Source organism: Nerophis ophidion, linkage group LG08 (assembly GCF_033978795.1).
Source record: "Nerophis ophidion isolate RoL-2023_Sa linkage group LG08, RoL_Noph_v1.0, whole genome shotgun sequence".
Lineage (NCBI taxonomy): Eukaryota > Metazoa > Chordata > Actinopteri > Syngnathiformes > Syngnathidae > Nerophis > Nerophis ophidion.
Window position 1 is genome coordinate 43,591,482 of NC_084618.1, and position 576,716 is coordinate 44,168,197.

At 40.8% G+C, this 576,716-nt stretch overlaps 3 protein-coding genes and 2 long non-coding RNA genes across 5 annotated transcripts; 1 reads left to right on the plus strand and 4 right to left on the minus strand.

Annotated features, from left to right (window-relative positions):
- Window positions 1–45,886: 45,886 nt before the first annotated feature.
- Window positions 45,887–409,337, minus strand: LOC133557816 (dynein axonemal heavy chain 9-like). The gene is made up of 54 exons (XM_061908637.1): window positions 409,062–409,337; window positions 408,445–408,575; window positions 408,236–408,362; window positions 406,496–406,648; window positions 406,000–406,125; window positions 403,643–403,882; window positions 402,961–403,121; window positions 386,631–386,787; window positions 374,553–374,657; window positions 360,992–361,149; window positions 342,999–343,137; window positions 341,824–342,111; window positions 336,424–336,634; window positions 336,214–336,341; window positions 333,801–333,909; window positions 330,295–330,442; window positions 326,031–326,205; window positions 324,688–324,861; window positions 324,412–324,619; window positions 322,273–322,438; window positions 321,415–321,517; window positions 318,092–318,331; window positions 298,365–298,526; window positions 297,450–297,646; window positions 292,379–292,541; window positions 292,029–292,152; window positions 287,255–287,397; window positions 275,190–275,351; window positions 274,880–275,113; window positions 239,851–239,931; window positions 237,413–237,592; window positions 236,706–236,936; window positions 234,910–235,104; window positions 228,299–228,418; window positions 223,837–224,025; window positions 219,449–219,684; window positions 219,249–219,371; window positions 213,467–213,671; window positions 186,499–186,663; window positions 184,116–184,256; window positions 177,265–177,435; window positions 177,036–177,158; window positions 173,167–173,360; window positions 164,461–164,609; window positions 147,054–147,181; window positions 107,397–107,624; window positions 81,229–81,420; window positions 80,782–80,973; window positions 70,801–70,971; window positions 58,450–58,632; window positions 56,022–56,275; window positions 55,812–55,947; window positions 48,651–48,897; window positions 45,887–46,749 (listed from the first exon to the last, which is right to left on the minus strand). Exons 1-53 carry the CDS (start codon window positions 409,335–409,337, stop codon window positions 48,670–48,672), a joined length of 9,123 nt encoding a protein of 3,040 aa, XP_061764621.1. The 3' UTR covers window positions 45,887–46,749; window positions 48,651–48,669.
- Window positions 132,248–141,790, minus strand: LOC133557818 (uncharacterized). The gene is made up of 8 exons (XR_009807850.1): window positions 141,761–141,790; window positions 141,096–141,230; window positions 137,758–137,833; window positions 136,765–136,842; window positions 136,154–136,231; window positions 135,544–135,621; window positions 132,892–132,963; window positions 132,248–132,775 (listed from the first exon to the last, which is right to left on the minus strand). It is a non-coding gene; the product is annotated as an uncharacterized LOC133557818 (long non-coding RNA).
- A 42-nt stretch (window positions 409,338–409,379) lies between the features above and the next one.
- On the minus strand, window positions 409,380–444,210 carry LOC133558440 (dynein beta chain, ciliary-like). Its single transcript, XM_061909822.1, has 13 exons — window positions 444,094–444,210; window positions 443,305–443,413; window positions 441,821–442,062; window positions 441,597–441,732; window positions 431,552–431,748; window positions 429,646–429,908; window positions 425,742–425,903; window positions 422,027–422,249; window positions 421,753–421,919; window positions 417,143–417,286; window positions 416,880–417,039; window positions 415,722–415,877; window positions 409,380–409,556 (listed from the first exon to the last, which is right to left on the minus strand). Exons 1-13 carry the CDS (start codon window positions 444,208–444,210, stop codon window positions 409,380–409,382), a joined length of 2,253 nt encoding a protein of 750 aa, XP_061765806.1.
- A 17,657-nt stretch (window positions 444,211–461,867) lies between these two features.
- dnah9 (dynein, axonemal, heavy chain 9) lies at window positions 461,868–503,025 on the minus strand. Its single transcript, XM_061908638.1, has 10 exons — window positions 502,546–503,025; window positions 484,291–484,487; window positions 481,858–482,016; window positions 476,768–476,898; window positions 476,401–476,612; window positions 474,391–474,624; window positions 474,126–474,299; window positions 471,849–471,965; window positions 462,354–462,504; window positions 461,868–461,974 (listed from the first exon to the last, which is right to left on the minus strand). The coding sequence occupies exons 1-10, from the start codon at window positions 502,894–502,896 to the stop codon at window positions 461,868–461,870; spliced, it is 1,833 nt and encodes a 610-aa protein (XP_061764622.1). The 5' UTR covers window positions 502,897–503,025.
- LOC133557819 (uncharacterized) lies at window positions 502,606–515,477 on the plus strand. Its single transcript, XR_009807851.1, has 3 exons — window positions 502,606–503,045; window positions 509,998–510,092; window positions 515,072–515,477. It is a non-coding gene; the product is annotated as an uncharacterized LOC133557819 (long non-coding RNA).
- Window positions 515,478–576,716: the final 61,239 nt, after the last annotated feature.

Consider the following 576,716-nt stretch of genomic DNA (forward strand, 5'->3'; position numbering starts at 1 on the left):
TGGGCAAACTCCCATGCACCCTCAAGAACCCTGCCGAGAGTATAGAGTTGGTCCACAGTTCCACGACCAGGACGAAAACCACACTGTTCCTCCTGAATCCGAGGTTCGACTATCCGGCGAAGCCTCCTCTCCAGTACACCTGAATAAACCTTACCGGGAAGGCTGAGGAGTGTGATCCCACGATAGTTGGAACACACCCTCCGGTCCCCCTTCTTAAAGAGAGGGACCACCACCCCGGTCTGCCAATCCAGAGGTACCGCCCCCGATGTCCACGCGATGCTGCAGAGTCTTGTCAACCAAGACAGCCCCACAGCATCCAGAGCCTTAAGGAACTCCGGGCGGATCTCATCCACCCCCGGGGCCTTGCCGCCGAGGAGCTTTTTAACTACCTCAGCGACCTCAGCCCCAGAAATAGGAGAGTCCACTACAGATTCCCCAGGCACCGCTTCCTCAAAGAAAGACGTGTTGGTGGGATTGAGGAGGTCTTCGAAGTATTCCCTCCACCGATCCACAACATCCGTAGTCGAAGTCAGCAGAACACCATCCGCACCATACACGGTGTTGATAGTGCACTGCTTCCCCTTCCTGAGGCGCCGTATGGTGGTCCAGAATCGCTTCGAAGCCGTCCGGAAGTCGTTTTCCATGGCTTCCCCGAACTCTTCCCATGTCCGAGTTTTTGCCTCCGCGACCGCTAAAGCTGCACACCGCTTGGCCCGTCGGTACCCGTCCACTGCCTCCGGAGTCCTATGAGCCAAAAGAACCCGATAGGACTCCTTCTTCAGCTTGACGGCATCCCTCACTGCTAGTGATAACCTGTCATTCATTATCCTACTAAAATAGTAATTGCAATCATAACATCAATAATTAGGCCCATATGCTAATCATGTGGTCCTGATATGAAGTACGCAGAGATAAGTGGGTTCTGGTAGACTCTGGTGTAAACTTAAAGTAGATAGAGGAAAGAAAATTAATAGTCCCACATTTTGGCATACATTCAATATTTACAAATACAAATATTAAGTAAATAAAAATATTTTTTAAAACAGACAAGTGAGGAAAGAAAACATATTTGAAAATATAATTTCCATCATTGACTGACATCTGTGGACTGGTTGTATGTGTATGAAAAGAGAGATATTGATCTTGACACTTCATTAACTATATAATGTACTCTCAACAAATGAGACATTACCTTCTTCAAAGACTTTTAGATCAAATTCAATTGGCATTTTCCACAACTCCACTAAATTTGGATTTTTTAGAATTTGTTTGTTGACAGGAGCTGTATTATTTTGATACTTATTGACGATGTCGCGCGCGCGCACGAGGTGGAGAATTAGCGCGCGATAACACTGTTTTTATGCGCTTGGATTTTTGGCACTAATGTGACGCCATATACCACTGGCTTGTACGGCGTCGAGTAGGTTCTATAAATTGTAAGTTCAAGTATTTCATTTTTTCACTTTTAATTTGTTTTAATAATTTAAATTTTGACAGTACCACATAAGATATGTTTTAATTGCTGTTACGTTTTGTTTTTTAAATGCACCACAAAATAACCCGTTTTGTACACTGGTGATGTGGTTCAATATGGAGTAGTGCGTAAATGTGTTCCTGTATGTTATTTCTCCAGCAACGGTCATGTGGTGACATTAATTATGGTATTTTGAGAGGCAATCATTGGACACAGGAGATCACTGAAGGCTTAGGTGGGAAACGCACGGCCCGCCACTGATTAAAATTAATAATGACAATACTTTTCAATAAGTGCTGTTTTTCGATGGTAACAAAATGCACCATTACTTTGCTAACAATTAGCAACACACTGTTGTATAAAAACATGCAAACAGCATATCTAACAAGACTTCCATGACAATCATCTAAGTTTAAACCATAAACATCACGATTCAAGTATTGTATGTTTTTTTTTTGTATGTCTTCTGCTCTCCTAAACTTGGTTTGTGAAATAGATTGCAAATGTGAACAGTCATTGAACACAATCAAAAATAATTAAATAAAACACATTAGAGTTACCTTAAAAATCAAATCACAGAGCCACACAGCACAATGTCAAGTGTCACAAAAACAGAAACACAGTTTTTTTCAAAAGGATATTAACTTTTTCAACATAGGTACTATATTTCTAAAACAATTGGAGAAGTCGCTATCTTGTGGTTCCACAGTTCCACGTCAAAGTGACCAAGCACATAGAGTTACAACAGGTTTTAATGTTTTTTTCAACCACAGCATCAATTAAACAGCTTGTTTTTTGGACTTTTCAGTCTTTCTCCCGACTTCCTCCTTCTCCAGCCCCAGGCCGCTCACTGTTAAAGACAGCAGATGATTAGTTTAACAAGTACCACCTGTGCAATCTAATCATCTGTCAGCTGTGTCTTGCAGTCAGTACATGCCCCGCCCCTGTCTGATGGCGCTCTCTCTCAGCACCATGGACAGCGGTGTTGACTTTCACTCTTGCAGTGCGCTAATCACAATCCCCTCCCACAACTATCTATCCTTTGGAGCAGTGGTTCTCAACCTTTTTTCAGTGATGTACCCCCTGTGAACATTTTTTTAGTCCCAATACCCCCAAATCAGAGCAAAGCATTTTTGGTTGATACAAAAGTAAAATACAGCACTATGTCATCAGTTTCTGATTTATTAAACCAGAAACTAAAATGTTGCTCATTTGTTGTTGTCTTTCTTGGACTGTTTGGAAAAAATATATAAAAATAACTAAAAACTTGTTGAAAAATAAACAAGTGATTCAATTTTAAATAAAGATTTCTACACATAGAAGTAATCATCAATTTAAAGTGCCCTCTTTGGGGATTGTAATAGAGATCCATCTGGATTCATCAACTTAATTCTAAACATTTCTTCACGAAAAAAGAAATCTTTCACATCAATATTTATGGAACATGTTCACAAAAAATCTAGCTGTCAACACTTTTTTTTCAGAGTTTATGAACTTACATTTATAAGTATTATTCAATAAATATATTTCTAAAGAATTGTTAATTTGTTGCTATTTTTGGAATATTTTTGGAATATTTTTGAAAAATCTCACGTACCCCTTGGCATACCTTCAAGTATCCCCAGGGGTACGCGTACCCCCATTTGAGAACCACTGCTTTGGAGGGTCAAATTGGACAAGATTAAATACATTTGTAAATAACTACTTAAACGTCATTATTATTGGAATTAGATACATACATGTGTTATTTTTTTATTTAACATAACCAAATAATTGAGTTGTTAATTAAATAGTTTCAAGATTTCATTCATTATTCCATGATTTATTAAAATGTTTTTATTTATTTAATGTATTTTATCTGTTAAACCCATGTCAGTAGGCGGGTCCTAACACCTGATTAGTTACCCGGGACTTGTCTGTGGATCCTTAAACCAGACAAGCTGTGGAGTACTGGTCGATGTCTTTGTCTGAAAGTGTGTAAATACTGTGCATGCAGAAAGTATTCACAGCGCTTCACTCTTTCGACGTTTTATTATGTTACAGTCTTATTTCAAAATGGAATAAAATAACTGTTGTCCTTAAATTTTCCCGCACAATTTCCCATAGTGACAATGTGAAAAGTATTCCACTTTGCAATTTAAAAAAACAATAAAAACAATAAGACATTTAATGTACATGAGTATCCACAGCCTTTGCTCAATTTTTAATGATGCAGTTTAAGCAGAAATTACAGCCTGAAGGAATTTAATATTTTTAAAGCTAACGACGCATATTGCTAGCATACATATACATCAAATGAAATTAGTATTTCAATCTTCCCATCATGCTAACTACCTCTAGTTATCATAGTATATCATTAGGTAATACTGTAAATAATGAATTCTAATTCAACACATAGCAAGGAACACACATTAGATCCCTGAAACGAGGGTGTGAGGTATTTGCCAGCGGCAATACTCATCAAGACAAGCCAGCAAAGGAGCCATTACTATGTAAATTGGAGTCAGATGGGACATGGAACAACCCAACACCCTTTTGAACAATTTATCATACTTAGGCCCCTTCTACACTAAGGTAATCCAGGTAAAATCCCACCTAACTTTATCCTAGTCCACACACAAACAATGGTCGTTTAAGACCCCCACCACCTTCGGTCTGCAGGTGCAACGCAACCTAATATGCATGCGCGGAAAATGTGCACGTCATAGTCACCTCCAGTGTTGCTTTGTGTGCAAGTTCTTAAATTTAATTTATCTGAACAATATCCAGTAATGTGGTATTTCAATTAAAGGCCTACTGAAACCCACTACTACCGACCACGCAGTCTGATAGTTTATATATCAATGATGAAATATTAACATTGCAACACATGCCAATACCGCCGGTTTAGTTTACTAAATTACATTTTTTAATTTCCCGCGGAGTTTCTTGTTGAAAACGTAGCGGAATGATGACGCGTATAATGACGCGTGCGCGTGACGTCTCGGGTTGGAGGGGACATATTAGCGCAGCACCACTTGTGGCTAAAAGTCGTCTCTTTTCATCGTGCAATTACACGGTATTCTGGACATCTGTGTTGCTGAATCTTTTGCAATTTGTTCAATTAATAATGGAGAAGTCAAAGTAGAAAGATGGAGGTGGGAAACTTTAGCCTTTAGCCACACAAACACACAGTGTTTTCTTGTTTAAAATTCCCGGAGGTGAAGCTTTACTATGGATCAGAGCGGTCAAGCGAACATGGTTCCCAACCACTTGTCAACCGGCAGGTTTCGGTGAGAATATTATGGTAAAAAGTCGCCTCTTATTGGAGATCTGCGGAGCATGCGCCGTCCATGCAGCTGCCCTGACTTCCCTCAGACACTGGCGTCAACACACCTGTGGACACACCCCTCCGACTATCAGGTACTATTTAACTCACTAAAACACTAGCAACACAATAGAAAGATAAGGGATTTCCCAGAATTATCCTAGTAAATGTGTCTAAAAACATCTGAATTGCTCCCAATGCAAACGCCTTTTTTTTTTAATTTACTTTATTTATTTATTTTCTAGTCCTTCGTTGTCACTATCCTCAGCCACACATTTTTCATCCTCGCTCAAATTAATGGGGAAATTGTTGTTTTCTCGGTCCAAATAGCTCTTGCTGCCGGGGACTCCCATTATAAACAATGTGCGGATGTGAGGAGCCCTCACACCGGTGACATCATCATCTGCGACTTCCGGTAAAGGCAAGGCTCTTTTATTAGCGACCAAAAGTTGCGAACTTTATCGTCAATGTTCTGTACTAAATCCTTTCAGCAAAAATATGGCAATATCGCGAAATGATCAAGTATGACACATAGAATGGACCTGCTATTCCCTTTTAAATAAGAAAATCTCATTTCAGTAGGCCTTTAAGTGGAACCCAGTGCGCTGTGGGGCCCTATTGTAGTCAATCAAACCTGAGGCATCATAAATTAATCAAATCTTTATTGAACAAGTGAAAGTAAACAATCTGATAAAGAACATTTTACACTATCAATCTAGGGATCTAGATATCTGGTCAGGACACTCCTCACTCTTTTGCCTTTACCTTCATTGTCCATTAGTTTTTGGTAACTTTATATACTCTGGACCTAGACGTTAAGTCAGTGACATACATGGCGGACAATAACTGATACTGTCTGCTTTGCCAGTCCAAATGCATTTGCCGTTTTCCATAGTCTTCCCTCAAAGGCCAGGTAATACAAAACACGCGCTACCTTTTTTTTATCACATCCACAGGAGCCCGCATTCTCGTTGTCTCTCATTTAACAAATGGACAAAGTTTTTCAGTAAGTAGAATCACAGCTGACCTGGACGTTCGAAAGTTCTCTTGCCGTCTGAGAAGTGTTGTATCCGAAATAGCTGCAATCGCTTACTCTTAAGGTATTCCTGTGTGATTTCCACAAGCGCCTGTACGAACGGAAGGAGACACACGACATGTCTGAATAACTCCCCTCCATATTTCAAGTGGTTAGCGCCGAGTTGCGAAACCGCTTTATAGTTAAGCTTGTTGATGCATGTTTTTTCTGACGTCACTTCCTATGTGGGGCGTGGTCTTTCTGGCATCATTTCCTCTCCGAAATCAGTTTGTAAACAACCAATGAGTCCACACAGACCTAAGAGCCGTACGTTCAAGAAATAGACGGTACACTTAGCCATGTAAAAAAATTATCCCAGGATGAAAACCTTAAACCTGGGGTCACCAACTTTTTTGAAACCAAGAGCTACTTCTTGGGTACAGATTAATGCGAAGGGCTACCAGTTTGATACACACTTAAATAAATTGCCAGAAATAGCCAATTTGCTCAATTTACATTTGAATAGGTAAATCTCCATATATAAAAAAATGGGTATTTTTGTCTGTCATTCCGTCGTACATTTTTTTTCCTTTTACGGAAGGTTTTTTGTAGAGAATAAATGATGAAAAAAAACACTTAGTTGAACTGTTTAAAAGAGGAGAACCCACGAACAAAATGAAAATTTAATTTTGTAAAATAGTTTCTATTCAATTTCGACTCTTCATTATTCAAAATTCAATCAAAAAAATGAAGAGAAAAACCAGCTAATTCGAATCTTTTTGAAAAAATTTAAAAAAGAATTTTTGGAACATCATTAGTAATTTTTCCTGATTAAGATTAATTTTAGAATTTTGATGACATGTTTTAGATAGGTTAAAATCCAATCTGCACTTTGTTAGAATATATAACAAATTGGACCAAGCTATATTTCTAACAAAGACAAATCCTCATTTCTTCTAGATTTTCCAGAACAAACATTTTTAAAAGAAATTCAAAAGACTTTGAAATAAGATTTCTGAAATAAGTTGCCAGAATTTTTTATTTTTATTTTAATCATAATAAGTTTGAAGAAATATTTCACAAATATTCTTCGTGGAAAAAAACAGAAGATAAATTGAAGAATTAAATCAAAATGTATTTATTATTATTTACAATAAGATAAATACATTTACTTGAACATTGATTTAAATTATGAGGAAAGAAGAGGAAGGAATTTAAAAGGTAAAAAGGTATATGTGTTTAAAAATCCTAAAAATATTTTTAAGGTTGTATTTTTTCTCAAAAATTGTTTTTCTGAAAGTTATAAGAAGCAAAGTAAAAAAAATAAAATAATTTATTTAAACAAGTGAAGACCAAGTCTTTAAAATATTTTTGGGGATTTTCAAATTCTATTTGAGTTTTGTTTCTCTTAAAATTTAAAATGTCGAGCAAAGCAAGACCAGCTTGCTAGTACATAAATACAATAAAAAAAATAGAGGCAGCTCACTGGTAAGTGCTGCTACTTGAGCTAATTCAGAACAGGCTAGCGGGCTACTCATCTGGTCCTTACGGGCTACCTGGTGCCCGCGGGCGCCGCGTTGGTGACCCCTGCCTTAAACGATGGTTTAGTGTGGCTAAAATGGAGTTTATGCTAAATAATTATTCATTTAATGAGTTATCCGGCTTAGTGTAGACAGGGTCTTAGTACAAAAGGAAAAGACAGACATTGTGTGAGGAGGTGGCACAATATCTCCTATTCCTTGCTTTTGGCCATGAGGGAATTGTATTTCTCTGCTTCAAACGATCACACTGTAAAATAAATCTAAGGTTGTGAATTTGAAAATTGACAACAACTTGGTGAGCTTTATTATCAATCAATCAATCAATCAATCAATGTTTACTTATATAGCCCTAAATCACTAGTGTCTCAAAGGGCTGCAAAAACCACTACAACATCCTCGGTAGGCCCACATAAGGGCAAGGCAAACTCACACCCAGTGGGACGTCGGTGACAATGATGACTATGAGAACCTTGGAGAGGAGGAAAGCAATGGATGTCGAGCGGGTCTAACATGATACTGTGAAAGTTCAATCCATAATGGATCCAACACAGTCGCAAGAGTCCAGTCCAAAACGGATCCAACACAGCAGCGAGAGTCCCGTTCACAGCGGAGCCAGCAGGAAACCATCCCAAGCGGAGGCGGATCAGCAGCGCAGAGATGTCCCCAGCCGATACACAGGCGAGCAGTACATGGGACATGGGAGTGGGACATAGGAGAAAAAGAAAAGAAACGGCAGATCAACTGGTCTAAAAAGGGAGTCTATTTAAAGGCTAGAGTATACAAATGAGTTTTAAGGTGAGACTTAAATGCTTCTACTGAGGTGGCATCTCGAACTTTTACCAGGAGGGCATTCCAGAGTACTGGAGCCCAAAATGAAAACGCTCTATAGCCCGCAGACTTTTTTGGGGCTTTGGGAATCACAAATAAGCCGGAGTCCTTTGAACGCAGATTTCTTGCCGGGACATATGGTACAATACAATCGGCAAGATAGGAGGGAGCTAGGCCGTGTAGTATTTTATACGTAAGTAGTAAAACCTTAAAGTCACATCTTAAGTGCACAGGAAGCCAGTGCAGGTGAGCCAGTACAGGCGTAATGTGATCAAACTTTATTGTTCTTGTCAAAAGTCTAGCAGTCGCATTTTGTACCAACTGTAATCTTTTAATGCTAGACATGGGGAGACCCGAAAATAGTACGTTACAGTAATCGAGACGAGACGTAACAAACGCATGGATAATGATCTCAGCGTCTTTAGTGGACAGAATGGAGCGAATTTTAGCGATATTACGGAGATGAAAGAAGGCCGTTTTAGTAACGCTTTTAATATGTGACTCAAAGGAGAGAGTTGGGTCGAAGATAACACCCAGATTCTTTACCGTGTCGCCTTGTTTAATTGTTTGGTTGTCAAATGTTAGAGTTGTATCATTAAATAGAGGTCGGTGTCTAGCAGGACCGATAATCAGCATTTCCGTTTTTTAGCGGACATCCATTGTTTAATTTCATTAAGACACGCCTCCAGCTGACTACAATCCGGCGTGTTGGTCAGCTTTAGGGGCATGTAGAGTTGGGTGTCATCAGCATAACAGTGAAAGCTAATACCGTATTTGCGTATGATGTCACCTAGCGGCAGCATTTAGATGCTGAAGAGTGCAGGGCCAAGGTCCGAACCCTGGGGAACTCCACACGTTACCTTAACGTAGTCCGAGGTCACATTGTTATGGGAAACGCACTGCATCCTATCAGTAAGATAAGAGTTAAACCAAGACAGGGCTATGTCTGACATACCAATTCGTGTTTTGATACGTTCTAATAAAATATTATGATCGACGGTATCGAGAGCAGCGCTAAGATCGAGGAGCAGCAACATAGATGACGCATCAGAATCCATCGTTATTAAAGATTAAACAAATACGCGTTGAAAAGAAAGTTCTCCTTTCATGCCTCAAATCTTTTTGAATACGATGCCACAACCTTGGCAAATCTATCTCTGGGCATTTTCGTTCATTCCTCTTTGCAGCACCTCTTACACTCCATCAGGTTGGAAGGGAAGCGTTTGTTTTCATCCAGAATTTGTCCTTACATTGCTGGTAAATCATTAGTTGGGAAATTATTTAATTTAATCACAAACTAATGAGATTGATTGAATGATAACATTTTCAATGTACTTTTACATTTAAGAAATCCCTAATATGTTTCAATTCCAATTATAATTACTGACACATTCAATTTAAATATATATTTATTTTATTTTGTCCCTTTTGACCCTACATACATTTGATATCACATTAGTATTTTCAACAAACAAACATTGCAACCTAAACCTTGAAACAGACCACCAAACTTGAATAGACTTGCTCCTGTATGCGAGTTTCACAGTTCATGGTTCGGTCTATATTCTGAGCTGCTAACCTAGGGATGATTTATAGGTAAAGAACAATAATAAAAAAAACAAACTCAGAAGTGGCTATTTTGTTGAAATACCAGAAAACATCATGCGACTTTCATTGCAATTTTAAGCAGTGACACACATCAGCCATGTTACAAGTCGGATACGTTGATGATTCAAATATCAGTTGCATCTTGAGTTACCTGCAAGTCCAAGTCCCAACGACTACCTCCCCGGTCGGACACCAAGTTCAACCATCTGATGCTAAGTTTCTTTATGTCAATGTCCATCCCTTGCTTTGCAATGTGACATTTGCATACAGCACCTTTAGCAACACAAACACTGTTCATTCCAGATGCTTCATATAACATTTGAGGTGAAGTTGTCACACTCAGCAAAGTTTAGATTCCAGACAGACAGGGAGACGTAACAGTTCAAAAAAACATCTTGAATTATCCAAATAAGGGAAGGAACAAAAAACACTGGTACTGTGTGGAGGAACCAGTGCCACAAAAAAAACAAAGTACAAAATAAACTGGCCATAAGAAGACGGGCAAAATGCTGAACACAAAAAAAAAGTAACAAAGTAAACAATGAAAAAATACTTTCTTTTGAATTGGCAGGAAGAAGTTTGGCATGGTCTTGACTCGTGGAGGGAATACAAGAAAGTGTGTCTAACTTTACGTTACTGACTCCCCATGCAGGCTAACAGGCTCGCTAATCACCCGTGGCCCGACCTGCTCCGGTCCATCTAATCAAGTGAGACTCAAACAGTAATCTATAGTCCTCGACAGAGTATTGGCGCCTTACGCGTTACGGTGAAGGCTGGTCATTCTCAGCAGGCCAAGTCTGCCCCAGAAACAAGGCCAGTTTTCTATGAAAGCTATTGCCCTGTTCTATGCAGAATTTAGCCCGCCACCTTGTAAGTGAGACTAATCTGCTGTATCGCTCATCATTGCCTCCTGCGGGCAGAGGACCAGAGATAATTACTTGTTGACGATGACTGTGAAGTTAATAAAACGAGGGAGATCGATTTCTTTTAACTTTGTTTACTAAACTTCCTACAACCTTTTACAGCACCTGCTCTTGGCTCAACTCGACGGAATGATACAGATCATACACATGCGTAAGACATAGCTCTCCTGTAGTATAACTGCGCATAAAATAGCTCTCTACATCAGCAAACTGTTGTAAGCTAACTGTTTGAGCTAACTCATACCTTTAGTTAAAAAAGCTATTGATACACGTGAAGTAGCATTGAACATATTCTCTAGACCTCTTGTTTCATAAAAACTCAAACCTGTAAAGGCTATTCCAACAGTAACATAACCTCTGGTTAAATAAATAAATGGTACTCAAATCACTTATTAAACTGTTTGTCTCTGACAGACCATAATACAACTCTTTTTCAAGGCTATTTCAACCCTGTGGAGGGAAAAGTTAATATTCTCTACACATAGTCTTTATATCGCTCAGGAGACTTCACCACTCGGCCACTGTGTGTTTTCATCAAAGACTGTGAGGCCTCTGCTGGTGCTGGCTGATCACTGGAACTCAGATCTGGTGGAACTTTTCAATCGGTCTGAACCTCCAGTGGCGCGGATTTTGCAGATGAGCAAATTGCTGAATTTCCCCCAGGGATCAATAAAGTACTTTCTATTCTGTTCTATTCTTTGAAGGGTTCCTATCGGTTGCGGTCATGATGTGGTGTTGGTTGCGACGAAGAACTCTCTTTTCCATTTGAATGAGGTAAGACCTCGGTGTCTCAAATATCTTAAGGACTTTGCCTGTTTTTCGCCATCCTCTTTCCCTGTTTAGCTTTAGGGTAACAGTGGTTCCAGGGCTAAGCTCAGGTAAGTAACTCTCTGACATTGAACCTTCTGTTGAAATCATGCTCGTCGCGTTGTTTTGCGTTGGCATCCATGCTAGCTGCAGGTGTGACTCCAGTGTGGGGTTGGTTGTCCTTACCTATCTGCCCATCAACAGGCGCGGTAGCTCATAAGAGCAGCTAAATGGTCTCGCTGTTTCAGTATTTTCTTTGCTGTTTGAACAGCCCTTTCGGCTTCGCCATTAGTTTTGGTATAGTGGGGACAGGTTGTAATATGTTGGAAGTCATAGTCTTTTGCAAACTGTTGAAAGGCTCGGCCTCTAAACTGTGGGCCGTTGTCTGTAATGAAAATGTTGGGACAGCCCCACCTTGCGAACATATTTTTCAACCTGAAGTGTGTCTTCTCACCAGACAGGTCTGGCAGATGTAAAATCTCTATGTATCTAGAGAAATAATCAACAGCTGCTAGGTACTGCTTCTGGTGAATTTCACATATGTCGGCTCCAACTCTCTCCCATGGGCGGTTAGGCAGTGGAGTCGTTATCAGCGGTTCTCTTGTCTGCGTCGGCCTTACTTCCTGACAGTCTTGGCAACTGCTGACTAACTGCTGTATCTCCTGGCCTATGGCAAGCCACCAGACACTCACCTGGGCCCTTTCACGACATTTCACTTTGCCCTGGTGACCACAGTGAGTCTTTGAATATGTCAGCACGCATGTTGTAGGGAATGAAAATTCTCTCGCCGTGTAGGATTAATCCATGGGAGATGGAAAGGTGTTGTCTTGCGTTGTGCTAAGGCCTCACAGAATGTGAAACATTGGAGGTATACTTGGGCCAACCGCACCTGATATAGTGGCTCACCTGTTCCATGTCCCTGTTCTTCGCGGTTTTCATTTTTATGAAATCCAATTTGGTGGATGAAATGGGCCACGCACTGCTGACAGCATTCTCATAGACCTCCACCTCCTGGATCAGCTCACAGACCTCAGTGGTGACAACTGGTTGGGGGTGTTTTGAGAGTGCATCTGCAACAATGAGGTCTTTGCCAGTTACATACTGTATACTGCTACTGGATTGTAGTGCTTCATATTTAGCGCAGTCTTTGGCACCCCAGTTGGACTGGGTCGATGTGTTTGGCATCTATCAGTGGTACCAGTGGTTTGTGGTCAGTTTGGAGTGTGAAACTTTCTAGGCCAGATAGGAATCTTGAGAACTTCTCGCATGCCCTCACAGCTGCGAAACACTCATTCTCTATTTGAGCGTATTGCTTTTCTGCATCTGTTAAGACTCTCAAACAGTAGGCTATCGGTTTCAGCGTGCCATCATGGTCCTGTGTGATTACTTCTCCTAAGCCTTAACTGCTGGCATCAGTGCTCACGATGGTGGTCCTTGTAACGTCGTAGAATGCCAGCAGAGGTGCTTCTGTGATTAGACGTTTCACTTTCTGAAATGTGTCTACCTGCGCTGGGCCTAAGATCCATTCAGTGTCACTTCTCAGAAGTTCATTGATTGGCCTTGTTACTTCCTCTGAAAGATGTGCAACATACCTGCCAGGTAATGGACCATGCCTAGCACGCTTCTCAAGTCAGTGATGTTCTCAGGTGGTTCTAGGAGAGTGATGGCCTCAATCTTAGATGTGTCTGGACGTATGCACTTGCTGTCAATCACATGCCCCAGCTAACGAAGCTGGATCGTCTCAGCAGACACTTTTCGGTATTTAGCGTCGATCCTGCCTCTTCAATGGTGTGCAGTGTGCTCTGGAACCTCTGTTCGTGCAGCTCTGGGGTGTTTCCGTATACCAGAATATCGTCCATGAAGCCTGCTACTCTATCTTGCTGGCTCAAGAGGTCTGACATTTCTCTCTGGAAAATGTCTGGAGCTCTAGTAATGCCAAATGGGAGCCTACGGAAGAAATATCGGCCAAAAGGCGTCATGAAAGTTGGTTGCTTTGCACTGTCTTCACCCAAGGGCAGTTGCCAAATCCGCTAGCCGCATCAAGGAGTGAAAAGACTCTGGCCTGTGCTAGCCTTTGCAGGATATCATCGATGGTGGGAAGCAGATACTTTTATCTCTTTACTGCTTTATTACACTCTTTTCAGTCCACACATAACCATATCTGCCCATTCTCCTTAGGAACTGCCACCATGGCTGCACACCACTCTGTTGGTTTTTTTATATCTTCGATTACACCACACTGAACCATTCTCTCTTGTTCAAGCTTTACTTTCCATAGCATGAACACATAAATGAGCCTGGCTGTCTTGCTCAAGGACACAACGGACGTGACGAGGTTGGTACTGGGGGGGGATTGAACCAGAGACCCTCGGGTTGCTGGCACGGCTACTCTCCCAACTGCGCCACCCCATCCCGTTTCACTCTCAAAGTACTCAAACCCTGTTAAGGGTTTGCGTGCTTGGAGAAGACTTGCGAGCTTTCTTCAGAGCCTGTACAAATCTTTCCGCAAGCCCATTTGTAGCCGCATGATAGGGCGCAGACTTGATGTGCTGAATAGCATTCTCCTCCATAAATGCCTTAAATTCTTCTGACACCAGTTGTGGACCATTGTCGCTAACCAACTGCTGTGGCAAACCATTACGACTAAAAATGGATCTCAACTCTTTAATGGTTCTCTCTGACGGGGTGCTCTTCATGACAGCGACCGCAGGCCATTTGCTGTGAGCGTCAATTACAACTAAGAACATGTCTTTCTCCAGTGGTCCAGCAAAATTTTTTCAGTTTCAGTTTATTTTCAGTCTAACAAAAACATATTCAAACATAGATCACGATTAAAAAATGAATAACATGACTGAAACAGGCAGAAGCAAAAAAGCTTATATGCCCAACACAAATTTTTTTACATTCAATTAAGTTACCTTTTCTAATAATTCTGCAACACAAAAAGAAATATAGTCATTCAGCATCCACATTCAAGCTGCCCCCCAACAAACAATACAAAAATATGTACCTACACACATGCACTTTTTTGTAAATAGATGAACATACATACCTTCTAAACACAACATTTAACCAAACACACATACATTTCTAGTTCACATAACTTTTTAAAATACATTGTGACATGTTCTTTTTGAAATTAAATACTGAGTCACTCATTTTTATTTCTTTACCAACAGAATTCCACAAATTAACACCAAGAACAGATAAACATCTACGTTTAAACACTAGTCTTGCTTTTGGTAAAATAAACTTAGATTAATCTCTTAGATTGTATTTGCTGGTCTGTAGAGAGAAGTATTTTTGAATTCGTTCTGCAAGAGTATTTATTTTTGCTTTGAACATTATCTGTGTTATTTTATAATAAACAATATCTTTAATTTCATAAGTTTTGATTTAACAAATAATGGATGGGTATGGTCATAATATCCTGCTTTATTTATTAGCCGTACAGCTTTTTTTTGCAGCAAAACAATATCATTAGTTATAGTTTTAAAAGTGGTTCCCCAGAGTTCTACGCAGTATGTCATGTATGGAAGTATCAAAGTATAATAAATTGTTAACAAAGAATTATAATTAAGTAATTATTTAGTTTTATACAAAACACCAAGTGTTTTTGATATTTTTGTTTTTGTATAATTTACATGTTGTCTCCATGATAATTTATAATCAATTATAACTCCCAAAAATTAGTATCAAAGACACGCTCAATTTTATCTCCATTTATTTTAATATTTACTTCATTAGATACCTCAGTTTTGGTATCAAATATCATAAATTTAGTTTTAGCAATATTAAGTGATAATTTATTCATATCAAACCAGTTTTTAAGCACTGTCATTTCTTGTTCTATTTTTACCAAAAGTTCATTAAAAAAATTTCCAGAACAAAGGATAGTTGTATCATCAGCAAACATAAAAAATGTTAAGAAACTTGATGCATCACAAAAATCATTAATGAAAATTGTAAATAACTTAGGACCAATTATAGAACCCTGAGGAATTCCACAAACTATATTTTTAAATCCAGATATTGTATTATCCACCTGAACACATTGTTTTCTATTTTCTAGATAGCTCTTGATCCAGGACAGAGCTGGCCCACGGATGCCGTACTTATCCAACTTATTTATTAACTGTCTGTGGTCTATGGTATCGAAGGCCTTTTTTAAATCAATATAGATGGCTATTATAAATTCATCATTATCCATAGCAGTACTAACCTCCTCTAGCATATGCATTACTGCATACGTAGTTGTTCGATTTTCCCTAAAACCATACCGCTGCTGCTTAAGCAAGGTGTTTTTTTCCAGAAAATTATTTAACTGTTTTGTAAAAAGCTTTTCTAAAATTTTTGAAAATTGAGTGAGTATTGAGATCGGTCTATAATTTTCCATAAGATGCTTATTTCCGTTTTTAAAAACAGGAATAACCTTTGCTATCTTCATATCATCTGGGAAGTATCCACACTGGAATGATTGATTACATATGTGAGCCAATGGCTTAGCAATTAAATGAATACATTGTTTAATAATTACCATATCTATGTGATGTATGTCTGTAGATGTTTTACTTTTAAAGGCTCTTACTGTTTGAATTATATCCACTTCTGTTACTCCACTCAAAAACATTGATTTTAAATTAGGGTTTATTGTGTTTTTAGTCAAGCCTGTGTCCTCATAAACAGGTATTTTTATTCAAGTGCAGGGCCCATGTTAACAAAATAGTCATTAAATTCTTCCACTATTATTTCTTTTTTGTTTAGTTTTATATTATTATCATTCATAAAGTAGCTCGGAGTCTCATGATTTTTACATCTATTACCTAAAACCTGGTTGATTGTGTTCCACGTTTGTTTAATATTATTTTTGCTATCTTCAAATTTCTCGTTATAATAACTTTTCTTTTGATTTCGTAGAATAGAAGTCAACTTATTTTTATAAATTTTATACTCCCTTTCATTTTGCTCAGTTTTATTTTTCAAGTAACTATCATACAGAAAATGTTTTCTATTGGAGGCCATTACTAGACCCTTCGTCATCCAAGGCTTATTTTTACTCACTTTCTTTGGTGTGGACTTCACGACTGGACAGCAGGAATTATAAGGTTCTAACCATTTGAACAGAAATGCCCTGTATGAATCATTACAATTTTCAACATACACCCCTTCCCAGAAACATTTTGAAAGCTCATTCTTAAATGCTTGTATTCTTTCAGGTGTCCTTAATCTTGTTAATTTGAACAATTTTTTTTGTGCTATATTATTTACAATCATACTTTGAATATTCACAAACACTGGAAAATGATCTGTGATGTCACTAAGGAGTATTCCACCTGTAGTTATGTCATGGATATTTGTAAAAATATTGTCAATGAGGGTAGCAGATTCTCGCGTTATTCTGCTTGGTTTATCAATTATTGGTTGCAAACCATAAGTAAACATTTCATTCATAAAGTCATTAGTTGGTTTATGGGTTCTGCATTTTAATAAATCAAAATTGAAATCCCCACACACAAAGACACATTTCTTGTTAGCTAGTTTTCAAAGTACTTTTAGTAGGCTGTCATGGAAAGGCTCTACATGTGACCCAGGTGTCCTATAAATACAACTCAAATATGCACTACGTTCGTTGTTTATTTGTACTTTTATAGTCATACTCTCCATAACATCATCTATAACTAGACTGTCGATAATTTCACAGTAATATTTTTTTTGTACATAGAACGCAACACCACCTCCTTTTTTATTTTTTCTATTTATATTATAAAAATCATAACCTTCTAATATAAACATATCATTAATTTCATCTGTCAACCATGTCTCTGAGATGGCAATTGCTTGGAATGTTGATTTTAAAGATTCCAAACACTCTTGTATCTTCTCAAAATTAGCCCTGAGATTTCTACTATTAAAATGAATAAGCGAAAAACCCTTTAAATCCACATTTTTAAAACTATCCTCTGAGTAATATGAAACATTTATGTTATGTAATCCACTTAAATTAATTTCTGGATCAATGTCATTACAAAATTATCCTACTTTGTAATCATTCATTTCTAAATAACTTAAATTTAGTTCCTTACAGCTTATCCCGTCTTGAATATCTTCTTGCCCAGCTATACTGCTTTCTTCCTCGTCAGAAATATAAAAGTCAAACTCATTATTAATCATCCTCCAAAGAAGTTTAACCAAAATATCAATATTGTACTAAAATGTACGATATAACTTAAAAAAACACATTATCCATAATCCTAATGTCCATATACCATGTGTACCATACATTTTCATTGTCCACATACCATTTGTTGTTCTGATTCAACAAGTTATTTAAATTGTTCCAAGTCTTTCACATGGACTCTTTACCATGGTTCCTCAGGCCAATCCCACAGATGCAAGGGAGCCAGCTGTGGGAGGTTTCTCAGTTTCTGGCAGGCAGACCATGACTTGGCTTTTTCTTCTATAGCTGCATCCAGGCTTGGCCACCAGAAATAGCTGTGTGCATTTTATTTCATTCGCACTACACCACAGTGCCCAGAGTGAAGCTAATCAAGCACTTTTTTTTTAATGATGGAGGAATAATGACATGATAGCCCCATAATAAGCATCCAGACTGGACTGAAAGCTCATTTCTCCTCATCAGATATGGCTTTAAGCTTTGGGTCATATCTCCTTTTCTTCCGCAAGCAATGATGTCCATAACTTCAGACAGGATTGGGTCATTGCGAGTGTGTCTCTTCACATGAGCCGAGGTCACTGGGGTAGCAGCAGCTTCCTTGAAGTAGAATATCTCAGCCTGTTTCGGCTCAATTTGTGTGACTGGCAGTGGAAGTCTTGACAGCCTATCAGCTTTTCCGTGCTGATCTGCCTTCCTATATTTAATGTTGTACTGGTGGGCAGACAGTAAAAGAGCCCATCGTTGCATACGGCTGGCAGCAAGCCATGGAATGCCAGTATGGGGACCAAAAATGGAGGAGAGAGGCCGATGGTCAGTCAGTAGCGTGAATTTTCTGCCATAAAGGTACTGGTGAAATCTTTTCACTCCAAACAGTATAGATAGTGTCTCACGCTCAATTTGGGCGTAATTGCTTTTTGCTTTACTCAATATCCTTGATGAAAAAGCAATGGGCCTTTCATCGCCCGATGGCATTATGTGTGACACTACTGCCCCCGCACCATAAGGTGAGGCGTCACATGCCAGCTGAATTGGCAATGTGGGGTCAAAATGAGTGAGGACCTCAGATTGTGACATCACTGTCTTCACTTCTTTGAAAGCTGTCTCACATTTATACGTCCACTTCCATTTCTTTGTTTTGTTTAGAAGTTCATTAAGAGGCTTCAATACATTTGCAAGGTTAGGCACAAACTTTGCATAGTATGTTAGGAGGCCCAGAAACGACCTCAGCTGACTTACATTCTTCGGAGATGGAGACTACAACAGCCTTCACCTTTGATGGTGTCTTGTGGAGTCCTGTGCTGTCGATTACATGCCCCAGGTATTCAACAGAAGGCCGGAAAAACTCCCACTTATACTTCCGAACTCTCTGGCCTTATTCTTCCAATCTTTGCAGTGTGATGTCCAGATTCCTCAAATGTGACTGCTCATCCAGTCCCGTGATGAGCAGATCATTGAGATAGCACTGGACCCCTGGTATCCCACTGAGAATCTGGTCCATGGTTCTTTGGAAAAGTGTTGGGGCAGAGGTAATTCTAACAGAAAGCCTGCGGTACTTATACAGGCCTTTATGTGTCACTATAGTCAACAACTCTTGTGACTGAATCCACATGCATTTGTAGATAGGCCTGACATCAATCTATCTTACTAAACTTCTGGCCTCCAGCTAGGCCTGCAAAAAGCTCCTCAATAAGGGGCAATGGATACTTCTCAGCATGTAGGACGGGGTCCAATGTGACTTTAAACTCACCACAGATTGGTGGAGTTCCATCCTTTTTCATGACTGGAACAATCGGTGTTGCCCATTTGCTTGTGCTCACTGGTTCCAGTACCCCACTCTTCATTAACCTGGCTAATTCTGTCCGCACCTTCTTTTTTATGGCATATGGCACAGGTCTAGCTTTGAAAGCCTTTGGCACCCTTCCTGGTTTCACTGTCAGCTTAACTGTGTCTTTCATGCTGCCAAGTTCTCCATCAAAAACGGGGGAATGTGTCTTTAGAATCTCCTGTAGTGGCCCTGTGTCCCCATCCCTAACTAGGAACACTTGCTGCCAATTCAGCCTGAGCTTCTCCAGTCTCCGGCGGCCTAGCTAAGCTGGCTGTTTCCCTTGAATGATGTACAGTGGAAGAGTCTTTTTCTGTCCGTTGTGTTCCACTGTCACATCCACAACTCCCAGCACTGGGACCGGTTCTCCGGTATAGATCCTTAATTTCAGCCGGGTTGGTTGTAGCACAAGGTGCTGTAGTTTCTCACAGTAAACAGCTTCTGATACCATCGATACACGTGAACCACTGTCTACTTGCATTCTAATAGGCTGGTTCTCCAACAGTGGTGTGACCCAATATCCATCATCACTGTCCCTGACAGATAAAACATGCACTGTGATATCATCATCAGAGTCACAGTCGCTCGGCTCATCCTGGTCACTTTCCACCATATTCACCTTTTTTCTTTTGTTCGGTTGGAAAACACTTTTCTTGGTCTCAGTGTGCTGTTTACTCGTCCGAGCCTTTTTCTCTTTACAGGCCCTTTCGATGTGTCCTTTCTTCCCGAAGTTTCTACAGTCCAAGTCCTTTACACCAACTCTCTGATGACTGATGTCCCGGCCTCCCACAGCGGTAGCATGGATTGCCAGCTGTCGCCTTGTTTTGTGGCTCCAAAGACAATTTATTAACTCAAACTGAGGCACTTAACTGCTGTGCTTCATGGGCAGCCATCCCCATTGAAGTACTTATACGCACAGTCTTTTCCAGGGTTAGATCAGCCTCCGTAAGCAGTCGTTTCTGGATGGCCTCACTGCGTAGACCACACACCAGTCTGTCACGTATGGTGTCATTGAGTGAAAGTCCAAATTCACAAGGTTCAGACAAGCGTTTCAATACAGCTATGAACTGTGAGACATATTCACCCTCCTCTTGGTTCATTTTATGGAATCTGAATCTCTCTACAATTAGCAGTGGCTTAGGAGAGTAGTGATCCCCCAATATTGTCAATATTTCCTCATAGGATTTGTCTCCTGGCTTGTCAGTCTGGAGTAGACTGCGCAATAGGGTGAATGTTTTACCTCCTATAACACTCAAAAATGTTGGCACCAAAACATCATCTTTAATTTTGTTAGCCAGTACAAAATACTCAAACCTCTCAAAGGGACCGAAAGCAATGGATGTCGAGCGGGTCTATTATGATACTGTGAAAGTTCAATCCATAGTGGATCCAACACAACCGTGAGAGTCCAGTCCAAAGTGGATCCAACACAGTAGCGAGAGTCCCGTTCATAGTGGAGCCAACAGGAAAACATCCCAAGTGGAGGCGGATCAGCAGCGCAGAGATGTCTCCAGTCACGGTTGTGTTACAAACAGAGAACAAAGAAATTGGATAAAACTGCTATATGATATAAGAAAAGGGGTGGGATTAAACAAGCTCTGCTTCTTCCTACTCTTTTTCAAACGTGCTGTAATGAAACAATTGGAAATATGAGATGCATTACATTGTAATTGTATCGTATGCATGTTCGAAATAAACTGAAACTGAACTGAACGAAATGTTCTCGAGCCAACGTGTATTATTTGAACTTTTTCAGGTAAATATCTCAAATATATTGTCCAATTTATAAATGTGGAGGTGCACTCATTACTCATTACATGTCAGGTATTCGGATCTGACGTTGCATTCGGGACACAGCCGGCCATACAGATGTGTTTGCGAGGATAGTGGTTTTAATGCTGGTCAGTGCATTTTTAGACCTTCTTTAAATTCATGGAAAACTTTGTGTGTGCGTGCACGGCAATGCGCAACACTGCATGCAAAAGAGGCAGCGAGATGAGTCATAATAGAATAATCTTGCCTCTCCAATTCATGCTGATCTTCTCAAACCATTAGCATTTAAATGTAAATCTGGATTTCAATCGAAAGGAATCTACAAATGTACGAGAGGAAGCAGAAAAAGATTTGAAGGCACTGCCAGTCTCAGCCTGACACTCCAACTTTCAGCGAAGTGGAAAATGACCCAACACTTTTTCCCCTGCGATAATCAGTTGTCCACATTGCACTTGAACCTTCAACAATGTTCATTACCTCCACTATGTCCTCAACTTGCAGATGGGATTTAAAGCCAGAAGGTTATTTTGGCTGGTTAAAAATGTTTAAATTCTGCTGCATTATTTCCAGCGGAAAAAAAATAAAGATGTCCGGCAAAAAAGTGCATCATCGTTCTTAAAGGTTTGGACAATTTATCAGATTTTTTGTACCCACAATTTAAGCAATTACAGATTTGTTAGGATTGAATACCGTCTGGCGTGATGAAGTAACTCCAAACAAGTTAGGATTGCCGATAAGCACTAACAAGACAAGCTCATTGTGGCTGACGGTTGAACTTCAACCACCAATGGGCCGACACGAGCCGTCTGTTACCTCGAATGCAGAAGAAATACTATGACGTTTATGCTGAAAGAATGTAAAAATACAATTATGAAATAGAAGAAAAATAAAAATGCATTACGCTGGGAAAAAACGGGACGCTTTTAAACTGGGATTCTCAAACTGGGTTTAAGGGATGCCTGTTATGCTCCGATGGTCGGATCATCACATATTATAGCTTTGTTCCTTTTTTCACATTCTGTTGTTTGACGTCCTTAGTTCCTGTTTTGTTCTGTCACCATGGTAGCTTATTAGTTTACCAGCCCCTTGCTTTCTACGCACACCTGTTTTCTACTGATTACTGCTGTATTTAAGACTGCCCATTTTGTTAGTTCATTCTCGGATCCTAATTTGCTTTCACGCAACAGATGACAACTTGCTTTCCATGGTTATACTCGCTAGCTCTCGCGCTGCGTTTTTGTTTATTCCTAGCTCTCATGCTAATTGTTTTGTTTTCCCTTTTCGTGCTTTTGTGCAAAGTGTTAGTGTGTCTGTTTATTTACCTAGCTCCCATGCTATCACCATTTGTTTGCCTTTTCTGCCTAGCACCAGTATTTTTATTCTAGTCTGTTTTATTAGTTTAATAAAAACTTAGTTCTTGTCCGACGCATCCCTGGAAGAACATATCTGGCATTGCTATGCCACGCAAGTCTCACAACGCCACTGAGATCAATGCCTAATATTTTTATGTTGTAAAACAACTACTGTATTTTCCGGACTATAAGGGGCACTTAAAACCCTTTTTTATCCCTCAAAACTTGACAGCGCAAGGAAAAAGTTTGGTTGAGCTTACCTGACTCGAAGCAATTTTATTTGGTACAAGGTGTAATGATAAGTGTGACCAGCAGATGGCAGAACATAAGAGATAAGTGTAGGCTGTACTATGATTACAATTTGTCTCAAGTAAACAACACCAACATTTAAAATGTTCCATTGTTACAAAATGTAGCAAAATATTTTAGTACGACTTTGGTAAGCTATGAAGCCGCATGGCTTGATGGATTGTCGGCACATTCAACATAGGAGTATTATTATGGTGTGTGTATAAGGTAAGACATATTATCTGGCGTTTTGTTTTGCAAAATTGTGCAATAGCAACTTTTCTTACCTTCTGGGACCTGCTGATCTGTATTTGGGATCTGTATAAGTCCTGAAAAATTGCACGCGTCCATGCTGACGTCGTAGTCAATAAGCTTCTTCTTTTTTCTATCTTCTTGTAATCTGACATCCATCCTCTGATGTTGCCATTTCTAATATAAAGTAGTGTAAAGTTCTTACTCATATCTGTCAGCAAACTCGCCATGAAAGCGCTAAAACATACCGGTGTAGTGAGTTTATATTATTCACCCCAGAAACGTTAGGTATTAGAGTTGGGGTCGGACGTTTTTTCACGGGACAAATTTCCAGTATATCTGTGTTGGCCCTGCGATGAGGTGGCGACTTGTCCAGGGTGTACTCCGCCTTCCGCCCGACTGTAGCTGAGATAGGCGCCAGCGCCCCCCGCGACCCCAAAAAGGGAATAAGCGGTAGAAAATGGATGGATGGATGGACATTTCCAGTGTTGTTGTTTCCGGATGAGAAGATGCTGCTCCGTTATTGATTGAAGTAAAGTCTGAATGTCATTAAAACCGTTAGCTCCATCTTTTGACACTTCTTCCAGTCCCGTCCTTGCACGCCACACCGCTACAAAAAAGATGACGGGGAGAAGACACTGCCGAAGGTGAGCCACGTAAATAAGACCGCCTGCAAAACGGCGCATCCGAGCGACTGTCAGAAAGCAGCTTGAAGATGATCTGTAAAACATAATCTATGCAACATTTTGACCAAAGAACCACCATTACATGTTAGGTAGACCACAAGGAAGCATTTTACATCTAGAAAATTAGTAATAATATGACTCCTTTAATGCGCCATACATGCCGGTGCGCCTAACATATGAAAAAAAATCAAAAATAGACCATCCATCGACAGTGCGCCTTATGGTCCGGGAAAAACGGTACATAAAAAAAAAAACGTCCCTAAAGGGACAGGGACATGTGCTCAGGGTATGCAGGTGAGGCCGAGCTCAAAAAAATTATAATTGATCGCATAAATATTATTTGTTTGTTAAACAGTTTTCATATAGTTTCTGTATGATTCCAGTATTTTTTTCTTTATTAAAAATCTCTAAATTTGCTAATGACCTGATCTTTAGAAAGCAGAAAACTGAGCCAATCGGGGCTCTTCTGATGACTCCATCCGACTTGCAGGAAAAGCTTAGCGCCTAAAAAATTCTCATGCTTTTAAATCCATCCACCCATTCTCTATTGCTTGAGTTTGGCGCCAATCACACTCATCTCAATGGTTTATATGGATAAAACCCTTTTGAAAAGAAGATGGCGACAATAAAAAAAAAAGACCAACCAAACCCAAACCGTACATGAGGACGAACGGATAGAATTTGTCTTTGTGGAGAGCGCAGTCTCTGCAGCGTCTTGAATATGCAATGATAACATGTCCTCAAAGAAAGAGTCAAACGTGGCACTTTGACACACTTAAAGGTAATAAGTATTCAATTTATCATTGGTTTTCTGCAGTATAACGTTGCCATGAATAATACATTGGAACTTGTCGTACTCTAAAAGTGTTTGTCTTAAAAATGCACACATTTATTTATTTATATTATTTGTTCCAAAAAAAATAAATATAATGGCTCTCACAGAAATACATTAAGAAATATTTGGGTTTCATGGCGGGGCAGCACAGTGACACAAGAGTTAGTGCATGTGCCTCACTATATTATGGTCCTGGGTTCGATCCCCGGGCTTGGGGTCTTTCTCTGTGGAGTTTGCATGTCCTCCCCCGTGACTGCGTGGGTTCTCTCCGGGTACTCCGGCTTCCTCCCACTTCCAAAGACATGCACCTGGGGATAAGTTGATTGGCAACACTAAATTGGCCCTAGCATAGGGGCCGATCCCTTGGGTGCTTCGAGGCCCGAGCTCCCACGTGGGATTGATGGCATCTTTCAGTCTTTGAAAATGATTTTTGAAAAATCAATCTTGTTGTTGTTACTTTTTTGGAGAGTTTGGTCCAATTTACATAAAATATATGTTACAAATCATCCGATCTCTACTTAACAGAGTCCCAACAGGATGTCATTGTACCCAATAATGAACTAATGACACATTCATCTTGACTTGAAGACAAATGAATGAAGGGCATACTTACTCAACAGCCATATATGTAACACCAAGAGTGGCCGTATAAACAATGCCAACACTGTCATAAACATGTGCCATATAGTGAAAAAAACATTAAACAACGACAAACACCTTTTGGAAGAATATTTTCACTGCAAGATAACATAAACACTCAAGAACAAATTCCCAGAATTCCCTGCACCCCTAACTCTTCAGGGACGCTACAATATAAACAAACGCCATTGGTGGGTCTATACCTAACATCCACTGTAATGATACCACGTACAATAGCGTATCTAGTCGAAACTAGTATGATTGCATCGATATTTTTTAACATCGCAAAATCTTCTTTTGTTTTTTAAAAATGTATATTATGCTTATAAACTTAGAAAATATGTCCCTGGATACCTGAGGACTTTGATTATGACCAATGTATGATCCTGTAACAACTCAGTATCAGAGTGATACCCACTTTTGTGGTATCATCCAAATCTAATGTAAAGTATCACACCACATATGAATAAGTGATTATTACATTTTAACAGAAGTGTAGATGGAACATGTTGATACGGAAAATAAGCAAATATTAATTTTCTACCACTTCTCCCTAACAATTTTGACAAAATATTAGAATGGAAAATGGCACAATATGTTACTGCATATGTCAGCAGACTAAATTAGGAGTCTTTGTTTACTTACTTACTAATAAATCTCTATTTTATTTAAGGACGAATTTGCAATAAGAAAAATATGTTTAATATACCCTAATATTTTTTTGTTAATGGAATTAACAAAGCTGAGCTGCTACCTTACCGTGGTAGAGGATTTTGCGTGTCCCAATGATCCTAGGAGCTATGTTGTCTGGGGGATTTCATGCCCCCTGGTAGGGTCTCCCAAGACAAACAGGTCCTAGGTGAGTGATCAGACAAAGAGCAGCTCAAAGACTTCTATGGAATTACAACAAAATGAACCCAGATTTCCCTCGCCCGGACATGGGTCACCGGGGCCCCGCTCTGGAGCCAGGCCCGGAGTTGGGGCACGATGGCGAGCGCCTGGTGGTCGGGCCTGTCCCCATGGGGCCCGGCCGGGCACAGCCCGAAGAGGCAACGTGGGTCATCCCCCCAATGGGCTCACCACTCATAGGAGGGGCCATAGAGGTCGGGTGCATTGTGAGCTGGGCGGCAGCCAAAGGCAGGGCACTTGGCGGTCCGATCCTCGGCTACAGAAGCTAGCTCTTGGGACGTGGAACGTCACCTCACTGGGGGGGAAGGAGCCTGAGCTAGTGCGCGAGGTAGAGAAGTTCCGGCTGGATATAGTCGGACTCACCTCGACGCACAGCAAGGGCTCTGGAACCAGTTCTCTCGAGAGGGACTGGACCCTCTTCCACTCTGGCGTTGCCGGCAGTGAGAGGCGACGGGCTGGGGTGGCAATTCTCGTTGCTCCCCGGCTCAAAGCCTGCACGTTTGAGTTCAACCCAGTGGACGAGAGGGTAGCTTCCCTTCGCCTTCGGGTGGGGGGACGGGTCCTGACTGTTGTTTGTGCTTACGCACCAAACAGCAGTTCAGAATACCCACCCTTTTTGGGTACACTCGAGGGAGTACTGGAAAGTGCTCCTCCAGGTGATTCCCTTGTCCTACTGGGAGACTTCAACGCTCATGTTGGCAACGACAGTGAAACCTGGAGAGGCGTGATTGGGAAGAATGGTCGCCCGGATCTAAACCCGAGTGGTGTTTTGTTATTGGACTTTTGTGCTCGTCACGGATTGTCCATAACAAACACCATGTTCAAACATAAGGGTGTCCATATGTGCACTTGGCACCAGGACACCCTAGGCCGCAGTTCCATGATCGACTTTGTAGTTGTGTCATCGGATTTGCGGCCTTATGTTTTGGACACTCGGGTGAAGAGAGGGGCGGAGCTTTCTACCGATCACCACCTGGTGGTGAGTTGGCTGCGATGGTCTGCCGGAGAGACCTGGCAGGCCCAAGTGCATTGTGAGGGTCTGCTGGGAACGTCTGGCAGAGTCTCCTGTCAGAGAGAGTTTCAATTCACACCTCCGGGAGAACTTTGAACATGTCACGAGGGAGGTGCGGGACATTGAGTCCGAGTGGACCATGTTCCGAACCTCTATTGTCGAGGCGGCTGATTGGAGCTGTGGCCGCAAGGTTGTTGGTGCCTGTCGTGGCGGTAATCCCAGAACCCGTTGGTGGACACCAGCAGTGAGGGATGCCGTCAAGCTGAAGAAGGAGTCCTATCGGGTTCTTTTGGCTCATAGGACTCCGGAGGCAGTGGACGGGTACCGACGGGCCAAGCGGTGTGCAGCTTTAGCGGTCGCGGAGGCAAAAACTCGGACATGGGAAGAGTTCGGGGAAGCCATGGAAAACGAATTCCGGACGGCTTCGAAGCGATTCTGGACCACCATACGGTGCCTCAGGAAGGGGAAGCAGTGCACTATCAACACCGTGTATGGTGCGGATGGTGTTCTGCTGACTTCGACTGCGGATGTTGTGGATCGGTGGAGGGAATACTTCGAAGACCTCAATTCCACCAACACGTCTTTCTTTGAGGAAGCGGTGCCTGGGGAATCTGTAGTGGACTCTCCTATTTCTGGGGCTGAGGTCGCCGAGGTAGTTAAAAAGCTCCTCGGCGGCAAGGCCCCGGGGGTGGATGAGATCCTTAAGGCTCTGGATGCTGTGGGGCTGTCTTGGTTGACAAGACTCTGCAGCATCGCGTGGACATCGGGGGCGGTACCTCTGGATTGGCAGACCGGGGTGGTGGTCCCTCTCTTTAAGAAGGGGGACCGGAGGGTGTGTTCCAACTATCGTGGGATCACACTCCTCAGCCTTCCCGGTAAGGTTTATTCAGGTGTACTGGAGAGGAGGCTTCGCCGGATAGTCGAACCTCGGATTCAGGAGGAACAGTGTGGTTTTCGTCCTGGTCGTGGAACTGTGGACCAGCTCTATACTCTCGGCAGGGTTCTTGAGGGTGCATGGGAGTTTGCCCAACCAGTCTACATGTCCTTTGTGGACTTGGAGAAGGCATTCGACCGTGTCCCTCGGGAAGTCCTGTGGGGAGTGCTCAGAGAGTATGGGGTATCGGACTGTCTTATTGTGGCAGTCTGCTCCCTGTATGATCAGTGTCAGAGCTTGGTCCGCATTGCTGGCAGTAAGTCGGACACATTTCCAGTAAGGGTTGGACTCCGCCAAGGCTGTCCTTTGTCACCGATTCTGTTCATAACTTTTATGGACAGAATTTCTAGGCGCAGCCAAGGCGTTGAGGGGTTCCGGTTTGGTGGCCACGGGATTAGGTCTCTGCTTTTTGCAGATGATGTAGTCCTGGTGGCTTCATCTGGCCGGGATCTTCAGCTCTCACTGGATCGGTTCGCAGCCGAGTGTGAAGCGACCGGAATGAGAATCAGCACCTCCAAGTCCGAGTCCATGGTTCTCACCCGGAAAAGGGTGGAGTGCCATCTCCGGGTTGGGGAGGAGACCCTGCCCCAAGTGGAGGAGTTCAAGTACCTAGGAGTCTTGTTCACGAGTGCGGGAAGAGTGGATCGTGAGATCGACAGGCGGATCGGTGCGGCGTCTTCAGTAATGCGGACGTTGTATCGATCCGTTGTGGTGAAGAAGGAGCTAAGCCGGAAGGCAAAGCTCTCAATTTACCGGTCGACCTACGTTCCCATCCTCACCTATGGTCATGAGCTTTGGGTCATGACCGAAAGGATAAGATCACGGGTACAAGCGGCCGAAATGAGTTTCCTCCGCCGGGTGGCGGGGCTCTCTCTTAGAGATAGTGTGAGAAGCTCTGCCATCCGGGAGGAACTCAAAGTAAAACCGCTGCTCCTCCACATCGAGAGGAGCCAGATGAAGTGGTTCGGGCATCTGGTCAGGATGCCACCCGAACGCCTCCCTAGGGATGTGTTTAGGGCACGTCCAGCTGGTAGGAGGCCACGGGGAAGACCCAGGACACGTTGGGAAGACTATGTCTCCCGGCTGGCCTGGGAACGCCTCGGGATCCCCCGGGAAGAGCTAGACGAAGTGGCTGGAGATAGGGAAGTCTGGGCTTCCCTGCTTAGGCTGCTGCCCCCGCGACCCGACCTCGGATAAGCGGAAGATGATGGATGGATGGACAGATGGAATTTTTTTGGTCCCTTTTAATTAAAAAAGTACCGAAATACTTTTGGTACCGGTACCAAAATATTGGTATCGAGACAACACCAATTCACACACACCGAGCACCCACTGGCAGAAATGTAGATCGGCGCCTATGGTCCCTAGTGTGTGAATGTGAGTGTGAATGTTGTGTGTCTATCTGTGTTGGCTCTGTGATGAGGTGGCGACTTGTCTAGGGTGTACACCGCCTTCCGCCTGAATGCAGCTGAGATAGGCTCCAGCACAATTGATAAAAAATGGATGTATGGATGGATATCATGGTTCGCTCAGCCCCAAAATGTTCCCGATCCCTGGCTTAGTGCTGATGCAAAGTTGCGAGTGCTCTGACTGCATACATCATAGAAACCAGATGAGGCAGTGCTGAGTATTTATTTTCTCATTTAGTGCGCAAGTGAGTATTTCCTGTTTGCTTTGGCGCTCAAGCAATAAACCGACTGAGGGCCAATAAAACATTTTTACATCATGACTTTCTACACTGTAAATTCTACAGCCTGTGTGATGCGTTTAATGTATGTGTGTCATTACTTTTGCTCATCAGACTATGAACACAGAACCAAAATGATACTGAGAGGTGCTGCAGTAAGAACTATGGTGGCGTAGACAAATATCATCAATAGATCATATTTATCTATTACCTGGCCGCTTCTATGTTACCTAACGCTCTTTGTTTATAATGTATCTTTTCTGCTGGATCTACTCTCTCTATTTTATGCTGCAGCTGTTACGTATACTGTAATATTATTGTACATGATAATTGGGATGTGTTATTTATTTAAGTTAAAGTTAAAGTACCACTTATAGTCACACACACACTAAGTGTGGTGAAATTACCCTCGGCATTTGACCCATCCTCTTGTCCCACCCCCTGGGAGGTGAGGGGAGCAGTGAGCAGCAGCAGTGGTGATTTAACCCCCAATTCCAACCTTTGATGCTGAGTGCCACGCAGAGAGGTAAGGGGTCCCATTTCTTTAGTCTTTGGTATAACTCAGCCGGGGTTTGAACTGTATATATTATATGAAAATATAATATAATATAATATATTAGTCTATATTATATACTGTATATATAATATGTAAATATTACATATATGTTATATTTTATATTGCTACAATGGTACATTGTTAGTCTACTTTACACCTTTTACAGCTTTATACTTTTTACCCTTTCCATCCTTTGTAACTGAGCTACTGTGTGGAGCAATTTCCCTTGTGGATCAATAAAGTTTTTCTAAGTCTAAGTCTAAGTAAGGCAGCTAGAAGGCGCTTGTTGCTACCATACCATCTTTTTCCACAGGGGAAGCCAGCGGATTGTGTTTCACCAAATACAAGAACCATTCTTTAATGTTCTGCTAAATAACTGAACACATGGAATGACCGTAAATAAATAAATATACAAGCTCAAAGACATTTCCATAGTCTTCCCTCGACAGCCAGGTAATACAAAGCACACGCTTCCTTTTTTTTATCACATCCACAGAAGCTCGCATTCTCGTTGTCTCTCCTTCGATAAATGGAAATAGTTTTTGGGGAAGTAGAATCACAGCTGACCTGGACATTGGAAAGTTCTCTTGCCGTTTGAGAAGTGTTGTATCCAAAATAGCTGCAATCGCTTTCTCTTAAGGTATGCATGTGTGATTTCCACAAGCATTTGTACATGTAGAAGAAGGAGAAACACGGGCATGTCATGATGACTCTGCGCCATATTTCTAGTGTCTAGTGTTTACCTCCGAGTAGAAACAGGAAGCCGCCCCACATTTCCTGTGGGTCTTTCTGGTGTCACTTTCTCTCCGAACTCACTTTGTAAAAGATCAGCGAGTCCATACAGAGCAAGGAGCCGCAGATTCAAGAAATACACACTTACCCGTGTAAAAAATTATCCAAGGAGGAAAACCTTAAATGATGGTGTGACAGTCTCTTGCTGTCGTACGGGTTCCCAGGACCACCAAGAAAGGACATTGTTGTGCAGGTTAGACTTTATTTTATTTTTCAATGATTAAAAAGTCTCTACGGTTGCCTTGTGTGCATCTTCGTCTTCCTGTGGCTCTCTTTCGCTCTCCTTCAGGATCCGCTTCCTTCTGGCTCCTTCTCATTCTATCTCTCCCCCCGGCGGTTACGGCTGCTGCCCTTTCATACAGTGCGAGAGGAGATTTAAATTGTGCCCAGGTGGGCGACCCACGCACCTGATAATATTCTGGTGCGCCAAGCCTTGCTGCTTGCTCGCAGTCCACGCCTCCTCGCCGCCATCAGACTACCGGCTCCCTCTCTCCAAAGATGGTTTAGTGTGGGTGACACGGGTTTATGCTAAATAATTATTTATTTAAGGGGTTATCCGGCTTAGTGTAGACACAGCTTAAATGTGATGATTAGTATTCATAACATTTGTTATCTTTTTTGCTATCGTTTAATGAGAAACCTGCAGTAACACTGATGAGAGGATCTGACCTTAAATTGAATTAAAAAACCTCATCTGCCTCGAACATCAGCGCATGTCACAGCAGGGTGCGAATGTTACCCAAGTCCCCACTTTAGTTTCCTCCCGAGATCACCAATAAAGACTTTGTACTGTACGTGCACACAAAAAACTTTAGTAAACAAGGGTTTACTGAGTTAAATGTTACAACTCAGGGATTAAAAACGGGTGCATCTTAGAATAGAATAGAATAGAAATGATTTATTGTCGATTCTTAACACGCACAAGACACATAAGAACTGAATAGTACATTTTCGGCACAGTCCCACTAGGAGCAGACATACGTTACAGGGAGACAAGACAGGACCGCCAACGGATCAGCCATTTTTACGGCGCTCCTTAAAAAAGCCACTGCATACAACTTTCATTGAGTGTCAGCTTGAATGTGGATAAAGACAATGATGGTGTGTGTGAGGAGCAGTTATCGCCACAACATCCGCACGCCTAAGTGCTTTTGCCATCAACCAGTTTCTGCCCGACTGCCTAGAAAGTAGTCGGAATCCCCGTTCCCTCGCAGTTTATCTCCCCGCACTCAGGACCCGACCCGAGCTATTTGTGATAATCCACTGATTGTAGGCCGCGAACAGACATTTGTTTTACGACAGATGCCAGATTCAGATAAACATTTAATTAGCAACTCATCAGCTCTGTCAAAGCTAATTACCTCCGGCTCCAGCCCATTTCCAAAAGTACTTCCTCGAGCTGCTGGTCTGCACAGCGGTGGCTGGCGCGACCATGAGCTGCATGTATTGTAGGAATATTGTGCAGGGGCTAATCCAGGCATTGTGTAACGACTCGCTTCTGGGTGGGAGCAAAGAGGAGAATTACAAGCAGAGGCAACAATATTGTGCTATTTATCAGCGCTTTACACGCTTATTGCAAAACAACCACGGCCCTTTCACAATCTTCTTCAATGAGTGTGGTGTCAAGTTTAGAGTATATACTGGATACCTCATTGGTGTTTTTTTTTACAGAAAGTATTCATCTCCACATGTTAACTTATTTGCATTACAATAATGCAATATTCCACATTTTTAATGCTTGCCTGAGAAAAAAAAAAAAGAGGCTCTGGCTATACGGTTGAAATAATAATCCATAGCAGTGACGTGCACTCACTTGTCAGGATGGGGAAAAAAACACAAGATAAATATCAACATTTGTCTTTTAAACCGTGTTATACTGTACAGGCCTTTTCTGTATGATTACAATTCTTAGGTGTTTTTTTTTTTCACATGTATCATGTTGTATGCAAGCATATTCCAAATAAACACAAACTCAACTCAACTCAAAAAGCAACAAGAGTTGCACATAAACCTAAAAGCCACTTCCAGTTCTTGTCGGTCTGTGTGGACACCTAAAGAGCTCACTGGCTGGTCTGCTTGTCACAATGCTGTCAAAATAATCTCAGCAGTAGTGATCAATACTGAAATGTCCATATCGCCGATTCCAGGTCTTTATACTTTAACTTCTTAAGCTGTTTGTTTACATGTTTTTTTTATTTCTCTTTGCTATTTTGGCTTATTGGCCCCTAATTAGAATACAAGCTAAAAATCATCTTTTAATATGATGTACTTAGTCCATAAGTACACAAAGGTGTACTTAATGTGTAGTGACATGCACATTTTTATTTTTACATTTTTTTTCCTCTGAATTCCATTGTATGTTATACTCTTCCAACACCACTAGATGGCAGTATAAGTGTCCATATGTCAGCATAAGACCCCGATTCAGTAGTGTACACAATTTTGGAAATAAGAGCTAGAAGGAGCTGTCCACACATGTGGCCATTAAAGCCTCTAGAGGTGAATATCAAAATATCAATACTTTTGATACTTTAGTTATTTGAGATGATGTATATCATTAAAAGGAACACAGTGTAAAGTAACTAAGTCAGGGAGATCTTCTCTGAATGATATCAAGTACGTAACGCACAAGCTGAGTCATTCAGTCTGTCCTTAGTTTATTGAAGTAACATTCCTGGCATCTAAAACGAGTCACTCAGTTTCATCAAACCGCAAGTGTATGTATCTTTTCATTGGAGACACAGAGTAGAATATAAATACAATAGTGCATTATTGTTTTGCCCCGTGATTTTATATTGTTTGGAGAGCATTCCCCAAAGCCGTAACACTTTAAATACACTACTCGTTAAATTTTACCAAACACATTTCGTATATTTGCACAAAGTAGCAGATCTGTATCGCCGATGTCAGCCTGAATTTTACTCTGCCTCGGCACAAACTTCACAGAGGTCATTTACCTACTGCATGTTGCCAGCATGTTTTATCAGTGAGGAAGCTTGTGCTTGTGTTACTTTATTGTTGTTAAGCTCTGCTGAATGAATAAATGAATAAACAAGGGTTTCTGCCAATATGGAGGAAAATATATCCAAGATCATATACTTCTCTAAACTGGACTTTCAGACAAAACAGAGCTGATTATATCATGAATCAATCAATCAAAGTTGATTTATATAGCCCTAAATCACGAGTGTCTCAAAGGGCTGCACAAGCCACAACAACATCCTCGGCTCAGATCCCACGTCAGGGCAAGAAAAAACTTAACCCAATGGGCACACTAAGAAACCTTGGACAGAACCGCAGATGTGGGATACAAATAGAGTAGACGATATTTATTTTATTTTATGAAAGCAAATGAATGGGACCGAGAAGTATTTAACATTTTCATGAAATTAAATCCTGTGATGAGGTGGCGACTTGTCCAGGGTGTAGCCCGCCTTCCACCCGAATGCAGCTGAGATAGGCTCCAGCGACCCCCCACGACCCCAAAAGGGACAAGCGGTAGAAAATGGATGGATGGATGTATGGATGAAATTAAATCACAGCCTTCTTTTTCTTATCTTAAAGGGGAACATTATCACCAGACCTATGTAAGCGTCAATATATACCTTGATGTTGCAGAAAAAGACCATATGTTTTTTTAACCGATTTCCGAACTCTAAAAGGCTGAATTTGGCGATTTAAACGCCTTTCAATTGTTCGCTGTCGGAGGGATGACCTTTCACCCGTGATGTTACAACGGGAAGCAATCCGCTATTTTCTCAAACACATTACACACACCAAGTCAAATCAACTCTGTTATTTTCCGTTTCTTCGACTGTTTTCCGTACCTTGGAGACATCATGCCTCGTCGGTGTGTTGTCGGAGGGTGTAACAACACAATCAGGGACAGATTCAAGTTGACTTACGTGGAATGTGCATTGATTAGCATGGTATGCTAATCGATGCCCACATGCTATTTAGGCTAGCTGTATGTACATATTGCATCGTTATGCCTCATTTGTAGCTATATTTGCATCCAGCCTTTCCCTCCACCCACATTTAATGCCAAACAAACACATACCAAACGACGGATTCAAGTTGCACAAGTGTCAAAAAATGCGAAAGTGTCTCGTTTGTTCTGCACATTTTACCGATGATAGCGATGTGACAGAGATGTGTGGATATCCTGCGAAACTCAAAGCAGATGCATTTCCAACGATAAAGTCAAAGAAATCACGAAGGTGAGTTTTGTTGATGTTATTGACTTATTTGCTTCTCAGACACATTTGGTCACGTCATGACTGCCAGCTAATCGATGCTAACGTGCTATTTAGGTTAGCTGTATGTACATTTGTAGCCTTTCTCTCCACCCACATTTGATGCCTAACAAACACTTACCAATCGACGGATTTAAGTTGCTCCAGTGGTCAAAAGATGCAATCGTTGGTTAGAAAGCGATCGCCGAATAGCTTCAATAGCTATTCGCTCAATGGCTTCAGTTTCTTTTTCAATTTCGTTTTCGCTATCTGCCGCCACACTCCAACCATCCATTTCAATACATGCGTAATCTGTTGAATTGCTTAAGCCGCTGAAATCCGAGTCTAAATCCGAGCTAATGTCGCTATATCTTGCTGTTCTATCCGCCATGTTTTTTTGTATTGGCGTCACTATGTGACGTCACAGGAAAATGGACGGGTGGATTTACCGATAGCGAAAATCAGGTACTTTAAAGCCTTTTTTCGGGATATTCCATGATGGGTAAAATTTTGAAAAAAAACTTTGAAAAATAAAATAAGACACTGGGAACTGATTTTAATTGGTTTTAACCCTTCTGAAATTGTGATAATGTTCCCCTTTAATGACACACCTGTACTTCGGTTAAACACACCGGTATGAATGTATGTCAAAAACGAGCCAACACTCGGCGAACAGCATATGTTAATAATTCCTTGAAATTGTATGATTTCCATCACAAATTGAAATATGTTTTGCACTGCAACACATCTCCATATGATTGAGAATAGTTGCTTCAGTGGACTGGCCTGTAACCAAGCAACCAGCTGACGTCTCACACATACAGATGCTGAAGATACTTCCCACCCCCACACCGGTATCATATGTCTGCATACATATCACTGACTTCTGTCACTAGCAACTTTGCAATTAGCGCAGTATCCAACCATATGTACCTGTAAGCCTCTTCTTGGAAAATGTATTTGATATATCATACACAGACATTATATTCTTTTCCAAAATGAGACGTGTAGATAAACCAGTCCAATAATCTCTGTAGTTCTGTTCATGGAGTAATTACCTCACAGTCTTTATTACTGTCTTTTCTGTTCAGGGACATGGAAACCTTACACAGAGTCCAAAAAAACAAACAGTACATGTATGTACTGATATATTGTACATAAAAACAATAAAATGTTGGCCGTATTGTCCTAAAAAGGGGTCCTTTTGTGCAAGACCAACTTGTTTTCACCTGGTAGTACCTGTTTTTGTGTATTTGGGGAACATATGTATTCAAACCATGGAGACATTGCAGAGATATTTACAGTGCATACTGCAAATATTCACTTCACTTTTTCCACAATTGGTTTTATTACAGCCCTATTCAAAAATTCATTTTTGTCCTCATAATTCCACACACAATACTTCATGACAAAATTTCTTTTTGTGGGTGTAATGTTTGCAAGTGTATTGAAATAAAAAAAATTAAACATGGCATGTACAAACGCTGTTTCCATATGAGTTGGGAAATTGTGTTAGATGTACTGTAAATATAAACGGAATACAATGATTTGCAAATCCTTTTCAACCCATATTCAATTGAATGCACTACAAAGAAAATATATTTGATGTTCAAACTCATAACTTTATTTTTTTTTGCAAATAATAGTTAACTTATAATTTCACGGGTGCAACACATGCCAAAATAGTTGGGAAAGGGCATGTATGTACCTTGGCATGTATGTATATTCTGTATGTACCTTTCAGCATTAATTGTGCCTTCACAGATGTGTAAGTTACCCATGCCTTGGGCACTAATGCACCCCCATACCATCACAGATGCTGGCTTTTGAACTTTGTGTCGATAACAGTCTGGACGGTTCGCTTCTTCCCCTTTGGTCCGGATGACACAATGTCGAATATTTCCAAAAACAATTTGAAATGTGGACTCGTGAGACCACAGAAGACTTTTCCACTTTGCATCAGTCCATCTCAGATGATCTCTGGCCCAGAGAAGCCGACGGCGTTTCTGGATGTTGTTGATAAATGGCTTTCGCTTTGTATAGTAGAGCTTTAACTTGCACTTACAGTAGTAGCGACAAACTGTATTTAGTGACAGTGGTTTTCTGAAGTGTTCCTGAGCCCATCAATCTTTAGAGATTGATGTCGGTTTTTGATACAGTGCCGTCTGAGGGGTCGAAGGTCACGGTATTTCATTGTTGGTTTCCGGCCATGCCGCTTACGTGGAGTGATTTCGCCAGATTCTCTGAACCTTTTGATGATATTATGGACCGTAGATGTTGAAATCCCTAAATTTCTTGCAATTGCACTTTGAGAAACGTTGTTCTTAAACTGTTTGATTATTTGCTCACGCAGTTGTGGACAAAGGGGTGGACCTCGCCCCATCCTTTCTTGTGAAAGACTGAGAATTTTTTGGGAAGCTCTGTTTTTATACCCAATCATGGCACCCACCTTTTCCCAATTAGCCTCCACACCTGTGGGATGTTCCAAATAAGTGTTTGATGAGCGTTCCTCAACTTTATCAGTATTTATTGCCACCTTTCCCAACTTCTTTGGCACGTGTTGCTGGCATCAAATTCTAAAGTAAATGATTATTTGCATACAAAAAAATGTTTATCAGTTTGAACATCAAATATATTGTCTTTGTAACATATTCAACTGAACATGGGTTGAAAATGATTTGCAAATCATTGTATTTCGTTTATATTTACATATAACACAATTTCCCAACTCATATGGAAACAGGGTTTGTAATTGCATGTACATAAGTATTTACAGACTTTGCCTTGAAGCTCAAAGGTGAGCTACTGTTTCAACAGGTCCACTTTGAGAATACATTCTGGATGCTGTGTATAAAACTTCGACCAAACTTACTCTAAATGAGCATCAGAATTTGAGACTTAAAGGGGATGTATTATGTAAAACCAACTTTTCTTACTTATTGGTACGGTTTTAATGTATTGAAGATCTGTATAATTCCTGCAAATATGAAATCAAACCTCGGAATCATTGCAGAAATACTTATAACACAATCTTTTTTTCCTTCCTACTTCCTACTCAGTGGCCTAGTGGTTATAGTGTATAGCCCTGAGATCCGTAAGTTGAGAGTTCAAACCCCGGCCGAGTCATACCGAAGAGTATGAAAATGACAAAAACTTTCTTTGCTTCCTTGCATTAATCACCAAAAAATGGTTCCCGAGCGCGGCACTGCTGCTGCCCACTGCTCCCTTCAGCTCCCAGGGGGTGAACAAGGGGATTGGTCAAATGCAGAGACCAAATTTCACCACACCTGTTGTGTGTGTGACAATCATTGGTACTTTAACTTGGCTTAACTTAACTTAACTACAAAGCGGCGTTTAGAGTTTGCCCAATTTGGGACGTTAGTCCCAATTTTGACATCAGCAGATACCTCCATTTATGGTAGAAATGATGGCTGTGAATCTTTGGGTGTCCCACGATACGATTCAATATTGATTCTTGGGGTGACGATTCGATAATATATCGATTTTTTCGATTCAACGCGATTCTCGATTCAAAAACGATATTTTTCCGATTCAAAACGATTCTGTATTCATTCAATACATAGGATTTCAGCAGGATCTTCCCCAGTCTGCTGACATGCTAGCAGAGTAGTAGATTTTTTTTAAAAAAGCTTTTATAATTGTAAAGGACAATGTTTTATCAACTGATTGCAATAATGTAAATTTGTTTTAACTATTAAACAAACCAAAAATATGACTTATTGTATCTTTGTGAAAACATTGGACACAGTGTGTTGTCAAGCTTATGAGATGCGATGCAAGTGTAAGCCACTGTGACACTATTGTTCTTTTTTTATTTTTATAAATGTCTAATGATAATGTCAATGAGGGATTTTTAATCACTGCTATGCTGAAATTATAACTAACACTGATAGTGTTGTTGATAATATTAATTTTTGTTTCACTACTTTTGGTTTGTTCTGTGTCGTGTTTGTGTCTCCTCTCAATTGCTATGTTTATTGCAGTTCTGAGTGTTGCTGGGTCAGGTTTGGTTTTGGAATTGGATTGTATTGTTATGGTATTGCTGTGTAGTGGTTTGTTGGATTTATTAAAAAAAAAAACGATTTTTGAAAAAATGAGAATCGACTCTGAATCGCACAACGTATTCGATTCGATTCGTATTCGAATTGTTTTTTTTCCCACACCGCTAGTAGAAATGTACCCAAAGATCTTTGCATCTGTCCGCCAATGTAGTCCGTCGTCGTAGTCAATGAGCTCCTTATTTTTCTCTATCCTTTTTCTCTTGTTGTGGGGCAGACTGGCTTGTACAGGCACAAGCATGCTGTTGACATTTTGTAATACAAAATAGCGAAAAGTTCTCATTTAGTAGACTCCAAATGGAAGCGCTATGCTAATAACAATGGCGAGGAAATCTAACACTCGCCCTGATGAGCAGCCACTCAACCTGGACACAGAAAATGTCCGGAAAACCCTGAAGAGAGCTAACCCCTGGAAAGCAGCGGGACCTGATGACATTCCTGGCAAGGTGCTTAAGGGATGTGCAGACCAGCTGGCTGGGGTTCTTACAGACATCTTCAACACCTCGCTGGCCCAGGCTGCGGTACTATCATGTTTTAAGACGGCCATAATCATTCCAGTGCCTGAAAAACCCACAATCTCCTCCCTCAATGATTATCACCCTGTAAGGGCCGCCGAAGGTTGGCAGACCCGTCAGCGATACTGTTCTGTTTCCCTGTAGCGTTTGTCTGATCTCAAATGGGATTGTGCTGAACATTTTAATTCCCCCTCGGGGATTAATAAAGTATTTCTGATTCTGATTCTGATTTATATAATGCTTTCTTCGACACTTAAAACACTTCATAGAGAAGTGAGAATCCATCATTCATTCACTCCAAATTTTCAATCAGATGGTGGTAAGCTAAATTTGTAGCCACAGCTACACTGGGGTAGACTGGCCGACCGCAACCAAACATTCATACACATTTATACACCAGTGTTTGCAGCACTGGGAGAAAGGGTGAAGTGTTTTGCCCAAGGGTACAACGGCCATGACTAGCGTGGCGGAAGCTGGGATCGAATCTGGAACCCTCAAATTGCTGGCGCGGCCGCTGCACCATCTGAGCCACGCCTTCCCTAGAACTCTCTTAAAACTACAACATGGTTGATGGTGTGGGGTTTGGTCTGGTGCAGTACTTCTGCACGTAACTAGGACCGCCCACAAAACAGTGCGTGCCAAAGTGACAGAAAATTGCTGAGAAATGGTCTTAAAAACTAAATCAACGCAACATTTGGACCAAATGTTATGTAGACCACAAGGAAGTGTTTTAAATGTCGAAAAAAATCATAATACGACCCTGTCAAGCTCTGATCCTCTGCCAGGGGGCTGGAAGTTTGAGGGTTCTACACAGGATCTTCTAAAATCAGGGGTGTCAAACTCGTTTTAGCTCAGGGGCCGCATGGAGGAAAATCGAATCCCAAATTGGCCTGTCTAATAAAATCATGGCATGATAACTTAAAAATAAAGACAACAACAGATTGTTTTCTTCGTTTTAAAATAAGAAAACAAATTCTAAACAATAGGGAATGAGAATGAGAGAAATGAGTTTGACACTCGTTGTTTTAATTCCCATTTTCGATTTTTAAAAACATAATTAAAATCGGATAACAGGCCATGGATTTTGGATAACAATCCAATTTTCAGATTTTTTTTATTTTCAAAGTAAAAAACATGACAAATTTGCTTTTATAAAATGATTTTTCTAGTCCAAACGAAAAATCAATGGCCGCAATCTTTACAGACCAACCCCAATCCACGCATATGTCCGATCCACACAAATTGAACGGGGACTTGAGAAATTAGTTTTCCACTGGTTTTAATTGCCATTGTCGATTTTTAAAAACATCAATACAATCGGAAAATAGATAATGGATAATGCATAATGATCCCTTTTCCGTTTTTTTATTTTCAAGCCAAAAAGCGGGAAAAGTGGAATTTTATGTAAAACTACTTTTTTATTCCAAACGAAAAAGGAATTACCACGACGGTTTGTGTATGGCCCGTGTACCTTTCGTTCATTCCATTTTGAATTCTTAAATGGAAATTAAAAAACAAATTTCGGACCATTTTTTCTATTTTCATTTCGGAAACAGAAGTTAGACAACTATTTAATGACACTTTTTTAAAACGACAATAGGACTGCCGCTGATCAAAGATGTTATCGTTATGCTAAAAATATGCTTAACGCAAAGAATAAACTAAAATACTGCTTCTGGTTCAATTTGTCATCGCACAAATAAACACACATTTTTTGCATTTTGGATGAAATTTATTTTAGATTTTTGTGTTTATCTGGAAAAATGTAAATCCATCAAAGGAAAACGGCACAAAATCTAATTCTATGGCAATATATTGACAAAAATAAACACTTTTTTGTTTTAAAATCCGCCACATATAATAAAAATCGAAACACGGCTGTAGAAGTCGCGTGCTTGCGGTCCCACTGATACTGTACATACGCCAGGTGTGCAGAGTTGACAGAGGTAAATAGTTTTTTTCCACAAGCTCATCAGAAAAAGTTTTTTTTCTCGACTTTTCAGTCTCTCCCCTACTCCTTCTCCTCCTCCTCCTGCCCTGGCCGCTCACTGTTAAAGACAACAGATGATTAGATTAACATATTCCACCTGTGAAATCTAATCACCTGCCAGCTGTGTCTCACCGTCAGTACCACTATCTGATGGTGTTCTTCCTCAGCACCATAGACAGCGGGGGTGACCTTTGCTCCTGCAAGCCCGCTGGCCGCACCTCCATCCACAACGGCCCTGATTTTACTTTTTGATTTGCATTTCAGAATCAAAAAACTAATTTCGAGCCATTTTTTCTATTTTAATTTCTGAAACAAAAGTTGAACCACCATTTAAATGACACTTTTTTCTTTACATGAGAATAGGACTGCTGCTGAACAAAGATGTTACTGTTCTGCAAAAAACATGCTAACGCAAAGGAAAAGATAAAATACGGCTTCCGGTTCAATTTGTCATCACACAGATAACCAAGCATTTTTGCATTTTGGATGAACAAATATTAAATTTTTGTAATTATCTGGAAAAATTAAAATCTATAAGAGGAAAACAGCACATAATTCAATTTTTTGTTAATATTTTAATGAAAATCAACCGGTTTTAAAATCTGCCATATCTAATAAATATCGAAAAACCGACCTAATGTTGTTTTTTTGATTTGCGTTTCAGAATTGGCAATAGAATGAACGGAAGGTTCAAGGACCTTTATGTAAAACTATATTTCTATTCCTACCGAATAACAAATGGCTGCGACATACTCAGACCCTATTCAGTAGGGTTGAGTTTCACTCTGCGTCCACTTTTCTTTTCAGGGCAATGAGTGCCAAAGAACAGCGTTTCATTTAAGTTGAGGGGGAGGAGTCACAGCCCTGCTCTTGTTTGCTTGGTCCCACTATAAACCGTTTGCTTGACTTTACATACAGTAATTGCTATCGCGACACCTAGTGGAATTATTTACAATAGAATTTTCTTTCATGAAGCTCATTTTTATACTCTGCAAACTCATCTCATGGCCTGCAGGCCATATGTTTGACACCACTCTTCTAGATGGAGATGTCAGATGGTGTACCTGGTATCTCTTTAGGGCTTGTTCTTGCTCTCTTGACCTCCACCAGGAGGTTATGTGTACGCTGGGATTTGTCAGTTAGTTAGCAACATAGCTCAAAAAGTTATTGGCGGCTTTTCATGATGCAGAAAATGTCTAAAATCGGAAAAAAGTGGACAGATCGGGGTTCTGCAACGCGCGGCTTTCTGGCTCAAAGCGGCTCTTTAGCGCCGCCCTAATGGAAAAAGATGAGGAAAAACATTTTTTGTTTTGTTTTAATATGGTTTCTGTAGGAGGACAAACATGACACAAACCTTCCTAATTGTTAAATATCCCACTGTTTACATTAAACATGCTTCACTGATGAGAGTATTTAACGCTCACCATTTTATCCTTATTTCCGAAATCCTTGAACGCACCGTAGTTTGTTTACATGTACAAATTTCCTCTATGCTGCCACAGAAAGACATGTTTTATGCCACTCCTTCTTTGTCTGTATTTGGCCATCAAACGTTTTATGCTGTGTGTGAATCCACAAAGGTGAGCTTTGTTGATGTTCTTGACTTGTGTGGAGTGCTAATCAGGCACATTTGGTTACTGCATGACTGCAAGCTAATCGATGCTAAGATGCTATTTTTGCTAGCTGTATTTACATAATGCATCAACATGCCTTGTATTTTAGGTATATTTGAGGTCATCGTATTTGTAGTTTCTGTTTCCTTCAACTTGAACACACACACCTTTACCTTTGGCCATTCTAAGCCAGTAATTTCCAGGTGTTATCTCACCTTCGTTTTAGTAATGTTTTCCAATGTTGTAAAAATGTGTAGAATAAATATTAAATTTTAACATTTCTGTCAACAAAGATTTGCATCAGCCTGCGACACATAGTCATTTTGATAGTGGTCTAATATAGACACTTACATCATGTGTTGCCTTTATTATAACACTTATCTAAGGCTTTACATTTTTTGCAGCTCCGGACAGATTTTTTGGTCCAATATGGCTCTTTCAACATTTTGTTTTGCCAACCCCTGGCCTAGATGGTGCTCCAGATCACCATGTTGTGCCCTTCAGTGCAGTCATCATGGAGAGGTGTGTCGCCCGCTTATTGCACTGAACTCAGCATTTAAGGCGGCCGCTAACTTCGTGCAGAGCTTCATCATCGAAGATTGGGCCTGGCGGAGGTCCTCGCTCCCCGACTGCTTTTCTAATCACAACTGGCACAGCTTTTGCCTTCGCACCCCACATTTCTGTAGCTATGTTTTTTTCCTCCAGCTTTCTGTGTTCCTTTTATGCATATTGTTATCACTTGGGCTCGCTACATCTATCACTACTGCTGTCTTCTGATGTTCACTCACCACTGAAGCTGAACATTACTCTCGTGCTGTTTGGGGGAAAGTGGCAATGTTTGGAATGTGGAAAATTGTTATCCTGAATGTTTGGAGACGGTTGCCGATTTAGGACCAAAGATGCAGGGCTTGGCCAAAATCAGAGAATTATTTTAGCATGTGCAAACAATTCATGATTTTTTTTTTTATATCAAATCTCTACTTTCAAATTCTGACCATCCTAAAGCAGACAAAAACACTGGAATACACTGATATATTTATATGATTCCATAGGCAAAATGATTACTGTCCAAGCTTGTTTTGATTCTGAGGGGGCAGCGCATGTTTTTTTCTCTTATAAAGCATTTATTGACTCGTGTTTTTGGTTTTTATCATAAGTGTTTATGTACTTTTTGCTAAACCAATCAAAAATGGATATGACATATTTTTACGCTTTGTGGATTGTTTTAAACTTGCTGTTTTTCTGCCACGGTGTCTTGCAGGTGAGAACGTTTTTTTGATTAATTGAACTTTTATTAGTAGATTGTACAGTATAGTACATATTCCGTGCAATTGACCACTAAATGGTAACACCCAAATCAGTTTTTCAGCTTGTTTAAGTCGGGGTCCACGTTAATCAATTCATGGCAAGATAAGAACTCAATACACCAAAGTAGGGTTGTCCCAATACCAATAATGTGGTACCAGTACCAAAATGTATATCGATACTTTTTGATACTTTTCTAAATAAAGGTAACTACAAAAAATTTCAATATTGGCTTTATTTTAAAAGAAAATCTTACAATACAAAATTTTTGAGCACCGTGTGGAATGTTCTATATTTTCAATGGAAGATATAAAATGTTGGTGTTGTTCACTTGAGTCATACTGCAGTCTACACTTGACACATATCTATTATGTTTGACTGCCATCTACTGGTCACACTTATCATTACACCATGTACCAAATAAAATTGCTTCGAGGTCGGTAATGAGGCAAAACCAGAATTACTCCATACATTAGGCGCACCGGGTTATAATGCGTACTGTTGAGTTTTGAGCAAAAACTTTTAAGTGCGCCTTATAGTCCGGAAAATACGTTTATATATATATATATATATATATATATATATATATATATATATATTTATATATATATATATATATATATATATATATATATATATATATATATATATATATATATATATATATATATATATATATATAGATAGGTCGGACATATACCGCCACGGGTAAGATGTACCCCTGTGCGACCTACTGCATTCGGACCTGGTAAGACACCCTGTATAGGAGAAGGAAATCTCAAATCTCACACATTTTTTAAAATAGTAGTATTTTTACAAATATCTTTAAAGTCATCTACAGCTTGTCAATTTTCAGTCAGAACGCTACGTTAGAGTTCTACAAATGCTGCATGCTTTAGTACTGTTGAACTACAACACAAGACACAGACACTGCTCCTTTTTAGAAGCTTTATTGAAAGCAAGAGGTTAAAGTCGACTATAATCTATGCCAAAAATACCAAATCCAACTGCGTACAGATATAAAACATGTATGAAATTACTGAATCATAAAGTTCCTGCTAACAATTACACTTAAATCAGGGTTGTACAAAACATACAAAAAAATCATTAGGATGCGGGTGCATCTTTGACATTCTTCACTTTTATTTGTTTATATATAATATTCTTATTCAACACACTAAAACCACTCCATTTTAGATCCAGATATGCTAAGCTGGTAATTATATTTTAATAATTATAATGAGTGTAATATATTGTTTGAACGTTCAATATTTAAACATTTTACTCTTCAATGTGGCCCTAATCCTCATCTATAATGTTTAGATTTGTGTCTCAAATATTCTTTTTTTGTTGGCCAATCAAAACAAACAACTTAAATGCTTGTGGGCAAAGCTCTTATCTTGTGTTTCCATTAAGGCAGTTAAAAAACAGATTTTAAATCAATGAAACTGGTAATTATTTGAAGAAAAAGGACTGGTATATGGAGAGACCATTTTATAAGAAATGTTTTGAATAGTGTATGCCATATCAAAACCAGTCATTGTGTTGTGGCAAAGAACTAAAAAACTGGAACCCATATTACAAAAGAAAAAACTGCATCATCCCAATATGGGGGGTAAAAAACATTTCCTCCCAAAATAATTTGGCCCTGGTTTTATATATGGCATGCCAGTGTGGGTGATGAGGCTCTAGTGGTGTAATTGTACGCACCGCTGCCTATTTTGCAGACATCAGGGTGCCAACATTCAGCCATTGGAGATGTCCAGGTCTGGTCTTAAGCCAGGACAAATGCACAATCTGAAAGTGAGGCAAGAACACACATCATTCTCTTTGTTTGCTAATCAGAAAACACATCAAAGCATTCTATCGAGAGATGGTTAACAATGCAGGTAATAGGGATTAACTAAAAATTGCCAATAAACCCCTTAGAATCCTCCACCAATGTTTAATATACATACCGTAAGTGTGTATATGGTGTAGTAACAGGTACATTCATAACATGTAATATTTAAAGTATGTTGGTAATTTCAGGCATTGCCAAAACTTCTTTCCTGGGCGCATTGATCTCACAGATCTTATTACATTGAGCTCTACTTCCATCAACAACCACACAGAGAGCATGTTCACTGTTTTCTTCCACAAATCATGGCAGACTTCGTGAGAGACTACGACTACTAAGAGGATGAGCACAGAGGATGAGCTGCTGGTCATAAAAATTGAGCGAGCAGGAAGAGAGGGTGAGTAGAGTCAGAACCAGCACGACTGGGTGGTGTGAACGTGGAGCTTGCCGATAAAAATGGAGAGTTTGCACACGTTATCATCGGAATAAAGGCTTTGTGTATCTGGCGAGGAGGACACTGCATCTCAACAAATGAACTGTTGACGCTCACAAACACCGCAGTGGAATACACTTTTATCCACCTAACCAAAATTACAGTATTTTTCGGACTATAAGTCGCAGTTTTTTTCATAGTTTGGCCTTGGGTGCGACTTATACTCAGGAGCGACTTATGTGTGAAATTATTAACACATTATCGGAAAAAATCAAATAATATTATTTAGCTCATTCACGTAAGAGACTAGACGTATAAGATTTCATCGGATTTAGCAATTAGGAGTACCAAATTATTTGGTAAATGTAAAGCATGTTCTATATGTTATAGTTATTTGAATGACTCTTACCATAATATGTTAGGTTAACATACCAGGCACCTTCTCAGTTGGTTATTTATGCGTCATATAACGTACACTTATTCAGCCTGTTGTTCACTATTCTTTATTTATTTAAAATTCCCTTGGTGTTGCGTTTTATCAAATAAATTTCCCTCCAAAATGCGACTTATATATGTTTTTTCCTTCTTTATTATGCATTTTCGGCAGGAGCGAAATATACTCTGAAAAATACTGTGACTAGAAAAGACGCGTAAGATACCATATTGATTGTGACACTTGTGCACATCATGCTTCAATCACAGTTACTGTGTATGCACAGTCGAGCCTCGCTGTGTACAAACAAAACATGAAATGTGGGATAATACATACAATTTCAGTTCTTAGGATTGTTCTTGGTTCTCAGTCTGTACATATTGTTGTCCTAGATAGATAGTTTGATAGATAGATAGCACTTTATTGATTCCTTTAGGAGAGTTCCTTTAGGAAAATAAAAATCCCAGCAGCAATGTACAAAGTTGAGATCAATTTGTAAAGTAAAAAGTAAATAATGGGGGTATAAATAGAAAACAATTGCACAATCAGGATTATTAACACATATCATATTGTGAGTGAGAAGCAAGGCGCGAGAAGTAATTCATTGGTGTTAGCTCTTAATATAGCAATGTTACTATAGCTTTGTTAATATGCAGGTCACGGGTGTAGAATTGTTTGTTTTTTAGACGGCTTTCGAAGAAAAATAAATGACTCCCCATTATTTCTTGTTATCAGCTTTTCACTATTTAAATGCACAAGAAAGAGAGAAATGTGTTTCTTGTCTGACAAAAGGGCTTTGAATGATGGGCAAAATTGCTCTATCAGCGATTCCACCGAAGGCCTATGCCAGGAGTCCCAATGAGGCTTTTTCATAAACAGAAGACGTAATTGTAAAAAAAAGTTTTTTTCATGCCTTAAAAATGTTCACAATATAAATTGTATTCTGCTTAACGCAGGACTAAAATGTGCATTAACATGTGGTGATGACTTACAATAAAAGCAACTGGAATCCTAGATTTGCAGTAGCAAAGCCACTCCAGCTAGGGTCCACTTCGAGGGCTTTTCTTTGGTCTTCAGGTTGAAAGTCCAGACGTGCGTGGGCCCCCTTTGGCGAGTCTTGTAAACAGGACATTGGTACACGTTTCTGATATCCTGTTTGTCCACAGGCATGGCTCGGATGAAGATGACTGGCATGGTGGGGGTGAGCTCTTGCAAGCGTGCGTCGACAATCAAGCCGGTCTGACAGGAAAGGATGGGAAGGGATGACAAGCCAGTGAAAAATTGAATGACACATGTCAAAGAACTGGCAGAAGTCATTAATTAGCGTGAAGTAAAAACTTGCTTGTGTGCTAATGTTTCCCACCACTGAGTCTGCATTTAATTCTTGAACGATCCTTGATGACTTGAGCGATGAAGAACACTACACTGCGGCACCCTTGAAGAGTGTTTAGAAAGTTGGCTGCGTTGGAGACAAAGTCAAACTGCCCTGCCTCGAAAAACACCCTCTCTGAACACACTGAAGCAGTCCCGCTAATTAATCCTCCTACATTTAGTGCCTGTGCCTGACAAACTCAAGTTTCTCCATGCATGCGTAGAGGCTTTCAGGGCTGAGTGTAAATCCTGATGACTTTGGGAAAGTCAGAGGACAAAAAGCCTTAATTGAATGTGGAAATGGTGTAAAACTTCAAAGAAGAGTCAAACATAGGATGGTGAACTGAGATGCAGATTGAACTATTAATGCATAATTGTAGGAGACTTATATACTTGCAATAAATCTCGATGCAATTCCATATTTTTATTTTAAAAAAATTCTACAGTATATTTAATTTGCTCGTATTCCTTCAACTTTTGAATTCCAATAATTATTGGCTAGAAGGCCTACAAGTAAAAAAAAAAGCTGTCCTTAAACCATTTTGTGTAGAGGCAGGGCTTTAAGATATTTTAAAAACTAACAAGCAGATTTTGGCCACTAGAAGTCAGATTATGTGTGCTACTCACACATAGGAGTTGGAAAACAAAGAAAAATCTTTCAAAAATTTTAAGTTTGGTCCATACTTTTTTCAGAAACTGTCAAATCAAAATAATGAGCTTAGCGATAAGGACCAGAAAACATAAAGGGGCCGTAGATTAAGTCATTACTGAATCCCATCTCAAGTTTGGCAGTATCACTACAAAAATGTGGTATTTACACACTTTTTTTTTCAAAACTTCGGAGCATGTGTTCCAAGGGTGTTCCAGTTGAAGACCCTTAGTCACACTCAGTCAGCATCTTCTCTAACCCATGGAAGCAAGACTGTGTGACTTCCTGACACTGCAATTCTGACTTTTAATATCGAAGAAAAGTTTTCAAAAGCATACTAATTGAAACATAGTGCATATTATCCATTGCTCATTGACACAGGAGTTTCTTGGTTTTGGGATGGCGTGGTGCAGTGGAAGAGTGGCCGTGCGCAACCCGAGGGTCCCTGGTTCAATCCCCACCTTGTACCAACCTCGTCACGTCTGTTGTCCCTGAGCAAGACTCTTCACCCTTGCTCCTGACGTGTGCTGGTTAGCGCCTTGCATGGCAGCTCCCTCCATCAGTGTGAATGCTTGTGTAAATGTGGAAGTAGTGTCAAAGCGCTTTGAGTACCTTGAAGGTAGAAAAGCGCTATACAAGTACAACCCATTTATCATTCATTTATTTATGACAAAAGCCTACCCAATAACCAACATGTCTGTGTTTTCACAATTTCACTGGTCATTCAATGCATTAGTCATCATTCAGATTCAATGTAGTTTGCTCAAGCTAAGTATGTTAGAGAGGAATTTACAATTGAAAAATGTATTATTTTGCAGCTACTTCTATTATTCACAGATAATATAATTTATTAATCAATTCTTAAAAGGGCTGTTATTAAGTTTAAGTAATAAAAAAAATTGCCAATGAAAGCTAACACTATCTAAATCGGTACTATTAGTTAACAACACCCAAAGCTAATGCATGCACACGTGTTATGTGGTTAAGTCATTATGTCCTAGAAGCCATAGGGGCAGGATATAATGTTATATCTTTTTTCCAAAATACATTGGAAAAAAGTAATGCTCTCCATGCATCTGTGGAAATGTTGTAAACAGCCCTTTAAAAAGGGAACTGCACTTTTTTGGGGAATTTTGCCTATAGTTCACAATCATTATAGAAGACGTGACGATCGATGCATTTTTCTGAATGCATTCTAACTTGGCAGCACGGTAGGCAGATGTTAGTGCGTCTGCCTCACAACAAAGGTCCTGGGTTTGATCCTGCACTGGGGATCTTTCTCTGTGGAGTTTGCATGTTCTCCCCGTGACTGTGTCCGGCGTCCTCTTACCTCCAAAGACATGCACCTGGGGATAGGTTGATTGGCAACACTAAATTGGCCCTAGTGTGTGAATGTGAGTGTGAATGTTGTCTGTCTGCAATGCCCTGCAATGAGGTGGCGACTTGTCCAGGGTGAGAGGCGAAACGTTTTCTAAGACAAACTAAGCAGACCAGTTGCGATTAATTGAATGTCCTGAGATTACAATGACCTGGATGTATGGGAACATCCACAGACATGGAAATAAAAGTCACCTTACTGCAGAGCCAATGGGAGGTCGCCTATTACGCCCATAAAAACCAATAAGTAACCATTTTATTCTATTTTGTTCTATTCTATTCTATCAAAAAAGCGGCAACAATACTCCATTTACATTTAGTCACTTGAATATTAACCAAGTATTAGTGATATTGTATTATAAACGCTAACAGATGAACTATTTATAGCGGCGCTGTGATCACGAGCTTGTATGGCAATGATTACATGATCGACTGATCATCTGTTTCCTCGTTTCCTTGCTCGTCAAGCAATCTTCTAGATCCTGAATCATGTCTATCACCTGGATACTAGAAGGATGAGGATGTATTCCGAAAAGTTGGTATACTTTGACAGCCAATTTAGACCCGGGAATGGCGAAAAAGACAACAAAAAGACATTTGGTTACGTCCCCCTTTTTCTTTGTGAGGATTATGAGTCATTCTTCATCTAAATAGGAATATATGAACATCCCAGCAGTCACCATTCTAATAACAGCAGTCAGTGTACAGTAAATGATGTTTTATTATGTTTGTTGTCGCTCATCAAGTCTGCAGTGAGTAAAAATCAGTGATGAAGAAAAAGGCAAACGTGATGCGTTCTTAAAATTAATGTGCCGAATATGCTTAAAATGATCAAAATACTTAAATATTAAATCCATCCATCCATCCATCTTCTTCCGCTTATCCGAGGTCGGGTCGCGGGGGTAGCAGCCTAAGCAGGGAAGCCCAGACTTCCCTCTCCCCAGCCACTTCGTCTAGCTCTTCCCGGCGGATCCCGAGGCATTCCCAGGCCAGTCGGGAGACATACTCTTCCCAACGTGTCCTGGGTCTTCCCCGTGGCCTCCTTCAGATTGGGCGTGCCCTAAACACCTCCCTTGGGAGGCGTTTGGGTGGCATCCTGACCAGATGCCCGAACCACCTCATCTGGCTCCTCTCGATGTGGAGGAGCAGCGGCTTTACTTTGAGTTCCTCCCGGATGACAGAGCTTCTCACCCTATCTCTAAGGGAGAGCACCGCCACACGGCAGAGGAAACTCATTTCGGCCGCTTGTACCCGTGATCTTATCCTTTCGGTCATGACCCAAAGCTCATGATCATAGGTGAGGATGGGAACGCAGATCGACCGGTAAATTGAGAGCTTTGCCTTCCGGCTCAGCTCCTTCTTCACCACAACGGATCGGTACAACGTCCGCATTACTGAAGAGGCCGCACCGATCCGCCTGTCGATCTCACGATCCACTCGTGAACAAGACTCCTAGGTACTTGAACTCCTCCACTTGGGGCAGGGTCTCCTCCCCAACCCGGAGATGGCACTCCACCCTTTTCCGGGAGAGAACCATGGACTTGGATTTGAAGGTGCCGATTCTCATTCCGGCTGCTTCACACTCGGCTGCGAACCGATCCAGTGAGAGCTGAAGATCCCGGCCAGATGAAGCCATCAGGACCACATCATCTGCAAAATGTAGAGACCTAATCCCGCGGTCACCAAACCGGAACCCCTCAACACCTTGACTGAATATTATATACAACTTACTCATACTTGTATACAACTAAATATTAAATGTTATTGTAAATGTGGCCGTTACTGCATTACATATACTGTATACTTACATCATGTATATAAAACCTCTATGGAGGTGTTTGGATGTTTTTTTAAGGGCTGTGCAGGCAGAATAAAGTGACTCCCATAGAGTCCATTGTAAGCAGACTTTTGATCACATTTATTTACTAGAAAGAATGCTGTAATAAAAAAATACATCCGTCGTCATGTCTCTCATAATGATCATGAACGATAGGCAAAATTCCCAAAAAAGTGCAGTTCCCCTTTAAGTCTGACTAATCTGTTGAGCTTTACCAACCAATGCTAACAATGTGTGCTCCTACCACAAACTTGTTTGTTGCAAAACCATATACATTTTCACTGAAATGTATATATATCCACATAAAGTGTCCACCTTTTTCCAAGTGTAAAACCCCCTTTAATTAAGAGGAGAACTTCATAACTATAAATGAGCAGGTTTATCTTTGGTTTTTATTGCTGCCCATCTATCTGAGTTCTAAAGGAGCGTCGCCTATTCTCTTATTCACACTATTCCCGGCTGGACACTGGCCCAGGACTGGCCTTTGGGGCTGGCAGCAGGGCAGAACGAGTGGTGAGAGCAGTGAGCAGAAACTACTCAGCCCATCGAACTGCAAGTCTATTTGCTTGTCTCCAACTTTAATGAAGAAAAAAAGGAACCACTCAACTCTGGGTAGAGAGAGATCGGAGTGTTCAAATGCACACGCTGCTCATTCCCCAATTAACAAGTCCACGGGGATGTAGATAGAAAACTGAGCAACATATTCTATGTAGAGGCAGCATGCTTGGAGATGGAGAAAGCCAAAAGAAGCAGAGTAATGGGATTCAGCTTAATGCAAATGGAATGCAGACTCCCTTAAACCCTTGCCGTTCCTATGGCACACTGACTATTACTATTTTTATTACAAAGCCAGGGTTTTACGCCGCCCCTTGTTTTCAAGCCAAGGCGTGTTTATAAAATAATTTGTAATCTTAGTTTGTTGAGATTGGACTGATATACACCATGCCCAGATACAATCATGACTGCAGCTTTGGTAAACAATGTTAGACTAGTCACAAACATAAACATGACTGCACCACCTTGGAAGTCTCAAACTTTACAGTAGTATTCCACAGCAGAAATGCCTCGTTCCCTTGGCAATTGTGAAGCCTTACATGCATAAAGATCCCTCTGAATGCGGCTGCACATGTTCAACTTTTTGGGTATAAGTGCATCTTGCATTTGGCAAAAAAATCCTTGGATGTGTTTTAAAACCAGACTGGTGCTTCCTCATGTAACTGTGTTATTTAAATGTTGTAACTTTGTGTGAAAATTTGCTCCCTCTTGGCCAGGACTTTCTGGAAAAAAATGTGTTTTTTAATACCAACAGGATTTATCCTGGTTATATTAAAACATCCATCCATCCATTTCTACCGCTTATTCCCTTTGGGGTCGCGGGGGGCGCTGGCGCCTATCTCAGCAACAATCGGGCGGTAGGCGGGGTACACCCTGGACAAGTCGTCACCTCATCGCAGGGCCAACACAGATAGACAGACAACATTCACACTCACATTCACACACTAGGGCCAATTTAGTGTTGCCAATCAACCTATCCCCAGGTGCATGTCTTTGGAAGTGGGAGGAAGCCGGAGTACCCGGAGGGAACCCACACATTCACAGGGAGGACATGCAAATCCACACAAAAAGATCCCGAGCCCGGGATTGAACCCCAGACTACTCAGGACCTTCGTATTGTGAGGAAGACACACTAACCCCTCTGCCACCGTGAAGCCCTATATTAAAACAAATCTACATTTTATAATTCTAAATTCAGTTATCCTGAATGCTGTGCTATTGAAGCGACTCTGAACTTTGGACTTTTGGCTGACACTTCACTCAAACTAAATGAAAACGGTTTACCATGTCTTCTGTGACACAATAGTCAACCAATGTCTGTGTATAAAACGCATACCTTCAGATCTTCTAACATACGTAGCTCAGGTCAACTACATCTTCATGATGTGGGACTCATTGAATTGCTAATGAAACTGTAAAAACACAGATGCTGGTTGATCAGTGAGCTTGTGTCATAAAAGCAAGGAACCCCTGCATAATGGACCAATGGGAAACGTAGACAGTGTCAACAGTGCGCTTTTGAAGTATGTTTCAAATGACAAAACCATCTTCAAAGAGAAGATGCAGTGTAAGGATGACCTGAAACTTTTTTTGCATGTATAGTAGCAAGTCAAGACTGACCTTGTGTGACTAAGAATGGAATATCTGATCGTAAAATTTTTGTAAAATACTCAATTTCTGTAGATAAGATCAGTACATTTACGTTCACAGAATTAATCGTGTTCTTAATTCGATACATTTCGTCTTTTTTCCCACTTGTATGTATTACTAATCCAAACATCGGCCAAATGGTGTGTGTCTCCTGTTCTCTTGGACGTGTTGTGATTTCCCTTCCTGGTTCGATGGTCCGCCCTATCTTGCCTCTGATTGCCCTGTTCATAATATTTTGCCCTAGTGTTAACCAATCGTGACTCATCATAGTAAACCAACCAACCAATCATTTTTGATGTTTCCCTATTATTTTGCCCCCTGCCCGTGGAGTTACTTTGCTATGGACCTTCGATTTTTAAGTTAATAATTTTTTATGGAAAACCATAGATTTTACCACTGGATTATCAAAAACCATACTCAATACAGGAAAACCGTAGTTGTTGGCAGGTATGGTAAAGAGGTGGATCAAGATTTTAACACACATTGTAGGTTGGAAAAAACAAAGAAAAATATAATTTAAAAAATATATTTTTACAGAAATAAAAAAGACAAATTTCCGACTATAGATGGAAAAATCACGCACCTGCTAGCTACAAATATTGCTTCCTATAGAAACATACTCCAAAAAAAAATTGGAGGAAGCTTTTAGAGCAAGAAAGGGAAGATGTACTCCATAGTTTCATATGAAAATCAAATAACAAACTTTGAACTTACCTGTGTGTCCCAGCGAGCACCTTCCATGTAAAGTCCATGAACATAAGCCCCTTCGCGAGGTGGTGATGTTAAGTCTTCACGATATTTCTTGGTGACATCACACTGTAGACTCATGCTATCCAAAGGCCACTCATTTCTGACATACAAATACAATTTACATTTACTGCATCATGTGATGACAGGATTTTAAGCTGCCCATCAGTACAATACCTGCGAGCCATGGACTGCATGATTGCAGTGAGGAAAGATTGGGGGTTGAAGAAGCCAGCCAGCCAAACCGCAGAAGGCAAGACAGAGTCAGTTGACCAAACTTCCAGCTCTTTGATTCTGGCCAGCAGGTCAGTGAACCACAAAACCAGGCCAGACATGGAAGGGTAAGCACGCTTGGTCCAAGTATCTGGCACCATCACCAGAAATATAGCATTCTGAAGGTTTTCCATATCATTGGTCATGGTTAGTTCTCCCTGAGGAAAACAGAATAAATTGCGTTTTAAAGGATTTTCAAATGCATTTTGATTATTTTATGCTTCACTGTGAATCTGCATGCTTAATATATACAGTACATAGACATTGGAGTCACAAAAATACATGTTTCTGGTCTTGTGAGCCAAAATGAACCAGGCTGTTTTTTTTCAGCCTAGCTTAAAGTTATAGGTTGTGGTGTAAAGTGGGAATATAACGAGAGTACTGTATTTTATCCCCTGCTGTTTTTATAGGTTGACGAGCAGGAAAGTTTTAAGGAAGGTTTGTTGTAATAGGGAGACACCATACAAAAATAATCACCCACCCACTGTACCTTACAAACACATTGTCGTTTGTGTAAAACCGTGTGGTAAGAAAGTCTAATTCAATATTGTGAGGAATTGAAAAATCAATCATCCATCTATTTTTTTTATTTCGTATTTGTGCTATGGACACACATTCTTGGATAGTTTGAGAATCGCTCATCTTTATGATTGGTGTGAGGTAAAACAATGTGACTTCAGGAAAAAAATATATATAATATACAATTGTTTTCTAACAATTTAACATGTAACATTTTTATAACAATACATTTTACAAGAATGTCTTAAATAATTGCTAGACTACTTGGTGATCTGGTCAAAAAATGCTCCAAAAAAATTTGGAGCCAAACCTCTCTTCCTTAGAGGTGGCTTTATTAAAACTTCACCAATATCTGGGTCATTTTAGGAAACATTTTTTTATCAAGGGATAAAATAGTTTGGAATAAATCTAGATTGGTTAAAGAAGACATTGCTCAGCTACAGTACTTGATGTGTTACGGAAAAATAATCTGTACATAAACAATAATGCCTCAAGGGATAAGAAAATATGGAGTAAGATAGTAAACAGATGGATGCGCTGGCACTGGGGAATAATCAGCGTGTCCTTCCCCCTTTGCTACTTGAGAGCATGTATTGCTGATAGTAAAGATATATACATGTGACAGCCACGACATGGTTCATGAGGATGGTAAGGATCCAGAGATTTATCTATGTCAGAATAGAATCTTGGACCTTTCTTTAAAATAATCCTGATCTGTCAATTCAGACACAGTAATACGATGGAGCGGAACTCCATAGCTAATATTCTCCCAGTACACTTTTATTACAATATAAAGACAACATATGAATCCGTTGAATAACGTGATGGCACCATGGCTTTTAAATCCCTGTATTTACACTCTTAGCTTCGAACACCTGATAACAGCTTTTGAAGTCTCCCCTAATCGCTCCTTAAACATTATGTCTTGAACAATGTTAATTTGCTGTTCAAATGCTGTATTTCCGCAGATTTAGGGAGAGAAAGCTGCGGATGACACTCTGTGAGGCTCGAAACCCACTTACCTCTGAGAACATCGAGTAGAGAGGTAACGTTAAAATAAACTTTGTTTGATGTTGATCAATTGTTAGTTTTGGTCTTGGTCTCATGAAGACAATGTTTCGATAAAGAAGACAAAAAATTAATAATTGTAATTGAACCAAAAAATGTATTGGTCGATTCATTAAATACACTTCATTAAATTTTGCGGTTCAGTGAATACTGTATATACTCGCCATTTGCAGAGGTTATGTTCTTTAGTCATCTGCAAAAAGTGAAAATCTGTGAGTAATTGAGACGTCGTCAGAGAAAGCGTTTCTCCAAGTCACATCTACATGATCCACACTGCTTTCTTGCCTGTTGTAGTTCCAGTATTGATTTACGATCCTATAATTTGTGTCCACCTCACTGCAAGTTTTTATCCCGAATTATAACAAGTTGGCTGTCCAAGCCACATTAAAGCCAGTGCCACAGCCAGCAACACACAAGTGACACCTTCTTATATAATGCCACGTCTCTATCTACAATTTATCATCACATATTTCTGGACTATTAACTTGAGGTAAATGAAATGCGAAAAAAAATTGCGGACAAAAAAAAAAGGAAAATTGTGCATATTTGTGGCCTTGAAAATTGTATATTGCAAATACGTGGGGATTTACTCTAGTACACCCTTAAATTTCACCCAAAAGCCAATTATCTCAACTGGTCATGAATAGTGTAAATAAAATGGCCTTGTTTCACTAATTGCCAACTCTGCACTAATTTCTTGCAATCATGAATTATTATTGACTGCCTGAATTCAAATCGTTCCTACCTTGAGACCTAGGCTGAGCTCATTGAGGGAACGTCTAATTTCTCGGATGAGGATATTCATGCGTTCACATTCTTGGAGCATCACCACCTGATACGGAGTCCTCTCCTCAGCTTTACCCAGCAACTCTGCCATGTTGAACTCCTCAGGGAGTTTCTCCATAATCTCTTCCAGCTCTGAACGCACCTTAAGAATAAATACATATATGATGATGGATCAGTTGGATTATAAACACAAATGTTTTAATTCCATAAAGTAACGCTTTGGTTTAAGATGCTGACAAGATAACGCTCACAAAAGGATGATGTCAAATCAATTCAGCACTAACATTGCCTGACAGTGTTTTGTTTTGAATAAAAAAAACCATAAATATTCATGAAGTTGTTTTTGCAATGCCAGCACCTAGCATTCAATAACATTCTAATCCCCTGAGAAAAATCACATCATATTTTTATGGGCAGGTGATGAAAGCTAATGTTTGTGTCAACATTTTCGCAATGCAAACAGCATCCGTAATCAATCTGTGGATTACGTTGCTAACAAAGAATGTGAGGTCATTACGTCGATGGACTTTACACTTCAGATATCTGCTCTGAGGTTGGCAGCTACGGAGCAAATGCAAAGGGGCCTCCATTACTAAAAGCTGGTAGACAAGAATCAAAGGTCAGACATAATAAGATGTTTAATTTGACAGAAGTGATTGGAGAACATCACACAGAAGCAACATACCAACTCAATTGGGCATACTTTAAATCGGACTTGGAAGAGTGTCAATATTAGAAAGGCGGTGACTTTAGTTTCCATAGAAACTAACTAGCATGATTGATATTAGCATAAAACTTCAAGATGCTGCTCAATTTGTGGTAAATACACTATTGAAGCTTATCAACTTTTTGATCATAAGAGTTAAATCCTATTAAATGTGTTATTGGTTCATATCCCAAATTTCATGAAATATTGAAAAGGCATTTCTTGAAAATATCTATTTTTATCCACACAGGTGTCTCTAGACTTTAGAGAAACCTCTACAGTAGCAATAAATACATGGTAGCAGAGCTTTGACTTCCAAACGTATCTGTTCACACATGTTTTCATGACAAATTATCAGTGCAACAGCAACAGTGGCGGCTGTTGGACTTTCAATTAGGGTAAGCTCATTTTCAGCCAAAATCCGTCTGTTATTTATATGTAAATTCTACCCTCTGTTTGTTCGCTAGCTAGGGCTGCTGTGTTTTGAAACTTTTGCTTGAAACTTTTATTAGTAGATTGCACAGTTCAGTACATATTCCGTACAATTGACCACTAAATGGTAACACCCGAATAAGTTTTTCAACTTGTTTAAGTCAGAGTCCATGTTTATCAATTCATGGTGTGAGACTAGTGTGACCGCTCCTGAGTGCTAAGACGGTGAAGGGGCTGGCGGCAGTGGCTGGTGATTGTTGGGGCCTGTAACAGTAGCGTGTCAGAAGTCAGTCCATTTACCACAAGTACAAGATTGGAGAAGTATCCAGATCAACTCAGAACAACAATTTAAAAAAGTGCCCCGTTTGTTGCATATTTTTTTAAAGTTTAGAGATTTACTCATTTAGCTGTCAATCAAATATTCAGCCTCAAGTAATCTAATCATAATGGAAAAGGATATTTTTCACACCCCAAAAATGTCTAATTTTCCCTAACACAAATTCTATTTGAGCGTAGAGTGGAATTGCACTTTTTTGGAATTTTGCCTACCATTATGAAAGACAAGAACACAGGTCTTTTTTTTAATTTTTTAAAAATATTCTAAAGAAGATTAAAAAAAAACGCTTGCAAGACGCGGCTAATAGTAGTCACCATTCTTGCCTTCAATGCCCTCTAACAACTTCAAAGTTCTCCATCAGCATTTTACATACACACTGCAAGTATATATGAATATGTACATATATATATATAAATATATATATATATATATGTACAGTATGTATGTGTGGGAAAAATCACAAGACTACTTCATCTCTACAGAACTGTTTCATGACGGGTTCCTTCAATCATCAGGAGATCATTGAAATAGTCTTGTGATTTTTCCCACACATACATACTGTACATATATATATATATATATATATATATATATATATATATACATATATATATATATATATATATATATATATATATACATATACATATATACAGTATATATATATATATATATACATATACATATATATATATATATGTATATGTATATATATATATATATATATATATATATATATATATATATATATGTATATATGTATATATATATATATATATATATATATATATATATATATATATATATAAATCACAAGACTACTTCATCTCTACAGAACTATTTCATGACGGGTTCCTTCAATCATCAGGAGATCATTGAGGGAACCCCTCATGAAACAGTCCTGTAGAGATGAAGTAGTCTTGTGATTTTTCCCACACATACATACTGTACATATATATATATATATATATATATATATATATATATATATATATATATATATATATACATATACATATATATATATATATATATATATATATACATATACATATATATATATATGTATATGTATATATATATATATATATATATATATATATATATATATATATATATATCTGCGATGAGGTGGCGACTTGTCCAGGGTGTACCCCGCCTTCCGCCCGATTGTAGCTGAGATAGGCGCCAGCGCCCCCCGCGACCCCGAAAGGGAATAAGCGGTAGAAAATGGATGGATGGATGGATATATATATTTATATATAAATCACAAGACTACTTCATCTCTACAGAACTATTTCATGACGGGTTCCTTCAATCATCAGGAGATCATTGAGGGAACCCCTCATGAAACAGTCCTGTAGAGATGAAGTAGTCTTGTGATTTTTCCCACACCTACATACTGCGATCTACCACGGTATCGAGCACTATTCTCTGGATAATCTAATCAAGATATATATATATATGTATATACTGTATATATATATATATATATATATATATATGTATATACATATATATATATATATATATATATATATATATATATATATATATATATATATATATATATATATATATATATATATATATATATATATATATATACATATATATATATATATATATATATGTCTTGATTGGATTATCCAGAGAATAGTGCTCGATACCGTGGTAGAGCGCAATATGTAGGTGTGGGAAAAATCACAGGACTACTTCATCTCTACAGAACTGTTTCATGAAACATTTGTATGTGAATGCTTCCATTAAAATCTCCTGATGATTGAGGGAACCCCTCATGAAACAGTTCTGTAGAGATGAAGTAGTCTTGTGATTTTTTCCACACCTACATATATATATATATATGTATATATATATATATATATATATATATATATATATATATATATATATGTCCATCCATCCATCCATTTTTCTACCGCTTATTCCCTTTTGGGGTTGCGGGGGGCGCTGGCACCTATCTCAGCTATAATCGTGCGGAAGGCGGGGTACACCCTGGACAAGTCGCAATTTCATCGCAGGGCCAACACAGATAGACAACATTCACACTCACATTCACACACTAGGGACCATTTAGTATTTCCAATCGACCTATCCCCAGGTGCATGTCTTTGGAAGTGGGAGGAAGCCGGAGTATCCGGAGGGAACTCACGCATTCACGGGGAGAACATGCAAACTCCACACAGAAAGATCTCGAGCCTGGGATTGAATTTAGGACTGCAGCACCTTCATATTGTGATGCAGACCTACTAACCCCTCTACCAACGTGAAGCCCATATATCTATTTATATGTATATATATATATAAAATGTAGCAATAGACACGTTCTTAACAATATATAATATATTTTGTATACATTCTGCAAGTATATATATATATATATATATATATATATATATATATATATATGTATATAAAACAGTGGTCAGCAACCTAAAATGTTGAAAGAGCCATATTGGACCAAAAATACAAAAACAAATATGTCTGGAGCCGCAAACAAATAAAAGCCATATTACATACTGATAGTATCATGAGATATACATTGAATTATGAGTACTTAAAGGAAACTAAATGAGCTCAAATATAGCTACAAATGAGGCATAATGATGCAATATGTACATACAGCTAGCCTAAGTAGCATGTTAGCATCGATTAGCTTGCAGTCGTGCAGTGACCAAATATGCCTGATTAGCACTCCACACAAGTCAATAACGTCAACAATACTCACCTCTGTGCATTCATGCACAACGTAAAATGTTTGGTGGACAAAATGAGATGGAAAAAGAAGTGGCATAAAACACGTCTTAGAAAGTCGGAGAAAGTTGTACATGTAAACAAACAACGGTTAGTTCAAGGCCCGCCAAAATTAGTAGGACAAAAAAGCGCTCGCCAAATACTCGAATAAGTGAAGCATGTTTTATAAAAACAGTGTGCGTGATAACTATTAGGGAGGTTTTTTTCATGTTTGTCCACTGAGAGAAAGTATATTAAAACAAAAAATAAATTTTTTATATTTTTTTCCCCTCATCTTTTTCCATTTTTCAAACATTTTTGTAAAAGCTCCAGAGAGCCACTAGGGCGGCGTTAAAGAGCCGCATGCAGCTCTAGAGCTGCGGGTTGCCGACCCCCGATATATCATGTAGTAATAGACACGTTCATAACAATAAATAATATGTTTTATATACACACTGCAAGTGTATTTATATATATATAATGTAGTAATAGACACATTCATAACAATAAATAATATGTTTTATATACACACTGCAAGTGTGTATATATATATATATATATATATATATATATATATATATATATATATATATTATGTAGTAATAGACACGTTCATAACAATATATAATATGTTTTGTATACATACTAAAAAAATAAATAAATATATATATATATATGTATATATATATATATATATATATATATATATATATATATATATATATATATATTAAGTCTCCCTACTGGGAGACTTCAACGCTCACGTTGGCAACGACAGTGAAACCTGGAGAGGCGTGATGGGGAAGAATGGCCGCCCGGATCTGAACCCGAGTGGTGTTTTGTTATTGGACTTTTGTGCTCGTCACAGTTTGTCCATAACAAACACCATGTTCAAACATAAGGGTGTCCATATGTGCACTTGGCACCAGGACACCCTAGGCCGCAGTTCCATGATCGACTTTGTAGTTGTGTCATCGGATTTGCGGCCTTATGTTTTGGACACTCGGGTGAAGAGACGGGCGGAGCTTTCTACCGATCACCACCTGGTGGTGAGTTGGCTGCGATGGTGGGGGAGGATGCTGGCCAATCCTGGGAGGCCCAAACTCATTGTGAGGGTCTGCTGGGAACGTCTGGCAGAGTCTCCTGTCAGACAAAGTTTCAATACCCACCTCCGGAAGAACTTTGAACATGTCACGAGGGAGGTGCTGGACATTGAGTCCGAGTGGACCATGTTCCGCACCTCTATTGTCGAGGCGGCAGATCGGAGCTGTGGCCGCAAGGTAGTTGGTGCCTGTCGGGGCGGTAATCCTAAAACCCCTTGGTGGACACCAGCGGTGAGGGATGCCGTCAAGCTGAAGAAGGAGTCCTATCGGGTCCTTTTGGCTCATAGGACTCCGGAGGCAGTGGACAGGTACCGACAGGCCAAGCGGTGTGCAGCTTCAGCGGTCGCGGAGGCAAAAACTCGGACATGGGAGGAGTTCGGGGAAGCCATGGAAAACGACTTCCGGACGGCTTCGAAGCGATTCTGGACCACCGTCCGCCGCCTCAGGAAGGGGAAGCAGTGTACTATCAACACCGTGTATGGTGCGGATGGTGTTCTGCTGACCTCAACTGCAGATGTTGTGGATAGGTGGAATGAATACTTCGAAGACCTCCTCAATCCCACCAACACGTCTTCCTATGAGGAAGCAGTGCCTGAGGAATCTGTGGTGGACTCTCCTATTTCTGGGGCTGAGGTCGCTGAGGTAGTTAAAAAGCTCCTCGGTGGCAAGGCCCCAGGGGTGGAGGAGATCCGCCCGGAGTTCCTTAAGGCTCTGGATGCTGTGGGGCTGTCTTGGTTGACAAGACTTTGCAGCATCGCGTGGACATCGGGGGCGGTACCTCCGGATTGGCAGACCGGGGTGGTGGTTCCTCTCTTTAAGAAGGGGGACCGAAGGGTGTGTTCCAACTATCGTGGGATCCCACTCCTCAGCCTTCCCAGTAAGGTTTATTCAGGTGTACTGGAGAGGAGGCTACGCCGGAGAGTTGAACCTCGGATTTTGAGGAACAGTGTGGTTTCCGTCCTGGTCGTGGAACTGTGGACCAGCTCTATACTCTCGGCAGGGTTCTTGAGGGTGCATGGGAGTTCGCCCAACCAGTCTACATGTGCTTTGTGGACTTGGAGAAGGCATTCGACCGTGTCCCTCGGGAAGTCCTGTGGGGAGTGCTCAGAGAGTATGGGGTATCGGACTGTCTTATTGTGGCGGTCCGTTTCCTGTACGATCAGTGTCAGAGCTTGGTCCGCATTGCCGGCAGTAAGTCGAACACATTTCCACTGAAGGTTGGACTCCACCAAGGCTGTCCTTTGTCACCGATTCTGTTCATAACTTTTATGGACAGAATTTCTAGGCACAGTCAAGGCGTTGAGGGGTTCCAGTTTGGTAACCGCAGGATTAGGTCTCTGCTTTTTGCAGATGATGTGGTCCTGATGGCTTCATCTGACCGGGATCTTCAGCTCTCGCTGGATCGGTTCGCAGCCGAGTGTGAAGCGACCGGAATGAGAATCAGCACCTCCAAGTCCGAGTCCATGGTTCTCGCCCGGAAAAGGGTGGAATGCTATCTCCGGGTTGGGGAGGAGACCCTGCCCCAAGTGGAGGCGTTCAAGTACCTAGGAGTCTTGTTCACGAGTGGGGGAAGAGTGGATCGTGAGATCGACAGGCGGATCGGTGCGGCGTCTTCAGTAATGCGGACGTTGTACCGATCCGTTGTGGTAAAGAAGGAGATGAGCCGGAAGGCAAAGCTCTCAATATACCGGTCGATCTACGTTCCCATCCTCACCTATGGTCATGAGTTTGGGTCATGACCGAAAGGATAAGATCACGGGTACAAGCGGCCGAAATGAGTTTCCTCCGCCGTGTGGCGGGGCTCTCCCTTAGAGATAGGGTGAGAAGCTCTGCCATCCGGGAGGAACTCAAAGTAAAGCCGCTGCTCCTTCACATCGAGAGGAGCCAGATGAGGTGGTTCGGGCATCTGGTCAGGATGCCACCCGAACGCCTCCCTAGGGAGGTGTTTAGGGCACGTCCAACCAGTAGGAGGCCACGGGGAAGACCCAGGACACGTTGGGAAGACTATGTCTCCCGGCTGGCCTGGGAACACCTCGGGATGCCCCGGGAAGAGCTAGACGAAGTGGCTGGGGAGAGGGAAGTCTGGGTTTCCCTGCTTAGGCTGTTGCCCCCGCGACCCGACCTCGGATAAGCGGAAGATCATGGATGGATGGATGGATTGAAGGTAACGTGTGGAGTTCCCCAGGGTTCGGTCCTTGGCCCTGCACTCTTCAGCATCTACATGCTGCCACTAGGTGACATCATACGCAAATACGGTGTTAGCTTTCACTGTTATGCTGATGACACCCAACTCTACATGCCCCTAAAGCTGACCAACACGCCGGATTGTAGTCAGCTGGAAGCGTGTCTTAATGAAATTAAACAATGGATGTCCGCTAACTTTTTGCAACTCAGCGCCAAATAAACGGAAATGCTGATTATCGGTCCTGCTAGACACCGACCTCTATTTAATAATACAACTTTAACATTTGACAACCAAATAATAAAACAAGGTGACTCTGTAAAAAATCTGGGTATTATCTTCGACCCAACTCTCTCCTTTGAGTCACACATTAAAAGCGTTACTAAAACGGCCTTCTTTCATCTCCGTAATTCCGCTAAAATTCGCTCCATTCTGTCCACTAAAGACGCTGAGATCATTATCCATGCGTTTGTTACGTCTCGTCTCGATTACTGTAACGTATTATTTTCGGGTCTCCCCATGTCTAGCATTAAAAGATTACAGTTGGTACAAAATGCGGCTGCTAGACTTTTGTCAAGAACAAGAAAGTTTGATCATATTACGCTTTTACTGGCCCACCTGCACTACCTTCCTGTGCACTTAAGATGTGACTTTAAGGTTTTACTACTTACGTATAAAATTCTACACGGTCTAGCTCCAGCCTATCTTGCCGGTTATATTGTACCATATGTCCCGGCAAGAAATCTGCGTCCAAAGGACTCCGGCTTATTAGTGATTCCCAAAGCCCAAAAAAGTCTGCGGGCTATCAAGCGTTTTCCATTCGGGCTCCAGTACTCTGGAATGCCCTCCCGGTAACAGTTCGAGATGCCACCTCAGTAGAAGCATTTAAGTCTCACCTTAAAACTCATTTGTATGCTCTAGCCTTTAAATAGACTCCCTTTTTAGACCAGTTGATCTGCCGTTTCTTTTCTTTTACTCCTATGTCCCACCCTCTCTTGTGGAGGGGTTCCGGTACGATGGCCATGGATGATGTACAGGCTGTCCAGAGTCGGGACCCAGGATGGACTGCTTGCCTGTGTATCGGCTGGGACATCCCTGCGCTGCTGATCCGCCTCCGCTTGGGATGGTTTCGTGATGGCTCCGCTTTGGACTGGACTCTCGCGGCTGTGTTGGATCCACTATGGATTGAACTTTCACAGTATCATGTTAGACCCGCTCACCGACGTCCCACTGGGTGTGAGTTTTCCTTGCCCTTATGTGGGTCTACCGAGGATGTCGTAGTGGTTTGTGTTGTGGTTTGTGCAGCCCTTTGAGACACTAGTGATTTAAGGTTATATAAGTAAACATTGATTGATTGATACATATATATATATATATATATATATATATATATATATATATATATATATATATATATATAAATAATGTAGTAATAAACACGTTCATAACAACAAATAATATGTTTTATATACACACTGCAAGTATATATACATAATGTAGTAATAGACACCTACAAATTAATATGTAAAATTTTTAATATGTACTGTATTTTTGTCATTTCAAACATTACTGTAAATTCTTTCGTCAGTGCTTTTATTTCCGTTCCCATAGCAGCACACTTCTGTTTTTCGGCAACAAATGTGTGTTCCTACGAATCATGGTAGACTTGGTAACAGATGACGAGGAGGACTATTTTTGGACACATGAAGATTCACAAACCTATTTTTTAAAGCTGAATATATAGAAGATGAACTGCTGGTTTTAGAAGCAAGATTGAATAAACATGGAGTAAACGAAAGCTGAGAGAGTTGGAGCCAAGCTACGCCGACATAAATGAAGTGAAGTGAATTATATTTACATAGCGCTTTTTTTCTAGTGACTCAAAGCCCTTTACATAGTGAAACCCAATATCTAAGTTAAATTTAAAAAAACAAAAAAAACCTTAGATTTATATCGCGTTTTTCTAAACACTCAAAACGCTCACAGAGAAGTGGGACTCAACATTCATTTACACCTGGTGGTGGTAAGTTACATTTAAACCAGTGTGGTTGGCACTGGGAGCAAGTGGGTGAAGTTTCTTGTCCAAGGACACAACGGCAGTGACTAGGATGGCGGGAGCGGAGATCGAACCTGGAACCCTAAAGTTGCTGGCACGGCCACTCTATCAACCGAGCTATACCCCCCCAAATGGCGAACATACCCAACATAAAATAAACTAAAAAACGGCCGTAGTCACTATAATATTGATCATGATACATGCAGCAAATCAGGCTTGTTATTACAACTACAGTACATACGCTGTCTGGTTAGCTGTGTGCAAACAAAACATGGAATAATACTTTACATATACTGTAATATGATTGTTCATGTTTTTCAGTCTGAACAGATTGGTTTCCTATTGCATTGTGTTCTGCAGTACAAACTCAAAAGTCACACAGAAGCTAGCTTATGGCTAATGCTGTAGCATGCCGTCATGTTCCTAACCTAGAAAAATAGTTCCTCAGTGTTTGCTCTTACAATAACAATGTCGCAACAGCTTGGTTATTATACAGGTTACGGAAGGTAAATGAAGTAGTGTTGGCGGTTTTTGAAAGCATTTTTAAAGTGATATAGAGGGAGAATGGATTGCTACAATTAGCAGCTTTATTAGCCACCTATAGCGGACCGATTTCTATGAGTTAGAATGCAAAAAAAATATATATATATTTTGTCTTCGTATAGGCATTGTGAACAAAAGGAATATTCCAAAAGAAAGTGCAGTTGACCTTCAAGAATGTTCCTACTTCCACATTTGCTGACTTATATGAACCATTCCAACACCAAAATATTCAGATCATTCATTCTATTTCCTACATTCAAAAAACCCCTGAATTACACATTTTCTTGACCCAAATTTTGCAATTCAAATTATTTCAGCATCAAAACATTTAGACAAGTGGTTCTTAACCTTGTTGGAGGTATCGAACCCCACCAGTTTCATATGCGCAATCCCCGAACCCTTCTTTAGTGAAAAAAAAATATGTTTTTTTTTTTTTTTTAAATTCAAGAAAAAGTCATCTGTTTTTTTTACTGGTGCACAAAATGAACCGTGCATAAACATCACCTTGTTCAAAGAACAAAACCAACACAGTGCATGAACTCACAACAAATTACACACCTTACACACATTACCATGGACCCCGTGGACCCCGACTTAAACAAGTTGAAAAGCTTATTCGGGTGTTACCATTTAGTGGTCAATTGTACGGAATATGTACTGTACTGTGTAAACTGTACTGTTTCATATAATGTATTCTCTTCCTTTGCAATCTGCTAGTAAAAGTTTGAATCAATCAATCACAAAACCTGCAAATCAGAAGGAAAGTTAGAGGGAATATTGTTTGGGAGTATCCATAATACGCTGATAGGAAGAAGTTTTTATTTACACAATAAATCGGATGTGTATTTACCTCCGTGGCATAGACTCTGCCGAACCCCTGAGGCCGACTCACCGAACCCCTAGGGTTCGATCGAACCCAGGTTAGGAACCACTGATTTAGACTAAAGGATTTCCAAATCCCAAAGATCCCCACTTTTCTCAAACACAAATTCCCTTAGCTTTCTTATAACTTTAACATTTCTCAACCCGCTTAAACCATTCCAACACCCAAAATGTTCAGGCTAACAATTTTCCACATTTGGAGAATTGTAATGTTTTCACAATACAACATATGTAAGTATTACCTTGAGCCCAAATCTCACGAGACCGCAGTTCAGTGATCATTAAACCATTCATTTTTTTTAATGTGGTTTGCTTTTTCTTAGGCTTTTTGTGTGACACATTTAAAAATAAGGATGTCATGGATGACCCAATCCAATCCAATCCAATCCAATCCAATCCAATCCACTTTATTTATATAGCACATTTAAACAACAATAATGTTTCCAAAGTGCTGCACAGCCATGTTAAAAACAATATTAAAAAAAACAATATTATGCTCCACCAATGACTGAATAAAAACAAAAAATAAATAAATATAAAACCAATAAAAACAATATAAAAACAAATATGATTAAAAACTATTTAAAAGGGTAAAATCAATTAAAACAGTAAAATAGAAATCAAAGTGTATAAAAAACACAGAGGACAACAGAGGACAGAGGACCACACAACTCACGTAGTGTTAAAAGCCAAAGAATAAAAGTGGGTCTTAAGACGAGACTTAAAACACTCCACTGTGGAAGCAGTTTGAACATGGAGGGGCAGAGTGTTCCAGAGCTTAAGGCCGACCACAGAGAAGGCCCTGTCTCCCCTGGTTTAAGTCTGGTCTTGGGCACCATGAGCTAGAACTGGCTCTCGGACCTCAGAGCGCGCGCAGGAATGTAAATTTGGATGAGGTCCGAGATATACTGGGGTGCCAGTCCATGTAAAGATTTCAAAACAAACAGCAATGTTTTAAAATCAATTCTAAAATGAACAGGGAGCCAGTGCAAACTCTGAAGAATTGGGGTTATATGCTGGCGTTTCCTGGCCCCTGTTAAAAGTCGTGCTGCCGCGTTCTGGACTAACTGCAACCGGGAGAGACCCCACAGGAGATGGAAGCATTAATTATGAAATCACAGTGCTTTACTTATGTCTAATATAGTATGAAAGTATGCACAGAACAATGTTCAGATGGGACAAATTGCTTCAATGTCAAACAAAATTAGTGGTCTACAGTATTCTAGAACATGTTTGATCTCAGAGGTTACATTAGTACATTCTAACCACAAATCTCCCTGCCTCCAGTACAGACGGATGTATAATTCATCCTTACCTTCTCCTCTCGAGTCATCCCTCCTCCCTCACCGCCTCCTCCATCCCTGGGCTGCAACTCCAACACTGTGCGGAAAAGCTTCTCTGAAGTTTGCGTGAGGAAGCCAATCTCAGCATTGGGATGAAGGCTATACAGATAGGGTGATTCTGCAGGTAAGGTGTCATCGATATACTGGGGAGGGAGGACAAGAAATCCATGTCATATCATTCCTGACACTTATTCATCTTTAATTCCCCCTCAATATTCACATTTAACAAGAAACTACTGAAGTGTCTCCCTTAAACATGATGATACATTGTAATATATTACAATCATACTGCAATTCAACAATTAGGCTCCGTTAACACTGCACACCAAATTTGTCATCAGGGTCAGGCCACATTAGGAGGTAGACCTGAATCCGATTGGTATCTGATCCATTCAAATGGGACTGCTGTCAAAACACAATGTGACCTGAATGTGATTTTTTTTCGTCGGCTTTGGGTGAGCTACGTCATTCGTGTGCGTTGGAAAGATGCAGTCTCCAGCAAAAATGCATATTTTCATCACGGTTCTATGCAAGAAAACCACATTTTCAATGCATCACTTTTAAACAGTGCGTAAATAATAAGCTATATGTATTATATGAATATATAATTTGATTCTGAAGAAATGGCGATTGTTGAAAGACCGGAATTGACGCTGTGAGTTGAATAATAAAGCTCTCGCAGATCCACGCTTATGTCCGTGTCCCCTCTACTTAACAGCCATAAAAAGATTGCAACCCTTCCAACTATATTACACTATATACATACATCCATTCATACATTATTTTACCGTATTTTTCGGACTATAAGTCGCAGTTTTTTTCATAGTTTGGCCGGTGGTGTGACATATACTCCGGAGCGACTTATGTGTGAAATTATTAACACATTACCGTAAAATATCACATAATATTATTCATCTCATTCGCGGAAGAGACGAAGAAAATGTCAGCAATCGTCACACACACGTCAACCAATAAGAATTCGGCGGGGGAGGGTCATGGCAGAAGTGCATTGTGGGTCATGGACTGCTAACTGCTATATGCTATATGCTACTGCTGTAGCTATTAAAATGGATAATTTCATTGTTGGCGGTAACTTATAAAAACTGAGAAGGGCTGAACAAAAATGGCACCGAAAAGGAAATAATGTACTGCAGATTACAAGCTGGACGTAGTGAAATATGTAGCAGAAAACGACAAGAGGAAGCGGCGCATACCTTTGGAGTTGACAGAGTTGTTTAGAAGTGACATCGAGGAATATTTCATCGGATTCATCGATTAGGAGTGACAGATTATTTGGTAAACGTATAGCATGTTCTATATGTTATAGTTATTTGAATGACTCTTACCATAATATGTTACATTAACATACCAGACACCTTCTCAGTTGGTTATTTATGCGTCATATAACGTACACTTATTCAGCCTGTTGTTCACTATTCTTTATATATTTCAAATTGCCTTTCAAATGTCTATTCTTGGTGTTGGATTTTATCAAATAAATTTCCCCCCAAAATGCGATTTATACTCCAGTGCGACGTGAATATGTTTTTTTCCTTCTGTATTTTGCATTTTCGGCCGGTGCCACGTATAGTCCAGAGCGATTTATAATCCGAAAAATGCGGTACTTTCATTTACTTTTACATTAAAAATACACTAATTATTAAGGTGTTGCTACTTTTTACTTTATTTTGTAGTAGTAGCGACTTCCTCCCAGTCAACTTCCTTTGTTTTAACTTTATCGAAGTGCGCACACAAGTTAAGTAGAGGCCACATTGGGGCCACTGTGTGTTTACAATGGAGTCTGATACAAATCACATTTTACTTGCAGTGTAAACAGTCAGCTGGAAAAAAATCAGATTTACAAAAAAATCTGATTTGGGCCACTTTGGCCTGCAGTGTAGATGTAGTCTCAGAGCCACTAGTTGCTAAGACGCTGTTTTCATCCAAGAAGCCATAACACTTTATGTGCTCAACATCCTTTACAACTTTGGGCTTGACTTGCACACATTAAGTCCCTAAGTGACCTATAGAAATCATTGTGTGGTGCTTGTCAAGATATGGCTTTCTCAAAATGGCAGTGTGCCAGGTAAGCTTTTTTTAACCACTAGGCTCAGTGGACTAGTGGTTAGAGTGTCCGCCCTGAGATCGGTAGGTTGTGAGTTCAAACCCCGGCCGAGTCATACCAAAGACTATAAAAATAGGACCGATTACCTCCCTGCTTGGCGCTCAGCATGAAGGGTTTGAATTGGGGGTTAAATCACCAAAAATGATTGCTGGGCGCGGCCACCGTTGCTGCCCACTGCTCCCCTCACCTCCCAGGGAGTGAACAAGGGGATGGGTCTAACACAGAGGATAATTTCACCACACCTAGTGTGTGTGTGTGTGTGTGTGTGTGTGCGTGTGTGTGTGTGACAATAATTGGTACTTTAACTTTAATTTTGCCATTAAAAAGACAAACTTTCAATTCCTTGATCAGGTATCAAATATTAAAATGAACTCTTTTTAATACATTTATTTACTGAAGTCACGGAAATATAACCAGCTGGCTTTTAGCCTTAAAATAACTATGGAAATCCTTTGTTAGAAAAAGAAATGTGTCCCACCTGGTCCGTGGCATTTCCCCTATCAGTTTATTTTAAATGGATATAACTTCTTACGGTACAAAAGTGCTGCTGCCAAAATGACCGAAAAACATAAATAATGAGATCTTTGTGGCTGAAAATTCACACACTTGACGGGTTGCTAATGAGGCATTTTCCATCTGCTGGTGTTTAATGAAGATCAATATGCTTGTGTTTGGGCAGTACATTAAACAAACTTTCACTTGTCATATTCTCTTGATGTTGCCATTTTATACGCAAACACTTTGTTGTCAGCTGGTTTGATGTCTTCTGTCATGTATACCGATATATTTCTTAAAACAAAGTAAAAGGGCTGAGTCACTCCGTTCCTGTCCTGTGTCTCTCAGAGATATACTGCTCAATAGGTTAACTCCAGATGGCTATGTGGGATTGGATGGCCTTTGTAATAAATAAATTGTGTTTTTATAGTCCTTATTGTGCGCAGTAGCACTTGACACAAATGACCCCAGCTAAGTGACTCTCTCACTTAAGGTTTCCGCATACATATGTGTATGTGTATATATATATATATATATATATATATATATATATATATATATATATATATATATATATATATATATATACATACATATATATATATATATATACATACATACATACATACATATATATATATATATATATACATACAGTTTCACGGTGGTGGAGGGGTTGATGCATCTGCCTCACAATACAAAGGTCCTGAGTAGTCCTGGGTTCAATCCCGGGCTCGGGATCTTTCTGTGTAGAGTTTGCATGTTGTCCCCGTGAATGCGTGGGTTCCCCCCAGGGACTCCGGCTTCCTCCCACTTCCAAAGAAATGCACCTGGAGATAGGTTGATTGGCAACACTAAATTGGCCCTACAATGTGGGTGTGAATGGAATATTGTCTGTCTATCTATGTTGACCCTGCGATGAGGTGGCGACTTGTCTAGGGTGTAGCCTGCCTTCCGCCCAATTGTAGCCGAGATAGGCACCAGCGCCCCCCACCACCCTAAAGGGAATAAGCGGTAGAAATGGAGAGATGGATGGATGGATGGCTGGATGGATGGATGGATATATATATATATATATATATATATATATATATATATATATATATATATATATATATATATATATATATATATATATATATGTATATATCAAACCCTGTTTCCATATGAGTTGGGAAATTGTGTTATATGTAAATATAAACGGAATACAATGATTTGCAAATTATTTTCAACCCATCTTCAGTAGAATATGCTACAAAGACAACATATTTGATGTGCAAACTGATAAACTTTTTTTTTTTGCAAATAATCATTAACTTTAGAATTTGATGCCAGCAACACGTGACAAAGACGTTGGGAAAGGTGGCAATAAATACTGATAAAGTTGAGGAATGCGCATCAAACATGTATTTGGAACATCCCACAGGTGTGCAGGCTAATTGGGAAAAGGTGGGTGCCATGATTGGGTATAAAAACAGCTTCCCAAAAAATGCTCAGTCTTTCACATGAAAGGATGGGGCGAGGTACACCCCTTTGTCCACAACTGCGTGAGCAAATAGTCAAACAGTTTAAGAACAACGTTTCTCAAAGTGCAATTGCAAGAAATTTAGGGATCTCAACATCTACGGTCCATAATATCATCAAAAGGTTCAGAGAATCTGGAGAATTCACACCAAGTAAGCGGCATAGCTGGAAACCAACATTGAATGACTGTGACCTTCGATCCCTCAGATGGCACTGTATCAAAAAACGACATCAATCTCTAAAGTATATCCCCACATGGGCTCAGGAATACTTCAGACAACTACTGTCACTAAATACAGTTTGTCGCTACATCTGTAAGTGCAAGTTAAAGCTCTACTATGCAAAACGAAAGCCATTTATCAACGACATCCAGAAACGCCACCGGCTTCTCTGGGCTCGATATCATCTAAGATGGTCTGATGCAAAGGGGAAAAGTGTTCTGTGGTCGGACGAGTCCACATTTCAAATTGTTTTTGGAAATATTCGACATTGTTTCATCCGGACCAAAGGGGAAGCGAACCATCCAGACTGTTATCGACGCAAAGTTCAAAAGCCAGCATCTGTGATGGTATGGGGGTGCATTAGTGCCCAAGGCATGGGTAACTTACACATCTGTGAAGGCACCATTAATGCCGAAAGGTACATACAGGTTTTGGAACAACATATGCTGCCATCTAAGCGCCGTCTTTTTCATGGACGCCCTTGCTTATTTAAGCAAGACAATGCCAAGCCACATTCAGCACGTGTTACAACAGCGTGGTTTCGTAGTAAAAGATTCCGGGTACTTTCCTGGCCTGCCTGCAGTCCAGACCTGTCTCCCATCAAAAATGTGTGGTGCATTATGAAGCGTAAAATATGACTGCGGAGACCCCAGACTGTTGAACGACTGAAGCTCTTTGGCACGTGTTGCAGCCATGAAATTCTAAGTTAATTATTATTTTCAAAAAAAAATAAAGTTATGAGTTTGAACATCAAATATTTTTTCTTTGTAGTGCATTCAATTGAATATGGGTTGAAAAGGCTTTTAAAATGATTGTATTCCGTTTATATTTACATCTAACACAATTTCCCAACTCATATGGAAACAGGGTCTGTATTGACATTTCAAGTTTATAGATCTGCACTTGGCAAGTTTGCCTTCCAAGAGATAGGCATCGATCCAAGGCAATTTTCAAAGGGATTTGATCGATTTTTTTTTTATTCCAGAAAAAGTACAACTTTACATTTAAGAACAGTAGACTGTAATGAAGTGTACCACTTTAAATAATAAAGATGCTAAACGTTAACTCGATTTTCCCATCCTTGGTGACATCAGAAGAAAAATATACAGTGGTCAAAATAAGTTCTAGCAAACACCACAAGACTGTGACACGTGTGTCTGTGTGCCTTTAAGAGGTGGTGCTGTTGTGTGTGATGTGTGCGAGTGCGGCAGCATGAACGGAATACTGCGAGTTTGGGCGTCAGTGTGTAGAGTGTATAAATGTGATTTGTTGCTAACAACAACTCTTATATAATGTGTGCTTCGACTCCCTGAGTTGGTTACAGCTTGTTAAGAAAGCGTCTAAAACCACAGAAGACGCAGACGACACAACGAAAGTGACGGCGGTGCCAGTTATTGCGACGCAGCAACTACTGGAAAAATAGAACATGTCATTTGATGAGAAATGAATGAATAGAAGAGATGCATGAAGGAGGTTATGGAAATTAGGAAATGAGGGAGGCAACACAATCAACAGGGATGAGGGACATACATACTTCCCCACACCTGAGACGCTGTCCGTAGTCGGCGAGGCCAGGGCGGAGAACAGATACTGTACAACTGGGTCGGGGTAACTTTATTTAGCAGGTAAATCTACTGTTAAAAAGTTGGTTAAAGTACTTTTATTGACATTTGCTTGAATGTTTAAAATGTGAGCAGAAAGTGTTTCCTCTTGTTATCCATCCATCCATCCATTTTCTACCGCTTATTCCCTTTCGGGGTCGCGGGGGGCGCTGGCGCCTAACTCAGCTACAATCGGGCGGAAGGCGGGGTACACCCTGGACAAGTCGCCACCTCATCGCAGGGCCAACACAGATAGACAGACAACATTCACACTCACATTCACACACTACGGCCAATTTAGTGTTGCCAATCAACCTATCCCCAGGTGCATGTCTTTGGAAGTGGGAGGAAGCCGGAGTACCCGGAGGGAACCCACGCATTCACGGGGAGAACATGCAAACTCCACACAGAAAGATCCCAAGCCTGGATTTGAACCCAGGACTGCAGGACCTTCGTACTGTGAGGCAGACGCACTAACCCCTCTGCCACCGTGAAGCCCGTTTCCTCTTGTTAATTCAAGCTAAAGTGTTGGTTGCACTTCATTGAATTAAGATGTGAATGTATTGGCCATTAATTGTTCTTTACTTGCTTGTCTGTATCCATATTTCATTTTTACATATTCCCTAACAAGGAATAACAGGAATATAGGAAACTTCACCTGTGAACAGCCCATAATTTTTATGCTTAGTGAGAGACACAAAAAGAAAAGTTTTTTAAATGTTTTAAAATTATTATTTTACTCATTATTTAATGATGCTGGGACAATGTTTGCATTTTATATATCCAGACTTAAGGAAAACCCTGAGCCTGATTTACTAAAGGTACTTAAACACCTGCAACCTTGAGACCTCTGATTTCGGGGGCGTGGTCCGGGGTGGGCCGGAGGCATGGTGGGGGCGGGGGGCGTGGTTAAGAGGGGAGTATAATTCACCAACTCAAGTATTTCGTATATATTTCATATATATAAATATATATGTATGAAATACTTGACTTTCATTGAATTCTAGCTATATATATATTTATTTCATTATATATATAAATAAACTAAATAGTTGAATTTCAGACAGCACCTATCAAATACACAGTAATAAGAACACAGTTGTTCTGCTAACTGTACTGTGCTTGCTGGTTCCATCCATCCATCCATTTTTTACCGCTTAATCCCTTTTTGGGGTCGCGGGGGGCGCTGGCGCCTATCTCAGCTACAATCGGGCGGAAGGCGGGGTACACCCTGGACAAGTCGCCACCTCATCGCAGGGCCAACACAGATAGACAGACAACATTCACACTCACATTCACACACTAGGGCCAATTTAGTGTTGCCAATTAACCTATCCCCAGGTGCATGTCTTTGGAAGTGGGAGGAAGCCGGAGTACCCGGAGGGAACCCACGCATTCACGGGGAGAACATGCAAACTCCACACAGAAAGATCCCGAGCCTGGATTTGAACCCAGGACTGCAGGACCTTCGTATTGTGAGGCAGACGTACTAACCCCTCTCCCACCGTGAAGCCCTGCTTGCTGGTTACTAAAATAAAACCAACAACACTTACCTTTCACTATTTGAGTGACCTTTGTTCTGCCATTTGCGTACTGAATAGTCACTTGCCGTCAGGTGCGCAACACCACATAAATCGTCGGCCAATCATAAAGCAACCCCATAACGGTATAGCCAACATTCACAAGGAGATGGCGACAGACAACATGGAATCACTAAATTACAGACGGCATCGCAATGGCTGTAACTTCCTCATTCTTCTGCTTTGTCTCCTTGTGTGTGCAGTTTTTTATTAAAATTTGTAGATGTTGTAACGTGATTGGGCAGGCAAGCTGTTTATATAGTGGGAAAGCGGGCAAGAAAACAGAATGTCCCCACTCAGGTTCACATGGAGCTTGAGGGGGCGTGGCCTCCTGCTCTGCTGAATTTCGGGAGAAAATTTCTTCCGGAAGGTTTTCGGGAGAGGTGTTGAATTCCGGGAGTCTCCTGGAAAATCCAGGAGTGTTGGCAAGTATGCAAATGTGTGGAAAGTGGATTGTGTCTCTGAAGTGAGCAGAATGAGGCGTGCAATCCATTTTGCGTCTGTCTTCATGAATATGCAAAATATACGCTGATCAAGAAAACAACGACAATACCGGGAAGAGAAAATCCAAATATAATTATTTAGCACGTGCAGGGTAATTTATCAACTCTCATCACCGTTTTGGGAGCACTATATTGCGTTTTATTGAGCACGTGTCAACAAATTCAAATGATGTGTTTTGGTGTCCTTTAGTATTTTTTAAAAATATATATTTTTTTTCCACATATAGAGCATCCGTCCATCCATTTTTCCACCGCTTGTCCCTTTCAGATATATATTATTAAAATATTTTGTATGTGATAGAAACCTAGTTAAGTGTGCATTTATTAGCGTCTTCAGGACAAGTAAGTGCAGCCTCTCTCCAATGAGCGGACCTTGGGCGGGGGTTCTGTTGAAAATGCACTTTGGACTGCTTCTAAAATTCCCATAAAAAGTGGTACATGTTTTCTGCATATTAAAAAACATAACAAAACGCCGCAGGTAGAAGGTTTATTACATGAATTTGCAGTAGAGAAGTATCACCGTGGTGATGACCCGTATAGTACACCCATAATCCTCATTGAAATAAGGTACAATTGCACATGCAGTGTTAGTAAATTGCATGCAACATATCTACTAATAATACACGCACTTGCTGTTTACCGTGTGGTATTTGGATCTTAGTAAATCCATCCCCACGTGTTTTTTCCCTGATCATACTGAGAAATATTCATATTTACAGTAGCAATACAAGAGGGGAACAACTTGTCATAAGTGATGCGTTCAACAAGAACATCTTTTGACAAGTCGTTAATGTAAAAGTATTGATTAGTGGAGTTTCTTTGGGTAAATTGTTCTGCAGTGAATTGCTGTCTTTAATGTGCTGTTTACCCTGAGGCATACTGGGATCAGTTATTCCAACACTAAATCCGAATGCATTGAGATCTTAACACACACGCACACGCAAACGCACACACACACACACACACACACACACACACACTCACACACACACACACACACACACACACACACACACACACACACACACACACACTCACACACGCACACACAATTGATGCATCATTTGGATATCCTTGTTTGTTCGCATTCAAAGTTTTCAGTTTGTTAACTCCACTTTTGATTAATATTTAGAAAACTATAATATGTGAAGATATTGCGACCCTTCGGGGAGTTTTATTGCTATTGATTTGGCACGCTCATTTGAAAAAGGAGGTGATTAACAATTCAATTCCAGCAATACTCAGCCATCGTTAGTTTGCTGGAGGTTGCTGGTGTCCATACATCTACAGTGGGGCAAAAAAGTATTTAGTCAGCCACCAATTGTGCAAGTTCTCCCACTTAAAATGATGACAGAGGTCTGTAATTTTCATCATAGGTACACTTCAACTGTGAGAGACTCGTCGTGTTTGGGAGGAAGAAGAATACTGAGTTGCATCCCAATAACACCATACCTACTGTGAAGCATGGGGGTGGAAACATCATGCTTTGGGGCTGTTTTTCTGCTAAGGGGACGGGACGAGTGATCCGTGTTAAGGAAAGAATGAATGGGGCCATGTATTGTAAGATTTTGAACCAAAACCTCCTTCCATCAGGGAGAGCTTTGAATGGTTGACCAAATACTTATTTTCCACCATAAATTACAAATAAGTTCTTTAAAATTCCTACAATGTGATTCCTGGATTTTTTTTCACATTCTGTCTCTCACAGTTAAAGTGTACCTATGATGAAAATTACAGACATCTGTCATCATTTTAAGTGGGAGAACTTGCACAATCGGTGGCTGACTAAATACTTTTTTGCCCCACTGTACCTGTGAAGGACCAGGAATATCCAGGGAAGCACTGATGCAATTTCCCCACCGGTTTAGTTGAGTTCAGTTGAGAAAATAACATGCTGACCTTACCTGGTGATAGCCATTGTAGTCCATGTTTCCGGGCAAAGGGAAGCCAGGTGCAAGTAATAGCTCCCCTTCCAACATCTCCGGCTTGATGAACTCCTCCAGGTAGGTTGAACACAGACGGCGGTCCCAGTCGTCTGTGATATGACCTCCATACATGATCTCTCCAAAGAGGTAACGCAAATCATCATAGGGAACCTAGGAGTCAAGAGGGAATACTTTCTTTACTTTTACGTTGCCACTATTTCCACATTCACACACTGATGGCGGGAGCTGCCATGCAAGGCCCTAAACACGACCCATCAGGAGCAAGGGTGAAGTGTCTTGCTCAAGGACAGAAAGGACATGACTAGGATGGTGGAAGCAGTGGATTGAACCAAGAACCCTGGGCGCTCTACCAACCGAGCCACGCCCTCCCCAATTGATGACAGTTGTGCAGTTATGCAAACCTACCTTGGGAGTCGCCTCCAGGTAGTTGTAGAGGACACTAACAGAAATTGTGAGGTCTCCGGTGTTAAAAGGGTACGATCGGTTCCAGCCTTGAGGACCAAACTTCCTCCGCTCTGCTACCACAGCATGGAAGTAGCACAGAGCGAAAAGAATACTCTTAAACTCATTATCCCGAGCACACATTTCCAGTGTGTCCTGAAATGAAAACATCAAATGTTGTCACTTACTTTATGGACGACATTAGTGCGATAAAGGTAGACATTAGTTAAATATAAGCATCTAATTAGGTTCATGTATTCGTAATGGTAGAGGCATATTTTGCAATCGGTATACATTAAAATGAGGGACAGAAAGTGGATATTGGAGATGCGCGGTTTGAGGTCACAACCGTGGAGTCCGTGGATAAACCGCGGGTCAGGCGGGTGACATGACGAAAAAATATATTTTAAATAGATCCGGGCGGGTGGCGGTTGAACCAATTCGGAAATACATGTTGTAATAATCCCAGGAAAGTAGGCTCATAAAACTTCTTCGTTTGTCTTGTCTTTATTGCACAAGATGTAATACAACCACACAACAGCTCGCATGTCTCTAACGCTTTTCCCGGGACAACTCGAACTCTCACTTCCTGTCGATAACGTCACTTCCCCATCTCTCCCGGAAGTCCCGCCATCAGCCAAAGTCATTGGCTAACACCCCGTAGCCAGCCGCTACATTATACATAGTTAAATGTTATGTTGAAGAGGTTCATTTAGCCTACTGACGTGTATTTATGAATGGTTGATTTATATAGGCTAGTAGGTAAAGTGTTGCACCTGACAACTCTTGATGGTACAATCCATATAACACGTCACAGACAACGTCACGCTAACATCACGTGACACCTCTGATGAAGGCTGCAGAAGCAAGGTAGCCCAAAGTTGTCAGGTACAACACTTTACCTTACTAGCCTATAGAAATCAACCATTCATAAATAGTTAAATGTTGTTACCCACATACGAAAAACGAGCAGCACTCTTTGAAACAGTATGTGGGCATACTTTTATTTTGAAGTGTCTCGTTTGGTCTGTCGACGGATGTAAGGAAGCTACTTCCGGGTGTGGCCAACCAGGTATTTGTCATTTGTTGGTATTTTACTTGGTAAAATGTTACAGTTCCAGTTTTCACGGTGAATTTGCAGGGATGTCAAGCTAGGACTTGGATTGTTTGTGCTCCTTCGACGCAGAGGGAATATGGGACGAGCCAGGCGTGCATTCAGGTACATGATTCTTTATTTATACACTAAACAGAAAAATAAGCAAACTAAGGGCGCTCACAAGGAGGTATAAAACGTGGCTACAAAATATAAACAGGAAACAAAAACACTTGCTCGATTGGCATGAATGAACTATGAACAGAAACATCACGATGGCATGACTATAAACAACTAAAACAAAACACTTACTGTGACAACAAAAACAGGAAGCAAGAATAGCAAGGTGCGTGGCAGGTGATCGTGGGCATGGAGAATGAGCAGCAAAGGTCGTAGATTACAATGAAAGTTAGAACGGCACGGGTAATGAAAGTTAATGTTCCCAGACTGATGGACAGAAAGAAATTGACTTAAATAGTGGCTGTGATAATTAGGAACAGGTGCGGGACTGAGGGCATGGGCGTGACTAAGAGGGCAAGGTGAAAAGCAATAAGTTGTCATGGTAACAAAACAAACCAGGAAGTGAAAAAAGGGAACAAGAGTCCAGAAAACAAAACAAAACATGATCAAACATAAAACCAGATTTACAGACGTGACAGAGCCCCCCCATTAAGGACAGCTTCCAGATGTCCCACAATGATCTAGAGTCATGGGAGGGTGGGAGAGGGACATGGCGGTGGATCGCCAAACCACGTGTCCCCGTATCCATCGGGGCAGAGTCAGGTAGCGGCGACGCGTAGAGGACCGAGGTGGGCGACCCGGGAACGGCCACATCCGTGACCGACCCCCTTGGCGTGGCCGACGAGGAGGTCGACATCCTAGGCGTGGTGGACGCCCACATAGCAGCCACATCCGTGGCCAACAAGAGGGCGGGCGCGTCGTCATCGTGGCAGGCGTTGGCGGTCGGCGTGGACTTGGGCTTGGCGGTCGACTTGGACTTGGCGGTCGGCGTGAAATTGGGCTTGGCGGTTGACTTGGACTTGGGCTTGGCGGTCGGCGTGGACTTGGGCTTGGCGGTCGACTTGGACTTGGCGGTCGACTTGGACTTGGGCTTGGCGGTCGACGTGGAGCTGCCACTGGCGGCGCTTGGCGATGTGGAGCGGCCACTGGCGGCGCTTGGCGACGTGGAGCTGCCACTGGCGGAGTTTGGATACGTGGAGCTGACACTGGCGGCGCTTGGCTGCATGGAGCTGACACTGCCGGCGCTTGGCGACGTGGAGCTGACACTGGCGGCGCTTGGCTACGTGGACTTGGACTTTGACGTGGAGGTTGACGTGGAGGTGGACTTTGACGTGGACTTTGACGTGGACTTTGACGTGGACGTGGAGCAGGTCGTGGTGTTAGCCTTGGACTTGGCCTCGGTGCTAGCCGTGGACTTGGTTGTGGAGCTAGCCGTGGAGCAGGTCGTGGTGCTAGCCTTGGACTTGGACTTGAACTTGGTGCTAGCATCAGATCTGAACTTGGAGCTAGCCGTGGACCTGGACTTGGTGCTAGCATCGGACTTGGTCTTGGACTTGGTGCTGGACTTGGACTTTGGCGTGGACTTGGACTTTGACGTGGACTTGGAGCTGGACGTGGACTTGGTCTTGGAGCTGGACGTGGACTTGGTCTTGGAGCTGGAAGCTGCGGCTTAATCGGCCGAAAAACTGGAGGTGGGGGACGTGATGGTCGCTGTGGCTTGGAACCGCACCGGGCAGAACCAACCCACAAGCTCCCAGCCCCAGCCCCCCCCTCAAGGAGTGGCTGCCAGACACTTTCATCATGATCTGGAACAGTCTTTTGGGGGGGGGGCAGAGGGCGGTGAGGAGGAGGACAGAATCTTCCTCTTTATATTGTCCATATTTCTGTTTTTCTTTAATTGTTTTGGTTTGGTTAGAAAACAAAATTGTGGCTTGGGGGGGCTGGAGTCCTGGGGGGCGTGGCATGAACTTTGGATGGTTGTGATTCATGTGCTCTAATGTTCAAAATCATTTTTTGGTAATGATTTGTCATTGCTATGGGGTATGGGTCTTCTGATGGAGGTGGGTGATTAACTGTGAAAGATTTGAAAAAAAAATCCTGGTCTGTGATGTCTGTTGACGGTGGCGTGACGATGTCCTGGAGAGTCTGAGCAACCTGCGGTCCATTGCCCGCCCGGACTGGGCGGAGCTTGCTGGCGCGGCGCTTCCTGTCCGCACCTGGAAGCCTTCCCCGATGTCATCCGTCGAGGGCGACGCTTCCGGGAAGACGGCATGGCGTCATCTTCGGACAAAATGGACTCCAATGGCACCGGTCTTCCATTTGGCCCCCACATCATCTCTTTGAGACCCATGGAGGAATAGCGGAGCGTTTCCTCCTCCATAGCGCGAAGCCTTGTCCAAATCTCCCGCGAAGGAGCGCTTTTGCTGGGAACATTCTGTCAAGCTAGGACTTGGATTGTTTGTGCTCCTTTGACGCAGAGGGAATATGGGACGAGCCAGGCATGAATTCAGGTACATGATACTTTATTTATATACTAAACAGAAAAATAAGCAAACTAAGGGCGCTCACAAGGAGGTATAAAACTTGGCTACAAAATATAAACAGAAAACAAAAACACTTGCTCGATTGGCATGAAGGAACAGAAACAGCACGATGGCATGACTATAAACAACTAAAACAAAACACTTACTGTGACAACAAAAACAGGAGGCAAGAATAGCAAGGTGCGTGGCAGGTGATCGTGGGCATGGAGAATGAGCAGCAAAGGTCGTAGATTACAATGAAAGTTAGAACGGTCTGGGTAATGAAAGTTAATGTTCCCAGACTGATGGACAGGAAGAAATTGACTTAAATAGTGGCTGTGATAATTAGGAACAGGTGCAGGACTGAGGGCATGGGCGTGACTAGGAGGGCAAGGTGAAAAGCAATGAGTTGTCATGGTAACAAAACAAAACAGGAAGTGAAAAAACAAAACAAGAGTCCAGAAAACAAAACAAAACATGATCAAACATAAAACCAGATTTACAGACGTGACAAGGGAAAGGAAGCCTTCAAATAAATCAGTTCAAGAAAGCCATTGTGTCTGTGCTATTTGGAGGGAGTTACACTGTCTAACCTAACTAATGCCTTGCATCGTCTATATTAGATATATAACATCGGGCGGGTGGGTGTAGCTTTGATGAAATGTTGGTTCGGGTGGGTGGCGGGTGGATGACGACTTTAGTGATGCGGTTGCGGATGATATAATTGCCTATTTGCGCATCTCTAGTGGATATTGCCTCGTGTCAACTCAAATAATAGAGTGCAGCACAGCCTATGGCGAGCAAAAGTAATGGCAAGTAAATGTGTCAAGGAGATAAGCCAGAGCTTCATCACCCTTCCCTGTCAAAGTTTCCTGTTTGGAAAGACTCAGCCTTTCCGGTGAAAATGTGTCCAATTTGAAGACCCTCGACATAATTTAAAAGTAAAATTATTCTATGTTAATGAGATGTTATGAATATAACTAGGGCTGTCTCGAAATAGTCGACTATTCGATGATTGATATTGATTTTTCCATTCATTTATTTTTAGACGGTACAACAATATCAACACAATATTTAAACTACAGGAGTTCCTCATTCCTGTTTATTACATACAAAACTGGTTGAGCAAAACAAAGTCAAACATACAAAATAACTAAATCAAAGCTAATACAAATTTAAATATCTTTTTTTGCCCCCAAAGTCTTTGTGTTCAAGGAATTATTTCCTGAGTTGGTAAACAAGAACAACTACAACACAATTATTGAGAAAACATATTTTCTTGTGTGTCGATTAAATACTGATACTACCTCTGGTATCGACACCACCCATTTATAGTTCGATCCGCCTTCTTACATGTCGTGTACTGACAATGCTGATACACTAACAGTTGTTATATTATCCTCTCTTAGATGTCTTTAAATTAACTAAGCACTTATTTGTCCGCGTTGTTTCAAGCTAGCTTAGCTATTAGCATGCCTGCCCTTCGCTTGCTTTCTGGGTGTACCATGTTTAGCTTCGTCCTCCAGTGTTATTACTTGACAACGATACCTGAAGAGAAACTGCACTTTTCACCGCAGCTCAATCCTTTTTTTATGCATTTTACTAACTTGTAAATAAATTAAACTCAATCTATTTTACATTTACAACGTCAAAATGGGCGGGGATGAACACGAAGTCAACTTGTCAAAGGTTTTCAGACGTAATTTCACCTTGTTAACTCAAATGCTGATTCTGGAGGTCCAAAATTAAAGAATCTTATACAGGCATATCCCAGGCAGCTTTTATGTGTGTATATGGGGTCCTGTAAGGAAAACTAGATACGTTTCTTATATTGATCGATATCGATATTTATTGATGCTTTTTATGACTTATTTAAGCCTGCCAGTAAATACAGTAAAACCATTTCCAACTTACCAAGGGGTGCTATTGATCAGGTGAGAAGGTGTCTGGTAGCCAGTTAGAATAATAGTTAATAAGATAACTAAAGTAGATTTGAAGGTAGTTGCAGATTTGAGACACTAGATAGCAGTAGTGTACAAGCTATTGAACACTACACAGTAGTTTGGGAAGCTACTCGTTAAACGGACACATTAAAAGTGTCAAGTTATTACCGCGCGTCTGCATTAAAACCAACAAAACTAAAGACAGGTTTTTGTTATTGAGGTTATATATAAAGATATTAAATTTTTTCTTCTTACTCCATGCAGAGAATCCACAGCAAGACAGAAAGACGGAGCAATCACACTAGTGTTATGCGAGTTGTGTGTGTGTGTGTGTGGCGAATGGTGACATGTCGAATGTGTCCAGTTGTGTTCTGCAGAAAAAAAAATAAAGTGACCAAATTGTCACGAGTCGGCAGCCTCATCACTCCGACCTGAAAGCAGAACTTAGCGGACCCATTGTCGGGTAATGTGAAGGGTTTTATTACCCCCGACGAACACATTAATCATGGAGGGAACGTCTCTCCTGAGCTCCTCGACTACGGTCTGGGACTCGAAGCCAAACAGAAGGAAAGGTGTAACATTCGATAGTTGATACTGTTACGTGATTGGCTGTTAGCGTGTCCCTCTCATTGCTCTGCGGCACTTACCGTTTCCCGTTAGCGGGCTTCAACAAAGTGCGAGTGACTTTATGAAAGAAATATTGCTTCATAATTTCCGGTTTCTTCCGAGTATGTGTCTATTACCATATTTATTGATTTTGTACAATCGGCCCGGCCCTAGGTCCTGTGTCAAATGCCAGCTGATACGGAGGACGCGAAGGCAGGGGCTTGGTTTGATTGATTGAGAAGTTTATTGACATCTTAAAGAATTAAATCCATGTGATGCTTTAAAAAGGCAAATGGATGGAACAAAAAGGCTTGTTTCCATCGTGGGACTTGTGTGTGTCTACATCGCTCGCCAGGGACAATGCTACTGTTGTGTTGTTGCTTGCTACAAAAAGATAAAAGCCGTTTGTGGAGGGAGGTTGTGATCAGCGCAATGCAGGAGCAAAAGGTCAATGTCTCAGTCGATGGTGTTGAGGGCGGAGCGCCATCGACTAGGGGCGGGGCATGTGCGGGATGGCGAAACGCAGCTGGCAGGTGATTAGATTTCGCTGGTGGTACGTGTTAATCTAATTAGCTGTTGTCTTTAACAGTGAGCAGCCATTGGGGAAGAAGGGGTGCGAGAAACCAGAGACAGCATCTGCAAAGATTGTACTGGAGGAGTGTTTACTAAATCACGTGGTGATTAAAACTTGGTAAAACGGCACAACTGACTCTTGTGAAGTGGTATCAATAAATCAATCAATCAATGTTTACTTATATACCCTTAAATCACTAGTGTCTCAAAGGCTTGCACAAACCACAACACAAACCACTACAACATTCTCAATAGGCCCACATAAGGGCAAGGAAAACTCGCACCCAGTGGGACGTCGGTGACAATGATGACTGTGAGAACATTGGAGGGGACGAAAGTAATGGATGTCGAGCGGGTCTAACATGATACTGTGAAAGTTCAATCCCTAATGGATCCAACACAGCCGCAGGAGTCCTGTCCAAAGCAGATCCAACACAGCAAAGAGAGTCCCGCTCACAGCGGAGCCAGCAGGAAACCATCCCAAGCGGAGGCGGATCAGCAGCGCAGAGATGTCCCAAGCCGATACACAGGCGAGCGGTCCATCCTGGGTCCCGACGCTGGACGAGCGGTTCATCCTGGGTTTCGACTCTGGACAGCCAGTACGTCATCCATGGCCACCGGATCGGACCGGACCCCCTCCACAAGGGAGAGTGGGACATAGGAGTAAAAGAAAAGAAACGGCAGATCAACTGGTCTAAAAAGGGAGTCTATTTAAAGGCTAGAGCATACAAATGAGTTTTAAGGTGAGACTTAAATGCTTCTACTGAGGTGGCATCTCGAACTGTTACCGGGAGGGCATTCCAGAGTACTGGAGCCCCAAATGAAAACGCTCTATAGCCCGCAGACTTTTTTTGGGCTTTTGTAATCACTAATAAGCCGGAGTCCTTTGAATGCAGATTTCTTGCCGGGACATATGGTACAATACAATCGGCAAGATAGGCTGGAGCTAGACCGTGTAGTATTTTATACGTAAGTAGTAAAACCTTAAAGTCATATCTTAAGTATCTGCGGAACGGGTAGGGAACGACCTCTACACCGTTCTACTGCAAAGCAAAACTGTCGCCTTTTTCACAAGTCAAGTCAAGTCAAGTCAGTGGTGTCACAGAAAGGCCCGTCTGCTGGTATTGATGGACGGCAAAGCTCGAGACGTTCCGCAGTGTTTACTTTATCACATTTATAAGCGCAGCTTTGCGAGCTCTCGTATAATCCTACGCTATTTTGCTGCACGTAATAGAACGACATTGGCGATTGTCGGACGTAATTAAGTTAAAGTTAAAGTACCACTGATAGTCACACACACAAAGTAAGGTGGGATTACCCTCTGCATTTGACCCATCCCCTTGTTCCACCCCCTGTAAGTAAGTAGTAAGCAGCAGTGGGAATCATTTTGGTGATTTAACCCTCATATCCAACCCTTGATGCTGAGTGCTAAGCAGGGAGGTAATGGGTCCCATTTTTATAGGGGTTATGTGCCATGGGGCCCACAGCCATTCTTATGTTCCAAGGGGAGGCATGGCAGAAAACAAGTTTGGGAACCACCGACATCCAGAAACCTTGTTATGACTTTTACTTCCTCTTCTTGATAGTTAAATTTGATCGTCTTCTCTGAGAACTTGATATGTATTTATTCATCAGTTGAACACCCTGTGTGAGTTACATTCTTTATGTATGCTGCTGAAAACGACAACTTTTTCCACCCCCATCCCTCTGTACACATTTGTTGCTGTGTACTCACTCCTTCTAGTGGGTAGAATCGGAGGAGCCTGTTGTTTAGATTGAGCACTGCTGCCACCTATCTGTAGGTTTGTGTATTTTTCCAACATGAATACTCGAGTATGGTTTATGGTCGAAAAATATTTCCAATAGGCACACTAGAGTAAGGTTTATGGCAGTGTTTTTTAACCACTGTGCCGCGGCACACTAGTGCCGTGAGATACAGTCAGGTGTGCCGTGGGACATAATCTAATTTCACTTATTTGGGGTAAAAACATTTTTGCAAACCAGTAATTATAGTCTGCAAATGATGTGTTGTTGTTGAGTGGTCGGTGGTGTCTAGCGCTCGGCAGAGTAACCATGTACAGACCCCGTTTCCAAATGAGTTGGGAAATTGTGTAAGATGTAAATATAAACGGAATACAATGATTTGCAAATAATTTTCAACCCATATTCAGTTGAATATGCTACAAAGACAACATATTTGATGTTCAAACTGATAAATATTTTTTTTGTTGCAAATAATCATTAACTTTAGAATTTGATGCCTGCAACACGTGACAAAGAAGTTGGGAAAAGTGGCAATAAATACTGATAAAGTTGAGAAATACTCATCAAACACTTATTTGGAACATCCCACAGGTGTGCAGGCTAATTGGGAACAGGTGGGTGCCATGATTGGGTATAAAAGCAGCTTCCATGAAATGCGAAGTAATTCACAAATAAGGGTGGCGTGAGGGTCACCACTTTGAAAGCAAATTGTCGAACAGTTTTAGAACAACATTTCTCAACGAGCTATTGCAAGGAATTTAGGGATTTTACCATCTACGGTCCGTAAAATCATCAAAAGGTTCAGAGAATTTGGAGAAATCACTGCACGTAAGCGATGATATTACGGACCTTTGATCCCTCAGGCGGTACTGCACAAATCAGTGTGTAGAGGATATCACCACATGGGCTCAGGAACACTTCATAAAACCCCTGTCAGTAACTACAGTTGGTCGCTACATCTGTAAGTGCAAGTTAAAACTCTACTATGCAAAGCCAAACCATTTACAACAACACCCAGAAAAGTCGCCAGCTTCTCTGAGCCGGAGCTCATCTAAGATGGACTGATGCAAAGTGGAAAAGTGTTCGGTGGTCTGATGAGTCAACATTAAAAAATTATATTTGGAAAATGTGGATGTGGTGTCCTGCGGAACAAAGAGAAAATTAACATCCGGATTGTTATAGGCGCAAAGTTAGAAAGCCAGCATCTGTGATGGTATGGGGGTGTATTAGTGCCCAAGGCATGGGTAACTTACACATCTGTGAAGAAACCATTAATGCTGAAAGGCACATACAGGATTTGGAGCAACATATGTTGTCATTCAAGCAACGTTATCATGGACGCCCCTGCTTATTTCAGCAAGACAATGCTAAGCCACGTGTTACAACAGCGTGGTTTCGTAGTAAAAGAGTGCGGGTACTTTCCTGGCCCACCTGCAGTCCAGACTTGTCTCCCATCAAAAATGTGTGGCGCATTATGAAGCGTAAAATGCGACAGCGGAGAACCCGGACTGTTGAACGACTGAAGCTCTACATAAAACATGAATGGGAAAGAATTCCACTTTCAAAGCTTCAACAATTAGTTTTTTCAGTTCCCAAATGCTTATTGAGTGTTGTTAAAAGAAAAGGTGATTTGACAGAGTGGTGAACATGCCCTTTCCCAACTACTTTGGCACATGTTGCAGCCATAAAATTCAAAATTGATTATTATTTGCGAAAAAAGTTTGAGTCTGAACATCAAATATCTTGTCTTTGTAGTGCATTCAACTAAATATGGGTTGAAAAGGATTTGCAAATCATTGTATTACGTTTATATTTAAATCTTAACACAATTTCCCAACTCATATGGAAACGGGGTTTGTAATACTCTTCCATATCAGTAGGTGGCAGCTGGTAGCTAATTGCTTTGTAGATGTCGGAAACAAAAGGTGTCTAATGCCCTCCATCCATCCATTTCCTACCGCTTATTCCCTTTGTGGTTGCGGGTGGGCGCTGGTGCCTATCTCAGCTACAATCGGGCGGAAGGCGATGTACACCCTAGACAATTTGCCACCTCATCACAGGGCCAACACAGATAGACAGACAACATTCACACTCACATTCACACACTAGGGCCAATTTAGTGTTGCCAATCAACCTATCCCCAGGTGCATGTCTTTGGAAGTGGGAGAAAGCCGGAGTACCCGGAGGGAACCCATGCAGTCATGGGAAGAACATGCAAACTGCACACAGAAAGATCCCGAGCCCTTGGATTGAACCCAGGACTACTCAGGACCTTCGTATTGTGAGGCAGACGCACTACCTCTTGCACCGTGCTGCAGGTGTCTATTGCTTTAACCAAAAATAAACAGAAGGTGAGTGCCCCTAAGAAAAGGCATTGAATCTCAGGAAAGGCTATACAGAATGCAACTAAAACTAAACTGGCTACAGAGTAAACAAAAACAGAATCCTGGACGACAGCAAAGACTTACTGTGGAGCAAAGACGGCGTCCACAAAATACATGACATGACAATCAACAATGTCCCCACAAAGAAGGACGAAAACAACTGAAATATTCTTGATTGCTAAAACAAAATAAATGCTGGAAATAACGCTCAAAGGAAAACATGTAACTGCTACAGGAAAATACCAAAAAAAAGAGAAAAAAACACAAAAATTGGAGCACAAGACACAAACTAAAACACACAGGAAAACAGCAAAAAAACAAAAAAGTCACAATGTGATGTGACAGGTTGTGACAGTACAGCTACTTTGAGACAAGAGCTATACAGTAGTTGGTTATGGTTTAAAGTCATATCAAACAACTTTTTACTGTCGACTGAGTTTCGTTTTTTAATTATTTATGCTGATGGTGAGCCTCTGGATTTTTTCAATGCAAGAAATGGGTCTTGGTTCAAAAAAGGTTGAAAAACACTGGTTTATGGTTTAAGTTTATTTGCATACATTTACAATAGGATACATCGCATATGTCCAGTTTCTCTTTACAACATTACCGCAAAAGAGTAGGAAGAGGCAAATCTTTTTTGATCTTACGACTTTTCCATTTCACAGCAATTACTAACACATTTAATTCACTTCCCGTTCTCAACTTGTACACAATTTAACTCCAAAAATAACAATAATTTAACTCAATAAATAGGTATATAATTAGTAATTCTCATCATGAGATGAATAAGATGTGCTTATCAGTTATTATTCTTTGTACTTTGTCAACACAGTCTCTTAAACTGGATCATATTAGTACATTGTTTGACTTCTTTGCTTAATCCATTTCATAATTTAATTTCTCATACAGATTTACTAAAGGTCTTAAGTGTTGTATGTGCAGCCAAATGTCCTAAGTTATTTTTTCCCAAGGTTACATTTTTAGATACAACTAATGAACATCTCCTCTGCTGCTCGATCAACTACGGTATTTTTCGGACTATAAGTCGCAGTTTTCATAGTTTGGCCGTAAAATATCAAATAATATTATTTATCTCATTAGCGAAAGAGATGAAGAAAACGTCAGCAATCGTCACACACACGTCAGCCAATAAGAATTCGGCGGGGGAGGGTCATGGCAAAAGTGCATTGTGGGTCATGGAATGCTAACTGCTATATGCTATATGCTACTGCCGTAGCTATTAAAATGGATCATTTCATCATTGGCGGTAACTTATAAAAACTGAGAAGGTCTGAACAAAAATGGCACCGAAAAGGACATCATGTACTGCAGATTATAAGCTGGACGTAGTGAAATATGCAGCAGAAAACGACAAGAGGAAGCGGCGCTTACCTTTGGAGTTGGCAGAGTTGTTTAGAAGCAACATCGAGGAATAAGATTTTATGGGATTTATCGATTAGGAGTGACAGATTGTTTGGTAAACGTATAGCATGTTCTATATGTTATAGTTATTTGAATGACTCTTACCATAATATGTTACGTTAACATACCAGGCACCTTCTCAGTTGGTTATTTATGCGTCATATAACGTACACTTATTCAGCCTGTTGTTCACTATTCTTTATTCATTTTAAATTGCCTTTCAAATGTCTAATCTTGGTGTTGGATTTTATCAAATACATTTCCCCCACAAATGCGACTTATACTCCAGTGCGATTTATAAATGTTTTTTTCCTTCTTTATTATGCATTTTCGGCCGGTGCGACGAATAATCCGGAGCGACTTATAATCAGCAAAATATGGTATTTGAGAAAACTGTTTTAGCAAATGTATAGATCTATATTGGATTTGATTTAGCAGTGTTAATGTATAAATATAATGTTTTTGTCGTAAATTATTATACCGTGTGTATTATATTAGTTAAGAAAATGCATGGTTGCGGTTGGCATGATCCCAGGATGCAGACAGAAGGCAGAGAGCAGATCAGAAGGTTATTTAATTAGGTACCATAAAATAAAGAGCACCGGCATGGGACGAGCAGACCTCCACGGGTGAAAAATACAAAAGCTTCACTGTTGCCAGGAGAAGGAAAACAACAAAGGCAAAGCAATAACCAGCTAAGGTGTGAACTTGGAAAAAGAAGGACAGGATTGGCATACAAAGCATCCTGATTGACAAACAGGGACAGGTGTGTCAAGTCAACAGAAAATGAAAAACCAGGGAGGAAGGGGCGCTAAAACAGAAGCAAATATAAAATTGTCATGATCCCACAAACCGTTTTGTGCTTTACATATATATTTTCTTCCAATATTTATTTGTGAATTGTATTTGTTAGAAAGTTACATGCAGGAAGTTTGCTGTTTGTTATATTAAATTTAAAAATGTATTAACGTTGTTTAGACAAAAAATCGGTTTTGCATTTTTTGGCCTTACTGTACCCAAAATCTCCCGTCCAAAGGCAAAACCCAGTAACTCAATTTTGGTCAAAACTGAGCTGATAATAATTTTAGAGTTACTAGGTGATATGCTTTACATTAGTGTATGCGATATTGTAATTTGTTCCGTAAGTAAGCTGTTACGCTCATGGCAGGACCTAGCAACTACCACATGATGGCGTGGATACAACAGAAAAACCTAGTATCTCAAGGGTATCTCTAGAAGTGAGTTACTAGGTTCTGCTTTTGGACGGGAGAAATGAGACGAGCCATGACCGAGGTACTCACTGAACTGGGATTTTGGCGTACCGTTACACCCCTACTAAAAGGTTAACCTTCCAGAAAGGCTGAACCATAGTAATTAGTTTAACACCTGGGTCTGGTATTTAAAGACCAAAACATAAGTTTTTAGGTAATCCCGTCCCACATATTCATTTTTGGAGTATATCAGTAGAGCTCCAAAGTCAAATGGGTATTTGTTTGAACCACAGATTTTCAAATGATGTTTGTTCAGTTTCCCGAAACACAAAAGGTTGCCTCATCACTAAAACGGTTTCATCCTCTCAAATTGGTTTCAAAATGTTCCACCACTATGTACTATACATACAAAAAATCTCATCAATTGCTTTTGTAATACGTTTTTTAAATTGTAAAGGGACTTTGTGCAACGCGGCATGTATTCAATCGGTGAAAGTAATTAAGTTGAGGCGGTCAGTCAAGTGGCCTATTTCATTTTGTGACGCCAACAGCTAGTGCGAACCACTAACAGACTTAATGACAAAAAGCCAGACAATGAAATTGCCTTTAAATTGTCGCAACTTGTCAGGTGTTTCCAGCCTCCATCTATCTCCTGGGATCATTATTCTAGACACGGTTATGAAAAAAAAAACATGAATAGCATTATAATCTTGAGCGAGAAGAGACAGTTTTAAATAAGCATGCCAATAACCCCCCGATGGAACCAAGGCGGATGGATTGTATTTTTTCCAGCAGCATGCTATGGAGAGAGTGAGGGCCACTGCGGCAGTGCCCTCGGGATCTGACTCCCACGATACGCATGCCTGCACACAAGTACAGTGTACACAGACTTGGAATACACACATGCGCTTGTGCAGTTTTTTATTTAACATTCTGCACAGTACTGCTCTGATCAACACAGCTGAATGAAATGCAAACCTTCCCTATTCATGACCTGTAGACCCAAGAAAAACAACACAGTCAATAATCAAGAGAGACAGACCCATCACAACACACGTGCATGGACAAAAACACCCCTTCTCTACATGGGAATTAACAGAGGTACACAATTGACATCAGCATGCAGAAAAAGCCTGCGGATATGACAGATCAAGGAAGGTGATTATTTTTAGCAAAAAGGTATTACAAATACTGCTTATTAATTATCCGAAATGTATTATTTTAGTGCATGTTTGTGGCTCCTGGAAACGAGAATTGGCACTGCGGCTGCACACACCGCCCAGTGAAAAGGTCAAAGAGAGAGAAATTGTAATTTCTTTGGCTTAGTAGTGGCTTTGGCCATGTGGGTGGGCTATTACAGTGAGTTAGAGGGGAATTGATGATCTTTTACTGAGCACACATGACCAGAATATTCTGTCAAGCTTACTACCCTCCCTTGTTCCTGGGCACAGCAATTGCTGTTTTGGGTTGGACTCTCTGGGTAGATGGGGCCGTACTTTGGCTCCTGCACACCGAGAGAGAAATATATTGTACGTACAAATTCACATACTGTGGAGTGTCTCTGTCTCAGGTTCTTGCTGTGACCACAGGGAAAGCACCACACCCTTGCGCAGCGTTTTAAAATATGTTTAATGACAATCCATTGTGCAAAGTCTTTTTGGCTTTTCAGCTCTTTCAGGCGGCCTCGACTCTCGTTCTCCAGATCCCCCCTCTCTCATGGTCTCCGACGCTGCTGATAAAGGGAACAGGTGATTATATAACTCGTTTCAGCTGAGATATCCACTCACCTGTCTACTGCTTCATGGCCGGCCCCTGCACACACTCTGCCCGCAGAGAACGCGTGAACCACGTCCGTCTCCAAATGCCTCCACCGCCTGACTCAGGCCGTCATGCCGCGCCCACTCCCCTTCCCCTCCTTCCCGGTAGAGGGGCGATAGAGGAAGTCGACTACGGACATCTGGGTACCCGGCCGGTGTACCACCCGGAAGTTGTAGGCTTGCAAGGTACCACCGGGTGATCTGTGCGTTGGTGTCCATACTGTGGAGCCACTGGAGCGGTTTGTGGTCTGAGCAGAGACTGAGGGCGCGCCCCAACAGGTAGTAGCGGAGGGCCTCGACCGCCCACCGGATGGCAAGGCACTCCCTGTCCACCGTGCTGTACCTTGCCTCCCGGTCCGAGAGTTTCCGGCGGAGGTATAGTATGGGGCGGTCGACGTCCTCCACCCGCTGTGACAGCACCGCCCCCAGTCCCCGGCCCGACGCGTTGGCCTGCAGACAGAAAGGGCTGTCAAAATTAGGCATGTGCAGCACCGGCTCCTTGCAGAGTGCTGTTTTTACCTTCACAAATCCCCGCTGGCACTGCTTCGTCCACTGGACCAGTTCTGGAGCACCCTATCGGGTGAGGTCAGTCAACGGGCCGGTCAAGTCTGCGAACCAGGGAATGAACCGGCGGTAATATCCCGCCAGTCCCAAAAACTGCCTCACCTCTTTTTTTGTCGGTGGACAGGCCGCGATTGCCGCTGTTTTGTTTGCTTGTGGCCGCACCTGTCCCCCTCCCAAGTGGTACTGCAGATACTGTACCTCCCTCCGACCAACCGCGCACTTCGCCGGGTTGGCGGTGAGCCCCGCCCGCCTCAAGGACTCGAGCACCGCCCCCACCCGCCACATGTGTTGTTCCCAGCTGCTACTCTGGATGATGACATTATCTACGTAGGCAGCCGCAGCACGTGGTCCATGAGACGCTGGAATGTGGCGGGCGCACCGAACAAGCCGAACAAAAGTGTCACAAATTGGTACAAACTATCCGGAGTGGAAAAGGCCGTTTTTTCACGGGACTCTGGTGACAAGGGAATCTGCCAGTAGCCCATGGTCAAATCCAGTGTCGTGAAAAATTTAGCAATGCCCAGCCGATTCCGGAGCTCGTCGACCCGGTGCATTGGGTATGCGTCAAAACATGAATGTTCATTCACCCTGCAGTAATCCACACAGAACCGCACAGTCCCATCCTTCTTCCCCACCAGAACAACGGGACTGCACCACGCGTTGTGAGATTCTTCTATCACCCCCATCTCAAGCATGGTTTTTAAATCCTCCTGAACTACTTTGCGCCTGTGTTCGGTGCCGATATGGCCGAGACCGCACCGTAAACCCCAGGCTGGTCTCAATATGATGTCGGATGAAATTTGTGCGACCGGGCCACGAGGAGAACACGTCAGAGTAGCGCCGCTGTCACTCAGCAACCTACGCTCTCTGCGCAAATGTGAACTGGTCGTCACAGGGAAGCTGAGGGGGTGGGCCAGAACGCGGGACCTCTGGCCCCAACTCCTCTTCCTCCCTCACTACCGTCACCATGGAAACAGGCTCCACCTCCTTCCATGCCTTCAGTAGGTTAATATGGTAAATCTGAGTGTCCCCGCGTCGGTCCAAGTGGCGAACCTCATAATCGACATCACCCACTTGCCGTGTAACCTCGAAGGGTCCTTGCAACTTTGCAAGTAATTTGGAGCTTGAGGTTGGAAGCGATACATGCACTTTTTCTCCCGGTGTGAATTTGCGTAGTTGGGTCCCCTTGTTATACGTGTGCCGCTGACGCTCTTGGGCACGGGGAAAATTCTCACGTGACTCCTGGTGGAGTTTTGATCGCATGTCCATGACGTACTGTATTTCATTTTTGTTGGAGCTTGGACCCTCCTCCCAGCTTTCTTTAATGACGTCCAGCACTCCGCGAGGCCTCTGGCCGTACAATAACTCAGACGGTGCAAAACCAACTGAGACCTGGGGTGTCTCCCGAATCGCAAACATTAGGGGGTCCAACCATTTATCCCAATTCTGTTTGTCCTCCCAGCTTTCTTTAATGACGTCCAGCACTCCGCGAGGCCTCTGGCCGTACAATAACTCAGACGGTGCAAAACCAACTGAGACCTGGGGTCTCTCCCGAATCGCAAACATTAGGGGGTCCAACCATTTATCCCAATTCTGTTTGTCCTCGTGCATAAACTTATGGATCATGGTTTTCAGCGTTTTATTTAATCTCTCCACCAGCCCATCCATTTGTGAATGGTACATGTTGGTGCGCATCGCTTTAATTCCCAATAACCTGTATAGTTCTTTAATTGTGCGCGACATAAAGGACGTGCCCTGGTCAGTCAGAATCTCTTTCGGGATTCCAACTCGGGAGATGACCTGAAACAGCGCTTGCGCAACACTCTTGGCAGAGATAGAGCGCAAGGGCACTGCTTCGGGATACCGAGTCGCGTAATCCACCAGGACCAACACAAAGCTGTATCCCCGTGTGCTCGGGTGAAATGGTCCGATGAGGTCCATCGCAATTCTCTCGAACGGACCTCCATGAGCGACAATGGGCGCAAAGGCGCCCTTGGGTGGCTGCTGGATTCACCAGCTGGCAGTCTGGGCCGGCAGCGCACCAACGGCGCACGTATGCCGGGAGGCCTGGCCAATAGAATCGGACCATGACCCAATTGAGTGTCTTATCATACCCTAAATGTCCAGACATTGGATTACCATGCGCCACCTGGAAAACTATTTCCCGGTGGCGTTTTGGCACCAACAACTGGGTGTGTTCTTCTCCGGTTTGCGTGTCACGGCCCACTCGGTATAACCTATCCCGAATAATTGAAAAATGGGGGAATACCCACGCTTTCCCCGGGCGCAACGTCTGACTGTCAATATAATCCACCTGGTCCCAGGCCTCGCCCAAGGTTTCATCACGGGACTGCTCGAGGGGAAAGTCCTCCGTAGGTGGCCACCGAGGAGCCGGGGGGGGCCCTCCGCGAAGCCCCCACCGGTTCCCGCTCGGCAGTCCCGGATGAAGCCCCGTCGCCGCTGAGAACGGCGCAGATACTCCCCTCGCCTACTGTCCGTGAACGCACCCCCACACATTGTGTCACCAGATGGTTGAATCCCGGCCAATTCGTCCCTAGAATTACGGGGTGCGTAAATTGCGCGCTTACGGCAATCTTGACATTATGGTTTTGTTTTTATATGCAATTTCCACTGGCACAATAGGGTATTCGTGCACATCCCCATGAATACACCTAATTTTCACCCGTGTTGCCTGCCTCAAGGCACCGGGTCGAACCAGGATTTGGTGGATCATGGACTGTTTGCAGCCCGGATCCACCATCAACCGGTATGTACCCCCTTGCACCCTTACCGGGGGCGTGTGCTGGAGGCCCGACAACCCACATCACCTGCCCCACCTTAATCATGGAGCACTCCCGACGCACGTGTCCGGGCTTTCCGCACCTCCAGCACACCGGCCCTGGTTTTTGAGGTGCCATCTGCGAGGGAAACTCCCTCCCCCATAGCGGGGCGAGTCGACAGCTGAGTGCTGGGGTGGGTCCCTCGGCCGTCTTTGGTGTCGCCTCCCGCTGGACAGCCAGGTGTTCCTCCGCTTGTCTCACCGCTGCTTTGAAGTCTGGGGGGCTGTGGTACCGCACCCATGCGGAGGTTCTGGTCGGGATGGCGTCAATGAATTGCTCCAATATGACGGCTTCCAGCGTTTTCGGGTCCTGTCCGTTGGGCTGGAGCCACCGGGTTGGTGCGTCCCTCAACTGGTACGCCAAGACAACTAGCCGGCCTTCTGTTTCCAACTTCATCGCGCGAAATTTCTGGCGGTGATCCTCGGGGCTGCTGCCGAACCGGTCCAATATGGCGAACCGGTTCAAGTTGGCATACTGCATGCGGGCGGAGGCCGGGAGACTCAACGCCGCCTGCTGCGCCTCCCCCAACAGGAGCGGCAGCAGCTTTGCGCCCCATTCCTCCTCCGGCCATATGCCCGACGTTGCTGTCGCCTCGAAGACATCGAGGAATGTCTGGGGGTCTATCCCCCCTACCATGCGCTTCATGGTAGACACCCCTCCTGCTGCCTCTGCTCTCTCCATTAGTGCCCTCAGTACTAGTGTCTGCTGCCGGCTCGCTGCTGACACTTCGACCAGCACTTGGCCCAGTGCCTGCAGAGGGGCCGGTGCCGACATCTTTTGAGTGTCTCTGTCTCGGGTTCGTGCTGTGACCACAGGGAAAGCACCACACCCTTGCGCAGCGTTTTACAATATGTTTAATGACAATCAATTGTGCAAAGTCCGTTTGGCTTTTCAGCTCTTTCAGGCGGCCTCGACTCTCGTTCTCCATCTCCCCCCTCACTAAGGGTGTCCGACGCTGCTGATAAAGGGAACAGGTGATTAGATAACTCATTCCAGCTGAGATATCCACTCACCTGTCTGCTGCTTCATGGCCGGCCCCTGCACACACCCTGCCCACAGGGAACGTGTGAACCACGCCCCTCTTCATACATACATACTCCCTTACATACAATTATACATACATACATACATACATACACTATATTGCCAAAAGTATTTGGCCACCTGCCTTGACTCACATATGAACTTGAAGTTTCATCCCTTTCCTAATCCATAGGCTTCAATATGATGTGGGTCCACTTTTTGTAGCTATTACAGCTTCAAATCTTCTGGGAAAGCTTTGTGTTTATAGGAATTTTCGACCATTCTTCCAAAAATGCATTGGTGAGGTCACACACTGATGTTGGTCGAGAAGGCCTGGCTCTCAGTCTCTGTTATAATTCATCCCAAAAATGTTCGATTGGGTTCAGGTCAGGACTCTGTGCAAGGCAGTCAAGATTATCCACACCAGACTCTGTCATCCATGTCTTTATGGACCTTGCTTTGTGAACTGGTGTACAGTCATGTTGGAAGAGGAAGGGGCCCGCTCCAAACTGTTCCCACAAGGTTGGTAGCATGGAATTGTTTAAAATATTTTAGTATCCTGGAACATTCAAAGTTTCTTTTACTGAGTCCAAGACCAACTCCTGAAAAACAACCCCACACCATAATTCCTCCACCATGTTTCACACTCTACATAATGCAGTCCGAAATGTATCGTTCTCCTGGCAACCTTCAAACCCAGACTCGTCCATCATTGGAATATTTAGGAGCGAGGAAATTTCACGACTGGATTTGATGCACAGGTAGCATCCTATGACAGTTCCACGCTGGAAATCACTGGACTCAAGAGAGAAGCCCATTTTTTCACAAATGTTTGTATAAACAGTCTCCATGCATAAGTGCTTAATTATATTAATTATATACACCTATGGCCGGGCCAAGTGATTAGGACACCTGATTCTGATCATTTGGATGGGTGGCCAAATACTTTTGGCAATATAGTGTATATACACACATATGTACATTCATTCATACATATATACACACACACATTGGTACTTACCCACATACATAGGTCTCTACGCTCCCACATACATACACAAATACAGTACGTACATCCACACACAAATTCACTGAACAAACATGCATATACACATGCTGTACATATACATGCACATATGCAGACATAAACTCATGCATATAATCACGTTTCATCAAACCTATGTTAACATTGTTCCCCTATGGGAAACTGGGTAAAAACACAGCTCACTGACAAAGCTTAACCTATTGTTACTATAACAATCTACAAGGTTAATATGGTTCGCTTCTCTTACTCTCCTATTTATCTGTTTTCTTTTGTAATTCAAACTATCATTATATACACAGTATGTAGTGTTGCATTTCAAACAATTGTATAGTTGGTAATAGAGATAATTATTGTTATTCATTATCATTAGTGTTATTTCGATTGGTATTTGTATTGCTCCATTTGTAGTGTAGTAATGTTCATTGTAATTTCTGTTATTAATATTTACTTTAGTAACTGCTTCTTTGCAATCAATTTTTGTATCATATTTGTACATACTGTATTTGTTGTTGTTGTCCCTTTGTCCTATCCCTCTCTTGTCCCTGCACTGGAGCTCTGTCTTCCTTTCCCCCGTTATTTGTATCCCCTCCTAATCTAGTCCGGCTGTACCAAACATACAATAAATCCCTTTAATATAGTCAAATACAAAAAAGGCAACAGGAGAAGTATCACACACTTACCATGAATTCATTAACGTGGACCCCGACTTCAACAAGTTAAAAAACGTATTCGGGTGTCACCATTTAGTGGTCAATTTTACGGAATAAGGACTGTACTGTGCAATCTACTAATAAAAGTTTCAATCAATCAAAACCACTTATTTTTGTAAAGTAAATCTGTACAGCAAATATGGGCTTCTACATTAACAATATGATTTGCCTGAGTAGCTGAATAGGACAAAAAAAAAAAGCTTACGACCGCAGTTGACCTTATTGCACTACATAAAGCAGGGCTTACACGCATGTTTCCCCTTGCTGCAACATCAGCAACTAAGTAAAGATCATGAATATGGACACAGTAAGAAGTCAAGTAATGAAAAGTCATTGAAATACTGAGTGCACTGCACTTTTTCATTAACTAATTTTCTAAGGGTGCAGGTTCATAACAATTGAAGCTAAATTATAGAAGCAAAATGTCACCCATGTAATGTACCTTATTTTTCGGACTATAAGTCGCAGTTTTTTTCACAGTTTGCCCAGGGGTGCAACTTATACTCAGGAGCGACTTATGTGTGAAATTCTTAACACATTACCGTAAAATATCAGATAATATTATTTAGCTCATTCACATAAGAGACTAGACATATAATATTTCATGGGATTTAGCGATTAGGAGTGACAGATTGCTTGTAAACGTATAGCATGTTCTATATGTTATAGTTATTTGAATGACTCTTACCATAATATGTTACGTTAACATACCAGGCACCTTCTCAGTTGGTTATTTATGCGTCATATGACGTACACTTATTCAGCCTGTTGTTCACTATTCTTTATTTATTTTAAATTGCCTTTCAAATGTTTTTTGTTGGTGTTGGGTTTTATCAAATACATTTCCCCCAAAAATGCGACTTATACTCCAGTGCGACTTATATATGTTTTTTTCCTTGTTTGTTATGCATTTCTGGCAGGTGCGACTTATACTTCGGAGCGACTCATACTCGGAAAAATGCGGTATGTGATATTTAAGTTAATTTTTGTGCAATGTGACAGAACAAGATGAAAATGTATTAAAGCAAAAGAAGCAAGCTTCACTCAACAAAAGGTTGGATATTCTCAAATACAAAACAGAAAGTGTGAAAGTGACTTCAGTTGTTTACTGGTGGCATGTGCCACATTCACATCTGTCCTCCACAGGTCTCAACTGTTACAAACAGTGTGAACGGACCATCTGCTCGGGGCTTCATTTTGGCAAATTGGCACCTTGAGGGCAAAACTGAAATGAATGTGCTGTCTCACCTGCCAGTCTTAGAAAACAAGTAAATATGTTAAAAACAGGCAGTGAAGTTCACCAGAGTATGAAAAACAGAAAATAAAAATAGCTCAAGTAGTCCTGTTTAAAATAAACATAAAAATGTTTTTGATTGTTTTTTCTATCTACGATCAACCAGAAACACACGTTTCAAGCAAAAAGATGCACACAAGGTAGTTAAGAATAATGGAGATATAATATTTCAGAAGCTACCATTTATAGTCAATAAGAGGCCCCAAGTAGGTAATTTTCAGAACAAAATACATACTGTGGGTGAAATAATTATTGCTCCCGATATGATCCCCAACCAACCAGCAATAATTATTTCCTCCATATGAGGATAATATTTTGTGGACAATAAACTGACACAAAGAAACAGTCTTTTTCATTCAAACATCTGCAAGACCAAAGCACTGTGAAAAGACTTCAACGCAAAATGGCAGACCTGCGCAAGTCCGGAATGGGATACAAGAAAATCAACAGAGAACTTGGTGGTGAGAAAGAGATCCATCCATACATCCATTTTCTCTCGCTTATTCCCTTCGGGGTCACGGAGGCGCTGGAGCCTATCTTAGCCACAATCAGGCAGAAGGCGCTGTACACCCTGGACAAGTCGCCACCTCATCGCAGAGCCACCACAGATAGACAACATTCACACTCACATTCACACCCTAGGGACCATTTAGTGTTGCCAATCAACCTATCCCATTATTAATAAAATAGTGCATAAATGTAATAAATACAAGATAACAGTCAATCACCCTTCCTCTGCAAAACCATGCAAGAAAGGATTATGGGGAAGTTGAGGGAATAGTCCTGAATCACAGTGGAGGAGCTGGTTAATGATGTCAACAGGAAAGCATTAATAACACATTTTGCTAGAACACATTGAATCCCTGCAGAGCCCGCAGGGTCCCCCTCTTCAAGAAGACACATGTACAGGCTCGTCTGATGAGTGACAGTGAACACCTGAATTGACTCAAACAAGGCTTGGGAGAATGAAATATGATCCGATGAGACTAAAATTGAGCTCTTCGGCATCAAGTTGACTTGACATGTTTGAAGGCAGGGAAATGCTCAACATGAGCCACCAGGGGAGGAGGCTGGCCGACAGTGGATACAAGGATGGCCACATAAGTCAATCTGTGACATCATTTGTGGGGCGGCATGGCGTAGTGGGTAGAGCGGCCGTGCCAGAAACCTGAGGGTTGCAGGTTCGCTTCCCACCTATGGACATCAAAGTCGCTGCCGTTGTGTCCTTGGGCAGGACACTTCACCCTTTGCCCCCGGTGCCACTCACACCGGTGAATGAATGATGAATGAATGATTGGTGGTGGTCGGAGGGGCCGTAGGCGCAAACTGGCAGCCACGCTTCTGTCAGTCTACCCAAGGGCAGCTGTGGCTACTGATGTAGCTTACCACCACCAGGTGTGAATGAATGATGGGTTCCCACTTCTCTGTGAGCGCTTTGAGTATCTAATAATAGGAAAGTGCAAAATAAATCTAATCCATTATTATTATTATTATTATAATCACAAATGGCCTACTTTTAAAAAATTCAAAACCAGTAATGTTGGCACGTTGTGTAATTCGTAAATAAAAACAGAATACAATAATTTGCAAATAATTTTTAACTTATATTCAATTGAATACCCTGCAAATACAATATATTTAATGTTCCAACTGAGAAACTTCATTTTTTATTGCAAATAATCATTTACTTAGAATTGGATAGCAGCAACACATTGCAAACAAGTTGGCACAGGGGCATTTTTACCAGTGTGTTACATGGCCTTTCCTTTTAACAACAATTGGGAAAGGCTCCATCACCCCCCGACACCCCAAAAGGGACAAGCGTTAGAAAAGGAATGGATGGATGGGAACTGAGGACCCCCATTTTTAAAGCTTTTACTTGATGTACAGCTTAAGTTGTTCAACAGTCAGGGGTCTTTGTTGTGGTACTACGCTTCATATTGAACCACATGTTTTCAATGGGAGACATGTCTGGACTACAGGCAGGCCAGTTTGGTACCCGCACTCTTTTACTATGAAGCCACGCTGTTGTAACACCTGGCTTGGCATTGTCTTGCTGAAATAAGCAGGGACGTCCATGATGACGTTGCTTGGATGGCAGCATATACTGTTCCTAAACCTATATGCACCTTCAAGTATTAATGGTGCCTTCACAGATGTGTAAGTTACCCATGCCTTGGGCACTAATACACCCCCTACCATCACAGACGCTGGCTTTTGAACTTTGCGTCGATAACAGTCTGGATGGTTATTTTCCTCTTTGTTCCAGAGGACACAACGTCCAAAGTTTCCAAAAACAATTTGAAATTTGGACTCGTCAGACAGCAGAACACTTTTCATCAGTCCATCTTAGATAAGCTCTGGCCCAGCGAAGCTGGCAGCGTTTCTGGGTGTTGTTGATGAATGGCTTTCCCTTTGCATAGTAGAGTTTTAACTTCCACTTAGAGATGTAGCGAAAAACTGTAGTTACTGACAGTGATTTTCTGAAGTGTTCCTGAGCCCATGTGGTGATATCCTTTAAACACTGATGTCGCTTTTTGATTCAGTACCACCTGAGTGATTGAAGGTCCATAATATCATGGCTTAGGTGCAGTGATTTCTCCCTATTCTCTGAACCTTTTGATGATATTATGGACCACGGATGGTGAAATCCCTAAAAATCTCATTGAGAAATGTTGTTTTTAAATTGTTGGACAATTTGATCACGCATTTGTTCACCAAGTGGTGACCCTCAGCCAAACCTTGTTTGTGAATGACTCAGCATTTCATGGAAGCTGCTTTTATACCCAATCATGGCACCCACCTGTTCCCAATTAGCCTGTTCACTTGTGGGATGTTCCAAATAATTGTTTGATGAGCATTCCTCAACTTTCTCAGTCTTTTTTGCCACTTGTGCTAGCTTTTTTAAAACGTGTTGCAGGCATCAATTTCCAAATGAGCTAATAATTGCAAAGAATAAAGTTTACCATTTCAAACATTAAATATCTTGTCTTTGCAGTCTATTCAAATGAATATAGGTTGAAAAGGATTTACAAATCATTGTATTCCGTTTTATTAACGATTTACACAACGTGCCAACTTCACTGGTTTTGGGGTTTGTATAAAAACACTGTAAAAGACGACATTCAGAAGCATCCAATACTGCATGCAAGCTCACACCCAAATTTATGAACCTTATTATTTGATGCTTTGGAATTGTTAACATCAATGTCCTTCATTTTAAGTCAGAAAAGCGGAAAAACATCATAGTAATTACAGGATGGCTTTAATCTTTGGAGTAAATCACACGGCACGGTTTACCTGGTTGAAGTTGTCCAGGGCCTTGTGCAGGTTGGCATGCATGCCTGTTGGTGGCTCGCTGGTTATCTTGATAGAATTCTCCAAGATTCCCTGTGGAATGATGTGACCCTCAGGGGTGGATGAAGGCTCGGCGCTGACAAACACCCGGAAGTTCTCATGGCTTCCCTCTGCTCGCTTTTCGAGAAGTTTTTCCAGATTGCTTAGCCAGCGTGCAACCAGATGGATATTCTGTAAGGACAGAGGTAGTAATCAGAACCAGTAAAACAAGGGTTGACTTCCATTTTGGGCTGCATAATACCAGAAAAGATGTAACAGTTTTGTTCGTCCTTAGATTTTGATCATTATCAGGACAATGTATTTAAGTTGTGAAATAATTGCAGTTTGCAATGGAGTATTTGTGATGAATTAATTACTTTTTAATTCATGTTATTAAAGGCCTACTGAAATTAAATTTTCTTACTTAAACGGGGATAGCAGGTCCATTCTATGTGTCATACTTGATCATTTTGCGATATTGCCATATTTTGCTGAAATAATTTAGTAGAGAACATCTACGATAAATTTCGCAACTTTTGGTCGCTAATAAAAAAGCCTTGCCTTTATCGGAAGTATGTGCGCACGACGTCACCGGTGTGAGGGCTCCTCACATCCTCACATTGTTTATAATGTGAGCCACCAGCAGTAAGAGCAATTCGGACAGAGAAAGCGACAATTTCCCCATTAATTTGAGCGAGGATGAAAGATTTGTGGATGAGGATATTGATAATGAAGGACTAGAAAAATAAATAAAATAAAAATATAAATAAAAAGCGACGGCTCCGGGCGTTGGCAGTGTGAGCGTTTCAGATTTACTAGGATATTTCGGGAAGATCCCTTCTCTGCTTATTGTTTTAATAGTGTTTTAGTGAGATTGTAAAGACATACCTCAAAGTCGGATGGCTGCGGTGAACACGCCAGTGTCTCAGAGAGAAGCCGAGGAGCCAGGCTCACAGCTGCCTTTTTTGACAGCTACTGCAGGAGGACGCACAATCCACTGACGTCTCCGGTAAGAGCCGACTTAATATCACAATTTTCCCATCCCAAAAACATGCTGGTTGACGTAGACCATGGGTGTCAAACTCTGGCCCGCGGGCCAAGTTGTAATTTCATTTGGCCCTGGAGGCAATATCAAATTAACATTAGAGCTGGCCCGTCGGTATTATACAGAGGCGGTGTTGCTGTAACACCGCATTCACCACTAATGCTCATACTTGCCAACCCTCCCGATTTTCCCGGGAGACTCCCGAAGTTCAGTGCCCCTCCTGAAAATCTCCCTGGGCAACCATTCTCGTGAATATCTCCCAATTTCCACCCGGACAACAATATTGGGGGCCATGCCTTAAAGGCAATGCCTATAACGTTCTCTACAACCTGTCGTCACGTCCGCTTATCCTCCATACAAATAGCGTGCCGGCCAAGCCTCATGATATAAGCAGCTTGTACACACTCATAAGTGAATGCAAAGCATACTTCGTCAACAGCTATACAGGTCACACTGAGGATGGCCGGATAAACAACTTTAACACTGTTAGAAATATGCACCACACTGTGAACCCACACCAAACAAGAATGACAAACACATTTCGGGAGAACATCCGCACCGTAACAAAACACAACTAACACCCAGAAACCCTTGCAGCACTAACTCTTCCGGGACGCTACAATACACGCTAACACCTAAAAGGTTAATTTGTTCAACCTTGGACCGCGGCTTTGTTCAGTTTTAAATTTTGGCCCTCTCTGTATTTGAGTTTGACACCCCTGACGTAGACAAACATGTTCGCTTGACCGCTCTGTGTTAAAGCTTCACAACAAACAAAGAAACACCGGCTGTGTCTCGGTGCTAAAGACAGCTGCAATACATCGCTTTCCACCAACAGCATTGTTCTTTATAATCTCCATTATTAATTGAACAAATTGCAAAAGATTCAGCAACACAGATGTCCAAATTACTGTGTAATTATGCGATGAAAAGAGACGACTTTTAGCCATAAGTAGTGCTGAGATAATATGTCCCCTCCAACCAAAAACGTCACAAAGACACGTCACCATTCTGCGACGTTTTCAACAAGAAACTCCGCGGGAAATTTAAAATTGTAACTTAGTAAACTAAACCGGCCGTATTGGCATGTGTTGCAATGTTAATATTTCATCATTGATATATGAACTATCAGACTGCGTGGTCGGTAGTAGTGGGTTTCAGTAGGCCTTTAATTATTTTTATCATCAGACTCCTTCTTGTCTTGTTCTTCTTTAAATAAACTTGCAATGATCTGTCTGCCAGACTTAATAAGATGTTTTGGAAGGACAGTTGATTGTTGAACTTATTTGATAGAAATGTGTAGAAAGACTGATAATCCATCATGTCAAAAAAACATGGTTTGCTCACGCGAAAGTAAATTAATGCAAATTCTCCTCCGAGAGCTGATGAATGATTGATGCCGCCGGCGGGGCTCAGCCAGGGTGGCGAAGTTGACTGGACATGGATGGCAAGACTCGCTAAGGAATTGAGGAGCAAGTGACCGCTGTCTTTGCAACGACAGTACTTACTTGATTACAGTATGGCAGCACTTGTTTGTGATGCAGGTCATTAGGTAAAAATTTTCAGAATTTGCCTCATTTAAGAAATAGATTGCATGCTAGTGTGAATGGCACTCTTCTGCCCATGTCAACGACAACCAGCAAAATGAGCAATTAAAAAAGAAAAGTCCATACTCCCAGCTGGCCACACTGACTTTGATGTGGCACTAAATTAAATGGTACACAGCACTCGAAACACATTTCCAGGGTGCTGACATTAAGCCGTGGTTGGCGGGTAAAACTTCAGCCTGGCTTTTCTGCAAATTCATCTCAAGAGTGCAACACGGGCAGCGGAGCTGACTTGTACGATCACACAGGCTTGGATGAGCTCAATTTTCCATCTCAACTGTCTTGACACTTACAGGACATCCTGTGAATGATAAGCATTCAGCCATGCCCGCCTTACCGCCCAACAAATTTAACCATGCAGCACTGCCCATTCCCTAAATCTAATTACAGCACTAATAACTCCAGTCATTAATTCATAAGCCTCTTTACTTTCTCATTTCCATTTGCTCTTCATATTTAATCTTCCTTATGATGACTGAGGTTAGCAGAAAGAGGAATGTCAGTTTTTTTTAAGCAACATTAAAAAAAAAAAAAAGAGTCTAAAAACATTTTAGACTCATGGGCTATGTGTTGATACAGGTGGCAGTTATTTTGCATTACTGCATAATTAAAGTGTTACAGTATACCTGGGTACGCAACAGACCAATTCACAAAAACCAAATAAATTTGACCATTTTTCATATAATTGGGATTAGGACTGTGATCAGGATAGGATTTACAATTTGAACAATGAAACAGGCCATAAAACATTAAAACATATTAGAACTGTGCATCAGTATTTTTTGGGAGGTCTTTTAACCTATTTCTTGGGATCTAGATGATCTTTACATCCTTGAATCAGCTGGGTACGGACCTCCTTGACATGTTTATGACTAAACAAAAATGCAACCAAAAACGAGGAGAAAAAAAAAATCTACGGTAAAGAAACACTCAAATATCTGATAAAGTAACCCTTTTCCGCATAACCTTGTCAGATAAAGCTTCCTTCTCCGCCTCTCTCCATCGCACAGGCTCACTCTCATTGCTAATCAAATCACTCTGCTTTGTATCGAATGATTACCAAAATGGCATGTATATCACTGTAAATAGCACTTTTTAGCTACAGAAATCGTTGGAATTATATTGATTAATTGAATGGTTTAAGAATTGCAGTATTTCCGCTTCGAATTTGCAGTACATATCATCCATCCATCCATCCATCTTCTACCGCTTATTCCCTTTTGGGGTCGCGGGGGGCGCTGGCGCCTATCTCAGCTACAATCGGGCGGAAGGCGGGGTACACCCTGGACAAGTCGTCACCTCATCGCAGGGCCAACACAGATAGACAGACAACATTCACACACTAGGGCCAATTTAGTGTTGCCAATCAACCTATCCCCAGGTGCATGTCTTTGGAATTGGGAGGAAGCCGGAGTACCCGGAGGGAACCCACGCATTCACGGGGAGAACATGCAAACTCCACACAGGAAGATCCCGAGCCTGGATTTGAACCCAGGACTGCAGGAACTTCGTATTGTGAGGCAGACGCACTAACCCCTCTGCCACCGTGAAGCCCAGTACATATCATGTTGCCGGCAAAAGCTTCAGTGTTAAATAGTTTAAATACAATCATATTAAAAAAAAATGTGATTCAAAATCTTAATGGGTCGCATATAGCTTCCCTATATCTGAGCTTCAGTAAACGTCTTACACCAGTTTACAAACTATATACCCGTTTCCGTACTTACGCATTTTTCTAAACTTACTGAAACCATTTTACAACAGATTGGACAGTAACCAATATGGACACAAAACCCAAATTTCCAAATCAGTGGCATTAATCAAAAATAATGGAAGAGGAAGAGATTACAGATGCAATAGACTGTAAACAGTGTGCAGCTGCAGTGTTTATGGATCTAAAAAGCCTTTGAGACAAATAATCATAATATCTTAATTAATAAATGTCTACAACCCAAAATATATCTTGCGGGATACCCTAGGGACCAAATACTGGGACCAAAATGGTTCAATCTTTTTAAAAACGACATTAGTAAAGTTACAGTGCACCAACAAAGTATCCACAACCATTCACTTTTTTCACATTTTGTTATAAATATATATGGCTTTATTCCAAAATTGAATTAATTCAGTTTTGTCCTGAAAACCGTACGGACAAAACCCCATTGATTTTATTCACTACATTTAATAAAAATAAAAATATTACAATTCAAATGTACATACGTTTTACAACCTTTGCTAAATACTTTGTTGACGCACCTTAGCCAGCAATTACACAAGGCTGGCACACCTATTTTTGAGCAGTTTTGCCCATTCATTATTTTTCCATTCCTCTTAGTAGCACCTCTCAAGCGCAATCAGGTTGGTTTTCATCCAGGATGTCTCTGTGTGAATGTGTGTATGAATGGGTGAATGTGGAAATAGTGTCAAAGTGATTTGAGTACCTTGAAGGTAGAAAAGCGCTATACAAGTATAACCCATTTACCATTGTTTTTATCCCCTCCTGCTCTGGTCCGGCTACGCCAAACATTAATATATATGCATCTAATAAAGTCAAATACAAATAAGACAATAAGAGTAGTATACCACACTTCTCTTTTGTAAAGTAAATCTGTACAGCGGATATGGGCATCTATATCAACAATATGATTTGCCCGAGTGGCTGGAAAGGACAAAAAAAAAATATTTGATGCATTTGCAAACAGCCAGAATTACAGTGGGGCAAAAAGTATTTAGTCAGCCACAGATTGTGCAAGTTCTCCCACTTAAAATGATGACGGAGGTCTGTAATTTTCATCATAGGTACACTTCAACTGTGAGAGACAGAATGTAAAAAAAAATCCAGGAATTAACATTGTAGGAATTTTAAAGAATTCATTTGTTATTTATGGTGGAAAATTAGTATTTGGTCAACAATTCAAAGCTCTCACTGATGGAGGGAGGTTTTGGCTCAAAATCTCACGATACATGGCCCCATTCATTCTTTCCTTAACGCGGATCAATCGTCCTGTCCCCTTAGCAGAAAAACAGCCCCAAAACATGATGTTTCCACCCCCATGCTTCACAGTAGGCGCGGTGTTCTTGGGATGCAACTCAGTATTCTTCTTCCTTCAAACACGACGAGTTGAGTTTATACCAAAAAGTTCTATTTTGGTTTCATCTGACCACATGACATTCTCCCAATCCTCTGCTGTATCATCCATGTGCTCTCTGGCAAACTTCAGACGGGCCTGGACATGCACTGGCTTAAGCTGGGGGACACGTCTGGCACTGGAGGATTTGATTCCCTGTCGGCGTAGTGTGTTACTGATGGTAACCTTTTTACTTTGGTCCCAGCTCTCTGCAGGTCATTCACCAGGTCACCCCGTGTGGTTCTGGGATTTTTGCTCACCGTTCTCATGATCATTTTGACCCCACGGGATGAGATCTTGTGTGGAGCCCCGGATCGAGGGAGATTATCAGTGGTCTTGTATGTCTTCCATTTTCTGATAATTGCTCCCACAGTTGATTTTTTCACACCAAGCTGCTTGCCTATTGTAGATTCACTCTTCCCAGTCTGGTGCGGGTCTACAATTCTTTTCCTGGTGTCCTTTGACAGCTCTTTGGTCTTGGCCATAGTGGAGTTTGGAGTCTGACTGTTTGAGGCTGTGGACAGGTGTCTTTTATACAGATAACACGTTCAAACAGGTTCCATTAATACAGGTAACAAGTGGAGGACAGAAGAGCTTCTTAAAGAAGAAGTTACAGGTCTGTGAGAGCCAGAGATCTTCCTTGTTTGAAGTGACTAAGTACTTGTTTTCCACCATAATTTACAAATAAATGCTTTAAAATTCCTAAAATGTGAAATCCTGGATTCTGTCTCTCACAGTTGAAGTGTACCTATGATGAAAATTACAGACCTCTGTCATCATTTTAAGTGGGAGAACTTGCACAATTGGTGGCTGACTAAATACTTTTTTGCCCCTCTGTATGTACAAAGCAAACTATATCCTGCTACCTAAGAATACACAACAATTCTTCTCAACAAAAGATGAAAGTTATAACCTTTGAGGAAAATGTAATCTAAAACAATTGTATGCATGTCTAACACTTAACACTTTTAGTATATCAGTATGTGGAATTGAATTATGGCAAATCAGTCAAACAAACAAAGAGTTTACAAAGTACAAACAAGAGTAATCCTGATAAACATGTGAAGGTTAATTGAAAAATTTGACAATTTTATTCATCTTATTATGTAATTTACAACTTATTTAACTATTTATTGAGAACTTTATTTGTAGTGGATTTAAATTGTATACAAATTGAGAACAGGAAGTGAACAAATGTGCTAGTAATTGCTATCACATGGAAAAGGGGTGAGAAAATGGAAATATAAGATCTATCATATTGTAACTGGATGAATGTTGGAAATAAACTGAAACCATCAACCATAAAGTCTCTTTATACCAAAAGCAAGAGAGAAATGTCTAAGAAACTAGCTCGGGGAGACAAGGTGATAAGTATGTTTTTGTCTTGACGCCTGAGAGACTAATGAATGGGTCTACAAATTAGAAGTCTAAATTCAAGTACTTTTTCATCAACCCTTTCCCCGTGGCTTAAATAGGCAATAAAGAGGCCAACAGAAGAAGTGTGAGACTATCTTCACAGTCTGTAACACTAATGAAACCATTCATCCTATGGCTACACCGTGTAGAAGTAAAGAAAGATGGATACACCCGCGAGTCAATAAACAAACATCTTTTTTGTCTTTTGAATTCGGATTAGAAAACTGCAAAATAATGATTCTACCTGTTGGGGTAAATCCATGCGTGCCCAGAAGCACTACTATTGATAACTGCACAGCTTTGGCAGTTAGATATTGGACTGTCACCGAAACACTATGGACGAGACTTGGGGACAAACTGCACACTGCAGGAGCTAACAAAATGACTGGCAGCTTAATCTAAATCAAGTAAAACTATTTTATTTTAGGCGGGAGTGACAAAAAGGACAGTCGGGGTGTCTAGAGGTATCAGCAAATCTAATTTAATGCATTTCAATGTCACTTAAAACAAATTAACGGCCATGGTAATAATTATTATATATATTCAAAAGCTTACAACTGTCTGTATGGACAACATTGCAAGAATTTGACAATGATAATCTTGAATAGTTGAACAGTTTACATTAACTTTGAGTGAATTAGAATTGACTCACAGGACTGTTTAGTCTGAGAATGTATTTGTATTTCTTTCTTTTTCTGTAGTGGAAGCAGCACCTGCCAGTTGTGGTGGCAACAGCAGAAGTTGCTTTGATAAATACACAAATAAATTTGACACCGTTAACTGCTGCATGCCTTTAAAGGGCAATTGCATTTTGGGGGCGATTTTTTCACAATCATTATGAAAGACAAGAACATGCATGTCTTTTTAAAAATGTAATTTTAGGCTGATTAAAAAAAACAAAAAAAAAAAAACTTGGAAGGTGCGGTGGGAGTCACCGCCTTCAAAGCCCTCTAAAACAGGGGTCACCAACCTTTTTGAAACCAAGAGCTACTTCTTGGGTACTGATTAATGCAAAGGGCTACCAGTTTGATACACACTTAAATAAATTGCCAGAAATAGCCAACTTGCTCAATTTACCTTTAACTCCATGTATTTATTAACAACTAATATTTTCTCTTTGTGGAAACACTGATCATCTTAATGATTTCTCACAAATATATATACAAACAGATAAATATCAATATGCAACACTTTATTTTTATATTTTCTCTAGTGCAAATTTTTCAAATTGAACATTTCCAAATGATCACTTTTAAGACAATCTTGTGAAATCACAATATCCCATTTTAATTAGCTAGCCACTGACATTTTTTAACAAATCATGAATTACTTTGCACCATGTTTGTACAAATAATAACTCATGTAAAATACAAAAGTCAACTCTCAAATTTTTAAATAAATTATTTCCTTTGAACTGGACACCAAATCTGTTATCTGTTTCTTTGTCAGTTAGTAGGAAGCCTGGCATTGCATGCTTTAAACTAGTGTGGTGTACTGTGGTGTGTAACTTGACACTGCAACTCTGAGTGAGTCTTGCAGATGTGCATCAGTGAGGCGTGTTCTGTGTTTGTTCTTGATGAAGTTCATGTCAGAAAAGGCTGATTCACAAAGATAAGTTGAACCAAACGGGCTTGCAACCTTCATAGCTGCTGCGCATACACCACTGTACTTTTCTGTGTCAACAAGGCACCAAATGTTTGGTGCAGCCTGGTGGGCTTTAAATTTTAAATTGTCAGGAAAGAAGAGGAAGTAATTTAAAAGGCAAAAAGATATATGTGTTTAAAAACCCTAAAATCCTTTTTAAGGTTGTATTTTTTCTCTAAAATTGTCTTTCTGAAAGCTTTAAGAAGCAAAGTAAAATAATAAATGATTTTATTTAAACAAGTGAAGACCAAGTCTTTAAAAATATTTTCTTGGATTTTCTAATTCTATTTGAGTTTTGTCTCTCTTAGAATTTAAAATGTCGAGCAAAGCGAGACCAGCTTGCTAGTAAATAAATACAATTTAAAAAATAGAGGCAGCTCACTGGTAAGTGCTGCTATTTGAGCTATTTTTTGAACAGGCCAGCGGGCGACTCATCTGGTCCTTACGGGCTACCTGGTGCCCGTGGGCACCACGTTGGTGACCCCTGCTCTAAAACAACTTCAAAACGCTCCAATATTTTGTATACACACTGTAAGTATATATATACTGTAGTAACAGACACGTTCATAACAATAAGTAATGTTTTATATACACACTGCAAGTTGTAGTAACAGACACTTTCATAACAATATGTAATTTGTTTTGTATACACACTAAGTATATATAAAAAATTTAGTAACAAACACCTTCATAACAATAAGTAATGGTTTATATACACACTGCAAGTATATATATGATGTAGTAACAGACACCTTTATAACAATATGTAATATATATTTTTATACACACTGCAAGTATATATATATTATGTAATAACAGACATCTTCATAACAATATGTAATATGTACAATATTTACCATATTTTGGTAATTTTAAGCACAGCCGGAAGTAATTCCTCGGCGCATTGATTTCCGTTTTCATAGCAACACACATCAGACTTCTGGCATCAAATGGGCGGTTTAGCTCGGTTGGTAGAGTGGCCGTGCCAGCAACTTGGGGGTTGCAGGTTCGATTCCCGCTTCTGCCAACCTAGTCACTGCCGTTGTGTCCTTGGGCAAGACACTTTACCCACCTGCTCCCAGTGCCACCCACACTGGTTTGAATGTAACTTAGATATTGGGTTTCACTATGTAAAGCGCTTTGAGTCACTAGAGAAAAAGCGCTATATAAATATAATTCACTTCACTTCACTTCACTACTTCGGGGTACAAAGTCGTGTGTGTGTTCTAATCATGGCAGACTTGGTACCAAACAACAAGGACGACTATTTTTGCACAAATGAGCATTCACTGCCTTATCTTTTAGAAGCTAAACATATGGAGGGTGAACTCCTGCTTCTAGAAGCGAGCACAAAGGAAGTGGAGACGTTAGAGCAGACAGAAGCCATGAGAGTAGGTGAAAGTTAATCGAAGCTGCAAAATGTGGAATTTGAAGACAAGCTACTTCAACATAAATGGCATGCTTACCCCAAAGAACCAAGAAAAAAAACCCGTCACCGGCAAGCTGGACCAAACAGATAGTGATAGTGAGTCACATTTTATATTGATCATGATATACACAATCGTTTAACAGCCAGGGGTCTACGCTGTCGTAATTTACGCTTCAAAATGCGCCACACATTTTCGATGGGAGACAGGTCTAGACTGCAGACGGGCCAGGAAAGTACCTGCACTCTTTTTTTTACAAAGCCATGCTGTTATAACACATGTTGAATGTGGCTTGGCATTGTCTTGCTGAAATAAGCAGGGGCGTCCATGAAAAAGACGGCGCTTAGATAGCAGCATATGTTGTTCCAAAACCTATATGTGCCTTTCAGCATTAATTTTGCCTTCACAGATGTGTAAGTTACCCATGCCTTGGGCACTAATGCACCCCCATACCATCACAGATGCTGGCTTTTTAACTTTGCGTCGATAACAGTCTGGATGGTTCGCTTCCCCTTTGGTCCGAATGACTCGATGTCAAATATTTTCAACAACAATTTGAAATGTGGACTCGTCATACCACAGAACACTTTTCCACTTGCACCAATCCATCTTAGATGATCTCAGGCCCTGGATGTTGTTGATAAATGGCTTTCGCTTGCATAGTAGAGCTTTAACTTGCACTTACAGATGTAGCAACGAACTGTATTTAGTGACAGTGGTTTTCTGAAGTGTTCTTGAGCCCATGTGGTGATATCCTTTAGAGATTGATGTCGGTTTTTGTTACAGTGCCGTCTGAGGGATTAGAGGTCACGGTCATTCAATGTTGGTTTCCGGCCATGCCGCTTACGTGGAGTGATTTCTCCAGATTCTCTGAACGTTTTGATGATATTATGGACCCTAAATTTCTTGCAATTGCACTTTGAGAAACGTTGTTCTTAAACTGTTTGACTATTTGCTCACGCAGTTGTGGACAAAGAGGTGTACCTCGCCCCATTCTTTCTTCTGAAAGACTGAGCATTTTTTGGGAAGCTGTTTTTATACCCAATCATGGCACCCACCTGTTCCCAATTAGCCTGCACACCTGTGGGATGTTCCAAATAAGTGTTTGATGAGCATTCTTTAACTATATCAGTATTTATTGCCACCTTTCCCAACTTCTTTGTCACTAAAGTTAATGATTATTTGCACAAAAAAAATGTTTATCAGTTTGAACATCAAATATGTTGTCTTTGTAGCATATTCAACTGAATATGGGTTGAACATGATTTGCAAATCATTGTATTCTGTTTATATTTACATCTAACACAATTTCCCAACTTATATGGAAACGGGGTTTGTAGGTTAGAAAGCGAAAAAAAACTAAACTTTTGTCTTTTTGTCTCTCATAATGATTGTGAATGATAGGTAAAATTCCAAAAAAAGTGCACTTCCCATTCAGTCGCCGACTTGTGATTAGTTAATAAAGTAGCATGTGTGATTTCACTGCACTGATGTCCATTGAACAAAGTTTGGACATATTTTTGCACAGGCTGCAGAATTTCTCTCTGGGTTTACAATCAACGGGCTTCAGCCAGGTTTTGAAAAGTTAGCCAGCCAGACACGTTTGCTGAAATGTGCATTTTTCTGACATGCATTCCTTTTACCGCTTTTGCCACAGCATGAGGCGGGATGTAGCATTCCAAGCATCTACTGTTCTAACTTTGTACACCAACATACACAATAGCCAATTAAACGATTCCGCCTGTCAATCATCACACTTTACTCTCAATCCAAATTATTAAACTTCCAGATAACCCCAAAAAATTGTGAATAACAATGTTTTCTTGTATTAATTGTATACAGTAGACCTGTGTAACGGATTCAAGCCATTGTGCCTGTAAGTTGGTAAACTCCACTCCCTGTCAACCCTAAGAGCCATCCTGGATACCGAGTTGACAACTCAGTTTTTTAGCACGGCAGCTACCAGTCTCAGTTGAAGGGCCCAGATTCAAGTCCGGGGCTTAGCCAGGCAGGTATCACCTAGACCGAAAACACGTTTTCCTGGACGTTAAATTGTCCTACAAATTATTGCAGATAAACGTCATTACTGCCAGCATTATTTTGCTTCCAAATTAAGCACTAATGTAATCATAGTATTTAATAATAATGAAAGTAGCCTTTTCAAACTCAATGAACCTATTTGTATTACAGGAGTATTATTTAATATTGTAATTGGAAGGTCAATAACTTAATTATCCTAATAAGGTAAACAATGAAAAAATTGCGTTGATGGGCTCATGTTACGCATTCAGTTTGAAGGTAAAATAATCCCAGACAGGGACATTTGGCTTTGTAATAATATGTGTTTCCACCTGTTTTTTGTTAGTTAATTAGCACTGCTTCTCGATAGCAAGCTGGGACTAATGAGGCGATGTCCATGAATTCTTTTTGTGTTAGATAAAAGCTGAAATTACCCAAGTGTAATGTAACTTGCATAAGCAACATATCTTGCTCCTCCACCTACATATATTCCCTGCAGACCTTTTTATAAATTATTTTTTTAGACATGTCCTTTCCAGCCACTCAGGTAAATCGTATTGTTGATGTAGATAATCATATTTGCTGTACAGATTTACTTTACAAAACAGAAGAGTGGGATACTTCTCTTGCTGCCTTATTTGTATTTGACTTTATTAAATTGATTTATTTTATGTTTGGTGCAGCCGGACCGCGGCAGGAGGGGATAGATACAAGAAAAAAAGTAAGACAGAGGGGGAAATTGCGGGGGCAAGAGCAGACAACAACATCAGCAAATACGATATGTACTAGAGATGCGCGGATCATCCGCAACCGCATCACCAAAGTTGTCATCAACCCGCCATCCATCCAAACCAACATTTTATCAGAATCGCAACCGCCCGCCACCCGCCCGCTGAAATACATCAGAGGTCGGGCACCCTTTACCACTCACAGAGCTATTTAAACCCATTTCACAGAGCAATGAAGACAATGGGAGTCGCTAACGTTCTCGCGTGTATCCAATAATGTTCATCCTGATGACAAGAATAAGAGCGTGTTGTGAAGCCATTGCCTTTGACACCTTCAACAACATGTACAAACCGATTGTTAGTCCGGCAACATGTTGTGTGCAGCTTCTGCAATCATATGTACAAGATTGCAAGGCATACAGGGTGATACAGAGTACACTGATGGTTGTGATATAAACAACTTTAACACTTACTAATATGCGCCACGCTGTGAAGCCACACCAAACAAGATTGACAAACACATTTCGGGAGAACATCCTAACAGTAACACAACATAAACGCAACACAACAAATACCCAGAATCCTTTGTATCCGTGACAAAACCTGAATATATCTTACACCCCCGCGCCCCCAACCCCGCCCACCTTACCGACGCACGGGGGGGGGGGGGGGGGGGTGCTGCTAGCGGGGTGTATAAAATAGTCAGGAATTATCATGGATACAAAGGATTCTGGGTATTTGCTGTGTTTATGTTGTGTTACTGGGAGGATATTCTCCCGAAATGTGTTTGTCAATCTTGTTTGGTGTGGCTTTACAGCATGGCGCATATTACTAAGAGTGTTAAAATTGTTTATATCACAACCATTAGTGTACTCTGTGTCACCCAGTATGCCTTGCAGTCGTGTGCGTGTTGCTGCGGAATCCACACACAACATGACAAGCAGATTGTACATGCTGTGGAAGGCGACAAAGCCAATGGCTTCATAGCACGCCCTAATACTTATTAACTGGGTGACAGCCGGCAGTCATTCTAGAGAATATTAGCGTCTTCTACTGTCTTCTTCGCTTTGTGACACGGGTCTTAAGTGGTTCTTTGAATGGCAAAGGATACCGATCGCAGAACCCATCCATCCATCCATCCATCATCTTCCGCTTATCCGAGGTCAGGTCGCGGGGGCAACAGCCTAAGCAGGGAAACCCAGACTTCCCTCTCCCCAGCCACTTCGTCTAGCTCTTCCCGGGGGATCCCGAGGCGTTCCCGGGCCAGCCGGGAGACATAGTCTTCCCAACGTGTCCTGGGTCTTCCCCGTGGCCTCCTACCGGTTGGACGTGCTCTTAACACCTCCCTAGGGAGGCGTTCGGGTGGCATCCTGACCAGATGCCCGAACCACCTCATCTGGCTCCTCTCGATGTGAAGGAGCAGCGGCTTTACTTTGAGTCCCTCCCGGATGGCAGAGCTTCTCACCCTATCTCTAAGAGAGAGCCCCGCCACACGGCGGAGGAAACTCATTTCGGCCGCTTGTACCCGTGATCTTATCCTTTCGGTCATGACCCAAAGCTCATGACCATAGGTGAGGATGGGAACGTAGATCGACCGGTAAATTGAGAGCTTTGCCTTCCGGCTCAGCTCCTTCTTCACCACAACGGATCGGTACAACGTCCGCATTACTGAAGACGCCGCACCAATCCGCCTGTCGATCTCACGATCCACTCTTCCCTCACTCGTGAACAAGACTCCTAGGTACTTGAACTCCTCCACTTGGGGCAGGGTCTCCTCCCCAACCCGGAGATGGCATTCCACCCTTTTCCGGGCGAGAACCATGGACTCTGACTTGGAAGTGCTGATTCTCATTCCGGTCGCTTCACACTCGGCTGCGAACCGATCCAGCAGTTGAGGTCAGCAGAACACCATCCGCACCATACACGGTGTTGATAGTGCACTGCTTCCCCTTCCTGAGGCGGCGGGCGGTGGTCCAGAATCGCTTCGAAGCCGTCCGGAAGTCGTTTTCTATGGCTTCCCCGAACTCCTCCCATGTCCGAGGTTTTGCCTCCGCGACCGCTGAAGCTGCACACCGCTTGGCCTGTCGGTACCCGTCCACTGCCTCCGGAGTCCTATGAGCCAAAAGGACCCGATAGAACTCCTTCTTCAGCTTGACGGCATCTCTCAGCGCTGGTGTCCACCAAGGGGTTTTAGGATTGCCGCCCCGACAGGCACTAACTACCTTGCGGCCACAGCCTCGAAAATAGAGGTGCGGAACATGGTCCACTCGGACTCAATGTCCAGCACCTCCCTCGTGACATGTTCAAAGTTCTTCCGGAGGTGGGAATTGAAACTTTGTCTGACAGGAGACTCTGCCAGACGTTCCCAGCAGACCCTCACAATGCGTTTGGGCCTGCCGGGTCTGTCCGGCATCCTCTCCCGCCATCACAGCCAACTCTCCACCAGGTGGTGATTGGTAGAAAGCTCCGCCCCTCTCTTCACCCGAGTGTCCAAAACATAAGGCTGCAAATCCGATGACACAACTACAAAGTCGATCATGGAACTGCGGCCTAGAGTGTCCTGGTGCCAAGTGCACATATGGACACCCTTATGTTTGAACATGGTGTTTGTTATGGACAATCCGTGACGAGCACTAAAGTCCAATAACAAAACACCACTCGGGTTCAGATCCGGGCGGCCATTCTTCCCAATCACACCTCTCCAGGTTTCACTGTCGTTGCCAACGTGAGCGTTGAAGTCTCCCAGTAGGACAAGGGAATCACCCGGGGGAGCACTTTCCAGTACTCCCTCGAGTGTTCCCAAAAAGGGTGGGTACTCTGAACTGCTGTTTGGTGCTTAAGCACAAACAACAGTCAGGACCCGTCCCCCCACCCGAAGGCGGGGGGTTGATACCCTTTCGTCCACCGGGTTGCACTCCAAAGTACAGGCTTTGAGCCGGGGAGAAACAAGAATTGCCACCCCAGCCCGTCGCCTCTCACTGCCGGCAACGCCAGAGTGGAAAAGGGTCCAATCCCTCTCGAGAGAAGTGGTTCCAGAGCCCTTGCTGTGCGTCGAAGTGAGTCCGACTATATCCAGCCGGAATTTCTCGACTTCGCGCACTAGCTCAGGCTCTTTCCCCCCCAGAGTAGTGACGTTCCACGTCCCAAGAGCTAGCTTCTGTAGCCGAGGATCGGACCGCCAAGTGCCCTGCCTTCGGCTCACATTGCATCCGACCTCTATGGCCCCTGCTATGGGTGGTGAGCCCATTGGAGGGGTGACCCACGTTGCCTCTTCGGGCTGTGCCCGGCCGGGCCCCATGGGAACAGGCCCGGCCACCAGGCGCTCGCCATCGTGCCCCACCTCCGGGCCTGGCTTCAGAGGGGGGCCCCGGTGACCCACGTCCGGGCGAGGGAAATCTGGGTCCATGCTCTTTGTTCTTCATAAAGGTCTTCGAGCTGCTCTTTGTCTGATCCCTCACCTAGAACCTGTTTTCCTTGGGAGACCCTACCAAGGGGCTTTATGCCCCCGGACAACATAACTCCTAGGATCATTGGGACACGCAAACTCCTCTACCACGATAAGGTTACAGCTCAGAGAGGAGATCCCAGAACCATGTATATTTACGGATCGTTCAACCGCCACCCGCCCGAATCTAATTAAATTCAATTTTTTCGTCATGTCACCCGCCCGACCCGCGGTTTATCCGCGGACTCCGCGGATGAGACCGCAAACCGCTCATCTCTAATATGTACAAATATAGTAGTAAAAATGATAGCAAAAAAGCAGTTAGTGAAGTTAATATTACCATCACAGAAATGACAAAGAACATCATTGCACTACCAATAAAACAACATAAATAACACTATTAATAATGAATAGTAATGATATTTACCTTTATAATCAATATTGCAATTGCTTCAAATGCAACAATATATAAACATACACATACTGTATGTAAAAAAACTTGAATTACAAAAGAAAGTAGACAAATGGAGCGGACAAAAGAGAAGGAGACTATATTAACCTTATAGATTGTCATAGTAAAACTAGGTTCAGCTCTATCAGTGTGTTACCCAGCTTCCCGTGGGTGGGAACATATAACTTTTTTATATGTTTGATGAAATGTGATTGAATGTACTCTATGTATGTATGTATAGCTGCGTTTACAGTTTGTACGGTGAATGTGTGTGTGGATGTATGCACTGCCTTTGTATATATACTGTAAGTATGTGCGTGCGTATGTGCCTGTGTATGTGAGTATGTATGTATGTTTGCATGTACAATATATTTTTCTCCCAGTATGTGTGCAGCCAAAGTAAGGCCCAATCCATCTAAAATAGCCCAACCCGAAACAGCAGGCGTGGTTCCCAGGGAACAAGGGACCACCGACCCCATGCAGCCAGGCCAATCAGCGACAGGACCCCCAGAACCGGGCCCACTGTGCGGTAGTGTATCTTGACGATATTTTGATTTTCTCCCGTACCCTCTCTGATCACCAGCAAAATGTCCGACGTGTCCTGCAACGCCTCTTGGAAAATTGCCTATTTGTTAAGGCAGAAAAATAATGCTTCCACACCTCTTCGGTTGAGTTCCTGGGATTTGTGGTCGAAAGGGGTCACATAAGATCCAACTCGAAGAAGGTGGAAGCCATAGTGAAGTGGCCGCAACCAACCATTAGGACGGAACTTCGGAGGTTCCTCGGCTTTTCCAGCTTCTACCGACGATTCATGCAGGACTTCAGTAGGGTTGCGGCACCGCTCCATTCTCTCACGTCTACAAATGTGCCTTTTGTGTGGACTCTTTTGGCTAGGAAGGCCTTCGAGGAATTAAATGAGCGTTTTGTTTCCGCTCCAATTTTAGTTCACTTGGAGACTGCCTTTTTGGTGGAGGTGGACGCCTCAGACTCGGGGATTGGGGCTATTCTCTCTCAAAGATCCAAGAATGACAATTGGATGTACCCTGTTGCCTTCTTCTCTAGACGTGTGACTCAGGCCGAACAGAACTATGACGCTGGGAATAGGGAATTTTTGGCGGTCCACGAGGCCCTGGTGGAATGGAGACACTGGCTGGAAGGAGCTAGACACCAGTTCCAGATTCTGACAGACCACAGCAGCCTTCTGCACATCCGAGCTGCAAAGAGAATCAACAGTCGCCAGGCAAGGCGGCAGCAGTTTTTCTCCCGCTTCAATTACGTGCTCTCTTTCAGGCCAGGTTCCAAGAACACTAAGGCTGACGCTCTATTCTGGTTATTCGTAAGAGAATACACCTGTTCGTCAGAGGCATAACCCATCCTTCCTCCCACTCATATTGTGGGGATGGTAACCCGGAAGGTGGAGGACCTGGTAAAATCTGCGCTGCGTTCCAATCCAGGACCGAGAGGTGGACCACCCAACAAACTATTTGTCCATCGGGAACTACGACCCAGAGTCCTGGATTGGGGCACTGCAGCCTGTTCTCTTGCCATCCGGGTTTTTAACGACGTTTTTGGTGGCCATCCATGGCCAAAGAAACTTGTGAGTTCAGCGCCGCTTGTTCTACTTGTGCCCGTAGCAAGACGTCACAAAGGCCTCCTGGTGGTCTCCTTCGCCCTCTCTCCATTCCTGCCCGTCCTTGGTCAAACATCGCTCTGGATTTCGTCACAGAATTTCCAGCCTCTAGAGGTAACACCACCATCTTAACAATTGTTGACCGTTTTTCCAAGGCAGCCCATTTCATTCCTCTGCGCAAATTACCTTCTGCCTAAGAGACGTCTGATCTTCTCACACTACACGTCGTCAAGCAACATGGTATCCCGGTGGATATCGTCTCTGACCGAGGCTCTCAGTTTACGTCACATATATGGAGAGCCTTCTGCAAGGGAATCGGGGCCTCCGTCAGCTTCACATCGGGATACTATCCACAGAGCAACGGGCAGGCTGAGAGGGTGAACCAACGTCCTTGAGTAAATATCTGCCTTGGGTGGAGTTTTCCTATAACTCCTTGAAGAGCTCTGCTACCTGTATGTCTCTATTAGAGTGCTTGTTGGGTTATCAACCCTCCTTGTTTACCCAACAGAAACTGGAAATCGCTGTGCCCTCGACTAGGGCTCATATTAGGCTGTGTCAGAGGGTGTGGAGAGCTGCTCGTGCGGCCTTAAAGAGGGCCTCAGAGAAGATGTGCCGCAATGCCAACCGTCATCGCATTCCAGCACAGTCCTATCGGCCAGGACAAAAAGTTATGCTACTCACGAAGGACATCAGCCTCCAGGTACCATCTAGAAAATTGGCGGCACGTTACGTTGGTCCTTTGGCCATCTTGTCCATCATTAATCCTGTATCTGTCAAATTGGCTCTTCCACCCTCGATCAAGCGGCACCCAGTGGTCCATGTGTCCCAGATTAAACCGGTAGCGGAAAGCGCTATGTCCCCTCCTACACCTGCCCCCCCACCCTCGAGGGTCTTGCCGAATGAAGATCAGGTTTGGATGGTCAAGGAAATCCTCAAGGTCTGTTGACAAGGTAGGGGGCTCGTTTATCTGGTAGACTGGATGGATATGGGCCAGAGGACAGATCTTGGGTTCCTGCCTCCTATCTTGCTGACCCCTCTCTTCTGGAGGATTTCTACCGGGCCAATCTTGATGCTCCCTGGCGCTCGTCGGGGGCCTCACATAAGGGGGTGGGGGTACTGTCATGACGCAGAGTCAAACCTGCGTTTCCTCGACGGCTGGAGATGCGCGCGCCTCCGCTGACAGCGCGCTCAGACACGTTCTTGCCCGTGCTGTGTGCAGCACTCCCACGCAGCACCGAGCCTGCACTCAATCAAGAATCAACACACCTGGACTTCATGAAAGGGAGCAGCATAAAGACCACCAGACCCGAGGAACCTTTGCCAGAACTTCGCTAACCTTCCCGTAAGCATCATGTCTGGCATTCCCTTCCCCGTGATTTCCTCGCATTTGCTTTGCTCTCTCTCCGTGTATCCCTGGATCATGTTCCTTTGTGTTTTCACAGTGACTCCCCTGTCTTCCGTGATCGTGCCAAGTCACTCGATATTCATCCGGATCCCTGACTGCCCTCCTCAATCCACGACCATCCTTGCTCGGACCCAGACCACGCTGCCTCGCTCAAGCCCACGACCTCTTGCCTGTCCACGAACTGCCTCCTCGCCTTGCCCCTTGTGATTCGATGAAAGATTCAATCAACACCCCCAGACAAAAACCCTTGGTAACATTTACATTATTAATATTACACATAGTCCACATTCATACACATAGAGTAGCATACACACGCCATATATTTATCAAAGGTTTAAAATAAACCTTGAAAACCGCAGTTCTGCCCTGGTTGTCGCCTCCTTCCCTTCTCTGAACACAACAAGAAAATGGATTAGATAGGACAGATTTTAAAAAAAGAAAAAAAAAATGTAACTTGGGACTTCCTGCGGGCCAGATCTCGAACGCTGGCGGGCCGCATCCGGCCTGCGGGCCGAAGTTTGGGGACCACTGACCTAAACCATGCTAACTATATTAGTTCACAAACAAACTTTTCATCCACTTCTTCTGGGCCAACGTTTAGAAGCCATTGTGGACTATGTGTCAAATTAAGTGGATGCCCACTCTAGCATTAACTTTCACACAAGAATAGCTAGTCTTGGATCTGTCCTACAAGTGAAATCATCTGGATTGGAAAGGAGTGACTCACTTTATATTCCAGGGAGAGCCAAAAGCTTTCTTGTTCTTCCAAAGAATAGTCCCGGTAAGAGATTGTGGAAGAGTACTTCTGTCAAATTCCCACTCGTCTTTTTTTTCTTATCTGCACCTCTTTCTGCTACTGCCTGCAAAAGCTTTAGTCATAAATGTGCAAACATGCAGGCTAGTTTAGGCCCCTTGATTCCCACCGGCTGGCATGTGTGGGATATTCAGCTCCAATCTGCTGGACTGATTGCCTCTCCATCGCCCTCCTGCCCCATTCCCATGAGGCTGCTTTCAAAGCTTTTGCCTCAGTGTCTCTCAAGCCCATCTCAGCAGGACCGAGCGCTTTGCAGTATAATTACCCAAATGGTGAAGGACCCAGCGCTGCCCTGAAGGACTTGCATCTGACAGCAGGTGAGGAAATGTGGGGAGGGTGTGCACTTGGATGAGTAGGGAATGGAGATAAAGAATTTAAATAATAATACATTGTGAAATAAAAGAGTAGGAAGATTAATGCTTGAACAAAGAGAGTCGAATAGCGGCTACAACAACTGGTAAATTAGGTGAGAGAGTATGTGACTACCCATGTTTTACTTTTCCCGCCAGTGCTATTGAAGGCTCTCAGCAGGCAGACAGCTAGCTGAAGATAAAGTGAGTGGGAGGTTTGATGCCAAAGGGACAATCCCTTTTTAGTCTATCAATCTTTATTCTGACGCAAAGGTAATTAAACAACCTGAGCTATCCTTGATCTGTTTGTAAATGGTAAATGGGTTATACTTGTATAGCGCGTTTCTACCTTCAAGGCATTAAAAGCGCTTTGACACTATTTCCAAATTTCACCCATGCAAGGTGCTAACCACGACCCATCGGGATCAAGGGTGATGTGGCTTGCTCAAGGACACAACAGACGTGACTAGGTTGGTAGAAGCTTGTGATCGAACCGGGAACCCTCAGGTTGCTGGCACCGCCACTCTCGAAACTGCGCCACGCCGTCCCGGTGGTTCCTGTCTTTACATTTCAACTTTAAATACAAGAAAATAGTCTTTCCCTCCAGATAAGAAGGAACAGACAATGTGGATGAAGATTGTTTTAAATTGAATGCCATGGTCCTTACAATGAGAGAGGGGTATCGGAGCCTAGGGGACATGTATTGCCCGCAAATCTTTTTTTGTAGGCCAGCGGCAGATTCTACAATACAATTTATCAAAACAACAGCAAAAATGAAAAAAATAGGCATAATATTTTCTTGTGTTTTTGCTTTTTCCATCAGGGGTGCTTAGTGATTTGGCTAATTTTACATGCCCTTCGGTAGCTCGGTGTAACAGGGGTTAGTGCATGTGCCTCACAATACGAAGGTCCTGAGTTCAATCTCGGGCTCGGGATATTTCTCTGTAGAGTTTGCATGTTCTTCCCTCCAGGTACTCCGGCTTCCTCCAAAGACATGCACCTGGGGATAGGGTGATTGGTAACAATAAATGGTCCCCAATGTGTGAATGTGTGTGAATGTTGTCTGTCTATCTGTGTTGGCCATCTGATGAGGTGGCGACTTGTCCAGGGTGTACCCCGCCTTCCGCCTGAATGCAGCCGAGATAGGATGGATGGATGGATGGATTGCCCTTCTTGACGCGATCCTGTCTGCACTGGATAGTTTCCAAAGACTGGGTGTTAGAACCCTGACTGGGTATAAAATCTGCACAATCTGCACAAAATGCAGTAGGCAGAAGGTAGCGCTACCACACCAGGGCAGCTAAAAGGCGTAAGAGAACAAGACAATGTTGAACAATAACGATGGAGCCTGTTAATGTCGACGCCCCTCAGACTGTCCACATGACTGAAAGCGAAACTAGCCTTTGCTCGCACTTTACTTTGGACTTATGCCAGAGCAATAGGAGAATGGGTTATAGTAAATTATTCTGAAACTAAAAAAAATAATTTATCTCGATGTGTGCGTAATTTTATTCTTATTCTTCTGTTTTCTTTTGATATTTTGCTACTTTATCTAACAGCTGCTGCGGTAATTTTGTTGTGTGTCTTAACTGCAATGACACTGAGGCTTTCGTGTGCAGATCTTTCTTCCAGTAACTAACAATCCTCAAAAAAAAAAGAATAATGGATGCATTTTGTTAGTTGCTGTGCCAGGTTCCACTTTATTACTACAATGAAGGTATATTACGACAATGGCTGTATATTCAAGCTTACTTTGCACTGAACAGAAAGGCACTATGTGCATATTTTAATGTTGTGTTGATAGACAGTAGTTATGTTGTTTTAAGTTGATGAGGTTAACAATACAGTAACATATCGACATGAACTGACCCTGTTTCAGTGGCCTAGTGGTTAGCGTGTCCACCTTGAGATCGGTAGGTTGTGAGTTCAAACCCCGGCCGAGTCATACCAAAGACTATAAAAATGGGACCCATTACCTCCCCGCTTGGCACTGAGCATCAAGGGGTTGGAATTGGGGGTTAAATCACCAAAAATTATTCCCGGGCGCGGCACCGCTGCTGCCCACTGCTCCCTCAGCTCCCGGATGGTGAACGAGGGGATGGGTCAAATGCAGAGGACAAATTTCACCACACCTAGCGTGTGTGTGACAATCATTGGTACTTTAACTTTAGTAGAAATGAATAGTACACTTATGAGTAATAAGAAGTACTGTAACAGTAGGCCTAGAAATAATGACTTGGTTGACATTGTTGAGGCTTCACGGTGGCAGAGGGGTTAGTGCGTCTGCCTCACAATACGAAGTTCCTGCAGTCCTGGGTTCAAATCCAGGCTCGGGATCTTTCTGTGTGGGGTTTGCATGTCCTCCCCGTGAATGCGTGGGTTCCCTCCGGGTACTCCGGCTTCCTCCCACCTCCAAAGACATGCACCTGGGGATAGGTTGATTGGCAACACTAAATTGGCCCTAGTGTGTGAATGTGAATGTTGTCTGTCTATCTGTGTTGGCCCTGCGATGAGGTGGCATCTTGTCCAGGGTGTACCCCGCCTTCCGCCCGATTGTAGCTGAGATAGGCGCCAGCGCCCCCCGCGATCCCAAAAGGGAATAAGCGGTAGAAAATGGATGGATGGATGACATTGTTGATGGGTTGTTGATATAAGCTAGGATTGACTCACGTGACCTTCACTGTAACAATAATAAGAATAATACATTTTGTCATCACACCTATTACATATATTTTAATAAATGCACTGCAAAAACAATTTTTCAATCACATGTTCTAACCTCGAAAATGTTCCCATTGAAAATCTGTATTCATTACTTAGACCGCCTTAAATTAAAAATGATCATGGTAATCAGCGAAGGTTGAATTCAACAAACAAGAAAAGCACAGTTGCCTCGATTCAACCTTTGCTTGATGTACTGTAACATAAAAATGATGGAAACGTAAATCAAAATAATTGACCAATGGAGGGTTCCTTAAGACAATTCAAAATTAGACACAGTAGAGAGTGTGGCTTCCATGTGCAGAAGCAATTTGGTTTTTATAAGGGTTGTCTTGATAATCGTCTCAAATTTCCCCCTGTTGTCGTTCCATTTGCACAACAGCAGGTGAAATTGAATGACAATCAGTGTTAGCTCCTAAATGGACAGCTTGATATCACAGTAATGAAAATAGTTTTTTTTGTAGCTTTAACAGATTATATACATTTATATAAAATTGCTATTCACACACACACACACACACACACACACACACACACACACACACACACACACACACACACATGCACACGCACACGCACACACATACGTGTTTGGGTGACATATGAGGACTTATGACAAAAACGTGACATATGGGGACATGCCTTTCCAATGGTCCTACAGGCCTGGGAATCAGACGGTTAGTGAACCAGAATTTTAGACACACAGTGGTCTATTGAGATTTTTGCAACTCTTTTGTTTTTTTCTGAACCTGATTTTTATGGTACATATGAGGACTTGTCAGGTTTAGGTGACAAATGAAGACCAGAGTGTTTAAGATTTCAAGTTTATGTGACAAATGACGACCATGACGTCAGAGTGTTTAAGATTTCAGGTTCATGTGACATATGACAACCATGACGTCACAGAGTGTTTAAGATTTCAAGTTTATGTGACATATGATGACCATGACGTCACAGAGTGTTTAAGATTTCAAGTTTATGTGACATATGATGACCATGACGTCACAGAGTGTTTAAGATTTCAGGTTCATGTGACATATGAGGCTAATGACATCAGAGACTTAACAAAACCACCTGAGTTGGTTTAGTTGATGTGTTGTCATTTAAAAAAAAAATCCCAATCCCATGCTACTGTAATCTAAAACCAAGAAGAGTTTAAAAGAAACATGGGTAAAAATGTAATTGTCGACTAAGTGTAACTGAATTGTTTTTGTGGATTTTGTCGCTAAGAATTATCTGGAATAAATACAAAACGCTTGCTGTTTATTTTGCTTTTTTAATTGCTGGTAACATACTCAAACTACCACAGAAGATGTGGGAAAACATTTTTTTCCCTTTTTTTAATATAATTCTGTTATGGATGTAGTACTTGATGGCAAGCCAATCTCTGTCCTGTAGAGCTACTAGTTCTTTATGGAGGCAGGCTTCACAATCTTTTTTACCTGGTACTTTGTTGCCAGTTACAAAATGCAACATGTGTCATTCAACTGCTTCCACTTCTTCCCCTTTGCACCTGTCATAAAGGAGACAAAATACAATTTCTTACTGAAGGAATAATGACTATAACACAGTGAAAAGGTGCAAAACGTAATATAATATTCTAGTAAATGATGTGGATTATTTATTTACCCCGCTTTGGAGTGGACCAAGTGGAAGAAGCTTGAGACATACCCACTTCCAGCGATTTGTCCTGCTGTCAATCTGAAAGGAAGAATTAGAAAACTGTAAAAGTAAACATTTAACATATTGTGCTTTGTGAAGCAGTGGAGTATATGTGTTGTCCGTCTATTTATGAATAATGCAGACGAGGAGTGTTGGCTGAGTTCTTAACGTTTGCTTTCAGAGCGTGCATATCACAACATACAAGATGCCGTCATGGCGACACAACCTATCCCGGGCTACCGCGCATGCTCGTCACTCCTGTTGCATGCTGGGTAGGGTAGTTTTTTTTTCCCCTGGCTCATAACATTACAATATAGTACCATGTATATGCGTTCAGTTTATCAAAGCACCAAGCAAACAGATATGGTCATAATTATTTTAAGTGCACTACGCAGAATAAACACAACATTATTAATATTGCTACTACGGATAATTTGATCCAAAATTCCCTAAAACAGCCCACTACCTATAATATAGGTTTTTTAAACATAAGATCCCTGATAAAAAAAAAATGTTTCTGCTGTTACCTCAGAAATTGCCTGTTCAGATGTTATGATTGTGGCTCAGAGTTTTGTATGTAGATTATATTTATTTTCCATAACAAACAGGATAACTTAAATACCCTGGCAGTGGTAGTAATAAGCTTAAATGTTTGTAATTACATTTTTTGAGTTGATTTTCATAAAATTTGCTATTTAACTGCTACTGTTTAACAAGGACTGATTTAAATTGTGTTTGCACAACAAATGTTTTGGCGCTTTTGTTCATGTGGAAGAATATTCCAATAAAGGTGCACTACACACTACTTTTGAATTCATTATTGGGCTTTGCGTATACAATGCATTTAATCGCGATTAATAAGAGAAATAGTGTGATTAACGTCGATTAAAAATTTTAATCATTGCCCAGCCCTAATATATATACAAACCCCGTTTCCATAAAAGTTGGGAAATTGTGTTAGATGTAAATATAAACTGAATACAATGATTTGCAAATCCTTTTCAACCCATATTCAATTGAAAGCATTACAAAGACAACATATTTGATGTTCAAACTCAAACTTTTTTTTTTTGCAAATAATAATTAACTTTGAATTTCATGGCTGCAACACGTGCCAAAGTAGTTGGGAAAGGGCATGTTCACCACTGTGTTACATCACATTTTCTTTTAACAACACTCAATAAACGTTTGGGAACTGAGGAAACTAATTGTTGAAGCTTTGAAAGTGGAATTCTTTACCATTCGTGCTTGATGTACAGCTTAAGTTGTCGTGTTTTACGCTTCATAATGCGCTACACATTTTCGATGGGAGACATGTCTGGACTGCAGGCGGGCCAGGAAAGTACCCGCACTCTTTTACTACGAAGACACGCTGTTGTAACACGTGGCTTGGCGTTGTTTTGCTGAAATAAGCAGGGGCGTCCATGATAATGTTGCTTGGATGACAACATATGTTGCTCCAAAACCTGTATGGACCATTCAGCATTAATGGTGCCTTCTCAGATGTGTAAGTTACCCATGCTTTGGGCACTAATACACCTCCATACCATCACAGATGCTGGCTTTTGAACTTTGCGCCGGATGGTTATTTTCCTCTTTGTTCCGGAGAACACCACGTCCACAATTTCCATATATAATTTGAAATGTGGACTCGTCAGACCACAGAACACTTTTCCACTTTGCATCAGTCCATCTTAGATGAGCTCGGGCCCAGCGAAGCCCGCGGCGTTCCTCTGTGTTGTTGATAAATGGCATTTGCTTTGCATAGTAGAGTTTTAACTTGCATTTACAGATGTAGCGACCAACTGTAGTAACTGACAGTGGTTTTCTGAAGTATTTCTGAGCCCATGTGGTGATATCTTTTATACACTGATGTCGGTTTTTAATGCAGTACATCGCTTACGTGCAGTGATTTCTCCAGATTCTCTGAACCTTTTGATAATTTTACGGACCGTAGATGGTAAAATCCCTAAATTCTTTGCAAAAAAAATGTTTAGCAGTTTTAACATCAAATATGTTGTCTTTGTAGCATATTCAACAGAATTGGGGTTGAAAATTCTTTGCAAATCATTGTATCCTGTTTATATGTACATCTAACACAATTTCCCAACTCATATGGAAACGGGGTTTGAATGTATTTATATATATATATAGCCTATTATTTGCGCACTATTTACAAGTTGTGTACCAAAAACACGACCACCGAAAAAATACTTTGATCAATGAAAACAGCGCTGCAGAAACCGGCTGTAAACAAGAGGCACTGCATTTTCTGAATTGAAACACTCATTTTAAAGCTTTGACATTAACATTTTAACACACACTACTCTGGTTCAGAAAATATGAGGACCTTATATGAAACACACCTAGGTCTTTCTTGGTTCAAACAATATGAGGACATGACGAGTGCTCACAAGTAGAATTTATGTTGTTGACTTGTAACATCTCCTGTTTTGCTAAACATGAGTTCCAAACTCCCCACTGACTAACATGGATGTACCCTTACGAAAATGTTGTCATATAAACTGATCTGTGAGAGATTAAAATTAATAAATGTCTTTCAAAATATAGGTTGGGTCAAATTTAGAGCAGATATAGTAAAAATAGACATGTAATAACCTGTTGGAGGGATGAAGTCGGTTTATGGCTGTCATCTGAATCTAGAGAATGTTGAGATAGAACCTCAACAGTTGGTTTCTGCAACAAAACACAAAAATATAATGTCATAACTAATTAATTATAACATTCTCACCACTTTTTGTTGATAAAAATCTGAGCATACAATGCCAGATAAAGGGTAAAGATTATTACAGAGTTTCAGCTCTTAGACAATTCATTAAGAATGTAACACACACAAAAATCTGGTTCAGAAAATATGAGGACCTGAATTGAGACACTCATTTTAAAGCTTTGACATTAACATTGTAACACACATTTTCTGGTTCAGAAAATATGAGGACCTTATATGAAACACACCTAAGTCTTTCTTGCTTCAAACAATATAAGGACATGACGAGTGCTCACATGTAGAATTTATGTTGTTGACTTGTAACATCTCCTGTTTTGCTAAACATGAGTTCTAAACTTTCTACTGACTAACATGGATGTACCCTTGCGAAAAAGTTGTCATATAAACTGATCTGTGAGAGATTAAAATAAATAAATGTCTTTCAAAATATAGGTTGGGTCAAATTTAGAGCAGATATAGTAAAAATAGACATGTAATAACCTGTTGGAGGGATGAAGTCAGTTAATGGCTCACATCTGAATCTGGAGAATGTTGAGATGGAACCTCAACAGTTGGTTTCTGCAACAAAACACAAAAATATAATGTCAGAACTAATTAATTATAACATTATCAGCACTTTTTGTTGATAAAACTCTGAGCATACAATGCCAGATAAATAGAAAATATTATTACAGAGTTTCAGCTCTTAGACAATTAATTAAGAATATAAAACACACTAAAATCTGGTTCAGAAAATATGAGGACCTGAATTGAGACACTCATTTTAAAGCTTGGACATTAACATTGTAACACACACTAATCTGGTTTAGAAAATATGAGGACCTTATATGAAACACACCTAAGTCTTTCTTGGTTCAAACAATATAAGGACATGACGAGTGGTCACATGTAGAATGTATGTTGTTGACTTGTAACATCTCCTGTTTTGCCAAACATGAGTTCCAAACTCCTTACTGACTAACATGGATGTACCCTTACGAAAATGTTGTCATATAAACTGATCTGTGAGAGATTAAAATTAATAAATGTCTTTCAAAATATAGGTTGGGTCACATTTAGAGCAGATATAGTAAAAATAGACTTGTAATAACCTGTTGGAGGGATGAAGTCGGTTTATCGCTCACATCTGAATCTGGAGAATGTTGAGATAGAACCCCAACAGTTGGTGTCTGCAACAAAACACAAAAATATAATGTCAGAACTAATTAATTATAACATTAACAACCACTTTTGGTTGATAATATTCTGAGCATATAATTCTACATGAACAGTAAAGATTATTATAGCGTTTTAGCTCTTAGACTATTATTTAAGAAAGTAACATTCACTAAAATGTGGTTCAGAAAATATGAGGACCTGGATTGAAACACTCATTTTAAAGCTTTGAATTAAACATTGTAACACACACTAATGTGGTTCAGAAAAATATGAGGACCTTATATGAAACACACTGAAGTCTTTTTTAGTTCAAACAATATGAGTACATGACAAGTGATCACATATAGAATTCATGTTGCTGACCTGTAACATCTCCTGTTTTGCTAAACATGAGTTGTAAATTCCACAGACTAACATGGAAGTACGCTTAAAACATTTTTGTCATATAAACTGATCTGTGAGAGGTTAAAAGGATTAAATGTATTTTGAAGTATAGGTTGTGTCAAGTTTTTAGCAGATATAGGGCAGCACGGTGGGACGGGTTAGTGCATGTGCGTCACAAATCGAAGGTCCTGAGTAGTCCTGAGTTAAATCCTGGGCTCGTGATCTTTCTGAGTGCAGTTTGCATGTTCTCCCCGTGACTGCGTGGGTTCCCTCCGGGTACTCCGGCTTCATCTTACCTCCAAAGACATGCACCTGGGGATAGGTTGATTGGCAACACTAAATTGGCCCTAGTGTTTGAATGTGAGTGTAAATGTTGTCTATTTGTGTTGGCCGTGTAATGAGGTGGCGACTTGTCCAGGGTGTACTCCGCCTTCCGCCCGAATGCAGCTCAGATAGGCTCAAGCACACCCCGCCAACCCAAAAAAGGGACAGGTAGTAGAAAATGGATGGATGGATGGATAATAAAATAGTCAAGTAATAACCTGTTGGAGGGATGAAGTCGGTTTATCGCTCACATGAATCTGGAGAATGTTGAGATAGAACATCAACAGTTGGTGTCTGCAACAAAACACATAAAAATAATGTTAGAACTTATTAATTATAACATTATCAGAACTTTTTGTTGTTAACATTATGAGCATATAATGCCAGATAAATAGTAAAGATATTTATAGAGGGTTTCTGTCTCTTGTCCCGCTCATGTCTTGAGATGAACTTCCCTCAGTACTCGACCACAAAAGAACCTTTTTAAATTGATGCAAGAGCAAATACACCATATCCTGATAAAACAGTTTATCAATTAACAATGTTTGGAATATCTGTTTTAAAAAGGAATAATAATAGTCGTTACTTGACTAAAAATTCAATTACAAACAGAATTACTCTTTCATAAATGTAAATAATTATTAAATTAAGTACAAACCCCGTTTCCATATGAGTTGGGAAATTGTGTTAGATGTAAATATAAACAGAATACAATGATTTGCAAATCATTTTCAAGCCATATTCAGTTGAATATGCTACAAAGACAACATATTTGATGTTCAAACTGATAAACATTTTTTTGGTGCAAATAATCATTAACTTTAGAATTTGATGCCAGCAACACGCAACAAACAAGTTGGGAAAGGTGGCAATAAATACTGATAAAGTTAAGAAATGCTCATCAAACACTTATTTGGGACATCCCACAGGTGTGAAGGCTAATTTGGAACAGGTGGGTGCCATGATTGGCTATAAAAACAGCTTCCCAAAAAATGCTCAGTCTTTCACAGGAAAGGATGGGGCGAGGTACACCCCTTTGTCCACAACTGCGTGAGCAAATAGTCAAACGGTTTAAGAACAACCTTTCTCAAAGTGCAATTGCAAGAAATTTAGGGATTTCAACATCTACGCTCCATGATATCATCAAAAGGTTCAGAGAATCTGGAGAAATCACTCCACGTAAGCGGCATGTCTGGAAACTAACATTGAATAACCGTGACCTTCCATCCCTCAGACGGCACTGTATCAAAAACCGACATCAATCTCTAAAGGATATCACCACATGAGTTCAGGAACACTTCAGAAAACCACTGTCACTAAATACACTTTGTTGCTATATCTGTAAGTGCAAGTTAAAGATCTATTATGCAAAGCGAAAGCCATTTATCAACAACATCCAGAAACGCCGCCGGCTTCTCTGGGCCCGAGATCATCTAAGATGGACTGATGCAAATTGGAAAAGTGTTCTGTGGTCTGACGAGTCCACATTTCAAATTGTTTACGGAAATATTCAACATGGTGTCATCCGGATCAAAGGGGAAGCGAACCATCCAGACTGTTATCGACGCAAAGTTGAAAAGCCAGCATCTGTGATGGTATGGGGATGCATTAGTGCCCAAGGCATGGGTAACTTACACATCTGTAAGTTACCCATCTGTTTGGAACAACATTTGCTGCGATTTAAGCGCCGACTTTTTCATGTACGCCCCGGCTTATTTCAGCAAGACAATGCCAAGCCACATTCAGCACGTGTTCAGCTTCATAAAAAAAGAGTGCAGGTACTTTCCTGGCCGGCCTGCAGTCCTATCAAAAATGTGTGGTGCATTATGAAGCGTAAAATACGACAGAGGAGACCCCGGACTGTTGAACGACTGAAGCTCTACATAAAACAAAAATGGGAAAGAATTCCACCTTCCAAGCTTCAACAATTAGTTTCCTCAGTTCCCAAACGGTTATTGAGTGTTGTTGAAAGAAAAGGTGATGTAACACAGTGGTGAACATGCCCTCTCCCAACTACTTTGGCACGTATTGCAGCCATGAAATTCTAAGTTAATTATTATTTGTAAAAAAAATGATTCCGTTTGGACTTGTCCAGGGTGTACCCCGCCTTCCGCCCGATTGTAGCTGAGATAGGCGCCAGTGCCCCCCGCGACCCCACAGGGGAATAAGAGGTGGATGGATGGATGGATTTACATCTAACACAATTTCCCAACTCATATGGAAACGGGGTTTGTAATTAATGTGTTACTTGAAAAAGAAAAGTTTTAAATATCTAGCATATGCAGTTGAGAGACATTTCATGAGAGCAGGGTGTGTGTGTGCCTTTAAAAAGCTGTGCCTTTTGCCAAGTGACGTGGGACTTCAGCGCCCAGACATAGCAGAATAGTTCAGCTGTATTTTTTAGCTTAGCAGTGGCAGTTAAGATAGTTCTGTTGAATGTTTTTGTTCGCGTTTGGATTAGGCCTCTTTCTATTTGATATCGTGTTCGTAATTACTTCCGGGGGTTGCTTTCATTAGTAAAAAGATATTACCTGCACTAACCCTTTTGTGCTTCTAACGCTGTCTTGTTGACATACAATCACATCAAAAGTAGCATGCCACATTACATAAAACGCATCATAACAGCGTTGTAGCGTACATAAAAGTTATTAGATTACTCGTTACCGGTAAAAGTAACAGCATTAGTAACATCGTTTTCATATACCGCTGTTATACCATCAATCCATCCATCCATCATCTTCCGCTTTTCCGAGGTGGGGTCGCGGTGGCAGCAGCCTAAGCAGGGAAGCCCAGACTTCCCTCTCCCCAGCCACTTCGTCTAGCTCTTCCCGGGGGATCCCGAGGCGTTCCCAGGCCAGCCGGGAGACATAATCTTCCCAACGTGTCCTGGTTCTTCCCCGTGGCCTCCTACCAGTTGGACGTGCCCTAAACACCTCCCTAGGGAGGCGTTCGGGTGGCATCCTGACCAGATGCCCGAACCACCTCATCTGGCTCCTCTCGATGTGGAGGAGCAGCGGCTTTACTTTGAGTTCCTCCCGGATGGCAGAGCTTCTCACCCTATCTCTAAAGGAGAGCCCCGCCACACGGCGGAGGAAACTCATTTCGGCTGCTTGTACCCGTGATCTTGTCCTTTCGGTCATGACCCAAAGCTCATGACCATAGGTGAGGATGGGAACGTAGATCGACCGGTAAATTGAGAGCTTTGCCTTAGGGCTCAGCTCCTTCTTCACCACAACGGATCGATACAACGTCCGCATTACCGAAGACGCCACACCGATCCGCCTGTCGATCTCACGATCCACTCTTCCCTCACTCGTGAACAAGACTCCAAGGGGCCATAGAGGTCGGGTGCATTGTGAACTGGGCGGCAGCCGAAGGCAGGGCACTTGGCGGTCCGATCCTCGGCTACAGAAGCTAGCTCTTGGGACGTGGAACGCTGTTATTCCAAACACTTCTAATTAAAGCCATATAATACAACCTCTATTAGACAGTAAGGAAATGATCCAAATGAGATGTTGATACAGTTACCATTGATATGTTACATAACAAGACATACCTTTCCAATCATTGATCCACTGGGCCTTAAAACAAGACTTGTCACATCCAGATCAAATAAACTCGGTGGCTTCAGCCTCAGGATTACGTCTCGCTCTTCTTTTGGATACGATGTCTACATCATGTGTTGATGCACCTAACAAATCCACACATAAAAATGAAAAAAGTCAGTGACACAGAAATAAAACAAAGAACTAAACCCTTCAAAAACTGTTAAATTTAGGCTCAATGCAGCCATGAAGCTTCTCAAACAAAGTACTAATGTAACAATATCAGTAACATGCCAACTCCATAGTGCTTATCAGCTTGAAATATTTGTATTTGAGAAAAAGTATAAACAATTTGAAGAACTCTAGTCTGTCTTGTTTAAAATTAAGAAAAGGTTTACTTGCATAGTGATCAAGGGTGATGGGTCAAATGCAGAGAATAATTTCACCACACCTAGTGTGTGACAATCACTGCTACATATAATCTTTCATGCAACTTTAAAAAAAAAAAAAATTAAATGCCTTGGCCCAGAACTGAAATGCTTTATTTAACCTCATAAAATCAAATCTGATTGCAATTAATAACAAAAAACATTTAACTGTTGTTTATAATGAACTATTTTCCTATGTTAAAAAACATTGGTCTATTTAATTACGTTAAACTCCATTTTATGCTCACCTGATTCAACCATGCTGCCGAAGACTGTCAAAGATGGTTTGCGGCCAAGATAGATGTCTCCCTCCGGTGCTGCAGGTCCCGGAAGTGGTGTTCACTGAGCGCTCTGTTGTGCTCAAAATCGTGTGTGAAGTTTTGTATTTCGATTATAAAATGGTCCTTTTGGAAAACCCTTTATATATATATTCAATATTAAGTGTGATACGTGAGCTGTATAACTTCCAAGATGAAAATAGTTAACTAGTGATTTAGCCCTCTGTTAGGATCCGACATCATCCACTGGCCAATCAGGCAGCGCCTAACTGAAAATTGGACCAATCAGACGCCAAGACTCTTCAGAGTGGGCGGAAGTAACCATCTTGAACACCATGTAAAGAGAATACCTCCAAAAAACAATCGCCAATTGAATCCAAAATTGGTCCCAAAGATAAAAATACCTAAATCATGTGCTATTGTAACCATTTCAAAATATTAAATACTGGATGTAGTTTGAATTGCATTTGAATTATTGCCTTAGTCTCAATCAAGGTTGAGGGTTGTTTCTTTTGGTTTTTTTTGGAGGGGGTGGGGGCATTTATGCAAAAACCTACATTTCAGGCAGATTTAAATTAATTATTGTGCGGCATTGTATTTTAGTCAACATAATAGCAAAAAGCCCAATTCAGTAAAATACTGAATCATCCATCCATCCATCCATCATCCTCCGCTTATCCGAGGTCGGGTCGCGGGGGCAGCAGCCTAAGCAGGGAAACCCAGACTTCCCTCTCCACAGCCACTTCGTCTAGCTCTTCCCGGGGGATCCCGAGTCGTTCCCAGGCCAGCCGGGAGACATAGTCTTCCCAACGTGTCCTGGGTCTTCCCCGTGGCCTCCTACCAGCTGGACGTGCCCTAAACACCTCCCTAGGGAGGCGTTTGGGTGGCATCCTGACCAGATGCCCGAACCACCTCATCTGGCTCCTCTCCATGTGGAGGAGCAGCGGCTTTACTTTGAGTCCCTCCCGGATGGCAGAGCTTCTCACCCTATCTCTAAGGGAGAGCCCCGCCACCCGGCGGAGGAAACTCATTTCGGCTGCTTGTACCCGTGATCTTATCCTTTCGGTCATGACCCAAAGCTCATGACCATAGGTGAGGATGGGAACGTAGATCGACCGGTAAATTGAGAGCTTTGCCTTCCGGCTCAGCTCCTTCTTCACCACAACGGATCGGTACAACGTCCGCATTACTGAAGACGCCGCACCGATCCGCCTGTCGATCTCACGATCCACTCTTCCCCCACTCGTGAACAAGACTCAGTGGTACTTGAACTCCTCCACTTGGGGCAGGGTCTCCTCCCCAACCCGGAGATGGCACTCCACCCTTTTCCGGGCGAGAACCATGGACTCGGACTTGGAGGTGCTGATTCTCATTCCGGTCGCTTCACACTCGGCTGCGAACCGATCCAGTGAGAGCTGAAGATCCCGGTCAGATGAAGCCATCAGGCCCACATCATCTGCAAAAAGCAGAGACTTAATCCCGTGGCCACCAAACCGGATCCCCTCAACGCCTTGGCTGCGCCTAGAAATTCTGTCCATAAAAGTTATGAACAGAATCGGTGACAAAGGACAGCCTTGGCGGAGTCCAACCCTCACTGGAAACGTGTCCGACTTACTGCCAGCAATGCGGACCAAGCTCTGACACTGATCATACAGGGAGCGGACTGCCACAATAAGACAGTCCGGTACCCCATACTCTCTGAGCACTCCCCACAGGACTTCCCGAGGGACACGGTCGAATGCCTTCTCCAAGTCCACAAAGCACATGTAGACTGGTTGGGCAAACTCCCATGCACCCTCAAGAACCCTGCCGAGAGTATAGAGCTGGTCCACAGTTCCACGACCAGGACGAAAACCACACTGTTCCTCCTGAATCCGAGGTTCAACTATCCGGCGAAGCCTCCTCTCCAGTACACCTGAATAAACCTTACCGGGAAGGCTGAGGAGTGTGATCCCACGATAGTTGGAACACACCCTCCGGTCCCCCTTCTTAAAGAGAGGGACCACCACCCCGGTCTGCCAATCCAGAGGTACCGCCCCCGATGTCCACGCGATGCTGCAGAGTCTTGTCAACCAAGACATCCCCACAGCATCCAGAGCCTTAAGGAACTCCGGGCGGATCTCATCCACCCCCGGGGCCTTGCCGCCGAGGAGCTTTTTAACTACCTCAGCAACTTCAGCCTCAGAAATAGGAGAGTCCACTACAGATTCCCCAGGCACCGCTTCCTCAAAGGAAGACGTGTTGGTGGGATTGAGGAGGTCTTCGAAGTATTCCCTCCACCGATCCACAACATCCGCAGTCGAAGTCAGCAGAACACCATCCGCACCATACACGGTGTTGATAGTGCACTGCTTCCCCTTCCTGAGGCGGCGGATGGTGGTCCAGAATCGCTTCGAAGCCGTCCGGAAGTCGTTTTCCATGGCTTCCCCGAACTCTTCCCATGTCCGAGTTTTTGCCTCCGCGACCGCTAAAGCTGCACACCGCTTGGCCCGTCGGTACCCGTCCACTGCCTCCGGAGTCCTATGAGCCAAAAGAACCCGATAGGACTCCTTCTTCAGCTTGACGGCATCCCTCACCGCTGGTGTCCACCAACGGGTTCTGGGATTACCGCCACGACAGGCACCAACAACCTTGCGGCCACAGCTCCATTCAGCCGCCTCAACAATAGAGGTTCGGAACATGGTCCACTCGGACTCAATATCCCGCACCTCCCTCGTGACATGTTCAAAGTTCTCCCGGAGGTGTGAATTGAAACTCTCTCTGACAGGAGACTCTGCCAGACATTCCCAGCAGACCCTCACAATGCGTTTGGGCCTGCCAGGTCTGTCCGGCATCCTCCCCCACCATCGCAGCCAACTCACCACCAGGTGGTGATCGGTAGAAAGCTCCGCCCCTCTCTTCACCCGAAAATCAAACCAATTAAATCATCACCATAATCCCTTTATTACTAATTGTCTAGCCCAAATCCTCTCCAGATAAACCAAATGAAAAGTAAAACTAACATAAAAAGGTTGAGATCATCAGATCAGTTGAACATGTGTTATTTGATTTAGAATTCAAAAGTATGTTTATTGCTGTAATGATTAGATGTTTTTCAAAATGTTGGAGTGTGTGAGTTTCTGACCCACATGACATATGAGGACATATGACATATGAGGACAAGTGTGTGTGTGTGTGTGTCATAATAGCAAAGATGGCCACTAGGGGCAAAATCGAAGGTGACCCAAAAAATTAAACACACTTTCACACACTTTTTCTGAAAATTTGACAAATGAAGACTTAAGAGATTTTTGGTCTGGGAACATGCTGGGAGGGTCTAGAACACGATAGCATTGCGGGAAATATGAGGACATGGAAAATGTCCTCATATTTCAACAGGTCCTCATATGTAAGGTGAAATTTCATAAAAATGTCCCCATATGTCACTTTGACAAACGCACACAAACACACGCACACACACACACACACATGCTTGTATTTGTTACCTTCTTGAGACCTGATGCCTACTTCTTTAGGACCACCCGTTTTAGATGTATAAAGATTTGTATTTACAACATTAATAATGTATACATACTATGCAAATATATAAAAGATAAGTGTGGAGAGACGCAGCCGACGGGCCGACAGCGGGCTGACGGCGGGCTGAGAAGAGCAGCGATCCTGGCCGAGATGAGGGCCAGGAGGCGGGGCATGCAGCGGAGAGGGAAGGCGTGACGCACTCGGAGCCGCTCGGGAGCAGCAATCAGCGCAAGGTGTGTTTACCACACAGCTGCGCTCAATCACATCATCTACTCCTGCAGCATAAAAAGGGGGAAGGAGGAACATTCAAGGGGAAGTAGGAGAACCAGGAGAAAGACCTAGAGAGCGACAACGACCAAGAGCGAGCTGAAGACAACAGCGAGGACGCAGCCAATCCAGGAGCGAGAGAGGAGCGAGCAGGAAGGAGTGATCCGACATAAAGACAAGCTGTTATTGAAAAATAAAGCGAGTCAAACCTGCTCAGCAATGTCATTCCTCAATAATCCATGCAACCCACACGATGGCGGCGAGAAGCCGTTCACAGTAAGCTTTTAGTTCATTATTTTAAATTTTTTGTATGTAATTGTTTTTAATCTTCATTATTTACTTGAACTTATGACAATATGTCTCTTCATAAATATTTATTTTTATTTTTTTAATTATCTTGGCCAAAGGGGGTGCATTTCAATTTCTTACACACACTTGTTATTTATATGTTGACTTTAGAGAGAGCACTTTTAAAAACGATTTTGAAAAATCCCTCCTTTTTGGAACCACCCTAATTTTGATAGATTTCACCACCATGGGTGCAAATGAGACATTCTCTATTGGATACAATGGTTTTCTGTATTGGGACCATGATTGTGGTCCTAACTTATTCACTGATCCTCATATGGAAGGTACTTTTCCGTGTTGAGGTCTCAAGAAGGGCAGAAATACAAGAACACGCACGGACGCACGCACGCACGCACACACACACACACACACGAAAAAAGGAAAGGAAATAGGGCCCCAGCATCCTCCTATTCTTATTTTTCAGCTCAAGATGGAACATGTTTGTAATAAGGGGATTCCTATAGAGCATAACAATGCATTTACAAATGACAGTGAATCACATCTTGCATCATGGTTTTGATGGTTTGCAACTTGGTGGCTTTAGTTTTTGATATTTTAAGATTAGGTTTGGTGAGAATGTTCAAAGAGATTCCCATTGAATTAGATCCACATCATACTGTAAATCGATGACATTGAGGGAAATTCACATTACAAAGATGTTAACCAATTGCAATACAAAACAGTAAGTCCACACTTGAACTACAATCCATGTTTGATTATGCAGGCTTCTGTGAATCTGCCAATTTTATGATGATGGAAAAAATGAATAATGAAATACTAGTACTAGATTTACCTACAGATCATGTAAGAAGAAATACAATAACTTTTTCTTCCTTTGCCCATGACTCAGCTCTCCATCAGATGTCACTGGCACAAGCAAAATAGCTTTTGCACATAATTGCACACAAAGCAAATAGGAAGTTGCCCACAGACATGAAAACAACACCTCCTACCTCGGCTTTTGCTAGGAAATACACTTTGCTTGGGCGGGTGTGCTCATTTGAAGAAAAAAAAATCTTTTTTTTAAAGTAGTGTATTCAAAATACAAAACCTGTGTTTTCTCCTGTTTGTGTGTGCATGTGTGTGTGTGTGTGTGTGTGTGTGTTGTGTGGATATGCATGTACTATACCTGCAATATGACCCAATGGCCACTCTTAACCGCCAAGTCAAGGGCTTGTTCAGCTACAACCTCCTGACCTTGGCCCAGTGACACATTGTGGAAGTTGTTATTGTTAAATGTAAAACCAAGCTTCTTTCCTGAAAAAAAAACACAAATAATTGCAAATATAAATGGTCAGCACATTTGTTTTAAACATGCTTACAAAGTTGAGGTACATAATTAATAATTTGTAGTCAATTAAACAAATGCAAATTATCAAAGATGATTTTTTTCATATTTTCCAGGTTTTACATGAAGAAATTCCAAATTGTCATCTGAGTGTTTGGCTTATTTCAGCCAGCATCTGGGGTCATACTGTATGTTCACAATCATACACAGTGAAACAGTGCCCATATAAAAAGACAAGACAATATTTTTCTTTGTTAAATATCTATTTCATCTGAGTTGATCTGATCTATGCATGTCAATAAAAGTGAAATATATTTTGGACATCTTACTGTACATTTCAGTGGTTCTCAACCTTTTTTCAGTGATGTACCCCCTGTGAAATTCTTTTTAATTCAAGTACCGCCTAATCTGAGCAAAGCATTTATGGTTGAAAAAAAGAGATGAAGTAAAATATGTCATCAGTTTCTGATTTATTAAATTGTATAACAGTGAAAATATTGCTCATTTGTAGTGGTCTTTCTTGAACTATTTAGAAATATAAAAATAACTAAAAACTTGTTGAAAAATAAACAAGTGGTTCGATTATAAATAAACAATTCTACACATAAGAGTAATCATCAACTTAAAGTGCCCTCTTTGGGGATTGTAATAGAGATCCATCTGGATTCATGAACTTAATTCTAAAAAAAATTTCACAAAAAAAGAAATCTTTAACATCAATATTTATGGAACATGTCCACAAAAAATCTAGCTGTCAACATTGAATATTGCATTGTTGTGTTCTTTTTTCACAGTTTATGAACTTACATTCATATTTTCTTGAAGTATTATTCAATAAATATACTTATAAACGATTTTTGAATGGTTGCTATTTTTAGAATATTTAAAAAAAATCTCATGTACCCCTTGGCATACCTTCAAGTACCTCCAGGGGTACGCGTACCCCCATTTGAGAACCACTGTTCTATTTGACCCGTCATTATTGTTGTAAAGAAAATGCTGCAGGGTCCTCCATGTTTTTTTATTTTATTTGTATTTCTGTTAACTACATTGATGCCTATATCGGTTAAAGAGGAACTGCACTTTTTGGGGGTAATTTTGCCTATTATTCAGAATCCTTACAGTATGTGAGACAAGAACATATATATATTTTTTATTTTTATGCATTCTAATTCGTAATATACAGAAAGTATGAGGCGGCTAACAATGCAGCTCATGAGTCTACTCTATTGTGTCCATTAAAGCCCTCTAAAAAACATTCAAATACCGCCAACGATACTCCATTTACATCTCATGACCTGAATAATGACCAAGCATTAGCAATATTGGTATTATAAGCAATAACGCTGAGGAAACACTTTTACTGTTGCCATGATCACAGAGAGGTAACTAGCTTATGCAGCTATATCAACATACTGACTTGGTGAGCTGCTGGATCGCCTATGAGTTGGTGAAAGTTCATTCAAGATTATGAATAATGGATCTCACTTGTATAGTAAGAAGTTGTGGCCATAAACCGACAAGTTACTGAACTTGGATATCCAACTTAGAACAGGGAATTATCCTGTTTTCTTTTTTTTTCCACCAGCATGAGGAGTATGATTATTTCTTCATCTAAACAGGAAGATATGAACGTCACATCAGTCTGCATAGGGCAGCACGGTGGAAGAGGAGTTAGTGCATCTGCCTCACAATACGAAGGTCCGGGGTTCGATTCTGCGCTCGGATCGTTTCTGTGTGAAGGTTGCATGTTCTCCCTGAGACTGCATGGGTTCCCTCCAGGTACTCCGGCTTCCTCCCACCTCCAAAAACATGCACCTGGGGATAGGTTGATTGGCAACACTTAATTGGCCCTAGTGTGTGAATGTGAGAGTGAATGTTGTCTGTCTATCTGTGTTGGCTCTATGATTAGGTGGCGACTTGTCCGTGGTGTACCCCGCCCACATGCAGCTGAGATAGGCTCCAGCTACCCCCCGCCACCCCAAAAAGGACAAGCGGTAGAAAATGGATGGGTGGATGGATCAGTCTGCATATAAATAATAGCAGAAATTGTACAGTAAGATTGTTTTATTATGTTCGTAGTTCTTGTATAGTACTTAGCAATAGTGCTACTGCCTGGATCTACTTATCACACAGCTTTGAAAACTTGTAGTTTGTCCTCATTATATTCAGGCTCAAAAATATAATGTTATAGATCACTATTTGTCCCAAAGTAGTTGCCATTGTCTCTCGTGAAGTCTCCCATGATTAGTAAAAAAACAGCAAACAAAATTCCATCCATCCATCTATTTTCTACGGATAAGCGGAAAAAGATGGATGGATGAATGGAATTTAGTTTTTCTTCAAGAACTTCATTAGAGACAGTCTGCCATGAGTAGTAGTAATAGTAGTGGTAGTATTAAGTAAAATAAAATAAAATAGTTGACTTATAAGTAGTCGTAGTAATAATAAAGTAAAATAGAATAACATTAAAATAAGAGTGGTAGTAATTATTTGAATTCTTTTGAACTCTTTGAAATTAATACGCCATTGTATGCCTAAAATGATCCAAATACGTAAATAATAAAAATTATTATGAATGTGCCTTCAACTACATTACATATATACTTACAGCGTGTATATAAAACATTGATAGAAGTTTTTGGATTCTTTTTTGAGCACTTTATAGGCAGAATAGAGCAAATCCTATTGCCTCCACTGCTACGAGTTAGAATGCATAAACAAAATAAATACATATTTGTTCTTGTCTCACATGGGGATTGTAAATGAAAAACACAACTCCAAAAAAGTTCAGTTCCCTTTTAAGTGTGTTTTAATGTAGTGATGTCACCAGGCCACTATCAAAGACTACCAAAAGTATATTCTCCAAGCTGCTTCTCCGTAAACCACACCAGCGGCAGTTTCTACATATCATGGATGAATGTCCGCTGTTTACAAATGATTTTATAATTATCATAAAAAGTTATAATTGCCTTTTATGGACTCCTTCTGCTCCAGTGGGTGGAGTGTTAAAGTGCTATTTTCATACTGCTTTGCCAAGTTGGCTACACGCACACCTAGCCATTGTTTTACGATTATTTATTTCTTTCATTTATTGTATAGCATCTGCTTCTTCTTCTTAGCAGTGTCCTTCACACTCACATATCTCAATTTGAGAAAACATTTTGTTGTCTGTTTAGCTATCCATCTGCTGCTAGCAAATGAGACATACACTAAATGTATCATGGATTGGTCAGAACATATGTCAGCTGTCTGCCATCTTGCGGTAGTCATTTATCAAGACTATAGAAGTGATGCCGTATCACTATTTGGTTTTGTATACTGTATATATATGTATATATATATATATATATATATATATATATATATATATATTGTCAGGTCGGGCTTATACCGCCACGGGTAAGATGCTACCTACCGCATTCGGGCAGATGAGGCTCATAAAGCTGGTAAGGCACCCCATATATTTACATATACAGTATATATATATATATATATATATATATATATATATATATATATATATATATAGACATTTATATATATATATATATATATGTGTATATATATATATATATATATATATATAGAAAACAATTAATAACATACAACAAAATAACTAAACATTAAAACAATCATCTAGTCCAAGTCTTATCTTTTCATCATCATGATTTTTACATTTGTTTTCAATACAGTCTGAGATTTATTTCACTGTCAGCATTGTTCCATAAAAACTAGCACTTTTGATTGAAATACTTCTTCGTAAATATTGGTTCTGAAAAACAACCCTTCAAGCAAACATTAAAATCATCACTATGTTCACTTTTAGCTGAAGTTACCACCACTGTGTTAAGAATGACACCAGCCTTACAGTGAAACTGAGTTTCCAATCTAACGCTCAGTAAGACATTAAAAGCTTTAATTTAAGCGGAAAGGAAATAGCTTCTTACCTGTGCTGTCCCATTGAGATTTACAAACACAATTAGTTTTGTGTCATTAAAACCTCAACCAACAACCAGACAGATAGCAAGGTTCTTTTCTCAGGAATATTAGCCTCTTATGGAGCCCAAAATCATTTAATCAATGGTAGTATATTTTAAACGTAACATCAATGACTAAACCCAGCAGCTGTCGTAAAACCTTTTGCTTGTGGCTGTAGTTCAGTGACTGTTACGACCACTGTTCTCTCTTGGCAGAGGTGTTATGATAACTTCCAGCTTTAAAAGACCAAGCGTCAGGCTGCTGATATCCAATTATAGTGCCTCTTACACACAATTCCAGGAGAAAACCTTCCTGTTATCATATTAGAAAAGGATTTAATGAAGGTTCAATGTCTGTTTCAATTTGAGCTAAATCAACTTGATTTGGATTTGTTTCATCTACAATGGCTTTTGTGAGTCAAACAGAACAAAGGAGTCAAATGAACCAGAAATGTGGCTTAGTTACTCATATTTTTTCACTATTCCCTAATGGTCTTGGGATGTAAGTCTATAATAGGGGTTTGCTATACAAATATTCCAAAATCACAATTTTCAGAATAAAACTTTCAGAACGGTAAAGAAGCATACTGATTTCCCCTTCCAAACACTTTACAAGTGTTTGCAAAATCACGCAACTACCGTATTTTTCGGACTATAAGTCGCAGTTTTTTTCATGGTTTGGCCGGGGGTGCGACATACACTTCGGAGTAACTTATGTGTGAAATTATTAACACATTACCGTAAAATATCAAATAATATTATTTATCTCAAAGAAAATGTTAGCAATCGTCAAACACGTCAGCAATCGTCACACACACGTCAACCAATAAGAATTCGGCGGGGGAGGGTCATGGCAGAAGTGCATTGTGGGTCATGGAATGCTAACTGCTATATGCTATATGCTACTGCCGTAGCTATTAAAATGGATCATTTCATCGTTGGCGGTAACTTATAAAAACTGAGAAGGGCTGAACAAAAATGGCACAGAAAAGGAAATCATGTACTGCAGATTACAGGCTGAACGTAGTGAAATATGTAGCAGAAAACGACAAGAGGAAGCGGCGCATACCTTTGGAGTTGGCAGAGTTGTTTAGAAGCGACATCGAGGAAGAAGATTTCATTGGATTTATCGATTAGGAGTGACAGATCGTTTGGTAAACGTATAGCATGTTCTATATGTTATAGTTATTTGAATGACTCGTACCATAATATGTTACATTAACATACCAGGCACCTTCTCAGTTGGTTATTTATGCGTCATATAACGTACACTTGTTCAGTCTGTTGTTCACTATTCTTTATTCATTTTAAATTGCCTTTCAAATGTCTATTCTAGGTGTTGGATTTTATCAAACACATTTCCCCCAAAAATGCAACTTATACTCCAGTGCCAGGGTGTCCAACCATTTTCCACTGTGGTCCAAATACAGAAAAAAATTAAGGATTCTCGGGCTGTTCCCCATCGACCTTGAAAAAAGACAGCACATTGCGTTGCTCTTAACCACTTGTTTTTGTCTCAGTACATATTTTACTGGGAAGGCCAGTTATTTCTAAACAGGTGACTAATGAAGAAATCAATCAATCAATCAATTATTATTTAAATAGCCCTAAATCATTAGTATCTCAAAGGGCTGCACAAACCACAACGACATCCTCGGTAGAGCCCACATAAGGGCAAAGAAAACTCACACCCAGTGGGACGTCGGTGACAATGACTATGAGAAACCTTGGAGAGGACCCGATGCTATGATGGATTATTCATATTTGTTGTATGTTGTTTTCAGGGATAGGCAAGCAATTTGGAAAATGTAGTAAACTAAGCTACAGGAAAAGCTATCTCCGGAGAATTGTAGCAAGCTACACTATAAGCTACATGGCAAAAGTAGCTTGCTACATCACAGTTACATTTAACAGAATTTATATCTATTGTCAGCGCCCCCCGCGACCCCGAAAGGGAATAAGCGGTAGAACATGGATGGATGGATGGATGTCAGGGTTATTTGTTGACGAACCCCAAGATGCAGAGATGGAGGCAGGCATGGAGTGAGCAAACATGATTTTAATGTAAAATACTACAACAAACAAAGGGAACAAACAAAAAGCACGCACATGGGCGGATATAACAAACTAAGGGCTGTGAACAAACTAATCGGAAGCAGGGAACAAAAACCAGTAAGCTACAAAACAACTACCAAATATAGCTTACCGCTACGCTGCATTCACACGACCAGTAGGAATGACAAGTACAAAATGAAATTGACACAACAATACAAATGACAATGATCCAGCACTGACTGGAGGAACAAAGCAGGTAAAATAGGGGCTGGCCAATTGACATCAGGTGTGACCAGATGCCAATCAGCCGCAGCTGAGTGAGAACAGGACACAGGGAGACAAACAGGAAGCTGAACCAAAATAAGAGCACTAGACAGGAACTAAGGACAGGAAATACTAAACACACAGAGTAGAAACTAAAACACAAATAAACTGTCAGTGGCAACTCTGACATCTATGGGCCCACATGTAATATATAAATGCTAATGTAACTAAGAGTGTACAAATGGACCAATGAGGGTCCATTACTGTTAACTACTGTCATTTAGCTACACCCTACAACTACCTCTCGGAGTCCCCACACCCCAATGTACGAATTTATTTAGTTTGCCTTTTCATTGGCAAACCCCTATAATATTATTAATTTTCTTTATTTACAGTAAAAAAAAAATATATATAAATATCATGACAAAAAACAATGACTTGTGTGTTGTTTGGGAACAGTTGGTCATGGTTATGTACAGTCAAATTTTTTATGAACTCAATTTACCTTAAAGGGGAACATTGTCACAATTTCAGAAGGGTTAAAAACAATAAAAATCAGTTCCCAGTGGCTTATTTTATTTTTCAAAGTTTTTTTCAAAATTTTACCCATCCCGGAATATCCAGCACATTCAATGGGGGTCTGGCGGCAGATTTCTTTGACTTTATCATTGGAAATGCATCTGCTTTGAGTGTCGCAGGATATCCACACAATCTTGCCATCTCTGTAGTAGCATAGCTTTCGTCGGTAAAGTGTGCGGAACAAACGACTGACCATTTCGTCGGCTTTCCCCACACCCTCGTTTTTTGAACAAATTTCGTCCAATTTCTTGCCACTTTCGCATTTTTGGGCCAGTGGTGCAACTTGAATCCCTCCCTGTTCAATCAATCAATCAATGTTTACTTATATAGCCCTGAATCACTAGTGTCTCAAAGGGCTGCGCAAACCACAACACAAACCACTACGACATCCTCGGTAGGCCCACATAAGGGCAAGGAAAACTCACACCCAGTGGTACGTCGGTGACAATGATGACTATGAGAACCTTGCAGAGGACGAAAGCAATGGATGTCGAGCGGGTCTAACATGATACTGTGAAAGTTCAATCTATAATGGATCCAACACAGTCGCGAGAGTCCAGTCCAAAGCGGATCCAACACAGCAGCGAGAGTCCCGTTCACAGCGGAGCCAGCAGGAAAACATCCCAAGCGGAGGCGGATCAGCAGTGCAGAGATGTCCCCAGCCGATACACAGGCAAGCAGTACATGGCCACCGGATCGGACCGGACCCCCTCCACAAGGGAGAGTGGGACATAGGAGAAAAAGAAAAGAAACGGCAGATCAACTGGTCTAAAAAGGGAGTATATTTAATGGCTAGAGTATACAAATGAGTTTAAAGGTGAGACTTAAATGCTTCTACTGAGGTAGTATCTCGAACTGTTACCGGGAGGGCATTCCAGAGTACTGAAGCCCAAGCCCAAACGGAAAACGCTCTATAGCCTGCAGACTTCTTTTGGGCTTTGGGAATCACTAATAAGCCGGAGTCTTTTGAACGCAGATTTCTTGCCGGGACATATGGTACAATACAATCGGCAAGATAGGATGGAGCTAGACCGTGTAGTATTTTATACGTAAGTAGTAAAACCTTAAAGTCACATCTTAAGTGCACAGGGAGCCAGTGCAGGTGAGCCAGTACAGGCGTAATATGATCAAACTTTCTTGTTCTTGTCAAAAGTCTAGCAGCCGCATTTTGTACCAACTGTAATCTTCTAATGCTAGACATGGGGAGACCCGAAAATAATACGTTACAGTAATCGAGGCAAGACGTAACAAACGCATGGATAATGATCTCAGTGTCTTTAGTGGACAGAATGGAGCGAATTTTAGCGATATTACGGAGATGAAAGAAGGCCGTTTTAGTAACGCTTTTAATGTGTGACTCAAAGGAGAGAGTTGGGTCGAAGATAATACCCAGATTCTTTACCGTGTCGCCTTGTTTAATTGTTTGGTTGTCAAATGTTAGAGTTGTATTATTAAATAGAGGTCGGTGTCTAGCAGGACCGATAATCGGCATTTCCGTTTTTTTGGCATTGAGTTGCAAAAAGTTAGCGGACATCCATTGTTTAATTTCATTAAGACACGCCTCCAGCTGACTACAATCCGGCGTGTTGGTCAGCTTTAGGGGCATGTAGAGTTGGGTGTCATCAGCATAACAGTGAAAGCTAAAACCGTATTTGCGTATGATGTCACCCAGCGGCAGTATGTAGATGCTGAAGAGTGCAGGGCCAAGGACCGAACCCTGGGGAACTCCACACGTTACCTTAACGTAGTCCGAGGTCACATTGTTATGGGAGACGCACTGCATCCTATCAGTGAGATAAGAGTTAAACCAAGACAGGGCTAAGTCTGACATACCGATTCGTGTTTTGATACGTTCTAATAAAATATTATGATCGACGGTATCGAAAGCAGCGCTAAGATCGAGGAGCAGCAACATAGATGACGCATCAGAATCCATCGTTAGCAATAGATCATTAGTCATTTTTGCAAGGGCTGTCTCCGTAGAGTGATTTGCCCTGAGACCGGATTGAAAGGTTTCACATAGATTGTTTGACGCTAAGTGTTCATTTAACTGCTCCGCAACAATTTTTTCGAGGATTTTTGAAATAAAGGGAAAGTGAGACATCGGTTGGTAGTTTACCATGAGGTCAGGATCGAGGTAAGGTCTTTTAAGAAGAGGATGAATAACCGCTTTTTTGAATGCTAGGGGAACAGTGCCCGAGGAAAGTGATAAGTTTATAATATTTAGCACTGATGGACCCAATAATACAAAGAGCTCCTTGATAAGTTTCCCAGGAAGAGGGTCAAGTAAACACGTTGTTTGTTTAATTCCATTTACACGTTGTAACAATTCCTCTATTGTTATTTCCTCAAAACGAGAGAAACTATTTTGGAGGGCAGTATCCGCCGTATATACAGTCGTATCTGTGTTAATAGAACCCAGTTGTAGCTGGGACGCATTGTCTTTAATCTCCTTTCTAATGACTTCAATTTTCTTATTAAAGAATTGCATAAAGTCATCAGCTGAGTGGGTGGAGCTACTGGAAGGGTTGGGTTAGCGATGCTACCGTACTAAACAAAAGTTTAGGATCGTTTTTATTACGGTGGATGAGATTTGAGTAATATTTAGCTTTAGCTAAGGTAAGCATGCATTTATAAGTTATTAAACTATCACTCCATGCTTGATGGTGCACCTCAAGTTTAGTTGTGCGCCATTTGCGTTCCAGCTTTCTACATAATAATTTCTGAGCTCTAGTTTCTTCTGTAAACCACGGGGTACGCTTTTTTGGAGCCTTTTTTAACTTTAGCGGTGCTATTTTATCAATGGTTTCGTGCAGGGCGTCATTAAAGTTGTTAGTGAGGTTATCAATAGAGCCCACATACTTTGGGAATGGTGCCATTACTGAGGGCAGTAGGTCAGCAAGAGTTGTCGTTGTGGCCGTATTAATGTTGCGGCTGCTATAGCAGTTATTATTATTATTATTAGTTTGACGAACATGCGTCTGAACCTCGAATTTTATAAGGTAATGATCGGACAATACTTTAGTATACGGGAGTCCCGTAACTTTGGAAACGGTGATACCCCTGACAAGCACTAGGTCTATCGTATTACCGTTGCAATGCGTGGGTTCACTTATTACACCCTCCGACAACACACCGACAAGGCATTATGTCTCCAAAGTACGGAAAACAGTCGAAAAAAATAAAAATAACAGAGCGGAGACCCGGTGTTTGTAATGTGTTTCAGAAAATGGCGGCTTTATTATGTGACGTCACGTTCTGACGTCATCGCTCCGAGAGCGATAAATAGAAAGGCGTTTAATTCGCCAAAATTCACCCATTTAGAGTTCGGAAATCGGTTAAAAAAATATATGGTCTTTTTTCTGCAACATCAAGGTATATATTGACGATTACATAGGTCTGGTGATAATGTTCCCCTTTAATCTGTGTTCTTAAATGTGTGTTCCATGTATTAGATGAAGAGAGCAGTTTTGATTTTGTTTTACAGAGTAAACAACTAAAAACCAAGGTTTTTCTAAACGCATACATTTGTCAAAATATGGTCAAGGACATACAATATTGTAGGTTTCCTGGATGTGGTCTTCATTACTAAAGAAAACATCTAAACTGTGGGAGGGAATCCCGCTGCCATTGTCAACTGTTTTTTTGTTTTGTTTTAAATGTCAGCTTGAAGCGTCCCTCTGTCTCTGACTCCCTTGTTGTCATGTGACATGTGTACGACTGTTATGATTTTGCTTCCTAGTTTTCGTTGACCCGCCTTATCTTGCCTCTGATTGGACAGTCTGTAATGTTTTGCCCAAACTTTAGCCAATTGTGACTCATCATACGAACACCAACCGATCATCATGGCTCTCCTCCGTCTGTATGCATGTTCTCATTTATCCCGGTCTTGTATTTTATCTCTTTATTCTTTTGGCCTTAATTCACATTCCATTTTCTCTCTTTGTGGCTTGTAGCTTTGATATAAGCTACCTAGTTAAATTGATCTAAAATAGCTAAGCTACAGGAGAAGCTACTCTTTAAAAAATGAGTTTGCAATTTTTTTATATCTAATGAAAGCAATTTTTTTATATCTAATGAAAAAAAAATTATTGAAGCGGTTTGCAAAAAAGCTAAACAGCTGAATGTTTTGCATTTCATTTCCTCACTCAGGCATGTGAGCACTATTTATAAAAAAAAAGAAAACTGACGAAAAAATACGAACATTTCTATAGCCCTGAAAACATTTTTTTAAAGTGAAGACGACAATTGTGTGCAGTTGGGGGCATTTCTACACGTTTTTTTTGTAGATTTGATCTTATCCACCAACCTCTTTTTGCTGTCTTTTTGAGACTTAATTTCCCATGTAATGTAATACATAATTTTTTAGTACTTACATTCTTATAATTGAAAATGTAATGTAAAAATCTATAACACGCATGCAAATAACTCAGAAAACGTTCCCGATTTGGCCCCGCGCCCTCAGGTAATATGCTTTTGGTGTGGTGACCTCCATCAGGTCAAAAATATACCTTCTCGCTCACTATGAACAAATGCCCGAGATTTATAACTGGTTTGCAACTAACAGTGTTTGGATAGTAATTATCCAAATATGATCATCAACATCAAGGTTGTGGCTCGGAGAGCGAACGCGGACAACAACAAGTAAGCTTGCTAGAAGATCAATCAATCAATCAATGTTTACTTATATAACCCTAAATCACTAGTGTCTCAAAGGGCTGCACAAACCACCACGACATCCTCGGTAGGCCCACATAAGGGCAAGGAAAACTCACACCCAGTGGGACGTCGGTGACAATAATGACTATGAGAACCTTAGAGAGGAGGAAAGCAATGGATGTCGAGCGGGTCTAACATGATACTGTGAAAGTTCAATCCACAATGGATCCAACACAGTCGCAAGAGTCCAGTCCAAAGCGGGTCCAACTCAGCAGAGAGAGTCCCGTTCACAGCGGAGCCACCAGGAAACCATCCCAAGCGGAGGCGGATCAGCAGCGCAGAGATGTCCCCAGCCGATACACAGGCAAGCAGTACATGGCCACCGGATCGGACCGGACCCCCTCCACAAGGGAGAGTGGGACATAGAAGAAAAAGAAAAGAAACAGCAGATCAACTGGTCTAAAGAGGGAGTCTATTTAAAGGCTACAGTATACAAATGAGTTTTAAGGTGAGACTTAAATGCTTCTACTGAGGTGGCATCTCGAACTGTTACCGGGAGGGCATTCCAGAGTACTGGAGCCCGAACGGAAAACGCTCTATAGCCCGCAGACTTTTTTTGGGCTTTGGGAATCACTAATAAGCCGGAGTCCTTTGAACGCAGATTTCTTGCCGGGACATATGGTACAATACAATCGGCAAGATAGGATGGAGCTAGACCGTGTAGTATTTTATATGTAAGTAGTAAAACCTTAAAGTCACATCTTAAGTGCACAGGAAGCCAGTGCAGGTGAGCCAGTACAGGCGTAATGTGATCAAACTTTCTTGTTCTTGTCAAAAGTCTAGCAGCCGCATTTTGTACCAACTGTAATCTTTTAATGCTAGACATGGGGAGACCCGAAAATAATACGTTACAGTAGTCGAGGCGAGACGTAACAAACGCATGGATAATGATCTCAGCGTCTTTAGTGGACAGAATGGAGCGAATTTTAGCGATATTACGGAGATGAAAGAAGGCCGTTTTAGTAACGCTTTTAATGTGTGCCTCAAAGGAGAGAGTTGGGTCGAAGATAATACCCAGATTCTTTACCGTGTCGCCTTGTTTAATTGTTTGGTTGTCAAATGTTAGAGTTGTATTATTAAATAGAGTTCGGTGTCTAGCAGGACCGATAATCAGCATTTCCGTTTTTTTGGCGTTGAGTTGCAAAAAGTTAGCGGACATCCATTGTTTAATTTCATTAAGACACGCCTCCAGCTGACTACAATCCGGCGTGTTGGTCAGCTTTAGGGGCATGTAGAGTTGGGTGTCATCAGCATAACAGTGAAAGCTAACACCGTATTTGCGTATGATGTCACCTAGCGGCAGCATGTAGATGCTGAAGAGTGCAGGGCCAAGGACCGAACCCTGGGGAACTCCACACGTTACCTTAACGTAGTCCGAGGTCACATTGTTATGGGAGACACACTGCATCCTATCAGTAAGATAAGAGTTAAACCAAGACAGGGCTAAGTCTGACATACCGATTCGTGTTTTGATACGTTCTAATAAAATATTATGATCGACGGTATCGAAAGCAGCGCTAAGATCGAGGAGCAGCAACATAGATGACGCATCAGAATCCATCGTTAGCAATAGATCATTAGTCATTTTTGCGAGGGCTGTCTCCGTCGAGTGATTTGCCCTGAAACCGGATTGAAAGGTTTCACATAGATTGTTAGACGCTAAGTGTTCATTTAACTGCTCTGCAACAATTTTTTCGAGGATTTTTGAAATGAAGGGAAGGTGAGACACCGGTCGGTAGTTTACCATGAGGTCAGGATCGAGGTTAGGTCTTTTAAGGAGAGGATGAATAACCGCTTTTTTGAATGCTAGGGGAACAGTGCCCGAGGAAAGTGATAAGTTTATAATATTTAGCACTGATGGACCTAATAATACAAAGAGCTCCTTGATCAGTTTCCCAGGAAGAGGGTCAAGTAAACATGTTGTTTGTTTTATTCCATTTACACGTTGTAACAATTCCTCTAATGTTATTTCCTCAAAACGAGAGAAACTATTTTGGAGGGCAGTATCCGCCGTATATACAATCGTGTCCGTGTTAATAGAACCCCGTTGTAGCTGGGACGCATTGTCTTTAATCTCCTTTCTAATGACTTCAATTTTCTTACTAAAGAATTGCATAAAGTCATCAGCTGAGTGGATGGAGCTACTGGAAGGAGTCCCTTGTTGGGTTAGCGATGCTACCGTACTAAACAAAAATTTAGGATCGTTTTTATTACGGTGGATGAGATTTGAGTAATAATTAGCTTTAGCTAAGGTAAGCATGCGTTTATAAGTTATTAAACCATCACTAAATGCTTGATGGTGCACCTCAAGTTTAGTCGTGCGCCATTTGCGTTCCAGCTTTCTGCATAATAATTTCTGAGCTCTAGTTTCTTCTGTAAACCACGGGGTGCGCTTTTTTGGAGCCTTTTTTAACTTTAGCGGTGCTATGTTATCAATGGTTTCGCGCAGGGCGTCGTTAAAATTGTTAGTGAGGTTATCAATAGAGCCCACATACTTTGGGAATGGTGCCATTACCGAGGGCAGTAGGTCAGCAAGAGTTGTCGTTGTGGCCGTATTAATGTTGCGGCTGCTATAGCAGTTATTATTATTATTAGTTTGACGAACATGCGTCTGAACCTCGAATTTTATAAGGTAATGATCGGACAATACTTTAGTATACGGGAGTATCGTAACTTTGGAAGCGGTGATCCCCTTGACAAGCACTAGGTCTATCGTATTACCGTTGCGATGCGTGGGTTCATTTATTATTTGTGTGAGACCACAGCTATCAATTATACTCTGGAGCGCTACGCACGGTGGGTCCGATGGGGTATTCATGTGGATATTAAAGTCCCCCATTATGATTATATTATCGGCGTGTGTCACTAGATCAGCAACGAACTCTGAGAATTCATTGATAAAGTCCGAACAGGGCCCTGGGGGGCGGTAGATAACAGCCAGGTGTAGAGGCAGCGGTGTGACAGACCTCATAGTAAGCACCTCAAACGATTTATATTTATTATTTATGTTAGGACTAAGGTTAAAGTTTTCGTTGTATATTAGTGCGACCCCCCCACCCCTTTTAAGCGGACGGGCAATATGCGCATGTGTAAAGTTAGGAGGACATGCCTCATTTAGCGCAAAAAAGTCGTTTGGTTTAAGCCAGGTTTCGCTGAGACCGATGACGTTAAGATTGTTGTCTCTGATAATATCATTAACTAACAACGTTTTGGGAGACAATGATCTTATGTTTAAAAAACCTACATTATAGGTAGTGGGCTGTTTTAGGGAATTTTTGATCAAATTATCCGTAGTAGCAATATTAATAATGTTGTGTTTATTATGCCCAGTGCATACAGTATAATTACGACCATATCTAGGAATTGATACGACGGGAATGTTCCGATTGTTTGATTGTTGCTTTGATAAACTGCACGCATCATGGTTAGCCACCTCAGTAACGGGGATGTTCCGATTGTTTGTTTGTTGCTTTGATAAACTGCACGCATCATAGTTAGCCTCCTCAGTAACGGGGATTTTCCGATTGTTTGTTTGTTGCTTTGATAAACTGCACGCATCATAGTTAGCCACCTCAGTAAAACACATGTCCAACTCTGAAACACTCAAAGCAGAAAAAACTTGTTCTAATTTAACAGACTCCTTACCCAGACCAGTAGTCTCGCATTTTCCATCTAAATCCGTCTTCAGGGTGGAGGGAAGTGGTGTACTGTGGGGATTAGCCTTCTGCTTTGTTTTTAGCCCCGCTCGACATCCGCGTTTCCGATCACACCGCTGGCGTCTGCTCCGTAGACGGCCCCCGCTGCTACTAGACTCCCCTGCTTCACAGGCCGCTGGATGTAGCCGCCGATGTATCCCCAAGCTAGTTAGCATGTTTAGCACGCCCGCGTCTATCAGTCCAAAACGGCCCAATATGTCCATATCCAGAAGTGTCTGGCGGTCGTACGTGATCACGGAGTGACCACGATGCGAGCCAGCCATGAAGTATGCAGAACTGTCCGGCATTTCCGCCAAATGTTCCATCTTTAGCAAGAGCACCGCAGTGTCGCAGCCCGTCCGGGCGCCGCCATCTTGCTCTTTTTCAATGCTGACTAGCGAGCCTGTTTTTGCGCCTCTGATCGTGTCCCAGTCCTGCAATTTGGTGCGGCGTTTAGACAGGAGGAACAGCAAATGCCTACAGTTGAGGCAAGCATTCAACAATTTCTGTTTGGATCATATATTTTTTTTCATAATTCACCCATGGAACTTTTGTTTGTTATTGTTGCAGAATTCCGGTCGGACAGGTTTTCACGGACGACTATGTCTCCCGGCTGGCCTGGGAACGCCTCGAGTTCCCCTGGTAAAAGCTGAACGAAGTGGCTGGGGAAAGGGAAGTCTGGGCTTCCCTGCTTAGGCTGCTGCCCCCGCGACCCGACCTCAGATATGCGGAAGAAGATGGATGGATGGATGGATGGATGGATGGATGGATGGATGGATGGACATTTCCAGTATTATGTGGTTTCGCAAAGAAGCTAAGGATGTATAGATAGTGCTCGATTGCTGAAAAAAGAAAAAGTCTGAATGTCATCAAAACAACTTACTCCATCTTCTGACACTCCTTCAACTCTTGTCCTTCACGGTACAATCTTTCATTAACAAAATGAAGTAGTGATATTTCATCCATCCATCCATTTTCTACCGCTTGTCCCTTTTGGGGTCGTGGTGGGGCTGGAGCCTATCTGAGCTGCATTCGAGTGGAAGGCGGCGTACACCCTTGGACAAGTCACCACATCGCAGGGCCAACACAGATAGACAGACAACATTCACACTCACATTCACACACTATGGCCAATTTAGTGTTGCCAATCAACCTATCCCCAGGTGCATGTCTTTTGGAGGCGGGGGTAGTGATATTTTGATGCAAAATTTGAATGTTTAAAAACACAGATTTCCGCATTTTCACAGACATTTCACATGTCTGCTTACTGGATCCAAAATGTACCCAAACATGACCTTAAAACTGAGCTATCTAACAAATTGTGACCCCGAATTGTGTAGTAACCCACATTCTCCTAAAAACGTATTTTTATCCCAGTCCGGGCTGCGGCATTTAGGGCTATATAAGTAAACATTGATTGATTGATTGACTATTTCCACAGAGCTGGAGTCAATATCTAGATTACATTATTTGGCAGTCAATTTAGACGACACTGGTTTCCAAGGTGCCCTGTTTCAAGTCATTACAAAAGCTCAGTCTTTCCACATGGTGCCAACAACAGCAATACAATGCATTCACATTATTCAGAAGGGGAGGTAACTCTGAAACCAATGGCATTCACTTTTTGCTGCCTCTAATTAAGCAGTGGTGATCTCAGAAATATGTGACCTTTAGTTCAAATCCCTTCAAGCTACCCCGAGTGTGATGGCAGTAATGCCTTCTATCACAGAAAAGACACAGAGCTGGAATGATGGTCTCTCTCACTAGTGATGTTATGTTGCAAACAGAGTAGGAAGTATTGCGCTTGACTCCAATAGTCCCTTTGACAAAAATCTCACGTTCCCCTAACGTGAAGAAATGACAGCTGTGCTCACTCTATGTACGCTTTGATAAATGCCTGCATGCTGCCAGGCAAATGGTATAGCTTATTAAAGATAAAACAGACGAAAGCATTACCGTGTTTCTCTACATCCTTCAAAGGATCGACTCCAGGAGAGAGGATGAAGAACATGGGCGTTGCTGGACCTGACTCTTCAAAGGACGCAGCAAAGTCCAGAGATCTGCCAATCACGTACTTGGCCCCCAGTTTCTCCTCCGCAAAGTCTCTGAAGGGAGAATGAGACTTTTATCTGCAACATTTTTTGCTATATTTGAAAGACAAGCGGTGTAACTCAGAAGTGTCAAAGAGTTAGGATAGACGGCGACTTAAAGGCACACAGCAACATTAACGCTCATCATAACCGGACTGTCACATTTCTGGAGAAATGAATTAGAACATTACTATTTGTGTACTGCACTTTAAAACAATCTAACACGTAGACTCCAAATATGAATTTTCTACCACTACAACTTAATAGGGGTGTAATGGTAGGACATTTGAAATCAGATTTTTGGGATGAAACAATCAGTGCCTGCTAATTTTGTAATTTTACCTCACAAATTTGCACTTTTTTGGGAGAGAAAGATAGAAAATTTTAGAAATGCAAAAAAAACATTAAATGAAAGTTATTATTTCATTTGTACAAATTAAAATATTTATCCATCCTCCACCATCAAACAAAAACATATTCAGACCGCCACATATAAATTATGTGTCCATGAATTATACATATGTGTCCTGTACAATTAATGATAATGACAATGGGTTGTACTTGTAGAGCGCTTTTCTACCTTCAAGGTACTCAAAGCGCTTTGACACTATTAATTAGGAAATTATTCCTAATCTTAACTCATTATGTGTATAAAAGAGACCAAACCTCTCCACCACCTTTGGAAAGACCCAAGTGGGTAAAAGGGCCTCAACATTATAAACCTGCACCCAACTGAAATAGACAACAAAATCCTCAACAAGAAGCTTGGTGCAAAAAAAAAAAAAAAAACAGAATTGGTGTGGTAAATCCTAAATAGAAGAAATACAACATAATAGTAAAATACACTTACTCTAGAGCTCCACTTAATATTCCACTTGATGGGGTACGGATAGTTGAGGGAAAGGCGCTGGCTAATGAGGTAAAATAAGTTAGGACCACACTGACCAAGAAAAGTAGTACTAGCACACTTTGCAATAATGGATTAAGATGCTCCAGTGCCCGCGATGTCTCCGTGCTTAAAAAGATACTGTCATGTCTGATCATGATTTTGTGTGACCGTGCTGCCCTGAGCATCCCCGATCACGTTGGTTCTTGAAGCTAAGCAGTGTCTGGCCTGGTTAGTACTTGGATGGGAGACGGTTTAGGAAACCAGGTGCTGTTTGGCCTTTGGACTCTTTAAGTTCCTTTTTTTTTCTCACTCTGTTTTGTCACCAAGACGACCAATCAGTTCACCTGTCATGTCTCACACCTGCTTTCAATCACCACATCTCTATTTAAGCTTGTCATTTTACGTTGGTCGTCCTGGCGTCATTGTGTTTCTGTTCATGCTTTGTCCGTGCCAGTTTTTTCATGCCAACATCCTTGCTACTCTTGTCCAGCCATAGTAAGTGTTATTTGCATTATGTTCATAGTTTGTTAAAGTGTTAGTTTTGTCTCTTTTCCCAAGTTGTGCCTCCGCAGCGAGTGCCTTTTGTTTGTACCTTTTTTTAGTTAAAATTAAATCATGTTTTACCTGATACTTCCAGAACATTTTTTCACAGAAACGCTCACCCGGACTGTCCTTTCCCCCAAAGACTCAAGCCCCGCCCCAGTCACAAAATGTTTCCTTTTATCCGCCCACACAACCCCAGGTGGGGGATAAAGAAGTATTTGGAGAATTTAAAGGGGAGGATTTTGCCACCCTCCTCACCTCCCTCCGCCCACCCCAAAAGACTGTTCTGGATCACGGTGAGTGCTTCTGGGAGCCGCTCTTTGAGGGGGGGGCTGGGGCTGGGGGTTGCTTGTTTGGTTCTGCCCAGTGCAATGCCAAGCCACAACCTCCAGCACGTCCGCCCCCACCAGTCTTTCGGCCTGCTAAGCTGCAGCTTCCAGTGATGCCACCTCCACCTGCAACAAGGCTAGCACAAAGTCAATACCTAGGTCCAGGTCTAAGTCCACGTCCAGTACCAGTGCCTGCTCCAAGACGCCAAGCGCAGCCAGTGCCTGCTCCAAGACGCCAAGCGCCGCCAGTGCCTGCTCCAAGACGCCAAGCGCCGCCAGTGCCTGCTCCAAGACGCCAAGCGCCGCCAGTGCCTGCTCCAAGACGCCAAGCGCCGCCAGTGCCTGCTCCAAGACGCCAAGCGCCGCCAGTGCCTGCTCCAAGACGCCAAGCGCCGCCAGTGCCTGCTCCAAGACGCCAAGCGCCACCAGTGCCTGCTCCACATCTAGTATCTGTCCTTAATGGGGGGGCTCTGTCATGTGAAGTGAATTATATTTATATAGCGCTTTTCTCAAGTGACTCAAAGCGCTTTACATAGTGACACCCAATATCTAAGTTACATTTAAACCAGTGTGGGTGGCACTGGGAGCAGGTGGGTAAAGTGTCTTGCCCAAGGACACAACGGCAGTACCTAGGATGGCACAAGCGGGAATCGAACCTGCAACCCTCAAGTTGCTGACACGGCCACTCTACCAACTGAGCTATGCCGCTATGACTGATCATGATTTTGTGTGACCGTGCTGCTCTGAGCATCCCCGATCTCGTTGGTTCTTGAAGCTAAGCAGTGTCTGGCCTGGTTAGTACTTGGATGGGAGACTGTTTAGGAATACCAGGTGCTGTTTGACCTTTGGACTCTTTAAGTTCCTTTTTTTTTCTCACTCTGTTTTGTCACCATGACGACCAATCAGTTCACCTGTCATGTCTCACACCTGCTTTCAATCACCACATCTCTATTTAAGCTTGTCATTTTATGTTGGTCGTCCTGGCGTCATTGTGTTTCTGTTCATGCTTTGTCCATGCCAGTTTTTTCATGCCAAATTCCTTGCTACTCTTGTCCAGCCATAGTAAGTGTTATTTGCATTATGTTTATAGTGTGTTAAAGTGTTAGTTTTGTCTCTTTTCCCAAGTTGTGCCTCCGCAGCGAGTGCTTTTTGTTTGTACCTTTTTTTAGTTAAAATTAAATCATGTTTTTACCTGAACGCCATGTTTTGAGTAGTCTGTCTGCCTTCCTGGAAGAACGACCCTGCAGCAAGCTGCGACCCCCCTATCTTGACAGATACATGTACAGGCCCGTCTGAAGGTTGACAATAAACATCTGAATGACTCACCAAGCCTTGGGGGAAATGTGGCAAGATCAAAATTAAGCTCTTTGGCATCAAGTGGAGTTCATGTGTTTGAAAGCAGAGCATTTAAAGGCCTACTGAAATGCGATTTTCTTATTTAAACAGGGATAACAGGTCCATTCTATGTGTCATACTTCATCATTTTGCGATATTGCCATATTTTTGCTGAAAGGATTTAGTAGAGAACATCGACGATCAAGTTTGCAACTTTTGGTGCTGATAAAAAGGCCTTGCCTGTACCGGAAGGAGCAGACGATATGCGCGTGACGTCACAGATTGTGGAGCTCCTCACATCTGAACATTGTTTACAATCATGGCCACCAGCAGCGAGAGCGATTCGGACCGATAAAGCGACAATGTCCCCATTAATTTGAGCGAGGATGAAAGATTCGTGGATGAGGAAAGTGAGACTGAAGGACTAGAAAACAAAGAAAAAAAACAGAAAATACTAGAGGGCAGTGGGAGCAATTCAGATAGGGAAGATGCTGTGAGAGGCGCCGTGGCAGCCGTGGGGGTGGCAGGACCACTCGGCCAGGCCCAACCGCAACAAGGGATAGAGCCATACCGCTTTGAACCCGACGCTGACGGTGACGGTCAGGGGGATGCTACTGATATTGATGCTGGAGTAGCACACAACATAAATCGCCTTCAGAATACAGAAGGGCAAAAATGATCACTGCATAATACACTGTACTTTGTGTGTGTGGTCCAATCCAACCGTGTTCGCTTGACATCTCTGTTCCATAGTAAAACTTGACCGTCATCTTTCGGGACTGTAAACAATGAAACACCATCTGTGTTTGTGTTGCTAAAGCCGGCTGCAAAATACCGCTTCCCACCTACAGCTTTCTTCATTGATGTCTCCATTGTTCATTGAACAAATTGCAAAAGATTAACCAACACAGAGTCCAGAATACTGTGGTATTTTGCGATGAAAACATACTACTTAATAGTTGGGCACGAAGCTGCCACAAAATGTCCTCTACAATCCGTGACGTAAGGCGCATGCGTCATTATACCGAGACGTTTTCAGCAGGATTTTTCGGCGCAAAATTTCAAATTGCACTTTAGTAAACTAACCCGGCCGTTTTGGCATGTGTTGCATTGTTAAGATTTCATCATTATATATAAACTATCAGACTGCGTGGTCGGTAGTAGTGGGTTTCAGTAGGCCTTTAAAGTGGCCTTTGCTGTTTTTTTAATGACCAAATTCCCAACTGAGATAAACTTAAATATGGGGGCTAATTACAACCCCTTAAAAATATGAAATCATTATTGTTTAATTTTGTTGAAAAAAAACCCTCACATAACAGACATGACCAATGTTGATTTTTTTTTTGATCAAGCAGAGTGACAATATTTTGGAATCACTATATTCTGTGGAAAAAAAAATATCGAATGACTAAATTCTGAGAAAATGTCACTAGTACTTTAGGGGCGGCATGGCGTGGTGGGTAGAGCGGCCGTGCCAGAAACCTACCAGTAAAACTGACCTTTACAACCTTCCCATGTTGTTTGTACTTTGTCCAGATTTTAGACACAGCTGACTGTGAAAAGTCAACATCTTTTACAACTTTGCATGATGATTTACCATCTGTCGTGGACGATTCATGATTCATGTTAATCCACCTGGGGCAACAACTCCCTAAGGAGTGAACACTATTCTTAACTGCAGACTTATGAACAGATATGACCTGATGCAGGTGTTAGGCTTGAACATTTTAATGAAAATGAAAATTTAAAGGATGATTCCATATATATTTTTCCCTCAGTAATTAGGGATTCCATAGCTTCCATTGAATTTATAAGTTTTATTAATGTATCTGTGAGCCATTATTTGCAAACAAAGAAATGAAGGCTTGAAATATTTAACTATGTGTGATGAATTCAAGTAACACACAGGCCTTTCTGAAATGAGTGACGGTAAAATATTGAACTTTTTGAGGATAATATTTTTCTTAAGATGTACCTATGTGTATATGTTAGAAAAAACTGTTTGACAAGTTAAATCAATCTGGGAGACTCTGTTGGCCCTGACTGAGTATTCTGTCTCTGGTACTGCATTACCAGAGACGCAATAAGTTGTGTCATTTATTTTTAATTGTAATTTAATTTGGTAGATGGAGCTGATGACCCTCCGCAAGGAAGGTGGCTGCTGCTTACTATGCAAACAACTCTTCTACTCGAAGTAATCATCTTAACTAGGGGGAACGGCGCGGCGTGGCGCAGTGGGGAGAGTGGCCGTGCGCAACCCGAGCGTCCCTGGTTCAATTCCCACCTAGTACCAACCTCGTCACGTCCGTTGTGTCCTGAGCAAGACACTTCACCCTTGTTCCTGATGGGTGCTGGTTGGCGCCTTGCATGGCAGCTCCTTCCATCAGTGTGTGAATGTGTGTGTGAATGGGTAAATGTGGAAGTAGTGTCAAAGCGCTTTGAGTACCTTGAAGGTAGAAAAGCGCTATACAAGTACAACCCATTTATCATTTATAACTATTCTACTGGAATTAATCATAGTAATTACAATCAGCGTTCTGAAAATTTGTAATTATTATAGTTACTCGTTACTCTAGCAAAAGAATAATGGAATTACTAACAGAATTACTCTTTAATACATGTAATTGATTACTAGGTAATTTATACATTACTTATAAAAAACGTTAAACATCTGGCACATGCATTTGAGAGATGTTTTATTGAAAAGCAAATTGTGCGTAGTCTGTGTTTTTAAAAGGCGGGGCCTGTTGCTTAGTGTCATGGGACGTCATCAAGGGTTTCATCGGACATGTGTTTTTAGCTTTAGCAGTTAGCAGCGCACTTTGTCGGCTTTGACGCCAGCTCTTTTGAATCGTTTCGCCGGATTGTGTTACCTCTGCTTAATAAAGAGATTGAATGTGCTTTCATGGCTGTTATATCTTCTTATCATCAAATGGGGTATATTATGGATGGCGAGTTTCTCACTTAAATCATTGATTTGCTGTTTGATATTCCCATTGGGTACGTGTGGGTATGATGTTTTCTGCTGTGTCACAATGAGATGGAGCCTCTTCCTATTTGATATAAAGTTAATTTTAGTGCGCTGCTGCTTGTTGCTTTCCCTCGTAACGATATTTTAGCATTGAACTTGCGGCACTTATGGCGCGTTCTTGTTGTCGACATAAAACCACATCAAAATTAGCGTGATACGTTACATCAAGCTATTGCTAACGGCGTTGTAACAGACCTAAATGTAATTAATTAGATTACTTGTTACAAGTAAAAGTAACACCCTTATTATACAACACCTTTATTATATTAAGTTAAAGGCCTACTGAAACCCACTACTACCGACCACGCAGTCTGATAGTTTATATATCAATGATGAAATATTAACATTGCAACACATGCCAATACAGCCGGTTTAGTTTACTAAATTACAATTTTGAATTTTCCGCGGAGTTTCTTGTTGAAAACGTCGCGGAATTATGACGCGTATAATGACGCGTGCGCGTGACGTCTCGAGTTGGAGGGGACATATTAGCGCAGCACCCCTTGCGGCTAAAAGTCGTCTCTTTTCATCTCGCAATTATTACACAGTATTCTGGACATGTGTTTCTGAATATTTTGCAATTTGTTCAATTAATAATGGAGAAGTCAAAGTAGAAAGATGGAGTTGGGAAGCTTTAGCCTTTAGCCACACAAACACACGGTGATTCCTTGTTTAAAATTCCCAGAGGTGAAGCTTTACTATGGAATAGAGCGGTCAAGCGAACATGGATCCCGACCACTTGTCAACCGGCAGGTTTCGGTGAGAAATTTGTGGTAAAAAGTCGACTCTTACCAGAGATCTGCGGAGCTTGCGCTGTTGATGCAGCTGGCGTGACTTCCCGCAGACACTAGCGTCAACACACCCGTGGACACACCCCTCCGACTATCAGGTACTATTTAACTCACTAAAACACTAGCAACACAATAGAAAGATAAGGGATTTCTCAGAATTATCCTCGTAAATGTGTCTAAAAACATCTGAATCGGTCACAATGCAATCGCCTTTTTTTTTTTTTTTTTTCCAGTCCTTCGCTATCAATATCATCAGCCACGAATATTTCATCCTCGCTGAAATTAATGGGGAAATTGTCATTTTCTCGGTCCAAATAGCTCTTTTTGTTGGAGGCTTCCATTATAAACAATGTGAGGATGTGAGGAGCCCTCACACGGGTGACGTCATCGTCTGCGACTTCCAATAAAAGCCAGGCTTTTTTATTAGCGACCAAAAGTTGCGAACTTTATCATCGATGTTGTCTACTAAATCCTTTCAGAAAAAATATGGCAATATCGCGAAATGATCAAGTATGACACATATAATGGACCTGCTATCCCCGTTTGAATAAGAAAATCTCATTTCAGTAGGCCTTTAAAGTACCAATGATTGTCACACACACACTATAGTTCTGGCAGAATTATTATTTGCATTTGACCCATTACCCTTGATCATATAACGCCGTTATTACGAACACTGATCATAATAACCTCTTTCTAAAGGGCAGAATGGGTCAGGTGGCCATCTCCGAACCTGATGGTTTGAGTTCAGCCTTAAGTCCCCCATGACCATGTTCAAGTATTCTTGGAAAGACCACTTCAGATGTTGAGCCAAAGTATTCTCAGTACCTAGAAAGTAGTACAATGCTATACAATCTAAAACCATTGACCATGTATTCTGTTTCAAAGTGTTTTAGAACACTGTGAAATTGCAATGTGCACAGTCAACTCAGCAAATAGCTTGCCCACTCGAACTCGCCTCTGCTTTTCTGCCTGTGACCTAATAGAGGACAGAGGAGCCTATGGCCATGGGAGAGAAAAACCTCACACTCCGAAACTAATACAGGTATCAGTGGTATTTTTCAACTTACAGTCTAGTTTTGTCTCTAGGCGTTAAATCGTTGACAAGGTCTGAAAATGTGCTAAGTCTAATGACAATATCGACTGAAAGCATTGGGTTAAATAACTGGTTGAAGTTAAAATGCAAATTTGATTAGCAGGTAGCATCACTTGGGGTGCTGCGCAGGATGAAAGCAGAAAAACTCTGTGCCTTAATGTTGCTTAGACGATAAGTGACTGCAGACACGCATGCATAACTTTTAACTTGTGTACATTCACTCACAAGGCAGGCGAGTATACATCTTTTTCCAGTTACATTTGACCTTTTTCCCCTTTTTCCATATACCTCCAATGACTGAAAAATTGGTCACTCATTTTTCAGGTTTCCAAGACATATGGGGACCTTGAATTGTGTCCTTTAGCTCTAGCTGAGTTGTTGGTGTGCAGTAAAGCTATGAGCTACAAATGGATTGGCAGTTAAAGGTAAGCACAGGCAGGGGTTTTAAGTTCGAGCCAATGTTAAAGCAGTTTCACCTTTACACTGTGACCCAGCGCAGATCAGTAAAATACCTCACAGATCAGAGAGCAAAGGCCAAGTGATGATTCCACTTCTCACCTCACAGCATATGTCATGCGGTCGGGTCGCAGGGCCCTCATTATGCACAGCTTCTGAAGAGAGGTTTTGTTCTTCCACTCCTGCGGGAATTTTTCTTTTTCCGGACACTCAGACTCCACAAATTTCTTCCAGCGTTTGGCCGAGCCCTCAATGTCTCGGTCAAGGTTCTTGAACTCATCCATGGAGCACAAGGACTGGTAGGTGAGACAGGGAATGAGAAAAAAAGCAAAATATTAAGTGACCTATTCTCAGAAAACATTATACACTATTCATTTGTGGAAATAATTAATACTAAGGTGATTTAGTAAGTTTACCCCCTTCCAAAAATATGAACAGTCTAAGTTTTTTATGGTTGGTTTATTTTTACAAAAGTAGTGAAAAACAAAGGAAATCTAAAAAAATATATATTCAAATAAAGGTTATTAATTAATTTGTGTCTGATTGGAGGAAACACATATGTGACCTCTGATATTGTACAGTATAAGACACATTACAAAATACACAACATGATGTTCTTTATTTAGTCAAATGCAAAATTAAGATTAAAATTTGGCTGCGGTTGTTACATTGTGATCTTTTACAGTGGTCATAAAATGGCAAATTGTCTTTTTAGATGCAGTGTTATTTGCTGCAAATTTATGTGGATGATAGTCAAAGCTGTGGACCTGGGGGTAACAATGACTTGTATAACTTACATGACGAAAAGTTGTCTTCATTACATTTTCAATATTCATTTAATTTATATGGTACTGCCACAAACAAATGCGCACTCGGATTTAAAGATGACACAGGGAGACACAAACAATATGTATGTTGATTGTTAAGTACCAAAAGTCCTCTCACTGGGGACCATTAATACAGTGGAATAAGAAAGAAAGGAATTTATGGAGAGGCGGCCTCAATATGTTAATAAAAATGGTTTATAATCAGACAATCTGTTTTCAACACAACTACTTAAAAACAAAGCACATATGAAAACGTTCTCAAGGGATTCCATGTCTGCTTATATAATCAAAAAAACCCAATCAGAGCATCAAGTTCAAGAGACAAAATTCCATTAGCAAGTGCTTAGACTTCCATGCTCGACTGAGTACATAGGAGAAAAGGTGGATTCCAAGCCCACAAAGTTTAGTTTAGGTTAAATCGACCCTATCCTGCTAATTTAAGGGGCTTTTAAAATTATATTAGGTCTCAGTGGAGTACTATAGTAAAAGATAAATGGTAAATGGGTTGTACTTGTATAGCGCTTTTCTACCTTCAAGGTACTCAAAGCGCTTTGACATTACTACCACATTTACCCATTCACACACACATTCACACACTGATGGAGGGAGCTGCCATGCAAGGCGCCAACCAGCACCCATCAGGAGCAAGGGTGAAGTGTCTTGCTCAGGACACAACGGATGTGATGAGGTTGGTACTAGGTGGGATTTGAACCAGGGACCCTCAGGTTGCGCACGGCCACTCTCCCACTGCGCCACGCCCTCCCTAAGTAAGTGTATTTATAGAAAATACTCTTCTAATTCTCAAGGTTTGTTATAGGGCTAGTCTGCTTTTTTTTTCTTTGTAGCCGAAATGCTTGAGTAGTTGCTCCAGAGCTGCATAAAGATGCCCCCTCAACCGATTCCATGTTAATTGTTATCAGCAAACAGCAAAGAAGAATTGGATATTGGACATAATTGGATGAATATTTGGGTAATTCTGCATCAAACTGTAATTGGTTCACAAAACAGCTGTCCCTGCGAACACGCATTGTGACAATGAAGTAAGTCTTTTGATTACTTGAAGACATAAAATATTCCCATTCCTACCTTAACTCACATTTTTATAAACAATTTTTACTTCCAAAAAAAAAAACACTTTCTGGCCACCATTCTAATGAAACAAGTTTCAAATGATACTGAGTAGCAAGTTGCCATTGTGCACTTGGAAAGTTGTCATTCCCGGATTTATTAAAATTGTGACAAAAGATATCGACAAGATATTGTGGACATCTTGTGTCTGGTCTGGTACCTGACGTTGCTCAAGATTTAGGTGCGGCATAACATGAAACAAAAATAATTTAAAAACACATCTAAAATATGGCCTTTCTACATGTAAAACTAGAGTACAACATTGTATACATATTCATGGTTGGAAGAAGTTGAACTTGTTGGATAAGGCCCTTTTAACAGACTATGAGGGTCTGTCTTTGTCCCGCTCCTCCCAAGGGATCCCGAGGCGTTTCCAGGCCAGCTGGGAGACATGGTCCCCTCTACATGTCCTGGGTCTTCCTCGTGGCCTCCTGTCGGTCAGATGAGCCCTACACACCTCCCAAGGAAGCGATCGGGGGGCATCCTTACCAGATACTATAGTTTTAGTCTACTTTATACCTTTTGTTCTCGCCCTCTTTTTGTGCCCTTGTGTGCATTATCCTTTCCATCCTTTGTAACTGAGCTACTGTGTGGAACAATTTCCCTCGTGGATCAATAAAGTTTGTCTAAGTGTATAAGTCTAAGATGCCGGAACCACCTCATCTGTCTTCTCTCGATGTGGAGGAGCAGCGGCTTTTCTCTGAGCTCCTCCCGAATGACAGAGCGTCTCACCCTATCTCTAAGGGAGAGCTCCGCCAGATCCGCAAGATCTCCTCCCCCTCCACCCTTTTTCCAGGCGAGGTGCTGATTCTCATCCCAGTCGCTTCACAATCGGGTGTAAACCGATCCAGTGAGAGCTGAAGATCCGCGCCAGATGAAGCTAGCAGGACCAAATCTTCTGCAAAAAGCAGGGACCTAATCCTGCAGCCTCCAAATCGGATTCCCTCAACGCCCTGACTGCGTCTAGAAATCCTGTCCATAAAAGTTATGAACAGAAACGGCAACAAAGGGCAGCTCTGGTTTGCAAAATACAACCCTTTGCACTAAAACATCATATGAGGATTTTTTTAAATCTGCTTAGCAACACAACAGCAGTAGATTAGAAACACAAAATATTCAATATTACAGTTTGTTTTTAGAGTACCACATTTTTGGGAGTATTAGTCGCTCCAGAGTATAAGTCGCACCGGCCGAAAATGCACAATAAAGAAGGAAAAAAACATATATAAGTCGCACTGGAGTATAAGTCGCATTTTTGGGGGAAATTAATTTGATAAAACCCAACAACAAGAATAGACATTTGAAAGGCAATTTAAAATAGATAAAGAATAGTGGACAACAGCTGAATAAGTGTACGTTATATGACGCATAAATAACCAACTGAGAAGGCCTGGTATGTTAACATAACATATTATGGTAAGAGTCATTCAAATAACTCTAACATATAGAACATGCTATACGTTTACCAAAAAATCGTGTCACTCCTAATCGCTAAATCCGATGAAATCTCATACATCTAGTCTTTTACGTGAATGAGCTGAATAACATTATCTGATATTTTACTGTAATGTGTTAATAATTTCACACATAAGTCGCTCCTGTGTTTAAGTCGCACCCCCAGCCAAACTATGAAAAAAACTGCGACTTATAGTCTGAAAAATACGGTATGCATGATGGGATTGTAAAGTTCACAAATTTCGGTGCAGCCTTCGAATGGCCCTAAAAAGGTGTGTCTTCATGACAGCCATGCAGCAAAGTGTAAAAGAAGCAGCGAATGGGGGGGTGGTAATAATGACTTCCACCGAAGGAAATTACATCGTGAGCCCAGACGATATGAACAATAGCATCTGGGTTGAACCAACTAGGATAGTGACATTTTTGTCACACACAACAGACAGACATTGACAGTGCAGATATTAGTCTGTGACAATATCCAATTAAATGGGATGCGCCTGTGTCAATCAATCAAACTTGGACCAAAATAAACATGCGTCCATGTACTGTATCTCATGGTACCTTGATCCCTCCCCAGGAGTGACTGGACAGGAAATCCACTGGTGATGTTACACAAGGCAGGACAGGGTATCTCAGAAGAAAATCCAGCTCAGCAGGATTTATCTCTTTATTCATCAATAAAATCTGCAGACATGACAAAGAAAAGTGTTTTTTTATTAAGTTGATTTGAAACGAACAGGATATTAGGAGCGTGCAAGTTGTAGGAATAAAACCAGGCGTTTTTTCCTACCTGGAAAGCAAGCTGAGCAATGTATGTGATCTTGTCACACTCAAACAAGCCTCTGGTTGTGTACTGGAAAACTGAAGACGTGATATTGTCAATTAAATTGGACACCCGCTGCTTCAGATCCTCGTCGGTTTCAGCCTTCAGAACTGCCTTCTGGAAAACGACACTGAAAGCCTGCAATTCACAGGACAGTGAAGAACAACACAATGTACAAGTTAGGTGTATCTTTTGCTGATATGAAGTTACTTTTATTAAATTCTACATTTAATTTCAATCAATTAGAATTAGTATTTAACCGCAGACATGATAAATAAATGTTTGACATTGTCTTGGCAATAGAAAATAATGAATGAATTGCATAAAAATCAGGGCAAAATGAGAATACATGATCTCATGATGTTTTCTAGGGCTGTCGAACAGATGTGATTAATCACAAAAAATATTCAATTATTATGTAGAAATGTAGATTAATCGCAAAATGTATTATTTACTTTAAAGGGGCCAACTTTTTTTTATATAAATTGGTACCTGCTGTTGTGTATTTGGGATCTGTAAAAGTCCCAAACATTTTAGATTTTAAAACAATGGAGGCAGTGAAGATAATTAAAAAAATGTTTGTCTTCCTTCCTACTTCCGCCAAATGACTACTTTGGAATTTGCTCCTCTTGTGACAAGGTGCCACATGTGGCGTCAGCGGATATATCCATATATGGTTTACATTTACCCAGAGTGCCTTGCGCGCATCTGCCATTGTAGTCCGACCACTTAGCTAAAGCCTCCTTCTTTTTCGCTATCCTTTTGTTGTGAGGCAGACTGGATTGTGCATGGACATGCATCCTCCGCTGCTGACATTTCTTATAAAAAGTAGCGTACAGTACAAACCTATATGTGTCAGTAGACTCGCTATGGAAGCGCAAAAAACTACAACAAAGTAGGCCGGGGATGACGCAGTTGAAGTGGAGGCATGTAAATAAAATAAATGTCGCATTCTAAAGAAATGGTCAGAAAGCTGCTTGAAAACGGTCTGCAAAATATAATCTATGCAACATTTTGATCAAAGAACCACTGTTACATGTTATATAGACCACAAGGAAGTGTTTTAAATGTAGAACAAAATTATTATATGACCATTTTTAAAATAGCTATAGGTAAACTAAAAGGTGGAGCGGGTAGCTAAATGGTCTACTGTCTACAGGTATATGGTAGGACTTAAAAAACCAAGGTAAACTGCATACTGAAAATTGCAGCGATTGAATTGTCTAATTGAAGCACAACACGTTTTAAAATATCATCGAGAAACAAAACATGTTTTTTGAGGCAGCCGCCAGCAAGAACGTTAGTAACATATCAGCAACAGACGGTGGATTACAAACAACTTTTTCGGAGAGTACCTTTGGCAATGTTGTCAACAAATCAATCTCAGATAGGTTAAGCAACTTTTTTGTAGCAACTGTGATTATAGTATAACAATTAAGCGTTTGACAGCACTATGTCGTCAATATGATCCCACTAATTTTGTCAGCCTAAATGTTACTTTAATATTTAGAAACATAGCTGTTTTTCTGTTCTAGCTTCTAAATATATTCTTAATTATTACAAAAAGAGTATTGCAGGGTTTCCTCTTAATGTATTTGATTGTTGCGGTGAAAATAAAAAGTGATAATGTACTGTAACGTCTGTACTGTAGTAATAATGTACTATAAGACACACAAAGTCTGATGCTCTTTTTAGCTTTTACTGCCAATATTATGCTAACAACGAGCCCAATTCCAACAAGTATTTCCTCCGTGCACATGTCTCCGTGTTTCACTCCCAGACATACAACCCTTCTACTCAGTGGCCCAGCGGTTAGAGTGTCCGCCCTGAGATCGGTGTGAGTTCAAACCCCGGCTGAGTAATACCAAAGACTATAAAAATGGGACCCATTACCTCCCTGTTTGGCACTCAGCATCAAGGGTTGGAATTGGGGGTTAAATCACCAAAAATTATTCCCGGGCGCGGCATCGCTGCTGCCCACTGCTCCCCTCACCTCCCAGGGGGTGATCAAGGGGATGGGTCAAATGCAGAGAATAATTTTACCACACCTAGTGTGTGTGCGACAATCATTGGTACTTTAACTTTAACTTCTTCATTCTCCGCTGACATGGTGTGTGCACAGACCATGGTAAAAATTAACATCATAACAGACTAACACACACATTAACACCAGCAGGTTGTTACAGTATGAGTGGATATATATAGTTTACTATTTACGCACTATTGACTACAATTTGGAAGAAAAAAACTACCGAAACCGGATGTTGTGATGTTATTAGCCATACGTACGGAATTGTCTGGATCGGAGGCAGCATGTCCGCGATGTGGACGTACTTTATGTATTTAAGATATACCCGCTAACAGCCATCTACAAAATTGAAGAGGGCAGTGGCGACTTTTAATTCGAGAAAGGCTCCCAGCAACGCAGCTTGCTTTCCATGGCGGACATGGAGCGACAAAAGGAGAGCGTCTTTTAACACGAGTACAGTCTACAATAACACCAGAAATAAACGCTAAATTTGTTGCTAGTAGTTTTTAATTAAAAAAAAGAGAGACATCAAGGATTGGAAAAAATCTATAAAAAAGAAAAACATCTCAACAAAGTACATTGTACAATAAGCAGCAACTATTCAAAATTAGAGCAAAAAGATACTAAGTAAGAAAATATATGTTTTTAGTATATTCAATAACTGATTTGTTTATATATATTTTTTGGGCCATCTAAAGAAAATAAATGGATCGTCATCAATCAATCAATGTTTATCTATATAGCCCTAAATCACAAGTGTCTCAAAGGGCTGCCAAGCCACAACGACATCCTTGGTTCAGATGCCACATCAGGGCAATGAAAAACTCAACCCAGTGGGATGACAATGAGAAACCTTGGAGAGGACCGCAGATGTGGGCGACCCCTCCCCTCTAGGGCGACTGGTGCAATGGACGTCGAGTGGATAATATTGTGAAAGTCCAGTCCATAGTAATTGTATCAAATAATGTGATGACGTCATCTAGATCAGTGGTTCTCAACCTTTTTTCAGTGATGTACCCCCTGTGAATTTTTTTTTTAATTTAAGGAAAAGGACTATGTGGACATTAGCCAGTTTCGCCAAATCAGCCTTCTCAATGTTGAAGGCAAAATCTTCTTCAATGTAGTGGCTCACAGGCTGGCCACCTACCTGGAAAAGAACCAATACATTGATATTTCAGTGCAAAACGTAGTGATTCCAGGCTTCTCTGGGTGCCTGGAGCACACGAACATGATATGGAGTCAAATTCAAGCAACCAAGAAGGGTGGAAGAGACCTCCATGTTGTGTTCTTGGACCTAGCAAATGCCTTTGGGTCAGTTCCTCATGATCTCCTCTGGGTGGCATTCCACTTTTTCAGTGTCCCGGATTTCATAACTGGTCTTGTCAAAGCCTATTTTCAGGACCTACAGCTATGCCTGACAACTGGTGAGTGTACAACAGCATGGCAGCGACTCAAAATAGGAATAATGGCAGGGTGTACTATCTCACCTCTTGCTTTTACAATGGCTATGGAGGTCACTATCAGAGCCTCTAGGTGGGTGGTAGGAGATCAAAAGATTAAATCAGGCCTTCGTCTTCCGCCCATGAGAGCCTATATGGATGATGACCATCTTCACCACAACCAAGGCGTGTGCTAGGCGGATGCTGAACAAGCTGCAAGAGCACATCCAGTGGGCCCGGATGGAAATAAAGCCAAGCAAGTCCAGAAGCATCTCGGTGGTTAGGGGGGAACTGATGGAACATCGATTCTGTGTGGGTGAGGAGGCTATACCAAAAGTGTCTGAGAAGCATTTCAAGAGTCTTGGACGTTTGTATCATCCCACCCTCAAAGACACGGGGCAGGTGGACCAGCTCAAGCAGGATACTATAACTGGCCTTGAAAACATTGATAAGACCATGCTCCCTGGCCGGTTGAAGCTGTGGTGCCTCCAATTTGGGTTGCTGCCCAGGCTTTTGTGGCCTCTTACCATCTATGTCATACCAACCACAAAGGTAGAAAAAGTTGGAGAGCATGGTTAGCGCATTTACTAGGAAGTGGCTGGGTCTTCCCAAATGCTTCAGTAACATCGGACTGTATGGAAGAGGTGTTCTGGAGCTTCCTGTTTCCAGCCTAGTAGAGGAATTTAAGTGTGCAAAGGTAAGGCTGGAAATGACGCTAACAAAGTCTCGTGACCCATGCGTTGCCCAAACAGCTCCTACCTTGGTGACCGGAAGGAAATGGACTGCAGCGGCAGCTACTCTGCAAGTAAAGGAGGATCTTAGCCACAGAGACATCATTGGCCTTGTGCAGCAGGGGAGAGGAGGCCTTGGCCTTGTTAAGAGCAGACCGTTGTGGCATACGGCTGCTCCAGCTCAGCGAAGACGGCTGGTTGTAGAGGAGGTACGTCGGCACGAGCAGGCAGCAAGTCTGCAAAGGCTATCTCACAAGTCAAGCAAGGACAGTGGATGAGCTGGGAAAGAGTCGAGAGGAGAAAGCTCTCATGGAGGGAGCCATTGGGCATTGAGGCAGTTCACAGCAGCTTCATCTTTCGCTCCACTTATGATGTCCTTCGCTCCCCCTCCAACCTCAAACAGTGGTACGGAGAGGACCCCGCATGCCCACTGTGTCCATCTCCAGCTAACCTCAAACACATTCTCGTTGGCTCCAAGACAAGTCTGACACGAGGGTGCTACACCTGGCGGCACAACCAGGTCCTGAAGTGTCTAGCAGCCACGTTAGAGGCCAGAAGATTGAAGACCAATGCCCTTCCCCTGCCCAAAAGTACATCATACAGCCACAAAAGAGTTCATCCGAGAAGGTGCAGAGTCCACCAAAGGCCATATACTAGACATAGGCCAGCTCGGAAGGGTTCGTGACTGGAAAATGGCGGTGGATCTTGATCAAAAGCTCTGCTTTCCTTCAGAGATAGCCAGATCAAAGATCAGACCAGACCTTATGCTCTGGTCCTCCTCACTGCATATTGTGTATATAATAGAACTCACGGTTCCCTGGCAGGCTTATGTACACCGAACTGGCAGCTGATACTGAGCAGAATGGATGGAAAGTCAAAGTCTGGCCAGTGGAAGTTGGCTGCAGAGGTTTTGTGGGCCGGACAACCATCAGGCTGCTTAAGGACGTCTGAGTTCGAGGCCAAACCCTGCGAAACACCATCAAAGTCCTCTCAGGAGCAGCAGAGACAGCCAGTCGGTGGCTGTGGGTGAAGAGGAGAGACACCATCTGGAGCTCTAGTAAGACCTCATCACATAATGGTTAAAAGCAGGGGGGCTCACCTGGGACGCCAGGTGTTGCTGATTAGCCCTCTGGAGGTGTCGTGGGGCCTATCATTGAAACGCCGGTGAAGGAGGGTGCCCACCTGATGACCCCAATGAAGCTGACAACCATTCCTCTTCCTCCTCTCTATCCCCCATCTTGCAATCCCGCCCAACCAAGTCCAACACCAAAACCGTTCTGAAGCAGCTCTGAAGGAGGTAGCCTATTATTTCCACTCTACTCAGGTTATTTTGTATCATGGGATTGTTCTATCAAGTCCTAAAATTGAAATGAGTACCCCCTAATCAAAGCAAAACATTTTTTGGTTGAAAAAAAGAGATAAAGAAGTAAAATACAGCATTATGTAATCAGTTTCTGATTAATTAAATTGTATAACAGTGCAAAATATTGCAAATTTGTAGTGGTCTTTCTTGAACTATTTGGAAAAAAATATATAAAAATAACTAAAAACTTGTTGAAAAATAAACAAGTGATACAATTATAAATACAGATTTCTACACATAGAAGTAATCATCAACTTAAAGTGCCCTCTTTGGGGATTGTAATAGCGATCCATCTGGATTCATCAACTTCATTCTAAACATTTCTTCACAAAAAAAGAAATCTACAACATCAATATTTATGGAACATGTCCACAAAAAATCTAACCGTCAACACTGAATATTGGATTTTTGCATTTCTTTTCACGGTTTATGAACTTAAATTCATATTTTGTTGAAGTATTACTCAATAAATATATTTACAAACATATAGAGGATTTTTGAATTGTTGCTATTTTTAAATATTTTTTAAAAACCTCACGTACCTCTTGGCATACCTATACCCCCAGGGGTACGCGTACCCCCATTTGAGAACCACTGGCATAGAGTAATACTCTCATGAAAAATACATACATTTCCTAAATTATACTGAGGAGCTTAGTTTAGCAAACCCATCCGTCCATCCACTGTCACAGGTATCTTTGTAATCCAGGTAAAACCCTGTATTGTCTGTGAATCAAGAATCGGGAATCGAATCTGAATTGAATCGCAACCCCAAGAATTGGAATTGGATGGAGTTGACAGTTGCTAAAATATTCTCAAAACAACAGTGTTTGACTTTTGGTCTCAAGTCTCAGTACCTTGGAGTTCTATTGATTTACAAAGTTAGATTTGGCTGAAACCCAGTGTGATAAACCCACAGTACAACTGGTGTAATCCTAACATGTCGCACAGACTGAAAGTGTGTTTTCATTGGATTATGTTTGAGCTGAGCAGGTGCAGTCACTGTACTGGTGAGAGTTGAGGGTGATTGCAAACCATATCTCAGACTGCCTCCTCTTGGAACTCGCCAACTGACAACATGAAAGACGATAAGCTTGACATAACCACATTAGGGAGCCGCTGACACAATAAAAAGTGGGCAGAGAGCATAAAACATGGCGAGAAAACGGAAGGATGAGGGTAGGTACAGTGGAGTGAGTGTAAAGAGGAGGGCCCTCGAGGTGTGTGGGAACAAGCCGGGTCAATAGATGGCCTACCTTGAGAGAGAACTGGTACATGGGGTGTATTTTATTGAGGTCGTTCATTATGAAGTACAATAACGAAGCCCGGACTGCTACTGGTCTGTAGTGCTCCCGAGCCTCGTTGATTTTGGCTTCTGTCACCTTCGCTTCTTTTACCTACAGGAGAAAAAAAAAATCACGCACATGGACAGAAACATCCATCAATAGGCAATGCACACGCTAAGGGCTGTGATTCAGTGAGATGGATATACAGTATGTACCGCTCAAAAAACACACTCCAGAGAAACTATTTCAATTTCATGGTTTTGGACAAAATGATCTCACAGAAAATGACGATTAGGTTTTTTTCACAAAGAAAGATTTGTGCGATGATGCTTGAGAAAGAAAAAAAAAGTCTGCAAATTAAGTGCTTATGTTGTTGCAGAGAGAGAACACGTTGTTATTTCCTCTTGCAGGAGAGTTGCCGCAGAGGTGGACGACGACATACATGGTCGACCGCTTTTGTCGACAAAAAATACAAATCCAATGGTATCATTCCTATGAAAATTGGGTGCATTTATGTCATGTTTGTACAATTAAGGACATTATTATCGCTAAGCAAGAAGAAACAACAGCAATACAACTACTTCAGGTTAGTTACCATAAAACATGCATGCAGTGACTTCAATAAAAGCATGTCAACCTGTTAACTACCAGATTTGTGCATGTATGAAAGCTTTATTGTCACTATAGCCAAGTTTAGTACAAAATATCATCGGAAAAATCCAAATAAAATATGCACAAATGGAGGAAAGCAATGTCAACAACGTGTCGAAAATACATTATCGCCCATATATATATATATTTATATATATATAGACAATATGTTATGATCCGCTGCCTGGATAATATTTTGATTTAGGTTTTTGAGTCTTTTTGTGTTTTCTGTTTGTTTTGGACTCTTTCGGTTCCTGGTTGTACTTCCTTGTTTAGTCCGTTACCATAGTTACACATTAGTTTCACCTGCCCCTTGCTTTTGACGCGCACCTGTTTTCTGATTGCTGTCCTTATTTAAGCCTGCCTTTTCCGTTGATTCAGCCTTGCTTCCTAGTTTGTGTTTCACAACAGTGACGACTTTGAATCCGATCCCGTATTCCTGTAAGCAACCAGCTTGCTTCCACGCTAAGTCTTTGTTATTTTTCTAGCTCCCATGTTTGCAAGTTTTTCTGTTTCATAGTCTGTTTTAATGTTAAATAAATCAGTTTCTTACCTTCACGCTGTGTCTGAAGCCCGACTGCATCTCTGAGAGAACGAACCCGCATCATGATGCCACGCAATCGTCACGCAATATATATGTGTATATATATATATATATATATATATATATATATATATATATATATATATATATAGACTATATAGACTATATATATATATATATATATATATATATATATAGACTATATATATATATATATAGACTATATAGACTATATATATATATATATATATATATATATATATATATATATATATATAAACACACACACACGTTCATATACATATATTTATATATACACAGTTCCATATTCTATCCAATCAACATTTGTAAGTTTTACAATAAAGCTAAAATTCTTATTTACTAAATCGTCCAATATGTGATGTCTGTAGGAATGTTTTCATGCATATTTATGAAAGCTATCGTAATGTAATGAAGCTAAAGTCTTTAGCATTAGCTATTATGCTAATATGTTTACGAGTTATTTAGTTTGTTAAGCTGATTAGAGAGCTAGATTCTACAGCTAGTGGGTCCATGACGATGACTTTTGCTTTGTTTGATCAGTTGTTTTACTGCCGTGTTGTAGACACTGTTTGGAAACAATTAAGCTATGTAAATACACTTTTACAAAATATTTCTGTGTAAATACCGAATATCACAATGCATATAATGTGGCTATTATTCCGGTGCGGCTAATATACAGTATGGAAACTATGTTTTCTTCTATAATGTAGTTGGTGCGGCTTGTATCCCGGTGCTCTCTAAAGTCCGGATAATATGGTATATGTCTTTGTTTCAATTTAAAGTACATTTTTAAATTGTCAAGTTGAGTTATTTTTGAGTTTAGGAACAATGTAACATACTGTGTATGTACTGTAACATCACACATCATTTACTGTAGTAGTATTAAAACATAACTTCCAAATGACTCATATGTGTTAAATCCACCATCATTTTGTTTCGAAACCAAATAGGTCTGTGTTCTTATGGGCGAAGTGGTGATAATAGATGTTCCTTTCCAGTATTTTTTTTAACTTCACTGTTAAATATATAATAGTCAGCAAAGTATCTATCTGAATAAATACATAATAATGCATATCAAAACCTGCAAAGATAAAAAAAATAAAGTAAAAACGGAACCTTTTCTTCAATGTCAGCAGCTGTGCGTTTGGTTGTTTCCAGGTTTTGCACTAGCTCTGTGTCACCCAGAAAGTTTCCTGAAGCTGAAGACAAGTGAGAGAGCAGGTTGTCCTCCAGCATCTTCAGAGTGATCTTGAAACCATTTTGCTGCTTCGTGAGGTTGGACTAAAAGAAAAGGGAAGATAAAAATGTTAATGAAGTGCTTTGTTGTGACACTAGTATCCATATTTTATGTTTTTCTTTAGTTTTACATATTTTGGTGCACCTTTTTGTTTTCATCTGCAGTTGTTATGAAAGAGTTTTACAAATTACTGTATGTTGGTATGGTATGCTGTTGAGTTTCTTTCGGGGTTTTGTTGTCTTTATTGTCAGAGGTGATTGCATATGCTGAAAGTTCAAATCAATATTAGACATAAATACTGAAGGCCATGCCGAAGGCAGAGCTACTGTAATCAATAACCTGATGCAAGATGCAGATGCAAGACAGGAATACTCTGGGACAGATTAGCCGGCTTCCGACTTGGTGCTGACATCAAACGTTGCCATGCTCTGCAAAATAACCCTCTGTGTGATGAAACCATTGTTTTTCTTGCACAGTGGTTCTTAACCAGGGTTCGATGAGTCTGCCTCAGGGGTTCCGTGGAGCCTCCACTCAAGCCACACCCGACTCATCATGTACATGAAAACTTCTCCCTATCGGCATATTAAGGATACGGCAACAGCAGAACCCAAACTGATTTGCAGGTGTGTAATTTGTTACGAGTTCATGCACTGTGTTGGTTTTGTTCTTCGAACAAGGTGATGTTCATGCACCAGTAAAAGATCATATAACTTTGTCTTGAATTTGAAAATATTTTATTTTTCACTAAAGAAGGGTTCGGTGGATGCGCATATGAAACTGGTGGGGTTCAGTACACCCAACAAGGTTAAGACCGACTGTTCTAGCAAGAAGCTGAGATAGTTAACCGCACAAATGCACGTGCACACACAGTGGTCTTTCAAATTTCCCGAATTGTGATGATTTTGTGTGGATATAAAATATAAATTAGATTGTAAATAGAAGAAATGAATAGTGTGGGAATTTGTTATCACCTCAATGGAAGCGGCGTTGAAGACAACAAAAAACAGAAAGCTGTGGCGTCCTGCTCTGTGTGCCGCATACCAATGTAGCAGGCAGGCATACAGATAAAGCATCAATCACTAGGTAGATTGGCACCATCACCGGTAAGTCTGCCAACATCAGGCTGAGCAATTATACATGTACGGGAAGAAATAATCTTTTCGATTGCACACAATCCAGTAAATCAGTTACCATCATACATTATAGATTCACCTAAAATGCATGTAAAGATACACATAACTTTCGCAATGAGTTTTATTCAACATACTTCTACTTTGGAAATTTCCAACCTCAACTGTTTTTTTACTATTTTTTTAACTGAGGGGATTTAAAGTCAGTTCAAAGGCAGGCGTTATTTCTTGGAGAACAAAGTTGATAGAGGGAAGCAATTTTCTTTGTCCTTCATTATAGTCTGTGGCAGCTTCTGCCCAATAATGAGTGGCATTGAAGTTTTACTTATAAGAGGCCGTGACTAACTTAGAATAACATATGGGTCTCATCATTAATAGAATGGGAGACTACTTTGGTGTTACCTATATATGATAAGAAAAGCATATAGCAAGCTAATCAACCGTAAGCTGAATTCGGCTTCGGAATATAAAACTTGGGAGGGACTAACATTTTTGCAGTACGCCTGTCAAACGGCCAAACACTCCTGTTATATGGAGGGTTTGTGACTAGCACATACATATTCCTTGTTTTAATTCATATTTTAGAATAATTTTGAGTATTATCAAAGAGATAAATTCAAAAATTATACCATGTGATAGAGCCTGCATTAGGATTTATGCGGAATAAAAAAAGCTTTCGGAAAATGTGGCTTTCAAAACAATTATGAATTGATTCCTGATTAATAGTTGAATAACCCTAGAATATGAATATTTGAATGGCGGTGAAAATACACTGAAAGGTCAACAACCAAAAAAAAATGCATGACATCATACGATATCACATATTGTCAGCATATTGTCACAGTTTTTGCAGTCTTGAACTTGTTTTATCTTTGTTTTGCTTTCTTTGTACAAATCAAGGGAGAGAAGTAAGCAAGACGATGAGTTACTCGAGGTATTTGTCAATTTAAAACAGTCAGAGTCCTGTGTCAACATGGGCATTTTTGGTTTTATTATAATAGTTTAAGTGCAGCGTAATAGTGCGTTCTATGGAGCTTACATGACTGTTAACAATGGTTAATATCTTTTTACACCTATATGACCATGAAATGTGACTCTAAACATTCCTACACACTAATAAGCCATTTTGTAATGACAACGTTTGACCAGCAAACTTTGAACCTTGCATACGCACTTTTTGGAGACATGCAGGCAGGCATTCTGATAATTCTGATATACCTGCTCACCTACACATGAGCGGGAGTAGAAGGTAAACACAATTATGCACAACTATGTATGGAATTGAGGATTGATCATTTCATTTTATCAGGTATGTGATAATAACTTATAATGAACATCAAGTTAATAGTTCAAATATCATATTTTATTTGCTGCGTTGTTCCACCTTGTTGTTACCTTGTTTGTTTTGTTGTAATTTAGAAACGTATACAATTATTTCCGAGTAATGATAACATTGCTAATATTCCTATTGTGTAAATTTCATCAATGTCAATGGTTGTGAAATATTCGTCTGGAAATGCAGAAGCAACTAATGAGTGGCATAACTTCATGCAGGTTTTGACTAAATGACAGCCGCTTGCTTCTTTGCAACCACCTTTGAATCAAATGCTTTTACTACACTGATATAAAATGTTGACACCTGGTTGAGGATTTAAAAATCTCACAGCAGCGTGTGATTTGAGCTATGTGAACAGTTTTTAACACAGCCTAAAATATTCCCAAATTTATTGTAGGCCATTGGTTTAGTACTTATGATTCCAAAATGGAGAAATTCCCAAGGAGGAGTTTGTTAAAGTATGACCCTTGGAATTCTCTCAAAATTGCGACTTCAGATAAAAACATCCGGCTCCCTTTGCAATTTCTTACATGTGTTACAAAATACTATTTTATTCCCACCACATGTTGAGAAAATCAGTGGAACTATTTTTGAAAGGTAATACACATGTTATAAAGAGGTAGAGGTATAAAAATACAAAAAACTAATTAGTATGGATTATTAAAAAAATAAAAAAGGAATAATAGTCAATTGTTAGCCAAAAATAAACACGAAAAGTACATGGGGCATAATTAACAGGGTTCTAAAACTTTTAAACTAAGATAATAAAGAAGTATACATCAAAAATGAGATAGTAAATAATTGCATTACAATTTTTGTTAACATCGACCCTTCTTTGGCTAAACAAATACCAAAAGTTAAACATCCTACGCAACCTAGACCCAGGTGGGGCCTGGGTCTAGACCCTACGAGGGTCCTCAAGAGTGCGCCGCAGAACTGGCCAGTCACCTAAGCCGTCTCTTTCAACTCCTCTTCTCTCGTGGGTTGTTTTCTGACCAATGGAAAACTGCAAGAGTGATCTCAATTCCCAAAAGGGACTCTAAAGCAGATCCATTCAAAGTACCGTCCCATAACCCTGCTCAGCGTCATCAGTCAAGTGATTCAATCCTCTGTCCACAAACAGCCCCAGAGATATCTCCTCCGCCATGACCTTATCCCCAATAAACAATATGGTTTCAAACCAAACCACAGCACAGCACACCTCCTTACAGTTTGGTCACAGGCATGGAACAACATCCTCAACAAAGGTGGCAAAGTGTACGTTGTTGCATTGGACATTAAGGGTGCACTTGACCAGGTTTGGCACAATGGCCTTTGAGCTAAGCTCACCTCAAAGGGTGTAACTGGAAGACTACATATCTGGCTACAGAACTACCTTCAAGAAAGAACCATCAAGGTTGTGCTCTCTGGTCAGTCTTCATTTACACTTCCCATCAATGCATCCATACCCCCAGGATCAATTCTCGCCTCATTACTGTTCTCCATCTTCATAGATGATGTGGAACAGTGTGGGAACACCATATTCCTGTATGCGGACAACTCCACCGTCTTTACACCTACAACAATATTAAATGGACTGGAGGTAGCTGTATCGCTAAAGAAAGACCTGGATAACATCAGAAAGTGGGCTGACACCTGGAAGGTCACTTTGTATCCCAACAAGTGCAAGGCTATAACCCTATCCAGGATGAGGAATCCATCTCGCCCAGATTTGTTCTTCGGGGCCACTAAAATAGGGGTATGTGAGCAGATAGAGGTTTTGGGTCTTCGTATTGACTCCAAACTAACGTGGACCAGCCACCTGTCCACCATCTGCGAACGTGCTTATCAACGTCTCGGTCAGGAGCATTATGGAGTATTTCTGCCTATCCTGGATGAATGCCGCTCAGACCACTCTCGGGCAGCCCCACATCATGCGAAAAAAAGTTCTAAAAATCATTGGCGTGGATGAGGAATTTGCCCGACAGCAGTTCGACATCAGCAAACTTTGTCTTCGACTAGCACTTGCAGCAACAACTGCCCTTTATAAGCTGCCCTGCAGGATCTTAAAGCACTGCTACCCCCAGCCCACATCTTAGGTCGTATTACCCGTAGAGTACTACCAAGCCATGCTTTGGAAATATCAAAGTCAAACACCAAATACTCCGACAGGAGCTTTCTCCACTCTGGAGACATTACATCAAGCAGTATTCATGCTTTTAAGAAGAGGCTGAACAAACACGTCCTTAGATTTTGACTGTAATCCCTTAAAGCTCAAGGAATTTTAATCATCAAACGTATAGATGCAGATCAGCGATAGGTTCTTTGAATATATTTTCTTAAGACTTTATCTGCATAATCGTGATAAACTATTTTTAAATAACAATTGATAATTTATGGTAATGAGAAAAACAATGATAGATAATATTTGTAGAATTTTTACATACGTTCTTAATTTGTCATTCATGAAAGGTGTATTCCTAGATCATATGAAAATTGCTAAAGTAATACCACTTTACAGAAGTGGAAACAAGCCCCAATTACAGACCAATATCTCTGCTTCCACAGTTCTCAAAATCTTACAGAAATTGTTTGCTGTTAGGTTAAATACATTTATTAATAAATATAACATTTTAAGTAATAGTCAACATGGGTTCCATCCCAGCAATAATTGATTTGACGGAAAAAATGTCGACTGCAATAGATAAAAAAAAAAAAATCTTAGTATTTTTGTAGACCTTCAAAGAGCGTTTTATAATTTTGATCATGAAATATTATTGGACAAACTATATAAATATGGAGTAAGAGGAGTGGCTCATGAGAGGCTGAGAAAATACCTGAAGGAAAGAAAAGAGTTTGTGGAAGATAATAACAAATCTGCCTTAAATAATATAATTTGTGGAGTTCCACAAGGATTGGTCCTAGGACCAATACTGTTTCTTATGTATGTCAATGATATCACCATGGTTTCCAAACTGTTTAAGTTTATTTTATTTGCGGAAGACACATCACTATTTTATTAAGGACAAAATATAACAATGTGTTAGAGGTGGTTGAAAACAAATGTATCAGAATTAAAAGGTGGTCTTCAGTAAATAGATTATCCTTGAATACTGGTTAAACTAAATTTACGATTTTTTTTTTTGTCGTGGTAGGAAAAGTGTGATTGCCTCACTGTATATCAAAGGAGTTGTTAACAGAGCAAAGGAGATCAGGTTTTGGGGTGTTAAGAATAATGATAATTTGTCATGAAATCACATAAAAACAATCCAAAAGGCTAGAGTACCCTAAAGCGTTTTTTTATTTTACACAAAGTAAAGGAAATTCTAAATTCAATCAATAAATTAAAAAGCATTGTATATTTTGTACAATTCACTGATCGTACAATATCTAAAAATCTTCCTTCTGCAGATGAAAAGTGAACCTACAACGTACAAACCCAATTTTCAAACAGTTAAATTTACTCAAATTTAATGAATTGGTAGAGTTTGCATGTTCTCCCTGTGACTGCTTGGGTTCCCTCCGGGTACTATGGCTTCCTCCCACTTCCAAAAACATGCACCTAGGGATAGGTTGATTGGCAACACTGAATTGTCCCTAGTGTGAGAATGTGAGTGTGAACCCGAATGCAGCTGAGATAGGCTCCAGCACCCCCGGCGACCCCGAAAGGGTAAAGCGGCAGAAAATGGATGGATGAATAGTAGAGTATATTATCCTGAAAATCATTTACAAAGCACATACACACATTGCTAGTAAAGTGAATCATATTTATATAGCACATTTATCTAGAGACTCAAAGCATTTTACACAGTGAAACCCATGATCTACATCTTTAAGCTACATTTAAACATGTGTGAGTGGCACTGGGAGCAGGTGGGTAAAGGATCTTGCCCAAGAACATCAGTGACTTGAATGGCGAAAGTAGGCATCGAACCTGGAACCCACAAGTTGCTGACACAGCTGCTCTACCAACAGATCAACGCTTCCCCGATTTGTTGTACGGGAAAGTAATTATAATTTAAAAGGAACTGAGCATTTTACTAAACGAAGATTTAGAACAGGCATAAAGGAGAGAAGCATTTCAATCAAAGGAGTTAGTTAATGGAACAATCTTGACAGTGAAATAAAACAGTTTACATTTATCATGATGATGAAAAAATATGATTTGAAGTAAATTATTGTTTACATTTTTATTTTTTTTGCTTTATATTATGAAACATGTATGTTATGAATGTATAGAGCTAGTCTTCTGAGTTGAACAACAATTGTTGTAACTATGAGTAGGGTGCTAATATTATAAATTTTACTTCTTTCCCCTCATTTTCGTTGTTTCTTTATTTCAAATGTTATGTTGAATGTTTTTTTGTTTGACTTTAAATGAATGAAGTAAAACAAACAAACATTTAACCAAGCGAGACAGTTTGGGCTTCCTTCATTTGTGAACTGCACACAATTGTTCAAGCTTGAAAATATTACTTGCTTTTGATGAGTTGTGATATTTTGATAAGAGATCTTCAGTAAAATTAGTACACAGTCTGTGGCAAAGCCTGTAGCCTGGTCATTCCACACCCACCATGATGTGCTTAACAAGCATATATGGTTTGCAACTGTATGACTTGCATGCTTGCCCTCAATTTGAACCTCTGCGTAGTTTCAAAAGGTGTCATCTTCATACGCACAAATATGATCAAGATCTGACCTTATGCAGCAGAATCATCACATTTTTTTGTGGAGACTTTTCAAATCGACACCATGATCCAATGGCATGTGATAAAATTCTTGGCAATATAGTTTTGCCTTTTTCTGTAGTATTTGTGGTTCTTCCTGAGAGCACTTTGACCAAGTATGACCAGGCTGGTGACCAGACTGCTACACGTGCAAACAATTAATGCTGATTGTTAATTCAAATCAAATCAACTTTATTTATAAAGCACATTTAAAATTTACCACAGGGGTAGCCAAAGTGCTGTACAGTGGGCAGGTTAAAAGATAATAAGAAAAGCGAGCAAACAACACAACACAAACAGAACATGATAAAAAATAAATAAATAAAATATAAAAACAGGTTCACAGCAGGTGTATAATGGGGCGCCATTGCAGGATGGATATCACTCAGTGTTAAAAGCAAAGGAATAAAAGTGTGTTTTTAAGAGAGATTTAAAAACAGGAAAAGTGGAGGCTTGTTTAACACTCAGGGGTAGGTAATTCCAGAGCTTAGGAGCAGCAGCGGCGAATGCTCTGTCACCTCTAATTTTCAGTCTTGTGTCAGGGACCGTCAGTAGCAGCTGACCGGCTGATCTTAGGATCGAGTGGGGCAGTAAGGCTGAAGGAGGTCGGAGAGATATTTTGGCGCGAGGTTGTTTGGACATTTAAAAACAAATTGAAGGAATTTAAAATTGATTCGATAATACACAGGGAGCCAGTGAAGGGACGCTAATATAGGGGTGATGTGCTCACGTCTGTGTTAGCAGACGAGCAGCAGAGTTCTGCACGAGGGCGAGGGAGGCCTGGCTAATGCCTACATACAGGGCATTGCAGTAGTCTAAACGATTCGAGGTAAAGGCGTGAATACATTTCTCGAGATTATGTCCTGACAGAAGCGGTTTCACTTTCGCTATTTGGCGTAATTGATAAAAGCTTTTTTGAACGACGCTGCTGATTTGTTTTTTGAATTTAAAATCTGAGTCGAACTTTACCCCCAGGTTTGTGACACAGTCGCTGAGATACGGGGTCAGAGTGCCGAGGTCAACATTGGGGGAGGGAGAGCGACTTGGACCGAACAACATAACTTCTGTTTTGTCTTCATTTAGACTCAGGAAGTTAGCTGAAAACCAGGCTTTGATGTCGTGCAGGCAGTCAATGAGAATAATGACGGTGTTATTTTGTGCCGTGGGAAAATAGATCTGGCAATCATCGGCATACAAATGAAATGCAATGCCATACTTCCTAAAAATAGAACCAAGCAGGAGAAGGTAAAGCGCAAATAGGATTGGGGCAAGGATTGAGCCCTGGTGGACCATTTGTGGTAGAGGAGCTGTGGAAGACATAAAACGGTCTATTTTTACACAAAAACTCGGCTAGGTACGACCGGAACCAGTTGAGGGCGGCGCCCTTAATACCCACACAGTTCTCAAGACGAGTGATTAAGGTGACGTGGTCGACGGTGTCGAACACAGCAGACAGATCTAAAAGCACCAGGACGATATATTTGCCAGAATCAGTTGACAGGAGGATATCGTTAAAAACTTTTAGAAGCGCTGACTCTGTGCTGTGGAGGGCTTTAAAACCGGACTGGAACAGCTCAGTGACACCATTATCCTCTAAGAAGGGCAACAACTGACTGTAGACAACTTTCTCTGATATTTTGGAAATGTATGGAAGATTAGAGATAGGTCTAAGGTTTTCGAGAGGAGAGAGGGGTCGAGGCTTGGTTTTTTAAGTAGAGGTCATACCACTGCATGTTTAAACTCTACTGGACCTATTCCAGAAGAGAGGCTACTATTGATAATGTTAAGGACACTTGATCCAATAGTAGCAAATACCTCCTTAAACAGGGAGGGCATCTGCCGGAGAACCAGAGGGCTCATATGACTAACTGTGTCATTTAAAAAAGAAAAGGACACCGGCTCAAACTATTGGAAAAAGAAGAGAAATGCAGATTAACAGAAGGGTCATATGAAGGATGGGATAAAGTGGCTCTAGTTGACACAATTTGGTCATGGAGACAATTTTTACAGAATTCAAAAGAAGGATCAAAACCAACAGATTTGGGAGCATCAAAGACAGTGTTAATAGTTTTGAACAGAACTCTGGGGTTGTTGCAGTTAGAAGATATAATCTGAGATAGATATACATATTCATCTCTGCTTTTACAGTCATCTGAAAGGAAAGCAGGCTTTCTTTAAAAATGGCAAAGGACACATGCAGCCTGTCCTATATTATCAGAGACAACAATCTTAACGTCATCGGTCTCAGCGAAACCTGGCTTAAACCAAACGACTTTTTTGCGCTAAATGAGGCATGTCCTCCTAACTTTACACATGCGCATATTGCCCGTCCGCTTAAAAGGGGTGGGGGGGTCGCACTAATATACAACGAAAACTTTAACCTTAGTCCTAACATAAATAATAAATATAAATCGTTTGAGGTGCTTACTATGAGGTCTGTCACACCGCTGCCTCTACACCTGGCTGTTATCTACCGTCCCCCAGGGCCCTATTCGGACTTTATCAATGAATTCTCAGAGTTCGTTGCTGATCTAGTGACACACGCCGATAATATAATCATAATGGGGGACTTTAATATCCATATTATTACCCCATCGGACCCACCGTGCGTAGCGCTCCAGACTGTAATTGATAGCTGTGGTCTCACACAAATAATAAATGAACCCACGCATCGCAACGGTAATACGATAGACCTTGTGCTTGTCAGGGGTATCACTGTTTCCAAAGTTACGATACTCCCGTATACTAAAGTATTGTCCGATCATTACCTTATAAAATTCGAGGTTCAGACGCATGTTTGTCAAACTAATAATAATAATAACTGCTATAGCAGCCGCAACATTAATACAGCCACAACGACAACTCTTGCTGACCTACTGCCCTCGGTAATGGCACCATTCCCAAAGTATGTGGGCTCTATTGATAACCTCACTAACAACTTTAACGACTCCCTGCGCGAAACCATTGATAACATAGCACCGCTAAAGTTAAAAAAGGCTCCAAAAAAGCGCACCCCGTGGTTTACAGAAGAAACTAGAGCTCAGAAATTATTATGTAGAAAGCTGGAACGCAAATGGCGCACGACTAAACTTGAGGTGCACCATCAAGCATGGAGTGATGGTTTAATAACTTATAACCGCATGCTTACCTTAGCTAAAGCTAAATATTACTCAAATCTCATCCACCGTAATAAAAACGATCCTAAACTTTTGTTTAGTACGGTAGCATCGCTAACCCAACCCTTCCAGTAGCTCCACCCACTCAGCTGATGACTTTATGCAATTCTTTAATAAGAAAATTGAAGTCATTAGAAAGGAGATTAAAGACAATGCGTCCCAGCTACAACTGGGTTCTATTAACACAGATACGACTGTATATACGGCGGATTCTGCCCTCCAACATAGTTTCTCTCGTTTTGAGGAAATAACAATAGAGGAATTGTTACAACGTGTAAATGGAATTAAACAAACAACGTGTTTACTTGACCCTCTTCCTGGGAAACTTATCAAGGAGCTCTTTGTATTATCGGGTCCATCAGTGCTAAATATTATAAACTTATCACTTTCCTCGGGCACTGTTCCCCTAGCATTCAAAAAAGCGGTTATTCATCCTCTTCTTAAAAGACCTAACCTCGATCCTGACCTCATGGTAAACTACCAACCGATGTCTCACCTTCCCTTTATTTCAAAAATCCTCGAAAAAATTGTTGCGGAGCAGTTAAATGAACACTTAGCGTCAAACAATCTATGTGAAACCTTTCAATCCGGTTTCAGGGCAAATCACTCTACGGAGACAGCCCTCGCAAAAATGACTAATGATCTATTGCTAACGATGGATTCTGATGCGTCTTCTATGTTGCTGCTCCTCGATCTTAGCGCTGCTTTCGATACCGTCGATCATAATATTTTATTAGAACGTATCAAAACACGAATTGGTATGTCAGACTTAGCCCTGTCTTGGTTTAACTCTTATCTTACTGATAGGATGCAGTGTGTCTCCCATAACAATGTGACCTCGGACTACGTTAAGGTAACGTGTGGAGTTCCCCAGGGTTCGGTCCTTGGCCCTGCACTCTTCAGCATCTACATGCTGCCGCTAGGTGACATCATACGCAAATACGGTATTAGCTTTCACTGTTATGCTGATGACACCCAACTCTACATGCCCCTAAAGCTGACCAACACGCCGGATTGTAGTCAGCTGGAGGCGTGTCTTAATGAAATTAAACAATGGATGTCCGCTTACTTTTTGCAACTCAACGCCAAAAAAACGGAACTGCTGATTATCGGTCCTGCTAGACACCGAGCTCTATTTAATAATACAACTCTAACATTTGACAACCAAATAATTAAACAAGGCGACACGGTAAAGAATCTGGGTATTATCTTTGACCCAACTCTCTCCTTTGAGGCACACATTAAAAGCGTTACTAAAACGGCCTTCTTTCATCTCCGTAATATCGCTAAAATTCGCTCCATTCTGTCCACTAAAGACGCTGAGATCATTATCCATGCGTTTGTTACGTCTCGTCTCGATTACTGTAACGTATTATTTTCGGGTCTCCCCATGTCTAGCATTAAAAGATTACAGTTGGTACAAAATGCGGCTGCTAGACTTTTGACAAGAACAAGAAAGTTTGATCACATTACGCCTGTACTGGCTCACCTGCACTGGCTTCCTGTGCACTTAAGATGTGACTTTAAGGTTTTACTACTTACGTATAAAATACTACACGGTCTAGCTCCATCCTATCTTGCCGATTGTATTGTACCATATGTCCCGGCAAGAAATCTGCGTTCAAAGGACTCCGGTTTATTAGTGATTCCCAAAGCCCAAAAAAAGTATGCGGGCTATAGAGCGTTTTCCGTTCGGGCTCCAGTAGTCTGGAATGCCCTCCCGGTAACAGTTCGAGATGCCACCTCAGTAGAAGCATTTAAGTCTCACCTTAAAACTCATTTGTATACTCTAGCCTTTAAAAAGACTCCCTTTTTAGACCAGTTGATCTGCCGTTTCTTTTCTTTTTCTTCTATGTCCCACTCTCCCTTGTGGAGGGGGTCCGGTCCGATCCGGTGGCCATGTACTGCTTGCCTGTGTATCGGCTGGGGACATCTCTGCGCTGCTGATCCGCCTCTGCTTGTGATGGTTTCCTGCTGGCTCCGCTGTGAACAGGACTCTCGCTGCTGTGTTGGATCCGCTTTGGACTGGACTCTCGCGACTGTGTTGGATCCATTGTGGATTGAACTCTAACAGTATCATGTTAGACCCGCTCGACATCCATTGCTTTCCTCCTCTCTAAGGTTCTCATAGTCATCATTGTCACCGATGTCCCACTGGGTGTGAGTTTTCCTTGCCCTTATGTGGGCCTACCGAGGATGTCGTGGTGGTTTGTGCAGCCCTTTGAGACACTAGTGATTTAGGGCTATATAAGTAAACATTGATTGATTGATGATTGACATTCAGGAAGTTCCTGGATAAAGGTTCGTCTGGGCCGCAGGTGTGAATTAATTAGTTATTTAAAACTGCCAATGATATTGTCTCATGTCTTTGTTGTTATTGATAAGAGTTCATAGCTCAGAAAAGGGTGCACACTTAGTTAAATAAGCCTGTTTTGTAATGGGCAGGTACTGTAAACCTGAGTCATTAGGTGTACTCTCTGTGTTAGAGTAATGGTTCTCAACCTTTTTAAAAAGGTTGATTCAAGTACCCCCTAATGAGAGCAAAGCATTTTTGGTTGAAAAAAAGAGATAAATAAGTAAAATACAGCACTATGTCATCAGTTTCTGATTTATTAAATTGTATAACTGTGCAAAATATTGCTCATTTGTAGTGGCCTTTCTTGAACTATTTGGAAAAAAAGATATAAAAAGTAAATAAAAACTTGTTGAAAAATAAACAAATGATTCAATTATAAATACAAATTTCTACACATAGAATTAATCATCAACTTAAAGTGCCCTCTTTGGGGATTGTAATAGAGATCCATCTGGATTCATGAACTTAATTCTAAACATTTTTTCACAAAAAAAGAAATGTTCAACATCAATATTTATGGAACATGTCCACAAAAAATCTAGCTGTCAACACTGAATATTGTATTGTTGCATTTATTTTCACAATTTATGAACTTACATTCATATTTTGTTGAAGTATTATTCCATAAATATAATTATAAAGGATTTTTGAATTGTTGCTATTTTTAGAATATTAAAAATATATATCACGTACCCCTTGGCATACCTTCAAGTACCCCCAGGGGTACGCGTACCCCCATTTGAGAACCACTGGTATAGAGTAATGCTCTCATGACAAATACATACATTTGCTAAATTATTCTTGAGGTGCTTAGTTTCGCGAACCCATCCATCCATCCATGTTCTACCGCTTGTCCTTTTTGGGGTCGCTAGAGCCTATCTCAGCCAGATTCAGGCGGTAGGCTGGGTACGCCCTGGACAAGTCGTCATTTCATCGCAGGGCCAACACAGATAAACAGACAACATTCACACTCACATTCACACATTAAGGCCAATCTAGTGTTACCAATCAACCTATCCCCAGGTGCATGTCTTTGGAGGTGGGAGGAAGAAAGGAAGGGAACCCACGCAGTCATGGGGAGAACATGCAAACTCCACCCAGAAAGATCCCGAGCCTGGGATTGAACTCAGGACCTTTGTATTGTGAGGAACATATACTATCCCCTGTTCCACCTCACAGCTTAAATACTGTCTTTATGACAACATTTCCTGCTGTGGTGATGAAAGTCACTTTGGCTCATTGTTAAAACTAATTAATCCAGTAAACTTGTTAGAGTATTTCAATTTGACGCTATTACTTACGCCAAAGGCAACAGGTTCTACTGTGACTAAACAGGATGCGATGCATGGCCTTTTAAAGACAGACTTGACCACACTGGAAAGAATTGCTTCGAATGGAGGACATTTAACTGGGGGACATTGGCTTGTATGCGTCAACTATGACCTTCTACTCGCCAGCGTGCATGTGTTCTTTAGAGGAATGTGTAACCCACTCACAAAGTAAGTCCCCATAAACTCGAGTTCTGAGTCCGTTTTAGTTTTTGACTTTCCTCTGGAACTTGTAATTTCCCTCTGCCAGGGAAAAAAATAACAAAAATCAAAAAACAGTCAGCATAACACCCCTTATAGCAGGGGTCGGGAACCTTTTTGGCTGAGAGAGCCATGAAACCAAATATTTTAAAATGTATTTCCGTGAGAGCCATGTAATATTTTTTAACACTGAATAGAACTAAATGTGTGCATTTTTAAGTAAGACCAACATTTTTAGAGTATAACAAGTCTCTTATTATTTTTAATAACAATGTTATTCTGAAGCTAATTAATAATAAATCAAATACTTCCTACCATTAATGCGACTTCTTGAACAGGTGCGGTAGAAAACGGATGGATGAATTAAAATGCATGAGAATGTTTTATATTTTGAACATTATTTTTAACACTGTGATTACCAGCGGAATTATTCATTACTTATTGTGTTAAGCAATGTCAGCTACGATTTATCCGAGAGCCAGATGCAGTCATCAAAAGAGCCACATCTGGCTCTAGAGCCGTAGGTTCCCTGATTTAAATATTTTTCAACTGAGGATGTCCGTAGTCAAATCTCATTCTTAGATTTTACCTACAGTTGACGATCACTGGAATTTATGGCATTTTTGGTTTTACGAGTGAAATAAAGAAACTTAGATTTATGTCGTACTATATACTGACTGGTCACTCACTACGTGTCAGAAACATTAAATGGATGCAGACCTAGCACTTAATAAGATTAATCTTCCAAGTTATTCAAATATACTTATAAAAGGAATACAATATTTCATTGAAGTAAACATGTGCAACATTTTCCCACCTCAAAAAAGACTAAACCACTCTAATAAGCAAACATGGTTGTGATTGGATAGATTGGTAAGTTTAGCGAATTCCTCGGCTCTGGCGCAGCCCTAAGAAGACATCAAACTTGACTAAATAGAGTAAGTAAAAGTTGTAACAAAGACTCTGTATGTAAACCTGCGGAAGGATCATTACCTTTGCAAGAGGAGAGGTACATCTCAAGGATGAGGCTGCGCGCCCCGGGGAACCAATGGCAGTATTCGGACGGCCAGAGGCGGGGAGTTGCACAAAGAGCATTGTGTCTGACGGCGGTGTGTCCCCCAACACTATTAGTGAAAGATTTGTGTGTTCAGACGAATAGGTTTACTGTAGTAAGAGCCGTGGGAGGCCAGAACACAGCCAGCTGTTTTAGACACATCACACTAGGATGCAGAGACCACTCTGAGGAAGGCTGACAGCCACAACTGTAAGCAGGTAAGAATGATCTCTTACTTCCAGAAAAGGTTTTGTCCGAACACTGGAATATTTTACTAATGTTTAAAGAAGACATGATGAACGCAATCAATCTATTTTCCCAACACAACCACTGTGTACGCAAAGGGCCCCTCGAAGATACTCACCTCGCCTCCCACTGTGAGGGAGATGGGTTTAACGGCCAACAATTCGAGTGTGAGGTTAATAGTCAAATCAGACTCTTTCTAATAAAATTTTCAAATCATGGCAGTCTATCATATTTTATGCCAAGTAGCAATAATCTTAAGGTAATTTGGGAAGTGGAACATTTTATTGCATATATCATAAACATGTTTTTTGGTAAGAATTCTGCTGGCACAAACAAATCTCCATGCTAATAGGAGCAGAGGGGAAGTAGTATTTGAGGTAAAACGTTGTAGAGTGATCCCCCTGTGCACTCTTCAAAACGCTTGACATTTCAAGCTCCTTACCCTGTCTTTTCCAGGGTTAAATGAGAGCTCATACATCTCAGTAGCCACGCAAACCTCATTAAAGATACAATGGTGCCAAGTCACTCAAATGGATACAAACAGGTACAGCCAATTTGTACTTGACTATCATATGATTTTAATCTGTCCATGTTGCATACTGACAAGGACACTTCATTCTGCAGGCTGGCTTTTCATAAAGGTTACCCCCTGCCACCACGACTCTCAACTTTTGTGTTAATTAAAATGATAAGTGAGCTCCTGATTTATCTCTCACACCCGCCCGCCTTTTCCTCTCAGTGTATTGCTAATACAACAAACTGCGTTAAAGGGGAACATTATCACAATTTTTGAAGGGTTAAAACCAATAAAAATCAGTTACCAGTGGCTTATTTTATTTTTCAAAGTTTTTCTCAAATTTTTACCCATCACCCAATGTCCCGAAAAACGGCTTCAAAGTGCCTGATTTTATCCGTCGTTATATCCACCCGTCTATTGTCCTGTGACGTCACTGCGTGCACCAGAAGCAAACATTGCGGATAGTACAGAAATGTATAGCATAGAAGCTTGGTTTCAGACTCGGATTTCAGCGGCGCGAGCGATTCAACAGATTACGCATGTATTGAAACGAAAGGTTGGAGTGTGGAGGCAGATAGCGAAAACGAAATTGAAGAAGAAACTGAAGCTATTGAGCCATATCACGACAGACAGCGGCACGAAAGGAAGCGCGGACGAATTTGGCGATCGCCTTCTAACCAATGATTATATGTGTTTGTTTGGCATTAAATGTGGGTGGAGGGAAAGGCTGGATGCAAATATAGCTACAAATGAGGCATAATGATGCAATATGTACACACAGCTAGCCTAAATAGCATGTTAGCATTGATTAGCTTGTAGTCATGCCGTGACCAAATATGTCTGATTAGCACACTCCACTTAAGTCAATAACATCAACAAAACTCACCTTTGTGATTTCGTTGACTTTATCGTTGGAAATGCATCTGTTTTGAGTGTCGCAGGATATCTACACATTCTTGCCATCTCTGTCATAGCATAGCTGTCGTCGGTACAGTGTGCAGAACAAACGAGGGACTTTTGCATCTTTTGGCCACTGTTGCAACTTGAATCCGTCTTTGTTCGTGTTGTTACACCCTCCGACAACACACCGACGGGGCATGATATCTCCAAGGTACGGGAAAACAGTCGAAAAAACGGAAAATAACAGAGTTGATTTGACTTGGTGCGTGTAATAAGATTGAGAAAATGGCGGGTCGTTTCACGATGTGACGTCACGGGTGAAAGGTCATCGCTCGACAGGCTATCAATTAAAAGGCGTTTAAATCGCTAAATTCACCCTTTTAGAGTTCGGAAATCGGTTAAAAAAACATAGTCTTTTTTCTGCAACATCAAGGTATATATTGACGCTTACATAGGTCTGGTGATAATGTTCCCCTTTAAGCCAGATTTTACTTTTTCACATGATTCAACAACCCCGCACATACAGTACAAGCAATGTATGCTTTGGTTTAATGCTAATCATGATATAATAATAGATGTATTAGGGGAAAATACAGAGAGGTTTGGTTAGAATAAGCATGCTTTTTATAAAAAATGTGAAATTTATTTATTAGTGTTTTTTCAGTTATCAATTTAAGGCATGTGACTGATGTATTGCAAAGTGATTAGCTTGCAGCCGTTTAATCAACTTCTCCAGCAAAGTGTACACTTTGCTGGAGAAGTTTGATAAAACGGCACAAATGCAACAACATCATTGTGGTCCACCATGATTCTTTTGGTTGTAAAGTACTCAAAATGCATCCCCAGTCAAGACATTAATGTACAGTGGGGCAAAAAAGTAGTTGATCCCATGCTAATTTCGTAATTTTGTTGCAACAGAGCAACCACGAATGTAAAAAAAAAGAAAAAAAGAATAAATACCATTATAGGGGACCTATTTTGCAAAACCAACTTTTTTACCTATTGGTTCCTGTTTTTGTATATTTGGGAGCTGTAGAAGTAATGAAAATTTGAAATCAAACCACAGAGGCATGGCGGGGATATTTATAGAACAATCTTGCTTTCCTTCATACTTCCTCCAAACGTGCCATTTGAATTTGCCCTATTGGTGACATTTTCCCTAACTGTGACGTCAGTAGATATCTCCATATATGGTAGAAATGTTTCAAAGAGCTTTGTATGAGTCAGTCATTGTAGTCCGCAGTAAATAAGTTCCTTCTCTTTCCACTATCCTCTTGTTGTGGTGCAGACTTTCTCAGCTGTTACCATTTCTAATACAAATTAGCATATAGATTGAATTTATATCTGTCAGTAGACTCGATACGGAAGCGCTAAAAACTACAACAGTACGAGGCGAAGACGCAGTCGTAGTGGAGGCACGTATATAAGACTGCCAACCAAACGTCACTTTCTAATTAGACAGTAAGAAGCGACCTGAAGATGGTCTGTAAAACATAAGACGGAGCGGCTAATTTATGGATTTTCCCGCTCTGGCGACAATAATAAAAATAGTAAAAAAAAACATAAACAAGCAAAAACAATGTGGTTTAATGTTTGTGCTATGGGACCATCTTTTGGACGAGTTCGCTCTCTGCAGGTGCTGCAGTGTCCTTCCATTTACTGGTAGTGCAGTGCCGTTCAGTCTTCTAGCCGTCCACAGCGTTTTTACTCAAATGGATTCTTCATTCTTAACTCCAAGCAACATTTGTAAGTTTTATAATATATCCATCCATCCATTTTCCACCGCTTATTCCCTTTGGGATCGCGGGGGGCGCTGGTGCCTATCTCAGCTACAATCGGGCGGAAGGCGGTCTACACTCTGAACAAGTCGCCACCTCATCGCAGTGTAAATACCCCGTTTGAGTTGGTAAATTGTGTTATATGTAAATATAAACGGAACACAATGATTTGCAAATAATTTTCAACCCATATTCAATTGAATGCACTATTAAGACAACGTATTTGATGTGCAAACTCAAACTTTATTATTTTTTTGCAAATAATAATTAAGTTAGAATTTCATGGCTGCAACACATGCCAAAGTAGTTGGGAAAGGGCATGTTCACCACTGTGTTACATCACCTTTTCTTTTGACAACACTCAATAAACGTTTGGAAACTGAGGAAACTAATTGTTGAAACTTTGAAAGTGGAAATCTTTTCCATTCTTGTTTTATGTAGAGCTTCAGTCATTCAACAGACCGGGGTCTCCGCTGTCGTATTTTACACTTCATAATGCAAAACACTTTTTAATGGGAGACAGGTCTGGACTGCAGGCGGGCCAGGAAAGTACCCGCAATCTTCTTTTACGAAGCCACGCTGTTATAACACGTGCTGAATGTGATTTGGCATTGTCTTGCTGAAATAAGCAAGGGGATCCATGAAAAAGACAGCGATTAGATGGCAGCATATGTTGTTCCAAAACCTGTATGTGCCTTTCAGCATTATTAGTGCCTTCACAGATGTGTAAGTTACCCATGCCTTGGGAACTACTGCACCCCCATACCATCACAGATCCTGGCTTTTGAACTTTGCGTCGATAACAGTCTGGATGGTTCGCTTCACCTTTGGTCCGGATGACACAATGTCAAATATTTCCAAAAACAAATTGAAATGCAGACTCGTCAGACCACACAACACTTTTCCACTTTGCATCAGTCCATCTTAGATGATCTCGGGCCCAGAGAAGCCGGCGTTTCTGGATGTTGTTGATAAATGGCTTTCGCTTTGCATAGTAAAGCTTTAACTTGCACTTACAGATATAGCGACGAACTGTATTTAGTGACAGTGGTTTTCTGAAGTGTTCCTGAGCTCATGTGCTGATATCCTTTAAAGATTGATGTCGGTTTTTGATACAATGCCGCCTGAGGGATTGAAGGTCACGGTCATTCAATGCTGGTTTCCGGCCATGCCGCTTGCGTGGAGTGATTTCTCCAGATTCTCTGAACCTTTCGATGATATTATGGACCGTAGATGTTGAAATCCCTAAATTTCTTGCAATTGCACTTTGAGAAACGTTGTTCTTAAACTGTTTGACTCTTTGCTCATGCAGTTGTGGACAAAGGGGTGTACCTCGCCCCATCCTTTCTTGTGAAAGACTGAGCATTTTTTGGAAAGCTGTTTTTATACCCAACCATGGTACCCACCTGTTTCCAATTAGCCTGCACACCTGTGGGATGTTCCAAATAAGTGTTTGACGAGCATTCCTTAACTTAATCAGTATTTATTGCCTCCTTTCCCAACTTCTTTGTCACGTGTTGCTGGCATCAAATTCTAAAGTTAATGATCATTTATGTGGGCCTACCGAGGATGTCGTGGTGGTTTGTGCAGCCCTTTGAGACACTAGTGATTTAGGGCTATATAAGTAAACATTGATTGATTGATTGATTTGCAAAAAAAAAACATTTATCAGTTTAAACATCAAATATGTTGTCTTTGTTGCATATTTAACTGAATATGGGTTGAAAAAGATTTGCAAATCTTTGCATTCCGTTTATATTCCATCCATCCATTTTCTACCGCTTACTCCCTTTGGGGTCGCTACAATCGGGCGGAAGGTGGGGTGCACCCTGGACAAGTCGCCACCTCATCGCAGGGCCAACACAGATAGACAGACAACATTCACACTCACTACTAGGGCCAATTTAGTGTTGCCAATCAACCTATCCCCAGGTGCATGTCTTTGAGGTGGGAGGAAGCCGGAGTACCCGGAGGGAACCCACGCAGTCACGGGGAGGACATGCAAACTCCACACAGAAAGATCTCGAGCCCGGGATTGAACCCTGACTACTCAGGACCTTCGTATTGTGAGGCAGACACACTAACCCCTTTTCCACCGTGAAGCCCCCGTTTATATTTACATCTGACACAATTTCCCAACTCATATGGAAACGGGATTTGTACATTTCAACCCAACCAGGATTTGAACCCAGCATCCTTCAACCTGAGTGAACAGCCTAAACCACTGGGCTATCCTGGGTCTTGTTTTATGATATAACTAAAACAATTCATTCTTACTAAAACCATGTGTGATGCCTGTAGGAGTGTTTTCATGCATATTTGTTCATGCTATTGTAATGTAATGACACTAGCGTTGTTAATATTAACTAATATGCTAACATGTTTACAAGTGTCTGAGTAAGTATTATTGACTTACAACATAATTTTTTTTGTATTGCTTCAGTTCTACAAATTTCTCGGTAAATTCACCAAAATGTCACTGTGGAGTTATTAAGTCTGTTTAGATCATTGAAGAGCTGGCTTCTGCAGTTAGTGGGTCCATGACGATGACTTCTGTTTTGTTTGATCAGCTGTTTTACTGCCATCTTACAGACACTGCTTCGTAACAAATAAGGTACGCAAATAAAAATTACCAAAATAGTTCTGTGTAAATAACAAATTTCACATTTTTCCCCCAAAAATTTAATGGATGCAGCTAATATACTAGTGTGCTCTATAGTTCAGAAAGTACAGTAATACGTTTTTGATTCCTGACCAACCAGAAAGGATTGCAACACAACAGTTATGTGCCCATGATACACACAAGTTAGTCCTGCACCTTTAGGGTACTACTCGTAACCTCAACTCATTATGTGGCTAAAAACAGACCTGTCACAGAAACAGTTTTTTTCAAGTCAAACAACTTCACTAACATGGTCAAGACCAAACACAAGAAGACCAAGGAGCTGTCAAAAGACCTCATATTGCAAAGAAACAATATCATTATTTTTGCACTATTGCTGCTGGTAATCTGGTTAAATGATTCTGCATACTGTAACATAAACAATTACATTTTTTTCACAGCTATAAACACATTGCTAAATCATAGGTTATTAGGAGCAATATATCGATTATCGCCATACCGAATATCGTCGTTATTGTGAACTGTTTGCTATCAGCCATGATATGCACGTGTTTTTTCCTTTTTATCCGAACATATATACAAAACAAAACATCCATCCATATTCTACTGCTAGTCCCTTTTGGGTTATGTTGGGCTGGAGCCTATCCCAGTTGCACTTGGGCGGAAGGCGGGCCACACCGTGGACAAGTGGTAACCTCATCATGGGGCCAACACAGACAGACAGACAACATTCACACTCACATTCACACATTAAGGACTATTTAGTGTTGCCAATCAACCTATCCCCAGGTGCATGTCTTTGGAGGTGGGAGGAAACCGGAGTACCCGGAGGGAACCCACGCAGTCATGGGGAAAACAAGCAAACTCCAAACAGAAAGACCCCGAGCCTGGTGATCGAACCCAGGACCTTCTTATTGTGAGGCACACCCACTAACCCTTTGTCGCACAATGCTGCCTCAAAACAAAACAAAACAAAACCAAATAAAAAAATGTAAAGTGAAACAGTTTTGCTAATAGATAGAAACCGTGCAACCGTCCGCTAAATGTGTCCGACATTACCAGAGCTCCACGTCAACTTCGAAACCCTTCAGCATTTAGGCCACACATCTTCTGAGGGAAGACAAGAGTGTCTGTGAAATGCTGCAACTGTTTCAGCGATTCATCTAATAATTGCTGTGGCACCGCAGCTCTACCAACCAATTCCTTCCCAACACAAGAACACAACAAGAGTAGATTTGTTGACGAGACAAGCGTGAGACATCATTAGGTGCTCCAGCTTAGATCAAGTGATTTTATACCCAATTATTTTACTTTACATTCAATCCATGGACGATGTATGTGCAGTGCTCACTAATCCACCAGCAGTGACATTTGCTGCGTTTCCGTGCACATAATATTCCAATATTATGCAGAGTATATATAGTAAATAGTATGAGTCACATACAAACTTTTACGGTTCATCCATCCATCCATCCATCCATTTTCTACCGCTTATTCCCTTTCGGGGTCGCAAAAAAGATTTTGTTTTGTGGTTATTGAAAAGTTGATTTGGGCACCTGGCATATGGCTGTTGGAACTCTAACATTATCTTATAAATAGACATGGGAAAATGCATTATAGTGCCCATGCTCACTGCTTTATATGGTGCAGGATTGTGGGATTTGTCGTTTGTTTTTGGGATCACAGTACATCTTCCATGCATCCATCCAATTTTCTACCGCTTGCCCCTCTCGTGGTCGCGGGGGGTGTTGGAGCTTATCCCAGCTAATCTTGGGATGCTATTAGCAAAGATATTAGTAATAGAATGATAATCATGTATATCGGAGTACTCCTATAGCTTGTTGATGCAAGCACTTATTGTCATGTATTGTGTTGACAATTTAAGTGCTGTCATGCAATTAAAAAATTAGTGATTATTTATGGTCTGTTATTCATCTCTTTTTAATCTCACCTAAAAGGCTGAAAAAAGCACTCAAGTTGAGATACCTTCATTTCAATTCATTACATGCTGTAATTAATGAGATATATATTCAAACAAACTTCAATAGATGCATTCTGTTTTATTTAGAAGTCCCAAAACCAGTGAAATTGGCACGTTGTGTAAATCGTAAATAAAAAAAGAATATAATGATTTGGTCTATAATATCATCAAAAGGTTCAGAGAATCTGGAGAAAACACTGCATGTAAGCGATGATATTACGGACCTTCGATCCCTCAGGTGGTACTGCATTAAAAAGTCAGTGTGTAAAATAATTTTCTCTTCTATATCATGTTAATACTTTTACAGTACTGTTGCTTTTAAACCTTATGTAAAGCTGAAGCCTCAACTGCCACACAGTAAACTATGATTTATAATACTAACTACTCCATTGCCGAACACAGTAGGCACTGATCGAATTAAAAGTTGTTTTTTAGGATATAGTCTTTATTTTGCCGGAAAACAATGACACTATTGTCTAACTTTAAATCGAACTAACATTGCTAATGTATCATTCACATAGTTATTTTAGAAAATGTATCTTTTAGTGAAGGTCTGTGGGTGAAGCAGGATCTTCTTAGCAAACCCTCAGAGTGACTTCTTCACAATTGAAAGCACATTGCCACAAACCATAAAAGTTAAAAGTATGGCACATTTTACTTCAAATGAGGCTGAAAGTTTGTGTTGTGACTTTTCCTTCATTGGGTTTAGTTGTGGAAATGTTGTGGTGCCGGGTCCTATCAATCAATCAATCAAAGAGTACTTATATAGCCCTAAATCACAAGTGTCTCAAAGGGCTGCACAAGCCACAACGACATCCTTGGCTCAGATGCCGCATCAGGGGAAGAAAAAAGTCAACCCAATGGGATTACAATGAGAAACCTTGGAGGGGACCGCGGTTGTGGGGTCTAGTCCATAGTCGATCAAACATAACAGTACATAAATTAAAAATGGCTGACTGATGTTTAAATACAATTCTACCATGCATTGATAATCCACCGATGTCACACTTAGGGCGTAGTCCAAAAGGAGCCTTTGGAACAGGTATGAAGTAAGGCAAGATTATTTTACAAATATCTCCTCAGTGCCCCCACAGTTTGAATCCAAATATCCGGGACTTACACGGATCCCAAATAGACAACAACAAGGTACCAAATGGAAAGAAAAGTCAGTTTTGCATAATAGGGCCTCTTTAACGTGTGTCAAAACACACCCGGAAGTGGCACTATTTCTCCAAAGCATTTCTAATACAGCAATGTACATTATTCTTAAAAAAAACAAAAAAAACATTGTCTACTCTATGCAAAAACAAGGCAACATTCAAACTTATATAAACCATAAACACACTTCTGCTACGTCTTTATGTTGATTATGAATATTTTACACTATTTGTCAGACGTAATTCATACTTTCCCCACTATTTACAGTCGCTAACATTACTGGCCACTTCAAGTGACAGAGTGCGACCACTTTTTGCAGTGACCAAGTATAATCTTTGTGCCACATGGCGGTAGCGTTGTTGCTCTCAGACAAGCAGAAAATTGGGGCGGGGCAACTCGCAGGCACACCTAGACAGTAACGTTTGAGATCAATGATGTAAATAATAGCAATTGAAAACAAAATAACGCGCTAAATATGATTGTAAATAATTAATCGTTGTGGAGAGGCGGAGCCGGCAGTCCGATAGTGAGGCAGGGAACACCGTAGCCCAGCCCAAGATGGCGGCGAGGAGTCGTGGCCGGCAGTCCGACAGCGAGGCAGGGCACGCAGGAGCCCGGCCCAAGATGGCGGCAAGTAGGTGTGGACGGCAAGCGAGCGGTGGGGCGCGCCGGGAGCAACGCCGCAATCCAGATCAGGTGCGTGGATCGCGCACCTGAGAGTAAAAGGGCGACAGCCGTGAACATCGAGGAGGGAGGCGGAGAGACGAGAAGGAGCCAGAGGGAAGCTGACGCTGAGATAAAGAGACTGAGAGCGTGAGAGAGGCGACGACGCCCGAAGCAGAGAGGCAACCGGCTGACGGAGCAGCTGAAACGCAGTCTTTATTGAAAAATAAAGAAGTCTAAACGTGCCGCCGCTATGTCCTTCCTTGACGGTCCTTGGAACCCGCACGACGGCTTGAGAAGTCTGTCACAATCGTATTTAACGTGATGATTTGACACTGCGATAAGGTGGCGACTTGTCCAGGGTGTACACCACCTTCCACCCGATTGTAGCTGAGATAGGCTCCAGCGCCCCCCACGACCTCAAAGGTAATAAGCGTTAGAAAATGGATTAATGGATGGATTTGACACTCCTAGACAATAGCAACCTTTAACCACAATATTGTGTTGATGGAAACCTGGTCAATAATGGCAAGGTACCGCTGGTTAAATGAATAAGATCTACCCTCTGTATCTGGAATCTGTGATTTATTTAATGTTTTTTACAGACTGGTACTCATTTTGCCACAAAATAGGCAATAACATCAAAGGACTTTATAATTTCCTTCATGTGTTTGAATCAAAATGAGCAAGCCTCACTGTTTTACTGGATGATCTAAGGTTGCTGCAATAGTCTTTTGATGCCTCAAGTCACTTACTTGTTTATCTCATTCAAATACAAAGCCCATCCAAAATAGTAGTATTCATCCATCCATATTCTACTCCTCGTCCCTTTTTGGGTTGCGGGGGGCTGGAGCCTATCCCAACTGCATTTGGGTATAAGGCAGACTACACCCTGAACAAGTCGCCACCTCATTACAGGGCCAACACAGATAGACAGACATTTACACTCACATTCACACACTAGGAACCATTTGGCATTGCTAATTAACCTATCCCCAGGTGCATGTCTTTGGAAGTGGGAAGAAGCTGAAGTACCCGGAGAGAACCAACGCAGTCATGGGGAGGACATGCAAATTCCACACAGAAAGACCCTGAAAGTGCTATGCCTAAAAATTTAAATGATCATGGCACAATGTATATTAAGAAGGCGGTCATTTCAATACCCACCACTTACTTGGTTGTCAACTTATTCATCCTGAACTATTACAACATAACTTACAACAGAGCTGCACAGTACCGAATTAGTTAAAGTGAGAGACTCACACTCTTGTAATCAGCACAATCTACTTTGTGTGTTGGTAATCAAAGGCGCCATCTGAATGTTCAAAGAGACTGGACCTGCAGCCTCTTGTGATGTTAGAAAACGCACAGTTTTTTTTAATTATTGCATAGGCTTAGAGATGTCTAATGATGAACGTGAACACTCTGCCTGGTTCAGGAACGACCCAGGAGCCCTTATCCAACTGTTTCTTTTCATTGCATGATTACAGAAAATATGCTGAGATGAGGAACTCAAAGGTACCGCTGATGAACACTTTTTGTTCCACGACAGCTTCTGATGACTAACCTCTGAACAATTTTTTACTCTTTTTGACAGTGAAATTGCAATTATTTAAGGTTTGTCAAAAACTCCACCTTGCAGTTAAATACTTTGATCAAACATTGTTTTGCCGTGTCCTCACTGGCTTACTCACCTTCAGCTCCTCCAGGTCAGGTCTCTCCATGCTGACCACAACGGCCAACAGCTGATCCTCCAGCCCGTCTCTTGTCACAGTGAAGTCTATCAAAGTGCACTGGGCCTGCAGCTCCGGCTGGTAATGAGGACTTGCAAGCTTGGTGTGCAGAATGAGGCGGAACGTGTGGTTGTACTCACACTCCTTGTCACCAATCTTTATGTATCTGTTTGAAAAAGTGAGTAATTGAGGGCAAGCAAATTAAAAACTCTGAACAACTTATATCAACTACTTCTAAAGATGGCCATGTTCTTTACATTCAATACCTTGCAATTGTTTAGGGGTCTAAAACGCCTGACAATGTCCCTGCATCGTTTGGAGCTGATGCATGGTTTTGGGCAATTTTGAAAGTTACTGGTAAAAAGCTGGGTTTTACTCCCAAACAGTCCAAAAAAATCTGTGCTGCTGATAAATAGAAGCTCAGAGTTTCCCACAAGACTAGAATCTATTTGTGGTAATGAGTTGGTGGGACGTGATGTCTAATGTTGTTGCTAGTGTTTAAGTTGTTGTTAAGTTAGTCGTCGTATGCTCTGGCAAACCAGGTTGTATGAGGTGAGTTAGGGAGCTGCATTGAATGCATACCGCCACCTACTGTACGTAGTTGTAAAGACAAATAATTTAAACACTTCACTAACATTAATAAAATGTTACAAAATCAACATTAAATAAACTTGTTGTAGGGGACATTATAGGAAAAGTTAGAATCGCCAAATTACGCAGGATAGTAAACACCTATCATCACGGCATCCAACACCTCTACCCCTTTATTTATAAAAGGGCGCACTTGTGTGTGAGCTCCACCCACACCCAGAATCCGAAAACACATACAATAACAATAAGTTGTGATATTTGTTGGAGAAAAAAACAGCAACGTTAAAGAACATAGAGCATGTGCAAAAACAACCTTTTTAAAACGAAGAGCTACTTTTTGGGTACTGTTTAATGCGAAGGGCTACCCGTTTGATATACACTTAAATAAAATGCCAGAAATAGCTAATTTGCCCAATTTACCTTTAATAAATAAATCTATATACATAAAAAAATTTGTATTTCTGTCTTTCATTCCGCCGTACATTTTTTTTCCTTTTACGGAAGGTATTTTGTAGAGAATAAATGATGAAAAAAACACTTAATTGAACGGTTTAACAGAGGAGAAAACACAAAAAAAATGAAAATTAAATTTTGAAACATAGTTTATCTTCAATTTTGACTCTTTAAAATTCAAAATTTAACCGAAAAAATGAAAAGAAAAACTAGCTAATTTGAATCTTTTTAAAAAAATTCAAAAAAGAATTTATGGAACATCATTGGTAGCTTTTCCTGATTAAGATTAATTTTCGAATTTTGATGACATGTTTTAAATAGTTTAAAATCCAATCTACACTTTGGTAGAATATATAACAAATTGGACCAAGCTATATTTCTAACAAAGACGAATCATTATTTCTTCTAGATTTTCCAGAACGAAAATTTTAAAAGAAATTCAAAAGACTTTGAAATAACATTAAAATTTGATTTTTCAGATTTTCTAGATTTGCCAGAATTTTATTTTAATCATAATAAGTTTGAAGAAATATTTCACAAATATTCTTCGTCGAAAAAACAGAAGATAAAATGAAGAATTAAATTAAAATGGATTTATTATTTTTTACAATAAAAAAAAAAAAACTTAAACATTGATTTAAATTGTCAGGAAAGAAGAGGAAGGAATTCAAAAGGTAAAAATGTATATGTGTTTAAAAATCCTAAAATAATTTTTAACGCTGTATTTTTTCTCTAAAATTGTCTTTCTGAAAGTTATAAGAAGCAAAGTAAAAAAATAAATGAATTTGTTTAAACAAGTGAAGACCAAGTCTTTAAAATATTTTCTTGGATATTCAAATTCTATTTGAGTTTTGTCTCTCTTAGAATTAAAAATGTTGAGCAAAGCGAGACCAGCTTGCTAGTAAATAAATACAATTATAAAAATAGAGGCAGCTCACTGGTAAGTGCTGCTATTTGAGCTATTTTTAGAACAGGCCAGCGGGCTACTCACTGGTCCTTACGGGCTACCTGGTGACCGTGGGCACCGAGTTGGTGACCCCTGATTTATTGTGTTGCAATGTCGATGTATAGATTTCTGAGGTCTGTAAATGCACCTTGCTCACCGTGACCATACAAAATGAGGAAGTTTTGTGTCGCTGTCTCAGCTTAAGTTGTGGTGCAAGCAATGTTGGATCTTGGCTCGTTAGGGTCGGCAACTAAGGTTAAAAAGAGCGTCAGACTGTGTATGCCTCCATAATATGTCAGAACGTTACATTACGTACAGGATGTTTCTTGCACAATATAAGTTCATGTGCTCTGTTGCAAGTGTCTAAGTCTGCATTAATGCAGCAAAATGAGGCACAGATAGCTACTTTTTTCTGGTTGGTCCCTTTTATGTTTGCACCGCTGTCATTATGTAACTGAGTACTCATCCCAGTGCATAAGCCAAATACCTCTCTCGCGGTTGCAGTTAGTCCAGAACGCGGCATATAACCCCAATTCTTGAGACTTTGCGCTGGCTCCCTATTCATTTTAGAATTGATTCTAAAATCCTGCAGTTTGTTTTTAAAGCTTTGCATGGACTGAAACCTCATTATACCTCAGACCTCCAAATTTACACTCCTGCGCGTGCTCTGAGGTCCGAGAGCCAGCTCCAGCTCGTGGTGCCCAAGACGAGACTTAAAACTATGGGAGACAGGGCCTTCTCTGTGGTCGGCCCTAAGCTCTGGAACACTATGTCCCTCCTTGTTTGAACTGCTCCCACAGGGGAATGTTTTAAGTCTCGTCTTAAGTCCCACTTTTATTCTCTGGCTTTTAACATTGTGAGTTGTGTCGTCTTCTGTGTTTTTAAAACATGTTTTCTATTTATTGATTTAATTGGTTTTACACTTTAAAATCATTTTTAATCATATTTATTCCATCCATCCATCCATCCATCCATTTCCTACCGCTTGTCCCTTTTGTATTGTTTTTATACAAACCCCGTTTCCATATGAGTTGGGAAATTGTGTTAGATGTAAATATAAACGGAATAAAATGATTTGCAAATCATTTTCAACCCATATTCAGTTGAATATGCTAAAAAGACTAATTGGGAACAGGTGGGTGCGATGATTGGGTATAAAAACAGTTTCCCAAAAAATGCTCAGTCTTTCACAAGAAAGGATGGGGCGAGGTACACCCCTTGGTCCACAACTGTGTGGGCAAATAGTCAAACCGTTGAAGAACAACGTTTCTCAAAGTGCAATTGCAAGAAATTAAGGGATTTCCACATCTACGGTCCATAATATCATCAAAAGGTTCAGAGAATCTGGAGAAATCACTCCACGTAAGCGACTTGGCCTTAAACCAACATTGAAAGACCGTGACCTTCGATCCCTCAGACGGCACTGTATCAAAAACCGATATCAATCTCTAAGGATATCAACACATTGGCTCAGGAAAACTTCAGAAAACCACTGTCACTAAATACAGTTTGTGGCTACATCTGTAAATGCAAGTTAAAGCTCTACTATGAATTTATTAACGTGGACCCCGACTTAAATAATTTGAAAAACTTATTTGGATGTTACCATTTAGTGGCCAATTGTACAGAATATGTACTGAACTGTGCAATCTACTAAAAAAAGTTTCGATCAATCGATTGATCAAAAAGCGAAAGCAATTTATCAACAACATCCAGAAACGCCGCCGGCTTCTCTGGGCCCGAGATCATTTAAGATGGACTGATGCAAAATGGAAAAGTGTTCTGTGGTCTGATGAGTCCACATTTAATAAATAAATAAATTTCAAATTGTTTTTGGAAATATTTGACATCGTGTCATCCAGATCAAAGGGGAAGCGAACCATCCGAACTGTTATCGATGCAAAGTTCAAAAGCGAGCATCTGTGATGGTATGGGGATGCATTAGTACCCAAGGCATGAGTAACTTACACATCTGTGAAGATGCCATTGATGCTGAAAGGTACATACAGGTTTTGGAACAACATATGCTGCCATCCAAGCGGCATCTTTTTCATGGACGCCCCTGCTTATTTCCGCAAGACAATGTCAAGCCACATTCAGCACGTGTTACAACAGTGTGGCTTCGTAAAAGAAGAGTGCGGGTAGTTTCCTGGCCCGCCTGCAGTCCAGACCTGTCGCCCATCGAAAATTTGTGGCGCATATGAAGCGTAAAATACGACAGCGGAGACCCCGGACTGTTGAACGACTGAAGCTCTACATAGAACAAAAATTGAAAAGAATTCCACTTTCAAAGCTTCAACAATTAGTTTCCTCAGTTCCTAAACGTTTATTGAGTGTTGTTAAATGAAAAGATGATGTAACACAGTGGTGAACATGCCCTTTCCCAACTACTTTGACACGTGTTGCAGCCATGAAATTCTAAGTTAATTATTATTTGCGAAAAAAAAAAATAAAGTTTATGAGTTTGAACATTAAATATCTTGTCTTTGTAGTGCATTCAATTAAATATGGGTTATAAATGATTTGCAAATCATTGTATTCCGTTTATATTTACATCCAACACAATTTCCCAACTCAAATGTAAACTGGGTTTGTATTTATTTATTTTGTTTTCAAACTGATTTTGTTCAGAGAACAAATCTGCTACCATAAATACTGTACAACAGAAAGGGGCTAAAGTAAAAGTTACAACCTAATCAGATTTCTAGTTTGTCAATGACTGAGACAAAAATGAAAAAAACATTTCTATTGTGGATCTAAAAACATACTTCATTTGGAAATGCTTCACTAAAAGCTGTAAAGGTTCAAAACCAAGGCCACACCAGGCTAAACTGGGGCCCTAAGCAGATTTTTATTTGGAGTGCCCACCAATTACAAAACTGTGTTTACAGCTATTTATTTATGTGAACAGTTGTTATTCTTTTTTTTTAATTCTTTTTTAATCAAACTTGAATTTTATTTGATGCATGTTTTGTACTACACTTAATGCATGGGAAAGACATTGTTCAATAATGTATTTTTCAATTTTAACATCCCGCGACCCCAAAAAGGAATAAGCGGTAGGAAATGGATGGATCATTGAAACAATTGATTCAAATGATCATTACATTTATAAACCTTTGTAAATCAACTACGACTGGGATTCGAACACAGCACATACAGTATGCCTTGCAAAACACGGACTAATGGTCTGTTACAGGAAGCAGTGTGACCTTTCAGGACATTTGCCATTGTAGTCCTGTTAGTGACGGGGTGGAAGGTGGCAATGAATGCGCTTGTGGTGAAATGTCATATGAAGTCCCCTGTTATTCATTAATTTTCAATAATAAAACAGCCAAGGTGAGGTACACCCTGGACAAGTCGCCACCTCGTCACAGGGCCTACACAGATAGACAGACAACATTCACACTCACATTCAAACACTAGGGCCGATTTAATGTTGCCAATCAACCTATCCCCAGGTGCATGTCTTTGGAAGTGGGAGGAAGCCGGAGTACCCGGAGGGAACCCACGCAGTCACAAGGAGAACATGCAAACTCCACACAGAAAGATCCCGAGCCTGTGGATCGAACCCAGGACCTTTTTATTGTGAGGCACACGCACTAACTCCTGTATCACCATGCTGCTTACACATTTTGTTTGACTCTGGAGGTGAAAAGTAAAAAATAAAAGCCTGCCGGATTGTTCTCCACTCTCCATCTGAGTCCTATTTTGATCAAGTCCTGACAGATAATTGATGAGACGGTTTCTTACCTCCCCTTTTTGATGGTTTCTCTGCCCAGAAGAGGTCCAAGAACAGGATCCAGGTTTTCATCCGAGTTCTCTAGCAGAACCACATCGCCTTGTACAAGTGCTCTCTCTATGGTGTCCAGGTACCTAAATAATAAAAAAAAAGGACAGTAACAACAGCTCGTTGCCAAATAAAATTACACTTTCAGAAGAAAACTACTCACCCGCTCTGTCCAATGCAAATGACATGCAGATGTTCACCATATTTGTTTTTGATCCACTTAATGCCCTGCAGCTGAGGGTCTACCATGAGAGGCCAGCGCTGGCAAGAAACGAGAATGGTGGCATTCTCAGTGGACATCCTGTCTGCAGGTAATCCCTCGTTCTGCCACGTAGCAATGTCGGCATCATCCGTAAGCATGGTGATAGGATCCAACTTGGGGGTTATCGGGATAGGAACCTTCAGGATTATATCAATGTATAATTTTAATTTTTTATACCCCTTGTTATCATTAGGGTCACAATGAAGAAGATGTTGATGAAGCATATGAACATGTCTTAAAAAGCTTCATAATACTTTATGACAACCATTGTCCATGGAAACAACTCAGCAGTAAGCAGAGAAAGAATAATCTACCATGGATGACAAAAGGATTAAAAAATGCTTGTAAGAAGAAGAATACGCTATTTAGAAAATGTACAGCACAAAGAACTACAGAGGCAGAAATTAAGTCCAAAATGTTTAAAAACAAGTTAACAAACATACTACGATCATGTAGAAAGGAATATTACAGTGAATTATTGGACAGGAAGAAAAATAATATGAGAGCAACATGGGGCATTCTCAATAGCATTATTAAAAATGGAACTAAGAGGGACTACCCCCGATACTTCTTAGATGGAGATAAACATAATGACAACATAAAGGAAGTAGTTAAAAGCTTTAATAACTACTTTGTAAATATTGGACCAAAATTGGAAGAAAGGATTCCAGACACGGTTTCAATTGAGGACTATAATGATACCATAGAACGAAATCCCAACTCCATGTTCCTCAGTAATGTGACACAGGAGGAAATAGTTACAATAATGAAAAAATGTAAATCTAAGACTTCAACTGATTGTAACGGAATTGATATGAAAACGATGAAAAGGGTTATTGAACAGATCTTAGGACCATTAATGTATATTAGTAACCTATCATTTCAAACAGGTACATTTCCAAACAAAATGAAAATAGCTAAAGTTGCACCAATTTATAAGAATGGAGACAAACATCTATTTACAAATTATAGACCTGTTTCTTTACTTCCACAATTTTTCTAAAATCATTGAAAAACTGTTCAATAACAGATTAGAGAGTTTCAGAAATAAAAATAGAATACTCGAAGAGAACCAGTATGGATACAGAGCTAATGTTTCAACTTCAATGGCTTTAATTGAAATTACAGAAGAAATTACCAATGCAATAGATAGTAAAAAATAAGCGGCAGCAGTGTATATGGATCTAACAAAAGGATTTGACACAATTAATCACAATATTTTAATTAAAAAACTAAAACGATATGGCACCAGAGGGTTAGTTTTAAATTGGATAAGAAGTTATCTAACGAACAGGAAACAATACGTGAAGCTAGGCGAACACACTTCTACAACGCTAAATATATGCTGTGGTATACCTCAGGGATCAATACTAGGACCTAAATTATTCAATCTCTATATAAATGACATTTGTAAAGTTACAAGAGACTTAAAGTTAGTATTATTTGCGGATGATACAACAGCGTTTTGTTCAAAAGAGAACACACAGAAGATAATACAAATAATAACAGAAGAAATTAACAAATTAAAAAAATGGTTCGACAAAAACAGACTATCGTTGAATCTAAGTAAATCTAAAATAATGTTATTTGGTAACAGTAGAAGAGAAAGTCAAACACAAATACAAATAGACGGAATAGAAATTGAAAGAGTAAATGAAACCAATTTTTTAAGTATAATGATTGATGATAAATTGAACTGGAAACCTCATGTGAAAAATATACAACATAAAGTAGCAAGAAACACGTCAATAATGAATAAAGCCAAATATGTTCTAGACCAAAAATCACTTCATATTCTGTACTGCTCATTAGTTTTACCATATCTGAGTTACTGTGTAGAAATATGGGGAAATAATTACAAAAGTACACTTCATTCACTAACAGGGTTACAAAAAAGATCAGTTAGAATAATACATAATGTTGGATATAGAGAACATACAAACCCTTTATTTATTGAATCAAATATACTGTAATTCCACGACATAGTGAAATTGCAAACAGCTAAAATTATACACAAAGCAAATTATAACCTGCTACCCAAGAATATACAACAATTCTTCTCAACAAAAGAGGAGAAATATAATCTTAGAGAAAAATGTAATTTAAAACATTTGTACGCATGTACAACACTTAAGATCTTCAGTATATCAGTATGTAGAATTAAATTATGGAATGGATTAAGCAAAGCAATCAAACAATGTACTAATATGATCCACTTCAAGAAACTCTTCAAACTGGAAGTGTTTACAAAGTACAAAAAAGAAGAACCAAAATAAACATTCTGATTTTATTCACCCATTCATTCTTTCATTCTCAAAATAATCTTACTTATCTCATCGTATGGAATAAAACATACTTCAAAAATTATTTATTCATTTATTTTTATTGTGATTACTTATGGAGTGTATTGTAAGTGAACCAAAAATTTAGTAACTGTTATTTAAAAGAAAAAGGGTAGGATTAAATAAGCTCTGCTTCTTCCTACTCCTTTTCGAACATGATGAAAAGAGAAACTGGAAATTGTGATGTATCATGTTTTATGCTTGCATGTTGGAAATAAATAAACTCAACTCAACTCAACTCAACTCAACTCAACGGGTGCACTGGAGCCTATACAAGTTGACTTTGGGGATGAGGTGGAGGTACACTCTTGTATGGTCGCCAACACAGACATACTTGCATACAAACAAGCAGTCTCACTCTTATGGGCAGCTATGGACAGTGAACATGTGTCCTGATCCGTTACCTGAGTCATGGCCTGATTGATGTTTAGTAGCTTTGTTTCCATGTTTTAGTCTGTTTCCTGGCTGTATCAATCAATCAATGTACCCTCTTTCCTTTTGTTTACTATTGGTTTCTATGGGCACCAATTCTCCAAACGTGCCCTTGTTAAGTAATTAGTGTTCCCACCAGCTGTTTTGGTTAATCATTCCCCTTTATAGTTTTCAGTCACCCAGCACAAGTTGCTGGGTCAATGCTCGCTTTAGCAGCATTTACGTTTCTTCTCTTTTTTTACCACACTTAAGTGTTTTCCCTAACTTGAAGCCAAGCTATTTCAACATAAATGGAGTGCTTAACCCATAATTAACCGAAAAAAAGTCCCTGGCCAGCTGGACAAAACAGAAAACTGTACATCCAGTGAGTCACACTTTAAATTGATCATGATATACGCAACACGTCATGACAGACAGCATGTGCTGTCTGGCAAGCTGTGTACAAACAAAACATGAAATAATACTTTACAGATACTGCAATATGATTGTTCATGTTTTTCAGCCAGTACAGATTGGTGTCCTATCGCATTGTGTTGTGCATTACAAACTCAAACGCGTTTCGTACTGACGTAGAAGCTTATCTCTTTCCGTAGTTAGCTTTTACGGCTTTTATGCCGATGTGTTACTACGCTAGAAAAAGAGTTCCTCAGTGTTCACTCTTACAACAACAATGTTGCAACAGATTGGTTATTATACAGACTACAGAACATGAAATAGGTATTGTTGACGGTTTTTGAATGCATTTTTAAAGTGATTTAGAGGTGGAATTGTTTGCTCCTAATAGCTTCATTGCTAACCACCAAGAACGAGACAATTTTTAAACGTTAGAAAATGAAAAAACAACAACTTTTTGTCTCATGATTGTGAACTATCAGTTGGCACAATCATTATTAGTTCACCTTTAACCATTTGGTACACTTGTAACTGCACATTGTTGCATTAAAATGTAGTGATTTATTTTTCTGAACTAGTTTTTATGAATTCAACTCAGATGCTGTCGTGTATAACAGAAATAAGATGACCGATTGTAAAACTAAAGATGAGCAAATACTGTGTGATCCTCTACATCAAAAATCAACCGTCTGTCTCCGATGGGAGAAAAGGGCCGCCTGCGTGGACAATGATCCCCCTCCTGTTAGCAAATACGGCTGTCATGCCAAAAAGCCTGGCTATTTAGTGTTGTGGTCAGTGACGTTTCCAGGTTTTTCAGCCCAGTTGACATGGTGAGCATGCAAGGCTATTCATAGATTGCAATAAGTACTGTGTCTTGTTCTGTCTCACATTTCTACAGGGCATTTATAAACGTTTTCTGTTGTGTTATATGGTGTACGTTTCTGCCCCATCACCTTTTGTTAACCTTTTTGGTGTTAATTAAAGACTCTCCTTTTTTCGATTCCATCTTTCCTACCGTCTCAGCATCTGGGCTCAATACCTCGACCAAGTCCCAACATTTTTCAATGGAAATATTGTAGGAGAATACAGAATTTGAGAAAACTGAAACCAAGTTATACGCACCGTCAGCTGACTAAGATAAGGCCTCCAGGTTTGGTCCATCAGTCGTAACCTGTAGGGTTTGGTGAAGTAGCCAAGGTAGGAGATAAAAGCAGTTATAAGCAGGACGTCTCCACACAGAGTCCTCTCTTGTTCCCTGAAATTCTTGATGGCCTCTGCCCAGCGAACATTCTCTGACGCCAGGCCGCCCACCTGAAATTCAATGGCAATACACATTGTGACAATGTTATTCCCCCGGGTAGCAAGATCATTTTGATACAAATAAATCTGTGAGTCGTATCACAAAAAGAAAGAGAGGAAAAAGATATCTTCACAAACAACTTTGCCACCTTTAGGTCCACTTTTAATAGGCTCTTATATCCTTTACTGCCTCTCTGCTCATGTAACAACACCTTTACTCTTTACTGCAGCAATGATGCCATTCTCCTCCAGGGATCAACAATATTCAACTTAATATCTTAGCTTTTCCAAACTTGGGGACGCTGCCTTTAGGCACCAAGTGTAACTTCTCTGGCATACATCATAAAAACACTGCATACTTCAGCATGTTGGCAAAATTTGCATTGCTCTCTGCAACTGACTGGCACGTTATCTTCCTATTATTGCAGTTGTCAGGCCTTCTGCAAATGAATATTAACAATTTACATTACCGACTGCCTCAACAGGCTTTTTGTTTGTTTACTTCTAGTCAGCAGAATGACATAATAGGCCTACTGTAGGTGCGTATGGGGTATTAGCATATGCATTTTCATTTAAAGAAAGAGACAACATAAATAGCAAGTTTCTATGTACACGGCTTAACACAACTGTGTGTAGGACTAGTACAGCACATCGCACCTTTTTTTTTTTTTTAACTCAGAAGAAGCCGCAGCTAATTTTACTTGAAGTAACATTTAAGTGCTTTAAAATAAAATAACATACATATTTATTATTCCATTCATCCATCCATTTTCTACCGTTTATTTACTATTTCCAAATATTATTATTATTATTACTGTTATTATTATTATCTCAGTGGCCTTTTGGTTAGAGTGTCCGCCCTGTGATTGGTAGGTCGTGATTTCAAACCCCGGCTGAGTAACACCAAAGAGGTAGGTCTTTTTTGTCATTGCAACAAGTACAACAACATTTTAGTTTACAGCCCTAACCCATTCAAGATTAGACAAACAAAAAGTGTACAGGGTTACAGAACAGGAACGCTGATGGGTCGCCACGAGGCACCCCGTAAAAGATGGAAAAAGGTAAAACGCTGGGGAAGAAAATGAGTAAAGAAATACAATCTTGACTGGGCTCCTAAAAGGGCCTAGTCTGGAGTGGGAAAAAAACCTCCGTGCAATGCACACATAAACACGTTACATTTAATTACGACGAACTCGCAACAGAGGGGCAGGGAGTTGGGGCCCTGGAAGGCGACTGCTGCTTTGAAGCACTGCCATCCAACCATCACCCCAAGGGGAAAGAGCAGTGGTGAAGTCGTGGGGTGGGGGTGGGGGTGGGGCGTGTGTGTGTGTGTATGCCCAATTGTCTTTGGTGTGATGATGTAATGTTTTTTAGACTGAGGCCGATCTAAGTTCGACTCTCGTTGAGGTGTTTTTCAGAACAGCCTGGCCCTGCGTCAAGGCCGTTCGAGGGAGTCAAATCGTGGATTAGGATGTTTGTTTTTCTAGAGCAGACAAAAACAATCAATTTTCTGTTGTATTTGTCCATGCTGGATGGTCTCAAATTCAATTAAATTGTCCTTTTCAGCAAGCTTCTCCATGATGTGATCCATCTTGCGATTTGGTTCAGAAATCGCCACAGTCTGTGTTCCCACAGCCCTGCCCAAACCATCCATTGTGACAAACAGCCTTTGGGCTCCTTGAGTGGCTGCCATCGTCTTACGAATTTGACGATACACCAGAGCAATACCCAGCCCAATCAGCAGGTGCCCCGTGATCACGGTTCCAAATAGGTAGATATCTTCCACGTCCTCGATGGAAAGGACTGAGAGGCACATGATTCTCCATTTATCCCAGGAGTCTCTCACGTACCCCGCAGCAATGGTTCCATCACGGCAGCCAGGCTCCCCCGAACCTCTTTTCCTCGTCGAAAAGACTTTGTCAATTGCATAGAGAGTCCAGATGATCATATCCATGTCTGATGTTTTAGATTTGAGGACAGCACAAACAAAGTAGCTTCAAAAAAGTTTACACAAGACAAAAATGAAGAGAGCAAGCTGGGAAAGGAGGGAGTGGAGAAAAATGCGACCGCCCTCACCAGAGGCAAGACAGAAATGGGACAGATTACCTCCCTGCTTGGCACTCAGTAATTGTGGGTTAAATCACCAAAATGAATCACCGAGCGCGGCCACCGCTGCTGCTCACTGCTCCCCTCACCTCCCAAGGGGTGAAACAAGGGGATATGTCAAATGCAGAGGGTAATTTCACCACACCTAGTGTGTGTGTGTGTGTGTGACTATCAGTGGTACTTTAACTTTAATATTAACAGTGACTTGTATTGAGTGGCTTTCTATTGTTGCTAATTTGACAAATGCGTAACGCCACGCTTTGCATGGCAATTTCAGGGCTAAAAGCCCAATAGCGATATCTTTCTGGAATGTTTGTTTTAAGCCATCACAGAAATATAGAAACAGTTGAATTATGACATTTGAGACCCAATGAAATATTTGTCATCGTTAAAATGAGCATTTGGAAATGCACTATTATTTATCCGACACATTGACATTTTGTGGAAGAAAAACCTGCCATAGTCACATGACTGTCACCTGATAACCACTCCAATATGTTCTTTGGACTTCACATAACGACTTCACTAATTTAACCCAAGCACAAAGTTATATCAAACCATTTTAGGTACATTTAAAGCAGGGGTGTTAAACGTACGGCCCGCAGGCTGGATCAGGCCCGCAAAGATGTTTGGTCTGACCCGCAAGATAAGTTGGCAAAGTATAAAAATGAGCTGACACTTTTGAATAAAATAAACTGCTGTTCTAAATATGTCCACTGGATGTCGCAACAGCAATTCTTTGTATTCCCTGACTTCAGAAGGGTGGGAGCTTTGTGCAGTGTGTCAACGCTTCTGTGTTTGGACACTACGTACTAATGATAGAAAGAAAATGTGGATTATTAAGTTCATGCTCTGGTTGTCAAAGACGTTGGTAATGTAACCAGTTACATTTATACCCAAATTAATGCTTTTGAAAATCTGTACATTTCGCGTTATACTTATAACTGGGAGGCATATTTGACGGATGAACATAATCACAACATTTCTTCAGAAAGTATAAATCAGTGATTCTCAAATGGGGGTACACGTACCCCTGGGGGTACTTGAAGGTATGCCAAGGGGTATGTGAGAGTTTTAATTTTTTTTCTAAAAAAACAACAATTCAAAAATCCTTTATAAATCTATTTATTCAAATATACTTCAACAAAATATTAATTTAGGTTCATAAACTGTAAAAAAAAATACAACAATGTATATAATGTAATATTCTGTGTTGACAGCTAGATTTTTGTAGACATGGTCCATACATATTGATGTAAAAGATTTATTTTTTTTGTGAAGAAATGTTTAGAATTAAGTTCATGAATCCAAATGGATCTCTATTACAATCCCCAAAGAGGGCACTTTAAGTTGATATTACTTCTATGTGTAGAATTTTTTATTTATAGTTGAATCACTTGTTTATTTTTCAACAAGTTTTTAGTTATTCTTATATCTTCTTTTCCAAATAGTTCAAGAAAGACCACTACAAATGAGCAAATTTTGCACTGTTATACAATTTAATAAATCAGAAACTGATGACATAGTGCTGTATTTTACTTCTTTATCTATTTTTTTCAACCAAGTGCCCCCTGATTAGGGGGCACTTGAATTAAAAAAAAAATGTTCAGAGGGGGTACATCACTGAAAAAAGGTTGAGAACCACTGGTATAAATGAACACAAATGAAGATAGACTATTACCGCAATATGTTAGTGTAAAAATCACAACGTGATTTTTAAATTTTCAGAATGTGTTTGGTCAATTTTTAGTCCAAGAAAACAATCTGAAGTTTTCTTTATTTTTAAGTTAACATGCCATGATTTTACCAGTCCGGCAAACTTGGTAATAGATTTTCCTCCACGTGGCCCCTGAGCTAAAATGAGTTGGATCCCCTGATTTAAGGTATCATGACTTTTTATGGGTTAACGTAGATTTCATGAAGTAGTCCTTAATTTCAGCTTGTTTGGGAGTTTGTAATGTTCCAACAGTGACACACCAATGTCAGTCTCAAATTGCATCACTATGGCTCCTAAGCAAGTAACGGAGAATACCCACTTTTTTCTTCATGGTATTTTTTTTTTCCTTTAATTTTTGACATTTTGCAAACCCTAAAAAGTGCTGTGACTGCCTTTTAACCCCCACTGCGAGCTAACAGAGCTGTGTTGATCTAAAGCATGAAGAGAAAGGGATATGCTCACCAGGCGGTTGGCCAGGGAAATGGTGTGTGTGGTCGATTCTGCTTCCTGTTGGCACTTAAGCTTGTCTGCAGTAGCTTTTTCAAACTTTGCTGTGAGCTTGGCAAGGTTCTCATTAAGGTGCTGATATACAAACACACACACAAAGAACAAACATTGACACTTGTTAAAGTACAGCATGGGCTTAAAGAGACAAATAAATCACTGTCGTCTTCCAGTGACACAAACTTGGGATGAAGTGGAAAAGTTAGGTAAAATTTGTCACTCTGTCCACTATGGATTTATTTTTCATGTGGAAACAATTAGCACAAGGACAAACAGGATTATTGCGCACATGCACAGCAGTTCAGCAGATTAGTTTGAGGATTGCTAATTCCCCCCGAAGTCACTTTCAACTCAACGGATCCAACAGGGTGTGGAGAAATGACGGACAGAAGCTGTATCTTATTAACAGCCGCCGCGCTACGCTCTGCAGGATTTTGACGCAGGCGGCAGTGGCTGCCGCAGCATCCCATCCCTCCCCGAGCGCTGTGCTCTGCTGGGGCTCTCCGGCACTTTGATGTGCTGAATGTCAAGCGCCACTGAGAAACAATTATTTACAGCTGCTTTTATCAATAGGGGTTTTAGGCTGATGGATTTAGTTTTGATTAATGAACAGTAAAAACCCTAATAGCACTTACAGCAGCTTTGTATTACTGCTGGGAAGTATATCATTACTGGTGGCGCTCAAGTGTCAGCTGGTAGTCAAACCCTTGATAAAATAATTCATCTCCTGAATTGTTTCTTCACTTTTGCTTCTGGCTGTTTTTATCTTATTTCTTCTGCGCAAGCCGATTGTCATTCATTTATATACAGCTGGGTTATAAAATCTACCGCGGGAAGCAAAAATTTGGCAACATGTAGGAATAATACAGTCTTTAACAATGAATAATCAGCTCACACGGCGTAGCAAGGAACAAAAAAATAAAGGAGAGCTAACTAAATAGTACAAATAGTGGGGAGGAAGCTAATGGGTTAAGAAGCTACTTAACCAACAGGAAACAATATGTGAAGATAGGCGAACACGTCTACAGAGCTGAAAATATCTTGTGGTGTACCACAGGGATCTATACCGGCCAATATTTGTAAAATTAAAGTTAGTATATTTTGCAGATGATACAAGTGTATTTTGTTCAGTAGAGAACACACAGAACCAAAGACTATAACAATGGGACCCATTTTCTCCCTGCTTGGCACTCAGCATCAATGGTTGGTATTGGGGGTTAAATCACCAAAATTATTCCCAAGCGCGGCCACCGCTGCTGCTCACTGCACCCCTCACCTCCCAGGGGATAGAACGAAGGGATGGGTCAAATGCAGAGGGTAATTTCACCACACCTAGTGTGTGTGTGACTATCATTGGTACTTTAAAAAAATGTTTAATACAAATGATAACAGAAGAAATTAACAAATTAAAAAGATGGTTTGACAAAAACAGACTCTTAGAATCTCAGTAAAACTGAAATAATGCTATTCGGTAACAGTAGAAGAAAAAGTCAAACGCAAATACAAATAGATATAGTAAAATTGAAAGGGTGAAAGAAAACACATTTTTGGGTGTAATAAAAGAAGATAAAAATTAATTGTAAACATAAAGTAGCAAGAAACACGTCAATAATGAAACGCAAAATATGCTTTGGACCAAAAATCACTTTATATTCTCTACTGCTAGCTAGTGTTACCATATATGAGTTATTGTGCACAAATATGGGGAAACAACCACAAATGTGTACTTTCATTCACTAATGATGTTACAAAAACAATACATTTTAATAATACATAATGTTGTATACAAAGAACACTAAAACCCTTCATTTATTGAATCACAAATATTGAAATCCAGCAATTTGGTGCATTTGCAAACAGCTAAAATGATGTATAAAGTAAACTATAACCTGCTACCCAAGAATGTACAACAATTCTTCTCAACAAAAGAGGAGAAATATAATCTTAGAGGAAAATCTATTTCAAAACATTTGTATGCACATACAACACTTAAAACATTTAGCATATCAGTATGTGGAATTAAATTCTGGAACGGATTAAACAAAAAAATCAAACAAAGCACCAATATGATTCAGTTTAAGAGACCGTTCAAATTACAAGTGTTTACAGAGTATAAAGAAGAACAATTACGATAAAACATCTTGAACCTTTTTTTGAGATAATGATTATTTATGTATTTAATAGTTTTTTTTATTTATTTGATTTGCTTACTTACTTATGGTAAATTATTTATTTATTCACTGTTCTGTTACAAACAGATAACACAGAAATGGGATAAAATTGCTATTGTATGAAAAGGGGTATGATTAAATAAACTCTGAATCTTCCTACTCCTTTTCGGACGTGCTGCAATGAAACAATTACAAATATGTGATGCATTACATTGTATTGTATGCATGTTCGAAATAAACTGAACTGAACTGAACAGGCTTAAGGAAACAAAGCCATCTGGCATTCAGTGGTATCAAATAGTTGACATCAACAAATCACACACATGAGAAACAAAATGAACCTGCGCCGCCTTTGTGGCTATGTTCCCACATTAAAGGACTAGGTCACAAAATGACGGACAACAGAGCACCGTTCACTACACAAAGTCAACACAGTCTATCACATTTTCCATGCTGACATTTTTACGCGTGACTGTGGTGAAACTGTTATTTTCCAGGCCTGCTTTTGCTTTGAGAGCCTGACATTACTGGCCACTATTTGTGGTGTTGTCACAGTGTTGTTCATTGAACCTTTTTATATATCTTTTGTTAGCTGTGAGTTTTGTTCGCAACTAAGAGATGATGACAGATCTTTATGACACGTGCACATCTGAACAGGGATGCAGGGACGTGGATGGGCAATACAGCTGATGTGAAAGTTTTAATTCTGTCGCAAATGGCCATTAGAAAACCGATCAGTGAACATGTTATCTATCTATCTTGTAGCCCATATCAGAATCAAAAACCCTGATACCAACCATATTTACTTAAAGGGCCTGTTTCCAACATTTATACAGATGTCTAGAGGGCGCTGACTTTCCAATGTACTTTGCACAGTATACCCCACCCTCTTAGGCTTCCAGGATGTAATGATATAATTACATACGTACGTAACACATGCACAAGCATTAGTTTTAAGTGTTCTAAGCTAATAATAGCATCATTGAATGTATATCCTATCATATCAACAGAATGACTGCAAATTGTTCTTAGCTTCTCTTGGACTGCTTGTCTATGTGTGCACGCACTACCTGCGCGTACATGTTGGTGAGACTGGGTGAGAGAAAGTCGTAAACACAGATTGTTTTAATCAGGTTGGTAAAAATGTCACTACACAAACTTAATCATTGTGAAAAATATAGACTATTTGAACACATATGTGTTCTATTAAACCACTAATGGTTAGACAAGCTAGCCAATGGTGTTCTTGTTACATTTTTCCGTTTGAAAAATGCAACTGTGAGCAGGTTGCTAAAAACAACTTTAAAGGGGGAATCACACTTTTTGGGGAATTGTTCACAATTAATATGATTTATTGGACGTTATTATTTTTTTGCATTCTAAATATTAAATAAATGCCATCAAAAGTTTGCTTACAATAGAGCCTACGGGAGTTGTAGAATTCTGCCTACAAACCCTTTAAAAAAACATCTAAACATTCCCATTAGGGTTTTATATACTGTATATGGTGTAAGTATATATGTTATGAAGTAATGGGTACATTTATAAAAACATTTAATATTTACATATTTTGATCATTTTAAGCAAACGCGGTGCATTCATTTAAAAAAAAGTATCCCAATGTTTGCTGGTATTTTTTCTTCATCACTGATTATTACTCGCTGCAGACGTTATGAGAGCCAACAAACATAATATAGTATCACTTACTGTACAATGTCTGCTGTCATTAAGATGCCAACTGCTGGGATGTTCATATATTCCCATTTAGGTGAAGAATGACTCACAATCCTCACGGAGAAAAGGGGTAGGGGTGGGAGGGACCAAGCGACTTTCCGTGTCGTCTTCGCCTGTTTCGGGTATTAAACGGCTGTCAAAGTGTCCCAACTTGTTGGAATACCTACTCAGACTTCTTTTGTGCAAGTGAGAGGCAATACAAATACATGTACAATCCCCGTTTCCATATGAGTTGGGAAATTGTGTTAGATGTAAATATAAATGGAATACAATGATTTGCAAATCATTTTCAACCCATATTCAGTTGAATATGCTACAAAGACAACATATTTGATGTTCACTGATAAACATTTTTTTTTTTTGGTAATAATCATTGACTTTAGAATTTGATGCCAGCAGCACGTGACACAGAAATTGGGAAAGGTGGAAATAAATACTGATAAAGTTGAGGAATGCTCATCAAACACTTATATGAAACATCCCACAGGTGTGCAGGCTAATTGGGAACAGGTGGTTGCCATGATTGGGTATCAAATCAGCTTTCATGAAATGCTAAGTAATTCACAAACAAGGATGGGGTGAGGGTCACCACTTTGTAAGCAAATTGTCAAAAAATTCTAGAACAACATTTCTCAACGAGCTATTGCAAGGAATTTAAGGATTTTACCATTTACGGTCCGTAAAATCATCAAAAAGTTCAGAGAATCTGGAGAAATCACTGCACGTAAGCGAGGATATTACGGACTTTTAAACCCTCAGGCGGTAATGCATCAAAAACCAACATCAGTGTGTAAAGGATATCACCACACGGGCTCAGGAACAATTCATAAAACCACTGTCAGTAATTACAGTTGGTCGCTACATCTGTAAGTGCAAGTTAAAACTCTACTATGCATAGCCAAACCCATTTATCAACAATATCCTGAAACGCTGCCGGCTTGGCTGGGCCCGAGCTCACTTAAAATGGACTGATGCAAAGTGGAAAGGTGTTCTGTGGTCTGACGAGTCCACATTTCAAATTATAATAGGAAACAGAGGACGTAGTGTCCTCCAGAACAAAGAGGAAAATAACCATTCAAATTGTCATAGGCACAAATTTCAAAAGCCAGCATCTGTGATGGTATGGGGGTGTATTAGTGTCCTAAGCATGGGTAATTTACACATCTGTGAAGGCACCATTACTGCTGACAGGCCCATACAGGTTTTGGAGCAACATATGTTGTCATCCAAGCAACATTATTATAGATGCCCCTGCTTATTTAAGCAAGACGTGTTAAAACAGCGTGGCTTCGTAAAAAAAGAGTGCGGGTACTTTCCTGGCCCGCCTGCAGTCCAGACCTGTCTCCCATCAAAAATGTGTGGCGCATTATGAAGCCTAAGATATGACAGCGGAGACCCCGGACTGTTGAACGACTGAAGCTCTACATAAAACAACAATGGGAAATAATTCCACTTTCAAAGCTTCAACAATAAGTTTCCTCAGTTCCCAAACGTTTATTGAGTGTTATTAAAAGAAAAGGTGATGTAACACAGTGGTGAACATGCCCTTTCTCAACTACTTTGGCACATGTTGCAGCCAGGAAATTCAAAGTAAATTATTATTTTGAAAAAAAAAAAAAGGTTTATGAGTTTGAACATCAAATATCTTGTCTTTGTAGTGCATTCAATTGAATATGGGTTGAAAAGGATTTGCAAATCATTGTATTCCGTTTATATTTACATCGAACACAATTTCCCAACTCATATGGAAACGGGGTTTGTACAATAAACTTACAGGGAGCAGGGAAGCGAGGAAACAGCAGACAACTCAATGATGTAAACATAAGGAAACAGGAAGTGATCACGTCGCCGCTATAAATAGTTTGTCAGCGTTAGCGCTTATAATCATTATCATTAATACTAGGTTAATATTCAAGTCATAAAACGTAAATTGAGTATTGTTGGCGCTTTTTGAATGGTTATTTATTGGATTTTATGGGCGAAATAGTGGTGCTCCCATTGGCTCCGCTGTAAGTTAGAGTTAAAGTACCAGTGATTGTCACACACACAAAAGGTGTGGTGAAATGTGTCCTCTGCATTTGACCCATCCCCTTGATCACCCCCTGGGAAGTGAGGGGAGCAGTGGGCAGCAGCGGTGCCGCGCCCGGGAATCATTTATGGTGGACTTTTAGTTACGTTTATTTAATATTTAGATTGTATTAAAAAAAAATATCCATCCATTGGCATGTATTTCATAATGATTGTGAATGATAGGCAAATTAAAAAAAAAAAGTGCAGTTCCCCTTTAAAGGAAAAGTCAGGCCTATGTTGGCCTTACAAGGTCACTATGTGCATATTCTTGGAGGTGATTACACTGTTGGCGCATTTTTTCTCTCACTGCAACTAAATGGTTTTTCATGCTTTAAATACTGATGAAAAGCCCTCCTCCAATAGGAAGGCAATATTATGCTTCATTACTTATTTACTTGTGCCTACAAATAAGAACTAACTGCCTATGTCTCTGCATCCTGGGGTCCATACCTAAACAAAACATTGCACAAAGATAACACTCTTTTTGAATAATGTCTGTTTTGAATTTTGACAGTTCACATAAAACGTGTTTTCCTAACACACTAACTGCACAATTCCCTATTTGATGCAATTACCGTTTATGTCATGTCTTACATTGATCTTGGTTTTGATGGTGGCGAGTTTCCCCTGTGCAGCAGCCAGTTCCGCGTCTGCCTTACTCAGAGCCTGACGTTTGGGCTCCACCTCGCAATAAACTCTGTAGAACTTAACTATGTTCAAAACCCAGGAGCAAAGCCCTGCTGCTGCGTATGACTTTGCTGCAACCAGTTCTGGTTGGAACTCTGGATCCTGCATGGGTTGAAAACATAGGCGGTTAGTGAAATTCATACAGTGAGGCTTAAAAGACTACCACACTGCCGCATTTATTTAGAAAAACACCGTTTGATGACTTTTCCTAGCATGCACCGTTAACCCCGAAAAGAGTGCAGCACAGATACATGCATAGCTCCAGCCCAGGAATTAGCAACTGATGGCCTTTGAGCCATATACAGCTCATAAAGCTTTTTAATACGACATGCCAAACATTTAAAAATGATTTTATTAAAAACCCTTTACCATCAAAGCTATCGCCGGAAACATAATTTACAATGATATTTGGAAACTACATTAAGTCTTCAACCTTTTGCACTTTAAAATCATTAAATGGTTTCTGAAACTAAAGGATGTGCACTAAAGCAGATTGGATTTTGTTCACAGAGTAGCGTGAGCCTGTGTGACAAATACACAAGCTTTATACAGCAAAGTTCTGGAGAAAATTAATATTTTACACAATATTTGGGTGTTGTGTTGTTTCTTCTCGGTTTTCACCTTATTGCAAAATTCCCATTTACTTTTTTGTTTTGCTACTTTGCTCTAGACGTCCCACTGGGTGTGAGTTTTCTTTGCCCTTATGTGGGCTCTACCGAGGATGTCGTTGTGGTTTGTGTTGTGGTTTGTGTTGTGGTTTGTGTTGTGGTTTGTGCAGCCCTTTGAGACACTAGGGATTTAGGGCTATATAAATAATCATTGATTGATTGATTGGTTGATAGCTAAAATTCTACTTGATTTCAGCATCAACTTCTTCTAAATGGATGTACTGTTATTCTGATTTTAACCAATACTTCTTTACTCACGTATTTGTGTTTATAGGTCTACAAAAAGGTTATTTGTTTTACGGAAGTAGTATTGCCTGTGTTAAAATTGTGGACATTGTTTTGTATAACTTTACTGCTAATGTTAACATTTCTTGAGATACTTCTTTGGGATCGTTGTGGCTTGTGCAGCCATTTGCGAAATGTGTGATTAAGGGCCATATGAGTCAACTTTGATTGATTGATTGAGTTAGACATTAAAGGTGAAGTTAACAGTCGTGGCCAAATGTTTTTGGAGTGACCACAATATGACTGCAATAGCTGACCGAAAAAACTAACAAATGTAGGCGCACTTGTGGGGGGTGTCACCGACTGTCTACTGGACACCTGTTTCATTGATTAATTGAAACTTTTATTAGTAGATTGCAAAGGAAGAAATACATTATATGAAACAGTACAGTACATATTCCGTACAATTGACCACTAAATGGTAACACCCGAATACGTTTTTCAACTTGTTTAGTCAGGGTCCACGTTAATCAATTCAAGTCAGCATTATTCCCAATTATTGTGTGGTCTACTGACCCAAACCGAGAGATCATGAAAAGGCTCAAGAGAACCTTTGGAACCATTTTGAAGCCATTAGCTGATTATGGTGTGAAACCACAACTTTAAATATTGAACTACCTGTATTTCACAATATTTACATTTTTGAGGTGTACTTGTACTGTATTATGTATGATGTAACAATTAGTTTTAACAGTGATTTCTGCTTTGTCCAAAATAGGTAGCCAAACTTCAATGAACAATAAAACTCACCTGCAAGTAAGGCTGGACAGCTTTCAAACATGCTTCTGGAATGTTCTCCTTTTTGAAATGTATGAGGGAATCAAGAAACGCGTCCACTTTTGCCATCATAACCTTTCCAGCCTTCCAGGTGCGATCCTTTGGGACTTTTCCGCCAGGCGCCATTAATACCATGACGGCCGCTGTGACGTTGGTTACCGCGGCCACCGGAGAGCCAAATGACTTCAACTCTGTTAGGTTGTTCTGCAGAGGGTACAAATAGAGGAATGCAGTGCAAAATTAAAGACCTCGATGTATTGAATGCTTGTATGGCTTAGTGGTCTGCTTAAAAAAAAGGGGATAAAAAGAGGATGAACCTGCACAAACTTTGAGCAGACAGCATAGAATTCAAATTGGGACATTTTTAGAGAGCTTCAGAAAGCAGTGATTGAACTGTCTGTTCTGCTTGTTTGAACAGAGAGAACCTTCTAAATGTAAAGTGCTTTTTTTTTTTTTTTTGTTCAAATTCCCCGGGCGGAATAGAAAGCTATGGATTTTAGGACATGAACTAAAATGCCAGCAGAACACACAGAAGACATTCTTTTAGCACAGATTTGATTGAAAAAAATGTAATCTCACATTTAAGGGCCTATGTGGACATCACCTTTTTCACTGAAGCTCAGAAAGGAAATATGGAAAAGCATGACGAAGGAGAAAAAGAATGAAAGGATATGACGCACTTTATTGAGAGTGTTAAGTGCATCCTGTGCTGCAGTCAGAGCCGGTTCAGCCTTAGCCAGATCCTCTTCACAGTCTTTTTGCTTGCCACTGACCACAACAGCAATAGCCGCCACTTTTTCTTCTTCCTCATCAGCCACTGCTTTTTCCTTGGACACCTTCTCAGTTTCTATTCCAACCACCTGGGACCAACACATTACATTTATTGCTGGATTAGAGGAACACACATTTTATAGCATTGATTTTTTTCATGTCTTTAACGTAGAGTTTCAGTTACTAGTTGAGACCATACACATTGACCGACCGTAGCATGATAATATAATTGTATATATTTCCTACAGTTCTCAGTTCCCACTGTGATGCTGTGGACGCTTACACCACTGCAATATATAGCCAAAACAATACATCCATCCATCCATTTTCTACCGCTTATTCCCTTTTGGGGTCGCGGGGTGCGCTGGCGCCTATCTCAGCTACAATCGGGCGGAAGGCGGGGTACACCCTGGACAAGTCGCCACCTTATCGCAGGGCCAACACAGATAGACAGACAACATTCACACTCACATTCACACACTAGGGCCAATTTAATGTTGCCAATCAACCTATCCCCAGGTGCATGTCTTTGGAAGTGGGAGGAAGCCGGAGTACCCGGAGGGAACCCACGCATTCACGGGGAGGACATGCAAACTCCACACAGAAAGATCCCGAGCCTGGATTTGAACCCAGGACTGCAGGACCTTCGTATTGTGAGGCAGACGCACTAACCCCTCTGCCACCGTGAAGCCCCAAAACAATACACATATTCCTTATTTAATGCATTTTTGACTGTGTCATCAAAACATTAGGTATAAGTCCTACTTTGACACTCATTGCATTTTACCACATGGCCATGACAATATAATACATACCGTATTTCCTTGAATTGCCGCAGGGCATATAGTATGGGCCTGCCTTGAATTACTGCCGGGTCAAACTCGCTTCCCAAAATAGTTAGTGCATGCTTAGTATTAACGCCTGGTAAAACGCCTGGTAAAACTCGTGGTCGTCCCCTGTCATCATTTTCAAAATGTAGGAGGCTGATTTCAATACCGGTAATTTGAAATCGTATTAAGGGAAGAAGATTAAGTGCTATTCAGTAGGATTTAAAGTCCAAGCTTACATATATATATATATATATATATATATATATATATATATATATATATATATATATACATATATATATATATATATATATATATATATATATATCCATTTTCTACCGCTTATTCCCTTTGGGGTCGCTGGTGACTATCTCAGCTACAATCCGGTGGAAGGCAAGTACACCCTGGACAAGGCGCCACCTCATCGCAGATATAAATGTATATATATATATATATATATATATATATATATATATATATATATATATATATTTCTATCCATTTTCTACCGCTTATTCCCTTTGGGGTCGCGGGGGGCGCTGGTGACTATCTCAGCTACAATCCGGTGGAAGGCAAGTACACCCTGGCCAAGGCGCCACCTCATCGCAGATATAAATGTATATATATATATGTATATATATATATATATATATATATATATATATATATATATATATATATATATATATATATATATATCTGCAATGAGGTGGCGACTCGTCCAGGGCGTACCCTGCCTTCCGCCCGATTGTAGCTGAGATTGGCGCCAGCGCCTCCCGCGACCCCAAAAGGGAATAAGCGGTAGAAAATGGATGGAGATATATATATATACACACACACACAGTACTTTTGTAAATGTGCCTGACTAATTTGTGTGCTTCATGGACACAAATTTGGGGGTCAGAATACTTGTTGGTTAGAAGGGGATCAAATACTTGTCACCTTCAATTAAATATGAAATAAGTCAAATCCATCCATCCATCCATCCATCCATTTTTTACCCTCTTTTGATAGTGTTTTTTGGGATTGGGAGTGGGAGCTTTATGTCTGTATTAGTTCTGTCTGTAGCTCACAGCAAGCCTACCATAACAATGATGGACTGTTAATAAATTTGTAGACAGTAAACTTATAAAATCAGCAGGAGATGTACAAATCTTCATTTCCCCCACTGTATATATTGTCTGTGTCACATATCCCCATACATATTGACTCACTTTAAGTAATGGCAAAGACTATTCTTTTAGACATGTGCCAGGAAGCATATTGAAGGACAGTGAGTAAGTTTTAAAACGTTTCAAATCATCTAAAGTCTGTCTTTTATAAGTGTTTCTGAAACCACTCACAAAAACAATTTTGAATGGAAGGAGCAACCCAAGATTTAATTTTTTTGAGCAAAACAGGGACCCTCTTTGTATTAGGGTCACCACAGAATACCTCGGGACAGATTGAGCCAGCTCAAGTGCAAGAAAATATCAACATTTATCTGTGATATTCTGCTTGCAAGCCAATGTTCTTGCCTTGATCAAATTGTCGGCATCTTCATTCTTCTGCTTGAGTTCCACTTCTTGGGCCGCTAACTTGGCCTTGAGGTCGTCAACCTGTCAAGACGAAGAAACAGAAAAAGAAGGAGGTCAAAAGGGGGAGATTAGTCAAAGTTATAACAAAGACTGCCGAGCTGCAGATGACTTAGCAAGACTTAGACTTAGACAAATTTTAATGATCCACAAGGGATATTGTTATACACAGTAGCTCAGTAACAAAGGATGGAAAATAATAATGCTGAAAAGGGCACAAAAAGAGTACCGTAATATATAACAATGTACCATAATATATAATAATACAAAATATAATATATACAATATATTCATTTTATGTATATATATAGTATTGTGGGGGCAGTTGTGGTCAACGCGCTTGCAGGAGAAAAGATCACCGCCGCTGTCCATGGTGCTGAGGACAAGCACCATCGGGTAGGGGTGGGGCATGTGCTGACGGCAAGACACAGCTGGCAGGTGATTAGATTTCACAGGTAGTACATGTTAATCTAATCACCTGTTGTCTTTAACAGTAGCGGTCGGGAGTAGAGAAAGAGAGAGACTTGGAGAGCAGGAGACAAAGGAGGACTGAAAAGTTGTGTGTCATGCAAGTGCTTGAGAGAAAAATAAAACCTGATGTTAAATCAGAACACCGGTATCCAGTTGACATGTGTGATTCACCTACCCAACTAAAGAGACTTTTACAAGTATATATAATGTATACAATATATAACAGTATAACAATTACCATTTACAAACATTACACTATATATATAACAGCTGCAGCAAAAAATATAATAATAGATAAAATATAGATAAATACAACAGACTATATACATCACAAACAAACAAAGGTGTTTTAACTGAGAAGCAGTCAGGTAATAAACAAATATGTATTGCCGTATGGTGAGTGATTATGCATATGGAGGGAGTGCGGAATGAAGGAGTTCTTGAATCGAACACTGTGGGAGCGGAGCTGCAGGAGCCTGTTGGAGTATGAGCTCCGCTGTCTCTCAATTGTCTTGTGGAGTGGGTGGGCATGATAGTTTGTCCTCCTGTCCCTCACTGACACAAACGCCTCCCACTACGTGCCAATGGTTTGGCCGGCTGTCCGGATAAGTTTGTCTTTCCGGTTTAAGTCCATTTTGCTGGTGCTGCTCCCCCAGCAAACCACTACAAAGTACAGGTCACTGGACACAACAGACTGGTAAAATATCTCCATCATCTTGCTGCATACATTAAAGGACCTGAGATTCCTAAGTAAGAAAATTCTGCTCATGTCCTTCTCTTATACAGCTGTGTTGCTGTTGTCCTTCCAGTCCAGTCTGCTGTTCAAGTGGATTCCCAAATACTATCAATGATCCAGTACTGCCACCTCCCATCCCTGGATGTTGATGGGTTCCACTGGGGTCCTTTTCTTCCTGAAGTCAATGACCAGCTCTCTGGTCTTGTCCACATTAAGGAGCAGATTGTTAGCCTGAGACTACTTCACATAGTCAGCAAACGGTGTCCTGTACGCCACTTCCTGTCCCTCCCTGATACACCCGACCACAGCAGAGTCATCAGAATATTTCTGCACGTTGCAGGACCTGGGGCTATACTGGAAGTTTGAGGTGTGCAGGGTGAACAGGAATGGAAAGAGGACAGTCCCCTGTGGATCACTTACACCACTGACCACAGTATCTGATAGATAACTCCCCAGTCACACAAAGTGGGGCCTGTCAGACAAGTAGTCAGTGATCCAGAAGACGGTGGCTGAATGAGTAACTTGTCACTCATCAGAATTGGCTGGATGGTGGTAAAGACGCTGGAGAAATCAAGGAACATGACCCTCACATTGCCCCTCCCAACATCCAGGTGAGAGTGAGCACGATGCAGCAGGTAGATAATAGCATCATCCACCCCTACATGGTGCTGATACGCCAACTATAGAGGGTCCAGGGAAGGAGCCGCCAGGGGTCTCAGCTGAGTCATTCAAGCCAAATAGGATAAGCTTCTTGGAAAAAGGCACCATGCAGGATGTTAGGCCATGTATCCACTAAGTGGTTTAACCCCTTAAATGATTAATTATTTAGCCTAAGCCCCGTATCAACCACACTTAAACAGCGTTTAAGGTTTACACGGCTAAGTGCGCCATGTATTTCTTGAATCTCCAGCACTTGGCTTTGTATGGACTCATTGATCAATCAATCAATCAATGTTTACTTATGTAGCCCTAAATCACTAGTGTCTCAAAGGGCTGCACAAACCACTACGACATCCTCGGTAGGCCCACACAAGGGCAAGGAAAACTCACACCCAGTGGGACATCGGTGACAATAATGACCCAGTGGGACGTCGGTGACAATGATGACTATGAGAACCTTGGAGAGGAGGAAAGCAATGGATGTCGAGCGGGTCTAACATGATACTGTGAAAGTTCAATCCATAATGGATCCAACACAGTCGCGAGAGTCCAGTCCAAAGCGGATCCAACACAGCAGCGAGAGTCCCGTTCATAGTGGAGCCAGCAGGAAACCATCCCAAGCGGAGGCGGATCAGCAGCGCAGAGATGTCCCCAGCCGATACACAGGCAAGCAGTACATGGCCACCGGATCGGACCGGACCCCCTCCACAAGGGAGAGTGGGACATAGAAGAAAAAGAAAAGAAACGGCAGATCAACTGGTCTAAAAAGGGAGTCTATTTAAAGGCTAGAGTATACAAATGAGTTTTAAGGTGAGACTTAAATGCTTCTACTGAGGTGGCATCTCGAACTGTTACCGGGAGGGCATTCCAGACTACTGGAGCCCGAACGGAAAGCGCTCTATAGCCCGCAGACTTTTTTTGGGCTTTGGGAATCACTAATAAGCCGGAGTCCTTTGAACGCAGATTTCTTGCCGGGACATATGGTACAATACAATCGGCAAGATAGGATGGAGCTAGACCGTGTAGTATTTTATACGTAAGTAGTAAAACCTTAAAGTCACATCTTAAGTGCACAGGAAGCCAGTGCAGGTGAGCCAGTACAGGCGTAACGTGATCAAACTTTCTTGTTCTTGTCAAAAGTCTAGCAGCCGCATTTTGTACCAACTGTAATCTTTTAATGCTAGACATGGGGAGACCCGAAAATAATACGTTACAGTAATCGAGACGAGACGTAACAAACGCATGGATAATGATCTCAGCGTCTTTAGTGGACAGAATGGAGCGAATTTTAGCGATATTACGGAGATGAAAGAAGGCCGTTTTAGTAACGCTTTTAATGTGTGCCTCAAAGGAGAGAGTTGTGTCAAAGATAACACCCAGATTCTTTACCGTGTCGCCTTGTTTAATTATTTGGTTGTCAAATGTTAGAGTTGTATTATTAAATAGAGTTCGGTGTCTAGCAGGACCGATAATCAGCATTTCCGTTTTTTTGGCGTTGAGTTGCAAAAAGTTAGCGGACATCCATTGTTTAATTTCATTAAGACACGCCTCCAGCTGACTACAATCCGGCGTGTTGGTCAGCTTTAGGGGCATGTAGAGTTGGGTGTCATCAGCATAACAGTGAAAGCTAACACCGTATTTGCGTATGATGTCACCTAGCGGCAGCATGTAGATGCTGAAGAGTGCAGGGCCAAGGACCAAACCCTGGGGAACTCCACACGTTACCTTAACGTAGTCCGAGATCACATTGTTATGGGAGACACACTGCATCCTGTCAGTAAGATAAGAGTTAAAGCAAGACAGGGCTGAGTCTGACATACCAATTCGTGTTTTGATACGTTCTAATAAAATATTATGATCGACGGTATCGAAAGCAGCGCTAAGATCGAGGAGCAGCAACATAGATGACGCATCAGAATCCATCGTTAGCAATAGACCATTAGTCATTTTTGCGAGGGCTGTCTCCGTGAAGTGATTTGCCCTGAAACCGGATTGAAAGGTTTCACATAGATTGTTAGACGCTAAGTGTTCATTTAACTGCTCCGCAACAATTTTTTCGAGGATTTTTGAAATAAAGGGAAGGTGAGACACCGGTCGGTAGTTTACCATGAGGTCAGGATCGACGTTACGTCTTTTAAGAAGAGGATGAATAACCGCTTTTTTGAATGCTAGGGGAACAGTGCCCGAGGAGAGTGATAAGTTTATAATATTTAGCACTGATGGACCTAATAATACAAAGAGCTCCTTGATCAGTTTCCCAGGAAGAGGGTCAAGTAAACATGTTGTTTGTTTTATTCCATTTACACGTTGTAACAATTCCTCTAATGTTATTTCCTCAAAACGAGAGAAACTATTTTGGAGAGCAGTATCCGCCGTATATACCATCGTGTCAGTGTTAATAGAACCCCGTTGTAGCTGGGACGCATTGTCTTTAATCTCCTTTCTAATGACTTCAATTTTCTTACTAAAGAATTGCATAAAGTCATCAGCTGAGTGGGTTGAGCTACTGGAAGGGGTCCCTTGTTGGGTTAGCGATGCTACCGTACTAAACAAAAATTTAGGATCGTTTTTATTACGGTGGATGATTGATTGATTGATCGTCTACAAAGTGAGTTCAGAGAGGAAGTGACGCCAGAAAGCCCCTTGCCCACACAGGAAGTGATGCCAGAAAGGCCGTGCTCAACACAGGAGGAGACATCAGAAAGAACGCGCCACATCCAGCTTCATATCAAAGATGCATGTGGCTCATCCAGGCATGCATGTGATTCTCCTTCTTGTACATGTACAGGCGCTTTTGGAAATCACAAATCAATACTTTAAGAGAATGCAACAGGCAATTGCAGCTACTTCGGATACAGCACTTCTCAGACGTCAAGAACACTTTTAAATGTCCAGGTCAGCTGTGATTCTACTAAGTGAAAAACTTTGTCCCTTTTTCTCGTGGATGTGATACAGGCAGTGTGTGACTACAAATATTGCTTTATAGCCCGCATGATCATCGAGTGTGCGTTTGGACGACTGAAGTCATGCTTTAGTTCACTCTGCCACCCCACGGACTTTAACCAGACTGACCTACCATTCGTTGTGTATGCTTAGTCATGTCCATTAAAAATGTGATTCACGTATGATGGCTCAGGTGTGATTCATTACAAAAGGGCCCCACAGCACACTGAATTCTAGTTAATTGAAATACCACAACACTGGATATCAGGGGGGTGGGAAAAATCCCGATTCAAATACGAATCGAATCGAATACATTGTGCGATTAAGAATCGATTCTCATTTTTCAAAAAATCGATTTTTTATTTATTTTTATTTTTTTACATCGATACAACAAACCACTACACAGCAATACCATAACAATGCAATCCAGTTCCAAAACCAAACCTGACCCAGCAACACTCAGAACTGCAATAAACAGAGGAATTGAGAGGAGACACAAACACGACACAGAACAAACCAAAAGTAGTGAAACAAAAATGAATGTTATCAACAACAGTATCAATATTAGTTATAATTTCAGCATAACAGTGATTGAAAATCCCTCATTGACATTATCATTAGACATTTATAAAAAATAAAAACAAGAACAATAGTGTCACAGTGGCTTACGCTTGCATCACATCTCATAAGCTTGACAACACACTGTGTCCAATGTGTTCACAAAGATAAAATAAGTTATATTTTTGGTTCGTTTAATAGTTAAAACAAATTAACATTATTGTAATCAGTTGATAAAACATTGTCCCTTATAATTATAAAAGCTTTTTTGAAAAAAGTCTACTACTCTGCTAGCATGTCAGCAGACTGGGGTAGATCCTGCTGAAATCCTATGTATTGAATGAATACAGAATCGTTGTGAATAGGAAAAATATTGTTTTTGAATCGAGGATCGCGTTGAATGGAAAAAAATCGATATATTATCGAATCGCGACCCCAAGAACCGATATTGAATCGAATCGTGGGACACCCAAAGATTCGCAGCCCTACTGGATATTGTTAAAAGGAGATACATTTTAATTTAAAAACCTGCACACAAAACACAGCAGACAAATGTAAAATGCAAAGAAAACTATTTACAATATAGCTCTTTTAAATAACTTCACAGTGAATGAAAGTCATCTACTGGAGAGCTAGGAGCAGATGGATGCTCAGGTGGATTTACTTTTTATTTTTTCCGCGCATGTACTATCTGTGTTGGCCCTGCGATGAGGTGGCGACTTGTCCCGGCTGTACCCCGCCTTCCGCCCGATTGTTGCTGAGATAGGCACCAGCGCCCCCCGCGACCCCAAAGGGAATAAGCGGTAGAAAATGGATGAATGGATGGATGTGTACTAGTTTGCGTTGCACCGGCGGACAGAGGGGAGCGGGGGTCTTAAACGGTGGCATTGTTGTGTGTGGACATGGATAAGGTTAGGTGTGATTTATCCTGGATAACCTTATCCGGCTCATTGTAAACAGGGCCTTAATCATTTGGAGAGGTTTGAGGACAGGAGTGGTGGGGGGAGGGCCAGCAATGGGTGCAGTGATTAATATATTGAAAAAACAAATTCAGCTCCTTGGCTCTATCTGCACCCCTTTCCTGCTGCCTGGCTTTGGTGTTGAAGCCAGTGATCATTTTCACGCCGTTTCACACATCCCGAGTATTATTCTGTAGGAGTCTGGCTTCCAACTTCCTCATTTTCCCTCCCGCAGTTTAACTTTAAGCTGCCACTGTATCCTCCTCAACTCCTCCCTATCACCAGATCTGAAAGCCACCTTCTTTTTATTCGGCAGCAGCTTTAGCTAGCTGGTAATGCAGGGCTTGTTGTTTGGATAACAGTGAGCAGTTTTTGTAAGAATGACGGAGTCCTCACATAAATTAATGTACTCTGGGATACAGTCTGTAACACTGGCAATGTAAGTCCCGTGAGGCTCACAGAGTACGACCCAGTCCGTGGTCTCAAAACAGTCCTGCAGGGCCAGACATGCCTCCTGGCTCAACCTCCGCACTGATATTGTTGAACCAGCCTGCCTCCTCACAGCAGGTGTAAGTAGCAGAAAATTGTGATCAGACCATCCCAGGGGGGCAGGACAATGGCACTGTTTGCATCTTTTGAATTAGCATACAGTAGGTCCACAGTTTTATTGTCCGGTTATGCAGAGTGCACACATTTGAGGAAAGTATGTACAACTCAGTCCAAAGTAACATAATCAAAGTCACCCAGAATGGCATAGGGGTGTTTGGTCTGTTTAATTGTGTTGGATGTAAATATAAACGTAATACAATGATTTGCAAATCCTTTTCACCCCATATTCAATTGAATGCACTACAAAGAGAATATTTGATGTTCAAACTCATAAACTTTTTTTTTTTTGCAAATAATAATTAACTTAGAATTTCATGGCTGCAACACGTGCCAAAGTAGTTGGGAAAGGGCATGTTCACCACTGTGTTACATCACCTTTTATTTTAACAACACTAAATAAACGTTTTTGAACTGAAGGAAATAATTGTTGAAGCTTTGAAAGTGGAATTCTTTACTCTCTCTCCCTCTCTCTCTCTCTATATATATGTAAGAAATACTTGACTTTCAGTGAATTCTAGCTATTTGTATATATAAATATATAAAAGAAATACTTTAATGTCAGTGTTCATTTTTTTACACATATATTCACACATAACACTCATTCTTTGTTCTTCTGCTTCGTCTCCTTGTTGTGTGTGCAGTTGTGCACTGCACTCTCTAACAGCCGTAGATGTTATTATCACATATGCATGTACAGTAAATGGCAGTATTGTCCTGTTTAAGAGTGTCACCACATTGCTGTTTACGGCAGACAAACTGCTTTACGGTAGACGAAAACGTGACTGCTGTTGTTGTGTGTTGTTACCGCACTGGGAGGATGTTAATGAGACTGCCAAACAATAAACCCACATAAGAAACCAAGAATTCCTTCTCGATCATTATACAGTTATAATGTCATTGGACAGACACAATGTTTATATTGTGGGAAAGTGGACGTAAAAACAGGCTGTCCTCACTCAGGTCCGCATGGAGCTGGAGGGGGCGTGTCCTCCAGCTCCGCCTGAATTTCGGGAGAAAATTTGTCCCGGGAGGTTTTCGGGAGAGGCACTGAATTTCGGGAGTCTCCCAGAAATCCGGGAGTGTTGGCAAGTAGGTCGTCAGCTAGTAAACCAGAAATGACACGACGTGACGACGACAAGGGTGCGGGATTGGTACGTTTCACAGACTGTATAGTACTGACAATTACAATTATTCATTAGTATAGCGGTCCTATACAAATACCGGTATATCGTACAACCCTAATACATATATATATATATATATATATATATATATATATATATATATATATATGTACATGTGTGTGAATATGTATATGTGTATATATATATACATATGTATGTACAGTTGTGGTCAAAATTTTACATATACTTGTGAAGGACATAATGTCATGGCTGTCTTGAGTTTCCAATAATTTTCACAAGTCCTATTTTTTTGTGATAGAGTGATTGGAGCACATACTTGTTGGTCACAAAAAACATTCATGAAGTTTGGTTCTTTTAGGAATTTATTATGGGTCTACTAAAAATGTGACCAAATCTGCTGGGTCAAAAGTATAAATACAGCAATGTTAATATTTTGGTTACATGTCTCTTGGCTTCTGGTTGCATTGTTGTCCAATCCTCTTGACAAAATTGGTGCAGATCAGCTAAATATGTTGGTTGTCTGACATGCACTTATTTCTTCAGCATTGTCCATACGTTTAGTTCAGTACTTTGGGAAAGCCATTCTAAAACCTTAATTCTAGCCTAATTTTGCCATTCCTTTACCGCTTTTGACGTGTGTTTGGGGTCATTGTCCTGTTGGAACACTTAACTGCGCCCAAGACCCAACCTCCGGGCAGATAATTTTAGGTTGTCCTGAAGAATTTGCAGGTAATCCTTGTTTTTACTGTCCCATTTACTCTCTGTAAAGCGCTGGTTCCATTGGCAGCAAAACAGGTTCAAAGCATGATACTACAACCACCATGCTTGACGGAAGGGATGGTGTTCCTGGGATAAAAGGCGTAACCTTTTCTTCTCCAAACGTATTGCTGGATATTGTGGCCAGGCCAAACAGCTCAATTTTTGTTTCATCTGACACCAGAAGGACGAAGAGAAGACCTTCTGGAGGAAAGTTCTGTGGTCCGAGGAAACACAAATTGAGCTGCTTCGCCACAATTCCCAGCAATATGTTTGGAAGCCTTTAATCCCTGTAACACCATACCTACCGTCAAAAATAGTGGTGGTAGTATTATGCTCTGGGCCTGATTTGCTGCCAATGGAAATGGTGGTTTACAGACAGTATATGGGACAATGAAAAAGGAGGTTTACCAATGTAGCTGGGCTAGACTCCAACCCCTTCCTGTAACCCCAAAAGGAACAAGCGGTAGAAAATTAAAATGGATGGAGGACCTCCAAATTCTTCAGGACAACCTAAAATCATCAGAATGGAGGTTGGGTGATGAGCACAGTTGGGTGTTCCAACAGGACAATGACCACAAACACACATCAAAAGTGGTAAAGGAATGGCTAAATCAAGCTGGAATTAAGGTTTTAGAATGGCCTTCCCAATGTCCTGAGCCCCAAGGATGCCTGTTGCAATGGAAGGAGTGGGTCGAGCTGTGGGATCACAGACTTTGGCTATTTTGAACTGAATCGTAAATTGGATCACATCATGGAGAGACTAACTGAAATGCAAAAATTGTCCCCGAGAGATTAGAACAGACAAGCCATTAAAATGTCTGCTCGCTTAGAAAACAACAATCCGAATCTACAATTTGACTCCCTCGCGTGGCCTTGACGCTGCTCAGAATAACATCCCCCGAGGACACCTCAGAGATGGATGCTCTGACATACCTCCCTCCTTCAACATTACCTGGGAGGTGAACTTTGCTCCTAGTGCCTGCAGAGCGACCCCAGGCCTATAGACACAACAACACTACAACATGGACAATAGGGATATGCGCTCCTCCCCCTGCCCCACCTCACGACTACACAACCGCTTGAATCCCTTAGGGGTGATGGACGACTGGACAGCACTTAAATAGCAGCAGCCTGCCTACGTAGCCCTCACACTCTCCCCTCTTTTGCAAGTTTTGTGAATTCTCTGTAACTTGTCTATGTGTGCTATGGCTATTGAGTTTTTTTCTTTCTTGGCCTCAGTCTGGACCACCTCCCCGAGAGTCTAGACTTAGACTGAATTTTTGTTTGAATCATCCCCCCAATTCGATTTGTTTCACACCTCTTTAATGGGCGCCCGAAGTTGGCTGACACGTCAGCGGTCCTGTTCTGTTTCCCTGTAATTTTTTCTTGAGTAGGACTGTGCTGAAAACGTATTTTTGATTCCTTAATTGACAATAAAGTTGACTGTTGTTGTGGATGTGTCTTATAATGATTGTAAACGCAAAATTCCAGAATGAATGCTGTTCCCCTTTAAGTGCCTCAACAATGCAATCGAAGTGGCAGAATAATTTCAATACAGCCTTTGCAGCTTTTGTAGAATGATTATTTTGTTTCTAAAAGACGAAAATTAATTATCGGCTGATGTGCAGCATTAATAGTTCCAGCTTGTAACCCAATTTCCTATCTTAACATTGGCAGCTCACTGCTTTCCGCCTTCATCTCTTGTCTGTGTTAATTTACCTATTTCACTGGGAATAAGTTCCTACACAGGCAACTTTAAAATGGAAATAAGATTGTCAAGCACTGGCTTCTTCTTGGTACTATTTCTTGTCACTCACAGCCAAAGTTGTGTGACGTGATAAAACACTTCGGCACAACTCAGTGACTCAAAACTTGTGCTTCAAAAAAATTGGTGCTTTAGTTTTTTTTTTATATACCGTATTTTCTGAACTATAAGGCGCACTTAAAAACCTTTTTTCCCCCTCAAAACTCGACAGTGTGCCTTGTAATGAAAAGTGTGACCAGCAGATGGCAGTCAAACATATGACTCAAGTAAACGACACCAACATTTTATATGTTCCATTGATCATAATGTTTTAGAATGGCTTTCGTAAGCTATGAAGCCGCACTGCTTGATGGATTGTCAGCACATTAAACATACAAGTATTATTACGGTGTGTGTATAAGGTAAGACATATTATTTAGCGTTTATTTTTTGCAATACTATGCAAGAGCAACTTTTTTTTAACATTCTGGTTCCGGCTGATCTGTATTTGGGATCTGCATAAATCCTGAAAAATTGTGCAATTACGCCTTTGTAGTCCGTAGCGACACTATAGTCGATAAGCTTCTTCTTTTTCTCTAACTTCTTGTTATGGGACATTCATCCTCAGTGGTTGCCGTTCCTAATATTAAGTATCATACAGTTCTTACTTATATCTGTCAGTAAACTCGCCGTGAAAGCGCTAAAACATACCGGTGTAGTGAGTTTACATTATTCACCCAAGGAACTTTAATTATTAGAGAGTTCCGGTCAGACGTTTTTTCACGGATGAGGAGATGCTGCTCCGTTATTGATTGAAGTTAAGTCTAAATGTCATTTAAAAAGGTTAGCTCCACCTTTTGACACTTCTTCCACTCCTGTCCGTCCTTGCACGCTGCACCGCTACAACATAGATGCCGGGGAGAAGACACTGTCGAAGGTGAGCCACGTAAATAAGACCACAGGACCACTGAAAACTATACGCGTGTAATCGTTTAAAAATCAATTAATAACTGTAAAGTTTAAACATCAAATAGACAACACAAGATTGAGAATATTTTATGTGTGGGATCATCAATCATTATTTTTTTTCAGCTTTCGCAGAGTTTCTTAGAACGTAAACCGCAGCAAATAGCAGGGATCTAATCTTTAAAATTACTTCATACCAAGTTACATGTTTGTACCTTGGTCCTAATCTCTAAAAGTTGAATGTGACTGTGGCGCAAAAGCAGTGTTTTTGAAGTTACCACCCCCACTTCAATTCAAAAGCTTTCATACCTATTGTTATTGTAATATAAGGGAACAGTATGACCTACTTAATATAAGTTCGTTAAAGAAGACCATTCTAGATGGACGATAAACAGGCTAAAGCTACAGTATGTTGCACACATTTATAATCAAACACGAGCGCTCCGTGCCACCAAAAGAGCAATTTGTGCACAGCAAACAGAAGCAGACACTGCTCATTAATTAAAATAACAGTGTACGTGTTTATTATAGATGACATTGTGTTTGTTGTTGAAATAACTATGGCAAATTGCAAAAGCTGATGAAATTCCTGCCTGGTGCTGGGGTCTTTTGTCATTCCAAAGATTGTGATGCATTGTTTTTATTAATGTATGTTTTGCTGTCAATTATATGTGCAGAATTTACACTGGACATACATATTTGATCCACTTTTGTCATATACTGTATTTAATGTTTTTGAAACAGGCGTTCACACCAGGAAAACAGGAGAATAATCCTTATAGGTAACTCCAACACTACTGAATTGTACATGAATTCTGTGCTCTGTGTTGCTCTTTCCATGCCTCTCTTTTGCATGCTAAGTTTTGATGTCTAGTTTTTGTTATGTATTGTCTTTTATTGTTATATATTTTCAACACTTTTTGTCCCACAGTTTAGCCTGTTGTTTTAGTTGTAATGTATTGACGACTTGCTGTAGTTTTCGTAAATTTTTGTAAAACCTGTTTTGTACAACATTCACAACTATTTGTCATGATCCTTAATCAGGATCATGTTTTATGTTTCATGTTTTTGTTTTTATCATATCATAGACTCACTATTGTGTTTTGGGTGCATAACCCTTCCCTGGTAGTCACCGTTCCATTCAAATGTTGCAGTGATTTTCTTGGACTGGGTCAGCCCACATATTGAAAGAAAAAATTCTAAGTTAACATGAAATCCAAATGGAAAAAAAAAAAACTCTACCGTGTGTTTCGGACTATAGGGCACACCGGATTATAGGGCGCACTGCCGGTGAGCAGGTCAATTTAAGTGTATTTCATATACAAGGAGCAACAGAATTATAAGGTGCATCAAAAGGGTAATATAATGATTTGTTGTCCCTCTATTTGAAACACTTCCTTGTGGTCTGAATAACATGTAATGGGTTTTTTTTGGTCAACAAGTTTTGCAGACCATTGCTTTCTGACCATCTCTTCAACGTCTGACTGTGGTATAGGCCCGTAACGCTGCGTATTCCATCAAACGTTGCGGCTTTGTAGCATTCCAACGAACTAACAAATGTTGATAGATTTTGACACAGCGCTGTGTGTATGTTCTATATTCTCAATTAAACATCAAAGCTTTGGTGTTGCTTGGTTACGGGTACCTGCTAGTGTCATTTACTGAACAGGTGTCAATTTGCAGTCCACACGTATCCCTTATGTGTGACTGCCATCAATCCGGTCACACTTATCATTTACACTTTGTACCAAAATTGCTTTGAGGTCAGTAAGCACCATCAGAATTAATATGTACATTAGGCGTTCTGGGTTCAAATGCGCACTTCTCGATTTTTGAGAAAATGAAAGGATTTTAAGTGCACTTCATAGTACGAAAAATACAGTATTCATTTACAATGTTTGTTGGAAACAAAACAGACATTTTTTTTTTAACAATTAAAGGGGTTTTTTTCAACATTTACACAGATGCCAAGAGGGCGCTAACTTTGTAATGCATATTACACAGTATATCCTGCCCTCGTAAAGCTTCTCCTACGTAATGATGTAATTACGTAGGTACATAACACATGCATGGGCATAGGCGTTAGGTGTTGTTTGCTAATAATAGTTATTTGGTTAGCTAGCGTTAGCTGTTATTAAATGCATATTCCATCATAAAACAACATGACTAAAAATTGTTTGTTGCTTCTCTTGGACTGCTTTTGTACATGCGCTACCTGCACATACCTGTTGACGGGACCGGGTGACTGACTGGCATAAACATTGATCATTTTATACGGGCCGGTAAAATGTTTTGTTACCTAAAGAATGGACTTTATTGTCATTATATTTGCATATAACGTGATTAAGGACTCCAATTTAAGGTGCGGTAGTGGAAACAAATAAAAATAAATCTCACAAGTAGTAATGAAGATAAAACATAAGAATTGAAATAAACAGACTACTATCCAATAAAACAATAAGCAATACTGTACAATATACAAAACCATATACAAAATACTGTACAATATACAGAACAAAACAAGAGTACCAGAGTAATAAAGTAACAATCAGTGTCGGACGTATTGCACTAGAAGGGTAATATTGCACAGTAGGGTATTAGGGTAGGATATTGCACAGTGAGGGGATATGGGGTGAATTATTTATTACTTTGTTTGTTTAGTCTTTATTTGAAGGGACAATGCACAGACACATTAAGCTCAAAGCAAGATATGTTCTGTACCAGATTATAGCTAAATAGCTCATTTCCATCAGCAGTCCCTGGCTACCTAAATTAAATGCATACAAAAATCATGCAATGAAAATATGACAATAAAATCATACCATATCATGTAATCACATTTAGAAAAGTCAAAAAATGCCCTTTCACGGACACATACTTAAAATACAATACAAACACACCTCAATTACATCATCACACAAAGACAATACATGCTCTTGTTCATATCTGAAATTATTTGTAAAAACAACCATGATTTTAACAGACCCACCGCACAATTTACAACAAAAATGCTATCATGGATAAATATAATACACATTAAGTTGATCTGTCAAACATAGTGCCCACCTAGTGACCGTGTGAGCAGCTTTGATTGCTCCAAAGCCACATTTTAATTTAAATTGTAAATGAAGAGTAATCTGTTAAACTTTTCAAGTTTGTTGTGAGGTTGTTCCATTCCTTTATGGCTTTATATGAAAAGGCTAATTATGCAAAAGATGTTTTACATCTGGGTACGCTACACCACCCCGTGGTGGAGGCTCGCGTGTTTCTAGTTGCCACAGCAGATGTAAACTGGACAAAGTGCTTAAGTGGCGCTGGTGCAGTGTTATTTAGGATTCGATGGGAATTACAAGTTTGAGTTCAAGATGGTGACAGCTCTGGTAAAGAAGTTGTCTCCCAGCCTGTTTGTTCTGGCTCTAATGCAGCTGTAGCACCTGCCCGAAAGTAGCAGGTCGAACAGGTGGAAGCCAGGGTGTGTGCTGTCCTTGATAAACTATGTAATTGTGAAAAATATAGACAATTGTCACACAACTGTGTTTTGTTTAACCAATAATGGTGACATCAGGTCACCGGTAGTGTTACTGTATATGTTTTGCTTTGAAAAATGTTACTGTGAGGAAGTTGCTAACAGCACCTTTAGTTTCATTTGTATCTTTGTGAGGTCCCCCTGGGTCATACTGACCGACTGCAGCACCAGCCTAACAAAAATCCCTCAATGCGACAAATGCGATTTGGCAGTCAAGGTAAGCCAAACAAATGAGCTTCACACAGGGGCCTCACTCTTTGCCATTTTGTGTCCTGCAGGATTTGGCCAGGCAACGTGCATGTGACCTTTTAGCTTATACCATCATAAATCTTATTCTGTCCAAAAAGATAAAGGGAAAGGGCGCAATGAATGGCATGCATAGCTGGAATAAAAGTGATAGATTTGGGATAAGCCCTGCTATCAGTGGACTAACAGAAACAATCACGCACACACTAGCTAAGATCAAGGACACGGCCGTAAAGATAAATTAAAGTGGTTACAAAGTTGTCATAACACCTTGACAAAGAGCTGCATTACCGTGTGACTACATCAAGATGCTGCACAGGGGAAATAAAAACAGACTGTTTTTCTTCCTTGTCTTTCAGCTAATTAAAAGACAGGAAATCAGGCCGCGGGCAAGGCAGCGTTTCCAGGCTGTGACAGTACCGTGCAGCGGCTTCAGTCGAACATTAGTAGAGTACAGAGTGAGCCATCAACATGATGAATGGGTGGAGGGAACGGTGTGGGGTGGTGGGGATCACACGCCCAACTAATTGGTGGCTGACATAGGTAACATTCAATACACGTGAGCATGCTCTGTTGGTATAATATACTGTACAGTTCTCCACAGTTTTAACACGCATAAATCAGCTTTAAACAGCTTTCCTTTCACCACCCGTGACAATTATACTCAATGGACACTTCGGACGCAACACCAACACTAATCACATTACATTGGAGACTGGAACACCCTAAAAGCATGCTTGGTTGTGGTCTTTCAAATCAAGCTTTGCAGTTCTACAGCAGTGTTGTGCACCGACGTTTGGCTACCACAATAGCTATTGTTATCATTGAAGTCCCTCTGACACAGCAGGGGCACCAGCTCCAGCTGAGTAAAGGCACACTTGCTGTTCACATTTTTTAATGTGTACTGTGTGGGAAGCGTGGGAGGAGAAGTCTGTACACTGGTGTACAGTCAATCGCAGGGGACTAGGTATAGCATATTAGGTGGCAATAGATACCATACCAGCTCCAGAAAGTCAGTTATGTGAACCACTACACTGCACAACAACGGTGTAGTAATTATTCAAGTCAAATTAATCAAGTCCGTTTTCACAGTTTGTTTGCATGTCTTGTGTTTTTGCAAAATCCGAGCAGGTTCATTTCTCAGCTCGCTTGCATAATCTGCGCTGTGTCACCATCAAGACCCTGGAGGATTTCGTAAAGTCGACTTCCAGACGCCACCCTGATGTTTAGCCTGATATTTTACCTATGCTGGTAGTTTTACTAACTAGCACAGACCTGGGCATAATACGGCCCACGCACCACATACAGCCTGTTAAGCTTTTTATTTTGGCCTGTCGGACATCTCCAAGCTCCCAATATGATGCAGAGTGCAGTGTTCCAATTACTGAAAGTCTTGAACAATAACACATGTTCCAATGGTTAGAATCTGCACATTTGAGTGATATGCGGTCTTTGGGTGTGCTTTTTATCTTTTGTTTTCATCTTTCACCGTGTTTGTTGGATCATCCATCCATCCATTTTCTACCGCTTATTCCCTTTTGGGGTCACGGGGGGGCGTTGTTTAATTTTGCTTTATTGTAAAAAAGACAGATCAATTGAAGATGTGGTCTGAGAAGTAAAAGGAGCAATGTTCTTATGTTTTTAATAAAGTGTTTTATTGTTCATAGTTAATATTGAACATTTTATATTCTTTAAATTAATGTAAATTCTGGTATTTCATTCAATAACTTACTGTGAAAAGACTATAAAATTACATTTAAGTTTTTTTGGTGGTCTGTCACGTTTTTTGTATTCTATCAGTCATCAATGTGTGAGTTTGTGTATCATCGTGTGATAAGCTTTTGTTCATTTTTACGACATTTTAGGAATTTATTTCACTAAAGCAAAACTACCTCAATATTTTTAAAGTGTTTCTTAAAACTAAGCAACAGATTGCGTTTACAACTACATAATTCAGCATCTTACTAGTGTGGTGACTTGCTCAGCGACCATCTTCATAAGTTTACAGTTGTTTTTTTTCTATAAAGCTAAATTAGGGCCAAAAGTTCAAATTTTGATGTTCAATTTTGAAAAATACATCAGTGTATTCAAAATAAAAATAACTGCACACAATTTTTCAGGTTGAATATAATTTTGATTCAGACTTATTTTATTTTGAACAAATTCTTTATTTTAATTTTTCCCTTCAAGTAATTTAATATTTGAGCTTGTTTTTTTCAGATTCAAAGCTTTCTTTTTACAGTTTACATTTTTTTGTTTGTTTCCGATTCAAATCTTTTTTATTTTTCAGATTTAAATTTTGGGCTCTTTTTTATTGTGAAACGCGTGCGGGGAGGCGTGGACTTCTTAGTAAAAGGATAAGGGGCGTCCCCTAACACAATGCCATTGGGGAACTTAGTAATTAATTCAGTTCAACTCAACACTTTAAACATTATGCACCTCAATAACCCAGCTTGAAAGGAGACGTATGATGCAAAACAGCATTTCTCCCCATTGGTACATGTTTTTGTGTATTTGGGATCTGTATAAGTACAGAACATTTGAAATGAAACCATAGAGGCATTGTGGATATATTTATAAAAGAATCTTGCCTTCCTTCATACTTCCTCCGAACGAGCTGTTTGGAATTTGCCCGATTTGAAACGTTTTTCCGATTGGTGACATCAGCGGATATATCCATATATGGTAACGTTTTGCCTGAAGAGCTTTGCGAAAGTGCACCATTGTAGTCCTATGTTGTAGTCAATAAGTTCCGTCTTTTTTTTTTATGCTCTTGTTTTGGGGCAGACTGGCTCATAGATGCAAATGCATTCTGAGCTGTTGCCATTTCTAATACAAAGTAGCATATAGTTCTAACCTATGTCTTTCTGTAGCCTCCATATGGAAGCGCTAAAATCTACAACATGGCTGACGAGGAGAAAATGCAGTCAAAGTGGAGGCACGTAAATACGGCGGCACGGGTGTAGTCTATATAAAGTTTTGAGTTGAACTGAATCAGTTCCTAAGTTCCCTGAAGGCAACGGGATAGGCTTATCTTTTTGCTGAGCTGTCTGTTATGAGTCCACAGCTCTCGCACGCCCTCCACGCTAAAAAAGGGCCAAAAAAAAGAGACTTGAATCTTAAAAAGAAAAAATGTGCAACTAAAAAAAAAAAAACAGAAGCTCAAATATCAAAATTAATGAAAGTAAAAAATGAAAATAAAGAATAAATGCAATATAATTATATGCGTGGATAAAACATATTTTCAACCTAAAATAAAGTTGAGTTTGCTTATTTTTATTTTGAATATACTGTATACATGTTTTTATTTTTTAATTTAACATCAAAACTTGAACTTTCAGTTCCAAAGTTATTTTTTTAAAGTCCAAAACTTTTGGCCCTTATTTAGCTACATATTTTTTGTCCCATGTTTTTTCCCCTATGGATATTTGGAGTTGGTTATTTTTTGGCATGCCTCGGTTTCCTGGTCTCTGGGAACCTAATTAGGAATCCTTATACTTTAGAAAGGAAATCCCCAGAAATTTGGTGAAAGTGCTGATTTGTAATTGAAATGTTTTATGAAAAATTTCAAACTACAGGAAAACCATGAATATTTTGAATATTGACAATAAATGTTGAATGTTTTGGTGTTGGATAGTGTAGGGAAGAATAAGAATAATCAAGAAAAATGTTAGTGCACAATATGAGTGAATCATCTTCAGCATTCATAAAATTAGCAGTTGCCCTGGACATACAGTAGTGGCTTCATCCCTAAATATCATAGTGCATTGCACTATATCCTCTGTTTCTTCATATTTTGCCGTTGTAATGTACGTTAACAAGTTTTGGTTGAGTTTAGTTTTGTATTCTGCATGTTGTTTTTTTGGTAACTTCTGTGTTCAATTGTTCCTCAATTTCTTCTTCCTGTTTCCTTGATTACCTCATTACTATTTAATGTGTCACACCTGGTCCAAATGGTCTGCTTGCCTCCCTAGTGTATTTAAACTGCCTCTTTTCCTTTAATGTTGCCAATTTGGTGCTTTTTCTTCGCATTCTTAAGCTTGAGGTGACACTTTTTTTTAAATACATTTTTGAACACTTGTTTCTATAGGTAGATATCAGTTCGAGCGCCTGCGTAAATGATAGTAACTACATGCCAAAACTAACATATCGGTGCCTAATTTCGTGATAAATTAATAGTTACTGTTAATAAATTGGTACCTCAACTTGCAAGCATAATGTGTTCCACAACCAAACTCATAACTTAGCAGCACACCATCCCCACCATAGACGGTGTTGACAGTGCAGCGTTTTCCCTTCCTGAGACGAAAGATGGTGGTCCAGAATCTCTTCAAAGCCTTCCGGAAGTCATTCTCTGTGGCTTCTTTAAACTCATCCAATGTCAAAAAGACACAGTAGCTCTCTTTCTTCAGCCTGATGGCATCCCTTAACGTTAGTGTCTACCAGCGGTTTCTGGTCAGTCGCCTCGACAATAGAGGCACATAACACTCGAACTTGATGTCCCTTGCCTCCTCAGGAACATGTTTGAAGCTCTTCCAGAGTTGGGAATTGAACCCCACTTTGACAGGAGGCTCTGCCAGCTATTCCAAGCAGAACCTCACAATGCGTTTGGGCCTCCCAGGTCTGCCCCACCATCGGTGCCAACTGGAGATTGGTAGAAAGTTCTGCCCTTCTACTCACCTGAGTCTCCAAGACATGGGACCGCAAGTCTGAAGACACAACCACAATATTGATCATCAGACTGCGGTCCAGAGTGTCCTGATGCAAGGTGCGCGCATATGGACACCTTTATGTATGAACATGGTGTTGGTGATGGACAATCTATAACGAGCACTTAAGTCCAATAGCAAAACACTACACGGGTTTAGATCCGGGAGGCTGTTCCTTCAAATAATGCCTTTCCAGATCTGACTGTTGTTGACAATGTAAGCGTTGAAGTCCCCCAGCAGGGCAAGGGAATTACCTGGAGAAGCAGTCTCCATTACTGCCTGTAGGGAATCCAAAAAGGGCGGGTACTCTAAACTCTTGTTTGATGTGTTAGCACAAAAAACAGTCGGGACCCTTGCCGTCACCCGGAGATGAAGGGAAACTACCGTCTCATCTACCAGGTTAAACTCCAACATACAGGCTCTGAGCCAGGGGGCAACAACTATAGCCACCAACGCCCGTTGCCTCTCACTGGTTGCAACGCCAGAGTGGAAGAGAGTACAGCCCCTCTCGAGAAGACTGTTTCCAGAAACCCTGCCGTGCATTGAGGTGAGTCAGAATGAGAATCGGAATGAGAATCAGAAATACTTTGATAATCCCCAAAGGAAATTAAGATTTCCAGCACAATTCCATTTAAGAGCAGACAAACATTACAGAGGGACAGAACAGGATTGTTGACGAGTTCAACTAGATCCAGCCATAACGTCCCCACTTTGCACACAAGCTCAGGCACCTTCCCACCCAGACAAAGGCGTGAAAGAGTTAGCTTCTGCAGACCATTCTGGCCCCTCCCATGAGTTGTGTGCCCATGGGAAAGGGAGCCCGCAGTACCTCTTTGGGCTGTGCCTCCAGGCGCCCGCCATCAAGGCAGGCCTCCAGGCCTGGCTCCAGAATGGGGCGCTGGTGACCCGCAACTGGGTGCGGTAAACTTGTGTCCCTGTTTTTGTGCCTTCATAGTTTTTTTTTTAACTGGACCCATCTCAGACATTTTGTGATAAGATGTATGTATGTATGTATGTTTAATATAAATACAAACATCCATCCATCCATCCATTTTCTACTGCTTATTCCCTTTGGGATTGCCAGGGGCGCTGGTGCCTATCTTAGCAGCAAACATGTTAAATATATTTATATTCCTTTCTTTCTTGAAGACAACAATATAAATTGGTGTATTACCTCATTCTGATGCCTTGCATTGTTTGGAATAAGGCAGGATTTACAGTAGTTGCTGATAAGTTCCACAACTTTAATTTAACATTGTCGAGGTATGAAACGTTCTTCTCTCTTTCCAATACCACATGGAAGTGGTTGGTTTTTAGCTTCTTACCTTTCCAGTTACCACACTCATTTTCATACTCTTTACAAGAAATACATTGGGGATAACTCCGTAGCTTGCTATCTTTTGTGCGCCAGTTTTATTTTGCAGGCAGGATGGAGCAGCACTTTTATTGTGATGACAGAAACTGTGCAGTCAATCTTTACACTTTTGACGGCAATTGTTAGGGAGAGAGAGTCTGTGTTGAAATAAAAAGTGTTTATTGCGTTCTTGCCTGTATGTGATGCATTACATTGTATCGTATGCATGTTCGAAATAAAGTGAAACTGAACTGAACTGTCCGTTTGTTCTTCCTAATGAACTCAGCAGCCACAAGATCTGACAGAAACCTCGGTTTCTGTGTATAACAATTAAGGAACAAATGTGACGCCATAGTGAAGCTTGATAACAGGTGATGTCTATTTGTTTAATGCCTGGCTATGTACCACACCCCCTGCGAGATCAACTGGTAGCTTGCGATCAATGTAATGAGCACTCCTGAGCTACGCCATCTAGCGGCTCGTAACTTTAAAACTATGCTCACAATGTAACGCATAACAAAAACCCGAGAGACACTTTGTATCTGAAGTTACTCATAAGTTAAGGTACGCTTAAGTTGAGGTACCATTGTAGTTACTATTAATTAAATGAAGCAAACATTTGGTGTAGGCGCTACTCTCTAATTCATGCATTGCGCTTAACGTTAGTTTTTCTAATCTAGATCGAGCTAAAGAACTAACGTTTGAATTTTTGGTTGTACCTCACCATAAAAGAAGCATACTCAGCCACCTGAAACAAGTGCTTGATGTGGATATTGTGCAAGTAACGTAAATGAAATAATTTAAATAATACATTAACACTAACATAGTGTAGGATGCATATAAAATATAGCAACAAAAACCGCTGAATTTATTCATTATGTTTCATCTTGTGTAGAAAAAATATAGCGCTTTTCTACCTTCACTATTTCCACATTCACCCAATTACACACTGATGGCGGGAGCTGCCATGCAAGGCCCTAACCACGACCTATCAGGAGCAAGGGTGAAGTGTCTTGCTCAAGGACACAATGGACATGACGAGGTTGGTAGGAGGTGGGGATTGAAACAGGAACCCCCAGGTTGCTTGCACAGTCATTCTCCCAACTGCACCACGCCATTGGGAAAGTTAATAATACAAAATTAATATTACAAAACGCTTTGGGCACCATTTGAGCACTAGCCTCATTTCAAAAGTACCCACAGTATATGGCCTGCTCAGTGGCCTTGTGATTAGAGTGTCCGCCCTAAGAACCCCGGCTGAGTCATACCAAATACTATAAAAATGGGACCCATTTTGGCACTCAGCATGAAGGATTGGAATTGGGGGTTAAATCAACAAAATGATTCCTGAGCGTGGCCACTGCTGCTGCTCGCTGTTCCCCTCACCTCCCAAAGGGTGGAACAAAGGGATGGGTCAAATGCAGAGAGTAATTTCACCACACTTAGTATGTGTGTGGTACTTTAACTTAAACTTTATATGGCACCGGTTTAAATCAACACCCAACCTACTTGCCTCAGTTTTTGTGGTTTGGTGGTTTGTCTGCTTTGGCACTTATCATCTAGAGGTTTTGCTTTTACTTTTTCTTTGTGATTTGGTTGCCTGTGTAGGACTGCTTACTTGTAAGCTGAACTTCTGGTTGCAAGTCTTTGGTCTATAACTCCATGTTTTGCATTAGGGTTCCTCACTAAATCCATGTCAGTCCCTAGTGGTTTTATTATACCTAACTCTAGTAATGGCGAAATTGTTACTTAATGAATGCATTAATCACGACCCCCAAACAAATATCTGTTGAAGACTATATTCCCCAAAGCCAAGACATAACCTGCAAATAAATGGAGAGGAAAACACGAAAATAATGTGTCCTCTGGGGAGTGGATGAATCATATACTCAGCACAGCACGTCCTACAATTCTTCACTGTTGTTTTTAACCCCACTGGCCCTTGGTTGTTATGACCACAGCAGCCTTTGGTGAGCAGCACTGAATGTTAAGTAACGGTACTTATGGAAGAATGGATGTGCTAGCAGACACAGCATGCATTAATGGTGGCTTGCTGCTGTAAACAGTCTGCTCTCTAATTAGAGGGATCCTTTATTAACAAATATATAAATTGGCTAATTCTTAGTGCAGACTGCAGGGCATGTAAGCCGCCCTCCAATATGTCACTTTGTATGTGAGGTTCCTTATTGCATGTGTGATTTTTCTATAGTAGATGTAAGGTAAGCAAGAAAAAAAGCATGTGGTGTTGAGCTATTGGGAAACAGAGCTCACTGTAATGAGGGTTGTTTGACCACTTGTGCTTTTATTAATCACGTTTGCTTTCTCCAGCAAAGGTCCTGGGACTGTAAACATTTAACAATATATGTTTCTGCTTGTTATACAGTATCTCTATGATGCACATTTTCCCCTGGCATTTCCTCAACCAATAGGCTCTTTTCCACCGCAGGGACTTTTACAGGAATTTCCCAAATAAACTTCCTCCTGTGTTTCCACTAAAAACTACCCGAGTAAATTTAGTTCTTCAGGAACCTTTCGGAGTTCCTGCCAGCAAGGCAGGACTCCTGTAAGGTGTCCGGAACCTTTTTAAGGGCGGACTGTATTGTTGAACGCTGATTGGTTGAACAAAGTTAGGTCATTCCTAAAACGTAATTTTCAAACTCAGGACCGCAATTAGAATATGTGCAGCGACTTGTTTATTTCTTGCTCTTTTTGTATTTTTATTACAACAAACCAGACTACTGAGAGAAAGAAGAAGAAAATGAACATTAATTGATTAATGAAAAACGTATTCGAGTGTTACCATTTAGTGGTCAATTGTACGGAATATGTACTGAACTGTGCAATCTACTAATAAAAGTTTCAATCAATCAATCAATCAGGAGCTTGCAAAATGCAGGAACTTTTGTGAGGCATTTTTGTGGTGAAGAACGCTGATCAGTGGAAGTACCTTGGAATGTTTTTACTCAGCAGTGGTCTTTAAATTATTTGCAGTATATTGTTGTTTATTATTTTTTACAAACTCTAATTCGACATGCTAAGCTACGAGAAGACTCTTTTAGACACATTTACGGAGAAGTATGAAGCCGGATTCGAAGCAATGACGTCAGCCGTTTACTAATCTGAGACTTTGTTGGGTAAATGTGAAATAAAGGAGGCAGCACACAAGTAGAAATAAAGGAGGCAGCACTCCAGTAGAAATAAAGGATGCAGCACACCAGTAGAAGACATCAAATATTAACTATTTACTTTATTACATGTTGCAAAAATAGTCGGTGACACTCCATTTGTGTAGTTATTAGCCTCAACCCGATGAACAGAATGCTCCTACTAACAAGCTAACGCTAAAGGCGAAGTGTTCGCGTTGTCGGCGGGATATAAACATTGCATTTGTTATTTATATATTGTTAATTAAAGCTGAAATGGACCAAAACAAACTGCCTGACTCTCATAAAGTCATCATATACCGAGAGGATGCCTTTCTGACTGTTGGACATTGGGGATGAAAGCCTGACCTTTTTTTGAACAATTCGGTACACCCATCCATCCATCCATTTTCTACCGCTTATAACCTTTCGGGGTCACGGGGGGCGCTGGCGCCTATCTCAGCTACAATACATCACTCTTTTATGCAACAATCTAAATAGCCTTACCTTTTATGCATGAAGGGGCATTTATTTTCTGTCTAGACATGGTTGCATTTAAAATAAATAATTGTCTCTCTGTCGCATTTAAAAATGAAACGTCTGTATTTTAATTTTAAATTGTTTTGGAGTCTTTTTAGTGTTACAACATTTAGCGGTAAAGCTCAGTTGGTAGAGCGGCCCTGCCAGCAACTTGAGGGTTGCAGGTTCGATCCCCGCTTCCGCCATCCTAGTCACTGCCGTTGTGTCCTTGGGCAAGATACTTTACCCACCTGATCCCAGTGCCACCCACACTGGTTTAAATGCAAAAATTAGATATTGGGTTTCACTATGTAAAGTGCTTTGAGTCACTAGAGAAAAAGCACTATATAAATATAATTCACTTCATTTCAACTGAGAACAGGAGAGGATAAACAAACATTGCCCCCAGGGAGACAACAGACATGGCAAAACATAGCATGTCTTGGAAAAAAAACATGAACTGGCCTGATAGCCACATCCGGCCGTTTTAATCTTTCAATGCTGTCCACAGAAAAAAATGTGTGAGTTCAGGACAAGGTCCATGCACTAAATCTATGAAGGTGTGTCATTTTATTGTGAAAATCCAAGACAGAACCACATCACCAGTTTTCTTTAACTTCACTCGGCTGGCTTTTGCTTTTTGTTTTTTTAACAAAACAAAGTATTAGTAAATTGTGTAACTTTTGAGTGATGTGTTAAAGGCCTACTGAAATGAGATTTTCTTATTCAAACGGGGATAGCAGGTCCATTGTATGTCTCTTACTTGATAATTTCACGATATTGCCATATTTTTGCTGAAAGGATTTAGTAGAGAACGTTAACGATAAAGTTTGCAACTTTTGGTCGCTAATAAAAAAGCCTTGCCTTTACCGGAAGTAGCCGGCGATGACGTCACTGGTTGTAGGGCTCCTCACATCCTCACATTGTTTATAATGTGCCAGCAGCAGCTAGAGCTATTCGGACCGAGAAAGCGACAATTTCCCCATTAATTTGAGCGAGGATGAAAGATTTGTGGATGAGGAAATTTAGAGTGAAAGCCAAGGAAAAAAAAAAAAGGCGGGAGCAAGTGAAATCGATATAGATGTTTTTAGACACATTTACTAGGATAATTCTGGGAAATCCCTTATCTGCCTATTGTGTTGCTAGTGTTTTAGTGAGTTAAAGAGTACCTGAAAGTCGGAGGGGTGTGGCCACGGGTGTTTTGACACCAGAGTCTCTGAGAGAAGTCATGGATGCAGGAGGGCGCTGGTTCCGCTGATCTCCGGTAAGAAGTGACTTATTTCCACAATTTTCTCACCGAAAACTGCCGGTTGACATGTAGTCGTGATCCATGTTCGCTTGACCGCTGTGATCCATAGTAAAGCTTCACCTCCGGGAATTTTAAACAAGGAAACAAACGCCTTGTGTTTGTGTGGCTAAAGGATAAAAGCTTCCCACCTCCATCTTTCTAAATGAACTTCTCCATTATTAATTGAACAAATTGCAAAAGATTCAGCAACACAGATGTCCAAAATATTGTGTAATTGCGCGATGAAAAGAGACAACTTTTAGCCGTAAGTGGTGCTGAGCTAATATGTCCCCTACAACCAATAACGTCACAAACACGCGTCATCATTCCGCGACGTTTTCAACAGGAAACTCCGCGGGAAATTTAAAATTGTAATTTAGTAAACTAAACCGGGCGTATTGGCATGTGTTGCGATGTTAAGATTTCATCATTGATATATAAACTACCAGACTGTGTGGTCGTTAGTAGTGGGTTTCAGTAGGCCTTTAATACACAATGGGCCTGATCTACTACTGCGTGTATTAAACCACTTACAAACTTGATAGCGCAAACAAAGCTGATCTACTAAGTTCCTGCGCAGAGGACTACATATCTTAAAGGGGAACTGCACTTTTTTGGGAATTTGGCCTATTGTTCACAATCATTATAAGAGACAAGAAGACAAAAGTAAATGTTTTATGCATTCTAACATAAAAAAAAACAAAAAACATTTGTTCTTGTTGGGTAGCAATGTAGCTAATGGGAGCAATCAATTCTACATCTAAAACTCTTTAAAATGCTTTCAAAAACCGTCAACGATACTTCATTTATGTTACGTAACCTGTATAATAACCAAGCTGTAGCAACATTGTTATTGTAAGAGCAAACACTGAGGAACTATTTTTCTAGCATAGTAACACATCTCCGTAGAAGTTAGCTACGGCGGGAGATAAGCTTGATTCTACGTCAGCAGGAAACACATTTGAGTTTTTAATGCACAACACAATGCGATAAGATACCAATCTGTACTGACTGAAAAACATGAACTACAGTATTTGTAACGTATCATTTCATGTTTTGTTTGTACACCGCTAGCCAAACAGCGTGTGCTATCTGTCAAGATAAACACATGACATACCGGACAATTCCACAAACTTTATGGCTGGCTCGCATCGTGGTCACTCCGTGATCACGTACGACCGCCAGACACTTCTGGATGTGGACGAATCGGGCCGTTTTGGACTGATAGACGCGGGCGTGCTAAACATGCTAACTAGCATGGGAATACATCGGCGGCTACATCCAGCGGCCTGTGAAGCAGGGGAGTCTAGTAGCAGCGGGGGCCGTCTACGGAGCAGACGCCAGCGGTGTGATCGGAAACGCGGATGCCGAGCGGGGCTTAAAACAAAGCAGAAGGCTAATCCCCACAGAACACCACTTTCCTCCATCCCGAAGACGGATTTAGATGGAAAATGCGAGACTACTGGTCTGGGTAAGGAGTCAGTTAAATTAGAACAAGTTTTTTCTGCTTTGAGTGTTTCAGAGTTGGACATGTGTTTTACTGAGGTGGCTAACTATGATGCGTGCAGTTTATCAAAGCAACAAACAAACAATCGGAAAATCCCCTTTACCGAGGTGGCTAACTATGATGCGTGCAGTTTATCAAAGCAACAAACAAACAATCGGAAAATCCCCGTTACTGAGGTGGCTAACCATGATGCGTGCAGTTTATCAAAGCAACAATCAAACAATCGGAAAATTCCTGTCGTTTCAATTCCTAGATATGGTCGTAACTATACTGAATGCACTGGGCATAATAAACACAACATTATTAATATTGCTACTACGGATAATTTGATCAAAAACTCCCTAAAACAGCCCACTACCTATAATATAGGTTTTTTAAACATAAGATCATTGTCTCCTAAAACGTTAGTTAATGATATTATCAGAGACAACAATCTTAACGTCATCGGTCTCAGCGAAACCTGGCTTAAACCAAACGACTTTTTTGCGCTAAATGAGGCATGTCCTCCTAACTTTACACATGCGCATATTGCCCGTCCGCTCAAAAGGGGTGGGGGGGTCGCACTAATATACAACGAAAACTTTAACCTTAGTCCTAATATAAATAATAAATATAAATCGTTTGAGGTGCTTACTATGAGGTCTGTCACACCGCTGCCTCTACACCTGGCTGTTATCTACCGCCCCCCAGGGCCCTATTCGGACTTTATTAATGAATTCTCAGAGTTCGTTGCTGATCTAGTGACACACGCCGATAATATAATCATAATGGGGGACTTTAATATCCATATGAATACCCCATCGGACCCACCGTGCGTAGCGCTCCAGACTGTAATTGATAGCTGTGGTCTCACACAAATAATAAATGAACCCACGCATTGCAACGGTAATACGATAGACCTAGTGCTTGTCAGGGGCATCACCGTTTCCAAAGTTACGATACTCCCGTATACTAAAGTATTGTCCGATCATTACCTTATAAAATTCGAGGTTCGGACGCATGTTCGTCAAACTAATAATAATAATACCTGCTATAGCAGCCGCAACATTAATACAGCCACAACGACAACTCTTGCTGACCTACTGCCCTCGGTAATGGCACCATTCCCAAAGTATGTGGGCTCTATTGATAACCTCACTAACAACTTTAACGACGCCCTGCGCGAAACCATTGATAACATAGCACCGCTAAAGTTAAAAAAGGCTCCAAAAAAGCGCACCCCGTGGTTTACAGAAGAAACTAGAACTCAGAAATTATCATGTAGAAAGCTGGAACGCAAATGGCGCACGACTAAACTTGAGGTGCACCATCAAGCATGGAGTGATGGTTTAATAACTTATAAACGCATGCTTACCTTAGCTAAAGCTAAATATTACTCAAATCTCATCCACCGTAATAAAAACGATCCTAAATTTTTGTTTAGTACGGTAGCATCGCTAACCCAACAAGGGACTCCTTCCAGTAGCTCAACCCACTCAGCTAATGACTTTATGCAATTCTTTAGTAAGAAAATTGAAGTCATTAGAAAGGAGATAGAGCATTTTCCGTTCGGGCTCCAGTACTCTGGAATGCCCTCCCGGTAACAGTTTGCGATGCCACCTCAGTAGAAGCATTTAAGTCTCACCTTAAAACTCATTTGTATACTCTAGCCTTTAAATAGACTCCCTTTTTAGACCAGTTGATCTGCCGTTTCTTTTCTTTTTCTTCTATGTCCCTCTGTGTATCGGCTGGGGACATCTCTGCGCTGCTGGTCCGCTACCCTTGGGATGGTTTCCTGCTGGCTCCGCTGTGAACGGGACTCTCGCTGCTGTGTTTGGACTGGACTCTCGCGACTGTGTTGTATCCATTGTGGATTGAACTTTCACAGTATCATGTTAGACCTGCTCGACATCCATTGCTTTCCTCCTCTCTAAGGTTCTCATAGTCATCATTGTCACCGACGTCCCACTGGGTCATTATTGTCACCAATGTCCCACTGGGTGTGAGTTTTCCTTGCCCTTATGTGGGCCTACCGAGGATGTCGTGGTGGTTTGTGCAGCCCTTTGAGACACTAGGGATTTAGGGCTATATAAGTAAACATTGATTGATTGATTGACATGCTGAGAGTATCATGATCAATATAAAGTGTGAGTCACTCAATGTCTATTTGTTCCAGCTGGCCAGGGACGGTTTTTCCGGTTAACTATGGGTAAGCACTTCATTTATGATGCAAAAGCTTGGCTTCAAGTTCCACATTATGCGGCTTTGACTCACTTTCACCTCCCTCTCTCGGCTTCTGTCTGCTCTAACATCTCTCTCTTTCTTTGGGCGCCCTTGTAGAAGGATCAGTTCATCCTTCGATCGCTCAGCTTTAAAAAGATAAGGTTGTGAATCCTCATTTTCCCAGAAAAATTAATCTCCGTTGTTTGTTACTGAATATGCCATGATTAGCTTGTTGTTGCCAAAAGTCAGACGTGTGCTGCATTGGAAACGGAAATAAATGCACCAAAGAATTAGTCTGGCAATGAATAAAATGATCAAAATACGGTAAATATTGTACATATCAAATATTGTTCTGAAGGTGTGTGTTATGAAATTTTATACATATACTTGCAGTGTGCATATAAAACATTTTACATAGTCATCATTGTCACCGACGTCCCACTGGGTCGTTATTGTCACCGACCCACTGGGTGTGAGTTTTCCTTGCCCTTATGTGGGCCTACCGATGATGTCGTAGTGGTCTGTGCAGCCCTTTGAGACACTAGTGATTTAGGGCTATATAAGTAGACATTGATTGATTGATTGTTATGAAGGTGTCTGTTACACTATATATATATATATATATATATATATATATCGGTGACTGTCATTCAATGCATCTTTCAAATGTTTTTTATCATCTTTAAACCCACCTCCACCCAAAAAAAAAGACACGTGTCTTCTTGGCTCTCATAATGATTTGAAGGAAAGGCAAAATTTCCCCCCAAAAAGCCCATTTCCCCTTTAAAGGAAAACTGCACTTTTTTAAAATGTTGCCTATAATTCAAAATCTTAATGTAAGACAAGCACATGTATGTTTTTGTATTTAATGATTCTAACTACAAAATAAATGCAAGCAAAAGTCTGCTTACAATGGAGCCTATGGGAGTCGCTCTATTCGGCCTAAAAAGGGCTAACCTCTAAACACCTACATTTTTGATTAATTTACACGTTGTAAGTATATATGTAATGTAGTAACAGGCGAATTCATAATAAGATGTAATAGTCAAATTTTTGGGATCATTTTAAGCATACCGCAGCGCATTCATTTTAAAAACGCATCAAAGGTTGTTGTTCTTTTTTAAAACAACATCACAGACTATTACTCACTGCAGACTTTAAGAGAGCCAAAAAACATAATAACACATCACTTACTGGCTGCTGTCTTGAAGATGCCAACTGCTAGGATGTTCATATATTTCCGTTTTGATTAAGAAGGTCCTCCCGATGGTTTACAGAAAGGTTGGTTGCAAACCAATGTCTTTTGCGTGCCTTTCTCGCCATCTCCGTGTCTAAACTGGCCCTCAGTCTACCAACATGTCAGTTTATGTCCACCTCATTTTACTATCAAGGTGACATGCAGTATTTATGATCAGGAATTAACTTTCATGAGCTTTGAGGCGATGTAGCAGCTCACCAGCAATAGGTCCTTAACGTTAGCGCTTATAATAACAATATCGCTAATATCTGGTTATTATACAGGTAATGTTTAGGCTTTTTGGATGGTCATTTATTCGGTTTTATTGTAAAAATAAATTCAATAGACGCAATTATTTAATGGTTCCCATTTGCGATTTAGAATGCATTACAAAAAATATGTGTTCTTGTCTATCATAAAGAGTGTGAATTATAGGCAAAATTTCTAAAAAGTAGAGTTCCCCTTCAAGCGAGCAAAATAAGGAGCGCAATCCATTCAGCGTGTTTTTCTTCATGAATATGCAGAATATATGCTGATCATCAGAACACTGACAATGCTAGGAGGAAAAAATGCAAACAGAATTATTTACGACACGCAGTGTGATTTAGCAAGACTGTAACTACTCTGCGAGCACTGTTTGGCATCTTTATTTAGTCCATCTAGAAAGGACGTGCTAACTGTGAGAATAGAGTTGATCGCACTATGTATTCTTATCAACATACTTTTGTATATCAAAATAAAAAATAAACATCGTCTTTTCAGCAGTATCAATTTATAATCTTTATAGCTGCTGGATGCTTTAAGGCAGGGGTCTTAAACTCAATTTACCTGGAGGCCACTGGATGCAGAAACTGGGTGAGGCTGGGCCGCAAGAAAAGATTTCTTAAAAAATCCAACATGCACTTTTTAATGAATTCATCTTCTATGAATGGCTATCCCGCCCTAGAAACTTACTTGCCAACCCTCACGATTTTTCCGGGAGACTCCTGAATTTCAGTGCCCCTCCTGACAATCTACCGGTGCAACCATTCTCCGGAAATTGTCCCACTTTTCACCCGGACAACATTATTAAGGGTTGCCGTGACCTCACTGCCTTAAACGTCCTCTACACCAGAGGTTCTCAACCTTTTTTCAGTGATGTACCCTCTGTGAGCATTTTTTTATTTCAAGTACCCCCTAATCAGAGCAAAGCATTTCTGGTTGAAAAAAAAGAGATAAAGAAGTAAAATACAGCACTATGTCATCAGTTTCTGATTTATTAAATTGTATAACAGTGCAAAATATTGCTCATTTGTAGTGGTCTTTCTTTAACTATTTAGAAAAAAAGATATAAAATAACTAAAAACTTGTTGAAAAATAAACACATAGAAGTAATCATCAACTTAAAGCGCCCTCTTTGGGGATTGTAAAAGATGCCTATAATTCAAAATCTTAATGTAAGACAAGCACATGTATGTTTTTTTATTTAATGATTCTAACTACAAAATAAAAGCAAGCAAAAGTCTGCTTACAATGGAGCATATGGGAGTCGCTCTATTCGGCCTAAAAAGGGCTAACCTCTAAACACCTACATTTTTGATTAATTTACACGTTGTAACTATATATGTAATGTAGTAACAGGCGCATTCATAATAAGATGTAATATTCAATTTTTTTCTGGATTCATGAACTTAATTCTAAACATTTCTTCACAAAAAAAGAAATCTCTAACATCAATATTTATGGAACATGTCCTTTGGAAGTCAAGGTGTCAACACTGATTGTTGGATTGTTGGATAATTTTTTCACAGTTTATGAAATTACATTTATACTTAATTTAAGTATTATCTAATAATACATTTAAAAATGATTTATGAATTGCTGTTATTTTTATAATAATTTTACGGGCGCAGTGGGAGAGTAGCCGTGCGCAACCCGAGGGTCCCTGGTTCAATCCCCACCTAGTACTAACCTCGTCACGTCCGTTGTGTCATGAGCAAGACACTTTACCCTTGCTCCTGATGGGTGCTGGTTAGCGCCTTGCATGGCAGCTCCCTCCATCAGTGTGTGAATGTGTGTGTGAATGAGTAAATGCGGAAGTAGTGTCAAAGCGCTTTGAGTAACTTGAAGGTAGAAAAGCGCTATACAAATACAACCCATTTATCATTTATAATAAATCTCACTTGCCCCTTGGCATACCTTCAAGTACCTCCAGGGGTTCGCGCACCCCCTAGGAGAGGACTACTGCTCTACTACATGTCATCGCGCATGCTCCTACATCACACAACTAATGTGTCGGCTCTGTAAAATGTTGTGTGAGACTTGTGCAGAACAACGTCAGGGGCTGCAAGACGTACTGTACTTGTTCAACAGCCATACAGGTCACACTGAGGGTGGCCGTATAAACAACATTAACACTGTTACAAATATGCCCCACACTGTGAACCGACACCAAACAAGAATGACAAACCCCTTTTGGGAGAATTTCCGCACCCTAACACAACTTAAACACAAGAGAACACATACCCAGAACACTTTGCAGCCCTGACTCTCCCTGGCTACAATATACAACACCTCAACCGACGCAAGTAGGGTGGGTGGGGTGGGGGGATTTGTGGTAGCGGGGGTGTGTATATTGTAGCCCGGAAGAGTCAGGGCTGCATGGGATTCTGGGTAATTGTTTTGGTGTGTTTATGTTGTGTTACGATGCAGATGTTCTCCCAAAATGTGTTTGTCATTCTTGTTTGGTGTGGGTTCACAGTCTGGCACATATTTGTAACAGTGTTAAACTTTTTTTTACGGCCACCCTCAGTGTGACCTGTGTAGCTGTTGATCAAATATATCCTGCAATAACTTACGTGCGTCTAGCATGGCCAGATGCAACATATCACTGGGCTTGCCCGCTGCCAGTTCAGGATGTAGAGGGCGCTAGAGGCAGTGCCATTATGGCACTCCCTGAATACTCTTGATACGGTATAGGTGGACAGGGGCTTCGAGAGAATTGGCATTCTGAAATTTAGTGGTCTCCCGGGAAAATTGGGGACATGGGCAAGTATGACTCTGTCAAGCGCCGTTCATATTAAACTCGCGGGCCGCACCAACATTAAATTCTCATATCAAAGTGCGGGCCACATAATAACGTCTTGCGGGCCGCAATTGGCCCGCGGGCCGCATGTTTGGGACCACTGCTTTAAGGGGCTTATTATTAATTAATTGATGTGTGTTGGTGTCTCTTGCCAAGCAAAAGAGATGATATTTACATATCACCTATAAGAAAAAACTATTGCAATATGCATTTCCTGGGTTATTTGGTGCCAGGATCTTCCATGAGCACACATTTGGCGCACAAACAATTGGGTTCCTGCGTCTAAAATGCCCATTACAAATGGATGTGCAGTAAATGAGTGCCTCCATGGTGAAAGCTGCATAGTTCATTCAAAAACCTCATTTAAATATGGCGGTCTGCACCAGTTATCAATTGCACACAGCCTTAGTGGATCACACCCATAACGCCCACTACAAGTACATGCAATTTCATAGTTTGCATTTGATTCTTAGTAGATCAGACCCTATGTCACAATTGAGGAGGTCAAAAAACCTATCTTTAAACATGTAAAGTCAAACATAAAAAATGAAACTCAAAAAAGTAAGGTAAAGAGTTTTTAAGGTGAAATATAAAGGTAAACACGAAGGTAAAAAACGTGAAAGGAACCTGAGCAGCAGTGCAGCTGAGTTTCTGCAAGCCATTCTCCAGCCGTTCGATCTTGTTGCTAAGGTCTTTACACCTCTGTCCCAGCAGACTGCGGTACAGTTTTATCTGTTCCAGGAAAGACTTTGGCGTGGTGTAGTTGTAGCGCCGCTCCACGGCTAGGCACTCCTTTGATGTCTGGTTGACACTCATGTGGACGTGTGCCATAAATTTACTGACAGACTCCTTCACTTCCGGCTGCATGGATTACAAGCACCAAAGTTTTAGTAGCACAGCAACAGTTTATGCATATTCCAATGTGAGCATCTCTCACGTCGATATTATCCACTTCCTGCAGAAACTTGAGGCTGACTGACTCCAACGCCTCCTGCGGCCATTCATGGAACCAGACGATAGCTGTAAAGTTCACCACCGCTGGAAACTTCCTGCTACGGCACCTCAGCTTACTACCAACCGGAGAGAAACACAGAGCAACCTACCATTCATTTAAAAACGCACGCACGCACGCACGCACACACACACACACACACACACACACACACACACACACACACACACACACACACACACACACACACACACACATTCTATATAAGGAAAAATCTTGTAATGATTAGCACTTCTCAACAACCAAAACACACTTTTAATTTTTTTAACAATACATAAGATATTATCTGTATAAACATCATTAAGCAAATAAACATTCCAGCAGGTTGGCACATTAAACGACTGATTGAAGGCAACTGGTTTGTTGAGTGCCCCAACCGTACGCTCCAGCATGCACACATGCAGACAGCAAACTCATATAACCTTTTGACCTTTGCCAACTTAGATAACTGCAAAGAAAACCTACAGTTCTAATTCAAAATAATAGCTTGTTTATGCACATAAACAAGCATGAGTATGAATGTTGCATTTGTTTTATAGTTTTAGTCATGGTTTGAAGAATGAGGGACTGAGACAAAGTCCACAATCTGCCCATTTATTGACATTTTTTTTGTACCGATTGCCTCTTTCCATCAACATTTCCAGAAAGCTTTTGACAAATGTAATATAATTCTTGCTAATCTATGCTTTTGCATTTTCACCAAACCTCAGAATTCTTGAAAGTGTATTCAAATCAGGCTGTTGAAAAATGTGCAAGTGATGTATTTGCATATTAATGAACAGGCATCATTATTTCAGACTTTTTGTAAAAGTAAGACGGACAATTGAAGCTCAAAAGTTCTTAAAAAGTTACATCAGACTACCAAGTACAAACCCTGTTTCCATATAAGTTGGGAAATTGTGTTGGATGTAAATATAAACGGAATACAATGATTTGCAAATCCCTTTCAACCCATATTCAGTTGAATGCACTACAAAGACAAGATATCTAATGTTCAAGCTCATAAACTTTTTTTTTTTTTTTGCAAATAATTATTAATTTACAATTTCATGGCTGCAACATGTGCCAAAGTAGTTGGGAAAGGGCATGTTCATCACTGTGGTACATCACCTTTTCATTTAACAACACTCAATAAACGTTTAGGAACTGAGGAAACTAACTGTTGAAGCTTTGAAAGTGGAATTCTTTCCCATTCTTGTTTTATGTAGAGTGTAGTGGCAATCTTCACCTTTAAATGTTCTAATTTGTTGTCACTACTCAACAGGTTTGAGGGAGTGATCCTACGCAGCAGCAAACATTGCATTGAAGTGAGGTCCAGTCAGAATTCCAGTTAACGCATATTTATTAATAAACTTGCAGGGTGAATGAAACATACCATGGATTATTGTAGTGACATTGTGCCATATGTTCTCCTGTCTTTCCTGCCTGTTGCTGTGTGCTGTTGTCTGCTGTTGTTGTCTGCTGTTGTGGTAAGAACGGTTTGTGCTCCCACACCTGAGTCCTCCCTAATCAGCTCACCTGTGCTCCTATATATGCCTTCAACCCTGCACTGCTCAATCAAAAAGCCCACCACCTAGTGACAAAAGAAAGTAATGCCAACACAAAAATAAGGATGCCTAAAATGGCTCCTACACACCGGCCCCTAATTGTTTACACTGTAACAATTACTTGAAAGGGAGCCATTCAAATTCACTTTTACACGATTCTTCTTCTCATTTTTTTTTCTTTTTTTTCAAATTTCGTTCTTTTTTTCCCATAATTTAAAAATAAAAATATGTTGGCATTTCTAGTTCATTAATCTTGAATCTTCATTATGTAGACAATATTTGGGTTGGTCGGATGCTTGCTCTTGAGGGTGCTGACTTCACGAGTCATGGCGTCTGCTGACTCTGTGGCATCCTCCAGCTCCCTCTGCAGCTTCCTTCGGTAGGTGTTTGCCCTCTGAGCCTCCTCCAGCTGCCGCTTCATCTGCTTCATGCGAGAGTTCAACTTGTCTGCCTGGTCTTTGTACTGCTCGGTGTTGCGTCTCTCATCATCCACCTGCAGAACCAGCTCTATCGTTTTTTTCTCAGTTCGCCTCACAAGCTTGGTGGCACCTTGCCGCTCCCTGGTCTCGATGTCCAGCTGCTCCTCTAGCTGAGCAAGCTTGCCCTCAAGGGTGGCCATGTTGGCCTTGTACTTGGACTTCACCGCTCCTTCCAGCTCCTGCAGCTTGAGCTTCAGCAGCTTGTTCTGACGCTCCAGCTGGGCGTGGGTGCCTTCCACACGCTGAAAAGAGCTGCAATCTGAGGTCAGCTCCACGTTCATCTGATTAGTCTGCAGCATGGACTTCTTCAGGCTGTCTTTAACCAGCTCCATGTTGCACTGCTCCTCTTCCAGCTGAGCGATACGTGCCTCCAAACGTCTCCTCTCCTTTGCGATTTGAGCATTCTTGGTGGCCTGATTGTTCATCTCATCCTGCAACTCGTCTCTCTCCAGCTGAGCCTGTCGCTTGGCTCGTTCTGCAGCAGCCACCTCCTCCTGCATTTGGAGCATATCAGCTTCCATACCCTTTAACTTCTTCTCAGACTCCTTACTCTGGGCCATAATTTCCTCTCGAGACATGCGCGTGTCATCCAGTCCCCTGATAAGTTATTTCATCTGGGCCTGCTGTTTCTTCAGTTGTTTGAGGGCTTCCTCACGGTGCTTGTTGGCCATGTCCAGTTTTTTACATGTAGCAACAACACCAGAACGCTGCTTGCGCTCATCCTCCAGCTCCATTTCCATTTCGCGGACCTGCTTGATCAGAGACCTCTTCTTCTCCTCACCCATCTCATCACGTCCGGACAGGTCCCGCTCATACTGGGCCTTCATGGCCTGCATGTTGACCTCCAGACGCAGCTTGGCATCTTCCGTGGCCTGCAACTCATCTTCTAGTTCCTCAAGCTGTGTTTTCATCTCCTCCAGCTGCTGATCCATGGCACGCTTGGACTTCTCCAGCTCGTGCACACTCTTTCCAACATCATCTTTGGATGACACCAGATCCTCCATTTCAGCCCGAAGCAGTTTGTTGTTGCGGTCCACCTCGTCTTTTAGATCCATCAGAGTTTCCAGCTCACGGATCCAAGACAGTGTACGGGTTTCTTTCTCACGGGCCTCGACTTCAGCCCGATCTTGCTCCTTTGCATAGCGTGCAGATATGTTTTTCTCTTCCACCATCATCCGGTCAAACTTCTTCTGCTTCTTCTCCAGATTTGTGACAGTTCGTCGAAGTTGGTCGTGATCTATTACGTCGTTCAACTCTTGCTGGAGACGTGTCTTGGTTTTCTCCATCTTGTCGTAGGCAAAGCATTTCTCCTCGAGGTTTAGAATATATATTCTATTGACATCAGCAACAGGACAGCCATTATGCCTGCTGGTGTCATCTCCTATTAAATGACCATAAATGACCCATCACAATAGGGTCCTCATTGCATATGGCCCGTCCTCCTGGCTATTGACCACCTCCCAGGGTTCCAGTACCTTAGAGGCATCCGTGCCAATGAGGAGGTCGATGTCAGAGTCAATTTCAGGTAATTTGATATTGTTTAGATATGGCCAGTGTTTCAAATCCTGCTGTTTTGGAATATTGTGTGGTGAAACTGGCATAGTTTTGTGTGTAAATACATCAGGCAATTGAATACAGTCATTTGTATTTATCCTGGCTATTTCCAGTCCAGTGATGTGGTAGCTGGTTTCGGGTTTCACTTGATTCATGGTTTTGAGAAAGATGGTTTTTCTTTGTCCTGTAATGTTCAGTTTTTGCATCAGTTTTTCTGTGCAGAATGTGGAGGTGCTTCCATGATCCAAAAATGCATACGTTTGTAACACTGTGTCTCTCTTGTTGCTTTTGACTTGTACAGGTACAATGGAGTAGATGGTGGAGTCATCCCCGGCCCCAATATGACCACAAGTATGCTTGGGAGGTGGGACAACAGTATTGATTCCGATTGATTTGGTTTGAGTTTGTTCTGTCTTTTCAATGTGGAGTATTTGTGGATGTTGTTGTTTACAGATTTCACATAATAGACGATTTCTGCAATCTCGACTTAAATGTCCTATTTTCAGACAGCCAAAACAGACTCCTTTTTTCTTTAAGAAGTCTATTTTTTCTTTGTGCTTCTTCCTCTTGAATTGTGGACAGCACTCCAGTGTGTGATCAATCTTCTTGCAGAACAGACAACTGTGAGATTTGACAATCACATTCCTTTTTCCTTCATTTGACTCCACAGTTTCTATGGGTATTAATGTTGCAAAGCTGCTCCTTGGACTTGAATTTACTCTTGGCTTAGGGACGGATGAGGTTTTGACAGTTGATTGCTTAGTGTCCTGAATGTTACCAAACAGTGGATCAGAGAGTATTTTGACTTGTTTTTCAATAAAGTTTACAAGGTCTGGGAAAATGGCACGATGGCCTTGCTTCTCCTGTAGGTCACAGGCCTTGTTCCTCCACTGCTCTCTGAGCTTGTATGGAAGCTTTAGGATGATGGTCCTCATATTAGAAACAACATTCATTTCTTCCATATAGGCCAGACTTCCCATTGCATTGGAACAACTTCTGAGGAATAGAGAAAATGCTCTCAATCCTTTTACATCCTCCAATTGAATTGTTCCCCAGGAAAAAGCCTTTTCCATATATGCTGTTGCAATATGATATTAATTACCAAAATGTTCTTTGAGTAGCTGTCTTGCCTTCTGGTAGCCCGGGGATGGAGGCAAATGTTGGCAACTTTGAACCAGCTCTTTTGGATGCCCTCTAGTATATTGTTCGAGGTAATGCAAACAGTCATAGGTTTCACACCTTTTCTCCCCTCCATATTCAAATGCCCTTATAAAGGTTTCATACTGAAACGGATCTCCATCAAAAACAGGTACGTCTCTTGATGGTAAAGAGGAATGGACATTCTGCTTAACCAATAAGGCATTGAAATCATGTTGTCCTTTTAGTAAATCAAGAATGTGATCTTGTTTGATGGCATTTTGTGACAGTGTAGTGTGAACTGTATGACCTTTAACATCATCTTTTTTCATGTGAGTATGATTACTTTGCCCAGTTGTATTCGACACATTTTCCATTTGCATAGTTGATTTTGATACATTGTCAGTTTGCATTAAAGAGAGAGCAGCCCGTCTGGAGTCATGTAATGAGCTTTGGTGTACTTTTCATATATGAATTGTTTTGGCTTCACAACCTGTGTGTCAGAGAGGGGCATTGTTTTCTTTGGAGCAGCAGCTCCCTTGTGTGATTCAGAGCTCATTCTTGACACTCTTGATCCTTCCCCAGATCCCATGGTTGCGAAAACTTGCTCCCTTGCATTTGCTGCTGCCAGCTTGGTTTCCAATTCCAACTTTTCCTTTTCCATTCTGAGTTGTTCCTGTTGTTTTGCGAATTGTTCTTGTTTTGCGAATTATTCTTGTTGTTTTGCGAATTGTTCCTGTTGAATTCTTTGTTGTGATTCAATTTGATGTTTTTTCTCCAATGCAGCAACCTCTGCCATGAGAGCAGCCTTTTCGGCCTGGGCTCGAATGCGAGCAGATGAGGTAGAAGAGGTTCTCGATGTTATGGAGTTGCGTGTGATTGAGACATTCGATGCACTGTCCTGGGCTCCAATATCAGAAAGTGTAACACATAAGTGTTCATCATGGGCAAGTGGGACATGCATTTCATCTTGGAATTGCGTTTCAACTGAGCCATGTGTTTGAGAAGGATGCAATTGTGACTCCTCTCCCACAGGGGCAGTGTCGTGTGTGGTTAGCTTTTTCACTTCTTATAACCATTCATGCACAAGTTTTATGAAACCTTCTAGTATCTTAATCTTTTCTTGAAACCAGTCATTTTTTCTATCAAGTTCCTCTTCAGGCAATGGTAAGGCAATCAATGAGGAATGATTCTCCCTTGCCTTTCCACACATATGAATCAATTTATCCAAGTAACCTCTTACAGCATTTGCATTTTCATCATTTTCATTTGAATGCATGAGTTGTTTCATTGTGTCCCTTATTTTAGCAGCTTTTTTAACACATGCTCCTATTGCTTTATGATAATTGTCAACTTTCATTTCCAAGCCTTTGGCAGTATACTTTATGGCTCTTTTTTCCTTTTCAGAATATTGTACATTTTCCCTTTCAGGATCCACATTTTTGCCACCTTGTGGCTGTACATCATCTTTGCCACCAGACATAATTGACCAAGTCTCTCCCTTGTGCTGCTTTCAGCTCCTCACAACTCACCCTATAGAGCTGGCAGGTGTTTCCAATCACCCTGGCTGATGAGTAGCAGCGTGGCCGTGGCACAATTCGTCCTCTTGCGGCTTTTTGATGTCCTTCAGTGTTCTTCTTGTTGTCCTTTTCACTCGAAGAGCACCGTTCTTACTTGAGATGTAGTGGCAATCTTCACCTTTAAATGTTCTAATTTATTGTCACTACTCAACAGGTTTGAGGGAGTGATCCTACGCAGCAGCAAACATTGCACCGAAGTGAGGTCCAGTCAGAAGTCCAGTTAACGCATATTTATTAATAAACTTGCAGGGTGAATGAAACATACCATGGATTATTGTAGTGACATTGTGCCATATGTTCTCCTGTCTTTCCTGCCTGTTGCTGTGTGCTCTTGTCTGCTGTTGTTGTCTACTGTTGTGGTAAGAACGGTTTGTGCTCCCAAACCTGAGTCCTCCCTAATCAGCTCACCTGTGCTCCTATATATGCCTTCAACCCTGCACTGCTCAATCAAAAAGCCCACCACCTAGTGACAAAAGAAAGTAATGCCAACACAAAAATAAGGATGCCTAAAATGGCTCCTACATAGAGCGTTAGTCGTTCAAAAGTCCGGGGTCTCTGCTGTCGTATTTTTCGCTTCATAATGCGCCACACATTTTTGATGGGAGACATGTCTGGACTGCAGGCGGGCCAGGAAAGTACCTGCACTCTTTTACTACGAAACCACCCTGTTGTAACACGTGGCTTGGCATTGTCTTGCTGAAATAAGCAGGGGCGTCCATGATAACGTTGCTTGAATGAAAACATATGCTGCTCCAAAACCAGTATGGACCATTCAGCATTAATGGTGCCTTCACAGATGTGTAAGTTACCCATGCTTTGGGCACAAATACACCCCCATACCCTCACAAAGGCTGGCTTTCGAACTTTGCGCCAATAACAATCTGAATGGTTATTTTTCTCTTTGTTCTGGATGACACCACATCTTCTCTTTCCAAATATAATTTGAAATGTGGACTCGTCAGACCACAGAACACCTCACCACTTTGCATCAGTCCATTTTAGGTGAGCTCGGGCCCAGCCAAGCCGGCGGCCTTTCAGGATATTGTTGATAAATGGGTTTGGCTTTGCATAGTAGTTTTAACTTGCAGTTACAGATGTAGTGACCAACTGTAGTTACTGACAGTGGTTTTATGAATTGTTCCTGAGCCCATGTGGTGATATCCTTTACACACTGATGCCGGTTTTTGATGCAGTACCGCCTGAGGGATCAAAAGTCCGTAATATCCTCGCTTTCTCTAGATTCTCTGAACTTTTTGATGATTTTACGGACCGTAGATGGTAAAATCCCTAAATTCCTTGCAATAGCTCGTTGAGAAATGTTGTTCTAAAACTGTTCAACAATTTGCTTACAAAGTGGTGACCCTCGCCCCATCCTTGTTTGTGAATTACTTATCATTTCATGGAAGCTGCGTTTATACCCAATTGGGGCCCCCAACTGTTCCCAAGTAGCCTGCACTTCTGTGGGATATTCCATATAAGAGTTTGATGAGCATTTCTCAACTTTATCAGTATTTATTGCCACCTTTCCCAACTTCTTTGTCACGTGTTGCTGGCATCAAATTCTAAAGTTAATAATTATTTGCAAAAAAAAAAATGTTTATCAGTTTGAACATCAAACATGTTCTCTTTGTAGCATATTCAACTGAATATGGGTTGAAAATGATTCGCAAATCATTGTATTCCATTTATATTTGGCCTAGTGGTTAGAGTGTCCGCCCTGAAATCGGTAGGTTGTGAGTTCAAACCCCGGCCGAGTCATACCAAAGACTATAAAAATGGGACTCATTACCTCCCTGCTTGGCACTCAGCATTAAGGGTTAGAATTGGGGGTTAAATCACCAAACATGATTCCCGGGCGCGGTACCGCTGCTGCCCACTGCTCCCCTCACCTCCCAGGGGGGATCAAGGGGGATGGGTCAAATGCAGAGAATAATTTCGCCACACCAAGAGTGTGCGTGACAATCATTTGTACTTTAACTTTTTAACTTTAACTTAATATTTACATCTAACACAATTTCCCAACTCATATGAAAACGGGTTTTGTACTTTACTTTTTTTAATGGGCTGAAGTTAATAGAAATGTGCAAAGGATTTTACCTGAATATCTTGTGCACAACTAAGATTATTAAATGTTTTCAATTGGAATGGTTTGACTCGACAGAAAAATGTGGGAAAAGAACTAAACATCATAGATTGATTTATAATAGGGATGTTACGGGGGAAACCTTATTAGTGCCGGAATTGTGGGAATTTTTGTGTGCTGCGAGTAGATAGCATCCATGTTCTGAATGAACTAAACATTTTTGTGTTGGAAGAGGTTGGAATGGAATGAAAAATGTGGAATTAGTTGAGCGTCAAAAAAAAGTAATTCTCCTGACAAGACTATTCTATCTTTGATCGCCGTGAGACAACATCATTAGAGCAAAAGTGTGCTGGTGCGCTTTGCTGCTGGCAGAGAGGTGGAGCTTTACTTTCGTGTTTGAATTAAGGTTGAGTGCATTGATATCATAAAATTAAGATTGTTACGCTAACTGCTATAGTAGGATGGAATACAAGCTTAGCAGAAAAGAAAGACAGTAAGCAAGAAGTCTAGACCATTTTTTGTGTCACTTTTAAACTGTCAAAACAAGCCAAGAACCTGCATCTCATACCAATCTCATACTTCCAGCTTCACAATAAATTGTCAATGGGTTATATTTGTAAATCGCTTTTCTACCTTCAAGGTACTCAAAGCGCTTTGACACTATTTCCACATTCACCCATTCACACACACATTCACACACTGACGGCGGGAGCTGCCTGCATGGAAGGCCCTAACCACGACCCATCAGGAGCAAGTGCGACGTGTCTTGCTAAGGGACACGACAAACATGACTAGGTTGGTACAAGCTGGGGATCGAACCAGGAACCCTCAGGTTGCTGGCACAGCCACTTTCCCAATCGCACTATGCCGTAGTGTCAAATTCAGTTTAACTACCATAACAAAATGAAAAATCTTCTAACAGTTTAATCATGCTTTGTCAAAGGTGTTTTGTAAAGTAATCTGTGATATTTCTACATAAATAAATGTTTTTTGCCAGATTCAAATAAAGTGTATATTATTTTATAACCTGTTCTGATTGATATTCCACAATTACAGAATGATTAACATTTGGAATAGAAGACAAATGCTAATTATTATTATTATTATTAGTAATAGCAGTAGTAGTTTATTTTGGATATGTTAAAACAAAGCAAATTGAATAATTTGAAAAAAGGAAATAATCCCAATAACATTACTGTAAAGTATAGAAATAGAATACATCTTTTTTTTTCTTAAATCAAAAAAGGAGTGGGAAGAAGTGAAACTTAAATATTGGACTTTAATAATGGCTAAATAAGGTTAAAATATTGTCATGCTGTTATATGAACACTATTAACTTCTACAACATGTAATGTACAGAATATTTATTCAGGTGGAAATATCACAGATTACATTACCAAACATCTTTGACAATCAAAACACGATCGTAACAATCCACATTTTGTGTTATTAATGTGTGAAATTGATATCGAAACATGGGAGTGTTGCTCCTCCCCTGAATGCAAGTGCTTCTACAGCAGGAATAAATATTCCTTATCCCTGCAAATACAAAATCAGGCAAGACATCAACGCACTACAAGTATTTTTTTATTGTTATTGTATAGCGTGTTTATGTCCATGTTGTGTTAAGCTGTTTAAAAAAGCTTAATGTAAAAAAAACATTTTGTTGGAGCAAAAATAATTGTCCGATCATGTTCAAAGAGACTTGAAAATGATCTGTCCAGGGTACATTTATTAATGATGAAAAACTGTACCTATCCATGACTAATCAGGATTATTTTGGCAAGACATCAACGCATTACAAGTAATTTTTTTCATTGTTATTGTATAGCATGTTTATGTCCATGTTGTGTTAAACTGTTTAAAAAAGCTTAATGTAAAAAAACATTTCACTGGAGCAAAAATAATTGTCTGATCATGGTCAGAGAAACTTGAAAATTATCTGTCCAGGGTACATTTATTAATGATGAAAAACTGTACCTATCCGTGACTGATCAGGATTATTTTGAGTTACCGTACATTTCAGCCCATAGAGCACACTGTATTATTAGGCGCACTGCCGATGAGTGGGTCTATTTTCATACCAAAGGCACACAGAACTATAAGGCGCATTAAAGGGGTCATATTATATATATATTTTTTTTTTAATTTTAAACAATTATTTGTGGTCTACATAACATGTAATGGTGAATATTTGGTCAAAATGTTGCATTGATTATGTTTTACAGACCATCTTTAAGTCGCTATCTGACCGACACTTCAGGATGCGCCGTTTTGTGGGCGGTCATTTATTCTCAGAATTTCCTACCTTCAAAAGCCTATTATGTATTTTACAATGTACTGCTTTTATATTTCCTGTATTTTATATTATTACTTTGAACTGTTTTATATTTAAATTTCTTATCCTGTAAAGCAGGGGTCGGGAACCTTTTTGGCTGAGAGAGCCAAAAAGCCAAATATTTTAAAATATATTTCCGTAAGAGCCATATAATATATTTTTTTAACACTGAACACAACTAAACACATGCATTTTTTAAGTAAGACCAACATTTCTAGAGTATAATAGGTCTCTTATTCTTTGTAATAACATTGTTATTCTGAAGCTAACTGTGGAGGGGGCGTGGCCTGCGGGCCTGCAGCGACAGGTGCGTAGAAGGCCCACCTGGGCCTTGTTATCTAATCACCTGTCGCTCTGTTACCAAATAACATATCTTTGAGGTTGGTAAGCAAAACCAGAATTATTCCGGACATTAAGAGCCTTGGGTATAAGGCACACTGTCGATTTTTGACAAAAACAAAAGGATTTTAGGAGCGCCTTATAGTCCTAAAAATACGGTAACTTTGAATAAACTGTGATTAATCGCAATTAAATATTTGAATCGTTTGACTGCCGTACTGAAAATACAAGGAATGTTCTCCTTCCCCAGTGTAGCGAGATGTGACACTCATATTTGTCCGCCACACGTACATATCTTTTTTTCAACGTACACTATCAATCATTTATAGGAGTGCCTACGTAATCACAAAACGTCAGAACCTGGAACGGCATACATCCCACACATTAATCCAGAGAGATCATTTTCTGGCGTGATCCCACAATACTCATGGGATTGTCTTCCTTATTTATTCATTCTCCACCCTTGTGATCTACAGAGCAGGGAAATGCAGGGTTGTGGATATGGATGGTAATAATGTCAGGAAAAGGAATCCCCCTGAGAGTTCCTAAGATTCCGAAGGGAACAAAACAGCTAAACCTAAATTATCTACAGCTGAACTGCGCATGTTTCCACTCATATCAGTGATTTATGACAGTACACCACCTTTGTAAAGTCATTTAAAGGAAATTGTCTGGAGAAAGCTTAATCATGAAGCCAGATGTTTATCTAATGATGACAGTGTTTTGTATCAAGGCGTGGGGTGGGAATCGGCACACTGTAGCTATATTAGTAGGAGATGAGGATCAAACTGAAGTGCACTTTTGTGAAAAAAAAATAATGGCAAACTTACATAGCCACTAAAAACAACTTTCTCTGGATCATTAGCTGTGAACAGAACAGAACATACTGCTCTTTGGACTGTGTGTGTGTGTGCGTGTATCTGATAAGTTCACCTTGAGCTGTCTTCGAATGCGATCGATGAAGAACTTCCAGCAGTTTTCTCTTGTATCCATCAATCCTGAGCTGCGCACCTCTGGCCTCATGCTGCCAATGATGTTCTCCACCTCATCGTCTGGGAATAGGTCCGGAATCTCCCCTTGAATGGGAACATAATGAGAATGCATTTTACTGCTAGAACTACTCTTTCAGTTGTTGTTCGATTTTTTTCCTGTCGGCTATCAGTTAGAGCTTTGTTTTCTTCTTTGCATCTCAGCGTTTGACAACAAAAGTATCCATACCCATTTAGAGCCGTCTTTGCTTCTCTGGATCTCAAGGCTAAAGAGCAGAAGTGTTAATACACTTAGTTGTCATTTTTTTCTGTTTTGATTGGGTATATTCTGGCTGAAAATGATCGCTAAAAATACTTCATCCTATCCATCCATTTTCTACTACCGCTTATTCCCTTTTGGGGTCGCGGGGGGGCGCTGGCGCCTATCTCAGCTACAATCGGGCGGAAGCTGGGGTACACCCTGGACAAGTCACCACGCCACCTCATCGCAGGGCAACACAGATAGACAGACAACATTCACACTCACATTCAAACACTAGGGCCAATTTAGTGTTGCCAATCAACCTATCCTATTAGAATCCAAATACATTTGGAGTGCAAATAATCAACATACCCAGTGGAACACAATAAATGGTCCATCCATCCATCCATCCATTTTCTACCGCTTGTCCCGTTCAGGATCATGGGGGTGCTGGACCCTATCCCAGCTGCATTAGGCCGGAAGGCGGGGTACACCCTGGACAAGTCGCCATCTCATCGCAGGGCCAACACAGATAGACAGACAACATTCACACTCACATTCACACACTAGGGCCAATTTAGTGTTGCCAATCAACCTATCCCCAGGTGCATGTCTTTGGAGGTGAGAGGAAGCCGGAGTACCCCGAGGAAACCCACGCAGTCATAGGGAGAACATGCAAACTCCACACAGAAATATCCTGAGCGCAGGATTGAACCCAAAACCTTCGTATTGTGAGGCAGACGCACTAACCTCTCTTCCAGAGTGCTGCCCATAGAATGGTAATTGTTATCTAAAATATGTAAATTCATATTAGAGATGATACATATATGTTAGATTGTTCATTGTAGAGGTATTCGTTATTTGACAGTTTCACTGTGCTTAGTAACACGTATGTATTTTAAATTGAAACAAAGAGCATATCATGACATATTGATACTAGCATTTTTGCTATTGTGACTAATACAGCAAGCCAAGTTTCATTGCAATTTTAAGGCTGAATGCCCAATATTAATAATTATCTATCTGTTTTCATTCAATTAAGAAACAATAAAAAGTATGTAATTGTAAGACTTGACACACTACTAAAGCAATATAATTGTTAAATGGCTTTAAAACATAATTTTACAAATTAGCTAGTGTTCACTTGTCACTGACATTTTGGGGAAGGCATAATTTGGGTAGTCACATGTCTGTCACATGACAACCACTCCAAAAAGCTTCCCATACATTACTTGGGTACTTAATGAGATTAAGTCAAGCACAAAGCTGAAAAGTACACAATTTATCACATTTTAAGTGTCACTATGCACTGGTATATGTTGAAAAACAAATGGTGATCAAACTGCAATAAAAACAAAAACTCACAGATTAAACTGACATAGCCAAAAAAGCACTTAAAACTGAGAAGAATAAACAAAGGCGCCTCAGTAAAATACAATATAATACAAAATGTATTTGATTTCAGGAGTTCTATTCAGACTGCAAGACCAGGTAATGACTTAGGAAATGTGTGCTGTTCATTTGCTGATTCCAGTACAAGTTGGCAATTTAAAATATTAAAATTGTGACAACCTTTTAAAGTTTACCAACTACTGAATTTTTAAAACAAGTTTTATTATTTATAGCCAATAATTATCAAAATGATTAACATGTTATGAAATTCAAACACATACAGCAAATATTTTACTCTGTTTATTATATCCATCAAATTTATTGTGAGTTCCTGAACTACTAAAGGTTTGCGTGTACTAAAACAAATGCAAACGCAAAGCTTAGGGTTACTAATAGTACACCCATTTCTATAGTTTGCACACGCGGTTTTGAGCGTGTTGTTTGTGATGTTAGTAGATAAGGATCTGAACACCTGAAATAAAAAAATAACTACTATATGTTAAGAAAATTAATTCAGGTGCCCTTGTATTAAAGATGTCATTACGACCAAAAGGATAATGGAAGAGCAAGCAATGGCAATGAAAATAAAAGCTTCCATTTTAAAGGGGCTCTGTCCTGCTCAATTCAAGGGCTTATTCATGATATTGGATTTAAGTGGGGCACTATAGTAAGTTTCTTTCAATAAAATACTCAATAAATCTCAAGGTTGTTTACAGGGCAAATCTTTATTCTTCTCCTCTTCACTAAAACCCTCTTTTTCCATAGCCTCCTCGTCTGATCAGGTCTACTCTGTTTCAATTGGTCAGGAGTCTACGGTCGGTTCCAGCCCCCCACCCCTCGCAACCACTCACGGCTGCATAAACAAAGGCCCGCCTCATCTAGTTACGTGTAAATGGTTATCTGCAAACATACATAGAATTGGATATAATTGGATGAATAATTGAAAATCCAGCGTCAAAATGTGCTTTGTTAAAACAGCTGTCGTTGAAGTGACTGGAGCAATGGAACAGTCTTTAGCATCCCCTTTTTGGCTGCAACAAACAGAAGAAAGGTTTCCGCTGGACAAGCTTATAGAGAATTCCTAAAGTTATGACATGAGCACTTATGCAAGATGTCATAAAAATCTCTTAAAATTCTCATACCCGATCATTCACAATATGGAGGAGGAATGCAACCATGTATAAATTAAAACCACACAATTCTCATGATATGGCACCACATCATGCTGGACAACAGTACGCCATGTTGAACACACAGTATAAACATCCTACTGAAAACCAGCATTCTTTGCAGTGGACATTTGTATTTTGGTCTATTACTTTTGTCAGAGTGACACATTCAAAAAGTTCTGAGTTGAAACTCAACACAAAACAAATGGGCACTTATTATCCAAATTGTTGGGATGTCGCATGGCTGCAGTTGTGTGACCCCGTGGATGCAAGAGTCCAGGAGAGAATTGAGTGAAGGTAAAAACAATTTGATACTCATAAGAAACAAATAAACAGAAAGTAGTCTTGCATAGTAACATTTCCAAACATAGATTTTTATCTTCGAGCACTGAGGAGTGCTCGAGTGAAACATAAATAGGCAGTAGTTTGATTGACAGCAGGTGTGAACCGCTGCCAATCAACGAAAAGAGAAAAACAACAGTGCTCGTGAATAAAACAGGAAATACAACAAAGTAAGAGCACTGAACAGGAAGTAAATACAAAATTACGAAAATCAACAGAAATAAAGTGACAGATTGTCACACAGATGTTTGTTTTTGGACTCTATAGAGCAGCTATACACGATTACCAGCACAGAAAGCTTTGTAGAGCATCATCCCTTTCCTTGTATTTTCTACATCTAGCCAAAATAACCTGTGTAATTAACCCCACAGCCCAAAACTGTACATGTAAATCCACAAGCTTGGGGAGTGAGTGGCTGCTGAGTCCAAGTGCACTGTCAAACAATTTGTCATTTTAGAAACCAGAAAAGGACAAATGAAAAGAAATGTCATGTTGTCTTTACAAAACAAAAACACAACTAAAGTTGAAGTTAAAGTACAACTGATAGTCACACACACACACTAGGTGTGGTGAAATTACCCTCTGCATTTGACCTATCACCTTGTTCCACTCCCTGGGAGGTGAGGGGAGCAGCGAGCAGCAGCGGTGGCCGCGCTCAGGAATCATTTTGGTGATTTAACCCCCAATTCCAACCCTTGATGCTGAGTGCTTAGCAGGGAGTTAATGGGTCCCATTTTTATAGTCTTTGGTATGACTCTGCCGGGGTTGGAACTCACAAGCTACCAATCTCGCTCTTTTCACAAGGCCACTGATTTCTCAGCAACTCAAGTCCAGATATGGAAAAAAAAAGCCCTGACTGATTTTGGACCTCAATGAAGTCCCCGAGACCAGCAAGAGTTCCATAGTCAATGGTGACACCTGTCCTCATTCTGCAGGAGCTCTGTGTTTTGGGCCCATAGTCTCTCCAGATCCCTCTCCCGGAGCCTCTCCAGGCAGTCCACAGACCCTCGGGCTCATAGCTCAAAGTACTAACACTGTGAAAATGTTGTCGACAGCAGAGCAGCGCACAGCGATACAGCTTCTGAAGCACAGCAGTGGCGTAGTCCAGCCGAGTGCATTTACATTGACACCTTCCGCCCGAATGCAGCTGAGATAGGCTCCAGCACCCCCCGCAATCCCAAAAGGGACAAGCGGTAGGAAATTGATGGATGGATGGTGCCCATGTCAGTAAGTCTGGCACACATTGATGTCAATACTACCCCACTTTTAAAAAAATACTGTACAACAGCGTACAGAGCGAACCAAAACTACAAATTGGGTTCACTACCAAATGTTTAACACGAGTATCAAACAACAAGGGGGAAAACACGATAGGTTTCCTATGCGGAAGAGGCTATTGCTACATGTCTGAAAAGTTAGAAATCTACAATGAATGTTTTCTGTCCTTCCGTTACAGTATATTCTATATGGTCCTAGATCAAATGGCAGCAGTTGTTTTTTGGCTGTGTCAACGCGTAAGCGTTTCTCTTCCACAAAACGTGACAGACAGTATAATTAGTGAAGCCTGTTGTTACCCGATGCCAACAGATCGTTGACCAGAACGAGGAACCTCTCATCTGCCACTTGGGCATCAGTCATTAGGAACACAGTGCCAATATTCTTCACGCCAGCTTTGATGTAGAGTGAAGCCAGGTCAATCTGGGTGAGAGAAAGACACAGTGTTAGAGTGACACACATAATGAGATTTTGCCGCAGCGGGCCGAAACATTGTTTTGTTATATCGGCAAGAATGCTATGTGAATAACAAGTATAGTGTATCTATACTGAAAAGATTATGATTCCATTTGAAAGAATGGGAGCCATAAATGCACCTCATGTATAAACTTCCATTGTGACATCCTGTGTTGTGTAATTCGGTGCTTACTTTGAGGTCAGTGATGCTGTATCCTTTTCTTAAAGTGATCTGGAAAACCTCTAGATTGGAGATGAAGGCAGCCAGTCGGGTCAGACTCTGCTTGCCACTGCCGCCTACTCCAACCAGCAGTGCGTTACCCCGCGGAGACTCCAGGATTCGATTTATACGGCAGCTGCATGCGGAGGTGCAGACAGTCACAGTCAAGAATCCGTGGAAGTGGAAGATAAACAGCAAGGAGGAGGTATACTCTAAAGGCGACCTGACTTTTGAGGCAAACAGCAAAGTGCAAAGCCACAATGGGACATTTCTGTCTTTTTTCTTTGGACTTACACATTTCATCTTTCATCATCAGTCATTCATATATATAAGCACAAACATTACAAACCACTGGTTTGGTTTGGGAAGCATCAAATGAGAGACTACCTCAGTGTCTTCAACCTCTTAAGTCTAGCGACATGTTTCTCCAAAATGACATACAATAAATACATAAAAACTGGCTTTGTTTTCTGAAACCAATGGTTTTGCACAGCTTCTGACTGATTTTTGGGTCATTTAGTTGTAAAGGATAGGTATATTGTCTGTTATTATCTATACATTCACTATTAACATAGCCAGTATCGAGGTACTTGGAGCATGAGCATCGTTCATAGAGTAATTGAGACACCATAAATATACCGTAATTTCCAGGCTATAAAGCGTATCTATATATAATTCGCTCCCAACTAATTTTTGGACACATTTTAATATGTTCAAAGAGTATATTAGCCGTACAAGTCTACAAGCTGCAGGTGTACTCACTGAGACATTAAATATTTACACAGGTGCTTTTGTTCATTCACACATTTTTAATTATTATTTTATGCAAGAGAATATACTTCTCTTGTTGTATAAATTGGGCTTAATTGTATTAAATGTTGGAATAAATTTAATGTTTGGAGCAGCTGGACCGGAAAGAAGAAAGGGGTAGGCAGAGGGCGGAATTTGGGGAGTTGCTACATTTTCTTTGGCTTAAGTGCTGTATGGTGTGAATTTAGACGTTTCTTCTCTATGACAAGGATGAGTGCATAACGCACTAAATGCACTGCAAAAACTGAAATCCAAGTAAGATTAAATATCTCAAATAATGGTGATATTTGCTTATTTTCTGTCTGATAAGATAATTCTTATCACTAAGCAGATTTTATGTTAGTGTTTTACTTGTTTTAAGGGTTTTGCTTCTAAATGATCTCAGTAAGATATTACAGCCTGTTGCTGAGAGGTTATGACTTTTATTGCGTAAAACATGCTTGAAACTAGAATATCAACTGACACAAAGCTGTGTCATCAACACTCTCAAGTATGAAACTACTTTTTTATAGTAATAATTTCTTACTTCAAGCATGAAAATAATCATGATGCCGAGCGCATATCATTATGTCAAGATGATGGCACTAGAAATGTACTTAATATAAGAATATTTTTCAACATATTGAGCAAAAAGGTATTTTATTTTACCAAGAAAAGTGTGCTTGTTATTAGTGAGAATATACTTATTTAAGGTATTTTGGGTTTCATTGAGGTTAGCTAATTTTACTTGTTATGGAAAGTCTTGACAAGCTGAATTTTCTTGTTCTATTGGCAGATAATTTTGCTTAGTTCAAATAAATGACCCCTAATTTTTGTACTATTTTTTCTTGTTTTTGAACATTGACTTTTTGCAGTGTGGCTGACTTAATGACTGTGTGAGTGCGTTTGATTCAATGTCAGCAATTTAATTGGTCCATCTTGACCTGTTCGGCAATTTAATTGGTCTGATGTCCATCCATCCATCCATTTCCTACCGCTTGTCCCTTTTGGGGTCGCGGGGGCTTACTGCCGCCTATCTCAGCTGCATTCGGGCGGTAGGCGGGGTACACCCTGGACAAGTCCCCATCTCATCGCAGGGCCAACACAGATTGGTCTGAAGTGAAGAGGCTAAATTCATTGGCAGCATGTGAAGCTTTTGAAGCTGCAATCCATAAATTGACCACAGCATTGTATAAAACTCAGGGTTCAAAAAAGCAGCTTATAGGGAGGAAATTACGGTATCTACGTTTGACACTCTAATAAAGCTTGAATTGTGAGGATGTTGATATGGCTTTTCATATCAACAACTTTTGTACCAGCTTTTGTGAGTCGTTAGCAATCATGTTGAAGCATTAACATATTAATACGAACAGAATCACTACTTTTTATTAGGGGTCCTCCAGGTAGGGTTTAATGCTGATGATTTCGATCATCCATTAGTGAGATCTTCTGATACCAATCACATGTATTAACTTAACTGTAAATGTTTCAATTTATTCATGGTGAGTGATGTCAGCCATACACATACTGATGCCGATACTTTTTACTTTAAAATATTCAAAATCACTGAATGATTTTGCATTTGAATTTTTGATCACAATTCTGACCATAAAAAACACATGACGGTAGTGTTACAATACCAACACAATATCCAAATTGGTTCCTTATTCTATTTTATTCCATACAATTGCTCAAGTAAATCAAGTCAGTGCATAATAACAAAACAAAAGAAACACATGTGATCTACTACTCATTGAAATCCTTTGGTCTTTGCCTCCAAAGTCATCCAGGGTTCCAGTGATTAATTCCCAGAATTTGGAAACATTAAAAGTGACCTACTGTATGATGATATTAATAATACTAATTACATTTAACACAAATCCATCTAGGTCAGAGGTGTCACACTCGTTTTCATTGAAGGCCACATCACAGTTATGGCTGCTTACAGAGGGCCGATTTTAACAATGAGTAATATATATATATATATATATATATATATATATATATATATATATGGGTAATGAGGGAACTCTCCTGAAGGAATCAATAAAGTACTATCTATCTATCTATCTATTTATTACAATACATTAATAATATATGTTTTTACATAAGCTGCAAAAAAAATATTTTAATTTTACTTTTAAAAACAGGCAGCTCAGTCACCAGAATTTTACATTAAAAGCAGTGGTTTTTTTTACAGCATATAAAAACATTGAAAAAACGAAATGGAATGGAAAAAATATACCATTGTTTTTAGCGATAAAATTCAAGCAACAGAGCAGCCAGTTTTGTTTTGTTTTTTACTGTAAACTCTTGTTGTTTTAATGTTTTTTGTGTTTGTTTTTTAATGCTTTAGTGTCTTCTTACTGTATATGGGAAAAAAACAGTACCAAAGTTGATTTTACAGTACAAAACTCAGTCGGCGGAATTTAACCGTAAAATCTACTGTCAATTCTAAAGTCTACAATTTGATTGATAATTTGTTTTGAACTCATAAGTCAAGAGGATAATTAAATACAGTGTGTGTCTTTATTTTAACAAATATATTTGTGAAATACGTGATATTATAATATTTTGATTTTCATAATATTGAATTTGAAAAGATATACAATTGCATGCAGTACATGATTTTTATTGTCAAGAGGGAAAGAACAAATATATTTCTAAAGAAAAGATTTAGCAATTTATTAACGCATATTATTTCCAAACTTTCGCAGGCCACTTAAAATAACGTGGCAGGCCAGATTTGGTCCCCGGGCCTTGAGTTTGACACATGTGATCTAGGTAATATGTATTAGTTAACATTGTGTGTAAATTACCATCTGCTTATAATACAACATATATTGTATGTACTACGTAACGATAAGACTGTGTGTAAGTGTTTTTTTCTAATACCAAAACTTACTGGCCGTGTTCTGATTCCATAAATTATTAGGTTGTCTATTTTGTGCTTTATTATCACACCTTTGTACATTATCATCTATTTTGGGAGAATAGATGTACTTTCTGCAAAATAATGGCTTATTTTCAGGAAGAGAAAGCACTAATTGTGTGGCTTTACCCACAAATTGCGTGATTGAGGGTGCTGCAAATTGTCAAACTTTCCGTACTTTAGGTGTTAGGTAGGCCCTGGATTGCTCTAGTTAGTGCATGCTCTTACTTTTGTACACTCAACAGAGTTTGACGTCTTTTTTACATGCTTGAAAAGAGAAATGTGCTCAGCCATGTACAATGTCAGTCATGATCGCCATTCCTCATGGGAATTCTTACGGTTTTCCTCTTTTGAAGTTTTTATATCATCTAGACCAGTGGTTCTCAAATGGTGGTATGCGCACCCCTGGGGGTACTTTAAGGTATGCCAAAGGGTACGTGAGATTTTAAAAAAATTATTCTAAAAATAGCAACAATTCAAAAATCCTTTATAAATATATTTATTGAATAATACTTCAACAAAATATGAATGTAAGTTCATAAACTGTGAAAAGAAATGCAACAATGTAATATTTAGTGTTGACAGCTCGATTATTTTGTGGATATGTTCCATAAATATTGATGTTAAAGATTTCTTTTTTTGTGAAGAAATGTTTAGAATTAAGTTCATGAATCCAGATGGATCTCTATTACAATCCCCAAAGAGGGCACTTTAAGTTTATGATCACTTCTATGTGTAGAAATCTTTATTTATAGTTGAATCACTTGTTTATTTTTCAACACGTTTTTAGTTATTTTTGTATATTTTTTTCCAAATAGTTCAAGAAAGACCACTACAAATTAGCAATATTTTGCACTGTTGTACAATTTAATAAATCAGAAACTGATGACATAGTGCTTTATTTTACTTCTTTATCTCTTTTTTTTCAACCAAAAATGCTTAGCTCTGATTAGGGGGTACTTGAATTAAAAAATGTTCACAGGGTGTAAATCACTGAAAAAAGGTTGAGAACCACTGATCGAGACAGTACATGTACTGGAGACATGTACCTAAACAGCTTGTTGACACATACGGGACCGACTTAAATGGGTTCCACCATACATAGCATTTTTATCAGCAGTGTCAAAAATTTGACTACAAATCAAATGTGTTTTTATTTATCTTATTTGTTTATCCTTTTTTTCATCAGTTTTGTCTCATTGAGTTGAAGCTCTCTTTTCCAAGGAAACAATAAGCCGTGCACACCTGCAAAACAAGCTCATTTCGTCTGACTTTTCTTTACTCTCCCCACATTGTCCCTGGGGTTTGAAATTATCCACTCACATGTGAGCCATGGCGTCCTCAAACAGCACCAGATTGAGCGTGGCGTTGACCTCATTGTAGCTGTCCAGTACCTCCAGCAGTGTTTTATTGAGGCTGCTCCAGGACTCCACAGCCATGTACCTGGCCTCCCCCAGGCCGTGGGCAAAGTGGCAGTACAGGTTCATCATCCGGGTCTGTTCTAGAGTCTCCTCTATGTCCTTAGGGAGACACACACACACACACACACACACACACACAACCAGGACCCTTGTCAGCATAACATTACTGTTAAGCTTAAATAGTTTGGACAGGGGCACAGCTGAATATCGCAATGGTGCAGAGGGTGACCTAGTTCAGTTTCACTCCAGTAACTATCGGGCCCCTGAATATTTCACTGGAGGGATTTGGTTTTATTTTTCCTGCCAACTTTTTCGGGTGCAATGCTTTCCAATTCACATTACATTGTCCTGCATTGCAGCCTATATTTACATTTTATCACACTTGCAGTGCACGGTGCAAAAAGATTGGCTTGTTTGCTTGTGAAAATACCCTGAAAATGTGTGTTTCTTTGTGATAATGTAGATAACTGTCATTGGTTTACAAAGGTTGTGAACTTCTTACTTGTCTCTTTGCGCGGGTGTGTGTACACACTTAATGTCAGGTTCTTTATTGCGGACTAGTATACAAGCGATGTGTTCAGAGGATGGGAAAAACATTAAATTACAGCCTCTTCAATACCCACACCACCGTGATCAATATTCTCTACAATCCGTCTACAATGTTCACTCTACACATTATGTTTACTCTATTCTCTTTATTTCACTATGTCTCTTGTAGTCAAGTTTTAAGTCGCAAAGCAGGTACGTAATGACCCAATTTCCCATCTTGACCCCCAGTCACCCTTGTTTTTCTCTTGGAAACGTTGCAAAAACTCACCTCAAAGAACTTTTTAAGCATGTCTGCCTGCAGCTTATCAAAGACGAGGAAGTCCTTCTCTTCAACAAGCTTGTCTCTGTAGACGCGGTTCGACTCGTGCATGTAGATTTTCAGCAGGTCCACAGGGGTTTTCAGGCACTCCCATGTACTGAAGAGAATGCCCTGGGCAGGGTGTAGTGAAGAGATATTTGGTGTTCCATTCCACACGCAGATTTGGCACATTTAAACATGATCGACATGTTGGACAGTAAGGCAAATGGACAAGGTAAGCTAAATAATGGCACTTAATCCTGTTGGCATGTGTAAAATCAATTGCAATTGACATATTTTAAGTCTGGTTTTCTAGATGTTGTTTTTTCTTACTTAGTTTTAGTTTTTCTTATCATTTAATGGCATTTTTCTTTCCTGCTTTTTGGCTCCCTTCCAATTAAATGTTGTTTCCACTGCCTTGAGGTGTGGTGTCTGCTGTTTTAAACAACCTGATTTGTTCATTATTATCATGTAGTTTTAGCAATTTGTTTTCAGTTAATCCATAGTCTCCATTGAGTTCCACTGCAGAATCTTCATATCTATTATCTTTGTATTTATCGATATACCGTATCAGCCATCCTGTTCTGTCTCCCGTAATGTTTGTCTGATCTTGAATGGGATTGTGCTGAAAATTCTTAATTTTCCTGAAGGAACTCTCCTGAGGGAATAAATAAAGTACTATTTAATCTAATCTAATCTAATCTAATTTAATCTCAGGGATGCCGGTTGACATGTAGCAACAGGAAGGGCACACTGGACTGATAATCAGTCAATCATAGTACACAAAACAGACAATTGTTCATGAAGAAGACCTTTATAACATGATGACTTTCCACAGACCATGCAGTTAAGACTGAACTACAGTATAACACCTGTCACTGACCAAACAACATGTACAATGGAGAAACAAACCCCTGCATTGTTGAAGCAGAGAAGTAAGATCACACATACTGGTACAAAAGTCTACACTAGGCATACCCAAACTACAGCCAGTGGACTGGATCCAACCCTCCACGTGTGTGTGTGTGTGTGTGTCGGTGTGTATATATGTATAGCCGAGGTTGCTGTGGTTTAACCGTTAAACAGTGCTCATTACCGGAGTGGAGCAGAATATTCCTTAGGTCAGGAAAAAACACACGGAGGCTATTTCATCCCTACAGGTCTGTTTCACAGATTTCCCTGCTCTTCAGGAGAGTTTATTGAAGTGTGTGTGGCTGTCACATATGTGTAGGGTACATTACATGGGGGCGTGGCAATTGCTGAAGGTGTTACACTGTGGTGCCCTGCCTCTGTACCGACATGATGTTACCAGTTTGTTGTGTTTCTTTAATGTGGACATGCTGGGGTGGTATATAATTTAAAAATATATTTTAGGCAAAGGTTACAGTTTATACTGTTGTATGGTGAGGTAGATGCGACCATTCGCCATCTAATAGAGTAATCAATGTTATTGTCTGTAGGAGTTCATATGTATTTGCTCAGCTCTGTGGAGTTCCTGAGTTGGGGCCTACGGAATGATGCTGTGTGATTGTTATAATGGGTTTTGAAGGTATTTTCTATGAGCCCGATACATGTCTCTGTGTTTGAGTTGTCTTTGCGGGTGACGTTGGCTTGATAGAAAACTGATACTTTCAAACTCTCCGTTAAGTGGGCAGGTAAGCCTTTGTCTGCAATTGCAGTTACATGAGCAGTTGGGGTTGTTAGTGGTGTTGGCTGTCTGTTTAGGTGTGCTCAATAACTTTTTTTTTTGTGTGTGTCAATGGTTTGTTTTATATTCATCATGCAGCTGTAACTAAGGCCCTGTCTACATTAAGCCGGATAACTCCTTAAACAACACTAACCAATCGTTTAAGGTTCCACTCCTTGGATATATTTTACACAGGTAAGTGTGCCGTGTATTTCTTGAATCTCCGGCTCTTAGCTCTGTGTGGACTCATTGATCGTTTACAAACTGAGTTCGGAGAGGAAGTGATGTCAGAAAGACCGCGCCCCACACAGGAAGTGACGTCAGAAAGAACGCACCACAGCCAGCTTAATAACAACTAGTTTCGTAACTCGGAAGTAACCACTGGAAATATGGAGAGTCATTCAGACATGCTCGTTTTTCTCCTTCTTCTACATGTACAGACGCTTGTGGAAATCACACATGAATACCTTGAGAGAAGGAAATGCGCTATTGCAGCTATTTCAGATACAACACATCTCAGACAGCAACACAGCAATGTTGAGTGACGGTTTTGGATAATACCTGGAAGAATGGCAGCCTGGTCGGATATGTTTGTCAATGAGTGTTTTGTGCCAGAGCAATGGCAAGAGAACTTTCGAATGTCCAGGTCAGCTGTGATTGTCCATTTTTCTGAAGGAGAGACAACGAGAATGCGGGCTCCCGTGGATGTGATAAAAAAGGTAGAGGTTGCTTTATATTACCTGGCCGATGTGGGAAAACTACTGAAAACAGTGAATACATTTGGACTGAAAAAAGCAGACTGCATCAGTTATTGTCCACCATGTATGTCGAGACATTACTTCTACGTCCAGAGTATATAAATTCACCAAAAACTAAGACAATGAAGGTGAAACCAAAAGAGTGAGGAGTGTCCTGACCAAATATCTAGATCCCTAGCTTGATCACATTTACACATTGTTTACTTTCACATGTTCATTAAAGATTTGATTAATTTATGATGGCTAAGGTGTGATTCACTACAATAGGGTCTCACAGCACAGTGGATTCCAGTTAGTTGAAATACCACAACACTGGATATTGTTCAGATAAGTTAAAGTATCATAATAATCATTTTTCGCGCATGTGTACTAGGTCGCGTTGCGCCGGCGGACGGAGGGGGAGGGGGTCTTAAACGATGGCATTGTGTGTGTGTGGACAGGGATAAGGTTAGGTGGGATATACCCTGTATAACCTTAGTGTATAAGCAGCCTAAGTTTCAAAGTATTCCTGTTGAATATCTTCCTGTGTAAGTGTTTTTTGCGGCAGTGCCTGTCAATGAGTGCAAAGAATTTATGTCCAATATTTGTGCTGACATTTTTGCTGAATTGGGGGTTGTACCAAAGTATGTTGTCCCGTTTCCTGGTTTTTATTGTTTTAGTTGCTGATTGATCGTATTGGAGGGTGTATTGGTATGCACTTTCGTTGAGTGCATTTTTGGTATGGAGGTGTTGCTAGTTTGAATGATTCTCTGTCTGATGACAGGGTTGTCAGCCTCTTGTTGATGTCGGCTGGGATTTGCCTGGTTGTGACAGGCGGTTGGTTGATGTCACAGTGTACATATTGTAATGTGGTGTCGGGTTTTGTAAATGGCCGGTATGTGTTATTGCTGAGGTTGAGTGTTACGTCCAGGTAGTTTACAGTGTTTTTGTTTGCCTCGGTTGTGATCCTTAGTTCGTTATTTTTGAAAATGGGGCATACCGTATTTCCTTGAATTGCCACCAGGGCGCTAATTAATTTAAAACCTCTTCTCACTCCTGCGCTTACCAAAGGCATGCGGTAAAAGTAAGCATGCACTAACTATTTTAAAACTTCTTCTCACTCCGGCACTTACCAAAGGTATGCAGAAAAATTTTAGTAAGCTTGCACTTTAGAGCCTACTGACTATCTCTTAATCGTCTTCCCTTTATGCGATTTCAAATTACCTGTATTAAAATCAGTCTCCTCCATTTTGAAAATGATGACAGGGGAAGTGTCACGAGTTTGACCAGGCGGTAATACTAAGCATGCTCTAATTATTTTGGGAAGCGAGTTTGACCCGGCAGTAATTCAAAGCAGGTGCATACTATATGCCCTGGGGCAATTCAACGAAGTACGGTGTTTCTTTTTTTATGTTTTATATATGTTTGTGTGTGTGTGTGTGTGTGTGTGTGTGTGTGTGTGTGTACAAATAGATAGCCAAGCCAATTTATTTTAACCCAATGTGGCCCCCAAGCCAAAATGTTTGGGGACCCCTAATCTACACAAATGAGCATCTGATAAAGTGCAAGGTTGACATCGTCAAGAAAACACTCAACTTGAAGAAGCAGAGGTCATTTCAAGGCTCAAAGAAGCAAGGAAGCAGAGGCATTGTAACAATTACATTGCCGGATTGCCGAACAAGAAAACATGGAAATGGAAACTTCACCACACTGACCATAAGTGGTTGAAATTGGAGAAAGACATCAATGTGAATACGCATTTATCTTCCAACAGTAACAACACCTATTGTACCACAGCAGATGATACAACAGCATTTTTTTACCCATTTATCTTGAATCTATATTTATTTAACTAATTTAATTTTATAAACTTGTATGTTTTTTTTATTGTTTTACTCTTATTAATAACTTATCCATTTTTTACTACTTAGCTTCTTTTTTTTTAACGTTTTACTCTCCTTTTAAAGGCCAACTGAAACCCACTACTACCCACCACGCAGTCTGATAGTTTATATATCAATGATAAAATCTTAACATTACAACACATGTCAATACGGCCTTTTTAGTTTACTAAATTGCAATTTTAAATTTCGCGCGAAGTATCCTGTTGAAAACGTTGGTATGGATTGTAGCGGACATTTTTTTCCAGCCCGATCCAAGCTATAAGTAGTCTGCTTTAATCGCATTATTACACAGTATTCTGGACATCTGTGTTGCTGAATCTTTTGCAATTTGTTCAATTAATAATGGATATATCAAATAAGAAATATGTAGGTGGGAAGCAGTGTATTGGAGCTGCCTTCAACAACACAAACACAGCCGGTGTTTCCTTGTTTACATTCCCGAAGGTTAAGCTTTACAATGGAACAGAGCGGTCAAGCAAACATGGATCCCGACCACATGTCAACCGGCAGGTTTCATTGAGAACATTGCGGTAATAAGTCGGCTCTTACCGTAGACATGAGAGGAGCTTGCATCGTTCCTCGTGTAAAAAGAGGCAGCTGCGACTCTCTTGCCTCCTCCGTGGCTTCCCTCAGAGACACTGGCGGTCACCACCCCCGTGGCCACACCACTCCGACTTTCAGGTACGACAGTATAATCTCACTACAACACTAGTATCAATCAATCAATCAATCAATGTTTACTTATACAGCCCTAAATCACTAGTGTCTCAAAGGGCTGCACAAACCACCACGACATCCTCGGTAGGCCCAGATAAGGGCAAGGAAAACTCACACCCAGTGGGACATTGGTGACAATAATGACCCAGTGGGACGTCGGTGACAATGATGACTATGAGAACCTTAGAGAGGAGGAAAGCAATGGATGTCGAGCAGGTCTAACATGATACTGTGAAAGTTCAATCCACAATGGATACAACACAGTCGCGTGAGTCCAGTCCAAACACAGCAGCGAGAGTCCCGTTCACAGCGGAGCCAGCAGGAAACCATCCCAAGGGTAGCGGACCAGCAGCGCAGAGATGTCCCCAGCCGATACACAGAGGGACATAGAAGAAAAAGAAAAGAAACGGCAGATCAACTGGTCTAAAAAGGGAGTCTATTTAAAGGCTAGAGTATACAAATGAGTTTTAAGGTGAGACTTAAATGCTTCTACTGAGGTGGAATCGCGAACTGTTACCGGGAGGGCATTCCAGAGTACTGGAGCCCGAACGGAAAATGCTCTATAGCCCGCAGACTTTTTTTGGGCTTTGGGAATCACTAATAAGCCGGAGTCCTTTGAACGCAGATTTCTTGCCGGGACATATGGTACAATACAATCGGCAAGATAAGATGGAGCTAGACCGTGTAGTATTTTATACGTAAGTAGTGAAACCTTAAAGTCACATCTTAAGTGCACAGGAAGCCAGTGCAGGTGAGCCAGTACAGGCGTAATGTGATCAAACTTTCTTGTTCTTGTCAAAAGTCTAGCAGCCGCATTTTGTACCAACTGTAATCTTTTAATGCTAGACATGGGGAGACCCGAAAATAATACGTTACAGTAGTCGAGGCGAGACGTAACAAACGCATGGATAATGATCTCAGCGTCTTTAGTGGACAGAATGGAGCGAATTTTAGCGATGTTACGGAGATGAAAGAAGGCCGTTTTAGTAACGCTTTTAATGTGTGCCTCAAAGGAGAGAGTTGGGTCGAAGATAATACCCAGATTCTTTACCGTGTCGCCTTGTTTAATTGTTTGGTTGTCAAATGTTAGAGTTGTATTATTAAATAGAGTTCGGTGTCTAGCAGGACCGATAATCAGCATTTCCGTTTTTTTGGCGTTGAGTTGCAAAAAGTTAGCGGACATCCATTGTTTAATTTCATTAAGACACGCCTCCAGCTGACTACAATCCGGCGTGTTGGTCAGCTTTAGGGGCATGTAAAGTTGGGTGTCATCAGCATAACAGTGAAAGCTAATACCGTATTTGCGTATGATGTCACCTAGCGGCAGCATGTAGATGCTGAAGAGTGCAGGGCAAAGGTCCGAACCCTGGGGAACTCCACACGTTACCTTAACGTAGTCCGAGGTCACATTGTTATGGGAGACACACTGCATCCTATCAGTAAGATAAGAGTTAAAACAAGACAGGGCTAAGTCTGACATACCAATTCGTGTTTTGATACGTTCTAATAAAATATTATGATCGACGGTATTGAAAGCAGCGCTAAGATCGAGGAGCAGCAACATAGATGACGCATCAGAATCCATCGTTAGCAATAGATCATTAGTCATTTTTGCGAGGGCTGTCTCCGTGGAGTGATTTGCTCTGAAACCGGATTGAAAGGTTTCACATAGATTGTTAGACGCTAAGTGTTCATTTAACTGCTCCGCAACAATTTTTTCAAGGATTTTTGAAATAAAGGGAAGGTGAGACACCGGTCGGTAATTTACCATGAGGTCAGGATCGAGGTTAGGTCTTTTAAGAAGAGGATGAATAACCGCTTTTTTGAATGCAACGGGAACAGTGCCCGAGGAGAGTGATAAGTTTATAATATTTAGCACTGATGGACCTAATAATACAAAAAGCTCCTTGATCAGTTTCCCAGGAAGAGGGTCAAGTAAACATGTTGTCTGTTTTATTCCATTTACACGTTGTAACAATTCCTCTAATGTTATTTCCTCAAAACGAGAGAAACTATTTTGGAGGGCAGTATCCGTCGTATATACAATCGTGTCAGTGTTAATAGAACCCCGTTGTAGCTGGGACGCATTGTCTTTAATCTCCTTTCTAATGACTTCAATTTTCTTACTAAAGAATTGCATAAAGTCATTAGCTGAGTGGGTTGAGCTACTGGAAGGAGTCCCTTGTTGGGTTAGCGATGCTACCGTACTAAACAAAAATTTAGGATCGTTTTTATTACGGTGGATGAGATTTGAGTAATATTTAGCTTTAGCTAAGGTAAGCATGCGTTTATAAGTTATTAAACCATCACTCCATGCTTGATGGTGCACCTCAAGTTTAGTCGTGCGCCATTTGCGTTCCAGCTTTCTACATAATAATTTCTGAGTTCTAGTTTCTTCTGTAAACCACGGGGTGCGCTTTTTTGGAGCCTTTTTTAACTTTAGCGGTGCTATGTTATCAATGGTTTCGCGCAGGGCGTCGTTAAAGTTGTTAGTGAGGTTATCAATAGAGCCCACATACTTTGGGAATGGTGCCATTACCGAGGGCAGTAGGTCAGCAAGAGTTGTCGTTGTGGCTGTATTAATGTTGCGGCTGCTATAGCAGGTATTATTATTATTAGTTTGACGAACATGCGTCTGAACCTCGAATTTTATAAGGTAATGATCGGACAATACTTTAGTATACGGGAGTATCGTAACTTTGGAAACGGTGATGCCCCTGACAAGCACTAGGTCTATCGTATTACCGTTGCAATGCGTGGGTTCATTTATTATTTGTGTGAGACCACAGCTATCAATTACAGTCTGGAGCGCTACGCACGGTGGGTCCGATGGGGTATTCATATGGATATTAAAGTCCCCCATTATGATTATATTATCGGCGTGTGTCACTAGATCAGCAACGAACTCTGAGAATTCATTAATAAAGTCCGAATAGGGCCCTGGGGGGCGGTAGATAACAGCCAGGTGTAGAGGCAGCGGTGTGACAGACCTCATAGTAAGCACCTCAAACGATTTATATTTATTATTTATATTAGGACTAAGGTTAAAGTTTTCGTTGTATATTAGTGCGACCCCCCCACCCCTTTTGAGCGGACGGGCAATATGCGCATGTGTAAAGTTAGGAGGACATGCCTCATTTAGCGCAAAAAAGTCGTTTGGTTTAAGCCAGGTTTCGCTGAGACCGATGACGTTAAGATTGTTGTCTCTGATAATATCATTAACTAACAACGTTTTAGGAGACAATGATCTTATGTTTAAAAAACCTATATTATAGGTAGTGGGCTGTTTTAGGGAGTTTTTGATCAAATTATCCGTAGTAGCAATATTAATAATGTTGTGTTTATTATGCCCAGTGCATTTAGTATAGTTACGACCATATCTAGGAATTGATACGACAGGAATTTTCCGATTGTTTGATTGTTGCTTTGATAAACTGCACGCATCATGGTTAGCCACCTCAGTAACGGGGATTTTCCGATTGTTTGTTTGTTGCTTTGATAAACTGCACGCATCATAGTAACACAATAAGCAGATAAGGGATTTTCCAGAATTATCCTAGTAAATGTGTCTAATAACATCTGAATTGCTCCCACTGCCCTGTTTTTTTATTTTTATTTTTTATAGTCCTTCACTCTCACTATCCTCATTCACAAATCTTTCATCCTCGCTCAAATTAATGGGGAAATTGTCGCTTTCTCAGTTCGAATCGCTCTCACTGCTGGTGGCCATGATTGTAAACAATGTGAGGATGTGAGGAGCTCCACAACCCATGACGCCACGCGCACATTGTCCGCTACTTCCGGTACAGGCAAAGCTTTTTTATTAGCGACCAAAAGTTGCGAACTTTATCGTTGATGTTCTCTACTAAATTTTTTCAGCAAAAATATGACAATATCGCGAAATTAACAAGTATGACACATAGAATGGACCCGTTTGAATAAGAAAATCTCATTTCAGTAGGCCTTTTATATTAGCTATACTCTGTCCATCAATGTGCTTATTTTTAATTTGGGCGTAATTATCGAATGTATGTGTATTTTGTTCATTATTACAAAACCTAAAACCAGTGAAGTGAGAACTTTGTGTAAATCGTAAATAAAAACAGAATACAATGATTTGCAAATCCTTTTCAACCTACATTCAATTAAATAGACTGCAAAGACAAGATATTTAATGTTCAAACTAGTAAACTTTGTGATTTTTTGCAAATATTAGCTCATTAGGAATTTGATGCCTGCAACATGTTTCAAAAAAGCTGGAACAAGTGCCAAAAAACCTGAGAAATTTGAGGAATGTACATCAAACACTTATTTGGAACAGGTGAACAGGCTAATTTGGAACAGATAGATGCCATGATTGGGTATAAAAGCAGCTTCCATGAAATGCTCAGACATTAACAAACAAAGATGGGGCGAGGGTCACCACTTTGTGAACAAATGCGTGATCAAATTGTTAGTTTAAAAACAACATTTCTCAACGAGCTATTGCAAGGAATTTAGGGATTTCACCAACTACGGTCGGTAATAACAACAAAAGGTTCAGAGAATCTGGAGAAATCAATGCACGTAAGCGATGACATTACAGATTTGTGATCCCTCAGGCGGTACTGCATCAAAAAGTCAGTGTGTAAAGGATATCGCCACATGGGCTCAGGAACACTTCAGAAAACCACTGTCAGTAACTGCAGTTTTTCGCAACATCTGTAAGTGCAGGTTAAAACTCTACTATGCAAAGCGAAAGCCATTTATCAACAACATCCAGAAACGCTGTCAGCTTCGCTGGGCCCAAGCTCATCTAAGATGGACTGATGCAAAGTGTAAAAGTGTTCTGTGGTCTGACGAGTCCACATTTTTTTTTTTTTTTGGAAACTGTGGATGTTGTGTCCTCCGGAACAAAGAGGAAAAGAACCATCCGGATAGTTATAGATACAAAGTTCAAAAGCCAGCGTCCGTAATGGTATCAGGATGTACTAGTACCCAAGGCATGGGTAATTTACACATCTGTGAAGGCACCATTAATGCTGAAAGGTGCATACAGGTTTTGGAGCAACATATGTTACCATCCAAGCAATGTATATATCATGGACGCCCCTGCTTATTTCAGCAAGACAATGCCAAGCCACATTTTGCACGTGGCTACGTAGTAATAGAGTGCGGGTACTAGACTGGCTTGCCTGGAGTCCAGACCTGTCTCCCATTGAAAATGTGGGGCGCATTATGAAGCATAAAATAAGACAACGGAGAACCTGGACTATTGAACACCTTAAGCTGTACATCAAGCAAGAATGGGGAAAAATTCCACCTGAAAAGCTTCAAAAATTTGTCTCTTCAGTTCTCAAACGTTTACTGAGTGTTGTTAAAAGCAAAGGCCATGTAACACAGTGGTAAAAATGCCCCTGTGACAATTTTTTTTGCAATGTGTTACTGCCATTGAAATCTAAGTAATGATTGTTTGCAAATAAAACAAGTATCACAGTTCGAACATTAAATGTCTTGTCTTTTTTAGTGTAGTCAATTGAATATAAGTTGAAAAGGATTTGCAAATCATTGTATTCTGTTTTTATTTATGATTAACACAATGTGCCCACTTCACTAGTTTTCGTTTTTTGTATTATCATTGTTATTATTATTATTTTTTTCGCCATTTTATTGGAAATAAAACAACATTCAAAATTATTTCTATTGAATACCTATCTATTGCTCCACATTCTTTATTTTTGTTTCTCTCCCAATTGGAAAACTGTGACATGTAAACACAGGACGTGAACAAACAGTACAATGTGTAAATGTAAACAAATCCATTAGTTTAAGTGTCACATGTTAAACATAAGATCTGAACCAAAATATCAGTAAATGTTGACGTGAAGAAGGAGGACTAGGACTGAAAAGGCTTGCTTTTTCTTACTACTGTATTTTTCGGACTATCAGTCGCAGTTTTTTTTTATAGTTTGGCCGGGGGTGCGACTATTACTCAGGAGCGCCTTATGTGTGAAATTATTAACACATTACCATAAAATACCAAATAATATTATTTAGCTCATTCACGTAAGAGACGAGACGTATAGTATTTCATCGGATTTAGCGATTAGGAGTGACACATTGTTTGGTAAACGTATAGCATTTTCTATATGTTATAGTTAAAGTTACATTAACATACCAGGCACCTTCTCAGTTGGTTATTTATGCGTCACATAACGTGCACTTATTCAGCCTGTTGTTCACTTTTCTTTATTTATTTTAAATTACCTTTCAAATGTCTATTCTTGGTGTTGGGTTTTATCAAATAAATTTACCCAAAAAATGCGAGTTATTCTCCAGTACGACGTATATATGTTTTTTTCGTTCTTTATTTTGCATTTTCGGCAGGTGCGACTTATACTCCGGAGCGACTTATACTTCGAAAAATACGGTACTTTTATGACATATCAAATTGTATATGGATAGGATAGGATAACTCTAATCATGTGATCATCGTTAATGTACCGTAACTTTGTCAAGCAGGTTTGAAATGAACTATGACCATGCAGTCGAGCAGGAATCCACACAATTATTATTGCCATTGGAATGAGCGAAGGACACCTAAGCAGTGTCACCCTGGAGGCTGAAACAGAGGCAAACAGATGTTCCGCGCTCCCAGCCCCAGAACCTTTCCAATCAACAGAATCATCTCAGAGGAGGGCCAAGCCAGTTTCGGATCTGCCTTCATATTTGAGCCCACTGGATGTGAGAATTGGCTGCTAAATCCATTGTGTAATGGGCCAGATGGGAGGTGTGTTGTGTGGCGGTGAGTGTACTGAACATTCACACTGAGCTGAAATATTGCCACTACCGGAGATGTGAATGTTTTCCTCAAGTACTGTATGTATCACCTCATACATTAACTTTTATGACATCCTTTTTTTCTCCAAATGTTCACAGCTTAATGGTGTGAATAACTAGATTCAACACTTTAAGCGTGACAGAACAACAACAAATCACTTTACATTGACTCATTGTAGCTGTCACAAAAAGCCCAACCAAGCTATGCAGTCCTTCACAATTGCTCATTTTGATAATGTGCTCTGTCATTTCTATGCTGTGAGTTGTATAAACCAAAATAATGAATCTATATCATAATGTTTGCTAGCATCCTTTGCCCCTTATGTTTCAAAAGGATGATGCACAAACAAACCACCTAAGCCAGGGTTGTCAAACGTACGGCCCGCGGGCCGGATCAGGCCCACAAACAGGTTTATCCAGCCCATGTAATGAGTATAAAAAATTAGAAGCTGTTTTTTTTTAAACAAAAGAAACTGCTATAATAATAATAATGGATTAGATTTATATCGCGCTTTTCTATTATTAGATACTCAAAGCGCTCACAGTGAAGTGGGAACCCATCATTCATTCACGCCTGGTGGTGGTAAGCTACATTAGTAGCCACAGCTGCCCTGGGGTAGACTGATGGAAGCGTGGCTCCCAGTTTGCGCCTACGGCCCCTCCGACCACCACCAATCAATCATTCATCATTCATTCACCAGTGTGAGCGGCACCGGGGGCAAAGGGTGAAGTGTCCTGCCCAAGGACACAACGGCAGCGATTTGGATGTCCATAGGTGGGAAGCGAACCTGCAACCCTGTTCTAAATGTGTCCACTGGATGTCACAATAGCAATTATGTTAGGCAAAGAAACTATTTATACAGGGGCAAAGCAAGATGTACACAGTAAAGGGGGACTGTGGCTCCTCCTCCTCGACCAACATGAAACTCAAAACCAGCCGTTTTATGTCTTCTGCTTCAAACACATCGTCATTTGCCACCCTTACTCCCCTAAAATATCTCTGTCAAACACAAAAAAGTGAACTTAAATCTTTTGAATAGGTTTTACCTACATTTCTTATGGTTTGTTGAGTTAGCTGTGGAATAACAGGTGGATATGACAAAGGATGTATTTCTTACCTTTAAGAGTTCATATGTTGTGTTTTTGTTCAATCCCAGAAAGACTGACTTGAGTTTAATCCTGGTTTTGTAAATACACTGAGACAAAGTCCAAGTTCATTGTGTTTTTGAAACTGCACCAATTTCCTCAGAATTTTCAACAAATTTGAAGTGTTTTGTCCAGAGGATCATTTGTGATTTGTACGTTTTCAGAATGTGCTTCTTCTATTTTTGGCCAAAGTAAAACAAAGAAAACAACCTGAAGTTGCTTTTATTTTTAAGTTAAAATGCCATGATTTTTCTTTTGCGGCCCACATGGGAATAGATTTTCCTCCATGCGGCCCCTGAGCTAAAATGACCCCTGACTTAACTGGTGTTGCCTTTTTCCTAAAAAAATAAATAAATAAGTAAAACGTTTTGTTGGTGACTGGTGTGCACATTCTCACATGAAGTTGTGTTTTTATAGATCAAAATATTTTCTGCAAACAACACTGTATGCAAGATTTTGGCTCTGTTTTGTGCGTTTGCCAGTTTTACACGTGGCAATTGGCAGTAATGATGTGCGTTAAGAAGTAGCATAACGATGCATACTGCCACCTACTGTACAGAGTTGTAACAACAAGCAACATTTACGACTGTTGAATTATAAGGTCGGGGGAACAGGGAATGCTAAATGTATTTGTGAAGGTCTAAATGTATTTGTGGCGTGCAGCTCTTTAAATTGGCTCACAGCACATACTTGCCAACCCTCCCGATTTTCCCGGGAGAGTCCCGAATTTCAGTGCCCCTCCCGAAAATCTCCCGGGGCCACCATTCTCACGAATTTCTCCTGATTTCCACCCGGACAACAATATTGCTAAACCATCCTTCACTGGGCGCCTTTTCCGGCCAAACAATAATAATGGTTACAACCGGAAGCCAAGTGCGGCAATCAGAACAGAAGAAGAAGAAGACGAAGCAGAAGAAGAGACATGGCCACGACGAGTGAGAAGAGGAAGTATGCTTGCAAGTTCAAAAAATTATTGGAAAAAAGAATTTCACTTCATCCAGGACAGCTGAAAGGGAAAGGGGTATGCTGCCTGCAAATTTTGTAGATCAGACTTCTCCATTGAACACGGTGGACAAACGGATATAGTCACTCATGAACGGTAAGAGAAGCACAAAGTTGCAGCAACGCAGCACCGGTCATAGCCAAGTAATATGGGCCACCTTGCTAAATGGAGACCCGAGGATGTAACTTATGCCGAGACAAAGATGGCTATGCTGATAGCTACAAGCAATATCCTGTTCTGATTTGCGAATGTTTTCAATAAATCCGTGAAGGATATGTTCCCGGATTCAGAGATCGCTCGCCAGGACGCAAATGGCAGAACAAAGGCTACTCAGATAGTGAAAGGTGAGTGTATAGGGTTGTCACCCGTCCCTTATAATACGGAGTCGTCCCTTATTTTAAGATTAAATTGTTAAATATTATTATTATGTTTTTAAGTAAGCAGAAAGTACAGTAAAGTTAGTAGAAAACTGTGCTTTCATTACTGTGTATTTGATAGGTGCCATTGCCCCGGAATTGGACAAGGAAGCGATGGAACTGTGCCAAAACCAACCCTTTGGTCTGATGTTTGATGAAACCACAAGCAGAAACACGGATAAAGTATGTATTTTGTATTTACACTTCTCCATCGATCCATCCATTTTCTACCGCTTATTCTTGTAAAGTATATGTATATATATATATATATATATATATATATATATATATATATGGCTTCACGGTGGAAGAGGGGTTAGTGTGTCTGCCTCACAATACGAAGTTCCTGCAGTCCTGGGTTCAAATCCAGGCTCGGGATCTTTCTGTGTGGAGTTTGCATCCCCGTGAATGCGTGGGTTCCCTCCAGGTACTCCGGCTTCCTCCCACCTCCAAAGACATGCACCTGCGGATAGGTTGATTGGCAAGACTAAATTGGCCCTAGTGTGTGAATGTGAGTGTGAATGTTGTCTGTCTATCTGTGTTGGCCCTGCGATGAGGTGGTGACTTGTCCAGGGTGTACCCTGCCTTCCGCCCGATTGTAGCTGAGATAGGCGCCAGCGCGCCCCGCGAACCCAAAAAGGGAATAAGCGGTAGAAAATGGATGGATGGATATAGATATAGATATATATATATATATATATATATATATATATATATATATATATATATATATATATATATATATATATATATATATATATATGACCCCCAGCGGGCCTTTTGAATATCTCCCTAATTCTGAGGTCTCAAGGTCGGCAAGTATGTCACAGCATATTGTAAAAATAAAAAAAATAAACACAAACAGCAAACATTTAAAATGGAAAAAGAAGGCATAATGTAACGACAGTAAGCTCAATTATATACTATTTACAGGGTGTCTTAGAATGGTCGATCTACTATTCGATTCGGAGGAGTTTGATTCAACTAGCAACCTTGCATTTAAATAAATCAAACCCCACTCCTCCCAGCTCATATATGACAAAAAATAATGGCGAAACCCAAAAACCCTATGTAGGAAACACTTTCATGTCTGATAAAATATCACTTGTCAATCATCTGCGGAACTTTGTCTAATAAAACTTTCCACCAAAATCCATTTTGTCACACAGGTTCACACTACTTAGAAAACAAACTTCCATTCTGCTTTGTATTAAAGCCTGTCCTCTAATTGCTCTGTACCCTGGATTTCCGTAATGACACATATCACCAGAAAGCAAAGAGCCTCAAGTTTCATACACTGTTGGAAACGTTTTAATAACACGAATGATTCCATACTTATACTAGTTTTAAAATGGTACTGCAAAGGTTTGAATAGATTTTTTTTTAAAGTTGAGTAGGCTGGTGAAAAAAGCCTAACCGGTCAATATGGCCCGCAGGCTGTAGTTTGCCAATGTCTCAGCTAAACGTTAATATCCTTGAAATGTGCCTATATGCAGTGCAGTACAAACACACCCCAACAGGGAGAATATAACTTCTGTCTTTTTGGACATATGAAATCCTCTCCATCCTTAGATCCTTCAGCGCTGCTTTCAATTCCGACGAGGCATGTCTGTATGTCTGTCTCTGTTGTGAGCACACTTTCCTTGTGGCTTGACAGCTGCTCTGAGCCCCCAAACAATGTTTTCTCCTCACTAACAACCGCACCCAGTTGCCTCGCCACAAATCATCATACATACATCGTGTGCAGTCAGTTTTGTTCGGCTTCAAAGCTTTCTGTTTCCAATTCTGTCCTCCTCGTTCATTCCATCTCTGCCTTCGGCCTCCTGAGCATTGAGGAGCTCATTTAGGCTGATGTGCAGGAGACAAGCCCATGGATATGCCTGATGGTCATGACAGAGCACAAACACCATTCTGACAATGATCCCAGTCGGATTTACCCTGCCCTATTAGTGGAATTGGACTAGCGTACTTCACTTACGGTACGTCTAATTCAACATCCACAGGGCATAATGTTTCTTATTGTGCTCAGAAAGAGCCGATAGGAAAAAAAAAAAAAGTACTGTAGAAAGCAATGCGAGTGGGTGAAATGGGGATAATAGATGATCAGCAAACACTATCAACACCGTTTCCATAAACACGCCTTTGTGCTCGGTCCTCAAACAAACACAACAAAGTGGAAAAACAACTCACACAATTATTCCAGCCTGGGAAAATATCTGAAATGCAAAACTACAAACTGCGTTTTAAGCATTTCGGGCACACATGAAAAATCTAAAGGTGCTTTTAGAGGTGTCATTTCAGATACTACCCTACCTAAGGAAGAGCAACAGAAATGGCACAGTAGAGTAAAGCAAATTGCTCTGAGGTAGAGATGAGAGCTATGAAGCTGCCAACCTCTGCCTAGTTGTCCAGAGGCATTAGAGCCAGAGGCTGAAGAAGTGTGACAGAATAACTCCAAACAAGCTTTAGTAGTCTCTCACTGCCTTTTCTTTATTTTCTTTAAGAGTGGAGAATGGTGAAGTGAGAAAAACATTGGTAACTTTTCCTCTGTGGAGTTATTTGGTGTTCAGTTGGACACTGCACACCCTGAAGCAGTGGTTCTCAACCTTTTTTCAGTGATGTGAAAATTTTTTTAATTCAAGTAACCCCTAATCAGAGCAAAGCATTTTTGGTTGAAAAAAAGAGATAAAGAAATAACATACAGCACTATGTCATCAGTTTCTGATTTATTAAATTGTATAATAGTGCAAAATATTGCTCATTTGTAGTGGTCTGTTTTTAAACTATTTGGAAAAAAGATATATAAATAACTAAAAACTTGTTGAAGAATAAACAAGTGATTTAAATATAAATAAAGATTTATACACATAGGAGTAATCATCAACCTAAAGTGCCCTTTTTGGGGATTGCAATAGAGATCTACAGTATCTGAAATTCCATCCATCCATCCATTTCCTACCGCTTATTCCCTTTGGGGTCGTGGGGGGCGCTGGTGCCTATCTCAGCTACAATCGGGCGGAAGGCGGGGTGCACCCTGGACAAGTCGCCACCTCATCGCAGGGCCCGTCTGGATTCCATCCATCCATTTTCTACCGCTTATTCCCTTTCGGGGTCGCGTCTGGATTCATAAACTTAAATCTAAACATTTCTTCACAAAAAAAGAAATCTTTATCATCAATATTTATGGAACATGTCCACAAAAAAATCTAGCTGTCAACACTGAATATTGCATTTCTTTTCACAGTTTATGAACTTACATTCATATGTTGTTGAAGTATTATTCAATAAACATATTTATAAAGGATTTTTGAATTGTTGCTATTTTTAGAATATTTTTCAAAAATCTCACGTACCCCTTGGCATACCTTCACGTACCCCCAGGGTTAAGCGTACCCCCATTTGAGAACCACTGCCCTAGAGGTTGTGATTTAAGTTTTTGTAAAGTTTTTAATACTACTGATCTAGAAGTACGAGAGCCGTGCCTCTTTTCTGTCACGCCCGCCTAGTTAGAAGAACATTCCCCTCCTATTCCCCACCGCAACCATAAATAGTATTATTTGTCTATAAAATTGTCATAAATACACCTCTGCACAACAGTTTCCTTATAAACATAAAATAACACACCGGTCTTTTCTCGTTTCCCACCGTAGTCACAGTGAAGCCAAGGCACTACATACGATTCATCATATTCTATTACGGCAAAAAAGACAAAAAAAAACATGTTCCCTGTGGTTATGTGCCCCATGGTATTGCACGGCACTCCACCAGGGAGGCCGGCCCCACTATTTGAGAAGGCCCTTACTCAAGGAAATATCTATTTCAACTTAAATTAAGTTGAACAAATGATTAGAAAAATGCATACATTTATTTTCTGGGTGTATCTAATAAAAAATCAGACGTGTATGCATGGGGTGCCAGAAACTTTGAAAACGAGTACATTTCTGCACGGCTGCTACAAAAGAGCGCACATGAGAGTAGGTTTATGTGGTATGCTTTAGTTGCACAACCAAAGTTTGTTTTTTAACACATGGGGGCATGTGAGAACATGTTAGTTTATCTTTAGTTTGTATGTTTATGCTAAGGGAGTTTTCCAAATATCAAATACAACTTTTTCAATAACACCTTTTTAAATGTGTATGTACCACTTTGTTAACTACATACACAACTTACAGTACAATATGTACTGTATATTATAAGGTTAGAGAATGTGCTTTATTTTTCTGCAACGATTAGTGTATTTAATCAGTTTTTAAATGAGAACAAGCTTTTGTTGCTTTGATTGAGTGTAACTAATGAAAATAGGTCTGGGAACCGACACAGTTTTTAGTCGTACAGTCGCAGCTGTAGAGCACACATGAAAGCTGGGGTGTGCGGGTGCCATGATCTGTGGGGCAGCGAACAGCTTAGATTTTAATTTTAAATTTTTTATCAATGCACACATGTTAAAACTGAAATGTAAATGTTTGGAATGTGCATTTATTAGAAAAATCAACAAGGTTGTGGCTAGCCGAAAAGTATTGTTTATTTTCACTATTTTCCTTAATATACGTATTGAGTCTTTAAAATGTTCTTTGGCTGATTAATCAGGCAAACCAATCAATAGATTACTCCATTACTAAAATAATTGATAGCTGCAGCCCTAGTTTTAAGAGTCGACTATTAACCAGCATTTCTTGGACTTACTTAGTTTGAGCTGTTAAATCACCAGATTGGTTCATTGGAGGGAACATAAATGAATACAAAGCAGGCTAATGCACCTATATATTCTTTAAAAAGACATCAGCGCTATCTTGGTAAATTCCCAGGTAGATTTATGATAATTAAAGTTCCTATTGCCAACTAGCTTAAGGCATTAATTATACATTGAGGTGTGTTAAATCAGGGAGCCTGACCTCTATGAAAGCGTGGAATATTTTGACTTAAATATTGCCCTAAAAGCATCTCCCTTCTTCAACTCTCACGCCCTGATATTATATTCTTTAAATATATTTAATAATCACTACCCGGTAATTCCCTAGTGAGCGCAAAGCCTTTCTATATTTCAGACTTATTCCTGGGTTTCAGACCAATCTATTAAATCAATATTAATTTAAATGAGAAATTAGTGAATGAAGCTTGGCTCTTTACACAGCCCCATCATAACAGAGAGCAGAATAACTTTACCGTGGACAAGTGAGGTCGGACATTGCACAGTGAATATGAACCTGAGGCTGCTCTTCTAAAGCAACTCTCAAGTGGGTAATTGTGTTTTTTCTATCTATGTGTCACCTGGAAGATGTTGGAAAGGTCTCGCAGGTTGAAGACGTAGTGGAATTTGACTGCAGTGGGGAGGAATGTTGAGGCAACACACGAATGCAGAGCCAGGGCTAACTGGACCACAGCTGAGCTATTGTTCCGTACAGCGGACGAAAACCCATCCTTTTGCAGGTGTTGCCACAGGATCGAAGTGTAGATTGTGGTAAGGGCTTCAGCTCCAGGGAAAGAAAGGGCAATGACCGAGAAGTGGCGCTGCAGATAAAGACACAATATAGAAAAGGTAACAATCAACGAAGGTTGTGCCGAAATATCAATATCTTGGTACCGGAACCAAAGTGTATTTTGATACTTTTTAAAATAAAGGCGACCAAAAAAAACAAAATCATTATTGTCTTCATTTTAACAATTAATCTCATGATGCATTAAAAAATTGTTTTTTATTGCAATAAAACACTTTTGACATTAAAAAAAATAGTAAACATACCAGATAACTTGTCTTTTAGTACAAACCCTTTTTCCATATGAGTTGGGAAATTGTGTTAGATGTAAATATAAACGGAATACAATGATTTGAAAATCATTATCGACCCATATTCAGTTGAATATGCAACAAAGACAACATATTTGATGTTCAAACCGATAAACTATTTTTTTTTTTGCAAATAATCATTAACTTTAGAATTTGATGCCAGCAACACATGCCAAAGAAGTTGGGAAAGGTGGCAATAAATACTGATAAAGTAGAGGAATGCTCATCAAACACTTATTTGGAACATCCCACAGGTGTGCAGGCTAATTGGGAAGAGGAGGGTGCCATAATTGGGTATAAAAACAGCTTCCCAAAAAATGCTCAGTCTTTCACAAGAAAGGACTGCGTGAGCAAATAGTCAAACAACGTTTGTCAAAGTGCAATTGCAAGAAATTTAGGGATCTCAACATCTACGGTCCATAATATCATCAAAAGGTTCAGAGAATCTGGAGAAATCACTCCACATAAGCGGCATGGCCGGAAACCAACATTGAATGACCGTGACCTTCGATCCCTCAGACAGCACTGTATAAAAAAACAACATCAATCTCTAAAGGATATCACCACATGGGCTCAGGAACACTTCAGAAAACCACTGTCACTAAATACAGTTCTTCGCTACATCTGTAAGTGCAAGTTAAAGCTCTACTATGCAAAGCGAAAGCCATTTATCAACAACATCCAGAAACCCCGCCGCCTTTTTTGGGCCCGAGATCATCTAAGAAGGACTGATGCAAAGTGGAAAAGTGTTCTGTGGTCTGACGAGTCATATTTCAAATTGTTTTTGGAAATATTCGAAATTGTGTCATCCGGACCAAAGGGGAAGCGAACCATCCAGACTGTTACCTACGTAAAGTTCAAAAACCAGCATCTGTGATGGTATGGGGATGCATTAGTGCCCAAGGCATGGGTAACTTACACATCTGTGAAGGCACCATTAATGCTGAAAGGTACATACAGGTTTTGGAACAACATATGCTGCTATCTAACCGCCGTCTTTTTCATGGACGCCCCTGATTATTTCAGCAAGACAATGCCAAGCCACATTCAGCCCGCGTTACAACAGCGTGGCTTCGTAAAAAAAGAGTGCAGGTAATTTCCTGGCCCGCCTGCAGTCCAGACCTGTCTTCCATCGAAAATGTGTGGCGCATTATGAAGTGTAAATTACGACTGAAGCTCTACATAAAACAAGAATGGGAAAGAATTCCACTTTCAAAGCTTCAACAATTAGTTTCCTCAGTTCCCAAACGTTTATTGAGTGTTGTTAAAAGAAAAGGTGATGTAACACAGTGGTGAACATGTCCTTTCCCAACTACTTTGGCACGTATTGCAGCCATGAAATTCTAACTTAATTATTATTTGCAAAAAAAAATTATGAGTTTTAATTTCAAATATCTTGTCTTTGTAGTGCATTCAACTGAACATGGGTTGAAAAGGATTTGCAAATCATTGTATTCTGTTTATATTTACATTTAACACAATTTCCCAACTCATATGGAAACAGGGTTTGTAGTACTGTAAGTAAGCAAACAAAAGACTCATAATTGGCTGCTATCGTATGCAGTAAAATATTCTGTCATTTCCCATTCTGTTATTTTGTCAAAATTACGAGGCACAAGCTAAAGAAAATGTATTATTAATTAACTTGTTTATTTACTGTTGATATCTGATTACTTTAAGTCTTAATAAGTTCTATCTACACTTCTTTTCAAATGTAATAATCACTTATTCTTTTGTTTTTTGATACTGTATGTATGTTTTCGGTGATACTGCAAATTTGGGTATCAACCCAATACCAAGTAATGACAGGGTCATACATTGGTCATACTTAAAGTTCTCCTGTTTCCAGGGACATATTTTATGGGTTAATAAACAATAAAAAAGACAAATGATTTTGTGATAATAAAACATATTTATAAATTCATTGTAATATGTATGGCTATGTATGGCTCTTGTATCGTTACAGTTGATGTCTGTGTATGTAGATCCACCATTGGTATTTGTTTACATTCAGAAGCGCTAGCTTGCTGTAAGCAGTTAGCTATTGTATCCTGCTACTGTGTGGAGTGAAGCATGTTAAGCTATTCCTCGTCCTGCAGGGATGACATTTATTAAACAAGCATTTTTTATTTTTCGCCATTGGGGCGAGGATTAGTGATTTAGAAGTAGCGAAAACATAACTGCGGATGGACGTTGGCCACTAGCGAGCTAAGAGTGTCGGTATTACAGAAGCAGTTGAGTACTGTTTTTAATTCATTAGTACTGCGGCACTTTATTAGTACCGATATGCTTTTTGCAGAAGTCCGTCTTGCAGGTTGTTGATTAGATGTGATGGGCCAGATTTAAAAGGTCCCAATCCTGCTCCTATTTAAAAAGTAGATTGAACCGTAGCGAAGCACGATAGTCATACGTTTTCTTTAGTAGAATACTTCATAAATCTCATGGTTGTGCAACTCTGCATTCTTCTCCTATTTCCATTTCTGCCTTATTTCTGCTTCCTTTGGAAGCCCATGAAAAGATAAACAAATCCTACACCAGAATTTTTTTTTTTTTTGGCTGCCACTTGGAAATACATAACAATTTGTACTGAGCTGTGGTTACTGATGTGCAAGCAGCAAGTTGTCAAATGTGGACTTCCCATGTGGGAAATTCACGAGATCTTGTTGTAGATCTTATGAAGTTTGCAAGATTTAAGAGTAGAATAACAAATAAATCGAACAAATTCAAAACACACCATCCTCATGGTATGCCACATCATTAGCTCATCATTGGTTCATGTGGTACAGTGCACATGCAAGTACTGTACCTGCAGCCTTGGATTGATGGTGAAGCTTCCGGCTGTTGGGTTCATACAGGACACATACTGAACCCTTTGTATTTCCTTCAAAAGGAGCTTATTACGGTCATACCTGGTAGAAGACAGAACAACTGTTATCTCATGGCCTTTTAAAGCACCACTCTCCCCAACCCCGCATCTCAGCAACACCCTTAATTCTGCAGCTTTGAAGCATATCTATAATAGGCTGCCCGTGTCTCTGCCCATCTCTGCCTACCTGCATCTGACACTGCGGTACCAATTTAAAAAATGACGATGCAAATTGAGCAAAACCACTTTCATAAGAGGGATCCAGACAACAGGGTTCTCGCATTTTGCATCATATAGGGTTACAGCAGATGTTATTGGACACGGCCAACGAGGACGAGGACCTTTTCTAAATACAAAAAATGAGGTTTTTAAAACAATGGCAGTTTTTCTGAATTACTAGGGTATTGCACCCCTCAGTAATTGACACCTCATTATCTTAATGTATCATTTCAGTGTTTCCATACTATCCATCCATCCATTTCCTACCGCTTATTCCACATGGAAAAAAAACTTACTGAAGCACAAAAACAGGGAACAAACTGAGAGCTGATGTTATATTTTTCATAAAACTCCCTGAAAAGACTGTTAATATACATCTGATGTAAGTAATTCATCTCCTGATGATTTTGTTGTGAAGACAACCCCAAAAATACATTATAAGTATTTGTAAATTCATATCTTTATAAGTGGCTAAACTTACTAAATTGTCAGGAATTCATACCATTCCCTTCTAGCCCCCACCCACACTGTACAGAACAGTATGTACTTTGGCATGTTTCCCTACATGAGTGCCCTTACCAGTGGTTATAGTCCATGTGTTGGCGTATAAGTGTGTGAGGTTGGACTGTGCCATATGCGTCCACCTCAGGCATATTCAAGTCATCTATGAAGTAAACTAATCTTCTGTTGCCGGGAGGTCCATATTTGCGTCCAGCCTTTTTCTCAAGGGGCCCTTCCAACACAGCTATGAGGAAGAGAAGCATGAAAAATGTAAAACATGTTTTATTCAATTGGGGTGCCTTCTAATATGCATTTGAATGTCAACCACATGACAAAACGCCACAGGTTGGACCTTATGATGCCATAAATGTGGAGGGAAGTAACTGTCTCCATGGTGACAGCCAGTACACATGCAACGTCATTTAAATAGGGCTGTCTGCACCACTTTTGCACGTGTTATTAATTGTAGTACTTGATAGTACATCATCTACGACACAGTCACTATTTGTCCATACAATTTTAGTTTGCACACGCTATTAAGCACTTGCTATTTGGATATTAGTAGATAAGGCCCTTTCTGTAAGTACACAAGTGTGCCAATTGCAACACAGCCATATTTCCATTTGTCACAAAATTCATAGAATCATTAAATGATCCCTTAACAAAGACAAAAAAGAAAAACATAAGGTCTTTTCTCTCGTGGCTCTCTAGGCAAAGGCGGTCGTACTCCCTCACCTCTGCGTGTTTGTCCTGCTTGCAACTGTTTTCTTGTTTAACTTTCTTGTAGCCTCTTTTGCACTGCTGTACAAAATCTAAACAATGGAATTGATCAACTCACTTCTTAACACAATTGACAAGATCTCAGGTTCGGGGGAACCTGTCTGTCCTGTCGCAACAGTTTTTGCTGGACACGAGACGGACCCTTGTGAGAGGAGGAGTGAAGCATGCCTGACAACCCTTTCAGTTGAGGACTTTGAAAATACATACCTAATCAGATCAATGACAACAGGACACCTACTGATTAGAGTAAGCGTTGCCCTGGTGTATCAACAAATTAGAAGATGCTGACAGCTGTTGAGGGTACTCCAAAGCTTCCACAAATGATTTGAGGACGCAGGCAGAGTGTGGACTAAATCGAACTGTGGACAACATCTTGGAGACACTATCTGCTCTGTATGGCAAGTATGATGCAGTTGAGGACCAGAAATAGACACTTAGAGTCAAACGTTTAAATGTGTTTTTACTTAATCCAACAAAAACATTCTAATCGGGATTGTTTTTCCTGGCTGCAACGCGGCAAGGTTGTTGCTTTAATATTTCCCTCAAGGACCGTGCAGCAAAGACGCATCAAACTCCTTCCGTGTCGTAAAATATTTGGGTGTGGTTATCGGCTATCAAGTTTGTTTCTTGGCCCCAGTTTGCCCTCCCCCTCATAGGAGCCTAGTCTGAGATTGGCTTTTTTTTTTTTACTCATCGCACCCACCATCCACTATTTTCCCACTTTCTACAGTATGTCGTAGGTGTTGTTCCTGTTCTGTCACCCTGTACAATGTATGTCTGCTCTTGTGCTGAACATTACATTTTGTTGTACTTCTTCAAAAACAATAAAAAGCTTCTTCTTCTTTAAAATTGCCACTATCATTAGTGGAATTCCAGGGATTTTAATAAGGCAAAAGACTATTGACTGAAATTGTCAATAGTTATTGTTTTAAGCGGGGTGTAATTCTAGATGATGTATTATGCTCACACAAGCGGTCTTTGTGTTTTTACATTTCAAGTCTTCTGAAAAACTCAACTTGCCATCAAAGGAACAGAACTTGTATGTTGACTGTATTTTGTTTCTACATACCATATGTCTGGGTTAGTTGTTGCCTCATTACTGTGAGAATCCTGTATGTGACTGAAGATTGAACAACTAGCTGGAGTGTTCCTTTAACAACCACCAGGTAGCATCTGTGAGAAGATAATACTGTGTCCTCCCATCTCTTTCAGACTTTTTAGGTCTTATCATGTCGGTCGTGCGTTCTTTACTCACGCTTTAAGTGACAAAAAATGAGGCAAAAACTAACCCAGACGTACTGCAACTGTTTGTAATTTAATAAATAAGAAAAGGGTCAAACAAACATTATGGTAATTAAATAAGAAACACAATATTCAAACACAGAAATATAAACACAGTTTCCCTAAAATACAGCAAATACTTTGAGCATTTTGTACCTTGCAGCATTGCAGATGTGGTGTAATAGTTGAAGGGGACATTTTTAACCATGTACTTGTCAGGGTCAAATGATGAAAGTTTGTCTCCAACTAAGAGAGACTTTCCGGTCCCAGCATTCCCAACTAGCATGACAGGACGACGGTGTTCAAGCAGACAGTCCATGAGGTAACGGACTCGGATCGTCTCCACCGTGTGAACCAGGCATGCCTGAATAGTGAAAACAGTGTGTGTGAAATCTCAACAGTGAGCTACAATACTGTGAGCTACAATAGTACCTGCAGTGGTGTATCTGCATCCATCTGAAAGTTGGGCACCATTTTTGTCCAGGGTTCAAACTTCTTGCTCTCTGGGTCGATGAAGTAATCGAAGACCGTGCCCTGAGATGGGAACTTAATGGTTTTGAACTCTGCCACCCACCACTTGCTGAATTCCACTCTGTGGTCAACTAGCTATAGTCGTACAGAAACAACAGGGGATTAGTCGATGCAGTAAAATGACTTCCTCTCTACCTGTGGTCTAAAGTCCTGACAAAAAATGCATATATTTTACATTTTTATTATACAGTATTGTCAAAAATGTATTATAATATGAAGTATTTTTTTTTCTTTCTTAATTTAATGTAATATATCAGTGTAAACATACGTTCACATATACAGTATATATATATATATATATATATATATATATATATATATATATATATATATATATATATATATATATATATATATATATATTGAATTATTGTCTTTAATGCACTATTTCTTCATTTATACTATATATTAAATCACACTTTTTTGTAAAATGTACCATATGTCCGAACTTTTGGAAAACAAATTCTGTATCGTAGCTCTAGATCCATGCCTATAATTTACAACAAAGTGGACACAAACCACATGAAACCTATGAAATAGAAGCATAGGCAGTCTTATCCATCCATCTGTCTGCTGCTTCATAGAGCGAGGCATCATCTGCTGACAGACAGTTCCTGCCTTCCTATTTTTCTTCCAGTTGGCATAATATCCCTGTATTGCCTTAAAACCCTCAAGTCAATAAATCACTTAGAATTTAAATGAATCTGTGATGGGGAAATAAATAATACATTTGTTACTACGTGTAGGGGGATACCTTTAATGTTATGCCGCCAACTGGACTGCTTAGCAACAGCGCCCCACCGCTTTTCTTTTGATTTAAATCCAGTTGTCGACGTGTTCAGAAGGACTGAAGTCCACTTAATTTTAAAGATGGACATCTCTTACTTTCTTGAAGTGCTTGCAATTATGTTCATTTGATTCTTATCTCTATGCAACCATTTAAAACAGTGGTCCCCAACCACCGGGCTCCATTGGTACGGGGCCACAGAATAATTTTTTATTTGTATTTGTTATTTTTTATTAAATCAACATAAAACACACAAGATACCCTTACAATTAGTCCACCAACCCAAAAAACCTCCCTCTTTCATGACCAAAAAAATAAATAAAATAAAATAAAATAAAAATCCCCCCACTGGCCGGGCCGCGGGACAAATTATCAAGCGTTAACCGGTCTGCAGCTACAAAAAGGTTGGGGACCACTGATTTAAAAAAGTTGACATGACCAGACACTTGAGCAGTACCTGTTCTTGGAGCAAGGCTCCCCCAAAGGCCCAGATGGCAGCAAAAACAAAATACAGCTCATAAAGTTCCTTGGCACAGTCTGCAGGGGTATTTTGTTCAGTAAGCAAACATTCCAGCAAGTAGCAAAGCATCTGGACCATACTTTGCTCAGGAATGGGGATAATCTTCTTAAACCTGCACAAATAGAAAGGTCACCATTTGTTAAAGAACAATCCCAGCTGGTGCAGATTTAACATTCAGAAATATGTACAGGCATAATGTGATATAAAATTATGTCCCTATCCTCACTCTATATTATTTACTTTATTCCCATATGCATGTGTTATTTTTTCAATTCTGTAAATACAGGTTTGTGGAGTTAATTATGTCGAATATACAGGTAAATGTATTCTACAGGTGTCAGCATATAAAATTAAATGCTTTTTAATGCCAATTTTACTGCCACTAAAAAAAGTGTGTAATGCCCATGTCCGACCGCATATGTTTTATTTATATATATATATATATATATATATATATATATATATATATATATATATATATATATATATATATCTGGCCCTGCGATGAAGTGCTGACTTGTCCAGGGTGTATGCCGCCTTCCGCCCGATTATAGCTGAGATAGGCACCAGTGCCCCCCGCGAACCCAAAGGGAATACGCGGTAGAAAATGGATGGATATATATATATATATATATATGTATATATATATATATATATATATATATATATATATATATATATATATATATATATATATATATATATATATATATATATACAGTGGGGCAAAAAAGTATTTAGTCAGCCCCCGATTGTGCAAGTTCTCCCACTTAAAATGATTACAGAGGTCTGTAATTTTCATCATAGGTACACTTCAACTGTGAGAGACAGAATATGACAAAAAAAATCGAGGAATTCACATTGTAGGAATTTTAAAGAATATATTTGTAAATTGTGGTGGAAAATAAGTATTTGGTCAACCATTCAAAGCTCTCACTGATGAAAGGAGGTTTTGGCTCAAAATCTCACGATACATGGCCCCATTCATTCTTTCCTTAACACGGATCAATCGTTCTGTCCCCTTAGCAGAAAAACAGCCCCAATGCATGATGTTTCCACCCCCATGCTTCACAGTAGGTATGGTGTTCTTGGGATGCAACTCAGTATTCTTCTTCCTCCAAACACGACGAGTTGAGTTTATATCAAAAAGTTATATTTTGGTTTCACATGACCACATGACATTCTCCCATGTGCTCTCTGGCAAACTTTAGACGGGCCTGGACATCCACTGGTTCAAGCAGGGGGACACGTCTGGCACTGCAGAATTAGATTACCTGTCGGCGTAGTGTTCACTGATGGCAACCTTTGTTACTTTGGTCCCAGCTCTCTGCAGGTCTTTCACCAGGTCCCCCCATGTGGTTCTGGGATTTTTGCTCACCGTTCTCATGATCATTTTGACCCCACGGGATGAGTTCTTGCGTGGCGCCCCAGATCGAGGGAGATTATCAGTGGTCTTGTATGTCTTTCATTTTCTGATAATTGCTCCCACAGTTGATTTTTTCACACCAAGCTGCTTGCCTATTGTAGATTCACTCTTCCCAGTCTAGTGCAGGTCTACAATTATTTTCCTGGTGTCCTTCGACAGCTCTTTGGCCTTGGCCATAGTGGAGTTTGGAGTCTGACTGTTTGAGGCTGTGGACAGGTGTCTTTTCTACAGATAACGAGTTCAAACAGGTTCCATTAATACAGGTAACGAGTGGAGGATAAAAGAGCTTCCTAAAGAAGAAGTTACAGGTCTGTGAGAGCCAGAGATCTTCCTTGTTTGAAGTGACCAAATACTTATTTTCCACCATAATTTACAAATAAATTCTTTAAAATTACTACAATTTGAATTCCCGGATTTTTTTTCCACATTCTGTTTCTCACAGTTGAAGTGTACCTATGATGAACATTACATACCTCTGTCATCATTTTAAGTGGGAGAACTTGCACAATCGGTGGCTGACTAAATACTTTTTTGCCCCACTGTATATATATATATATATATATATACATATATATATATATATATTTTATATATATATATATATATATATATATATATATATATATATATATATATATATATATATATATATATATATATATACAAACCCTGTTTCCATATGAGTTGGGTAATTGTGTTAGATGTCAATATAAACCGAATACAATGATTTGCATATCATTTTCAACCCATATTCAGTTGAATGGACTACAAAGACAAGATATTTGATGTTCAAACTCATAAACTTTATTTTTTTTTTCCATGTATCATTAACTTAGAATTTCATGGCTGCAACACGTGCCAAAGTAGTTGGGAAAGGGCATGTTCACAACTGTGTTACATCACATTTTCTTTTAACAGCACTCAATAAACGTTTGGGAACTGAGGAAACTTATTTTTAAAGCTTAGAAAGTGGAATTCTTTACCTTTCTTGCTTGATGTACAGCTTAAGTTGTTCAACACTCCGGGGTCTTGTTGTCGTATTTTACGCTTCATAATGCGCCACACATTTTTGATTATCCAAGGGGAACTGCACTTAAGCTTTCAAAATAAACATCCAGTTCTGAATTAGTTGATCAATATAATATACCCAGAAGTCAATTTTTGAATTCTTTATCTTTAAAACATGCTGTAAAACTGCATTTCCTCTCAAAGTATAATTTATAATAGCCACAAACTGCTGCGATGAGGTGGCAACTTGTGCAGGGTCTAACCCGCCTTCCGCCCGATTGTAGCTGAGATAGGCATGTAATGTTCACCAGCGCCCCCCGCGACCCCAAAGGGAAAAAGCGATAGAAAATGGAAGGATGGATAACCACAAACTCGAGGATACGTTTTTTTAATTAGGATACAATTTTAAAAACTAGTCAAAATTTTCATGGAATAATAATCATACTTGGAATGATTGATTTAAACATTTTATAAAAAGACATTTCATGGAATTATACTTGGAAAAATTACAATAAACCCTTGAGTTGTATTAGGAATAAACTGAGTCAGTTTAACATCTTGACTAGGTTGTATTTTACAAAGTTGTTTAAAATGGGAACATTAAAGAGCAACGTATGTATAAAGTGTCAGGCAGCTAAAGGAACTAATTTATTTATTGAGGGACCACGACCCCGAAAGGGACAAGCAGTAGAAATTGGATGAATGGATGGATGTCAAAGAATAAGAGTTGTGGTCTGTTGTGAGAATTGCCTTATCTGTCCATCCAAGGCCACCGTAGGTCATGTGAGGCGCCTGCTTCACGATGGTTGGTAATTTTAGCCAAGTAAGCACGTGTGTTGAACAAGAAAAAAAAAGATTCACGTATGAAACAAGCTTGGCTTACTTAGTAACATGACACGGTCTTAGAGTTCAGGACTACAGGCCTACAATGACCAAAGAATGGCAAAATTTTGGGCCCCCGAGTCTTTTGGTTTTGCCATCCAGCAGAGTGTCTGCTATACTGTATATATATATATATATATATATATATATATATATATTACACATGTATATAATGCTTTTTAATGTCCCGCAGAAACCTTGATATACCAATATTGCTGGTCTTTTGAGTAAGGGAAGCTCATTTTCCACACATCTTTAGAAAATAATAGAATACTTTGTCATCAAACATGAGCGCATGACAGTACACCAGTACAGTCTCCAATAACAGTTAAAATAATGAATCTTGAAAAATGCTCAGGCATTGGTTTAAATTTCAAGATCGCTGATTCGCTTATTTTGCTGTCCATCAAAAATGGATTCAACCTCAGACAGATCATCCAATCATTAGGCGGAAGCCCAGCGTTCAAGGCCAAGACCACTTTCCGGACACTTCCAGAGACGCTTCACGTCTAATGGGCGGGACAAAAACAAGCATTTTATCCAATGTCTGTCCAGTTTGGCTGCAGTGGAACAAGTCACTCTACGCTCCCCCATTGGACACTTAGCTTCAACGCACTGTGACGCTACCACAATGATTGAGAAGAAAGTTGCGTCAGCTGTCGCAGAGATAGCTCATTCTAAACAAAAGTTGAATGCCTTCTAACGCATATTAAGTCAATAAAAATGTCAACACAAATTTAAATATTTGAACACTTAATTTTTGACACTTCAGAGAAAGCTAAACGTCCTTTGCAGTCTTAGAGCAATTGGCACACTCCTTAGTGACATCTACCCCAAAAGGTCATCATTGTTAAACTTGTGAAAGTTATATAAGGTATACTGCACCTTAATCGCAGAGCATCCAGACATGTTGGAAGGTACTTGTCAAACAGAATGGTAAGGTTAGCCTTCTCTGATTGCACTTCCCTTTTGTCAATCCAGCTGGACACCAACGGGTTCCAGCCAAGGTCTGTTGGGTTTATGTAGAGGATTCCTGGAGAGAGGGGGTAATTAGACAATGGGAAAATAAGTACGTGATTCCTTGTTGATTTTGTAAGTTTACCCCCTTTACAAGTCCATATTTTTAGTAGGTCCATTAAAACGGAGAGACACGATGTAAAAATTCTCCCAAAAAATAACATTAAATAATGGTTATGTCAAGATTGTTGTTGACACTCTATTAGTAACCACCACTTTTCAAAGGTGTTGAAACTCAAATAGTGTCTTCTGTCACTTTTGTTGACCTCCATTGTGCATTTTTATGCAGTGTGTTACATTTGTTTCCCTGCCTGTGCGCTGCCCAGCCTTCCCTGCAGTGTCCACCGTAGGTCCCCTTGCATTCTATTCTCAAACCTGTGTCTAAATACCTTCTTGTAGTTTGCCAACTCTAAAGTGTCTGCATTTTGGAATTGAGTCCGAGTACTAATCGATGATAGATTTTAAATGAATTTGTACTTAATTGAGTGAAATAAGTATTTGAATTGTAGTTGGTCATCAGGGTTACAAAATTCCAGGAAGGACCTTGGTCAGAGAAACAGACTCATAGTGGGTCTTGTTAGCCTCATGTTTAGCATGTTGTGACTACTAAAACATCAAGTCCACCTAATGCCAAATACCTCAATGTTGGCCTTATTTGACCGCACCTATTCTCCCAAGCCTTGATTGAGTCATTCAGGTATCCATTGTCAAACTTCAAACATACCTGTATGTGTGGACCCTGCAGACACTGAAGATCTCAATCCATTACAGCAAAGAGTGTTACAAATTATTTTGTTGATGAATGTGGTCCCAACTCCCTTAACATTATTAAATAGTTCTTGTAATTCCAGGCTGGTCACTGACCTTTCTTTCTATCATTACCCCACCAGGAAAACTCTTACATGGAGCTCCAAAACAAGTACAGCTAACAGTTATCTTTTATTTATTATTGTATCCACAATTTGGGAGTCAACATGTTTGCTGGTTTTTAGGGAATGCAATCCTTAGATATCAGATGTGATATCGTGTCATATGGACCTGCATACCGTACCAAACCGTGCTGTGCCCCACAGAGCAACACGCTTGCTGCGGGTGTGCATGTGATGCCACGGATTATGAAAAAAAACCCAATTTGCAGTATGAATGTTAAGCACTGCAAGTCAGGGGTATGTGTCCTCTTTCAATATTTCTGATCCAAACGCACAGCTTAGTCACTTGAAGTCACACGCAGCGTTTATGTAGCCAAATAATGATAACAAGCAATCGGCGGTTGCTAAAGGTTTTAGAATGTCAGCTAAACAAATCCAGCTTCAGTGAAACACTATAGCATCATGTAGCAGTATTGCTAAGTGCTTAACAAGAAATACAAACTACAAACATAATATAACAATAGTTTACTGTAGTGCTCTTACAGTGATGACAACTGATATGATGTCCATATATCTTCCCGTTTAGATGAACAATGAATCATGATACTCACGATGGGTTAACAAGGAAGTCTCCCTGCAGACACTGTCTTCGGTTGTGTGTGCTTGTCTCCATCTCTGACTATACATTGGAATGTCACAGATGAACAACTTCTAGATTTATGGCTAAATCCTCTTAATGTGTAGATGAGAGGCATGATTTATAATCTAGAATAACTTTGAAGAACAGCATCTATGCCGGCTCAGAGTAAAGGCAGCAGAGGGCGACTTAGCTGTCTGTATCATTGCACCGCTGAAAAAGTTAATCTGTAATAGCACTTATAATAACAACATTGTTAATTTTTGGTTACTATTCAGGTAACAATATGTATAAAGAGTATTGTTGGCAAGTTTTGGATGGTTATTTAGAGGGTTTTGTGGGTGAAATAGAGAGCCCTCATCGAAAACATTGTTAGCTGACTTTTTTGTATTTATTTACGTATTTACGACTTAGAATGCAAACAAAAAGAAAAACCTGTATGTTCATGTCTTATATAGAAATCGATAATGATAGACAGCACATCTCTCTGTAATTTTTGCATATTTCCAGTATGACTGATCTGATACTGTGGTCAGAGTGCAGAAGCGTTCACATTGTGACGTCAGTCTCCGGAAATACCCAAAGGTATTCTGAGCGGAATATTCAAAATGGCAGTTCTTGGTCATCGGCCTTGAAGGCACACTTCTGAGTTCACAGTAGTGACTGCATTTCAGCTGTCATCCATGGGTTTTCGTTGTTGAACACCTTGATCTGTTTATCCACTGGGACATTGTCTGTGCAGGCCTTGTTGTAGAACAGCACAGTCTCAGTGTATTCAGCCGGCCTGACATTAGTTGATATCCATTTTTATCCATGTCGGAAATTAAGTGTTGGGTGGTTTTAGCATGTTGGATATCAGTAAGAAAAACAATACAATGAATTGATTAACGTGGACCATGACAAGTTGAAAAACGTATTCGGGTGTTACCATTTAGTGGTCAATTGTACGGAATATGTACTGTACTGTGCAATCTACAACTAAAAGTTTCAATCAATCAATCAGCCCAAAATCAGCAGAGAATCGAATATCTTCTTTAACTATATGTGCTGGCACCTATATTGGTTTTACATAATTAAAGGTTATAATTAAAAACGGTGCAGTGGATTCATGATTGTCCCACCTACTGACTGACATACTCAGTTAATTTAGGATGAGTGCAAGAGCCTAAACCAGCTGACTTTGGGCAAAAGTCCTGAACAGGATGCCAGTCAATCCTAATCATGGTGTAAATGGGATATTAATGTAATTTGATACCATGCCAGCTGCATAAAATTTAGCTAATGGAACAGCTACACAGCCAAAGGCCCCACAGCATCCTACAATAAAGATCTGGGCCAATATATCAGTATGAAAATACCCTAGTCTCTTTCTTGATATACAGTAACTTCATGTTATTAATAACTGTCGTCTCTTTGGTCTTTGTCATGTAAACATTTGTTTTGCAAGATTAATTTTCTTCAGTACAAAAAGTGTACAAGAATGATGAATGATCAATAAAGAGCCTTGAATCTTTGTAAGTATTATATGTATAGTAAATAGCAAGGTGGCCTCATTATTCAGATGAGCTGAATGTCTTATTTAATAAATCTAGTCATTTACTGGTGATGTAGATGAATGCATAATCCAATTCTTAACGACTTATCGCCTTGTTGATTTATTAATGCAAACATACGTCAATAAACTCACTTTAATGCCCATATTTTCCATGTATTCATCTCACTACCTAAAACTGTGTATTTACCCATTGTAACTGCTATAGGACATGTCACTGGTTAGGGGGGTCAAATACCTTTTGATTTCTTCCGTCTTTAAAAATAGTCATAGTTTCTTTTAGGTATTGAAAACAATAGCAGGATATATACAACACCTGCTCTAGACACAGTTGCGGGTGTAGCTGTACGCAGATGGCTGATCTCAAAGAGTAGTCTCATAGTGGAGTTCAGCGGGATCCGCTCATTACTGGCCAGTGTCAGAACCTAATACAAAAATACAAGATCAGATTAAATGATTTAACTGTCATTGTAAATACTTGTAATGTTTATTAACTTGGAGTAGCTTGTGATAAATACTAACAGATTGAATAGATCAATATGTCTAATATTAAGAGTAAGCGGTGTAACAGTACAGTATTTGTATTCAAAGTTTTTGGTTAATGCGGTGTAGTGATTAAAACAAAGAGACAGTGCACTTCTACATGCCCGGGGAGTGTGCTGAAAGAAGACGAAAAGACGAGGCGTCCACACAGAAGAGCAGACCAAGACGGTTCCAATCCTGTAATGTTCCCTCACCACTTTGCAGTTCACTGTTTTTTATAGTGTATGATGGGCATTCGAAATGTTTATAAAAGTGGGTAAAAGCCATATGGAGTGTGGTGAGAGCTTATAAGAAACTTAAATGCATCCAATATTTATATAAATCATAAATTAAATAGTGTTTGTACTTTGCCTGAATTCATAAACCATTGGGGTTCTGCAACATAAGCCCCGCAATAATCTAAAGAACAGTGTGTCCTTTCTTTTTTTGTTACTTTTTTTAATTGTCTTTCTCTCTGTTGAAATAAAAAGCACATCTAAAAAGTATTCACAACACTTCACTCTTTCCCACATGTTGATATGTTGTATAGCCTTAATCCAAAAGGGAATACATTATTTTTTGTCCTTAAAAATCCACATACAATACCCCATAATGACAAGGTTGATTAATTTTTTTTTGAGATTTAAAAATGTATTACAAATATAAACAATAAGAAATCAAATGTACATGTATAATTTAAGTTTGATTGATTGATTGATTGATGTACATAAGTATTCACAGCCTTTGCCATGAAGCTTAAATGTTAGCTCAGGTCCATCCTGTTTCAACTGATCATCCTTGAGATTTTCCTACAGCTTGTCCACTTATGGAGTCCACTCGTGGTAAATTCTGTTTGTTGGACATGAGTTGGAAAGGCACAGAGCTGTAAGAAGGGACAGAGCACAAACCAAAAAGAAAGTCAAAGGAATTGTCTGTAGAAATCTGAAACATGATTTGTTTCAAGGCACACATCTGGGAAGGCATACAGAAAAATATCTGCTGCCTTGAAAGTCCAAATGAGCACAGTGGCCTCCATCATCTGTAAATGGAGGAAGCTGGGAACCACCAGGACTCTTCCTGGAGCTGGCCGGCCATCTAAACTAAGCAATTGGGGAAGAAAGGAGGTGACCAAGAACCCGATGGTCACTCTGTCAGAGCTACAGCATTCTTCTGTGGAGAGAGGAGAACCTCAAGGAAGGACAACCATCTCTACAGCAATCCACCAATCAGGCCTGTATGGTAGAGTGGCCAGATAGAAGCCACTCATTAGTAAAAAGCACATGGTAGCCCGCCTGGAGTTTTCCAATATGAACATTAAAAACTATCGGACCATGAGAACAAAAATGATCAGGTTTTGTGAGACAAAGATTGAAGTCTTTGGCGTGAATGCCAGGCATCATGTTTGGAGGAAACCAGGCACCGCTCATCACCATGCCAAACCATCTCTACAGTGAAGCATGGTGATGGCAGCATCATGCTGTGGGGATGGTTTTCAGTGTCAATCACTGGGAGACTAGTCAGGATAGCGGAAAAGATGAATGCAGCAATATAAAGACATCTCGATGAAAAGCTGCTCCAGATTTCTCTTGAACTCAGGCTGCAGGCGACGGTTCATCTTTTAGCAGGACAACAACCCTAAGCACACAGCCAAGATATCAAAGGAATGTCTTCAGGACAACTCTGTAAATGTCCTTGAGTGGGCCAGCCAGAGCCCAGACTTGAATACGATTGAATATCTCCAGAGTGATCTGAAAAGGACTGTGCACCGACGCTTCCCATCCAACCGGATGGAGCTTAAGAGGTGCTGCGGCAAAATTGCCCAAAGATAGGTGTGCCAAGCTTGTGGCATTGTTTTAAAAAATACTTCAGGCTGTAATTGATGGCAAAGATGCATTAAAGTATTGAGCAAAGGCTTTGAATACATTTGTAAACGTAATATCTTAGTTTTTTATTTTTAATACATGTGCAAAAAGCTTTAAAAACATTGTTTACATTGTCATTATGGGATTAATGTCAGTAGAATTTTGAGGACACAAATGAATTCATTCCATTTTGGAATAAGGCTGTTACATAGCAAAATTTGGAAAAAGTGAAGCACAGTGAATACTTTCCAGATAAACATACTTTAGTATTAAATTATGTGCTGTTTATATTTTTTAAGGACATAAACTTACAAACAAATATTTATTTTTCCCACATTGTCATACCTTGTTGTCATCCATGACGGTGTTAAGTGACTCAATCCACATTGGGTCAATGTCTCCATCCAAAACTATCCACTTTGGACCACTATGACTAATGTTGACCAATTCACGCATTATACAAGAAAATAGACCTGTTGGAGACAATGTACGTGAACAAATGTCAATAAATACCACACTTTCAACAAACATTTCTATGGACAAATTTCTCATCACCGTCTTTCCATTCTCTAGTTGCTGGGTTGATGATGCCAAAAAGCTCATCATTTGTCACAGCTTTTGGGTTAAGGTCCACCCAAACGGGTCGACATTTCATATTCTGGTAGTTTCTATGGAGGGACCTCAGCACCTGGCTCTTCCCAGTGCCAGCATTGCCAATCACAAACACGGAGTGCCGCACAGCCAAAAGTTCTTCCAACTGCACCACCTAGCAGAACAGACATAATTAAATATTTAAGAATGTTTTCACACATAGAATTCTAGAGCTTTGCATGAGCCTGTTCTTCCAACAGGGCACAATGTACCGTATTTTTCGGACTATAAATTGACGTTTTTTTCATAGTTTGGCCGGGGGTGCGACGTATACTCCGGAGCGATTTATGTGTGAAATTATTAACAGATTACCGTAAAATATCAAATAATATTATTAATCTCATTTGCGTGAGCGACGAAGAAAATGTCCACAATCGTCACACACACATGTCAGCAATCGTTACTCACACGCCAACCAATAAGAATTTGGCGGGGGCGGGTCATGATATGCTAACTGCTGTATGCTATACGCTACTGCCGGAGCTATTAAAATGGATCACATCAACATTGGCGGTAACTTATAACAACTGAGTGGGACTGAACTAAAATGGCACCAAAAAGGAAATCATATACTGCAGATTACAAGCTGGACATAGTGAAATATGCTGCAGAGAACAGCAATCGAGCAGCAGAAAGAAAGTACGCTAGCGGGGCGCATACCAGAAGCGACACCGAGGAAGAAGATTTCATCGGATTTAGCGATCGGGGGTGACAGATTGTTTGGTAAACGTATAGCATGTTCTATATGTAAGGAGGTGAACTGATGTGGGGAGTCTGCAGAGGTTCTTTCAGAAGTTTGTGACAGTTGTCAGGGAAGCCGCCATGGGGCGCCACTTTGTGATCTGTTTACTGTTGTCTGTGAATGTTCTTCTTTGTTGGTTGTGGCCATCTTAGGTCACAACTTCATGTCCTTTTCTAAGGTAAGCATGAAGGGACCAGGCTCCCCAGTTAAAAGATGTAAAAAAGTTATTGTTTTGCACTATTAAGCCGATTTATTCACAAAATATGATGACTAAGAGTTACATTAAGGTGGGGGTTTTGTAAATTGTAAAGAGATTTGGGATTTTGTTAACTTTTTATGCCAGTGTGTGTGTTAGCCCAGAAACATGTTATGCTAGGACATGTTTTGGTTCTTTTCATATGATTGTACACTCACTCAGACATTTACGCCTACACACACGCACACACGCACGCACTTACGCACAAACACACACGTTACCTGCCGGGTATATTACTGGTCATGATGACAAAAGTTGATTGTCTTAGAAGATATAAAGTTTTATAGTGTGACATATTTTGTATTTAGAGAACTTCATGTCCTTTTCTAAGGTGAAGCTTTGAGATAAAGACGACTCCACCCAGATCCTATGCTTCCTTGCCTGGTCTTTCTCTCCGTCTTCCCAAGCACACAAAAATACAAAACACAACGCAGAGACTTTATAGGGAGACCGAGGACTATGCGGACCCGGGATAGGGGAAGCCAGCTTCAAGGGTTACATTTTTGTTAAAGTTATTTGAATGACTCTTGCCATGATGTGTTGCGTTAACATACCAGGCACGTTCTCCATTGGTTATTTATGCGTCATATAACGTACACTTATTCAGCCTGTTGTTCACTATTCTTTATTTATTTTAAATTGCCTTTCAAATATCTATCCTTGGTGTTGGGTTTTATCAAATAAATTTCCCCAAAAAATGCGACTTATACTCCAATGCAACGTACATATGTTTTTTTCCTTCTTTATTGTGCATTTTCGGCCGGTGCGACGTATACTCCGGAGCGACTTGTAGTCCGAAAAGTACGGTAAGTAGCTCTCGAGCGAATCCTGTGTTTACTGACCAAAGTTACATTTTTCACTAATTTATGGGAGTGTGTTGTAACTGTGAAATATCGCAACACAAAACATTGTGAACATATCAATCAATCAATCAATGTTTATTTATATAGCCCCAAATCACAAATGTCTCAAAGGACTGCACAAATCATTACGACTACAACATCCTCGGAAGAACCCACAAAAGGGCAAGGAAAACTCACACCCAGTGGGCAGGGAGAATTCACATCCAGTGGGACGCCAGTGACAATGCTGACTATGAGAAACCTTGGAGAGGACCTCAGATGTGGGCAACCCCCCCCCCCCTCTAGGGGACCGAAAGCAATGGATGTCGAGCGGGTCTAACATGATACTGTGAAAGTTCAATCCATAGTGGCTCCAAGACAGCAGCGAGAGCCCCGTCCACAGGAAACCATCTCAAGCGGATCAGCAGCGTAGAGATGTCCCCAACCGATACAGGCGAGCGGTCCATCCTGGGTCCCGACGAGCGGTCCATCCTGGGTCTCGACTCTGGACAGCCAGTACTTCATCCATGGTTATCGGACCGGACCCCCTCCACAAGGGAGGGGGGGACATAGGAGAAAGAAAAGAAGCGGCAGATCAACTGGTCTAAAAAGGAGGTCTATTTAAAGGCTAGAGTATACAGATGAGTTTTAAGGTGAGACTTAAATGCTTCTACTGAGGTAGCATCTCGAACTGTTACCGGGAGGGCATTCCAGAGTACTAGAGCCCGAACGGAAAACGCTCTATAGCCCGCAGACTTTTTTTGAGCTCTAGGAATCACTAATAAGCCGGAGCCTTTTGAACGCAGATTTCTTGCCGGGACATACGGTACAATACAATCGGCAAGATAGGCTGGAGCTAGACCGTGTAGTATTTTATACGTAAGTAGTAAAACCTTAAAGTCACATCTTAAGTGCACAGGAAGCCAGTGCAGGTGAGCCAGTACAGGCGTAATATGATCAAACTTTCTTGTTCTTGTCAAAAGTCTAGCAGCCGCATTTTGTGCCAACTGTAATATTTTAATGCTAGACATGGGGAGACCCGAAAATAATACGTTACAGTAATCGAGACGAGACGTAACAAACGCATGGATAATGATCTCGGCGTCTTTAGTGGACAAAATGGAGCGAATTTTAGCGATATTACGGAGATGAAAGAAGGCCGTTTTAGTAACGCTTTTAATGTGTGACTCAAAGGAGAGAGTTGGGTCGAAGATAATACCCAGATTTTTTACAGAGTCACCTTGTTTTATTATTTGGTTGTCAAATGTTAAAGTTGTATTATTAAATAGAGGTCGGTGTCTAGCAGGACCGATAATCAGCATTTCCGTTTTTTTGGCATTAAGTTGCAAAAAGTTAGCGGACATCCATTGTTTAATTTCATTAAGACACGCTTCCAACTGACTACAGTCCGGCGTGTTGGTCAGCTTTAGGGGCATGTAGAGTTTGGTGTCATCAGCATAACAGTGAAAGCTAATACTGTATTTGCGTATGACGTCACCCAGCGGCAGCATGTAGATGCTGAAGAGTACAGGGCCAAGGACCGAACCCTGGGGAACTCCACACGTTACCTTAACATAGTCCGAGGTCACACTGTTATAGGAGACGCACTGCATCCTATCAGTAAGATAAGAGTTAAACCATGACAGGGCTGAGTCTGACATACCAATTCGTATTTTGATACGCTCTAATAAAATATTATGATCGACGGTATCGAAAGCAGCGCTAAGATCGAGGAGCAGCAACATAGATGACGCATCAGAGTCCATCGTTAGCAATAGATCATTAGTCAATTTTGCGAGGGCTGTCTCAGTCGAGTGATTTGCCCTGAAACCGGATTGAAAGGTTTCACATAGATTGTTAAACGCTAAGTGCTCATTTAGCTGCTCTGCAACAATTTTTTCGAGGATTTTCGAAATAAAGGGAAGGTGAGACACCGGTCGGTAGTTTACCATGAGGTCAGGATCGAAGTTAGGTCTTTTAAGGAGAGGATGAATAACCGCTTTTTTGAATGCAACGGGAACAGTGCCCGAGGAAAGTGATAAGTTTATAATATTTAGCACTGATGGACCTAATAATACAAAAAGCTCCTTGATAAGTTTCCCGGGAAGTGGGTCAAGTAAACATGTTGTTTGTTTTATTCCATTTACACGTTGTAACAATCCTTCTAATGTTATTTCATCAAAACGAGAGAAACTATTTTGGATATTTGCAGTATCCGCCGTATATACAATCGTATGTCATTTTTAGTTTAGTAACTTAACATTAACACATTATTATTCATCATTTACCTGCCTTTTGTCGAATTTCAGAATCCATTGTGGCTTGCGAGTCAAAATGACTGACCACCCTTGTTTAAGAAGTTCCACGTTACTATAAAACAATCTGAACATGAAAATATGTGAACATATCATGCAGTGCATATTTTTTAGTCTTAGTTTGGGAAGCTTCTCTTGGGTGAATAACAGATTTAGAAGTCAACCATTATATTAACTGCAATTTTTGGAAGGCAATGTCACAGAATGTGCAATAGAGCAAAACAGATGACATTAAAAAAAAGGGCCATTTCTTCCCTATTCCCACTCAAACATACAAATGGTGAGCTCAATCAATGCAATCGACAGGGCTCCTTATCCGCCTCCATTCAGCAGGAGCCCAGGTGGCTTTGCACACTCAAAGGCCCTGACTGATTACTGCTTTGATGTGAGAGGGACTAATGCTAGCACGAGCTAATGCTAAAGGCATCCAGTCTCCCTCACCTCACTGCTTCTCTCCTTGTTGACTGAAATCAAAAGGTTGGCTGCACAAACAAAGACAGTAAAAGTTCAGGCTCTGGGGTGGAGGCTTTTTATTTACCGCTCTGCCATTCTCTCTTTTTGCTTTGTTTCTTTTTTTTCCTGTGGCTGTATCACACAATGCTCAGGTTAAGTGGCAATGTGCAGCACTGCCCTCCATTGATGTTGTTATTATGTGGTTTCCATGTCTATCTGACCTGTGGCAAATTGCACTTATTTCCCGTGGTTCGGTGTTACCCCATCTCTGATTTAAGGCGACTTCTTTCAGGTGTGTGTATATGTGCATTCATGCTTGTGTGTGTGTGTGTGAGAGCATATCTGTATGATATAACATTGATAGTAAAGTCAGTAACTCAGGCACCTACAGTCTCATTGCGGACAACTATTGGCTATATTTGCTCAATTCATCCAGATCCTTAGGGTGTTTGACACTAATGGCCATTTCCCATATAAGGATTAGGGTGAAAGGTAAACAGCTTTTGTGAAACCTAAGATAAATCCGAATCAAAGTGCCAAAACTGTAATATCTGTCTGAATAGTTCAGGCTGATATCTCGCCAAGGGATTTTGCTTCTTCTTGCTGCATCGAAGAAAACGTGTGATTGGATTTGCTAGTGTCCTTGATCTTGAAATTTAATTTGACGAAACAGACAATTTAAAAATTGTGTTGTACCTTTAGCACAAAATTGTCTTCAGCCTGTAACTTCAAGTCGAGAACAGATTCATGGACATGCTTCTCAAAGTCCAGGTCTCTTTTCCTTGGTACTTCCAGGGCAGGAAACAGGTCCCCTATTAGTCCCATGAACACAGGCATGTCGTCGGTCACAATTTTAGGGATGTTGAAGTCTCTCAGTGCTCTCATAAGCACTTGATCCTCAGCTCGGCCGGGATCACTTCTCTTTAGAGAGCCAGCGACGACTAGAACGGATTTGATGGCTCGAAGGCCCCAATCATAGTGGTCCTGCGTAAAGAGAAGGACAAAAATGTAATCTCAGCGTCTGCCATTGATAGTGGTTCATATAGCTGATTATGTTGCAGTTTGTATGGGATTAAAAAGCCTTAATACTTCGTTATCGATCACTCTGTGATTGAGGCACAGCCAGTTAATGGTCCCTTAACAGGATGCAGTATGTATGTGGTATGTAAATGAATGTATGGATGTTAGTATCACAAACATAAAAAACAACAGTGAAGAAACAAATTAACTACTTATACTTTTTATACATCTATATCCTTGCCCCAAATCAGCTTTTTAAATACTATTATATCAGCTGATAATTGCTGCTAGCATATCTTATTTAACATTAAGAAATATATATTTTTGAAAAATCCAGAAGTAGCCAATAAATATAAGGTTCATTACATGCCTTTTTAGTATTTCGTTCCACCTGCATTTTGCATTCAACAAGAAAATAAACACTATTGTTTATGCTCCCATCTTTCATGGGTTAAACTCAAATATCTGCAGTGCAGTATGTACAAACAGGCCTGTTTGGTGACAAATCGATTTAACTCTGTGTTAGTAAGCACTACTACTTTGCGATATAATCCCTCCACCTCACAGGTGTTGCATATCAAGCCTGTGTGGCTGCGTTATCATGCTATGCCAACTTTTATGCTACCCCAGCATTTACAATGAGGTCAAAGATTCCTAAAAGTTTACCAGCAGTATAATCAACATAATATTGTAGCTGAGATAGGCGCCAGCGCCCCCCGCGACCCCAAAAGGGAATAAGCGGTAGAAAATGGATGGATGGATGGATATTGTAAAAAAATGCAATGTACAGTACTGTCTTAAACATGCGGTATTATTGTTATTTAAATAAATTATGTTTTTAAGCTTAGTACCTGTTTTGAAAGTAGCTCTTTGCAAAGTGTGTAGAGTGTGATAAACTTCCTGGCGAGGACCCGGGCACTTAGGAAGCCCTCAGCCACCAACATGATTTCACAAATCAGCTCAAAGTCTGGGACCACCATGGCACACGGCCTGTGAAAATGTAGAAAGAGCACGATAAATCAACAAAGATGAGCAAACTTTTGGACGGACACATTTGGCAATGGGCTAAAAAATTTGGTCGGGGATAGACTATATCTATAAAACAACAACAACAAAAATATTTCTCCCTCCGACCCGATCCGAGAGCTTGAGGGTTTTCGCAGGATCTTAGCTGTTCCCAGTATTTAGGGGTGGTAAGCAAAATTTGGTTCCTGTTTTTGACTCCTGTTAATCATTTGCCAGTTTTGTTATTGAATCCCTTATCGATTCCTTAGGGCAAGCATGATCCCACCACCCACAGCTCTGAAGCAGCGCAAACACTCGACAGTTATTCATGAGAAACGATGACAAGAAGGCAAGTTGCAATACGTGAAAGTGGGTATTTCATTAAAGGAAGAAAATATTACCTGAAACATGAGATACACACAGCTAGTTATAACTTTGAATTTATGACGTGTTTTTGATCCCGTGCAAGCCAGAAGTGAATCTCCACCAACAGCAGGAGCAACAAGGTCTTGTCTGCTGTTGATACCGCAGTTAACTAACATTGCCAATCATGTTAGCATTTCAATTTAAAACTTGGTATTATTAACTGTACATGCGACATTAGTGCTGCCCATGCATTATACGGCGAGATGCTGGCAGCATCGTCCATGTCTGTTGTCAACAGCTGGAGACACTGTAGATAGTCAGAAGGATTGCATACCTTCCTGAAAGCGCCGATATGCTCGTTTTTCTTTAAAATAATGGTTAATGTTCATAGTTGATGGTTGCAGAATTGCAATGTGAGGTTGATCAGATCATATATCATTTGAAAAATAATCATTTTAAATTATATTAGAACAAAGTTAAACATGTTTCTGAACATTTGTGTGTATTGTCACAAAATGATTTAAGTTGTAATTTGTTATTCCTTCAGTTAAATATATATATATTTGTTTTTATTATTTTCAAAAATGTTTTTGGTTTTTTTTTCTGGTACCCCCTGGCCCCCTTAACCCCATCGAGGCGGTGGGCTTCTTAGACCTTATTGTTGGGTTTGGACGCTCATATATCTTCTAAACTAAACTAAGTTTCATGTTGTTATCCTTTTTTTAAAATGGGTATTCAAAATGGGTGAAGAACCAAAGTTAAGCAAAATTGAAAATCTTATCAATTCTCATCCCTACCAGTGCACTTTTCCGGAAGGAGAGGCCAGACGTTGTTCCTGGTATCTCCTGGAGCCATACACCCAGCTTTGAGGTTAGTGCCCCCAGTTCCAGATCACTACTGGCACCGCTGTTGCCTTCACACATCACATTTTCTTCAGGTCTTTTTGAGCCCTTGGAATTCCTGAAGCTTTTCATGTCCCTTTTTTCAAATGTTGCGATCCTTGGGGATTGTTGCATCTATCCCCAATGGCTGGTTGGCCTTTACCTATTTGTCAGTCTGGATCTGGAAGTCCCACAGGATCTGAGCCTGGTAGTTCTCATTTACCTTCAGTGGTATCTCTCATCTTGAATCTGGGATTTCCAGTCCATATTTGGTACATGCCTGCTATCTAGTTATAGCGCTCTATGAACTGTATGCCTTGTCTGGCAGCATCTTACACCGTGTTGCAATGTGCTGAACTGTCTCTGGGGCTTCTTGCACAGTCTGCACTTGGGTCCTGTCTAATTTTGTCAAACCCAGTCTCTATTGATCACGTGTTTAGGGGCTGTTCTTGTACTGCCATGATCTTCTTCCCCAAAGCTGTCACCATATTCATGCAAATTCGTACCAATGCAAAAAAACTACCACTTTTCTGTTTACCTGTGTTTTTATACTGTTTTTTTTTCATTGTGTGTTTATACTTTTACTTTTAATTAGCGCAGTATAAAGATGATAATTACTGTATCCTCTTTTACACTGCGCTAATTATGTGTGCACTGGTATGGAGCTGCTCCTCAAATGTCATGCTGTGTTTAATGACTATAACTGCTTTCTATTCTATTATATCCAGGGCGGGGTGGCTTGGTTGATGGAGTGGCCGTGCCAGCAACTTCAGGGTTCCAGGTTCGATCCCCGCTTCCGACATCCGAGTCACTGATGTTGTCTTTGGGCAAGATACTTTACCCACCTGCCCCCAATGCCACCCACACTGGTTTAGATGTAGATAATGGATTTCACAATGTAAAGTGCTTTGAGTCCCTGAAGAGAAAAGCGCTATATAAATATAATTCACCTCACTATGATTAGTGCCTCTGTCCTGTCTTTCAGTCCAGTTATATCCAGCCACGGGTATATTTTCCTGATGTTAGTCACTTTTTCAATTTGTCAGTGGCACATGCCATGCAAGGGCTGGTCTTTCCATGACATCTTATTTGGCTCCTCCTCCTTACTGGGCTTGTGTTGCTTGAGGCATTCACTGAGCAGGTTATCCCCAGGGTCATCTTTTTGATGTATTCCTGGAGGCCTGTTTCCCCCTGCATAGTGCCTGTGACACCCACCTCGTTTTGCTTTCTGTATAGCCTAAAGATGCTGGACTTAGGGTGGAACTCTTTATGCATTGTAAGGTGCTTTCTGTCTTGATATCAGTGGCTTGTTTATGTTCTAGTGGGCAAGGTATTGTGCCAACAGGGTATCTGATTACTGGTTTAAGTTTTAATGGCCTGGATTCTAATGTTGCCACTCAGCTGGCTCTTCAGGATCTTCCACAACCTCTTATTTGGTTGAGCTCCTTCCTTATAGTTGCCATTGGCCTGTGGGGTCCCTTAATATTGGTAGATGTCATGCACATCTTTTATAATTTCCTCCGGTAGTTAACCCCTTCAGTTGTAATAATTCTTCCTTGTCTAGATATCATGTGCCCATACTTATACAATCTGAATGACATTCTAATGTCATTGCTGTATATTGTAAGGTGAATTAGGCGACATAGTCATGCTAATTTTTGCCATACAATCATGTTGAGGAGGTGGCTGATTGTTCTGATGCAAAACAATAACTGAAGGCACTCTTGGTTGTGATCTGACTGAGAAGGTCCAGGCTTATGCAGAACAGCAGCAGGCACAGACCATCTGCTTGGAACATGCAACAAGTGATGCTCACCAGTGTAAAATGCTTTGAGTGTGCCTCCACAGACTAACTGCGTTCTTGAAGAAGGTTCTTTGAGTTTTGTTGATGTTATACTGTTCCAGGAACTCCAGCATCGATGTGTGTGCCTTTCAGTTGTAGGCGTTCCTATAGTCAAACCATGCAGTGCACAGGTTGGTGCTTCTGGTCTTAGAGTCCCGGGTGATTAAACTGTCAAACAGTAGCTGGTTTTGGGCTGCCTTCGTGCTATTGACAAATAGGGGGTGACGATATGCTCATAACAGGAGACTTGACGATACACAATAATGAGGAGAACACGACTCAAAGAGATGTTGATTGGAACAATTCAAAGAGCCCCTGACTGTCACCCCGGATTATTGATAAAGCCCCTGCTTTTAAGAAAACTACTTTTCTATGGCAAGGTATATGTGATTGGACAAATATATTTTTTTTTTACCTGGGTCATGAAACAATGGAGTTGCACTTTGAAGTGATTTAGAACTTTGCGTACATGACCTACCCATGAACTTTTAACTATAGAATTTGTTTCCACAAATAAAAACTAAAATGAAAGACTATAATAGTTAAAAATTAAGTAAATATAATTAAGTAATTTTTAGGAGCTTTATGTGGTCTTCAAGTGGTCAATCAATGGTTTGGCTGTATTTCTTATCTTTGCCGCTTACAGTGGCAATTTATTTATTTACCTGCAGTCCAGGTTGTCTGAAGTGCTTTTCTGTCATGTCTTGGCTTCAATGATTGACAGTTGACCCAACGTGTTGGCTGTGAAACTTAAATGAAAGAGTTAGGGTGTGCTGAAGCGAGCTTCTGGGTTGACGTGTGCACAAAGCACTTAATGTGAGTTTCGAATCTTCGCTCACAGCCAGATCTAGAGGTATATCCTTCTGAATATTGAAAAACAACAACTTTCTGACTGTGTTCTGCCAGCGACACAGCTTTTGTCTATACATGAAATATTGTCACATATTAATCTTGCAAAATCTACAATACAATTTTGCATTGGGATTTGAAAATAAGAGTAATTTTCCGCTGGCCTCAATCCTCCATCAACACAACACAGTTACTGGAGCCCTTGCAAATCAAGACAAGTTAGTTAACCACTTCATTTAAGGAATAGAATTAGGTGTTTAGAAATTGATAGGACTTCCTTACTGAACTGTTCCAATTGTCTTCAAAGATGTTTTGTCTCTCATCCAAGCAGGTTTCATCAGTTCATGCTGCTAGAAGAGACTATGTCCTAAGTACAGGTACAGGCCATCTTATATATAGTTATACATATATATGTTCCCACTCCTTGTTCACCTTGTCCTTGGTGAGTTTTGATTTATTTGAGTTATTTAAACTGTGTTGAGTGATAGTGTGCATATTTGTTGGCACATGACCTCAAGCTAATAAATGCTAGCGTGCTACTACCTAAGCTAGCATGTCAATTTAGTTCACTGATATGTCTTGTGTGGAGGTAGTTCGTTTAAGCTAATGATCCTCATGGAATGCTGTACTTCAAGTAGCTTTGTTACTTCTGCCATGAGGTATGGTAATTGTTGTGGTTGGTCTGTCAGTTAGTTAGCCAGCAATAAAACTCAAAAAGTTATCGGTGGATTTTCAAACTTTTAGGAACTTTAGGAACTGGGGTGAGGAACAAGGCTTCCCATTTTAGGGCTGATCCAGATAATTTTTATCATGTTACATTACATTTACGTTACGAACCTCACCTTCTGTGTGTGTGTGTGTGTGTGTGTGTGTGTGGGCTTGTCGTGGTGGGGCACTTTGCGTGTCTCCATGACCCCTAGAGCTATGTCGCCTGGAGTCTTGTACTCCTGGCAGGGTTACCCAAGCCGAACAGGTTGAAGGGTAGAGGCCAGACTAAGAGTGATCCCGAAGACCTCAACGGTGGAGCAGGCAAAAGATGGTAGCAGTGAGAAGCACCACAATGGCTGTGAAAGTGGATGAAGGCTAAGGGAGCACACCCCGACAGAAAAGCAAGCTGGTGGCGGCAAGCTTTGAGGCGGTTTCCCAAAAACCTGGATTCCGGCAGCTTCCTGCAGCTGTAAGAAGATGCCGGTCGTCTAGGGTCTCCCTTGCCACTGGAACGATCTTCTTACAATCAAGGTAGTGGCGTTGGGAAAAGCGCACCCCTCATGCCACTCTAAAAACCATCATTGCGCTTGTATCTTCTTTTTCTGAGTTTCCGACCTCAAAAGTCTGACGGCGATGGAGCGTCCAGTAACGGGGCAGGTTTTAATGAGCTGGAAGCTCTTAGCTGGAATTCTGCACATCAGCGGCACAGGACAACGGTCGTTAGCAGCTGGGATTGAGTGGCAGCTGTTTCCGGCAGACTCCTGTGCGTCTGAGCAGCGCCTATTTAGGGACCGCACTGCTCACCCCAATTGGGGAAAGGCCTAGAAAAGGTGGCCTAAAGATTGCCCACTCAACACAGTACCCAGGCAGGAAACCGCACCTGTCGGGACATTCCATTACGCGGTCGAAATACAAAGATTATACAATTTAGAATTGCAGCATGGAACATAAGGACACTCCTGGATGCCAGTCCGGACAGACCACAGCGCAGAACAGCACTTGTTGCCAGCGAGCTAAAGCGCTACAATGTGGATGTGGCAGCACTCAGTGAGACCCGATTCCTCGAGGAAGGCTCACTCAATGAAGTAGGAGAGGGTTATACATTCTTTTGGAAAGGATACCCCATGGGCGGACCACACCTTCACGGAGTTGGTTTTGCAATCAAGAACAGCCTTCTGCTCAAGCTCACAGAATCACCAGTGGGTGTCAGTGAAAGGCTCATGACTCTTCGCATCCCCCTTGCAAAATGCAGACATGTCACTTTGGTAAGTGCCTATGCACCAACTCTGCCATCCAATGATGAAGAGAAGGATTGCTTCTACCAGGCACTCGATGACATCCTCAGTCACATCCCGAGGAGTGAGAAAATCATGCTGCTTGGTGATTTCAATGCAAGAGTTGGAAAGAACACGCAAAACTGGAATGGTGTGATAGGCGCCCACGGCATTGGAAAAGTCAACCGCAATGGTATGAGACTCCTTAGTCTCTGTGCGGAACACAATCTTATCATCACAAACACCATCTTCCAACAAAAGAACAAATATAAGGCATCCCGGATGCATCCCAGGTCCAAACACTGGCACCTGATCGACTTTGCGATCGTGAAGAGGGCTGACCTCAAGGACGTGCTCATTATAAGAGCTATGCGAGGGGCAGACTGCTGGACCGACCACCACATGATTCTGACAAAGGTCAGAATGCATGTTCGGCCCCTAACACGTCACGGTGCACCTAAGAAGAAAACACTCAACTGTGCCAGACTCTCCAGCAGCAACACCCGTGACAACTTCCGTCGCTCCCTAGCTGAGAAGCTGGCAGACATTGAGCCGCTGATCACCTCAGAGTCTGGGATGGACGAGAAGTGGACCTCCCTATTCACCATCCTCTTTGACACTGCAGCCCAAGTCATTGGTTTCAAAACTAAGAAACACCAGGACTGGTTTGACCAGAATGCTGGAGAGATCTCCACCCTCCTGTACAGAATGCACAAGGCACACAGAGCCACCCTGAACAACCCACAATCCCAATTCCATAAAAAGCAATGACAAGCCCTTCGTTCTGAGGCCCAAACAACTCTCAGAAAACTGTAGGATGATTGGTGGATCTCCAAGGCCAATGAAATCCAGTCTCACGCTGATAGAAATGATATGCACAGTTTCTATGATGCAGTGAAAACCATCTACGGCCCCAGAAACTGCTCCCTGGCACCTGTTAGATCTGCTGATGGAACATTTTTAATCAAGGATCAGGCTGTGATAGTGGAGCAGTGGGCTGAGCATTTTAACACTGTGCTCAACCAGCCCACCCCAGTGGACCCAACTGTCCTTGCAGAGCTCACTGAAAATCCTAGCTTGCCAGATCTCGACCTCCCCCCAAACTTCAAAGAAATCCTGCATGCAGTCAAAACCCTGAAAAACAATAAATCCCATGGACCTGACAGCATCCCGGCTGAACTTCTCAAGGAAGGAGGCTACCTCTGTACACGGACACTGCATCTCTACATTTCAGAGGTGTGGAGACGAGAGTGTGTCCCGCAAAAGTGGAAATATGCCAACATTGTGACCATCTACAAGAACAAAGGAGACAAATCCATCTGCTCCAATAGTAGGGGTATCCCTCTGTTGGCCATTGCTGGAAAGGTCCTTGCCAAGTTCATGCTCCGCAGACTCATCCCCGCAATATCAGAACGGGTCACCCCAGAGTCGCAGTGTGGTTTTCGGAAGGACAGGGGGACAGTTGACATGATCTTTGTGACACGTCAGCTCCAAGAGAAATGTCGGGAGCAGCACAAGGACTTGTTCATTGCATTTGTCGACCTTTCAAAGGCATTTGACAGAGTAAACAGGGACCTACTGTGGCAAGTCCTGAAGAGATTTGGGTGTCCACCCAAGTTTCTCACCATCCTTGCAAGGTTCCATTCTGGGATGATGGCCCGAGTGGTAGTGGGAAGACACAGCTCAGATCCCTTTGGTGTGAAAACTGGAGTGAGGCAGGGCTGTGTGCTGGCTCCAGTTCTCTTCAATATCTTCCTCGTCTGTGTCACAACACTGCTACGTAGGGGGATGGAGGAGCAGGCTGGAGTTACCATAGACTTCAGGCTTGATGGTAACCTGTTTAACATCAGGAGGCTACAGGCAACTACCAAGCTGACCTCAGAGACCATCATTGAGCTGCAATACGCCGATGACTGTGCGCTGGTTGCCCATACACCACAGGCTCTGCAAAACATCCTCTCGGCAGTTGTAACTGCATATACCAGAATGGGACTGACGATCAACACCCAGAAGACAGAGGTACTCTGTCAGTCTAGTGCTGACCTCCCACAAAAGCCCACAATCACCCTCACAGCAGCAGGGCAACAGCTGCTCACGGTGCCCACCTTTAAATACCTGGGGAGCATAATGTCTGACACCTGCTCAATAGATGGCGGGATCCAGAACCGCCTCAAGCAAGCATCAGCATCTTTTGTTCGTCTAAGGAGAAGGGTTTTTCAGAACAGCAAGCTCAAACTCCACACCAAAGTGCTGGTCTACAGAGCAGTATGCATCACTGCATTACTGTACGGATGTGAGGCATGGAATATCGACAGCCGCCATCTGAGAAGCCTGGAGACTTTCCATGTAAGATGTCTGCAGAAGATCCTTGGCATCACATGGAAGGAAAGAGTGCCGCACACAGAAGTGCTGGAGAGGGCAGGCAGCTGCAGTGTGGAGTACATCATGACCCGACATCAACTCAGGTGGTTGGGGCATGTCATCCGAATGCCCAGCCATAGACTCCCACGCAAAATCCTCTATGGTCAGTTGCACCTAGGCCAACACAGTGCTGGTGGGCAGAAGAAGCGGTTCAAAGACCAAATGAAGACCACACTGAAGAGATGCCAGATCAACCCCTCTTCACTGGAGGAACTTGCTTCCTGCCGAGACCTCTGGCGCTCCCACTCCTCACAGGGAGTGGATTATATAGAGGAACAGCGCACACAACACCGTGCAGCAAAGCGTGCGAAGAGGCATGCTCGCCGAGCCACCCCTGCTCCCCCCAGCACCTCCTTCACATGCCCGGTCTGTAACCGCATTTGTGGATCCAGGATCGGACTGTTCAAACATCAGCAGACTCACAGATAAAAGAAGATGGTCATCATCGAATCGATGGACAACCATAAGCAAGCAAGTATGTGTTTAGTGCTTATACTATACCATATATATATATATATATATATATATCTATATATATATCTATATATATATATATATATATATATATATAGATATATATATATATATATATATATGTATATATATATATTTTTTTTTAATATGTCCTGTCTGGCAAACTTTCCTATTATCGATCCACATCAAGTTTAAAATAGCATCTTAAAGCAATGATGATGGCGGTGCTAGCATGAATACAACATGGACAGCAAACAGAAAAGAACCAACCAGAATGGCTAGGGTTGCCAACTGTCCATTGAAAAACGGAATAGTCCCGTATTTGGTAAAAAAAAGTACACGGTCTGTGTCAATCTGTAAAGGGACACATTTTGTCTCACACTACCGTGTAAATTAGAACATTCTTTGAAATGTCAGTGGAATTATTGCATGACAAGAATCTTTATGTGGCATTTTATGTTAAAGCGGTACCTGCTCCAGGACCAATGGGCTGACAGCACCCTCATACATGACCACACAGGATTCAGCTCATCTAATTAATTGGTTGAGGCGCTGACGAGTGCGGCAAATATACTGAAAAAAAAAAAAAAACAGACAAGAACATGGCTTATGCAGATGACGCCAAGATCTACAGTACTCAACCTAGGCTTTTTCCTCCGAGGAAAAAAAAACAATAGGCTGCACAAATACACATTTGATTGGGAAAAGAAAAATACTCTATATTTCCAAAAGTATTTGGCCACCCATCCAAATGATGAGAATCGGGTGTCTTAATCACTTGGCCCGGCCACAGGTGTATAAAATCAAGCACTTAGGCATGGATACTTTTTCTACAAACATTTGTTAAAAAATGGGCTGCTCTCAGGAGCTCAGTGTGCAACAAAATCCAGTCGTGAAATTTCCTCCCTCCTAAATATTCTAAAGTCAACTGTCGGCTTTATTATAAGAAAATGGAAGACTTTGGGGATAAAAGCAACTCAGTCACAAAGTGGTAGGCCCATGACGGTGGATTGTGTGACGAGAAATAGCAGTATTAGTGGTCCAAAAATTATCAGAGACGACGAAACCTGCGGAAATTTTGATTGGTTTGCTGTCCACCAGGTAACACCAACCACCAACCAGAAGTTAAGCAGCATATAATTTTTTTAACATATATATTTTCTTTATTTTATATATCTTAAAAATGTTGCATTAAACTCAAGTTGTTTTATTAATAATCCAATACATGCACTTAATTAAATTCAAATTTCACAAAAAAGGCCAAACTAATCACCACGCTGGTTGGGGTGAAGTCCATGAGTTTGGCCGGTGTTATGAAAAAACGTGCTTCCTGTAAACTTAATTCTTACTATACCTAATGTCACCAGGTTTTGAGCAAATACATTATGTTCCTGTATGACATTCTGACTACTAAACTGCATCCAAATATTGGGGTATTTCTTTAAAGGGAACTGCACTTTTTTTTTTTTTTTTACTTTTGCCTATCGTAAACAATCATTATGAGAGACAAGAAGACAAAAGGTTTTTTTTACAGTCTAACATGTAAAAATCTGCACGTTCTAGGTGGCTAGCACTGCAGCTAATTGGAGCAATCCATTCTGCCTCTAAATCACTTTCAAAATGCATTCAAAAACTGCGAACAATATTTCATTTACGTTTCGTAAGCTGCATAATAACCAAGCTGTAGCAGCATTGTTGTTGTAAGAGCGAAATACTGAGGAAATATTTTTTCAAACATATCAGCATGCTAAGTATTAGCCGTAAGCTAGCTACAGCGAGAGAAAAGTTTAACTTCTACATCAGCACCCAAATCTTTATTATATCTTAACAATATGGCGGCGCACACAGTTGCACCAGCCGGTGCTCCCCGACTTTCGGCAGCTTTATACTTTTTTTTCTATTATTTGTTGGTTCTATCCTTGTGTCATGTGTACAGTACAGCGGAAATTAACATTTGTCTGTTGCTGTAAACACTTTCTGCCCATGCAAAGACTTAAATCTATGGACTACTATCTCCCCAGAGATCCGGCAAACACAGAACAAAGCTAGCTTCACCATCCCCCGCTGGTGTGACGTAGGCGTTGAAGACATAGAAAGCAGAAGCGGGGTAAGAGAGTGAGGCTCGCAGCTAGGCTAAAAGCTAACCCCTACAAACCGGTCATTCCAAGTCTCTTCCTTAACAACTCCCAGTTGCTTAATAACAAGATGGACGAGCTACGACTGCGGATCAGCTCTCACTGTCTGGAATACTGCGTATCAATTTTCATGGAGACCTGGCTAGATCAAGCCAAAACCTGGCTAGATCAAGCCAAGACTCTTCAAGTCAAGACTCAAAACACACCTATTCCGGACTGCTTATTCTTTGTCATCATCCTATAAATGGGTTGTACTTGTATAGCGCTTTTCTACCTTCAAGGTACTCAAAGCACTTTGACACTACTTCCACATTTACCCATTCACACACACATTCACACACTGATGGAGGGAGCTGCCATGCAAGGCGCTAACCAGCACCCATCAGGAGCAAGGGTGAAGTGTCTTGCTCAGGACACAACGGACGTGACGAGGTTGGTACTAGGTGGGGATTGAACCAGGGACCCTCGGGTTGCGCACAGCCACTCTCCCACTGCGCCACGCCGTCCTATCTTATCTATCTTTGTTGTTATTATTGTTGTTTTTATCCAATTTGATTTTATTGTTTTGATATTGTACAGTGTCCTTGAGTGCCCAGAAAGGCGCCTTATAAATAAAATGTATTATTATCAAACCATCTCTGATGCGGCTATCAAGCAAGAGGGCTGTGCTGTTTTCAGAGCTGACCGAACAACAGACTGTGGTACGACCAAAAGAGGAGGACTGTGTTTTAAAGCACTCACTGCTGTCCGGACATTGAACATATGATGTTGCAGGGCAGAACTTTTTTTCTTTTGAGGGAGTTCACATCAGTAGTAATTGTAGTTGTCCAAGTGCCTCTTCAAGCTAATTCTAATAGCCATGGATATACTACTATTGTCCATCAACCAGCAATTATCTGCCCAGGCAGACTGAGTAGTTATAGTAGCAAGAGATTTTAACCACGCCAACCTGAAATCTGCCCTGCTCAAATTCAACAAATATGTGAACTTCCCCACCAGAGAGAAGAACACTTTAGAACAGGTCTATTGCAACATCTCCAATGCATACAAAGCCAGCCCTCAGCCTCATCTGGTCTCACTGACCACCTCTCTCTCTCCCTCATCTGTGCGTATAAACCACTGATCTGCAGACAAAAAGCAGCTACAAAGTCAGTCAACGTCTGGACTGAGGAAGCTTGTAGGACTATTTTGATGTCAAATATTGAGGGTTTTTTGCAGAGGGGACATACCTGGACAGACACACATCTGCAATACTGGACTACATCAACTTCTGTACTGAGAAGGTGACAGTGTCAAGAACTGTTAAAAGTGTTCCCTAACAAGAAACTGTGGCTCAACAGCGAAATGAAGACCTTGATCAAGACGCGGGGTACTACCTTCGGAGCTGGGGACCCATAAAATTACAAAGAGGCACGGAAATCTGAAGAAGGGCATTAAAAAGGCCAAACACAGTTACCGGCAGCGCATCAAGGCCCACTTCAATGACAACAACTCCAGAGATATGTGGCAGGGGATTTAACTACTGACTGGCTGCAAGAAACAACACCACAATCACAATACCATCAGACAGCACTCTCACGGACACACTGAACCAGTTCGTTGCCCTTTTCGACCATCACATCGGGAACCCAGACCCACTCTCTGCTCCACCTGTGGAAAACAATCTGCTACATCAAGTTAGAGCTATCTTGTGCAGAGTCAAGGTAAGAAAGGCACTTGGTCCAGATAGCATCCGGGGGTGGGTGTTCAAGGCCTGTGCAGACCAGTTAGCAGAGGTATGAACAAACATCTTCAACCTCTCGCTACAACAGTTTGTGGTTCCCACCTGCCTAAATCTGCTGTCATCATCCTTATACCCCAAAACAACACAGTGAACTTAATCCAAAGAGGTTAATTAAGTGTTCAAAAATTATGCAATTTGTTATTTTTTTAACCAGAGCTGTGTGTTAATTTCCGTGCCTGACAGTTTCGGCTACAACTGTTGCCTTCCTCAGAGGTGGTCTCGTGATGTGAGGAAGGCAACACTTGTAGCCGAAACCGCCAGGTGCGGGAATAAACACCCAGCTTTGGCTATAAAAATAACAAATTGCAACACAGTGAATTGCCTGAACGACTATCGCTCAGTTGCTCTCACCAACCATCATCACCAAATGCTTTGAGAGACTCATTCTCTCTTCCATCAAGTCTACCATCCCTGCTGACTTAGATCAATACCTGTTTGCCATCCAGGCAAACAGGTCGACAGGGTATGCTGTCATGATGGTGCCCCACAATGCCCTCACTCACCTAGACCAGAGTAACACTCACCTCCCCACCCTCTCTATTAAAGGACAGGAAGTTGAGAGGGTAAATAGCTTCATGTCCCCCCTATGTACAAAGGTGTGTACTGTGCACTCATTCTCCATGGGTCAATAATCATCTGCTTGTTCTTGTCTGTGTTCAAGGAGAGATTATTATCCTGACACCAGTCCACCAGTTCCGCTACCTCCCTTCTGTACGCTGCCTCAGCTCCCCCGGTGATCAGTCCGACGACCGTAGTATCATCTGCAAACTTGATGATACTGGTGTTGTTTTGGGAGGCCACACAGTCGTGTGTGAAGAGGGTGTACAATAGGGGGCTCAGCACGCAGCCTTGGGGGGTCCCTATGCTTAGAACCTTTGTGGCTGATGTCTGGTTGCCGATTCTGACTGACTGGGACCGGTTTGTGAGAAAGTTCAGGACCCAGTCACAGAGAGTTGGTGTCAGACCAACAGCGAGGAGTTTAGCAGTGAGTTTTTGTGGGATGACCATGTTAAAAGCAGAGCTGTAGTCGATGAATAATAGCCTGGCATAGGTGTCCTTGCCCTCTAAGTGGGTGAGGGTGGTGTGGATGACGGTGTTGACTACATCCTTAGTGGACCGGTTCTGCCGGTAGGCAAACTGTAGAGAGTCCAGTGTGTATGGGATGGTCTTTCTGATGTGTGACATGACTATCCTCTCGAAGCACTTCATCACTATTGGGATGAGTGCAACAGGGCGATAGTCATTCAGACAGGTCACAGTGTTTTTCTTTGGCAGGGGCACGATGGTGGTGGTCTTGAAGCAGGTGGGCACAACAGCTTGTGCAAGTGACAAGTTGTATACTGTATGTCAGCAAGTACGTCAGCCAGCTCTGATGAACAAACCCTGATGGCCTGGCCAGGGATGTTGTCTAGGCCGGCTGCCCTCCGTGGGTTTGTTCTCCTCAGAACTGTACGAACATCTGCTGTGAGTGGTAGGTCCTGCGTGCGCTAGGTGGTCAGAACCCCTCTCTGTTGGTTGGTGTTGAGGACCTCGAAGCGGGCGTAGAACTCATTCAGATCATCGGGCAAAGATCGTTGGCTGTTTGTGACCCCCCTGATCCCCTGCTTGTAGTCTGTGATGTGTTGCAGGCCTTGCCACATGCGCCGGGAACCTCTGGTGGAGTAGAATCCCTCCAGCTTTTGTCTGTATTGTCCCTTGGCCTCGTTGATGGATTTACGCAGGTCATATCCGGCCTTCTTGTGGTCTTCAGTGTTGCCTGAGACAAATGCAGTTAAGCGGGCAGGTAGCTTGGACCGAACATCACAGTTAATTCAGGGCTTTTGGTCTGGTTATATCTTGTATTGTTTTGTGGGAACAATGTTTTCCACACACGTGCTGATGTAGCCATATTCAACTGAGTATGGGTTGAAAATGATTTGCAAATCATTGAATTCCGTTTATATTTACATCAAACACAATTTCCCAACTCATATGGAAACTGGGTTTGTACATTAAATATAAACTTGCAGTATGTATATAAAATGTTGCTGGAGGGTTTTGAAGTTTTAGAGGGCTTTGGAAAGTTACAACGGTGACTCCCATTAGCCGCATCTCCCAAGGGTTTTTATCATCTTTAAAACCCTAAAACAACAAAAAAACACATGTGTCTTCTTGTTTATTACAATGATTGTGCACGATAGGCAACATTTTTAAAAAAGCGCAGTTCCCCTTTAAGCAAATTGTGTTTATGCAAGCAAATAATAACAGGTTTAATTAATAACATCATTAATAACAGTTCAATAGTGTGATTAAACTTATTACATTTTTGTATCACTTGTCAGTGTTTAGATTGATTTAAATGTTAATTTCATGTAGAGTTGATAGTAAACATAGTTTGTTAAATAAATACAATCGTGCTTTGTCATTCATCTTTCTGTTAGTACGAAACAGTCAAAATAGGCATATTTCAAAAATAGTTGCATCTGTTGTTTAATCATGATTAATGTGTGAACTAAAATTTATCTAATTTAAAAAATGCAATTATTTGAAAGTTGAGTGTGTAAATATATTTTAGTAATGCAATACTTTCTTTAACTGCTTTTCCTTTCATCATGTGGGTCTCTGGTATGTACAAGTCATTTGTATTACATGTACAGTTGATTGCAGACTTTGCATTCTTTAAGTTTTTCTGGGTAAGAGTGTATGTGTGGGCTGCACCAGAGTGGTTGATTTTACATGAGTAAAGCACAAACCATGCTGTTTTTCCTACAACATCCCATTTTCTACAACAACGTCTTAACTTCCATCCACCACACTCACACTGTCAATTTGAATGAATAACATTGCATGGACTTATGCATAAGGCTTTTGTATTGCCTGTTCGAAGACCTGCTTCACCATTGTTGATAGATTTGGACATTCCAAGGTAAAACAACATCAGGAAGAAAGAACACAAAAAGCAGGCAAAAAAACAAGGACTGAAGAAAGAGCCAGAGAAAATGTAAAATGTGGTGCCAGTAATGATTGAGACACTGGTGGCAGTAATAACCAAGCCATACCAGGAACAACATCTTACATCTCGGAACAGAGGAGCTAGAATAATGGGAACACCAACAGTAAGATCCTGCATAGAACCTTCAAACTCCCCGGCCTTTTATAAAGCTTAAAGGCCTACTGAAATGAGATTTTATTATTTAAACGGGGATAGCAGGTCCATTCTATGTGTCATACTTGAACATTTCGCAATATTGCCATATTTTTACGGAAAGGATTTAGTAGAGAACATCGACGATAAAGTTCGCAACTTTTGGTCGCTAATAAAAAAGCATTGTCTTTACCGGAAGTAGCAGACGAAATGTGCGCGTGACATCACGGGTTGTAGGGCTCCTCGCATCCTCACATTGTTTATAATCATAGCCTCCAGCAGCAAGAGCTATTCGGACCAAGAAAGCGACAATTCCCCCATTAATTTGAGCGAGGATGAAAGATTCGTGGATGACGAAAGTTAGAGTAAAGCACAAAAAAAAAAAAAAAAAAAAAGGAAAAAGCGACGGCTCCAGGCGGCGGCAGTGGGACCATTTCAGATGTAATTAGACACATTTTACTAGGATAATTCTGGAAGATCCCTTATCTGCTTATTGTTTTAATAGTTTTTTAGTGAGATTGTAAAGTCATTACCTGAAAGTTGGATGGCTGCGGTGAACGCCAGTGTCTCTTAGATAAGCCTATGAAGAAGCCAAGATCACAGCTGCCTTTTAGAGCTGCAGGAGGAAGTCCCATAATCCACTTAAGGCTCTGGTAAGAGCCGCCTTAATATCACAATTTTCCCATCCAAAAACTTGCTGGTTGACGTAGAGAAACATGTTCGCTTGACCGCTCTGTGTAAAGCTTCACAACAAACAAAGAAACACCGGCTGTGTTTCGGTGCTAAAGACAGCTGCAATCCGCCGCTTTCCACCAACAGCATTATTCTTTATAGTCTCGTTTATAATTGAACAAATTGCAAAATATTCAGCAACACAGATGTCCAAATTAATGTGTAATTATGCGATGAAAAGAAACTACTTTTAGCCGTAAGTGGTGCTGGGCTAATATGTCCCCTCCAACCCGAGACGTCACGCGCACGCGTCATCATACACGTCATCATTCCGCGACGTTTTCAACAAGAAACTCCGCGGGAAATTTAAAATTAGAATTTAGTAAACTAAACTGGCCGTTCTGCCATGTGTTGCAATGTTAAGATTTCATCATGGACATATAAACTATCAGACTGCGTGGTTGGTAGTAGTGGGTTTCAGTAGGCCTTTAAAGGACATATTGTCCAGATGGGCAAGAAACTGTTTTTTATTAGTATACATACAGTAGCTGTATACAATATATAGCTGAAAAAGTGTCATACAAGGTTATGTATATGCCTGGGTCCCTTTTTTCAGGATTACTTGAGACATTTGAAGCTTGTTTTGCGCTACTGAATTAAAAATGTGAATAAACATTAGTGAAGGAACTAGGAACAACAAAACATTGAATCTCCAAGACATGTTTTCTAACCACATAAAAACGGTAAAATGCAACAAATGACATGGTGAAACACAAAAACAAACAGTAAAAGCACCCAAATGTCTGATTAAACATACACTGTCTGCTGAATGTTGTCATAGAAAGCATGCTTCTCTGTACCTCTTGTGCTCAAAACCGCACTCTGCTATTTTATTAAAGACTTGTCTTCCTGGAGTTGTTGTTACGCAGTCCCTGTATTTACCGTAATCACTGAAAGAGCGCAGATTTTCTAGTTTCAGAAACCATTGGACTTATTTATTTAGTTCAAGACTAGGGTAATTAAAAGCTAGCATTTCAAATCCTATTGCCGGCGCAAAAGGATTTCTGACATGTTTGGCAGGCCAAATTAAAAAGCTTAACTATAATCTGCCCAAAAAAATGCTTGGTCAATTAAGTCTCATCAAACTAATTCTGAGAAAATGTATCCCCATGTGCAAAATATCCAAAATGGTTCAACACAGGGCCTGCCAAAGCTTTGATTAATAACAGATCAGGAAGGCAGGATCATCCACAGGGAACATGTATGCAAGATTTACAGTACATCTACATTTTTTCTAAATTTGACTGACCTGAACAGTGCCTTCAGGTTCTCAGGAAGCTCCGCCCGACCAGCGTAGCCTGGATTCATCGTGATGAAGATGCCGACAGTGGGGCAAAGGTTTACCTCTTCGCCCATTAAAATAAACCTATGTTTCTTATCCCGGATGGCATCCTGAATACTTTTGACCTGCACAACAGCATATAAGAGAAACATGAAGTACCATGATGATGGTCCTGCTCAAATTGTGATGGTTAACATGTTAAACAAAGCTTAAACACCTAGGGAAAAGTGGCAATGTCATAAATAAATAGCAATGCCTTTGCATGGATTGCTTAAGGTCTGTTTGGACCCTTGAGAAATGTTGTTTGTGACAATACATTATTCATGTCTATATCCCAAACATAGATCACGCAGACCACGATTAAAAAGGCACACAAAAAGTAGAGGGGAGATTTTGATGGTTACTGCAAATGTGAACATATACACCTTTTGGCTCGATAACAGTAAATGAAGGTGCTCATTCAGTGAATTTTACATTATCGGTGGCTAAAACCTGTGCACATTTGTGCAAGGACAACATAGCCGAGTATCGCGTGATCACTCGTCACCACTTACATTTACAATAGAATAGAATAGACTTTATTGTCATTATATTTGCATATAACGAGATTAAAGACTCCAACTTAAGGTGCGGTAGTGGGAACAAATATGGGGTGAAATAAATAACACAAAAAGGTAATAAAAGAAAAAACTAACAATTGAAATAAACAGAAGACTATCCAATAAAAATAATAAGCAATCCTGTACAGTATACAAAACACTAAAGAAATACAAAATACTGTACAATATACAGAACAAGACAAGAGTACCAAAGTAATAAATAACAATTAGGGTGCAGACATTGAGAAAAGCCAAGTCTAGTGCAAGTTACTTTTCGGAAACTTTCAAAATAGAAAGCAATAGAAACCAAATAGTCCACAAAGTAAAAACCAAGACACAACATTTAATTAATCTGATTGATCCACCGCACTTGATACAGGTCGCAGATTACTGTAGAAACAAAAATTACATGTTGTCATGGAAATAATATAGATTAGAAAAAGCTATTCAGTTAACTTACTAAAATAATGTACCTGTTTTACATCATATGAAACGTATGCTTGAATTACTTCTGTTGTTATCTGGCGATGTACAGAAAATAAAATTGGAGTGTCAGTATAATGGTTGGGGAAACACTATGTGTTGTCTTAAAGGCCTACTGAACCCCACTATTACCTACCACGCAGTCTGATAGTTTATATATCAATGATGAAATATTAACATTGCAACACATGCCAATACGGCCTTTTAAGTTTACTAAATTGCAATTTTAAATATCCCGCAAAGTGTCGTGTTAAAAACGTTGCGGTATGATGACGCGGGATGTAGCGGACATTTTTTTCCAGCCCGATCCAAGCTATAAGTAGTCTGCTTTAATCGCATAATTACACAGTATTCTGGACATCTGTGTTGCTGAATCTTTTGCAATTTGTTCAATTAATAATGGAGAAGTCAAAGTAGAAAGATGGAGATGGGAAGCTTTTAGCCTTTAGCCACACAAACACAGCCGGTGTTTCCTTGTTTAAAATTACCGAAGGTGAAGCTTAACTATGGAACAGATTAGTCAAGCCAACATAGATCCCGACCACATATCAACCGGCAGTTTTCGGTAAAAAAATTGTGGTAGTAAGTCGGCTCTTACCGGAGACATAAGCGGAGCCAGCGTCCTCCTGCAGCTCGTGACCCTTCCAACTTCCAGGTACTATTTAATCTCACTAAAACACTAGCAACACAATAACAGATCAGGGTTTTTCCAGATTTATCCTAGTAAATGTGTCTGAAAACATCTGAATCGCTCCCACTGCATTCGCCTTTTTTTCTGGTCCTTCACTCTAAATTTCCTCATCCACGAATCTTTCATCCTCGCTCAAATTAATGAGGAAATTGTCGCTTTCTCGATCCGAATAGCTCTAGCTGCTGGAGGCTATGATTATAAACAATGTGAGGATGTGAGGAGCCCTACAAACCGTGACGTCACGCGCACATTGTCTGCTACCTCCGATAAAGGCAAAGCTTTTTTATTAGCGACCAAAAGTTGTGAACTTTATCGTCGATGTTCTCTACTAAATTCTTTCAGCAAAAATATAGCGATATCGCAAAATGATCAAGTATGACACATAAAATGGACCTGATATCCCCGTTTAAAAAAGAAAATCCCATTTCAGTAGGCCTTTAAAGAACTGATTACCATCCTTTCAAGACGTTCCTGAGTTTAACACAAGCACAGTAAAAAAGTGTAACGAGTCGACAGCTGGAAAAAGGAGGGACATCTTTTCATGGATGACTACTTGGCTACAGATCACTCAATCGTAATAACACGAGAGAGAGAGAGGAGATGAGAAAAAAAGTGCAGCTGCACCAAGTAATGTAGAAGTGGGGCATCAGCATGGCTTGTTTTTATTGGATATGACTGTCTCCCAATCCTAGCACACTTTATAGATAGGGGAACAATTCAAGTGTCTCAATCCCATTTATAACAAGAGTATCCAGAGAGCTCTAAAAGCAGGGATATTCCCAGACGAGGATGGCTTCACTCCAGTGTGGTGCAAAACGACAGTTGTTAAATACAATGGAGTAAAACCTCTGCCAACACAACAGCAGTTGTTCGGATGGAGCCACCTTTGTTAGCATTCCATTCAGTTGTAGCAACGGTCAAGGGTGCACCTGAAATCAATAGTGCCAGCGTCTTTTTTTATTAATTGTTAAGCGACAAATTATTGAATGATGAAAGGTTAGAATTGTTTGCGGGGAATAGGTGCTTTCGCAGACCCTCCCTATGTTCAGAGGTTTTCTTAACTTTAGCGTAATTAACCTCCATTGGTTCCCTTTTAATGACACATTTTCGAACCTGCCCGAGCCGGAAGTGAATCCCCACCAACAGTAACGGTGCCGATGTCAGCAATGTACCGGAGGTAACTAATTAACGAACTAACAAACAAACAAACAAACTGATGGTTCCAGAATTGTACAATGCACACTTTTATTGGACTTGACTTGCATGTATGTTACTAGCTGACATAGTTTTACTTTTCAGTGGTTAGCTCGCATATTCTTCTGAAAATACTAGTAAAAATTGTATGTAATATTGTATTTATTTCTACAGTACACTGTTTATTTTATTATTATATTAGTGATTTTTAATGGTTTTGTTTTTTCTAAGGAACCCCGACCCTAGCATCCCATGGAGGTGGTCAGACCTCACTGTTGAGTTTATACATTCATCCATCCATCCATCCATCATCTTCCGCCTATCCGAGGTCGGGTCGCGGGGGCAGCAGCCTAAGCAGGGAAGCCCAGACTTCCCTATCTCCAGCCACTTCGTCTAACTCTTCCCGGGGGAAGTAAACACATCCCTAGGGAGGCGTTCGGGTGGCATCCTGACCAGATGCCCGAACCACCTCATCTGGCTCCTCTCAATGTGGAGGAGCAGCGGCTTTACGTTGAGCTCCTCCCGGATGGCAGAGCTTCTCACCCTATCTCTAAGGGAGAGCCCCGCCACCCGGCGGAGGAAACTCATTTCGGCCGCTTGTACCCGTGATCTTATCCTTTCGGTCATGACCCAAAGCTCATGACCATAGGTGAGGATGGGAACGTAGATCGACCGGTAAATTGAGAGCTTTGCCTTCCGGCTCAGCTCCTTCTTCACCACAACGGATCGATACAACGTCCGCATTACTGAAGACGCCGCACCGATCCGCCTGTCGATCTCATGATCCACTCTTCCCCCACTCGTGAACAAGACTCCTAGGTACTTGAACTCCTCCACTTGGGGCAGGGTCTCCTCCCCAACCCGGAGATGGCACTCCACCCTTTTCCGGGCGAGAACCATGGACTCGGACTTGGAGGTGCTGATTCTCATTCCGGTCGCTTCACACTCGGCTGCGAACCGATCCAGTGAGAGCTGAAGATCCCGGCCAGATGAAGCCACCAGGACTACATCATCTGCAAAAAGCAGAGACCTAATCCCGTGGCCACCAAACCGGAACCCCTCAACGCCTTGACTGCGCCTAGAAATTCTGTCCATAAAAGTTATGAACAGAATCGGTGACAAAGGACAGCCTTGGCGGAGTCCAACCTTCACTGGAAACGTGTCCGACTTACTGCCAGCAATGCGGACCAAGCTCTGACACTGATCATACAGGGAGCGGACTGCCACAATAAGACATTCCGATACCCCATACTCTCTGAGCACTCCCCACAGGACTTCCCGAGGGACACGGTCGAATGCCTTCTCCAAGTCCACAAAGCACATGTAGACTGGTTGGGCAAACTCCCATGCACCCTCAAGAACCCTGCCGAGAGTATAGAGCTGGTCCACAGTTCCACGACCAGGACGAAAACCACACTGTTCCTCCTGAATCCGAGGTTCGACTATCCGGCGAAGCCTCCTCTCCAGTACACCTGAATAAACCTTACCGGGAAGGCTGAGGAGTGTGATCCCACGATAGTTGGAACACACCCTCCAGTCCCCCTTCTTAAAGAGAGGGACCACCACCCCGGTCTGCCAATCCAGAGGTACCGCCCCCGATGTCCACGCGATGCTGCAGAGTCTTGTCAACCAAGACAGCCCCACAGCATCCAGAGCCTTAAGGAACTCCGGGCGGATCTCATCCACCCCCGGGGCCTTGCCGCCGAGGAGCTTTTTAACTACCTCAGCGACCTCAGCCCCAGAAATAGGAGAGTCCACTACAGATTCCCCAGGCACCGCTTCCTCAAAGAAAGACGTGTTGGTGGGATTGAGGAGGTCTTCGAAGTATTCCCTCCACCGATCCACAACATCCGCAGTCGAAGTCAGCAGAACACCATCCGCACCATACACGGTGTTGATAGTGCACTGCTTCCCCTTCCTGAGGCGCCGTATGGTGGTCCAGAATCGCTTCGAAGCCGTCCGGAAGTCGTTTTCCATGGCTTCCCCGAACTCTTCCCATGTCCGAGTTTTTGCCTCCGCGACCGCTAAAGCTGCACACCGCTTGGCCCGTCGGTACCCGTCCACTGCCTCCGGAGTCCTATGAGCCAAAAGAACCCGATAGGACTCCTTCTTCAGCTTGACGGCATCCCTCACTGCTGGTGTCCACCAACGGGTTCTGGGATTACCGCCACGACAGGCACCAACAACCTTGCGGCCACAGCTCCAATCAGCCGCCTCGACAATAGAGGTGCGGAACATGGTCCACTCGGACTCAATGTCCCGCACCTCCCTCGTGACATGTTCAAAGTTCTCCCGGAGGTGTGAATTGAAACTCTCTCTGACAGGAGACTCTGCCAGACGTTCCCAGCAGACCCTCACAACGCGCTTGGGCCTGCCAGGTCTGTCCGGCATCCTCCCAAGTTAACTCGAATCCACTTGTTTTTTTATCCTTTTATCCAAATAAGAATCGATAAGAGAAACGAAAAAGAAAAGAATCGTTAAACAGAATCTAAAGTGGAATCAAAACTGGAAAAATCTAGTCAATTCCCATCCCAAGCTGTGACATGTGCCTGATCAGTGGCATTGTCACTGCACTAGACAGCATACACCAGATTTTCTCAATTGTTTCAGCGTGTGTGGGTTTTCTGTAAATTAAACACACATCTACATATACACTCACTAATACCTCTTTATTGACTGTCACCACCCACCCAAACTAGGTATTATCAGAACCCTTCAAAACAATGCTGAATATATTCCCATCAGTCCACAGCCCAAAGAAAAAGAACATAAGCACTTTAGGGAGGCGCTCAAAACCTGTGGTTATCTCCGCTGGTGGTTCGTAAAAAACGTGCGTCGAGATCTAAAAGGAACAAAAACAAAGTGGGTGATGAAGATTAAGATCATCACCCAAAAATATGCTAGTAACACAAACTCAGAAAAATGTTCAACCAAGACAACATCCCACTGCAATTCAAACACCGCCACATGTGGCCTAAGGGATGATTATTGAGGACCAATCAATCAATCAATCAATGTTTATTTATATAGTCCTAAATCACAAATGTCTCAAAGGACTGTACAAACAGTACTACGACTACGACATCCTCGGAAGAACCCACATAGGGGCAAGGAAAACTCACACCCAGTGGGACGCCAGTGACAATGATGACTATGAGAAACCTTGGAGAGGACCTCAAATGTGGGCAACCCCCCCCCCCCACCCCCTCTAGGAGACCGAAAGCAATGGATGTCGAGCGGGTCTAACATGATACTGTGAAAGTTCAATCCATAGTGACTCCAACACAGCCGCAAAAGTTCAGTTCAAAGCGGATCCAAGACAGCAGAGAGTCCCGTCCACAGGAAACCATCCCAAACGGAGGCTGATCAGCAGCGTAGAGATGTCCGCAACCGATACACAGGTGAGCGGTCCATCCTGGGTCTCGACTCTGGACAGCCAGTACTTCATCCATGGTCATCGGACCGGACCCCTCCACAAGGGAGGGGGGGACAGAGGAGAAAAAGAAAAGAAGCGGCAGATCAACTGGTCTAAAAAGGAGGTCTATTTAAAGGCTAGAGTATACAGATGAGTTTTAAGGTGAGACTTAAATGCTTCTACTGAGGTAGTATCTCGAACTGTTACCGGGAGGGCATTCCAGAGTACTGGAGCCTGAACGGAAAACGCTCTATAGCCCGCAGACTTTGTTTGGGCTTTAGGAATCACTAATAAGCCGGAGTCTTTTGAACACAGATTTCTTGCCGGGACATATGGTACAATACAATTGGCACGATAGGATGGAGCTAGAGCGTGTAGTATTTTATACGTAAGTAGTAAAACCTTAAAGTCACAATGGCTACTGTGTTTATTCAATTGTGTAATCCCCAAACGAAACCAACAAAAATAACTAGTATCACTTACTGTACAGACGTCAACAGTCGTCGTCATTTTGCTACTGACCATTTTTTTTCTTCGACTCTACAGATTTTTTACTAGATTAAAAAAAAAGAACAAGATGGCAAAGAAATTCTTTGAACATGCTCTGGAAGTTCCAGTGGCATCAGTATAGCCACAGTCCAAGCTTGTGTTGGCTGAACAGTAGTTGAAATTAATCAAACCAATGTATCTCCATGATGTTACATCTGGTAGCATTCTGTTTCACTCTGTTTTACTTAATGTGGGACTTGTCCCACCGCCTGTGCGCTGGCAAACCCACCTGGCAACGGGGAATGTCACCCCTTGATGGTAGCTGCTCTCACATTAAGAGGATGAAGTGGGTGTGAGGGCCTATGCTTGCTACAATGAGTGATTGCTCCGTGCAGCAGTCTCTACTGATGCTGGCCGAGCTGTGAAATGGGCTGTCTCCGCACGGGCCTTTCTTCTCAAGGTCTAGTTCTTCACATATAAAGCACCATGATTTATTATTCATTAAGCCTTGCAACACCTACTCATTTCTGTGGCTCTTTCAAATTTTCTACGCTCACTTGCAGGGTCTTGAAGAAATGCCTGCTTGACTTACATTGCTGCTGTGAAAGAAAAGCACGGGCAAAGGACAGGCTGTCATAAAGGGAAAGCCCTAACGAGCCAGGGAATACTGAGTAGCACCATCACCATTATCAACATGATCCTAATCAACATCGTCATTGGTTGTATATAACGTTTTATGACAATGTTGCATGTGCATGAAAATAATGTAAAAAAATGGACACAAGCACGCAAAGGGGCAGTAAGGTTTATTTGATGTGGGATAGCAGAATATGCCATGACATAACAAGGAGCATCAGCTGACACACAGAATAGGCCTGACTTCTAACGGGCTTGCTAGGTCAGATGCATTTATAGTTCCAGTTCAGTGCATGAAGTAGAGGGCGGTGAGGAGTGAGGCTGACAGGCTCGCTTAATCGAGTACGTTCATGCACTTAACAAAGACAACTCAAAGGAAAAGTCAGTTAATTAATGTGATCGGCACTTTGCAGGCTTCTGAATGATAGCCAATGACAGAAAGAACGAGGATGAAGTGTCGGTTGTCACGCCAACAATAGTTCATTGTGAGTCCTTGTGTACAATGTTATTTGTGACGCAGCTCATTAAGTAAAATAAAATGTTGACGTTCTGAAATTAGATTGCATGTTAGTGTGGACTGAGATTAGTGCTGCCAATAACAACTATTTTTCTAACAACCTATCTTTTCAGTAATTGACTGATCTAAACAATTAATTTCAAAGTATATGTATTTTTAGTTCACACTGCTTAGCAATTACTTACACTTAAAGGAGGCGGATATGCAGTTATGCTATTCATGACTTGATTTTGCAACTTGATACATTTCTATAAAAAAACATTTTAAAAAAGGTTAAATGTTACAAAAGGGCCTGTTACGCTTGTGTGGCATTGTAATGCCGGATTCGGTCCTCCGTGGATGCGTCAGCAAGAACACAGCAAAAAGGTAAGAACTAAGGGATTTATTAAACAAAAGGAGCTTTAAACAAAAACACTGATACAAATAGAAAAGGCAAATAAAAGCGCTAGCATGGAAAGCTAGGACAAACAAAGCGAAGCACAAAGGCACACAAAAGGAAACACAAAACAACTAGCGTGAAAGCTAGGAATAAAATAAAGCTTAGCGTGAGAGCTAGCGCAAACAAGAGTGAGAGACAAGTCGTAAACAGATGTATGTGAACAAACTAAGATCCGACAATCAGTGAACAGAAAACGCTGGCTTATAAACAGGTGGTGATTAATAAAGACAGGTGTGCTGGAAAAGAGAGTAGCAGCTGAAACTAATGAGTGACCATGGAAACGAACAAAACAGGAACTAAGTATGTCAAACCGCAGAGTGATATAAAAATGGAACAAAAATAACAATATGGTGATGATCCGACCATCGGATCACAACAGTGCCTCCGTGACTGCTGGCGTAATCGAATGTTATGTGTCACTTCCGATTTTTGAACGTGTACGCCAAGTGTAGGTCTTCATTCTCTCTCTAGACCGGGCTATTCAACTAAATTGTCCCAGGAGCCACATTTCCAGGACTATAAGGACCAGGAGGTCAGACTGCTCCCTTCAACATTATTCTTATTTGAGTAACATAATTCTCTGTAGCTGACATTTATTTTGCCAGAGTTACAGATTCCAGGAAAAATAACCCTCTTTTGCAAAACTAAATTGACCACGCCAGTGGACGCTAGCCTTTAGAAAGTTAAAATGTCTTTGCAAGAATCTTCCAACGTGTATAGTTCCTCCATACAACAGCAGCGCTGTAGTATCGTCATCATATTAAATTTTGCTGGAGAATATTATCAATGTACATTACCTCGGGATGAGTACCGTCTACACATGAACCGATACAGTACTGAGAATCAATTTGTACTCAATTTTTGCTGATTATGTGCATGTTAATAAATAATAATTGTTTTGGATTGTCTGGTTTTATTAACACATTTCTGAGTTTCAATTACAGTTGCATGTTCAAGACATTACATGGCAGTGGTGTATAGTTTATAGTGTGTCAGTTCAGTATTTGCTGTCTAGTCTTTTGTTGCACCCTAAAAAGTGTTACTTTTGTAAATATTGTACTTAATATGCACCAGCTGTTTGATTGTATCTTGCATCTTAGTTTTCAGTAACAAATTAGGAGGTGTTAAGCTTGCCATGTCAAATTGCTAATGCTAATCATTAGCATGTCAATAGCCAAAGTATACTAGCATCAAACTAGCACATTTTTGGGAAAATTGCAACCTACTTAACTTACGTTTGAACGTTGGGTCCGCTCTCGGTGCTGCTAGGGTTATCGGCAACTGCCAAAGTGCAGGCTGAGTCCGCAACCGGGCGTGACGTCACGTGCAACCCACATACCGTAATATGCCACAGTTGAATTTTACGTAAGTTGGTGCCCAGTCGGAGCGGCGGTATTCGGTCGGTGACAAAAAATTACTCTATTCTCTGAAAAAAAATTGCATATTTCCTGTTAATACTGGAGCTAGTTAAGCCACATTGTAACCTGGTTCCAGCAAGACTTCTGTTAAAGTGTACAAAGCACCGCTTTTTAAAAATAATATTATTTCAGATGGAATGGGAAAATACTTTCAATGTTCTGACCTCTGAACGTTTTCAATGGCAGTGAAATAATGAGCAGCGGAAAGTTGCACCCAGGATATGCGTTTGCGTAGTATTTGTAGGTTTAGCTGCATTTCCCACAGCCGACATAAAGTTGTATTTATATACTGCAAATTGGCTGACATTGAAACGACAAAATTGCACTTCATTTTGCCTCAGTTGCTTCAAGATGCCATTTACAACAATTCCATACAATCAACATAATTTGTAACAATCAATTACTGTGCCTCAGTTCACATGAAAAGATACAAAGACATTTCATTATATTCCAAGAAACCAAACTTCAATGATTTAATACATTGGTAGTAAATGGAAAAACCTTCTGTGTGCAAAATGTTTTACTTAGTGCAGGGGTCGCGAACCTTTTTGGCTGAGAGAGCCATGAAAGCCAAATATTTTAAAATGTATTTCCATGAGAGCCATATAATATTTGTTAACACTGAATACAACTAAATGTGTGCATTTTTAAGTAAGACCAACATTTTAGAGTAAAATTAGTCTCTTATTCTTTTTAATAACATTGTTATTCTAAAGATAACCGATAATAGATATAATACTTCTTACCATTAATGCGGCTTCTTGGATTAAAGTGCATGACAATGTTTTATATTTTGAACGTTGTTTTTAACACTGTGATTACCAGCGGAATTATTAATTACTCATCGTGTCAAGCAATGTCAGCTAAGATTTATCTGAGAGCCTGATGCAGTCATCAAAAGAGCCACATGTGGCTTGAGAGCCATAGGTTCCCTACCCCTGCTTTAGTGGATTTTATTTTGGATGATGAGGACAGGGTTTGTTGCCACCATCCAAATAAACTCCACCAATCAGAAAAATTTAAATAAAAGATTTGGCATTTTGACCATTGATATCGTCCTGACAACCAGCATTTTCTGCAGTGGACAGTTGTGTTTTTTGTTTTTTTCAAAATGTATAACTTGAACAAAGATCACTGCAGCGGACACCGGTTCTTGGGAGGATATAGTGCAAGACTGTTTCATTCTATTTTTCTATCCTGTCCTTTATTTTGCAATTGTTTCTGTACTTCTCTTTGTCTATCCCAAAGTGTTCTTACTTCTGCTGTGGGACAGCGCATTAAGGCATAAGTGTGACAATTAAAACAATCATTTGGACCGCTGTAATGCGTGTGATCGTAAAGAATGCTTAAAAATACAATATAAGATGTGCATCTGCAATGTCCTGTGAAATATTTAATCAATGTCACTGATACAGGTACATGCAAATTAAGTTCATCCTCATGCCCTGTGCTATAGTGGCGCCAGTGTGTAGGTGGGTTTCCTCCATTTAAAGGGGTCACATTACATTTAAAACACATACTTGTAGTCTACATAACATGTAATAGGCATTATTTTTTCAAAATTTTGCATGGATAATGTTTTACATCTTGAAGCCACTTTCTGACTGTCTCTACAGGATGCGCCGTTTTGTGGGCGGTCTTATTTAAAAAAAAAAACAAAAAAAACAATGAAGTTGGCACTTTGTGTAAATTGTAAACAAAAACAGAATACAATGATTTGCAAATCCTTTTCAACTTGCATTCAATTGAATACACTGCATAGACAAGATACTTTACGTTTGAACTGGTAATCTTTTTTATTTTTTGCAAATATTAGCTCATTTGGAATTTGATGCCTGCAACGAGTTTCAAAAAAGCTAGAACATGTGGCAAAAATACTGCGAAAGTTGAGGAATGCTCATCAAACCCCTCTTTGGAACATCCCACAAGTGAACAGGCTAATTGGGAATAGTTGGCTGCCATGATTGGGTAGAAAAGCAGCTTCCATGAAATGCTCAATCATTTACAAACAAGGATGGGGTGAGGGTCACCACTTTGTGAACAAATGTGTGCCCAAATTGTCCAACAGTTTAGGAACAACATTTCTCAACGAGCAATTGCAAGGAATTTATGGATTTTGCCATCTACGGTCAGTAATATCATCAACAGGTTCAGAGAATCAGGAAAAATCACTACACGTAAGCGGTAAGGCCCAAAACCAACATTGAATGCCCGTGACCTTCGATCCCGCAGGTAGTACTGCATCAAAAACAGACATCAGTGTGTAAAGGATATCACAACATGGGCTTCAGAAAACCACTGTCAGTAACTACACTTGGTGGCTACATCTGTAAGTGCAAGTTAAAACTCTACTGTGCAAAGCTAAAGCCATTTTTCAACAACAACCAGAAACACCGCTGGCTTTGCTGAGTCCGGGCTTATCTAAGATGGACTGATGCAAAGTAGAAACGTGTTCTGTGGTCTGACGAGTTCACATTTCAAATTGGGTAACTTAAACATCTGGGAAGGCACCTTTAATGCTGAAAGGTACATACAGGTTATGGAGCAACATATGTTGCCATCCATGCAACGTTATCATGGAAGCCCCTGCTTATTTCAGCAAAACAATGCTAAGCCACAGTGTGGCTTCATAGTAAAAGAGTGCGGGTACTAGACTGGCCTGCCTGTAGTCCAGACCTGTCTCCCATTGAAAATGTGTGGCGCATTATGAAGTGTAAAATACCACAACGGAGACCCCGGCTGTTGAACAATTTAAGCTGTACATCAAGCAAGAATGGGAAAGAATTCCACCTGAAAAGTTTCAAAAATTGGTCCCCTCAGTTCCCAAATATTTACTGAGTGTTGTTAAAAGGAAAGACCATGTAACACGGTGGTAAAAAGATCCCTGTGCCCACTTTTTTGCAATCTGTTGCTGCCATTAAATTATAAGCTAATGATTATATGCAAAAAAAAAAGTTTCTCAGTTCGAAAATTAAATATCTTGTCTTAGCAGTGTATTCAATTCAAAATATAAGTTGAAAAGGATTTGCAAAATATTGTATTGTGTTTTTATTTACGATTTACACAACGTGCCAACTGCCAACTTCACCGGTTTTGAGTTTTGTATGTGTCTCCATTTTGACTGTGTCTTCTCCCCGTCAGCCATGTAGTAGTGTTTAGCTTACATTTGGAGTCTACTGACAGCTATAAGTTAGAACTATACGCTACTTTGTATTAGAAATGACAACAGTGGAGGAGCCAGTCTGCCCCACAACAAGAGGTGCAAAACTCTTAAGGTGAAACTTTACCATATATCGAGATATTCCCTGATGTCACACTTGGGAAATAATCACAAATTGGGCAAATTCCAAACGGCTCGGAGGTATGATGTAAGGCAAGATTGTTTTATAAATATCTCCGCCATACATCCATGGATGTATGCAAATCCAAAATATACAAACACAGACACCATGGATGGCTTACCACAAGAGGTTCCCTTTAACTTATTTTTACACACGTAAAGGCTTACTTTCATAAAAATGGCGGACCACTTCACAAATAAGAGTGACAGGAAAAATCAATTGCTGGGGTATTTACAAACATCTTACATTAAATGTCTATACCAGACTTTGGTAGCCCTTTAGATGGAAAACTGGACATGCACTTACCTGCACTGCCACCACAGACAGCACCTCCACTGAGATCCTGTTAAATTCATCAAAACAGCCCCACGTGCCTGTCTGAGCCAGACCTTTATAGATGTTTCCACAGGACTGATGGACAAAACAAGAGAGAAAAGGGTACATGTTCAAAGACACAATCAGATGTACTATTGTCAAATATGTACATTCAAAGCTTTGTTTCCTACTAGATGGACAATAATACTGTTGGCAGCTTTTTAAAAAGTTATACAAACACCAATATTGTGCAACATTGTAGCGGCACGGTTTGAATCCAAATCAACTCTTAATTTGGTCAATACCTGTAAGCAAAACAATCGTGATTGACATTTTTACCAGAATCATGTTGCTTAATCTTTCAGTGTTTTCAGTTATATAATTGTTGTTAGATTTTTCTTAGTGTTATTCTTTATTTATACTTTGTGCTTACGGACATTGCCGTTTTGCGTGAGCCATTATTGAAAAACTATTTTTGAGCCCGCCTCTGCCTCAGCCACTAGAGTCAAATGCTTGTGGCTGTGAAGTACACGAGACAAAGGTAAGTTCTACTCGTCTCTTCGTTTTATTGATGTTGACATATTCTTGCTTCAAACGTATTCCACTGAGCACCCAGGACAGTAATACATGCACACCTTTCCTTTATGTTAAAAAGTATAATTTCCGGTTCCATAGTCATCATCCTCCATCATATCACTGATACCCTTCATCATGCAAAATACAAAAATATCAAAGAAAAATCCAAACACACCTGCGGTGTAAACAATTTAAATCAGAGTGGTCAAACAGGGTGCAAGGGCAAGAGCACTAAATATAAATGTATATTCTATAATATCTAGGGATGATATGTCGATTTTATCGATATATTCAAGTTTTTTGTTGCAGACGATTTACAGAATAAAAAAAATATTTTTTTCTCCTTTGCTCTGGCATATTTTTTGCCCCTGAGGAGCTTCCAGAGCTTGCGCCGTCCTTTTACTTCTTAGCGTCACATATAGCAAAAAATGGCTAATGCTAACGCTAACGAGCGCGAGACGATTGTTCCAAAGAAAACAAAAGTGTTGTCAGTACTTTGGTTTTGCGGCAACAGGCGTGGAAGAAGTGACTGCAACCTGCAAAGTTTGTTTCAAAAAGGCAGCATCACGACAAACTTGTTTTAGCATCTGAAACAGAAGCATTCGGCCGAGTGCAGGAAATACATTTCTTTACGAAGTGAACAGGACACAACAACAAACTAACTACTGGCTAAAAATCTCCTTACTATGGTGGAATCATTTACAGAAGGTATGTATGATAATGCCATGTGTGATGAGAAAGAAGCACAATGTAGAGCGATACTAAAGCGGTCACTCAGCACACCACTAAGATGTGTAAATGAAAAAGACTGTCCACTTACTGGAACAAACTATAGTACTCTCAATGTTTTACTTCATTGTTTATTTGGATAAAATGCATATTAGTACATTTTTATTTACAGAAGTATGTTATTCAAGACAAAAGTTTGCACTTCATTGGTCACAATGTTGCCGAGTATTTGCACGCATCGTGCAATGCTACATTTTTGTTTACAAAAGTACTTCATTCATGCAGTATTGCTTCCGCAGGGAAGCTCTTAATTAATTTTTTTTTAAATTATTACATAAAAAATTTAATTTATACCTGGTCTAAAAAGAATGTTGCTAAGAGTAAGATGCAGTGTATGCAATTTCATTTCAACTTGTAAGTGTTTGAATAAATATGATGCACACGTTGTAAGTAAATTGGACACCTCTGCTTTACAGTAGATGCGCAAAATAATTATCTCTTGAGTCTTGAGTGGTATACAGACATGTCGTGTGCCAAACAAACTACATTTCACTTTTTCTTGTGCAACTTTTAAGGCATACAATGGGTGAACTGCAAAGTGTACATCTTTTAAGGGGCCCTACTATGCAAAACCAACTTTTCTTATCTATTGGTACCTGTTTTTGTGTATTTAGGATCTACATAAGTCCTGAACATTTGAAACGAAACCATGACTGCATTGTAGATATATTTATTAAACTGTCTTGCTTTCATTTCATACTTACTTCCAAACGAATAGTTTGGATTTCGCCCCGAGTAGAGATATTTTACAATTGGTGATGTCAGCGGATATCATCATATATTTCAGAGTTTCACCCGAAGAGATTTACGCGAGTCCCACATTTTAGTCACTTAGTTCCTTATTTTTCGTTGTCTGCTTGATGTGGGGCAGACTGTGTCGTACTTGCACATGCATCCTACGCTGTTGCCATTTCTAAAACATTGTACGTACAGTTTGGACTTATATCTGTCAATAGATTCGATATGTAACCGCTAAAAACTGCAACATGGCTGACGGGGTGGAGGTGCAATCGAAGGGGGCTTGGCCTGGAGGACTTTGGCACGTAAATATGACCACCTACAAAACGAGGTATCCTGAAAGCGGCTTCAAAATGTTCTGTAAAACTTGATTTATGCAAAACTTTGACCAAAGAACCATTACATGCTATGTAGACCACAAAGAAGTGTTTAAAATGTCAAAAAAAATCCTAATATGACCCATTTAAGAGCATAGGGTTTTGAAGGTTTCACTGTACTTATTCACTTCAGTATTTCCATCATTAAAACAATGATGCAGGTGGTGCTGTGTTACAACCTTACCTGCTTGCCTGCTCACTTCCATAAAATAACACAAAAAGAGAACCACTGTAATAACGTAAGCACATGAAAACATAGGTGTGTTTTGCTACATTGAGGAAGGATAACATCCGTTTTCTTTTTCTGTAACTTTTTAATTTAGGTCAACTTTAAGGATAAATTCAGACTTGCACTAAATTTCAGTATACATTGTCGCCGTAGGAACAAAACTTATACGCAGACCGAGGGCCTCTTGTATTAGTATTTGTTTCATTGTATATGAAAAGCTGCTATGTGATTGTATGCCAATCAATAAGCAGTAGAAAACAATCAATTTTTATGAAGAGCAGCAAGATGGCAGAAGCCTCCGGGTTACATTCCTTTAGGTATCAACACTTGAGAACCGATGCCAGTTGCTTGTTGGAACACACAAAGAACAGGATGATATAACCCAGACTTGCTTCCATTAAACAAGGCACTGGCAGCAAAATGAATAATTGGAATCCCTCCCCGCTCACGTTTAACTTCTCCAAGCATCATCTTTTGTGTAGGGAATCATTCTCTGGGGAGCAGCTGGACCAAGATTAAGGCTGTTTTTTCTCTCCAATGTACAGGGCAAAGGAATCTTTCAAAACAGAGCTGATTGGCGAATTGATTTAAAGGCCTACTGAAACCCACTACTACTGACCATGCAGTCTGATAGATTATATAACGATGAAATATTAAAATTGCAACACATGCCAATACGGCCTTTTTAGTTTACTAAATTGCAATTTTAAATTTCCGGTGAAGTGTCCTGTTGAAAACGTCGGGGTATGATGACGCGTGCGTTTGACGTCTCGGGTTATTTTCCAGCCCGATCCAAGCTATAAGTAGTCTGCTTTAATTGCATTATTAAACAGTATTCTGGACATCTGTGTTGCTGAATCTTTTCCAATTTATTCAATTAATAATGGAGAAGTCAAAGTAGAAAGATGTAGGTGGGAAGATTTTAGCCTTTAGTCACACAAACACAGTCGGAGTTTCCTTGCTTAAAATTCCCAAAGATGAAGCTTTACTATGGATCAGAGCGGTCAAGCGAACATGGATCCCGACCAAATATCAACCGGCAGTTTTCGGTGAGAAAATTGTGGTAATAAGTCAGCTCTTACCGGACACATCAGCGGAGCTTCCGTCTTACTGCTGCATTATGACTTCCCTCAGACTCTGGCGTCAACACAACCGTGGCCACATTCCTCCGACTTTCAGGTGCTTTATAATCTCACTACAAGACTAGTAACAAAATATGCAGATAACGGATTTTCCAGAATTATGCTAGTAAATGTGCCTTACAACAACTGAATCGCTCTAACTGCCCTCGCCTTTTTTTTTTTTTTTCCAAGTCCTTCACTCAAAATTTCTTCATCCACGAATCTTTCATCCTCGCTCAAATTAATGGGGGAATGGTCGCTTTCTCGGTCCGAATAGCTCTAGCTGCTGCTGGCTATGATTGTAAATAATGTGAGGATGTGAGGAGCCCTAAAACCCGTGACGTCACGCGCACATCGTCTGCTAATTCCGGTAAAGGCAAGGCTTTTTTATTAGCGACCAAAAGTTGCGAACTTTATCTTCGATGTTCTTTACTAAATCCTTTCAGCAAAAATATGGCAATATCGCGAAATGATCAAATATGACACATAGAATGGAACTGCTATCCCTGTTTAAAAAAGAAAATCTCATTTCAGTAGGCTTTTAACGTGTGAGTGAATATATGTGAAAGTGTGTGTATTAGTGTGATGTATTTGTTCCCTCTGGAGTATATTAACACCTCCCTTTAACACTTTGCTGTGCTGTGTATAGCCAGGGGAGCTGTAATGCTTGGATACTGGAAGGATGCACCTATCTGGTGATACAGGTTGTGAGATTGCAAGACTATGTCCATCCCTTCCGTGACCACTTTATATACAGAAGGTGTGTGACAATATACATGAGTGAATAATACAGTACATTGGGTTACAGCCAGGGTGCAGCGGGGCATTCGGACATGGCTCAGTAATACAATTACTGTCAAGTTAGAGTAAATCGGAGAGTAGAGGGGGAAACAGAAGAGGGAAGCTGTAAAGAGAGGAGCTTGAATAAGAGTTGACACCTCGAATTACAAATGCAGTTACAATGCAGGATGACAGAGATAAAAAGATATCATAAATTACACCACAGTCATGGTTTGGTATGTACCTTGGTTTTATGGTCAGGGTTGGGTTCATTTTGGGTAGAATAAGGCAACAAAATGCAAAATAATAAAACTGTTTTGAAAAAAGGTTCAAAAAGCTGGCAGTTCATTTTTTTAATTAAACAAAATAATGAAAATATAATAAAAAATAAATGTTTACAAGAGTTTATAAGGTTTCTTTTTATGCTAGAGCAACAATGTTCGAATAGTGTGAGTGTTATTTTATTATTTGGTAAAATCCTCACTGGTTGAAATGCAGCATTACCAGTTTAGGCTTGTGGCCCCCTTCCCCTTCTTGGGTAAACAATGGTGGCACAACTCTTTATCTGTTTACAGAAAAAAGCCACCACTCGCTGGCCAAAGACTGAGCTGCTCCGTTGTAGTTAACCGATATAAAAAGGCAATGCCAAGAACATTTCCTGTTCTTAAATTAAGAAAACACATAAAAAAGGCGCATACAAAGCTGATCTACAAAGCTTGTGTGCAGAGGTTTCGCATCGCTCCTCTCTGAGCTGCCACCTTATAGTGGTAGAGGAGTTTGCGTGTCCCAATGATCCAAGGAGCTATGTTGTCCGGGGGCTTTATGCCCCCTGGTGGGGTTTCCCAAGACAAACAGGTCCTAGGTGAGGGATCAGACAAAGAGCAGCTCGAGGACCTCTTATGAAGAAAACACACGAAGGACCCAGATTTTCCTCGCCCAGATGCGGGTCACCGGGGCCCCCCTCGGGAGCAAGGCCAGGAGGTGGGGCAAGAGGGCGAACGCCTGGTGGCCGGGCCCCATGGGGCAACGTGGGTCCCCCCTCCATTGGGCTCACCACCCATAGCAGGGGCCATAGAGGTCGGGTGCAGTGTAATCCGGCCGGCAGCCGATGGCATGGCACTTGGCGGTCTGATCTTCGGCTACATAAGCTACCTCTTGGGATGTGGAACGTCACCTCACTGAGGGGGAAGGAGCCTGAGCTAATGCGGGAGGTAGAGAAATTCCAGCTGGATATAGTCGGGGCTGGACACTCTTCCACTCTGGCGTTGCCGGCAGTGAGAGGCGACGGGCTGGGGTAGCAATTCTTGTTGCCCCCCCAGCTCAAAGCCTGTATGTTGGAATCCAACCCAGTGGATGAGAGGGTAGCCTCCCTCCGCCTTCGGGTGGGGGGACAGGTCCTGACTGTTGTTTGTGCTTAAGCACCAAACAGCAGTTCAGAGTACCCACCCATTTTGGATACACTTGAGGGAGTACTGGAAAGTGCTCCCCCAGGTGGGGGACTTCAACGCTCATGTTGGCAACAACAGTGAAACCTGGAGAGGCGTGATTGGGAAGAATGGCCAGCCGGATCTGAACCCGAGTGGTGTTTTGTTATTGGACTTTTGTGCTCATCACAGATTGTCCATAACAAACACCATGTTCAAACATAAGGGTGTCTATGTGCACTTGGCACAAAGACACCCTAGGCCGCAGTTCCATGATCGACTTTGTAGTTGTGTCATCGAATTTGCGGCCTCATGTTTTGGACACTGGGTGAAGAGAGGGGCAGAGCTTTCTACCGACCACCACCAGGGTGGTGAGTTGGCCGCGATGGTGGGGGAGGATGCCGGACAGACCTGGAAGGCCCAAACGCATTGTGAGGGTCTGCTGGGAACGTCTGGCAGAGTCCCCTGTCAGAGAGAGTTTCAATTCCCACCTCCGGAATAACTTTGAACATGTCACGGGGGAGGTGCTGGGCATTGGGTCCGAGTGGACCATGTTCCGCACCTCTATTGTCGAGGCGGCTGATTGGAGCTGTGGCTGCAAGGTGGTTGGTGGCTGTCAAGGCGGTAATCCTTGAGCCCGTTGGTGGACACCGGCGGTGAGGGATGCCATCAAGCTGAAGAAGGAGTCCTATCGGGTCCTTTTGGCTCATAGGACTCTGAAGGCAGCGGACAGGGACAGGCCAAGCGGTGTGCAGCTACAGCGGTCGCAGAGGCAAAAACTCGGACATGGGAGGAGTTTAAGGAAGCCATGGAAAACGACTTCCGGACGGCTTCCAAGCGATTCTGGACCACCATCCGCCGCCTCAGGAAGGGGAAGCAGTGCACTGTCAACACCGTGTATGGTGCGGATGGTGTTCTACTGACCTCGACTGCGGATGTTGTGGATCGATGGAGGGAATACTTCAAAGACCTCCCCAATCCTACCAACACGTCTTCATATGAAGAAGCACTGCCTGGGGAATCTGTGGTGGACTCTCCTATTTCTGGGGCTGAGGTTGCTGAGGTAGTTAAAAAGCTCCTCGTTGGCAAGGCCACAGGGGTGGACGAGATACGCCCGGAGTTCCTTAAGGCTCTGGATGCTGTAGGGCTGTCTTGGTTGACAAGACTCTGCAGCATCGTGTGGACATCTGGGACGGTACCTCTGGATTGGCAGACCGGGGTGGTGGTTCCTCTCTTTAAGAAGGGGAACCAGAGGATGTGTTCGAACTATCGTGGGATCACACTCCTAAAGCCTTCCCGGTAAAGTTTATTCAGGTGTACTGGAGAAGAGGCAACACAGGATAGTCGAACCTCTAATTCAGGAGGAACAGTGTGGTTTTCGTCCTGGTCGTGGAACTGTGGACCAGCTTTATACTCTCGGCAGGGTCCTTGAGGGTGCATGGGAGTTTGCCCAACCAGTCTACATGTCATTTGTGGACCATGTCACTAGGGAAGTCCTGTGGGGAGTGCTCAGAGAGTATGGGGTATCGGACTGTCTGATTGTGGTTGTCCGCTCCCTGTACGATCAGTGTCAGAGCTTGGTCCGCATTGACGGTAGTAAGTCGGACACATTTCCAGTGAGGGTTGGACTCCGCCAAGGCTGCCCTTTGTCATAACTGTTCATAACTCTTATGAACAGAATTTCTAGGCGCAGTCAAGGCGTTGAGGGGATCCGGTTTGGTGGCTGCAGGATTAGGTCTCTGCTTTTTGCAGATGATGTGGTCCTGATGGCTTCATCTGACCAGGATCTTCAGCTCTCACTGAATCGGTTCGCAGCCGAGTGTGAAGTGACTGGGATGGGAATCAGCAGCTCCAAGTACGAGTCCATGGTTCTCGCCCGGAAAAGGGTAGAGTGCCTTCTCCGAGTTGGGGAGGAGACTCGGCCCTAAGTGGAGGAAATCAAGTACCAGGGAGTCTTGTTCACGAGTGAGGGAAGAGTGGATCGTGAGATCGACAGGTGGATCGGTGCGGCGTCCTCAGTAATGCGGACGCTGTATCGATCCGTTGTGGTAAAGAAGGAGCTGAGCCAAAAGGCAAAGCTCTCAATTTACCGGTCGATCTACGTACCCATCCTCACCTATGGTCATGAGCTCTGGGTTATGACCGAAAGGACAAGATCACGGGTACAAGCGGCCGAAATGAGTTTCCTGCGCATCCATGATATAACTAAGAGGGGGAGATGCAGATACAATCATTTAGCACACGTAAAGTGATTTATCTTCTTAGCATGTTACAATTCTACGTATATGAAAACTGGCACACATGGCTGCGAGAAAGGAGGCAATCGCGCTGCAAAGCCAGACAATGGAAAGAGAATCCTCCTTCGTACATGTGTGTCAACATATTTGAACTTTCAAATAAAAATATTAGACATATTCTATTCAGCAATATCATTTTCTAATTTTAACTTAAGGGGTTGTCTTTCGGAGTCTGCTGGCATTTTTTTCACACATATATTTAAAGGGGAACATTATCACCAGACCTATGTAAGCGTCAATATATACCTTGATGTTGCAGAAAAAAAACATATATTTTTTTTAACCGATTTCCGAACTCTAAATGGGCGAATTTTGGCGAATTAAACGCCTTTCTGAGCGACGACGTCAGAACATGACGTCACATCGGTACTCAACGCCATTTTTTCCTACACATCAGACGCATCGAGTCAAATCAGCTCTGTTATTTTCTGTTTTTTCGACTGTTTTCCGATACCTTGGAGACATTATGCCTCGTCGGTGTGTTGTTGGAGGGTGTAACAACACGATCAGGGACGGATTCAAGTTGATTTACGTTGAATGTGCATCAATTAGCACGGCATGCTAATCGATGCTAACATGCTATTTAGGCTAGCTGTGTGTACATATTGCAACATCATGCCTCATTTGTAGCTATATTTACATCTAGCCTTTCCCTCCATCCACATTTAATGCCAAACAAACACTTAGACAGATTTAAGTTGCTCCAGTGTCAAGAGATGCAAAAGTCCTCCGTTTAGATTTTACCGGCGATGCTAAGACAGAGATGGCACAGATATGGCAAAAATGTCTGGAAATCCTGCGACACTCAAAGCAGATGCATTCCCAACGATAAAGTCAACGAAATCACAAAGGTGAGTGTTGTTAATGTTATTGACTTATGTGCTAATCAGAAATATTTGGTCGCGGCATGACTGCCAGCTAATCGATGCTAACATGCTAATTAGGCTACCTGTATGTATATTTGAAACTATATTTACATCCAGCTAATCCTTCCACCCACATTTAATGCGAAACAAACACTTACCAATCGACAGATTTAAGTTGATCCAGTGTCAATGCGAAAGTCCTGATCGGTTGGTCTGCACATTTTACTGGCGATGCTAACGCAAAGATGGCCGAATAGCGTCAATAGCTATTCGCTTAATAGCTTCAGTTTCTTCTTCAATTTTGTTTACGCTATCTGCCCCCATACTCCAACCATCTGTTTCAATACATGCGTATTCTGTTGAATCGCTTAAGCCGCTGAAATCAGAGTCTGAATCCGAGCTAATGTCGCTATATCTTGCTGGGCTATTCGCCATTGTTTGTATTGGAATCGCTATGTGACGTCACAGGGAAATGGACAGTGTCTTAAGCAAATAGCGAAAATCAAGCACTTTAAAGCTTTTTTAGGGATATTCCGGGACAGGTAAAAAAAAATTAAAAATTTCGAAAAATAAAGTAAGCCACTGGGAACTGATTTTATTGGTTTTAACCCTTCTGAAATTGTGATAATGTTCCCCTTTAAGAGAATAGTGCTGAATCAACAATCAGTTCTAAATTAAATCAAATCAAAATACTTGCATTCGAATGGAATGGTATGGTGCCCAAAAATTCCCACCTCTATTCATTTGCCCTCACATTCATGTTATCTTGCTCCTACCTGTAGTCTGTTGCTATGTTTTAAAACATGCAGCAGACAACTATAACATGTGCCAGTTTTTCTGGGCATTTTAGAAGCAGTCCTGCAGTAAGATATTTAATAGATCCCACATGTCAAGTGGACTGAAGGTGCGCTCTGAGAGACAATGACACATCCATTAGAGCAGTGGTTCTCAACCGTTTTTCAGTGATGTACCCCCTGTAGAAATTTCTTTAATTCAAGTACCCCCTAATCAGAGAAAAGCTTTTTTGTTTGAAAAAAAGAGTTACAGAAGTAAAATACAGAACTATTTCATCAGTTTCTGATGTATTAAATTGTATAACAGTGCAAAATATTGCTCATTTGTAGTGGTCTTTTTTTTTTCTATTTGGAAAAAAAATATAAAAATATATAAAAACTTGTTGAAAAATAAACAAGTGATTCAAATATAAATAACGATTTCTACACATAGAAGTAATCATCGACTTAAAGTGCCCTCTTTGGGGATTGCAATAGAGATCCATCTGGATTCATGAACTTAATGATAAACATTTCTCCACAAAAAAGAAATCTTTAACATCAATATTTATGGAACATGTCCACAAAAAATCTAGCTGTCAACACTGAATATTGCATTGTTTTTTTGTCTTTTCACTGTTTATGAACTTACATTCATATTTTGTTGAAGTACTATTCAATAAATATATTTATAAAGAATTTTTGAATTGTTGCTATTTGTAGAATAGAAAAAAAAATCTCATGTACCCCTTGGCATACCTTCAAATACCCTCAGGGGTAGGCGTACCCCCATTTGAGAACTACTGCATTAGAGTGATCCCATCGCAAGAAAATGCATATTGCAAGAAGTTGCGTTTGGATCACTCTAATGCATGTCATCGTCTCTCAGCGCGCACTTTCAGCCCGCTTGAAATGCGGGATCTATTAAATATCTTACAGCAGGACTGCTTCTAAAATGCCCAGAAAAACTGGTACATGTTATAGTTGTCTGCTGCATGTTATAAAACATAGCAATAGACCACAGGTAAGAGCAAGATAACATGAATGTGAGGGCAAACGAATAGAGGTGGGAATTTTTGGGCACCATACCATTCCATTCGAATGCAAGTATTTCGGTTTGATTCGGGGACGGCGTGGCGCAGTGGAAGAGTGGCCGTGCGCAACTCGAGGGTCTCTGGTTCAATCCCCACCTAGTACCAACCTCGTCACGTCCGTTGTGTCCTGAGCAAGACACTTCACCCTTGCTCCTGATGGGTGCTGGTTAGTGCCTTACATGGCAGCTCCCTCCATCAGTGTGTGAATGTGTGTGTGAATGGGTAAATGTGGAAGTAGTGTCAAAGCGCTTTGAGTACCTTGAAGGTAGAAAAGCGCTATACAAGTACAACCCATTTATCATTTATTTAATTTAGAACTGATTGTTGATTCAACACTATTCTCATAAAATATTATGTGGTATATAATTTATAGTAAAAGCTTTTCAGAACAAGTTACAGGTTACGAAATCTCCCTTTTGCCTCCTGACATATGATGTTGGACTCACAGACATATTTAAAAAAAATGATTTTAACATTTAATTTATGAAAATCACAAAACGTTAATCAAACTAAGAAAAAAATAAAACAGCCCCAACACCAACCCAATTCCAGCTTTACATGGGACAGACTCCAGCACCCCCGTGACCCCAAGAGGGACAAACGCTAGAAAATGGATGGATATACATATATAGAATATATATATACATAATTTCAACATTTTTTTGACCATCTTCAAAAAATGAGTTGCTCTATGGTGACAGTCGCAGCAGGCAGTGCACGCAAAATGCTCATTCCAATAGTCCAGCCTGCACTTGTTATCATAATTGTACATGCAGTCTCAGTCGATCACACGCACCATGCACACTAATACTACATGCATTTTTATAGTTTGCACACAATGTTTAATGTGTACTATTTTTATATTAGTAGATCAAGCAGATAATGTATACTGTGTTGAGAACCGGTTCACCTCTGTACTGAACCGAAAGTTGCAGACTGAAAAACCTGATTATGAAAACATGTAGTGACCACACTTTTCACCAAATGTGTAACAAGGTGGCTCACCTTGTAGTCCATTTGCTCAGAGCAGTTAAACACGTAGACCATGATTCCAAGTGCTCGCCCCAGGTCTTTGGTTGTCTCAGTCTTCCCTGTTCCTGCAGGGCCAGCCGGAGCGCCGCTCATAGTCAGGTGGAGGGACTGAGTCAGGGTGATGTAACACCTGAATGTAAAGCAGATAAGTGTCACCTCAAAGCATTGGAGTCAGACAGCCAGCCACAGGAACATAAAACACCCTTGGAGTGAATGAACTGACTGCCCTTTCATTTGAAACAAATGTGACACCGACAGAAGTGCAGAGCATATTCTAGAAGTTGACTTGAGGGTTCGCATTGCCGATAGCTTCCTTCCACTGTTGTTCCTGGTTAATTGCAACAGTCAGACTAAACAAAGTCAGTTACAACTTGGCAACTACAACAGCACTCAGAAGAGTGCAGACCACGTCCACTGGAAGTGTGTTGCCTAGTTTGTGCCTAACAATCTGTAACACAAACCAGCAAACAAATAAATAAGTAATCAATAAAGTTCACATTAATGAATGGTTATTAAATTGTGAGTTATATCATTTGATGAATATAGATAACAGGTTATGTAATTTATCAAAAGGTTCAATACTTTTATCAGGATTCCTTTTACTTTGTAAACATTTTGAGTTTGAACAGGTTCTTAAACTGGATCATATTCGTACATTATTAGACTTATTTGCTTAAAACATTCTCTAATTTAACTTTATATACTGACATGCTATGTGTTGTGCAACAATTTTTTGAAGTTTGGATTACAAATGTACCATTTTAATATTGTGTATGTGTTAAGGGTTCAAATATTATAACAGTAACCAACATTATGTATTGTCGTATTGTACCTTTTTTTTTAACACGGTAAGTAAATTATATATGTATATATATATATGTATATATATATATATACACAGTCAAGAAAATAAGTATTTGAACACCCTGCTATTTTGCAAGTTCTCCCACTTAGATATCATGGAGGGGTCTGAAATGTTCACAGTAGGTGCATGTCCACTGTATGACTGATATCCTAAAAAGAAAAATCCAGAAATCACAATTTATGATTTTTTAACAATTTATTCGTGTGATACAGCTTAAAATAAGTATTTGAACACCTGTCCATCAGCTAGAATTCTGACCATCAAAGACCTGTTAGTCCGCCTTTAAAAGCCCTCCTCTGCTCCACTGTGTTATCCTGAATCAGATGCACCAGTGTGAGGTCGGTAGCTGCATAAAGACACCTGTCCACCCCATACAATCAGTAAGACCCAAACACTCAGCATGGCTAAGAGCAAAGAGCTGTCCAAAGACACCAGAGACAAAATTGTACAACTCCACAAGGATGGAAAGGGCTCTGGAGAAATTGCCAAGCACCTTGGTGAAAAAAGTTCCACTGTTGGAGCAATGATTAGAAAATGGAAGAAGCTAAAAAGCACGGTCAATCTCAATCGGAGTGGAGCCCCATGCAAGATATCACCTCGTGGGGTCTCAATGATGCTATGAAAGGTGAGGAATCATCCCAGGACTACACGGCAGGACTTGGTCAATGACCTGAAAAAAGCTGGGACCACTGTTTCCATGGTCACTGTTGGTAAGACACTTAGACGTCATGGTTTGAAATCATGCATGGCACGGAAGGTTACCCCGCTTAAACCAGCACATGTTAAGGCCCGTCTTAGGTTTGCCAGTGACCATTTGGATGATCCAGAGGAGTCATGGGAGAAAGTTTTGTGGACAGATGAGACCAAAATGTACCTTTCTGGTCATAATTCCACTATGCGTGTTTGGAGGAAGAAGAATGATACGTACCATCCCAAGAACACCATCCCTACTGTGAAGCATGGGAGTGGTAGCATCATGCTTTGGGGGCGTTTTTCTGCTCATGGGACAGGACGACTGTACTGTATTGAGGAGAGGATGACTGCAGCTCTGTATTGTGAGATTTTGGCCAAAAACCTCCTTCCCTCAGGCAGATCATTGAAGACGAGTCGTGGCTGGATCTTCCAACATGACAATGACCCAAAGCACACAGCCAGGAAAACCAAGAAGTGGCTTCGTAAGAAACATATCAAGGTTCCGGAGTGGCCTAGCCAGTCTCCAGACCTATATATATATATATATATATAACATAGTATGCATGCAATGAGGTGGCGACTTGTCCAGGGTGTACGCCGCCTTCCGCCCAATTGTAGCTGAGATAGGCACCAGCGCCCCCCGCGACGCCAAAGGGAATAAGCGGTAGAAAATAGATGGATGGATGGATAGCATGCATGTGTCATCAGTCTTTGATGACACATGCATGCTTGTTTTTAAGCGTGTTGCTTAAAAACAAGGTTATTACATCTCCAGTATACCTTGCTGCTAAAATCCTACATTTTCCTTAAATCTTTAAAGCATCAGCAGTACTTTGCCAAGATGTTCATGTAATCCTTTCACTCCAACCAACCTACTACAGTTTGTATGCGGTTGCTTAAAAATATGTCTGGGAAGAGCGGTGGACAAAATCTCTTGATGAACACAACCCGGGAGTTTCAATCAGGCACCGCCTGACGGACAAATCAGAGTGTACAATGGCAGCCGATGAGGATCAGTTGGAGAACAAGCAGTCTTGAATCAAATCACACAAAAAATTGATATGCTGCCGTGGTAAAATGCAGTGCTATGTGGTTGTATGCTAACAGTCAGAGGCCCTTTATTGTCAATGACAACCTTTTTAACTCCTAAAGTCATATATATTACACACCAGATATTTGAAGATTATTCAAAAAAAGTAGCTGTAAGTAATTTGTACAAGTAACTACTTGTACAGATTACAAGTAACTACTTGTACAGATTAACAAATGTATTTAATAAAAAGTAATTCCGTCAAAAATCCTTGTATATCTGGGGAAAGTAACTAACTATATTGAGATCTTTTCAAAGTAATTTTTCGAACACTGATAACAACCTTTGTTTAAAACATGACTTTCAATTACATTTATCAACTTTGCTCAGTTGGCAGGCGTATTCTATATTTATGTTTTATTTTTTCTAAATCAGAGATTGCCAATTACTCCTTGTTTCCGTGGTACTATGCAAAACTGACAACAACTAAGTGTGTACTCACACTCGGCCAGTGGTTCCCAAAACGGGCCATTCGCCCAACGACCCAGCAAGTTTGGTACTACGATAATGAGAGAAAATCCCCACGGATAAAAAAAATAAAACAATTGGGTATGTCAAAAGCATGGCTAATAATGGGTGAGGTCCTTCAGCAAAATTTTAAGGTGACGATGAATCTTACTATCAAAATTGTACGTTGGAGTACTATCAACATCTGACAGCATTAATACAAACAATTTAAACACCTTCTAGAACAGTATATTCCACTAAATTGTTTTGAGGGTCACATTTCCAAAAAGCTAAGGACTGAGGAGCCGGCCGCACTTACCCCCTCAATGTTAGTCTTGTTTTATATATTCCGGAGGACTAGTGTCCTCTACAGCAGACACTTGATTTAGGTCTATTTGTTTTGTAAGCGTTACAGAAGCACTCTACTGTTTTTAAGGACATTTTACATGTACTTAAATATGATACACACAATTTTTTCACCGGAACTCGTGAACCACCAGTTGAGTAGCCTAAATGATGAAAAAGAGGGGAATGAAATTATACCAGGAAGCTTTTTTCAACAAGTTTTGAAAACGATACCAATGCAGATTTTCACGGTAGTAACATATCCCCTCGAAAGGCGGCAGAGTGCTCCTCTCTCTAATTCGCATCAAACCGCAGGGCCTACGTGTAGATGCTTGATGAGCCCAAAATGATTCCGTGTTTTTGTTTTCACCTCATGAAGGTCCGGAAGGAAAATGTGACTTGCAAATTATAGCGGTGTTAAAACCTTATTGCATACAAAACTGCATGCACACTCCCCTTAGCCCTCAGTAAACATCCGATTACTGTTGCAGTGCGCACTTCTACTGCATATGATAAACTGAAGACAATGACCAGTGTCTGACAGACTCCTACTTTAAAGCCCCACCCTGGACTGTTTTGTTTTGGGGTTTTTTTTAGAAAGCCAGCTTGCTGATTTTCTGCTCCTGCTCCCAGCAGCTCACAAAGAGAAAGTTAATGCTGTGTAATGCACCCGTTTTTAGAGCTTTAAAAAATGCTAGTGCTACTTCTGCATGTACTAACAGCAATGACGCTGCTGCTAGTAGTACAAACCCCGTTTCCATATGAGTTGGGAAATTGTGTTAGATGTAAATATAAACGTAATACAATGATTTGCAAATCATTTTCAATCCATATTCAGTTGAATGTGTTACAAAGACAACATATTTGATGTTTAAACTGAATAACATTTATTTTTTTGCAAGTAATCATTAACTTTAGAATTTGATGCCAGCAACACGTGACAAAGAAGTTGGGAAAGGTGGCAATAAATACTGATAAAGTTGAGGAATGCTCATCAAACACTTATACGGAACATCCCACAGGTGTGCAGGCTAATTGGGAACAGTTGGGTGCCATGATTGGGTATAAAAGCATCCATCCATCCATCCATTTCCTACCGCTTATTCACTTTGGGGTCGTAGCTTCCATGAAATGCCAAGTAATTCACAAACAAGGATGGGGTGAGGGTCACCACTTTGTAAGAAAATTGTCGAACAATTTTAGAACAACATTTCTCAACGAGCTATTGCAAGCAATTTAGGGATTTTACCAACTACGGTCTGTAAAATCATCAAAAGGTTCAGAGAATCTGGAGAAATCACTGCACGTAAGCGATGATATTACGGACGTTTGATCCCTCAGGCGGCACTGCATCAAAAACCGACATCAGTGTGTAAAGGATATCACCACATGGGCTCAGGAACACTTCATAAAACCACTGTCAGTAACTACAGTTGGTCGCAAGTTAAAACTCTACTATGCAAAGCCAAACACATTTATCAACAACACCCTGAAATGCCGCCAGCTTCGCTGGGCCTGAGCTCATCTAAGATGTACTGATGCAAAGTGGAAAAGTGTTCTGTGGTCTGACGGGTCCACATTTCAAATTATATATGGAAACAGAGGATGTGGTGTCCTCTAGAACAAAGAAGAAAATAACCATTTGGACTGTTATAGGCGCAAAGTTCTAAAGCAAGCATCTGTGATGGTATGGGGGTGTATTAGGGCCCAAGGCATGGGTAACTTACACATCTGTGAAGGCATCATTAATGCTGAAAGTTCCATACAGGTTTTGGAGCAACATATGTTGTCATCCAAGCAACGTTATCAATGCCAAACCACATGTTACAACAGTGCGGCTTCGTAGTAAAAGAGTGTGTACACTTTCCTGGCCCGCCTGCAGTCCAGACCTATCTCCCATCGAAAATGTGTGGCTCATTATGAAGCGTAAAATACGACAGCGGAGACCCCGGACGGTTGAACGACTGAAGCTCTACATAAAACAAGAATGGGAAAGAATTCCACTTTCAAAGCTTCAACATTTAGTTTCCTCAGTTCCTTAACGTTAATTGAGTGTTGTTAAAAGAAAAGGTGATGTAACACAGTGGTGAACGTGCCCTTTCCCAACTACATTGGCACGTGTTGCAGCCATGAAATTCTAAGTTAATTATTATTTGCAAAAAAAAAAATAAAGTTTATGTTTGAACATCAAATATCTTGTCTTTGTAGTGCATTCAACTGAATATGGGTTGAAAGGATTTGCATATCATTGTATTCCGTTTATATTTACATCCAACACAATTTCCCAACTCATATGGAAACGGGGTTTGTACATCAGAGACAGCAAGTAGTATCCTTTGGTGTCTGCAAGCACTGCTACCCATGCTCCTCCCTCCATTCCCACAAAGCGTGTTGCCCCAAAGCAGCCTGCTCAGCTACCGAGTGACTTAAATGGCAATGCGCCATCTCCGCCAATACTGGTTAGCTACCCAAAGCGTGCATTTGGTACAAAATTGAGATCAATCAACCCTGCCTGGTACCGTACATAACCATGGCTACAGTATTCTGTGGTGTGAGACGCCTGCTTCTGTTCCCCTGTGGGAAATATGGCAGCACTCTTAATGAGAGAGATTTTGTTTTTATCTTAAATGCTTTTAACGAATGGAAGGTGGCACTTGACTGAAACAAGGAGATACAAAATATATGTCCAGCCACAAACATGTGCATATTCAACCGTATGGACTCAAAAGCAGAAGCGACAAGAGGAACTGTTGACTCCCTGTTGGCTAGTAAAACACATCTTGAAAAAAAATGTTCTATGTCAAGAGTGTGGGCAGTGCTGTTAAATTTCCCTGTCTAAATGAGTTGGGGCACTGTGGGACTGCAGAAACGTTCAGGCATGATACAGCTCACCTGATGATAAACTAGTTTGAGAAGAATGTATGTTTATTATTCATAAGACTATTGTACCTTTCAGTTCTGTAATATTGACTATCCTATATGAAGTTCTACTTTAGGTGAACTTATATTTCAGAATTGGGCCATCCAGATAACATTGAAGATACATGTTGTGTTGTTGGTTGATAAAATGAGAATGAAGGATACTTGATTGTATATTTAAGTTTACCCGGTAAGGGATTGGCACCTTATTGTGGTCAAGGAGTTTGCGTGCCTCAATGACCTTAAGAGCTTTACCAGCATGATCTTAGATCCATGTGGGACACCCAGCTTGACAGGTCTGAGGGTAAAGACCTGACAAAGTACAACCCACTTCTCCCCGTTGGAGTTGGACACAGCTAACAACCAAATTAACAAACAAGAAAACTTTGTTACTCCTGTATGAGCATATAAAAAGTGCTGGAGCATGATGGAGCAGTGTGTACACATGATGCACCCATCATTTTTCTGACTGCCCCCCACCCATATATGACTGCCCAGAACCGGCCCTGCAAATGCAGACTAATCACATAAAGAAAAAGTTTGAAATTCTACTTCGGCGTGGCGCAGTGGTAAAGTGGCCGTGCGCAACTTGAGGGTCCCTGGTTCAATCCCCACCTAGTACCAACCTCGTCACGTCCGTTGTGTCCTTTAGCAAGACACTTCACCCTTGCTCCTGATTGGTGCTGGTTAGCGCCTTGCATGGCAGCTGCCTCCATCAGTGTGTGATTGTGTGTGTGAATGGGTGAATGTGGAAGCAGTGTCAAAGCGCTTTGAGTACCTTGAAGGTAGAAAAGCGCTATACAAGTACAACCCATTTACCATTTACTTTAAATATTGCCAATACAAATGAGAGAGTCCTGACACAGTTTTATGTGCATTACAGTTTATTGGTGTCTGCTGAGCCACCATTGTCATTATACGATAATGGAATCAGCTCCTGAGCTTTGATTAGAGAGGCTGATTAGCAATGCCGGTGATTGCTTCTCCAACAGAACCTGTCAGGACTAACAAACATTTTGCCAATGTAATATCAATAAAACCAGCAGCATCATGGATGTGAACTGATGGAAATGATCAAGATTGTATTGATCAGGGTGATGAACACCACAGTTTGCTTTAAATACCAGTGGAGCGATAATTTTACCATGTTGCTTGTTATTAAATTATCTTTGAAGAAAGGGGAATATTAAAAGGCATGAAGCAAGACAAATGATCCCATCTCTATACAGTCTATCAATTAAATATCAGTGCCAAAAGGCCTTATGACAGTTTCCTGAAATAAGTGCTGAAATCTCACATTCTGACACCAGAAGCTGGATTTGAGCAGTATTTTAAAACTGCAGTATCAGTTTATCCTTTTTGCATTCCTCTGCATTTCCATTGTGTCTGTAAGTAAAATATGTCTGACATTATGTAGCTCATCCGGAGCTCCTGGATCAAATATTGACGCAAATATTGTATCAATAACATTCCTACTGTTCTTGATTGACCCCTTTATTGATACCGCTGTAGCAGGAGAACATTCCACCGGTTGTAGTCTGCATGGCAAGAGTTGAAAATAAATAAACTGAAGAAACTGCACTTTCTGTTGTAAAATTTGATTCAGATTTGTCCATTTTTCATGTCATCATATTATGGTTTTCAATTCTTTAGCAAACTAATCAGAGTTCTGATTATTTTTTGGATCTAATCTTGTTTATACCTATTCCACACCATTGCTCTATTTTTGTGTACATATTTTGATAAGTGTTAGGCCCAGTGCAACACATGCTTTGGAGATATCACCGGTGACCGAATCACCTACTGCACTTGACAACCAGCATTACAATGCAACGATAGTTTGATAGTTAAACCTGTACAGGTGAGCGATAAATAAACAGTCCTAAAGCTTATATCAATTACTCAGTATCCTTTTTTAAGAGCGAATAAGCAAATACTCCAGAATACAAAGGGATATTCTTTACTTCAGTATAGAGGCCTTTATAAGGGTTTGCGTGTCTATATGTACATTAAAGGGGTAAATTGACACACGTGTGCAGATTGTAATGGGCCAGGATAGACATAAAAGTCGAGAGCAAAATTGTCCTGAAATGGACAGCAATGTCTGTATAAAATCTGCATTCATCCATTGGACATTGGGCGAGGGGTGGGGTACATCCTGGACTAGTCACCAGCCAATCACAGGGCACATACAGTATGACAACCATTCACACTCACATTCGGGTACATGGATAATTTGGATAATGCCACAAGTCCCACTCTAATCATTCTGGAAGATGTAGCAGTAGAGGAGGTTGACAGCTTTACTTATCTAGGCAATATTGTCGACAAGCATGGGGGAACAAATGCTGATGTAAGGACAATCATGAGACAATCTATACAGCAACCATTCATAAATCAAATAACTTCTCCAAAGGAACCCAAATTTGACTATTCAATAGCAACGTGAAGTCAGTACGTTTCCATGCACTAATTTAGTCTGATTTCTCAAATAATTTGGCTTCTTCTTTTTTTACAACTACATGTAATGTCCCGGTTTCATAATCTATCTCAAAGATGACTGCCATATTCTTAATACTTTTAGTACGAAAGAAGGTGATTGTGGTCATTTCTGCTTAATTAGCTATGTGGGAATGTAAGTAGAGGGAGATGCTACATGCTAATAAGTTAGGCCTGTATCTGTCAAGCTCTGGATAACAGATAAGTACAACATTCCACTGCTATTTGGTGTTGATGGTAATGCCATAATGTGTTCAGATGACATCTGCTTTTGTCTTGCGGTTATTAATATCATCAGAGACATACAAAACGATCACTATTTTAGAGATGGTTGCTGATGCGTCATCCATGTTGCTGCTACTTGATCTTAGCGTTTTTTTCGATACAGTCGGTCATAACATTTGTATTAGAACGTATCAAAACACGTACTGGTATGTCCGAGTTAGCATTTTTTTGGTGTAACTTCTATCTTACTAACTAGATGCGGTGCGTCTCCCATATCAATGTGACATCTGAGTATGTTAAGGTAACATGCGGAGTTCCACAGGTTTCGGGGCTTGGCCCTGTACTCTTCAGCATCTATAAGCTGCCGCTATGTGACATCATACGCAAATACGGTGTTACCTTTCACTGTTATGCTGATGACAGCCAACTTTACATGCCCCTAAAGCTGACCAACACGGCAGATTGTAGTCACCTGGAGGCGTGTCTAAATTAAATTAAACAACAGATTTCCAGCAACTTTTTGTATTTTAACTCTAAGAAAACGGAAATGCTGATTATCGGTCCTGCTAGACACTGACAACTATTTAATAATACCACCCTAAGCGTCTTACTAAAACAGCCATCTTTTATCACTGTAATATTGCCAAAATGTGTACCATTTTGTCTACCACCAACGCTGAGATCATTCATGTGTTCGTTACATCTTGTTTCGATTACTGTAACGTATTATTTTCCGGTCTCCCTATGTTTAGCATTAAAAGTTTACAGTTTGTACAAAATGCGGCTGCTAGACTTTTGACAAGGACAAGAATGTTTGTTCATATTACGCCTAAGAATTGGTCACCCATGAAGATTGCCGCATAAATAACTTACTACATGCCAGAGAGAGCTGTCTATGTGTGCTTGGTCTATGTGTGTTAATCCAATCCATAAAGAGCCAAACAAAATCAGATTAAGGTGTTTACTGTATATGTGTTGTAGAAATCTTATTTCAAAGCCAAATTATTTGAGAAATCAGACTAGCTGTGTACATGGAAATGTACTGACTCAGCGTTGCTACATAGTGCTGAGAATTGGAGAACAACACTAACTAAACCTTTATCAACTCCTTCTGCAATGCTGATGATCCATTGGCCTCAAACAATCAGTCACAAGAAACTGTGGCAATTCAAAAACCAAGAACCGGCTAATTAAACTATTCTACAGAAATACTGAAGTTGGATTGGACACAACCATTGCAAGCCACAAGGAACGAGGAAAAGAGGATGCCTAGAAAATTCCTGGCACTGTGACCTCCATGACAAGAATGAGAAACACCTTGGACCAACTATACTAGAATGCTCAGTTATAGCTAGAGGACCCTTAACAATCTCAACCCCAGGAGGCGTAACAGGCATTTATTATGAAGATGAAATTACAATAGCATTATACACTACTATAAGGTCCGTGTATTCCAAAGTAGCTGGAGAAAACCCCAAAAAACATGTTAAATTAAAACCATTTACAGGGGTTAATGGATAATCAATCCATCCATTTTCTACCGCTTGTACCTTTTCGGGCGGAAGGCGGGGTACACCCTGGACAAGTCGCCACCTCATCACAGGGCCAACACAGATAGACAGACAACATTCACACTCAGTTCACACACTGGGGCCAATTTAGTGTTGCCAATCAACCTATCCCCAGGTGCATGTTTTTGGTGGTGGGAGAAAGCCGGAGTAACCGGAGGGAACCCACGCAGTCACGGGGAGAACATGCAAACTCCACACAGAAAGATCCCGAGCCCGGGATTCAACCCAGGAAAACTCAGGACCTACGTATTGTGAGGCACATGCACTAACCCCTGTCTCACTGTGCTGCCCTATTTGGATAATATGTATTGATATATTATAGGAAACATGCTTGTAAGCTGTTTCACAAGTTGTGAATTACATTGTCAGACAAAATGTACCTTATATTGTGGTTAATTGTGAAAATGAAAGCCAGTGGCAAACAGTGGCTCCCAACATATGGTGGTGTCTTGTCCCATGCCAGTTGATCCAGTCCACAAATCCTATTGTTTTTAATTTGTTCCAGCTTCAAACAGAACTCAGGTCAATTTGAATCATCTGGAGGTGCATAATCACACTGTCTTTTACCAAATTCCTCAAACTTATCAGCAATTCTTTGGAAACATACATTTGTGAAAAAAAACAAATATATTGCCCAAGTTCCCCAAAAGGAGTTAGTTCAAAATATTCCACATTCCCCGTACATCAGTATGATCCAGGTGAAGATTACTGGAGTCACTTAATTTTATGTTATCATGTACCAGCGAGAAAGATAACAACAATGCCAGCACTCCGCAGTATTGTCATGATGTTAACTGGCTAAGAAAATTTCCCAATTCATTTAGTTAATTCCATTATTCATACAATTCGAATAAAAGGTGATTTACATTATTGTTAGTAGGTCTCAGGAGCAATTGCAATTGTTGTCACTCGCATGATATGTTTGGCTTAGCAGTTTGGCTCCTTGACGTAACAATGTAGCATATTTTGTAGTTAAGACCACCCCTAGGTAACTCTAAAGTATGGGTGTTAGAAACCTGGCCCTAATACCAAACCTACACTTTTATCGAGTATCACCAAACCATTAGAACAAATAGGGGATTCAGAGAAATTAGTGTAATGTGTTTGTAAAGGGATAATATTATGTAAACTTTTTTTGTCTGGATTTCATTTTTTATTATAACCTTTTGGATTGTGTGATTAACAGCTACCATATCAAGTTGATTATAATTTGGACATAAATAGTCTTCTGAAATTAAGAAGCAAATTATTTTTCCTTCATCTCATTTTTTTTTTTACTGTCAATGAAATTATAAATCCAATGTTTGATTTTGGTGTTTTCATGCCATACTCAATAAATAATAAAACATTTTTGAAAAAACAGGGACTTGTGGTGTAACTGTGTTAGTTAGCGGGAATTACAAAGTCAATGATGGATGATGGTGTAGAGGGGCAAGGGAGCTGGTAGAGAATAACTTCTGAGTAAAAGTTGGCAGGAGGCTAAAAGGTGCTCATAGATGTGAGCATACTATGGGTGCAGAGCCTCAGCACAAAATGTCATCGAAACCATAGAAATTCAATATTGCCTCACATTACAAGTCTAATCGATTCTTCTTTGACGGCGCTCTTAAAGGAGCCCTATTATGCAAAACCAACTTTTCTACCTATTGATACCTGATCTTGTGTATTTTGGATTTGTATAAGTCTTGAATATTTGAAATCAAACCATGAAGAAACTGCTGAGATTTTTATAACATAATCTTGCCTTCCAGGCTTCACAGTGGCAGAGGGGTTAGTGCGTCTGCCTCACAATACCAAGGTCCTGCAGTCCTGGGTTCAATCCCAGGCTTGGGATCCTTCTGTGTGGAGTTTGCATGTCCTCCACGTGAATGCGTGGGTTCCCTCCGGGGACTCCGGCTTCCTCCCACTTCCAAAGACATGCACCTGGGGATAGGTTGATTGGCAACACTAAATTGGCCCTAGTGTGTGAATGTGAGTGTGAATGTTGTCTGTCTATCTGTGAAGGCCCTGCGATGAGGTGGCGACTTGTCCAGGGTGTACACGCCTTCCGCCCAATTGTAGCTGAGATGGGCGCGACCGCCTCCCGTGACACCAAAAGGGAATAAGCGGTAGAAAATGGATGGATGGAATCTTGCCTTCCTTCATAGTTCCGCCGTCTGGAATATACTTCTTTTGTGACATATTTTCCGTGTGTGGAATATCAGTATTGATAAACAATTGTATCCCGGCATTGTGGTCAATAAGCTCTTTTCTTTGCGATCCTTTTGTTGTGGGGCAGACTGACTCGTACATGGACATTCATCATCCGCTGTTGCCATCCTTAATGCAAAATAGCGTATAGTTCTAAATTATATCTGTCGGTGGAAGCGCTATAAACTACAACAAAGATGGCGGGGAGAATATGCAGTCAAAGTGGAGGCACATAAATAAAACAAGCCCACAAAACGGTGCATTCCGTAGCAGCTTAACAGCAGTCAGTAAAACATAATCAACATTTTGACCAACTAATCAAATTAAGTGTTATGTAGACCACAAGGAAGTCTTTTAAATGTAGTCAAATCATAATATATCGAAATTAATTGGTTCTAGGCATCCCCAAAACAGAACACTTTTAACATAACATCAATGTTCTACCACTTAGCCCTTTCAAATGCCTTTGAAAAAGAAAAACATAACTTTTAGATGACAAATCTTCAATAAAACAAATACAATAGAACAAAGGTGTCAAAATCAGGGCCCTGGGGCCACATCTAGCCAGTCACATCATTTTATGTGGACCGTGAACGCCTGGAAATATTGTGTCTCAATAAGACACTTAAAATGTTCTTAATTAAAGTATTTCAATTGTAATGGAAAATGCATGCATATGCAGTTCTTAACTGGATATTGTACATGAGTACAACATGCTATTCCAAACTTTTTGTTGTCATTTAAACCCTTTTCAAATATATGTGTGTCATCTTGACTTTTGATTCCAAAACAAGTTTTCTATCAGTTTGTTGGTGAACAATGATGATAATCAAATGAAGGGGTAATTGTGTAATAATCAGTCAATCCAGGTTTTGTGGGCTTTTTTAAAGATTGGTGTGGCCTAAAATGCCTGGTTTTGTTGCAGAACTTTTAGAAAGTTTTGGTAAAATCGCCCCCGGTGATGCAGAGAGACATTTGATTGATTGGTTGTGTTGCGTTTGAGTGCTGCTGGGACAAATTCCGTTGATGAAAATGTTGATTATTGGCCCAAAAATTGTAAGGGCTGAACAAACTTGGCTGAATTAGCGTGAATTGATGTAGTTTTGTCCCAGCAGCCATACTAATGATAATGACAATAAAATAATAATAACTTAGATTTATATTGCGCTTTTCTAAACATTCAAAGCGCTCACAGAGAAGTGGGACTCATTCATTCACACCTGGTGGTGGTAAGCTACATCAGTAGCCACAGCTGCCCTGGGGTAGACTGACGGAAGCGTGTCTGCCAGTTTGCGCCGTCGCCCCTCCGACCACCACCTATTATTCATCATTCATTCACCAGTGTGAGCGGCACCGGGGGCAAAGGGTGAAGTGTCCTGCCCAAGGACACAACGGCAGCGATTTTTTTGGATGTCAATAGGTGGGAAGCGAACCTGCAACCCTCAGGTTTCTGGCCGGCCGCTCTACCCACTACGCCATGCCGCCCCAAAATGCTATTCTATACTATCTTAACAGAACAAAACTGATTGTAGTCCCTTTTATTGTCCATATTTCTTTTTGTGTAATTTATTATTTTATTTATGGTATTTTATTCAGGCTTGTCCCAAATCTTATCTGATTGTGATGTTATATTTTATATATATGTAGTCAGAGTACATTTACAATTTTCCAACCTTACCAATGTTTGCAATGTTATGTGGTAGGTCTTTGTATCGCATGTCTAAGATTTTACTTGTTCCTGCATGTTTAATGGATGTCCTGATCTTGCTGACAAAGTAACCTAACCTAACCTAACCACTATCAGCAGCAGTTTTTCCATGTTTTCAGGGATTAAACTCTGCTGTTTAGATATTGGTGTTAAACTCACGCTGCTTCAGTATGGTGTATACTACTAGTGATAGGCTCAAATTTCTATGCTAAGTTGCTGACACACACGGTCATGTTTTTTATACATTCTTTTTTTCACCCAATTAATATAATTCATTTCTTCTCAGCATTGTCCTTCACACTCACCATGGTGAGAACAAAGTTATGTCCATCTCTAGCTATAAGCTAATTCTAGCAAGTAAGACCAATGTTTTTTAGGGATAATACGGGGTTCACTGTGGCAATTTCACCACCAACTAATGGCAAGGATGTTTGTAACTAAAATTTTTATTTAATTTGTTAAAGCATAACAATGAGTTGAAAGAATCTTTTAAATTGGGGTACTCTTAAACTGAGGTTACATATGACACACCCTTTTGAGCTGTGTGCACAGAAGATGGCTGTCGCTTTAAGAATACTCTATTGGCTGTTTCAAGCAAAGTGCTGAAGCCACTTAAGGACTGGGCACATATCTGTGTCTGAAATTAAGGCGTGGAAAAATTCATACATTGGCCTAATTGTGATTTGTGATAAGCTGTAGAAAAAAAATCTACATCGGTTGTCACTTAAGCACAGACATCTGCTTTGAGTACTCATGGACCTGAAACACGTTTTGGAATAAAGATTGTATGCAGTTATGTGTAATGTTCAAGTCTGTGAATTCAGTTTGAGTGGCCTTAGACCCCTATGGTGTGTGTGTAAGTAAACGGGAGAAGACGCCTGCCTGTTGTGAGGGCGGTAGGCTTACACAACATGACAAACTCCACAACGCCTAGAATTATTTGTTTGGGCCCTCTTTTCTACCGAATAACGTCTTTTAAGTAATTTCACTTTGGTAAATTAATACATGACCCTTACATGTCTTACAAAATGGAATAACAATGAGGTGCGTTTTTGAATATTACATACCACACTCAAACACAGCTGACGTTGAGCAAGATAAGTGTCTTTGTTTGTCAATCATCTATTTAAGTAGGGCTGTCCTCAGAAAACAATGATGTGCATTACTAGATGTCACCCAGGCAAAATAGTTAATTACTTAAAAAGAGTGTATGATGACCTAGACTGTGCACAAGAAGCGAGACGCATTTTTGGCAATAATTTTTGCTGAAAACTAAATCGTACCAAAACCCAAGTGTACGCAAACCAAGTTTAGTACCTTATTTCCACCACTTCAGTGGTATGATTGACTTGGGGTTGAATGTTCGGATCAATATATTTGCTCATATGTGTTTATTGTTATTGCTGGTCTCAAACTGATTCTCCCCCAATTGGACCTTTTTTTTTTCTTTCTCCCCCTTTCCGCCATATTTACTTTTATATACCGCCTCTTTACAGGGCGCCGCTGGGTGGCGACCCATCGGTCTGCCTGTTCTGTCTACCCCTGTACAACCTGTTTTCTGTATGTCAGTTCTTGGACTGAAAACTAATTTGTGGTACTTTTTAAGTGAAATGACAACATAGATCTGTTCTATTCTTTTCCACTCAAAACACCGCCCCTAGAATATGTAGCAACAGTTGAGTGTCCAGTTAATTGCAACACAAGGAACAATCGGTCTGGTTAAAAAACCCTGTGACACAAATATTTTTTACCTGTCTGTTAGAGGCGTGATGACCAATCTAGGCGTATTACCCAGGTACTCATAGGAGTAGAGGAACTTTGCATCGCAGATTTTTGCAAAACAGTGCTTTTCATTTTCATTCCAATGGTGCCTCAGCTGGGAAAGCCACATGAATGCCTGAGAATTCTCCACCTGAGAACCGAGTGAAAAGAAAGTGTCAAGGGTTGATAAAGCCCCAAATAATCTATGCTTTCCTCATTCTAATTATGTTAATTACATACCTTGGGTGACTATCTAGGGTGTATTATTCACTGGTAATAGCTTCCCTAAGGATACATTAGTGCCAGTATAAGACTGTGCACCGTATGGACAAAGGCATTGGAACACGTGGGAAGAAAATACTCTTTTGAAATATATTAGGGAGTGATTGTGAACGTATAATGGTTTCGATACAGTGTTTCCTCTATCATTATATTTAAATGATTGACAGCCTTAATTTTGATTATTTACTTAAATAGTTAAAAAAATGTATAGCAACTTATGGATTGTGACTGTTCTCAGAATTTCCACTGAACCATATTTTTGTTCAGTAAAATTAGTATCCAGGGAAATTACAATGAACCCAGCCCGGTTAGTTATTATACAAGGTATCCTCAAACATTTGTCCACACGGTATACAACCTAGGTTTTTAGATTTCCCTCAACCACTTCACCTTCTGAGCAATCATCTTGGCAACCACGTCTCTGGCGTGGACATCGATAGTGCAGATGGTCATAACCTTCTGCCGATCTCCAGGTGAAAGCTGGCCAATTAGCATTGAAATAAGGGTGTTGAGATGAGACACCTGCTTCTTATAATACTCCTTTAGAGCGCCGTCATAACCTTCCTCTAGACGGGCAAAAGCCATGCCCACATCTGATGTCCACCAGATCTGAGTGCAGGTCAAAGCCACCTAAAAGCAGACATCACATGTTTTCTTGGGGAAAAAAATGGTTACTTAAATAAAACCTTGGTTTTAAAATATCATGGATTCTCTTTTTAAACTTCATGAATACTTGTACCCTAGACTCCCAGTGATTCAATTTGAAACTCAGCAACAAACATAGATCAGGCCATATGCATTATAAGATTATTTTATTTTTGTATTTATCTTTTAGATTAGAGTGATTGCTCCCACTCATGTGCACTGTTGATTATCCTTTTGGAGGCTGAGCTTTAATCAGAACAGTTTATGCATTCGATGCTACATTGAATTACATTTTATTATGGGCAACCAATCACTCTGAGCAGAACTTAAGTCCTGGTAAGACAAACAAAATCTTCTTGAATCAGAGTCTCACTTTATCAATTGCAGTGGGTTAAGGTGCATTTGTTTATCGTTATACTCAAACTAAACAAACCTGAGCCGATACATCTTCAAAAATGGCATTTGTTTTCTGATTTAAATAATGATTCAGTGCACTCCTGAATTAAACATGAACCAAATAAAAGGGCAGGAGTGATACTGTTATTAAAGACACTAATGTAATGTGGAATAAAATCTACGCTGTCTAATTTCTGATTTTAGTGGGGTCAGAAAAATAATATAAAAAGCATTTTAATTTTATGGGAAGCATTAATATACAGTATAATAGAAATAGTGATTTGCACTTTCATTACATTCGATAAGATATAAATTTAGCCTGGACTTCACTAATAGGGTACATATTAGACAATTATCACATTTTGTTTTTTCCTTCCTGTCTTATAGTTGTTCCCCCCAGGTTCCTTTTTAATTTTGTCTGCAGATTCCTTTCACTCGTGGTGCGAGGCTGAGCACCAAGGCACACTTGCACCCACTTTCCAACTAGTGTTAGAATTTTTCAAAATACAGGCATTTAAAAAAACAAAAACAAAAAATATTATCACACTAATTTTGCTTTTGCTTTAGTGCAGGGGTGTCTAAATTTTTGCCGGCGAGGACCACATTTTGAAAAATAAAAGGATACGGCTGGCTACTGTGGTATCCTAATATATGCTAATATAAATAAACTTAGGTCCATATATCCCAACCGATCTAAATAAAGTATCCACATGCTTTGTATTATTTGTTAGAATGGAAATAAGTGTAGTATCTAATAACACATATCTCATTAATAATCAATTAATGACATTTTTACAATATGCAAGGGTAATTAAAAATTAGCTGCCTAGCCAAAAAATGACCCTGGACCGAACACCTCTGCTTCATGGAGATACATTTGGTGTCCATTTGAACAATTTGCAGAATTCCAGGGAGAAATTAAAATGACACAGTTTGACCTCAAAGCCCTTATTTGTTTGACGGCAAGTAATTTTTGTCACTTAATGGTCAAGTTTACAAATCATCTTCTCGTCTCTGTATCTTTTGCGCAGGATCATTTGAGTTAATGAAATGACGTCTTTTTTATTACATTTTTTTGTAGTCTTCCAAATGCTTTTAATTCGGCTCCCTGTGCAAGTGTGCACGTGTTGAAGTTGGTAATTGTCCACCCGACATCGGTTATACACCAACCCAAAGGCTGTAAACCTATTGGAAGTACTGATCCATCCATGTAGAGAAACAATTTAATCACAATTAGCTACGCTGCATGTATGTGTGTGTTTGTTTTATTATTTGTCAACAATGATTGGAAATTTTTATTAAAAGATATTTGATTCTCAGGTTTATTATACACAAGAATGAATCACTTCTTGGCAAAGGAAAATGTCTCTTTGTACTGTAAGGTAGTACAAATTGGATCTCATTCTATGGTTCTCAAAGTACCATCTCAGAAAGACCAACATTAAAATACAATAGTATAGTAGGCCTAAGTATTCATAAAAACAAGGCACTGTAACATTACACACATTTTGAATAGTACCAGTAACAGTTTTTTTGAATATAGGAAAATAAAACATTGTATCTTAATCAAGTGATTATTTGGTGGACGACTAGATGGAGCCTGCTTACCACTAGTGGTATATATACCACAGTTTGAGAATCACTGCATTAGATTATGCAAGTGTACCTAATGTTGTGAGGGTACCGTACACGCACAGTCAATTTACCTGAGCTGGATAATCGAACAACCACTGTTCTCTGGGTTTTTCCTCATAGGTTGTAACTGCCTCTGTCATCTCATGACGAACAGTGGAGCGCATGGTGTCTAATACCCGGTTTAACCAAACCTCCACCTTGCACAACAGAAAATACACACACACGGACACAGAAAAGCGAAGCCAAAAATTACGAAAAAAAAGCAGCTATAGCAATAGGCTCTTTTAACAAGGGACAAAAGGAAGTCATTAACAAGCTTTAGCAATAAAGCGGGAACATCTGTGGTATGTAATGGAAAATTCATTGATTAAAGAATTTTGATCAAAGCAAGTTTGACCTGATCAACCTAATTTGTGTCTGTTTTCAGTTGAATTGATAAGTATTTTACTAGGCATTTTCCAGTTAGAATGATACAAAGCACAAAGAACTATAGGGCATATTTTAGCACATTTTAAAATTATGGGTTTGCCATAGTATGATTTGAAAACAACATTAGAGTATTGGTACCTGTCCAGAACAGTCGCAGGACTGATTAAAGGTGACATACTCGTGTTCTTTGCTGTACATGCCCACACCAATCTTAGGAGGATTCCCCTGCCCAACTGCTTCCAATCGCAGTTGACTTATGTTGTCGAACAGTTTAGACAGGTGCTTCTGAACCTAAGAAAACATGTACACGTTAAGCTCAGACTCAAGGTACAAACAGCTCTCAATCACACTCCAATGGCAATGTTTTACAGACTCAAGGTACAGACAGCTCTCAATCACACTCCCATGGCAATGTTCTATTACTGCTCTGTCTAATTTGTTTATGGAAAGGCGTTTTCTACATGTTTTCTGGAGAGATTGTGTGGTAAACTGTGTTTAACAAAGATTGCATGGTAGAATTGCCTCATAACGGACAGAGCCAGCTGCAAAACCATAAGCAACATCGCCTCTATGTGGATGCTAACAGTACTACAACAGACAACAGCTGAATGCTGAGGAAAAAACTGCAAGGCTAAGAGATTCAGCCAAAGGAAAATACCCATAGATGAGCCAAGCAAAAGTTTAATGGGTATTCATTTGACAAGGGAATAATTATTCTAGCCCCAATTTGCAGTGTGCCTAATAGGATGCCCTTCTTAAATTGTTAAATTGGAAACATATATTAGTTTGTGATATACTACAAAACCCCATCTCTGAACGATGCGGCGGCAGTTAATAAGATCAGTTGTGTATGAATGTGCTGTTTTTCAGTGTTTCAAAAGTTTCAAAATGTCTTTTTTGTGACAACAACATCCCAATGTTATTTTTATGAGCTGGGCTTCTTTGATGAAGAAAGGGAAGTGTCTATTAGAGAAAGGCATTTATTTTTCTTCGGTAGGTAGGTTTTAGAAGTACATGTCATGCTTTTATTGTTTAAGTTCCTGCTTACACCTGTGTTTGCTTTATGCTTCGTTTTGCATAAAGGTATGTTTAGTGAGTGGGGGCAAATCAATGAGGCCCAACTAGTTTGATTTATGAACCCTCTGTCCACACCAGGAAAACGCATGGTTATTCTACGGCATTGTCTCTGAATTTCAAGCTCTATATTCTGTGCCACTTCTTTCATGCTCCATGTTTGTTTGCTTACTGTGTTGATGTAAATCCTTGATTCTAGTCTTGTATTTTCAGTTTTTTTTTTCTATTTTTGCAATAGACCGAAGTTGCTACTTCGGTCTATTCTTCCACGTCTTCCTGCCTTGCTGCTCTGTAAAAATGTTGTATTGCTTCTCTGCCTCAAGCTGTAGTATCTACTTAGTTTTATAAATGTTTCTAATAAACTGTGTACAATTATCACAACTATCTTGTCTTCTTTGGAGTCCAAAACCTTGCCAGCCTATCACAAAGACCTTTTGGAAATATATGTAAAATCGACCCCCAGATGGACAAGCGGTAGAAAATGGATGGATAGATGGTGGTTTGCTTGTAATCACCACCCATCCATTTTCTCCTTTTTGCATTCTTGTAATGCTCACAAAAAATGGCGAGAGTCAGGTTACAAAACTATTTGCCAAGACTGTAAATCTATTCTCTGCTTCTTTTTAGCAGTGATTCATGTGATTGGCTAACAATTTAACTGGAGATCTGTTTGATTTCATGTCATTCTTTTGCAATACCTTCAGAAACTCTAATGTATCACTCAGCTATTTTTTGATATTTGCAACAGATGGAACCACATAAACAAATCATTGCTGCACTTCAGGCAAAAAATAATGAAGCCACCTGGTGTGGGTTGGTCCCATTAGACAGGATATCTAAGAGATCGGCTGAAGAGATGAAGTAAAATCGAGGGAATGCCAGTCGCTTGGTATCCAGATACTCCGCTAGGGCTTTTTCACACATGGACAGCCTTTGGAGGCAAACATGATGCACATAAAGTCAGCATGATTGTACATTGATGTGAAGACCATGTACCAAAATATTATTTTCACCTGCACTGGATGTCCTCAAGTTTGTTGAACAGACCAGGTCTACTGGTGGCCTCCACTACGTTGGGCGTTTCATGCATAGCGTTAGCCAGCTCTTTGAAATCGGCATCAATACCTTCGAAGCGCTTGGAGTCCTGCACACCAATTCACAAGACATGAAATTTAGGTTCCCGTACGAGAGACGTATAATTACAGGAGTAATAATACACATCTGACATGGGAGCAATTAAAATAACCTGTAATCACAGCTACAAAATGAGCAGTGAGAGCCAGCTAAGATTTTTAAATAAAAGTCATCATATTACAAAAAGGCAAAGATGTATACTCCAATACTAAATGGGTTTCCCTACCATTATATTAGATCAGTTAGTAAGTTAATTAAATTCAATAAAAACATATTTTTGACTATTATGAATTGTCAGGAGTCTTTGCAGTGCTTTCTCCTGTCAAAGTTTTTAATATATAACTCTGGAGAAACAAATGTAATGTTGCAAATGTGTGTGTGCAGGTGTTTGATCAGTGCATGGAATATTAACCTCCTCCTTCCCCTGATGTTAACAAATATGTGATCAGCAGTGTTTGAATCATCCAAAGAATGTGTGGAAGGATTTCTTCGTCACCTCAGGCAGTTGTGAGCGCATGTCCTCTGAGCCAATGAAGATGCTCTCCAGGTGGATCCAAGTTCGTTGCACCTCAAACCAAATGGAAATGACTGAATCAGCCACAGAAAGCTTGCGCTGCCAAGTCGCCACTTCATCCAGGAAATGGGGGATGTGCTTAGAAGACATGAGGTTCTGTAGCTGCACTTGGTTGTCTTCCAGTATCTCGATGAGCTCATCATCTGAGCGTAGCAGCGGGACTTGAGTGCCAAGGTGAGGCTCGTACTGGAATTGCATACCTGCGTGGGGTTGGTGTTCTCAGACAATAGAATTCACTCTCTAGACAGTATGGCAAAAAACTGGGTTGGAAGTTTCAGCCCGACCTGTCCATGTGGAGTTGAGCTCTGAGAGGACTTTCTCCATTCCCATCTCTTTAACAGCTTTGTCGACGATCCCTCGCACCTCCTCTTCAAAACAATGCAGGTTCAGTTCAAGCAGGACAGCCAGAGTTGTTTCCTGATCACATGTTTCATAAGTTGTTCAGACACAGACCAAAACATGCAGGTGAAAAACACAGCGGTCAAACCACCATCATCACTGATGTCACATGAGATGTCAGCAAATCACATGTACCTAGACATATCTCAATTAATTCCAACCAACATAAAAGCGTGTTTTGGTTTTTCTTCTATTCATTGTGGCTTTTTTTATGTATTCCAAAAGAAATTCACACTTTGACAAGGATTGCTAAGAGAAAAAAGTGCAAATAGAAAACAACTAATGTACATCCAACAAATGTGAGACAGTAATGTAAGACAGCCTACAGGTTAGACTAGTTTGTGTCACTCAGGTGTTAAGTTTACAAAATTCAGACGGGCCTGTAGATGTGTCTTCTTGAGCAGGGGGACCTTGCGGGCAAACATAGCAACTCAATGTGCTTCTTGGTGACAATTTTTAGCCCCAACTCCCTTGACATCAATATCCATATCCTCCTAAGTAATTCTGCACTGGTCCCTCACCTTTTTTTACAAGCATCCTTACCTCAACAAGTGAAATATTAAATTGGAGCTCAAGAGCAAAGGCCATGGACTATTATTTCTGTGGTTCTATCTTGTCACTGAAGTATTTTGACAGCTTTTTGATTTTGCGCATTGCGACATAGAGGTTTGGATGGAAGATACTATTTCTGTCACCGTTGTCTTTTGTCTACATAATGAGTTGAGATTAGGAGTAATTTCCTAAAGCAACTAATTTGTGTTCTTTTTAGACCCATAGGCTGTTTGTGGGGGTCAGTGTATGTTTTGGTCACTTAATTTCATTTTAATAAATGGAAATTGGAAATCCAAAAAACTATTTTTTTTTCAATTTCAAGAAGACAATTAAAAAGTATAGCATTCTTCTTTTTATGAGCATGATGCTGTGGATAGGCGTTTGAGACAGTGTGTTCCAGTTCGGGCCAATATGCAGTAACTTGGCAAAGCCATTGAAGAGGAGTGGATCAACATTCCACAATCCATAATCAAGAACCTGATCAACTCTAAGCCAAGGAGATGTGTTGCACTGCATGAGGCAAATGGTGGCCTTTTATTGTAGGCAGCCTAAGGCACACCTGTGCAATCATCCTGCTGTTTAATCAGCATCTTGATATGACACACCTGTGAGGTGGGATGGATTATCTTGGCAAAGAGGAAATGCTAACTAATAGAGATTTGGACATCTTTGTGAACAATATTTCAGAGGAATAGATCCTTTGTGTCTATAGTAAAAGTTTTAGATCTTTGTGTTCAACTCATGAAAAATGGGACCAAAAAAAAAAGTGCTGCGTTGATATTTTTGTTCAGTATAATATCGTGTTGCTACTGGCCTGATGTTTCTTAAAAAAATTAAAAAACAACATCTTAAAGCCCGATCCAGTTGTTTACTGACTTATACCACTGTTTAGTTAACTTTTATTGAAAATGAATATTGGCTCCCAATATGGGTTATCGGCCTACTGGACTACTGATAATCCATATCAGCCCTAAAAAAAAAGTTACAACAACATCACCACATACTTGTGGCTAGAAAGACGTACATGCAAGCGCCGCCCATGTATAGCTACAGATTAGGGACTTCCAGTTGACCAAGCCGGTCCCCGTCATCCGGAATACCATCGCCACAGGACTTTCATCGGGGGTAAGGAAATTGATGCTCGTTGTTCTGCCACAGATAGCCTTTGCATGAATTTGTGTAAGGTGGATCACAGGTTGCCAGCCTCAGATCCACGCACTTTGGACACCCGCCTTCTCCAAAGGCACCATTGGGAGTGGAAACGTGCTGGATCTGGTAAGAGTGCTTACAGTGATCTGCTGGAGGACTCCATTACAGTCAAGGGCTTATAGCTTATAGCCAGCCCGACTGGCACTGTTTTCATCTGTAAGACAACTGGAGACTTGAAGGTTCCAAAACTCTAGTAGCCCGAAGACCAGCATGGTTTTGTGGTGCCAATTGCACTCCCCATTCACAGGGTGCAATTTGTGAGTTTTACTAGAAAAATGCGTGTGCCTGTCGTGGTAATGGTCACCAAGGTCAGCATTTTACAGGTATCAGGTTGAAGTGCCCGTTCGTATGGCCTCCACACTCCACCTTGATGCAATTCTGTGTCCTACGAAGACAAATCTGCATAATACAAGATGGTTTGACACCAGCTAGTGTCATCAAATGCATGTCTCATATTGTGGGAGTTAAATTTAGTGTCATGCATGTACTTCTCAGTTTCAAGGGTTTCAGTAATTCACTGCATATGAAGCAGTCGCCTATTTCATCCTATGGTGGTTTAAAATAGGGTACATTTTAAAGTATTGTTTTATATCTGAGTAACAACAAACCATATGAACCATGAATTACCATGAATTGATTAACGTGGACCCCGACTTAAACAAATTGAAAAACTTATTCAGGTGTTACCATTTAGTGGTCAATTGTACGGAATATGTACTATACTGTGCAATCTACTAATAAAAGTCCATCCATTCATCCATCATCCATCATCTTCCGCTTATCCGAGGTCGGGTCGCGGGGGCAACAGCCTAAGCAGGGAAACCCAGACTTCCCTCTCCCCAGCCACTTCGTCTAGCTCTTCCCGGGGGATCCCGAGGCGTTCCCAGGCCAGCCGGGAGACATAGTCTTCCCAACGTGTCCTGGGTCTTCCCCGTGGCCTCCTACCGGTTGGACGTGCCCTAAACACCTCCCTAGGGAGGCGTTCGGGTGGCATCCTGACCAGATGCCCGAAACACCTCATCTGGCTCCTCTCGATGTGAAGGAGCAGCGGCTTTACTTTGAGTTCCTCCCGGATGGCAGAGCTTCTCACCCTATCTCTAAGGGAGAGCCCCGCCACACGGCGGAGGAAACTCATTTCGGCCGCTTGTACCCGTGATCTTATCCTTTCGGTCATGACCCAAAGCTCATGACCATAGGTGAGGATGGGAACGTAGATCGACCGGTAAATTGAGAGCTTTGCCTTCCGGCTCAGCTCCTTCTTCACCACAACGGATCGGTACAACGTCCGCATTACTGAAGACGCCGCACCGATCCGCCTGTCGATCTCAGGAACCGCTCTTCCCTCACTCGTGAACAAGACTCCTAGGTACTTGAATTCCTCCACTTGGGGCAGGGTCTCCTCCCCAACCCGGAGATGGCACTCTACCCTTTTCCGGGCGAGAACCATGGACTCGGACTTGGAGGTGCTGATTCTCATTCCGGTCGCTTCACACTCGGCTGCGAAACGATCCAGCGAGAGCTGAAGATCCCGGTCAGATGAAGCCATCAGGACCACATCATCTGCAAAAAGCAGAGACCTAATCCTGCGGTTACCAAACCGGAACCCCTCAACGCCTTGACTGCGCCTAGAAATTCTGTCCATAAAAGTTATGAACAGAATCGGTGACAAAGGACAGCCTTGGCGGAGTCCAACCCTCACTGGAAATGTGTTCGACTTACTGCCGGCTTGCGGACCAAGCTCTGGCACTGATCGTACAGGGAACGGACCGCCACAATAAGACAGTCCGATACCCCATACTCTCTGAGCACTCCCTACAGGACTTCCCGAGGGACACGGTCGAATGCCTTCTCCAAGTCCACAAAGCACATGTAGACTGGTTGGGCAAACTCCCATGCACCCTCAAGAACCCTGCCGAGAGTATAGAGCTGGTCCACAGTTCCACGACCAGGACGAAAACCACACTCTTCCTCCTGAATCCGAGGTTCGACTATCTGACGTAGCCTCCTCTCCAGTACACCTGAATAAACCTTACCGGGAAGGCTGAGGAGTGTGATCCCACGATAGTTGGAACACACCCTCCGGTCCCCCTTCTTAAAGAGAGGAACCACCACCCCGGTCTGCCAATCCAGAGGTACCGCCCCCGATATCCATGCGATGCTGCAAAGTCTTGTCAACCAAGACAGCCCCACAGCATCCAGAGCCTTAAGGAACTCCGGGCGGGTCTCGTCCACCCCTGGGGCCTTGCCGCCGAGGAGCTTTTTAACTACCTCAGCGACCTCAGCCCCAGAAATAGGAGAGACCACCACAGATTCCCCAGGCACTGCTTCCTCATAGGAAGACGTGTTGGTGGGATTGAGGAGGTCTTCGAAGTATTCCTTCCACCTATCCACAACATCCGCAGTCGAGGTCAGCAGAACACCATCCGCACCATACACGGTGTTGATAGTGCACTGCTTCCCCTTCCTGAGGCGGCGGGCGGTGGTCCAGAATCGCTTCGAAGCCGTCCGGAAGTCGTTTTCCATGGCTTCCCCGAACTCTTCCCATGTCCGAGTTTTTGCCTCCGCGACCGCTGAAGCTGCACACCGCTTGGCCTGTCGGTACCTGTCCACTGCCTCCGGAGTCCTATGAGCCAAAAGGACCCGATAGGACTCCTTCTTCAGCTTGACGGCATCCCTCACCGCTGGTGTCCACCAAGGGGTTTTAGGATTGCCGCCCCGACAGGCACCAACTACCTTGCGGCCACAGCTCCGATCTGCCGCCTCGACAATAGAGGTGCGGAACATGGTCCACTCGGACTCAATGTCCAGCACCTCCCTCGTGACATGTTCAAAGTTCTTCCGGAGGTGGGAATTGAAACTTTGTCTGACAGGAGACTCTGCCAGACGTTCCCAGCAGACCCTCACAATGCGTTTGGGCCTCCCAGGTCTGTCCGGCATCCTCCCCCACCATCGCAGCCAACTCACCACCAGGTGGTGATCGGTAGAAAGCTCCGCCCCTCTCTTCACCCGAGTGTCCATAACATGAGGCCGCAAATCCGATGACACAACTACAAAGTCGATCATGGAACCGCGGCCTAGGGTGTCCTGGTGCCAAGTGCACATATGGACACCCTTATGTTTGAACATGGTGTTTGTTATGGACAAACTGTGACGAGCACAAAAGTCCAATAACAAAACACCACTCGGATTCAGATCCGGGCGGCCATTCTTCCCAATCACGCCTCTCCGGGTTTCACTGTCGTTGCCAACGTGAGCGTTGAAGTCTCCCAGTAGGACAAGGGAATCACCCGGGGGAGCACTTTCCAGTACTCCCTCGAGCGTTCCCAAAAAGGGTGGGTACTCTGAACTGCTGTTTGGTGCATAAGCACAAACAACAGTCAGGACCCGTCCCCCCACCCGAAGGCGGAGGGAGGCTACCCTTTCGTCCACCGGGTTGAACTCCAACGTACAGGCTTTGAGCCGGGGGGCAACGAGAATTGCCACCCCAGCCCGTCGCCTCTCACTGCCGGCAACGCCAGAGTGGAAGAGGGTCCAATCCCTCTCGAGAGAAGTGGTTCCAGAGCCCTTGCTGTGCGTCGAAGTGAGTCCGACTATATCCAGCCGGAATTTCTCGACTTCGCGCACTAGCTCAGGCTCTTTCCCCCCCAGTGACGTGACGTTCCACGTCCCAAGAGCTAGCTTCTGTAGCCGAGGATCGGACCGCCAAGTGCCCTGCCTTCGGCTGTCGCCCAGCTCACAATGCACCCGACCTCTATGGCCCCTGCTATGGGTGGTGAGCCCATTGGAGGGGGGACCCACGTTGCCTCTTCGGGCTGTGCCCGGCCGGGCCCCATGGGAACAGGCCCGGCCACCAGGCGCTCGCCATCGTGCCCCACCTCCGGGCCTGGCTCCAGAGGGGGGCCCCGGTGACCCGCGTCCGGGCGAGGGAAATCTGGGTCCATGATGTTTCTTCTTCATAAAGGTCTTCGAGTTGCTCTTTGTCTGATCCCTCACCTAGAACCTGTTTGCCTTGGGAGACCCTACCAGGGGGCTTTATGCCCCCGGACAACATAGCTCCTAGGATCATTGGGACACGCAAACTCCTCTACCACGATAAGGTTGCAGCTCAGAGCTCAATAAAAGCTCAATAAAAGTCTCAATCAATCAATCAAATGAGAGAAAGTATATGGAACAACAATAAGGCAAATAAACAACAATTTAGTACAACATAAGTACTGAATATTGGTGGAAGCTGGAGAAGAAAAAAATGACGAATGCCCGATGTTTATGTCGTAAATCTAATTATTGGCTCATATGAAGCTCCACACAACTGTTAGGTATTAAAAATACAACCATATGCACTGTTCATTAACTACACATGAATGAAATAACTTTTGTATATGTGTACTCATCCGTCATCGCATCAATGGATTGATTGCAAACCTGATCCATGGTGAAACGGACTCCAGTAGCAGCCATTAGTTGATGCCAGTGTCTAGGCCGTATAGCTGGGTTCTGGAGCTCTGCCACAACCCGCAAGGAAATGAGAAGGTTCTTCACACTGCTGTCCAAACCTGTGAAGGCTTCCCACCCTCGAACCTAGAAAAGTATATCAGAAGGCTTTTGAGCTCCCTGAGGCTGCTCTATTTTGTATTCGCAGAGCTTATTTCCTCATTCTATTGCTTATCAAACAAAAATTAGTGACTTATCCAGAGAGGTTATGTTGTTAAAGGAAAAATTATACATTTGGACATTTTTACTTTGGGTGCGTACTCACTTTTTTGCATGCATGTTTTATAACATTGAAAGCGGTAAGTGCAATTATGTGGAGGGGACAGTAAACTTACACTGTTAGACAAGCTCTACACTGACTAGTAGGATCTATGGGCACTACACGATTTGATTAAATTTGATTCTCGGGGGTAGAAATTACATTCAGCATTAATTCTTTATGAATACTTTTTAAATACAAGCGTATCATATGGTGCCAGTTCTATGAATAACTGTATTCCTCCGTAAAATGGATAACAGCTTTCATAAATGTATATATTACTTTTAAAACATTTGATTTTGCTCAATATAATTATACTCAAACATTTAATAAAGTCAAATACAAGTAAGGCAACAAGAGAAATATCCAACACTTCTCTCTTCTAAAATAAGTTTGTACAGCAGATATGATAATCTACATGATTCCCGGGCGCGGACACTGCTGCTGCCCACTGCCCCCCTCACCTCCCATGGGGTGAACAAGGGGATGGGTAAAATTCAGAGGACAAATTTCACCACACCTAGTGTGTGTGTGACAATCATTGGTACTTTAACTTTAACTTTAACTACATCAACAATACGATTTGACCTGAGTGGCCAGACAGGACATATTTAAAGAAAAATAAATAAAATAATGTATTTATTATTTTTTAATTGATCTTTTGAATTGATTAAGAATCGTTACAATGGAAAATCATTTTTTATTGACACTCCTACAGACTCGTTTACCATTCATCCATCCATATATATATATATATATATATATATATATATATATATATATATTCTCTTCCAATTATCCAAACATTCGTCCCCTTCGCAGTGCCTCACCTCCTTATCCAGTCCCCGAATATCTTTGGAGAAGCATTTGCACTGAAGCTCCATGTCCTCCACGTTAATTTCTCTCCAGGGTGTCATTTTCCATGACGCCATGCAGGATTCCACCACGGTGATCATGTCCCACAGGGCCTTCAGCAGGCCTATCTCACGCCTCAGGGATGAATGACAGGATTTAGAGTGAATCCAAGTGCGCACACCAAGTGATTTCGATCATTCATTTGTTGGTGTCATATTTAGCATGCATGCATCTTCACCTGCATTGTTGGAGCTGTTTGTACTCAGAAACTGTGACTTCAAACAAGACAGCAGACTCCACCAGGGAGGTCATCACTGCCTCCTGTTCTTGGATCTGACCATGAAATGAATCCAACATCTGGTGTGGATTGTTGCTGTCAAATCTAGATGAATGTAAAAAAATTTACATTAGCCTAGCTTTGGTAATGAAAACCTGCATATGGCTGCTGTACTTGAATTGTGTAAGACCAGTTTCCTCATCTCATATAAAAAAAAAAAACCCTTCCAAGATGTAAACAGGATATAATCACCGTGCTATTAGGAGACCAATTGCAAACGTAACTAATGTGCCAATTAGATATTATGACTAATCGTCTCGACCTACAGATAAATTCTCATTATTGTAAGAGCCACTTATCCTTGTCAGATCTGTGCCTCAAGACAACAGCCATAATGAGTGAGAACACAGCAAAAGGTGACCACAACTGTTCAAAGACCAAAACATTTCTAAATCCCTATCGATTACATGGTGCAGGGGTGTTCAAATGGTAGCCCGAGTGTGGTTATTGTCCCACAGATATGGTTTTATTGTCTCTCAGCATATTCTAAAAGTATTAATATTTAATGGATGGATAAAATAAATAAATAGATTTAATTTTACAGGCAGTTCTTGTGTAACAATGTTCTGTATGGCAGAGGTTTGCTGTTATGATGCACTCTCATAAATGATGGCATTAGTGTAAAGCTATAGAAAGAGAGCTAGCTACTGCACGTGCAATAGGTTAAGTTGAGTTGAGTTTTGAGTGTTTTTCAAACATGCATGCATACACTATGATACATCACAATTTACAGTTTCTCTTTTCAACATGTTTGAAAAGGAGTAGGAAGTAGCAGAGCTTATTTAATCCTACTCCTTTTCCTTAACATAGCAGTTGCTAACACTTTTGTTCACTTCCTGTTGTCAAATTATACACAATATACTCAATCAGTAATAACATAATAAAATAAATAATAACTAGTGAAGTAAATTGTATTTCATATGGTATCAATAAATACAGACCGTTTATCATTGTTCTTCTTCTTTGTATTTTGTAAACACGTTGAGTTTGAAGAGTTTCTTGAAGTGGATCATATTAATACATTGTTTGATTTCTTTACTAAATACATTCCATAATTTAATTCCCAATATTGATATCCTAAAGGTCTTAAGTGTTGTACGTGCATACAAATGTTTTAAATTACATTTTTCTCTAAGGTTATATTTCTCGTCTTTTGTTGAGAAGAATTTTCGTACATTTTTGGGTGGCAGATTATAGTTTGCTTTGTGCATAATTTTAGCTGTTTGCAAATTCACTGGAATTTCAGTATTTTCGATTAAAAAAATAAAGGATTTGAATGTTCTCTATATCCAACCTTATGTCACGCCTATGGTTCATGTTTTGTTTTGGTCATGCTATGTTTAGTTTTTTGGACATTTAGTTCTGTTTTGCATTTCCTTGTTTGTCTTACCATGCCAACTGATTTAGTTTTCTGTCATGTCTGATCATGAGTTTTGTATGGCCATATTACCCTGAGCATCCCCAATCTCATCTGTTCTCAAAGCTAAGCAGTGTCTGGCTTGGTTAGTACTTGGATGGGAGACTGCCTAGGTATACCAAGTGCTATTGACCTTTGGACTCTAAGTTCCTTTTTTTTTCACTCCCTGTTTTGTTACCATAACGACCAATCAGTTCACCTGTGTTGTCTCACACCTGTTTTCACATATCATGTTCATTATTTAAGCCACAGTTACCAGCTAGTCAGTCTGGCAACATCACCTCATTCACGCCCTCGATTATCTGCTTCATGCCTTGCAATGCTGTCCATTTTGTCCACGTAAGTTTTTGTTATTCATGCCACTGCGCAAGTGTTTTTGTTTCATGTTTGTAGTTTATAGCCTTTGTGCTAGTCTTTTGTTTCATAGCCCAGTTTTTTGTACCGCCATTGTGCGCGCTTTTTGTTGGTTCCTGTTTTTAGTTTTAGTGTTAAAATAAAGATGTCTTTACCTTCCCGCCGTTTCCACTCCATTCGCTTTGCACCTCGGGAAAACAAACCAAGACCAAGTCCAAGCCTGACACATTATGTATTATTCTAACTGATCTTTTTTTTAACACGGCTAGTTAATGAAGCAGACGTTTGTAGTTATTTCCAAATATTTCTGCACAATAACTCAGATATGCAAACACGAGTGAGCAGATGAGAAAATGAAGTGATTTCTGGTCTATTTAGCTTTATTCATTATTGACGTGTTTCTTGCAACCTTATGTTGTATATTTTTATATGAGATTTCCAGTTCATTTTACCATCAATCATTATACCTAGAAATTTGGTTTATTTTACTACTTTAATTTATATTTTGTCTATTTGTATTTGTGTTTGACTTTCCCTTCTATTGTTACCGAATAGCATTATTTTAGTTTTACTGAGGTTTAAGGATAGGTGGAAGAATACGTAGTTGCGCGGCACTACACTGAAAAAGGATAATATCACTTTCATTCTTTTTGGTTACCTTTTTTCTTGTATTATATTACCCAAGCGTTGGACAGACTCTTTTGTTGGCAGTGTATAAAAAAAATTCAGTAAAAGTAAAAAGTAAAACGAAATTAGACAAACATTGTCTAAAACGTGGAGAACCGCATCAACATCGGCTGCATGCAGCAGCATTGAAATGTTGCAACCATTCGGACGGATAAAGATGGTATCCTTAAACATGTGAACAGTTCTGCTCCTATGAAATGTACAGCGTAGGGTTGTCAAAATTGGGACATTCTCATGCAAGTAAGCCTACGTCTCACTCTATCGCAACGGCCCTTCCAGTGTGCAAAACAACCATTAGAATAAATGGTAAATGGGTTGTACTTGTATAGCGCTTTTCTACCTTCAAGGTACTCTAAGCGCTTTGACACTACTTCCACATTCACCCATTCACACACACATTCACACTGATGGAGGGAGCTGCCATGCAAGGCGCTAACCAGCACCCATCAGGAGCAAGGGTGAATTGTCTTGCTCAGGACACAACGGACGTGACGAGGTTGGTACTAAGTGGGGATTGAACCAGGGACCCCTGGGTTGCTCACGGCCACTCTCCCAACTGCGCCACGCCAAAAAAAATCTTCTTTTACAGTTTCATATCATACTTATATTTAATATTTGTATCACTGTATTTTATGTGTCTGTTATGTGTTCTGTGTTCAATCTGAGTGACTTAATTACTGTATTAATTATTGTATTCACGCTTTTAATCCTGTGCTTTATACAATGCTTTGGCTAATTTATCGCATTTTTTTAATGGTATTACAAGCTATACATGCTGCCAACAAATTTAGCTTTGTCATATCAGACAAACAAATTGCCATCGGGTCACAGAGGACCATTTAAATTGTTAACATTAAATCAAATACACTCACACAACCACAATCAATAGCGTGTAACACATCTTCAACAAGACTGCGAAATGCACTCAACGCAACTGCGAAGCCAAAAGTGATTCACCCTGAAATCGAAAAAGGACACAGAGCTGCCGCGCAACAGGAAATCCTCCAACACCAACGGCCAAAAAGGCACGCCGGAGAAAACGGCACAAGTCCATAGGCAAAAGTGAAAGTGAAAGTGAAAACAAGGCATAAAAAATGCTGGAAGAAGCAACCCAGGGTCCCCTCAACTCTGGCAACAAAGAAGATGGCGAAATTTAGCCCCTGGAGGAGGATGAATGTAATTATTGCCATCAATTTGTTTGACTGTTGGTTAGCAAAAAAAAAAGAGTTACGCGCAGATTTTAAATAAACTTTCAGGAAATATTTGAAAGGGAATAAGGAACAACTGATTTGAATTTGGGCTTAATCTAGATCATTTCTAATACGTTAAAAATACAACCCTTTGTGTGTGTGTGTGTGTGTGTGTGTGTGTGTGTGTGTGCGTGTGTGTGCAAAGACAGAAATAGTGGATGACCGACAAGAGTGTTCACTCCATTTCTTTCGTTGCATGATAAATAGCTGAAAAGGTTGTTGGCAAATGTTTATCTACCTTTCAGGAAATAACCAAAATAGACAAGAACCAAGTCATCTACCATGTTACCTTACGTTTACGCGACAAACTTCAACTTCTCCGCGTGCACGTAAGCGGCTGTGCCTCCACTCACAGAGACAAAAACAGTGGATGACTGACAAAAGGTTTCAGTCCTTTTCTTTCATTCTGCTATGGATAGTTAAAAAAAATGGATGAGCAGGTTTTTGTTTATCTTTCAGGAAATTTCAGGGATAAGGATCAATTCATTCATTACATTTCAGGTCTGCCCTGTATCCCCATCGGGATTCAGGCCTTTGTTTTACTCTTTGGAGACAGGGCCTGGCGGAGGTCTGCACTCTCCAGGTGCTTTTGTAGTTTAACTATATTTTAGTTATAAGGTCTTACACTAAAACAAATCTTTCACCACCATCAAAGAAAAACAACTCGTCTGTAGACAAAGGGACCTCCTGTAAATTATGGACTGTTAATCTTTGCCACCTTATAAAATCAGCAAGGCATCAAACAATAATTTCCCCCAATATACTGTATGCAAGATACTTAATCGTTACAAAAGCATTGTTACCTGAAGGGCGCATTGTTGCGAAAATGTTCCTTGAAGGTGTGTTGCGTAACCTCGAATGAAGCACACTTTCTACGTAAATTTGCCACTTCAATGGCTTGCAGCGGGGCCACCTGCTGTTTGACAAGCATAGCATTCTTTTTCACATTGGTCCACTTTTCCGGTAATTCCTAAAGAAAAGGGACAAAAATGGAAGGGCGACAAGTATGAATGAATAATTAATTGCTTTATAAAAGCTAAAATACAGAGAGATGTTGACTGAACAATGGCTTCTCACTTCTAACTGTTTGTGTACAACATTAGGCACTTCCTGTTCATAGTCCTTTAGCAAAGCTATAGTTTGCTGCAGTGGTTCAAACATCATGTCTGCACTGTGCTGTCTCTCCTTGACTGCCTGGAGGTGTCCAATCACTCCCACCAGTGTATTGTAGTCCCCTTTGTCCACTTGCTGGCTCAGACCAGTCTCAGCCATGATGATGAAATTCTCAAGATCTGACAGACTACAAAAAAATTTTACAATCAGTTAATGATCAATTTCATCGGTTTTAAGAAATCAAGATCAATATTCGGCACCTATTAGAAACAGCATTACTTCACCTATGTGGACTTTTGAGGTCTTAAAGGGGAACTGCTATTTTTTGGGGAATTATGTTCATCATTTACAATTCTGATGTGAGATAAGGACAGATGTAATATATTTTTTGTATGCATTCCAACTTGTAAATAAACGCTAGCAAGAGTTATTGGAGGCTGTGGCAGTTGCTGTATTCGGCCTATAAAGCGTTCTAAAACACAGCCAAAAACCTTCATCAATATTTTATATATCATATATATCAGGGAAGTCAAACTCATTTTAGATCAGGGGCCACATGGAGAAAAATCTACTCCCAAGTGGGCCAGACTGGTAAAATCCCTGCACGATAACTTGTCTGTGTTTAAAAATAAAAGAAGCACATTCTGAAAATGTAAAAATCATAATGGTGTTGTTTTTTTTCCACTTACATGTTGCGATTATTAGTATTCTTTCTTTATTTGTCGTTATTTATATTTTCTAAATGAACGATGTGATAATGTTTATCAGTCAACTAAAAGGTGTTCATTTTCAATTTATGAAGATAAAAAAATATCAAAACCTAATTACAGTATGCCATGTATGTAGTTTGATCATTTTCCTCAATCATGTGGTTTATTTTGTACATGTGTACCATCATCCAGAGATACAAAGAATTGCTATTGCAACATCCAGTAGATACATGTAGAAGAGCTGTTTCTTTAATTCAAAAATTTCAGGTTAATTTGTATACTTAGCAAACTCATCCCGCGGGCCGGATAAAACCTGTTCGCGGGCCTGATCTGGCCCGCAGGCCGTTTGTTTGACACCCCTGATATATATAATGTAGTAACAGGCAGAAAATAACCATGTAATATTTACGAATTTTGGTCATTTTAGACACATCACAACATTTACTATATCCAGAGATGTGAGCACCCTTTGAGGAAAAAAAGAGGAACATTTACAAAAGAAAAGAGGAACATTTATAAAAGAAGAGGAACATTTCTACCAGCACAAAGTTCTGCCACGCAAACCCCAAAAGACAATTTTCAAAATCAAAACTACATTTCCTACAATTGGGTGCATTTCTACACATGTTTTTTATCTTTAGATTTATTCTCATCTACCGACCTCTTTTGGTTTTCCCATGTATTCTACAAAAGTATTTTTATATATTTTTTTAGTAGATCATTTACTAACATTGTTATCATTGAAAATGTAATGTACAATTACTTCTATAACATGGGGATAGGTTGATTGGCAATGGAAGGTTTGGACAGGGCTGTGGGAACACAGACTGTGGTGATTTCTGAAGTAAATCGCAAGATGGATTACATCATGGAGAAGTTTGCTGAAAAGGAAGCTTGAATTGAATTTAGGAGAGCCTGCATGGACTAAGAACAGACAAGTCATTGTTTTGTCTGTTTGTGAAAAACATCCTAATCTACGATTTGACTCCCTTGAATGGCCTTGACGCTAGGACCAGGCTGTTCTGAAAAACACCCCCGAGGACACCTCAATGACCTTTTGACCTCCCTCTGTTCGCAACGACACCTGGAGTCGAACTTTTACAGATCGGCCTCAGTCCACAAAAACATGACACCATCACCCCCAAGACAATTGGGCACACACGCATACACCTCCCCTTCCCCACCCCACGCCTCCACCACCGCTTGTTTTTACCCTCGGGACTCATCCTGAAGTGTTCCTGAGCCCATGTGGTGATATCCTTTAGAGATTGATGTCAGTTTTTGATACAGTGCCGTCTGAGGGATCGAAGGTCACGGTCATTCAATGTTGGTTTCCGGCCATGCCGCTTACATGGAGTGATTTCTCCAGATTCTCTGAACCTTTTGATGATATTATGGACCGTAGATGTTGAAATCCCTAAATTTCTTACAATTGCACTTTGAGAAACGTTGTTCTTAAACTGTTTGACTATTTGCTTACGCAGTTGTGGACAAAGGGGTGTACCTCGCCCCATCTTTTCTTGTGAAAGACTGAACATTTTTGGGAAGCTGTTTTTATACCCAATCATGGCACGCACCTGTTCCCAATTAGCCTGCACACCTGTGGGATGTTCCAAATAAGTGTTTGATGAGCATTCCTCAACTTTATCAGTATTTATTGCCACCTTCCCCAACTTCTTTGTCACGTGTTGCTGGCATCAAATTCTAAAGTTAATTACTTTCTCAGTGGCCTAGTGGTTAGAGTGTCCGCCCTGAGATCGGTAGGTTGGGAGTTCAAACTCAGGCCGAGTCATACCAAGGACTATACAAATGGGACCTATTACGTCCCTGCTTGGCACTCAGCATCAAGGGTTGGAATTGGGGGTTAAATCACCACAAATTATTCCCGGGCGCGGCACTGCTGCTGCCCACTGCTCCACTCACCTCCCAGGGGGTGAATAAGGGGATGGGTCAAATGCAGAGGACACATTTGGCCACACCTAGTGTGTGTGTGACAATCATTGGTACTTTAACTTGAACTATTTGCACAAAAAAAAATGTTTATTAGTTCGAACATCAAATATGTTGTCTTTGTAGCATATTCAACTGAATATGGGTTGAAAATGATTTGCAAATCATTGTATTACGTTTATATTTACATCTAACACAATTTCCCAACTCATATGGAAACGGGGTTTGTAATAATTACTCTAGAACTACAACTGGTTCGGAACTAACAGTATTCGGATTGTAATTATCCAAATAAGATTAGCAGCAAAGTGGACAGCCGCCAAAGTTGCTGCTCGGAGATTGAACGGCAACAAGTAAGCTAGTTAAACGGTTGGCAAGCTTGTTTCAGTGCTCTCAACCATGGTCTTAACTTGTTTTCTTCTATTTATTTTGGAGCACCGAAACAAGCTTGCCCGTTAGCTAACCGTCTAGCAAGCTTACTTGTTCCCACTTCTGTTTGCTCTCTGAGTCACAAAGTTGACGGCGGTTTTCTTTGCTTCTAATCATATTAACGTGTCCTGCAACTTAGTGCAGCGTTTAGGCAAGAGTATTCGTACCTTCGGCTGAGGAGAGCGTTCAAACAATGTTTCAGCAGAAATTTTGCATGCCTGTATTTCAACCACAACTACTGCGAACCATGGCAGACTTCATGAGAGCCAACGATGACTACTTTGGTACAACGGATGATCGGGAACCATATACTTTGGAGCCTGAATATAAGGAGGATGAGCTACAAGTTTTTAGAAGCTGTTTGATAAGCAGATCAAGCAAACCGCAGCGTTGCAACGTGCTTAGCAAGGAACACAAACTATGAACATAATAAAACAGTCTCTTAGTCTACGATGTTCATTTTGAGACATGTTCACTTTGTATTTTATCACACTGTCCAACAGACAAATGAGAAAGTAATCTGTAAACATCAGCGAGTGAACAAAACAATTGTGAAGAAATATAAAGCTGTATGATAAATTATACTCTACCTGTTAATTACATGGTCAATGAGGTGTTGTTTGAACATAAAACTCAATTTCTTGACGATGTTGAGCAAGGCCACCTTCATGCCACGCCCGTCTACCCGCATCCAGCAATGAAAGACATTTACTGGCTCCAGACTCTGCAATTCTTCATAGATCTTCTCATACCTAAATCACAAAAAAATGCATTTAAATATTGGACATTTTTTCTGTTTCCCTGTGTAAATGAGTACCGTATTTTTAGGAGTATAAGTCGCACCTGAAGGGAAAAAACATATATAAGTCGCACTGGGGTATAAGTCTCATTTTTTGGTGAAATTTGTTTAATAAAACCCAACACCAAGAATAGACATTTGAAAGGCAATTTAAAATAAATAAAGAATAGTGAACAACAGGCTGAATAAGTGTACGCTATATGACGCATAAATACCAACTAAGAAGGTGCCTGGTATGTTAACGTAACATATTATGGTAAGAGTCATTCAAATAACTATAACATATAGAACATGCTATACGTTTACCAAACAATCTGTCACTCCTAATTGCTAAATCCCATGAAATCTTATACATCTAGTCTCTTACGTGAATGAGCTAAATAATATTATTTGACATTTTACAGTAATGTGTTAATAATTTCACACATAAGTTGCTCCTGAGTATAAGTCGCACCCCCGGCCAAACTATGAAAAAAACTGCGACTTATAGACAGCAAATCACGGTACATGATTTATGTGCATGTTTTTATAACCTAACAGTATTTAGTTCCATTTTTTAGCTTGTAAATTAATTAATAATTTGGAATATGAATACAGATGAATATCATTAATTAATATCAATAACATTTTTAATTTTCCTGAGGGAACTCACCTAAAGGAATCAATAAAGTACTATCTATCTATCTATCTATCTATCTATCTATCTATGCCAAATCCAACCCACCTTAGGTTATACTCTGTGAAGATATAAACATACATGACACCACCAGGCATGTCGCACGGGACTTCAGCAAACTTCACAACTGAATGAAGGGTTTCACTCTGGCATGTTTAAATTTTTCAAGGTTCTTTTTTTTCAGCACATCTTAGAATATCAACGGCATGGTACGCATAACACCATAGTATGTTTCCATGCCCCACATAGTTCAGTTTAGCCAGGAAATAATGTTTGTCTTATTATCTTTGGCTTTCTCAAGACACTTATTCCAGCCTCAACCAGGGTAAGTTAGACAGATATAATTGTGAAAAAAGAATATATAAACAAACTTAATGAATAGGATTCAAGGTGTATCTACAGGACTCGTAATGGACAGTACACCATTGTCATTCATCTTGAATTTTAAGCATGTTACTTTTGTTCGGCTTTACTCATTTCAACACCTGTTGCGGGTCATTAAATGCACTTCAGAGTCACATCCATATTCAGAGAAGAGGGTGGCACAGCATTATGAGGCAGTCACTTACACTCCCTTTCAATTTACGTCAAAAGTGCAGAATTACTGCACATAAGACTTTAAATGGTGTAGTTTGGTCAAGTAAAATCAGGCTTGTGATCAGTAATATTCACCATGTTTCCATCTTATTGCCATTACATTTGGATTAGCTCTTAGTGCGGGACGAAAGGAGAAGGCTCTGCTAGCAAACAACAAAATATCTGCAGACAATGAAACAATCTTTTAATTTGTAGACAGTTTGTTTCAAAATGTTCAATTAGTTAGACATTACAGGCCAATTTGTTTCTGAGGGAGAGATGGGAAAGGTAAGTAAACACAGCCACCACAAGGACAACTTACACGGACAAAAGCATTTAAAAGGCCTACAGGCCTGACTTTTCCCCTTTGAGGCCCTTGAAGTTTCTTCATGTTATATTTAGCTATATTGAGGTGGACAAAAACATTTTTTGGACATAGTAGTTATGTACCTAGAGTAGTATCTGAACTTACGAGAATTTTAAACAATGTATATTTTGAGATACAAGCGATCTCGGCTTTTTGTTATGCTTCAAGTTGTGGACATAAATATGAGTTTCGAGCCACCATTGCAAATGGGCGAAGTGATTGTCAGAATGAACCCTGTAAGATCTGCCCTAAACATTCTGTGTTACTTTCTAGAAATAGCTCATAGCTAGAAGTCGACATAACTCCGCTTTCCAACTGTGGGAGCAGAAAAAGTCAGTGTTTGAGAAGACGAACGGAACGTAAAAGAGGTTCTATTATTAGAGGTCAACACGCCATCACATGGATTAGGAGACAATGTAGCAAATTAACCACAATAACACCACCTTTATTCATAGAACCACGGTTATGTTCCGTAACCATCCGTTCTATTTCATATCAAGTCAACACGCTACCGTATGGGTCAACAGTTTACCAAATAAGGTCAGGCAGGAGGTGAAGTGAGGCCAAAAAACATTAGACCAACAGTTTGGTTCAAAACATAGTTAATTGAGGTAAACCTTAGGTTGGGATTCAACAGTCAAAGGCTGATTAAGGCCACCAGTTGTAAAAGAAAATATTTTCAACTGAGAAAAAAGATCATGGCAAACGGCGAGACTCCAGCAGCGACATGTATGATGCATTCATGTCATGTTGGCTGACTTACGACTTCAATCACAAAACCAGGGAGTACAGGGAGCCCGTCTGACCTGCATCGACGTGAGTCTCTGTTAAACACTGAAGCAGCAGGGGAAGGAGCTTGGCAGACCAGCTGGAAGCGCGCTGGTGCTCTCGCAACCACAGCCCTGTCCGAAAGGTCCATAGGCTAGGGCTCCGCAGCCTGTGAAGAACCATCCCCTAAATCAGAGGCTGGCCTGTTCATGCCATGCAGTCCCAAACAGGACTGAGAACAAACAAGCTACTGCAGGGTATGTTGCATTTCCTGCCCAAACATCGCCTTTGGGCGCTTCCGTTCTGCGCTCGCCGTCTTTCCACCAGCAGCACCGTGTCCAGCTTATCCTCCGACTGCTGACAACTTTAGCCAGTGGGCATTGAGGGAGGGGGTAAGAAATGTCGCCATCGCTGTCCAGTGACATGATCTGGCACGCCAAGACTGTCACTCGGCGGAAAAACAGGTGTGGGTAAAGCTTCAGAAAGCATACAAACTCAAGGCTGCAGCAGCTGAAAGTATTTTTTTTTCTTTTTAATACTCACTTTGTCAAAGACCTCAACAAACAATTACAGCCATGCGAGTTAGCGTCTTTCCCCTCACTGGAAAAGAGGCTTCCTGCAGCGTCACAAAATAAATACAACTCCAAAAACAGTCTGATGATGCACACACTCTTCCTTACTTGCAGCAACAAGCTGTTCCTAAAGAAAACATCTGGGAAACATACTCATGTGCTCCAGGATGAGAAAAAGAACCTAAACAGGTGATTGCATAGCTGTACTCATAGGCCCTGTTGGCGCCCGCAGGTCAGCACAGTTAATGTGATTAATTTTCTACTTTGTCTCCTGAACAACTCACCCTTGGAGAGAGTGACCCACACGGTGTTGACCTCATGTGAAATAGAACTGGATGATATTCATTGAATTGAAGAAAAAATATCTCAGAACATGACAGTGTGGTGCATAGCAAAAAACTCACATGTAAGGTTGTACTAAAAGGAAAATCCTACCCTGGTCTCCAAATGTTTATTAATAATATCAATTTAAAATATTTTTTGTAGTTATAAGATTTATGATGGCAGACTTTGGAGAAGATATTTTGTCATTTAAAATCCAAATAGTTAAAAAGTTAAAGTTAAAGTACCAATGATTGTCATCATGTAGTTGGACAGATTCTAAAGACTGTTTCATTTCAGGCTGGAAGGGCTAATGAATATGATGAATTGAAAAAGTATACATGTATTGTAATTGTGACTATTTATAAATATAGTCATCCCTAAACAAATTGTTCACGAACGAAAAATAACCCACCTGTCCACCTGTTGTTTAAAGTCGTGGAGTGTTGGTGGTCTTTCTAGGATACCATTGTCAGCTTGAACCTCCATCTCATGGCAGGTCAAAATGTGGCCATATCGGAGGAAGTAACGCAGGACCTCGTTCCTGTCATCTATATACAGGTACCTGTACCGCTCTAAAGAGTTGCGGAACCCGCAGCAAGTCGCCATGACGCTCTTAACGCGATCCATGAGGAGGTGACGCATGTCTGCCAAGTCAGCCATGTCTTCCATGTCCGCCTGTGAGTGGAAAGAGAGCGTAAAGATTTGGTTGTAGTTTTGTAAGTTTTCTAGCTTAAAGAATTTTAAAAGATGAATATTTACATAATGGGAATAATTGCAATATGAGGGTGTCTGCATGTGTACTGTAACATTTTTATTGCCTTTTTTAAAAGCCATAAATGTAATGCCCATGTCCTACTGCAGTTAGTTAGTATATATAGTCAAAAGCTTATATTTGTCTGTAATCATTTGACAATGATAATAATCTTTTCAATCTAAAGTTGAAAAGTTAACCTTGACTGTTACTCTCTAGTGAATGACAATTGGCTCACAAGACTGTTTAATGTGAGTATGTATTTCTATTTTCATTTATTTTATGCAGCAGAAGTTGGTCACACCAGGAGATATTTGTCACAGTTAACTGCTGCCTGCCTTAAATTGGTGACTTGTAATAGAATGAGTGATTTCACAGCATTGATGCTCATTCAGCAAAGTTTGGAGTCTTTTTTTCACATGCTACAGAACACCTCTCTGGTTTTACCATTGATGGGCTTCAACCAGCCTTTACTAATAATGAGAAAGAAAAAAAAAAAAGTTAATGAAAACTATTTTATTTTGTCCCTTGCACTTGTTTTATGTTTCTTTTGTTTCTATTTTCCTTATGGTACTTTTATTACAATTTCTTAAATTATTTTTTAAAAACTATGGAGAAAAATAATTTTTATGTCCACATTTTGACAAAACGTATAGACACATGTTTACTGGTATGTTGTAATTGTTTACATTTGTGTTTAAATTTTGAATGTCATATTGTAGTTGAAATAAAGTTAGGGGGAACAAAGAGCTGTGATTGGTCAGTTTGCTACGACATCATTTCCGGGATCACAGAGCCCATGTCTTCTCTTATGATTTCAAAGCAATGTGATCATTAAAAGTGACCTTTGTAATGAAATGATTAGTTCCGAGCTCTAACATTATAGTGAGTGTCGCTTCAGATGCCAATGTTAAATACTACCATTACTACACACAGGAAAACGTTTGGAAGAGAATTGCAAGCACAGTCGATCCCACCTGTGTCTCTGTTAATGTAACTCTACTGTCCAATGAACATGCTCAGGTGATGAGAGCGATGCACAAACCTCTTGTATCCAATTTGAAAGCCAGAGACGAAGAAAAACAGAGACATAGCAATTTATTGATGATGGCAAAGTTATTGAGTTCATTAACATTGATCGTTCCATGAATTGGGGCGGTATAGCTCGGTTGGTAGAGTGGCCGTGCCAGCAACTTGAGGGTTGCAGGTTCGATTCCCGCTTCCGCCATCATAGTCACTGCCGTTGTGTCCTTGGGCAAGACAGTTTACCCACCTGCTCCCAGTGCCACCCCCACTGGTATAAATGTAACTTAGATATTGGGTTTCACTATGTAAAGCGCTTTGAGTCACTAGAGAAAAGCGCTATATAAATATAATTCAATAAATATAATTCAATTGACTAACTCACTATCGGTCCTGGCCTAAAAATGTCTGACATTTTTTATTGCCGCTGCACATCATATGTAATGCTTTTTAATGCCATTAAGGGCCTTAATTTTCGTAAAATCAGTTGAATGACTTTTGATGCTTTCTACTGACCCTGTATATGGAAGTGGAACTTCAATACCTGGTAGTGAGGGTGGGGACAGTGCTGAGCGAGGCGTGGCACCAGTGAAGACACCCTGAACACAGAATTGATGAAACTCTCCACCAGCTCAAACAAACTGTCTCTTTCTCCAAACTCCAGAGAGGGAATGAACACCATGTCTGGAACTTTCAGATCTAGTTTGGCCTCAAAAAGAGGCACTGGAACGTTTTTTTCGTCTGCACAAAACAGAAGAATTGGGACAGATTGCTTACAAATTCAAAACGAAAGATATACTGTACTTCAAAGTTAACCTGACTCTCGCCAGATCCTTGTAGTTCGCTGAGCTCCACACCCAAGGATCTGGCCTCGAGGGAAATGCAAACTCCTTGAATATAGCAAAAAATAATGAATCCATCAGGATCACCGGGCAGGATTTCATAGATGTGATGTAGCACTGAAGCAGCTGTTTGATTCTAACAACAACTGCGGCATGTAGCAAGGAGTTGTGTGCTGACATTGATTCTGCTATTGCAACTATTTTGTCGAATCTATCGAATATTAATTATTTAAAAGATGAACAGAGAGCTTTTCGCTCTGTCGTTATCCAATATGTCGGCTGTTCTGTTTTGGATTTTCCAGCGTAGCTCTTATCAGCGTCACAGGTTGATTTCGATGTAAGTGGTTAAAGTAGCACATCATTCAAGAAAACGGACAAGTGGTTTATCCAATCACATACAATAATTGTTTTACAAGGCTCCACCTTCTGAAATACATCTCCTATTGAGAATTCCCAGATCCTTGTGTGGAGCTCAGCAAACTACAAGGATCTGGCGAGAGTCAGGTTACTTCAAAGTAGCAGTAGAGTGGAAAACCAAGTTTCCTCCACAGTGAAGCTATTATCAAATACATTTGATTTATGACACCAAAATACTTAAAAGGTTTGTGGACAATCAATTTAATCAAAATAGTATAAATCTCACATAGATTCCCGAGCCATTTTATGAGTTAATAAGGAAGACAGTCACGTGATCCGTGACGTAGCGTTAAAAACCCCAAATCCCTTCCCCATTAACAACAATATTAATCAAACAGACTTTATGAGAGCCAACGATTACTTTGGGAAAATGATGATCCAGAACCTTATATTTTTGAAACCGAACAAAAAGAGGATGAGGAATAAGTTTTAGAAGCCGAGTGTTAAACGGATGGAGCAACACTATAGCATAAGCAGCATTGTTAGGTGCTAAACATACCAACTAACCATAATAAACTATAATAAAACAAACACTTACTGTAATATTTCCACTCTCGCTGGGATGCAGAGCTACGGGACGCTCACATAATTTCCTTTAGATGAAGATTCAATCGCAATCCTCACAAAGGGTTAAAAAAAAGTTGCCGCAACTACAGCTTTTTTGCCATGTCAATGTCGACCAGCCTCTTGGCCCATGGCCACATTTGTCTACTACCAGGTGAAAGATACATGAATTAAAATCTACAAATAATTTTTAGCACGTTTGAGACGAAGCAGAAGCAGTGTGTCAGTGTGTCAACAACAATTTCACTCATATTTGGTTCGTTTTCACACCACGACCTGTAAATGGAGAATTGTTGGTGATTTATGGATGCTTTTTAGGGGGTATAAAGGGCGCAATACCCTTGATAGCTATTTATTTACAATTTCAAATGCATAAAAAAAGCCAAGCATATGTGTTCTGGTCTTACATAAGCATTGAAAATGATAAACACCAGATCTTTTTCCAATTGTTGAATATTTCCAGTATGACTGATCTTATAATATGTTTAGAGTGAAGGGGCATTTAAAATGTCAGAGTAAATTTGTGGCATTTTGTGTGAGTTAGATGATATTTTCACATACTTGGTGGCTTGTAAATGAAATTTGATATGGTGTATTGGATAGAAAGAAACACAATCAAGCATATAAAGTAAACTAGTTTTTTCACTCTACTGGTACTTTAACTGCATATGGTGTTCTTTAGGTCCAGACATACAATGTATATTATACACATACCTTAGTGGTGTCAAAAGATACACATTTAATTTAGATTAATCACAGAGTTGATTTGGACTTAAAAAGAGATTACAAAGTAGAAGCTGCACAGAAAGTAAATATGAATATAAAAACAATATACTGTACATCTAAATCCCTGCTATTCACATTTATCCATCTATTGTCTTCCAGCTCTTCCCAAATCCCTAGTCTTTCCAAAGTGTCCTGGGTCTTCCCCGTAGCCTTCTACTGATTGGACATGCCCTACATACCTCCCTAGAGAGGCGTCCAGGGGGCATCCTGACCTGATGACAGAGGCACCTCATCTGGCTCCCCACGATGCGGAGGAGCAGCAACTTTACTCCTGAACTTTTTGCAAATGACAGAGATTCTCACCCTACCTCTCAGGGAGAACCCCGCTGCTCAAGCAGTCGTAAACTCATTACGACTGATTGTAGCCACGATTTTGGTCTGCAGTCACAAACCAAAGCTAATGACCACAGGTGAGGAGAGCAGGGTAGATCGACCGGTAAATTGAGACGTTTGCCTTCCGGTTTAGCTCTCTCTTCACCATGACATACCTACACAGAATGCTAATCACTGCAGACGCCACACCAATCCGCCTGTCAATCTCACAATCCACTCTTCCCTCACTCGTGAACAAGATCCCGAGGTACTTTAACTCCTCCACTTGGCGCTAGATCTCCGGCCCAAACCTGAGATGGCAATCCACCCTTTTCCGGGCTAGAACATGGACTCGGACTTGGAAGTGCTGATTGTCATCCCAGTCATGTTACACTCAGTTGCAAATCGATCCAGTGAAAGAGGAAAAGATCACACGTAGATGAAGCCATCAAGACCAAATAATCTGCAAAAAGCAGAGACCTAATCCTAAAGCCACTAAAGTGAATTCTCTCAACGCACTAACATCTAGAAATTCTTTCTATAAAAATTATAAACACAATCGGTGACTAAGGGCAGTGATGGCAGAGTCGAAACCTCACTAGAAAAGGGTCCGACTTACTACGGACAATGCGGCCCAAGCTCTGACAACAATCAAGCTCAAGGTCGGGGTTTCTTAAATGGTTTGATTAATCAGAATAAAATCCATCGGCTGCATATATCGAACACCTAAATCAAACATTGACATGGACATGAAACCCTGTATTAAGGCAACTTTTGCTGATACATTTCTCATGTGGTGACTTCAACATTGACCTCTTACACCCTAACAAACAAAAGTATATAGATGAATTCATGGACACAATGCTTACCATGAGTTTATATTTTAAAATCACAAGGCCAAGCAGAAACTCAGGACACCGTGCCACGATTACTGCTAATATGTTTACCAATTATTTTGATAATAATACCACAAGTGGTCTGCTAATATCCGACGTCAGTGATCATCTGCTAGTTTTCACAATATATGACAGAAACTACAAGAAGAGGAACATTGATTAAAAAAAAAGACATTTCGAAGAATTTGCACAGAGCAAAGTATGATAGCTTTCAAGAATGATCTGAGAGATCGACGTTGGGATAATTTATACATTGAAAATTATGTAGATGAGGCATATGGTAACTTTTTCAAAACTTTCATTATGCTTTATGACAAATGGCCATTAAAACAGCATAATAGGAAGCAAAATAAAAACAATCAACCATGGATGACAAAATAACTAAAACATGCCTACAACAAGAACACATTGTATAGAACATTTTTAAAACATAGTTCTACAAAAGCAGAACACAAGTACATAAGATATAAGAACAAGCTAACTAGCATACTACAAACATGAAGGTAATAATATTACAGTCAATTATTAGACTGGAACAAAGACAACATGAGACATCCTAAATGGCATCATTAAAAATGGTTCGACTTACCTAAATTCAGACAGAGGTACAAAATAACAATATGAACAAAGTAGTTGAAAGTTTTTGTAAATAAAGAGCAAAAGTCAGACCGATTTAAAAGACAAAACGAATACAGGTTTACAAATTACAGACCTGTTTCCCTACTTCCACAATTTTACAAAATTATAAAAAAAATTGCTTAACAGCAGATTGGACGAATCCATTAATAAAAGTGGAACACTCACAGACAACCAATACGTATACAAAGCCAACATTTACAGTATAAATAACGGAAATAACGTAAGAGATTACCAACGCAATAGATGGTAAACCATGTACAGCTGCAGTGCTTATGGATCTAACAAAAGCATGTAACACAATTAATCATAATATCTAAACAATTACAACAGTATGGTATCAGAGAGCTGGGTTTGAACTGAGTAAGAAGTTACGGAACCTATACGAAACAATATGTGAAGCTAGGCAAACACACATCTACAAAGTTGAATACATTGTGTGATGTAACCCAAGGATCTATACTGGAACCAAAATTGTTTAATCTTTATACAAACAACATTTGTACATTTAGAAAAGACTCAAAGTTAGTACTATTTGCATGTGACAAAACAGTGTTTTGTTCAGTAGAAATCACACAGAAGCTAATACTGATGATTTGATGGTTTTGACAAAAAAAAGACTACCTTTGAATCTCAGTAAACAAAAATATTGAAACTCAGTAACAGTAGAAGAGAAAGTCAAACACAAATACAAATAGACGGAATAAACATTGAAAGAGTAAATTAAATTAATTTTTTGGGTGTAATAACCGACATGGAAGTCTCATGTAAAATAATATACAATCTAAAGTAGCAAGAAACTTGTTAATAATGAATCAAGCAAAATATGTTCTGGACCAAAAATCACTTCATATTCTCTACTGCTCGTTAGTGTTACTACATCAGAGTTATTGAGTACAATAATGAGTAAATAACTACAAAAGTATGCTTCATTCACTTACGGTGTTACAAAAAAGATCAGTTTTGAGAATACATAATGTTGGATATAAAAAACACTCAAACGCTTTACTATTGTAGGAAAATATTGAAATTCAATGACTTGTTGCAAACAACTAAAAGTATGCACAAAGCAAACTATAACCTGCTACGCAAGAATGTACAGCAATTATTATCAACAAAATAGGACAAATATAAATTTAGAGGAAAATACAATTTAAAACATCTGTTTGCATGTACAACACTTAACACTTTTAGTATATCAGTATGTGGAATTATATTGTGGAATGGATTAAGCAAAGAAATTTAGACTAAGCACCAATATGATCCCGTTTAAGAAACCATTCAAACTAAAAGTGTTAACAAAGTACAAAGAAGAAGAATTTTATTAAACATCTTGAATCTTATTTAAATAATGTGATAATCTTATTACTCTCATGGGTGTACCATACATTACTTAATTATTTATTCATGAGAACTTTAATTATTATTTGTTTATTTATTTAATAATTAATCAATTACTAATTGTATATAAATGTTCTATTTAATCTATCAATATTCACTGTTGTGTTACATATAGCGAGCAAACAAATGGCATACAACTGCTGTGATACGAAAAGGTGTAGGATTACAAGCTCTGCGTCTTCCTACTCCTTTTCGGACATGCTTTAATAAAACAACTGGAAAATATTGGTTTATTGTAATTGTTTGTATGTTTGAAATACCCCCATGATCCTGCAGGGGCTCCACACTAGTCTAACACGACGCCACGCGAGTTAGTCCCCTGCCAAACAAAGCCAGTGCACGCACCCCCCCAAAACCATTCGTGTTCTGAGCATGTCACCTCTTGTAGAGAATGAATACTTTGGATCCTGCACTAGGTCTGAGGACCTAGTGCAGGATTTTTCAGTGATGTACCCCAGTGAACATTTTTTTAATTCAAGTACCCCCTAATCAGAGCAAAGCATTTTTGGTTGAAAACTAGAGATCAAGAAGTAAAATACAGCACTATGTCATCAGTTTCTGATTTATTGAATTGTATAACAGTGCAAAATATTGCGCATTTGTAGTGGTCTTTCTTGAACTATTTGGAAAAAAATGTATAAAAATAACTAAAAACTTGTTTAAAAATAAAAAAGTGATTCAATTATAAATAAAGATTTCTACACATAGAAGTAATCATCAACTTAATGCACCCTCTTTGGGGATTGTAATAGAGATCCATCTGGATTCATGAACTTAGTTCTAAACATTTCTTCACAAAAAAAGAAATCTTTAACATCAATATTTATGGAACATGTCCACAAAAATGAATATTGCATTTCTTTTCACAGTTTATGAACTTACATTCATATTTTGTTGAAGTATTATTCAACAAATATATTTATGAAGGATTTTTTAATTGTTGCTATTTTTAGAATATTAAAAAAAAATCTCACGTACCCCTTGGCAGACCTTCAAGTACTCCCAGGGGTAAACGTACCCCCATTTGAGAAAAACTGCCTTAGACAATAGCTGCTCCAAGTCTGTTTGCATTACTTATATAGCCTGCTCGGATGAGAGGTGAAATGTCTCCTAAGACAATCTGAACAGTCCATGTGCGATCAATTCAATGCCCTGAGAATCATAGTTTTGTGTTTATCTGTGTGGACTTTAATAAAGACAATAACCCTTCACTCAAAGCGCTAAGTCTCTGCCTCCTAATCCATCATCATAACAGAGAGGGTATGGCTTGACAAGATGTGCATGCATAATCAAGTTAAAATGACATAATTAAACAACAAATTAATTACCACCATTAACACATTAGATAACAGACATGTCCTTCATGGAAGACAATTTATCTGGGTAGTTTAGTTTCTTGGCTTAATAAGATGTTTAGTTTCTTAACCTACCTCTTGTCATAGCTTCTATCTGACACGCACACACTTTCAATTTATTAAATTCTAGATTATTTCAAAAGCAAAAGTCAATGCATTCTTTAGTATTCCATTCTGTCTTTCTGCTGACATAACTGACACATTGTTCTGTGGCCGTGTATGGTATTTCCTTTCAGGATATTTTCAAACTCTCTCAAACTCTATAATAATTATATAACCCTAAAACTAAATACTGAAGGCACCAAACAATGTCCCTTGTTTGGATCATGTTTAATGCCTTTTCAACAGAGCATATTTACCTAAGGAATAACACAAAACATTTAGAGGGCAAGGTGAGGAAAGACATAGAAAGAGCAGTCTGGCAATAATTTTGTATCCCGGTCTTACAAATCTAGTTGACAATTCCCATGTTAGCAACCTTGTTCAGATTTACAGTATGTCATGCCCACTGGCAATAAAAGACCTGATCGGTACTGTACTAAACTGTATGATAATTAAAGTAATTTGCTGTCAGTTTAAATGGTGCATTCTCTTGATGTCCACTTGGAAACAGCACAGTTTCGACTCTCTCAGCTGTATATACAGATAGCTTGCACAATTAAACATATATCAATTGTGGACCTTAGATATCCAAACAAACACAAAAAGGAGAAAATGTGTGTCTCCTGTATTTACTTTTTGGAATGTTGCTGTTAGCCATGGTAAGGAGTCCCTTTTTGGAGAAGAGATGAAAATGCACCAATGTAATGTAATACTGCATTGTCCGGAGCTAAGACAAAGCGCCAAAGTATGCTATAGAAATTTTTTATTGATTTGTAATTTCTGGTCGCGTATCCTATTACTGAGTTGACAAATCCACTTAATCAGTTGGTAGTTCCCCTCTGTCTAGAGCACTGGTTCTCAAAGTGGGGGGCGCGGAGGCATGAATGTGGGGGTGGGGGGCGCGAGTGACGAGAAGTTTAAAAAAAAATATATATATATATATATATATTGTTTTTGAATTCTTTACATACAAATACATATTTTATTTTATTTAAAAACAGACAAGCATCAAATAAACATACTCTCTTACGGCGGAACACCTTCCCTATGCCGACGTAATGAACAAATCGAGTTGTCCCGCTCATCCACTGCGAGTCACGCCCACCGCAAGTCAGACAGCAGAAGACATAAACCGCGCTGAATATCAGAAAATAGCTATCTGTCCTAATTTCTAATCTCAACTCAACATTAAGCATGACTTAAGAGTGGCAGTATCAAGCCTGCTAAAATGTCTAGTTTGACCGCACAAACCGCCATCGAAATAATTAGATATAATAATATATCATATATCACATAGGCCTACTTTGATGGCAAGCCAAGGCCAAAAGTAAAATTACTGCATTTTGTTTAGCATAACTCTATATTGCATCCAACCTGACGCACTGCATTCTCTTCCATGTATGCACATCACCATCTTTCAGTGCAGAATGCGATTCTTTGAGCCAATCCACATTACACAAAATCCACGTTACGCATAAATCATATAGCCTACTACCAGATCAATACACAAAGTAGTAATTCATTACATGTAAAGCATTATATTGTGCCAAACAAAGGCCAGCCTATAAGTGCCTGATTCCCAAACAGTACCCATCCATCCATCAATCCATTTGATACAACTTATTCCCCTTTGGGGTCGCTGGTGCCTATCTCAGCTACAATCGGGCGGAAGGCATGGTACACCCTGGACAAGTTGCCGCCTCATCGCAGGGCCAACACAGATAGACAGACAACATTCACACTCACATTCACACACTAGGGACCATTTAGTGTTGCCAATCAACCTATCCCCAGGTGCATGTCTTTGGAGGTGGGAGGAAGCTAGCGTACCCGAAGGGAACCCACGCATTCATGGGGAGAACATGCAAACTCCACACAGAAAGATCCCGAGCCCGGGATTGAACCCTGACTGCTCAGGACCTTCGTATTGTGAGGCAGACGCATTAACCCCTCTGCCGCCGTGAAGCGTCCATACAGTACCAGAAACCGCATTAGGCGTGCTAATGTTGGAACCCATTTCCTCAGCATATTGAGAACAAATAGGCACTGACACTACACTACCCATATCCACATACTGTAGGTTTTATTTGTCCAAAAAATGTTTTGCCCTGTCAATTGGATGACACATCGACATACAGGCTAGCAGGCAAGTTCTCCCGTTAGCCTATATGTTGATGTGTTATTGACCGGGCCAACACGCTAAGCATTACACTAGGAGCTGAGCACCATCAAACTAAGCATTCGTTGCACGAACATACCAGCTTCATTAGAAAAGATCATAGACTTTATTGGACAATGTAGTTTACATATGAAATGTCCATTTCAAGGTATTACAATTGTTGAGAAAACGTAAATCCCTTACTTACCTATCACGGAAAAAAATAGAAGTTTGGCGTCAGTTAAAAAATTCTTCTACGCCTTCAATCCTCTCCAAGGCATCCCCGATACAAATCCTTGTTTTGTTCCTGACTTTTACATGAATAAGTTTAGAATCGTAACGAGGCCTTTTAAATTTATTGAGGTCTGACATGTTTAGTAACTTTGCCAGTGGCAATAGCCAGACAAAGAGGACGGTGTGTAACTGGCAACCTGGATGTGACACAATCATGGACTTTCTAATTGGTCAAACGGTGGAGGGCGGATCATCGAAATTAAAACAATAATTAGCATATCCCGGCTGAACTACTGTCATCAGTTATAAAGGTATTCAAAAAGAACATGATTTAATAACACCTTTTGACATATTACGGCCATTTAATGATGACTTGACATGAAATTATTACATATGGCACCTTTGAGTAAATGAAAATATATATATTGCCGGTTTGAAATTAGATTGCATGTTAATGTGATTTTATTTTTTTGGTACAGCCCTAAAATCCAGTGCAAAGGGAGGGTAGAAAAGCTATGTCACAGAAGGTATGCATTGTGTGACAGGCTAACACATAGAACCTTTCAACTTTGTAGTTAGAATTGTATTTCGCATTTGCTTTCTGGTCACATACTGTAGTTTGCGAGAGCATCCCTTGGTTAGTTATGATAGTGAGCAACAGCTTGAAACACGCTCCCGCAGGACTTAAGTGATACAGCAACGACCCAAACGCAGCGTAAGCATTTAAGTTCTCTCAGTCATTACAATTATTTGCATTCTCTGCCTGTCATAAGCAATTAATTCATACGTTGAGTTGGTATTAAAAACAATACTTCCCTGCAGACCCAGATTTAAGGTGATCTGTGATCCATAATCTGTCTATTATGCATTGTTTGGAACTTCTTACCAGTATTATCCAGGAAGAACTTGAGTGAGCACTCAATGCAATTATAGAATCCGTTGATGACCATGTCGTCCACGTACTCCACATAGGCTTTCCATTCATCTGAGGACGGATCTGCCCTAAAAAGCTCAAGATTCCTCTGAGGGTGGTACATTGGAAAAATAATTATTTTTGAAAAGTTGTAAAACAACATATAATCTCAAACTATTAATGAACCATTTAGTTACCTTAATGAGGAAATGGATCTTCTCTCCACATAATCGTATCATACTATAAAACCAGTCTAGCCTTTCAGAGCGATCCTCCAGATTGAGCAGAGTATCTTTTTTACCATCCTTCCTGTCAAACATGGGACTTGCCCAGGACTTGATACAGGTTTGGATCTCCTCCACATTGTCTTTGGCCGTTTGGAGTCGCAACTCCAAGTCACACACAGAATCGCGCAACTCTTGAATATACTGCCAAATGCCTTGAAATAGGAAGATTTTTTTACAGTTCAGTTTAGGCGTTCACAATATAGTACCGTAATTGAGTAATAATATTTTTGGATCACTGCAGATAATCCCTTATTATTAATCATGCGTGATTGTACCAAAGAGAAATCCATTAACCCCAGTAGACATTCTGACAATCAAAGAGAAAACACACAGATACAGTTACAGTTAATACCATTAAAACCATCCTGATCGAAGGAATGTTTTGGTTTTCTCTTCTGTGAGAATTGGATTAACTACTTACATTGAATAAACCATTATATTGGTGATGAATATAGTACCTGTAACATGAATAATTTACCTGCCCTTTTCCAGCTTTTGGGTGTATAATTGTCATTAAGATTGTGTAATTAATAAGTGAATATAATTGTTATTTGAAACTTTCCACCATGTATTTAGAGATAACAACACTCGAGCAATGTTGTGTATCTTTGTGTAAGTTGGCTACTTGACGTCAGCGTTGGTTTACTTGTTTTCCTGTGTGTGTTTGTCCGTCTGTATGGTTAGCCCAAGGAATGCACTGATTTTGGGGGCTTAGTAATATCATGTTGGATGGCTAACTCACATACGACTGGTCAGTAGATTTCCAGGTCCAATCCCGACCAATATTATTAAATTTATAATAGCTGCCATTAAAATAAAAGCACCTGGTCAAAACTTAAACTACTCGGATAATTTTTTGACTGTATGACCAGGATTTGTGTAGGACAGCATCTTGACCCTTACTCATAAGGTTCTCTACCACTTAGGGACCCATGATATATGGCATCTTGCCGTTGCCTCGTAGTTCCGCCCTAACAGTATTCTATCTACCTCTGCTCTGGTTTTAAAACCTGATGTTAATAACTTATAAATAACTACCGTATTTTTCGGACTACAAGTCGCAGTCTTCTCCACAGTCCGGCCGGGGAGAAATCAAAAAAAAAAAAAAAAAGTTTTTTCTTTTATAGTTTGGCCAAGTCTCACCCCCGGCCGGACTGTGGAGAAGACTGCGACGTATAGTCCGAAAAATACGGTAAACATCTATCCTATTCATTTTGTATGGGATTCTTATAGTCATGTGTGATTGTTTGATTATATAATGCGTAATTGTGCAATCAAATAAAAATGTATTCATTATCATTATTTACATGTATTTGTTAATTTACAGTGTGTATGTGTTTGTGTGCATGAATGTGTGTGTGTGCGTGTGTGTGTGTGTGTGTGTGTTTCCACACCTTGGCAGTTCCAGCTCAGACCCTCTTCCGCTTTTTTTAGCTGGTAGTCAATATCCCTGAGCTGGCTCTGAATTAAGGGATTCTCTATGTCCAGCACAGATTGAATCACCTACAATAGACAAAGGTGGAGTATAAAAATGATAACGCTGTTTAAAAATACATTGTGAGTTGGCCTATGTGTCCAGGTAAAGCATTTGGCTATTAGCTTCCCAAAGCAATGATTGTTTTCTTAGAAACTTGATTGTGTAATCGAATGGAACCTCCTTTTTTTTTTTAATGGGAACGATGTGTTCCATGCTTAAACTCTAAGTTTAACCATTCAGACTTTGTTTTTAATAACATTATGATACCAATACAGTAAGTGCTATCCAGAATGAGTCATTATTATAGTCACAGCTGCCACTCTCTCCTGGAGCTTGGAAATTTGCTCCAGATTACAGGATATCTTAATTCTTCCAAAAGTCTTGCATTGATGGAAAATTGACAATAAAGAGTGCATGAAAGAAAAAACAGTCTATAAATATACATTTTAAATAAAAATAAACAACATCCAATGACCAGAAGTTAAGGTCTAAAGGGCTTAAATGATAGTATGAGCATGCCAAAGTATTTTGAAGCGATGATAGCGGTTCACATTGTTCAAAGATTCTAAAGTTTGCTATGTGTTCTACAGGTGCCAGTGTCAGAACTAATCTGGATTTTACCCACAATACAATGTAAAAAAATACGTTGGATTGATTCATTTTTAAAATGGTAACTGTTTATAAAGTGATTTTGAAGATTATTAACCTTGTTGTATTGGCCTGCAGCAAGCTCCAGGCTGCCCACATACTGCCACAGTTGCCACCTGGTGTTATAAACCTGCATTGCAGATTCAGGGATGGCTTCAGTGCGTGCAGCTTCCATGTACTTGACTTCCCTCAGCACTGATGCAAGCTGAAGAGTAGAATTATGACTTAATGTCTATTTAAGTTAAACTATTCATATGTGTTTATGATTTAATTAAAAAAAAAACCTGTGAGTTGAAGTTCACTGATATTAGCTGAGAGGATATGTCTCTAAAGATCAGTGGCAGACTGAGGTTGATATGACAATTTTCGTCCACGGTCCTTGTCCATGTGGCATGCAAACTGGTACAGAAGCTGGAATAACAAACAAAAAGAGAAATGAGTGTAGACAAAACGACAAATAGGCAAGTAAAGCCAACTTAAATTGTATAGCACTATTAAACAGCAATCACCAAGCAAAGTGCTAAACAGGAATAAAAGGAGTACACATTTAAAATATATACATCATGCAGAAGAAACCTACAAATAACTAAAAGGTACAGGGCTAAACCATAAAAACAGACGAAAAGTAGTTGTGTTTCTCAGTTATTAGTTCTAATAGGTAAAGATTCTACTATCATACTAACTACTATAGGAATCTTTAGGCACCACACGATTCACTTCAGAATCGATTCTCGATTCAAATTCTATAGTTTTTAAAAACATTGGGTGCCTGTTCTATGATTAAATACATTCCTTAATAACACATAAACAGCTATGATAAATTTCTACATTACTTCAAAGAAAAAGGGTTTTCTTTAATAATATTCTACTCAAACATTTAATAAAGTCGAATACAAATAAGACAAGAGAAATATGCCACACTTGTTTTTTCTAAAGTAAATCTGTAAAGCAGATTTGGGCATCTACATCAACAATATGATTTGTCTGAGTAAAATATTAAAAAATGTATACATTTTATTTTATTTACTTATTTTTAAAACAATTTTTTTTCTAATTGATTAAGAACTGACTAACAATCATTTGAAAATCGATTGATTTTGGCATCCCTACTATCAACCTCTCAGAATCATTTAAATACTTGTGTTAATCAATGCCAAGGCATCAAATCAAAAGGTTCATGTATTTGAGCAGTTTGGATGTCTCTGAAGGCTGTGTTTTGAAGTATTTTTGTCACTGTGGGCCATGTGAGACGTCGCAGATTGACAGACAGATTTACTGTATGTGGTCATTTCTGGTATCTGCTGTCAACCAGCCTCCTCCCCCTGTGCATTTTTTTCTTCTCGTTTCATGTCCTTCAACCTGCTCTGATGTCTATAAAATATTGGTTGGCAACATTTTACACTGGACTGTTTTTGTCAACATGGATCAGTAAGTACCAGTTATATTAGCCACTAAACTCAAATGAAAACAATGCCGCCATTACAACCTTACAATTTGGTTTGAGGAAAGATGAAAAAAAGTGGGTTAAAATATTATTTTCATCTTGCCGTGGCATGCGCACACTATTACCGAAATGCGAAATGCAGTGAGACAAATGCTGACTTTTTTTCGAACCAAGAGTTGACATGTCTTCATGGGAAATGAGTTATACTTGTATAGAGCTTTTGTACCTTCAAGGTACTCAAAGCGCATTGACACTAATTCCACATTCACCCTTTTATACACACATTCACACACTGATGGCAGGAGCTGCCTTGCAAGCCCCTAACCATGACCCCTCAGGAGCAAGGGTGAAGTGTCTTGCTCAAGTGACTCGGATGGTAGAAGCTGGGGATCAAACCAGGAACCCTTAAGTTGCTGGCACGGCCGCTCTACCCACCGAACCACGCCTCCCCATATATTGTTTATGAAGTTTATTTTCTTTTCTTTTTTTCGACCGTGACTGAAGACAAAGGATACATTTCGAGCCTTTGGAGCGGTTGGGCTGTGGAGGGTTTCATTCGCAATTTTTAAATGGAATGTCTCCACACACAAAACATATTTGCAGACTTTTGCACAAAGTGGGTTATAAATGTGAGTGTGGAGCAAAATGTATGCAGAATTTACACCAAAAGTATATCCAACACATACAGTATATACAAAATACAATGTAGACCACAAGGAACTATGTAGATATACAGAAGATGTAGATTAAAATCATTATAGGTCCTCTTTAAATATCAGTAAAGTATTTTTGTCTGCAGATAAATAGTTTTTAGAAAGTGTGAGACAATTATTACCCGCCTATAATTTCGGCTATCACTTCCGCCTTCCTCAGAGTGGTAACTGCTTCCTAGTGTAACATGTCGAAAACAGCTTGTCGGGTTTTGGCATTTACTCTATTAACACTATCTTCTATAAACACTTAACCTGTTGTGCCATTGCTCGCCTCTGGCTGGCCGAATGCCACCATCGGCACCAGTGGGACTGGCCGAAAAATGGAAAGGCGTAGCTCTACTTTTGCAAAGGTAATGATCCTACAGCAGTTTCACACACAAAAAAAGTGTTTTAAAACTTTTTCTTCCTCTATTTAAAGGTATAGCCAAGGACCTCACTGGACTATCCAATCTACACTGTGTTCATTTGTTTATCAGAGTGGATTATTTTAAATGTATATATATGTATACATACATATGCATATATATGCATATGTACATATACATATATATGTATATATATATATATATATATATATATATATATATATATATATATATAAATATATATATATATATATATATATTTATATATACATATGCATATATATATATGTATATGTACATATACATATGTATGTATACAGTATATACATACATAGGTATATATACATATGTATGTACATATGTATATGTATGTATGTATGTATGTATATATATATAAGTTAAAGTTAAAGTACCAATGATTGTCACACACACACTAGGTGTGTCGAAATTATTCTCTGCATCCGACCCATCACCTTTGATCATCCCCTGAGAGGTGAGGGGATGTGTGTGGCGAAATTATTCTCTGCATTTGATCCATCAACCTTGATCACCCCCTGAGAGGTGAGGGGATATAATTATATATGTATGTATATATTTGTATATAAATTATGAACAAAACCCAAAACCACTGAAGTTGGCATGTTGTGTAAATCTTAAATTAAAACACAATACAATGATTTGCAAATCCTTTTCAAATTATATTCAATTGAATACAGTGCAAAGAGAAGATATTTGATGTTCGAACTGAGAAATGTATTGTTTTTTGTTGCAAATAATCATTAACTTAGAATTTAATGACAGCAACACATTGCAAAAAAGTTGGAAAAAGGCCAATTTTACCAATGTGTTACATGGCCTTTCCTTTTAACAACACTCTGTAAACTTTTGGGAACTAAGAAGACCAATTTTTGAAAGGTGGAATTTTTTCCCATTCTTGCTTGATGTACAGCTTAAGTTGTTCAACCCTCCGGGGTCTCCGTTGTAGTATTTTAGGCTTCATTATGTGCCACACATTTTCAATGGGTGACAGGTCTGGACTAGAGGCAGGCCGGACTAGTTCCCGCATTCTTTTACTACCAATGTATGTATTTAATTGTCATTAAATGACTTGTCCAAGTGTTCCGGAAGTCGGTGCGTCGCCAAAAATTGTTCCACTGTCACTTCCCCCCCTGTCGGTCGCATCTTTTCTGGTATAAAGTTCAGTTGTGGCTTTATATTATTGTTTTGTGTCGTTTGTTGTGGCTTTTGCAGTCATCCTGTTGCTGAAAGTTTTGTTGTCCTTAATATAGTCCTGTGGTGTTTGCGTTTTGTGACGACTTTTTTCGGAAATTGTAGGTATCTACCATTTGTGTTTTGATGATGCCATAGCAAATAGACTTCACGTTTAAAGTTATTTTCCTCAAAAGTGCTAAGCTTTTTATGAAGTATTTTGTTCTTGAATCCGATATTTTCATTTTTTCAAATATCAATAAAATTGATCAATTGCGTTTTAAAACTATCCTGGATCGATACCTATCTTCCAAAGGGCAAACACATATCGAAAAATTAAAATTTAGGACTGATAATTGATTTATTGCTATATTAAGTAATTGTTACACCCCTAGTATGCAGAGTCCCCAGAAATTGGAACTCAATCAATGGCGGCATGGCAGAGATTTTTATAAAACATCGTGCTTTCTTCAAAACATGCTCCAAACGGGCCATTTGAGACTTTTGTGACGTATTTTGCCATAGTTATGTCAGCGGATATCTCCATATATGGTAGAGGTTTACCTAAAGAACTTTGCATAAGTCCTATATCAGTTGCAGTCCAAAGTTGTAGTCAATAAATTCCTTATTTTTTTCTATCCTTTTATTGTGGGGCAGACTGGCTGGTACATGCACATGCATGCCAAAATCTTCTGCTGTACGGTATATCTGTCAGTAGACTCAGTATGGAAACGCCAAAAACTACAACATGGCTGATGGGGTGAAGACACAGTCGAATGGGGCTTATATCGTAGTGGAGGACTTTGGTACGTATATGGATTGCATTCGAAGTTTAACAAGAACATTTGCAATTTTTTAAAAATTTAATTCGGGTCACAGATTTCCCTTGCCCGGAGGCGGGTCACCGAGGCCCCCCTCTGGAGCCAGGCCCGGAGGTGGGGCAAGATGGCGAGCGCCTGGTGGCCAGGCCTGTTCCCAAGGAGCCCGGCCGGGCATAGCCCGAAGAGGCAACATGGGTCCCCCCTCCATTGGGCTTACCACCCATAGCAAGGGCCATAGAGGTCGGGTGAGATGTGAGCTGGGCGGCAGCCAAAAGGCAGGGCACTTGGTGGTCCGATCCTCGGCTACATAAGCTAGCTCCTGGGACGTGGAATGTCACCTCACTGGGGGGGAAGGATCCCGAGCTAGTGCGCGAGGTGGCGAAGTTCCGGCTGGATATAGTCGGACTCACCTCGATGCACAGCAAGGGCTCTGGAACCAGTTTTCTCGAAAAGGGATGGACTCTCTTCCACTCTGGCGTTGCCAGCAGTGAGAGGCGACGGGCTGGTGTAGCAATTATTGTTTCCCCCCAGCTCAAAGCCTGTACGTTGGAGTTCAACCCAGTGGACTAGAGGGTAGTCTCCCTCTGCCTTCGGGTGGGGGGACGGGTCCTGACTGTTGTTTGTGCTTACGCACCAAACAGCAGTTCAGAGTACCCACCCTTTTTGGATGCACTCTAGGGAGTACTGGAAAGCGCTCCCCCGGGTGATTCCCTTGTCCTACTGGGGGACTTCAACGCTCATGTTGGCAACCACAGTGAAACCTGGAGAGGCGTGATTGGGAAAAGTGGCCGGCCGGATCTGAAAGTGAGTGGTGTTTTGTTATTGGACTTTTGTGCTCATCACAGATTGTCCATAACAAACACCATGTTCAAACATAAGGGTGTCCATATGTGCACTTGGCACCAGGACACCCTAGGCCGCAGTTCCATGATCGACTTTGTAGTTGTTTCATCGGATTTGCGGCCTCATGTTTTGGACACTCGGATTCTACCAATCACCACCTGGTGGTGAGTTGGCTGCGATGGTGGGGGAGGATGCCGGACAGACCTGGCAGGCCCAAACGCATTTTGAGGGTCTGCTGGGAACGTCTGGCAGAGTCTCCTGTCAGAGTGAGTTTCAATTCCCACCTCCGGAAGAACTTTGAACATGTCACGAGAGAGGTGCTAGACACTGAGTTCGAGTGGAACATGTTCCGCACCTCTATTGTCGAGGCGGCTGATTGGAGCTGTGGCCGCAAGGTTGTTGGTGCCTGTCGTGGCGAGAATCCTCGAACCTGTTGGTGGACACCGGCGATGAGGGATGCCGTCAAGCTGAAGAAGGAGTCCTATCGGGTTCTTTTGGCTCATAGGACTCCAGAGGAGGCGGACAGGTACCGACAGGCCAAGCGATGTGCGGCTTCAGCGGTCGCGGAGGCAAAAACTCGGACATGGGAGGAGTTCGGAGAAGCCATGGAAAACGACATCCGGACGGCTTCGAAGCGGTTCTGGACCACCATTCGCCGCCTCAGGAAGGGGAAGCAGTGCACTGTCAACACCGTGTATGGTGCGGATGGTGTTCTGCTGACCGCGACTGAGGATGTTGTGGATCGGTGGAGGGAATACTTCGAAGACCTCCTCAATCCTACCAACACTTCTTCCTATGAGGAAGCAGTGCCGTGGGAGTTTGTGGTAGACTCTCCCATTTCTGGGGCTGAGGTTGCTGAGGTAGTTATAAGCTCCTCGGTGGCAAGGCCCCGGGGGTGGATGAGACCCGCCCGGAGTTCCTTAAGGCTCTGGATGCTGTGGGGCTGTCTTGGTTGACAAGACTCTGCAGCATCGCGTGGACATCGGGGGAGGTACCTCTAGATTGGCAGACCAGGGTGGTGGTTCCTCTCTTTAATAAGGGGACCGGACGGTGTGTTCCAATTATCGTGGGATCACACTCCTCAGCCTTCCCGGTAAGGTTTATTCAGGTGTACTGGAGAGGAGGCAACACAGGATAGTCGAACCTCTAATTCAGGAGGAAGTGTGGTTTTCGTCCTGGTCGTGGAACTGTGGACAAGCTTTATACTCTCGGCAGGGTCCTTGAGGGTGCATGGGAGTTTGCCCAACCAGTCTACATGTCATTTGTGGACTTGGAGAAGGCATTTGACCATGTCCCTAGGGAAGTCCTGTGGGGAGTGTTCAGAGAGTATGGGGTATCGGACTGTCTGATTGTGGTTGTCCGCTCCCTGTACGATCAGTGTCAGAGCTTGGTCCGCATTGCCGGCAGGAAGTCGGACACGTTTCCATTGAGGGTTGGACTCCGCCAAGGCTGCCCTTTGTCACCGATTCTGTTCATAACTTTTATGGACAGAATTTCTAGGCGCAGTCAAGGCATTGAGGGGATCCGGTTTGGCGGCTACAGGATTAGGTCTCTGCTTTTTGCAGATAATGTGGTCCTGATGGCTTCATCTGGCCAGGATCTTCAGCTCTCACTTGATCGGCTCGCAGCCGAGTGTGAAGCGACTGGGATGAGAGTCAGCACCTCCAAGTCCGAGTCCATAGTTTTCGCCCGGAAAAGGGTGGCATGCCATATCTAAGCTGGGGAGGAGACCCTGCCCCAAGTGGAGGAGTTCAAGTACCTAGGAGTCTTGTTCACAAGGGAGGGAAGAGTGGATCATGAGAACGACAGGTGGATCGGTGCGGCGTCTTCAGTAATGCGGCCGCTGTATCGATCCGTTGTGATAAAGAAGGAGCTGAGCTGAAAAGCGAAGCTCTCAATTTACCGGTCAATCTACCTTCCCATCCTCACCTATAGTCATGAGCTTTGGCTTATGACCGAAAGGACAATATCACGGGTACAAGTGGCCGAAATGAGTTTCCTCCGCCGGGTGGCGGGGCTCTCCCTTAGAGATAGGGTGAGAAGCTCTGCCATCCGAGGGGAGCTCAAAGTACAGTAAAGCCGCTGCTCCTCCACATCGAGAGGAGCCAGATGAGGTGGTTCGGGCATCTGGTCAGGATGCCACCCTAACGCCTCCCTAGGGAGGTGTTTAGGGCACGTCTAACCGGTAGGAGGCCACGGGGGAAACCCAGGACACGTTGGGAAGATATTGTCTCCCGGCTGGCCTGAGAACGCCTCGGAATCCCCCGGGAAGAGCTGGACGAAGTGGCTGGGGAGAGGAAAGTTTGGGCTTCCCTGCTTAGGGTGCTGCCCCCGCGACCCGATCTCAGATAAGCGGAAAAAGATGGATGCATGGATAGATGGATGGTAATTCGGGTCACTCAGAATGGTGTATAAAGAGAGTATGGCCAACTAAACAACAGGCACCATGACTGCTACCAAGGACCTGCGCGGCTGTGTATGCAATTGCTGTCATTTTGACATCCAATCCATCAAAATAATACATCTATATAAAGTTCTAAACATACTCCAGCTCTTGAACTTACAATAAAACATACTTATATTTTGCTAAAGTATAATTTTGCAGCCATATTTGACGCACATGGCTGCTAGAAATCCTGCAGTGCTTGATTACCAGCAGGCTTTATAACACGCACCCGTCGATGCAAAAATCGTGAAAAAAATAAAACGATTAAAACATTTCTTTTTACCCTCATTTTGCCAAAATCTTGATTAGCCTTGGACCAACTATCACAGAGAAATTATGACTTTTGTGTGAATTGTGTCTGCCTCCAATGTATTAGGAACCACTGCACAAGCTATGCCTGTAGTTTTAGACTGAGACAAACTTTGTTGATCCACTATCATCTATTATTACACCCAAAATGTGGTTTATTTTACTCTTTCAATGTCCATTTATTTGTATTTGTGTTTTAATTTCTCTTACTGTTACCGAAGGTCATTTTAGTTTAATTTCTTCTCCTATTTGTATTAGGAGAACAAATTTCAGATCGTTATACATGACTCTGGGGTCACAGCTGTCATGCAGGGATGTTGAGTTCTATAGTTGAGAAGTTGAGAATCACTACTATAAAGTCTAGAGTGATAACTGTAACTTGGCATTTTTATGTAACTCAATGGGGGTTATGTAAGGATAAACACCGATTCATCTACAATGCTAGGAATAGGCAATATGTCAAGCCTCTGTACGGAAATCTCAATCTGTAGAAAGTAACTATTATGATGAGTACTTTGGTGCATGGGGGGTGCGCCTTATTGGATTTCAGCTGCGAACTTCATTTCCTGAGAGTGGAACTGCAGACGCACAGGCAATCCGATGCCTTGGGAATGGTCATAAATCATTCAGCATTTTGTCAGCGGGGAGTAATGAGTAAGGATGCTTACTCCAATCGTGACTGCAATGTTTAGAATGATGCTGGCAATAGGGATGATTGTTATAGCCTAACAAGGGCTGTAACATCTAATGGATGTTAATTAAGGGAGGCATAGATCAGTTCTACAGGTCTTTAACAATAGCTTTACTATTTACAGTGAAGAGTGTTAAACTGTAACTATGTGCATCTCAATTAAAAAATAATGAATTAACAAAGCAAATTGCTTTAATTTGTATAATGTTGGCACAACATGAAGTTATTACATCTAAGTAAACCTATTTGAGGGAATTAAAAGCAACAAACGGTTTGCAAGAGCAGATTTGTCAGCCAATTATTTTTTTTCTAGTCTAATATAAACTGCTTCCAATTCTATTCAAATACCTAATTGTGTCTGCAATAAAAAAGAAAGTAATTTGCACCTCATTTTCAGTGTAATGACAATAAAAGTTTTTTTTGATTGAAAATGATCAAAACAATTAAAGGAGATCATAAGCGTCTTGCGCCTGAAATAAAACTGGGGCAATGAGGCTCTGGCTGTATTGTTACATAAATAATCATGGATAGTTATTCATACCCTATACCCACACTATGAATCTACTTATGGCCATATAAGTCCAGTTTTAGTGTAAATCCAAACGTATATTTAAATTAACACCGAAGTACATTGAACAAGTAAATGACAATTAAGTGAAAGATCAAATGAATAATGTTAAAAAAAAGAATTACATGTATTATAAAGTGAAACAAATTGATAATCCTTTACTATTATCCCTGTGGTTGCCTTGTGTTTATAGGGGAGGTAGAGACAGGCTTATTGGAAAGAGTCTGAATAATGAAACCATTACACTGCATAGTTATTATTACTGTCTATTTCATAGGATAGATCCTTGCACATTTTCAGAATAGCATTTTTATCCTTCATGATTGTGGCAACTAAGAATTTGGCAATGTTAGTGGGCTAGACGTTCTGATGTCTAATTTCACGTAGGTTGTCATTATAGGGAGACATAATGAAGGTCGAAGTTAAAAACAACAAAAGTGCGGTCCTTTCCCAGTGCAGCGCTGCGCGACTAATAATTATTATGCAAATTATTTTTCGGCCTCCACATTATTCTGCTGCTGGAATCTGACTAGTTATCTTCCTCTTTTTTTTTTGTTTGGTTAATACTTTATAGGAGTGCGTCAAAACCACGAAAACGCACTAAAACTAGTAGTGGTGGTAAAATTAACAAGAAGCTGATAATGTTCCGTCAAGTGGTTGCAATTCACCTTTAAAAAGTATAAAAGAATAAGAATCACGCAACAAAAATTATAATTTCGCTTGTATTTAATGGCTGTAGTGAGCCTATTTTTGCACTGTGCATCCTTTTAAATCTAGGCTCCGCTTAACTTAAATATTAAGCGGGGGATCTGTACTTTGTTTGAATTACAGCACCAGTAGAAAACCCCACCTCAAAGAGATAGGATGTTGCGATATATCCTTCGTCGTACTTTCAAATCTTTTTATTGTGGTTATATTCACTTTTTTTTCCTTGCTGCTGATGACATCTTATTTTTTCTTTTCATTCCTGTCACAAACTTCTACATCTCTCTGCCTCTGTTAGTTCTATACATTAATTTCTGCGAACTGAGTACTACAGTGACTCTGATTAGATGGAGCACTGCTGCCACCTAACTGCAGGTTTGTGTGTTGTTCAAACATAATAACTAGAGTGTATATATTTACAAATCATGTAAATCTCCCCTGCTGCTCACGAGCCCCTGACACCTCACTTCGACCTGACTCACTATTTGAGAAACACTGCAATAAAGCAACAGAAGACCTTTTTCCCTCTTATCTTGGCTGTTTGACTATTGAAAGTAACATTTATGTCCGTCAATGAGGGGAATGATTTATCTTTCAAGTTTAACGTTAAACGTGGTTTAAAAAGGAACTTCTCACAAGGCATTGTGAGCAGTAACAGGGCATGAGATTATGAGTCCTGTGAGAGCATCTGCAGAGCAATACAACAATAATGAGAACATCAATCATGCCTGCAGCTGCATGTCTACACCGCCTGCCATGTGGCCTGCTTGGTAAACTTAACTAAATGACATATTTAGTAGATGACGATGTTATCAAATACATGATCTTGACTTTCCTCAAACAGTCAGGCCGCACCTTCACAATCAATTCTGTTTCATCTCCCATCCTGTTCTTGTATTCAGAAATATGTACATGGATGTATGATGACATGTCAAGCAATGCACGAGTTAGGATGTGTGCTCTAACCTGTCAAGAAGTTGCATCATCTCCTCATACTTCTGAATGACCCGGACTCCTTGTGCAGACTCGAGGCACCTGGCTCAAAGACATTATTAACTTACGGAAATGTTTTTTCAAGACACTTAATGACATTTAAAAAAAATATACAAAATATACATGTATGTATATATATATATATACAAACACACACACACACACACACACACACATATGCATACACTTATATATATATATATATATATATATATATATATATATATATATATATATATATGCTATATAATGTAACATATATTATATACATATATATATATATATATATATATATATATATATATATATCCTGTATAATGTAACATAGAACATGGATGGATGATAGTATATATATATATATATATATATATATATATATATATATATATATATATATATATATATATATATATATATATATATATATATATATATATATACATATATATATATATACATACATACATATATATATATATATATATACATACATACATATATATACATATACATATATATGATATCAATGATGGTACCGGTACTGGTAACAAAATGTATTTTGATACTTTTCTAAATAAAGGGGACCACAAAAAAATTGCATTATTGGCTTTATTTTAACAAAAAATCTTACGGTACTTTAAACATATATTTCCTATTGGAATCGAAGAACAATTTTGGCCTGAAAAAAATTGTGAACATAATAGGACACTTGTCTTTTAGTAGTAAGGAAGCAAACAAAGGCTCCTAATTTGTCTGTTGACCTATGCAGTAACATATTGTGTAATTTCTCATTCTATTATTTTGCCAACATTATAAAGGACAAGTTGTAAAAATAGATTATTGATCCACGTGTTCATTTACTGCTAATGACTGGTTACTTTCCGTTTCAAGATGTTCTCTACACTTATGTTAAAATGTAATAAACACTTATTCGTCTCTTGTTTGGATACTTTACATTAGTTATAGATCATACCACAAATTTAGGTATCGATCCGATACCAAGTAGTTACATGATCATAGATTGGTCATATTCAAAGTCCCCATGTGTCCAGGGACATATTTACTGAGTTTGTAAACAGAATATGAATTTTAAAAAAAGGAAAAAAGATTTTGTGATGATAAAAAATACTGATGTCGACTATATACGCTATTGTACTCCTTGCCCTGCAGGGATGATACTTGTAAGAAATGTACTTTGTTTGTCGTCATGGAGGCGAGGATTAGTGATTTAGAAGAAGCTAAAACACTATCGACTGAGGATGGATGTTTGCTGCTGGCAAGCCAGCCATGTTTTAAAGCACCTCTACCTGGGGGTGTTACCGTATTATAGCTTCACCTTTATGGTCAAATTTTTAGGCCGAAATGCATCTATTTCCCTTTTCTGTCTACACATTGTGTCTGCTTGTAAGTACTCCGTGATTTTGTGCTGCCGAACATGCTCCTCTGCTCGTAAACCCAGCGTCATCATGACCGTTAAACATTTTTAAATTGAAAATAAAATTGGGAACCGGTAATTTTCAAACAGAGTATAAATAGTAGCGTTTTTGATTCAGTAGAACCGCGATACTATACTAGTACCAGTATACTGTACAACCCTAATACCTACATACACACACATACATACATATATATATATATATATATATATATATATATATATATATATATATATATATATATATATATATATATACACACATAGGTCGTCGGCCAGGTGGACTCCCAGGAAGCGAAAGTCGGAGACCCTCTCCACACAGTCACCACTGATGATCAGGGGCAGGATGTCCATTTTTTTCCTCCTGAAGTCTATGACCAGCTCCTTGGTCTTGGAGGTGTTCAGGGCCAGGTTGTTGACTTTGCACCAATCCGACAGCTTCTCCACCTCGTCCCGATATGCAGCCTCATCTCCCTCCGAGATGAGCCCCACTACGGTGGTGTCATCCGCAAATTTGATGATGGAGTTGCTGGAGTGGGCAGGTGTGCAGTCGTGGAGCACCAACACCACACCTACCATCAAGAAGGCACACCAGAGACTGCACTTCCTGAGAATACTCAGGAACAACCACCTCTCACAGGAACTGCTGGTGTCCTTCTACCGGTGCTCCATTGAGAGCATCCTGACCTACTGCATCTGCGTGTGGTTCAGCAGCTGCACGGCCGCAGAGAGAACGGCGGTCTAGAGAGTCATAAAGACCGCCCAGAAGATGTCCTCATGTGTAAAGTTGAAATTTTTTCTATTTTTTCGGACTACAATGTGCAATATTGTTATATGTATTTGTGTATATATATTCATATGCATGCAGATATGCATCTGTGTGGATATATATACATATACATAGATACATCTGTCGTCTCTATCTTTTTTTTTTTACTATTTATACTACCATATTGTATATGCACCTTAGGAGGAGCTGCTCCAATTTCGTTGTTCTTTGAACCTGTTCATTGCAATAATGACAATAAAACTCTATTCTATTCTATTCTATATATATATATATATATATATATATATATATATATATATATATATATATATATATATATATATATATATATATATATATATATACTGTGTACCACATACATACATACATATATGTATATATATATATATATATATATATATATATATATAATGTGTACATACATCTACTGATGCCTCTGGACACATCTTCAGTGATGTGCCTGGAATCATCGGCTGTTTCGGGTCTTTCAACATCATACACCCTCCTCCAGGTGACCCAGCAGGGGCTGATCAGACCCCAGCTTGTGTCCAGAAGGCTAGCTAGCTACCATGACTCCATGGCTCTCCTCTTTTGAACCACAGCCTTCTTGAGGCCCTCTCTGCCGCATCGGTGGTACTGCGGATGGCTTTCCCCCTTCTCTCTCCCTCGATGCCCAAAGTGCTGAAGGCTCTGGTCAGGGAGCGGGCTGCAAAACCCCTGCATCCAACCTCGACTGGGAGACACCTCGCTCTCCAACAAGCCTGCTGACAGTCACTGACCAGTCCAGCGTACTTGGAGAGCTTCCTCTCGAAGGTTTCTTCCAGGCGGTCTTCCCATGGGACGGTCCGCTCCAGCAGCACTACCTGCTTGGTGGACTCAGACACGAGGACAATGTCTGGTCGCAGGGTGGTGACTGCAATTTGGCTTGGAAACTTCAGCTGATGTTCAAGGTCCACCAACAGCTGCCAGTCTCTTGCAGTTTTTCTGGCAGAGGTTGGCTGTTCCCCAGCTCTGACAAAGGCGATGATTTTCTTGGAGGGTCGGAACTGCTTCGCCCACACAAGTCCTGTGCTGATGGCTTCAGCAATGGTCTTAAGGACTTGGTCATGCCTCCAGCAGTACCGTCCATCTCCAAGTGCCCGGGTGCAGCAGCTGAGGATGTGTTCCAGGGTTCCTCGCTTGGAACACAATGGGTATCCTGGTGTCTCTGCTATGCCCCATGTGTGAAGGTTTGATGGGCTTGGAATTTAATGTGGTGAGGCTCGGCTTTCCACAGCTCGGCCCAGGTCACTTTCCTCTCAACCGCATTCTCCCATCTTGTCCAAGCTCCCTGTTGCTTCATTCCCACTGCCTTGCAAGTTCTTATTTCCTCCACTGCATCTCTCACCTCCTCCTGAACAAGGCGGCGCCCTTCTTTCTCGCTGGTTTTCAATTGGGGAGTTGGAAAGGAGCCTAGCCCAGCTCGGCCTCGAGTGACCACTCCCACCAGGCTTTTTTGACGCAGCCTTGCCTCTGCCTCTTGAACTGCATCCTCAGCCCTCCACTTCCGACCAGTCCTCACTTGGATCCCTGCTTTAGCCACCTTCGGATCTTGTGAGTCCCTGTGCTAAACCACTTCTCTGGCTCTTGCTACCTTTAACTCTTCCTCCAAGAATTTGAAGGGCAGTTGCAGTTTGTTGGTGTTCCCGTACAGTGCGAGGCTGCTCAGGCTCTTTGGTAATCCCAGCCATCTCCGAAGGTGGCTACTGACCCTCCTCTCTAAGGTCTCCACTGTTGAGATGGGGACTGCATAGACAAGGAGGGGCCACGGGATCCTGGGAAGAATGCCATGTTGGTAGACCCAGGCTTTGAACTTTCCATGGATTTCAGCCAGCCATCCAACTCAGTGCAGGTCGACTGGATAGATGTGGTATCTCTCAGAGAGCTGTCGAAAACCTTGCCCAAGCTCTTGACTGGCTTCTCTGTGATGGTTGGAATGGCTATGCCTGTGATGTTAAACCAGAACTTGTCTTCCACCTTCCCTTTCCTCAGCACCATAGACCATGGTTTGGCTGGTCAAAAACGCATCCGGGCCCACTCCATCACCTTTTCGAGTCCCCTCAGAATCCACCGGCAGCATGGGACTGATTCTGTCATGACAGTGAGGTCGTCCATGAACGATGGGTGGTTGCCGTTGTACGGATTTTGATAGAGGCCCTCTGCACTCTGGCTCAGCAGACTTGGTGAGCATGTTCATGGCCAGGGAGAATAGTGTCACAGAGATAGTGCACCCTGTTGTGATACCGATCTCCACCTTGTACCAACGAGATGTTATTGCTCCCGAAGAGACCCTCATCCTGAAATTGGTGTAGCAATCAGGAATGAGGTCTCTACATCTGCTGGGGACATGATGTTTTGTCAATGTGAGCTGAACCAGCTTGTGTGGAATGGAGCCGAATGCATTTGCCAAGTCAAGACAAAGCACTGACAGGTTGCCCTTGTTCTCTCTTGCCTCTCGAATGAGCTGTGTCACCACACCGGTAAGCTCCAGACAGCCTGGCATTCCTGAAATGCCGCCCTTCTGGACAGATGTGTCGATGTAGGTGTTCTGACCCAGGTAGGTACGCAGCCGTTTGGAAACAGTGCTGAAGAAGATATTTGCCTCAACACACAGCAGGGAGATAATGCGGAACTGGTCTAGCTGGGTGGAGTTTTCCTCCTTCGGGATCCACAGCCCTTCAGCTACACTCCATTGTTCTGGGATCCTCCCTCTTCTCCAGAAGACTTATAGGATTTTCCAGACACAGCAGGAGTTTGGGACAGTTCTTATACACTTTGTATGAAGTGCCACTCGGTCCTGAAGCAGAGCTTGCCCTTGCTCTGCGGACAAACTCCCTGACTTCCTTTAGCTGCAGTTCTGACATGTCAAATTGCATCTCCGGTTCAGGGGGGTCTATGAGAATGTTACACTCTTCCAACTCCTGCTCTCTTGCGGGGTCACTATACGTCTGCTTCAGATGTTGGTCTATGTCTTCCTGCGAGGAGGCAAGTTTACCACTCCGTTTCTGCCCCAACAAATCCTTAGTAAACTTGAAGGGGTTGGAGATGAAGACAGCACTCTTGCGCGCCCTCTCACGGCGCCGCCTCCGATGCCACTCAGCCCGGCGAAGAACCCTGATCTTATTCCGTAGGATGCACATTAGCTGGGCCAGGCCAATGCGTTCCTCATCTCCGTCCTCCTTGTATTGGGACTTCAGTGCTTTCATCTCCTATCTGATGTTATGGATCCTCACAGCTTTTTGATTCTTTGAGTACGTTGTTCCAGAGCTTTTCTTCTCCTCCTCGCTGAATCGTTCAGCTGCGCGATACTGACAATGATTGTTGTCATAGCTTGTAGCTTCCCGTCAGCCTCTCCCTTTACCGTTGCCTCCAAAATTTGGACGACATCGTCATTGAACTGCTTCCACAGTGAGGTCATGCTAGCTGCTGGCTATTTCATCCGCCTGTTGTCAGATTTGATGCTCAAGGGATTAGTTTCCAACACTTGGAGGTGACTCCGGGCCTGGCTCCTCCTGCGTCTCACCAGGTTGGACACCTGTGCGGTGTATATATATATATATATATATATATATATATATATATATATATATATATATATATATATATATATATATATATATATATATATATATATATATATATATATATATATATATATATATATATGTATATATATATATATATACATATATATATATATATACATATATATATATATATATATATATGTATATACACACACATACATGTATAACAATATGTCATGTCTAGTCACACATACGGTATGTGTGACTAGACATGAGCATTTTATTATCTAGCTGAGCACCGTGCCTCTATAACCACAAAAAGCACACACATATTGCACCTGGCCCTCGGTCCACATAAGCGTGTCGTTTAGAAAGGTGTGTTGTATCAAATTATTCAAAAAAATAGCTTACAATGATGTCACACGGCGTGGATATTATTATATCTACTAATTTACTCATGTACAGTACTTTCTACTTTACTCCTCTCAGCTGGTTACTCTCTGGTGTAACGCGGTTCCAGTTAGACTTCTGTTGAAGTGTAAAAAACACTTATTCTTGTGCTGTTTTACTACTTCATACTCAAGCGAACTTAAGCATTAGCATGGTTTCGCCTCTCCTGCCTGATTTTGCTTTGTGTGTGTCCACGCTACTTCCACATATTATAACCGCCTGTATTATTTTTTATAACATACTTAAATGATGGATATTTGGATTTTTGTCCATTGATTCAGAAACATTCGTGACCTGTGTATGGGCTGCTAAAACCTTCAACACAAACATATTCAAATGTCTTGATAAGGAAAAAAAGATTTAGGAGTCATTGAGATGTTTGAATAATTTATAAGCTCAAAGTGGTGAGACTCCATATTTGTGTACGTACAGTGTTTATATTGTATGTTTTTTTAGCTTTTATCCTTGAGGCGAGAAAGTATACTCACGGGTAGGAGAGGTGTCTCAATTTGGAGAAGGATGTTTGGATTCGCAGCTGCAACTCCTGGGCCCATCTCAGCCGTCCAGCAACATCTGGCATATTCTTACTGACTAGAGGATTATTGTTACACATAGGTTTACCACAATGTCACTGACAGAACAAAAGTGTATTGTTAATTAGGATAGACATTATTCCTCTAAATCAAGGCCAGAGAAGAAGTTACATGTGCGATGGATGACTGCATCTCATATGGAGCAGCGATCGCACTAGAGTCCATGGTCAATGATTTTCTCTGGTCATAAGTGTATTTATGGACTACAACAACAAAGAGCCAGGACCATCTTTGCTGTAGTAAAATAATCCTCCAAACATTTCTATATATGTACACCAACTTAAAGTATTATTGTAGGAGAATACATAAAAACTAGATTTGGAACTAATTTTAGTTTCATTCTTGCCGTGCAAAAACACGACTGTCACAAAACTCACCCAGTTCATTTGCAGTCTTAATATGTCTGAAGTAGAGGTCTTTGCAGCAGTCTAGATCCTTGCCAAACATGTTCACTAAGTGAGGGTATCTGTCCAACGCATCTTGTGCTACCACGGGGCGCTCCAGCAAGCCACCAAACATATCCAGAACCTGCAAGCACGGAAAAGAGACTTTCCTGGTGACCTTTACACCAGGATAAATGCCTTTGGAATTTTGTTTAACTTAAATTCAGATGCTTTAAACGTTGTTAGTACAGATTGTTCATAATACCAACAAAAGAAGGGAGTAATTCCCTTTCATAAAAAGTTTGATAATGCTATAGTAAAAGTCCATTTTAGGGAAGTATTTGATTTTGGATTTATATAATCCTCCATGGGGCCCGGCCGGGCACAGCCCGAAGAGGCAACGTTGGTCAGCCCTCCAATGGGCTCACCACCCATAGCAGGGGCCATAGAGGTCGGGTGCAATGTGAGCTGGGCGGCAGCCGAAAGCAGGGCACTTGGCGGTCCGATCCTCGGCTACAGAAGCTAGCTCTTGGGACGTGGAACGTCACGTCACTGGGGGGGAAAGAGCCTGAGCTAGTGCGCGAAGTCTAGAAATTCCGGCTGGATATAGTCGGACTCACTTCGACGCACAGCAAGGGCTCTGGAACCACTTCTCTCGAGAGGGATTGGACCCTCTTCCACTCTGGTGTTGCCGGCAGTGAGAGGCGACGGGGTGGGGTGGCAATTCTTGTTTGCCCCCGGCTCAAAGCCTGTACGTTGGAGTTCAACCCGGTGGACGAAAGGGTAGCCTCCCTCCGCCTTCGGGTGGGGGGACGGGTCCTGACTGTTGTTTGTGCTTATGCACCAAACAGCAGTTCAGAGTACCCACCCTTTTTGGGAACACTCGAGGGAGTACTGGAAAGTGCTCCCCCGGGTGATTCCCTTGTCCTACTGGGAGACTTCAACGCTCACGTTGGCAACGACAGTGAAACCTGGAGAGGCGTGATTGGGAAGAATGGCCGCCCGGATCTGAACCCGAGTGGTGTTTTGTTATTGGACTTTTGTGCTCGTCACGGTTTGTCCATAACAAACACCATGTTCAAACATAAGGGTGTCCATATGTGCACTTGGCACCAGGACACCATAGGCCGCAGTTCCATGATCGACTTTGTAGTTGTGTCATCGGATTTGCGGCCTTATGTTTTGGACACTCGGGTGAAGAGACGGGCGGAGCTTTCTACCGATCACCACCTGGTGGTGAGTTGGCTGCGATGGTGGGGGAGGATGCCGGACAGACCTGGGAGGCCCAAACGCATTGTGAGGGTCTGCTGGGAATGTCTGGCAGAGTCTCCTGTCAGACAAAGTTTAAATTCCCACCTCCGGAAGAACTTTGAACATGTCACGAGGGAGGTGCTGGACATTGAGTCCGAGTGGACAATGTTCCGCACCTCTATTGTCGAGGCGGCAGATCGGAGCTGTGGCCGCAAGGTAGTTGGTGCCTGTCGGGGCGGAAATCCTAAAACCCCTTGGTGGACACCAGCGGTGAGGGATGCCGTCAAGCTGAAGAAGGAGTCCTATCGGGTCCTTTTGGCTCATAGGACTCCGGAGGCAGTGGACAGGTACCGACAGGCCAAGCGGTGTGCAGCTTCAGCGGTCGCGGAGGCAAAAACTCGGACAAGGGAGGAGTTCGGGGAAGCCATGGAAAACGACTTCCGGACGGCTTCGAAGCGATTCTGGACCACCATCCGCCGCCTCAGGAAGGGGAAACAGTGCACTATCAACACCGTGTATGGTGCGGATGGTGTTCTGCTGACCTCAACTGCGGATGTTGTGGATAGGTGGAAGGAATACTTTGAATACCTCCTCAATCCCACCAACACGTCTTCCTATGAGGAAGCAGTGCCTGGGGAATCTGTGGTGGACTCTCCTATTTCTGGGGCTGAGGTCGCTGAGGTAGTTAAAAAGCTCCTCGGTGGCAAGGCCCCAGGGGTGGACGAGATCCGCCCGGAGTTCCTTAAGGCTCTGGATGCTGTGGGGCTGTCTTGGTTGACAAGAATTTGCAGCATCGCGTGGACATCGGGGGCGGTACCTCTGGATTGGCAGACCGGGGTGGTGGTTCCTCTCTTTAAGAAGGGGGACCGGAGGGTGTGTTCCAACTATCGTGGGATCACACTCCTCAGCCTTCCCGGTAAGGTTTATTCAGGTGTACTGGAGAGGAGGCTACGTCGGATAGTCGAACCTCGGATTCAGGAGGAACAGTGTGGTTTTCGTCCTGGTCGTGGAACTGTGGACCTGCTCTATACTCTCGGCAGGGTTCTTGAGGGTGCATGGGAGTTTGCCCAACCAGTCTACATGTGCTTTGTGGACTTGGAGAAGGCATTCGACCGTGTCCCTCGGGAAGTCCTGTGGGGAGTGCTCAGAGAGTATGGGGTGTCGGACTGTCTTATTGTGGCAGTCCGTTCCCTGTACGATCAGTGCCAGAGCTTGGTCCGCATTGCCGGCAGTAAGTCGAACACATTTCCAGTGAGGGTTGGACTCCGCCAAGGCTGTCCTTTGTCACCGATTCTGTTCATAACTTTTATGGACAGAATTTCTAGGCGCAGTCAAGGCGTTGAGGGGTTCCGGTTTGGTAACCGCAGGATTAGGTCTCTGCTTTTTGCAGATGATGTGGTCCTGATGGCTTCATCTGACCGGGATCTTCAGCTCTCGCTGGATCGGTTCGCAGCCGAGTGTGAAGCGACCGGAATGAGAATCAGCACCTCCAAGTCCGAGTCCATGGTTCTCGCCCGGAAAAGGGTGGAATGCCATCTCCGGGTTGGGGAGGAGACCCTGCCCCAAGTGGAGGAGTTCAAGTACCTAGGAGTCTTGTTCACGAGTGAGGGAAGAGTGGATCGTGAGATCGACAGGCGGATCGGTGCGGCGTCTTCAGTAATGCGGACGTTGTACCGATCCGTTGTGGTGAAGAAGCAGCTGAGCCGGAAGGCAAAGCTCTCAATTTACCGGTCGATCTACGTTCCCATCCACACCTATGGTCATGAGCTTTGGGTCATGACCGAAAGGATAAGATCACGGGTACAAGCGGCCTAAATGAGTTTCCTCCGCCGTGTGGCGGGGCTCTCCCTTAGAGATAGGGTGAGAAGCTCTGCCATCCGGGAGGGACTCAAAGTAAAGCCGCTGCTCCTTCACATCGAGAGGAGCCAGATGAGGTGGTTCGGGCATCTGGTCAGGATGCCACCCGAACGCCTCCCTAGGGAGGTGTTTAGGGCACGTCCAACCGGTAGGAGGCCACGGGGAAGACCCAGGACACGTTGGGAAGACTATGTCTCCCGGCTGGCTTGGGAACCCCTCGGGATCCCCCGGGAAGAGCTAGACGAAGTGGCTGGGGAGAGGGAGGTCTGGGTTTCCCTGCTTAGGCTGTTGCCCCCGCGACCCGACCTCGGATAAGCGGAAGATGATGGATGGATAATCCTCCATATTGTCGGAAACATTTCTTAATTCATTTATTCTTTTTGTTTCATTCAAAGCAGCAAAACAACAGTTTTGCATCTGACAAAAAAAACACAAAAGCTGGCTTTTGGTAATACCAATACCATGTTTGTTATTAATGAAGTTGTTTGAAAAAGAAGGCTGGCTTTTGCCTGCTCAGTAGCCTTGTGGTTAGAGTGTCCTGAGATCGGTAGGATGTGAGTCAAACCAAAGACTATAAAAATGGGACCCATTACGTCCCTGCTTGGCACTCAGCATCAAGGATTGGAATTCCGGGTTAAATCACCAAAATGATTCCTGAGCGCGGCCACCGCTGCTGCTCACTGCTCCCCTCACCTCCCAGGGGGTGAACATGAGGATGGTTCAAATACAGACTGTAATTTCACCCACCGAGTGTGTGTGTGTGTGTGTGTGTGTGTGACTATCAGTGGTACTTTAACTTTTAACTTTGGAGACATGGGTTTGTTACCTCAAGCACCCCCACTTCTCCGAGTGTGTTTACTAATGTCATATGCAGTGGTTTGGCATTGGAGCACCTAAACTACAGTATATACCACAGTGTGCAAACTATAAATCAGGGATGGGAATGAAGATTTACAAAATCAGCTGCAAATTTTTTAATCCTAAAACACCGCTTTGCGGAAGGCTGCTTAGCAGGCGCAGCCGATTGCACTATGTGCTAGGGGGGGTCTGGGGGCATGCTCCCACAGAAAATTTTTGAAATCTATGTTATTTTAGGATGCATTTCCTGCTATTTTGAGTCAAAATCTAACAATATTCTCCTGACCAAAATTTCACATTTATTAGCAAATATTTTCATCAAAATGTATCATGTGATGAAATTTATGTATACAAGTTTACACATATATCAAATTCTTGCAAACTTTTGGATTGTAGACAAAAATAGGCCTACAAATGTGTAATAGAGTGGTTGTCTGTTGCCATCTCCTGGTCAATGTCGGCCATAGCGTACTGGGGTTATTTTTTGGTTGGCCAACGTTTTACGTGTGGTTGTGCACCAGACGCAAGTGATTGTGTCTGTTCTTAAGCCACAGTAAAGAGACGTAACTTCATCACCTCGCCTGGTTTTTGACTCAATATATTACAAAAGGGACTAACCAGAATTCAAAGTATAAAAATGTTTAAATACATAAGATCCTGTATTGTACCTCTGAATGGACTCGTCTGTCGTAGATTGCTGTGGGAGGAGCCGAGTCGGCGGTAGGGGGGCATCGATAGTTGATTTGAGGCCGCATTTGTGACGGTGTTTGACTTCAGCTTGAAAGCAGATCCCAGTCAAAAATTACTTCTCCGTAAACTCACTTTACTTAGATGCCTTGCCGATTTCGCGTGGTCAAAGAGAGCCACCTTTCCCTGAGATACATTGTTCACAATGTCCTCGCAATATGAGCACTGAGCATGTCCCGGTTCATCGCACTTTGCAATGAAATCGCTGATCAGTTCGTCTACTTCTACGATATTGTTGTTAATCTTCACCTTCAGTTTGATGGATGTATCGAGCCATGCCCAGTTCCAATTGTTTCTCACGTCCTTATCGATATATTTCGCTAATGAAGCATTTCTATCTTGAATAAGCTTAACCATGTCTGAAACATGCACCAGAGGATAGGTTGATAGGCAACACTAAATTGGCCCTAGTGTGTGAATGTGAGTGTGAATGTTGTCTGTCTATCTGTGTTGGCCCTGCGATGAGGTGGCGACTTGTCCAGGGTGTACCCTGCCTTCCGCCCGATTGTAGCTGAGATAGGCGCCAGCGCCCCCCGCGACCCCGAAAGGGAATAAGCGGTAGAAAGTGGATGGATGGATGGATGTCTGAAACTGTTTTGTCAACAAAGAAACGTGTTAATTGAGAGCTACTTTGTTTTCTTTCCAGATTAGTCGCCGATAAACACAACTAATACAAACAGAATATGAGTTCAGAAACGCTCACAATAATTGAGGATCAGGGACTAAATATTGTCGGCAAACGACGCGTGCACACGCCTACAACGGGCAATGTCATTGGTTGATGTTGTCAGCTGATAGTAGAGCTAACCAATCTGGTGCCTTCACACATTGGCATTATATTATATAAATGACCCCGGCTGTATTGACGACTATGACTAGTTTAATATGGATTAGAAATCACTTCAGAGTGTCGGGTCAGGACAGCAATTATTCGTTCAGGTGAGTGCAGGAGAAATAATAGATTGTCCAAGTCCAGATTTGCAGGTTCAATTGTATATTGAAGACATGCATGAGTTGTTCATTTGCGTGTGTGTGGTTTCCTAGACAAACAAATACAATCATTATAAATTAACTAAAGTGACCACCATGCAATGAAATAAAGGCACAAGCATGCAATAGGGCTGTTAAATATACATTACTTAGCTGTGTATACAGACAGGGGCGGAGCTAGAGGGGAGGCTGGGGTAGCACTGGACCCCCCTGAAATCTGATTGGACCCCCCAGGTGCCACCCCAGATGATTGACATATCGTGGCACCGCACGTCTTGTCGGAAGGAGCCAGTTGCATTTTTAAATCAGTGAAGCCTATTGACTGCTAAGTCCCTCCTGTACAGCAGTTGGTATGTACCACAAAGCGTTGCGAGCAACGTTCATTACGGGAGAAGAAGAAGAATCGCCACTGAAGAAGAGGAAGATTTGAACTGGAGTCGGTTATCGTTGCTGGAGACCGGAGAGCCGGAGATCAACAAAGTTACAAAGAAAAAGAAGGATAACCTTCTCGTCGTAAAGTAAATTTTACGGTGGTGTCCTTTTGAGTCACTGTTTAAAATAACTTTTGTAGATAGTTTTTTTTTTCTACAAGCAGAGAGCCACGGCATCAAGCAAAGGTTAACGTTACATCTCATGGCGTCTTGCTTCCAACAGCCGCTAACGTCTCGTTTAATTCATTTGGGTCGCTATTTATATTTACATGTTTCTCCAATGATTCTAGAGGAATGAACCTAGCAGAGAATCAGCCAGCCAGCTAGCTGTTTCATGCTCTGTTGTAACATAACGTTCACACGGTAGTTAGCCTGCTGCCAACTAACTGAAAAGTCTGAATATTAAACTTAGGTCTACAGTGGTTTATTTGCCCTGACATGTTGTAGGCTTGAAGTGGAGATTTAATAACACTGCGTGATTGTAAGTGATGCCAGGAGTAACGTTAACAAGACTGGCTTATTTTTTCACAGGGTCAGTTGAGAATGAAAAGGCAGGGGGAGAAGATTTATGACCTCTTTTTAAAAAGAAGCAAGTCAGGGTCAGTAAAAGATGAGGCAGACAAACAGCCAGGATTCAGGTCTGCCTGCAGTCCTGGCAGCTCCCATCCTGGGATGAGTCAGGAGGAGAGAGAAAGTGATGCACATGGCCCATCATCACCAGGTCAGAGCATAGAAGCAGTCACATGCTCACTTAAGTAATTTTAAGTTACAGGGTTCTTACGCTAGTATGGAAAGTTTGAATTTCTACATTTCCAGGTCTGTAGTAATATGGAAGATGGAAACAATTGTATGGAAATATATTTAAACTTATCTGGGTTATCTTAATTTTTGGGGGTTAATTATTTTTGCATACACTACCTATCTACAATCTTCTGGAAATAATTTGAGGCGTTTTTCAAATAAAAGTTGTGAGATCATGCAAGGTGTGCAGTCCCTGAACCCAAAGAGTGCAACTTTCTTAAATGAGGAGCCTCTGTTTGCCTTTGCACAGACCATTGCTTCAGACCTCAGTGACTTCTCACCATAACCAAAGGATTATGCTTTTCTAAACCTTTTCTGAAAGAGAGAGAGAGAGAGATAGAGAGAGAGAGAGAGAGAGAGAGAGAGAGAGAGAGAGAGAACTATGAATGTGTTTGTGCATTTTCACCATCTTTGTAAAAAATAGTTGTTATTATTATTAGTTCTTGAAAAATTGTTGCAAAGTTGTGTTTTTACATTTTCTGCATTGTTAATAAACTGCAAATTATATATACATAGCTCTCATCTCCTATGTGCTTAGTATGTACATTTCAAAATTTGGCACTCCAATTGCAATTGATAAGTCAAGAAAAAAATGCATTGTTATAGTCTGTGGACCCCCTGAAATAGCCTTGGCCACCCCAAGGATAAAAGTCTAGCTCCGCCACTGTATACAGAGTTTACATAAATGCACAGACTTTGACATCCGAGCCCTAAGTAATGTTATGATTAATATAACGTAAATAGCGTCACAACAATGATTCTAAATTGTCAATTGGGGCTAACAAACATATCCAATGCTACAAACAGGCCCCAATCAGGGTATGATATTTAGCGAGCAGTTGGCTTGTGAACCTGATGCCAAACAGCCATTAGACTACAATAACACTGAATAAATGAGTTGCAATATAGTTTTAAGCACACAGCAGGTGATATTAAAGTGTATATAAAGTAACTCACTTTGTATTGACGCACACAGCCAATTAAACAAATAACATCGAAGTTCACCGTAACTTTCAGAGCTTGCTAATGTAATGATGTGTTCAATGCCCCCTCTAGTGTCGTAAAAGTGAACTACACTCCAGCAACTCAATGACATAAAAAGAAAACAAGCGTTTCAGAGACAGTTTTTGTACACTGGCGGCGCCAAAATCGACAGAATTCCGTGGATCCACGGAAAATTCCCACCCCTGATGAATTCATGGTGTAAACATGTGTCTGCAAACATTATTTTACCAACATTTTGCAAACAGACAAGCAGTAAGCCATGCCTTGTTCCTCTTTTTCATTCACACACATAAGAATGCTGAACCCTCATGATCGGCTTGTGTGCAAATTTAGTAATTTCTATTTAAGTAAATGTTAAAAAGCTATTTTAAATATACAGAAACGAGCTTGATGACAGTTTCAGGTTCTCTGCTGGTTTCAACAAGTCAAATTAAATACTTTTAAAGACCATAATAATTATATTTGAAGACCATTTCCTATTAAAACGGACAAAAAAGTACAAAGACATTAAGTAAAATCAAATTCTAAGTATATATATATATATATATATATATATATATATATATATATATATATATATATATATATATTCATTTACTGCTCTTTCACATTGGAAAACAAAATAGTTTAACTAAATATATGAAAGGTTTCTCTATTGTAAACTAATAGAAAAATATTATTAATGTTCATAACAGCCATTTTTCAGATTTGCCATAGAAGTGCTGTCTTGCAAAAGATGCAGTGTGCTTCATATCAAGTGTTTTCATGTAACAACAATCAGAATGTCAGCAATGGTAGTGGAATGCACAACACTATATATTGTCTGTGAAAGAGACTGTTAGCATCTCTGCTAAAGCTAAATGGTTAACTTTGACAGTGTTTGTGCGGCTGTCAGAATTGAGCTAATAGATGAAAACATGTACAGTACTACTGTACTACTGAATTGTGAAAAACATGCAGCCAAAGCAATTGTCTAAACAGCATTTGGATGTGAAAAATGAGAATAACATTCAAATTTACTCAGCTAATCTTTTATTTAGTATGTACATTTGAACTGTTTTTGTGACTTTTTGGAAAACATATTGAAAATAAACAGGGTCTATTTTTATTTAGGCATGACAAGATGACATTCGCAAATCTTCCATGTTCCCTGACCCAACTATAAACTGAGTGTAAACGCTAAACAGACAACTTTTGTGAAGTGAAGTGAATTATATTTATGTAGCGCTTTTCTCTTGTGACTCAAAGCGATTTACATAGTGAAACCCAATATCTAAGTTCCATTTAAACCAGTGTGGGTGGCACTGGGAGCAGGTGGGTAAAGTGTCTTGCCCTAGGACACAACGGCAGTGACTAGGATGGCGAAAGCGGGAATCGAAGCTGGAACCCTCAAGTTGCTGGCACGGCTACTCCACCAAACGAGCTATACCGCCCCTTTTATAGATTTTAATGTCATTTGGGGGTAGGGGTTCCTATCATGACAAGTGACCTTCCTACCCTGATTGCACGTCCATGGATGCGTGTAAAAGAGGGGGGTTATTTTCAATACCTTAAAGGCTTGCTCTAATCCAGAAGCATCGTCAAAGGCGTGACAGAAGATGGCTCCTAGTCGTCGGTCTGTGTCATCCACCATCAGTTTGAAGTCTCTCACATCTTCCTCAAACTCCTGCAGGGCAGAAAGCTCAGCTAGGCCCACAGCTAAGGCACAACAAATGGCTGTGTGATCTCAAATGAAGCCAACACAACATATTGCTTTTCACATCTCACTAACCAGAAGCCACCCGACAACAATTTTGCCAACTGGGTCTTACAAGCAAGCTAAATTGCTTTTGCTGCTGTAACTCAGAAACAACTCAAATGAGCAACATGATGACATTTGGGCCGCAAAACCATACTCTGCAGTGACCCCAGTCCAGTGGAGAACGTACAGTGGGAAAAATGTGAGTTGATCCTCTGCTGATTTTGTAAGTTTCCCCACTTGAAAAGGTATGGAGAGCCCATTAAACATACAGTAAATGTATTTGAGTGAATGACATAATGCAAGACATGACTCAGAACTTGGTGGAGAATACTCTGTGGGAAAGAACAGATGTCAGGTGTTTCTTGTACTTGCTAACCAAGGTTGCAGACATCTTGTGAGGAATTTTAGTTAGACAAACAACGCCACAGCATAATATTTACACGTTTGACAGAAGGAATTGTGTTGTTGGGCTCACAGTCAGCTTTTCTCTGGTTCGAATCAAAGAGCTACATTTTCTGACCACATCCCATTCTCCTAAGCCTTGTTCAAGTCATTTAAGTGTTATTTGCCAAACTTCATTACACTGCATGCATAATGGCTAATGAACGGTTACGTTGCGGAACGTCTCTGCTGTGCCGTCTGTCAAAACCTTCTGTGACGGCACTGACTTGACTTGGAAAAGACAAAAGTTCTGCCTTGAAGAATGACTACTTTATGTTTGTATTTGTAGGAAACTTAAGCACAAAAGCAACAAACACTTTGGCCAGCTAGCACACATATTTCTCGTTTAGCTATGGCAAACCACTCCACTGCTTTCTTCGTCTCTGTGTCAGGTCAGCAATTATTTGATGTTGGACCTTCGGAAACACCATCATATTTAGGAGGTTTTAAGGTGTAAAAATTACCCGCATTGAACACAGAGTATTTTATTATATGGTAATATATTGGAACAATTTAAAATACAATTTTCTGTCCCTGCAAGACTTCCTGAAAAGTTGATTTTTGCTAAATCAATTCACTGTACTGTGGTATCCGCTATAAATAGAAGCTATGCGTACAGAGTCATCTCAGTGCTGTACACAAGCCATCCAAAGTTAGTGAAAACTGACACTTTGACTAGAATGAAATGGTCACAGTGGGATAACCTTTCAGCGGCTGTTACGCATCAAATGGAAATCTGGGGTATGAACCTGGGACCTCATTTATCAAGCGCGCATACACACAAAAACCTGGCGTATGACCGTTTTCACGGCATAGTTGAAGTGTATCAAAAGTGAACTGAAAATGTGCGGTGCCTAACACTAACTTCTGTCTGACGTATGCAGATTCCTACATAGATATTTTGGCGACACTCAGATGTGATGCAGAGTGACTGTTTGAATAAAGAAATGTCAAACATTAACTCCTCAGAATGATTGATGTGCAAATCAGAGACATATTAACAATTACCACACCCCTGTGTGTGCAATTACACAAATGGATATAAAAACAAAGGAAAAGTATGCTCCCGCGCTCAGGTTGCCTTCATCCAAGCAGAACGTCATCAAAAAGCGATAAGCATTACAGTTATTCATTCAACCAAACTGTAATAACGAGCCAATTCACATTCTCAGTAACAGCAATGGCATTGCAACAATAGGAACAGCAATTAATTAGATTCCTTGTTACTGAAAAAAACAACAGTGTTATTAACAACACTGTGGCCGTTATCTTGTATTTCTCTGAATTATTGTCTGTTTTTCACCAAGCTTCTTCCTAAAGGTCTTGTCGTCAATTCCAGCCTTGTGTAGTAGCTCTTTAGTCTGGCAATTGATTTAGCACATACGTTTGTTTTTTTTATAAGATTTTCACATTCAGTCTCTCTCATTGTTAGAAAAAAAACATACCATAAAAAATATGAACTATTCAATATCTTTGTAAGAGTGTAAACTTACGAAATCAACAAGGGATGAAATACAAATTTTACCCACTGTATGTGCTATGTAGTGATTAGGGTTAAAATTGCTTGTTGTCTTTAATGCATTTAGCTGCAGTAAAATACAGTGGTAGGCCAAGTAGGAAAGCAAATACAAAAGTTCTACTTACCTTATTGTTGAGGTCTAGGAAGTCTAAATCATAAGGCTTCTCTGTAAAGATCTTGAAACGCTCCATAAAATCCTGGTAGAGTAGCTGGACCTGCTGGCTAAGTGCTCGACCTTGAACACCTCCAATTTCCAATTTCTCAAGCTTGAGCAAGTTTGCGGCCGTCAAAAGAATGTCCTATCCAGAAATGGAAAAGATATTCATGTAGAACCTCACTCAGTAAAATATTATGCATCCAAAAATCCCTTCAGCGATTGAACACACTTACTTCTGCAGCCTTGACTCTATGGATGAAGTGATCAAGTCCAGAGAAAACCAAAGCAGGGGAAAAATCCCAGGGTTTTACCATGCTTCCGTTCCTCTGGTATTGGTCCAGATTGGCTCTTCGATCCTTGTAGGTGCTCCTGAATAGCTCCAAGATGTTTAGGCTGGTCTGAACTTTCAAGAGACTCTCAGAAACCTCTCCTTTGAAAAGTTCCTCAGGCACCAAATAACCCCGAGCCTGTTGTTGGACAGCAGAAACAAGTTTAACAGTTTGTAAGATTTTATTGAACTGCGCGTGAACACTACTCATCTTTACCAGATTTGAGTTTAGCAGTATTCAGTAAAAAATGTGTCCGCTCATGCTAAAAAAAGGAAAATTGATGCAGGCTGCAGAGTGTGTAAAGCAAAACCCCACATTTAAAAGGGACATATAATGATTTTAATCCACATTTAACACACTTCCTTTTGGTTTAAATCATATGTATTGGCTATGCTTTGGTTTAAATTTTGCGTAAATTTGGCTCCACACTTACATTTATAACCCACTTTTTGCGTCTAAAAATGGTTTCAGACCCATTCCATTTAAATTGTAATTAAAACCCTTTACGCCCAATCCTCTCCAAAACTATCAGGTTTTTGGGGGGGAAATGTACAATATTAGATATATATATCTTAAAGACAAACATCACAGCTATTTTTTGAGTTGAGTCTAAAATAAAATTAATTATAATTTGGATGTGTTGTTTCTTTTTTGTGTTTCTTTCTCCTTTCTGAGCAGCCACCTTATTGTGGTAGAGGAGTTTGCATGTCCCAATGATCCTGGGAGCTATGTTGTCTGGGGGCTTCTTGCCCTGATGTGTGATCTGGGCCAGGGATGTTGTTGTGGCTTGTGCAGCCCTTTGAGACATTTGTGATGAAGGGCTATATATGTATATAAACAACTTTGGTTGTTTATTTGATTGATTAATTTGAGGAGGAGAATGCAGCGCAGTCAGAATCCATGCAGTTGTGCAGCTTTTTTTTTTACATAATCGCATGGGAGAAGAGGGCCCAAATGCATCCCGAATATAACTGGAGAGGAGGAATCACATTAAAGTAGGACTAAAAGGATATGACAATTTCATAATATGGTTATCATTTTTATGACGGTATTGTTGCTCAGAAAGTAATCATACACCCTTATAACCAAATTTTGGGGGGAATACCTAAGAAATATATGAACGGTTTGGTCTTTGTGATGCTTGCTGTTCTTATTACCCCACTCTGAGGGAATAAACATTTTTCTCCAATTAACCACTCACCTTCTCGCATTGACTACTTTTTAACAAGTAGCTCAATTTTATCTGACATCTCAAATATTCACATCCACGCAATCATCGTCGGTGACCATGCAACTAATTAAAACAGTAATATTAACCGGGGAAAGTTTTACTGCGGTTTAACATTATATCATTCAATGTTAGACCCCTACTCAGTGGCCTAGTTGTTAGAGTGTCCGCCCTGCGATCGGTAGGTTGTCAGTTAAAACCCTGGCCGAGTCATACCCAAGACTGTAAAAATGGGACCTGTTACCTCCGTGCTTGGCACTCAGCATCAAGGGTTGGAATTGGGGATTAAATCACCAAAAATGATTCACAGGCGCAGCTACTGTTGCTGCCCACTGCTCCCCTCATATCCCAGGGGGTGATCAACTTTACAATAAAGTTGGCTAACTTTGCAAATACATGTGTGCATGCCTTTGTTACTTAGTTAAATCAACTGAATAGTTCATTGTTTATTTTAATTAATAGGACATTAATAATGTCATTGCTTTCCCTCCACGGTATTTACATTAGAGTTGGCTCAGCATGCATGTGCATATGTTTGTGCCCCCTGACCTCTCATAGCTGTAAACCAAAAGCGAACATTACATTTACTGGCAGGTGCCGAATTCAGAAACAGGTTTTGCGATAACAAAAATCCATGAAACACTGCCTACGGAATACTGCGGGCTGGACAGCCACCTACAGCTGACCTGTTGGATGAAGACATTGCAGATCTCTTGCAGTAGAACAATGAGTCGTGCTGGGGTGTTGTAGTATCTAGAGTTTGCCCACACAAGGCACACAGTGTGCATCATTGGGCCTATTTGATTCTTGACATCAGAAAATTCTCTATTCTCCATGTCCTCAATCAGGTGCTGCAGAGGTGTCAAGTAGGTGCAGATGTCCTTTGCTTCCTCCAACGCTGCCAAGTGAAGAGGGGATTAGTCACTTGAGTAAATTCATGTGTAACGGTAGATGGGAACATTGTTTTGATATTCTGTTCAACACTCCAAACTAGAAAAGCCGACCTCACAGTGGCTTCTACACTTTCAATCCGTTGTCATGATGTGTAATTACCTGCAAGGACATCCCGCAGGATGTTTTGAAAAGCCAGGGAATAGCTGCTCTCCACAGCATCCAGAAGAATCTTCATTTTGTTCCCTTTGTGTGATGTTAACTGGGAGTAAATACACTCCAAATCAGCACATCTTAAAGGAGAGTATAGAGAACACACAAAGTCACATATCCGTGGATGTTAATAGTTCCTGTAAATTATACATATTTTTAAAGGCCTTTTGTGAATTAGAATATTTAAACATACAGTTAGCAATCAAATCAACTCATTCAATTGCAATGGTAAGTAAAAAATATTTTCAAAGCTGATAATTTCTAAATATTTTATTTTATTTTACTTATTTCAGGCTCTTGACTAATGCGGACGGTTCCCTTCCCTCTTCCTAATCGCCCTTGTTTTTGCTTCTTTGTCCAACTTCCTCCCACCTCCAAAGACATGTACCTGGGGATTGGTTGATTGGTAACACTAAATTGGCCCTAGTGTGTGAATGTGAGTGTGAATGTTGTTTGTCTATCTGTGTTGGCCCTGCGATGAGGTGTTGACTTGTCCAGGGTGTACACCGCCTTCCGCCCGAATGCAGCAGAGATAGGCTCCAGCTAACCCCGCGACACCAAAAGGGACAAGCAGTAGAAAATAGATGGGATGAAGCCTCGTCTTTTTAGTGTTAAATTTTAGGAGTCTCTTTTTGCAATGGTCTCCAAAATCTGAAAAATGGAATTGTTCAACTGGCCTGTCAAATAAATTGACAAGATCTTCTTGACAAGAAGCTCGCATTCGGAGGACCCTGCCTGTTCTAATTCAACGTTGCTCGATACACAATGGACTCTTGGGTGAAAAGGAGGGTCGCGTTATTCCTATTCAGAATCATGATAACCGAACATCTGCTGATTGTAGTAAGCCTTACCCTGGTGTATCGACAAATTTGACGGATGCTGGTAGCCGTTCAAGGTACCACAAAACTGCTACAAATGATTATAGAATAGGATTTTTTTTAGAAGACTAAGTTGCTGTAAACATTTCTTGAATATGAAGTCAGTGTTTTCAGAAAAGGAAATATGGCTATCAAGTAGGGCTGGGCGATATATCGAGTTAGTAAAATATATCAATATATTTTTAAACAAGATATGAATTAAGAAAATATTGTATCCATCCATTTTCTACCGCTTATTCCCTTTTGGGGTCGCGGGGGGCGCTGACGCCTATCTCAGCTACAATCGGGCGGAAGGCGGGGTACACCCTGGACAAGTCGCCAGAAAATATTGTATTATCGATATATTTATTTCACGTCAAAATGACCAAACACCGCTTATTTGTTGTGTTCATTGTTCTCCCCTGCTTCTCACTCCCTCTCAACACTCCATGGCCGACTAAACCCCTCCCCTTCCTCCTTCCAATACGTGCTTGCACGTAAAAGAACATCCATGATTGGTTGGTTGTTTACAATGATGAGTCACGATTGTTTAGGATTAGAGCAAAACATTAGGGACTGGCCAATCAGAGGCAAGATAGGGCGGGTCATCAAACCAGGAAGGGAAATCACGACAGACATCCCAAAAGATGACGAGAGTCTTAGAAGAGAAGAGGGATTCAATCGGGCAATTTGTATATAAAAAAAAACTAGAGGAAGATGGCGAAGGGATTCTCTTCTTTAGACTTTTGTTTTACCGATGTTGACGACGTCCAGGAAACCCACAATGCGTCTGCTTGACCACATTTGGACAAATGTATACTTCTGGATAAAACATTCATTTGAGTTGATTACCATGGAAGCCCAAATCAAAACTGTACTCCAGTTGCCAATTTGCAAAATTCGCACGAGAAATGCTGCCAAAAATGTATGCTGAAGTGAGGAAGATCATAGCCGTACAATTAAGTAAAGTAACTTACTTGGGCACCTGGGGATAGGTTGATTGGCAACACTAAATTGGCCCTAGTGTGTGAATGTGAGTGTGAATGTTGTCTGTCTGTCTGTGTTGGCCCTGCGATGAGTTGGCGACTTGTCCAGGGTGTACCCCGCTTTCCGCCCGATTGTAGCTGAGATAGGCGCCAGCGCCCCCCGCGACCCCGAAAGGGAATAAGTGGTAGAAAATGGATGGATGGCACTTACTTGGCGCTGCCCAGAACCGTGCGTGTGTGACAGTCCATTACATCGTCAACTGGAAATTAAAAAGTGCCTGCCCGCAAATGTATTTTTTATCTGAATTTGATATATTTTGTATCATTTGCAGAGCTTTATTATTTATTTTACAAAGAAATAATGTTTTTCTATGTTATTTTTGTTATGTAATTATGTGGTACTTAAACAGTTTATTTTCTGTGCTGTTAATACCCATCTTGATTAACTGTGTCAATAAAAGTGCCACCGACTGTTTACAGTACAATTGTCATTCAGTTCAATTTCAGTGAATCTCGCTCAAAACTGAATATCTTTATATATATACTTTCACCGGAAAATTAATCGAGATATACATCGAATATCGAGTTTTAGTAAAAAGTAGGGCTGGGCAACAATTAAAAATGTTAATCGAAGTTAATCGCACTATTTCTCTGATTAATTGTGATTAACTGCATTGTATACGCAAAGCCCAATAATGAATTCAAAAGTAGTGTGTAGTGCACCTTTATTGGAATATTCCCCCACATGAACAAAAGCGCCAAAACATTCGTTGTGCAAACACAATTTAAGTCAGTCCTTGTTAAACAGTAGCAGTTAAATAGCATATTTTATGAAAATCAACTCAAAAAATGTAAATACAAACATTTAAGCTTATTACTACCACTGCCAGGGTATTTAAGTTATCCTGTTTGTTATGGAAAATAAATATAATCTACATACAAATCTCTGAGCCACAATCATAACATCTGAACAGGCAATTTCTAAGGTAACAGCGGAAACATTTTTTTTATCAGGGATCTTATGTTTAAAAAAACTATATTATAGGTAGTGGGCTGTTCTAGGGAATTTTTAATCAAATTATCCGTAGTAGCAATATTAATAATGTTGTGTTTATTCTGCGTAGTGCACTTAAAATAATTATGACCATATCTAGGAATTGATATGATGGGAATTTTCCGATTGTTTGCTTGGTGCTTTGATAAACTGAACGCATATACATGGTACTATATTGTGATGTTATGAGCCAGGGAATAAAAGAACTACCCTACCCAGCATGCAACAGGAGTGACGAGCATGCGCGGTAGCCCGGTATAGGTTGTGTCGCCATGACGGCATCTTGTATGTTGTGATATGCACGCTCTGAAAGTAAACGTTAAGAACTCAGCCAACACTCCTCGTCTGCATTATTCATAAATAGACAGACAACACATATACTCCGCTGCTTCACAGGCCGCTGGATGTAGCCGGCGAAGTATTCCCATGCTAGCTAGCCGGTCTAGCAAGCACGCGTCATTCAGTCCAAAACGGCCCGATCTATCCACATTCAGAATTGTCTGGCGGTCGTAAGTGACCCGGAGTGACCACGCTGTAAGCCAGCCATTAAATTTGCAGAATTGTCCAGTATTTTTGCCAAATGTTCCATCTTTACCAAGAGCCCCTCGACGCCGGGCGACGCCATCTTGTTAAGAAAAGGCGTTAACAAATAAAAGCATGTAAACAACATACGCAAATGTGCGATAAAATAATTGTCGGCGTTAATAGATTGATGAGTTAACTCATAATTAACGCATTAATTTGCCCACCCCTAGTAAAAAGATATCAAGATATACTTTTTCATCCATTTCGCCCACCCCTACTATCAAAGACTGTACCAAGATATTTGAATGCTTCCACAATTTCAACAAGCTGGCCATCAAGTAAAACTGCTTCTGTTGTTACTTCTTCCTCCCCCGAGGGGTCCAGACACACCCCGAACCCCCAGCAACCGGGCCCCACAAAGGGCATACAAGCGATAACATCGTAGTGGGGAAGAATGGCAAAAAAAAAACAATTCTACTAGTTAATACTGAGGGTGCGTGAAGCGCAATATGGAGGTATTTGGGATTCAAAACTAACGGTAAAGGTGGCGCTTTAAACAAGGAAGCGCCACACTTCAACTGTTGCTTTAAAACACGCCTCGCCAAACGTGGCGATTATTATTAGCACCTTTGCTTCAAACATAGGTAAACACGTTAAATAATGAACATTCAGATCTGCACAAGTAGTTTAAATACAGTAATGACAGGTAATAAAGCAGTTGTTCCACCTATCCTGCTGTTCGGCTCCGGTGCAGACTTTCATCAAGGAACACAGGGCAGACGTTCCCTCTACGGTCGATGTTTTTGTCGGGGTAACCCTTCATTTTACAATGTGTCTGCTAAGCTCCGCTTTCCAGTTGGAATTTGAGGCCGCCGATTTGTGACATTCTGGTTGCTTAATCATCAGTTTTGCAGGACACAACCGGACGCGCTACCCCTCTCCCTCTTTACTCGTCCACTCACTCACTGACGTCACTCAGAAAACACGTTGCCATTCTCACATCACTAAATTCCTTGCTGTAGCTTGTTGAGAAATGTTACTCTTAAACTGTTCGACAATTTGCTCACGCATTTCTTCACAGGGTGGTGACCCTCGCTCCATCCTTGTTTGTAAATGACTGAGCATTTCATGGAAGCTGCTTTTATACCCAATCATGGCACCCACCTGTTCCCAATTAGCCTGTTCACCTGTGGGATGTTCCAAATAAGTGTTTGATGAGCATTCCTCAACTTTCTCGGTTGTTTTGCCACTTGCGCCAGTTTTTTTTAAACATGTTGCAGGCATCAAATTCCGAATGAGCTATTATTTTCAAATTTACCAGTTCGAACGATAGGTTGAAAAGATTTGCAAATTATTGTATTCTGTTTTTATTTACGATTTACACAGCGTGCCAACTTCACTTGTTATGTGTATATATATATATATATATATATATATATATATATATATATATATATATATATATACACACACACACATTTATGTATAATCTAAAACTTTGCTTCTTAAAACTCCTTTTCAGATAATTGAATTGTGCAGATGTAACCGTGTGACGTTCCTTAACTTGTTAAACATGTCTGAAACAAATAAATCCTAACCGCAACGAAATATGCTGACCTGTTCTTCCAAAGGAGCAGTTCTGTGTGCGGTGTTGGGTTTTTGCCTTCAACCAAAAGCTTTGCCGAGTCTTGTTTCACCACTGCACGGATCTGATGGCTCCACTCAATCACTGCAGACTCCAAGGAGTGGATGATGCTTTTATCTACCATTTCCCCCCTGCGAAATGTCACACATATTTCAATGTACAGTACCTCACAAAAAAAAGTACCCCTCCCTCACATTTTTGCTAAAATGTTCTTCTATATTTTCATGGGACAAAACTGAAGAAATGACTTGTTGATGAAATGCAAAGGAATCAGTCGCAAGCTTGTATAACAGTATTGTCCCCTTCAAAATAACTCAGCACATAGCTTTTAATGTTCCAAACCACTGGCAACAAAAGTCAACACACAAATACAATAAACAAACATGTTCCAATTGTGGTAAATTAGCCTCTCCATTGACATATGTTTCATTAATTTTACAAGGTTTCGGGTGTCAATGGGGATCAAGTGTTAAAACGTTGGTGATATCGCTCTCACACTTTCATACTGGCCACAGAAAGTTGAACATGCCAATAACACTGAGGATGTGAAAAGTGAAATATTGCTGGGGTTGTATCCATGTAAACAATATACAATATAAATTACAATGATGTTTCAATTCCATTGTCTTATTGCAATAGTACATGTTGATGACATAGCCGTGTTTCGAAAAATTTAGATGCAAGATGCATTGCGTGGATGTAATGTACCGTCCTGTCAGAGATGGGCTAGGTGTTCAAGTATTCCTTCCACAGTGCAGACCCGCTCCTCTAAATTACTAGTCTCAACATCCGTGGTGGCAACTCTTAGTACCATTATCACTGGAAGATGAGGAATGAGCATGCAACATCCTGAGCAAGAGGGAGCAAGAGAAGATGCAAAGCCATGCTAACTGCAAAGCGAGCTTGATTGTAAAATAGCGGAAAGACATAATAAGGTACACTTTAACAGAAGACTAGCTGGAACCGCGATGTGGCAACTTGTCCAGGGTTTACCCTGCCTTCCACTCTAGTGCAGCTGTGATAGGCTCCCCAGGAGGAACAAGCAGTAGAAAATGGATGGATAGCTGAAACTGCGTTACAGTGGAGAAAAACAAGCTATGAACAGGAAATAATCAAGTAGATTAATACAATTCTAGAGAAAGCAACAAACATAGCCACAAAGAGCAGAAAAAAACAGTAAAGACGCTACACACCTCAGAAGCCAATCAAAGAGCCTTTGCAACCTGTTTTATAGTGGGATTTATTGTAATTTACAAGGCCAAAACATATATTGTGCTCCATATCTTTATCGCGAAAGGCTATTGGCTATTGCAATATGGATTATAGGCTATATCGTCCATCCATAATTGTTGATCTCCATAAAACGAGCCTAGGCTAAAGGAACCAACCAGGTGAAGAGTGAAGAGACGTGTGTCTTGCCAACGTCAAGCATGATGGTAAGAGCGTCATGGTCTAGGGATGCATGAATGCTGCCGGAACTGGGGAGCTACGGTTCACTGAATTAATCTGAATAGCATGTCTTCAGACCTAAACCTTATTGAGCATCTGTGGGTCATCCTGAAATGTACGGTGGAAAAGCGCAAGGTCTATAACATTCGCCGGCTCCGAGATGTCGTCGTGGAGGAGTGGAAGCGAATTCCAGAAGCAAGTTGTGAAGCACTCTTAAACATCATACCCAAGAAGAGCTAAGGTAGTACTGGAAAATAATGGTAGCCACACAGAATATTGAAACGTTGGCCTTAATTTGGACATTTTCTCAAAGGGGTGTTAGGTGTGCACAAATATTTGGTTTTGATGTCAAAAAAATACAAATTTTTACTAGTTTTAAGTCTCCATTTTCATGTTGACCAATAAGATTTAAGGGAAAAAATAACCCTAAACTGACAGTGAAAAGAGAATTTTTTCTATTTAAGCTCAACAATGGAATATCATTTTGGCAGAAGCGTCATCAAACAAAGTTACCGAAAACAGCAAAGGTAAGACAGGATTTGTTCTCGTTGCTTCAGATTTTCATGTTAATTTTTGTTCATTAGTTTTCTTAGGTAAATACGTGGGTAATTTGGCACCATTAGTAGCGACTAATAGTTAGCTGCAAAGATAAAATTGTCGACTGAGGTTCATGTTTTATGGATTGATTATGTACATGTTCTGGCACATTTGTTTATGACCTTAGCCAATTCCAATGTTTGTGCTCTGAAAAAGAACGGTCTTCCCTTTTCATAAAATTGGTTTAGCTAAGCTTTCAGCTGACTGTAGAAAGATTATTTGAAAGAACTGCACATGGTAATTGATACAATCATCATGTAGCTATCACCATAGCAACAATGAATCAGTTGCACCCAATACTGGAGTATTTATAACTTAAGAAGTTGACATAACAATGCCATTTTCCATAATTACTGTACCTCTTGTCTGTCTCCAAGGCGGCTTTTCCCCTTCCCTCAAAACCAACAGGAAGTGACAAGAGTGTCTTGCCTTGCACTTGGCCCGACACCACAAACACATTGCTCTTGAGGGAGTGTATGAGGTGTCTGACTTCTTCGGACACTACCTGAGGCCATTCAGTGTGGTTGCTGCTGTTGGAAAGCAACGGGGCCACAACCTGGATAAGGGGAGCAGATAATGCAAAGGTGTTACATTTTGCAGTGCAAAAAACAATACATTCCGTACATATACATTGCAACATAACGAGACAACTTCAGTGTTCCCAAGGGATGGGAATGAATATTTACAAAACCATCTGAAAAATGTTTAATCCTAAAACACCGCTTTGTGGAAGGCAGCACAGTGGCCGCACCCTAGTGCAAATTTTGAAATCTATGTTAGTTTAGGATGCATTTCCTGCTATTTTGAGTCAAAATCTAACAATACTCTCCTGACCAAAATTTCACATTTATTAGCAAATATTTTCATAAAAATGTATCATGTGATGAAATGTATGTATACAAGTTTACACATATATCAAATTATTGCACACTTTTGTATTATAGACAAAAATAGGCCTACAAATGGATTAACCAGAATTCTTCTCCGTAAACTCACTTTACTTTGATGCCTTGCCGATTTCGCGTGGTCAAAGAGAGCCACCTTTCCCCGAGTTCCATAGTTCACACTGTCCTTGCAATACAAGCACAGAGCACGTCCCAGTTCATCGCACTTTGCAATGAAATCGCTGATCAGCTTGTCTACTTCAACGATAGTGTAGTTAATCTTCACCTTCAGTTTGATAGATATATCGAGCCATGCCCAGTTCCACTTGTTTCTCACGCCCTTATTGATATATTTCACTAATGAAGCATTCTTATCTTGAATAAGCTTAACCATGTCTGAAACTGTTTTGTCAATAAAGAAAACGCTACTGTGTTTTCTTTCCAGATTAGTCGCCGATAAACACAACCAATATAAACAGAATACGAGTTCAGAAACGCTCACAATAATTGAGGATCAGGGACTAAATATTGTCGGCAAACGACGCGTGCAGACGCCTATAATGGGCTATGTCATTGGTTGATGTTGTCAGCTGATCGTAGAGCTAGCCAATCTGGTGCCTTCACACATTGGCATTATATTTTTCGCGGGAATTCTCTGCCTTATACTGATAACTAGGTCAACGCAGAGACAAAAACCACGAGTACCTAACCCCCCCTATAATTTTCTCCCCGGATTTAAACGATTCACAGAAATGACCCTGGCGGCGCCAAAATCGGCGGATTTCCTTGGATCCGCGGAGAATTTCCATCCCTGGTTTCCCCTATGTTTGCAATTTGGGGGGTATACATGCATGCATGTATTGTATACACATGCAAACTCTACTGTATGCAGTATGCACAGCATGTACCGTATTTTTGGGATTATAAATCACAGTTTTTTCCATAGTTTGGCCGAGAGTGCGACATATACTCCGGAGCGACTTATGTGTGAAATTATTAACACGATACCGTAAAATATCAAATAATATTTTTTATCTCTTTAGCGGAAGAGACGAAGAAACTGTCAGCAATTGTCACACACACGTCAACCAATAAGAATTCGGCGGGCGAGGATCATGGCAGAAGTGCATTGTGGCTCATGGAATGCAAACTGCTATATGCTGTATGCTACTGCCGCAGCTATTAAAATGGATCATTTCAACGTTGGCGGTAACTTATAAAAACTGAGAAGGGCTGAACAAAAATGACACCGAAAAGGAAGTCATATACTGCAGATTACAAGCTGGACGTAGTGAAATATGCAGCAGAAAACGACAAGAGGAAGCGGCGTATACCTTTGGAGTTGGCAGAGTTGTTTAGAAGCGACATTGAGGAAGAAGATTTCATCGGATTTAGCGACGAGGAGAGACACATTGTTTGGTAAAAGTATAGCATGTTCTATATGTAATAGTTATTTGAATTACTATTAGCATAATATGTTAAGTTAACATACCAGGCACATTCTCCGTTGGTTATTTATGCAACATATAACGTACACTTATTCAGCCTGTTGTTTACTATTCTTTATTTATTTTAAAATGCCTTTCAAATTTCTATTCTTGGTGTTGGATTTTAACAAATACATTTCCCCCAAAAATGCGACTTATACTCCAGTGCGACGTATATATGTTATTTTCCTTCTTTATTATGCATTTTCGGCCGGTGCGACATATACTACGGAGCAATTTATAATCCGAAAAATACGGTATGTGAGTTAGTGGGGGATTGGTCTGATAGTTGATGCTTCTTTAGAAAGAGTCTAAATAATTCCACAAAGTCAACATTAAGATTTGTTAAGTCTTTCCCTACTGTTATATTAGCCATTAAAATGGGATGTATTCAAGGTCATTTTATTTGATTTCATATTTAGTGTCAACACACAAGACAAATAATTTAAGAATTATGTACATATTGAACTCCTTAAGAACAGGGGCCAGTACCATAAACAATGTTTAAGTTATCCAGGATCTGCTCTTTGTTACAGTATTCAGCTGAACCTAGCCAAACATTGAAGTTGTGGGATAAGTGTTACTACAAAGCTAGATGACGATGCAAAAATTGACCAAAAAAATCATAAGTCTTTAAACTTGATTAAACAGCTCAGGATTTTCCAATCTTATGATCTAAAAGGGATGAAGTTAGCAAAAACAAGAAGAATGTGACGACAACAGAGCAGTAATCTTCACGCGGGAAGAACAATATATTTATATTAAGTATGAAGAATATAAAGATATTATACTTTCTAAAGGAAAAAAGGTTGCAGTTGCTAAATGCAGAAGAGAAGGCTTTCAGAAAATCACAGACTACGTGAGTAGTGAGTGTGAGTTTGCCACTGTACTGTGTTGCAGTATAAATACTGCAACACAACCAGGGTGCTGTCATGTGAACGTGTTGACAAATACAAATGAAATAAGAAACTGATATCCATCCATTTTCTACTGCTTGTCCCTTTCAGGGTTGCGGGGGGTGCTGGAGCCTATCTCAGCTGCAATTGGGCGGAAGGTGGTGTACACCCTGAACAAGTCGCCACTTCATCGCAGGGCAACACAGATAGACCGACAACATTCAATCTCACATTCACACACTAGGGACCATTTAGTGTTGCCAAACAACCTATCCCCAGGTGCATGTCTTTGGAGGTGGGGGGTAGCCAGAGTACCTGGAAGGAACCCACGCAGTCACGGGGAGACCATGCAAACTCCACACAGAAAGATCCAGGACCTTAGTATTGTGTGGCACATGCACTAACCCCTCTTCTCCACCGTGCTGCCCCAGAAACTAATATTCAATGGTTAATTATGTCATATGTGCCTTAAATGTCTCATTAAAACACTATTATTGCAGTAAAACACACTTAAATGTAAACTTACACCCAAAAATGTAAACTATTATCTGCCATCGCTTCAATGTATATGTAATTATAAATATCTGAAAAAGCTGGCAGAGATAAAACCGTTTCTCAAACAACAATCTAGAACTTTCCTCATTAAAAAACACAAAGAAAATCAAACGTTTTTTTCTAGAATCTGCAAATCCATCCATTTCTACCGCTTATTCCGTTGTGGGGTCGCGGGGGGCGCTGGCGCCTATCTCAGCTACAATCGGGCGGAAGGCGGGGTACACCCTGGACAAGTCACCACCTCATCGCAGGGCCAACACAGATAGACAGACAACATTCACACTCACATTCACACACTAGGGACCATTTAGTGTTGCCAATCAACCTATCCCCAGGTGCATGTCTTTGGAGGTGGGAGGAAGCCGGAGTACCCGGAGGGAACCCACGCATTCACGGGGAGAACATGCAAACTCCACAAATCCTGGCTTTCAATTCTTATTATCCGTGATACCATAAGTCACAACTCATTGGTCAGTAGGCTCTATCTCTAATTGGACAGTCGGCTGTATTATTTATTGGCTCTAATCTTGTATTCCCAAATCGAGCCTGCACCTGAGCCCATTCTTATTACATTTAATTAATTGTACCGGCCCCAGGCCCCTTGTCTCTTTTTAACTAAACAAAATAAATAGTCCGATTCTAATGATCTTATATACATAACAGTATAAAATGTATGTCTTTACTTTTCCACATTTACATCATCTGCTCTATATTATTGACTTCATGGTTTACAATGGAGTCTATTTATTTTCATTATAAAAAGTTCATGAAATGTAGTGTGGAGGAGTGATTACAGTAGAATTAGCTGTGCGCTGCAAGCTGCAACCTTGTTGGGGGACAGGGGTAATGATTGGGTAATCACTAAGCTCTATAAGCCCGGCCTGGCAACAAATGGTCAAGCAAACGCTGGGTAAATGTGTCACAAATGGGGGTGGGGGGAGAGAGATCAGTGCAGCTGTTGGATACGTAACTAAAATTTGTTTTTAGATACGTAACTAAAATGAGTTTTTATTTTGTTTATTATTTTATTTGGTTTAATAACAGATAATTTATCTTGTCTATGTCTATGCACTTTAAAGTTAACAGTTAAAGTACAACTGATAGTCACACACACACACTAGGTGTGGTTAAATCACCCTCTGCATTTTACCCATCTACTTGTTCCACCCCCTGGGATGTGGGGGGAGCAGTGAGCAGCAGTTCAGGAATCATTCTGGTGATTTACCCCCCAATTCCAACCCTTGATGCTGAGTGCCAAGCAGGGAGGTAATGAGTCCCATTTTTATAGTCTTTGGTATGACACGGCCAGGGTTTGAACTCACGACAAACCAATCTCAGGGCGAACACTCTAACCACAAGTCAACTTTCAACTTGCTCAGTATACCAACTTGCTATTTAAATCACCCCACATCCATTGTAGCCAAGCTAGGAGGTTTGTTTTCATATATCACTTTTAGGGCTGGGAATCTTTGGGTGTCCCACGATTCGATTCATTATCGATTCTTGGGGTCGCAATTTGATTATATATCGATTTTTTTCGATTCAACGCGATTCTAGATTCAAAAACAATATTTTTCCGATTCAAAACAATTCTGTATTCATTCAATACATAGGATTTCAGCAGGATCTACCCCAGTCTGCTGACATGCTAGCAGAGTAGTAGATTTTTTTTAAAAAAGCTTTTATAATTGTAAAGGACAATGTTTTATCAACTGATTGCAATAATGTAAATTTGTTGAAACTATTAAACGAAATAAAAATATGACTTATTTTATCTTTATGAAAACATTGGACACAGTGTGTTGTCAAGCTTATGAGATGCGATGCAAGTGTAAGCCACTTTGACACTATTGTTCTTTTTTTTTTATTTTAATAAATGTCTAATGATAATGCCAATGAGGGATTTTTAATCACTGCTATGCTGAAATTATAACTAATATTGATACTGTTTTTGATAATATTTATTTTTGTTTGACTACTTTTAGTTTGTTCTGTGTCGTGTTTGTGTCTCCTCTCAATTGCTCTGTTTATTGCAGTTCTGAGTGTTGTTCAGAATCGGTTCTCATTTTTTTTAAAATGAGAATCGATTTTGAATCGCACAACGTATTTGAATTGATTTTTTCCCACACTCCTAATATATATATATATATATATATGTATAGGTGTGGGAAAAAAAAATCACAAGACTACTTCATCTCTACAGATCTGTTTCATGAGGGGTTCCCTCAATCATCAGGAGATTTTAATGGAAGCATTCACATACAATGGTTTATATAGAGCACAGAGTGGGTGGGTACAAGCAGGCGTAGGGTGTGGTGATTGGCTTATGTGTTACCTAGGAGGTGTTTCCGTTTGTGGCGGCATGTTGAAATGATTTCACTGCGCTTGTTGAGGGATGATAAATCTGGATGATATATAATAAACAGTTTCTCTTTTAAGCATAGGTTGCATCTTTTATTACCACTGTTGTAAGGTGAGCTGGATGCAAGAATTTGCCATGTTATTGAATATTCAACATTATTGTCTTTGAGGTTCCAAATGTGTTTGCTGAGTTCTGTAGAATTCTGCAAAGTCTGGTTTCTAAAGGAGGCGTTGTGATTATTCCATCTTGTTTTGAACGCTCCTTCGGTTAATCCTACGTACGTGTCGGATGTGTTAATGTCCTTGCGTATTACCTTTGCTTGGTAAACGACTGATGTCTGTAGGCACCTTCCGTTGAGAGGGCAATCAGGTTTCTTGCGACAGTTACATTCATTATTGGTTTCAGAGTCGTTTAGTCCGGGGGTAGGCAGTCCTTTTGCAATTGCTTTGTTGTGGTTTGAAATAATTTGTTGCATGTTATTCATACAGCTGTAGCTCAATTTAATGTTGTTCTTGTTGAATATTTTTCTTAGGGTGTTGCCTTTGGGGAAGTGTTTGTCGATCAGAGTGAGGAACTTGCGGCCGATGTTGGTTGAGACGTCTTTGCTGAATGGCGGATTGTAACAGATGATGTTGTTTCGTTTTCTGCTCTTTTTTGGTTGGTTTCCTGGAGTGGGTTCATAGGTGAGGGTGAAGTTGTATCCGCTTTCATCAAGTGCTTTCTGGTACGGGGGGGTTGCTTGGTCGAATTCAGCTTTGCTGGATGACAGCATCGATAGCCTTTTATTAATTCCGGTAGGTATTCTTTTCGTGGTGGTGGGTGGGTGGTTGCTGTCATGGTGCACGTATTGGAGTGTTGTGTTGGGATTCGTGAATGGTTGGTAGCTGTTATTTCTCAGGTTGAAAGTGACGTCGAGGAAGTTGACGGTTTGCTTGTTGGCTTCAATCGTGATCCGTAGGCCGTTTTCTTTGAAGATTTGGCATATGCGCTTCTTGGTGTTCTCGCTGCTCCTTGGCAAGGCGCGGCACACTGCCAGTCTGTCATCACGGTAAATACCAAGGTTCAGGTTGAGGCTAGCAAGCTGGGAGAGGAGGAAACTCCCAACGAGTTCGCACGTTTCTGCTCCGTCAAAACTCCCCATAGTAACGTCAAACGTTGAATTGTTCTTTTTTTGCCATGGTGTACTGTTGTGGATGAGTATGGAGTTCTTTGCGTGGATGATGATGTTTCTTTCGTTGCCCGTGATTGAGTCGTAGTCCGAGGCGAAGTTTAGTGCTTGGGTCAGTAGGTCTTGCGTGATGGAAGGGTAAAATTCTTCGATGTCGAAGGAGATAAAGTTGTGTTGTTGTTTGTCTTGGATGTTGTTAAACCATGTGATTACTGCTGCTGTATTTCTCCATTGGTCTCAGGGCGAACATATATATACATATATATATATGTATATATATACATACATACATACATACATATACATATATATATATATATATATATATATATATATATATATATATACATACATACATACATATACATATATATATATATATATATATATATATATATATAAACCCCGTTTCCATATGAGTTGGGAAATTGTGTTAGATGTAAATATAAACGGAATAAAATGATTTGCAAATCCTTTTCAACCCATATTCAAGTAAATGCACTACAAAAACAAAATATTTGATGTTCAAACTCATAAACTAAATTTTTTTTTGAAAATAATAATTAACTTACAATTTCATGGCTGCACTATATGCCAAAGTAGTTGGCAAAGGACATGTTCACCACTGTGTTACATCACATTTTCTTTTAACAACACTCAATAAACGTAAGGGAACTGAGGAAACTAATTGTTGAAGCTTTGAAAGTGGAATTATTTCCCATTCTTGTTTTATGTAGAGCTTCAGTCGTTCAACCGCCCGGGGTCTCCACTCTCGTATTTTACGTTTCATAATGCGCCACACATTTTTCGATGGGAGACAGGTTTTGACTGCAGGCAGGCCAGGAAAGTACCCGCACTCTTTTTTTACAAAGCCATGCTCTTGTAACACTTGTCTTGCTGAAATAAGCAGGGGCGTCCATGATAATGTTGCTTGGATGACAACATATGTTGTTCCAAAACCTGTATGGACCTTTCAGTATTAATGGTGCCTTCACAGATGTGTAAGTTACCCATGCCTTGGGCACTAATGCACCCCAATACCATCACAGATGTTGGCTTTTGAACTTTGCGCCTATAACAATCCGAATGGTTATTTTCCTCTTTGTTTTGGAGGACACCACGTCCTCTGTTCTCAAATGTAATTTTAAATGTGGACTCGTCAGACCACAGAACACCTTTCCACTTTGCATCAGTCCATCTTAGGTGAGCTCGGGCCCAGCCAAGCCGGCGGCCTTTCAGGATAAATGGGTTTGGCTTTGCATAGTAGAGTTTTAACTTGCACTTACAGATGTAGCGACCAACTGTAGTTACTGACAGTGGTTTTATGAAGTGTTCCTGAGCCCATGTGGTGATATCCTTTACACACTGATGTCGGTGTTTGATGCAGTACCGCCTGGGGGATTAAAAGTCCGTAATATCATCGCTTACGTGCAGTGATTTCTCCAGATTCTCTGAACTTTTTGATGATTTAACGGACCGTAGATGGTAAAATCCCTAAATTCCTTGCAATAGCTCGTTGAGAAATGTTGTTCTAAAACTGTTCGACAGATTGCTTACAAAGTGGTGACCCTCACCCCATCCTTGTTTGTGAATTACTTAGCATTTCATGTAAGATGTTTTTATACCCAATCATGGCACCCAACTGTTCCCAATTAACCTGCACACCTGTGGGATGCCCATATAAGTGTTTGATGAGCATTTCTCAACTTTATCAGTATTTATTGCCACCTTTCCCAACTTCTTTGTCACGTGTTGCTGGCATCAAATTCTAAAATTAATAATTATTTGCAAAAAAAAAATGTTTTATCAGTTTGAACATCAAATATGTTGTCTTTGTAGCATATTCAACTGAATATGGGTTGAAAATTATTTTGCAAATCATTGTATTCCGTTTTTACTTACATCTAACACAATTTCCCAACTCATATGGAAACAGGGTTTGTACATTTTCAGAATGTGCTTGTTCTATTTTTAAACAAAGAAAACAATCTGCAGTTGTCTTTATTTTTAAGTTATCGTGCCGTGATTTTACCAGTACGGCCCAATTGGGGAGTAGATGTGAATGTGGCTCCTGATCAAACATGAGTTTGACACCCCTGCTGTAAAGCAAGTGTCTCAAACGCAACAACTTAGCTTGTTAAAAAAAACAAAAAAACAACTATAGATTTCAGGGCAAAATCAACTGGCACCTCAGTCACAAGAATATCACCATATTTGTATTTTTTTACACCAAATTACTGTAAATTGAAAAACTGTACCACTGTTGTTTTTATGTTAAAATTATGGTGACTGAGCACCATGTATATATATATAAATATATATATATATATATATATATATATATATATATATATATATATATATATATACATATATATATATATATGTATATATATATATATATATATATATATATATATATATATATATATATATATATAATATAAATGTATATATATATATAATATATATAATATATTATATTATATATAACATAATATAAATGTATATGTATATATATATATATATATATATATATATACATTTATATTATATATATATATATGTATATATATACATATATATATATATATATCAGTGAGGTGCGGTGAGGTTCATAGCTGGTGAGGCACTTACGTGCACAGTCAGATTTATAAACATATGAACCCTAAAGCAGTGGTTATCAAATGGGGGTACGTGTACCCCTGGGGATACTTGAAGGTATGCAAAGGGGTACGTGAGATTTTTAAAAATTATTCTAAAAATAGCAACAGTTCAAATATCCTTTATAAATATATATTTATTGAATAATACTTCAACAAAATATGAACGTAAGTTCATAAACTGTGAAAAGAAATGCAACAATGCAATATTCAGTGTTGACAGCTAGATTTTTTGTGGACATGTTCCATGAATATTGATGTTAAAGATTTCTTTTTTTGTGAAGAAATATTTAGAACTAAGTTAATGAATCCAAATTGTTCTCTTTAAGTTGATGATTACTTCTATGTCTAGAAAATCTTTATAATTGGATCACTTGTTTACTTTTCAACAAGTTTTTAGCTATTTTTATATATATTTTTTCCAAATAGTTCAAGAAAGACCACTACAAATGAGCAATATTGTTGCACTGTTATACAATTAAAAAAATCAGAAACTGATGACATAGTGCTGTATTTTACTTCTTTATCTCTTTTTTTCAACCAAAAATTATTTGTTCTGATTAGGGGGTAGTTGAATTAAAACAATGTTCACAGTGGGTACATCACTGAAAAAAGGTTGAAAAAGGTTGAGAACCACTGCCCTAAAGAGTATCTTATTCACCACTTGATTGGCAGCAGTTAACGGGTTAACGAGTCTAGTAGCAGCCGGGGCCGTCTACGGAGCAGACGCCAGCGGTGTGATCGGAAACGCGGATGTCGAGCGGGGCTAAAAACAAAGCAGATGGCTAATCCCCACAGAACACCACTTCCCTCCATCCTGAAGACGGATTTAAATGGAAAATGCGAGACTACTGGTCTGGGTAAGGAGTCAGTTAAATTAGAACACGTTTTTTCTGCTTTGAGTGTTTCACAGTTGGACATGTGTTTTACCGAGGTGGCTAACTATGATGCGTGCAGTTTATCAAAGCAACAAACAAACAATCGGAAAATCCCCGTTACTGAGGTAGCTAACCATGATGCGTGCAGTTTATCAAAGCAACAATCAAACAATCGGAAAATTCCTGTCGTATCAATTCCTAGATATGGTCGTAACTATACTAAATGCACTGGGCATAATAAACACAACATTATTAATATTGCTACTACGGATAATTTGATCAAAAACTCCCTAAAACAGCCCACTACCTATAATATAGGTTTTTTAAACATAAGATCATTGTCTCCCAAAACGTTGTTAGTTAATGATATTATCAGAGACAACAATCTTAACGTCATCGGTCGCAGCGAAACCTGGCTTAAACCAAACGACTTTTGCGCTAAATGAGGCATGTCCTCCTAACTTTACACATGCGCATATTGCCCGTCCGCTTAAAAGGGGTGGGGGGTCGCACTAATATACAACGAAAACTTTAACCTTAGTCCTAACATAAATAATAAATATAAATCGTTTGAGGTGCTTACTATGAAGTCTGCCACACAGCTGCCTCTACACCTGGCTGTTATCTACCGCCCCCCAGGGCCCTATTCGGACTTTATCAATGAATTCTCAGAGTTCGTTGCTGATCTAGTGACACACGCCGATAATATAATCATAATGGGGGACTTTAATATCCATATGAATACCCCATCGGACCCACCGTGCGTAGCGCTCCAGACTGTAATTGATAGCTGTGGTCTCACACAAATAATAAATGAACCCACGCATCGCAACGGTAATACGATAGACCTAGTGCTTGTCAGGGGTATCACCGTCTCCAAAGTTACGATACTCTTGTATACTAAAGTATTGTCCGATCATTACCTTATAAAATTCGAGGTTCAGACGCATGTTCGTCAAACCAATAATAATAATAACTGCTATAGCAGCCGCAACATTAATACAGCCACAACGACAACTCTTGCTGACCTACTGCCCTCGGTAATGGCACCATTCCCAAAGTATGTGGGCTCTATTGATAACCTCACTAACAACTTTAACGACACCCTGCGCGAAACCATTGATAACATAGCACCGCTAAAGTTAAAAAAGGCTCCAAAAAAGCGCACCCCGTGGTTTACAGAAGAAACTAGAGCTCAGAAATTATTATGTAGAAAGCTGGAACGCAAATGGCGCACGACTAAACTTGAGGTGCACCATCAAGCATGGAGTGATGGTTTAATAACTTATAAACGCATGCTTACCTTAGCTAAAGCTAAATATTACTCAAATCTCATCCACCGTAATAAAAACGATCCTAAATTTTTGTTTAGTACGGTAACATCGCTAACCCAACAAGGGACCCCTTCCAGTAGCTCAACCCACTCAGCTGATGACTTTATGCAATTCTTTAGTAAGAAAATTGAAGTCATTAGAAAAGAGATTAAAGACAATGCGTCCCAGCTACAACGGGGTTCTATTAACACTGATACGATGGTATATACGTCGGATACTGCCCTCCAAAATAGTTTCTCTCGTTTTGAGGAAATAACATTAGAGGAATTGTTACAACGTGTAAATGGAATAAAACAGACAACATGCTTACTTGACCTTCTTCCTGGGAAACTGATCAAGGAGCTCTTTGTATTATTAGGTCCATCAGTGCTAAATATAAATATTATAAACTTATCACTCCCCTCGGGCACTGTTCCCCTAGCATTCAAAAAAGCGGTTATTCATCCTCTTCTTAAAAGACCTAACCTCGATCCTGACCTCATGGTAAACTACCGACCGGTGTCTCACCTTCCCTTTATTTCAAAAATCCTTGAAAAAATTGTTGCGGAGCAGTTAAATGAACACTTAGCGTCTAACAATCTATGTGAAAACTTTCAATCCGGTTTCAGGGCAAATCACTCCACGGAAACAGCCCTCGCAAAAATGACTAATGATCTATTGCTAACGATGGATTCTGATGCGTCATCTATGTTGCTGCTCCTCGATCTTAGCGCTGCTTTCGATACCGTCGATCATAATATTTTATTAGAACGTATCAAAACACGAATTGGTATGTCAGACTTAGCCCTGTCTTGGTATAACTCTTATCTTACTGATAGGATGCAGTGTGTCTCCCATAACAATGTGACCTCGGACTACGTTAAGGTAACGTGTGGAGTTCCCCAGGGTTCGGTCCTTGGCCCTGCACTCTTCAGCATCTACATGCTGCCGCTAGGTGACATCATACGCAAATACGGTATTAGCTTTCACTGTTATGCTGATGACACCCAACTCTACATGCCCCTAAAGCTGACCAACACGCCGGATTGCAGTCAGCTGGAGGCGTGTCTTAATGAAATTAAACAATGGATGTCCGCTAACTTTTTGCAACTCAACGCCAAAAAAACGGAAATGCTGATTATCGGTCCTGCTAGACACCGAACTCTATTTAATAATACAACTCTAACATTTGACAACCAAACAATTAAACAAGGCGACACGGTAAAGAATCTGGGTATTATCTTCGACCCAACTCTCTCCTTTGAGGCACACATTAAAAGCGTTACCAAAACGGCCTTCTTTCATCTCCGTAATATCGCTAAAATTCGCTCCATTCTGTCCACTAAAGACGCTGAGATCATTATCCATGCGTTTGTTACGTCTCGCCTCGACTACTGTAACGTATTATTTTCGGGTCTCCCCATGTCTAGCATTAAAAGATTACAGTTGGTACAAAATGCGGCTGCTAGACTTTTGACAAGAACAAGAAAGTTTGATCACATTACGCCTGTACTGGCTCACCTGCACTGGCTTCCTGTGCACTTAAGATGTGACTTTAAGGTTCTACTACTTACGTATAAAATACTACACGGTCTAGCTCCATCCTATCTTGCCGATTGTATTGTACCATATGTCCCGGCAACAAATCTGCGTTCAAAGGACTCCGGCTTGTTAGTGATTCCCAAAGCCCAAAAAAAGTCTGCGGGCTATAGAGCGTTTTCCGTTCGGGCTCCAGTACTCTGGAATGCCCTCCCGGTAACAGTTCGAGATGCCACCTCAGTAGAAGCATTTAAGTCTCACCTTAAAACTCATTTGTATACTCTAGCCTTTAAATAGACTCCCTTTTTAGATCAGTTGATCTGCCGTTTCTTTTCTTTTTCTTCTATGTCCCACTCTCCCTTGTGGAGGGGGTCCGGTCCGATCCGGTGGCCATGTACTGCTTGCCTGTGTATCGGCTGGGGACATCTCTGCGCTGCTGATCCGCCTCCGCTTGGGATGGTTTCCTGCTGGCTCCGCTGTGAACGGGACTCTCGCTGCTGTGTTGGATCCGCTTTGGACTGGACTCTCGCGACTGTGTTGGATCCATTGTGGATTGAACTTTCACAGTATCATGTTAGACCCGCTCGACATCCATTGCTTTCCTCCTCTCTAAGGTTCTCATAGTCATTATTGTCACCGACGTCCCACTGGGTCATTATTGTCACCGATGTCCCACTGGGTGTGAGTTTTGCTTGCCCTTATGTGGGCCTACCGAGGATGTCGTGGTGGTTTGTGCAGCCCTTTGAGACACTAGTGATTTAGGGCTATATAAGTAAACATTGATTGATTGATTGATGTTTAAAAGCTCATACCAGCATTCTTTACACATACAAACTGTAGCACACAAAAAAGCACATTTAATAAAAAAATCGTTATTATGGTCTTATTTTTACTTATAAATAAAGTCCATGCTCCGCTCCTTCTCAACAAAAGCATCGATACCATGTTTATAGAAGTCTTCCTTATCTTTCTTCACCTTTTAAAAGTCTCTCTGTCTCGATGGAGATCACTGTCTGAAACAAACTTTTTAGCTCCGGCGTTGGTCTTCCTTTTATTATTACCTCCGGCTTCGATTGAAAGTCCAGTTTAGAAAACTGTTTTATTTTAGATATGGATTAATCCATGTTAAAAGAGGACAAAATAAACGCTCGCTGCTGCCAAACTTGACTTGCTAACTGTAGTTTGTTGTCACTTCTTCTGCAGCCGAGTAATCGCAAGAATGATCCCTGGGATCACTACCACCCTCCACCACCAGGAGACCGGAGAACAGGTGCCTCATATTGTATGTGTTTTGCAGCAGTTTTATGATTGCCCAGCACAAGAAATACGTTACACACATACAGTTGTTGACAAAATACACTGTACATTATATATCTCAGCTAACTAAACTATGGAAATGTATAATATAATTCATATAGCAATACGGTCTCACTGCACTGCAGCAGCCAGCAGTTAGCCGAGTCATTGCCATGGTGACTGGGAGGCTCAGCTGGCTGCTGACTCACCACAAGTCTCTTCTCAGTATTTAAACGGCAAATGTGAAAATTCAGCGATTTTGAATAAAAATGATCTAAAACTGGTGAAGTTAAATGGAAAATAACTTTATAAAGTATAATCACTGGATACATGTAACAATTTAATAATTTTTTTCCGTTTACATTTTTTTTCTTTCCATGATGGCAGGTGAGGAGGCCCCGCCTCACCTGCCTACCCTGACTGCACGTTACTGATCTATATATATATATAGTGAGTAATCCTTTTTTGAAAATTTGTTTATACTATTTTATTTTATTCCTGATTATCCAAAAAGTACGGTACTGACTTTTTTACACACCTCTTACTATACTTGCCAACCCTCCTGATTTTCCCGGGAGACTCCTACATTTCTGTGCCCCTCCCGAAAATCTCCCGGGACAAACTTTCTCCTGATTTCCACCAATATTGGGGGCGTGCCTTAAAAGCACTGCTTTAGCGTCCCTTAGAACCTGTTCTCACGTCCCCTTTTCCTCCATACAAACTGCGTGGCGGCCCAGTCACATAATACCTGTATGTGCGACACACATATTATGGTCAACAGCCATACAGGTCACACTGAGAGTCAAATACATTTCCCCCAAAAATGCGATTTATACTCCAGTGCGACATATATGTTTTTTTTCGTCTTTATTATGCATTTTCGGCAGGTGCGTCTTATACTCTGGAACGACTTATACTCCGAAAAGTACGGTACTGACTTTTTTACACACTTCTTACTATACTTGCCAAGCCTCCCGATTTCACGGGAGACTCCCGAATTTCAGTGCCCCTCCCCAAAATCTCCCGGGACAAACATTCTCCCGATTTCCACCAATATTGTGGGCGTGCCTTAAAGGCACTGCTTTAGCGTCCCCTACAACCTGTCCTCACGTCCCCTTTTCCTTTATACAAACTGCGTGGTGACCCAGTCACATAATATGTGCGACATACATATTATGGTCAACAGCCATACAGGTCACACTGAGGGTGGCCATATAAACATATTTAACACTGTTAGAAATATGCGCCACACTGTGAACCCACTCCAAACAAGAATGACAAACACATTTCGGGAGAACATCCGCACCGTGGTTAGAGTGTCCGCCCTGAGATCGGTAGGTTGTGAGTTCAAGCGTAGTCACACCAAAGACAATAAAAACGGGACCCATTGCCTCCCTGCTTGGCACTCAGCATCAAGGGTTGGAATTGGGGGTTAAATCTCCATAAATGATTCCCGAGCGCGGCACCGCTGCTGCCAACTGCTCCCCTCACTTCCCAGGGGGTGATCAAGGGGATGGGTCAAATGCAGAGGACACATTTCACCACACCTAGTGTGTGTGTGACAATCATTGGTACTTTATAAACAGAACAGAACAAATACCTAGACCCCCTTGCAGCACTATCTCTTCCGGGACGCTACAATATACACCCCCGCTACCACCAAAACCCCTCGCCCGAACCCCGTCAACCTCCCCGCCCCCAACCTCAACTCCCGAATTTAGACGTCTCAAGGTTGGCAAGTATGCCTCTTCCACACATGTTTATATGTGCTATGGCTATGAGGGTTTTTTTCTTGGGCCAGGCTTAGACTGAATTTACCTGTTTCTCACATTTTTTGTAAGGGGCGCCGGAAGTTGGCAGACCCGTCAGCAATCCTGTTCTGTCTCCCTGGAATGGGTTTGTGCTGAAAATCTTAAATTTACCCTCAGGGAATATTAAAGTATTTCCGATTCTGTTTTTTTACAGTGTAGCTGTGTAGACATGCATTCAATGCTTGTGCAGCTTGAGAGAGTAACTACCCTCTGGCACAGGGAACATTGGACACAGTTTTGGATGAGAGAGCCATGAAAGCCAAATATTATGAAATGTACTTCCGTGAGAGCCCTATAATATTTTTTAACACTGAATACAACTAAATGTGTGCATTTTTAAATAAAACCAACATTTTAAGAGTATAGTAAGTATCTTCTTCTTTTTAATAACATTGTTATTCTGAAGCGATTTTATTTTTTTCAATAATGAATAAAATAGTTCTTACCATTAATTTGACTTCTTGAACGGATGCGGTAGAAAACAGATGGATGAATTAAAATGCATGAGAATGTTTTATATTTTGAACGTCATTATTAACACTGTGATTGCCAGCGGAATTATTCATTACATATCGCTGTGTTTTTCAACCACTGTGCCATGGCACACTAGTGTGCCGTGAGATACAATCTGGTGTACCGCGGGAGATGATCTAATTTCACCTAATTGGGTTAAAAATATTTTTTGCAAACCTGTTACTATAATTAAAAAATGTGCTGTTATTGAGTGTCTGTGCTGTCCAGAGCACAGCAGAGTAACCGTGTAATACTCTTCCATATCAGTAGGTGACAGCAGGTTGCTATCTGCTTTGTAGATGTGGGGAACATAGTATGTCGTGATCACAATATGCGGGAGGCAGCGTTTAGGTAACAAGGTATCCAACAATTAAACCAAAAATAAACAAAAGGAGAGTGCCGCTAAGAAAAGGCATTGAAGCTAAACAAAACTAAAACTGAACTAACTGCAAAGTAAATAAAAACAGAATGCTAGACGACAGCAAAGACTTACAGCGTGTGGAGCAGACAGCGTCCACAAAGTACATCCGTACATGGCATGACAATCAACAATGTCCCCAAAAAGAACGAGTGCGTCCGCACAACTTAAATAGTCTTGATTGCGAAAACAAAGAAAGGTGCGGGGAATAACATTCAAGGAAGACATGAAACTGTTACAGGGAAATACCAACAAAAAAGAAAAAGCCAACAAAATAGGAGCGCAAGTCACAGGAAAACACCAGAAAACTCAAAATAAGTTATGGCGTGATGTGACAGGTGGTGACAGTACACCTATGTTGAGACAAGAGCTGTATTAATGCATGTATAGTTATGGTTTGAATTCATATCAGACAATTGCGAGAACAACTTTTTATTGTCAGTATCAGCTACTGATTTTAATTTTTTTATGTTTTCTGCTGGTGGTTTTCCAATTAAAAAAATGTGGCTCGGCTCAGAAAAGGTTGAAAAACACTGACTTATCGTGTTAAGCAACGCCAGCTAAGATTCACCTGTGAGCCAGATGCAGTCATCAAAAGAGCCACATCTGGGTCTGGAGCCATAGGTTCCCTACCCCTGCTCTGGCAGGTCAAAGGCAATGACACGACGGGCGAAATTTAGCCCCGCGGGCCCCACCTTGGGCACCACTGGTCTAAACTGAACTATTTAGTGCAGTGAAGATATTGTATACGTTTTATTGTTGTTTACCACTTTAAATGGTATGCTGACCTCTTCATATGAACGTTGTATTTGATCAATGAAAGACTTTTACCTCGTCAACCAGGACAGACAAGTGGTCCAACGGCGCGTAGGACAAGTCCCCACAGACCAGGCAGTCCTTCATCCGGTCCGGACTAAGCTGTGTGTTCCTAGTCTTTAGAAAGTAGACCGCTTTGATTCCGGACTGGAAAGTGAATCCAGCGGCGGGCTGCAGAAGTCCAGCAGCGGTCACAGACACCACTAAGCTCCTCTGTCCCGGTACGTCCAGAAAGTCCCGCAGGACACGCAAGTTCTCCTCGCAGGACACGCACTTCTGCCAGCGGTCGTGTTTAACTTGAAGAGTCCTCAGCACGTAGTCCTCAATGAAGTCCAGTCGGCGGTCCTCGGCGGGAGATTCGTCCATGTCTGCTTTGGGGGCTGCCGGGTCACAATGTGCGCATGGAGACCCAGTGTTTGCATTAACGAGGCTGTTGCCAAGGGAGATGACTGTTTGTCCGCTCACCTGCTCGACGACACGCTTTGTTATCTTGAAGACTTCACACTGAAGTTGTGGTAAGAGAACACACTAGCAGCCCGTTTAAAGATGGCGCAGTTAGATGTGAGAGTGGAGGCCTCAGTGTTCTTTAAAGAAGATACACAAACTAGTTTTGCATCCGTTCTGCGTTAAAATAAACCTACAATAAATACATGTTTGTTTGTGAATTAGTAAGGTGGTAAACTAGGCCAAGCTATTCAACTAAATTACTCTCCCTTCACTTGTATTTTTATTCTGAAAACCAGAATTCTCTCTAGTGGACATGTTTTGGGTTTTTGTCTATTTATTGCTTAAGTGTTTTATTATATTTAGATTGCTGCAAAACTGTGAGAGTCTACGGCAGGGGTCACCAACCTTTTTGAAACCAAGAGCTACTTCTTGGGTACTGATTAATGCGAAGGGCTACCAGTTTGATACACACTTAAATACATTTCCAGAAATAGCCAATTTGCTCTATTTACCTTTAATAAATAAATCTTTATATATATAAAGAAAAAAGGGTATTTCTGTCTGTCATTCCGTCGTACATTGTTTTTCCTTTTACGGAAGGTTTTTTGTAGAGAATAAATAATGAAAAAACACTTAATTGAACGATTTAAAAGAGGAGAAAACACGAAAAAATTAAAAATAAATTTTGAAGTAAGTTCATCTTCAATTTCGACTCTTCAAACTTCAAAATTCAACCGAAAAAAAGGAAGACAAAAACTAGCTAATTCGAATCTTTTTGAAATTTTTTTTAAAAAGAATGTATGGAACATCCTTAATAATTTTTCCTGATTAAGATTAATTTTAGAATTTTGATGACATGTTTTAAATAGGTTGAAATCCAATCTGCATTTTGTTAGAATACACAACAGATTGGACCAAGCTACAAGTCTAACAAAGACAAATCATTATTTCTTTTAGATTTTACAGAACAAAAATTTAAAAAGAAATTGTAGCTGAGATAGGCGCCAGCGCCCCCCGCGACCCCAAAAGGGAATAAGCGGTAGAAAATGGATGGATGGATGGAATTCAAAAGACTTTAAAATAAGATTTAAATTTGATTCTACAGAATTTCTAGATTTGCCAGAATATTTTTTGGGGAATGTTAATCATAATAAGTTTGAAGAAATATTTCACAAATATTCTTTGTCGAAAAAACAGAAGCTAAAATAAAGAATTAAATTAAAATGTGTTTATTATTCTTTACAATAAAAAAAATACTTGAACATTGATTTAAATTGTCAGGAAAGAAGAGGAAGGAATTTAAAAGGTAAAAAGGTATATGTGTTTAAAAATCCTAAAATTATTTCTAAGGTTGTATTTTTTTCGCTAAAATTGTCTTTCTGAAAGTTATAAGAAGCAAAGGAAAAACATTTATTTATTTATTTAAACAAGTGAAGACCAAGTCTTTAAAATATTTTCTTGGATTTTCAAATTCTATTTGAGTTTTGTCTCTCTTAGAATTAAAAATGTCGAGCAAAGCGAGACCAGCTTGCTAGTAAATAAATACAATTTAAAACATAGAGGCAGCTCACTGGTAAGTGCTGCTATTTGAGCTATTTTTGTACAGGCCAGCGGGCTACTCATCTGGTCCTTACGGGCTACATGGTGCCTGCTGGCACCGCGTTGGTGACCCCTGGTCTACGTCTTTGAATTGAACCCTGTTCTAGGCCAGTGGTTCTCAAATGGTGGTACGCATACCCCTGGTGGTACTTAAAGGTATGCCAAGGGGTACATGAGATTTTTTTTAAATATTCTAAAAATAGCAACAATTTAAAAATCCTTTATAAATATATTTATTGAATAATCCATCCATCCATTTTCCACCGATATTTCCCTTTTTGGTCACACGTGGCGCCGGTGCCTATCTCAGCTACAATCGGGCGGGAGGCGGGGTACACCTTGGACAAGTCGCCACCTCATCGCAGGGCCAACACAGATAGACAGACAACATTCACACACTAGGGCCAATTTAGTGTTGCCAATCAACCTATCCCCAGGTGCATGTCTTTGGAGGTGGGAGAAAGCCGGAGTACCCGGAGGGAACCTACGCATTCACGGGGAGAACATTTAAACTCCACACAGAAAGATCCCGAGCCCGGGATTGAACCCAGGAATAGTCAGGACCTTCGTATTGTGAGGCAGACGCACTAACCCCTCTGCCACTGTGAAGACCTTGTTGAATAATACCTCAACAAAATATGAATGTAAGTTCATAAACTGTGAAAAGAAATGCAGCAATGCAATATTCAGTGTTGACAGCTAGATTTTTTGTGGACATGTTCCATAAATATTGATGCCAAAGATTTCTTTTTTAGTGAAGAAATGTTTAGAATTAAGTTCATGAATCCAGATGGATCTCTATTACAATCCCAAAAGAGGGCACTTTAAGTTGATGATTACTTCTATGTGTAGAAATCTTTATTAATAATAGAATAACGGGTTTATTTTTCAACAAGTTTTTAGTTATTTGCATATCTTTTTTTCCAAATAGTTCAAGAAAGACCACTACAAATGAGCAATATTTTGCAATGTTATACAATTTAATAAATCAGTAACTGATGACATAGTGCTGTATTTTACTTCCTTATCTCTTTTTTTTAACCAAAAATGCTTCGCTCTGATTAGGAGGTACTTGAATTAAAACAATGTTCACTGGGGGTACATCACTGAAAAAAGGTTCAGAACCACTGTTGTAGGCAACAACATTCTGCAGAGATGAGAGTTACAAATATTACAAACTTAGCAAACCAACAGTTAAATCGGTAGAAGCATTTAAGTCCCATCTTAAAAATAATTTGAATACTCTGGCCTTTAAATAATCCCCCCTTTTAGACCAGTTGATCTGCCGTTTCTTTTCTGCTCTGCCCCCCTCTCGTTCGTGTAGAGGGGGGGCACAGATTCGGTGACCACAGATGTTGCGTTAGCTGTCCAAAGTGGGGCTCCGGGGTGGACCACTCATCTGTGCATCAATTGGGGACGTCTCTGCGCTGCTGACCTGTCTCCACTCAAGATGGTCTCCTGCTGGCCCTACTATGGACTAGACTCTCAAAATATTATACTAGATCCACTCTACATTTATTGCACCGGTCGCCCAGGGTGGTCCTCACATCTGCGGTCCCCTCCAGGGTTTCTCATTGTCATCCTATTGGGTTGAGGTTGTTTTGCTCTGATGTTGGATCTGAGCCGAGGATGTCATTGTGGCTTGTGCATCCCTTTGAGACACTCGTGATTTAGGGTTATACAAGTAAACTTTGATTGATAAAATATTCATCCCTTTTTCTTGGTGAAATTATTTTTTTTAATCTCAAGTACTCCAGGGATAGCCCTTAAAGTACCACAATTTGAGAACCAATGGTTTAAATTTTTGGCAGCATGGTGTAACAGGGGTTAGTGCGTCTGCCTCTCAATACGAAGGTTCTGGGTTCGATCCTGCGCTCGAGATCTTTCTGTGTGGAGTTTGCATGTGCTCCCCATGACTGCATGAGTTCCCTCCGGGTACTCCGGCTTCCTCCCACCTCCAAAGACATGCACCTGGGGATAGGTTGATTGGCAACACTAAATTGGCCCTTGAGTGTGAATGTATGTGTTAATGTTGTCTATCTATTTGTGTTGGCCCTGCGATGAGGTAGAGACTTGTCCAGGGTGTACGCCTCCTTCCGCCCGAATGCAGCTGAGATAGGCTCCAGCGATCCCCCGCGACCCAGAAAGGGATAAGCAGTAAAAAAGGGACATATGGATGGTTTTAATTTTACATTTACTAACTGAATATTGTGTGTACTATTAAACAGATATTCTGCATTCATTCCTTAAAACAAAAGTAACATTGAAGTAACTTGATAAAATTGAAAAACAACTTTGATATTTTCGCATGTTGGGCAAGTATGAGCTCCCCTGCAAGCCTGAATTGTGTTTGTTAAATCATGTTTGTGTGTTTTACATGTTGCTACTTGTGTAAATGTATTATCCTGGTCCTCACAGTTCAATAGTAATTTTTGTATTACAAAACCCTAAACATGTGAAGTTGGCACGTTGTGTAAATCGTACATAAAAACAGAATCCAATTATTTTCAAATCCTTTTCAACCTATGAGAAACGTTGTTAGTTTTTGCAAATATTAGCTAATTTGGAATTTAATGCCTGTAAAATGTTTCAAAAAAGCTGGCAAAGTTTGTAAAAATTACTGAGTTGAGGAAAGAAGTTGAGGAATGCTCTTCAAACACTTATTTGGAACATCCCACAGGTGAACAGGCTAATCTGGAACAGGTGGGTGCCATGATTGGGTATAAAAGCAGCTTCCATGAAATGCTCAGTCATTTACAGACAAGGATGGGGCGAATGCGTGAGCTAATTGTCGAACAGTTTAAGAACAACATTTCTCAACAAGCTATTGCAAAGAATTTAGGGATTTTATCATCTACAGACCGTAATATCATCAAAAGTTACGGAAAATCTGGAGAAATCACTGCAGGTAAGCGTAATAAACATTGAATGTCCGAGACCTTCAATCCCTCAGGCGGTACTGCATCAAAAACCAACATCAGTGTCTAAAGGATATCACCACATGGGCTTAGGAACACTTCAGAAAACCACTGTCAGTGACTACAGTTTGTCATTGCATCTGTAAGTGCAAGTTAAAACTGTACTATGCAAAGCCAAAGCCATTCATCAACAACACCCAGAAACTCCGCCAGGTTCGCTGGGCCAGAGCTCATCTAAGATGGAATGATGCATAGTGGAAAAGTGTTCTGTTGTCGGATGAGTCCACATTTCAAATTGTATTTGGAAACTGGATGTTGTGTCCTCGGGACCAAACAAGAAAAAAGCTATCAGGATTGTTATAGGCGCAAAGTTGAAAAGCCAGTATCTGTGATGGGGGTGTATTAGTGCCCAAGGCATGGGTAACTTACACATCTGTGAAAACATCATTAATGCTGAAAGGTACATACAGGTTTTGGAGCAACATATGTTGCCATCCAAGCAACGTCTTTTTCATGGATGCCCCTGCTTATTTCAGCAAGACAATGCCAAGCCACATTCTGCATGTATTACAACAGCGTGGCATTGTAGTAAAGGAGTGCGGGTACTAGACTGGAATGTGTGGCCCATTATTATGCGTAAAACACCACAATGGTGACCCCGGACTGTTGAACAACTTAACCTGTACGTCAAGCAAGAATACGAAATAATTCCACATAAAAAGCTTCAAAAATTGGTCTCCTCAGTTCCCAAACGTTTACTGAGTGTTGTTAAAAGAAAAGGCCATGTAACACAGTGGTAAAAATGCCCCTGTGCTAACTTTTTTGCAATATGTTGGTGTCATTGAATTCTAAATTAATGATTATTTGCAAAAAAAAAGTTTCTCAGTTCGAACATGAAATATCTTGTCTTGGCAGTCTATATAATTGAATATGAGTTGAAAAGGATTTGCAAATCATTGTATTCTGTTTGTATTTACCATTTACGCAACATGCCAACTTCACTGGTTTCGGGTTTTGTACTATCTAGTTGTTAGGGCTTCACAGTGGAAGAGGGGTTAGTGCGTCTGCCTCACAATACGAAGGTCCTGAGTAGTCTGGGGTTCAATCCCGGGCTCGGATCGTTCTGTGTGGAGTTTGCATGTCCTCCCCGTGAATGCATGGGTTCCCTCCGGGTACTCCGGCTTCCTCCCACTTCCAAAGACATGCACCTGGGGATAGGTTGATTGGCAACACTAAACACTAGTGTGTGAATGTGAGTGTGAATGTTGTCTGTCTATCTGTGTTGGCCCTGCGATGAGGTGGCGACTTGTCCAGGCTGTACCCCGCCATCCGCCCGATTATAGCTGAGATAGGCACCAGCGCCCCCCGCGACCCCAAAAGGAATAAGCGGTAGTAAATGGATGGATGGATGTAGTTGTTATTGTTAGATTGCATAATTAGTGAGACTGTCACTGGGGTTAATGAGACACCCAAAAAGGTACAACTTTCAAGGAGTTGGTGAAATAGACAGTAAAGTGGACAACATGCATATAGGTTTATTGAGTAAATGTATATTAAAATGGTGCTAAAGATTTAAAAAAAAATGTATATACTTATCTATTACAATAATGTAACATATTTTACAATATTCCAATGTTGTTAATTCAAAATAACATAACTTCAAAATAACATACATTAAACATGATCAGACTACTATCAAAATATTGCTACTTTCTAATAAAAACAAATTTTGTATGCATGTATGAATCAGTTGATTTGCAGCTTAAACAAATAATACCGATAAAGTATTTAAAAAAACAACAAAGTCAAAGTAATAGTTCTTAATGAGTGTCGAAAGGCAGAGGACACATAATTTGTCATCCATCCATCCATCCGCTTGTCCCTTTTGGAGTCGCAGGGGTGCTGGAGCCTATCTCATTTCCTCAAATCACAAAGGCAATAAATATTATATTACTTGTTAGTTTTTACATTATGTGCCCATATGTTTTATGCCTGCAAAGGTCACCTTTAATACAAGAAATGGACAGTTGTTTCTCCACAAATCTATTTTATGTTGACTTAATAAATATACACTATTATTAAAGAAACATTATTGTACTTGTACTTTTACTAAACATACTTGAGTATGTTTCTAGTTATTTTAAGTACAATATACAGCCGGACTTTCCAGGCAACACATCCCTGAAGGGTTTCATAATAATCCATAGACCTTGCCTAAATATTGTCGGTCACCACAAGAGGGTACTGCACTACAACAAATTAACAGTCCCTAAAGTTGAGTTCCTACATGCTCATTCTGTGAGGTACCACAGCAAACTATTCATTTCAGTAATGCTCATTAAAAAGAAATCAAATGAGCTAACTATTTGCTAAAATATTTGATTTAGTAAAATAAGTGACTTCAGCAACCAAGCATTGAGTCCTGGACAACTCGACAACCACAAGGAGACCACAAGTGGACAGAAAAAACTTGAAGATTTGCATCCGTTTTTGACTTGTACAGATATCCCCAAAAGTCACACGTTGCAACATGGGCCAAGTTATTCCTGGCAGAGCTGGCTAACCAAGAACGTCTGGAAGTGCCGCAACTCATCAAAGGTAAGAGTCTGTTCCAGTGGGAGTCTGGTTCCTTGGATCCCTGGCAATGTCTTAAACTTCACTTATTCATTATGCTGAACCACAGTCTCGTAATAAGTAGCCTAAAGTCATCCTTAAGTAAAAGTAACAATACATTCCAGAATTAGGACTTGTGAAAGAGAACGTTTCTAATCAAAAAGCTAATAAAGCAAGATTCTTTAAAAGTAACTGTTGCACAAATAATGATACCAAGGGTAGTATTAGTATCTGATTATAATGATATCAATATTTTTTAGTACTCTTCTACGTTCATTTTTTAAAAATATTTTTTAATTATTGAAAAGTATTACAAAATATTGGCGTCAATACTGGCCTTGTACTTACTTCACTAATAAAACTGGCAGTATACTCATTCCGACTTAAAGGGATTCGATCCTAGAATGTTTTCAGGTGTATGTACAGTATGTCTAAAATATTGTCTTGTTCTACACAATGTGAAAATGCTATATTAAAGCATAAGGCCTGTGTGTTTTAGGTTATACCTGGGTTTGTTCTTATGGTTTAATGTGATTGTATTTGTATGTTTCATGGGAGCTAAAGACCTACTTTGCTTACATACATTGCTGTTTTATGAACATTGCACAGTTTGAGGCCAGATTCCTCCACCACCACAGTGTATATGTTTATTTTACTTTTTATTCATAGCTGTATGTAGAAGTGGCTGGTTGTATCCGCTGCTTTAATGTTTTAAGGTCCTTTGTCTTCTTTGATGTTTGATGTTTCCCTCTTAAACACATGTGAGAGGGATGTGTTCTATGGCTATGAGTCGTTGTTTTTTTTCCCTTGGCCTCAGTCTGGACCCCCTCTCCAGGGCCCAGGCTTTTATTATATTTTATCTTATTTTAATCTTCTATTTTTTCTCCCATACCCCCCACTTGTTCACCTGTATCTCACCTTTTTTGTAAGTCGCGCTGGAAGCCGGCAGACCCGTCAGTGATCCTGTTCTGTCTCCCTGTAACGTTTGTCTGATCTTGAATGGGATTGTGCTGAAAATTTTAATTTTCCTGAAGGAACTCTCCTGAAGGAATAAAAGTACTATCTAATCTAATCTAATTGCAAGAGAGTTGGTTTGGTTGGGAAAGAAGGATACCAAATTGAGGGTTTCGGCAAAGATCAGGAGAATGCATATTTATTCATATGCAACTTGAGATTTATAGAACATTTTATCAAAATAAAACCTTACTGTAGTGTACGACTGGGTTCCAATATAAGCTCCATGACGTGACAGCATATAGGGCCTCTTTAAGTATCATGATCATGACACCTAAAATGAACTCAAGTAAAGAAAGTAAAAGTAAAATTAAAAATGTTGCTGTTTCAAAACTTTTTAATTTGTAGTCAATGGTTATCATATAATGCAATGAATATTACAAATCAAACTATACATTTTTGAAGGTATATCCTACCACCCTACTTTTTCAACTCTGACAGTTGTCTGAGTTGACAAATGCTGAATCAACAAACTTGCTCAGTCTACTAAGAAAACAAGTAGTTTGGTGTTGTTGTTTGTGTTCTTTAGTTTGACTGTTAACACTATAACATAATAATACTTGAATTTATGAGCGAAATTGATTCTATTTAAAATCAACATTGCACATTGAAATTAAATCCATCTGTGCTTGGTCCTCCTAAAACACAACAATTTTGACATGGGACATGCCTTTTAAAAGCAAAATTGAACTTTTAAATAAGAAATATTGTATAAGAAAACATTACAATAGAATGTACTGTACTATGAACAAATACAATGGTTTTATAAAGTTATGTAATTATAATGTACAGCATTTACCTGAGAGATGGTGAAGTTTCTCCAAAAATGTAAAAAAAAAAAAGTGGTCAAATAAGTTGGGCCGAATTATCTATGGCCCCGGGATGCTATCTGGTTTTCATTAGAACCTGCCCCCGGGCCACAACCGCCTGCTGCTGTATTGCACGCACTAATACTCCATTCCCCATAATGCAATGGCAGCCACGAACTCACTCAAGAGCCTCAGGTGGGCCTCAGCTTCCTTATATATTCATAAGCATTCAGGGAAGATGTCAACTTTCAGCAATTCCCTCCCCAATAATGGCTAAACGGAAGGTGGACGATGAGAACACAGGGTTTCAAGCCAGGTGGGAGGCAGGGTATATGTTCTAGAGGTAAAAAGCAAAGCTGTGTGTTTTCTGTGTCGAGTAAGTTTGGCTGTAATGAAAGAATATAATCTAAGAAGGCACTATGAAACGTCTAAGAAATACAAAGAGAAGAATATGGACACGGAGCAAAGGCTACAGAAGGTGAAAGAATCAAAACAAGGTGTTAAGTCACGGCAAACAGCTATGGTCTCGTTTTGATAACTGACACCATGTTTAATTATGAACTTAATATTTAAATGATGATAAATGAATGTGTTGTGGCAGTATGCAGATTTCCCCAATGTGGAAACAATTGGTTGCTTTTCAAAACATTTTTATCAAACTGCCAAAGTTACAGTGCTAAACAGGAAGTGCCTATGTAAATTTAACGGCTTTGTAAGAACACTGAGACAAAGTCAAAGTTCATGGTGTTTTTGAAACTGCACCATTTTATTCCTCAGAGTTTTCAACTTACGTCAAGTGTTTTGCCAAGAGAATTGTATACATTTTCAGAATGTACTTGTTCTACTCTTGGTCAAATTTTCAGGATGTACTTGTTCTACTTTTGGTCAAAGTGAGACAAAGAAAATAATCTGAAGTTTTTTTTATTTTTAAGTTATTATGCCATAATTTTGCCAGCCCGGCCCGCGTGTGAATAGATTTTCCTTTAATGCGGGCTTTGAGCTAAAATTAGTTTAACACCCCTGCGCCAGATTTTGCCTTTTGTTGACAATCAGTCAAATTGATAACCTTTTTTTGGGAGAAATAAACATATAATATATGTAGTAGTGTCTATTTAGTCACTACAGCTAGATATTTAAATTATTGAAATGTATCACAAAATATCGGCATCAATACTGGCTTTGTGCTTACTTCACTAATACAACTGGCAGTATACTCATTCTAAACTTAAAGGGATACAATCTTAGAACGTTTTTAGACATATGTATGTTTAAAATATTGTTCTCTTATTCTACACAATGTAAAAATACTATATTGAAGCATAAATCCTGTGTGTTATAAGTTATACCTAGGTTTATTTTTACAGTTTATTTTAATTAAATGTTTTGGTTTAATGGGAGCTAATGACCTACCTCGCTTTCAGAGATAGCTGTTTTATGAACATAGCAAAGTTTGAGGCCAGATTCCTCTAGCTTGTCAAATCGTAAGAAAGTTGGTTTGGTTGGGGAAGAAGGATACCAAATTGAGAGTTTTGAATAAAATGAACAAAACAAAGATCTCATTTGCGACTGTTTCCACCTCAAAAAAAAAAAGCTCAACCACACTTAGTGACGTCGCTTTGGTGTGCAGCGCCAAGACGATTGCAAAGTTGACTAATCAGAGGATGTAAAAGTTGTAACAAAGTTTCCATGTGTGGACCACCAAAAGGATCATTTCCTTTGCGACAGAAGAGCTATATCTCTGAGGCGAGGCGGTGTGTCTTGGTGCCCACACCGTATCCAATTCCCGGCAAATTTTACTGCCAGCTCAGGGCACACGATGGCATGGCGAGCTCCGTGTGCGACAGCAGCACCTCCCGACGAACTTCAATCATGTCCCCAATGTAAATACATTCTTCCAACACGATCATTAACAAATTATTCTGTACAGACAAATAGATTTGATATAATACACACCAGCTGATTCTATAACCGTGACGTCACACCAGGAAACAATGACTGAAGTGACGGCCGAAAATATTTCCCCGACAACGAGCCGCTACTTTTTTCCAATGCTTTGAATCCTGAGGATCATGAAACAGAGCGGCTAATGTGTGGATTTTTCTTCACTAACAGCCATAATGTTTTCCATCCAGCCATCCATTTCCTACCGCTTGTCCCTCTCTGGGTTGCGGGGTGCTGTAGCCTATCCCAGCTGCATTTGGGCAGAAGGCGGGTTATACCCTGGACAAGTCGCCACCTCATCACAGGGCCAACACAGCTAGACAGACAACATTCACACACTAGGGCCCATTTAGTGTAGTGCCAATCAACCTATCCCCAGGTGCATGTCTTTGGAGGTGGGAGGAAGCCGGAGTACCCAGAGGGAACCCACGCAGTCACGGGGAGAACATGTAAACTCCACATAGAAAGACCCCGAGCCCAGGATTTTGTATTCAATAGTTTTCATATGACAAGGTGTGTTGTTTGTGCTATGGCGCCGTCTTTTGGACGAGTTCGCTCACAGGAGAATCTAAAAGTTGACAATATACCTCCTGTTTCGTGTGGGAAGTATTTTCGTCTATAGTGTTTCTGCTCGAAAGGATTTGTCATTCATCACTAAGAGCAACTTTTGTAAATTTTACAATTTAACTAAAACAATTCATACTCACTAAAATGTCACATGTGCGATGTCTGTAGAAATGTTTTCATGCATATTTGTATGTGCTACTGTAATGTAATCAGCCTAGCATCGTTAGCAGTAACTAATATGCTAACACGTTTACAAGTGTCTGTCTGAGTATTATACACTGTACTTATGAAGGGAGGAGAACTTTCTCTCCTACTCGTGTTCGTTTAATCTCTAATAAAGCTCAACAAGTCGTTGTGACTTTTCACCGTCTTTGATTTATTTTACAGTGTGAATTGATTTACGTCGACCCCGACTTAAACAATTTGAAAAACGTATTTGGGCGTTACCATTTAGTGGTCAATTGTACGGAATATGTACTGAACTGTGCAATCTACTAATAAAAGTTTCAATCAATCAATCAATGATTGTTTGAAGCAAATAAATAGAATTCTCTTATGGCCGTAAGCAGGAAAAGGGAGACATCCTGCAACCTCTGGCTCCTCACAAAATGTATGTCTTCTTCTTCTTCCAAGTACTGACAAACTGTTGCAAAGGGGATTTGAGTTGACTTTGTACCATCTGACCCTTGTCTGGAGAGGCGGAGCCGACGAGCCGACAGCGGGACAGGGCAAATGGTTGTCCTGACCAAGATGGCGGCCAGGAGGCGGAGCATGCAGCAGAGCGGAGAGGCGGCGCACGCCTGGAGCGGCACTGCAGCCATCAGCGTCAGGTGCGTACACCACACACCTGCGCTCAATCGTTACATCTTCTGCTGCAGAGTAAAATGGGCAAAGGAGGAGCGATCGTGATAGAAGTAGTAGGAGACGACTGGACAGACGATCAGGCGAGCAAGGAGACGAGCGAGAATAACCGAGAGCCACGGAGCGACCAAGACGAGCACAGGAAGAGGGCGACTGAAAAGGAGCCCGGCGCGAGCAGAGACGGAGGAGCTGAAAGAGCGACCAACTGACACTGCAAGCCGCTTTATTGAAAAATAAAGAGTTAAACCTGTGCGAAGCGATGTCGTTCCTGTTTGAGCCATGCAACCCACAAAATGGCGGCAGGGAGCCGTTCACACCTTCCATCCATCCATCCATTTTTCTACCGCTTATTCCCTTTCGGGGTCGCGGGGGACGCTGGCGTCCATCTCAGCTACAATCGGGCGGAAGGCGGGGTACACCCTGGACAAGTTGCCACCTCATCGCAGGGCCAACACAGATAGACAGACAACATTCACACTCACATTCACACACTAGGGCCAATTTAGTGTTGCCAATCAACCTATCCCCAGGTGCATGTCTTTGGAAGTGGGAGGAAGCCGGAGTACCCGGAGGGAACCCACGCATTCACGGGGAGAACATGCAAACTCCACACAGAAAGATCCCGAGCCTGGATTTGAACCCAGGACTGCAGGACCTTCGTATTGTGAGGCAGACGCACTAACCCCTCTGCCACCGTGAAGACCTTGTTTCTGGTAAATGCTCCTTTGGCGGGCTTATATTGATGATTATTGCCACTCACAAAAACCTTGCACCCTCATGTCAGGGCTCTATTGTGTGTCGCTTACAGAGGTGGGTAGTAACGCGCTACATTTACTTTGTTAGATCTATTTGAGTAACTTTTGGGATAAATTGTACTTTTAAGAGTAGTTTTAATGCAACATACTTTTACTTTTATTTGAGTATATTTATAGAGAAGAAACCCTACTTTTACTCCGCTCCATTTATCTACATTCCGCTCGCTACTTGCTACTGATTTTTATCAATCTGTTAATGCACGCTCTGTTTGTTTTGGATTGTCAGACAGACCTTCAAAGTACGATCTATCACATGCCTGCGTTTCACCAATCAAATGCAGTCACTGGTGATGTTTGACTCCGTTTCACAAATCAAACAGAGCCAGGCGGTCACATGATTAACTTCACAGTTTTTTTTTTTTATAAACATTTGTTGATAAATTTTAACATCTACACAGAGTTCAAAATAATCAAATCAAAGTAAGTACAAAAACAGTACAAAACAGTATAAAAACCGTACAAAACTGCCTTAGGGGGTTGTAAATTCAAAGTAACTAAAATAGAATGCAAAAAATATATATACATAAAATAAATAAAGTGCAAAGGCATAGGCTCACTCAATCTCAGTAAATAACTTAAATTTGGAAAACTGCATTATCGTTTTCACACCTTTTGGTTGTTAGAGGTAGAGAGTGTTTTAATGTAGAGTTCTAAATCTTTTTTAAAGGCACAAAAAACAGGTCAGGTATTGAGAAACTTACATTTATGAATATAAAAGTTAGCCAATAGTATAATGAGGTTGCAAAGGTAAAATTAATTTTCAATTTTTTTTTCAATACAGTGTAAAACTAAATATATATTATTTAATATATGTTATTGTTTAAGTTGCTTAAGAGATATTCCTGGCTCTGAATTTGTTCATTGCTATTTTTATGTTTTTGTGCATTACTTGTTGCCGTCATCATTAAACAAACAGGTTACTCATCAGTTACTCAGTACTTGAGTAGTTTTTTCACAACGTACTTTTTACTTTTACTCAAGTAAATATTTGTGTGACTCCTCCTTACTTTTACTTGAGTAATGCATCTCTAAAGTAACAGTACTCTTACTTGAGTACAATTTCTGGTTACTCTACCCACCTCTGGTCGCTTAATATGTGTTTCTTTAAAATTAACCATTTACAGTAATATCTGCTGAAATACTATACTAATTATATAATAGGGTGCAGAAATAGGACGGGAAGATCAATGTACTCATTACATTAGGTGCATGTGTATGGTAGCAATATATTGAGTTAAAGTTAAAGTACCAATGATTGTTACACACACACTAGGTGTGGCGAGATTATTCTCTGCATGTGACCCATCACCCTTAATCACCCCGTGGGAAATGAGGGGAGCAGTGAGCAGCGCCCAGAAATCATTTATGGTGGTTTAACCCCCATTCCAACCCTTGATGCTGAGTGCCAATGTAGTTAGCATTAAAGATATTTAAATCATTCAATCCCTCCTTTCACACTGCTTAAGGTGTGTGAACATTAACTACAAATATAACCCAGATGAGTTTTCAATTTCCACAAAAATACTTGATCTGTAATGCACTGCACAGTGTGTATGTGTGTGTGTGCGTGTGTGTGCGTGTGAGAGAGAGAGAGAGAAATATGATCAACTTCAGTCCATCCTTGGTGTCAGATGATTCAGAGTAGGCATTAAACCTTCACGCCTCACCTCCTTGCCTCAGTGTGCCAAGTTGCTCAGAAAGTTCTCCAATCATTCTTTGGTCCCAAAATCTGTAGTTAACCATGTCAGCTTCATATTGTTGTCTTCTAGGTCTACCTCCTTCAGAAACCCTTTGGTAGCGCCAATATAAATTTTGGTGCACAATTTGTCCCTGCTTCAAATGTGTGGTACAGCAAGCTCTGAGGTGGCCACGTTCCATTTTGGTTGCTCGCGATGTATTTGTCTTCGCCATGAAGATTATACCAGCAATCTTCATCTTCAGTGGTTGGGGACAACTGGTCTAAACATATACAGGATTGTTATGCCCTGCTTGTACCATTGTTACCCTCATGGTGCCCACTTGTCACTCATCACTTACAGGGGACTTGCTAGCACCCATCTGGACACAAGCGACAAAGGTCTTCTGGAAGTGGACCTCAAGCAGTCAGATCCCAGATGATCATGTGATAGATCCTAAAACTGAAAACTAGAACTGAATAAAATGGCACGGCAGATGACATTGGTGTGAAGGCCTCAAACAGTCGGGTGGGTTCCCAGGACCACCAAGCACAGACATTCTGCGAGCAGGTGTGGACTTATTTATTTTTCAGTAGGAAAAGTCTATTTCGTGTTGCTTTTCAGCTTAGTCACTCTCACTGATCGCTCCTCGGTGTAGATTTTCAGCCTTCCACGTCATCTGCGTCTGCCTCTCGCTATCGCTCTCTTCCACGCTGCATGCGTTGCTGCTTGTCCTGTCGTCTCTCCAACTCGTTCCTCTTCACCCTGCTCTGCTGCTGCCCTTTTATAGAGCGAGAGGAGATTAGTTAATTGTGTCGAGGTGCGCGATCCACGCACCTGATTTCGATTACGGTATCGCCCCCGGCGCACCCCGCCTTGCCATGTGCACTGCCTCGCCGTCAGACTGCCAGCCCCGCCTCTCCACAATTGGATTGCCATTTGTTGTAATATTTTATGCAGGCATGACATACTTTTTCCTGAAAATAGTCTCATTTCTGTGTAGAATGTTTTGGTTAGAAATTTTTATTGACAAAACCCTTGTTTGTTCAGCTATTATGGTCCCACCACCTCAACCCCTAATAACTGGCAGTGGAAGTTTGAAGTTCCCCGAAGTAGCCCAGTCGATCGAGCTGGATTCGGCTGCGTATCTGGCAACCTCAGTCAGCGAAAGGGTGAGGGTACAACAGAATTTTGACCGTGATTGCAGTACAATTTCTGGCCATTTTCTCACATACGGCTCCTTTAAATAATTTACCTGAGAATAAAATCTAAATTTTACACCTACAATTATAGTGCAAATAGCATGCGGGGACATTGGAGGAATACGTGAGCCATGTTCTCTTAATGTTCTCTCTGTTCACTAAATGTATATGGAAGCAGTGGTGATGGAAACTTCTTCCATCATCTCTTTTAGGGAATGTCTTGTCTGAATTTTTACTTCATAAGGTCCTCAGCTAAGTCATTCAGTTCTTAGTGTATCAATCAAATAGTGTGGCCAGTCAGCAGGATCAATGGGGGCAGCTTTGATTTATTCACAGGCATCTTTTGAAACTGAGAATGTGTCTTCAGGTTGCTGGATTGTAACGTTGAGTCTACTGCTACTGCTTCATTATCCTGTAAGAAAATTGAACACACACAGAGAGCACAACTTTGAAATATTTATGTCGATGTATTAGTAATGAGGATTTTAGTTCAATTACAAGACCAACATTTTCAATTTCGAGTCTGTTTTGAGTGTTCCCATATAATAAGTATACATGATATACTGTAATTATATATCATAATATGTAAGAAAAGTATATAAAATATATATGAGTATAATATAATGATAGGGTGCAACCCATAATATACTGTATGTACAGTATAACCTCTTCCTCCCTATTCCAGTAATAGAGGTATAGTAACTATATTTTTGCTATATCACAGCACTGAAATGTAGTTTATGAGCATGCAAGTTAATATCCATGATTAATATCCATTATTTTCTCTTGCAGCGTGACTATATTGGTAATAAAATACATTTAAGCACTCATTTTATTGCAGCCAGAGTAGGATTCTTTTTTTGATAAATAGGCCAGAATATCTTGTGAGTATTTAAAAATTAGTGTGACAAAAATTAGACTGATATTGATTTAGATGTTGTATAGCATGGGTGTCAAACTCTGGCCCGCGGGCCAAATTTGGCCCATCGTGTAATTTCACTTGGCCCTTGAGGCAATATCAAATTAACATTAGAGCTGGCCCGCCGGTGTTATCACCGCATTCACCGCTAATACTCATACTTGCCAACCTATTTTCCTGTGACACTCCCAAATTTCAGTTCCCCTCCCGAAAATCTCCCGGGGCAACCATTCTACCGAATTTCTCCCGATTTCCACCTGGATAACAATATTGAGGGCGTGCCGTGATGGCACTGCCTTCAACGTCCTCTACAACCTGTCGACACGTCCGCTTTTCCTCCATACAAACAACGTGCCAGCCCAGTCATATAATATATGCAGCTCCTACACGCACACTTAAGTGAATGCAAGGCATACTTGGTCAACAGCCATACAGATCACACTGACGGTGGCTATATAAACAACTTTAACACTGTTACAAATATGCGCCACACTGTGAACCCACACCAGACAAAAATGAAAAACACATATTTCGGCAGAACAACCGCAAGGCAACACAACATAAACACAACAGAACAAATACCCAGAACCCCTTGCAGCACTAACTCTTTTGGGACGCTACAACATACCCCCCCCCACCCCCCGCCCCACACACCTCATTGTTATTTTATTTTCAAATGTATTAGCCTGTGGAAACATGTAATGTTGATATTTACCCCAGAAGGCTGCAAATAGAAAAGAGGCATTACATTTTGATTAACATTTTATTTAATATACCATTGATTTTTTTTGTTTTGTTTTCTGAAAGTTTATTTTGAATTATAAAGTTATTTAAGTGCTGCTTGTTCCATATTGAGTGTTAAAGCAAATCAGTGTAACAAAGTGAGCAATAATGAAGGTTTTATTCATGCACTTTTTCTTGCTACTTCAAGGCTTAAATGTTTGATTCATTCGTTATTGTTATTTTATTTTCAAATGTTTTATTAGCCTGTGGAAAATGTTTATTTTGACATTTACCTCAGAAGGCTGCAAATAGAAAAGAGGCATTCAATTTTTTATTCAAATTTTATTTGATATGCAGTTCATATTTTGTAATTATTATTTGAAAGTGGATTTTGCATGTCACTATAAAGTTATATAAGCTTTGCTTGTTCAATATTCAATGCAAAACTTGTTTGGGCCCCTATTAAAAGGTTCATTTGTTCAACCTTAGACCACGGCTTTGTTCACTTTTACATTTTGGCCCTCTCTGTGTTTGAGTTTGACACCCCTGTTGTATAGGTTTTAATTGTAAATGGATTGTTGCTACAGATACTACAGCCTGTTACAAATAACAAACACTCACCTGGTTCTACATGTTGAGACAGTCTCTCACCAGCAAATGTGCGGCTGCTTGCTGTCTGAAAAGATGCTGTAGTGTAAAACACAAAATGGCACAAATGTCATCACTGCATGCATTGTAATTCTAAAGTACTTTTTCTATATTCACATTGTATTTATTGATAAATAAAACATAGTTAATGGGAAGAAATTGTCCTCCAATCATATTACAAAACTTAAAAAACGTACATGAGGGGGCTGTAAATATGTTCTGATTGCATCTAGATCATCGCAAATAGCATCCATTATTTAATTGAAATATTTAGCCTAAATTGCAGCCAAATGAGCCAATAGCCGAGCTTACTTTAAAATACAGTTTAAGTTTGGGTGACCGACTTTTTCAAATCCGTGCAATTCTGAGTTTTCTGATTTACAGATGTTGATTATTTACTTTCTGTTTACTTTAGAACTTCCACAAGTTGAGCTTATAATTGTTTGCGTACTACTCTCGCGGGTGTGAAAATAGATTTTTTTTTTTTAAATGTAGTCATTAGGGGAGTGGAAAAAATTATTTTTAGATTAAACATGATTGTTATTTGTAATGATTCTTAATCGATTAAAAAAAAAAAATCTAAAATATGTTTATATTTTTATCCATCCATCCATCCATTTTCTACCGCTTATTCCCTTTCGGGGTGGCGGGGGGCGCTGGCGCCTATCTCAGCTACAATCGGGCGGAAGGCGGGATACACCCTGGACAAGTCGCCACCTCATCGCAGGGCCAACACAGATAGACAGACAACATTCACACTCACATTCACACACTAGGGCCAATTTAGTGTTGCCAATCAACCTATCCCCAGGTGCATGTCTTTGGAAGTGGGAGGAAGCCGGAGTACCCGGAGGGAACCCACGCATTCACGGGGAGAACATGCAAACTCCACACAGAAAGATCCCGAGCCTGGATTTGAACCCAGGACTGCAGGACCTTCGTATTGTGAGGCAGACGCACTAACCCCTCTTCCACCGTGAAATGTATTTTGTTTTTTTCAATCCGTCCTGTCCAGCCACTTAAGCAAATCAAATTGTTGATGAAGATGATCATATCTGCTGTACAGATTTACTTTAGAAAAAAGAAGTGTGGGATTATTTGTATTTTGCCATTTGCATGTTCTCCCCGTGACTGCGTGGGTTCCCTTTGGGTACTTCGGCTTCCTCCCACCTCCAAAGACATGCACCTGGGGATGGGTTGATTGGCAACACTAAATTGGCCCTTGTGTGTGAATGTGTGTGTGAATGTTGTCTGTCTATCTGTGTTGGCCCTTACGTGCGACTTGTCCAGGGTGTACCCCGCCTTCCGCCCGAATATAGCTGACATAGGCTTCAGCACTCCCTGCAACTCCAAACGGGACAAGCGGAAGAAAATGGATGGATTATTTGACTTTATCCAATGTTTGGGAAGCATTGTATTAAACAAAACCAGTTTTCTTTTAAGTACTATAGATATTCATCAGAGCTTTTTATCTGATTTTTGCAGGAATGTAATTAATCATAGAACCGGCATCCAATGTTATTAAAAAGCTATTGATATTGAATGTAGAATTGTTTCAAATCGAGAATTGATTCTGAATCTAATCAGAATACAATCGAAACTAATCATGTGGTGCCCAAATTTCACAGCCTTAATAGTCATGTACAAACATTAAACAAATGACTAGAGTACGGTAACAATGAATTTGTAATTATTTTCTTTACAACACTGCCCAACTCTGTGCTGGGAAGGACCTTAGGATACCTAAAGCTGATGATGCTGTACATGAGTGTGTTTGAGGAATCTGGTGACTCAGTCAGACTTGCAGGACTAATCCTAAACGATGCTTTTCTTTCTTAAATTGGACGGAGCTTGACTCGTGACAAAAATAGTAGTATTCATCATACCCAATTTGGTGTGGATTAGGTTAGCCTTGGTTACGTAAAATAAGTAAAGGATGATTCCTTTGAAGCAATGCAAATTGTCGTGAAAGCCTCAAACATACTATTAAAGTCGCCATAGCGGACAATGCTATAATAGCAGCCGACATAGTAAGAAAGTACACAAAACAAGGTATTTTTGGACAGGACACGTAAAGGATTCAATTGTGCGCATTGTGTTGCCCATGGGCCATTTGAGACCCAGAGCTTAGTTTTTTTTATTGGCCCTCATATGAGGTGTCCAATAAACTATTTTATAAATGTATTTTTTGCTTGATAACTGGCTGGTTTGCATGTCTGTCATGGCTGCTCAGGTGTTCCAATCAGTGTCTATGTCCACCCAGGTGATTCCCATCCCAGCTCATTCATTACCTGCCTCCCATGTCTTTTGTTCTAGTTGTGAGTTTGTTGCCATTCATGCTGTGTGCATGCACTTGAGAATTTTTGTTGCTGAACTGTGCATGACCTTTGACCTAACCTGTTGCCTCTGCCTTTGTGTGGACTGCCTTCATGTGTATGGAACCTTGCCTGGAAAAAAAAACACCTGTGTCTGTCGTCTTTCCACCAGTGAGCCTGCACATTGTCAGAATGTTGACAAAATATTTGTGCAACATGTTTACACCGTGTCTTTCACATACTATAGAATCTACAGCCTCTTTATTGTTTTAATGTAAGTGTTACATTATTCTTGCTCATCTGAATATAAATACAGAAATGAGGCACTTTACTCCAACGCCTGACACACTACACTATGAGCCACCATGAAGTGCGGATGATCATGAGCAAGCAGGTGCATGTTGCTACCTTATCTTGTCAGCGAGAAAATATTTATTATTGTGTTTTTGTTTTTTTTAATCAGATGCAAAAGGGATTTTTTTCATACTCCGCTGGATGAATGTGGCTGCTTTTATGGAGAATTACATACTTGTGTAAACTGGACGTTCAGACCAAACAGAGGTGATCAGATACAAGTATGTTTTCATGGGGGATAGTGAATGTACTTCAGATACAATGGCAAGATTTACTCAGCAATATATACCTTGCGCTAAACAGCGTGTGCAATCTTATCAAATAGTGTGTACTATTCGTGCGCGTGTTGTGTGAGTGAACCTCCAAGACTGCGTATGCGATTGTAAACATTTTGCATGTACTGTATGGGGCATTGCCACGGATACACTCATTTACTGCAATTTCATGTTATCATGCTCCTACCTGTAGCTTTTAATAGGTTTTCAAACAAGCAGAACAAATGTACCACTTTTTATGGGCACTAAGAAGCAGTCGTCCAGTGTATCTACATTAGTTATTATTATTTATTTTTTTTACCACTGAAGATGCATGGGAGGAAGGTGGACTGCACTACTGTACTCAAGATGCAAAAAATGCATATGTGGAGAGGCTGAGCCGACGGCAGGGCGGGACACGCTTTGGCCCGGCTCAAGATGGCGGCCAGGAGGCGGAGAATGCAGCGGAACGGAGAGGTGGGACATGCCTGGAGCGACGCCGCAGCAATCAAAATCAGGTGCGTGACAAACACACCGGCTCACAATCTGGCTATCTCCTCTCAGTGTATAAAAGGGGAGAAGGAGGAAAGATCGAGAGGAAGAGGTGGAGTGTCTGCAGGACAGCAGAAGCAACCGAACGAGACCGAGAAGAGAATGAGCCCTAGGGGAAGACGACGTCACCGGCAGCTGCAAGGCCGACCGAGACGAGCAGCAGAGGAGGAGGAGCTGAAAAGCGCCCCGATTGACACAGACGCTTCATTATTTGAAAAAATAAAAGAGTCGAACCTGCTCGACGCGATGTCCTTCCTTAATGATCCATGCAACCCACACGGTGACGGCTGGAGTCGTTCACAAATGGCGCCGAACGCAGATGGACCATCGGAGGCAGGGGAGGACGACTTCCTCTGGACGCTCGTCGCGGCGTTCAGCGAGCTGGCGGAAAACAGGTGTCAGAATTTCCAGCTCCTGCAAGCACTGGCGGACCAAATGGGGGAGGGGGGGGGGGGGGTGAATGGCCCCCCGAAGATAAGAAGACACGGCGGTGCAGAGGAGGCGCCCCCTGCTGAGGAGACAGAGGCACAGCCAGTGGAGCGTGCAGCTGAAGAGGTAGAAGATGATTATGATGAAGAAGTTTACATCGAACAAATGTACATTGAAGAAGTTTACGTTGATGAAGTTTACGGTAAAGAAGAATATGAAGAAATATACATTGATGATGAAGTTTACGTTGAGGATGAAGTTTACTTTAATGGTGAAGTCTACGTTGATGATGAAGTTCATGTTGATGATGAAGATTACGACAATGATGAAGATTAGGATGATGATAAAATGTATGTTAAAGAAGAAGATGAAGAAGAAGTTGAAGATGATGAAGAAGAAGCTAAAGAAGAAGTTGATGATGATGAAGAAGAAGTTAAAGAACAAAAAGTTGAAATTCAAGAACATGACGAAGAAGAAATACCTGAAGAAATTCAAAAAAATAATAAAGAAGAAGAAGAAATCCTTGAAGAATAAGGTAAAGAAGAAACAGTTGAAGAAATTCAAGAAAATGATGAAGATGACGAAGAGGAAGAAAGGGAAAAAGTGGTGGTGCTGGAAGAAAAAGAAGAAGTGAAAGAAGAGGTGGAAGAAGAAGACATAGAAGTCAAGGAGGACAAAAAAGTCAAGGAGGAAAAAGAAGTCGAGGAGGACGAAGGAGTCAAGAAGGACGAAGAAAAAGACAAAGAAAAGGTCAAAGAGGACGAAGAAGAAGAAGACAAAGAAAATGTCAAAGAGGACGAAGAAAAGGACAAAGAAGAAGACAAAGAAAAGGTCAAAGAGGACGAAGAAGACAAAGAAAAGTCAAAGAGGACGAAGAAAAGGACAAAGAAGAAGACAAAGAAAAGGTCAAAGAGAACAAAGAAGAGAAGACAGGTGGCCGTGGCAGTTTTTTTTCCCGCTCCTTCAAAAAAGGGAGGGGGGAGTTTGGCGATGGAGGACTATGGAGAGGTGGAGCCGACGGCAGGGCGGGACATGCTTTGGCCCGGTTCAAGATGGTGGCCAGGAAGCGGAGAATGCAGCGGAACGGAGAGGCGGGGCGTGCCTGGAGCGACGCTGCAGTAATCAAAATCAGGTATGTGACAAACACACCGGCTCACAATCTGGCTATCTCCTCTCAGTGTATAAAAAGGGAGAAGGAAGAAAGATCGAGAGGAAGAGGTGAAGTGTCCGCAGGACTGCAGCAGAAGAAAAACACGAACGATCAGAGAATGAGCCCCAGGGGAAGACGACATCACCGGCAGCTGAAAAGTCGACCGAGACGAGCAGAGGAGGAGCTGAAAAGCGGCCCGATCGATGCCAACGCTTCATTATTTCAAAGAGTCAAACCTGCTCGATGCGATGTCTTTCCTAAATGGTCCATGCAACCCACACGGTGACGGCTGGAGTCGTTCACAGCATACTTCAAGAGGTTTCTGTCATTTAGGACATGTTAGTAATACATCCGCTTTCTAGCGCTTATCCCTTTCGGGGTTGCGGGGGGTGCTGGAGCCTATCTCAGCTACAATCGGGCGGAAGGCGGGGTACACCCTGGAAACATTGTCACCTCATCACAGGGCCAACATAGATAGACAGACAACATTCACACACATTCACAGACGAGAGCCCATTTGCTGTTGCAATCAACTTATCCCCAGGTACATGTCTTTCGTGGTGGGAGGAAGCCGGAGTACCCGGAGGGAACCCACGCAGTCACGGGGAGAACATGCAAACTCCACACAGAAATATCCAACGCACAGGATCGAACCCAGTACCTTCGTATTGTGAGATAGACGCACTAACACCTGTTTCACCGTGCTGCCGTTAGTAATACATATTCAATATAAAAAACAAACGTCATTGACATTTTTTTTAATTACACCAAAAAGCATCAATAGAATTTGTTGCTATGAAATTATAAAAGGATGTTGCTGAATACTCCTCTAATACAGCCATGTGTGGAACTCTGTCAGTTTGCATGTTCTGTAAAAAAATACTAAATAAAACGCAAAATAGTGCTCCCAAAACAGTAATGAGTGTTGATAAATGACATTGCGCATGCTGTATAATATTTTGAATTTTCTCATCCCAATATTGTGATGATCAGCATATTATTGAAGATAATAATACCTAATATTGGATTAAATTTATAAAGCGCTTTCCAATACATTAGACCAGGGGTGGGCAACTCAAACATGGACTATTTTAATCATAATAAATATATTTTCAACAATATATCATCAAATAAACATACAAATGGTATTAAAGGGTTAACACTTACATTCTCTTTTAATGGGAGCAGTGTTGTCGATCACACATTTTTGCCGGTGCGTGAAAGTCTAGTATCAGTTTTGTTGTGGCACATCTCAAAACAGATCTTTGCTCAAATCTGTTTCAATATTTGGTGGGCCAAATTAAAGGGACCAAAGAGCTGGATGTGGCCCGGAGGCCGTAGTTTGCCCACACCTACATAAGACACTTAAAGCACGCACAGAGAAGTGAGAACCCATCATTCATTCTTCCACATTCCCACGTTGGTGGTGGTAAGCTACATTTGTAGACACACCAGCCCTGGGGTATAGACTGACTGAAGTCTTGCTGCCAGTTTGCACCTGCAGCCCCTCCAACCACCACCAAACATTCATACACCAGTCTGAGGGTGAAGTGTCTTGCCCAAGGACACAACGGCAGAGGCACCGCGCCACGCTGTCCCATACACCGAGACACAAAATGGATTGCACACATTATTTTGTTCACTTAACAGAAGCTATCCACTTGGCACACATTTAGAAGATCAGTTTTGCGTGTGCTATCAAGTTTGCATATGTTTTAGTACACGCAAACTTTTAGTAAATCAGGCCCTAAATGTTTTTTATTTTATCAAAGTAAATCCAAATAAATGGGACCAGTGGAGGGTCCAGACTGAGGCAAAGAAAAAAAACTCATAGCCATAGCACACATAAGCATGTGTGTAAGTGGGAAACATCAAATAAAACATCCATCCATCCATCCATCCATCATCTTCCGCTTATCCGAGGTCGGGTCGCGGGGGCAGCAGCCTAAGCAGGGAAGCCCAGACTTCCCTATCTCCAGCCACTTCGTCTAGCTCTTCCCGGGGGATCCCGAGGCATTCCCAGGCCAGCCGGGAGACATAGTCTTCCCAACGTGTCCTGGGTCTTCCCCGTGGCCTCCTACCAGCTGGACGTGCCCTAAACACATCCCTAGGGAGGCGTTCGGGTGGCATCCTGACCAGATGCCCGAACCACTTCATCTGGCTCCTCTCGATGTGGAGGAGCAGCGGCTTTACGTTGAGCTCCTCCCGGATGGCAGAGCTTCTCACCCTATCTCTAAGGGAGAGCCCCGCCACACGGCGGAGGAAACTCATTTCGGCCGCTTGTACCCGTGATCTTATCCTTTCGGTCATGACCCAAAGCTCATGACCATAGGTGAGGATGGGAACGTAGATAGACCGGTAAATTGAGAGCTTTGCCTTCCGGCTCAGCTCCTTCTTCACCACAACGGATCGATACAACGTCCGCATTACTGAAGACGCCTGTCGATCTCACGATCCACTCTTCCCCCACTCGTGAACAAGACTCCTAGGTACTTGAACTCCTCCACTTGGGGCAGGGTCTCCTCCCCAACCCGGAGATGGCACTCCACCCTTTTCCGGGCGAGAACCATGGACTCGGACTTGGAGGTGCTGATTCTCATTCCGGTCGCTTCACACTCGGCTGCGAACCGATCCAGTAAGAGCTGAAGATCCCGGCCAGATGAAGCCATCAGGACTACATCATCTGCAAAAAGCAGAGACCTAATCCCGTGGCCACCAAACCGGAACCCCTCAACGCCTTGGCTGCGCCTAGAAATTCTGTCCATAAAAGTTATGAACAGAATCGGTGACAAAGGACAGCCTTGGCGGAGTCCAACCCTCACTGGAAACGTGTCCGACTTACTGCCAGCAATGCGGACCAAGCTCTGACACTGATCATACAGGGAGCGGACTGCCACAATAAGACATTCCGATACCCCATACTCTCTGAGCACTCCCCACAGGACTTCCCGAGGGACACGGTCGAATGCCTTCTCCAAGTCTACAAAGCACATGTAGACTGGTTGGGCAAACTCCCATGCACCCTCAAGAACCCTGCCGAGAGTATAGAGCTGGTCCACAGTTCCACGACCAGGACGAAAACCACACTGTTCCTCCTGAATCCGAGGTTCGACTATCCGGCGAAGCCTCCTCTCCAGTACACCTGAATAAACCTTACCGGGAAGGCTGAGGAGTGTGATCCCACGATAGTTGGAACACACCCTCCGGTCCCCCTTCTTAAAGAGAGGGACCACCACCCCGGTCTGCCAATCCAGAGGTACCGCCCCCGATGTCCACGCGATGCTGCAGAGTCTTGTCAACCAAGACAGCCCCACAGCATCCAGAGCCTTGAGGAACTCCGGGCGGTTCTCATCCACCCCCGGGGCCTTGCCGCCGAGGAGCTTTTTAACTACCTCAGCGACCTCAGCCCCAGGAATAGGAGAGTCCACTACAGGTACCCCAGGCACCGCTTCCTCAAAGAAAGACGTGTTGGTGGGATTGAGGAGGTCTTCGAAGTATTCCCTCCACCGATCCACAACATCCGCAGTCGAAGTCAGCAGAACACCATCCGCACCATACACGGTGTTGATAGTGCACTGCTTCCCCTTCCTGAGGCGCCGTATGGTGGTCCAGAATCGCTTCGAAGCCGTCCGGAAGTCGTTTTCCATGGCTTCCCCGAACTCTTCCCATGTCCGAGTTTTTGCCTCCGCGACCGCTAAAGCTGCACACCGGTACCCGTCCACTGCCTCCGGAGTCCTATGAGCCAAAAGAACCCGATAGGACTCCTTCTTCAGCTTGACGGCATCCCTCACTGCTGGTGTCCACCAACAGGTTCTGGGATTACCGCCACGACAGGCACCAACAACCTTGCGGCCACAGCTCCAATCAGCCGCCTCGACAATAGAGGTTTCTTAACATGGTCCACTCGGACTCAATGTCCCGCACCTCCCTCGTGACATGTTCAAAGTTCTCCCGGAGGTGTGAATTGAAACTCTCTCTGACAGGAGACTCTGCCAGACGTTCCCAGCAGACCCTCACAATGCGCTTGGGCCTGCCAGGTCTGTCCGGCATCCTCCCTCACCATCGCAGCCAACTCACCACCAGGTGGTGATCGGTAGAAAGCTCCGCCCCTCTCTTCACCCGAGTGTCCAAAACATGAGGCCGCAAATCCGATGACACAACTACAAAGTCGATCATGGAACTGCGGCCTAGGGTGTCCTGGTGCCAAGTGCACATATGGACACCCTTATGTTTGAACATGGTGTTTGTTATGGACAATCCGTGACGAGCACAAAAGTCCAATAACAAAACACCACTCGGGTTCAGATCCGGGCGGCCATTCTTCCCAATCACGCCTCTCCAGGTTTCACTGTCGTTGCCAACATGAGCGTTGAAGTCTCCCAGTAGGACAAGGGAATCACCCGGAGGAGCACTTTCCAGTACTCCCTCGAGTGTACCCAAAAAGGGTGGGTATTCTGAACTGCTGTTTGGTGCGTAAGCACAAACAACAGTCAGGACCCGTCCCCCCACCCGAAGGCGAAGGGAAGCTACCCTCTCGTCCACTGGGTTGAACTCAAACGTGCAGGCTTTGAGCTGGGGGGCAACGAGAATTGCCACCCCAGCCCGTCGCCTCTCACTGCCGGCAACGCCAGAGTGGAAGAGGGTCCAGTCCCTCTCGAGAGAACTGGTTCCAGAGCCCTTGCTGTGCATCGAGGTGAGTCCGACTATATCCAGCCGGAACTTCTCTACCTCGCGCACTAGCTCAGGCTCCTTCCCCCCCAGTGAGGTGACGTTCCACGTCCCAAGAGCTAGCTTCTGTAGCCGAGGATCGGACCGCCAAGTGCCCTGCCTTCGGCTGCCGCCCAGCTCACAATGCACCCGACCTCTATGGCCCCTCCTATGAGTGGTGAGCCCATTGGAGGGATGACCCACGTTGCCTCTTCGGGCTGTGCCCGGCCGGGCCCCATGGGGACAGGCCCGACCACCAGGCGCTCGCCATCGTGCCCCAACTCCGGGCCTGGCTCCAGAGCGGGGCCCCTGTGACCCACGTCCGGGCGAGGGAAATCTGGGTTCATTTTGTTGTAATTCCATAGAAGTCTTTGAGCTGCTCTTTGTCTGATCACTCACCTAGGACCTGTTTGTCTTGGGAGACCCTACCAGGGGGCATGAAAGCCCCCAGACAACATAGCTCCTAGGATCATTGGGACACGCAAACTCCTCTACCACGGTAAGGTAGCAGCTCAGAGAGGAGTCAAATAAAACAAAGGACATTAAATACATTGAAAGAGCATTGCTGATGCAACCAGCAATTTCTACATGCAGCTACAAATAAATAAATAAATAAAACATATACACTGTGGTGACCTCTCCGTTTTTCCACACCATCGTCTGCTGGGGTGGGCGGAGCATGGCCAGAGACAAGATGAGACCCAACAAAGCAACCAAGAAAGCCGACTCCACTCTCGGCCGCACAGTAACTCTCGGCCAGTGTCCAGTCTGCATGGAGGAGCAAGGATGCGTCTAAAAAGACCGAGGTGTCCAATACTCGATCTCGGGCAGCCGTGGCACATTAAGTAGTTTTTACACTGAAAAGACAACCATAACTTTCTCGTTTTGAGAAGTAACAGGCCCGAAACTCTCAGCCTGTGCTGAAACTCAAAGGGTGGCACTCTACACTCTGTGGCTCCTGTCACTCCCAGGGCCACAGCTGAGGCACTTGACCGGGCTCCACGGCTGCCAAAGATCTGACCACTTCTGGTTTCAGCTCCATGGCAGCCTGAGGTTCAGCCACTTCTCACTCGGACTTAACGTCAGTCCGAGATCCAGTCGCCTCCAGTTTCACCTCTACAGCAGAAGGAATATTAATGAATAAATGATAAATGGGTTGTACTTGTATAGCGCTTTTCTACCTACAAGGTACTCAAAGCGCTTTGACACTACTTCCACATTCACCAATTCACACACACATTCACACACTGATGGAGGGAGCTGCCATGCAAGGCGCTAACCAGCACCCATCAGGAGAAAGGGTGAAATGTCAGCAACGGACCTGACGAGGTTGGTACTAGGTGGGGATTGAACCAGGGACCCTCGGGTTGCGCACGGCCACTCTTCCAAAGCGCCACGCCGTCTTTACACCGCAAAGCTCAAACGTAGGCTATTTTTTCTCAAAATGTATCTATTAGCTCAGCACATCTTTACTCACAAAGGATTGACTAATCAAATTGTAAAGAATATTACTTTTTTTTTCTATATGTATTTCTCTTTGTATATTAGCGGCAGAAAGTGTTATGTGCTGTCCTGCGAGTGTATGAGAATGTCAATGCTGTGGGCTTTTGCGAGCAACTATAATCGCCAAGGGTTGTGGTTGCAGCCTTACAAATGGCTCAGAACGAATCCTGCTTTGTTCCTCATCAGGGTGACGGGTGTAAAGGCGCTTTTGGAGCTTGTGGTTGGACAAGTCATGTTCTGCCAGTCTGGTCTGGCTTCGTTCTGTTAAAGGAACACTGATGGCTTTTAAAGAACTGGATGTTATTACTTGATGGGCAATTTTCATACTTCTGCAACTTGGTGGGGGACCAAAAGCAACATGCTGGAAGATTTTGCTCCCTGAAACAGGATATTGGGTTGAAAGTAGCTATCTGGGGACCAGCTGAATGACATGCTTATTTCATTATGAACACAGAGAATAATGCATCCATCCATCCATCCATTTTCTACCGCTTATTCCCTTTAGGGTCGCGGGGGGCGCTGGTGCCTATCTCAGCTTCAATTGGGCGGAAGTCAGTTTACTCGCTGGACAAGTCGCCACCTCATCACAGCACAGAGAATAATGTTATTTGTAAAGAGTTACAATAAAAAAGTGTCCCGAAAGTCTGAAAACAGAGACAAAAAAAATACATATTCTACATTTTAATTGTCCTTTATTGTATTCCATGCATATTTCAATGTTCATTTTTATGTATATGCTACAGTAATCGGCTAAAAATAAAATCTTGTAATTTGATTTCGATATGTTTTTTTTTATCTTGATAGATTGAAAATGAACATTATGGTGACTGAACATTAACACATAATTTATTCAGAAAGTATAAATAAAGACAAAGATAGAATACTGTTAAACGCAGCATGTAAGTGTTAAAAAAAAACAGAAATCATTATGATTTGTACATTTTCAGAATGTGCTTGTTGAACAAAGTAAACAATCTGAATTTGTCTTTATTTTTTTAGTTATTGTGCCGCAATTTTACCAGTCCGGCCCACTTGGGAGTAGATTTTTCTCTATGTGGCCCCCGATCTGAAATTAGTTTGACATCCCTGACATAAACTGATTGCCAGCCAATTGCTGCACACATACAACCATTTATATTATTTATTAACATTTCAAATTGATTTCACTCAGATTACTTTATTACTTTTATTTTTTTATTTCTTAACATATTATTCATTACATTTAACTTTTTGGGGTGTAACTTATGTCTGTTAAACAGTATGTCTAGACATGCAGCACCATAGTAAAAGAAAAAAGGTAAAACGCAAATGTTCTTACCTTTTTTTTTTTTAATCTAAAAATCAAGGTTTATTTATTTATATAGCACCATTTTAAAAACAGCCACTACTGCCCCAAAGTGCTGTACAAATTAAAAGAAGACATTTTTTAAAATAAATATCACAAGTACAGTTAAGGTTATAAATGCACAGCTAAATGAACCAGGCAGTAAAATGGTAAAAAAGTAAACTGTAGAAATAAAATAAGGGATATCTACAAACTTGTATTAAAATAGTGCAAAAGGAAAACAAAAAATGCCCAGCTCAGCTGCGCCAGTGCAAATAAAAAAACGTTTTTAGTAAAGATTTAAAAGTTCAGAGAGATGTAGCAGCTCCGAGATTCAGGGGGAAACATGTTCCAAAGGGCCCACATTTTCCAGTACAAAGGAGCCCGGGGCCAACTCCAATATTAACACTTAAATTGTACTATTACTCTTAATTTTAATTACATTCTATAATTCTGATTACATCCAACCGACTTAAGTGTTTAACAGGTTCAAACCTTGTAAATTGATATAACACCATTGTGTTAATCACAAAGATTATTTTCTAATTCAAAGCATTATTTTGGAATTTTGCCCATCGTTTACAATCATTGGCAGGACGGTGGCACAGGGGTTAGTGCATTTGCATGTGCAATACGAAGGTCCCGAGTAGTCCTGAGTTCAATCCTGGGCTCAGGATCTTTCTGTGTGGAGTTTGCATGTTCTCCCTGTGACTGCATGGGTTCCCTCTGGGTACTCTGGCTTCCTCCCACCTCCAAAGACATGCACCTGGGGATAGGTTGATTGGTAGGACTAAATTGGCCCTAGTATGTGAATGTGAGTATGAATGTTGTCTGTCAATCTGTGTTGGCCCTGTGATGAGGTGGCAACTTCTCAGTTGATATAACAAGATCAGCGGCTCACTGTGGTTTGTTGTCGGCACAAAGGAAGGACGCAATGCGGGCTAATGAAGGCGGGGAAGGAAACTCAGCTACGTAAAGGTCTGGAACTATACACGCTGGCTAAGGTTAAACTTCTGCCGAGTCTACCTTTTTGTATTGCTAGATCCTGTACATATACATGTGTATATTGACAATGAAAAACAGTTTTATATTCTATATAAGGTACTGTAAATAACTCCACTGCATGGCTGCTTAGAATTGTAAGCAACAGAGGATCAAAGCTATAAAGTAAAATACAAGCAACATGAATGTAATGTTGTATTATATTTCTTACTCGTCCTTCGCCAAACACTGTAGGCACTGATCCAATTAAAGGTAGTTTTTAGGAAAATCACTCAATTTTTTTGCAGCACAGTGACAACATTATCTTACATTAGAAGTCTTAGCTAGGTACACAACAACTCAAGCTAACACTGCTAACATATCTTTTACACATTTCTAACCTACTTTTGTTACTTAGCGTTTCATTGTCTCCTCAATTGCCATAAACAGTAGTCACCAAGCACGCCATTAATGGTAGTTTTTCGGTTAATCCATCTTTTGGTTAATGTTTGTGGGTGGAGCAGGGGCGTCACTAGACCTAATACTGTACTGGGGCACACCTGGGGCACAAATAATTCATGTGAGCGTGCAAAGCGCGCAAGCAAAAACATTTTTAGCACTTATTTATCATAAAAAATACATAAATAGTGCTTTAAACTATGAAATCATATCAGATTATGTTGTGTGGATCTTTGATTAACCACCTGAAATTAACTAATGCATTTGACCTACTTGTGCACTTTTTTACTCCAGACTTCTAAACTGCTACTGGTAAAAGCAAAAAGGAAGAGCAATCATTCTTTTTGAAATATATATTGCAGTAATCATCTGCAAATTTAACATCTACAAAAGTAAAACAAAAAATAAAGCACCCCTAAATCTCTGGGTTCTTTTATATTATTTAATTTCCATTTCTGGCAATGTGGCTAATCCTATTTCAGATACACAAAACTATCAAATATACACAAAACAATAAAGCCACAGTAGTAGAATAAATGAACAACTGTTGTGTGTCTGTTCAGGGAATCATTTTCTGAGAAGTAAACTTGAACGTCTCCTTTTCATTTTTGCAAAGTGGTCAATCACTCTGGACAGACATGGAAATATTACAGTAACTGTTATTCAGTTGACCAGTGGTTCCCAACTGCTGGGTCGTGACATAAAAGTGGATTGTGTGTCATATTCAGTCAGATGTGTGCATGAAAAAAAAAAGTTTAGGGAGAAAAAAATCAAATTGTGGCAACAAAACCAGAATATTTCAGCCTTTTTTCTAGTGACTATTAGTGAGTATTTTAGCAAAAGGCAAACCGACTAACAAGTTGGAGGAGGACTCAGGACAGACATGGAAATATATCTTTAAAAAATCTAAATGGGGCAACAAAACCCGATATTTTCAGCCATCTTTCTGAAAACAAATACAGAAATGTTACTATTTTTTCTGGAAACAAAACCAGATGCTTTAGCTGTCGCCATTTTTCTGGTGACAAAACAAGATTATTTTAGTCAAAGTCGCACCGATTAACAAGACTACTGTGCTATTTTTCTGTGAAATAAACTTGAAAATTTAAGAATTGGCTCACAACTTGATATGGAAGATAAACCATTTGAGAAGCATTCAACTCACACATGCTTACTCCAAATCATCATTGATGCAGAACCAGCAGACAATAACCAACATTATGTTTCATGTTCATTGGAAATTCCCCCGACAGCTCGTACAGCAAATGTTTGTCTTGATACAAAGAATAACGTTAGCTAACTTAGCATCAACTTAAGACAATAGTGTTGCCTAGCCAGCTAGGACTTCACTTACATCTCTCATTCCTCGCTTCTCCTTCATTGCTGCGGGCGAATAACTTTCTTAAATCCATCTAGGAGTTACAGTTTGAGTCAAATCAAAATCAAAATAATGTAATTAACAAATTGTTGTTGGCCAACGTTACCTGCCTCACGCAGTGATACGCACCCCCCCCCCCCTCTCTCTCTCTCTCTCAACTGAAGTCTCGATCCACACGTGAATAAATTACCATATTAATTAGCCATGTGCTCATTGTTAGGGGAGTGAATACAGTAACAATCAATTACCATACTAAGTAGTATGTGCGCTGTTTTCTATGTTATGTAGACTTAAAACTCTGAAGCGTTTTTTTTTTATTGGTGAAATTTTTACTGGGGCACTGCAGATCAACAGTGGGGCACATGCCCCACTGAAATATGTCTGGCGACGCCCCTGGGGTGGAGCAGGACCCTTAGCACACACTCGAAGCGACTTCTTCACAGTTCGAAGGCACATTGCCCTGTCATGAATACAAAGGATTATGGGTATTTGTTGTGTTGCGTTTATGTTGTGTTACTGTGAGGATGTTCTCCCGAAATGTGTTTGTCGTTCTTAATTGGTGTGGCTTCAAAGCGTGGCGCATATAACTAAGAGTGTTAAAATTGTTTATATTACAACCATTAGTGTACTCTGTGTCACCCAGTATGCCTTGCAGTCGTGTGCGTGTTGCTGCGAAAGCCACACACAACATGATGCTGGACTGATAAGCAGATCGTACATGTTGTAGATGGTGATAAAGCCAATGGCTTCATAGCACGCACCAATATTTAATATCCGGGGGACTGCCGGCAGTCATTCAAGAGAATAATAGCGTCTCCTATTGACTTCTTCGCTTTATGACACCGGTCTTAATTGGCTCTTTGAATGACAAAGGATACCGATCCCAGAACCATATATATCAAATGTCTCTGGATGGTTCAACCGCCACCCGCCCGAATCTAATTAAAATAAATTTTTTCGTCATGTCAACCGCCCGACTCGCGGTTTACCCGCGGACTCCGTGAATGAGACCGCAAACCGCGCATCTCTAGTAGATACACACCATATATTAATAATTCGCTGACAATGTTCCCCATTGGTGACGTCATTAATTGTGCACATCATTAGCGGATTATCCGTACAAGGAAATAGATAGAAAGGCAAGATTATTTTGTGAATATCTCTTAAATGCCTCCATGCTTTGATTTCAAATGTTGGAGACTTATGCAGATCCCAGCAGTTACTAATAGGTAAAAAAAAGTTGGTTTCGCAAGACAGGGTCACTGACTGACTCAGTTAACTGACTGCAGTATTACTACCAGAAGTGGTTGAAACGTGTATTATAACTGAATACCTCTGCAACCCATGCACGACACAACTGAAAAACAGATTTTTTTATCGGGCCTCTAGAATGCAGGGCAAAACAATGGCTCCTATGGTTGAAAAACTGTCTGCTTCAACAGAAACAGGCATGCACTAATGTTTGAATGCACTATGTTCTGTTGAGCTAATTTGAGTAACGGATGTAAATCAGACCGTAGAGTTTTGAAGGTTTCAAAACAACTTGGGTTTCTCTTTATGCCACGCAACATACACAACTCTCTGCTGAGGCCGTGTAGTTGAACAATGGTGGTCTTTTCGGGGGGAAAGTGTCGACTGTTGATGAAAAGACACACCATGACGTTAAAAGATGTTGATTCTGGCATGGCTGCTGAGTGTCCTTTACCTCACAGATTCCTGTGATACGACTAAAGTAAATTTGTGTCTTGTTGTATATGCCTCACCAAAGTATACTGTTTATTTAACATCTCCAGTGTGTTGAGTTATGACGAGTAATGATTACTCAAATGTCCAGTGTTTGGCCAAATGTACCAGCAGCGCCTCCAAACAGACGCGCCGGTGTTTATTTGAATTTTCCATTTTATATTGCCACATGTCATTAGGCTGTTTACAGTTTACTCGGAGTGATACATCATTTCCTTCATCATTCTGCTCTAAAATCTGCAGGATGGCACACACGCTTGTCTCAATGATGGCGCAACATAACAACCCTAGCAAAGCATGACGGATGTCCTATTTCATCAGAGTCAGCCCTGTGTCACATAAGCTTCAACCAGGTGTTCAAACCTTAAAAGTGTTCAACATAAAAGATTCTCATTATTCTGCAATAAACCACTAATGTGAAGGTGTAGCTATACTTTGTAGCTGACAACACAAAGTGAACCAATAATTTATCAATAACAACAATGTCATCATGATACAACAACTCTAATAACGCAAAATTGAATTACAACAAGATTGTGCTTTGTTAAAGATGTTTTGTAATGTTATTTTCTGGCAGATGAAATAAAGAAGGTAGACTGTCTTTGAACAGGTCAACCGTTTATTTATGTGCACAAATAGCGCTGTTAGACTAAGAAAACAGAAGCGTGACACACAATTGGCTCCTTGTAAACTGTCTTGTCTCCTTCTTCGCTCCAAGACTAGGTCAAATGCTGTAGGCATGCCTGCCACTGCCCTCTGCAGCACACGTGGAGTAATTACTGTTCACTACACAATATTCCCACCATTAAAGTTTTTTCTTTTATAACCTGTTCTGATTGATAGTCTACAAATACAGGTTGTTTGGCAGGCAGTACATCATTTTTTTCTACCCCAGCGGAGAAAAGTGGTAGGAAATGGAAGGATGATACAGTAGATAGATAGATAGATAGATAGATAGATAGATAGATAGATAGATAGATAGATAGATAGATAGATAGATAGATAGATAGATAGATAGATAGATAGATAGATAGATAGTACTTTATTGATTCCTTCAGGAGAGTTCCTTCAGGAAAATTAAAATTCCAGCAGCAGTGTACAGAGTTGAGATCAATTTAAAAAAAGTACAAAGTAAATAATGGGGGTTTAAATGGAAACAAAATAGAGAAATATTACAATAAGAATAAAAAATAAAAAGCAACAATGGGAATCAAATTATAACAGTAAAATAAGAATATAACAAGACAAAGTAGGCAGTAGTGACCATGTTATGAAAACGTATTGCACTGTTATTGTTTTGCATCCCCTGTCATCCTAGTACCCCCCGGGCCCCCCCGCCCTAGAGAGGAGTTGTACAGTCTAATGGCGTGTGGGACAAAGGAGTTTTTGAGTCTATTAGTCCTGCACTTGGGATGAAGCAGTCTAGCACTGAACAGGCTCCTCTGGCTACTGATAATGCTATGCAGAGGGTGACTGGCGTCATCCAGGATGCTCACTAGTTTGTCAACAGTCCTCTTCTCTGCCACCGTCACCAGTGAGTCCAGTTTCATTCCCATTGTAGAACCGGCCCGCCTAATCAGTTTCTCAAGTCTGGAGCTGTCCTTCTTTGAGGTACTGCCCCCCCAGCACACTACCATGTAGAAGAGAACACTGGCAACCACAGACTGGTCGACAGGAGTTTTCTACAAATGTTGAAGGAGTGCAGTCTCCTGAGGAAGTACAGCTTGCTCTGTCCTTTCTTGTACTGGTGGTCCGTGTTGACAGTCCAGTCCAGCTTATTGTCCACCCAAACCCCGAGGTACTTGAATGACTCCACGGTCTGTACCTCAACTCCCTCGATCACAATAGGTTGTGACCGTGGACTCGACCTCCCAGAGTCAATGACCAGCTCCTTCGTCTTTGACGGATTGAGCTGCAAGAGGTTCGTGTGGCACCAGACAACAAAGTCCCTCACCAGGTTCCGAAACTCCTCCTCTCTGCCGTCCCTGATGCACCCGACGATGGCAATTTCATCCGCGTACTTCTGGATGTGACACAGCTCTGAGTTGTAGCAGAAGTCAGCTGTGTACAGGGTGAAGAGAAGAGCGGCCAGCACCGTTCCCTGCGGTGCTCCGGTGCTGCTCATCAGTGTCGGCGTGATGTCCTTCAGTCTGACGTACTGTGGCCTGTCGGTGAGGTAGTTCGAAATCCAGACAACCAGGCAGGGGTCCACTCGCATTTTGTAGGAGGCGGGGCTGGATGGTATTAAAGGCACTCCAGAAGTCCAGGAACAGGATCCTCACAGTGCCATTTCCCTTATCCAGGTGTGAGTGGGCTCAATGCAGCAAGTAAAGGATAGCATCCTCCACACCAATGCCTTCCTGGTACGCAAACTGCAGGCTGTCCTGGGCATGTTGCACCTGTGGTCTGAGGAGGCTGAGAAAGAGCCGCTCCAATGTCTTCATCAGATGAGAGGTGAGCGCCACTGGTCTGTAGTCGTTCAGCTCACTGGGGCAGTTCTTTTTGGGAACTGGAACGATGCATACGTCTTCCAGAGGGTGGGCACTCTTCCCAGCTGCAGGCTGAGGTTGAGGATCCTTTGAAGTGGTTCACCCAGTTCTGCAGCACAGGTCTTCAGGAGTTGGGGGCACAGCTTGTCTGGGCCTGCTGCTTTCCTTGGCTGTAGCTTCCTCAGTTTACCTTTGACCTGGTCCGCAGAGATGACTGTCTGCGTAGAAGTGGTGGAGGGGGGTGCTGCCATGGCTGGGGGGGATGGAGAGGACACGGGCTGGTTAAACCGGTTAAAGAAGTTATTCATCTCATTGGCCCTCTCTATTGTCCCCACAACAGCTCTGGTCTTTGTCTTGTGGCCTGTGATGGTTTTCACACCTTCCCAGACCTCCCTCATGTTGTTCTGCTGCAGCTTCTGCTCCAGCTTCTTCCTGTAGCTGTCCTTAGCCTCCCTCACGCGTCGTTTCACCTCCCGCTGTGCTGCTCTCATTGCCTCCCTGTCTCCACTCCTGAAGGCAGCTTTCTTCTTGTTGAGGACAGCTTTAACTTCTTGTGTTACCCAGGGTTTGTTATTAGGGTAGCACCGAACAGTCTTAGCAGGACAGATCACGTCCACGCATAAATTGAGGTAATCTGTGAGACAGTGAGCCAGCCTATCAATGTCCTCACCCTGTGGAAGCAGCACGTCCCAGTCTGTGGTGTTGTAGCAGTCTCTGAGGGCATCTTCCAATTCAGGGGACCACTTCCTCACATAGCAAGTGTTAACAGGCTGTCTTTGGACCATGGGGGTGTATTTTGGCCGCAAATGAACAAGATTGTGGTCAGACTTCCCTAGTGGGGGGAGGGGTGTGGCCTTGTATGCATCCCTGACATTAGAATACAGTAAGTCAATTGTCCTGTTGTTTCTCGTGGGACAATCCACAGCCTGGTAAAAAGCAGCTAACGTTGAGTCCAAAGTAGCATGATTGAAGTCCCCAGAAATGATGAAAAAAGCCTCAGGATGTTTTGTCTGTACCCTTGATGTGATGGCGTGGATCATCTCACATGCATTGGCAGCATCTGCCCTCGGGGGAATGTAAACACAGAGGGAGATCACGTGACTGAACTCCCTCAGCAGATAGTATGGCCGGAGGCTAACAGCTAGTAGCTCCAAGTCCGGGCAACACAAGACTTTCTTCACAGAGATGTGTCCTGGGTTACACCAGCGGTTGTTAACATATATGATGAGCCCCCCACCTTTTCTTTTCCCACATGCTTTCGTGTCTCTGTCAGCTCTCACTGCGCTGAATCCCTGCAGATCCACGTTAGCATCCGGTACCAGGTGGTTTAGCCATGTTTCCGTGAAGATGAGCAGGCTGCTCTCTTGATACGCACGCTGGTTTTTTAGTCCATGAAGCTCATCGATCTTGTTCGGCAGCGAGTTCACATTCCCCATGATGGAAGGAATGGATGGTTTGTAGCGCCGTCAATTTTCCTCACGCTTAGCCTTTAGCATAGCTCCCGCTTTGCAGCCCCGAGGATTCTTCCTTAGCTCCGCTGGAATGGAGTGTCGAACACCAGTTCGCCCCATCATTTTCAGACTGAGCAGCTCCTCTCTCGAATAAGAAAGAAAGCTGCTTCCTGGTCTTTTAAAAACTGCCAAAAGTATCCATTGGATATATACAGGGATTCACTGTCTTCAAGGAAAACATAAAAAAGATAAAAGCTAAAAGATAACAGATAAAAGATCAAATATATGTTTGTAAGATACAATAAATAATACTTATAATTAAAGATAAAATATAAGATAAAAGAAAGCTTTAAAAGATGTACCACTACAGAGCTACTGGAGATGCGCAAGCAGCAAAAAAAAAAAGTAGAGAAGGTTAAAATATTGTCATGCAGCTACAGTATATGCATACCATTAACTTGTACAACATGTTATGTCATGGAAATAAAAGTAAATAAGCAAATAAATACATACATCTGAAATTACTGCCAAACTAAAGTGTTTTCTTTGCCAATGTGTTGATTGTCACTTGCAGTGGAACCTCTTGGTCAAACATAAAAATACTTTCAGAAAAAAATACTGTTTTTATGAGTACCTTTCATTTGCAGTGCTTCTCAATTATTTTCTGTTATTCCTAGGAAGAAGATACCTTTTTGTGCCCCCCCCCCCCCCCCAATCTCCACCAGGAGTATGAACCGTATCGTTTGTATACGAAATTGTTATGAGTGCACTCTGCCTAACATTATATCCTTAACATTTAAACATTAAAAAAAAGAACTATAGATCCGTTTAAACCAAAAAAATAACCTTATTAACATTGTTTTTTAGTCTGTAACAGAAAATAAAATGCATCAATTTTTCTGACATGTCAGAATCCGCTGCTTGGATCATATTTATTTTGTTTTTGATTCCCTCACTTTCTGTTTTCAGCACCCATGGGTTCGTGTTTTAGTTGTCATGGGTGCTGATTAGTGTCACATGCCTCTGATTAGTGTTTGGGACGCTTCCATGTTCTTGGGCACTAATCAGAGAGCTATTTAGTCCTGCCTTTTGCCACACTCGGTCTGGCTGTTTTTATTTGCTTACACGCAACAAGTTATGTCGTCTACCCTTTGTATCCCTGAGCTAAGCTTTGCCTTATGCTTTCCTTGTTAGTTCCCCGTGTTATAGGCACACTTACAGTCTTACCTGCACCTATGCCTCTGGAGTTCCTGCTGCATCTCTGGAGAACGATCCACGCGTCACCAAAAAATATATATATAATTTCGAATTCAAATTATAATTTATGACCGTCTTGAACCATTTGATACTGAAAAAAAAGAAAATTACATATTCAATGAATACTAATACTTTCAAATTGATCAGCAACATGGACCCAGGAGCACAATATATAAAACACTTTATCATAAACGCCAACAATGAAAAAAACTATTTGTGCCCATTTATTTGTTTTTTGATCAAATAAGGAAGTCAGGGTTAATGGCTACAATGACCACATTTTGTAGTACCCAGCTTTTTGAAGTGGGATTTGATGCACGATACCGCATGATACTGACAAAGCAAGTTCCCCACAGTCACACCCGCCCCTGTCACACTGCCCTGATAAATAACTCGGTAACACTTTAGTTTGGGAAACATATTCACCAAGAATAAGTTGCTTATTAACATGCAAATTAGTAACATATTGGCCCTTAACTAGTAATTATTATGTACTTACTAATGCCTTATTCTGCATGGCCTTATTATACAACCAATAAGCCATTAACTAAGAATCTTCCCTCACACTAACCTTAAACCTCTTATGTTCCCCTAGTGTCCAAATAGCTCTTAATTTAGTCTTTGTTACTTAGAATATGTTCCCCATACTAAAATGTTATCAATAACTCTGACTAGACAAGAAAGGTCGAAATGTTGGTGAGAAAATACCATCTATTTCCTGTGCAGGTAACAGGATACGTGCGTAGCCACTAGTCTCTCGAATAACTAAATTGTGTTTACTCTGCTGCTGTTGTCTTGTGATGCAGCGGTCAATTTAAACTTTGCACCCACTTGTCCAGTTATCAACCTAAAATAGTGTTTGCTCGGATTAAATTAATTCATTACGGTGATGGAATAAGCATTCCTCTGAGACAACTGATCCGCTTCCACTAATTTAAGGGCCAGGCTGGCACCATGTAGGATTAATCTGTCTTTGCAAAGAAAGGTTGTTTGGAGTTATCTGTTTTTGCTGGAATATTGTGCAAAATTACATTGTTGTAATAAATGTGCAGTTTTCAAATTGGGAGTGTCATCCTGGTTGTTAGATACGTTTCATTTGAAACTCACATCAGCAGGAATTACCATGAATTGATTAACGTGGACCCCGACTTAAGCAAGTTGAAAAACTTATTCGAGTGTTACCATTTAGTGATCAATCGTACGGAATATGTACTGTAATGTGCAATCTACTAATAAAAGTTTCAATCAATCAATCAAAATGATTGCTCTTTCTTGAAAATCTCCACAACAAAACAATGAGAATAGGGATATCTCTCTTTGCGTCTGAACCCTTCATATAGGTACGGTGTGTAATACATGTGGTTTCACACGACTGTGTCTAGGGACGCACTGAGGGTAGCAGGACACTCTGTGTACACCGTGTTGAAGAAAAAACCCCAGAGTGCATTTATAAAATCTGTTCGTAATGAAATACGATGTAAATTCTGTGTCTGAGTTGTGTAATGAAATATTCATGTAACGCCCGGCTCGCCTTAATGTACGCGCTTGTTCAAAAACAATGTGATTCACGTCTCCAATTACGCCCACGGGAGCTAAGCAATAAGTTATAATTGTGTACGCCACACTGTCTGGAGGGGGAATTTTGAATAAATATTGCATCATTGTCAAAGTTAACTTTGAATTCCCTTCCAGAAAGTAAAAAGCTGACATGTACGTAGACATTATTGATGTTAACAAGCTGATTACTGCATTCATAAATGCATATTTCATGTACAAAACTTGTAAGAGTGCTTTTTGTTACGTATAAATTTGCGGTGAGGAACTCTAAAGGGGATTGAAGCCTTCCTTTAACAAATTATTGTATTACACACTAATAAAGGCTGTTGCCTTTCAACACAGTTCATTAAAGAGGGCAGGCGGAATTTGAAACTTTTTCATCTGAACTCAACATTCTGTGTAATTCTTTCAAGTGTGTCAAATATCCAGTCAAAATTATTCCAGAAGATCTTTGAAGGTTACAAAAAGCATGTGGTCGATGAGAAACTTGCCACGTGACATCTAACCAAATATTAGATGGCGTATGTTTACATATTTCAGCCTATTTCTACTCGCTTAATAAAAAGTAAAGTTAAAGTACCACTGATAGTCACACACACACTAGGTGGGGTGAAATTACCTTCTGCATTTGACCCATCCCTTTGTTTAACCCCTGGGAGGTGAGGTGAGCAGTGAGCAGCAGCGGTGGCCACGCTTGGGAATCATTTGGTGATTTGGATCCCAATTCCAACCCTTGATGCTGAGTGCCAAACAGGGAGGTAATGGGTCCTATTTTTTTAAATCTTTGGTATGACTTGCCGGGATTTGAACTCACAACCTACCAATCTCGGGGCGGACACTCTAAACACAAGGTCACTAAGCAGGTTATTGTTGTTAACGTTGACCTTGTGTAAATTAGAGAAAGTACAAAATTAATTTGAACAAGAGAGTTGAACAACAGAATGTCATTTTTGTCTCACACTTTTCCAGGGGCGGAGCACTTGGCAACACCTGATTAAAATAAGGTAATCGGGCCTTCCTCAGCAGAAAAAACTCTGGACTGTTTTGTTTGTGATGAGAATTGCCAGTTAATTCCAGTATATTACCTTCGACTAATTTGTGCAAGATGGTATTGTTCTTCTGACTGTTCTTACAAATTTGTTTGCCATCTTTGTAAGGCTTACCTGTTTTTTGTCAATCCTGAGCATTGTGAATGTCTTGTACCTCTTGCAGGGAGCACAACTATATCTACATTTTAAGTAGTATGCAAAACACATCACAGGCAGCCACCCCTCTTGCTTCAAATCTCTTCCCTCCTAGCTTAGCAGCTCGGGTTAAATGATTTACTTGGTCTAATACTCCAAAACATTTTGCATATTTAAAGAATAGCTTTGTGTACTAATGGTAGCATTTCTCTAATAATTAATCGACATTGTATTGTCAGAAATGATTGTGGTGGTAATAGTGCTGGGCGATATTGTTTTTTTATTAATATCTTGATACACGATATATATCTTGATATTTTGCCTTAGTCTTGAATGAACACTTAATGCATTTAATCACACCGGTATGATGATTCTATTTGTCTACATTAAAACATTGTTGTTCATACTGATTTAATATATGCTCATTTTAAACTTTCATGCAGAGAGAGAAACCACAATTAAGACAATTGACCAAAAGTGTATTTATTAAACAGTTATTAAGCAGTGGCACAACCATTCACGTCATTTCAAAACAGAAAGCCCAAGATTGTCAGAGACATTTTAAAACAAGCTATTAGTGCACTTTTCTGCATGATGTCACTAAGATGACATACCAAAACAACACTAAATTAAAGTGAACTTTTTGTACAGAACGCCACTACAATAATTTAAAACAAATAAAGTGCACTTTTGTACATGATGTCATACAAGATATAAAAATTAGCTGCCTAACAGGAAATCAAATAGTGTATGTCATTTGCTATGTGGTAGGTTACTACGAACGTTATTAAATTCTGCTGTTGACTATTTTTTTCATACGATCTGGAAATGGTTACTTCTGCATTTTGTGGGTATGGCACCGAACGGAGATGTTGACATTCATTTTCAAGCACTCTTCATTCTCTAGTGGGGGACTTCTCAAATGATGCTACAATTAGCAGTAGGTGTTACTTTAACGCTTTTGCCGCACACTTGTTCGACATCTTCCCGCTTGAAGCCAAACCGCCGCAAGACAATGGATCCCTTGCTGTTTTTCTTAGGAATTAATTCTTCCTTCATTGGTTACCAGATTGGCACCTTGTCTCTTTCGTATTACCACTAGCAGCACTCCACTAGCATCACAGCTAATGTTACCCATGCTGCTACCTCTCTCGTATGTGACGTATGTAAGAAGGTGCGCTTGTCTGTGAAAAGGAGACACAGGAAAGTGTGATAAAAGCCTGCAGTGTAATGTCTGCAGCTAAAAGTAACTGCGTGAGAACGTGTATATATATATATATATATATATATATATATATATATATATACAAACCCCCGCTTCCATATGAGTTGGGAAATTGTGTTAGATGTAAATATAAATGGAATGCAATGAATTGCAAATCCTTTTCAACCCATATTCAATTGAATGTACCACAAAGACAAGATATTTGATGTTCAAACTCATAAAATGTATTTATTTTTTTTGCAAATAATAATTAAATTAGAATTTCATGGCTGCAACATGTGCCGAAGTAGTTGGGAAAGGGTATGTTCACCACTGTGTTACGTCAACTTTTCTTTTAAACAACACTTAATAAACATTTGGGAACTGAGGAAATTAATTTTGACTAAATAGTAGAATGAGAAATGACACAATATGTTACTGCATACTATTTAGGAGCCATTGTTTGCTTACTTACTAATAAAAGACAAGTTGTCTTGTATGTTCACTATTTTATTTAAGGACAAACCTGCAATAAGAAACGTATGTTTAATGTACCAATTTTTTTTGTGGTCCCTTTTTATTTAGAAAAATACCAAAAAATATTGAAATAATTTTGATACCGGTAGCAAAATATTGGTATCAGGGACAACACTACAATACAGTAACGGGAGGTATTCTGTGGCACTTCGAAGGGCAGAGAGAATAAAACGACGAGCCTTTGGAACGACTAGCGTTAAACAATTAGGTGATTGTTCTTTTTTTTGCTATGGAACTCCCTCCCACCTGAGTTGTGAGCCATCACGGAGCTAGAAGCTTTAAAATCTCACCTAAAAAAAATTGCTCGTAAATATTTATTATTACTGTTTTAATATGCGTGGTTTTATCTTATTTGTCCTGTAAAGCATGTTGTGCACCATTGTGATGTTTTAAGGTGCTATTCAAACAAACCTTGATTAATTGATTGATTGAGCCTTGCCAACAAACCGCCAATGAAAAAACACACGCCCTTTTTGCATTGCTTCCGGGTGGCTGCTCTTGCAGGATTTTCTCCTCTTTCGCTGCGGACAGGGTATCCGCTACCATGCTTGGCACTCCAGGCCATCTCATTTTTCGGAAGAACTCAATTAGCTTCCTCGGCCAAGCCCTGTAATCTGCAGCGGCCGGAAAAGCTGAGTTGGCTAACACGGCGCTGGAAGTAGAATCTGGTGCAAAAAAAACAAACAAACCGGCTGTCATTCGAGCCCAGCAGTGACGGGATATTGTCTGTTAGATTCCCAGCTGTGCTATACCCCAACCCAGATGGGGTAAGCAGTTTACCTGCTCCGTCTGCGGCAGAAAGACAGTATTGATAGGTGGATCACGCAACAATTGGAGAGCTGGTAGAGGGCAGCAATGACCAGATAGTACCCAGAGACATCTGTGGTGATTCATCTTAAGTGGAATAACTAGTACTGGAACCACCAAGCCGGGACACTCTGCCAGAACTCAGGGAGCTTTTCAGTCATGGTGTCAACAACGGTCTGCAGGAGTTGAGTTGACAGGGCTGAGGCGATGGAGTTCAACGGGTCACCTATGTGGCAGTTTTAAGGAACACACTTTATTAACAACAGACTGCCTAATACCTGATCTGGACCCAGATAAGCCGCATATAAAGTGGATATATAGTTCAGTTGGAAGTTACAACAACAGAATGACTTGTCAGAATACAAGAAAAGACTTGTTTGATCTGTTTGATCACATCCCAGCCTGACTAGGTTTGCAGTTTACAACAATGGAAAGACTACGGTACATCTGAGTGTGCTTGTTTCCCTCGTAGTTGAAGAACAGCTTGGCTTTGTTCAACATACTGAGAGCTGCTATTACGAATGTCTGGATGACATCGGGTCTTCAAGCACACCGTGCTCGCTGAGGTAATGCCCCCAGTTGCAGGCCAGAACTCCCTGCTCAGAGCAGAAATACAAGACCAGATCCAAATTTAGAGGATTATTAAGTGCACTCTGTAACAATTCCATCAATCAAGCGGTTTGCCATCTCCTTCTCAAGTTTTACAAATAAAGATTGTCCGTCTGCATTTTATTGCTATGTCTCATGGATTACATCACATTGTGGTTCATACACAAAGTTCTCTGGTGTCACTTGTCAACATGCCTAAATTTAAGGTCAGATTTTCTTTTTGGCACTTCTTTGTAGTCCTTCTGACCAATAACTGAACCCTTCACTGGTAAGTAAGATAACTTCATCCTCGGAAGAGCTGAGAAGCCCCTTCATTTGCTCATCCTCAGAATGTTTTGATACCTTGCATCTTGATCTAAAGTGAAGGACATAAGCTTCTGGTAAATACCAACCTGACTGTAAAATATTAGCCTTTCTTACAGGCTATCACATGAGCATGCCCTGGGGCATCACTGAGCGCTCTTAATGCCTTCCACACTGTTTCATTGCTCTTTTTCCCAGGAGCTGATCTGTCTATCAAACGAGTCACTCTCACTAGGATAAATAAAAACAAGTATTTATAAGTTACTGGCAAGTTTTCAATCCCTCCAGTGATTTATACACTGCTTGTCCTCATTTGAGGGACAACTATGGAGTCCATCCCAGCTGCTTTTAAGTGATAGGTGGCCTAAACCCTGGACTGGTCAGCTGTCAATCTTTTTGATTTATTGAAAACTATTACCAGTAGATTGCACAATACAGTACATATTCCGTACAATTAACCACTAAATGGTAACACCAGAATAAGTTTTTCAAAGGATTTAGTAGAGAACATCGACGATAAAGTTCGCAACTTTTGGTGGCTAATTAAAAAGCCTTGGCTTTACCGGAAGTCGCAGACGATGACGTCATCCGTGTGAGTGCTCCTCACGTCCTCACGTTGTTTATAATTGGAGCCTCCAACACAAAGATCTATTCGGACTGAGAAAATGACCATTTCCCCATTAATTTGAGCGAGGATGAAAGATTTGTGGCTGAGGATATTGATAGCGAAGGACTAGAAAAAAAAAAAACAAACAAAGTAAAAAAAAAAAGAAAAGGCGATTGCCTTGTGAGCGATTCAGATGTTTTTAGACACATTTACTAGGATAATTCTGGGAAATCCCTCATCTTTCTATTGTGTTGCTAGTGTTTTAGTGAGATTAAATAGTACCTGATAGTCGGAGGGGTGTGTCCACGGGTGTGGTGACGCCAGTCTCTGAGGGAATTAGTTACGGCAGCAGGAGCATGACAGAAGTTCCGCTGATCCTCGGTAAGAGGTGATTTTTTACCACAATTTTCTTACCGAAACCTGCTGGTTGACAAGTGGTCAGGATCCATGTTCGCTTGACCGCTCTGATCCATAGTAAAACTTCACCTACGGGAATTTTAAACAACGAAACAGTGTGTTTGTGTGGCTAAAGGCTAAAGCTTCCCACCTCCATCTTTCTACTTTGACTTCTCCATTATTAATTGAACAAATTGCAAACGATTCAGCAACCACAGATGTCCAGAATACTGTATAATTGCGCGATGAAAAGAGACGATTTTTAGCCGCTAGTGGTGCTGCGCTAATATGTCCCCTCAAACTCGAGACTTCACGCGCACGCGTCATCATTCCGCGACGTTTTCAACAAGAAACTCCAAAAGAAATTTAAAATGGTAATTTAGTAAACTAAACCGGCCGTATTGGCATGTGTTGCAATGTTAATATTTCATCATTGATATATAAACTATCAGACTGTGTGGTCGGTGGTAGTGGGTTTCAGTAGGCCTTTATGGATAATATAAAGTCTACAATTAACATAACACATGTTGACCATGGAGACAGTGCAACATTCAAACCTCAGATTTTCTGATTGTGAAGACGACATACTCACAACCAGGCCACAATGCTGTTATTTACAGTACATTCGGAAAGTATTCATAGCGCTTCACTTTTTCTTACATTATGTTACAGATTCATTTCAAAATGGAATATATGTAGTTTGTCCTCAAAATTCTACACAGAATACCGCATAATGAAAATGTGAAAAAAAAAAAATTTTCCGAAATTTCTTTCAAATTTATTAAAAATAAAAAAGTAAGAAATCACATGTATAAAATTATTCACAGCCTTTGCTCATTACTTTGTTGATGCACCTTTGGAACAAATTTAACCCTGAAATCTTTTTCAACACGATGCCAGAAGCTTGGCACGCCTATCTTTGGGCAGTTTCGTCCATTCCTCTTTGCAGCACCTCTCAAGCTCCATCAGGTTGGATGGTAAGAGTCTGTGCGTAGTCATTTTTAGCTCTCTCCAGAGATTTTTAATCGGATTCAAGTCTGGGCTCTTGCTTGACCACTCAAGGACATTTACAGAGTTGTCCTCAAGCCAATCTTAGGGTTGTTGTCCTGCTGAAAGATTAACCGTCCCCCCAGTCTGAGTTCAAGAGCCCTCTGGAGTAGGTTATCATCTAGGATGTACTTTGCTGCATTCATATTTCCCTCTATCCTGAGTTGTCTCCCAATTCCTGCCTCTGTAAAACATCCCCACGGCATGATGCTGCCACCACCAGACTTCACTGTAGCGATGGTATTGGCCTGCTGATGAGCGGTGCCTGTTTCCTCCAAACATGATGCCTGGCTTTCATGCTAATCAGTCTGGCGACTGTACCATACAGGCCTGACTGGTGGATTGCTGCAAAGATGGTTTTCCTTCTGTAAGGTTCTACTCTTTCCTCTTTCCCGGATGCACTGAATACTGTGGCAGCCATGTAGCCTGCAAATTCATGTTCCTGTGAAATAATTTGACAAATAGTGACATAATTATTTGTCCATGTATTTATTTATAACATTTATGACTACTGCCAGAATTCACTCTACACTATAAATGATTGGATGCAGCTGGATTGAAAATAATCACAAACTTGGAACTGATTGGGTGACACTTTAGTGTCAAGCCAGGTGTAGCCAATTTCTTTGCACACATGCAGTGGAGCTAACATGCGCACAACATTAACATATAAATAACTTTATACATATTACACAGGTTTTCCCTGAAGTCTGGACATACAATAAATACAAAAGTACAAAAGAAGCATTTCTTTCCACTTAAAATGTCCCTCTAGATTGCTGCATTCGTCTTAGTCTAGTCAGGGAGGTGACCAAGAACCCGATGGTCACTCTGTCAGAACTACAACATTCCTCTGTGAAGGGAGGAGAACCTTACAGAAGGACAATCATCTCTGCAGAAATCCACAAATCAGGCCTGTGTGCTAGAGTGGCCAGACGGAAGCCATTTCTTTGTACAAAGTTTGCCAACATGCGCCTAAAATACTCCCAGACCATGAGAAACAAAATTGTCTGCATGGTCTGCTGAGAGAAAGATTGAACTCTTTGGATTGAAGGCCAGGCGTCATGTTTGGATGAAGATTATATTAGTTTTAGATTTGTCATTTTATTTTAGTTTTGATTTCCCCCCTATAATTCTGTTGGTTTTAATTACAAACCCCGTTTCCATAAGAGTTGGGAAATTGTGTTGGATGTAAATATAAATGGAATACAATGATTTGCAAATCCTTTTCAACCTATATTCAGTTGAATGCACTACAAAGAAAATATATTTGATGTTCAAACTCATAAAATTCTTTTTTTTTTTGCAAATAATAATTAACTTAGAATTTCATGGCTGCAACATATGCCAAAGTGGTAGGGAAAGGGCATGTTCACCACTGTGTTACATCACCTTTTCTTTTAACAACACTCAATAAACGTTTGGGAACAGAGGAAACTAATTGTTGAAGCTTTGAAAGTGGAATTATTTCTCATTCTTGTTTTATGTAGAACTTTAGTCGTGCAACAGTCCGGGGTCTCCGCTGTTGTATTTTATGCTTCATAATGCGCCACACATTTTCTATGGGTGACAGGTTTGGACTGCAGGCAGGCTAAGAAAGTACCCGCAGTCTTTTACTACGAAACCACGCTAATGTAACACGTGGCTTGGCATTGTCTTGCTGAAATAAGCAGGGGCGTCCATGATAACGTTGCTTGGATGACAACATATGTTGCTCCAAAACCTCTATGGACCATTCAGCATTTATGGTGCCTTCACAGATGTGTAAGTTACCCATGCCTTGGGCACTAATACACCCCCATACCATCACAGATGCTGACTTTTGAACTTTGCGCTGATAACAATCCGGATGGTTATTTTCCTCTTTGTTCTGGAGGACACCACGTCCACTGTTTCCAAATATAATTTGAAATGTGGACTTGTCAGGACACAGAACACTTTTCCACTTTCTATCAGTCCATCTTAGATGAGCTCGGGGCCCAGCGAAGCCAGCGTCGTTTCTTGGTGTTGTTCATAAATGGGTTTTGCTTTGCATAGCAGAGTTTTAACTTGTACTTACAGATGTAGCAACCAACTGTAGTTACTGACATTGGTTTTATGAAGTGTTCCTGAGCCCATGTGGTGATATCCTTTACACACTGATGTCAGTTTTTGATGCAGTACCGCCTGAGGGATCAAAGGTCCGTAATATCATCGCTTACGTGCAGTGATTTCTCCAGATTCTCTGAACCTTTTGATGATTTTACGGACCATAGATGGTAAAATCCCTGAGAAATGTTGTTCTAAAACTGTTCGACAATTTGCTTACAAAATGGTGACCCTTACCCCATCCTTGTTTGTGCATTACTTAGCATTTCATGGAAGCGGCTTTTATACCCAATCATGGCACCCACCTGTTCCCAATTAGCCTGCACACCTGCGGGATGTTCCAAATAGGTGTTTGATGAACATTCCCCAACTTTTCCAGTATTTATTGCCACCTTTCCAACTTCTTTGTCACGTGTTGTGCTGGCATCAAATTCTAAAGTTAATGATTATTTGCAAAAAGAAAAAAGTTTATCAGTTTGAACATCATATATCTTGTCTTTGTAGCATATTCAATTGAATATGGGTTGAAAATGATTTGCAAATCATTGTATTCTGTTTATATTTACATCTAACACAATTTCCCAACTCATATGGAAACGGGGTTTGTAATTTACAGGGCTGGTTTGCTATTTTTTGATTTTTTTATACTTTGTGTTATTTGTCAGGTGCAGGATTCAAAAAGATTAGAGTAGGTATTGTGTAATAAAACTCAACAAAAAAGATACATAAAAAAAAAAGGTTTCAGTACCAACACAAAGGTTTGACTCAATTTTGGAGCAAAAATACCAACTCAAAAATAAATTAAGATCTTGGCTTCTAAGCACGAGATGCAGTTGCAGTTTTTTTTTTTTTACGTATTAGTGCAGTATGTGGTTCTCAAATGGGGGTACACGTACCTCTGGGCGTACATGAAGGTATGCCAAGGGGTACCTGAGATTTTTTTTTAAATATTCTAAAAATAACAACAATTCAAAAATATTTTATAAATATATTAATTGAATAATACTTCTACAAAATATGAATGTAAGTTCATTAACTGTGAAAAAAAATGCAACAACACAATATTCAGTGTTGACTGATAGATTTTTTTGTGGACATGTTCCATAAATATTGATGTTAAAGATTTATTTTTTTAAATGTTTAGAATTAAGTTCATGAATCTAGATGGATCTCTATTACAATCCCCAAAGAGGGCACTTTAAGTTGATGATTACTTCTATGTGTAGAAATCTTTATTTATAAATGAACCTCTTGTTTATTTTTCAACAAGTTTTTAGTTATCTAATAGTTCAAGAAAGACCACTACAAATGAGCAATATTTTGCACTGTTATACAATTTAATAAATCAGAAACTGATGACATAGTGCTGTATTTTACTTCGTTATCTCTTTTTTTTCAACCAAAAATGCTTTGTTCTGATTAGGGGGTACTTGAATTAAAAAATTTTTCACAGGGGGTACATCACTGAAAAAAGGTTGAGAACCGCTAGATTAACAAAACTATAGCTCACATGTTGTATCGTCTTTAACTTCATAAAGTAAATAGAGTGAATGTTTTTAACACTTAAAGTGCACATCTATCTGATAGACAGCTGATAATATACTTTTCTCCACTTCAGTCAGATGTGTTCAGCTTTTCTACGTTAACATTACAATGCCTTCTGTCCAACGTTGATTGGACAAAAGGCAACCAAACTGGTTTTGCATACCACACTTGTAGAAACATTACATTTTTAACAACTTGTTAACACTTTTCCTTAATTTTTACTACTTTTGAAATATACCCTTATGGATCCACTCTAACGTTCGTTTGTGTGTGTGGGAAAGAGAAAGAGTGATGGGTGTACTTCAGTCAAGCAACAGTCTGTGTGTGTGTGTGTGTGAGTGAGAGATAGAGAGTAATAGGTGTACTTCAGTCAAACAAGAATTTATTGTTGATTTTGAGGAAAACACGCTGTTCCAGAGATGTGGTTTTTAATCCTCAGGCCAGACGACAACAGTCTACACACTGAGAAGATGTACTCCACAAAAGTTTGTGAGGAGATCTAGTGCGTTTTAGTGCATCACGTTCTGGATAGACAGCCTCTTATGATCTCCAGAACTGCAGCGGTGTCTCATTAAACACACCCTGTTTGACATCATTGCCATACTTCTTCATTTCGGTCAACAGACTCCTTCAGTCTCATTTATCAGTGACACATTTACCTCCATACGACAGACAAGGAAGCGGTATTTCTGAAGGACAGTTGAAAGGGAGTCTGCTGCAGTTTGAGGGGGCAATAACATTATCCCGAGAAGGAGTTGCTGGGTTATACTGAGCCGCCAGGTTCCGCACTAAAGACTGTGCTGTCCTCCTCAGTGGCTCCATGTCTGGTGTTTGAAGAATCAGTGAGACACTTGGATCCAAAAAAACACTGCTGCTGGTGTAGCATCAAACTGTGGGGAATCAGGGCTAGGAATGGCAGCAAAACATTCTCTCGAGGATTTCAGAAGCACTGGCGCTAACTGCTTCCCAGCAGCAGTCGTCAGCAGGTGTGCCTCAAGGTTGAGCAGATATGGGACTACTTGTGAGAGTGACTGGCTGATGGTCTGTGTGAATGGCAAAAGGCTCAATCAGCTTGACAACGTTCTCCAGCTTAGCCCAAATACTTGTGAGAAGTGTGTCCATCCCCAGCTCCTCAAGTACTTGGTCAAGTTCAGTTCTGATCTCTAGCAGTCTTCTCAGCATATCCAAAGTGCTGTTTCAGTGTGTTTTATTGAAACTTTTATTTGTAGATTGCTCAGTACAGTACACATTCCGTACAATTGACCACTAAATGATAACACCCAAATAAGTTTTTCAACTTAAGTCGTGGTCCACACTAATCAATTCATGGTAGTAGTGTCAGTTTCAGACTAGAGATTTGTCACACTTTTTGATCATTGCTTCATTTGCTACTGATTAATTCCTCACAGTGTACCAGCTTGCTAGTTCTTGATGGGAACGAATCAGCCATTGGGGGCTTCATTACCGCTTTCAGGGTGAGCTAAAGGGTGTGGGCCAGGCATCGCGTCCCCTGGTACTTGTCGTTCTGTCCTTCACCTGGCAAGTCAAGTTCTTAGCAGAGAGAACAGACCAAAAAATAATATATTTTCATCAATATAAAACACACTAAATAATAAAATATATATTTATAAATAGTTATTTAAGAATTAAGACTTTGTCTGTAGTAACCCTTGGTTTTAAAGCAGGGATGATCAAATTACTTGTTTTATGAGATTTGATGTATTGCACTGTTCACACCCTAAATTTGTTTCCACATAACACGTATAATATTGTACGTTCATTATGAACCCCATATGAGATATGAAATCATGCAATGACAAAAACTCTGATGTCAGTGTAACATTTATACATTTTCAGTTTTAACTGGGGGTGACATTTTATATTTTGAATAGAAGTGAGTAAATAAAAGCAAGCAAATAATTTTCCTTTTACATTTTATATATATAAAAAAAAATGTCATGATCCATGGTCCAGATCATGTGTTTTGTTCTGTTAGTTTTGGACTCCATTAGTTCCTGTTTTTGTTGCACTCTTGTTTGATTTGGTTGCCATGGTTGCGTATTAGTTTCACCTGCAGCTGGTGTTCGGGACGCTCACCTGGCGCTAATCAAGAGACATTATTTAAGCCTGTCTTTGCCAGTCAGTCGTCCTGGCGTCATTGTTTGTTTCATGTAATGCCATAGTTTATGCTGTTTGTTTACTTCATACCTTGCCAAGGAAGTCTTGTTTGTGCGTTAAGTTTTTTGTTCTTTAGCTTCTCGTGCGAACGGCACGCTTACCTTTTTTTGGGTTCCTGTCTTTTGTGATGTGTAGGATTAATTGAGGAATAAATCATGTTTTTACCTGCACGTCCTGTCCGGAGTCATCCGTTTGCATTCAGAGAGAACAAACTTCGCAGCAAGCTGCGACCCCCGTCGTGACAAAAAACCCCAAAAAATGAAGACTACTTTTGTATTATAACACACTGTCTCTCCAATCTAATGATTCTCTTCATCTGTCTCTGATTCGATCCACAGTTCATTCAGACCATCTTCCACACCTCCTGGCTGAGCCCGTGAACCACCTGTTCACTCCACACTTTGTACTTTGCTTCTTTCTCTAAGCAGCCGCACAGATTTAACAATGTTGGAGCCGTTATCCGTCACAATGAGCAGCATCTTGTCTTCTCTTAAACCCGATGCTTCTAATGTCTCATCAATGTGACACACCCAAGAAAGATGCTGTTAAACCTCTTTTGCTCCAACCGTCCACTCAGAGGGTCCGCTTCTTCGCGTCCTTTTGTAATGTATTTTTTAAATTTTTGCTTTGCCTTTTTCATCACAGCTCCAATAGGGTTATTCACTGGTGCAGCATCGGGTGATTAGAATTTGGCCTCAAATAAGAAGCTACTTTTTGAAGGCAACCGAGTCACACAGTCTTGTAGACAAACCCGCCTCAATAAATATATTTACGAGAGCATCTTCCCGCACGTGTTGCTCCTGCGTCTTTACTAACCAGCAGTAAAAACAGTCCATTACGGTTGCCTCCTCCTTCCTGGTGCTACCTGGCCGGGTTGTTTCTCTTTCAGCGGCGGCCACTATGTCAAGGTACTCGCGATTAGCCTGCTTATGCGAGCTTCTTAAATGGAGTTTCAGATTTGTGGGTTTTTTTTCTCTTGAAAAGTATTCCACATATTTGATTACCTGTTTCCACGACAAGGCCCTTGCTTTTCTCTCATTCGCCGTCTTATTAAAAATAAATCAATAAATAAAAGTCTAGTTCGTGACCCGACTTGCTCAACATGTTGCAGTTAAACAGGGTAACTGTTTGGTCTATAATAGGGGTGTCAAACGAACGGCCCGAGGGCCGAGTCAGGCCCGCGAACAGGTTTTATCAGGCTCACCGGATGAGTTTGCTAAGTATAAAATGTAACCTGAAATTTTTGAAGGAAAGAAACAGCTGTTCTAAATGTGTCCACCGGATGTCGCAATAGCAATTTTTCGTATCTTTGTAGATGATGCTACATATGTACACAATAAAACACATGATGTGCATCAGTCGAGGAAAATTATCAAACTACATAAATAACATCTCCTCTCTGAGCTGCCACCTTATCGTGGTAGAGGAGTTTGCGTGTCCCAATGATCCTAGGAGCTATGTTGTCCGGGGGCTTTATGCCCCCTGGTAGGGTCTCCCAAGGCAAACAGATTCTAGGTGAGGGATCAGACAAAGAGCAGTTCGAAGACCTTTATGAAGAAGAAAAAACATGGACCCAGATTTCCCTCGCCCTGACGCGGGTCACCGGGGCCTCCCTCTGGAGCCAGGCCCAGAGGTGGGGCACGATGGCGAGCGCCTGAAGAGGCAACGTGGGTCACCCCTCCAATGGGCTCACCACCCATAGCAGGGGCCATAGAGGTCGGGTGCAATGTGAGCTGGGCGGAAGCCGAAGGCAGGGCACTTGGCGGTCCGATCCTCGGCTACAGAAGCTAGCTCGTGGGACGTGGAATGTCACCTCACTGGGGGGGAAAGAGCCTGAGCTAGTGCGCGAAGTTGAGAAGTTCCGGCTGGATATAGTCGGACTCACTTCGACGCACAGCAAGGGCTCTGGAACCACTTATCTCGAGAGGGACTGGACCCTCTTCCACTCTGGCGTTGCCGGCAGTGAGAGGCGACGGGCTGGGGTGGCTGACCTCGACCGCGGATGTGGTGGATAGGTGGAAGGAATACTTCGAAGACCTCCTCAATCCCACCAACACGTCTTCCTATGAGGAAGCAGTGCCTGGGGAATCTGTGGTGGACTCTCCCATTTCTGGGGCTGAGGTCGCTGAGGTCGTTAAAAAGCTCCTCGGTGGCAAGGCCCCAGGGGTGGATGAGGTCCGCCCGGAGTTCCTTAAGGCTCTGGATGCTGTGGGGCTGTCTTTGTTGACAAGACTCTGCAGCATCGCGTGGACATCAGGGGCGGTACCCCTGGATTAGCAGACCGGGGTGGTGGTTCCTCTCTTTAAGAAGGGGGACCGGAGGGTGTGTTCCAACTATCGTGGGATCACACTCCTCAGCCTTCCTGGTAAGGTTTATTCAGGTGTACTGGAGAGGAGGCTACGCCGGATAGTCGAACCTCGGATTCAGGAGGAACAGTGTGGTTTTCGTCCTGGTCGTGGAACTGTGGACCAGCTCTATACTCTCCGCAGGGTTCTTGAGGGTGCATGGGAGTTTGCCCAACCAGTCTACATGTGCTTTGTGGACTTGGAGAAGGCATTCGACCGTGTCCCTAGGGAAGTCCTGTGGGGAGTGCTCAGAGAGTATGGGGTATCGGACTGTCTTATTGTGGCGGTCCGCTCCCTGTACGATCAGTGCCAGAGCTTGGTCCGCATTGCCGGCAGTAAGTCGAACACATTTCCAGTGAGGGTTGGACTCCGCCAAGGCTGTCCTTTGTCACCGATTCCGTTCATAACTTTTATGGACAGAATTTCTAGGCGCAGTCAAGGCGTTGAGGGGTTCCGGTTTGGTGACCGCAGGATTAGGTCTCTGCTTTTTGCAGATGATGTGGTCCTGATGGCTTCATCTGACCGGGATCTTCAGCTCTCACTGGATCGGTTCGCAGCCGAGTGTGAACCGACCGGAATGAGAATCAGCATGTCCAAGTCCGAGTCCATGGTTCTCGCCCGGAAAAGGGTGGAATGCCATCTCCGGGCTGGGGAGGAGACCCTGCCCCAAGTGGAGGAGTTCAAGTACCTAGGAGTCTTGTTCACGAGTGGGGGAAGAGTGGATCGTGAGATCGACAGGCGGATCGGTGCGGCGTCTTCAGTAATGAGGACGCTGTACCGATCCGTTGTGGTGAAGAAGGAGCCTTAGCCGGAAGGCAAAGCTCTTAATTTACCGGTCGATCTACATTCCCATCTTCACCTATGGTCATGAGCTTTGGGTCATGACCGAAAGGATAAGATCACGGGTACAAGCGGCCAAAATTAGTTTCCTCCACCGTGTGGCGGGGCTCTCCCTTAGAGATAGGGTGAGAAGCTCTGCCATCCGGGAGGACCTCAAAGTAAAGCCGCTGCTCCTTCACATCGAGAGGAGCCAGATGAGATGGTTCGGGCATTTGGTCAGGAAGCCACCCGAACGCCTCCCTAGTGAGGTGTTTAGGGCACGTCCAACCGGTAGGAGGCCACGGGGAAGACCCAGGACACGTTGGGAAGACTATGTCTCCCGGCTGGCCTGGGAACGCCTCGGGATCCCCCGGGAAGAGCTAGACGAAGTGGCTGGGGAGAGGGAAGTCTGGGTTTCCCTGCTTAGGCTGTTGCCCCCGCGACCCGACCTCGGATAAGCGGAAGAAGATGGATGGATAAATAACATCGTGTAATTTGATTTTGATATCATTTTTTATCTTGATTGATTTAAAATGAACAGCAATGAGTTGATTGATGAACATTACCACATAATTTATTCAGAAAATACAAATAACGACAAATAAATTATTAACCGCAACATGTAAGTGTAAAAAAAACCAACAACATTATGATTTGTGCATTTTCAGAATGTGCTTGTTCTATATTTAAACAAGGAAAACAATATGAAGTTGTCTTTGTCATAATAGGGGGGTAAAAGCTTGCTGCGGGGTCGTTCTCCCAGGAAAGCATACGGATTACTCGGGACCTGGCATGCAGGTATAAACATGATATTAATTTTAACTAAAAAAGGTACAAACAGAACCGCGCTCACAGCGGAGGCACAACTTGGCTAAGGAAACAAAACTAACACTTTAACGTAAACTATGAACATAAAACAAACAATACTTACTGTGGCTTGAAAAGAGCAGCATGGACTTTGGCATGAAACATTAACATGGAAAGAGCAGGAAAAGAACAATGATGCCAGGGCAACTGACTGGCAAAGACAAGCTTAAATACTGCCTCTGATTAGTGCTCGGGAAGCAGGTGTGCGGGCAAGCACTAATCAGAGACAGGTGAACATAATGCGTAACCAAGCTGACAAAACAAACAAGGAACTGCAAACAGGAACTAATGGAGTCGTCAAGGAAAGTAAAACAAGGGTGCAAAAAAACCAAACAGAACATAACCAAAACTAAACATGATCACCAAGACATGACAGTCTTTATTTTGACGTTATCATGCTGTGATTTTGCCAGTCCGGCCCACTTGGGAGTAGATTTTTCGCCATGTTGCCCCCGATCTAAAATGAGTTTGACACCACTGGTCTATACGCAAACTGTATTGGATATTAAAACTCTTTACTTGCTCCTTTAATTACTTTTGCACCTTTGCACTCTTTTAATCCAATATAGTAATGCGTCAAAAAGTGTCCACGATACTGAACAACACGCACTGATTGGTTTGGCCTCCTCTCGTGGTCAATACTACTGCAGTATTGATAGTTATGGTTTATTTCACCTATTTTAGGCTTGAAAATGCTTAAGTAAGGACACAAAAAATGTTTTTCTTAAACAATCCCAAAAAATAAACCATGTGGTGATGCTGTATTATTTGAAGTGTGAATGTTGTCTATCTGTGTTGGCCCTGCAATGAGGTGGCGACTTGTCCAGGGTGTACACGGCCTTCCGCCCGAATGAAGCTGAGATAGGCTCCAGCAACCCCCCGCGACCCCAAAAGGGACAGGCAGTAAAAAATGGATGGATGGATGTGACAAGGGACGACTGTATTGATATAATCTATGTTGCACATAATAAATAGTATTCAATACAAATACATGTATTCAATATATGCTTTGAAATTACAGAAGACCATGTGTATAATGACCAGGGTTACCCTAAATTATCAAGTAATTTATCAGCAAACCACAAAAATGGCCAAGTAAAGTGAGTGCTGACACGGAATCATGGTTAGCCAGCACTGTATTGAACCCGCTAGCGTGAGTTCTGTCATTTATCTCGTCTGTCGGGAGCTGATCACAGACTTCATTATTAGAACACTTCAGTTCAGTTTCAGTTTATTTTGAACATGCTTACAATACAATTTAATTAATCACATATTTCCAGTTGTTTCATTACAGCACGTCTGAAAAGGAGCCAGAATAAGCTGTGCTTATTTAATCCTACCCCTTTTTATAACATAGCAATTTTATCCTATTTCCTTGTTTTCTGTAACAGAACAGTGAACAAATAAATAATAAACAAATAATATACCATAGTAAGTAAACACATATTAAAACATAAATAATCTGTGTCTCAATAAAAAAAAGGGTTCAAGATATTCATCAGAATTCTTGTTCTATGTAGTTTGAACAGTTTCTTAAACTGAATCATATTGGTGCTTTGTTTGATTTCTTTGGTCAATGTATTCCATACTTTATTTCCACATACTGATGTGCTAAAGGTTGTAAGTGTTGTACGAGCAAAAACATGTTTTAAATTAGATTTTCCTCTCAGGTTATATTTCTCTTTTGTTGAGAAGAATTGTTGTACATTCTTGGGTAGCAGGTTATAGTACATCATTTTAGCTGTTTGCAAATGCACCAAATCGTTGAATTTCAGTAGTTGTAATTCAATAAATAAAGGGTTTGTACGTTCTCTATATCTAACATTATGTATTATTCTAATTGATCTTTTTTTAACATTGTTAGTGAATAATGCGCACATTTGTAGTTGTTTCCCCATATTTCTACACAATAACTCAGATATGGTAACACTAGTGAGCAGTAAAGAATATGAAGTGATATTTGGTGCAAAACACTGGATGTGTTTGGAGGCATTATACTCTGAACTTTATAGTTTATAGTGAAGCAATCTGGAAAAACAAAGATGAAGCATAAATAAGAGTGAAATAATACTGTGCTGTCATTCATAAAAGATTGCAAACTTGGCCTGTCCTCTGCTTGACTGGTCCAATTTCAGTTCAAGTAGTTTTTGCACTTCACTCCTTCTAGGTGATCAAAGTACGGTATGCATTGTGAAACTTCAAAGGCACGAAGTTGAAGATTTAGAACCCCGGGCTTTGGAAGGGAACTTAAGAAGTTGATTAGAGACTTGAGCAAAATCTTCGGGTTGATAATGTAAAAGGTGAACTTGTTTTTCTAATTTAAAAGGGAAAATGTGTCAATTTTTTGCAGGAAATTGAGGACTGAAATAAAGAAAAACATGAACGACATGTTACTGATGGGCACATACAGTATGTTGGAGTGATTGACAGAGAGCTGGCACAGGAGCCAATTTAGAAATTGAGCCTATGACACCTCTGGCTCATACTGAATATTAACAGTGTTAGTTAAAGGGGAACTGCACATTTTTGGAACGTTCCAATTAATTCACAATCCTTTTGAGAGACAGGAAGAAGTGTCTTTTTTAAAAATACATTCTAACTCGTAAATAAACGCAAATAAAATGGAGTGAATTTGAGCCACAACATCAATGCGCCTATTCTGGCCATAAAACCCAATAAATAACCATCCAAAAAGTGCCAACAATTCTCCAAATTCATGACCTGTATGTTAATCAAGTATTAGCGTTATTGTTATTCAAAAGCACTAACGTTAAGGTCCTACATTTAGCGGTGCATTATTTAGAGAGAGAGGTGACTTCCTTATGTGAAGTGAAGTGAAGTGAATTATATTTTTATAGCGCTTTTCTCTAGTGACTCAAAGCGCTTTACATAGTGAAACCCAAAATCTAAGTTACATTTAAACCAGTGTGGGTGGCAACGGGAGCAGGTGGGCAATGTGTCTTGCCCAAGGACACAATGGCAGTGACTAGTATTGCGGAAGCGGGGATCGGACCTGGAACACTCAAGTTGCTGGCACGGCCGCTCTACCAACCAAGCTATTCCGCCCATTATGCTGCTCTACTGACAATGTGAGCTGGTGAGCTGCTTTCTTGCCTCCGAGATTGTGAAAGTAAATTCTAGATTATAAACCATCTAGATAGCACAATTATGTTGCTATAAGCTTTGGAGTTGGCACACTTTGAGAGCAAAAAATACCTGAAAATACCTTTTTTCTTTGCGAGGTCTAATAGTCATTCGGTATCTGAGTGGGAATATATGAACATACTATCAGACGGCATCCTCACTGAGAGCAGACATTATACAGTAAGTGATGTTTTATTATGTTCATTCGCTCTCATGAAGTCTTCATGAAGTTACTAAATTACATATATACAAACCCCGTTTCCATATGAGTTGGGAAATTGTGTTAAATGTAAATATAAACAGAATACAATGATTTGCAAATCCTTTTCAACCCATATTCAATTGAATGCACTACAAAAACAAGATATTTTATGTTCAAACTCATAAACTTTATTTTTTTTTTTGCAAATAATAATCAACTTAGAATTGTATGGCTGCAACACGTGCCAAAGTAGTTGGGAACGGGCATGTTCACCACTGTGTTACATCACCTTTTCTTTTAACAACACTCAATAAACGTTTGGGAACTGAGGAAACTAATTGTTGAAGCTTTGAAAGTGGAATTCTTTCCCATTCTTGTTTTATGTAGAGCTTTAGTCGTTCAACAGTCCGGGGTCTCCGCTGCCGTATTTTACGCTTCATAATGTGTCACACATTTTCGATGGGAGACAGGTCTGGACTGCAGGCAGGCCAGGAAAGTACCCGCACTCTTTTTTTACAAAGCCATGCTGTTTTAACACTTGTCTTGCTGAAATAAGCAGGGGTGTCCATGATAACGTTGCTTGGATGACAACATATGTTGCTCCAAAACCTGTATGGACTTTTCAGCATTAATGGTGTCTTCACAGATGTGTAAGTTACCCATGCCTTGGGCACTAATACACCTCCATACCATCACAGATGCAGTTTTTTCAACTTTGCGCCTATAACAATCCGAATGGTTATTTTCCTCTTTGTTTAGAAGGACACCACGTCCTCTGTTTCCGAATATAATTTGAAATGTGGACTCGTTAGACCACAGAACATCTTTCCACTTTGCATCAGTCCATCTTAGGTGATCTCGGGCCCAGCCAAGCCAGCGGTGTTTCAGGATATTGTTGATAAATGGGTTTGGCTTTGTATAGTAAAGTTTTAGCTTGCACTTACAGATGTAGCGACCAACTGTAGTTACTGACAGTGGTTTTATGAAGTGTTCCTGAGCCCATGTGGTGATATCCTTTACACACTGATGTCAGTTTTTGATTGAGTAACGCCTGAGGGATCAAAAGTCCATAATATCATCGCTTACGTGCAGTGATTTCTCTAGATTATCTGAACTTTTTGATGATTTTACGGACTGTAGATGGTAAAATCCCTAAATTTCTTGCGATAGCTTGTTGAGAAATGTTGTTCTAAAACTGTTTGACAATTTGCTTACAAATTGGTGACCCTCACCCCATCCTTGTTTGTGAATTACTTAGCATTTCATGGAAGCTGCTTTTTTACATGTTAGAATGCATTAACAAACTAAAAAAACAACAACGTAGTTGTGCTTATCTTACGTAAGAGTTGTGAATGATATGCAAAAAAAAAAAAAAGGCACTCTTACTTTAAACCAGGTGTTTTTACTGGTATTGGAGTATTTTCATCAATACAACATATAGCAATGTGGCATAAAACACACTACTTCTTTTCATGTGTCTGTAGAGTTTAGTAGTAGTGTTGTTACGGTACAGTGGGGGAAGGAGACGGAAAAGAGGCAGGGCGTCGTTAGCGCTGGGCGTATTTATTAATACAAGTGAAGTAAAGTGAAGTGAATTATATTTGTATACCGCTTTTCTCTAGTGACTCAGAGCGCTTTACATAGTGAAACCCAATATCTAAGTTACATTTAAACCAGTGTGGTTGGCACTGGGAGCAGGTGGGTAAAGTGTCTTGCCCAAGGACACAACGGCAGTGACAAGGATGGCGGAAACGGGAATCGAACCCGGAACCCTCATGTTGCTGCACGGCCAGTCTACCAACCGAGTTATGCCGCCCTGAAGTGTGTGACCTGTGTAATTAAACCAAAATATGTATGGTGTGATGGCAAGTCAAGCTCAGAGGTCCCAGGAGAGTCAGGAGGTCAGGGGCATGAGCGAGGTGTCAAGGTCCGTGTCCAGGCAAGGTTATGGGATCCAAAAAGACAGCCCGGGAACCAGAGGAAATTCGGGGAGACGAGACACACATTTCGAAACCAGGAAACGAAGGAACATTGCTGGAAGGTGACACAGGACACAAGACGATGAGCACAGAGGAGGGGAAACGCAGAGAGCTTGTAAATGCACATAGAGCTAGAGACATATAGGCTTACTGTACAGGAAAACGTAGCTATGTTCTGTCGCTAGAACGCAGGTTGCACTGGCTTGAGGAACGTGGCGCCTCATCAGCGTCATGTGTGCAGATTGCAGATTTTAGAACCGCTGCGCTGGAGCCATGTCGACCAAAGCTATTTTGCCTATTCTTACATGTTATTGAGACCCCAAGTAAGTGTTATAAATGTAGAAAAAAACCACAATATTAACCCTTAAGACATGCATCTACTCCCGGAAGATACCATTATTAGTCCTCATGGTTGGCCCGTGTGTACCCGAATCCTGCTGTCTGTGCCACTACGTTTCTGCTACACTTTGCTTGATACTAGCCTCCTACTTACAGTACTTGCTTTCTAGCTTTCACTAAGCTGAATGTTTTGACACTGTAATGGTTTAAGTCAGTTGAGTGATGTGTGGTGACCTAAATTCAAACATGTTCTGATCATTGTTTCATTGGACATGAAAATAAGAAAAATAAGGGAGCAATTAACGTTCATAAAACATTATGCAAATGATTTATTATGATATGATAAATGGGACCAAAAAAGGAAAATTACCTTACTTGCATGACCACATTCATTTTGTCATATTACATTTTTTCTATCATTCACAACCCCTTCACAAGACAAGTAAACATATTTTTCCTTTTTTTATGCATTTTAACGAGTAAATAAATGCTAGCAAACGTCAGCTAACATTGGAGCAAAGGGGAGTCGCTCTCTTTGGCCAAGAAATTATTCTAAGAACATCCATCAATGTTTTACAAGCTGTATGCGCTGTAAGTATATATGTAATGTAGTAACAGGTACCTTTTATATTAACATTTAATATTTACGTATTTTGATAATTTTGAGCATACGACCGACTGTAACTACTTTTTGCGTCACTGTGATCATAGAGTGCTATTTTCTGATATGCCTTTTACCTGCATAGTAGAAGGTTGTGGCCATTACCGAGAAGTCGGTCAACTTTGACGTCCAACAAGAAAGACAGACACAAAGATGCTTGTTTGCGTCACCTTTTTTTTCCCTTTAAAAAAAATAAATAAAATTACCCGTGTGAAGATTATAATTTCTTCATCTCTCAGTGGCCTTGTTGTTAGAGTGCACACCCTGAGATCGGTAGGTTGTGAGTTCAAACCCTGGCCGAGTCATACCAAAGACTATAAAAATGGGACCCATTACCTCCTTGCTTGGCGCTCAGCATCAAGGGGTGGATTTGGGGGTTAAATCACCAAAAATGATTCCCGGGCACGGCCACCGCTGCTGCCCACTGCTCCCCTCACCTCCCAGGGTGTGGAACAAGAGGATGGGTCAAATGCAGAGGACACATTTCCCCACACCTAGTGTGTGTGTGTGACAATCATTGGTTCTTTAACTTTTTTTAACATGAAGATACAAACATCCAGTCAGTCTTTATCCCAGTGAGAGCAGACATGGTATGGTAAGTGATTGTTTTATGTTAATACTTTGTATTTCTTGGTCAGCACCACATGATGCTTAGTGTTTCACTAAAGCCGCATCTGTTTAGGACAGAGCTTCCTAAAACATGTCGATCATCCTCCTTATATTCATGCACAAACATATAAGGTTCTGATCGTCATGTGACTGGAATTAGTTATCATTAAGATGAAAGGCCTACTGAAATGAGATTTTCTTATTTAAATGTGAAAGGCAGGTCCATTCTATGTGTCATACTTGATCATTTAGCGATATTGCCATATTTTAGCTGAAAGGATTTAGTAGAGAACATCCACGATAAAGTTTGCAACTTCTGGTCGCTAATAGAAAAGCCTTGCCTTTACCGGAAGTAGCAGACGATGATGTCACGAGTTGCAGGGCTCCACACATATTCACATTGTTTCTAATGGGAGCCACCAGCAGTAAGAGCAATTCGGACAAAGAAAGTGACAATTTCCCCATTAATTTGAGCGAAGATGAAAGATTTGTGAATTAGGATATTGATAGTGAAGGACTAGAAAAAAAAAAAAAAAAGCGACGGCTCCGCGCGGCGGCAGTGTGAGCGTTTCAGATGTAATTAGACACATTTACTAGGATAATTCTGGAAGATCCCTTATCTGCTTACTGTTTTAATAGTGTTTTAGTGAGATTTTAAAGATTGTGAATACATACCTCGAGGTTGGATGGCTGCGGTGAACACGCAGTGTCAGAGAGAAGCCGAGGAGCCAAGTTCACAGCTGCCTTTTTTGACAGCTGCTGCAGGACGATGAATAATCTACTGATGTCTTGAAAGATACACATCACAATTTCCCAATCCAAAAACATGCTGGTTGACGTCGAGAAAACATGTTCGCTTGACCGCTCCGCTTCACAACAAACAAAGAAACACCGGCTGTTTCTCTGTGCTAAAGACAGCTGCAATCCACCGCTTTCCACCAACAGCATTGTTCTTTATAGTCGCTATTATTAAATAAACAAATTGCAAAAGATTCAGCAACACAGGTGTCCAAAATACTGTGTAATTATGCGATTAAAGCAGACGACTTTTGGCTGCTAGTGGCGCAGCGCTAATATTTCCTTACAGTCCGTGACGTCACGCGTACGCGTCATCATTCCGCAATGTTTTCAACAAGAAACTCCCGGGAAATTTAAAATTGTAATTTAGTAAACTAAAAAGGCCGTATTGGCATGTGTTGCAATGCTAATAATTCATGATTGATATATAAACTATCAAACTGCGTGGTCGGTAGTAGTGGGTTTCAGTAGGCCATGAAGTCTGCATGAGTAGTAGTGTTGTTGCTGAGGGTAAAAGCAGACGTTGTGATGTGTCCGTAAAATTGATTAAATTTTTCATGTATTACATTTCATTCGAAGCAGTAAAACAACATTTTTGCATTTGACAAAAAAATGTTGGCTTGCTTTGTTACAAATTGTTTGAGAAAAACTCTGGCTTCTGCTGTAGAGACATGCGTCTGCAAGCTTCCCAGTGTGCTGATTAATGTCACATGCAGTGGTTTGGCATTGGAGCACCTAAGCCTCCTGCTTCTCTTTTCTCTATTTTACAGTGCGGTCGTCAAGAATAGTGATGTCACAATCACATGAAACACATTAAGCCGTCTGTAGATTCTACAGTGTGCAAACTAGAAATTCATGGTGCAAAAACGTGCAAACATTATTTTGGCGACATTGTACATGAAGACCAGCGCAACACACTTCAAAGTCTCATGATCTGTTTATGTGCAAATTTAGCCATGTTTACTTAAGTAAATGTTAAAAAGCGATATAAAATACATTTATAACACAGTGTAAAGGACAAATATTTTGATTTATTGTATAAATTTACGGTGGAAGAGGGGTTAGTGCGTCTGCCTCACAATACGAAGGTCCTAAGTAGTCAGGGTTCAATCGGGATCTTTCTGTGTGGAGTTTGCATATTCTCCCCGTGACTGCGTGGGTTCTCTCCGGTCCCTTCCACCTCCAAAGACATGCACCTGGGGATGGGTTGATTGGCAACACTAAATTGGCCCTAGTGTGTGAATGTGAGTGTGAATGTTGTCTGTCTATCTGTGTTGGCCCTGTGATGAGGTGGCGACTTGTCCAGGGTGTATCCTGCTTTCTGCTTGAATGCAGCGAGAATAGGTTGAAAACCAAAAGTGAGGGATGCCGTCGAGGTAATGAATGGAGTCCTATCGGGTCCTTTTGGCTCATGGGACTCTGGAGGCAGCGGACAGGTACTGAAAGGCCAAGCGGTGTGCAGCTTTAGCGATTGCAGAAGCAAAAACTTGGACATGGGACGAGTTCGGAGAAGCCATTAGGAACAACTGCTTTGAAGCGACTCTTGATCACCATGCACCGTCTCAGGAGGGGTAAACAGTGCACTGTCAACACTGTATGGTGAGGATGGTGGGCTGCTGACCTCGTCTCTGAAGGTTGTAGATCGGTGCAGGGAATACTTTGAAGACCTCATCAATCCCACCTACATATCTTCCTATGAGAAATCAGTGCCTGGGGAATCTGTGGTGGGCTCTCGCATTTCTGGGGCTGAGGTTGCCGAGGTAATTAAAGGCTCATCGGTGGTTGGAAGAGACCCAACCCACAGTTTCTTAAGGCTATTGATGCTGTGGGGCTGTTATGATTGGCAAAAATGAAGCATTGCGTGGACATCGGGGGTGGTGCCTCTGGATTGACAGACTGGGGTGGTGGTTCCTCTATTTAAAAAGGGGAACCAGAGGGTGCGTTCCAATTATTGTTGGACCACATTCCTCAACCTTCCGGTTAGGTCTATTCATGTGTATTGGAGAAGAAGCTACACCGGATAGTCGAACCTCGCATTCAGGAGGAGCAGTGTGGTTTTCGTCCTGGTCGTGGAACTGTGAGCCTGCTCTATACTCTAGGCAGGATCCTTGAGAGTGCACATGAGTTTTTCGAACCAATCCACAAGTCTATGGCCTGGAGAAGGCATTTTTCCGTGTGCCTTACGTAGTCCTGTGGAGAGTGCTCAGCGAGTATAGGGTATCGGACTGCCTGATTGTGGCAATCTGCTCTCTGTATGATCAGTGTCAAAGCTTGATCTGCATTGCTAGCACTAAGTCGGACCCATTTCCAGTGAGGGTTTGACTCCGTCAGGGCTGCTCTTTATCATCGATTCTATTAACTTTTATGGACAGAATTTCTAGGTGCAGTCAGGGCGTTGAGGGGATCTGGTTTGGTGGCTGAAAGATTAGGTCTCTGCTTTTTGCGGACACTGTGGTGCTGTTGGCATTATCTGGCCGGGACTTTCAGCTCTCACTGGATCGGTTTGCAGCTGAGTGTGAAGCGACTGGGATGGGAGTCAGCACCTCCAAATTCGAGTCTATAGTTCTCACCCGGAAAAGGGTCTTGTTCTTGAGTGAGGGAAGAGTGGATTGGAGATTGGCAGGCGAATTGGTGAATCATCTCCAATGATGTGGACCCTGTATCGGTCTGTTGTGCTAAAGAAGGAGCTGAACCGGAAGGCAAAGCTCTCAATTTACCATTTTATCTACGTTCCCATCCTCACTTATGTTCATGAGCTTTGGGTTATGACCGAAAGGACAAGATCACGGGTACAAGCGTCCGAAATTACTTTTCTCCATCAGGTGGTAGGGCCCTCCCTTAAGGTTACGGTGATAAGCTCTGTCATTCAGGAGGAGCTCAGAGTAAAGCTGCTGCATCTCCACAAATCGAGAGGAGCCAGATAAGATGGTTCAGACAACTGGTCAGATTGCCAACTGAACGCTACCCTGGGAAGGTGTTTAGGGGGCATCAGACTGTTAGGAGACCATGGGGAAGACCCAGGACACGGTGTACAGACTATGTCTTCCAGCTGGCGTGTGAATGCCCTGGGATCCCCCGGGAAGAGCTGAACAAAATAGCTAGGGAGAGGGAAGTCTGGGCTTCTCTGCTTAGGCTGCTTCGACTTCAAACAAGCGGAAGAAGATGGATAGATAGAGGATGCATTTTGTGCTGCCATTTCACACAAATTAAACAAGTGGATGATAATAAAACAACAGTAGCCTTTACAATATTGCTTGCCTCAGCTTTCATGTAATAACCATTACTAAAATATGGAGTAGCATTCGGAGAGATGGTGCAGATGTTTTGGATGCAGGTGAGTGTAAGGATCCAAGGTCTGAGGCCTCAGTAAGCTCACAGGCGGAGGAGGGTTGTTTATAGAAGGAGAGCCGTTCAGGAGGAACGTATCTCCTGAGGTGATCCCAGGAGCTGCACCTAATTAGAAACAAATGCTTGACGTTCACTTCAATGGCTGCAAACATTTCTCTTCTTAGAGCGGCATGAGGCTCATCCGTCTTTTTAAGTCATCACGATCTATAGTATGCAGCATTTGACGATTTCGTGGATGACTACAATCAGAAAAATAACAAGAGAATGTGAATGCTGAATAATTGAAGCTGAATCAGCATGTTGTAAGGAACATGTGGAATTTTAGGGAAAGTGGGAATTTTGCTGTTGTGTGGACACATTTAAAGGGTCATGTTTGGATTTTTAATCTACAACACTGTTGTATTCTACATATCATGTGGACCAAAGCACTAGTAACTACTACTAGTGCTTTGGTCCACATTTTGCATACATGTTGTTATACAGACCATCTTCATGCCACGTTCGGCTTTCTCCTGAAAATTAGCAGTTTTTTGGGCAGTCTTATTTACATGCCCAAACCCTCCTCCACACATCCCTCGCTGAGAGTGCGTCTATGTCAGCCATATTGTAGTTTTTAGGGATACGCTTCCATATCGCGTCTACGACAAAGTTAGAACCATATGCTACTTTTTATTAAAAATGGCAACAGCGCAGGATTTCAGCATTTATCGGAGCCAGTTTACCCAGTAGCAAAAAGATAGAAAAAAAGAATCAACTTCAGAACCGAGAAGATGGTCAGGCATCTTGGAGGTTTATTACAATTAATTAATTACACTATTTTTACAGCACTTTTCATACTAATATTGCACTAAGGGCTTTACACCCAAAAAATCCATTTCATTGAGATAATGTTGGTAGTAAACATAACACTATATAAAATAGAACATACCATGAATTGATTAACGTAGACCCCGACTTAAACAAGGTGAAAAACTTATTCGGGTGTTACCATTTAGTGGTCAATTGTACGGAATATGTACTGTACTGTGCAATCTACTAATGAAAGTATCAATCAATCAAAACCAGAATAGAAATATCACCTAAGAAGAATTTAACATGATCAGTAAAAAGCCTGACTAAAAAGGTGTCTTTCACTTAAAAAAAATATTTTAATAAACAGTTTCTGCTGTGTTTATTTCTTTCAGCGCCTATCAGTCCCTACAGCTTTAAGTATACATACTTATAATCTCCCCTTTTTATTTGAAACAACTATTATTTACATCCACAAGTCATACCAAATACTATAAAAATGGGACCCATTACCTCCCTGCTTGGCACTCAGCCTTAAGGGTTGGAATTGGGGGTTAAACCACTAAAAATGATTACTGAGCGCGGCCACCACTGCTCTTCACTGCTCCCCTCACCTCCTTGGAGGTGATCAAGGGTGATGGGTCGAATGCAGGGAAAAATGTTGCCACACCTAGTATGTGTATGACAATCATTGGTACTTTACTTTATTTAAGAATATTGCAATATAAGTAGCATGCTTACCTCATGTCGTCAGGGTAAACTATGCTGCATACAATGCTACATACAGCAGGGGATCATCTTGAATGGAAACAAATCAGCATCCTTGCGCGAACCAGACATTTTTAATTTATGTATGACCACAATGAAACAAAATGAAGACAATGCTTTGTTGTTGGTTGCTTTAACCACAATCTTTCAAAAGTGTATGGAGGTGAATTTGTGTCTTTAATACGAAAGCTTTTTTTTTTTTACAATGAATTTATGTAACTGAAATTTTTGCGTTTGAAGTTTGTGGAATTAATATATTTTACATCAAATAATGATGACAATGGTATTGGAAAAAAAATCAGTGTATTGCACTTAAGTGTAAAAAAAAAAAACTAATTGCAAAAAAGTGCTAAACAATTTAGTATCGAACAATTTGCTACTTCAAAACGCAAGACTCACTTCCGGTAAATTAAGACTGAAGCAGTTGATCTTGTCTGAGAATTAGCCAATGAGGTGCCAAGTTTGAAGTCAAGTGACACAGGTTTTGCTAAACAGCATAAAAAAAAAGGCAGTTAACTGCGCTACCGGGGCATAATACAACGTAATAAACATTTTAACGCGGCTTGCAGGATATTTTCAAACTATAGAAATGATTATAATGGTTAGAATCTGCACTTTTGTGTGATATACGACGGGATATTGCGGTAAACATAGGAAGCGCTGCTTCATGGAGACGAGGCACGGGGCAGAGTGGGCTGGGCAGCAATAAGCCTGAGTGTCAGACGGAGGCAGATTTCTACAACAAAGTTCTGCAGAACAGTGATGTTATATCGAATAAGTGGATGTTTTTTTTTTTTTTATACAAACTACTTCTGCCTTTATTTTTTGCAGTGTTTGTTGCATCTTGGTTGCTCTTGCTCGATTATAAAATATGTTGATCAAGGAGTTAGTCTGGGAAGCAGAGGAGCAACGTTAAATATTGTCAATATTCTGTGTTTTATTGTTCATAGTTAATAATGTAAATCCCACATTCTGTATTTTCATGTACATTTCAAGTGTCTTTTTCAGTAAAAAAACCTAAACGGACCATCTCAGAAATGTAATGAACTTCAATTTGTTTACTTTATTATATGAGAGTCAGAATGTAAAAAAAATACATAGAATATGGGTGTGGAGGGGGGTGTGGCCTGCGGGCTTGCAGCGGAACGGGGTGGGCCAGGACCGGCCTCGAAATCAGCGACAGGTGCCCACCTGGGCCTTGTTATCTAATCACCTGTCGCTCTGTTATAATCAGCAGCCAGGAGGAGAGACGGGGTGGGAGCTAGAGGGGACCTGGCGTAAGAGCGAGACAGAAAGAGACTAAGAGACAATTGCTGAAAAGCAACCTGGGACATTTCGTCAAAATAAAACAATATTGTAACCTTGGGCGGTATGGCTCGGTTGGTAGAGTGGCCGTGCTAGCAACTTGAGGGTTGCAGGTTCGACTCCCGCTTCCGCCATCCTAGTCACTGCCGCTGTGTCCTTGGGCAAGACACTTTACCCACCTGCTCCCAGTGCCACACATACTGGTTTAAATGTAGCTTAGATATTGGGTTTCACTATGTAAAGCGCTTTGAATCACTAGAGAAAAAGCGCTATATGAATATAATTCACTTCACTACTGAGACGGGCTCTCATGTCGGTGCTTGGTGGTCTGAAGAACCCCCAGGAGGGCAACCTCCACAATGGGATTTACAATATTAACTATTAAGAACAAAACACTAAATATTGAGAATGAATGTTGCTCCTCTTCTGCTTATCAGTAGAGGAGCAACATTCGTGGTCGGGGGCGTGGTTAAGAGGGGAGGAGTGTATTTACAGCTGTTGTGTGCGCAGTTGTGCACTACACTCTCAAAAAGCCGTAGATGTTATTGTCACATATGCTTGATTGATTGATTGAAACTTTTATGAGTAGATTGCACAGTACAGTACATATTCCATACAATTGACCACCAAATGGTAACACCCGAAAAGGTTTTTTAACTTGTTTAAGTCGGGGTCCCTGTTTATCAATTCATGGTACAAATATATATTTTCAGCATAATACAGTCATCACACAAGTTAATCATCATAGTATATACATTGAGTTATTTACATTATTATCAATCCGGGGGGTGGGATGAGGAGCTTTGGTTGATATCAGTACTTCAATCATCAACAATTACATCAACAGAGAAATGGACATTGATATAGTGTAGGTCTTACTTAGTAGGATATGTACAGCGAGCAGAGAATACAGTGAGTTCAGGTAGTATAAGAACGAGTATAAGAACGAGTATAACGAGTATAACAACATTAGAAATACATTCGATTATTTACATTAGGTTATTTACAATCCGGGGAGATCGGATGTGAATGGAGGAGGGTATTAGTAAAGGG

Bases quoted from the DNA above. Each gene is read 5' to 3' on its own strand.
- LOC133557816 (XM_061908637.1), bottom strand. From the start codon at position 409,337: ATGCAATTCCAGTACGAGCCTCACCTTGGCACTCAAGTCCCGCTGCTA. The intron at 326,206-330,294 runs GTGCAGTATACC...CTATTTGTGCAG, and splicing joins CTGGATGCTCTGCGATTAAG to GTTTAAGAAGATTATCCCCA. The intron at 70,972-80,781 runs GTAAGGTCAGCA...CTCCCTCCCCAG, and splicing joins ACTACAATGGCTATCACCAG to TATATCGATGACACCTTACC.
- LOC133558440 (XM_061909822.1), bottom strand. From the start codon at position 444,210: ATGGAAGCTGCACGCACTGAAGCCATCCCTGAATCTGCAATGCAGGTT. The intron at 421,920-422,026 runs GTGAGAAGCCAT...CCTTTTCTTTAG, and splicing joins TTGTACACAAACAGTTAGAA to GAATTACCGGAAAAGTGGAC. The intron at 417,040-417,142 runs GTGAAGATGCAT...TTCATCCCTGAG, and splicing joins AAACAGCTCCAACAATGCAG to GCGTGAGATAGGCCTGCTGA.
- dnah9 (XM_061908638.1), bottom strand. From the start codon at position 502,896: ATGGACGAATCTCCCGCCGAGGACCGCCGACTGGACTTCATTGAGGAC. The intron at 484,488-502,545 runs GTAAAAGTCTTT...CCCCTTATCCAG, and splicing joins TGTCTGTCCTGGTTGACGAG to GTTGTGGCCCCGTTGCTTTC. The intron at 471,966-474,125 runs GTAAGTAGAACT...TCTGCCCTGCAG, and splicing joins TCCTAGACCTCAACAATAAG to GAGTTTGAGGAAGATGTGAG.